The sequence below is a fragment of the Pantherophis guttatus genome, chromosome 4 (genome assembly GCF_059756535.1).
Source record: "Pantherophis guttatus breed Tessera chromosome 4, ASM5975653v1, whole genome shotgun sequence".
Taxonomy (NCBI): Eukaryota; Metazoa; Chordata; class Lepidosauria; order Squamata; family Colubridae; genus Pantherophis; species Pantherophis guttatus.
The window spans coordinates 43,821,775-44,398,490 of NC_142066.1; the positions used below are offsets into that span (position 1 = coordinate 43,821,775).

The following is a 576,716-nucleotide window of genomic DNA, read 5'->3' on the forward strand; positions in this document are numbered from 1 at the left end:
TAATTACATTTTTGTATTGGGCAAGGTGCCATCTCGATATGTTCAGCTCCTTTCATATGCAGGAGAATGACAGGGCCAATTTTTATTATTCCAATGGTCCTCACAATCAATTCCTTTCAAATTAGCCATGCTTCAATGTTTTGCTATATTATTGCTAATTCTGGAAATAAACATTTAACCTGCAGCTTGCATTGGGGGTAGAGTGGATTTGAAGATAGAGCTAGAGAAGGGGTAGGGAATTATGGCCCTTTTATAACCTGTGGACTTCAACTCCCAGAATTCTTGAACCAGCATCATTCAGGTCAGTCAGCAACCATTATTCCCTGGTATCGTGAAAGCTCCTATCACTCTTTTGAATTACATAGCCTATCATCACAAATAAATAATAAAGTCTTATTCGGTAAATAAAGTCTTAGATTTGGTTGAAATTAGTTGATTGGGACAGAGCCAAAATTGAATTGGTAAGATCAAAGACATGTTCCTTAGTTAATCTGGTGGATCTAAATAGCAGTATCTGAACAGAGTCAAAGAATCAACCTATTTGTCTGTTAATATTCATATGTGGACATATTTTTGGAAAAAAAGACCTATTTGTGATGCATATAGAACATTGCTCAGAAACTAGTAGGCTATGCAGTATTTTGGATACAATCTTCAGAAAACGATAAAGGAGCATGAATATTGTACTCATTTGTTTTCTTAAAGCAGCCATATCTTTTCTTGCATTTATAGACAATCCTAGGGCAGGCTCAATTGCTTTTAAGTTTTACCCAGCAGTTTTATCTTTCTTTTGTGCTGCTTCTTGTTTCAAACACTTAGAGCAGGGGTGTCAAACTCAAGGCCCACGGGCCGAATCTGGCCCATGGGGTGCTTAGATCTGGCCCGTGGGCCCACCCTGGAAACTGCAAAGGACCAGCCCACGGTGCCTCTCCCAGTGAAAAAGGAGCCTGGCGGGGCTGCACGTGGCCCCCCTGAGCTCCGTTTCTGCTGGCAGAGGGCTGTAGGAGGCTGTCATGGCCAAAAACAGAGCCTCGATGAGTAACATCGAGCTGCCCATGCCCCCTGGCCACACTCACCCCCAGCCCCCCGAGGTCAAACACAACCCTGATGCAGCCCTCAATGAAATCGAGTTTGACACCCCTGACTTAGAGAGTTCTTTCTCAAACTCAGACTAATGTTTAGGGCAGGAAAGCTTGTAAGCACACTTTTTAATGAGTTTGAACTGCCTCAATTAACAAGAATGGGTTTATCATTCTGGCTTCTGCTCACCAAACCCAGAGACATCAGAAATAGAGAGTTCAATGACCTTTAACAGTCTCTTCCTTCTGCCTTAGAACATGACAGTGTAAGGCAGACCTAGGCATTTTACAGCCCTTTGGCCATATCCTTTGGCTGTCTCTATCCAGCCTGTGTGAGATCAACCAAAAATTAAAAATCAAATGTAAATAAGTGGGTGCAATACAACAGCACTGCTTTTATTTTGAAGATGGCTGCTATCCCCCCCCCCACATTTATATATGTGTATTCATGTGTACCTACTCACAGGGCTATTGATTCAGCCCTCCACAACATTTCTCATGTGGCCTCTTGAGAAAATTAATTGCCCACTCCTGGCTTAAGATGTGCTTGACCTGATATCGGTTTGCTTTGTGGCAAAGAAATAACGGTGAATGATTTGAAAAGATGAAACACCTTTCTCTCTTTAGAAACTCAACATAAGGAGCTATAATATTTGCACTAGAAAATTGTCGAAATCATTTTATTTTCTATATTCTTAAAATATAACCAGAAGTAAGAAAGTCAAAGGAAGAATATTACAAAAACACAATTTCTCTCTCTTTCATCGAAACAAAACTTAACTAAACTTAAATGTTGCCCATCCTCAGGAAAAGCAAGGGAAGCATTATGACAATATATCTCAAGAACAACAACAATAAAATAAGTTTGAGAATTGAAGGGAATTTTTTTTTTACCGTTTTGCAGAAATCATCTGCTGGTCGCCTTCCATGGTAATCAAACAATCCAGGTTTTGTTTAAATTAAATTTCGTTTTTAAACTATGTATTGTGTACTGATTTTCCCATATTGAAATATAATAACTTCACTTTCCTCAATTTTAATAATTCTAAACTAATATATATATATATATATATATATATATATATATATATATATATATATATATCTTTTTTTTTCTTTTTTCATAGGCTTTTATGTGCATATTCTCTCTAGCCAGGTTTTACCTATGTAAACTTAGTTGTTCTTCAGCCCTAGGTTCTGTGAAATCTCATTCACAAGTTCTTGGGCCCTTTTTCTGCTGACAAACTGCAACTCTTATATATATATATATATTTTATAATTATAAACTGCTTATAATTATAAAACATTTGGTGATATACAAGAAAAGCACTAATCCTCTGCAATGAAACAAATGTCCATAGATAATAATAATAATCCACCCAAATTCAATCTGATATATTATGATTATATTCAATCATATATAAATGCAACTATTAGTTCAAAATATGTAAAAACTAGACATATTGTAAACATGCATATCTGGTTTAAAATCAATGTGAATGTGTATTTTTGGAAAAACAGATTGAAAGAGAAACAGTACAAAACAGATGTATGAATAAACATTTTCAAAAATGATTATAAATAGAAAAGCTATCAATTCACCCTAATTATAGTGACATTTTATATTATTTGGAAAGCTAGTAGAGGCCTTTAAATAATTCACAGTTCACAAGAAGCAACTGATTAACTTATTTTAATAAATCAGAAAACTATAAATCAGAAAACTGTATCCATTTCAAAATCTCACATTGATACCTCTTCGTATAAAGCTAGGTTAAGTAAAATCTCCAATGACAAAAAAAATGTTCATGCAAGACTATGTATTCAAGGATAAGATAGGACAGGTACATAAATGAATGTACTTATAGTACAATAATGGATGGAAAGCATGATAAAAACACACCATGCCTTAGTAATTGTTTTCTCAAGAACTAGCAAATAAGTGTCAGAAGGTCTCATTTGCAAAATATTGGTTTTTTACAAGTCTATATCTTCTTCAGGCATTACTGTGATCCTTACAATAGAAGAGGTACAGTACAGAGGTGGGTTTCAGCTGGTTCTGACCAGTTCTGGAGAACCGGTAGTGGAAATTTTGAGTAGTTCAGAGAACTAGTAAATATCACCTCTGACTGCCCTCATCTATTCTCTGCCTCCCAAGTCCCAGCTGATCGGGAGGAAATGGGGATTTTGCAGTAACCTTCTCCTGGACTGGGGAGGGAATGGAGATTTTACAGTATCCTTCCCTTGGAGTGGGGAGGGAATGGAGATTTTACAGTATCTTTCCCCTGCCACGTCCACCAAGCCACGCCCACAGAACCGGTAGTAAAAAAATTTGAAACCCACCACTGGTACTGTACAGTAATGTCAGAAGAATAATTTAGGGTTCCAACTTGAGCTGGGGTTGCACAAGAATAAATAAAAATGAGATCCAGACAACTGTGAGGAAAGGAAAAAAAAAAAAGCAAAACAGTTTGCCTTTAGGGGCAAGCTGCAGAGAAATGGGATACAGAAGCAGATTATTTTAATAGAAGGAGCTTGTACATATGTATGTATGTATGTATGTATGTATGTATGTATGTATGTATGTATGTATATTCTTGTGGACATGCAGTTCCTCTGAGAGGCATAATTTAATTAACTCTGTTGGCAGACCTTATACTTTGATGTGTAGATTAGGTCTGGGTAGTTTATTTGGGGGTTTGAAGAAGTTTGAGAAAGGGATTTCCCCCTGTTTGCTATTTTTTACTTGATTAATTTAGTTTAAGTGATCATCAATTGTCTGGTGGAGATATTGATTTTCACACCATTGTGGATTTGGTGAATGTTTTAGGGGAAGATGGAAACAGTATAAAGAAAAAAATATATTTTATATAAACTTCTCACTGTAGCTCTGTTCTCTCTGTCTCAGTTGCACAGTGGTTTCAATTCTGGTTGTCCTCCACATAAAAATGTGCACTTAGAAATAAAATGGATACAGTAGGTAAGTAATGGACAAAGTAAAGTGTAGATTAAATACAAACACATTGTTTCTTTTACACTACCCTAGAAACTAGTTTTATATTTGATTGTTAATTTCATATACTTGCATGCCACAAATGACTTGGTTATTTAATGTGTGTTTATGGATCAAAAACACAGAAACCAAAACAGCCCTAATTTTTTTTAAAAAATCTAATTTGTGGGGTCCTTGATGCTTTCTGAGCTTGATGCTTTTCTTGCCGAAGTTTCATTACCGAATTGGATAACATCATCAGTGCTAACATCACAGCAGATTAATGGAACTGCTACAAGTTAAAAGCAGAATAATTGGTCAGGAGGAACATATAAGATTAAGCAAATGTCGATCATTTTGATCAGGCTATAGACTCATCAAATTCAGCCTACTGTGGCCATCTAGATGCATTAAAAAGAACACAGACCTAATTGAAGAATTAGGTCCCTTTCACTTCCTAGCAACCAATATTTAAGGCATGTTGTCTAACAGTACATCTTTTAAAACCGTCAGATTGGCTGCTATTGCAATTGCTGGTGAATTGGGCTATTTAATGATGCTCCATGGTTCCTGAGTCTCAGTCTTTGCTTTAAGTGGTGATCTCAAGATCGATCATTGGGAGAGAGAAGGGATAACTTCACATTAACTGTGCCAGGCAGAGTTAATATCCCTCTATTGTGTATCCTCATATGCTCTTCAAAACTAAGAGGTTTAATTTCTATGGCAGAGTCATTTGGTGAAATGAGCAGTCAAAGAAATTTATTAAATATAAATAAATAAGTACACTGTCAAAAGTTTCTAACATGGAAACTGTTCCAACCCTGAATAGAGTAGAGTAGAGTAGAGTAGAATAGAATAGAATAGAATAGAATAGAATAGAATAGAATAGAATTGAATTGAATTGAATTGAATTGAATTGAATTGAATTGAATAACAGAGTTGGAAGGGACCTTGGAGGTTTTCTAGTCCAGGGGTCACCAGCCTTTCGGACCTCAGGGACCACTAAATTTATAATTTTTAATCTCACAGACCACTAATATGATCTGCCTAATAACCGGCTGGGTGAGCGTGGCTAGGTGGTCATGTGACTGGATGGGTGTGGTCAACTCGATGTCACTCACGTTGAGGGGCACCTCGCTGGCTTCTACTTGCCCCTCCTCTCTCAGCCCCTCCTCGCTTGCCCACCCAGGCTCCTTAGTGCCCCAACAGGAAGCAGTTATTGGAGTTAAGCAGCCACCATAAGAAAGAGTTGGCAAAACAGCTCAGTTCAAATTGGATCGGACCAAAAAGGAGGCTTAGCAGAAGCACCTCACCGAGGACTAGGAGTATAGGCTTTCCAAGCAGAGGGAAGACCTGCAAGTCCAATACCGGCGCCTGGAGGCTCAGTGGACTGAGATGGTCAGCCAGTTCCAGGCCATGATGCAGTCCCACTGGAACAAGGCCCTCCGGCTCTTCGCCACCAGCGGCGCTTCCCTCCAGCCTTTGCCCAAAGCCCCATACCAGGAGGCTGAAGCAGACCCCACATTGGAATTTCTGCCCCCCTCCGACCCACACAAAAAGACCCAAAAGGGAGAGACTATCTGCAGTAACACAAACGTTCATTGCATGTATCTGTCCCAGGGGTTGTAATTTGAGGACTCCTGATTTAGTGCAATATAAAAATGCAAATAATTTTTCTACGGACCAAAATTTTCTCGTGGACCACCAGTGGTCCATGGACCACCAGTTGATGACCGCTGTTCTAGTCCAACCCTCTGCTTAGGCAGGAAACCTTGAGCTTGCTTGTTTTCTTGAAAATGTTTCATTACCCAAACTAGGTAACATCATCCGTGCTCCTAAGGAGTACTCAATGGTACCTATTTGGATAATGAAAATAAGCAAGCTCAGAGAAGGACTCCTCATGTCAACCCTGAGCTACAAATATTCATCACTATTAGTACCTTTCTTTCTTTTCTGTAAAAATTTATATAGCAATATGTCAGAGTGCACACAGTGTGACTATGTGAGACAACCCAGGAGCAAATACAGTAAGCACAGGTTTGTCTTTAAATAGTGGTTTTATCTACAAAGAATATATACATACACATACTTTAGTCAGACCTCAAACAAGCAGCAGAGAGTTCTGACAAAATGTGATCCACTGGAGAAGGCAATAGCAACCCCCTCTCCAGTATCTTTGCCATGAAAGCCCCATGGACAGTACCAAAAGGAAAAAAGATATAATGCTGGAAGAGGAGCCCCTCAGGTTGGAAGGTGTCCAATATGCTACTGGGGAAGAGCAGAGGGCTGGTATTAGTAGTGCCAGAAAGAATGACATCTGGGGCAGTGAGTGGGGCCTTCCGCCGGTTTTACTACCGGTTCTTGCGAACCGGTCCAAACTGGGGCAATCAACCACTGCTCCACACCCATTAAGGCAAGACTTTGGGGCTAATTCCTAGAGCTTCACTCATCCGAGTGAATGGTAGAGGTCTTAATAAAGTTTCAATTTATATTTTGAAGTAAGTGAAGGTTTATTATATACTATATATATTTAGGTATATATTATATACCTAAAAATTACACACATACACAAACACAATAAGACTACAGCTACAGTCACTGACGTACAACCCCAATTGAGCCCCACATTTCTGTTTCTGTGTGAAACGTTGTTAAGTGAATTCTGTCCCTCTTTATGACCTTTCTTGCCACACTTGTCAAGTGAATCACTGCAGTTGTTAAGTTAGTAAGACAATTTTCAAGTGGAATCTGGCTTCCCCATTGACTTTGTTTGTCAGAAGATCACAAAAGGTGATCACATGACCCAGAGGCACTGCAACCGTCATAATAAACTATGAACCAGTTTCTAAGGGTCTGAATTCTGATCGTGTGACCATGGGGATGCTGCAATTTTTCTAAGTGTGAAAAATGGTCATAAGTTACTTTTTTCAGTGTTGTTGTAACTTTGAAGGGTTGATAAAAGAATGGTTGTAAATTGAGGATTACCTGTATTAATTCCAGAGTATACTGTTGTAGATCTTTATTGCAATTAAGCATTGCATTGTATCTCTCTCTCTCTCTCTCTCTCTCTCTCTCTCTCTCTCTCTCTCTCTCTCTCTCTCTCTCTCTCTCTCTCTCTCTCTCTCTCTCTCTCTCTCTCTCTCTCTCTCTCTCCATTTTCCTCTTAAAACAAGAATGGCTAGTAGTATTCTGCCCCCTCCTTTTGCACTGTATTTTTGTCTTCATTTCTACTTTTCCGGCAAACCCATCACATTCCTGAGCCCAAACTGCTAACAGCAAGTGATGAGGTGGCGTTCCTTCCCCCACTTTTAACCCAGCCTCTTGTTTCTCTTTCTTTCTCTGCCTTGCTCTCTTTCCAAATATATATATAACATATATATATGTGATGGCATTCTTTTCTTTTTGGTCATGCTGCAAAAATTAAAGACACATCTACCCTGGAAAGGATTCAGATTTTACAAGTTTCCAAAAAAGCAGTCATGACTTGGAACGGGGGGGGGCAGGCTGTGGTGGTGGTGTCTCCTGCAACGTGTCTGGGGTACGTTGATACAGTCTTGGAAGCCTTCCAGATAGTTTGAATCTGTTGCTAAAGGAGAAAAAAAATATTTAGCTGATTTGGTAGAGTTCTCTACGTATTTAATTGCAGCCATGTGTGTGTGAGAGAGAGGGGGGGAGGGAGGAGGGGGAGGGAGAGAGAGAGGGAGAGGCGGGAGGGGAGGGAGGGAGAGGTGAGAGAGAGAGAGAGAGAGAGAGAGAGAGAGAGAGAGAGAGAGAGAGATTGGATTGCTCTGGATTTTAAAGTCTTAAAAAGTGGGAGTAGAGTATTGTATGGGAGATGAACAATCAGAAGCAACCAAAGGGGACCCATTTTCACATTTTCTATAATCATTATCAGAACTGACTTGGGGGATATCAAAGTCAATTGCTGGGATCACAAACCAGTCGAGGTTTGTGATCCCATCCTAATACAATTTCCATATTGCACAAAATATCCAAGAGAATAATGTAAGAGATCTAAGACTAAAATTCGCCTTAAATCATTTTCAGCTGCCATGCTTCATCGCTTCAATATTGCAAGATCAGGAACCCTAGTGAGATCAGAAACCTGGGAACTAACACTGTTAGTTAATATGTCATCTATGATCTCTTCTTTAAGAACTCTGTGCCATTCAACCTACCTAACATAAAAACACCAGCAGATCTCTAGGATTTGAATCAGGTGATGCCAGAACTGAACCTGGAAATCTTTATAGGGAGTACCTAGGCTTGCTTACAGAATGCAATGATGCTTTCCTAAAAACCTTTCCTGTTTTTAGGAACTTCCCACTCTGGGAAGTTACCAAGATAGCAGTTTGACCCAGAAACATAGTAAGTTTTATGAGACGTATACGTGGAAGTGTGAATGAGATTTGTACATTTTGCTCTCATAATAACATTTTGAAGTAGGCTTAATCTACCACAAGGTAGGCTTAGTGAAGACAATATTTTAGATTTTAGTGTCTGAAAAGTTGTGTGCTTATTTGCATAAATACTGTGAACATTTAGCAAATTAATAGAAATGTGTAGCACCAGAGTTCTGGGTGGTTTTGCTAAAGAAAATATCACTCGTGTCTTTTCTTTTTTGTCATGAAAAACAGCAATGTAGAGAGGATAGAGGAACGTTTCTTGTACAATCAAGGGGACCATAAAATTGCTGGGAATGTCCATAAATATACTTAAGAAACTATCCAGAGCCATTAGTTACCTGAGGTGAGCCGTTTAAATTGGCCCATCTCTATTGCACTGGTTAAGTAAGGGAACAATAGACAGGTACACTATAGAATGATCTCACTATCACAGTGTTCTCCCTCAGAAGGTCACCTCACAACTACTGCAAGGCCTAGCATGTAGCACAAAAATTGTTCTGCTGAGGGCCAGAAATGACTTGGACCAGGTCAGGTCTCAACAAAATTCACACCCAAGGCATGGAACTGAGGTAATTGAATACTAAAAACTAAGTGATATCAGCACCTGTCAAAATTGCTGCAAGGCAGCACAGGAAGAGGAGGAAAACTACACAAGCAGTAAACTTAGTTTAACCCTCAGATCTAATTGCACATACAAACACGTTATAAACTAACTTTGTGTTCACTGAAGAAGAATTTAATTAAAATGGCAATGCATTACAAGTCACATCCAAATTATGCTCAACTTGTAGAAGTAACACCAAGCACATTGTTACCTAGTTATTCGGTTCATTATTATTATAATAAATTGAAAATTATTAATTCATTGTTTTCTAGAAATAGTGTGCCATGATAGTTAAGCTATATGATATATGTATCAGCAATATTTCCTAGTCCTTCTTATTCTTATCGAAATTCTTATTGGCCACAATGAAACATGAAGCCAGATGAAGAGATGGTATAAGGTGAAAGTGAGGACCCAGTTGTGGGGGCAATAAGCTGACTTTGTATAAATATACAAAAGGATGAAAGCTATTGCTGAGCACATTGTAAGCCGCCCTGAGTCTTCGGAGAAGGGCGGCATATAAATCAAATTAAAAAAAAAAAAGTTTGGTTATTTTTATCCCCTAACTGTGGGGATGATACTCCAAATATCTTTGGGGAAGATATGTCTGAATTTCGAATAATTTTGCTGTTTCAAAGGCTATCCAGAAATATTTTGCATATTTCTGCAAAATATGCAGAAATATGCAAATATGGAGGAAAACTTCAAAGAGAAGCATAAGAGACCAGAAGAGGACCAATTCTGTCCATTGGTACCAAACTACTTGAAAATGTATCAAAACTGCCACAACTACAAATCAGCCTTTTGATTTGATTTGATTTGATTCAAGACATGTAGCCATTCATATTGTAACCACAAACCTGGGCAGCTCATAAAATAATATTGTCCTATAATTTTTTTAAAAAATACATTTATATTGTACCAGTGAGCACACCAATAGCAAGTGGAGAGAATGCAGATTGTAGTCCAGGTATCAAATTATTAAAGGTTATAATATTTAAAAAGTATTCTCATTAGTAATCTGTTCTGAAATCAACTATTGGAAATATAAGTATTTAAGTATTTATTTTAAATCTAGGTCTTAATAATATTTAATATTTATTTCATTTTAGATATAAATCCTAATCTAAAATAGACCTATTTTAGTTATAGGTTTTAGTACTTCTTAAATATTATAAATCATTCTGATTAGGAAATCTTTGTTTTAGGTGTGGTCTTCAGTTGGTTTTAGTGAGTTGTTGTGTTCACTTTGATGTATATTATTATTTTGCATTGTGCATAGTTATAAGCACAGAAAAAGCTAGATTCAGCTCAGTCAAGGCACACAGATTAATGTCATTGATGAAGCTCCATGTTCTATAGAATCTCATTCAGCTTTTTAGTGTCCCTGATTTTTGGCATATGTTTTCTCCAGAATTTGCCAGCTGAGCATTGGTGTTCTCAGGGACAGGCAAGAGAAGGGGGACAAATGACAAAATGAGCTATCATAATGCTTGCATCATGACATCACAATATATATCATTTTGTTGTCATGACTAGGATCAAATGCCAATGCAGCTGAAGCTAATTCATTAATTTATTTATTAAATGTACAAGCTACCTGATCTTCAGCAAGTGTGGGGGATTTTTCATTCTGCCTCTCAAAGAGTGAATTTCAGACCATTGGAATTCCGATATTTTTTGTTGAATAGGTATGACAGGCATTTGTCATGTTTTAGGATGCTAGTAACCTATGTCACAGACCCATCTTAAATCCTAAATTTCTAAAGCAACATTTTAAAAAATGTATTTAGCTCTCCACTTCTTTAGAGGTACATTCTTTGCATGTTTATTTCTTCATGGGAAGTTGACTCCCCTAATGTCTTTTATTCCAGAATGCTTTGTCTCAGGATGGCCCTCATTTAGAAGCTTCTCGACTCTCATTTTAGAGTCCAGGAGTTGAAAGGTATGGTTTACCATAGCTGGTAAAGATACACACACATTTAAACACACCCATAATTGCAGCTTCTAAAAATGGTACTCTATCTTATGCGCTGTTGTTACAATGGTGCTTCTTTTTCCAACCAACGTGGCTCTTTGCGCTTTTGAACACTTATGGATCCTTGCCAATAACATTTTTTTCTTTTATTACTTAAAAAAAAAAGAAAGAAGATGCCTTAAGAGTTTAAACAAAAAGTTTAAACAAAAAACAATTAGTTTAATAATAAATCATAAAAACTTATTCTTACATTTTTCTCTGTGGATTTTGAAATGTTTATTGTTGTTGTTACAAGAAATCTTTGCGACTTCCATTTAAATTTTGCAGAAGTGATCAATAAAATAATGAAAAGGTTGGAGAAACTGAATTTTTCAATATTTTATTCACATTTGTAATAATAAAATAATGGACTGTGTCATGAGGAAACATTTTATTTTCAGTTGGAAAAAAAAACTAACTTTAAAGTATTTTAAAATGGGTTTATTCTTGTTAAATTCACATGCTGCAGTCTATCCTGACCATACAAATTTTGACATTCTGACAGGGTTAATCTATATAATACTGTTTAGAGAAACAAAACAGATATGTAGATACCACTCCATTTGTACATAGCTGCAATATTTAGAGGCTAAAGAACAGAATATGACAGAGAAATGTTTCGGTACTGATGTATTTTATTTATTTAAATGAAAGTTCCAATTGAGGTGATATTTATATCACAATCTTTCCCAGATTTATGTATTATTGATTTCTATGGAATTTCCAGGACAATGTGTTGAAGATAAAGTTCAAAAGTTTCCGTTACAATCAGTAATAAGTACAGATATCTGGACTCTGAGCTTTGTGTGCAGAGCAATTCATACATGCAGTTTCCATCAATAGGAATAAAGAAGAGGATAAGGAACTATTGGTGGTCAAAGAACTCAATACATACATTAGAGTCCTTCGGCACAGAAGAAGCTGCTAAATCATAGGAATATCTCATGACTTTGCCCTTCTATTTTATTATTATTATTAATTTTGCAATTCCTCCCCATTTCTTTAGTATGTTCTCCAAGCAGGACAAACTGCAGTGGCACCTTTTAATCACTTTCTTTTTTTCACTGTTCCTACATTTATATCTATTTTTTAAAATTAAATAAATTATTCCAACACTCTGAGATGGAGAGAGAAGTGGAGGAAGGAGAAAAAAAACAACAACCATCCAAATTTAAGCAAATCTCAGCATAACTAAAATTAATGGATACGTAATGAAAGTTCTCATGATCTCTAAAAGTTTGCTTTGTTCATATTTTAAGAAGAAAAGCTATTTAAAAAGAAATGCATGCTTTGCTCTATATCACCCTCTGGTGCCCCACCTTCACAGATGCTTTATTAGATCATGTAGGAGTTCCAAATTCCAGCGTACAATTTTCTGTAACTGCATGCCTTTGGATATTCAATTTTTGCAACACTCTCTTCTTCTGAACTTTTCTGTAGCTCCCACTTTCCCAAGTGGGAACTTGTCTTCCTTTTTCCTCTTCCTTTCCCCCCATGTACATTCCCTCAGTTCATACCCCTTCTAATCCTCCCTCTTCTTGAAAAGTGCACTGCCAAATGAAAACTACTTTGGAGGCTAACATGGTCCAATCTTTTGAGACTGGATAGAAAGGGGCATGGCTTGGCTTCTCAACTTTTTGGGAGTGGGTGCATGCGTGTGTGTGCGTGTCTGTGTGTGGTGTGCGTGTCTGAGGGTAGGCTGCAATTGCTGATTGGCTGAGAGGCTGGCCCAAAATCTCCCCCTTCAACACTCAGGAGCAAGCGAAAAAGGGACCCACCTCTAGGACACTGGATCATATAAAAAGGGAACCTAAAAACTTGACAGAGTCAGTAGGAAGTTTCTGCTGGGGTCTGGAGTGGAACTAGATAAAGCAGACCGTCCCTGTATGACTGGACACTAAAGCAGAACCTAGGATACAAAGAGTCTTCATGTCTAATATTTAGACATGTTCAGCTTTGTGGATTCCCGGTTACTGCTTTTGATAGCAGCAACTGTTCTACTCACCAAAGGACAAAATGAAGAAGATGGTATGTACAGTGCTTTATTTTCTTGCACTCTCTGTATAAATTAAGTGACAGTTTTTATCATATCCTGAGAGGGGAGTGCATTTTCTCTTATTCTTTAACTATTTTGTGTTGAACATAAAGCTGCCTCCTTCTCTACCCCGCCTTGCAAATCATTTAAAATCAGGATACACAGAGCAAGAGTCAACCCTGCCTACAAAATAGGACATCAAGCTTGGAGAAAGAGATGTTAACACTTTGTCATGTTTTGCTGCAAATGAAATTATTGTTATATGCTATAACAGTGTATTCGTGTTTCAAGCTATAACTTGAAAGACAAATACTTCTGGGCAAAGAAAGCACATATTCTAATAAATTCTGAGTCTACTGTTGTTATTGTTAAGAGGGGAAGATCAGTACATCTCCTTGACCTTCCAGAGGTTTTTAAGGGTGCCTTGAATGCAGGGAAAGAACCTTTGGAAGGCTAAAAAGTAAAATTTTTATTCCACCTGATTTCTTTTATACCCACGATAGTGCAGTATTTAACAGAGAACATGAACTTTTTGAAAAGTAAACTTAAGCAGCTGTGGAATAGCCTTGGGCATTGTGGGGTTTTTTTTTCCTGGTCTCCCTCTTACTCTTTTTTCCTTGCCTTGGGGAAAAGCAACAAGTTGGACCAATTCAAAGCCTTGCGCTGTCTTGCCAAGTTCAGTAAAGCAGAGGTTGGGAGAGGGAAAAGGGGTGGGCTGTCATTGGGGAGGGACAGAAAGGGGGTATTCAGCAAAGGATGGAAAAGTCATTGGCTTAGAGAACTAAAGCACAAAGATCATGAGCCAGAGGAAGTACAGAAAGTAAGCCTGTTGTACTGACTTGCCGAAGAAGCCTGCAGAAGCCATCACAAACCTCTTAAGTGGGTGGGTGGTGGGGGAAGCTTCCTAATGACTCATAAGGAAAATGTTTCAGCAATCTATAAAGCACAAAAGTCTAGACATCATTTCACAGACAAAGCCTTTTGGACGACAAATGTTTCAGAGTGACTTACCGCCTCTAGTCAAAAATATCCAGTGGTGACATCTAGTGGCCATGAAGAAATTCTCTTTTGCTTTTGGCTACTGAGCCATTCCGAGGTAGCCTTCCAACTGGGTTGTGGGGGTGGCCTTGAAAGGAATCAACATCAATCAAACTGAGACTCCTTCTGGAGTCAAGGACTAAATATGCCTGTTGAACACCACAACTGCCCACTTTGGAAAGAAAGAAAATTAACATGCCTTAGCAGAGAACTTTGGTGACCGTCTGATTTCAAATTGTGGATATTTTGCTGCCATCTTGTGGATAGTTTGCACTTTTATTCCAATATTCAGGAAAATTTTATTTTCCTAAATCTCTATGGATCTTTTTCTTTTCTTGCTTTAAAAAAAAATTCCTTATTTTCATCTTGTTATTTCCCAACCTTTTGGCACAAAGTGAAATATTTTTCTGGTTTGGGGAGTCAAACTTTGAAACTATACACTCTTTTAAAAGGAAGTACTCAATTTTAAAAGCATCTGGCTCTGAATCAAGATTTATAATTATGGTATTCTTTACTTTTTGAAATGACATACATTAGAAAAGTTCCTTATTTTGGTTTTCTCCTTTAATTACTACTCTTGGCCTAGCTAGGTCTCCTCCATTTATCATGCAAAGAGCTAGCAAAATATTTCATCCATTGCACCTGCCTTGTGGAAATTGCCTTGCATTGGCTCAGGCATACCATGTCTCCTCACCAAAATTCCTTTGATTCAATTTCCCAAAAGCACACATTATTGATAAGAAACAATTTCTTCCCATTCATGAACCATCTTTCAATTCAGACACCATTTTTGTTTCTCTTTCTTCTTCTCCCCCATCTCTTTCTTGTTTCAAAAGATTATTAATTTATTTTTCCTTGCCTTGTGTTTGGATTGGCTTCAGTGCCTAAATGCTGAGGTTACAAATTGGATGTAACAACTGGCTAGAGGTTTTGTTTAAATTCCAAAGCGACTGGAAAGAGTTACTGTGGAGTGAGCTCGTTTCCTGTGTCATAGAATTGTGCTTGATGAAAAGCAGATGAGGTTTAAAAAGCCCCACAGAGAATCAAGTCAGAACAGTGCAAGAAAGGAAAGCAAATGCTGAGAAAAACACCAAAATACGCATGTGTTGTTCAAATGGCACTGTTCTTAAAATGTCTTCCATTTTACTGCTCTTGCTAGTGCTTGGCCCAAAGAACAGTTGTTCACACCTGCATCTTGCTTCTTTTCCATCTTCTTTCTCTTCATCTTCAACTTATCTTTATCTTCTACAGTCGAACCTGGAAGCTGCACACACAATGGAAAAATCTACCGAGACAAATCACTTTGGAGGCCTAAAAAGTGTGTGTTGTGCCTGTGTGACTATGGTAACACACTGTGTGATACCATTGTATGTAAAGATGTGTCAAACTGCCTCAATGCTGTAGTCTCTCCAGGCGAATGTTGTGCAGTTTGTCCTGGATCCGGTATGAGCTATAGTTTATCTCCTTCCTGTCTACTCTATCATCCCATCCTAATTGTCCATTTTCTTCTGACAGCTAGAACTGTCATTCATATATTCTCATATATTCTGGTAGTTATCTATTATTAGTCCATTTTACACAAAACCATCCATCATTTACTTACAGTACTTAAATTCACTTTCAGTTACATATCTGCTTCTATTATTCTTATTCACTTGTTTAAAAAAATCTAATTTTAAAACTAATCAGCCATGTCTATATGAAACAATCACCTTTTAAACATTTAACAATTCTCTATTTATCCACCAATCCATTTGTCACCTCTATAGTCACTTAATACCAAGTTTTCATTCTAAATACTAATGGCAAATCATTGTTCTTACCCAAGGCTGCTTTCTGATCCCTTTCCATTTCAATCTATTCATTTGGGTTTAATATAAATATTTATGAAAATCATTTGCAGGAAGGGAGGAAACTGTCAAGGGAGATAATATCTATGAAGTTAGGCAAGAGTTGAGGAGAGTAAAGTTTGGAGAAGATGTTTTCAGGCTACAATATCAAAGCTTTATTGCATAGCAAAATAGCATATCATGGAAAGGAAATTGGGTAGTACTGTATTTGTCTGAAATGTGTGCAATTTGAAATCTGCTTGGCATTAACAATCACACATGGCATTTTCTAATTGGGTCACTAACGATACAAGTTTCAATGTTCTATTATCTTCTGAAAATAAATGGATTCATCCAGCTGAAGATTGTGATAAGCATGTTTAACCCATAAACGTCATTGCATTAAAAAAACTCATGATAGGCAGGAGAAATTTAGAAGCTTATAAAAAAACAATGAACTATTTGGATGGTCACATTTTCTGGTTCTTAATACTCTTACATTTTGTATTCAAGATTCTATTCCTGCTTACCCAGATGTCACCGGTGTAGAGGTAAATTACATTTTTGCAATCCAAACTTCAATTTTTTTAGCTATGTCTTTTTTTAATATTCCTGTAGCAGTATGAATAATTCCTTTATTTTTTCTTTTATTTGGCAGGGTCCTAAAGGAGATCCAGGCCCCAAAGGAGACAGGGTAAGTATGTACATGATTGTAGTTCAAATTTAAAGATAAAAATATAAAAGCCATGTTCAAAAGTATGGGAAAAAACATTTTGTAATACTGTGATTTAATATGGGAGATTGGTAATCTATCCTATAATTGCTCATAACACATTTGCTATAATTTTACGATTTGTATTACAAACACACACATTATTCTACCCATAAAATATTCAATGGCTACATTTATTGCACTTCATCCAATGGGAAGCATACTCCAATTTCATTGATTTGCTGTAACTTTCCAAAATAACAGTAAGATAAAATAGCACCAAAATGAAAACTTACATGTCAATTTTAATATTTAACTTTTGTTTAAAGAAAAAAAAAGAAAAAGATACATGACCCCTTCACCAGAGATACATAATTAATACCTTTAAAAGGTTCCCATCTTAGTTGTAGTTTTTTTTTTTAAGGTTTATGGGGGACATTAAAGTATCCCCCATCCAAATTTTGCAGAGCTGTAGGAATTTTCAACAAGTTCTAATCTTGCCCATAAATGAGAATATACTTTCATAATAGTAATGTCTGACTTCTTGCTATATTTATTTTCAGGGACTTCCAGGCCCCGCTGGCAAAAATGGCATCCCAGGACAACCCGGTCTCCCTGGACTTCCAGGCCCCCCTGGTCCCGTTGGCATTGGTGGAGTAAGCAACATTCATTCATTCCATCTAATTATGTGACATTTGTGTTTAAGTACCTGTTCACATGTCCTCCTTTCACTCTTTCCTTTTCTAGAACTATGCTCCTCAGATGTCTTACGGTTATGATGAAAAATCTGGTGGCGCTGGCCTTGCTGTTCCTGGTCCAATGGTAAGGGCTGGTGTCTTTCAGGTTTTGGAGAAAATGCTAGTTGAAGGGAAGGGATTGCTGAGGAGAAGGAAGAAGAAGAAGCAAAACACTGAAACCTGCTAATAGATGTAAACTTTAAGCTATATGATGTAAAAGAGTTGACTCTTCTTGGTTCAATAATTATTAAGACCAGAAGTGAATCTATGGAGATATAGACACAGGTGTCATCAGAAAACTTCAGTGGAAAAGCAAAGGTCCACCTGTGTGGTTGGAAAAAGTACTGCAGAAAAGCAGTGGAGCTAGACAGGAAATTCAAATAATGGGTATTCACTCATTTAATTAAGGTCCATAATGATAGCATGTGTGATTTATAATAAAACTTTATACAACTAGCAGAGGCACTTTAGTTACAAAAAGCAGGTCATTGCAATTAGTGGGGTTTAAGACCATAATGTTACAATGGCTTCTTAAAGATTATAATTACATTGTCTTCTTAATTGAATGGAGAATTGCAGTTAAGGACAATAGCTTGAATTGAAGCTGTGATTACTATAGCTACAATTTTTTTTTTTTGTAATAAAAAGTAATTGAAACGTGGCTTAAATTCATCCTTTAATATGGTTTTAAGTGAAGCAGAAATGGACAATCTACTTTTTGCTTCTGAAAAGAAGAAAGCAAAATTCAGATGTTTTGCTCAAGAGGAAATGATCCATTTTGCCTTTTGCTTCACCTTAAGCAAAGAGCTAATGGCAACTCACCCATCGCTAGAGAGATTGCAAATTACATGTAACTGTTAACATAGCAATTATAAAATGCATTTTGAAAATCAAGGTAGAAATTGAAGTTGGGCCCTGAGATATGAAAAGACTGAAGAAAATTAACCTTGAAAATGATATACAAGGCCAGACTTCCTCAACAAAACAGTTCTACAATATACGGTTAAGGAAGGCTTTGAAATGATCAAACAAGATCAGGGCAATATGATGATTATATAGACTTCAAGCACATAGATATCCACCGAGGTGAAGGAGAAATTGTATCAATTCAATTTAAGCTGACTATTTATTTCTTGGTGATGTTTAGGGTCCAGCTGGTCCCCGTGGTCTTCCCGGACCCCCTGGTGCTCCTGTAAGTATTTTCTGTCTTCTTTAGAATGAACTTTATATAACAAAGATATGTAAATTTGGTACTACATTCAAGGGGAATGTTTCAAAATCTTTTTATTCCTTCCTCACTTTTAAAGAGCAGAGACTTTGTAAAAGTGAGGATTATCATGTTGCAGACAAGAATTTTATGCTCTGCTCAGTTATTAATGAATATCAGCCACATTTATTCAAAATTAGTACAAAGCTGCTTAAATTGTGCAGAATCCCACACAGAACTGGAGGAGGTTTTTTTAGTGCAAAAGCATTAGTAGCAATTTTTTGTGAAAGGCCTACTATTATTTACAAACTTTGCAGACAACTCAGAGAGTTGAAAACAAGGGAAGAAAGACAAGTTATATTCATTTCCCTCTGTGATATTGGAGATGCCACCTTCCTTGTACAATTTTAAATTTAGGAATGCACAATATGCATTCATTCAGAGAAAAAACTAGACACATCATTTGCTTTGCAGAATTTGCTTATTTTAGATAAATAAATAAATTTTTTTAAATCCATTCCTTCTACTCTAAACCTAATCCTAATATGATAGGAGGATTTAATTCCTCTTTCATCTGCTCTGTATTTTCTCAGAGACATATTTTCCTTCTTTTTATTTGTCACACAATCAACCAGTCAGCCTCAGTGATCTTTGGGTCAACATATCCCTAACAGAGATTTGCAGTCTATATTAGAATAATGAAAATGGAGTGTAGAGAAATTGAGTAAATTAGCTTTGTGGGAAAACAGTCAGCTTCACTGAAGAAAGCAATTGTTTCATGCCAGGCAAACTGCAGGGCTAAAGATATAAAGGCAGGAGTCAGCAATGGAAATGAAAGACGCAAGGCTGAAAATGTCTATGGAGATTCTCAGTCATTCAGGTCATGGCTGTCCCAAAGGTGTTTTTCAAAATGCAGCTGGACTTCATTTTTTTTCCTTGGAGATGTTTTGCTTCTCATCCAAGAAGCTGAAGAAACGTCTTCAAGGAAAAAACAAGGGAAGTCCAGTTGCCTTTTCAAAAGCATATTTGGGACATGGCAGAAAATGTTTATAGATCCTTAGTAATGCAGCCCAGAACAAATAGGGGTGTTCTTTGGAATTGCTTTCTTTTTAACACATATGTCCCTGTTTTAAATTTCCAGGGCCCCCAAGGTTTCCAAGGTCCCCCTGGTGAGCCTGGCGAGCCTGGTTCTTCTGTAAGTGTTGTTTGATGTTTTTTTTTTTTGCCTTTTGGGGGTGGATAGGGGAGCTACGATATGATTATAGCCAGCCAGAACAGTCTTCAGGTTTTTTTCCCCTTCCAATTATCTTTTTTTAATTTAATTGTTATTACCTAGAATAGTCTTTGAACGTAAATGTGCTATAAACAGGCTTCTGTTCTTTAAGATATCAGCAAGGTTATAAATAGGAGCCCAGATGTATTTGTTCAAATGTTAATGCCTTTGTTTTTTTCTCAATAAATCATCTAGGGTCCAATGGGTCCTCGTGGCCCAGCCGGTCCACCTGGCAAGAATGGTGATGATGTGAGTGACTATATCATTTTTTGGGAGAGGGGAGGGAACCCAATTTTTTCTCTAATTATCCACAGATAGAATATACACTTCCAAGCACTGAAGTCTCTGAATCTACAAGTTTGAGGGAACTGATTCACGATGTATCAGCCCCGCCTTGTCTTCTGAAAAAATGCGAGTCTAGTCGTAGAAAACAATAGGAAAAAAATGAGTTGGGGGGGGTCTCGCTTCTCTTCTTGGAAACTTTCTCTTGTTTTCTTTGGTCTTTCTATTATACACTACAGTGAATGGCAGATTTCCAAAAGATAACTATTAATTTTACTACATCCTTGATCTTGCCATAAATCTTATATTTAAAAAAATTACACTATTAAACCATCCAAGGGGCAGTTTAGGAAGCTAATTCCTCAACTGCTATTTGTAGAGACCAGGTAACTTAACAAGCTAGACCTTCTTAATTATTGCACACTATTTTTTCTTCTAACGTTCTGTTTGCATTGTCAAGATCAGAGATCTCAGGCTTCAGGCCATAACTTTTGATTGGTTTCTGCAAATGTTAACGATCTCTTTTGCAGATGACAGAATTGAGGTCCCTTTTTTAAAAAAAATATTCTCTGATTTCTTAATTATTACTGTTTTAGCTTAGTTTTTTTTTTCCTGCCTTCTTTCTCCAAGGGTGAAGCTGGAAAACCTGGCCGTCCTGGTGAGCGTGGTCCTTCTGGCCCACAGGTAAGATGTCTTGTCCATATATGTAGGAGGGAATGATGGGTTAGTTAGCCAGCAGTTGTTTTATTATGTTGAATCATATATTGTCCATCTGCTCAAACACAAATTTATTTTTGATCATAGAAAGGGTAATACAAGGCTTTAACAGCAAAATGGGTTGTGAAAAAAAATGGAATTTCACATATATGTATCAGGAAAATTGAAATATTGGATTAGAGAAGATAAGCTCAAGTACTGAAATGACTTCGATAGCAATGTTTGATTTCTAAATAAGAAATTAAAAAACACATTTTTTTGGTTCATGGTCATAGATAAGTGTAGTGGTAGGAAGCTAGTTGTGAAATGGGGACCTGGCTAAGGCCACATGCTGAAAAGTGAATTGTTATAATTCTTTTCTTCCTTTATTCTCAAGAATGTCTTGCTCATTTCTTTCAGGGTGCCCGTGGCCTTCCCGGAACTGCTGGTCTCCCAGGCATGAAGGGACACAGAGTAAGCATACTTCAATCATTCAACATCCAACACAATTCACAAATTCTACAATTCAAAATCTAGCCAAAGCTAGATTACTACTTAGATTGTGTACGCATGTCTTCTGAAGATTTTTAGGCATTTTACTTTTCAAAATGTTAATAGTGTTTGTAGTCATTGTCAGAAAGTGTTCACCCCATAATTCCTGGCATTCATTATGGCCACAAATATAGACCACATAGTCAAGTGAATTTAGGAATATACTATAGCTTCGTAATACCTTATGTCCCCTATTTTAAAAGGCATATGAAACACAAGCAAACTAGTCCATTAAATATATTCTTTTTTTAAAAAAGCATCTAGCTAGTTTCTAAAAATTGGATATTGTATATTTGTGATTCCTATCCATCCTGGGACTCACAATATCCAAAGTCATTTAGCATTTCACTCCTGTAACTTGTTTAAATTATATTTCTAATGTAATAGGTCTTGATTTAAGACCACAATTGAGCCCAAACTATTTGTTGCAAAGGGAAATATTTGTTAAGTGAACTTTGCCCCATTTTATGATCTTTCTTTCCACCATTATTAAGTGAATCACTGCAGTTGTTAAGTTAGTAACACGGTTGCTAAGTGAATCTGGCTTCCCCATTAACTTTGCTTGTCAGAAGGTCACAAAAGGTGATCACTTGACACTTCGACATTGCAACCATCAGAAATATGAGTCAGTTGCCAAGCATCTGACTTCCGATCACATGACCATGGCGATTCTGCAATAATCATAAGGGTGAAAAACAGTGATAAGTCACAAATGCTGTTGTAATGTTGAACATTTTGTTTTGTTTTCCAATGTCTCTGTTCTTCATATTTCTTAGTATCCACTTAATAATAAATACATATTATCCCTATCTTCTTTAGGGATTCAGTGGTCTTGATGGTGCTAAAGGTGATGCTGGTCCTGCAGGCCCTAAGGTAAACATCCATTTTAAATACATGCCTTTATTTGATACAAAATTCCACCTCCTTCCATTTTAACAACTGGCGTTGTCATTTCTTCATTTCTTCCCTTCTAGGGTGAGCCTGGCAGCCCTGGTGAAAATGGTGCTCCCGGACAAGTAGTAAGTATATATCTTAGATCCATTGCTCTAAGAAATATAGGCTATATACCAATGGAGTCATTTAGATGGACAATAGGTTTGTTTAAATTGTACCATCAACCAAAGCAACTTATTTTGCCATGGAGGGAAAAAAATCTAATTGTATCATAGTATTTTAATACAGTGCATATTTTGCAAATTGGTTGTCTGGGGCAAAATCTATAAGAAATAGCAAGAATATCTGTTGAAACCCCAGAAAACTGATGACCATTGTAACACTGTAGAGTGGAAGGAAGATGGTCTTTACAGAGATGTCTGGGAATTGTTACCTAAGCAAAAGGATCTCAAATATTTTTTAAATCCAGTTCAGTGGGATAACATTCAGAGGTGACTCAGGCAGATGCCTTCCTAAACCACTGGGGTATAAGAAAGAGGAGAGGGGTAGCATAATCAAACTTGCGAGATTCCAAGTACATGCCATCTCAGTGAAAGTAATTTTAGCCTTCATGTGGAGTTGATATCCTGGTCTGATCTATCTAGTGGTGTTGACACCCAGACATAGAAGACAATAGTGGAATAGAAAGTATTATGAGAATTACGGGGCTACCTTATCTAAAGATGTCCAGTATAGACTTCCTTTTGTACTTTGGCCAAAGGTACCAAATAAAATAAGATAATCTACTTCCACATTACTGTTAATAGAAGGCAAACCTGAAATAGCAGGCAAAAGTCATTTCTAAATCCAACCTTAAATGAGCCTCCTATATAAAGGGAAAACACTTGATATTAAGAATATCAGGGACTGTGTCAAGTGGGAAGAATGCTAAATTCATAATAGAACTGAGTGTTAATAGTACTTGAATATGGCAAATTTTAATAGAATCTACAGTGACATTTCATTTACTTTTAAATATATTTATAAGTAAATCCATACCAACAGGAAAACATAATAAGGAAAAAGGACGAGTGAGTGGACTTCAGCTCCCAGAATTCCCCAGCTAGTCACACTAGCTGAGGAATTCTGGGAGCTGGAATCCATGCATCTTAAAGATTGAAAAACAGGTTGTTTTTGGAAGCATATGATAAATGCTAAATATAATTAAAAATTAATGGAAAGGATAAAGGTGTAAGAATGAGATCCAATCGAAGTACCTTTTAACTGATTCCTTACCCCCCACCCCACCCCGTTTCTTCTAATTAGGGCCCACGTGGTCTTCCTGGTGAGAGAGGACGTCCAGGCCCTGCTGGCCCAGCTGTAAGTGCATTCCTCTCAATTTTTAAATTGCTAACATATTCATAGTATTGTATGGACTCAATTCAAGTATCCTCTTTCCCACCTTATGTAATTTTGTAGGTCATTCAAATGCCTTTTCTCTTGTTTTGCATTACAGGGTGCTCGTGGTAATGATGGTGCTGCTGGAGCTGCCGGTCCCTCAGTAAGTGCCCCTCTCATTTGCTTCTCTTAGAAAGTCTTCATATTACATGATTGGAGGTCCTTTTCTCAAGAGAGGGGAGGTCCTTTAATAGAAGATGAAGACTAATCTTCCAAGCTTTCTGCCCTTAAATGAGGATATCCTTCTTTTCTCTCAAGTTTGCCTTGAATCTATTTTTCTTTTTTCATTATTTCAAAGGCCAGAGTTAATGCAAATCTAGCAGTATTAAGAACTATTAATTTGGGACAATATGAAAATGCTGTATAATCAATCTCTTCTCTTTTTTTAATAGGGTCCCACTGGTCCAGCTGGTCCTCCTGGATTCCCTGGTCCTGCTGGTCCTAAGGTAATTCAATAATTATTATTATTGAATTTATTTGCTGTCCATCCCCTGTTTCACAGCGACTCTGACTGGCCTTGAATGACCAACTTGCCATTGCAATGTATTTGTGTTACGAAAGTATTAAAATTGTTCAGTTTGGCTGCTAGTTTTTTAAATTAAGAAATAAAGATTGGGAGTAGTTGTCTCTTGGGTTTCTTTTCAGAGGAAGGCATCAATCTCTACCATACCTTACTGTTTCTTAGCAAGCGGGGTAACAAAACATTCCCGGGAGGATAAATGTATGGATAGAAATGATATGCCTAAACTTGAAAAAGTTCCTGCTTTAAGCTCCCTCCATTCTAGTTTGCTAAAAATATTGAGAAGCCTCAAGAGTTCCTTGTTTAGGAATCAGGGGGGATATAATTGAAGTTAAATATAACCCCAGGTTTAGATACAGAAAAGGGATTGCTGGCCTAAGAAAAGATAAGGCTTAGGGACCAGATGTGAGAAGCTGGCATTATTATGGCTTATTTCAGTATATGCCATAAGAAGGAAACAACTTCATAAACTACTGTATCAAGCTTTAAATATTACTTGAATAATATAAAATAAAAGCATAATTGAAAATAGCAATAATGTTCAACAATATAAGAAGGAGGTTTAAACTTTATGTAGAGGCCTCCATTACCTTGAAAAGGCCTTGAAAGTCTGAAATGTGTGACTCAAGGGTAAATCCTCATGGTATCTGGATGGGATTGGGAGGACATGAAGTCTGATTAACTAGGATACTGTTATAATACAACCAACTAGGAGATAAAATTGTCTTGGAGAGACTAAGCATGATGCGGTGGAATTGACTAAGGAGAAAGATGTGCATCAACCCAGGGAGGCCTACACACTTATGAATCTTCATTTTCTTCTTGCACAGGGTGAAACTGGTCCTCAAGGTGCTCGTGGAGGTGAAGGCGCACAAGGTGCTCGTGGAGAGCCTGGCCCAGCTGGTCCTGCTGGCGCATCTGGCCCTGCTGTAAGAATTACCTCTTTTTTTCCCATGCTTCTGATTATTAAAAAATGATGATTCACTTCTTAATTTTAATAGCACTCTTAAATGCATGCATTCACTTATTTCTTGGACGGTGCTTCAGGGTTCTCAAGATTAATGGTGAAGGTTGAAGATAGTTTATTACATGGTGTGCCAGCACAGAAGACAGGAGATGTGACTTAAACATTCAATGAACTATCATAGTAATTCTTTGTATTTTTTCCTCTGCTTTAGGGAAATCCTGGTTCTGATGGCCAACCTGGTGCCAAAGGTGCACCTGTAAGTATCTTCTAATCCCAAGAACTCTCTTTATTCTTGTCATTGTCTTCATTTGCCACTTCTCTCAATCTCTCCACTTTCTCTTCTAGGGTGCTCCTGGTATTTCTGGTGCTCCTGGCTTCCCCGGTGCTCGTGGAGCAGCTGGACCACAAGGTCCCAGTGGTGCTCCCGGTCCCAAGGGTAATAGCGTAAGTGCCATCTAATTGCTCTTCACCTTTAATACTATCAACTATCAACTGGTGTCACCTGAATATGTTGAATTATATATTGGCCAAGAATCATATGCATGACAGTCCAGTCTTCTTGGAGAGCACTAGATTGGGCCACATGGATTTCAGATGTCTCTGTTTTTAAGGCTATTGTACAGACTAACATCTAGATCCCTCAGGTAGCTATTCTGTGATAAATGGGCAGTAGAACAGCTTATTAACATAAATTTCAACTTCTAAAAGAGATAGAGGATCCATTCTACCATATCATTATTCAATCAGGATAAACACACACACACAAACACACACACTCACACACAAACATATATATATACACACATTGCTTTTTGACATTTTAAAATGTGCAGCATTTCAGAATAAACTGATCTGTTGACCAGATGAGATAGTTATAAAATATGGAATATGATTGTATGGAAATGTGGGCTTTAAAGATAACCATTTCAAAATTATTGATTAAAGTTTTATTGGTCACAAATCCCACAGCTTTTTTGTTCTCATAAGTTGCTTATATCAATTGAAGCATGGTGGAAAGTATCTTCACAGATCCCTAGTTCTCTTCCACACTACCAATTCTTTATAAATATTTTCCAGCTGTTTTCCTTATATTGTATAATTAATAAATACTTAATATTGCCTTATTCTGTTGCAAGATATAGAATAAGACAAATACACTGTTGCAATTTTGTACTGAATGAGATATGTTGATGTATGTTTTTTTTTTCTTTTCTTAATAACTTTAGGGTGAACCTGGTGCTCCTGGAAACAAAGGAGATGCTGGAGCTAAAGGTGAATCTGTAAGTATTTCACTTAAATGATGTGTGATTTTATTTCTCTTGTGATTTTATTTTACCTCTCCTGCAAACTTATTTATATCCTTCACTTTATCTTCTAGGGTCCCGCTGGTGTCCAAGGCCCCCCTGGTCCACCTGGTGAGGAAGGCAAGAGAGGATCCCGTGGTGAGCCAGGACCTTCTGGATTGCCTGGACCTGCTGGCGAACGTGTATGTACAATGTTTGTTGTTTCTTAACCTTTGGATACTGAGATGCATTCAGAACAACATGTACAGAAAGATATATCTGTCTTACGGGTTCATAATGTTTAGTTAGATTGGTGGAGAATTGCTAAGCTAAATTACAGGTGTAATTGAAGCAGGCCATGTGGGAAGATTTAACTAATTTTAATAAGTCAGAGGAATGTTCACCTGGGGAAAAGCCATCCATAAAACAAGGTATGTTGTAACATTTCAAAGGAAACTAAATTAAAATAGTGCATTACTGTTTCCTCTGATAATAAGTTAGGAAAGATTAAGCTTTCTGTTCTACATGACAGTGGCTTTTTATAGCCTTTCCTTTATTTGCAAGACATATGTGCTAATTTAAGGCAAGAGGCAAAATGTCAAATGGGTGCTTTTGACTGTGATCAGGGAACTGAATTATAATTCTTGAGAAAAGGATATCATCCTGAATCTGAAGTTGGCACTTAGTAATGATTCTTGCTTTTAGCTTTTCATTCTTTCTAACAGAATGCTGGTTATTAGAGTTGTTGCGACTGTTTTTTTCCAGTCACAGAAAAACAAATGACTTCATATTGGCATTTTGAGAGGACAGACTTCTTTGTAGGTTACTTGGTAGCAATACTGTTGTTGTTTTTTTAAATCAATAAGCAATAATAATATTCTTAATCCTGTGTCATAGGGTGCTCCTGGAAGCCGTGGTTTCCCTGGTGCTGATGGCATTGCTGGTCCCAAGGTGAGTTGTGTGTCTTGTGGGTAATATATGACTAAACATTCCCTTGATCTCCTAGGGGATATCCAGACTCATATTTTAATCTATCTATCTATCTATCTATCTATCTATCTATCTATCTATCATCTATCTTTCTTAATGTTTGCATATTCTTCTATGTCTAGAGCTGACTTCTGGTTGCTAAAATACAGCCTTTGATTATTTTTGACCTGCCCTTCCAAGTTGTATAGGCTAGCAAGAGAAGTCACATCTAAAACAATATTTTTTTTAGAAGTACCAATATATAAATATCCACATTTGTGGCTGTTCCATGTTACTCTCATTATTGAGGCAATTTGCTCAAGATCATGTTCAGTGAGTTTGTAGCATACAGAAACTCAGATATCTAAGGTTCTTATTGCCTAGGAAACGGGGGCGGGGGGGATGAAAGTCTTCCTTGCCACATCCTTTTTATAGCCTTTCAATTTTGTATGAAGGAGTTGAATTCTGTGAGGATTTATAAGAGCTAAGAAGGCTGGTTAGTTTTTCCCCCAGAATTACAGGGTCACCCATCTCACAAAAAAGTGACTGGGTGGCATTGGAAGAAGTAAAAAGTTAATGTATATAAAAGGCAATTATTGTTTTAAAATGTTTACAGTAAAAAACACAAGGCTAAGAGAGAACAGCAAGTGCTAATAACAAAGGAGTCACATTAGTATTTCACCCATCCCCTCAGGCTCCCAGATCTGATGGCATAATCAGGGTTTGGGAGAATTCAATAGGGATGGGGCCAACCTCACTTAACAAAAATTCATTCCTATGAATGGTATTAGAACCTGTTTTTCAAATCTTCATGGTTCCTGTATTTAGTGGGACTACTAACACCTGCTATCACACCTAGTTTTGTCTAATAATCCTAGACACTCTGCATATCTTTTCCTTCTTAAATACACTCTTCATAGTCTTAATATCACACAGAGGCCTCTTAAACTGAGGAGAAATGAAAAGCTAGGATTTACCTGCTCTTAGTAGCTTGTCTTGATGCCTTTCCTTTTTCCAGGGCCCTCCTGGTGAACGTGGAGCTCCCGGCCCTGCTGGACCTAAAGGATCTACTGGTGAAGCTGGACGGACTGGTGAGCCTGGTCTTCCTGGAGCCAAGGTAAGCAAATAGCAAGCTTTGGTCAGAAGAGAAGAGCAAATGGGAAATATTCTCATACTTCCCATTGGCTCCTAGACAGTGGGGAATGGGGCACATTCTACCACCCATGCCCACCCTCTGCAACATTTAGGCTCTACAATAGTGAAGCACATTGATATATAACCTAGTTTCCTCTTTATTATATTAAACACTTGTCATAAACAGTAATCAGGGATTTTACCATATGCAAAGTAATCCATTTCCCCCAACTAAGTGAATAAGTAGCAAGGCTATTTTTCACTTGTTCACTCATATCTCATTTCACTCAGAGGACAATGAGGCAGAGAAATATAATAGGAATAGGTTAAAAGGAATTAAGTTCCTTGAAACGATTTTATTGCTCTATTTTAGTTACGTTTCTGAGCATATGTGAACTGGAGCAAATAATTTCATTCATCAAAATGAAGGCAATGCTAATCCAGAAATATTGGTTTCTTTTGGATTGGTGTTTGATATAATCATGATTGGACTGGCCATTTAGCATTATGATATGAATGTATTTTCCAGGTGAGACTTTGCTGGTTTGGAGGGGCGGGGTCAAGTTTTTAGAATAATTAGCAATGAAACAGCAGTGAAAGGACTAAAATGTCATTTAAAAAAAACCGCTTTTCATAATCTCATTTTTTCCCCAAGAGACATAAACTTTAATGTAGAAAAGATTATGGAATCAAATATACCAGTTGCGAACTGAATGTAGGCTTTAGAAATCAAATTCAGTTGTTCTACCAATGGTTTACATTAGGCTCTTAAATTCTGTTATAGTGAATGAATTGCTTCCTAGCTCTTTCTTTGGGACAAAATTGTCACTGTAATTTCTTTCTATTGCGTGTTGTCCCCATTTCACTGTGAAATATTTTAGGATATTATTACTATCATCATCCCCCACTTAGGATACCCATATCCTAATCAATTGAGTTCATGTATTAATCCATTCGAACTAACATCAAACCTTACAGCAACAAACAATTAGTGTTAAAAATACTAAGATTTTTTTTTAATTATCCTTGATCAAAACATTGCTCATTTGGATGACCATGGATTAAATTTATTGATAATTTAAAAGCCTGCACACTTGAAGATGGTTGAAAGGAATCAAGAAACAAAGATGGCCAAAACAAAATTAAACAGAACTGTGCTGCAGAAGAAACCCTTAAAGTACATGGCATATTTCTTCCACAGAAGAAATGCCCAATCAGAAATTCTTACAAAATACAGTTTATATGTTCAGGTGTTTTAAAACAGAAAACAGGGGTTTTAAAATGCTTAACAGGTACTTTTATTGCCTTTTCCCTATTAGGGAGGACCTGTCTTCACCCTCTTTCTTTCACACATGATATATGGGCGGAGTTAAGTCTTATTCCTCTCGAAGGCAGCCCCCCCTCCCCCTTAGGGATCCATCTCATCACACCATCTTTCCCAATTCACACATTTTCTTCCTTTTTTTCTTTCCTAGGGTCTGACTGGTAGCCCTGGTAGCCCTGGTTCTGATGGCAAGACTGGACCTGCTGTAAGTATTGAGAGAGCTTACTGGGATCTCTCCTATATTTTGCAAAAAAAAGTTTTTTAAAAACAAAATGGACTTACTGTTTCCTTTCACTTGTAGGGCCCTGCTGGTCAAGATGGTCGTCCTGGACCTGCAGGTCCACCTGGTGCAAGAGGTCAAGCTGGTGTGATGGGATTCCCTGGACCTAAAGGTTCTGCTGTAAGTAACACTTCATATTTACTTCCTGAATGACATATTTTAAGGGTGAGATACAAGGATGATGTCTACTTCTCTTTCACAAATGACCACCTTATTTAGCACTCAACCCATGAAAAAACTATGACACCAGAAGAGCAAAAGTGCAAGGCTACTTCTGAAATAAGGGCAGCAGGTGGCTGTATTATAGCTCCCTCTATTTGCCCTTCTGATTTCCTACTTCCTGGTTCATGTCAATATGAATATTTTTCAGATGGTTACTACAAGAGTCAATTTTATTTCAAAATTGATTTCATGAATAATCCACATATGTATGCTATATTGACACTATTGAACCAATTTACCACAATTGATTATGTGTCATCAGGTCATTCTCAATTATTAGTGATCACATAGATGGATTTTCTTCATGGTCTTCCTGTCATTATCAGAACCTCCTATTTAATCAATTTACTGAGAGGCCTTAGTGTTTTTTTTTTAATGATTATAACTTTATATTCAGTAACCAACTAACTGAAGTATAAATAGATTTATTGAGAGCAGAAGCATTAATTTCACTTGAATACACTTGAAATAGATTGTTTCAAGACGTATTTGGCTTTGGTTAGTTGTGAAAATCACTCTAGACTGTGAACTGGAGAGAGGAAATTGTTGGTAAAATAGATTGTTTTTTCCCAAATGAAAATGGAATATAAGAGATACTGAGATTTTCTAAATAATAAAATATGCTGCTTGAGTCAGCCCTTTTAGGTAATCAGGAGAAGAAACACATCCAGAATTACTTGTTCTATCTTTACTGTAAGATTACAGTAAAATAATTTTGCAAGTTTTCCCCCTCAATTAAGGACCCCCTTAATAGTCCAAGAAACTACAGAAGGTCCCTTCTGATATTTTTGCCATCTCCCATTCCTTCTGTGAACTTAGTTGCCTCTTATCTCACCATTGTCTAAGCTGTGACTCATTCTATTGTATCCCAAGGTCATTCCCAATTACTATGATTGTGTGAAAGACATTCAGTTGCCTTTCAAATATGTATAAAACCATGCTTATGTAATACAAATTGGACCTGGGCATCCTAGATTTGCCATAGCACGGAGAAATACCAAAGGATGAAATGGAAGTTATTGACTCTCTCCCTGAAATAACTCCCATTCTCTATCTATTTTTTTTCCCCATCCTCTTCTAGGGTGAACCTGGCAAACCTGGTGAGAGAGGTGCTCCCGGAGCCGGTGGGGCTAGTGTAAGTATTTTGTTCCTCACCCCCTGTTATTCACTTTAGTGATCTGGATGGACATATATACAAGGATTTGTTTACATAATTGCTGGCAATAAATAGCTACCCAGAGTTGTTTTATATAACTGGGCGGTTATACACATCTTTCAAATAAATATACAGAATACATTCATACATACATATAGAAATACATATACATTGATACATAAATGTTGCCTTTGTTTGGGATCATTAGAGCAAGCTGTGCGGGCTGCTACTTTTTCCCTATCTCAATGAACTAGAGTTCACATATAGAAAGCTAAACTTTCCATAGTCAAAGTCCTTTTTTAAGGGGTTTTTGGATCTATATAAGAGAGAGGAGGGCAAGGAATGGAGGCTTGGGAGAGGGGCTGGCTTAAAATCATCTGATAGGTTCTATGACTGAGGGTGGGCTAAACCCTGGGATGCCCCATGCCAAGCCATCACCTTCACTACTATATCCACAATGAGATGGTTTTGCATGCAATGATAGAGAGAATGCAGGGATATTTTTACAAAGATAAATTATCTGATCATGTGGTAGGTGGGAAAGCATTTGGTGGGAAGGTTTTCAATCAACAGATTTCTTATGCAAGATTTATTTTAAAATCATTGGGCTCTGTTTGTTTCGATGCTTACTCCTCCTTGGTTTCTCCCAGGGTGCTCCTGGCAAAGATGGTGATGCTGGTGCCCAAGGTCCTCCAGGCCCAGCTGTAAGTATGGGTTTTATTTCTCCTTCTTCAGTATTATGAATATTTATCCCTTTTTGGATTCTGTCAAGGTTTTGAATTTCCTACCTTTTCATTACAGGGTCCTGCTGGTGAAAGAGGTGAACAAGGTCCATCTGGTGCTCCTGGCTTCCAGGTGAGCAAAAATCAAATGTGTATGTTTAAATGATGTACATTTATTTGCTCAGGAGAAATGAACTAAAAGACTCAATAAATATGGTTTGTATTGAGTGCAAACCATAAGGGCTGTAATATTCAGCTAGCTGGAGAATTCTGGGAGTTGAAATCCACAGGTCTTAAAGCTGCCAAGTTGGAAAACACTGCTGTAAAATATAAGCATGTAAAATTCATGAGGTGAAGTTAGTCTGATTAATAAGATGTATTTGATTGTCAGGCTTATCCAGTCCTATCAAAGCTAATATTTTCTTCACTTCTGACTTTTGTTTTTAGGGTCTTCCTGGTCCCGCTGGTGCCCCTGGTGAATCTGGAAAGCCTGGTGAACAAGTATGTAATGTGTTCCTTTGTGCAGAAGTGTTAAGAATGAATTGTGGGGTCTGTATATGCTTTAAAACAGGGAAAAACTAAATTAGGACCCTTGAGTTGCAGACTTTGGAAAAGGCTAGTTTGGAGTCTGAACTCAGCACAAATATTCTCCAGAATAACCTTACTTAGCACATTAAGAATGTCTGCCATTTTCCCCATTAGGACTTTTTGTGCATTTCTTTTTCAAATGGATGCAAATACCATCCAACAATTGAAAAGCATCTACTGACATATGGAAAATCAAGCCCATATTTTTCTGTTTTATAATTCCCAATTCCTACACTACAGTTGTAGAGAAATTTAGTAGGTGGAGATTTACCTTCTCTTCAGGGCATTATTATGACCAGTTTATGACTTAATATTCTTTTGATGAAACAGTTATTTGATTGAGCAAGTCACTTATGAGTCTATTATACGACAATAAGTCTATTCTATTTCTATATGGCATGATCATAATTTCAAATGCAGATTAATACGTAACACATATAACTTTTTTTCTGAAGATTTCAGGAGCGTTGACACTTGAAATTAAATAATAAATATTCTGGAGAATTTTATTTTTGACTAGTGTATCATCAATATGGCAGCAGAACATGCAGGGTTCAATTATTTTTTCTATTTTTCTGAAGAAAAAATTAGCAATTTAGGAAAGCCATCTTTAGAAATTATCCAGATAAATATTTATATTCCAAATAAAACATTTTGAAGGAAACTATCACTTGTTCATGGAAGAAGATAGATATTTCTTTCTTCTACATTGTATCTTTGTCTTAGAGTTCTTATTTCCACTAGAAAAAAATATTTACCTTCTCATATCTACTCTTCTCTAGAACTTCATAATTGAAAGAAGCAAAAAATCTAAACCTGCATTCAGACATGAGTGTGAACAATCCATTTCTTGCTGAACTGCATTCCACCTCTCCACCCCCATGTCAGATTAAGTTCATAATCTGCATGCATTCTCAACGGTTCTATCTTTTAACAATATCTGTTTCTCCCTACTCTGACAGGGCGTCCCTGGTGATGTTGGTGCTCCTGGTCCTTCTGGTGCAAGAGTAAGTAAAGATCTTCTCTCTAGGTTCTTGTATGTCTTTATTTGTCCAACAATGCTTCCATAAACAATTTGTAATCAACTCACTCTTTATTTCATTTAGGGCGAGAGAGGTTTCCCTGGTGAACGTGGCGCCCAAGGTCCTGCAGGTCCTCCTGGACCCCGTGGTTCCAATGGTGCTCCTGGTAATGATGGTGCTAAGGTAAAAGATTAATAAAGGTTAAGATGAAAAAGCTATCTTAAAGATAAATGACCTTAAAGGCCTTACTCTTGGGTATTCAGAATGATAGATCATATATTCAAACCTATTATACTGCTGCTTTCCTAGGAACAATATCATTTTTACTTTTCCTTAATATACCTTGTGGGGGGAGCAGAAAAATTAAATATTGTGTTAGATACATGTGTGAAAAATAGAATTCAGAAGATAGAAAATATATATATATATATATATATAAGATTTTTTAAAGGAAAGAATAGATAGGCATTTCTTTTTTCTCTCTCTCTCTCTCTCTTTGTGATTTCCAAATGGTTCCACTTCTGATCAATGCCTTCCTTGTTGCCTTGATTATACAATTCTAGGGTGATGCTGGTGCTCCTGGAGCTCCTGGTGGTCAAGGTCCTCCTGGTCTTCAGGGTATGCCTGGTGAACGTGGTGCTGCTGGTCTTCCTGGTGCCAAGGGAGATAGAGTAAGTACATGATGGTTGAACATTGTTGTTGTCAAAATGGCAGGCATCATCTTACTATGCTTAAAAAGATGGAGAACAGGCAAAAGCATCCTGCCTTTTTCAAAGAACATCCACTCCTTGCCAAATATCATCTACTTTCCGGTTTCATGCATGGCTTAAGTTCCTTCAATATTGTACCTAAAGATAATCTTGACATAGATATTCACTACCTGTCCATCAGGTCAGTCTGATTTAGACTGTATCGTAAAATTTTGGATGGGAGTTTGGAATGATATTGAAATATCTGAATGATATCAGTTCCTAACATTGTGAATTGGGATTTATTTTTATTGTAGACAAAGTATGACAGTTGATGAATTTACAGTCTTCTGCACCCATGTTCCTCATCTATCAATAAGTTATGGTCGTTCTCTAAAGCCACCATACAAATAAACTGCTGGGAGAATCAAAAAGGCAAAGAAGAATTAATTTTATATTATCTTCCATTAACTGACTTTCAGATATTTTTCTGAATATAGCCCAAGCCAAATCAAAAGGTTGATTGACCATTGTTATCTTCCAGCTTGGTCTGAGGCCTTTTAATAAGGAGTAAAACTTAAGAGGACAATTCAGGATCATGATTTTTATATTTAGCTTTCAAGATATATTCGAGAAAATTCCTAACATCAAGCCTGATGTGAAATCTTCTTATTTCAAGATTTCAAAATATATGAATATTGAAAAAGATGTTGAGAAAGAGTGCAGTAAAGATGATAAGGGGACTGGAGTCTAAAACATATGAAGAACAATTGCGGGGAATTGGGTATATCTAGTTTAATTAAAAGAAGAACTAGGGGTGACATCATAGCAGTACTCTAATACTTGAGGGGCTGCCACAAAGAAGAGGAGGTGAGTCTATTCTCCAAAGCATCTGAAGATAGGACAAGACGCAATGGATGGAAATAATAAAGGAGACAATTAACTAAGGAGAACTTCCTCTCAGTTAGAACAATTGATCAGTGGAACGACTTTCCTCCAGAAGTTGAGTCTCCAACAGTGGAGATTTTAAGAAGAGATTGGACAACCAGTGGAAACCATCTGAATTAGTACAGGGTTTTCTACTTGAGCAAGATTGGACTACAAGTCCTCCAAGGTCCCTTCCAACTCTATTTTTCTTTCCAATCCTTATGCCTTTCTGATCTTTTCAGTATTGATAGTCTTGTTTTGTCTTTTCTCTTTTCTAGGGTGACCCAGGTGCCAAAGGTGCTGATGGTTCTCCTGGCAAAGATGGACCTAGAGGATTGACTGGACCCATTGGCCCACCTGGACCAGCTGGTTCTCCTGGTGACAAGGCAAGTATTCCATCAATTGTTCTCCCTAAATGCCTACTGATTTATGGTTATTGGAAGCTATGCCATATGTTTTACTTAATATTTGACATTCCCTGGCATTTACACAGATCTGTGCACCAATTAGGAACTAGCTGCTATTCTCAAATCAAACTTGGATTGCTCCCCTTTTTTAAAGAAAGCATCAGAGAAAGCAAAATGGCATAAATGAGAAGATGCAAATATTTATCTAGGGCAACTGCATCAAAGACTTTTTGTAGCAAGTTGTGGACTTTTAAGAAAATCCTCTGCTTAATTTTAGTTATAACATCTTATTCTAAGGATTTCTTTTTACAAATGCTAGAAACTGAATCAGTGGGATACTCATTGGTTTCATTTATTTCCAGCAAAGTAACCCAATGTGCATCTTCCATTTTAATACAGACTAGAATTCAGTTATTCTTTAGGTATTATACTTCTCCCTATTTTATGATGCAGTTCCTGGCTTATAAACATATGTTTTTATGAGAAATGCATTAAAATAATGAATCTATTTTACAATTAAATGAATTCAAAATACTTCGATTAAAAATGTCATTTTATGTAGATTTTAAAAGTATGTTTGTAAATGAACGAAGACTAGGAACTGGCTAAACCACCCAAAAGACATGACCAATTTTCCCACCTCCCATGTCTCTTGATACCTATTAACCGTTGCTATGTTCTTTCACCTTAATAGTCACAAATAATAGAAAACCTGAATTTTTGTACTGAAACTCAGTGAATCTCTGGTTAGAAATGAAGGCATATTGTCCATTTTAAAATTTTTCTTGTGATTGGAAAAAGAAGCATTTGTGATTTTTATCCAAGTAGTGGATAGTACCTAATTTAAGCCTGACTTGTCAAAAAGACATTTTTCTTATAGTACATTTTTAATGCACAGAACGCTATTGCTAGGCCTGGTGCTTAACCTTGTTGCTTTTTCTTCTTCCCCAGGGTGAAGCTGGCCCCTCTGGACCTTCTGGCGCCACTGGTGCACGTGGTGCTCCTGTAAGTAATTTACCTTCCTAGGTTTGTTTTTTTATTTTGCTTTGAGATGACTTGTCTTGAAATGCAGTCTATCCAGCTCTTACATAACTGTGTAGCTCTTACCCTTTCTTTTTAACTTTGCTTTTCTTTCATTCATCATGACATTTTCTGTCCTTTTTCTTGTCCTTCCCAGGGAGACCGTGGTGAACCCGGACCTGCTGGACCTGCTGGATTTGCTGGACCCCCTGTAAGTATGATGGAAAATCTCTCCTGCTTCTCAGGAACCCCATTAAAATGCTTGCATCCTCTTACTGCTATAATGAGGTAAAGGCTTTCTTCACACAATATGCTTAACCTTGGAAATCTAGCAGATACGTTCAAACAACATGTTAAACCCAATAAGCATTTGATTTGATTGGGTGCTTTTTGTAATTTAGCTTATTATGTGAATCCAGCCCATTAGATAAATGTGTGATCTGATATTAACCAAGATTCTGGATTCAGTAATCAATTTACTGTGTTATATCATTCATAGCAATGAATTAGAAAACAGCCATAGATTGGTAGGAAAAGAAAGTTGAACCAATCAATTCCAGAGTTGGGATCATAGTCAATTTGTCCTTACCCATAACCTAATTACAGTGGTTAGATAGATATGAATGAATACAAATAATTTTCCCAATAATATTTGATACTCTGAACCACTTTGGAACTCACAGAAACCAATAAAGGTCCAGAAAGTAAGTCACTGTGTCCAGCTGGATTTCTGTTAACAGTATTTTTCAGAAGCAAATGATTTGGAAAATAACAGAAAGTAATCATAGAACCAGTTCAATTGAGATACTAAGAACATGAGACAAGTTATTTTTATTGCAAGTTCTTTAATTTGTGAATCTCAGTTTTTCTGGTTCTACCAACTCCGTGAGAGTGATTGGAAAGGCAAATTATTATTGCCCTTCAAGCAATCAGTGAGCTAGTTACTGAAAGATAAAGGTTTAGCCCACCATTCTGCCTATAGTAATAGAGATATAAATCTGCAAGCAAATTTCTCAAAACTTATCAAATCCCCATCCTTAGCCTTCTGTGTTACCTTTCCCTGGTTGATCATCCATGGAAAATTCAGAAAACTATATACAGTGTTACTTTGGTACTCATTGCTAATTGGTTCCGGAAGGTGGGATAAGTACCAAAAACGATGAGTACCAAACACATTTTTCCCATAAGGAATAATGTAGTAAATCACAAGGCAGCTGATACCAACAGGTACAAGTTTGTGCATTGAATGCCAAACAAATGTTGAGTACAGGGACAAAATTTTCACATCAAAATGCATTATGTACCAAATTTGATGAGTTTCAAAGCAGTTGAGTGCCAAGGTTTGTCTTTAACAGGAAATTAGAAGTTTGTTCAGGGATTGGTTTAGTTAGATATATTTGGGGAATGCACAAAAAGGTAGAAATTAAATCCCGTAGAATCACCTGTGATTCTGTCCCCATCTCCCTGATCTTCACCATTTGTGTTGTTTCTATTCCAATAGGGAACTGATGGACAACCAGGTGCTAAAGGTGAACCCGGTGATGCTGGTGCTAAAGGTGATGCTGGTCCTCCTGGTCCCTCTGGAGCTACTGGTCCTGCTGGCCCTGCTGTAAGTTCTCCTTCACTGCTTCCCACTCTCTTCCATGAAAATTTGCCCTTCTCTCGGCCTTTAGTTTCATGCTAACCTCTCCCTATTGATTGCAGGGTCCTATTGGTGCTCCTGGCCCCAAAGGTGCTCGTGGAAATGCTGGTCCCCCTGTGAGTATGGTTCCCCCCCCCATGTTATTAAATCAGATGCTATGTTATGAAATGGTAGTTCACTAAGGATTCAAATTATTGTTCCTGTTTTCAAAGAATGTGGAATTAAATCTCCAATAAAGAGAATATTTGTGGCTCAGGGTTAGAAAAGAAGGGTCCTTGGTGCTCTCTGAGCATTCTTGTTTTCTTGTAGACATTTTGTTACCCAAACTAGATAACACCATCAATGCTAGAGTTCAATCTGCAAAATATAATATTTTTTTTTAAAGAATCTGATTTCTATTTTTTTTAATTTTTCTAAATTGATTTAGGAAATTAATAAAACTTTCAGCACTTATGAAGTGCTGAACAGAATACAAAAGAGACATCTTTTCTCTAAGAGCCTTTAATTTAACCTAAGCAGTAACGGACTAAGGGACTAACATTAAGGGACAAGACCTTAAATAAATATGATATTTAAATATCTTATTAAATAAATATGATGTCCTATTAAGAAGGTCTCACTGGCCAGCTTAATGCCATTATGTTAGTGAAAGAATCCTATTTTAGATCCTGCCCAGAACATTCTAGCAGATATTATTAGCACCTAGATCATATACTCTTACTTAGCTAATATATTTGGGATTCCCAATTAGCAGTTCAGAAATGCATCAGAAATAAAAGCATCTCCATGTAAATAAGAAACAGTGGTGCATCCAGACAAGGTGTTAAAAGGTCTGAGAGAGCTTTTCACACCAGCTTTCACATTTGTGAATCAGAGCAAAACCCCTTTAAACAATTGCATTCGCTGGAACATGGTCTATTCGGTGAACTTGTGTTAGTCTTCTTTTGTAGGAAAGGATAATTGAAAATGGAATGTTTCTTTATTTTTATAGGGTGCTACTGGATTCCCCGGAGCTGCTGGAAGAGTTGGACCTCCTGGCCCATCTGTAAGTAACCACACAGTTTCGGCAATAAATTGTTTAAATAAAACTTCAAAATGGCCATCAGGGGGAGATAATTCACAAGGAGAATTTTGCCCCCTTTTGCAAATGAGGATCATAATGTTAATTATAAAGAGGAAATGTTACCAATGTGAGAGAAAGCTGAAGAAATTCAAGTCTTAATATTGCATGAGTTAAATGCCAATTAATTTTCCTTTGTCTCTTTCTTGAGACTAAAAATTTATTAATTTCAATGAGTATTCAATCTAATGTTTAACTCTGAACTGGAAGCTTTAAAATATTCTACTTACAAATAGGCTTTGCAACCAGTTTTTTTTATAAATTGTTGACTGAAAGAGGTCAGCCCAAAAATTAAAACGTTTATAATGAAGTGCAGCTTAGTATTTCAGTGTTGTGGATATTTTGTGGATATTTCAGTTCAGAAATACACAACAAAGTGAAGGAATGAACAAGAAAAGTGTATCAGGAATATATAATACTGATATGATAGATATACCTTATTTCTCAGGGAATTCTGGGAGTTGTTAGAGAGGGCAGGTTAAGATCTCTAAGAGGATAATATTAAAACCCTCACCATGAATTCCTCAAATTTCATTGAATCAATGTCTGTCAATTGAAAATGCTGGACTTTTTTCAACATACCTCTTGTTCAAAATGTGGTGAGTCAGTTTCCTTGAACAGGCCTTAAGAAACAAACAACTAAAATGATTAGCCAAAGGAGAGAAAATTTTGCTCATCCAGAGTGATCTGTCCGATTTGAAGCATAATTGTATCCCCATCCAGAGCCCCTCATTTAATAAAGATATATATTAAAAAATATATATTGTTGAATACAATCTTTTGGCTGGGTGTTGCAGTGGCTGATAGGCCTATTGCCTTTCTTTTCCCAAAGGGCAACATTGGTCTTCCTGGCCCACCTGGCCCTAGTGGAAAGGAAGGAAGCAAAGGACCCCGTGGTGAGACTGGACCTGCTGGACGCCCTGGTGAAGCCGGACCTGCTGGCCCACCTGGACCTTCTGGTGAGAAAGGATCTCCTGGTGCTGATGGACCTGCTGTAAGTAAATCTAAAATTCACTTCTCTTAAATGAAATGTTTGAGTCAAGTTGGGCATCTCCTCCTTGAGAAGTCTCCCTATTACATCTAGCAATAACTTTTTGAATACAAATTTGTCTTAAGCTAATATTGAAAGGCATCCTTCCCTGGGGATAATGTTACAGTATGCCTTTTCATGCAGCTACCACCCATTTTCATGGCAATTGGTAATATCTATAACGTTCTGCATCTTTTTCTGGGCAAAGGCTGCTCCTTGTCATAAGAAACCCTATATCCCCTGGATCAGGCTTCCCCAATCTCAGCAACCTGGAAATGTCCCAGAAATCTTACAACAGCCATTTCTGGATATCTAACTATGCACAACTGGGGATCCCCAAGTTGGAAAAGATATTCAAATGTTACATTTTGGTTACTCTTTTTTTAAAAAAAAATGGTTTCCTCCCTTTGTATAATTATATTTACTAGTTTTATTTGTTTGCTTATGTTGTTTTGAATAAAAAAGCATAACACATAAAAATCTCAGAGTCTTCTGTAGGGAGTTTCACATTCAGCCATCCAGAGGATTGGAACTCCTATTCAGGAAGGATATGGGTTGGAAAACTAGGGAAGAATGATATTACTTGCAATGTTAAAAAGTATCAGGGCATCCACCAGTTTTCTCCTTCATCTAAACCCTCCAAAATTCTTTTATCCAGAAGGGACAACACACTGCTTGCTATTTAGTTATTGAGGTCTAGTTCCATCATCTTCTCTAAACTAATGTTCAATGTTAGCTGAAGACATGTACAGTCTATAAATCATTGAAGAATCAAGGATGGGAAATTTGGTAGAGCATACTACTCATAAAAAAGAAACCTGATTGTCCACTAAATCTATGCCTTGTTTCTAAAAATCTATGTTGTTTTGTTTTATAGGGCGCCCCTGGTACTCCTGGCCCACAAGGTATTGCTGGACAACGTGGTGTAGTTGGTCTTCCTGGGCAACGAGGAGAGAGAGGATTCCCTGGACTTCCTGGCCCCACTGTGAGTACTTTTCTTTCAATTCAATCAACTGACATTTTCAGAAATGCAACATGGATCCATTTTTATTCTTTAGCTTTATAAACTTTGATCTCCAAGAAAGAAGCAGAATACTGGAAAAAAAAATATCTGAGGTTTCCTAGGAGAATTCACACATATGGACTTGATTTGTTTGTTTCCCCATTTGTGATAATATTAATGTGCTTTGCTGCAGAGATACATTTTGTTTTCTACTAGTGGTAGATTTTCCTCCGTACTGAGGTTGCACTAAAAAGATATGTAGCAGTATTTCCTAATGGAGCAATAGAGTTTCAAAATTTCACACAGAGCAAAGCATCACTCAATATTTTCACTAATCACGACTCTGTAGCTACTTGTTTGACCATGAAGCCCAGATTTTTGCACAATTTATAGCTTTTCCTTTTCCTCCAGCTACAAGTTGGACATCTCAAGTTTGAAAAGATGTTTTTTTTTTCATCATAAGAGGCCCCGTTGGCCCTAACAAAACATAAACCCACAGACTACTGATTGTCTATTCAAGTATTTATCTCAGTCATGTTGCTAGGCCTTCAAAATAGTTGATGGATTTTCTGGGTTTAAAAGCCCTGGTTCCTTGTTGAGAGGCCAGTCTTTTCTGAGAAATGTACTTCACATATTCCTGGAATTCTATTTTAAATAATATGTTACAATAACATAAAAGGACTCTTCAACTGCAGAAACAGCATCTGGAATTAATTTTGGAAGATATTTGGTTACAAAAATTCTGACTGTAAATCTTTCAATCAGAGTTGATTTTTCCCCCCTGTCTTGCATCCTGATTTAGAATTTAGGTAAAGTGAGCAATCTTGCCTTGCATTAATCCTTAGAACAAGCACCTTTCCCAGAGCTGGTATTCCAACAGGAAGAGTGAGATTTTGGGTTGATCAGATTTGGCTTGTCATGAAAAAGCAGCAAATGCTTAACTCTTTAATATACTAGGAGAAAAAGAGAAGATTTACGATCAAGTTAGCTGGCTGACTATGCATTTTGATTTAAGCAATCCAAATCAGGCAGCAAAATATTGTATCTTACTGTGTATCTTATGCCTTGAATTTTGAACAGATCCTTTTATTAATATTTTCCCAGATACTAAGTACTAGAGAATATCATTCATAATCTATAAAATTTTATTCTTCTTCCCCTCTTTGGAACAGCAGTTCATGTGAATCATAGCATTGCATTCTCTTTTGCGGTCCATAGGGTGAACCCGGCAAACAAGGTCCATCTGGTTCCGCTGGTGAACGTGGTCCTCCTGGCCCAGTTGGACCCCCTGGATTGGCTGGACCCCCTGGTGAAGCTGGACGTGAGGTGCGTGTTCATTTTTCCAAAAGAGTTTGATGCTTCCAGCTCTCCTCAACATTTTCATTCCTCTGTGCAAGTTTAGTGTCATCAAATTTGCTACTTTTAATTTCAAAATAGACATTTGTAGCTTTGCCATCCCATAGAGGTAGAACATATTCAGTGTTACACAGAGTGTCCCCAGTTCAATTCATAAACTGTCTAGCTAAAAGAGCAGTGGGAAATTCATGAAAGATCTGTGTTTGAGACCTTAGAGAGCTTTAAAGTATCAGAAAGGTGGAGGCTAAATGAACCAGAGGTTGGATTCAGTACAAGGGACCTTCAGGAAAAAAATAATGATTAGATATAAGAAATGACAATGATTAGATATATTAAAATCTTGAATTCAGTTTTTAGCATTCAAAACTCCTGTTTAAAAGACTTCTGCTGGAGACCTTGGAGGGGTATTCTCGCTAAATACCCTAAGTAATATCCCAAGGTTTGACTTGGGATAGAGCTATTTCATATAGTGATGCATTCAAATTAAATACTTCATGGGAGAGCCTGGAATTCTTTGTCAGGATAGGATTCTAAATTCTCTATTGCGCTCAAGTTCAAGTTCTGAATTTCCTTGATCTTGCCACCTTGTTTAATCTGCCTCCCTTCTTTCTTGATTCACAGGGTGCTCCCGGTGCTGAAGGTGCTCCTGGACGTGACGGTGCTGCTGGTCCCAAGGTGAGTTATTAGTTATTGATATGAATCACCAAGTATCAAGAACTTACCAACGCTGCAAGATAATCATTTTCAAACAAATCATATTCAAATCATATTTGAAATAAAGGCTGGCTTCATGCCGATTCTCCCCCTTTGTCTTTCCCAAATAGGGTGATCGTGGTGAGACTGGCCCAGCTGGTGCTCCTGGTGCTCCTGGCGCCCCTGGTGCCCCTGGCCCTGTTGGTCCTGCTGGCAAGAACGGAGAGCGTGGTGAGAGTGTAAGTGAGCTTTTTTTTTTCATTCTTATGCCATGTTTTATATGTAGCAAGAGAAACCTTTTTCCAAATACCCGAGGGATCCTTCCCTGTCCCAAGAGTTGTGCTTTCATGTGCGCAAGAGAATATTAATCCAAAACAACTGATTTCCAATTGATTTTCATGTTCCAAAAATCAAGCTCACTTCTCTTTTTGATAAAATGTCATTGATTCTTCACTGAATGTCCAGTTAGACTCATAGTTGTGGAAACAAAAGAGAAATTGAAGCTACTGTCTCAATAATAATAATAATAATAATAATAATAATAAAGATTTGTTCCTTGTAAAGTAAAATATAACTCAGTTCTAGACTTCTTGCTTGAAAAGAAACAATTGCATAGAATGACTGATTTCCCAAAGAAATGAATAGTGAGTGGAGATAATTAATGATGTGAACATTTTCTCCTCTTCTTTTCTTCAGGGTCCTGCTGGTCCTGCTGGTCCCGCTGGTCCTGCTGGTGCTCGTGGTCCTGCGGTAAGTTAGAGTTTCAAAATACTTCTTTTTTTCAAAAGAAACCACCTAATTTAAAGGATATTCTGGTTGTTATGTTAGATGTTGTTCCAAGAGTCTTGCCATTCAGCACTGAATGAATGTAGTTGACTTTGTTGTTGTCCACATATATGCTATTTTTGCCCTAGGCTAGCAACCAATATTTTCGGTAGCCGAAATGCCTACAAAGAAATGGTCTTCAATAGGTTTTGCTGGGTTTGTTAAAAACTGATTTTTAAAAACTTTCTTCCGATCTTTTCCCAGGGTGCACAAGGTCCTCGTGGTGACAAGGGTGAGAGTGGTGAACAAGGTGAAAGAGGCATGAAGGGACACAGAGGATTCTCTGGTCTTCAGGGTCCCCCTGGTCCCCCTGTGAGTATCTGTAATTGAACAAGATTCAACTTTTTTTTTTTTTTAGCTTTCTTTGGTTAAAAAAAGAGGAGGGATATGTGTTCTATGTTAGTCCATTAAGTCAGTCAATTTCCATGTCAATCCCATTGTCTTAACATTTCAGATCTGGATTCATGTGTAATTTATTATAATGTAGACTTTGAAAAATATCACAAATTTTGTAGCTTTTCATGCTCACTGTTTAGAAAAGAGTATTCCAATTCAAACAAACTTCCTAATCCAAACATCTTATTAAGGAGTTTAACTCAATGCTGTAGTTTTGTAGAAAATGATTAAATGGGACCTTCAATGCTTAGATTGTAGGTAGGTTTCTGAGCTGTTGATACCAGAACTATCTGCCCTCATCAAACATTTTTCTTTACAAATCAATTTACAAATTAATAAATTCAAATTTACCTCTTTGAAATCAACAGTAGGAGTGTTATGTAAACTGACACTAGTATAATGCAGTAGGCCTCAAAACATTTTGCATATTGTGTTTTCTTATAATAGTAGACACAAATTCAAGGCCACCCAATTGGCAAAGAAATACAGACTTTCAAAAACATCAATCTTTGGTTAATATTCTCCCTTCATGCAGAAAAGTATTCCTCCATTGTGTTATATATTCAAACATTTATTTAAGTGATCCCAAAGACTATACACAGACATATGTACATACTTCCATGTGCACTGCATATATATTGATTCCTTGAGTCCATGAGAGAAGCCATTTGCCAGAGAGTGAGAGATAATATGGGCAATTAAGAAGCCCAACATTTCATATTAAACATTATCAGACATACTTCACCGATTTTTAAGCCACTATTAAGGTTGGGATTTCAGCTTTCTCATTTGTCATTGTATTAAGATAGCCAAACATCTATCTAGATGATTTGGTAATTGACGTTTCTTTTCTGATATAGGGCTCTCCTGGTGAACAAGGTCCCTCTGGTGCATCTGGTCCTGCTGGTCCAAGAGTAAGTATGATTATTCTTTAACATTATCTGCTGTGTTATAACCATCCAGAATGAATAAGGGAACTCTGAGAACAACCTGAAATACCTTGAATCTGACCCAGCATGCAGGATCAGAATGCAATAACTGGAAAGAACGAGATATTGCAAGCTGAGGATAACATAAAACTCTAGTATTCTAAAAAAAAACCCGAGGCTGTAATTTTGTTGAGACAAATGTGAGAAATGTATTTCAATGTTGAATTGGATTCTAATGCTCAGCAAACAAATAGTATTATTTTAGAAGAAAAGAGATGTAACCTGTTATAAAATGAGACTTGCTGGATGTGTCTTATTTTAGCTTTTCTTTTTTGCTTTTCCATCTTAAGCCAAATGCTCACTAATAATGAATTTTCTCCTTCTTGACAGGGTCCCCCTGGATCTGCTGGTTCCTCTGGCAAAGATGGTCTGAATGGTCTCCCTGGTCCCATTGGCCCACCTGGACCTCGTGGTCGTACTGGTGATGTTGGCCCTGCTGTATGTAATGATTCTAGAAATATCACAATTTACCTACAATGAGTTGAAAAGATCTTTGCCTTTAATTATTGTTCTCTTCATATTCCTCCTGCAGGGTCCTGCTGGACCTCCTGGACCTCCTGGTCCCCCAGGCCCACCTAGCGGTGGCTTTGACTTCAGCTTCCTGCCCCAACCTCCTCAGGAGAAAGCTCATGATGGTGGCCGCTACTATAGAGCTGATGATGCTAATGTAATGCGTGACCGTGACCTGGAAGTTGACACTACCCTCAAGAGCCTTTCTCTTCAGATTGAGAACATCCGTAGCCCTGAAGGTACCCGTAAGAACCCAGCCCGTAGTTGCCGTGACCTGAAGATGTGCCATGGAGAATGGAAGAGTGGTAAGTGCAGGAGAAGCCATATCTGAGCTTCTAGAACAGTATTTACTGCTATAAATAATCTTTGTATCTGAATACGTTGCCTTCTGCTGTCAGAATTGCTGTTCTTTCTTCTTGCACTGCTGATCTTTTTCTTGCATGCTTTCATTAACTAGTTATTTACAACATAGCTATTGATTCAGCAGGGAGCGGGAAGATCCTTTGAGTAGAATATTCAGAAATTTCACAGAAATATTAATTCTATTAAGAATGTTTTCTTTCTGCAGAATATGATCTGCATAGGTCTTAATGAGATTCTCTTTCCAAGAGAGTTACAACAAATTAACCACTGTTGCCTGTTCCAACTTTTCCAACTCTTCAAAGAGAAGTAACTTAAATTAGAAAGTTCTTTCTTCTTTCGATTAGTGATATTAGAAAGTGATGAATTGACATCTACTTTTATTGCATATGGTCATGCCCCTGCTAATTATCCTTAGGCCCATTATTTTCATAGAGGCATATCTAAACATCACCACCATTACAACTATCAAAAGTTGCATATATTTTAGGAGATGGAGAAGCCACTTGGAACAAAGAACCTATAGCATGGAAAAATGCTACAGAAAAGAAGGAACAGAGAAGATAAGCCAACCAGTCCTCTTTAGTGGATGAAATAAATGAGAATTATGTTCAAAATCATTGTCTGTCAAATTACTCATTTATTTTCCCCCCATAAATAGGCATGTATTGGATTGATCCCAACCAAGGCTGCAATCTGGATGCCATCGAAGTCTATTGTAATATGGAGACTGGTCAGAGCTGTGTCTACCCAACTCAGGCCACTATTGCACAGAAGAACTGGTATACCAGCCAGAACTTCAAGGAGAAGAAACATGTCTGGTTTGGAGAGACTATGCCCGATGGCTTCCAGGTGAGACAGGAAAGATTAAGCAACACATTGTTTCTGGGTGTTGTGGAGGGATTTCTACAGGAGATGAGGTAAATGCTATTTCACATTTTTTTTTCTCTTGGTAGTTTGAATATGGTAGTGAGGGATCCAACCCAGCTGATGTTGCCATCCAACTGACCTTCTTGCGCCTGATGTCCACTGAGGCTTCCCAGAACATCACCTACCACTGCAAAAACAGTATAGCTTACATGGATCAACAAACCGGAAACCTGAAGAAATCTCTGCTCCTCCAGGGCTCCAATGAAATTGAAATGAGAGGAGAGGGCAACAGCCGTTTCACCTATTCAGTTATTGAGGATGGCTGCACGGTGAGTCTTCATGTCTTTTACATCAGGGTCCACAACCCCTAATCCATAGACTGGCATCAGTTGGTGGCATGCCAGCAACTAAGCCATGCAAACAAAGGAAGGCCCATCCGTGGGATGCAGGCAGCATGCGAAACCACACCCTCTCCAGTCCGTGGAAAAATCTTTCTCCAGGGAACCAGTCCCTGGTCCCCAAAAGGTTAGGGGGCCCTGCTTTAGATGGAGCAGCTGGCTTGCAGTAAAACACAGGGACATCATCTGCTTTTTAAAATTGTCCTAGACACAGGCAGAAATATTTGAATATGTTATATACTGCTGTGTGTGTGGGAAGGCCATTCGTTTTTCTCTCCCTGCATCAAAATATTTTCCATGTTCTGAATCCAGGATTAATACCAGGAATATTTTAAGATTTAAAACACAGTAAATATGAAGCAACTAAGTCAAAAACTGGAAAATAATGTCTCTCTTCTGAATAAAAAATGAATGCTGATTTGCCAATCCAATTAATTCAGTCAGTATAAAGAAATATATCTCTGTACCCATTAGTTTGAATACTTGAGTAAGAGAAACATCAGTCCATTCAGTGTTGGAGGCCCATGAACCATTAAGAGATCCTGTTCTGCAGACAAATGTTGTTCCTTGATATTTTAACTTTCTACTAGTTTCTAGTGTTGGGTTCAAGATGAGGATCATAATCTTATGTATCTGATGTTCCTAATTTGCAAGATATTTTTTAAAGAGACAGTTTGGTCTAGTAACTAAGGCATCAGGCTAGAAACCAGGAGATTGTGAGTTTTTCACCCCACTTTAGGCATGAAAGCCAATTGGGTGACTTTAGGCCAGTCACTGTCTCTCCACCCAGCACACCTCACAGGGTTGTTATGGTGGGGAAAATAGGAGGAGGAAGGATAAAAGCGAGTATGTTTGCCATCTTGGATTATTTATAAAAATAATAACTATGAGATAAAAGATCTGTCCTACATTGAGATCTTTGCAGAATAGCAAAATGTCCATACTTGTAGTTAAATCTTCACTAAGATTCTTAGAGGTAGGTGCTGCTGTGCACTTGAAAGTTAAGAAATAGAACAAGAGGTGAAGGCTTGATGATTCCTCTCGCCATGTATTCAAATTTAAGAATTTGAATTTCAAAGCTCTAGTTGTTTTCAGGCTGAGGAATGGGGAATCAGGATTAAAGAACACAGATCTCTGATGAATGCCTTATATAGCATATATAGCATTTGTAATTTCATACCATTTTCATTTCCTTTACAGAGTCACACCAACACTTGGGGAAAGACAGTCATTGAATACACGACAACAAAAACTTCCCGGTTGCCCATCATTGATGTGGCTCCAATGGACATTGGTGCTCCAGACCAGGAATTCGGCTTGGATATTGGACCAGTCTGCTACTTGTAAACCCCAAAGGAAACCTGACAGTTTTAAAAATAAAATAAAAAACAGCCAAAAAAGAAGGAAATTTCACATGGACTTGAATTTGTGTCTTTTTCTATCCATCATCTCTAAAACTATTTTCGTTTCCGTTAAAAAAAAACCAAAAAAAGCATTAAACCAAAAAAAATAAAAATAAATGACTTTTGAAAAATAATTAAGGAAATGCATCCACTTGCTTGACTTTTTTTTTTTTTAATTAGAATCACCAAAGACAGAATGGCTTGATTTTACCTTCTTCATTTTTAAAATCATGTAATATCTTGGGATCACAATTTGCACATTCCAAATAAATATATAGAGTTACCATACAAAATGATAAAAATCAGTACCAGCTAAGAAACACCTGAATATTAACTACAATTCTTGGGGTGGGGGGGAAGAAAAAAATCTGTTGCTTCCAAAGCAACAAAAAAGCAATGCTAAACTAGTCTTACAGCCTGCCCATAACATCCTCCTAATTATTGTAAACTTACCCTTTAACCTGGAAGTGAAAAAAGACCCCAAAATTTCCTTATAGGCCATCTTTCTCTGCTGGCAATTTTACATTTTTGTTTTTATACAGAGCAATACCACAGAAAAGATTATTCTTTCAGCCATTGTAAGTGCATTTTTTTTTCTGTTTTGTTCAGCCGGCAATAGAAAGGAGTTTAATTACTTCTAAATATAGGTGTGGCAATGAATGGTTTTCAACACAAATACAAATTTGGACAAGTGTTAACAGCTAATAATACTAATATACCTGCAAAGACAGTTAGAGGTTATTTTTTTTAAAAAAAGCAGAACAAGTGGAGAAAAGAGCTACAAATATGTTGTCGGTGAACAAGTGAAGAAAAATAAATGGCTAATACAGAAAGCAGAGAAATTGCAATGTTAAATGTATGTTATTATTGTAATGGACAGCTACCTCACAATTGTGATTTCCAAGTTCTTTGCGGTAGTTTTGGAGTTTTTTTTCAATGCCATCACCAGGCTGAGGGGGACCAGGAAACAAGGCACGGTTCCAAGTTTAGCAAAAGGTGCTAACTGTGTCTCTTTATTTTATTTTATTCTTTTCGTCTGCTATGTTAATAATGTTCAGGTCCCATGGAATTATTTTTGAAGTGGTGAAACTTAAAACAACTTTTGCTCCAAGCAAATTCTGTTGCTAAGAGCAGCCTGTTCGGTGCTATAGAAATGGAAGTATTAGAAGGAAGGGGGGAAATAGAATTAGTGTCTTGGTGCCCAAAGATACTTGTGAATTTTCAAACGGTGCTAATTTTCTTAACAAGCAAAAAGAAACCAGGATGACAAAAAAATTAATAATTAGACATTGCTACAAGGGATCAAGGTCTGAAAATTTTCTGTTGTTCTCTTGTAAAGCAGGTGGATTACTTTTTGGCTTGCCTTTTTTCCCATCCATCCAGATCTTCTCCATCACCATCACTCTTTCTCCCCCCCCCTTCGTTTTTTTACCCTGCTAGCAAATTCTTGTGCTGAGTCTTCTTGCTCTTTAATGGTCTTCATTCATTGCTAAAAAAACCACAACCTTTTCCTTTCTTCTACCTCTTCTTTTCTCTCAACCTTTGTCACCTTAACTCTTCTTTTTTTTTTCCCCTGTGGGTTCAAGTTCAAGCAAATCCATTCATCTCTGTAACAAGAGGCAGATGTTCTAGGGAATATGACCGACCGAAGATTCTGTACCTATTTTGTATATGTATAATAATTTGAGATGTTTTTAATTATTTTGACTGCTGAAATAAAGCATGTGAAATGATCCAAATATATCAGTTGTTCTTCAGACTTTTCTTCATGCAAGGCCAGGAGGTCCCACTCCTGGTGGTTGGGGTACTGGCTGATGGGAGGGATTGGGATTATAATTTATATACATTTTGGAAATATCCATACTTGCAAGCATAACAGCTTTAAAAAAGGCTATCAGATCCTTCAAGTAATTACCCAGGTATTTTTCAGCTCAGATCTGGTAGTCTTACCACTGAAGACATAAACAAACCCTGCCTTCTTAGAAGGAATAATGAGACTAGATTTGTAAGGATGCTGATAAATTTTCACCAGAGATCCATCCTTTCTATGTATCTCAGTAGAAGAAACCACAACAATTAAATATATATATATATTATTCTTAAGAATATATAACTCTAGTCAGAGAAAATGAGTCCAAAAAGGCTTAATAGTTTTTTCTTTATTCCTTTCCTATTGTTTCTCATTTTGCTTGCTCTGTCCTACTTCTCTTTATATGCCAATTATTCTTTCCTCTGCTATTCCCCTATAGTGACATCTAGATTTTTTCATTATTTCTCTCACCCTACAGCACCACCATGGAGCTTGCCTTTTTTTTTTAACTGGCCGAAGTTAAACACCATTAAAAATCACAAATATTAAGCAAAATGGCCCCTTCGTGGATTTCTCTTGGCTCCTTCCCCCAAATAAAAATTCATTTAATATGTGGGCATCTCTCCACTTCTCGGGGCCTAGCAGAGTATTGGAAATGAACAGTTCATTTCTCCCCTTCTATGTGTTGCAGAAGGTACTTTTCACCAATATTTCATTTTAGCTTTGTCATTTTCTGTCTCTCTGGACTGTCTCTTATTTTATCATAAAGTCTTCCCCACCACCATCACTACGTCTCCCTCCCCCCCCCCCATCTCATTCACTCTTTCTCTTTTTAAATCATAAAAGCTGAAAGGTTTGTTGGGGAAGGGGAACCCCAAATGGGTAAAATATTGGATTATAACCACAGAAAAGTAAAGTGACGGGACAAAGGATCAATGGATGCAAGATTAGGAGAAATAAAGTAGTAGACTTACCAAAATGTTTGGATGGTACTCACATGATACTAAAAATAAATCCAAGAACTGATACTTTTCTTCCCTGGATCCTGTCACATGGAATTTGTAGTCAGTCTTTGCAGATTCCACAGCCTCCTTTCTTTTCCTCCAGCATCATGAGATAGATATCCAACACAAACTTGTAGCTTTTTCTTCATCTCTTCTTCTTTATGTTCTTCTAGAATATTCATTCCCATCCTCACCTTTCTCTCCATTTTTGCCCTGTACTTATGATTTTCTTTTGATGTTCTTTTCCCTTCTAACAAGTTCTGTCATAGCTCTTTTGGCTTCTCTGAGAACTTTGCAAATGGGGTTGAGCTTTCCTTCTTCTTGCTTACCTGATATTCTGAGCATGAAAAAAACCTTCCCCATCCAATGGGGCATCCTCTTCCCCCCACCTGCCCAGAAAGTTGAACAAAGTTCAATAGCCCTCATTCAGAAGCTAGCAAGGAGTGGGCTTCTTTGTATGAAAGGCTGCTTTATAAACAGAAGCTGGAGACATCACACATAGCAAATATTTTGCCCTACTAGAAGAAGCTGGATAGAGAAATGCACAGTTGGCCTCCAAAACTCATGAATATTGAACTTATAACACATAACACACACAATGAATAGAGAGAGGTTTTTGCATTTAGATCAAGGCTCAAATGCAAGGCATAAAATTACTGTTTCAATAACTTTTCCCTCTGATGCTGCCAACATCTCTCTTTCTTCAAGGCTTCTCAGTCTTTTGTTCAAGCCCTTCCATAGTGATATATCGAGCAAAACTTCATCTTGTCTCTTCTATTGCCATTTGATCTCTCATCCTGCTGTTGTCACACTTTTATTATTCTGGGTCTTTTTTTTTCCAGTTTCTCAGTAATGGACCCTTTATTCCTTTTAGCATTCAAGATGAATCTGACTAGAAGTAGCCTATCATAGAACATCCATCACCGAAGGAACTCAGTTCTGATAAATAAAGCTTCCCTGATGTGTAAAATTCTCTAAACAAGCTAAATAATGTTTTTTGGATGGTTTGAGGCCACATACAACATTCCAACAAGGCAGGCTTTCCCCCTTCCTGATGAGCAGGTGCTCAGGTTTAATCCAACTGCTGGTCAAAAGGTCCTGCAGAAAGTCAATACTGAGAAAGTTGCTGGTCCTGATAATATCCCTGGGTGGGTACTTAATGAGTGTGCTGACCAGCTGGCCACTGTTCTCACAGACAACTTCAATCTCTTGTTGCATCAAGCCATGGTCCCATCATGTTTTAAAACTGCAATCATTGTACCAGTGCCCCCAAAAACTATCATCAGATGCCTTAATGATTACTGTTCAGTTGCAGTCACTTCCATTAGGAAGTGTTTTGAGAAACTGGTAAAGAACTATATGGTTTCATACCTTGCCCCTACATTTGAACTCATTACAGTTTGCCTATCGGAAGAACCATTCTAGAGATGCACTTTCCTATGTGCTTCATCTTAGCTTGGCGCACCTGGAGGAGAAGAATACTCATGTGTGAATGCTGATGGTTGATTTTAGTTTGGCATTCAACACAATAATTCCTCAGCATTTGGTGAACAAACTGGGCTTATTAGGTTTTAATACTCCTTTATGTAATTGAATACTGGATTTCCTTATTGATAGGCCCCAGTTTTTGTGAGCTGGAAGAAAAGTTTCCAACTCCATCTCTTGAGTACAGGTTCCCCACAGGACTGTGTCTTGAGTCCGATACTGTTTACCTTGATGACTTACAACTGCTGTGCCAAATCTGCTACAATTGTGAATTATGTGGAAGACACGGCAGTAGTGGGGTGAAGGCTCTGGTGGACTAGTGCAATAAAAGTAACCTGATTCTAAATGTTAATAAAACAAAAGAGGTCATTGTAGATTTTAGAAAGAGCCGGCATAATCATACTCCACTCAGTATTAAGGATGAAGCTGTAGAGGTGGTCAACAATTTGAACTGGTCTCTCCACACATCATCCTTAGTGAAGCTGCAAACCAGCGTCTGCATTTTCTGTGTTGCTGAGGAGAGCATATCTTCTGTCCTGGCCACTTTTTTCAGAGGCACGATTGAAAGTATTTTAACAAACTGCATCACTGTTTGGTTTGGTGACTGCAGTGCCTGAGATAGAAAGTCCATAAAGAGAGTGGTAAGGATAGCAAAGAAGCTTATAGGAAGCTATAGTTAGCATTGTTAGAGACCCTACACACCCACTTTATAGTCTGTTACTGTTGCTCCCCACTGGGGGGAGGTTTCAAAGTATTTCTAGGAGAACTACCAGATTCTGTAACAGCTATATTCCCTATACCATCCGTCTGGTAAACTCGCAAAATTCGTTTTTCTCGCCATGTACATATATACATCCAAACTAGAGTGGGTGATATATGTGGATATATGCATAATTTTGTATTCATTCATTCATTCATTTGGTCATATTTATGTAGTGTATATTGGAGGTAGTGACCCTTTGAGAGCTGTATGCAAAGAAATTTCATTTTAATGTATGTCAATTAGTGTACATTCAAAGTGACAATAAAGTTATGATTCTATTATATTTTTTAAAAAGCTGAAGTAAAATCTTCCAATGGTGCTATGTTCACATTTTTTCTTCAGTTTTTCCAGACATTCTTTTCAATTTGATGGATACTATTTAAAAGGAGAAGAGCATTACAATAAGATTCTAATTGGTAGGGCATGAAGTACTTACACTTAGTCCTCTTTCAATGTGAAGTCTTCCTTTATCCCACTGACACTGCCAGGGCTGATTCACATTCATCTCAGCTCCTGCTCCAGAGGAAAGGCTGCCAAGGCCATTCTTCTGGAGATGCAAATACTCAGCTTCCCTTTTGCAGGAACTCTCAGCTTTACATTTCCTGGCTTGTGAAATTTTCCTCATCCATCTAAAGTCCGGGAGTTATAATGTTTTGTTTTGTTTTGTTTTGTTTTCTTCTTAGGAATTGATAGCTCCTTCCCCCTACAGTTGTCAATCCTCTCCCCCTCCCCCAGCTTCATTTATTGCAAAATAAAACACAAGGAAACACGGCAAAAGACAAGGTGTGGATATCAGCTTTGGAAGCCATATTAAAACTGGAATCTTCCATGCTGCCACATTCTTGTGCTTGGGAAACTAGGAGGGAGGATTTAGTAGAGGGAATATAGTTAGACATAATAGCATTCTTTTCAGTCAAAGTCATGGTATGCCTGCATCTGGAGGAGTGGTTGAAGTGATGTTTCAAGTTGGGGAGGATTGTAATTGGACAATGTGATGGACTGATGGGTGCAGGAACTGGATTTGGGGTTTTGATTTACTGAGGGAAAATCCGGAACTCTCAGATTTGGGTTTTCTCAGATGTGCCAGTATACCTACTCTAATAAATGGGAACTTTGAGAAAATGCCTGTCTCAGAGTTTTAATTGGGGTTGGGTTCTTCTAGAATGCTGACATTTGGGCCCAGTGCCAGTGGACACCAGCACCATCTGCTCCACTTTTTTCAGGATCACCATGGGCCCAATATGCCCCAACGATCCTGGCACAGCAGTGGGGTCTGATCCAGCAGCCGGCTGGAACCCTCTCTCCCCCCCACCATTGCAACTCAACAACCCATGCAGCATCCAGTCCCTGTCCCACTGCCAGCCACAATCCAGCAGCCAGCAGCAGCGCTGCTGCAGATTCCAGCTCAACAGCTGGTATTTGCCACGCTACATGCTGCAGCATCTGTGGTGCTACAGCAGGTCCCTGCTCCACTGTCAGTTACCATGGCAATTCCACCAGCAAAGCCACCACCACCCCAGTTTAGAGCAACATTTGATGGTAAACCTACCAAACTGGCTTACTTCCTCAGCTGAATCTGGACTCATATAGATCAGTATGGAGAACAGTACGAAACAAATCACAACTTAGTATCTGCGATTATAGATGGGATGAATGAAGGAGACATTTCTGGCTCAATAGCTCAGCTACACAATGAGGGGGATGCTGAACTAAATGATGCTGAAGGTTTTGTTGAGTTGTTCCGGACCAGATTTGAAGACCCTGACTAAATCAATGAAAATGAAGCCACAATAAAGGTGATGAAGCAAAGTAATTGACCCATAAAAGACTTTGCATGGGACTTTAGATGGGTCGCAGGGAATCTTGGGCATTGGCCAGACAGAATACTTCTACACTATTTTAAAGAAGTCATTGATCAGGAAGTCAGAAAAGCCTGTGGCATCTGAGGGGTGCCAGAGTGACTGCAAGACTGGTATACCATATCAATAGCTCTGGATAGAGAAATTCACCCACACCGCAAACCCTCATCTGAGAGGCCCCTAAGGACGACTTTGGCTAGATGTCCTCTGACTGCTGAGGCCCCTCCTACTCAACCTACAGGGGTTATCAAGTGCTACCATTGTGGACAAGCAGGTCATCGGGCTTCCTAATGTCTGGCACTTGCACCGGTTCCACAACAACATCCTGCCACAGCTCCCAGAGGCAGAAGGGTTCCACAAAAGCCTCCAGATACCAGCCAATTTGCCCGACAAGCTGTAGAGGTTCCCCTCCCCACTGAAGAAAATGAGGAACTTCTGGCCAAAGGAACCCCTCCTGGCAAGGCTAACAATGAAGATGACCCAATAGAGTTCATCCACCCCCCTTTTTCAATTAAAGTGAAATTGTTGGTGTCTGAGACTGGGGAGCAAGGAGAATTAGAAGCAATAGTAGATACCGGCTGTATTAGATGTTTAATTGGGCTGCCAATTGTTGAACAATTAGGGATAAAAACTAGACCCCTAAAATGCCCAATTAAGTTCAAACAGGTAGATGGAATGCTAATTGGAGGAGTCCCAGCCACCCAAATTACAGAACTGGTTAGATTAGAAATGGGAAGACATTGTGAATTTATATGATTTGTAGTAGCGCCAAAGATGTCAGAATCTGTCATATTGGGCCTTGCTTGGCTTGACAATGGGCCCCTACCATTAAATGTGAAGATGGATATAGAAAGATCATAATTGGCATCGGCCCACTATCCCCAACCCTCCTTACAAGAGACTGCCAACCAATAGGGGCCAAGCGCCAGAAACAAGAGCCACTGTTTTAGACTTACCTCCAGGTGAACCCCAAATTCCTAAGGAATATAGAGACTTGGCCAAGGCATTTAGTGAGAAGAAATGTAGCATCCTCCCCCCTCATCAAGCCACTGATTGTGCCATCAAATTAGAACCTGGGGCCAAGCTACCAAAACCGAGGATGTACTCCATGATGCCTACTGAAATGACTGAATGGAGAAGATACATTGATACCAATTTAGCCAGAGGATTCATTGAGACTGCAAAATCTAGAGTGGCAGCCCCAGTATTGTTTAAAGAGAAGATGCGGGGCTCAGAGTATGTGTGGACTTAAGTGGAGTCAACGCCATATGTATACAAAATTCATACCCCCTACCCCTAATGAAGGACTTGCTGAACCACTTGTCAAAAGGCAAGATCTTCACCAAACTAGATCTAAGGGAAACCTATTACCGAGTCTGCATAAAGAAGGGAGATGAATGGAAAATGTCTTTTAACTGTCCACTGGGCAGTTTCCAATTTCGGGTCATTCCCCGCAGTATTTTTGCAACTTATCAATGAGGTACTACATGAACACGTGTATAAGGGAGTCCTAGTTTACTTTAATGACATTCTTATATTCAGCGAAAATATGGAAGAGTATGTCAAACTAGTCAGTCAAGTGATGAAAAAACTCTTATCAGACAAACTCTACACGAAGGTGTCAAAATGCGAATTCCATAAGGAGTCTTTGGATTACCTGGGCTACTAAGTGTCTGATCAAGGGATCAAAATGGGCTTTGGAAAGGTGAAGGCTGTGCTAGATCTGCAGGCCCCACGAATGTGTAAGCAACTTCAAAGCATCCTGGCTTTTGCAAATTTTTATAGACAATTCATCCCTTCCTTTGTGGGGATTGTGCTCCCTTTAACTGAGTTACTAAAAACTGGTTCATCTCCAACCAAGCAAAAACCTAGTCAACTTCTTGCTTGGGCAATGGACTGTCAAAAATCTTTTGAACATTTAAAATGCCCGTTTGCGATCAGCATCCTGTTCCAAATAAACTCTTTATTGTCCAAGCTGGCATGGCAGTAGCGGCTGTTCTACTTCAAAAGAACATTCAAAACGAATTAATGCCTTGTGCTTATGTGTCAAAAAAAATTAACGGATACTGAACACAGATGGGCGCTATGGGAGAAAGAGGCTTTTGCAATGTGATAGGCTTTCTTATTCTGGAGGCACTTTCTAGAGTGGGTTAAGGAGCCCTTCGAAGTGTGGACTGATCATAGAAACCTCAAGGCACTGAAGACCCCTCAAAGACTTTCCCCCAAACAAGCTCATAGGGCTCAGTATTTTAAACACTTTAACTTCAACCTAAAATACATTACAGGAGGAAAAAACATATTGGCTGATGCTTTGTCCAGAAAACTCCAATTTGACAGCTGACAAGAAGTGATAATACATGCCATGATCTCACTAGAGCACAAACCAGACACAGTTCAAACCTCCCTGAAGACAAGCTGACAGCAGAGTTAAAAGCTGCGCTATCAAACGATACGTGGTTTAAGGAAAACCAAACGGACTTAATTTTGAGGGAGGGACTGGCTTGGAAAGGAAGTACAATTTATGTGCCCACTTGCATGAGACTAATGGTGCTAAAATGTAGTCATGATTCTCGACTAGGAGGGCACTTTGGATTTTTAAAAACCCTCCATTTGGTCAGAAGACAATTCTGGTGGCCAAGAATGAAAAACGATGTAGAGGACTATGTTAAAAGCTGCTCTATTTGTGCCACCATGAAATCCAGACCAGCAATAGACTACTTTCTGCCAAAAAGCTGCCAAAACTCTTCATGAAGCACATTTACAGGCTTCATGGCATTCCATGGTGAATAATATCAGATTGTGGAGTCCAATTTACTGTTAAGTTCTGGAAAGACTTCCTGAGGTCCATGGGTCATCCCAGGGGCTTAGCTTGGCTTTTCATCCAGCTACTAATGGATTGAAAGAACAATCAAACTCAATGGTAGAACAATACATTAGATTTTATGTAAATTATCAACAAGAAAACTGGGCAGATTTATTACCATTAGCAGAAGTGGCTTATATAAACATAGTAGTACAAGATTGACTCCTTTTCGAATAACTACTAGCATGGATTTTGTACCTATGCCTGAATTGTCTAGAGAACCACCCACTTCCATGTCCCTTACAGAATGGATAACCTCATTGCAAAAAGGGTGGGAGAATACTAAGAAAGCTTTAGTGGAAGCAGCTGAGAAATATAAAAAACAGGCAGACAAGCACAGGTCTTTCCCACCACCTTTTTGAATAGGAGACACAGTGTTTTTGTCAATTAAATACCTAAAAATTGAGGTTACCCAGCAAAAAATTTGAACCTAAATTCCTCGGTCCTTTTCCTATAGTGAAAGTGATTAACCCTGTAACTGTCCAACTTAGCCTGCCTTGAATACTAGGGAAAGTATATCCAGTATTTCACAGCAGCTTATTGAAACCAGCAGTAGGATCTACTTTAAGACCCATACCTGCTGTTCCCCCCAAACCTATGATAGTACAAGGTGAAACTCATTACGAAGTTAAGAAGATTCTTGACTTAGACTGCACCGGGGTTGGTTACAGTATTTAGTACTCTGGAAAGGGTACTCTTTGTCAGAAGCTACTTGGGTAAAAAGTTGGGACGTGAAAGCTGATAGACTAGTGAAACAGTTTCACATGCTTCAGTTAAATTATATAACTTCTTTCCATAACTCTTTTTCCATCCTTTCAAACTATTCCTTATTTGTATCTATCCCCAGTTCAAGCATATTCTGACAATATCTCAGCTTCTGTAGCTGAGAAACGAGCTCCAACCGCAAAACAGAGGTTTGGAGCACTGCATGCATCAATCTGGAGCTCGTTTATTGGCTGCAGAGGCCTTTCCTGAAGGCCTCTGACACTGAAACAGAGGCCGGGGGCGACGTGCACAAGCAGCCGCAGAAGAAGTGAGCTGGCAAGGCGAGGCAGGTGTTGGGGTGTGTGAGACCTGGCTGCAAGGTAAGCAGCTCCACCACCCCCATCCCCACCCTAATTTGATTTTTGCCTCACCCCACCCCGTGCAACCAGGTGCAATGGAGTGGGCGGGTTCTTAACTAGGGCTTATTTTGGAGGTAGGACTTATATTGAGTGAATGTGTAAAAATCAAGCTAGGGCTTATTTTGGGGATAGGTCTTATTTTCAGGAAAACATGAATTTCCCCATTGACTTTGCTTGTCAGAAGGTTGTAAAAGATAATCCCCTGACCCTGGGACACTGCAACCACCGTAAATGTGAGTCACTTGTCAAGCATCCAAATCTAAATCCCATGACTATGGAGATGCTGCAATGGTCATAAGTTTGAAAAATGGTCATGGCAATCTTTTTGGTGCCGTTGCAACCTCGAACGGTCACTAAGTGAACTGTTATAAGTCAAGGACTACCTGTAACAGGCTGAAATATTGTAGCATTGATTCCCTCTGCCTTCATTTTTTGGCCTTTTTTTCCCCTCTGAAACATGTTCTAAGTGGCCATTAAGATCAAAAGTGTCAATCCTCTTAAAGAAATTAAGATGCATTTCAGTTCCATTAAGATCAAAAGTGCGTGCAAAGACATGAAGGTGCGCTATATTGGTGATGCAACTTCAAAAGCACTGACTTTTTGCATTTTTTGATCTTATTAAACACTCATGACATTAGAAGAACAGATGTTTGGAAACTACATCCGAGCAGGGGAAGAATTCTGGACAAAGTGCAGGATATTAGTGAGGATGATGATGAAGTCACTGTCTTTTTAATTTTATTTGTCCAAATATTTCTATCCGGCTCTTGTAATATCTTTTGATCATTGAGACTGGGTTATATAATTTGTCTCATTCCATGTATCTAACTGAGCGGAGGTGGCGCAGTGGTTAGAGTGCAGTACTGCAGCTACTTTAGCTGATTGCTAGTTCAGCAGATCAGTAGATCAAATCTCACCAGCTCAAGGTTGACTCAGCCTTCCATCCTTCCGAGGTCGGTAAAATGAGGACCCAGATTGTTGGGGGCAATATGCTATTTAGTATACTGTCTTTGGTTTAAGCCACCCAGAGTCCTCGGAGAGTGGGCAGCATACAAATATGACAATAAATAAATAAATAAATAAATAAATAAATAAATAAATAAATAAATAAATACAATACAATACATAAGAAGATTATGTTGCACAGATTATTCTTGTCATACATGTGCATTAGAAGAAATAGTTAGAAATATGCATGGATATACTCTTGGATAGGCTGCTAATAACGTTGATATAAATAAAACTGGATTCTCAAGCTGTTTTGAATGTACAAAATGGCTTAACAATCCAATGCTTTCTTCCCAAGGGGAATTAAATCCAAATAATGCCAGACATCAAACTTTTTACTGAATGTGGAAATGGACAGCATTTAATGATATAAATATAAATGCTAATTGCTATTGAAATATCATATCCACCCATAGAACCAATCTATTTTGTCTCCCACTTCCCACTGAACAGTTGGGTAAGTGAAAAACACTCAGACGGGAAGAACAGCTGTAACAGCTCAAATTTATTTATGGTGTGCGTCATGCGATCGCTTTTTGTGACCTGCTGACAATCAAAGTCAATGGGGAAGCCAGATTCACTTAACAACCATGTCACTAACTTAACAGCTTGTAGTCCTTGACATTTGACAAGAATTGGAACCAGAATTTCTGTTGCTAAGAAAGGTAGTTATTAAGTGAGCTAGGTCTGATTTTAGAATCTTTTTTTGCCCTAGTTGTTAAGCAAATCACTGCAGTTAAGTGAATCAAGTGACCGTTATGTGATGATCATAACTATGGGGATCATTTCAAGGTCACTTTTTTCAATGGAGTTGTAACTTCAAACAATGACTAAACGAAAGGTTATAAATTGAGGTATTCCCTTTTGCAATGGTAAAGAAATTGTTCTGAACATTAAAAAAGCATGTTGCTCCAGTGATTTTCTTGATATTAATCAGTAAGCATAAATAACACACTTACAGTACAGTGGTGGAATTCAGCCGGTTCTATCCAATTTGGGTGAGCCAGTAGTGGCAGCTGTGGGAGGCTCTGCCCACCCGCCCGGATGTCATTCTGTCCCCTTTTTGATGCTCTACGCATGCTCACATTTGCGAAACAGTAGCAAAGGTAAGTCAATACCACCCCTGCTACAGTATATATAAAGCTCTGAAATGAGTTACAGGAATGTGTACCCCAGAGGTAGGTTTTAGCAGGTTCTGACCAGTTCTGGAGAACCGGAAGTGGAAATTTTGATTAGTTCAGAGAACCTGTAGTAAAAATTCTGACTGGCTCCGCCTCCATCTATTCTCTGCCTCCCAAGTCCCAGCTGATTGGGAGGAAATGAGGATTTTGCAGTAATCTCCCCCTGGAGTGGGGTGGGAATGGAGATTTTACAGTATCCTTCCCCTGCCAAACCATGCCACGCCCACCAAGCCACACCCACAGAACCGGTAGTAAAAAATTTTGAAACCCGCGAGTGGTATACCCACTGTGCTGAGCCTTTGAAGTGCAGCTGTTATCTTGACTACTGTATTTCTTGCTTAGGCAAATTTTAGTAAACTTCTGTATAGTATTTTCCCCCTTAGGTGAAATAATATTTCAATATATCTTCCAAACATACCATTCCTCATAGAAAAGGAATGGATATTATATAATATCAACATTTGTTGAAAGTAGCAAAGATGACTACATATAAGAGCATGCTTCTGCTCACTTTGTTATATGGAAGCTAAAATTTGGTATCTCAGGAATGGGTTACTTAAGAAATGCACACTGTGGAACAAAAAGAGGTTGGGTCAAGGATAACGAGATGATGAGCAATCCTGAGTTGCATATAAAAATGAGATATCAGTATGAAACTAATAATATCAATATGGGGTGGTTTGCTTATGCAGAGAGAAAGAATAAGCTGCAAAAGAAATGAGTGAACGGGCTAAGAGACAGTAGAATAATTAGAAGTGGCTTGGTAAGACTTGATTAGCCGCAGTGGCACAGTGGTTAGAGTGAAGTACTGCAGGCTACTTCTGCTGTCTGCCAGCTGACTGCAATTTGGCAGTTCAAATCTCACCAGGCTCAATGTTGACTCAGTCTTCCATCCTTCTGAGGTGGGTAAAATTAGGACCCAGATGGTTGGGAGCAATATGCTGACTCTGTAAACTCTTAGAGAGAGCTGTAAAGCACTGTGAAACCGTATATAAGTCTAAGTGCTATTGCTATTGCCATTGCTATTAGACTCCTGAAAAGAGAAAGGAAAGAGGATTCAAGAAAAAAAGATAGTACATGAATCAGTATGATCTCATGGTGGAAATAAGGATAATATGCATGGATGTATTTTTTATTTAAATCATTTTATATTAATCTCAACTAAAAGATCTCAAAGTAATTTACAATTTGTAAAGAAAGTTCCCAAGGATAGAAAAAAAAAAGAGCTACAATGAATCCTTATTTCCATTAAATTTACTTCTATTTTCATTTCTCTTTTCCTGTCTCATGTTTTTTTTCTTTTGGCATGGTACTTCTTGTTTTCTGTATTTTGTACAATGTTGTTTACTCAAAACAGTGTACTGTGATGGCTATGTATGTGTGAATGTAAATATTATTTATAAAGAAATCCAGGTTTTGCCAATTTATTCACTGAGGAAAGCAAAATACAGGAAAAAGACTTTATCTTTTATCATGCCAAGTTACAAAAGGAAGATAGAGAGAAATGATGTAATCTGCAATATCAAACACATATTAACTATGATTGCTTTTGGCAAGAAGTTTAGAAAATACAGTTGTGTGGGAAGGCTGGGCATCTCCAACACACAGCATTACTATACTAACCTTGAATATCTCCCATCCATTGAATATGTAGAAACAAAAGGACTCAAAACCCACCCTACAAATTTAGACCAACAGTTACTGAACCCACACACGTCGTTCATTTCCAAGCTTCACTATTATCAATATAAAACACTGCAATAAACTCAGATCTCTCATGCCAAGGTTTGTCAACAGTTGTCTCAATCCTGAGAAACATCTTTGGTGGAAAAACCCTTCTCAGTGAAAATGGGCACAGACTGGCCTGTTGAGAAAAAAACAACAACAACACATAGTTTAAAATGCAACTTGATAATACTAAGTTTCCTCTTGTTTTATCCAGGGGAAGGGGAGAGTGATAGAATTGCTATATATGGATTTTGCATCCTGCTATCTTGTTTCTTTACCCAGAATCATAGCTGTACCCCTTCTGTTCTCTCAAATGGCTGGAGTTATGGGCAGGCAGATTCAAAGAGATGATACAAACCTGATCAATTATTCATTGTTGAGCCAAGATAAGAGGCACCTGGGCACTGTCATAGCGGTTATTTTGCATGGGATTTGTTTTCTCGCCCGTACGGATATTAAACATGGGTAAAGTAGAGAGGGGACGGGGCACATCCCGAGTACCAGCCATCTGCCTCAGTTCCTCTGTATTGTCATGGATTGTGTGATGATGGACCATTTGGATGCTGCAGGAGAAGAAATAAATGGAACAGAAGTAAAGCAAATCAAATAACTGTATGATGGTCATTAACCAGCAAGAAAGACAGAAAAGAAAATAGTTTTCAAATTAACCAGGACATCCAAAACTAAACAAACCGTACACAGAAAAGCATGCTTCATTCTTAGGAGTTAAAACTAACCTAAAATGTAGAATTATAGAGTCCCAGACAAATATGAGGAAGATACAGATGCACCACCTTGGTGGTGCAGCGGACTAAGTGCTGTTATGTAGCACTTAGCTGCCAGCTGCCTGCAATTAGTGCGAGTTCAAATCTCACCAGGCTCAAGGTTGACTCAGCCTTCCATCCTTCCGAGGTAGGTAAATTGAGGACCCGGATTGTGGGGACAATAAGCTGACTTTGTAGAAATACAGTTTACGGGGGGCCAAAAGCCCTAATAAGCAGGTATATACAAAAGAATGAAGGCTATTGTTATAAGTGCATTGTAAACCATCTTGAGTCTTTGGAGGAGGGCGGCATATAAATTGAACTAATAAATATAGTATAGTCTCTGACATTAAAAAAAAAAAAGACCAGTGGGAAAAAAAGACCACGCGGAAACAAAGCTATTCCCTACTCAAACAAGTTCAATTGCTCTTAATTATTCTTTGTCTAGTTTTGTATGCCTGGAAACCTTAGGTTGTTTTAGTATTACAGGTAGTCCTCGATTTAGTACTACAATGGAGCCCAAAATTTATGTTGCTAAGCAAGACAGTTGTTAAGTGAGTTTTGCCACACTTTATGACCTTTCTTCCCACTGTTATGTGAATCGCTGCAGTCGTTAATAACATGTTAACATTGTTAAGTGAATCCATCTTTCCCCCATCGACTTTGCTTGTCAGAAGGTTACAAATGATGATCACTTGACTCCAGGACATTGCAACTGTCATAAATATGAGTCATTCGCCAAGTGTCTGAAATTTTGTCACATGACCATGGGGATACTGCAATGGTCGTAAGTGTGAAAAACAGTTATAAGTCAGGTCCATTGTAATTTTGGATGGTCACTAAACAAATGGTTGTTAAGTTGTGGACTACATTTAATTTCAGAAAATAAGAATTGCTTTTACTGCTGGTCATTATATCCTGTTTTTACTACTCAGGAGTGGGGCAATTAAAAGTGTTTTGGGATGCTGTGTAAAACTGGCAGTACAAAAGAACATGTTTAATAGTTTCTACCTGTCCTGAGTCACAAAGGCATACCCATAAAGAGTAATGCTATCTTTTTGTATCTTCCAGGTAGGAGTACTGTAGGTAAGGTATTACATCGGACTAAGACAAAAGCCCTTCTCTGGTGGAGAGTATCAAGGTGTGTGAGATACATGGCTGGTGCCAGGATGCATCTCTGACATCGATCATGGGAAGCTGAATAGTACTACCCACATTTGATGGCTGCAGGTATATATTGACTTCCACTGGTATAATAAAAGAATAGCATCTTAAGTAGGTCCCTTAAATCAGGCCAACTTGTAGAGTTTATGTATTAAAATGGGTCCAAGAGTAGCTTTATAAACTATGTAATTATATTTGGAAATTTTTAGCTTCTTGACTCTTTTAACGTTTGCACCCCGCCCCCCATCCCAAAGTTGATAGTGATCATTTTCCACTTACTCTATGCTTGAGAGGTCCTTGGTGCTCTCTGAAGTTGGTTGTTTTCTCACAGACATTTCATTACCCAAACAAGGTGAAATCATCAGTGCTAGTAAGAAGTGGGGTTTGTTCTCAGTTTATATTCTAATAGTTTTCCTTGTCTGTGTTGGTGGGGACGGTTTTGGAGTTTCTTTGGTTGTGCAGTTTACTGTCAGCTTGTTTGGCAGTTCCTTGATTGGGGTATTGTTTAGTTCTTGATTGTTGGTCTAATGTTAATCTTGGAGTTAATCTATGCTCATCTGGGTGCTGATTGTTAGTTTGATTTGAGGCTGCCAGGTCTTTTGATTTACTTGGAATGTTTTGAAGGGCTTGAGTTGGCTTGTGTGCTACGCTGATTCTATGCGGTTGTAGTAGCCTGTTGGTTGCTTCTGAAATGTTCTTTATGTGTGGCAGTGTTATTCTTTTTATGGTTTAGAATCACATAGAATCAGTGTAGCACACAAGCCAACTAAAGCCCTTCAAAATATTCTAAATAAATTGATTTACAGTCTCAGAAGACAAAACAGGAGACATCTACAATATACAGTGTAACAACCGCAAAAGCCATTTCCTAGGGCAAACAAGCAGAAGATGGGCAGAACTCTTCAACTTCACAACATATGGACAGACTTAGCCATAGTTTCAACTGGGAAACTGTGACCACCCTAGACCAAGCCAAGTCCAAAAACACTACAGAATTTCTAGAAGCCTGGCACTCCAACAAATTAGTCTCAATACACACATCGACATAAACAATATCTATATACTATGAAAAAAAGACAACCAACAAACCAAAAAGGGAGTAAAAAGACCAAGATATCTCCCCATTAGCAATCAGCACCCAGGTAGATTAACTCCAAGATTAACATTAGACCAACAATCAAGAACTAAACAGTACCCCAATCAAAGAACTGCCAAACAAGCTGGATGTCAGCACTTCAACCTGCATTTACTCTAGTGCTGACCTTGAAACTTGACACTGACAGTAAATTGCCCAATCAAAGAATCTCCTAGACCAGGGGTGTCAAACTAGCAGCCCAAGGGCCAAATGTGTCATGCACAGGACATACCCACCCTAGCTCTGCAAAGGGAAAAAACATCATGAAACATTATGTGATGGCAACGTGATGCCGCATGTTTGACACCCAAGTCCTAGACCAGTGATGGCTAACCTTTTCTGGACCAAGTGCCCAAAGCGCGTGTGCCTGAAGACCCAAAATGCCTCCTGCATGCCCGCCCCCCCTCCATGCATGCATGTGTGCTCCCCTGCATGTACCCCATCCCCTACGCATGCGCGGCAGAGACTCAAAGACCAGCTGGCTGGTGGCAGTCATGTATGCATGTGCAGTAGAGCTGAACTGGGGCGACAGCTCTCATGCCCAGAGAGGGCATTGCGTACCACCTCTGACACGCATGCCATAGGTTCGCCATCATGGTCCTAGACCATTCCCACCAACACTGACAAGGCAAACTTGGAATATTAACTGAGAACAAGCCCTACTTCTTACTAGCACTGATGATGTCACCTAGTTTGGGTACTGAAACAGCCAAGTTCAGAGAGCATCAAGGACCTCTCAAGCATTGAATAAGTGGGAAATGATCACAGTCAACTTTGAGGGGGTGTCAAACTTTAAAAGAATCATAGTTTATATGGTTACTCTTGGATCCATTCCAATACATAAGCTCTGCAAGTTGGTTTGATTTAAGGGACCCATTTAAGATGGAAAGATTCAGCCTGTTAGTTCTTGGACTAGGCATAAGCCTGCAAAATTTATTTTCCATGCAGATAGGAAGAAAGTCGCCCTGAGTCTCCGGAGAAGGGCGGCATATTAATCAAATAAAAAAAAAAGTCAAATTCTAAACTAAGTTGATGAGAATTATATTGTTGATATATACAATTTCATCGTCAAATCCAAGCCTAGAATCTAAATCTCCCCCATCAATATATACGCAATAGGCATGCATTAAATACAGTATTCAAGTAACATTCCATAAGCTGCTGATTGCATATTTTCTGCTTAAAGGTAGAAAATGTACCTTGACTATTACCAGAGTGCAGGATCCTAACTGACCCTCTAATGACATGGCATAGTATTCAAATGGCATAGGTTCTTGAGTTGTTATATTCATGCTAGTGGTTGACAATATACCTAGAATTCCCTTTAGGTTTGTCTCTACTACACATTTGTCCCTGCTACACATTTAGAGAATAAGCTATATATCCATTTAATGTCAGGGCTGTTGGAACCAAGTTTCTTGCAGCAAGATGACATCAAATGTAGTTATAAAGCTTATGAAGGTAATATCTCTGCACTTGGACAACCAGTTAGTCACATTCCAACTAATCAGAGTGATTTTGTTCTATTGGCTCTCATGTCAGTCTTCTATATGGCCCTGAAAATGAGACTGATAACCAACTTTCTGATATGATATATTCTGTTTGGGGTACAGTAACCTGCCCTCTCTTGTAGTTGCATCCCTTGAGATTCAAAGTTACCTCTCTTCTGAATCATATATAAGCAGCTTCTGAATGTTAAGTGATCCGTTCTTTGTATTTTCATGACTAGTAGCTTTGTCCAATCCTGACAATGATAATGGGTTTATACAAGCTTGATTAGATAGGACTAAGCCATTAACAGCTTTTTCTTTTATTAAAGTAGAATCTAAGCCATGATCTAGGGAGGGAGCTAGCAGCTTTCCTCCAAATAGGTGAGATGATGATTCATCATTATTCAGCAACTTAGTTTGTGTATCGGAATCCTTATCTAGGTTTGTATTACTCCAGAGGCTGGATCATGATGTAGATGTAAATCCACTAGAATAGTTTTTCTCTCTTGGAATTGCCTTAAATGGTTAGGGTAGGGAATTATCTCTTGTCCGAGCTGTTCTCACTTAAGTCCAGCCAAGGGATAAGAGATGTCAATGGTGAGTGAGGTTTGTTGGTTTAAAATATGGAATCTGTTCTGGAGAGCTATTTAGTTGAGCATTATGAGTCACAATGAGAGAGGCAAGAGTAACTGCATTTTCTCTGCACCAGAATAGTGATTTCTGCCATAATTTTCCTCTGCTCTTTGCAGGAAGCTGCATCCATAATCAAATATGGAGAATGTAGCTGAATCAGGGGGTGAATTGAGGGGTCTAAAAATTTTGGAAAGGAATTTTTCCAGAATTCCTATATTTTTGACAAGACGTTTCTGCCATCCTGAACATTTTCTGTACATTACCTGGATTATTAAAGAGAAGACAAAACTTTTTAAACCCCAAAGAACTAGGTTAAAAAAATGATACGTATCCACATCTATATGTTTGGGATGACAATTTAGGGTTAGGGTTGTGCAAGATCCCTAGCAAGCAAGGTATTTAAAGGGATAGGCAACAGAACCTGGTTCTTTTGAAACACTCTATAATGTAGGATTTGTTAAAAATCAGCTTGGGTTTATAGACCTTACAGTAGTGGTTGTTATAGGGCCTGTTAATAAAAATAATACCATCACTACCATCACTAGATATTGTCAGAACCTACATAGGTTTATCAGTTTGGATTGAATATTATTCGAAGAAGTAAAAATAACTACAACTGTAGAACCTGTGTGTAAACAACGTTCTCTTAGCGGCTGTATAGCATGATGGTTTGGATGGCTTTTGCATTCCTTCCCCACTTCACCTGTGTCTTGTAATTGATGGAAGGTGGGGCTACAAGGAACCTTCCTGAGTTATAAAGGGGAAGCTGATCCTTTCCTCAACCCTCTTCAGAGAAGAAGCTGAGTCTTCCTTTCTTGAGGTAGCACACTTGTTCTTAAGCAAGGGTGTACTTACAACTTGGTGAGAATTACGGGTGGTAGGAAGAGTAGAACGTCTTGTTCTTATTGCTTTCTTTTATACTACTGAGTGGGCTATTTCTTAGTTACGTCTTTCCTTTGGTGGCCTTTCCAAAAATATTCTTGCAAGCAGCTTAATTCAATAAACAGGCTCTCTTGCTGTTTAATATTTGATGTGGTAATGTTATCTTCTAAAGTCAAAGTTAGGGTAGCTCCCTTTGCCGCCTTCTTAGTAAGGTAGTCTTTATTGCTTCTTTGACATAAAATTGGCCTGGTCTTCATGCAAGCCATGCTCTCCTCACTGTGAATTCTAGTCCTGTCTTGGGAATAGAACTTTTTTTTTAAGAGAAGCAAATTATTCAATAGGTATTTATTTATAAATTGGACTTTTAATCTCACTACACTCTACAGAGCCTATAATAATAACAGAGGACTTTCTCCTGCTGCCTTGAAAGTCACCATTAATGTACTTTAGAAATAATGGGATTCGTCCTTATGGAGTTAAAGTAGCAACTTATATTTGTATTTATCCTCCCAATTTGAAGCTACAATAAGTAATGAAAAATAGTCATATTAAAATGATTTGTTTTGATAATATATTAAAAAAATAAGAGGCTAAAGCAAATGAAGCTAAAACACGAAGATTTCCCTATACTTCCACCCCTAATAGCACAAAAATGAGCTGTGTGGAGGTTTAGGAAAATCTCCCCCTAAATTTCAATAGTGAGTACAGCCAAGCTCGGATAGTGAAATACAGCCAAGCTAGAGAAGGCTATCTTCTCCTATTCCAATAACTCAGAAATTGCTGCACTTCTCAAACAATTTATTCCAGAGCAAACAATTTCATTAGTTGTGTTTGACCTTGGTTACCAAATTAACCCGTTTTCTTTAATAACATGATACACTGAATCATAGTCTAATAAAATAGGCTTAGTTTGCACAATATATTAAGGCACAAAAAGTCAACATTAAGCTAACCGAGTTCATCAAGACTGGCCTTTGATTACTCTTAACAAACCAAGTTGTGTAACGAAGTCTATTACTGCAAAGCAGCAAGGACTACTCTAGCAATGCAACTCTCTGAATAAATGGATCAGCTGTTCTGGAACTGTCCTCCTTTTTTACTTCCTTCTTTCAAAAGGAAAAAAAAAAGTCATGCAGATTATTTTAGGGACCATGTCATTTTCCCTTCAGGATGATGGAAGCCTTTAATTTAGCTCCCAAATTGATGTGTCTTCTTTTGTTTCTGAAAGAATATAGGGGAGATGGGATTTCCCCAACTATCTTCCCCAATTGTGTTTGGCACCTCACAAGGACAGCTAGTTGGCAAGAAGGGGTAGCAGGTAGTGTGAGGAAAGATATCTGATCTAGACATCCCATTTTCCCAAATCTACCCTGTTTTCAAAATACACATTTTTTCTGTTTTAATTATTGAATACTGTGGTAATATTGTCAGGGAGATATTCATTTATTTACTTAATTATTATTTTTAAAAATCCTAAAGGATTTTTAATACTTAAAAACTAAAGAGGAGGATTCAAGGGTGTATCTGCACTCATGATATCATAGTGCAGAAACTTGACATCATAGAGCACCTACCTGTGTTGCCTTGACAACCAGCTACAGCTAAACACTCAAAAATGCTTGTGAGAGATGGATAGGCTTTATTTGCCTTGCAGTTGAGCACCATCAGTTTGAGATCCTCTAAGTCATACCATTTTTTAAAAAAACATATGTACTAGATGTGCTTATAGAACTTAAAAGAAAAACACTTAAGAAAAACCATCTTTTCTAGAATACCAAGTATCAAGGCAAGAACTGAGTGAGTGAATGAAAAAGTGAAGCTGTGGAAGGGAAAACAGAATCCTCAGATCTAGGAAATTTGCAAATGTATACCCATGAAGTGATAGGCATCTGTGGATAATACAGGCCAGTAGGAGGAGGGTAGGAAAGGCAACTGAATCTGAAAAGTATGAGGGAAGGAACTGATTTTTTTTCTCTCTCTCTTTCAAACAGGGCAAGAGAGCTATAAGCTGCTAAAATATCCCCCTGATCTGACAGGAACAGAGAAGTGACAGAAGATCCCTTCTTGAAAAACATGATGGAGTCGAGCGCATTTCCTGAGGCTCCTACTCTAGATACATCCAATGATGTGGCCGAGTCTCCACAAACTGAAGATGCAGATGAAGGTCCAGATTCTGAGAATATTCCGGGTTCTTCTGAAGCTGCTGCTGCACAAGATCCTTTGCTGCATGGTGGCAGAAATCATTCCAGGAAAAGAGCCACCCTGCCTTCTGAAAGATCTGGAAAAAGGTTAAATAAAACAAGAGCTGCTGCACCCAAGCCACCTACTTCCACTCTTTCCTTATTGATCTACAGTGCTGTTGCCAGCTCCAAGAAGAAGTCTGGTCTTTCCATGCAAGCTCTTAAGAAAATCGTGGCAGACATGGGCTACGACATGGTCAAAAAGAAGCACTATTTCCTAAGATCTATTAAGAATATGGTGGCAAAAGGGCAACTCTGGCAAATAAAGGGCACTGGAGCAACCGGCTCATTCAAGATCAGTCCTGACATTGGAAAGAAGAAGCCACCAATAGTGAAAGGAAAAGGTCCGAAGGCCAAATATTCCACCAAGAATAAAAAAAGGTCTGCTGTGTCCAAGAATGCCCGAGAAACTGCCAAGAAGCAAGTGAAGGCAAATGTCAAGAAAGCCTGTAAAAGAGGCAAGATGTCTTCTGTTCAGGATGCCTCAGTCCAAGTCAAGGTGTAAGCCAAGATGTCTGAGCTATCTTTCACAATGACATCTGAAGCTTTTTGACTAATAAAGCAATCACTGTATTTGAAATTCAACAATGTCCATATCATTTCTTTGAAAAATAAAGCATATTATAGTTATGGGAGGGAGGTTGTAGGATATATATAGTTATGGAGTATACATAAAAACACAAGATAGTTGCCAATATTCTCCCTTGTGAAATATTTTGATATATCTCCCACAAAACATAACTCTAATTTGAGTCAATGGGATCCATCTTGGGAACTACATTAGGAACAAACTTGCTGGTATGCCATTAAATAAATGGCAATATCGTGAATGGTTACACGCACAATGCAGCTATTTTCAAATAGCAATTTAATTCCCCCAGAGCAATTATTTCATATGAATCGCCCCACAGCATGCTGTCAACTTTACAAATGTGCCAGCTAGTCCCCACCACCACTAAAAAAAACTATCCTTGTTTTAAAATATTGCATTAAAATTATTTCTTTACTTTTCCAATTTCTACACAGCTCTTCTTCCAAAGGAGAAATAATAACACTCACTTTTTGGGAAACAAAACCTGATCTATTTTGTAGATCATTTATGTCAGCTCTGCCACATCAGACTTTCCAAAACAGCTGCCCTCCTATTCAGATGGGAATATTCCAACCAAAACATAGATAATTTATCTGCACAGTTGTTAAAAAAAAATATTTCAAAATATTTGTCAAAAGTACATGTTTTTATATGCTTAAATTGATGACTGTCCCAAGCACCGAAAGGCAATCCTGTGAGCACTTACATTCTGATCAGTCAAGTCTTCCCCAACCCATAACTAACATATTGGGCCACAGTCTTCTCTGACAAAAGGCATAAAAATTTCTCTCTGAAAAGTGTAGAACATGTTGTGGCCCAGGTCTCTCAGCCTAATCATGTCAGACATCTCTAATATGGTGTTTATTAATTATGGGTTTATTATTAAATTTGTTTGCTACCCATCTTGCCACAAGGTGACTCTGGGTTACAACATTAAAACGAAACCATAAATATATGAATAAATATATAAAATACTAAAATTACAATAAAATACAGGTTATAACTAAAGATGGGAAGTAAGAGAATCTATGGGGAGTTGGGGGTGGGTGGAAACTGCTATTAGTCAAACAACCACTTCCAGTGTGATATTCCTCCATTAGGGCCCCAAGCCAACTGGCAGAGCCAGGTCTTCAGGCTCTTACAGAAAGTCAGGAGGGTGGGAGCAAAACTCACGGGGCAAGATGTTCCAAAGGACTGGGGCATTAGAGAAGGCATTTCTCATGGGCCCTGCTAGCCTTGATAGGACCCATAGCATCCCTCTCTGCTGGCATAGGTGGTTCAGGCTTGTCCCATAGGGTTGAGGTGGTTCCTCAAATAACCTGGACCCATGCCGTGTAGGGCTTTATTAGTTATAACCAACATCTTGAATTGCATCCACAGGTAAAATAGCAGCCAGTGCAGATCTCAAAGCAGTGCTGTACTAGCAGCACTCTAGGAGCCCCAAAGACTGTGCATGCCACCACACTCTGCACCAGTTGAAGCTTCTGAATGCTCTTTAAGGGTAACCTCATGTATTCCTTCCTTCCTTCCTTCCTTCCTTCCTTCCTTCCTTCCTTCCTTCCTTCCTTCCTTCTAGAATTTACCATACAATATATACAGAGAAAAGAAAACTTATTATAGTATACACGCACGCACGCACACACACACATACATTCATGCAAATAAAATTATTCTTAATGTTTCTCCAAGTTTACAATCCAACAGGATAAGCACAGCTTTCATTTCTACAATATTTATAAACAGCACATGTTCCTAATATAAAAGTAACACATACGAAGGATAGAATACATTCAGAGTTCCCTATAGGTTTGCCCATGTTACCTTATTTGTCATTACTCTTCCCTTTTCAAATAATAGGCAGAAAAAACATTTGAATTACGGCACTTTATTTTCTTTTTCCTTACACACAGCTTCAGCTATGGAAACCTCATGTCGTCACTGACTTCTCACTACAACAATTGGATGGATCAGACTGTTCAGGCTTGGCCTTCTCTTTCTTTGACCTTCTCCTCTTCCTCTTCCTCCTCCTTTGCTTGGCAAGTTTCTTTTTCTTAAGGATAGCTATTGCCTTTCTCCTCCTCCTCCTCCTCCTCCTTTTTCTCTTTCTTCTTCTCAGTACTTTCAACATTATTTTACTAATCCCATAGGAGCCTGTCAGTCCACGCCCAGTCAACTTCCTCAACAATCCTTTGGCCACCAAGGCCCTCAAGACTCTCTTGAAATGGTTCTTCCGCTTCTCCAGGCTGTAGCCAGTGGCTGCAACACTCTTCTTGAGGGCCTGCAGGGAGACACCACTGCGTTTCTCGGTGGAAGCCACCACTTGGAAAATGAGTTTGGAGACACCACGCTTTGGCTGAAGGAATTTCCAGGGAAAAGAAGGCTTGCCTCTATCTTTTGACTTGTAACTAGGTTTCATGTGCAGGCCTGAAGAAGAGGGTTGAGGTTCATCAAAGTCATTATTTGAAAGTAGATTTGGGTCAAATATGTTGGCTGATATTGGTTCAGGAATGCTTTCTTCTGAAGATCCGGCATTAGTCAAAGAAAAAGTCATCTGTTTTTCACTTATGGTACCCATTTTCTTCTCAAACTTGGCTTGGCCTGCTATTTCCTCAACATGACCCCACGTTTCAGGGTGGCTTAGCTCACTTCCTGTCTTCCTATTATTAGAGGTTCCTTCCTGAGTGCCACGTTAGTTTACTCTGATGTTTCTTCCAGGAATCCCCAAGACTGACTGACTGCCACAGAAAGTAAGATGTTGGATGGGATTCCTGTGCAAGGCCATCCCACTTTGCCACAGTTATGATAGCAGTGGAGGAAGTGCTTGAAACTATTGAAGAGTTGCCATGGGAACAGCTTGGTAGATTGTGGTATCACAGTTACTCTGTGATGCCTTCCTCTCTCTGTGTGTTATGTGTCTATATGTGCATCTCTTGGTTAATGGTTTTGCCAGGGGTGTCAAACTCACCCCCCCCCCCGTAGGCCAGATGCATCATGCATTGGCCACACCCACCCTAGGCTTAGTGAAGGGGGGGAAATTGCAATATGTCACGTGACAATGTGACGTTGTGAATTTGAAATCCATGATTTAGACTGACTCTAAGGACCTATCACAAACTAGACCATACGGTTTAACTTTAGAAAGAAATTGGTTACCTCACTGTTAAGCAAATATAATAGAAGGTACAAATTCATATAGTTTAGCTAGAATGAAAGAGATTTTGAAAATGCAAACACACTGGAGGTGTGACAAGGGAAATGGTGACAATTGAACAAAACAATTTATTTTTACATTCAAATGTAAATAAAAGCAAAGACAAAAGACAGAAAGAAAGCAACTTACTCTGAGGTGCTCAGGTCCCTCTTGTACCTACAATTCAAAGAAACAGAGAGGTATTATATCCAATTAGAAAAAAAAGCAAATCATTTTATTTTTCAGTAATATATTTTTGAGAATTGCAAACATCCCCTTATGAGAGACAGTATGGCATAGTGGTTTAAAGCCCCATGGTAAGAACCAGGAGACTGTGGATAGTTATCCTACCTTAGACACAAAGCCACCCGGGTGACTCTGGGCCAGTCACTCTCTCTCAATCTTAGGGAGAAGGTAAGGATCAACCACATCAAAAATCTTACAAAGAAAACTGCAGAGATGAGCCCAGATAGTCATCAGGCATCCAAATTATGTGGAGGCCCAACTCCTTACCCCTCACCAACCATCCTCATATTCTCAGTTTACTCCCATACCCAATAAGAGACCCACAGCCTATTAAGTTATTGTTATGTTTTTGAAAAATGCTCCTAGACTTATTCCCAGTCAAAAGAGACAAGAATTTGAGAATATTTCATTGGCAGATATTAACATTTTTTTTTAATTGATTTATATGCCGCCCTTCTCCGGAGACTCAGGGCGGCTTACAGTGCGTTAAGCAATAGCCTTCATACTTTTGTATATTTTATAAAGTCAGCTTATTGCCCCCACAAACTGGGTCCTCAATTTACCTACCTTAGAAAGGATGGAAGGCTGAGTCAACCTTGAGCCTGGCGATATTCGAACTTACTTTAATTGCAGACAGCTGGTGTTAAATTACAGTGTTTCTGTCTGTTGAGCTAAACCAGGCTCTTTAGTTGCAAAGTGGTTCAGTTCTCTCTGCAATGAGCTTTAATGCTTCTGGCTTTTTATGCATTAATTAAGCCTCAGTGCAAGACAAGTTCCCACTGGATGTTTCCAATATAAATGCTACTGTTATTAATAAGGGGACTGATATGCTCGATAAATTGTTGGAGAACTTCCTTGATTACACCGCTGATTACCAGGATCAATTCAGTTGAGGAAAGTACCCTCTTCCTCCATATGCATCTTTTCCAAAGCTGTTTACTATGGAGAGGAGCAGAACTATCCAGATAGGAGGGACTGTTTCTTTAAATTACAGGTAGTGACTTACAACCATTCATTTAGTAACCATTTGAAGTTACAACTGCACTGAAAAAAGGGACGTACACGACCATGGCATCATTCTCATGGTCACATGATCAAAATTTGAACACTTAGAAACCGGTTCATATTTATGACAGTTGCAGTGTTTCAGGGACATATTTACAACCTTCTGACATGCAAAGTCAATGGGGAAGCCAGATTCACTAAACAACAGTGTTACTACTTAACAATCGAAGTGATTCACTTAACAACTGTGGCAAGAAAGGTGATAAAATTGGACAAAAATCATTTAACCACTGTCTCACTTAGCAAAAGAAATTTTGGACTCAATTGTGGTCATACGTTGATGTAACTATTTTTATTTCTATAAATAAATATAATTCAGTACTAACAGATTCTGGACATTTATCTTTAATGTTTTAATGTGAATCCTACTCAGAATGAAGGGTTGGACTTGGTACATTCTAATTTATTTTACAGGTAGTCTTCGACTTATTACTGCAAAATTTCTGTCGCTAAACAAGACAGTTGTTAAGTGATTTTTGTTCCATTTTATGATCTTTCTTGCCAGAGTTGTTAAGTGAATCATTACAGTTATTAAGTTAGTAATATGGCAGTTAAGTGAATCTGGCTTCCCCGCTGATTTTGCTTGTCGGAAGCTTACAAAAGATAATCACATGATCTTGGGAAATACCAATGGTCATAAGTATGAAACAATTGCCAAGCAATTGTGAGATCATTCGTAGTTTCAGGGTGAGGTATCATCAATATACTGATGATACTCAGTTATACATCTCCACCCCGGACCATCCCGGGGATGCCCTTTCCGTGATGTCCTGATGCCTGGAGGTGGTGCGGGCCTGGATGGGTAGAAACAGGCTCAGACTCAACCCCTCCAAGACTGAGTGGCTGTGGATGCCGGCACCTCGTGTTCTAGAGATCCCATCTCTTTTGATGGGGGGGGGGGAGATTCTTGCTCCTGTTGAAAGGGCTCACAACTTTGGTGTCCTCCTGGATTCCCAGCTGTCTCTGGAAGATCATCTGACAGCCGTGACCAGGGGGCTTTCGCACAGGTTCGCCTGGTGCGCCAGTTGCGCCCTTTCCTGGACCGAGATGCCCTTCGCACAGTCACTCATGACCTGGTTACTTCTCATTCGGATTACTGCAACTCTCTCTACATGGGGCTGCCCTTGAGGTGCACCCAGAGGCTCCAGCTGGTCCAGAATGCAGCCGCGCGGGTTGTTACGGGAGCTCCCCATTACTCCTATATAACACCTCTCCTGCGCGAGCTGCACTGGTTACTGGTGGTCCTCCAGATCCGCTTCAAGGCGCTGGTACTCACCTATAAAGCCCTACATGGCTTAGGTCCAGGGTACTTGCAGGACCATCTCCTGCCTGTCTCCCACCGTCCTGTCTGCTCACATAGGGCTGCCCTCCTCAGGGTACCGTCAGCCAGACAATGTTGGCTGGCGACGTCCAGGGGTAGGGCATTCTCTGTGGGCACTTCTACCCTCTGGAATGAGTTACCCACCGAGCTCCAGACAGCGCCTGATCTCCACTCCTTTCGTCAGGGCCTAAAGACCTGGCTATGTCAACAAATGGGCTGAGTTCTGATTCTGGGGTTTTATTATTTATTATTTTGATTTTAATTGGTTTTAATTAGACTCTTCTTTTATCATTGTATGTTTCTAGCTTGTGTTCGCCACCCTGAGTCCTTTGGGAGAAGGGCGGCATATAAATTTGTGTTAAATAAATAAATGTTAAATCTGAATTCTGATCACATGACCATGGGGATGTTGCAATGGTCATAAGTGTGAAAACTATGAGTCACTTTTTTCAGTGCCATTATAATTTCGAACAATCAGTAAATTAATTATTGTAAGTCAAGGACTACCCGTATTATGATTTTAAATTTCTGGTTTGTGCTCCTCGGAAATATTATTACGCAGATTATATATCTTGGTAGTTGCACTGTGGTATCAAATGGAGAAAGCAACCTTCTTCCTGAAACACAACTGAATGCAACCCAACAAATTTATTTAAAAAAATGATGACAAAAGAGAGAGGGGGGAGGGGGGGAGACAGAGAGAGAGGGAGAGAGAGGGAGGGAGAGAGAGAGGGAGGGAGGGAGAAAGGAAGAGACAGAAAGGGAGGGAGAGAGAGGGAGGGAGGGAGAGAGAGAGAGAGAGAGATGCAGAAATACGGAACAGCCTTTTGAGTCATTCTGTATTTTGCATTCTTATTTACTTCACATGTACCCAAGTATGTACCCTTTAGTGCCCAACTTACACGCCCTCTCGTCTACAGCACATGATGTAGGCCAAGATTAGAAAGAGTAGAAAGCCCAAGAGGAATGGAAGAAGGAAAGTAAGTAAGAAATCACTGAAAAATATCCTATCAGGAGCATCATCAGGAGGATTAAATTCAGTCCCTTCTTCAAGCACTCCATCTCCATAAACTGGCACCATTTCTGTATCATTTATAGTTGTAAGGTCTATCTGAGGAATATAAGAAAGAAAAATGAGAAAAGGGGTGACACTTTAGATCCCAGGATTCCTTAATTGCTCTCCCTCTCCCTCCAATAACAACTTTCTCCAACATCCTCTCACCAAAGTAAGATTACACCAATCAACTTGAAATTGAGGACTGAAGTGATCATAACAGGTAATGATAGGCTGTTGCTCCAATCTGCATCGGTAAAGATTGTCAGGTGACTTTGCCTCTGTTAAGCATGTAGTGAATGGATCCTTGGACCCCACTTTAACATAAACCCTGAAGGACAAACATAGAACATATTAATGATTACAGACCTGGGAGAGTGCATCCTTTTGTTCTAACTTGAAATACACTCTTGGCCACTGAGTGATATATAATAAGGACCACACACCAATAAATAGATAAGACCAGAATGAAGAATTGGGCAGAGTCAGGGCAGAAAGAAAAATATACTTGAATTAAGTGTAATTGCAATAAAATTTAACTTCTTCATAGTTGGATTACTCAATTATATTTAATAATTCACCACCTCAATGATTACAATTCAATGGCAAATTTTAGAGAGGCTCCAGAGGCTAAATCCAAGGAGAGAGCATACAGGTGGCCCTGATGCTTCAGACCGTATAGGAGAGAAACCTACAAAATGAACTGAATTAAGTCCTTCCAATCAAAGATCTTAATTCTGCTATAATCTTACTTCAGTTTCTTGAGCAATTGCCACTCAAAACTTTAACAACTGTGCTTTGATTGTCATTTCCAGGGTCACGTTTCTTACCCTTCTTTCCTGTTTTCAATTGGCAAAGGTACACGGCCTCCCCGGTCTAATGCTGAGGTAATATTAATGACAGTCAAGCCTTCTTGATCCCACATGCTACCTACAGCTTCTTGGAAAAGTTCTTGGACATCTTTCGGAAGCATTTCCTCAACATCCCAGTTCTTCACAAAGAAATCGGCTTGATATGGCATATCTCCATCTTCAGATAAAGGACAGAAAAAAGGGAGGTGGGGAAAGGCAAGTGAGAAGTACCCATTTCTGAGGGATTCATGCCATGCTTCTTAAGATAAAGTTTGGACATTGCCTACTTTAAGCAAGCAGACAACCTGCCTTCTTTCAAAGAAACATTAATATTGTAATGTTAACTAAGGGATTTTCCATGACTCAAAGCTAAAAGTTAGAAGCCAAATTAATCAAAGATCATATCCATGTTAAAGCTATCGGGTATTTTTTATTGCTTACGAACCATTTACCTGGAGATAATGAAATGCGTATTTCCATTGTTTGCCTCACAGTCTCAAATGTATATCTGTTATAGGCCATCACCTACACCAGAGAAGCAACAGGTTACTGGGTTATTGTACAAGTGTTCGTTGTTCTCTCTCTTTTTGTATATCTATTTATCTATTGCCTGAAAAGAAAGAAAATTCTTCCTCCTCATTTTCTAAAAAATACAGTTATTAAAGCCAAATAATTGTCTCAGAACACAAATGCCGGAAGGCAAATCTTTCTTCCATCAATTTGGAAATCTGAGATGAGGCTTCCCAGTATAGTGAACATTTCAGAATCAGAAAGCCAAATCTTACAATGTTTACAAACAAGGTTAGATTCTGACATCTTATTAACCAGATTTAGGAAAAAGGAAAAAAGGAAAAAAAAATAGATTACCAAATCTGGAAAACTGTATATAGGTAATCTTCAAATTACAATAATTCATTTAGTAACCATTTGAAGTTACAACAACACTGAAAAAAAGTAAGTTATGACCGTTTTTCACATAAATTCATATGCTTGGCAACTGACTCATATTTATGACAATTGCAGTGTCTCGAGGTCATATGATCACCTTTTGCAACCTCCTGACATGCAGAGTCAATGGGGAAGCTCGATGCATGTACCAACCATGTTACTAACTTAACAACTGAACTGACACTTAACAACTCTAGCAAAAAAGATTGTAAAATCTTAACAAAACTTACTTAACAACTGTCTTGCTTAGCAATAAAATTTTGGGCTTAATTGTGGTTGAGGACTCGTTGTATGTATACATTAGCATGATTTTCATCAGTAAGCTCATTAGGACAGGGATTCTTTGATCTTCTTGCTAATTGCCTCTGAAATAGCAAGAAGGTAGGAAGGTAACTATTTACCTCCCTGATATGGAAGGCATATGTAGCTATTCTAGCCTTGTGATATTTTGGAAACTATTGTTCTTGTTATGTATGTATCTATTTTGTGCGGGAAATTCAAATGCAACAATGCTTTGTGATTGGTTAACGGGTGTTTCAGTACTGTATATAAGGAGGGCTGTTGCCTGTGGTTCTTTGCTGAAGTCTCACCCTGAATTAAAGAGCTGTTGTCACTAGCTTGCTTGTGCCTCTCATTATTCCCGCGCTACAACATTGGCGACGAGGATGGGATTGAGGCCACAAGAAGCAAATCAAAAAGAGCTCTGAGTTTCAGCCAGGGTGACGGGCGAACACGGAGACATACGGCGATGTCTGCCTACGTTCCACCAAAACCCTTCGACCTGACCCGAGAGAAGTGGGGATCGTATTTGACCAGGTTCAAGTGTTCCTTAGAAGCAAGTGAAATGCAAGGGCTCTCTGCGAACCGAAAAAGAGCCCTCTTTTTGAGCCACTGCGGGCCAGACATTTTCGAGATGACCGAGTCCCTCTGTGAGCCAACCCCAGTCCAGACGGTTCCCTGAGACATCCTACAAGCAAACCTGAGAGCCCACTATGCTTCCGTTCCTTCGAAGTTTGTACAGTGCTACGAACTCCGGCAACGAGTACAAAGAGAAGGAGAACCGGTCAGCGCATATGTGGCTGCCCTTCGAAAAGCCACAACGCATTGCGACTACTGGGATCTAGATGACGTGCTACTCGAACAGTTGGTTTGTGGCATGAGAGACACTCGATTACAGAGGTGCCTTCTGGCAAGCCAGATTTAACGTTAGCCGGCGCGCTCAACGAAGCCAGAGCACACAAAGCATCCACTAAGGCTTCTGAAGCACTACAACGGCCACAGCCAAGCAAAGATGGCCCAAAGTCAGCCCCCGTTCACAGAGAAGAGGTGCAAACCAGTACAGAGAAAGAGTCAGACGAGGATGTCTTCCACACGGATAAGAAAAAGAGCGAGCAAAGTAGCCGCCACGAGAACTGTTCGAGTTGTGGCGGAAATCACAAGAGACAGTCCTGCAAATACAGAGATGCCATTTGCAGGCGCTGTGAAAAGAAGGGCCATCTGGCGAGAGTCTGTAGAGCTCAATTTCCGCGAAATAACAAGTCACGTGACTATTGCGACCAACCAGAACCGACACATTCAAAACAGCCAACCAGAGATGATGGCGCGAGAAAATGGCGCAAGAATCAAAAGCGAGAAACTTACAGCACGGGAATCGGCCAAGCCAGCATGTCTGCAGAGGAAAAAGTCTACATGAGAGTAGAAATTGAAGGGAGACCATGCGACATGGAAATCGACACCGGGTCTACCTGTCAATCATGTCCTGGGCTACGCTTAAATCGCTTCTACCGAAGATCCAGAAAAACCAGCTGTCACGGCAACGAGTTCGCCTCCTCAACTACCAAGGAAACCGAGTTCCTGTGGAAGGCGTGTGCACATTCCGGATCACCTACGGCGAGTTCCAGAAAGAGCTTCCCCTGACCATCATCAGCAAGCCGCTACCAAGTCTCCTGGGCCTAGCGTGGTTTTGAGCCCTCAGCATGGGCTTCACAGGTGTCCACAGCATCGGCAGACCATCGCTTAAAGAAAACCTCCTACACGAATTTCAGGACGTTTTTGAAGAGACACTAGGCAAGTACGTGGGGACCCCTATCTCTTTTAATTTAGACCCTAATGTAGCCCAAATTAGGTTAAAGGCAAGACAAGTACCATTTGCCCTAAAACCAAAAATAGACGCAGAACTTGACAAATTAATCAAGCAGGGGGTGCTAGTTCCCGTACATCATGCTAAGTGGGAAACCCCAATAGTCATGCCAGTTAAGTCAGACGGATCGATCAGAATCTGCGCTGATTATAAATGCACGATCAATAAGGCGTTGCAACAGGGCGCCTATCCCATTCCAATCGTCCACCATCTACTTCACTCCCTGGGCCCTGGCAAGATATTTGCCAAGTTAGACCTTGCGCAGGCGTACCAGCAGCTGCTGGTAGATGACGCTATGGCAGAATCACAAACTATAGTAACGCACAGAGGTGCATTCAAATGCACTAGACTACAGTTTAGGGTTAGCATTGCCCCAGGGCTTTTCCAGAGCACCATGGAGTGCCTCCTACAAGGACTCCCGGGGGTTGTCCCCTATTTTGACAATGTCCTCATTAGTGGTCAGAATGAGGTGCAACTTGGAGATAGAGTTAGACAAGTCCTAACCAGGTTTAGAGAAGTGGGACTGAAACTCAAAAAGTCCAAATGTAAAATTGCGGTATCCTCCGTAGAATTTTTGGGCTACTGAATCGATGGCACAGGCATTCACGCCACAGAAAGCAAAGTAAGGGCCATCCAAAATGCACCCATGCCCAAATCGAAGCCCGAACTGCAGGCTTTCTTGGGACTTCTAAACTTTTACACCATGTTCCTCAAAGACAAAGCCACCATTGCGGAACCATTGCATAGACTACTAGGAAAAAACGTTCCCTGGGTGTGGGGCAAATCTGAAGCGGCCGCATTTAGGGCGGTAAAAAAACTTTTGTTGAAGACAGCTTCCTTATACAGTATAACTCTGAATTGCCGCTTGTACTTGTTTGCGATGCGTCCCCTTTTGGTGTGGGCGCTGTGTTGAGCCATAGACTACCGAATGGGTTAGAGGCGCCCATTGCTTATTACTCTCACACTTTTGTCTAGTGCAGAATGAAATTACAGCCAGCTGGACAGGGAGGCCTTAGCGGCTGTAGCGGGGGTCAAAAAATTTCACGAATATTTGTTTGGCCGAACTTTTGAACTTATCACGGACCATCAGCCATTGCTGGGACTTTTGGCTGGTGACAAACCAACCCCGGCCGCTCTCTCCCCCCGGATGACCAGATGGTCTATTTTCCTGGCTGCTTACTTGTACAGACTAATCCACCGACCGGGCCGGACTCTGGGCCATGCTGAATCCCTCAGCCGATGTCCCTTGCCCAATCTATTGGAAAACCCAACTCCAGAAGCCCCTGTCTTATTGATCGATGTTGTGTCCCTGGGGCCCCTCTCATCTGGCGAGGTGGCGAGGGCTTCTGCCAAAGACTCTGTTTTACGTACTGTAATGGGCTGGGTCATGCAAGGTTGGCCAACCAAGGTGGACAGTGGGGATTTTCAATTGTTCTTCAACAAAAAGAATGAATTGTCTATGTTGGGAGGCTGCTTGCTGTGAGGCGACAGGGTGGTTATTCCCTTTCGTTTACGGTATCGGGTGCTAGAGTTGCTGCACGAAGGGCACCCTGGTATAGTTAGAATGAAAAGTCTGGCTCGGAGCTATGTGTGGTGGCCACATCTTGACCAAGACGTCACTGAGTGGGTGGGGATCCCACCCGGATCCTCCTGTACCTCCCGTTAGAGAGTGGGAAAAGCCAAAGGGACCATGGGGGAGGATCCATATCGATTTTGCAGGCCCCTTCCACGGCCAGAATTTTCTCATAATCGTAGATGCTTTTTCTAAGTGGCTAGAAATAGCTTTGATGCCCTCAACCACTTCTGAGGCCATAATTAAAGTCCTCAGGAAACTTTTCACGACTCACGGTTTGCCAGACACCCTGGTCTTTGATAATGGGCCCCAATTCACAGCAACCCAATTTGAAGGTTATCTGGCCGAGTTAGGCATATGACACGCATTATCTGCTCTTTTTCATCCGGCTTCGAATGGCCTTGCAGACAGATTCATACGAACGGCCAAAGAAGCACTGTCCCGACTCAATGTGGGAGACTGGCAAGCTAGGATTGATCAATTCTTAGCAATACAACATGCAACCCCATGCACTACCATAGGGCGCAGCCCAGCAGAGTTTTTAATGGGCCGTAAACTCAGGTGCACTCTCAACCGCTTACACCCAAACTACTCCACAGATAATTACAAGGGGAAAGAGAGAGAATTAAGACAATTCCAAATCGGAACCCCGGTATTCGCTAGGAATTATGCCAATGGCCCACTGTGGATCAGGGGAATTATTGTGGGGATCACCGGTCCGAAATCATACACAGTGGACGTAGGGCAAGGTAAAATTTGGAGAAGGCACATAGATCAATTGCATAAACGTTTGAATTGTGAAGCCTGTGAAAACTCCAACACTGTAAAACCTAACTTCCAAAGTTTCCCCGAAACAGCTATCTCAAGCCCGAGTAAACCGGAATACTTATCGGTCAAGCCTGAGTTCCAGCGCCACCCCTGTGAGTCGACACTCCCAGCTGGAGATGGCCATGCCTCTGGAGAAATCCAGGAGGTTCCATTGGCGGAGCCAGGAGAGACAGGAGGTCCCTCTGACCGGCTCGATGCCTCTCCAGCAACTGAACTGCACAGGTCAACCAGAGTAAAGTCACACCCTGGTCACCTGCGTGATTTTGTATGTAAATATGTAAATAGATAGGATAAGTGCCTTCTGGGAATGGAGGGGTGTTATGTATGTATCTATTTTGTGCGGGAAATTCAAATGCAACAATGCTTTGTGATTGGTTAACGGGTGTTTCAGTACTGTATATAAGGAGGGCTGTTGCCTGTGGTTCTTTGCTGAAGTCTCACCCTGAATTAAAGAGCTTTTGTCACTAGCTTGCTTGTGCCTCTCGTTATTCCCGCGCTACAACAGTTCTCTTTCCAGATTCAGAGAAATCCATTACAAAGAAATATTCCTGTATTATAACTGATAGTTGAGAGCCCATTTGATGCAGTGGTTAAGGCATCAGGCTAGAAATCAGGAAACTATGCTTACTAGGCCTGAAGCCAGATGGAAGATCTTGAGTCAATCACTCTTTCTCAGCCCTATTAAGTAAGTAATGGCATAGCACTCTTGAAATTGCAACCTTTGTGATTTCCGTCTTAGTGGTGCCCAACCCCAGCCCCATTGAGTTTCCAAACCCAGACACATTCAACCAAATACACTTGCTGAAACTTAAACTAAATTGCATTGTGCCCCCCAAAACCTTTCACAGAATGCAGTTATAGTTTTTAAGCCCCTGCTGTAAAAGGTAATAAAATGCAATGTTGAGAAAGCTTCACTTGAGACGCAGGAAAACAAATATAACATTCTGAAAAGCAGACACAAAACCTCAATGGTCTGTTTGCCGATGTCCTTATCTGTGGGAGCTCCGTAAAGGTATCCTGTGTCAAAGGGGGTACGTTGAATGAAGCGTATCCAGCGAGGCAGATCAGGGTGATGCAGAAGATTAGCATGGAAAGTGATGGGAGGATCAAACGAGGATTCTTCTGAAAATTTTTAAATGCAGTCCAAGTTAAATGTGGTTTTCTCCCACAATAAAGGAGATGCTGTTGCGAAGTTCCGAACTTGAATGATACAATACTTGTACAAAATGAAGATGTTTTTTCACCTAAATAATTTTAATTTAAAAAGGGGAGAATTTTCTTTAAAAGGCTAATATTATGATAATAGCATCAGACTCCATTAACAACTAACTATATATTTGTTTTTTTTATCTGTACAATCCCCATCTCAGACACACCAACAACAGCCAAGCCTCCTACAACTGACCCCATCCCATTCGGCCCCCCACCTCTGGTGATTACAGGTCTATTTTACAGACAAAGGCCAGGAAAAGCACCAGGTCCAGACAAGATAACTCCTTCTTGCTTAAAAGCTTGTGCTGACCAACTGGGCCCCATCTTCACATGCAACTTTAATAAATCACTAGAGATGTGCTATGTTCCTTCTTGCTTCAAACGTTCTACTATCATCCCAGTCAGGGGTGAAATCTACTTACCTTCCTTACCGGTTCGGAAGTGCACACACCGCACACGCATCACATGTATGCGCAGAGGGTAAAAAACACATTACTTCCTGGTTAAAACCAGGAAGTAACGACACCCGGGCAGGTGGATGGAGCTTCGCGCTGCCATCGCTACTGGTTCTCCGAACCACCTGCCGCAATCACTACCGGATCGCCTGATCTGGTCCGAACCAGGAGCATTTCACCCCTGATCCCAGTGCCAAAGAAACCCTCCATCAAGGAACTGAATGACTTCAAACCGGTTGCTCTAACATCTGTAGTTATGAAAACCTTTGAAAGGCTGGTGCTGGCCCACCTGAAAACCATCATGGATCCACTGTTAGATCCCTTGCAATTTGCAAATAGATTGACAGAGGATGCTATTAATATGGCTCTGCAGTACATCCTACAACATCTTGAATCTCCAAAGACCTATGCAAAGGTCCTCTTTGTAGACTTCACCTCAGCATTCAATACCATCATTCCAGATATTCTTCTAACCAGGGTGGATTTGATTTAAATCGAATTGATTTAAATCACAATTTAAAACATGATTTAAATCACTAGTAAAATGGCTTGATTTAAATCAACTCGATTTAAATCATATTTTTTAAAGAGCAACTGTCATCTCTGCTACTCCTTTGACCCATTGTTGACTCACCAATAGTCCCAGTGTTGCAGAATATACATCCTCATGCTACATAACTAAGCTCCATTTCATGCTGAATAAAGTAAATTATTTATGTATCTTAAATAGAAAACTATCTTACAATAGATTTTTACCCCAAAAGTTTTTTATTAAAATAAATTTGCTAAAAATAAAAAAAATCTGATTTAAATAAAAAAAATCTGATTTAAATAAAAAAAAATCTGATTTAAATAAAAAAAATCCGATTTAAATCAAAAAAATCTGATTTTTTTGATTTTTTTTTAAAAAACCATTGATTTTTATCCACCCTGCTTCTAACTAAACTAAATCAGCTAGCTGTACCTGACCACACTTGTAAATGGATCATAAACTTCCTAACGAACAGGAAGCAGCAGGTGAAGCTAAGCAAAATCACATCAGATACCTGTACAATTGAACAACTAGCCTTGTGATGGAACTGGAACAATCTTGAACTAAACATTCTCAAAACCATAGAAATAGTGGTAGATTTTAGGAGAAACTCTCCTATATTACCTCCTCTTACAATACTAGGCAACAGAGTATCAACAGTAGAGACCTTCAAGTTTCTAGGTTCTGTCATATCTCAAGACTTAAAATGGACACCTAACATTAAAAACGTCATCAAAAAAGCACAGCAAAGAATGTTCTTTGTGCACCAACTCAGAAAGCTCAGATTGCCCAAAGAGCTGCTGATCCAGTTCTACAGAGGAATTATTTAATCTGTCATCTGCACCTCTGTAACTGTCTGGTTTGGCTCTGCAACCCAACAAGACAGACACAGACTTCAGAAGGTAATTAGAACTTCCAAAAAAACCCCAAAAAAACCCAATTGCTACCAATTTGCCTTCTATTGAGGACCTGTATACTGGACGAGTCAAAAAGAGGGCTGTGAAAATATCTATAGACCCCTCACATTTTGGACATAAATTGTTTCAAGTTCTACGCTCAAAACGACGTTATAGAGCATTGCACACCAGAACAACTAGACACAAGGACAGTTTTTCCCCATATGCCATCACTCTGCTAACAACTAATTCCCACAATACTGTGAAATTATTTACTAAGACTGTTTTACTATTATTCTTTTCATCCTTCCTATTATCTATCTCCTCCTACTTATGACTATAAACTTGTTGCTTGTATCTTTATGATTTATATTGTTTTATTTAGTTTCATAGTTTAATTTGATTGTTTATTTATTATCCTATGACTATCACTAAGTATTGTATCTTATGATTCTTGATGAATGCATTTTTATGTACTCTGAGCTTATGCAGCGAAGACAAATTCCTTGTGTATCCAATCACACTTGGCCAATAAAGAATTCTATAAATACAATAAAATCTGTCTTTTGGAAATCAAGAATAGGACTAGGATTATTAGGGCAACATTAGTAGAATGCTTTTTTTTCCTTCTATTATCAGTCAGCCAGTGTTGGGAGGGGGAGTGGTTTCCTAGAATAACTGGCAGAAAACAGAAGATACTGTATTTTCAACAGGCTACTAATTTTGGAAATTTCACCAAAACATTCTTTTATTTTGCATTAATCTAGTGACACAAAGTATTCCCCTGCTTCTTACAATAAAGCTCTAAATTCGTGTTTTTCAGATTTTGCAACTTTAAGTTATGTGGACTTTAACTACCAGAATTCTCCAACCAGTATATTGTCTAGACTCTAGGGAATTCTCAAAGCTAAAGTTCACACAACTTAAAACTTGCCAAGTTTCAGAAATACTACTTTAAATCATGCAGACCCTTTGCATCTCATTGTAACCTTCAGCATTCTGAAATTCCACTGCTAAAATCTGGCAGCAAAATGGCCAATTGGTAGGGTGGTTTTTCAGAGTTTTTTTTTTTAAAACAGTATAGTAGGCAAACTATTCTCATTCTACTTTTAAAACCCATCAGATATCCCAAAATTACTTCACCAAAATTCTGCTAATTTGCCATCAAATATTGGTTGCTTTGGGGCTTTCTTTTTTTAGGGGTAAGTGGTAACTTTAAAGGTCAAAACAGAAGCAATTTCACTCCACAGTCATTCCACTGACATTCTGTTATCAATCTAAGGTTTTAAGAAATTGAATTATATTAAATATATAACTCAAGCAACCTTACATTCATTAACATTTCAAAAACTATTATTAATATTGATGTAACTGTTTCCTTATTATCTAAGTGATCACAGTGTTAACAATTTCTAGTTAATATAGTATAAAAACCACTTGTACCTTGATAATATAACATTATTAGCCACCTATAATACAAGAAAACAATAAATTTGGGAGAAAAAAAAAGTTTCTGATTCTTCAAAGGTTTTATGGTTTGAGCTCCACGAAAAACAAGACCTTAGAAAAAATGAGTGTCTCAGTTCAGGCAAAGTTCTGTCCCATTGCAACCAGCTTTGTAATTTGATCACATTAGGAACAGCTGGGTAGCAACTGATTCTCTTATCTTGCAGACCGGCAGGAAGGCAAGAGAGAAGGTTAGATAGGTTTTACTTGTATGTGTGCATGAGAGTGAGAGAGAAAGGTAGGTAGGTAGGTAGGTAGGTAGGTAGGTAGGTAGGTAGGTAGGTAGGCAGGCAATAGGCAGATGACAGAAGGGGTGTTTGTGTGTGTATGTGTGTATGAATGAATGAATGATATCAACAAAGTAATGACAAATGTATGGCAAAACTCAGAAAAGGCAGAAAGAAAACAAAATAAAAGAACATGTTTGAATTGCTTACCATTGTCCTCCATAGAGAAAGGGAAAGTATCCTTAAAGTCCTCTCTGTCCAGCTCATGGATGAAAATTTCTCCAACCTCCGCATGGAGATTGAGAATAGGAAGGCTGGCTGCCAAACCCCCAATGAAAATAACCCCTAGCAGAAAGTAGAGAAAGTAGCAGTTTAGAAACAAAACCTCTTTTGGTATAAAGACAATGTTTATTTTATCTTCCTTACTTTCAGAAGACTGAGCTTCAGGAAAACGTACAGAACTGGTAGTCCTCGACTTACAACAGCAGGTGAGCCCAAAATTTCCATTGCTAAGCAAGACAGTTGTTCAGTGAATTTCCCCCCATTTTACAACCTTTCTTACCACAGTTGTTAAATGAATCACTGCAGTTGTTAAATTAGTAAGATGACTGTTAAGTGAATCTGGCTTCCCCATTGACTTTGCTTGTCAGAAGGTCACAAAAAGTGATCACATGACCCTGGGATACTGCAAACCGTCATAAATATGAGTCAGTTGCCAAGCATATTCTGTAAGCCGCTTGGAGTTGCCATGGGTGAATAGGCAGCAATATAAATTTAATAAGTAAATAAAATAAATAAATATGAATTTTGATTGCATGACCGTGGAGATGCTGCAATGGTTGCGTGAAAAATGGTCTTACTTTTTTCAATGTCATTGTAACTTCAAACAGTGACTAAATGAACTGTTGTAAGTCGAGGACTATTTGTATATCCAGTTGAAGCAAGATTTTTGCATATCTGCAAAAATCTGCACATTTGTGCTCCTGCTAAAAATGAAACAGAAATTTGAAATCATGTGGCCTGGAAATAGATTAAACTATAACACAGAATGTGCCTTAAACACAGATAATACATACATTTTCCTTGGGTTTAAATCCTTTTAAATTGAATTAAGCCATTTTCATCATGATTATGATATTCTTCTAGTGATTGTTTTTTTTTTATTTAATAGATTTCTGTAGGTTATTTATAGGCTCCATTAGATGGTTTTCTCACTGATTTAACTTTTTTTGGATAATTACAAAGAGAACCTCTTGAAGAAGAGTTACAAAATCACATTATAAAATATTATTATAATGTAAGCAGGACTGGAAATGCAAACTTTAAATGAGATTTTGCATTTATTTATTTATTTAGCATACAATGTGAAATATATGCAATAGTAGCAATAGTAAGGATATATAGAAGGAACACATAATAATGTGATATACATACAGTGGAGATGCGTGGTCAATTTTGTAAGGCATAAGAAATTCAAGAAGTCGAATATTAAGTTGTAAACTACATTTTAAAATGTGTTAGTTCATGTAAATAAAAGTGTTGATATCTAGGCCATTTTTTTAATTAAACGTGGTGTTTGTTAATTGGAGAAAGTTTGTTTTTCCTGCTTGTAAGCTCTCAGACACCAGGTAATCACTATGTGGACCAGTGCGTACTGGACAGCCCCATAGTCGCATTCAGGGGACGATACTCTGCCTCATTTAAACAGAGTCATTCATACCATGTAAGGTATGAATTTGATTCAAAGTTTTCCAGTACTAATGGGTAGTATCAAAACCTGCTAATTTTTCTGTTGGATTAGTTATATTTTGGGGGGTGGAGGTGGGGGGGGTTGGATTCTGGCTGTAATAAAGTTTCATGAGTACTTATTCAGATAAGTAGAGATGGAGACTTGTAATATTAGTACACAGAGATATTTATACCTGTTTCCTTTTAAAGGAATTCTGGGAATTGAAGTCTACACATCTTAACATTACCCAGACTGAGAAACACTGGTACATATTAAATATGCATTTAATACTGTTTCAGAAGGAATGGGAAAGCTTCTCAATTTTGTCATATGTCACCGACCAGATGGTTCCATCCCAGGCGCCTGATGGATCCCGAAAGGTTCCTGAAGGAGTTGGGCCGTTTCCTGAGACCCTGGCACATGACCCGACTGAAGACCTGGTGGCTGCCTGGGAGAGTGCGGCCGCTGGAGCTTTGGACCGCATCGTGCCTTTGCAGCCTCTGACCCAATGCCGATCTCAATTGGCTCCTTGGTTCTCCAAGGAACTGAGAGAGATGAAGCACCGGAAAAGACGCCTAGAGAGCATCTGGAGGACTAGTCAATCCGATTCTGACTGGACACTGGTGAGGTCTTATATCAAGACCTACCTAGTGGTGATAAAAGCGGCAAAATCTAACCATTTTTCTGCTCTTATCGCATCTGCAGAGAACCGCCCAGCCGCTCTGTTTAGGGTGACCCACTCCCTTCTTCGGGGGGGGAGTGCGGGAAGATCGCTTGCAGGGTCGAGCTGAGGATTTTGTGCAATTCCTGCATGATAAAGTCGCTCGGATTCGGGAAGGCTTGGACTCCGACTGGATGAGTCCAGGGGAGGAGACGAGGGTAGGTCTTGAGAATATTATCTGGGAGGAGTTTGATCCTGTGGCTCCCGAGGATGTGGACAGGGTTCTGGGTAAGATTAGTGCTGCCATGTGTTTATTGGACCCGTGTCCCTCCTGGTTGGTACTGGCCTCCCAGGAGGTTACACGAGGCTGGCACCAGGGGATTATAAGTGCTTCTTTGAGTGAGGGTGCCTTTCCTGCTGCCTTGAAAGAGGCGGTGGTGAGGCCCCTCCTCAAGAAGCCTTCCCTGGACCCGGCAGAATTAGCTAACTCCGGTCTCCAACCTTCGTTTTGTGGCGAAGGTTGTTGAGAGTGTGGTGGCATGACAGCTTCCCCAGTACCTGTATGAAGCTATCTATCTGGACCCGTACCAGTCGGGCTTCAGGCAGGGGTACAGCACAGAAATGGCATTGGTCGCACTGGTGGATGATCTGGAGGGCTAGGGACAGGGGTTGCTCCTCTGCCTGGTTCTATTAGATCTCTCAGCGGCTTTTGATACCATCGACCATGGTATCATGCTGCAACAGTTGAGGGGGCTGGGAATAGGGGGCACCGTCCTGCGGTGGTTCTCCTCCTTCATCTCCGACCGTTTGCAGTTTGTGTTGGCAGGGAGGCAGAGGTCGACCTCGAGGCACCTCGCATGGGGAGTGCCGCAAGGGTTGGTCCTCTCGCCCCTTCTGTTCAACATTTATGTGAAGCCACTGGGTGAGATCATCCATGGTTTTGGGGTGAGAGTCCATCAGTATGCTGATGACACTCAGCTGTACATCTCCACCCCAGACCACCCCAACAATGCCCTTGATGTGATGTCTCGCTGCCTGGAGGCCGTGTAGGTCTGGATGGGGAGAAATAGGCTCAGACTCAACCCTTCCAAGACCGAGGGGCTGTGGCTTCCGGCGTCTCAATATAGTCAGCTGGTGCCATCGCTGACTATTGGGGGTGAATCTCTGCCCCACACAGAGAGGGCTCACAATCTGGGTGTCCTCCTGGAGACATGGCTGTCTTTAGAAGAGCATATGACAGCTGTGGCCAGGGGGGCTTTTTATCAGGTTCACCTGATTCGCCAGTTGCAGCCCTTTCTGGACCGGGATGCCTTGGGCACGGTCACTCACGCCCTTGTCACCTCCCACCTGGACTACCGTAATGCTCTCTACATGGGGCTCCCCTTGAAGAGCACTTGGAGGCTCCAAATGGTCCAGAATGCGGCCGCGTGGTTGGTTATGGGCGCAACTCGTTGTGCCCATGTGACACCCCTCCTGCGCAAGCTGCACTGGTTCCCAGTGGTCTTCCGGGTGCGATTCAAGGTGCTGGTTACCACCTTTAAAGCGCTCCATGGCATAGGACCCGGGTACCTTCGAGACCGACTTCTGCCACCAATAGCCTCCCACCGGCCAGTCCGCTCCCACAGAGAGGGTCTCCTCAGGGTGCCATCGGCCAAGTTATGTCGGCTGGCGACACCCAGGGGGAGGGCCTTCTCTGTGGGAGCCCCTGCCCTGTGGAATGAACTGCGCCCGGAAATGCGTAAGATCTCCGACCTCCGTGTATTTCACTGTGCCCTCAAGACCCTGCTGTTCCGCCAGGCCGGGCTATCAATGTAATGATTTTAAATTGGGTGTTTTAAATTTTTGGGGTTTTAAATCTGAGCTGAAATTATTTAATAATTTTAATTATTTTTAATTGATGTCTGTCTTTGTGTTTTTAATAGGCTGTACACCGCCCTGAGTCCTTCGGGAGAAGGGCGGTATAGAAATTTATTTATTTATTTATTTATTTATTTATCTATTTATTTATTTATTTATTTATTTACTTCCAATATTAGTCTTTATTTGAGAGTGAGAAAATAGCAGAAGGAGGGTTTCAACATTTTGATTTCTCCTTCCAAGTTGTATTTCAAATAAATCTTTATCTGTGCTGTAAGGTCAGCTATTAAATCACCAACCTTTCTTTGACTTTAGAGAAAAATCCATTCTATGTTCCCTAAGTTACCCTCCTATCAGCTCTTCTTTTATTCATTTATTCCTAATTATTACTGCTGTTCAATTTAATCTATTGCATTTTGGGTTGGCTTCTTTAATTGTGGTTCCAAATTGTTTTGGATTGGATGGGAAATACTAGCACTAAACAGAATATAAATATTTCTATTGATTATCTGCCCCAATTTGGTTTTTCAGGTCTTCCAATGGAGCCTCCATCACCATTTTAATTGACTTTATTCAGTTTGCTGCTGGATGCCCTCTTCTTCACCTTCCTTCCATCTTTCCCTGTATTACAATTGTCTCCACAGAACTAGGTCTTTGCATAATGTGTCTGAAGTAAAATAATTTTAATTTGGTAATTTGTGCCTTGAGTGAGAACTTTGATTTATTTGATGATCTATTTGTTGGGTTTTGCAGCTATCTATGGAATTCTCATGAATCTTCAAAGTTCAAAGGAGTCAATATTTTTCCCACCCTGCTCTTTAAAGTCCAATAGTCATTGCTTTTATGCAAGTAAGAATTTATATATTGAAACCCAACTTCTAAATGTGCAAAACTCCAACCAAACTGAATTTATTGTCTTTTTTTTTTTTTTTACTTTATGTGCTTCTAATCATTAGTTTTGATGGAGGGATGATGTTCTATCTGCTCTCTAGCTTCAATTTTCTTGTTGTTGTTGTTGTTGTGATATTTAAACAATGTTAATGTTACACTCTTTTTTCACTTCTGCTTGATTTATTTCCAGACAGGATTAGGTCTTTTTACCTTAGTTAGAATATAATATTTTCTCAAATCAGCAAGATTCACGAAGAAGTTCCTGATACAGATACCTTACCACCTATTAAATAAGAAGTTCCTTTTCCCATTCCCTGAATATCTTGTGGACGCCAATAAGGCCCCTATCGCCCCCAAGAGGATAGATGAAAATACTATTTCTTCTTCTTGGAATCCTCCCAGCAGAATTCCTTCAATTCTTTATAATTTCCTTATTCCCATTCATTAATAGAGATCCATATTGATATCATGGGATGCCATCAGGAGAAGGAGAATGTCAGGAGGAGGAGAATAGATCAGGAAGTGTATCATAGCCAGATCAGAAGTTTGACTGGATTCAAAACCCTCCCGGTTCCTATTTTTCCTGACAGGGCAGGAAATATACAGAGAATCAAAAATATCAAATTCTTCTCCTCTTGGTTCTAATAAAAGGGAAATTATCCAGGGAAAGGAGGAGGAATCACTCTTCATTGCTAGTGCATGCAATGTAGGATTTACAGTATACTTATAGTATACAGTATAGATAGACCTCAACTTATGATTACAATTAAGCTTAAATTTCTGTTGCTGAAATGAGACAGTTGTTAAATGAGTTTTGCCTCATGTTATGACCTTTCTTGTCATAGTTGTTAAGTGAATCACTGCAATTGTTAAGTTAGTAAGACAGTTGTTAAATGAATCTGGCTTCCCCATTGACTTTACTTGACAGAAGGTTTCAAAAAGTGATCATATGATCCCAGGACACACTACGACCAGCATGAGCCAGTTGCCAAGCATCCAAATTTTAATATGACCATTGGGTTGCTGCAATGATCATAAGTATGAAAAACAGTCATAAGTCACTTTTTTCAGTGCAGTTATAACTTTGAATGGTCTCTAAACAAATGGTTACAAGTTGTGGACTATTTATATTCGACCACCTATCTCACATAAAAATTCTAGACATCTCACAAAAATAAACAAAAACAGAGATTATAAACAAAGTCACCTTTCCCAGCAGGTACCACATCCAACAGCTTCCTGCCTCATCCCCTGTCCTACTGCTCGGAGGATCAGACAGGTCTTCAGGCCAAAGGGGTAATTATATACTTTATACCAGGGGATAAAAATTTCAAGTAGGGAAATTTAGTGTAATGAAACAGGGCAGGGAACACATGCGCACACACATACACTGCATAATTATTGAGGGACCATCTACTTCCGCCTGCCCAGTAAGATCAGGCAAAGTGGATGCACTCCAGGACATTTTTAATCAAAATGTCATTTTGTGGGACCATGGAAGTTGTGTTCTTTGTCACAGTAACCTGGTCTTTTTCCTGGTCCTGCAGATGAGCTGTTGGTTGCTCCCCACTCCCCCTTCCGCTCCCGCTCCTGCTCCCGCCCTCTCCCCCTCCTTCTCCCTCTCCGCGATAGCTCAGTGGTTAAGACGCTGGGCTTATTGGCTGGAAAGCTGGCAGTCCATGTTAATTGTGTTCGAGGATCGTGCCCAATAACTCCATAGACAAGTTCTTATTGAATCAATTATTGTTTATTAATTAAGCATCTTATCGTTACAGGTACAAGTCTGGAACTGAGGCAGGACCGCATGGCTGACCCTTAAGTACCCCCGGGGCGTGGCTAAGGTAAGGAGGGGTTATTGGGTTAGGGTGGACCTTGGGGGTTGGCTTGCCCAGCCCCGCTGCTTCTAGCTCTGGATCAGAGGCAAGGCATTTATTCATGACAAAACCCCCTCTAAATGCCTGGCCGAGATATTTTTGTGTGTTGTGTACTTGAGGTGTCTTTTTCAAGAGGACGCCTAATTTTAATGTGAGATACGTGTGCTGTTTATTTTGCAATGGCTTTGTTAGGATGTCTGCTGTTTGTTCTTCCGTGTCACAGTGTATAACCTTCACAAAACCTATGTTCACGAACTGCCTAACATGCTTGTACTTTATGTCGATATGCCTCGACCTTTGACCCACCGCTTCAGCCTTAGATATTTCCATGGCGGCTTTATTGTCCTCGTGCATGATGATGGGGTAGCTTGGCTCGGCCCATATGTCAGCGAGCAGGTCATCAAACCAGACCAGGTTGTTGGCGGCTTTGGACAAACAGATATATTCAGCCTCCGTGGTGGATATGGCTACCAAGTCTTGCTTGCCTGTATACCAATGAACTGGGCTGTTGTTTAGAAAAAATATGTAACCCGAAGTGCTCTTCCTGCACTTCACGTCCCCAGCCCAGTCAGCGTCAGCATAGCACGTGAGTGTGGGTGTTGTGGTGTTCTCGGGTTCTAATGACAGGCAGGCCTCGGAAGTTTGCTTTAAATACCTTAATACCCTTTTGATGGCCTCCCAGTGGTACACGGTGGGCTTACCCACGTGTCTTGACAGCAAATTGACTGGCAGTGCGATGTCTGGCCTGGTCCAGTTCGCAATGTACAGTAGGGAGCCTATGGTGGATCTGTATAAAGTGTTGTCCTTGAACGCCTCAGCCTCATTATACATGTCCTTCAAGAAATCTGGTTGCATTGGCGTTTCACACCCCTTGGCGTTTGTCATGCTGCATTTATGTATTAGTTCTAAAATTTTATCCTTCTGTGACAGCTGAAAACCCTTGCCTATTTTCGTGATCTGCACCCCCAAGTATTTGTCTACCTTGCCCAATATTTTTAACGTAAAATGTTTTCCCAGCTCATTGGCGAAGTTATTACATTTGCTGGCTTGATCACCGATATACAATATATCGTCTACGTATATCAAAACATATTCGAGGGAGTTGTCTGACTTCTTGGTGAAGAAGCAGTTGTCGGCTGAAGTGGCTGAGAATCCCATGGATTTCAATGTCTTGGATAGGCACTCATACCAACGTTTCCCTGATTGTTTGAGTCCATACAAGCTCCGGTTTAAAATCCAGGTTTCTCCCTTTTTGGTGCTTTGGCTGGGTGGCGCTCTCACGTATATCTTTTTGTCGAGCTCAGCGTGCAGGTAAGCGGTTTGCACGTCGAATTGGTGCACCTCCAGCCCCAGCAGTGATGCGATTACTAGTGCACATTTTACTCTCTCGGCCCTGACTGTGGGGGAGTACGTTTCCGTGTAGTCATCAGGGTATTTCTGGGCGAATCCCTGAGCCACCAGTCTTGCTTTGTAGAGCACTTTGTTTCCCTCTAGAGTTTTAACCTTGTAGACCCACCTAGTGCCTATGGTTGTCTTTCCTGTTGGGACTTTAGAGGGAGTGTATACGTTTAGTTCCCTCAGGCTGTCCATTTCCCTTTCCATGGCTTGTTCCCATTTCTCTCTCTCCTCATTTGGTAACCCCAGTACGTCCTCATATGTGTTGGGGGTTAGTTGGTTATTGTGTAGGGATAGTATGTAGTCCCCTAACCTTTCTGGCCTTTTGCCCATGTTTGTCCTGACTGGTCTGTCAGGAGGTGTCTCTGTGTCATGCATGTACCTAGCTTCTCTCTCGGTGAGTGAGTCTACTTTAATGTGCGGGTGGTTTTCCTTCCATCCCTTCACTGGTATTTCCTGTCCCTTGGGTTTGTTCTTTCCCTGTTCAGTGTCCCTTCCTGCTTGGTGTTTTATTTCCTTTTGATCATCCCCTGGTCCGTCCTTGTTAAGGGACACCTCGTTGAGGTGTATTTTGGACCAGTTAGCGTTTTCGTGAAAAACAGCTGTTCGTGATATTACGAAATTGTTGCTGTTGTCTATGAACCTGTATCCCTTCGTCCCCGGTTCATAGCCCATGAACCTCAGCCTCCTGGATACCCTGTCCCCCTTACGCCTGAGTTGCTTGGGTATGTGCACATCTGCTGTGACCCCGAATATGTGTAAGTGTGACACCTGTGGTTTCCTTTGGTACATTAATTCGTATGGGGTTTTATTTAGTACGCTGGACCACAGTCTATTTAGAGTATAATTCGAATAAATGAGTGCTTCGGACCAGAAATGCTGCCCTAGGCCGGCATCATCTAGCGCGCACCTCATCATGGTCTGTAGCGTTCCGTTTTTTCGTTCCGCCACGCCATTTTGAAAGGCGGAAAACGGAGAAGTCGTGTAGTGGACCATCCCGCGTGCTTTTAACCATCGCGAGAAGTCGCTTGATAAGAATTCAGACCCCCGGTCTGTCATTATTTGCCTGATTTTGGTGTTGTGTTGTGTCTCCACCCTCGCATAGAATTCCTTAAATTTTTGAAATACCTCATTTTTGTGTTTTAGGGTGTACATGAAGCCATAGCGGCTGAAGTCATCCACTATGGTCAGGAAGTACCTCTTCCTGTACTTGATGGAGGGCCTTAGTGGCCCCACTAGGTCCATATGTACAAGTTGAAAAATCGAATTAGTTGTGCGTACTGACTTCTTGGGTCTTGGTTTGGTTTTTAATTTGGAGCCCTTACAAATAGAACACTCGAGATAGTTCTCACAATCCTTTATTTTTATACCTTCAGAGCATTCCAACATTTTCTGCACTACGGGGAAACTAATGTGCCCTAGTTTTCTGTGTAATAGGTGGGCACAGTTGTCATGCATTGGTTTTCCTATCGTTGGTTTCTCCTTCCTGGGTGTCCCCTGTTCACTGGGCTCATCGGTGGTGTGTGTGTGCTTAACCCCCTCTACTTCCTTACTTGCGTTGTCTGTGCTATTGGGACTAACCCCTCGGTGGTTGTTTACTTCTGGCTGTTTGCTCTTGGTTGGGTGGAAGAATGGTAGTTCCCCACTGACTACTACTTTCCCTATCCCTTTACCCCCTCTGGTTACCTGTGCCTTTCCTTCTTTGAAAGTCACCTCGACATTGTTATCCTTGCTTAGTTTTAGGGTGGCAAGGATATTATATGGTATATTTGGCACTAGAAGTACTCCCCGTACCATACCTATTCCTGGTACGTATGCGTTACCTTTGCCTGTTACTTGTACGTTATTCTGGTTAGCCACTTTCACTACAAAACTTTCTCCTGTGAAAGAGGTTAGTAGGTTGCGATCATGTGTGGTGTGGTTTGTGGCTCCTGAGTCCAGCAGCCATGTGCCTTCCTCCCTGTCTTGGCCTACGTGTTGTGCTTGATCCCCTATGCCGTACAGTGATCCAGTGTGGCTCTCCCTGGAACTGTCCCTGTGGTCTCTCCTGTCTCTAGGACTAGGGGAATCCCTACGCCTGTGCCTGACCTCTGGTGAGCGTCCGCTAGTGTGTCTTGTCCTTTGCTCTGGTCTATCCCTCCTATGTATCCTGTCTCCTGTATTTTTAGGGCAGTCCCTCTTGTAATGGTTTCTTGACCCACAACGCTGTGTTGCTCTGGCTCCTGCCCTGTGGCTCAACCTTTCTGCTGGGTCTTTGCTCCCTGCGGCTTAGGGAGCATTCCTTTCTGATGCAATCCTCTGATATTAGTTTACTTGTTAGTAAGTCAAGTGAGAGCCTCCCTGTCCCTAGATTGTCTATCTGCGTAATAAAGGTGTCCCAACTGGGGTCTAGGGAATTTACTATGATACTTATCATGGTCCTCTCGCTTATGACCTCCCCCCTTTGTGTCAGCTGGGCCCTAGTATTATTTAGTGATAGTAAATGCTCGCTCATAGGTGTCCCTGCCTTGAGTTTGGTGGCATAAAACTCCCTGGACAGCCTGGTGGTGCTGGCAACGCTTTGGCAGTAAAACAGTTTGTGCATTCTCTGTATTATTTCTAATGCAGTCAGGTGGTGGCTAATACTGGGGTAAATGCTGGGGGTAATGCTGGCAATGACAATACAGTAAGCTTTGTGATGGATGCAATCCAATTCAAAAGTCCAGGGTTTTTCTGGGGGGGTCTGTAACCATAGATAACAGGTCTTCCTTAAGCAGGGTGGCCTGGAGCTGTTGATTCCAGTCCAGGAAATTCTCCCCATCTAGCCTCAGTTTAGGAAAATCACTGGGCAAAGTCCCTGAATTGTAAGTTAAATTACTCACATTATGTCGCTGTCCATGGTTCCTCACATAAGGATACTCGCAATAAGGCAGAGGAACGACTGTGGCAAGTCTGAACTGACTTGTCTCTATGTGTCTGCGTCGGTGTAGCTCTATGTCCTGTTCCGTTTCTCTTACAGGGGCGTGCTGCGCATGCGTGAGGTTCATTTCTCCCCAGTCGCCGTGGAGTGAGGAGCTCGTCCATGCTGCTCCCGGGTGAAGGCCCCAATCTTCCGGATGGGCCTTCAGTTCCTCTCCGGTTGGCCTTGTCTGCTCGGGATCGTCGCGGATCGTCGCCTGGAGTCTCGGGAAGCGGTGAGGATCGCCGGTGGACGCTGGGAGTCCCGCTGGGGCCGCGAATGGTCCCGGATGGCCCGGCCTCGTGCGGATGCCGCCTGTGGGTGTCAGGCCGATCCCCCTGCCCGCCGATGGACATCCCCTGCCTGCGGATGGCCTCGCGGTCCACGGATCTGGTCCCGGTCATCGGTCTGGTGAGTAGTCCCACCGCCCTTGGTGTCCCGCCTTAGTGGGTAGACCCCTTAGGGGCTCTGGGTGGTCCTGGGTCCACGCAATGGTGGCATCCTTCCCAGGGTGGGCGCCGGTGCCGGCCCTCGTCGCGTTGGGGTCCCTTTTGTTTTTCGGCCTGGCGCCGGGGTGTACGGTCGGTATTTTCACCTTGTCCCCTAGGGCCGCAGCGATTAGTTCGATGGCTTTGTTGACCTCGGGCTCGGTAGGCGAGCTTGTAGGTTTGGTTTTTGGGCTTTTGTGTTTTTTGTAGTATTTTTGGTCGGTAGTTTTTGAGTAGGCCCCGATTCCCGCCATGGGATTTAAATCCCGGGAGTCTATTGGTGGGTGGTCGGCCATCTTTGATGATGCCGTCTCCCAAGATGGCCGCCGTGAAAAGGGCGTGAAGTCTCCTTCGGCCTTTGCGGTAGGTTTTTGGTGGGGGAAATCTTCCCTTACCGGGTCTCCTTCGCTGTAATCGGATTCGTCTTCATCTTCCTCACTCGCTGCTTCGGAGCCTTTGATCAGGCTTCGGAGTTCCGCGATGAGGCCGCTGTTGCTTTGCGACGAATCTATCAGCTCGAGGAGTTTTCCTTTTAGGTCGTGCATCTCTTCCTTTGAGGTTTCGTGTTTCGTCCACCCCTCGTTGCTCCTGGCCGGGGTGGATGGGTGGTGGAGTAGGCCGCTCGTCTCGGGTGCCTCTCCTTGCATGGTTTCGGGTTGGGCAGATCGTTCTGCCATCTTCTTGGTGAATGCTCTGGTATTCACCCTGTCTGTCGTGGTCCCTTGCATGTTGTGGAGTATCAGGATTGGGCTATAAAACCATCCTCTGCTACCATATTGTTAATTGTGTTCGAGGATCGTGCCCAATAACTCCATAGACAAGTTCTTATTGAATCAATTATTGTTTATTAATTAAGCATCTTATCGTTACAGGTACAAGTCTGGAACTGAGGCAGGACCGCATGGCTGACCCTTAAGTACCCCCGGGGCGTGGCTAAGGTAAGGAGGGGTTATTGGGTTAGGGTGGACCTTGGGGGTTGGCTTGCCCAGCCCCCCTGCTTCTAGCTCTGGATCAGAGGCAAGGCATTTATTCATGACAGTCCAGATTCAAAATCCGAACATGTCCAGATTCAAAACCCAAAACATGTCCAGGTGAGCGCCTATCCTTGCCCCAGCTTCTGCCAAACTAGCAGTTTGGAAGCATTCAAGGGCAAGTACATACATGGGTACCACTTTAGTGGGAACAACGCTCTGTGATATCATGCTGGCCATTTGACTATGGAAATGTCTTCCGACAGCGCTGGCTTAATGGCCTTGAAACGGAGATGAGTACTGCCCCTTATAGTCAGTAGCAACTAATGGTGTAAAATTCACAGGGATGCCTTTACTTTCTTTCTCACTCTTTTTAATAATTTTATGAAAGCGTTATAAAAGGAGATAAAAACTAATGCAAAATAATAGTAAGTAAAGCAAGAAAAAAGAAAATTAAAGAAATTAACAAAAATGGTAAAAGTGGTAGAACGGAAAAAATAGAAAAAAGATATAGAAAAAAATGGTGTTTTATTTTCTTTACACCAGTTTTAAGTTATCTTCTTTCCATTTCATTGTCACTGCTTTTTAGTATGAGCCACGCAGAGTCGCTTGGAATCCAGTGGCCTCTAAACCTAAGCAAACAAATAAATAAACCTAAGCAAACAAATAAATAAACCTAAACAAACAAATAAATAAATCTAAGCAAACAAATAAATAAACTTAAGCAAACAATACTTGGATCAAATTCAGTTCTCCTACTCATTGCTAAAAATAAAAACATCTAGAAATAATCGGTCCAGCTTTTTTTAAAAAAACAAGATACTTTCCTGAATTTTAGCTCCATGTCTTATTGAATTTCCCCCCCCCCCACTTTTTTGACCAGAGTTCTATGTAACTCAAAAGCCAGCACTTTACACCCATTGGATTTTGCCCCCCCCCTTATATATGTCACCACCCATTCTATGTTCCTCTATTTTCTTCAGCAAACAGGGAAACAACCATCTCTGCTCCAAACCACAAAAGGAACTGCAGCTCACTAAAATTAGAAGGTGCCTGATAGAGGCCGTGAGAAAGCAGATAAAACACGATCTCCATGAAATTTTGACAATGCATACAATTCCTGAGAAGTTGGGAAGGTACAAAAGACAAGAAAATTCATACATGAATTTTCTCTTGAGTGAGTTTGAAACAACTTTTACGGTAGCTTCCTTCTCCAATCTTCGCTCATGGCTTCTTGAAGCCTTATAAACAGCCCCTGTGCAAAGCTGCACCTTCATACAGGACAGAGTTGAGCCACACAGAGAACACACAAGCACATCCAGGGTGCTGCACATTTCTATCCTCCCATATACAGAAGAAAACTAGGAACAAACTTGCCTGTAAGGAAACAGCTTCCAGTTAGTCCTGCCATCTTGCAAGTGGAAAACTTTGATTGACAGGGGCAGGCTGGTGTGAAAATGAGGAGTGTGTTGTCGCCATAAAGGTTAAGATAATGTATGCCAACTGGGGGGCATGTTTTAGGCCCCATAACTGCCACAAGGAGGCAGCATCAACCTATTCCAGGAATAGATACTCCATGAAGAAGCAGCATAAATATGTTAAGCATAAATTTGTCCTTCACTCCAAAACGTGCTTGCATTTAAATAGCATAGGTAAGATAATACAGAGAGGCAGTGCACTGTAGCATTCAGACAACATACATATTATATTAGGACATCTGCACAAGGTGCTAAATGTAGTTATGTTAATCAATGTTGGGGTGGAGTAGGGGGTTTACTGTGCCGTGCAAAGTAATTCAAAACCTCAAATCTAGAAAATGGGTAATTCAATAACCAAGTGATGTTATACAATGCAACCAAATAGTATTATTTCTGGGGCTGGAAGTGGGGAAGAAGAAGGCTAGCCAAAGTCTTTGATAACAATATTAATAACAAAGTACATAGGGCACTAAATATTAAAGAATTAAAGGAAAAGATAATGACAAGTAATAATTTGATGTATAATATAATTATTAGCTATATAACTGAACTAAATATGAAAGGATGATATTAAATAATGATATACTATTGATAAAGAAGTATGACATATTAAGACCCATTTATTATAATGTCTAATAAAAAAACAAAGTAGTGCCATACGCCAACAGCAGAATTCAATAGATTCTAAGCATTCAGTCTAGATTTCATTCTGGACAGAAGGCTGAATTAGAATTCATTTCTAAGGACCTGTGATACTAAAAATTGAGGCATGTCAGTGTTTATTTCTGTATTTGTTTTCTAAGTCCCTAGACTATGGGCCTTTGAACATATGTATTCAACATTTATTTACCAAGTACAGTATTGTCTTCTTCTAATCCCAGCCCAGTACTGAGGCAGACTTAAATCACCCTTAGTTTTACCACTGTTAAACTGATGGCTTCCTCCTTGAGCTGCTAAGCATCCAATAACTGTCACAAGGTGTTATGCTTTGTTATCTAAAGATGATCCTCAACTTAAAGTTGTTCATTTAATGATGTTTCAAAGTTACAAAAGCCTTGTAAAAAATGATTTAGGATGCATCCTCAAAGTTACAACCATTGCACCATCCCTTTGGCAATCTGGCACAAGGCTCACATTTGTGATATTTGCAATATCATGAGGTTATGCGATCATAATTTGCAACCTTACCAGCCAGTTTTCTACCAGGCAGTCAACTGGAGAAGCTGGATTCATTTAACAACTGTGGTGATTCATTTAATGACCATAGTAAATGAGTCTGATCACATTATGACTGGCTTAATGACCATATTGCTTGGGGACTGAAATTCTGGGAGCATCTGTATTACACTGGAGATGAAATGAGGCAACTGATAGCAGGTAGAAGAGGAATAGTCTTACTGACCATGTCATACAGATGGCAACTCATGCCTTCCTTCTGGTCATGCATCAATTTTATCCACAAACATCAACTCCACGATGTCTCTCCACTCTGACAAGGAGATGGAGAAATGATGGTACATGTGTCATGACGTGATGATACAAGAACTGCATGGTGAGCTGGCATTTTTGACAACATCAGAGTTTACTCTGGATACCACTGGCCTCATCTGCTGCCATTCTGCTGTGCTCTCCTAAAGCAGTTAAATGTACCATCACTATTCCAGGTCCATCAGGCTTGTATTTTCGCATTAGTCTGTTCAGCCAGGAGTATTGTCAGGGTTTTAACTTTAAGCCCCTTCTCAAGGTTAAAATAGCATAGAAGTTGAATTGTCTAACAGTGAAAAATGTAGGCTGAAAGAATAAAACAGTGGAACACCTAACCCTCTGCCTCTCCTTGCCCCCTTGACACAGAGGAATCTGGAAATCAGCATTTATTGATTTTTATATAAGGGAAGGAAAGGAAGGAGAGAGAGAGAAACCCTAAGTAAAAAATGTTGCTTGTAACTCAACTCTCTTCACCACTCCAATCTTCTTCTTAAAGCATTATTCAGTGCCACAAGGGTGGCCTTGAGCTCTGGAGGAAAGGCAACTAATCAGTCTAACATATAATAAATACTGTATCCTCTATGTCCATGTAAGTCTCACACTGGGCTACAACAGAATGAGCTGCAGGACACATATTCCTTAGATTGATACCCAGCCTTTCCTCAGGAGCTCAAGGCTACTTATAAAGTATTCCCTCCCCCAGCTTTCCCCACAACAACCTTCTGAGAAAGACTGGGTTGAACGAGAGCGTCTGGTCCAAAATCACCTAGGGAGCTTCTTTAGCAGGAGATGAATTAGAAGCTGGGTCTCCCTGTTCTTGGTCCAGCATTTTCATCACTGCACTCCATTTGCAGTTGGCTAAGAGTAAGACAGCAGCCCAAAGTCAATCATGGAGCTTCCATGACTAATAGTAGATTACACTACAGTGGCTCTATCAGTATCCTCCACCTTTTAAAAATTAAATATTTTTCTTATTTGTTTTCATTTGTATCCCAAACACTTGCCTAGTCTGGATTTATGCAAACCGAACCAGTGTGTTACTGCATTAGCTATGGAGGACTAGAGACTAATCATTCATTTTAGTTAGTTTGGTTTAGTTCTAGTCGATAAAGCTTATGTCATAATATATTCCTCCATAATATCATTATGGAATCCTCCTGCAAACTATACAGTTCTATCTAATTCATATCCTTTGTTCTGCTTTTGTGAAGTTTTATAATGTTAATTAATAATATAACTGTTAATTTGGGTTTAGCATGTCGCATGAATCTAATCACTAGATCTGAAGATGCTAACATATCTTTTAATCAATAAATAAGGAACTCTCCTAGTTGTCAGTCTGTATTTTTATTTAATTAAACCCACTTTCCTGAAATTATTAGCAGTACCAATGAAGCAATGCATGCTTTAACATAACTAAAGGTCTGAAAGCCAGGACATGAATATATAAATAAAACCATACTTTTATTTTACATTAAAATAAAAATTAAAGAATGTGACATCATATATATACAAGTAGTCCTCGACTCACGACCACAATTGAGACCCAAATTTTTGTTACTAAGTGAAAAGTTTGTTAAGTGAATTTGGTCCCATTTTACAACTTTTCATGCCACAGTTGGTAAGTGAATCACTGCAGTTGTTAAAGTTAGTAACACGACTGTTAAATGAATCTGGCTTCCCCATTGACTTTGCTTGTCAAACGATCCCAAAAGGTGATCACATGACCCCGGGACATAGCAATTGTCATAAATCTGAGTCAGTTGCCAAGCATATGAATTTTAATCACCTGGCCACAGGAATGTTGCAATGGTTGTAAGTGTGAAAAATGGTCATGTCACTTTTTCAGTGCCGATGTAACTTTGAACAGTCACTAAATGAATTGGTCGAGGACTGCCTGCATATCATGCATACATACTCTAACACTCATAATACTTACCGCTTAAAAAGCCAATGTTTGTACCAGATATTAATCTTCAAAGTTCCCAAATATTTGCTCCTGAAATGTATCTCCATCACCTCAGTTTACAGTGACGAAAATTATTGGAGAGACAATAAATAGCTTGGAGAAAAATCTTGTCTCTGCCAAGCTTTCCTTTCTGTTAGATTCGTCCAAAAAGTGTAAAAAAAAAAATACTTCCACTTTGCACGTAATATATTCACACTTCCTCCTGTTAAGGCCAACAAAAGGATATATTTTTAAAAAGAGGAAAATGATAAGGCTTTCACCCCGCTTTATTGTATTATAAACACAACAGTACATTATATTTCCACTGGCATTTAAACGATGTTGATTGGGGATTATAAATACTGCTGTTTAAATTAACTTTAAAGAAAAAAAGAAAGTTAATGTCAATATTGACCACCAGTTTTAAAATGTTAATATTGATAAGTGTGAGATTCCTAAAGCTGGATGTGGCATTGATAAACAACTGCAAAATATATTATTTATTATTTAATAAAGCTTTCTATCTTAAGCTTAATGGTTAATACTAAAGTCTCCATTATATTGTTATATATTGTTGTTTATGCATGTAAAAAAAGAAAGAATAAACAGGGGAAAAAAATAAGCTATTTGGTTTCTAATTTCCCCATGGTACCTTTACCAGTTTTTGATGCCTAGAATATAAGCCTATAGAAAGCAAATTGTAAGTCAGTGTTTCTTCCTATTAGGTAGAATCTCTGTAATTAAAATGAACATCTTGCCAAAGATACTGTTTTTATTTCAGAATTTACTGATATTGACCACTGACATTCTATTTAAACAATAGCAAAAGGACATTTGTAAATTCATATGGCAAGGAAAAAAGCCCAAGTTTAGATGCAAACTACTGCAAGATGCTAAAGAAAGAGGAAGTTTGAATTTACCAGATTTGAAAGAGTGGGTAACTCTCTAAAACAAAGGAATACTTGATTTAGAGGGCCATGAACTAAGATTTGGATGGCATGCCTTCTTATGCTGTGACAAGGTTAAAACAAATGTTGATGTTAAGAATCATTTTGTTAGGCATGCCATCCTAGGGGCCTGGAATAAATGTAAAATGGTTCTTTATGAAAGTATCTCTTTGTGTGTCACCTCAGGAAGTTTCTTTTAGAAAAGAAACAAGGACGAGGCCAAACAAGTGGGCTTATGGTCAAATAATATTTTTTAATCAAGGAGAACCTCCTCTCAAGTCCAAAGAAGAGTTAAGGTCAGAAGGACATGTTTGTTGTTGGTTTATTTACTTATAATTGAAAGAGAGATTCAACCTATACAAAAGTTATGATTTTATAAAAAAATGAATTTGAAATTGTATTTTGTGGCAATGATTCACATGTTATTGTGAAGCTTTATAAATTGTTCCTGAAATTGAATTTGGAGAATGAATACGTGAAACACTGTGTGATTCAATGGGCAAAGAATTTTGGATATAATGTTTGAACAGTTGGAAAACATGTGGATGAATAATCTAAAATTTATATTGAATATAATCTTTAAAAAAAATCTTTTATAAAATAATCTACCATTGATATTTAACACCTGAAGTTGTAAAAGAATATATATAATAATTTATAAAAGTATTTCAAATGTATTTTGGAAATGTAAAAAAGAACTTTTTACCATTGTATGAGTTTTAAATAAGTTTTTTAAATTCTGTCATTTTTCATAATGCCCTTCCCTCATTCTTAAAATGGGATTTTATCCTTCCACAAATTTGTAGATACAGTATACCGGTACCAGACATGGTATATTCCAGCTTGTCCTAAACAATTCTTTGTTGTTAGTTGCGACCCATTGCGACCCCATGGACAACGTTCCTCCAGGCCTTCCTGTCCTCTACCATCCTCTGGAGTCCATTTAAGCTCATGCCTACTGCTTCAGTGACTCCATCCAGCCACCTCATTCTTTGTCGTCACCTTCTTCTTTTGCCCTCAATCTTTCCCAGCATTAGGCTCTTCTCCAGTGAGTCCTCCCTTCTCATTAGGTGGCCAAGGTATTTGAGTTTCACCTTCAGGACCTGGCCATCTAAAGAGCAGTCAAGATTGATCTCCTCTAGGATTGACTGGTTTGATCGCCTTGCAGTCCAAGGGACTCTCAGGAGTCTTCTCCAGCACCATAGAGCAAAGGCCTCAATTCTTTGGCACTCAGCCTTTCTTATGGCCCAATTTTCACAGTCATACATTGCCACTGGGAAAACCATAACCTTGACTATACATACTTTCATTGGCAGAATGATGTTTCTGCTTTTTAGTATGCTGTCTAGATGTGCCATAGCTTTCCTCCCTAGGAACAAGCGTCTTTAAATTTCTTGGCTATAGTTCCCATCTGTGGTGATCTTGGAGCCCAGGAAAATAAAATCTGTCATTACCTCCATTTCTTCCCCATCTATTTTCCAGGAATTGAGAAGGCCGGATGCCATGATCTTAGTTTTCTTAATGTTGAGTTTCAAGCCAACTTTTGCACTCTCCTTCTTCACCTGCATCAAGAGGCTCTTTAGTTCCTCTTCACTTTCTGCCATTAGAGTGGAATCATCTGCATATCTGAGGTTATTTATATTTCTCCTGGCAATCTTAATTCCAACTTTTGATTCATCTAGCCCCACCTTTCACATGATGTGCTCTGCATATAAGTTAAATAGGCAGGGCGACAGTATACAGCCTCGCCGGACTCCTTTCCCAAGTTTGAACCAATCAGTGGTTCCATGTTCAGTTCTTACTGTTGCTTCTTGACCTGCTTATAGGTTTCTTAAGAGACAAAACAATTCTTACTACATCTTTAATCTTTTCAGTAATTCTGAGTGGGCCATATCTTCATATAACAGTTTTTGGTTTTTTTCTGGAAATAACAGAATTCATCCTTTCTCATTCCTAGCAGGGGAATCTGAAACTCCTGTTTCCAGATATGCACCAGTACCATACTTTCTAACCCTCCTTAAATAGCCATTATCTGGTGGTGGTGGTGTTGATGATGCTTTATAAAAGACAGTCTTTTAATCCCTTAACAAAATGTATCATGCTGCAGATTTAGAAGAATTAGGTTCTTGTGTCCATCCCAAAAGTGTTTTTCAGCCAGAACTGAAGAAGCTTCATAGATGAGAAGCAAAACATCTTCAAGGAAAAACAAAGTTGCCTTTTGAAAAAGGAGCTTTGGGATATGCATGAACTGGTAGACTGAGAATCTCCATAGACATTCTTGTCTACATATTAATTCAAAAGGTTTGGCATATGACTCTAGAAGATTTAAGCAACTGGTTGTAAAGGAGAAACTCTGCAAAGGATCCTGAACACAGAGCTTAAATGATTCAATGAAGTGTGGGGTGGGGGGGGGAGAACTGTCTAGCTTAGACAGGTTAAGACAATGAATTGTCAGGCAACTATTTTTATGGTTAGATTGCTTTTGTTCTTTCCCAACCAGACCTTCTGTGGAAGTGATTCATTTGGATGCTGAAATGTACACAAATTGTGGGTGTGTCTCCAAAGAGTGCTTCATTTATGCAAGTCATGTAGAAAAAAAAATAGCTGTGGTAACTACTATCCTCCCAAATAATATTCAGAAAAGTAGAGCTAACACTTCAAAAGAATTGGGTTTTAGTATTCTTTCACTCAGATCAAGTGACTGACAAAATTAAGATGTTTTGAACAGGTATGTACCTTGAATAAAGGGATTCTAGAGTTCCTAACACCTGAACATCTGAGGGGTAGCACACAAAGCTCCCGTGCATCATTAGAGATGGTTAAGGGAAAACCCACCTGAACAAAAATAGAAGATGTTGCAAGCATAATAAGAGACCTGAAAAAATGCGATTCCATTCTGGGACATCTCTGAGCAATCAAAACAAGATGCCTGCAAGAACTGGTTTTAGTCTGATGTCTTAAACTAAGCATGCTTGAATCATGCAGGTCACCAAGGATTACTTTTAAAACTTCTTGCAAAATGAATAGTCTGTCCTACTGGAAAAGCTGCCCCTGCTTTCCATAAGGATAGATTTGAGTCTTATAATCATCTCAGAAGTCATAACCCCTTAGTTCAAACAATGGAACTTGGCAACAAGCCAGCCTCTGGATGAAAAAAAAAAATCCTAAAACCTACATAGACACAGACCTACATTTTGTGATTGGAGATCTGTCACCCAATCCAATATATATTCACCACTCTGCTCCAACTGCAGTTCCATGATCACTGAGCATGGCAGTTTACAGAATTAAACATCATGTTTAGTTAGTTAGTTATAAAGTACATTTAAAAAAAAAAAAGAGGAAGTAATGAAGTTATAAAGCAACCTGTGGGATCCAGTTGCTGAAAACGGCGGTGGGGCTTTTTGCCAGTTTGAGCAGGAAATCCCTTGAAATCTGTAACAGGGACCCTTAAGCGGATTGAACATCGTTTAAAGGAATGACCGGCTTGGGTGGGCGGGGAATCTTTGGAGGTGACATTAAAAATATTAAAGGCAAACTCCGCAGAATGAACGGCTGCTCGCGCTTTGTCTTTTAGCCTAAAAGGACTACAGTAATGACGTGCATCTAAATAGCTGGAGAAAGGGGGTTCCTAAACTAACCCAAACCCAACAGTTGTTGCAGCTGCAGGCGCGATCTCACACACACACATACCACATACGGGGGGGGGTGAGAGGGAGTATATATATCTACATACGCGTACATACCCCCCGTCTGCTCTACGCCCTCCGTTACCATGATCCGTCTATATTTAGGTCAGCGAGCCTCTCCTGCCCCCGTCTCTTAAGGAGGAATGCAGCGGGGCAGAAGTACATCCAGGGCGCAGTCAAAGAGACTAATCCACCTTTATAGGAAAAGAGAAAAAGAGAAGGGGTCGCTGATTTCCTTCTGCTTTCTGGAAGCGATTGAAAAGGTCCAACAGCAAGCTAAAGGAGGAGAAGAAAAATGATGCAGTATCTTTTTGGCATCACAGGGTAATCTGTTTTGCTAGAGTTGAGACCAGAATAAGAATAACACAAAGCGAATTAGCCATTGAGTAGTGCTTCCAGACTGTAGTGAGGTGTAAGAAAAGTAGGCAGGCACTTCCCAGTATTATTGAGATCAGCCAGTATGGTTTAGTGGGGATGACGGATTAACGGAAAGAAGGATATAGAAGGAGGAAGTAGCATCATCAGTTTTTTTGGCTCCAATAGGACCAGTTCTCAGCACAATCAGGGCAGGCTGGGGGACCTGAGAATCCCTTATCAGCTGCCAGAGCACCATCCCCATTAATTTACTTTATTATGATTGTTTTCCTGGAATGATGGAGGTTCTACTCTCATATGACGGTTGCAAATTAAGGGGAAACGGCTCTATACCATGAAAGATCAAGGATATAAATTAACTGAGAATTTTTGAGAATGGTTGATCCAATTTATCTAGATAACATAAAACCTCTTCACCAGGAGCCATGACAGGAGTTATAGTCTAATACATCTGGACAGCAATGAACTGGGAGGAGCTGAGATGAAGGAAGCTGAGTATCACAGTTCACCAGCCTCTTGCCCTTCTGATGGACTATGTTATAGTTTGCCTTGTCTCCAGTTTTATGACTAAAGATAATCCCATGTGAACTGCATTGGTTCACTTTTGAAATGCTTCCATATCAGTGTAGCTGAGACCAAAGGTTCAATCATCAATCAATCAATCAATCAATCAATCAATCAATCAAAATAGAGCTGGAAAAGACATTGGAGGTCTTCTAATCCAACTCCCTGCACAAGCAGGAGACCCCATACCATTTCCAACAAGTGGTGTCCAGTCTCTTCTTAAAAACCTGCAGTAATGAAGCGCCCACATCTTCTGAAGACTGGTTCAACTGGTTGAAGGTTTGTAGCTCTCAAAATCCTTTTCCCGTACTCTCCTTGGTCTGTGTTTCCTAGCTTCAGCTCCTATCTCTGCTCAACTGGATTTGAACCAACTATGACTGGTGCCAATATTGGAAATATAAATGGGGGCTAGTTGATAATTCTGAACGTGGAAACATCCCGCAAACTTCAGAAGGTTTCTTGGATTTCTGCATGAAATACATCATCTTGAAGGCACTGCTGTCCAAGGGCTAAACAATCTAGATATCCGGCTATAGCTACCCCAGTAACTGCCCATACATAATTTAATTTTATTCATAATTTTATACATCACTCATGCTGTTTTTAAAATAATCCATTGCCCTGATGTTTTATGATGCTCATTTTATATGCTGTTTTTGTGAATTTTATGTATTAATGTGATATTCTGTAATAGAGAGAGGGGGGAGGGGAGGGAGAGGAAGAGGAAGAGGGAGAGAGAGTGGGGGAGAAAGAGAGAGAAGGAGAGGGAGAGATCTTGCCTTGGTTTAGCAGCTTCATAGATTTTACACCATATAACTTTCTAACATACTCCCCCCAACCCTGGTATGTGTAGGATAAGCCTCACACAGGCTACGGGGTTTGAAAAAAGAGAGGGATTTTAAAGCACCTCTTTCTGGCCCAAAAACATTGAGCTGTATAGCTAATGAAATCAGATCCTCCCTGCTTTTGGGGGAATACATTAATCTCATAAGGGGCTGAATAGAAATAGATTTTATTTTTAAAAGGAAGAAGATAAAAGATAATAATCTTTAACTCTACATAGTTACATGAAGAATAACCAAAGCCAAATGAAATAAAAATATAGCCCAACCTACTTCACAGGGTTGCTGATGTGGGATAAATAGGAGAAGGAAAGAATATAAGACCGTGGTGGGGAACCTATGCCATGCATGCCAAAGGTGGCACGCAGAGCCCTTTCTGTGGCACGCCAGTCGTTGCTCCAGCCCAACTCTACCACCCATGCGCGTACCCCTCCTGCCAGTCAGCTGGTCTTCAGGTCTCTGCTGTGCATGCATGGGGGGTGGGGCACATTGTCGGGGGGACAGGGTGCATGCCCAGGGGCTGCATGCACATGGGATAGGGCGCATACATGGTGGGGTGCTCACATTGCATTTTGACGGTTCGTACCAGTAGTGGGTTGCTCCCAGTTCAGTCCAGTTCTATAGAACCAGTAGTAAAACCAGTGGGAGGCGCCGCCCACCCGCCACAATGTCATCATGGGTGAACTGTGTATGCGCAGAAGTGCGTGTGCGCTCTCGCTGCAAATCGGTAGTAAAGGTAAGCGGAACCCACCCATGGTTCGCGCACTTGCTTTTGACACTCGGTGCCAAAAAGGTTAGCCATCACTGGTATAAGATATGTTTGCCACCTTGAATTGTTTATAAAAATAATAAATGTGGGATATAAATAAATAAGGCTGTTAAAAACACAAACAACATTTTAAAGGAACTTCTAATACTGACCTATATCAGACTTCAGGCTCTGAACAAATCACAAATTATGCTAGTTTGTTCTTTAGAACTAACTTGAATCATAGGTTCTACATCATAGAAAAGACAGTTATTGAATTGGGTTGAATTGAATTGAATTGAAGAGACAGTACTGGACATCTCAGAAACAATCAATTAGACTTAAACATACAGAAATAAATAAATAAAGTTTAGTATAGTTCTTAGCTAGTGGTTTCCTAATTCCTCTAGACTAGAAAACAGATTCTTAAGATGCATATTATCCTGTGTTAATTTGTTACTTGGAGAAGGCTGGAAAATCCTTCACTCAGATTCTAATTTTAATCAGAAGTTGGGGGAAAATCTTAACTCCTCCATCTACCTCATCACAAACCTTGTTTTTTTTTTTTAAAAAAAAAAATCTGCCTGTGTTTTTTCAAAGATAAAAGTTCTTCCTTTCTAGAAGAAATGGGAAATTTCAGGCAATCTGACTTCGTACATGACATACAGGACATACAACTGTCCCTTGTGCTGGCATAAATTTCATTTCTGAGATGAGTGTGGATAGAAATTGTGATAAATCTTCATGTCAGAGAGGGTGCAATAGGAGCTCGGCTGCCCATGCACAACTGCTTCAGTCTAAGTTTTCCTTCTGTTGCAACTAAGCGCAAGGAAGTCAGCGTTAGGGTAGATCTGTAGTGGAGCCAGAGATCCCCTTCCCACAAGCCATGGTTGCAATCTAATGAATCACTGTCTGCATCAGCCTATAAAACATATTTCTTCATCCAGCATTCAAGACCAAACTAGTTGTCCCTCCTTGTACAGATATTACAGGAGATAATTTAACAGGACCGTCTGTAGAACTATTTGTAGGCTTGGATGAAACACAGGCCAGGTTTGTACTACATGAGTGGCTAAATGGCCTAGAGCAGGACTGTCAAACTCCCAGCCCGCGGGCCGGATGCATCATGTGCTGGCCACGCCCACACTCGGTTTAGCAAAGGGGGAAAAACTCTCGATACATCACGTGATGCTACCGTGACGATGCGACTTTGACAGCCCTGGCCTAAAGGAACTCCATCACTGTCTTTCTATATATGCATCAAGCTATTACTTAGCAAAAAAAAGTACAGTTTAATGTTCTCAGCAAACATCATACCAATAAATTGGTACAGTGGAATAAAAGCCAGACTAATGCAAGGAGAGAAGGACAGGAAAAATAATGAGAAGTTTATGTGATGTATTGGTATCTTTATATATCAAAAAGGGAAAAAACTGTCCGGGCTTGAAAAAACATTGTGGATAATTTACATGGATCATCCCAAAGAGAGAAGCATTTGGTGTTACTGGCCTTAAGCCTTTCCTCCACATATAACAGCAGCAGAAAAGAACTGTAAAGTAGGACATTTTTGTCTCTTCTGCCCCATTAAAGAAACAATCTGGTGAATAGGGGTGATGTCTCCAACACATATTATGTAACCACAGCAATTAAGTTTTATTCACCTGGGTTTCAGTTTAGCTTATTTTGTGAATCCAGCCATTGGGAAAATATGTTCTGACAATCTGTGAAAAGAATAAAAACTTCACTTTTGAACATTTTACAAAAAGGAGAGGAGAGGGGATGGGAGGGAAGGAGGGAGGGAGGGAAGGAAGGAAGGGAGGGAGGGAGGGAGGGAGGGAGGGAGGAAGGGAGGGAAGGAGGAAGGAAGGAAGGAAGGAAGGAAGGAAGGAAGGAAGGAAGGAAGGAAGGAAGGAAGGAAGGAAGGAAGGAAGACATTTATACTCAAGTACTAATCTACTGTCATATCAGTTAGTTATTAATTTTTCATGATTGCCTTGTCCTTAATTTTCTTTCTATCCCAATATCCAAAATTCTCTGGGAGCTCTGTGACCCTACTTCTATTGGACCCACAATAAAGCAAAATATAAAAAACTGACTGATCGAAAGCATAGCTAATTCTCTCTCATATAGGTAAAGAAAATATTTCAAGCTGCTTCAAAGAAAAAGAAGCAGGATGGTCTTGCTTCTTGAATGCACATAAAACTTGTATCATTCGTATTTTATTTTAATTGCATCTCATTAAATACTTGAAGATTTCTCTGTCTCTGTTTTAATTTCCCTGCTCTATCTACTTTAAAAATAAAAGAAGTTGGAGAAAGAACAATCGGGAAATGAAGCATTCCTTAAAGCAATTGTTTTTGGAGGAAGAATTTCAGCAAGATAAAAGCTGAGGTCTAACTACCCCCTCCCTCCAAAAAATAGATGAGAAAATAAATTAGTATCGGCTATTATCTCCATAGGGTACATGTGAATGACTGCAGGACTGAAAACCTTGCATTACCGTTTCTACTGTTGTTTCATAAATATGTTGTGGTAACGCAGAATATTAGATCCTGGACAAACTGTTTCATTTCCACTTTTCTGATGGCTTATGGTTACATTTGTTTTCAATCACATGAACTCAAAGTGAACAGTACAGAAAGCATAGGGGCCTGAGTTTTAAAGAGTTTAAAGGAGAGTTTCAATTATTTCTCAAGTACTTAGAGAATGATAGAGAAGGGCACAAATTAGATAACTTTGGGGAAACTAAAACTCAAAGTGAATGCAAGTATTCTCAGACTGATTTCCAAGAATTTCACCAGTATTTTCTTTAGGAAAAATAGAAGAAAAGAAGCTGATTTCCTTTTCCACCAAACTGAATCAGAATGAGAATGAACGGGTGGAGGAGGAGGATGAAGAGGAGAAGGAGGAGGGAAGATAGTCATGATGATGATGGTGATTGAAATGTCCATTACTAACTATCAGGACAGAAAAAACAAGATATGAGCTGTGACAAACATATGTAATATGGTATTTGTTGTGATGTCACAATGTACCGTATATTTTGACATTTGCCCCTCATTCCTCTCCCTACTCTTCTGATACCAAAGATACACGCTATGCATTGTGTAGGGTTCTTATATGACACTTTATGTAAGCGTATGTACTGATCTTTTTTTTTAACCAAAACTATGCAGGAAAACTCTCTGCAGAAATCTTCATCCAACAATTAAATAAATGTTATATAATTATAACTGTTATTTGTGTGTGTCTGTGTCTGTGTCTGTATGTCAGCAAACGCTCCTCTCTGCTGCCTAAAGGGGATACCGCTTAGGTGGTATATTAAAAATGGGTATTTGAATTACAGAGCTTTGAGGGAAGGAAGGAGTTTGCATGAGCAGCAAAGCAGAAATTTCACTGTTGAGTGGGCGCAAAATGCTGGCAGCTACAAGCAAGAGTTGAGAAAGAAGAAAGAATTTCCCCCATGTTTCTTAAAATGAGACACACTCCTAAACCATTGGTCAGAAAGGAAAGACTTGAAAGGTGGATGACAGGCCCAAAGTGAGATAGTATCAACCTGTCCATGTTGCACTGTTCTGCTGTCAGTCATGTTTGCAATGGCAGCATTGCAATTCCTTTTCCACTATCCTCACCGCCATTTGCTGAACCAAGCAAACTTTGTACAGAACTCACCATTGTCTTCCAAGCATGAGTTATTAAATAATGCATTTAAGATTGTCTTTTGCCTTCCGTGTTATGAGAAGTGGCTTTCTAGGCCAACAGAACATCAGATCCAGTAAGTTAAAGAACAGCATTGTTAGAGGGCAGTGACCATAAACTCAACTATGGATGGGGCCCACCCAAGGTATGTCTCAGTACGTGAAACAAACCCAGAGACTGTTGGGTTTTTTTCAAGATAATAAAATAAATCAGAGTTGCAGCAGTATTTGAAGTTTCTAGCACATGTTCATCTACTATGCCATTAGTCAAACACAGAAACAAATTTCATTGGTGTACGTGGCAATCAGAACTCAGTGCTTCATAAACATTCTGCCAAGCCCTGTTGAGGATCCTGAACCCAGACAAATTACCCAGATAACAACACCAAAAATATCAAGGCTCTAGGCAGGACTGGGAAGTTGAAAACACTTTTTTTTACAAAAGGCAGGAGAAAGCCATTTCTTTCATGTTGCAAAGCAAACTTTAGGCTCATGGTCTAGAGACTGATATTTCCATAGTTTGGAGTCCACAGAATTCTTTCTGATAATACACATCTTCCTAGCATTTATAGATAGGCAGTGTAAAAAACCTGTTGCGTATACCCTGTACTGCAATTTAATACAAGAAACAACAATAGTTAAAACTACCCTCCCTCAGAAAGATAGGGGGGAATGGGGATTTTACAGTAACCTTCCCCTGGAGTGGGGAGGGAATGGAGACTTTACAGTCCTTACCCTGCCACGCCCACCAAGCCATGCCACATCTACCAAGCCACGCCCACAGAACCCATAGTAAACATTTTTGAAACCCACCACTGCCCTGCAGCCCTCAGTTCCCTCCCAAAAATTAATTATGACCCAAAAGATATCCTGCAGTAAATATGATGATGGGGTTTAAGTCACAATGACTGATCAGAAAAGGAATCTTAGGGTTTGTGGTAAGTTGCTCAATAAAAATTTGCAGCAGTTGTTTTTTTAAAGGAAAGGCCCTATGTCAGAAAAGGAATTGGAATAAAAGTGACAGTAATGCACCAATATTTGGGATATTGTGTAAATTCCTAACCACCACTTTTCCAAAAGAGAATTGTTGAGCTGAAAAAGAAATAGAAAAAATGCTATACAAATTATCAGATAGCTTGAATAACTCCCCACTAATAAAAATTGCAATACATGTTTTTACTGTTTAGACAAAAGGCAAATAAAAGTGCCTGTGATACCAGGATATAAAATTCTATACTATATAATGTGGAGAAACATTGTGGAAGTGCTTGATTACATTACTTGTTCTAGTGCACATTTTTTGCTTTTCCCATCAGGCCACCCTGGTAAAATAGGCTTTGCACAGGCAACATGTCCAAGAGATTTATGAAGACTAGGAACCATTAACTGAAAAAAAAGGTTAGTTCAGGGTCTTCTCAATGCAACCCAATTCATTGCCCTGAGAGTTGTAATTTTAATGCTGTCAATGGAACTCTTTTGGGGTTATATTTCAAAAAGCTTCAGTGATTTAACAACGCTCCAAAACCTAAAATGCATTCGCCTCCCACTGTCTTGGAAAACTCACCGTTATTTATTTATTTTATTTATTTTATTTTATTAAATTTCTATACCGCCCTACTCCTGAAGGACTCAGGGCGGTGAACAGCCATAGGATAAAACACACAAATACAAAAATTTAAAATAGAATAAAAACGAATTAAATAATTTGGCTGAACAAATTTAAAATACCCCATAATTTAAAAACAAATTAAAATTTACATTTAAAAGGGGGAGAAGATTTAGGCCAGGCCAGCTTGATGAAATAAAAAAAGTCTTAAGCGCGCGACGAAAGGTGCGCAGATCCGGGATCCTCCGTATCTCCGGGGGGAGCTCGTTCCAGATCGTAGGTGCTCCCACAGAGAAGGCTCTCCCCCTAGGGGCCGCCAGTCGACATTGTTTGGCCGACGGCACCCGGAGGAGCCTCTCTCTATGGGAGTGTACTGGCCGGTGGGAGGCTATTGGTGGTAGCAGGCGGTCCTATAGATAACCAGATCCTAAGCCATTAAGCGCTTTAAAGGTGATAACCAAAACCTTGAAGCGCACTCGGAAGACCACTGGGAGCCAATGCAGCTCGCGCAGAAGAGGTGGGAACTCCACGTCGCTCCCATAACCACCTGCACAGCCGCACTCCGCGCCAGTTGGAGCCTCCGAGTGACCTCAAGGGGGCCCCCATATAGAGAGTGTTACAATAGTCCAGACGAGAGGTGACGAGGGCATGAGTGACTGTGTGTAGAGAGTCCCGATCTAGAAAGGGACGCAACTGGCGGATCAGGCGAACCTGATGAAAAATCCTCCCGGTCATGGCTGTCAAGTGCTCTTCTAAAGACAGCCGTGAATCCAGGAGGACGCCCAAGTTGCGAGCCCTTTCCGTGGGAGCCAATGATTCGCCCCCAATAGTCAGTGATGGTACCAGCTGACTATATCGGGATGTCGGAAACCACAGCCACTCGGTCTTGGATGGGTTGAGCCTGAGCCTGTTTCTCCCCATCCAGATCTGTATGGCCTCCAGGCACTGGGACATCACTTCAAGGGCATCGTTGGGGTGGTCCGGGGTGGAGATGTACAGCTGGGTGTCGTCAGCGTACTGATGGTACTTCATCCTGAAACCACGGATGATCTCGCCCAGCGGCTTTACATAAATGTTGAAGAAAAGGGGCAAGAGGACCAATCCCTGTGGCACCCCACATATGAGAGGCCTCGGGGTCGACCTCTGCCCCCCTGTCAACACAGACTATGACCAGTCAGAGAGAAAGGAGGAGAACCACCGTAGTACGGTGCCTCCCACCATCAACTCTTCCAACCGGTGCAGCATGATATCATGGTCGATGGTATCAAAAGTCGCTGAGAGATCTAACAGGACCAGGACAGAGGAGCAACCCCTGTCCCGAGCCCTTCAGAGATCATCAACCAATGCGACCAATACTGTTTCCATGCTGTACCCAGGCCTGAAACCCGACTGGAATGGATCCAGATATGATGTTTCATCCAGGTACTGGGGAAGCTGTCACGCAACCACACTCTCAACAACCTTTGCCACAAAGCGAAGGTTGGAGACTGGATGATAATTAGCCAATACTGCCGGGTCCAGGGAGGGCTTCTTGAGGAGAGGCCTCACCACCGCCTCCTTCAAGGCGGCGGGGAAGGCACCCTCACCCAATGAAACATTTATGATCCCCTGGAGTCAGCCTCGCATCACCTCCTTAGAAGCCAGCACTAACCAGGAGGAACACGGGTCCAACAAACATGTGATCACGTTCAATCTACCCAGAATCCTGTCCACATCATCTGGGGTCACAGGATCAAACTCACCCCAGATAACATTCTCAAGACCTGCCTCAGTCACCCTCGCTGGACCTACCCAGTTGGAGTCCAGACCTTCCCGAATCTGAGTGATTTTGTCATGCAGATACTGAACAAAATCCTCGGCTCTTCCCTCCAAGGGATCCTCCCGCGCTTCCTGGTGGAGCAGGGAGTGGGTCACCCTAAACAGGGTGGCCGGGCGATTATCTGATGATGCAATAAGAGCAGCAAAATGAGTACATTTTGCTGCTTTTATCACCACTAGGTAATTCTTAATATGAGATCTTACCAGTGTCCGGTACGATTCAGAAAGACTAGCCCTCCAACTACTCTCTAGGTGTCTTTTCCGGCGCTTCATCTCCCTCAGCTCCTCGGTGAACCAAGGAGCCAGGTGAGATCGGCGCCAGGTCAGAGGCCTCAAAAGCACGACTCGATCCAGAGCTCCAGCGGCCGCCCTGTCCCAGGCGGCCACTAGGTCTCCAGTCGAGGCGTAAGCCAGATCCTCGGGGATTGGCCCAAGCTCCATCTGGAACCTATCAGGTTCCATCAGGTGCCTGGGGCGGTACCATCTTATCGGTTCCGCCTCCCTGCGGCGGGGTGCCGCGGTTCGAAGGTCAAGGCGAAGGAGAGAGTGATCCAACCATGACAAGGGCTCAATGACTATATCCCCTATCTCGAGATCACTCAACCACTGTCCAGAGACAAAAACCAAGTCCAGTGTGTTTTCCCCCGTGTGCGTAGGGCCATGAATTAGCTGGGTCAGGTCCATGGCCATCATGGAAGCCATGAACTCCCGAGCCACCTCAGATGCCTCACCCACGGTTATCAGAATTGGGGCTTCCTTTCTTCCTAAATCTACAGGGTTAGGAGCAGAATGAGTTTGGTTTGGAAAGGAGTATGATTATTTGAACAGAAGCTTTCCTGTTTCCCAGGACTGGGGTGAGTGGGATCGTTGTGGTAAAGGAACAACTGCAACTATTAATAACTTGATGAATAATTAATTGTAGGCCGCTGCTGTTTATCTTGGCCCTTTCATCTTGACATCCCGCTCAAGCTGTCTCAGCACATTCTTTTGCATCAGCTGTTCAATCTGAATACCCCCCCCCGCCCCAATTTCTCTTTTTCCATGTTTATAAAGTAGCATCTCAAAATCCTGCAGGACCTTTCATGGTTGCTCCATGGAATGTTTTGGAAATACAAATAGTCCTCGACTTACAACAGTACATTTAGTATGATTCAAAGTTACAACAACAATGAAAAAAATGACTTATGACCATTTTTCACATTTTCAGCCTTTGCAGCATCCCCATGATCATGTGATCAAACTTTAGATGATTGGCAACTGGTTCATATTTATGACCATTGCTGTATCCCAAGGCCATGTGATCCCTTTTGCAACCTTCTAACAAACAAAGTCAATGGGGAAGCCAGATTCACTTAACAATCGGGTTACTAACTAATCAACTGCAGTGATTCACTTAACAACTGTGGCAAGAAATGTCATAAAATGGGGTAAACTCAGTTAACAAATGCCTCAACAACAGAAATTTTGGGCTCAATTGTGGTCATAAGTCGAGGACTACCTGTAACATAATTTATCTTGGATTTCTTAATTATATTTTATTCTAATATTCTCACCTCTAACTTTCACAAATATAGACTAAACTTAATGGCTTGGTGTGTGTGTGTGTGTGTAGAGAGAAATATGTGCATTTGTGTGTACTGTATACAATGTTTCCCCGAAAATAAGACCCTGTCTTATATTTTTTTGAACTCCAAAATAAGTGCTTGGCCTTATTTTTGGGGAGGTCTTATTATTTTGGGGCACGTGGAGCAAGATGGGGCTCCTCTTGCTGTCTAACCTGATTTCCAGCTCTGTCTCCCTGACCCTAACAAGATGAAATAGCGGGGACCGGTTGCACATGCGTTTAAATATTTTTGGGGAGGCCTTATTTTGGGGGAAACAGGGTTTGTCTGTGTGTGTTGAGAAAAAGAGTAATGTCTCTCTATGTATTTGTGTGTGTCTGTGTGTGTGTGTTTCTGTGTGTGTGTGTGTAATTGTTTGGATATTAATCATGGAAATCTGGGATTTGATATAATTTAAAAAGAGAAAACCTAGAATTAGCTGTCTCAGAAAATCTTGGCATGATGCAGTCATGTTCATGAACTTTGCCCACCCTACTTTACTCCCATATCCACTGCAGTTATCTCAGTGGTGAAATGTAAAATTTGTTACTACCGGTTCTGTGGGCATGGCTTGGGGGGGCGGGGGTAATGTGACTGGGTGGGCATGGCCAACTTTTTTTTTTTTAACTTTTAAAAGCATTTTTTCTACAACCTCTTCGAGGTTTTAGAAAAAATGCTTTTAAAAGGCTCTGACAATCCCAGCTGAGCCGCACGATCATCAGGAGGCTTTTTTTTTTACTTTTAAAAGCATTTTTTTCAGCTGAAGAAAAAATGTTTTTAAAAGTAAAAAAAAGTATCTGATGATCATGAAGCTCAGCTGGGCATGGGGAGGTGGGGGGGTGGGCAGGGATTTTTGCTACCGGTTCTCTGAACGACTCACCACCATCGCTACAGGATCAGGCAATTTGGTCTTAAACCAGGAGCATTTCACCCCTGAGTTATCTGCCCTTTATTACAACATTGGATGTATCCTGGGGCAATGTCTGTACCTGAAGTAGGCAGATGACTTTCTTTCCTATATTTTTTTCCTGCTTCCAACTTTTTCTAAGTTTTAGAAAAATAAACCCATAGGTTTTGCATTCTGTCCTGTGATTTTACATATGCCACATAATATTAAAATGGACAGTGAGGGTTCAGTGGATAGGTTGAAAGATGGAACTTTATTCAATATATTTGTGCGGCTCAGAATAAACTTCTCCACATAATACTTTATCTCACCTAATATACCAGGAATAGCTTGTGTCTCCTTTTTATTCCTTCCTGTAGTTGTAGAGCAGCAGTTCTTAAACATTGTGGTCTTAGAACCCTTTTAGATACTTAAAAATGTTTGATGGCCCCAAAGAGCTTTTGTTTATGTGAGTTATATCTACTGATATTTAATAGCAATTAAAACAGAGAAGTTTTAATATATTTCTTTATTTGACTTTGCAGACCTCCTGAAAGGATCTTTGAGACCCCTTCCTTAGCCCTCATTTTGAGAAGAACTGCTGTAGGGAATAGAGAGTAAGAGAGTGACAGAAGTGGGATTCCTAGAGGAGCCTATTTAACAGATCTTCTCTAGGGTTTCATCTCTGTCTTCAAATCAGAGAGGGGCAATAAAACCTCACTAAGGAACTTATACAACATGGGAGAAGTTAGGTTAGGTCCAGATAATATTTGGGCTATTTCCAGTTATTATATAATTAGTTAAGGCAGTGCCCCTGCCTTTTAAAGCATACTGTGTGGATGAACTGTGTAGTTAAATGTTTTCTTGGGGTCATTGCATTTTTTGAACATTTCAAGTATCTCTTGTTAAAGAGAAGAAAATGGAACTGAAGCCAAACTACAGAGAGCAGCAAAGTGAGACCACTTCTCTGGCCTTCAGACTTTGGGATTCACACCTCAAATGCATGACTCATTACAACCCCCATTCAAAGAACTCATCATACAAGAGCCACTGTAGGACATGTGCATATATATATATTTGGAAACCCAAATGAAATTGCCCTTTTTCTCTAAAACAATAAAAGCAAATGTGTGTCACAAAATTTTGGGTGAGATGCCAGCATTTTCCAACATCTAACAGGGCAGAGAAAGCAGTGTTCTCACACAGGCTCTGGAGTCTCTGAAAATTAGTTTGTTTTATTTCTATTTCATTTTTATAATTATTTGACATCTTTTATATAATACATAGTACCACACATAATTGGAGTGTATTGTTTTAAAAGAAATGTGAATATAAAGAATTGTTTCTTTTTTGTTCCTGGGAGAAGGGAGGAAGTGATATGCCAGAAGTGTCAGGCATTTTCCAGATTTTTGACACATCAAGCTCAAAGGGTTCACTATAGCTTCTCTAAACCCAGTTCCACCAGTGGATTTTGAGAACACCTGTTTCTAATTTATAAAACAAGCATCTGGGAGTGATTGCAAGATGGCTTAAAAGCTGACAAATAGATTTCCTTTATTTAAAAAATCATCTGAAATAATTGTATCGATGGCTAGAAACACTTGAATTTGAATGTAGCCACACATTAGCTCTATTCAAAGGACACATTTATAAAGGCATTTGATAACCTCACAGTTGGGTAATTCTGGGAACTGACAGGCATCCATCTTAAGATGGCCAAATTGAAAAACATGGATTTGATGTACTGTTTAAGGCCAGAAAAAGGACTAATTCAGTAGCTAAATTGAGTGTGTTATATCATTGCAGTCTCAAGACTCTTCCTTACAACAACATGAATGTACATTCCTTCAGCCCTTGGTGTGGCAAAAAAATCTACCAGAATACTTTTCCCCCTTCTATTCAATTTCCTGGACAAGTCCTTGCAATTTTCTTGGCAAGGTTTTTTCAAGAGTGGTTTGCTTCCTTCCTAGGGCTGAGAGAAACCTAGGGCTGAGGCTTCAGGCTAGAAACCAGGAGACTATGAATTCTAGTTCACACTGAGGCACAAAGCCAACTGGTGACCTTGGGTCAGTTACCTTCCTAGGGCTGAGAGAAGGTAACTGACCCAAGGTCACCAGTTGGCTTTGTGCCTCAGTGTGAACTAGAATTCATAGTCTCCTGGTTTCTAGCCTGAAGCCTTAACCAGTATGCCGCACTGGGCTCTCACCTGTATAATTAGTGTTGTCCTAACAGCTAAGCTCTAATCTGCTTCCCTAATGAGGCTTGAAGGGCACCTGTCATTACATCTTAGTTGTGGAACCATACAAATATAGGTACTAGTGGATTCTCTGACTTAGAATTATTTCCTATGTGTCTTCACCTGCAGTGGAAACAACATAACCAAACATTTTCCTTAATAAGTGTGACTGGTCATCAGCATGGAGATATTCTGCATTGGTAACTTGTACTCAGTCTATTTCTAAACATGAGACTAGTAGTCTTCTGAAAAACCAATAAAGTTGTTATCAGATATATATTGATGGTCGTGCTCATTTGGTTCTATGAGGAAGTTATTTGGTCAATACAGCTTCTGGTTCAAAAGGTTGTTTTTATTATTTACAAATATATACATGCATACGATAATGAACAGGGTGTCCTGTTACATTTTTACCTTAACTGTATGACTCAGATGTTGAGAGGAGAGAGAAGTTCACGTGTTGTCTCGCTGAGAGATAGATGAGAGAGAGAGAAAAGAAAGGGGAAGATATCCAAGTGGTTTCTAGGTAAGAGTCCAATAAGAGAGTTCATTGGCTGATATAGTCACATGTGTGATGTCTGTGAAGACTTAACCCCTTCTAGTCTCTGGTGCATCATATGGAGGCAATATCTGACACTTGTGTCCAAATAACCTGGCTAAAAAGCTGATGGGCAGGAGGAGTATTGCAGTGAGAAACTTGAAGGGATGTATTAAAAGAGCTTCCTTCTTTTTCAGCCTGGGTCTGTGTTCTGAGACATTGACATATCACCTGGCTACTTTGTTTGCAGGTATACAGAACTGATCTTGCAGAAGACCATTATAATAGATGCATGTGCAGAAATAGCCTGAGTATCAATCACAAGGACAGAGGAAAGTCCTTCATTTGAACACGAGTCAGGAGTCTGATGTTTTCTGCAGCTGATGGAACAATGTACCCAGGGACTTAAAGGAGAAGGGGGTGACTGTCTGCAACAAACTGTAGTTAGTCATTGGGAGATGGGCAGATCCCTGGCCCCTGACTTTATCATCACCTATCTTGTCAGTGAGACATTACAGAATGTTTGCATGACTGAACTTGTGTCAGGAGAAGAGAAGGGGGAAAAAAACAGAACACCTAAAGATGAACATAAGCTGCCACAGCAGTGGGTTGAAAATGAGACAAAGGCTAGGACATGAAAGTACATTCTGTAAAACTGGCTGGTGGGACATTAGGATAAGCAGTTCAAATACATTCACCGAAAAACTGAATTTGAATTTAGTTGAACTGAATTTATCTTACCACTTTCAGTGAACTTACTATAATTTTATAAACTATAATTCCTGTTTCAGCAGGCCGGCCTGGCCTAACTTTCCCTTTATATTGCTTTTTGATTTTATTTTAAACTGGGATGTCTTGAATTATCTAGGACCAGAGTGTTTAGTATATTTTAATTGGTTTTTTTATTAACGTTTATATTAAATGTATTTTTATCGTTCGCTGTTCACCGCCCTGAGTCCCTTAGGAATAGGGTGGTATATAAATTTAATAAATAAAATAAATAAATAAATAAATAAATAAATAAATAAATAAATAAATAAATAAATAAATTTTGACTAACTCAGTATCTAAGCCTTGGTGGCGCAGCAGACTAAAGTGCTATTAAGTAGCACCACCTGTTTTCAATTATTGCAAGTTCAAATCTCACCAGGCTCAAGGTTGACTCAGCCTTCCATCCTTTCGAGGTAGGTAAAAGGAGGACCCGGATTATAGGGGCAATAAGCTGACTTTGTATAAAAAAGAACACCGCTTAGAGGGGGCCGAAAGCCCTACTAAGCAGGTATATACAAAAGTATGAAGGCTATTGCTTAATGCATTGTAAGCCGTCCTGAGTCTCTGGAGAAGGGTGGCATATAAATTGAATCAATCAATCAATCAATCAATCAATCAATCAATAAGCAAGGACTTAAAACGTGGTTGTTTGTGTTGATTATATTAATATTTTTGTCGTGTGCCACAGAAGAACATTTTCTAATGTAAGGGGGTTCCTTTATCATTTGACTGTATTATCACTTGCAATAAAGAGAGTTTAGGTGACTTCATTAATCCTGCAACAATTTCCACTTTGTTCATACTATCTTAGGAAGATCAGATGCAACTTAAAAGGATCCTCAATTTCTTTAATTTTCCCCTTGCAAGTTAGTGGACATAGAAAGGAGTGACATGACCCAATATCTCAAAAAGCCTTGAGTCACCATTACTAGGCCTCTTTGCATGTTGGAAATCTTCCAGCTCATGATGAAATCAAGAGCAATCCTTGGCTTTTCTTTAGTTTCTTCAAATAGTGACATTTTCATGGCACAATTCTGTTGAAAGCTCCATGGAGATTTAATTTATGTGTGGTGTTTTTTTTTTTTTAAGAAAAATCTGTCCTTATCACAGATGGTTGAGTGATTGTATGTGAACAATGTGTCCTCTTTTTGAGAGAACCTGGATGGTGGGTGAAGCTGGGATGATTGCATTCATTCCCCCTTCCTGCTGTTCACTGGAAATGTAAACAGTACAAACCTCCATTCCCACCCAGGCATGTCAGCTTATATTGTGCTGCATCACCATTTCCTTTGGAATGGAAAGGAAGAAGCTGTTCTGTGACAATAAATTCTGTCTGCAGATTTTTAACAGGAAAAAATAGCTTTTTTTAGGATAGATGCAATCTGGTTCTTCTAATGATGTTTTGGAGGTTGAAACCTAAATAACATTAATTACAATAGTAGCTACAAGAAGAAGCTTACTTTTGGAGAAGTTATGTTCTTTGCAATGGCATTTTATTCTTTTAAAGGTAATTGTAACCTCCACTTTCCAACTTAGTTTTTAAAACCTGGACACGGTTTCAAGGAAGCAAGAGTGAAGTCTGAGGTTATGTACAGGTAGTCCTCGACTTAACAACAAGTTTGTTTAGTGACCATTTGAAGTTACAATGGCACTGAAAAAAATGATTTATGACAATTTTTCACATGACTGTTACAGCATTCTCTATGGTGATGAGATTTACATTCAAAGGCTTGGCAACTGGTTCATAATTTATGACGGTTGCAGTGTCCCAGGGTCATGTGACCACCTTTTCCGAACTTTTGACCAGCAAAATCCATGGGGAATCCTGATTCACTTAACCACTAATTTAACAGCTGCAATGATTCACTTAACAAGAAAAGTCGTAAAATGGGACAAAACTCAATCAACAAATTTCTCACCTAGCAAAATAAATTTTGGGCCCAGTTGTGTAAGTTGGGGACTACCTGTATTCTTTATAATTCAGGTAATGATATGAAAAAATCCACAATAGTTGCTGCTAATACCGGAAACTGTGAAAAAGATGGCTGAACAGCTCCGCTATTTTCTTGGGCAATAATATGGAAATACTTTGCTATTGTTTTCTATGATTTTTTTTTATCTTCCCAGTCTAGTCCATAGTTCTGAAATTTCTTTACAGTCTCTAATCTAAATATGAACCAGTCTGACTTCTTTAGCTTTTTCAAGGGCAGTCAGGGCTGTGAAGATGCAGGCACTTGTAAAAAGTTCAAACCAAGAAACAGCTTCAAATAAGGAGTAAAAGCTGATGCCCTTTGAATTTTCTGAAAAGCCATTCTCTGCTGGTGATAAATTATTTTGCATTAAAAAGCCCTGGAAAAGTAATTTTGTGCTTAGTGTATGTGCAAAAAAGCTAGAAATTTTTGCATTCAAATACATACCATGATTCAGAGGTTTTTAAAATCCTTCCTCTTTGGGCTGAAAATAAACATTTGAAAAAAGGGCATGGAACTTTGTTTTTGTGTATGATAACCACAGGGGGTTTACTATATGCACAACATGGAAAGATTTGGCAATATCTACAATGGAAGACTGGTTGGTGAAGCTGAAACAGCTAAATTGACTTGTTTGATTAAAGATACATTTATTGGTGACTGGAAAACCCTTATGGATCTTATGTGTATACAGAAAGAAATAAACTTATGGTTCAGGGTTTGATAGGCTACATTATAGAAAGAAGAAAGTTGTGATTTAACTTTAGAGAAAAAAATAAATTTATAATTTACTTATATCTGCTGTAAAGAGGATCAGACACCAATTTGTATCTTTTTTCTTTTCTTCCTTTCTTGCACTTTAGCTGCTTCTTTGATTTCTTGTTCTCTTTTGTTCCTTACTGTATATTTGTTTGTATTAGTTTTTACCTTTCAAACTTTCAATAAAAGTTGTACATATAAAAAGAAGTAACTCTCTGTTTGCTGTCTGTCTGTCATTGGGTTGTGAATTGGACCAAGACCCCAACCAAGTGAGAGAGGATTTTATTCTTACTGACTTTCCACATTTTTTATAAACTTGTCATAGCCACATGCACCTGTCTATCATGATTAACTCCCCATGAGATAATGAGATGTCACAGGCACATATTTCAAAAAAGGCACATGTTTTTCATTTCTAGATAACTCTATAGCTCCTTTGCTTCCTTCAGAATATGAAGAACTAAATGCTGGTTCACAAAATTTTGGTTTTAATTTCTGACTAGGCATAGGGGTTATTGTTATTTTAAAAACAGAACTCTGTTCTGTATCTGAAAAGCTTGGAATTGGAGCAGTGGTGGGTTTCAAAATTTTTTACTACCAGTTCTGTGAGTGTGGCTTGGTGGGCGGGACATGGCTTGGTGGGTGTGGCAGGGGAAGGATACTGTAAAATCTCCATTCCATCCCCAATCCAGGGGAAGGTTACTGCAAAATCCCCATTTCCTCCCAATCAGTTAGGACTTGGGAGGCAGAGAATAGATGGGGGCGAGGCCAGTCAGAATTTTTACTACCGGTTCTCCAAACTACTCAAAATTTCCACTACCGGTTCTCCAGAACTGGTCAGAACCTGCTGAAACCCACCTCTGGATTGGAGCAATAAGATGTATTTCATTATAATAACAAATGGTTGGGATTATGATACATATCATTTGGTGATCACCAAATGAACATGGGGAATGTTCTACCGACACTAGGTTGGTTGGCATGGAACAGCAATCCCTTTGAAATCCATACAACATTGATCCTCAGGTGTTCATAAAACCTTTGAGACTTTGAGACTCTCAATGGGTTATGATACAGCTCCCTCATATAGGTAGTTCTCGATTTATGATCACAATTGAGCCCAAAATTTCTGTTGCTAAGTGAGACATTTGTTAAGTGAATTTTGCCCCATTTTATATCCTTTCTTGCCACGGTTGTTAAGTGACTCACAGCAGGTGTTAAGTTAATAACATGGTTTTTAAGTGACTCTGGCTTCCCCATTGACTTTGCTTGTCAGGAGCTACAAAAGGCGATCGATCATATGACCACAGGACACTGAAACTGTCATAAATGCATGCCAATTGCCAAGCAGCTGAATTTTGATCATGTGACCATGGGGATGCTGCAATAGTCATAAGTCAGGGGTGAAATCCAAAATTTTTCCCTGCCGGTTCTGTGGGCGTGGCTTGGTGGGCATGGCAGGGGAAGGATATTGCAAAATTTCCATTCCCACCCCACTCTGGGGCCAGCCAGAGATGGTATTTGCTGGTTCTCTGAACTACACAAAATTTCCACTACTGGTTCTCCAGAACCTGTTAGAACCTGCTGGATTTCACCCCTGTCATAAGTGTGAAAAACTATTAGAAGCCACCTTTTTCAGTGCTGTTGTAACTTAGCAGGGTCACTAAAGTAAATGAACTGTTGTAAATCAAGGATAACCTGTATACAGCAGGATATTGCATTACATTTGAAATGTTATAATTCATTTCATTTTTATCCTTGATGCACTTAGTAATTTTTGTTTTATCATAAGACATTTTTAAATTTATTTATATTTGGAAGCCACTTATAATTGCAACTGTCACAGATACAGCCTACAAATTTGATTGAATGAATAAATTACTCCCCTCACTCAGATTTTGCTATTCTTCTTTACATGCAAATGCCTATACTGAGTTTGGCTGGTGATGACAAGGATTGGGTCTTTTCAGTAACAGCACCCAAGCTGTGAGTGAGCTTATTTCATTTTTCAGTCATTTGGTTGGATATCTGTTTCATTCACATAAGGAAAGAAAATAGAAACTAACAAAAACTAGGGGGGGGGGGGAATCAAAGAAAGAACCAAAAGTCCAAAAACAAAGGAGGAAAAAGGATACAAAGAAACAGCTTTCAATTTTCTTTACAGTAATTAGAAATACAACTATAGATGTATTTCTCCCTTTCTGATTATAAAATAACTCTTTTTCTACAATCTAGTCTTTCTAGATATCTGTTTTATTTTTCAAAGTCATTGGTCTAAAATGGTTCTAGTTCCTCTGACTCCTCAAGTACTGACTGTTTCATCACTTCATTTTTCATCACTTCATTTTTCTTATGAAGTATATGTATTTTAATATTGTGGATGTTGCTGATGTTACCATTTATGCTGCTGCAACACTGAATAAAAATAGAAATAAAAATTAAAATAGAAAATAAAATGTTTTAAGGCCAACTATGGATATGTTAATTTTGGTTTTAAAGTTCGGTTTTTTTAAAGCAATATTTTCCTAGTTTTCATTTCAACTCTGTTTGAAAATAGGAGAGAAACATCAGGGAAAACAGAGCCTCACACTCCTAGTCTTTTCAAACTGTGCTGGAAAGCAGTCATCATGTAATTGTAATCAGCAAGATCTTGCTATTAAATCTTATCCCTCCTTTTTACTGCAAATCCCATGGTGGGTGGAAGAGAAGGGGAGCTGATATGAATCAGAGCTGACTCAACTCTTTGATGCCACTCTTTCCTACCACATCCTGAAATGTTTCTCCTTGTAGCAGTGTTACTACTCTGGAAGATACAGAGATGAAATCTCCTTCAGCCAAATCTGACTCCTAGAGAAGACAGTGGTGAAACAGCCAGCTTGATGGCAGAGGTAGGTAGATGTCTTTTCCGCACCTTCATACAGCATCATTCTAATCCAGACCTTGATTAATACACTCAAATCCTAACTCATATTGCTGATTTGGAAGTTTCATGTAGAAACTACTTATCGATGACCTACAAGCCTACTGACCTACTGATGACCTACAATCCAGAATTGAACATTCAACCAGGTGAGCATGGTTGTGATCACAGGTCCAAGAAATGGGATTATGAGTAAAAAAATAACATAGGAATTTTTCTGGAATAATACAGGCAATTAGATATTAATGCCTTTCTGGTATTTCATACTTCCCTCTCCCAGATTGAGAATATTTTGCAGGTTTTATGGAGAAGGAAACTTACCTTTCGGCACTAAGAATGTATTTGCTTGATGAAGATCCAGAGTTGTCAGTTCCATGAACTAGTACAGGAAGTATCAAGATTTTGGAAGCTGATTTTGTCCATTTAGCTCAGGATTGTCTTAAGCAGCCTTGCCCAATGTTGGGTCCGCAAGTTGTGATGAAACTACAAATTCCAGAATTTCCAGCCAACAAAGCCTTCCCAATGTTCTGATCACCAGATATGTCAGATGACAGCTATGGAAGTTGGAACCCAGTGCTTCTAATGACCACCACTGTGAGCAAAAATGAACAACAATGAGAGCCAACCATTCTCCAGGGTCCCTGAAGTGAACTGGTCTCTGGAAACTCCAGTTGAATGTGTAGCCAAGATCATTCCTTATGTCAAAAGATATGATAAGACAAGTCCATCTGCCATTAAGGATTTTTTTTCAAGCTTTTTATCATCCTAGTGGTTTCTACTAATGTTTGGAGCCACTGGGTCATGATAGTTGGAGTTTACTGGAAAACATACACAGATCCTGCACTCTACTAGTTGCTGGCTAATTTTGTAGGTAGAATAATTGAGAGGAATTAGAAGATCAGTGATACTGGAGCTACTGACACAGGCCATCATTTTTGTTTTACCAGTCTTCCACTTGCACAACCTTTTAAAATAGATTAGGTGAGGATATAAAAAATGTCACACATTGCATTATAAGCTGCAGTTTATAAGCCACAATGGCTGGACCCAAATCACAATATTCTAAGGCTAACCCTAATACATCATTGAACAGTGTCCTTCCAGCTGCCTTTGGATCATTGTAACAGCAATGAAGACAGGTTTTATATTCATCAGTAGTGGCTGGATGAAGAAGACTGAGGCATTAGTAGGAAAATGATCAAATCTAGAACCAAACCACAGAGCCCATCTGAGTTGGGCAACTAATCAATCACTCACTCACTCAATCAATCAATCAATCAATCAGGTTTGTGATTTATAAGTCTAGCTAGTGACTGGCCACTATTCACCTACTGAGTAACACCTACTGAGTGACACCTACTGAGTGACATACATTTAGGCAAGAAAAACCAAATGCACAGGAATAGAATAGGTGATATCTGGCTCAAAGGTAGTAACTGGGAGAGGGATCTTGGGGTCCTAATGGACAATCTCTTAAAGATGAGTCAACAGTGTGCTGCAGGTGCCAAAAAGCCAATGCAATCCTAGGCTGCATTAATAGAGGGATGTAATGTAGATCATGTGAACTGTTAATACCACTTTATAATGATTTGGAATATTGCATCCAGTTTTGATTGCTACAATATACAGAAGATGTTGAGCCTCTAGAAAGTGTGCAGAGAATAGCAACAAAGATGATTAGGGGACTGGGGGATAAAACATACAAAGAACAGTTGCAGTAATTGGGTATAGCTTAATGAAAAGAAGGACTAGAGGTGATATGATAGCACTGTTCCAATATCTCAGGGGTTGCCACAAAGAAGAGAAGATCAACCTATTCGCCAAAGCACCTGAAGGCAGAATAAGAAGAAATGGATGGAAACTAATCAAAGAGAGAGCCAATCTAGAACTAAGGATAAGTTTCCTAACAATTAGAACAATTAATCACTGGAATAATTTGTCTCCAGAAGTTGTGGGTACTCTAACACATTTTTAGGTTTTTAAAAAGAAATTGGACAACCATTTATCTGAAATAGTATAGGGCTTCCTGCTTGAGCAGAGGGTTGGACTAGAAGACCTCCGAGGTCCCTTCTAATTCTGTTATTCTGTTATCCTGAGCTTCATCTATTCCATTGCTACAGAGAATACTTAAAAGCCTGATCTGCAGTCATGGCCTGGAGAAAAGGTAAGGTTTTTGTCCCAAAAGTGCTTTTTCAAGAGGCAACTGGACTTTCTGGTTTTTCTTTGAAGACGTTTCACTTCTCATCCAAGAAGCTTCTTCAGCTCTGGATTCTTCACGCTTCTTGGATGAGAAGCGAAATGTCTTCAAAGAAAAACCAGGAAGTCCAGTTGCCTCTTGAAAAATGGATAACCATGACCTGGATGACTAAGAATGTCCATAGACAGTATGATTTTTGAGTTTGCTGTTTCACCAGATTCTGTTAATGGGTAGGGCTAAAATAGGGAGAGCTTAAATGATTTGTCCACAGCTTAAAATAAACAGGGCTATTTTAAAAATTTCTCCCCAGCCTAACAAAATGTTAGAAATGAGGCAAAGGGCTTCCGAATTCTGTCATCACGATAATTGGACAGAATAAGACCAAAATTGAGGTTTTCATGGTGATGGTTGTGGATGGGAAAAGCCAGCAAAAGAAAGTTCAAATGTGAAAATTAAATCAGATCAAGATGTAGACAATGGAAAAATAAATAAAATGCCTTTCCTATATCTTTATAAGCTGGAAAGAATACCAGAAATCATCCCTAATTAACATATTTTAAATGTTGAGCACCAGAATTCACAATAAGGTCTTTATTCTCTTTGATATGGCAAAGTAAAACATCCCTAGCTGCTTCTTCTGTCACATGTCTTCAAATTCTTTGTACAATTAGTTATATTCAGACTAGGAGTAGCAGAAGAGTCTCCAGTAAAAGCATCAGGGGTTTCCACTTCCTCTTTCACAGTTCCTGTTCAATGCAAGAATTTGTTGGGATGGGGAAATATTAGGGCTTAACTCTCTCACTTTGAAATTTTTTTTAAGGCGGTTTCCCTCAGAATTCTACTTTATGGATTGGTTGAAAAACAAATCCCATCACTTCCAATTTGTCTGAGGATAACAAAGTCATAGCTTCTACTCTTTAAAAGGTGCAGGTTGCAAGAAGTTAACTTTAGGCTGCTGCTTTCATTATCTCTCCTATCCACCTACCTTTCTGCTTTTTGAATAAGTTTCAGTGTAAACAAATAAACTCATCTGAAAGGAAATAAAGTGAAAGTGAACTTTGCTAAAAGGAAAGAATGGGATATACCGGTATAATGGAGGAATATAATTTGAAATCATTAGGTTGAAAAGAAACTTTCCAAGTTATGAAAGCTGTATTTGCTACCCTTTCAATTTTCTCATCCATTAGCATCAGGGTACATTTTCTGAACTTCAGGTTTCAGGATTCAAACTGAGGATTTGAAAGAGCTTCCGGTCATATGCAGAGGATTTCCCCTTTGTTACAGGAGTCAACTAGAAGCATCACACCGCCTCCACGTTTCTAAAAAATTCTAGCCTTTTCCTGGGATGAAAATAATTTGCAATCATGAGTTCCTCTACAAGATCTCTTGCTGGAATGACTGAAGCTAATGTTTGAACTGAGAAGCAGGATGAAGAAGCTAGAATAGGATTTTTTTTTTCTGGCAAGGATGCATGAAGGAAATCATAAACATAAAAGGGAAGTCAGCCTCCTGCTCCTCAGGGTCCTGGTGCTCCCCCTTTTCATCTTCCTTCTCTGTCTCTCTGTCTCTTTTTACCCTTCCTTTCCTCCCAAACCTAGGCTCAAGGACAGAATATGACCTTGGATGAGCTAAGGTGCAAAATATCTCCTTGATGTTCAGCCCTTCTTTAAGTCTCAGCAAGTATTTTTACAATGCCTGTCTCAACAGAGACCCAAAGGCCATAGCCATGTGTCAAGCAGAAAGAGGCAACAAAGCACATGCTATTCAGCTTGTGAAGAGGGTGTGCCTAACCAAGAAGCTTAACCTACATGTGATCCCTCAGAGTAATGCATTAATGCCTTCCCTCCTCCCCTTCTAAAACAGCCTCTTTTGCAACTAGGATGTTCCCCTGTTGTCTGATGTGGCCAGTTACTTATGTCTATCTATGGATTTCATTCTTCACATGCATGATGATAAATGGGTGTGAACTATAGGAGGACTGACAGATATGAAACATTTGTGGTTAGGCAGGAACTCCCAGAAAGAGCATAACATGAAAACTTTTGAGGAAACCAAGCACTTTGTCAGTGCAACCAATATGCATTTATTAATGTCTTTGTGACAGTACAGCAAGTCCAATAAAGCTGGGTTCATATTAAGTTCACATTGTTAACTTTTTTTTACAACTTATAATGGCTTGGCTCAAACAGCATGCTTAGCCATTATGCGAAAGTTCATTTATCACACTAAGCAAAAGGCCCTCTTATGGATGCAGACTTGTTATGTATAGATCAGGAAATTGGCAAACTAAACTCACTACTGAATAATACAAGAAAGGGCAATGAAGTGGAAAGGGTGCAAAACATAGCATCTGGCCAATCAGATGACCTAGGGAACTAAACAGAGCTGGCTCAGGTTACCATTCAGATGGGAATCTGTTTGGAAAGACCAGGACTGCAGGTTAGACTAGGAAGTTGAAAAGCTACCCTGAAAGAAGCCATTGACTGAGACAAACTACTAGAAACCTGTGTCCAAGTAAGGCAATTTTACTTATACTGTATTAGTTCAATAGTTATCATTTCCTCATTTTGTATCATTGTTCACAGATGACACATTTCAGCTGAAAAAAATAAGCTTTGGGTTCTTTGAAATGGTTACATGAGGACTAATTTAGATCTTATATGTAATTTTTGTAATATTCCCCGGAAAGTGTAAAAGTATTTGTAATCCAGCTATACTTATAACAAGCCAAAAATGAGCACCATATCTCCAGTTTAGATAGCCTAAATTCACAATAAAAAAAAAAGTCAGGACAGTGACCAGTGCTTTTCAAAGTTGGCAACTTTCAGATGTGTGAACTTCAACTCTCAGAATTTCCTGGCTGGGGAATTCTGTCAGTTGAAGTCCACATATCTTAAAGTTCCTGATACTGAAAAACTCTTGCTACACATCATAAGGAAATCAAAAGAATATTTGTAGTAGCTCTTCCAAAACATGTATGCTTCAATGTAATTGGAAATGTATAGCCACAAGAAATCTTAAATACACTCTTAATAATACTACATTTAATACTACATTTAAAAAAGACATTATCCATGAGAGTTTGCTAAGGTTTATTTTGTAAATACCTATTGCCATATGAACCCTTGAGATTATCCTGTTTTGCAGTCTCCGTACTATACAATGAATAATTTTAGAACAGTCATCTGGTTGTAGCCTTTAGGAGTAAAATGAAGGAACTTTCATAAAATGAACCATGCTCTCCAACTTGTCCCAGTGTTACGCAAATCACAAACCTATAGTATTTTTCTTTAATGGATCACAAGAAAAAGGCATCACAAAAATAATTGTTGCAAACACTCTTTGCTTTGTATGATTCCAATTATGGTATCAGTTCATCACAAAAATTGATGATGGACCAGCAGTAATCCTCTTTGTTGCCATCTTACAGGTTTGTTGATGAGAATTGAATTAATGACTCTATAAATTAATGAATGATTCAATAATCAAAATGTTAGAAAGCAATTAAGGTGTTGTTCAGAAGTTTATAGTTAATACAATATCAGTATTTGTCAGTATTCAAATGATAACCTTAACCAAAACTTAGTAATTATATTTGTACAACATATTGAGACTAGCTACATTTTTCTCATGGGTTTGGGCTCTTCCTCATTTTCTCCTGATTATGGCAGATACATGGTATCTTGGTAACTGTTTTTTAATGCCATATCATCATATTATCTTTATCTTATACTCACCACAAGCTACACTGGCATCTCTCCAGTTAGAGTCATGTTTAGCTGCTCCAGATTTAAAACAGTATTTTCCTCTTTTCCCAATACAGTTTTTTTCATAGATACGTTCTGACACAGATATGTTCTGCTTCAGATATGCTCCTTCCCATCTAGTTCCTGGGATATCCCTTCCATAACCAGGTTGTCTTGGATTATAAAAGAGAATGGACAATGTGTCAGGTTTCGGGGCTATCTTAAATAAACTTCATTCTCAAGCGCTTATCAATGCTTATCTAGCATTTTTCTAAGAGTTTGCAAGTTCTGAATTGGCTCTTATAAATATAGGTTTAGTGGTCTTTTTCAAACAAGCTAGACCCAATCTGTATAAGTTGATTTAAACTAGGAAAAAGAGCCATATTCTGCCAGCTATGTTTTGTTCATTTTGTTACTGTTGCATCAATTTCAGCTTTCCATTGTTTTTGCCAAAGAGAAAGTGTACACAACTATACTGTTTTTATTATTTGGGGGATAGATTTTGCTTTATCTATATGGTTTTTGGCGGGGCTAGATGTGATAATTTTTGTAATTACTACATGCAGGTCAGTCACTATTCTGTATGCCATATAGTTATCTAATGGTTCCCCCCCCCCCCCCGGATGCTGCTAGCAATGAAGTCAGAACTGAACTCTTTGGTTACTCACTGCCAGAAGCACTAGTTGAGAACAGAGCTTGTTCATTTTCATTGCCTCCTGCTTCATTCGGGGTTCCGCTTTTGTGCTCTTACACTATTTTTATATGAGTTTAGCACTCTTTCAGAAGTGTGCTAGATCCATGTTTAGCTTGACTAGTAGGTCACACATGAAGAGATGAGTTTGAACTGAACAGGTTCACTTGGGGTGCACAGCCTGCTTCACCATATTCATTTCTCCACATCAGTCTTGTAGGTCAAACACTCGACAGCTGGCTAAATGTATTGTTCTAAGCACTCACTTACATATGCCTCACCCTGCTCCACTTTACATTAAGATTAAATCAGTACAAGGGTGGATGCATCATGTCAGTTATGTACTATTTATGACAAAATTAGCACCTCTAGTTGAAAAAAAACCTTTTATGAGTCCCATTGCCAGTCACTCTTGGCAGTTTGGAATCTAGATAATCTCTTGGCCTGATTCTGCCTTTATTCCTAATTTAGAACATGTTTATGTCACTATCAATTAATTATTTCAGAAAGCATAGGAAATTGTACTGAATGCTTTTGCTTCATATTTTAAAATGGAAAATTCTAATTTATAGCTTCATTAACAATAATATTTTGAATAACTGTTTAGGATTATCAGATCATCCTACTGTACATTTTCCTTTATCGAATGAAGGAATTTAGCAAATGCCAGTTTGTGCATACAGGCTAACAATGGCACCAGGAAAAAGATTTGTAATTTATTTTCTCTAGTTCTCAATGGAGGGAGTATTGTTGAGGAGGTGATATTCATTCTATGTGCCCATATTCAGCAGTAGAATCAATGTTCAAGCCTTTCCTCTTTTATAAACTTAGAACCTTCTCCTTGGAGTTAAATATACTGACTGAATTTTTTTTTTATAGCCATATTCACAAAGCACTTTTTTCCCTAGCCCCCACATATTCCATTTGTAAATTCATTTACAATCCTTAAATGCACTGTATTTATCGAAGCGTACTTTGTAATAGTGTAAAAAGAGCATAAACAATTACATTTGTCTGAGACAAAGATGCCAGTAAAATACATAGACATGGTGGCAATGCCTTTATTAGAGTCAAAAAAAGGTTTTACTAGAAAATAATAGTGGCATCTTATTTGGTTATTTATGTACTTTTTTTTTCATAGGCCCAAATAAATACATTGTGTTGGGCAGAGGTTTTGGCTATGTTCAGTTAACATGTTGCCAGCTGTTTTGCACAACTTAAGTGTATTGTGGGACCCAGCAAATGGATTATTCATGTCCATCCAGATTAAAAGAACTGTATGATGTATGTAAATGAATAAAATTAGAAATAAAGAGACGATAAAGATAATGATAATAAAGGATGGAAAAAATGGGGAATGTATAAAGTAAGAGAAACAAAACTGACATGTTAAAAGAAACACATATTATGTGTTTGTGTTATGTATGTTGTGTGTTGTTGTTGTAAAATCAATATTTTTTTAAAAAAAATAAAAGAACTGTATGAATATAAACAATCTTTGTGGACCTTTTGGGTGTTCAACCTTTGAGTGAAGGTTCTCTCACATTGAGTGAAGAGGAATTATCTTGTGCCAAATATATAGTTAATGTATACAAATCACATAATAATATTCTAAGTTTCTGATCTTGCGGAGCCACATTATTAGCTGTCCAAGGCTGCCCGAAGCCCATGGGCCAAGGGTTAGACACGCCGGGTGGAAGGGTCAGATAAAAGTGTTCCCCTTCTACAGATTCAATAAGACAACTCAGCCTTAAAATGGAGGTGGATCCCCAACAGCATCAGTGTCACCGCCAGCGATTCGGAGATAACACTGTCCCCAAAGAGCTGGAAAATATCAGGGTGGGCCAATGTCTGGGAAGGGGCGTCCACGGCTAATCCAATTTTGGAGCAAGGACACGTGAGCTGGGTGCATATGTGTGCGTAGACACGAGTGCTTAAACCGCGCCTCCCCCCCACCGCCCCCCCTCCCACCACACACACAACGCCAGTAAGGCGTGAAAGAGACGACACGCGGAAGGGATTGGATTACATTGTCATGATGATGATGATTATTTTTTTTTTTTAAATAATTCATCGGCGAAGTAAATCCAAAAGCTGGCGTAGCCGAGGTTCCCTCCCCACCGCATCTCTCTTCCTTCCTCTTAACAATTGGGATTGATGGACTCATTTTCGCTTATTCGGTAAAGAGAAAGCAACGGGGGGTTGGTGGAGGGGGGGGGGCGGAGAAAAAGAGAGGAAGAACGCGTCGCTGCCCTTTTTTTTTTTTTTTTTTTTGTGCTTCCTTTCCTGCCATAGCAGAAAACGAGGGAGGTGCAAGGAGAGTGATCACTTTAAGACCCAGAGGTTTTTTTTCCCCCTCTCCTCTTTCTCTTCATTTCCCCTCTTCTGCTCTCTCTCTCTTCCCCCCTCCACATTTTTTTTTTTTTTTTAAGGAGCGACAGGCTGTGGCGTTTGCAGAAGGGTTTGGTCTCCGTCATCGCGCTGCAAAAGCGAGCGAGCGAAAGCGACAAGGAGGGAGAGGAGGAGGAGGAGGAGGCGGGGGGGGAGAGAGATGAAGGGGAGGTGTAACACATCCGACGAGCCGGCTGCAATGGGCCTCAGCTAATCCAGACCCTCCGGAGGATCTGCCTTCCCGCTGCCACCGCCGTGGGTCAGAAGCTCCTTGGATTCGGTTCTCCTCGCTGCTGCTGCCGCCGCCGCCGCCGCCGATTGACCACATTTTTTCCTTTGACACACAATGAGCGCCGCCTGGTAGAGAAGAAGCGGCGTGCCGTGCCGCCTTGCCCCTTTCGGGTTCTCGCGATGTGATTCTATTGCGGCTGCTGGAGGTGAAGGAGGAAGAGGAGGCAGCGTGGCCCGGGGGGTGGGGTGGAGGAAGCCTGAGGCTATGTGGTGTCAGCGACACCAGAAGATTTGGTGAACCATGATGAAGACTGAGTCTCATAATACTCCTGGCGGCAGTGGCACCAGCGGCAGTGGGGGCAGCACCACCGGCGGCAATGGGGCTGGAGGCAGCCTGAGGAGTGCCTCACCTCACCGGAACGCCTACGAAGCTGGCATCCAAGCTTTGAAAGCCTCCAAAGATGCCCTGGGCCAACCTGACAGTGAGGAGGCCAAAAAAGCCAGGAACAAGAAATATGGGTCCAATGTCCATCGGATCAAAAATATGTTCCTGCAAATGGGCACTGCGCCTCCACCAGGGGAGGGAGCAGTTGATCTGGCCAAGATGAAGGAGAAGCCGGTCCGGTTGTCCTTGCCCCGGGCCAGCAGTCTGAATGAGAATGTAGACCATAGTGCGTTGTTGAAACTGGGCACCAGCGTATCCGAGAGGGTGAGCCGGTTTGACTCTAAAACAGATAAGCCATTGTCCAAGCTCCAGGAGACACGGAAGATCTTCGAGAGGAGTCTCCAGGAGAAGGAGACCACCAACAAACTGCTTCTGAGGAAAGAGAGAGCTGGCTTCCAAGACCGGAAGTTGGATGTGGTGGTGAGGTTCAACGGCAGCACAGAATCCCTGGACAAGCTAGACACAGAGGCTGTGTCTCCTACTGTAAGCCAACTCAGTGCTGTCTTTGAGAAAGCTGACCTGAGGAATAACCTCCATAAAGCCCCTGGAAAAGTTGGGCCTCTCAACTCCAAAATTGTTAGCAAAAGGTCCAGGGTTTTCCTCCAGGCTCCAGAAGGAGGTGCCAAGGTGGAAACCAGGAATAGTGATGGGCCTGCGCTCCAAGTGAGAGCAAGGTTGCCTGAGACTGACAAAACCCAAAACAAGCTGGTGCCCAGTGGGTCAGTAGCAGCAAAGCCAGGAGATAAGGACTCCAACATGGGGCTACGTCCTCAGAAGGTCCAAGAAGTGCGCAAGATCAAGCCTGTGGAAGTGGAAGAGAGTGGAGACTCTGAACAGGAGTTTGAGGCAGCTGAGGTGGCAGTGGCAGCAGCAGCAGTGGCAGATGAGAACAGCAAGGCCTCTAAGGGGTCTGACCTTCTCAGGGCAGAGGTGATTCAGGCTGAGGTCACAGTGCATGCGGCCTTGGAAAATGGCCAGCTGGGTGGTGAAAGATACCTAGAAACTCCAGGCCCATTGGCAGACACTTACTGTGAGGAGGTGGCCAAGGCTGAGGGACCAGAGGAAAATGACCTAGGTGATGAGTCTAAGAAGGAGGACTTCTCTGAGGCTGACCTGGTGGACATTAGTGCCTACAGTGGACTGGGGGAGGATTCAGGAGGGAGTGGGCTGGATGAAGACGAGGATGGTGATGGACTGTATGCACCGGAATCTAGCTGTGTCGAGATCCCTGGGCTGTCAGAAGAGGATGAGGCTGTCCCTAATCGCAAGATCCACTTCAGCACAGCCCCAATACAGGTAGGCCTTTGAATCTAGTATTTATTGTGACTATAAAAGACACCTGGATTCTGGAAAGTCTGGTGGTCCTTGGACATGGTTGTTATTATCAACATGAAAGATCCAAGGATCTGCTCTGGGGCCTAGTTTTCACAAAATAGCAATTGAGACTAAAAACCTATGTTCTGACCACTGTAAACCTGTTCAAGATTTCTAAGTAAGGATAATTGGGAAGACTTCTTTTTCATATAGAATTGCTATTCATTCATTAAATACAGTTCTCTGTATGTAAGGAACTAGCCTATCCAGAAGACATTTTAAAACCACAGATTCTCCCTGGTGCACTCTAGATGGGGAAGTTTGTGCAAGGGAGATTTTGCAGGGAGTATCCTTCAGATGTGCAAATCTCCATCTTCCATCTGAAATAGCTCCCAAATTATAGGTTTACGTCTTAATTTTGGGAAGGCCTCCATCTCTTAGGTAAAGAGGACTCTTTCACCTGACCCTCACTGATGCCTATTCTTGCAAGGCCTTGATTTTTCAATGCTTAAAACAAATGTCCCCTTAATTCATTAAAACCTGTTAGGAAAGTGTTTATATTGGCTTTTGTTTCTACATTTAAATTTTGAAGAGGGAATGTAGTAAAACTCTTCTATCTTAGAGGTAATGGAACAGGGATACTTTTGATAGGATTAGCCTTTCACTTGAGTTCATTGAATTAGTGAATTGCCTTTGTAGGTTATATATCAACAAAGGTGATTTTAGAAAAATTGTACCAATGTCATGATTGAAAGTGCCATCATGGATCTCACCAATGTTTTTCCCCCTCTGTTTTATGTGCAAAAACCAGGAATAGGAGAAGCAGGGAAGGGATGGTGACTTCAAACAGCATTTTCTTGTTTGACAATCCAACAGATTTAGAGATGCTGAAGAGACTTGATTTTACAAAGGAGAATGGGAAGACAAATACAGTTCTTCATCTTCTTTTTTTTGCAAAGCATGGCTTTTATGAAACATTAAAGTAGGGAAGGTATATAAATGGACCCGTTTGCAGCAAGCTGCTGGTAGTAAGAATAACACATTTGATGTGAAATCTCAGTTTCTCACATTTCATCTACTGAGTTGGGGCTGTGCATTTCCCTCCCTCTCTCCCTCTCCTGCTTTTTCTCCCCTCCCCTCTCTCTCTCAGATTAAGTCACTGACACAAATCAAGGAACATGCACCATTGCAATCTGTTTATCCCCCCTCCCTTCCCCTTTGGACTCTTTGATTAGCTACGTTCCCACCCCATGCCAAACAAATTGGAAGAATAAAAGGCATACCAGGCATAATTTCCCAGATTGAACTGGGTTTCATTTGACACATTTTGCCAAGGTAGATCACAGATGGGTGGGCTTTTGCTTTTACACAGGAAAAGGCAGTTGAATTGAGAGAAAAATGGACTCCCATCCAGATAAAAAATAGTACATGCAGGGATATAATTTACGATGAAATCTAAGATGAGATTGCTCAGGTTTATACATGCAGGAGGCCATAATAAGGTTTGTTTGGTTTCAGCTCAGTATGATGAACTGAGTGACTGTAATTTGTAAATCATGATTTACAATTTGTAATCCCAGGTTAATGCAATACAAATGTCTACAACATGTAGTGCCCAAATAAACTATGCTGGCTCATTGTGGATGGTCTAACTCATATAATATACTAAAATGATGTTTGGGTTCCCAAAACATGCTGAAATACCAGTTACCCAACATCATATTGGCCTAGTCTAGCATATTATGTGAATCCAGTAACAAATCAAAATGTAATTTATTAATCCAGACACTATGTGAACTAGGGTATTATGGCACCATTATTAAAACATGCCATAGGTTAGCACAATCTGAACAATATATATAGAAGCCATAGATAAGAATCTGGGAGTTGTGAGTTGTTTCTGCAAGTTAGAAATGGGCATGGATAAGTACTTCACTTATCAAAGGTAACTTGCCTCTTGTCAGTATAAGCTTAGATGCACCCTGAAAAAGTCATAAATGGTGGCATAAATATTGGATCTTTGGAAGATGGTTTGTTGTTTATTGTTTGGTGAATGTCATGGAAGAAGGGACATTTCTGACAGGCAAGCTTTTGTGAACAATAAATCCATTCAAGTTTCCAGGGGATTCAGAACAACAAAAATGGATTCCATATGTGAGCCTATTAGTCAAGAAGGTTGAGCAGTTGTAGTTCAACACGTTTGAACAATAAAAGCTGGCCACTGTGATCTTTAGTTTCAGAATACATCTTTCTTGGCACCCATTCACAGCTCCAATAACTTACATTAAATTACATATAATTTTTAAAGTAAGATTTTTTTTAAAAAAATGGAAAGTTGGCATACTGCAAAGCAAAGAAAGTATCCTTATCCAACATCAGTATAATCTTAATTTCAAAAATGTATCTAGATTTTATAAGGGTTTGATGTATTTCATTACTTAGGGATATATCTCCTTGTATACAAAAAATGAAATCGGGCATAGGTGGGAGCATTTTGCATGAGGTGGGTAGAGAGATGGTAAGTAACATGCATGTAAATCAGTGCTTTATAACTGGTTATGTTCTTCCGTTACAGCCATTTTGTGAATGGACAAGTATTCCAAACAGCACAAAACTTTTAGCGACCTTTGCTGTAGAAAACTGAGGACTGCCATCACCAGGTTGCTTGGTGATGTGTGTTCTTTCTGTAGTGACTCTGGAAGGTTGTGACGTTAAGCATGTAAAATATTGGAGGTTGGAAAGAATTTTTCCAAATTATATTAAGAGACCCTACATTAGAAGTTTTATTTGTTTGTGCTATCACAAGTTTGCAAAATACTAGTTCGTAAAATTAGTTCGTAATACTAGTTCGTAATACTAGTTCGTAAAAAAGAAAATTAAAGGGAGATACGGAGCAGTTTATAAATATTTGAAAGACATTCACATCCAGGTAGAAATTGCCCAATTCTTTACTGAAACTGAGAATAAAATAGAGACCAACAGACCAAAATTAAAGAGTTCAGACTGGGTATTAGGAAGAATTTCCTCATGATTAAAGCTGTTAAAGAAGTGAAACAGCCTATCTTGAATAATGATGGTCTCCTGTCATTGCCCATTGGAGGTTCTTAAGCTGGAGCTAGATGGCCACCAATTTAGTAGACTTCAACTCTTATATCCCACAGTTCTATGAGCATTTCTCTTAGGCGAGTATCTTGGATTGTCAAATATGCTGGTCCTTGATCCACTCTTGCTGTATAGCAATAGCACTTAGACCAGTGATGGTGAACCTTTTTGGCACCGAGTGCGCAAACCAGAATATACGTGTGCACATGCGTGTGCCAGAAACCCAAAGACCAGCTGGCTAGCGCACATGCATGCACCAGCCATCTAATCTTCGGGTTTCTGATGCATACTGGCCATCTGATCTTCAGGTTTCCAGCACTCCGACCCATGCAAAGACCAGCTAGCTGGCGTGCAAATACACACCGGAAATCTGAAGACCAGCTGGCAATGGTGCACGTGCCCACAGAGAGGGCTCTGTGTGCCACCTCTGGCACGTATGCCATAGTTCACCATCACAGACTTAGACTTATATACCACTTTACAGTGCTTTACAGGCCTCTTTAAGCAGTTTACAGAGCCGGCATATTGCCCCCAACAATCTAGGTCCTCATTTTACCCACCTCGGAAGGATGGAAGGCTGAGTTAACCTTGAGCCTGGTGAGATTTGAACTGCCAAATTGCAGGCAGCCGACAGTCAGCAGAAGTAGCCTGCAGTACTGCACTCTAACCACTGCACCACCGTGGCTCATATTCATGCAGGTCGGTCTGTTTATGGATGGACTTTGCTACATGGAGAAGTCTAGCTCAGAAAAAAAGTATGTGATCCCAAACTCTTAGAATGCTAGCATGTTCTTTGTTCTGTTCTGTGCTCATCCAAACACTTGATGATGTTAGAATGTTTCTGCCATGCAGCTAAATGTGAGCATAAGGAGAATTTGAGGACAAGGTTAGTAGTTGTCCTATCTCTCACATATTCAGTCAGTGTGTATTCTGCCTTCTATTTGTTTCAATAGCATTGGGGAGGGTGATGCAACCATCTCAACTGGCAGATTGTTGTAGGTGGCAGCAAGTTATCAGAGCAGAAAGCAGTGTTCAAGCACACATCCTTCAGGTATATTGGAAAACATTGTTCCATCCCTCTTCCTTTTCATTCTAGGTAAAGCGGTCAGGGGTATTTGCCAATCTCCATTACATATGACCCAAATCCTATGGAACTGAATCGTGATATGTGAAATCAAAGGCCAGCCCTATAATAAGAGTGGCAGCCTTTCATGCTCCATTTGCCAGCTACTGTCTAACATTTAGCATCAATTCTAGGTTACAAGGACAGACCCTAGGGGAAGAGGACTCACTGACTATTGCTCCCTTTCACCTTTCCTTCACTTGCCATTTACTTTAAATCGGAGGTTAGCATATAGTGTATATAAAGAACTATGTAATCTCACCCAAGATATAGTTTAATTCGGACAATCTGCATGGAGTAGAATTTAGAGTGCAGTACAAGAATATAAAAAAAATGCCGTTGATTCAGAACAAATCATGCATAGCCCCTTGTTTACCATAGTGACTGCCCAGAGCTGGGGTGTCAAACTCAAGGCCTGGGGGCCGGATCTGCCCCATGGGGTGCTTAGATCTGGCCCGTGGGGCCGGCCTGGAAACAGCAAAGGACTGACATGCGATACCTCTGCTAGTGAAAATGGAGCTCGGGTGGGCCATGCATTTTTGCTGGCAGAGGACCATCAAAACAAACTAAAAATGAAACAAAAGGAGAAATGTCTCCTCTTTTGCATTTGATCATCCAAGAAGGGACAGGAAAGGGAAAGAGGAAAGAAAAAGAAAAAGAAGGGAAGGAAAGATGGGAAGAGAGCAAGGAAGGAAAAAGAAGGAAAGAGGGGAAGGAAGAAGAAAAGAGAATGAAGACGGAAGGAAAAAGAAGAAAAGGAAAGAAGGAAGGAGATTATAATGATAGTGAGGGAGGGTGTCATGCCCACCATGGCAACCCCATGCTCCCCCACCCCCCCGCCAGCCCTCTGAGGTCAAACACAACCCTGATATGGCCCTCAATGAAATTGAGTTTGACACCCCTGGTCTAGAGGCTGCTACGAAATAAAGCATACAGGTAATACAAGTCCACAACTTACAGCCATTCATTTAGCAGCCATTTGAAGTTACAATGGCACTGAAAAAAGTGACTTACGATCAGTTCTCACATTTATTACTTTGCAGCATTCTCATAGTTATGTGATCAAAATTTGGGTGCTTGTCAACCAGCATACATTTATGATGTTGCAGTAACCTGGGGTCTGTGATTGCCATTTGTGACTTCTCAACTGGCTTCCAATAAACCGGGTCAATGGGAGAAGCCAGATTTGCTTAATGACCAAATTATGATCAGGACTTAGCAGCTACAGTGATTCTCTTAACAGTAGTGGCAAAAGGGTCATAAAATTGGGCATGACTCACTTAGCCCAGAAACTCTAGTTCCAGTTACGGTAATGGATGAAGTATTATTTTTACTGTTACGTGGCTTCACCAGCCATATGTATAAATATACATTGCTACTGCATATGATGATTCTAGTTACAAATTTCTTACATGCCTTTTCAAGCCATCTAAGATGCTGCCCATCCTTATGGCATTTTTGGCATTGAATTCTACAAATATATCAGCTCAAAAGGGGAGAGAATCCTAAGTATATGGGAAATCTATTGTTTATTATAACTAGGGGAAAGATTATGCTGGCGGAGAGAAACTTAAATTCAAACTGGCAGTCCAATGGATTTCTGAAGTAAAAGTGCACAATTGTGCATGAACTCTACTGGACATATGTGGCTTGAGTCAAATGCTGCAGTCCAAATACTGCAAACTTCACTGATATTAGGACCACAAGCAATCCTGAACTAATTAAAAAAAAAAGATTACCATGCCATAACCTACCTGTGAATCATGGACAAATTCTGTTACTCTCACAGGTATCAACAAGGAATGAAAAGACGTATCTCCAGGAAATGCAGTCCTAGCATGAACCAAATGAATTCCCACTCAGTGGGCGGGGAAATGTGGATAGTGCAGTATGGATGGAAGGAATATTATCAACTATTATCAAGCAAAGTATGAGTTTATTTACTACATAAACAAAGTTAGAATTTGAAAAAGAATAGCTGTTCCTATTTATTCATTTTTATTAAATTTATATCCATCTTTCTCCAGGAACTCAAAGTGGTGTACATAGTAGTGTTTTCTTCCCCCACAACTGCCCCATGGGATAGGTGTGGCAAAGAGAGAATTTATACAACATGCTTACATTGGTCAATTCAGTCATTCAGACTTAATCCAATTGACTACAGTTGGATTGAACAATATGTTGAGCTGAGCCACACAAAAAAGAACATATTATGTGGGTGCACTACTAGGTCTTAATGAACCTAGTTAAACGTGTGAATGTAGCTAATGGATGGCCTAAAGCTGAAAATGGATTTGAACTGATATCTCTCTACTCCTAATGCAACATCTTGTCCATTAAAGATGGGATTACTTAATCCTTTTATATCAGTACCCCACTGCTGTCAGGACTGGTTTATAAATTAAAACCATGTAAAGGCCTATTAAAATCATAGGCTAGCATTAATTCCATATCAAAAGAGAAACTTGCTCCCTGCCCAGGGAGTCCTTGACTTACAACCATTCGTTTAGGACTGTTTGAAGTTACTGTTTGGCATTAAAAAAGGAACTTATGACTATTTTCACATTTATGACCATTGCAGCATCGCCATGGGCATGTGATTAAAATTCAGGCATGTGGCAAGTGGCATGAATTTATGATGGATTGTGGTGTCCCATGGTCATGTGATTACCTTTTGCGACCTTCTGATGAGCAAAATCAATAGGGAAGCCAATTAACAATCGTGTTACAAAATTAATAAGTGCAGTAATTCACTTAACTCTGTGCCTGGGGAAGAATGGGTAAGAACTGTCTTGCATAGTAATGGACATTTTGGGCTCAGCTATGGTCATAAGTCGAGGACTACCATATTTGAGAGTCAATTAAAATGAAAAAACAAATACATTTTATGACACATTTGACAGAAGAAAATTGCTGTATGTAGCATTGTAGTCAATCTAGTGATCATTTGGGGTGTGCTAAATGCATGGATTTTCATTTCTGATTAAAATTTGGGTTGAAGTATAATGGTAATGATAAGAAGCTGAAAGAATTCTTCCAAGAAGTAATACTTATAATGTTTGGTCTTTCTTGGTTCAAAAAAAAAAGGCAAGGAAGACAGCGATTTGATGCATAAATGTAAATGGATGCACAATGTACAGAAAATATAAGGAGATAATACTCCTATACCTACCTGGAACATTCAGTGAAGGTAGGATGGAATCCAGGATAGAATGGACACTTATTACTTTTGTGATTTCACTCCTGACATAGGAAGAGTCACTATTATTTTTGTTTTTGAATTCTAGGTGAAACTTCATATTGTGTTCACCTATCACAAAGAAATGCATTGTTTAGAACTCTCAACTTGAAACTAAATTTGGGTGTCCTTGTTTTTCCTCCGATTTTAGACTTTTTGCAATATTTAACTGATGGAAACATTTAGAGGCCTTGAACCCAAATATAGGTAGTCCTTGCTTAACAATTTGTTGCTCAGGGCGCAATTCCTAAGCAGAAAATCACATGACTGCAATGGAGTTATAACATCCTTTCACTTTTGGTTGCTAAGCAAATTATTATGGTTGCTAGCAAAAATACTACATGACTGCACTTACGATTTTATTTCCACTTTTTCTGTTAACTCTGTGTTGCAAATCATTGGTGAAACATACAAATGACAATCACATGGTCACATGATGTTGTGACAATTATAAATGAGCAACAATTACAAAGCGCCCAAATAGCAATCTGTCACTGTGCAATTTGTGATAGTCATAAATACGAGGATTTAGGTATTATAGACTCAAATGATGACTAAATAAAGTATTTGGTAAGCAAGATCTAGCTACACACTACATTCTTCTATGTCACTTTGGTTGGTCCTAATAAAAGCATTATCTGACTATGGAATTTGATTTTGTTTTTGTTGGACAGACCTGTTATGCTATTTTAGTTAAGTTGTGAAATTTGCTATTTTAACCGGTCAAACAATCTTTTTTATGATTATAGACTGGCATAAATACCATAAGTTGGCTGCTGAAATGGCTTTAAAGGAGGACTAGTTGATGCATGCATACACATACAGACTTTGTGTGTGTGTCTTCAAGTATGCATTTAGATACCAGTTGCTGGGATATTTTAGTGAGAAGATAGCTATTCATTCATGGTCTGCTTCTAAAGTGTCATAGGATATTGGTAATTAGGTTGGACACCATGGTAAGAAAAAGCTGGGCAGACGGGCCCTTGTTCTTGCCTAAGGCCTGCCAAGGAATTTCATATTACAGTAGAGTAACTCTATCAAAACCCAATCATTACACCACACTGGCTAATTATTTAAGTGAGTGAGCAACCTGGAGCCATTGTCCTAATTTCTAAATGATTGAAATTTCACAAAACTGCTGAATCTTGCAACTTGCAAGATATTGGCATTTTCACAAAAGATTTTGCAAAATATCATGATTCCTGAAATCCTGGAAATACTCTGATATCTAGAATATTATATTAAGAAGATGCCAAACCTTAGATATATTATTCCATGTGGATTTTTTTCTCCCTTTATATCATAGAGGAATGTTTTAAAAATGGGACTTGCCATATAGAGTAGAAAATGGAGCAGTCCACTCTGACGTCTAGTACTCCATCTTGGTAGTGCCAGATTGTTGATGGGAGAACAGATACCGATGTTGCAGGGTATTCTATTTTGTTTGGAGGACATCTCAATCAATGGTCAGAAGGAGATTCTACTTGAATCTGCTAAAATACAAGTAAAAATAAGGCAGCAGAGGATTAAAACTTTTAATGGGAGCTCGTTGCAAGAGAATAGCGTACAATATATATGAATATATCAGAGAACACACATCACAGAGAGAGAGAGAGGAGAAATTTTGAACTAGTCAGATTTTATACCTGAGTGTTGGCTGTATTAATGTTTTCTATTAAAGCAAAATATATTGTAGTATAATGGAAAGCTATTTTTGGCCCTTAGATAAGTTTGTGAAAATGTATGCCACAAATCTTTTTTATGAGACAAGACCATTGTTTTTTTTTATTCTTCTTTTCAGATGGCATTATTGTCTAGCATATCCCAGGATATGCCCTTTCACCATTACAATACAATAGTGTAGATTTCTGAACCACATTCTTAATAGGAGAATGGTAACAAGCTGTTTAGAAATATGTGGTCCTTTGGTCCTTTCTATATGTGATTTCAGATTCTACCTCCAATTTTTTTTACTGTTTTCACTGCTTCAGTTTCCCCCACTTCTGTGACTAGCATATGTCCCCTTAGTTACTTTTTCATACACCAAAAGACTTTATCATTTACTCTCATAAAAAATTAAAAGCAGTTACATTGACCTCTACTCCTCCAGCTCTGACCCACCAAAAAAAGCTTAAAAGGTTTTCTCTCACAAGAACTGAAATAATACTTTATAACAGAACCCACTATGTATTACGCTGGCATGGTTTCATCAGCCAGGATAATAGTATGGCAGTAGGAAAAGTCTGCATTAAACTCGTTTGCAGAATTGTACGTCATTCTATTAGTAGAGCCCAAACAGTTTCTGCCATCCCAGTGCAGGGATCTTTTTTCTTTTTTTGTTCAGGGTACAATCAGTTAAGGGATGCATTCCAATGGTTGGCAGAACTGAAGGATACTGAGGGGACCAGAGCCAGAAGTAGATGAGGGCATTAATTTTCTTTTCCAGGTATCTTGTTTCTCTCTCTCTCTCTCTCTCTCTCTCTCTCTCTCTCTCTCTCTCTCTCTCTCTCTCTCTCTTTCTCTCTCTCTCCTTCTCTCTCATTCTCTTTCTACATACTGGACTGTTAAAAAAAATAAAGGCAGAAATTAGAATCATTAGTTTCAGAATGCTTTTGAAATTAGGCCAAATTCTTTTTTCATTAAAGAAAGTGTAATCGCTGCCTGGAGCTAACTGGTTGCAAATTGGCCATCCATATCTTAGAGCAGTGATTCTTAACATGGGCCATATGCCTCCCCACTTCAGGGGCCATGGCGTTTTTCTAGTGGGGCATGGTCTTTATATGATACACTTTGGATTAATAAGCATTATTGATAATAAAGTACATATTTTTTTAGCTAACAGTGATTATGATGGAGGTCGCAGAAGTAAATGAGGTTCAGGAGATCACAAACAAACAAACAAAAAAGATTGGGAATCCCTGTCTTCAAGTATAATCTGAACAAAATTCACTATACAAATAGGCCTCAACATCAATTTGTGAATTGGTACTGGAAGTTCCATTGCTAAGTGATGTGTTTGTTGTGAGTCATACTCGATTTTATGATTTTTAAAATATCAGTTGTTAAGAGAATTTGGCTTCTCCCATTAATTATACTTGTAAGTCCTCTGGGAAGTTTATAAATGGGATCATGTGATCCTGGACATGGCAATCATTGTAAATAAATGCCAGGTTCCAAACAACCAAATTTTGATCATGTGACCATGAAACGCTATGACAATTGTAAGTGTGGGGACCAATCATAAATCACTTTTTTCAACACTATCATAACTTTTGCTTAACACATTGTAAGACGCCCTGAGTCTCCGGAGAAGGGCGGCATATAAATCAAATTTAAAAACAAAACAAAACTTGGAATGGATATTAAACAAATAAGTGTAAGTCGGGGCGTACCTTAGCTTGTTCCAGCCAAAATATCTGCCAGTTTGATGGTACAGTATGATGCTATTTCATGGGATATCCTATGAGATTTTGTTTGATTTGGTTTATATTCACCAGGAGGCTGATCCTTCTGTACTTGTAACTCTGGACTTACATTTTTAAAATTCAGTGTTTTATCTGTGTTTGTTTTCTAAACAAAACTCTATTGAAGAAAAAAATACCTTGTGCTATGAAAGCAAGGTTACCTTCACTCATCAGTGTCCTTGCATATATAATAACTACTTTCTTCATATGTTCCATTTCTTGATGTCCCATGTTACTTTTCACAGATGAAGTAAATGATTCTATAAAGCTGGTTACCAATATCATTTAAGAATCCAGAATCCAAAATCATTCAGTGACTGATATTGTTCAATTACTGAGGTTTGGATTAATGGTGTGGTCTTGCCTAAATTTAGTAAAGTTTATCTTTTTCTGGTTTGGTACCTTCCAAGCTGCAGTGTTGACTTGGAATTTTGAGGCTTGCGGTTCCCAAGATGATTTAATCCTGAGATGATATACCGTACATACAATACAAAACAATAGTAGAAGATGTTGTGAGGCAGACATTCATGCATTGGAACTGCCTAAAAGAAAGTGGCATTTCAAATGAATGTGAAACAGCTTTTCTTTAGATTTTTATCCCATCTTTATTACTTTTTTATAAATAACTCAAGGTGGAGAACATACCCAATACTCCTTCCTCCACTTATTTCCCCCACAACAGCCCTGTAAGGTATGTTGAGCTGAGAAAGAGTGACTGGCCCAAAGTCACTCAGCCGGATTTTATGTCTATGGTGGTTTCTAGCCTGTTGTCTTAACCACTACATGAACTGGCTGTCTTCTGCCAGGAATTTGAAAAACTGATCTTAAGAGCATAGGAAGTGGCCTAATGCTGCATCTGGGCACTGGCTGAGTCTAACTCACCATGATTGACCCTGATCCAATTTATCCAGGTTATAGGTTTTTCTTCCCTAACTGGGTTTGGGAAAAAAACATCCTGTAGGAAAATATATTCTACATTCAGTCTACAGTGCCTCTCTAAATTTAGCTTAGAGAAGGACCTTCCATTCAAATCATATGAAAGTAGTACCCAAAAAAAATTAACAAGCTAACAAGCTATTCATCTTTCTGTCTGACTTTCTGTTGACCTGGCTTTATTTCTAAGACTACATGAAGTTGTGATTTCCCAGTGGTGATAACAAGTTAATAAATAGGAACCTACTTGAAATTAATGTAGTTGAGGGTTTTCTATGCAAGGCCAATCTCTTTGGCCATCCCTGTTTGGAGTGGATTTCCCAGTACAATAATCCTTAATGTGCATCAGTCTGCTCCAGATAGCTTTAGGCAGGCTTAAGACTAATACACACAAAAAAGGTGCCCTTAAGCCTGCACAAAATTTCAGGACTGTGAAGCTGTAAGCTGCCATCAAAACTTCACTAGAAATCAAAACGGGCTTTCTCAAGAGAAGGAAAGGACTATGCTTTAACATGCCTGTATCTTCTTAGAAATGAGCTTCCTTTTGATCTGTCCAGATCCCATCAGAAAATCTCACATTTAGAGATAAAATAAATATACTCAAGCTTTCCAAACTTGCTCTGTCTGGAAATGTTCAGCGGAAGGTTTTATGGTAGAAAAATATCTTGTATTTTAAGACTTGAATTACTTATTTTTACACTGTTTCAGCAAGCTTCAAATTCAGTCATCTGTTAAATCAAAATTCAGCAACCTATAGCTTTTCAGAAGTTGGGGAAATCCAACTCCCAGTAGTCAAGCCCAGAATTTCCAGTGGTGGAAAATGCAGCAAAATCCAGTTTAACTACATGGGAAGAATCACAGATTTGCCATCTTTGCATTAAATTCTGTCAAATTCTGATTACTGTAGTATAATAGACATCAAACATTATTTGATTCTAAAATTGTTTTAAAACAATTAAATTCCATTGAGTATGAAATCTTGTTCTCACTAACAATCTAAACAGCAAAATGTGTTATCAGTAGTTTTCACCTGGCCACCTGGGGAAGCCTGGCTATTTTAGGATTTTTTTTTCACCAAAAGAGACAACAGAAATGGTAGATTAGCTTTTCTAAACTGGAAAAAAAAATCTCTATAGTATGACATGTCAGGGTTGCCTGTGTATTTAGCTTGCAATGAGTCACAGATACAGTGGATTTTAAAACAATGACTCTTTAATGTGCGGGAACAGCTTCAACTTGGGAAAAGAATTTGGAAGAGTGCCACCTAATGAGCCATCCAGCCACAGGGCTCGTATCATTGAAGCAGCTCAAAACCTCACTTTAATATTTCCTCACATTTTAAAATGTGTGTTTGGAACATTGTGAGAAATAAACATTTGAAGCCTTTTAAAGAAATATTAAATGGTTTATAGATCTTGGGTAACCATGGAACCCTATCAGGCGCCCAAATATTGTATATGCTAGCACCAGCCTAATAGGTGGCAGAAGTTCCTTGTCAGAGGAGCCAAACTTGAAAGCATTCCCCGAAATAGAACATTTTAAAAAGCCACCTACACATCAGTTATTAGTAAGATTGATATAGTTAAATACCCAAATAATCCTCCATTTTAATGATCAGTGCCAGGAGAGATAGCAACTAGCATGAGAGCAACCTGTAAAAGCAAATAAATTGGGATATCAAATACAATTTGTCTATTTCGAAAATAGCCAGAGAATATTCACCTGCGGGTTTTACAAATGAGAATCCAGATAATAATTTTAGGGAAGAAATTTGCCTTGGCTCTCTAATGTCTGGAACAACAGGTACATGGGAACTTAATCTTTGAGCCATAGGGTCTTTTGAGTGATGTTACTGTCTTCTGTCTTTAACCCCTGCTGTTATAATCCTTTCCCACCCCCTCCTTTAAGAGATAGCCTGCTTTATCCCTTTGGTTAGTAGCTTCTATTTGCTGGCTGAAAAGCCATCTGTTCAGTTTTGTTCCTGAACATGAGATGGACATCAGAGGAAGGGAAACAATTATGAGACCATCCCTTTAAAAACAATTAAAACATAGAATGCCATGTTTTGAGTTTTGTCAAGCTTTCCTATTATTTCTGCAGCCAAAAGAAAAGTAACAATAGGGATATTTGATATGTTATGGGGATATGTGTTGAACTCCAGAGTATGTTAGTACATAGGTAAGTGAATAACATTTTCTATTATTTTGTTTCTTAAACACATTTGTGTTCATAGGCAAGTTTCACTAATTTTGTGAGCTATTGTATATATCTGGAGATTGAGAAAAAAACTCTTCATAACAACTAGACTCAAATCAGTACAAATGTCACATCAAGCCAGAGCGACAACAATGCTGGCTGGGGAATTCTGAGAGTTGGAGTCCACACATCTTAAAGTTGTCAAGATTGAGAAACACTGTCACAGAGGATAACCCGAATGGTTTTAGCCTGATATTTGAATTGCCATAGCGTGATTTGCTATTACACAGCAAACCAAAATTAAGAACTGGTCTTTGAAATATATTTGTATTAATGATATATAGATATGTAATATCTTACTGCTGGTGCTCTCTGCATAAAAGTCTATCAAAGCAATGTTCCCTACCCTCATGCCCTCCATATGTATCGGACTAAATGCCCATCATTTCCAGACATAATGCTTACAGGCCCTATTGTTTTGGAAATAGGGTATTGAATTCCAGCATAATGTGTATTTCTAGTTTAGTGAGCAGGTCATGAGAAAAAGGGAAGAAATACTTCTGATAACTGTTCTGCTGCTTAGACCCAAAAACCATTTTCCTTCCCATAGTGACTAAAAATGTGCATCCAGGAAGCCTTCAACGTTAGTGTGAAAGCAATCTAACTCTCCCCATTAATTCAGGGATTGCATATAGCCACTGCATGTAATTGCCACTGGCGGTCTGATGAATCTAATTACTTTTCAAAAAATATTTGACCTAGTGGCTGTTATTGCATCCCACAGCAAGCAATGCCATGGATTGTCTAACTGAAATCATCTGCTAATCACTGTTATTGGGAACTGAAGCTTTAGTATTATGGAAGGGGGGGGAGCTTTTTCTGCCTACTCTCTCCACACATCATTTTTATAAAGTATTAAAGACATCTTAACCTGGTGCTTTCCATTTACGTTTGGCCTACTAATCTCAGAATTCACTGCCAGGTTAGATTACAACTCCTATGGTCTATGGTTTATTGAAGACTCTATCATTATGACCATAGAAATAAGCCTAAGCATGAAGATGTGCTTGCTATATTTTGATTTATATTTTAGGATCAGTTTCTTTAGCACATGGCAAAGCAGCTCTCATCCTATTCAGAGAAGTGTGAAAATTGTTTCTTAGCATTTAAAAGGGGAATTCAGTGCTATCACTTTATTGCGTTCTCATCTGGCTTTGAAATCAAGCTTCTCTCAAGAGAGATTTCCTGGGGGAGGGAGAAGAGGGTGAAAGAAAGAAGGATTTTGGTTCATATCCCAGTGGTTTGGAAGAGATTTAGCATCCTCCCTAACCCAGGTCTGCTGACAGGAATGGCAGATTTTTTTCCTAGCCATTACCGAGGTGAAGGACATCTCCTTCACAATGTTCTCTTCATGCAGCTTCTAAAACTCCCAGCATTTCTACTTAGTGTATCTGGTGGCTATGGCAGCTTGACTTGTAATCCGATATATTGGGGTTGGAAGGATGTGAGTTGCTTATTTCTGACCAAGGAAGAAATATTTTATTACTGCTTTGTCATTTTATGCATTTTCTTCAGATCTCAAGATAGTGGAAGCCGAAGAGGGAAAGTAGTTACTGATACTAAGAGTTCTGTCTGGTTCAGAGGAAAGGAAGGGTTTGAATGCTTGAAACAGCAGATGTTTGTAGAATTAATCTTTCTGCTCCTTTTCCTCTGCAATTTCCCTCCCCACTGGTTTTTAGGGTTTTTTTTTTTTTTTTTCATTTGATCAGTTCTGATTGTAGCTGTTCTGCAGAGGTTCTACAGCTCAGAAAAATGCAGAAGATCTCAGCATCTAAAGCTCATAGTTCTGGGTAGGACAGATTTGTTTAAAATATTTCTGTATTATAAGGCTTCATTTATTTGAAGAGCTGTCCTGCCTAATGTTGGTTTACAGATAAAGGGAACTATGAGATTATATTCAATTAACATTATGTTCACTGGTTAATATCTCAATAACAAATTAAATCAATATAATTCCACTACATATCTTCACAGGCATATTCAGCTGAGAATTCTGAATAATGGGAGAGAAGTGAGTTAAGAATGCCTAATTCTTTACTGCCAGCTCCCTTTTGTATACAAGTGTCCTTAATTCTTTTTATGCCAGAAAACTTTCATTTTATTTTGGGAAAATCTTATTTTGTCTTTCTTTTCAGCCCTTATTTTGCAAGTCCAAGCAATGATGAATCAAACCCAGTTACAATGTGAATTGTGTTTTGGTTTGATTCTCTTATGTGACTCTCCCATGTGAGCTAATGTTCCGCCTGGTTTAATCAGTACTTTAATTCTGTTATTAATCATCATTCCGGCAATAATAACTTTCAGTTTGCTAACTGGTCTGGTAGCTGATGCAGTTCAGCAGCATTTTGTTGAAAACAAGCTCTTTCCACCTAGCAGAAAGGAATCTGTCCAAATAGCACAGGAACAAAAGATCAACTTCTAATTGACAAGATGATTTTGGAAAACTGCAAGAGGAGGAAGACCAACTTGAATGTAGTTTGGATTGATTACAAGAAGGCATTTGGCATCTGCCACATGATTGGATAATTAAGTTCCTAGAAATAACAGGAGTTAGTAGAAACATCTGAAGCTTTGTGCAATGATCAATGGCTCAATGGAAGACATGGTTGCTTATCAATGGTGATAGGTTGGGAGAGGCTAATATCAAGAGAAATTTTTCAAGGAGACTCACTATCACCACTATTGTTTGTCATTGCACTGATTGCTCTGTCAACAATACTGAACAAATCATGCCATGGCTGTAAAACATCAAAAAAAATCTGCCATACTATCCCATCTCCTTCACCTGAACAATCTGAAGCTGTATGAAAAGAATCTGACCATCTGAAATAGAATTGCTACTCATCACTGTTGGTCTATATAGCTAAGATATGGTAGTGGAGTTTGGACTAGACAAATGTGTCACCATTGACAGGGGATAAATAGTGAAAAACTGAAAGAATTACGAAGCCCTATGAAAATAAGATCAAGAGTCTGGATAAAGACAATCACTACAAATACATAGGCATCATGCAGGCTAATAAATTAAGCAAACTGAAGTCAAGAAAGTTATAAATAAATACGTCATGAAAGTGAAGAAGATCTTAAAGGCCAAACTCAGTGAAGGAAATACCATCAAGACAATTAACACATGGGCAATTCTAGTCATTAGATAACAGCTGGAATAATGGACTGGACTCAGGCAGAATTAAAATCCCTGGATAGAAAGACTAGAAAAATAGTGACAATGAATCATGCCCTTCTTCCACACAGCGATGCTGGCAGGCTCTACTTACTAAAGAAAATAGGTGGGTGAGGATTGTTGCAAGTACACCAGACAGTTGAAGAAGAAAAAGAGGGCATTAGGAAAATATGTAAAAGACAGTGAAGAAAACACATCGAGACTATAAAGGCATACTAAGTACTGGAGAGACCAAACTGGTCTACAAGAAAAAAATATGGCAAGGCAAAGTATTATATAATTGTAGCAATAATAGCCATTGTTGGAATATAAAGAGTAAAAACTTGGCACTGATAACAGTAGCTGCCTTAGATCATCCCTTGCCCAATGGTAAATGAATGACTATTAGGAATCTCTTGGAAATGAGCTTTTTGACTGACACCTAGAGAACTTCCAACTAAGCTGCCTGTTTGCTTTTTTTAAAAAGTAGCAGCTAATTATTGTGTGATAAGTGATAACGTTTCTTAATATGTTTGTGGACATGCTTCTGTCCAAGACCCATCAAGGATTTTATTAGATAGATTAATCAGCAATACTTTGGCTTCTCAGCTTTTGTACCATTCTCCAGAACACTCAATGATTGCCTTAGTTTGTATGACCAGATAATAAAACAATACATGAACATAATCCCTGAATGCAATGCAAAATTCATTTCTAGGTTCCCTTTTATCAAAACTGAGAAATTAGTTATCAGCACTAGAAAAAAACAAGACATTAAAATGTGATATGAGCCAGTCTGGCTCATACCAAAGAAAAAAATGTATATTGATTTTTTTCATTATTTCCAAACAAGTAAGCTACATTTTTTTTTTGCCATACTAAGAAATTTTGTTTACCTGAATAGGAACAAGGTATTTCCAATATTCCTAAATAGAAAGAGTGAAACGTGTGTGTTTATAATGCTGATCATCTACCATAGAAATGTGACTGTTTTGAGACCACTAGCAATCATTCACATCAGCATGTAACTAAGCAACAGTGAATTAGCTTAGCCCCTTCATATTTGGAATTCTCTACAGTTGTACCTAAACTCAAATGGTTTTTCCACAGTTAGACCAGAAGAACGCCATCAGTGATGCAAACCATGTTAGCAGAAAAATGTCTAAGTAGGTTCCAGATATAGACCAAATGAAAGCTAATTACAACTAATTGCCAATTACTCATCTTTTGTCCCATACCTTTTATTAAATAGAAGGAAGTTTCTGGGCTTGACTGAATCATATATTCAAGAGAGAATATAAATGAAATATTGAGAGCTGTAATATAATTTGAAAATATCTCCATATAAATATAAAATATAAATCACAGCTCTCTATAAAAACACAGCTATTCCATCCCTCCTTTTATGTTTGCTATAGGTACCATTTTCAAAGAGAAGGCTATGTAAAATGCTTTTCTTATTTACTAGTGCTTATATGTCAAGAATGAACTTTTCCCAAATTCAGGAGCATTTTTGTAATGTTTTTTGTTGTGCAAGTGGATTTGGGTATGTGAAATAGGAAGAGCACAATTATTCATACCCATGCTGGTCTAAATTAAAACAAAGTAGAAAGTGTAGCCAATCTAGATTTATTTGGTCAACAATATCATAATTTATTCCAACTTCATTTTGGGGATCTGTAAAAAATTATGCATTAAAATCAGTTTTGACTTCTGGCAACTATCCCCTAGAGTTTTCTTGGCAAAATTTTTCAGAACTGGTTTACCTTTACCTCCTTCCTAGTACTGAGAAAAAGTCAGTGTCCCCATTTCAAAATGGTGTGTGTAGGAGTTTTTATGATAAACTTCTCTCTTGTTGGTTGCTGGTTTTGTAGTATAGGATTGTGGGAAGTTACTGAAAGGATCGGTTGACTTTGGACAACAAATATGTTATTTAATTATTGGTGTGTGTTCATGTGGGTTATAAATTAATTTAAGAAACTCCTGGATGCATAATTATAGAATGATTATCAGAAGAAGCTATCAATGTTTTTCTTTTTTTAAAAAAAACATAGGTTATTTCTTTTTCCTTTTTTATTCTGTCATCCGCCCTTCATATCCTAACATTAAAATCTCTGTTTTCTGCCTTTTGAATAATGAAATTGTTAACTCTCTCCTTCCTTTGATGCAGTAACTACAATCCATCATTTTATCATAGTTTTGATACACAAGTAAAAGGCAAAGCTGAATCATAATTCACATTGTAGGGTCTCTATTAAAAGAGATTGCAGAGTTCTATGATTAATATTTCATCTCAAGTTTAGAGTTTGGCTTAACCCTGAACTTGGACAAACATAACACAATTGCTGTACTCACATAAATCGCTGTGCCCAAGCAGTAAATAGTTGTTGTTTTTAACTATTTAGTTGTATATGTCTCTTGGTGACTTTATAGGCAAGTGCTCTCCATGCTACCCAGTCAAGCACAGCTTCTTTCAATTGTTGTATATTCAACTTTGCATCAACAAGCCAGTGTGTTCTTTGCTTGCCAATTCTTTTTTGTCTGCTAACCATTGCCCTCTCCAATGAATTTGCACGCATAACTTGACCAGAGTAAATCAGACATAGCCTTATGATTTTAATTTCCAGTGATGTGTCTGGTTTTATATGATTTAACACCTCTCTGTCAGTTATTGTGGCTGTCCATTGTATATGCAGTAATTTACGCCAGCACCACAGTTCAAAGGCATCAATTCTTCTTCGATTAGCAAGCAGTAAACTACATCATGGCTTGCACCTAATTCACATAAGATGCTAAGAGAATAACTGGTTTCCTGCAACATTCTAAACCACTAATTACCCAACCAGGCCTTATATCAGTCTGTTGTTCTTATAATCATAGATGAGTTTTTTAAAAAACTGGCATTCTGATGTGGGTATCTGCAGGCTGGAGGAGCTGCCATTTTAATTTTCTAAAATACTTAGGGTATAATGGTTCTTTGGGTATTGTGGAAGTTTAATAATGGCAGTCAGTGGGAACTTCATTCTTATTTTCCATAAAATCCCTTATTTTGTATAACTCCAGAGAACAGAACAGTGTGTCATTTATGACAAATATACCTTTGTTTCTGATAGTCCCCAAGTTTTGAGCTGCTGTTATGTTTCATTTTTAAAATATTACTAATATGTTGATACCTTTAACTCTGTGGACTATAAAAGTAATTCTAAAGAGCTGGTATAACATATCAGTTGTGAGACTGATCTATGAATGTGATATTGAAGGTTCTAATTTCACCTTTATCATGAATTTGCCAGCTGAGCTTTCAGCCTCATTTCCTTATTTGCAGAGTGGGTTCAAAATGATGGCAATTGTACTGTATAGTAGTATGTGTTACTATATCATTTTAAATAAAGAACCTCCGCTTCAGATGACCTGTTTGGTCTTCCTGATTTCCAACAATGGATCTGTTTCTTTCAAAGAAAAGGAAACGGGATGACCAAGGGAAAAAATGCAATCCACATTACTTGCTAGAGCAGTGATGGTGAACCTATGACATGTGTGTCAAAGGTGACATGCCACAATGTTTGAGGTGACACGCCAGCCATTCAGCAACTTCCAAAAACAATTATGATAGAAAGCAATGCCCTGTTCTCACACAAGTTTCTGGGGAGCACTGGACCATGGGTCAATTGCATTGTTCTCCAAAGCTCATACCCCTTGAGGAATGGCATGAAGCAGCCTTTTTAAGTGGCAGCAGTAGAACTAAGGCTGAAATTTAGTCTCTGCCCTCTACTTCAGGCCCAGATTCAGCGCTGTTGCCGAGTGCCCCCTGCCTAGGTAAGGGGAAGATAGAGAAATGTTTCTTCTTTATTGGGGAGATGACACACCAACAGAACCAAGATAGGCATTTTTCAAAATTTTGACATGCCAAAAGGTTCACCATCACTGTACTAGAACCACCTCCATGGAGGAATTTGTTCAAGACAAATGAGTATTTGCAGAGGTGCAAGAACTGAGGAGCTTTCAGCATGTTTAAACTCATTTCTTTTTGTCATTAGAAAAAGGGAAGGAGTAGATATTGGGTACTGGGCCTGAATAAGATGATGAAGGTCATCTGGAAACTGGGGCAAAGAAGAATTGCAACAACTTAAATATTCAAGGAAGAAAGATAAGGAAGAAGAAATGGGTTAGGGAGAAACAAAAAGTGGGAGTGAGGCCAGGAGGAAGAAGAGTTTTGTTTTATGAAATTAAGTGTCTGTCTATAACTACGTGCTATAGCTTTGTTAGAGGCACAAGTAGATGCTTAAGGTAAAATGCACCTGTTTGTTTCTCACTCCCCACCTGGAACCATATATGCAATTACACAAAAAACAGCTTATATGTGATTTAAAGAAAAATTGCTAGGGCTTTGTCTACATTAGCAGGATTAGTTTTGTGGGATTTATGTGGCTCCTGTGGCATGTTTAGAACTGTTCTAGATCCACAACTTCAAGTTACCCATTTTTCAGGTAGATAAGTGTGTTTAAAGGAGTTCAGCATATGGTTGAAACTTTTGTAAAGCTTAAGTCGTCTGTTTTACTTGTTACGGCGCTTCCCAAAGTCTGAAGAAGGAAAGGCTTCATGGGAACTCTGAGGGCCACAGAAGAGTTGGTTGCAAGCCCCTTTTTGTAGCTTTACTCCTTACATCCAGGGAAATTGCATCCTATGTAGATAAACTCCATCTAATCCCAGACTAAAACACATAGAGCTAGAGAAACGAAGGTAGAAATCTGCCCATTCTCAGAAGTGTTCTTGATCATGATCTCCACTTCATGAACTCTAAATTTTAGAACAGCTTCTTCATCCAATTAAGAGACTAATTCTTTTGTAGAGATATGCTAGAATGCAGTATATTCACCTATTACTTCTAACTTTTCACGGTCCCTCAGCCTTTGTTGTCACTCCCTAGAGCACCTGAAGATCATGTCACTGAAAGTAAAGTACAACCTGCAAACCTATTTTCTTTTCTTTTTAAACAAATGAAATTCCAAACCAATATGCCCTGAGTCTCATCCACCACCACCACCAACCCCACCACCAAAAACAGATTTTTTTAAAAAAAGAAACATTGTCCCCTCCTAATAGCAGATGTATATGATTATCTAAAGCAGTGTTTCCTAAAATGTGATCCTGGGAATCCTGCCTCAACACAAGGCTCTCTGAGAGGTCCATGAAATGAAAATTATTTGCCAACCCATGTTGAAAAATAACACAATATTAAAATCCCATAAAACAATTATGAAAAATAGCAACAGTGAATTTTATTTTTAATATAATGAATATCTGTAGATATCACCCATACAAAAAAAGCTCTTATGGGATCTTCCATAATTTTTAATAGTGCAAAGGGGTCCTGAGGGGAAAAAAAGTTTAGAAAACACTGAATCAAATTTATTTATTTATTCAGAGCAACTAAGGAATACACAAAAATAATTCATGATAGTGGCTTCCACTGTCTCTCTGTAAAAACACATAGTGCACCAAACCAGGCCTTATCCCAAAGCTGAATCTAATGATCTCTGATTCAAATGAAGTCTTAATTAGCAGCCTTAAAAATATTCTGTACAATCTGTCCTGACATGTGTTAGAATATTCTGGGCAATTTTACAAGGATACTTTTTTTTTCTGTAGAGGAGCAATCGCTAGGGGAAATTCCTCTTGTGAGTTTAATGTCTGTTTTGTTGTGGTTGTTTTGGGGAAGTTTTTTTCCCCTCCAAATCTACTGCTATTCCCATGAACTGACAAAATGTAGGTGTAAGATTCAGAGCAGAATCATCCTACAGCATTTTGTGTTGGTGATAAGGGAAGTGGGGTGGAATAGTTCTATTATTGGAGCATATGCCCATTAACAGCTGGATTAAAGCAATCCCCCCCTCTTTCAGCCTTTTGTTTGGGTTATGCGCAATGTATCTATCAAATACAAAACCCTGGAGCCCCATCTTACTTTATCAGTAATAACATATATCCAATCCTAACTCAGCTGGTTCAGTTGGGAAACCCTCTCCCCAAGAACAAAAGAAAGTATACCGAAAAAAATTGGAGTGGGGGAATAAGTAGGAAGGTCATCTAAAGGTCATCCACATGGAATATAAAAACTCTTTTGACGTATCAAAGTGTAAGGCCAGTTGATGTCCTATTGAGGTAGGCAGTGCAAGCAGAATGGCTGCTGCTTTTTTTTAGTACTTCATTGATTCTTGATAAAAATGAACTACAACTTGTAAGGTGCAACATCTTCTGCTTGCTGATGAGCAGGTGACCATCAAGATGTTGCACCTCAATGTTGCATGTTACTGTGGGAAAACCTATAGAAGGATTGTCAGCATCATGTAACAAGCACAAACACATGGAAGAGGGAAGGCCAAATGCAAGGCTTTATTGTTTGAGCGCATGTAAACATGTATGGTTTGAATGTCTCATGGAGTCTTTTAGTTTAGTATACAATATTTCTCTTTGAAATATTTAATGCTTTCAAGGCAGAAAATCACAAGATCCATTCCTGGCATCCCCAGGCATAAATTAAAAAGAACTGCTTAAAAGGGCCGTGCCCTTAAAACCTTCTTTTTCCAACAAGCCGGGCTGGCCTAATTCTTTTTAAGTGTTTTTAATTGTTTTGTTTATCGTTTTAATTAATGGGGCCAAATTTATATATATATTTTTAACTGTATTTTAATATTTGTATTTGATGTTTTTATTTGGCTGTTCACCGCCCTGAGTCCTCAGGGAGAAGGGCGGTATACAAATTCAAAATAAACTAAACTAAACTAAACTAAAATTCAGAAAATTACTGCCAATCAGCACAGGTCAGCTTCACAGAAAGTGCTGCATTTGGCTACTTTGGACTATAACGCCCATCATCCTTGAACATGAGCCATGCTTGCTGGATTGATTGTGCTTGAAGTCAGAAATCTAAAGGCACTAAATTGGAAATGATGTGAGTAGTACTGATCAAGATAGCAGAGTGATAATGCTATTTGAATGTAAATGGCATGAATATAGCTATTACAGAAGGATCAGAATTTATCAGGGTTTTTTCCAATACGTGATTGATCTAACCAATAGCTTTTCCAAATAATATAACATGCACCTTTGTGCTTTTATCATTACTAAATTTGTACTCATGGAAATCTTGGATCAGGGTTTATATATCTTCATAATAGAAATAGTGTCTGTTGGAAGCTCAGCATACCAGTTCTCTTTTTTATTTATACATACATGTCCCTTCCAAACATATTTCTTAAAATTATGCCATCAGATTCCTACAATATAATCAGGAAGACTTTGGCAGCCACAAAAATGGAACATGGGCTGCCCAGAGATGCGCACCTGTGCCATGGAAGACAAAAACAGCTGCAATGTAGAATTTTGCAAAATATGTGTTTTATGTATGTGTGTAGTCTTTTTAAATTCTTTCCTCTATGTGTACTTTTCCCAAATTAAATCATTTCCCAAATTGCGAAATCCATGATGAAAAATTTATATGCATCTCTTTGTTCAAAATGTGACAATTTCCACTAACAACTATCTTGAAAAATAACCAGTAGATGCAGATAGCTTAGGAACTTCCTGCTTCCAAATATCCCAGTCAACTGCTTATAGTCCAAGCACTGAGGATGTCTGCAAAAGCAGTTTTGGATATTTCTTCCCAACTTTGGAGTTTTCTTTCTCTTTTATCAATAAAAACCTGATTTGCTTTCACTTAAGGATCTTAGGATGCCTCCATATGTATGCAATTCCAATTTTACAAGCCTTCCTGGAAAACTAGACAGTTTTCCAACTAACATTAAGTTCAAGGAGAATCTGTTACTGCATTCAAAATTGTCAGTCCCATAAAATAGATCAAAACAGGAAACTCATCTTAACCAGGATTTGTGGAATGCTTCTGTTCTTTTTGTAAATGTAACAGCTTCATATGTTTTTCATGTATTTCAAAGCCATTTCCATAGATTTGTACAATAATCTGTCTAACAACCAGCATAATATACGTTTAATATACTGGATTTGACAGATTCAAGTTCAAATCTCCACTTGATCATAAAGTTCACTTGGTAACTTTAAGCTAGCTATTCTCTTGTTGTATAGGAACAAGCTACAGTATTTAAAGCAGAATATTCTAGAGTTTTTCATTCAAAATAAATAATCTCAAAAGATGAGGGAAAGTTACAACAAAATAGAAGAGAAGCAATTCTTGACATTTGCTCCAGAGCTGGGTATATTCTTTGACCAAGCAGAAAATGGAGAAAAAATCTAGTTAATATCGTGCTAATTTCACTTCACCTGAAGTACTGCTCCAGTGTTCTTCCATCTTGTTTTTGTGCAGCATTTCAGAAATCTTCTCTGTCAGGAAAATGATGATGAAGTTTGAAAAAGCAATTCATTTTTAAAACTGAGCAAATGATTTTTAAAGGCAAGAGTATAGCAGTTTGTTTTTATTACATTTTTTAATGTGGTTCTCTCTTGACATTTATCCTGCATAGACAAGGCTAACCATTCAGGTAATTAGCAGAACTATTTCAGGTATTTACTCAGTTGGCACTGCATGTCTATTGAAAAAGTAACCCATGTCAAGGTAAGTGAAATATATTATCATATAAACATGCATAAATTATCACTATTTGATATTACTTTGTGCAGCCCAACCAGCATAGTCAGCTGTGAGACATGCAAAAAATAGTACTGTAGTTTGGCTAATTTATAGAGGGTTACAAGTTCACTATTTTTGATATATAAGATATCAGTGAAATTATCAAATAAATAAAATGGTGCAATAGATAATGGACAATTGTGTGTATGTAGTGAGGTTTAGCACACTTTCATGCACCACAATTCAAAACGTGCAAGTAAAGTACAAAAAAAGAAAAAAAGCCAACATTTTAATCACTTGAACATAAATAGGGGATTTCTCAAATTATTAATTGACCAAACATTCAAAAGTGAAATATGCCTCTCTTTCACTGGGAAAATAACCAAGAATGTGTCCTAATTGCTGCTTTCCATTCTTTTATCAGTTTTACCATCAAAATTTAGCACAGGATCTATACTAGAGCCCTTTTTTTGTAACGGCTTATCACAACAGCAGTAACTTTCCAAATCACAATTGCTGCTCTTGGATATGCACAATAATGCACCAGTTTTTTGTTTAGAATTTAAACATCAAATCAAGAACATCTAAAAATTACTGGTATATGTGTTTGCATGTGTGTTTTAACATCATCCAATTTTAAGCTGAAACCACCAATTCTACACTTATATATATATTTTAGGTTAACTTCTCATATTTGCTGTTGAAGGAAAGTAAAATCAAGAGGGAACATATGGCTTCACTTTGGATACCATTTAGTACTTTGTCTTTTCCTTAGTCAATTTCATAACATATAATTTTGTATAGGGGTGAGCAATATTCCATCTATGAGATTTATGGCAGAGGACAGGACATATTTCACTATAATAGCCCCATTCTAAATACTAGTAAATCTATTGATTTTGATGGAAATAAATTCTAAATAAGCATGCTTAGAGTTTCATTTTAATTTTTTATTGTGATTTGAATATGAAATGTGCCTTTCCTTCAGGGAACCACAGGAGAGTATTTTGGGTTTATGATTGCACTAAGTCACTTATTATACATATAGGCCAAAAGGATAAAACAATAAAATAACCCACTTTCCCCCACCTGGAAGTCTTCCAGATATGCTAAACCACAGTCTCATCACTTCTAGCCTACATGATAATTGGGCTTATAGGATTTTAATCTAACACATCTGGAAAGCAAGGCTGGGACAAGAAATTAATAATAAACCAAATAAATAAACATTATTTCCTGTATAAATAAGTAAAGAGCAATTACAAATGTAAAGTCCAAAACTAGGTTTCAAAATAAAGTGCATGAATGTGACCCAAATGATTACTAAGAAAAGATATGTGAACCTTAAAGATGAAATCATATAGCAGTAAAGATGAGATAGAAAAAAACCTCCTTTGTCCCTCTCCCCTAATACATAGAAATGAACTTGATTGGTATTAAATTCAACAGAGATAAAAAGGAATACTTTGTTATACAAGGCTATATGTAAGAACTGTTTTTTTCTTTGAATCAGTCTGATAAGTCCCTGTATTTCATGGAAGTGGTTTGCTGTTGCCTCTTTCCTGGAGCCAAGTTTGCCCAGGTGGCTTTGTGTTGGACTAAAATTCCTGGTTTCTTGCCTGATGCCTTAATCATTGCACAAAGTGGGCTCTCTATAAGCTGCCATATCATCTAGAACTGTGATGGCAAACCTATGGCACACGTGCCACAGGTGGCACGCAGAGCCATAACCGTGGGCACACGAGCATTTTGCCCTAGCTTAGCTCCGGCTGAGCACATGTGCATGCGCATCCATGTGCATGCTGGCCAGCTGATTTTTGGGTTTTCCGGGCCCACTGGAAGTCGGGAAACAGGCTGTTTCTGGTCTCCAGGAGGTGAAGGCCTATTTTTCACTCTCCCCAGGCTCCAGAGGCTTTCTAGGTCCCACCGGAAGTCAGCAAATGGACCGTTTCTGGCCTCCGGAGGGCCTCTGCGGTTGTGGGGAAACCATTTTCGCCCTCCCCAGGCTCCTAGAAAGCTCTGGAGCCTGGGGAGAGCGAAAAACAGGCCTTCCAGTCCCACCAGAAGTTGGCAAACAGGCTGTTTCTGACCTCCGGAGGACCTCTGGGGGGGAAGGCTGTTTTTGCCCTTCCCAAGATCCTAGAAAGCCTCTGGAGCCTGGGGAGGGTGAAAAATGGGTCTACCGGGCCACCAGGCCATCATGTGCCAAAAATGGGGGAGCGGGGGGTTGTGCACGCATGCACGGGGGTAGGATGCATTGAATTATGGGTGTGGGCACACACATGCACGACACCCCCCCTCCCACCGTGCTCGCCCCGCTTTTGGCACACGATGGCAAAAAGGTTAGCCATCACTGATCTAGAATATTAACTAAAGGTAAGGTTTGTTAAGTAAAAGATTAATCCAGATTTTCCCAACCTGGTGCCTCTTCAAATGAGATGCAAACTGAAGGTTAGCCATCACTGATCTAGAATATTAACTAAAGGTAAGGTTTGTTAAGTAAAAGATTAATCCAGACTTTCCCAACCTGGTGCCTCTTCAGATGAGATGCAAAATGGAGATGCTAAAATTTGTCAACCAGCATGCATCATTATTAGTCAAAGAAAAAACTTTGGCAAGGCTCAGATCTGCCTGTAAGAGTATAAGAATAAAGGAGAATATTTGTAGGTCAGTTTTGAAATGATAGAAATTGAAATTACTAGTGCTGGTAATCATTAGTAATCGCTAGCACTGATGATGTTATCTAGTTTGGGTAATGAAACATCTGCAAGAAAACAACCAAGCTCAGAGAGCATCAAAGAGTATAGGAATGTTGTTTACACAAGATAGAGAGCTTCATTGTAGTTATTCTGTAGTGAAGGAAATCTTTCTCTTCTTATTTAACAGATAACCCAGTACTGCATTGTACTGGAAAAGATTGAAGGATTCAGGCTTGCCACCAAGTATTTTGGATTTTTGTTCCTGAATCCAACAGTCATTCTAAAAAAGTATACAATAGGACAGGGATGTCATACTCGCAGCCCGCAGGCCAGATGCGTCATCTGCTGGCCCCGCCCCCGCCTGGTTTAGCAAAGGGGAAAAAAGTCCTAATACGTCACATTCTACTGCCGTGACGATGCGGGTTTGACATCCCTGATATAGGAGATGAATGCTTTCTGGGTGGTACAGTTGTTTCTCCTGAAGGCTGCAGTTTTGTTTTGCCCCGTATGTATAACTAGGTGGAAATCCTATTGAATTATGACTGATATCCTGGCCTTGGCTAGTTTCATGCGTGACTTCCACCATATGCATGCCAGTTGAGTCATATACTGCTTAGTAGGTTGACATGTTCATTGGTAGAACTTGGCAGCTTGCATGTAGGCAGAATTTTCTTTGGTACAGCTTGGTTTGATTCTTATCTTTATCTGTGTAAATCAAAATAAATCTACTGTTGGGGTGGAGGTGGAAGACAGAAGGTAAAGGCTGAGCATCAACCAAATGGTTTCAAGTATTTTGACCAAGCATCAGAATTTCAGATCTTTAACTCCAAGGGCTAACAACTACTTAGACAAGTTCCACCAGAATGACAAGCTATTCCTAAGATTTTTAATAGGATGGGTGGATTTTGTGCTTTAAATTCATGGCTTCAACAGAATTCACGTGTCATCTGATCAGTAAAGGGGACTGTATTTTTATTGTAGGCAACCTTGTCCCAACTGGACAATGCTGAATTTTGAGTTAATCTTTAGAACAATAGAGTTCATAGCCATGCTGTTTGGGAATTAAAGGGTGTTAGAGCCCATTTGGAGATCACTTGGTTGGAAAAGGCTGCTATAACCACTGCAGTTATCTTATCCTCTTGCCTCTGTTACTAGCACACATTAATGGGGTGGGGGCAAAATATGGAAGAAAAGTTTTAAAGGATATGTAATTCAACCAATTAAGGGAGTATTTATTTTAGCTATTAAAATTTTTAACCAAATTTATACATCACATCAGTTTATACATTGCATAAGAACCCTAGTTTGTTTAATCTTTCTCAACAAACTATGTTGGCTGGATTCAGTGGTCACATTTTTCAACCACAGTATCTGAATCCACCCAATGCAACCCATTTTTCTGGTAAAGATGCCTACATTTTGGCAAATCTCCTTAACTCCCTATTAAGTCCAAACATCCTTATTTAATTATTTCATTTTCCTGAAGAAATAGCCCGGGTTTCTTCAGTAGTGCGGGGAACCTTCCAGGTATGTTGGAAATATAGCTCTGAGATTTCCCATTTAGCATAGCCAAGGGATTGTAGTCTCAACACTTCTAGACGGCTGACACCAAGTTGGGAAAGTTAGGTTTAAAATATGAGCTGATACCTCAAATATCTCAACAGAGTTGAACATGGTTAGTATATGGGTTAAAAAAAAACCACACATACTAGAATATACGTCTCATGGCAAAGTTAGAAAAATTGAAGAAAAAAGGGAAAACATGCAGAGCATGGCTTCTGGTATTCTTTGCAATCTCTTAATTGCTTTGCAGATTGAGATGGGTGGAATATAAATTAAATAAGTAAAAATTCTACTCTGTACCACATGATCAGGAAGGAAGAATGCTTAAGAATAGAACAGTCACCAACCTCCTGACTCCCTGCCCTATTGCTTGTCTCCTAGGAATAGTGATGGGTCTTTCACAGTGTGTGCGTGCCCGCGCCTTCAAGTTAATCATGACTCCCAGGGGAATGCCTGGACTAATCCCTGCAGGTTTCTTGGCAAGATTTCAGAAGTGGTTTGCTCTTATCGGTTCTTCCTAGAGTTGAGCGAGTAACTTGCCCAAGCTTGTGCCTAAGGAAGAACTAGAATGCCTAGCTTGGTGCCTTATTCACTACACTGAACACTATTCATGAAGAATATCATGATAGCAGATCCAGCAGAGCAAATGTAGATGAGCAAGATTCCATCAAATAGAGAATAGAGTCCATTAGGTTTTTAGATTTTGTTTCTACTACGGCTTCTTGAATCACCACAGTTGCTAAAAAAATTTTTTGGTAAATTTGTTTCTCACTTTGGTCAATAAATGGTTCTTATTCTCACCTTGGACATTCTGCATTCATTCCTATTCCCAGTTGGGAATGCATTGGGATTTTTTTTTTTCTCTCCCTGCACATCTCAGCCAAATCTGGCCCATTTCTTTGTTCAGCCTCTGAGCTTCTGAGGTTGACTATCTCAGACTTGGAGGATTTAAATTTTAATGGCCTGTTGCTCTGTCAGTCAGTTTATGCTCCGTGACTGTTCCTCTGTGTTTTTAGTGAGTTCACATCTGGGATTTATTTATATGAGTTGTATACAGTTATGGGTAAAAGGGAATTCAGTGTGTGATGCAGGCCACATTATACAATATTAGAGAGTAAGGAAGCAAATGTTGTTTGGAGAAGAACTGATATTGAATAGGCTCCATTTTCATTTGTTGTCCTGCAATGAGTAGAACGTTTATGCATGTAAAATATATATTTCAAACAAGTCATATATAAAAAAGAGAGGTCCCAACTAATTACAAGCCAGTCTAGAAGTCACATGAATTCATTCTGATGGTTGAAAAGGAAGGAGCTGACATTACCACATGCCATCATTTAGCAGTTACCAATTGCCCAGAGTCCACAGCTGCAACTAAATCCCAGCCTGGCTTTCCACTCCTGTGTATCACTGCACATTTGTGACCTTTTAAATATTCCTCAAAATGCCCCAGTGTAGCATTGCTGCAGGGCTCCATGGGAAATTGCTATTTTAAATGCTTACAGTTCCAGGGAATGATTTAAATGGTAGCTTTAGGCTGCTCAGAACAGAATATAAAGCGATTGCTTTCCTCATGCTGCTGGTGCTTGATACCTTCCCCCAGAAGATTATCAACATAAGAAGAACTCCATTTAGAGGGAATTTTGCTGATGGCCTCTCAGGATTTGTCTGGGTTACATGGAAACAATATTTTCCTTTGCTCAGCCAATATCAGTAGATTAAATCAATTGAGAATTTACAGAATCCCTGAATTTGGGTGGCTGTAGAAAAGCAAGCAGAATCTACACGAGGCTTCCTAATTCCAGGTTCTCAATTCCTGCCAAATCACATTGGTCAGGGTCACACATCATGTTAGGCCAAAAGAAAACAAGTGGTGGCTTAGTACCCTTTGTGTACCCATCTCTTCTGATTAGAGGAAATATTCTCTTCCTAACCACATACGTATAAAGAGGAGGATGTTGTGGGAGGATGGGGGATGGGGTTTGGAAGGCTTTTGTTAAGAAATAATAATTTTCAGCAGAGTAGAAAGAAAAGAACTATGGAAATCATACCTAAATATATTTATCTCCCCACTGCTCAAACCTTTCTTATTGTTTCTCTCTCTGTGCAGATGAATTTTTTCTTGGCAGGTCCACTTGGTATAGTATTTCTGCATTCAAGAGATGTGAAAAAGGTTTTGTTAAATCTAGGGTGGCTGTGGTGGGGAGATGAACATTTCCCCAAACTTCTGTGTCTTCCCACACACAAGTCAGGCCTTGGAGGTGGTGCAAAGATGCACTGGAACGGCAGGGTGAAGGCAAGCAGGTGGCTACCCTGGCAACTTAATTAATGCTGTAGCAGTTTGGAGGAAGGGAGAGGGGTGATGTTCTCTTGCTTTTCTTCACTGGCTGTGACAGCCTGTGTGGCTCAATTACAGGATAGAGATTGAGGATGGGGGCGTCAGAGAATTGAACCTGCTGCTGTGAATGCTGGTGGAAAGAGCTAGGAATGATTCTGTCTAGCAGGAAAAATTAAAATAGGGGAATCAGTTAAGTCAAGATTTTGTGAAGAATTGAAAGTGGGGCAAGAGAAGTGCATTACATCTAAAATAGAAGCAGAGAACTGTTTGTCAGAGGATGTGACAACATCTTCAACAATACATGCCAGTAGTGGGTGGAGGTGAAAACATGAATGGGTGGAGCTAGAGATAACCAACATTTTCCCCCTTTTCTGCCATCTCTGTTCTTTCCATCTTTCTGCCATCCCATTCTCTCTCTCTCTTTCTTCTTCCTTGCCAGGCAATATTGTAAGATGAACACATTGCTTTTGCTAAAGGTCTAAACCAATGGCTTCTAAAAGACAGCTGAATTTGGGCCAAAGATCACAAGCAACTCTAAGAGTGGCAAGTTGCCCACTTCTGTCTTAGAATAGGAAGAGTAAAAGGAAGAATAAAGAATTAGAGCAAGAAAAGGCAAGAGAAAGGAATATTTTCCTCTTTATTTAAAAAGAGAAGGGGAAAGCAAAAGGAAGAATATCTCGTATGGATAAGAGACATGTATATATACAGGTGGACACCAAGTCTGGATCATTACTGATCCCTTGGAACAAGAAAGGATAAAGCAGTGTCTGAAAGAAGAAGAGAAAGAAAAGTAGCAGAGGGCTTTAGGCACACTGTGTTTGGAGTAATTCAGGAACTGCTTTTGAGGAGGGACAGGCCTCTGTATGAATTCTCATAGGGTCAATATATATGTTTTTGTGCACATATGTATGTGTTTTATGTGCTGATCCAATGGTGGGTTGCTCCAGGTTCTGTACGGTTCTTGAGAACCGGTAGTAAAAGCGGCGGGAGTCTCTGCCCGGAAGTCATAAGTATGATATGCGCAGAAGTGCGCAAGCGTGCACGCTCCCGTTGCGAACCAGTAGTAAAGGTAAGTAGAACCCACCCCTGTGCTGATCCATCACATTATATCTATTGTTCTTGTATATTGCAGAATGAGGAAATATAAATCAGCAGAAATTTATTTTATTATTTATTATTAAATGTATTGGCACCCCTCCCCCCCCTTACCACAAGGTGACTGTGGGTGGCTTACAATATTAAATAATGTCTATACAGAATATCATCACAAACTATGTTGGAGAAGCCATTGATCCTAGATTTAGTTATATGTAAGATAGACTCGTTTAAATCAGAGACACTTACAAACTGTAAACAGATCTTTTGAACAAGTCCATTAGCTTTAAGTATAAACCTGGATATAATTCCATTTGCTTTTAGATATAAAGTCATCTAATTAAGCAGAGGGAATTCACATAATAGAGAAAAACATGGATTATCTTGTCCATGTCCTTCCTTGCAACATTACAACTCCCCAACTTTCCTTATAGCAATAGGCAATGTTGGTAGCTGATGACAAAGTGCCATGGAGAAAATAATGAGGCACTGTTAATTTCAACATTATATTTATAGGTAGGGGGCCTCTGGCAAAGAAGAAATGTCTTATCATTTATTCAGGTGACACAAGGCTTTTGGGATATATAAAACTGTTCAAATGGCAAAAAAAGAAACCAATGATGGATACTCAAGAGTTTTGGAGATGGATTCCTTATCGTTGTATGCTAGCTTTCTAATATATGAAACCAGAAACTGGTGGACCATTACAAGGTTTGCCAAAGGATGTATGTCTAGTCCTGCTGAGGATTACAGTCCTATAGAAAAATACTACCGTGTTTCCCCAAAAATAAGATCCTGTCTTATATTTTTTTGAACCCTAAAATAAACACTTGGCCTTACTGCCATGCGCTCAAAAGCCCGATTGGACTTATTGTCAGGGGATGTCTTATTTTGGGGGAAACAGGGTATCAAGTGCTTAAGAGTATCTATAGAGTAACTATTATTTTTTTTCCCATTAGGTGTTCAAGATAGTAGTATCTTTTGCCACCTCCAAGTGATCTTAACAACATTGAGATGGATTGGTCTCAGAGGCCCAAAGCTACATTCCATAGTTATTTCATCGCTGAAAACAGTTTTAAACCCAAGTCCTCATCATTCACGTCTGGCACCTTAAACGTTTTACCATGTATTTTGTTATAGAAAAATGGTCAAAGGGTAAAGGGAAGAAGTAAGATAAGAATTGGGAAACAATTTGAAACAACTGAAAGCAAACATCATCAAGGACGCATTAGGTTGATTACAGAATTGATTCATTTTCTGGGTTTTTGCAATACACTAGTCTCTAAGTCTCTTGAAATGGACATTTAACATTAGAACCATCATTAAAAAGGTACAACAAAGAACTTCCTGTATCAACTCAGGAAGTTCAGATTGCCTCAGGAGCTGTTGATACAGTTTTACAGAGGAATTATTGAATATGTTATTTGTGCTTCTTTCTATAACTGTCTGCTTTGGTACAGCAACCAAACAGGACAGGTACAGACTTCAGTTAGGACTGTAGAAAAAACAATTGCAACCAGCCTGCCTTCCACTGAGGACCTGTATATTGTGTGGGTCAGAAAGAGGGCTGAGAAGATACGTGAGACCTTTCACATCTTGTTTCAGTTCCTCCCCTTGGGAAGGTGCTACAGGGCATTGCATTCCAAAACAACTGGTCACAAGGACAGTTTTTTTCCCTCATGCCATCACTCTGCTGAACACCTAATTCTCACAGTGCTGTCCAATGTCTATGTATATTTATCAGTGTAATACGGAAGTAGTATTATTTATCCTTATTATCTTTTTTACTCTCGCCTTTTATTGGTATTATGATTATGATTATTCAGTTTCTTTCCATGTATATTGAGAGCTTCTGCACTGGAGACAAATTCCTTATGTGTCACACTTGGACAAATAACATATTCAATTCAATTCAATTCAATTGGACTCACTCAACAAATTAAGATACAAAATAGGTTTTAAAAAACAAGCTTAACATTCTGGGTAGTTGCAGCTGCTAAGTCTTTGACCAAATTAGACACGTATTTATGAATTTTGATGCAACCCAAATGCGGGCAGTTCACAAAAAATGTAATACCAATATAGGAAAGAATTCTAGCTTTGCCCCCTCCTTTAATGTAAGGCAAATACATACGTATGTGCGTGCGTGCGTGCGTGCGTGTGTATATATATATAATCTCTCAGAAATGCTGGGCACAGAATTACAGTGTTATGTAGCCATTCAATTTTTGCAATAAGCCACAGATTTTTCTTGCAAGAATTGTTATGACTATTAAAAAGGCAAGTGAAGTGGCAGAAGACAGATAGAGTAGTCCTTGCATTTCTCACCAACCTCTTGATGCATTTCTATTGAAATCCTAGTTACCTCAAAGTTTTTGCGAATACAAATTAGGCTACCTATTTTGCTAGATCAATTTATGATGCTTTGTTTGTTTATCACATGAAACTGATTGTCCCCAACTACATCTGTCAAGAAAGGGATGGTCTTTTACAGTTTAGTAAATTACTTAATTTATACCATCCTCTTTAATATTTCAGACTCCCAAAGTAGCCTACTGGGGAAACAAAATATTATGAAAAATATATTCAAAGGATGATCCTGGCATAAAAGTTTAAACTTCACAGATGCATGATAAATTCCTCCTGGCAACAAAGTCTGTCTCCTATAAACATGAGAAAATGTCTAAATATGGCTTCTGATTTGAAGTAAGAACTGAGAACTGAAATTGGTCACACAAAAAGTAAAGCTAGATATCACTTCTTAGTCCTTCATATTACTGACAGCCTCTGTAACAATGAATTCTAACTCACCAATGTGATATCAAGGTGACCCATCTATTCTAGAAAATATTTGGCAAGAGATTTTAAGCACTCTTTGTTTTAGCTGTTACTGGGAACTTTTACCTAATCTTATCCAAATAGATTGAAATAAATTCCATTGTTTGGTGTCTAAAATGAGAGATACTGAAATTTAACCCTATGAGTTAACAAGTTTCTGTAATTTAGACATACATTTTTGGACAGAAATGCAAGGAAGGAAATTAAATTCTTCAGTATTCAGGAGTATTAAATATATTCATTCCTAGATATCCAATCATCTGGAATTCTATCAGTTTTATCAAAAGGTTAGTTAGTAGATTAGTTTGGGAGTGAGCACTTCACTTAATGACCAAATTGCCGGTCGTAGTTGTGGTCACTAAATGCTCTGGCAAATGATGGAAACTGCATATTGGAGATCTAATTATGGTTTGCAGCCTATCAGATGGCTACATTGATTGATCAATGACTTCCACTTGCCTGTTTTTCTGTTTCTCAGTTGTAATTTGGTTTATAATGGGGCTTTTGGTTTTAAAGAGGATTATTATATTTTTACTAATTTTTGGATTTTGTTTATTGGTTGCTTTAATTGGTTGTTTTTAGTTGTGTGAGTCATCCAAAATCACAAATGTGAGATGGGCAGCCATACAAATTGATTGAATATATAAATAAACATAATCAGAAGCATTAATTTCCATGGCCCATGAGCCAGGTTTTAGGTTAACGAATTCCACACTAATCATTAATAATTTACTAAAACTCAGAGCATTTTCACATCTGTATTATTCATTCTTGTCTTTTAAAATCTATTTCCAGGTTTTCAGCACTTATTCCAATGAGGAATATGACCGTCGAAATGAAGATGTTGATCCTATGGCTGCCTCAGCAGAGTATGAACTTGAAAAAAGAGTGGAAAGGCTGGATCTCTTTCCTGTGGAACTGGAAAAAGGTAATGGGAAAAATGTGTTTGGCGATGAATTTTCCTTTTCAGAACTGGTAGAAATGGGAAAGAACATAAGGCATTTTGATCGGATTTTCCTGAGCATGAGCCCTTCTTTTGTATTTTCTACACATATTTTAAGAATAGGTCGCTGTAAACTAGTTTGTCTCTGAGAAGGGCTTTATTTTCAACTTGCTGTATATTTTGCTTATCACCGTTAACTGCTTCCCCCCCCCCCCCAAATCATGTCCTTTTATCTTCTTGCCCTTCTCCTATCAGTTATTTTCCCCTTAGGAAAGGCATAGGAAAAGCAACAAAAAAATAAGCTGCTATGGCAGATATAGGCTACTTTTGTTCATAAGGCTGTAAGGGCCCTCAGCCTAATTTTTAAAAACATGTTCAGCAAGAAATCAGTTTAGATCTTTGATAAGACATATCTGTCTTTTCCTGCAGTCTGCTGCATAGGAGAAAAAGAAGAGAACAATAACAAAGAGAGAGAGAGAGAGAGAACACTGGGTTTAAAAAACAATGTAGCTGGAATCATAGCCATGCTAAATCCTAAATCAAAGTGAATAAAGTTCTCTTTCTGTGTTCATGTAACATACTATGCCCAGAAAACTTAAGTAGAATTATGACATATCATGATATCTTAGTTTATATACCATGCTAAGAGAAGGCTGGCTTTCCACAATAAGCTGAATCACAAACTATGCATTTTCATCTAGTCCCCACTTAAGTTTGTCTATGGTTTCACCCAGTGCTTGCTTTAGTCTGACCCACCGTGTGCCCTACAATGTTACCCCTGAGTAGTCCTGGATAGATAAAGGTATCCATCTTTATACTACAGATTATTATCAATTTAAGAATGATTGGTTTTTTTCCCCATTAGTTTGGACTTCTTTGTATTTAAATGTAGGCCCATTTTTGCACTGTATTCCTTGACTTTTATAACTAGAATTTTCAATTCAATTGCATTTTCAGCTATCATAATAGCGTCACCAGCATAGTACAGATTGATGTATTTTTCCCCCTCCAGTTTTAAAACCTCACTGATCTTCTTCCAATCAGCTTCTCTTAATATAGGTTGCCCTTCACTTATGACTGGATGCTTAGAGACTGTTCGGAATTGCAATGAACATCCCCTCCCCCAAAAAAAGCTAATTACAACCCAGTTTTGAGATTCTGATATCTTCCCCCTCCCCATGCAATCACTTGAATGTATTTTGGGCATTTACAGCACCTTACAGTCACATGACATGCCATAAACCAGTATTTCATTGTGGTTGATGGCAAAAACTGACACATAGTGAGCAATGATTCATTTAACAACCACCACGTTTGCTTTCTTTCACAATCATTTTTTATTTTATTCAGAAAGTTAAAATACAAGTCCCAAAAAAGAAAAACAAAGAAATTTTACAAAAAGAAAACAAAATTAGACATTAAAAATGTACATTAGAAAAGATACAAGATAAAAACACATATACATATATTGTGCCCCCCAGTTGAACACTGATAAGTATATTGCAGCAATAATAGTTTCCCCTCCTTGCAAAGCACGCTTATATTCTACACAGCTATTTGCAACCAATTTAACCTGTCATCTATCTATTATATATATAAGAAAAGGTAATTAACAGGTAAACTAACAGCAAAGTTAAACTTCAAAGCCCTTTGTTAATAATCTATTATTATATTTAATTCATAGAAAGTCTACAATGGCTTCTTATCTACCACAAATCACTGCAATCATTATCTCTTATTCGTCCATTTTGATTGTTACCTTTGTTTGATTCTTAATAATAAACATTTTCCTTAAAATTTTGTTTGGGAGCTTTCCCAACAATTGCATCTCATTTTCACTTGGAGAATGAGTTCATTATGTTTAACCAAAAAACAATTTACAAGAGATGCTGTGTTTTTATTTACAGGGAAACTTTCTGAACAATGGGTACACCATGTTTGCTTTCGGTCACATTTGTTTAACGACCATTGCAAAAAATATTGTAAAATTGGATCTGGTCACACGGTGGTGACCTGCTTTATGATCATCATAACCTACCACTGTAATTGCCAAACTCAGTTACAGTCATAAACTGAGGACTACCTGAATTTATCCAGCATATAGACTGACTGAATAAATAAAGGAAGAGTCTATAGACTTGTCTCATCTTTTGCCAATCTGGAGCCCGCCTGTTTCACCATATTCTATCCATACTGCTTTCTAATCTGTAGATTGGGTTTTCATGAGGACAGTGAAATGTCCTGAGAATCCCATTTTCTGAGCATGTTCCACAGCTTGATATGGTTGGCACAATCAATGACTTTTTTATAATCAGTGAAGCACATATTGGATTCTTTTTTATATTCTTTAGCTTTCTCAATTATTCACAGTGCATCAGCAATAATGTTGCATGTTCCTCTTCCTTCTCTAAAGCCAGTTTGAACATCTGGCATTTCTTTTTCTTCACATAGAGCTCTAATTTTTGTTGGATATTCTAAGCATTATTTTGCTAGCTTGTGAAATTAAGAATATTGTATAATAGTGCGCACAATCTTTTAAGTCCCCTTTTTCGTATTGTAATGTAGATTTACCACTTCTAATTTGTTAGCTACTATGTCATTCTCTAATTTTCTAAGATACTATAGTTGGAACCTTTACTTCTGTTGCCTGCCATATTCCTGTATCCTATAGCCTTATGACTTAGTAATGACTGAAGTGCTGATCTCACTTCATCTTCTAGTACTAGAGGTTCTTCTAAATAGGAAATAACTACTAAGCTATATTGGATGTTATCTGGCCCAAACCCCAAAATGACACAGCGGAATCCAATCAAGTCCAATCCTTTATTTGCTTGTACCCAATCGACAGGATCTTGTCAAACTAAAGCTATAACCTTGTAACCTACTAGATATATTCTGAGATATTCTAGAATGTGGCTACCCTAAATCTTTTGCCTTCTTCCCCATGCATTTTGGGACTGCACAGTGCCTTACTCTTGACCTTTCTCTAATGATATTTACTGCCTTCTCCCTGAAAAAGATCTGTGTTGCCAAAACTTCTATCCACTAATTCTCCTGGTGCACATTTCCTCACCTGTTGGCATTTCTTCTGTACAGTATTTCAGTATAATCCTTCCATCTTTGATCTCCTTTGAATTTGTTATTGTTGATTGGTGTTCTTTAATGTTCCATATTGAGATTGAAATCTCCTAGGTTTAGACATCTTTAAAAACACCTTCTTTATTTTTCCATGTTTCTTTCCATCTTTAGTCTCTTTATAAATGTTATTGTAATACTGCTTCTTGTCTCTTCTGACAGTTCTCGGAAACTCTTTGTAAAGCTTCTTCCTGAGATTTTTATCTTTTTTAGTTTAGTTTCTCTTCTTTTGCTATTTGCAAATTTGTTCTGGCATCTAGTTTGCTCTCTTCTGTTTCTCCATCTTTGGCAATCCCTTTTCACATTCATTCTTCTTTCAGTTCATTTCCCAATTCTTTGGTTCTGTAATGAAGGTCAGGACTTCAAAGAAATTCCTATTGTTTTCCTTAAAATGATTAGTGTAGTTTTACCACGTGTTGTGGAAACTGGTTGGCTTTCTTCTTTCTTACATATGAGTTTTTGTGATCTGTTCCAATCAGCTCCTATTCATGTCTTTAATGCTATAATTGAATGTCTCCATCTTCTTTTAACAATAATATAGTCAATTTCACTTCTGTATTCTCCATCTAGAAAGGTTGTACACAGAGAAATTGTTTTGGTTCTTTGAAGACAATATTAGCTATGAAGACGTAATTGGAATATCTGAATTTAATAAATCAATGTCATGCTTTTCAATTTCATAACTATATAGCCCAACTAATAACCCAACTAAACCCTTTTCTTTAATATTTTCAACTTATGCTTTCCACCTCTTGATTGGGTGTTCTATCAGTTTCAAATTGAACTTGATCTTAAACACATTGGCTATCTCTTGTTCTGAATGAACATTTGGACCATAAAGTTGAAGGGTCATCATAATAAAGGGCTGCCCTAAATTCTGGTTTATAGTATTTGGCCATTGATTGCTTTGTAGTCAAGTATTGTTCTTGCTATACTTTTCCTAGCTATTAAAACAATGTCACTTTGTTTTTAATGTCCTGAATAATAAATAGCATGATCTTCTGACTTTATTAATTGATGCCTAAGATGTCAATTACATTTCATCTTTCATTGTATGACCTTGATGAATGAGAGGAAGAGATTCTGCCTAGGAAATGATTAGAAAAGAGAGGCAGGATTCCCGAAGGACTTAATGGTCAGAGAAAGAAATTTAGGAAAGACCCATCCTAATGGACCCAGCAATTAAAAGTGATGGCGGGAAATTTCTACTTTTAGACTTGCAAGTAGACAAGATTCTGTTAATGTAACTTTACAGTAAAGTAGATTCTGTTAATATAGCCTTACAATAAAGTAGAATTAGCTCATCTAGTCATATTTCCTGTCTGATTTTCCTGGGAGGGCTGATATTCACTGAGTTGAGCTTTCCAATATTCATGCTTCATATGTTCCATGTTCACAGAGTAATTCTGACTTTTCAGCTTCTGATTTTCTTTTCCTGTATGGCAACATCGGAAACTCAATATCCCAAAGGCTTTAATCTAGCCACATTATAAACACCATTAGAATTCTGAAAGTTCCTAAGTAGCATGTTGAATGTAATCTGACCTGAGGGGCACATCATTTAGCATTATATCATTTTATATTTTCTATTCATGTGGTTTTCTTGATAAAAATATAGAGGTTGTTTACAATTACCACAGTATGAATTGATACTTTTGCCATTGCACTGAAGTGATCATCTGCCTCCAGCTTCTTCCTATATAACTGCTGCCTGATATAGGTGCCTGCTTGTTTTAGCTGGGCAAGATGTAGTGACCGTCATGCCTTGGGTGATGCTGCTGGAAATATATATTCTAAACTCTGTTTGTGGATTTTATGCTGAAAATGGACAAAAATGAACTGATGGTTTCTCGATTTGCTGATTAAGAAGGGGTGAATATGGAAAAAGGCCACTATAATATAATTCTAAAGGGAAGAAATGATAAAGTAATAAGGAAAATTAGAAGAAGAATCTTTTTTTTCTTTATCTGTACTATTTTCTTATTTGCACTTTTTCATTTTTCTCTTTATATATGCTTTATTATTTATCTTTTAATTATGTAAAAACTTTATAAAGAATAAACAAACTCTTTCTCCCTTTCCTCTTCCATTCTTTCCCCTTCCATGATAATGAGCCAGCACAGCAGAAATTGGGGGTGCAAGGATTGAACCATAAGCAAAAGAAATGAGCTGATATTGCATGATACACTAAGCCCACTGTCCCCTCCCCCACCAATTAATCAATGAGAGTTACAATAAAGCTTAGCATGTTGTACATATATATAGCTGCTAGGTTTTTTTACTGACCTGATTAAACATGTTGAATAATGCAGTCAATTTCTCTTTAAAGAGCCAGGAAGGATTCCCTTCTAACAGATGAGGAAATTTGCAGTAGCAGGTTTTATTGGATTTATTACCAGATTCTGGTAACCTTCAGACTTGGAATCTCATATTTTAATTAAATTCACCTCTTCCTTGTCTCATGCAGATTCTGAGGGTCTTGGGATCAGTATTATTGGAATGGGGGCTGGAGCTGATATGGGTCTAGAAAAGCTTGGCATATTTGTCAAGACTGTGACAGAAGGAGGAGCAGCTCATCGAGATGGCAGGTCAGTAGGACTGATATTACATTGGGAATGAAGCTTATCTTGGAACAAGAACTTACCAAAACAAGAACTCTTACTTTATTTATCATAGTCAATCTCTGTTTGCGGTAGAAAGATGATTAAAATCCTAGATTTCTTCGTTGTTTTCTGTGAAAATTTTGACAAAGGTATATATATCTTTTCCTCCCTAAAAGGGATCATAAGATGCCGCAACATAAGATTAAAAACTCACCCTCCAAATATTATATTTGCACCATCATTGTCAATGTAGCATTCGGTTAACGTGATACCAGAGTGAAATTTAAATTTATCTCTTTGACGGATAGTGAAAAATCGTACCAACCCTAATTGAGGACCATTAGGCTCTCTTTTTCCAACCAGGATTTATTTTTGGCTGTTTTCCCCTCAAAGGGTGAAAAGGGAAACTCATAAAAATAAACTCCCTTTTTATTATGTCTATGTGAATCTACTTTTTATTTTGCTACTGTGCAAGCAAACATTTCAGGTGCTGGGGATATTCTTATAATGTGAATATAAGTACTAAGAAATTTACAGAGTGATTTACTCAGAAATAGGGTTCATTAAGTTTACTAGGAGTTAGGCTTTAATCCTTTGCTCATTTGCATAGGATCAGTCAGTAGGACATATGTCTGAATAAGCACATAGAATTGTATTCTATGTTTTAATAAATTGCCAAGTTTAAGACCACTACCTTAGTTTGTGTGTAATAAAATGGAAGCTAGCATAAAAAGCAATAGTTGCTTCTAAGATTAGAAGCAACTTTTAGTCAGTTTCTTCTATTTTACAGATAGTCCTCAACTTACGACCACAGTTGAGCCCAAAATTTCTGTTAAGTTGTTTTGCTCCACTTTATGACCTTTCTTGCCATAGTTATTAAATAAACAATTGCAGTTGTTAAGTTAGTAACACAGTTGTAAAATGAATTTGACTTCCCCATTGATTTTACATGTCAGAAGGTTGCAAAAGATGATCACATGATCACAGTCATTTTTTTATTGCCATTGTAATTTTGAATGGTCATTCAACCAACTGTTGTAAGTCGAGGACTATCTGTATATGCATATTATAGCACTAAGAGAAGTAGCTCAAAAGGATGACAGGATTTGTTTTATATTGACCTTTTTGACATGTCATTCCAGTCCTTTTTTAAAAATAAGTTTGTAATTAAGCATAGGATTAATTTCCTTTTAATCTATATCAGTTATGGCTGTTTCTCTCCCTTATATGCACATGCAAATATTAGGTGTGTGGTTCAGATTTGTAAAAGATGCTCTGGAATGCGCAGAAGTCCAGATATAGAACCTCTTTGTACTTCATTAGAAGAGCTGAAACATTAAAAGAGCTGAAGCAAAACAGCTCTATAAAATGTAATAAGAGGTTATATTTGCCACTAAGAACAGCAGGCAGGAGTGCAGCATTCAAGTAATTTCGTTATAAAGTGACTACCGGTACATTTCACAAAGCAAGCCAAAAGATGTTTCTCATCTCTCTCCACACATTGGTAGGAAAATCATGGGAAATTTAGTCATTTTTAGATGTGGTTCTAATTTACCAAGATCAAAAGCACATAATAGTAACTAATAAATTGAATGTGATCGGTGTGGACCATATGGGGAACCCCTTAGAATTTTATTTAAAAACCCATATTGCATAGAAATACCTTCAGATGTTGTCCTCCAAAGCGATCTAACTCATTTATTTATTATTCGCTATATTTTATAGGAGAAACTGTATTTAAGCCATCTGTGTTCACATCCTCATAACAGATCATGAACATGTCAAAAACAAATTATAAATGGAAACATTAAATGGAAACAGTGTTATGCAACAAAAGGCAGTCTTTGTTCCTAAAGAATTGTTAGGAAGACTAGATACATCTTATATTGCAGCTGTAGCTTCAGCAGCTCATTTTCCACTGCAAACAGTCCTTGCAGTTTGCATTAGAAAAAAATATGCTTTAACCTTTTACTTGACAGTTGATTTGCCCTTAAAAATTTTGTCCAAATGCTTCTCATTGACAATATTTTAGTCCCAATCACATTGTAAACTGTCTGGAACCCCCATGGATAGAAAGAGCAAAGGAAATATTCAGCAAGGAAGTAGCAGGCAGAAGAAGGATTAAACACTTCTTGCCCTCGCCCCAATTTCTGAACTCAAATTGCCCTTAACCAAAGTAGCAGTGGGGAAAAAAAAGGAATTATTACGTATGATTTTGATGTAATATGTCACTTGTCTCTGAGACTTGTTCTCACTCTCAGGATATTAAAATTAGAAACTTCAGAATCAAAAATTGTATTGTGGGAATTAAAATTTCTAATTTTGCTAATTTTCTAAAAGTTAAAAGGGTGTTTTTTTATTATTCTGCAGTATGTTAACTTGCTAAGGCTTAGCTATCAGTGCAGTAAATCAGGTGGGGAGCTTATGGTGTTCTAGGTGTAAAGGAACTTCCATCAGTCAATGATGAGAGATTAAAGTTTAAATTCAACATTTTGAGGACCACCAGTCATTCATTCTTGCTGTCTAGGTTTTTGTATTATGAAATCTAACTGTCTTGCTATGCTCAATACACTAATTTTTGAATGTGTATCCACTGCTGTACTCATTTTATTTAATTGCTACATTTTAAGTTTATTATAGAAGATTGTAGTCTCCATTCATCCAAAATAATCTGATTTAACATTATTATTTGATGACAATTGTAAATAGGAATTAAAATGCTTAAGAAAGAAAAAAAGACAAAAAAATACCAGTATCAATTTCAGGTACATACAACTGAGTGATAAATTATTTGAATTCAAATAGAAGAGAATATTTGTAGTATAAGTTTGAACTATGGCATTCTTGGTATTCTCTAAGGTGGGTTGTTTGTTTCGTTACCCAACTAGGGAACATCAAGAGCATGAGGCATGTGGGAGACAGGGGCATCCATAATGAGGGATGAAAAAAACAGGGTGATGATCCCTGCAGCAGAACAAATGAAAGCTCACCTCTTTTCTATGTGTCTGTGATGTGATGTCCATGTATGAGTTGAATTTAATTATGCTACCTGTGGCTGCCATCTTCAGGTTTTTTGATACAGACACAAATCCTGCACATGTGGTAGGTTGGGCTGGACAGCATAGAGCTGTATTTCAGAACATTGACCATTTTCCAGAACAATGACTACAGACTATCTCAAATTAAACTACTTAATTTTAGCTAATAGTTAAGGGGAAGAATTATCAAAGAAACTGTTTACTTGCTAGCGTTTCATTCCACTGCAGTCATCAGCTCTGTTTTTTGTGGAGGCATCTTCAATCCATCATTCCCCCTCCCCCCCCCGAAGTTATGAACTTACACATTCTTGTACAAACTTCAAAGCTTCAGTGCTTGCAAGGTTGTGATAAACACCTGAGCTTCAGTATATTAAGGATTGTGAGAAGAAATTTATTTTTATCTTTTAAACAGAATGCTCATTAGCTAGTCTAAATACTGATGGACAACAAATATATTTCTAAGTTTCAATGTGCTCTGTTTACTGTAGGTACTGCGAACCTATGGCACGCATGCCCACATGAAGCCATGTCACCCGGCATTGCCTGTTTGTGTTCCGGGTTTCTGGCATGCATGCACATACAACAATCAGTTGTCTGCGCGTACGGCAGTGCTGAAAACCGGTGTACGCTTATGCGCCAGCCAACTGATTGTCGGGTGTGCATGTGTGCCAGAACCTGGAAGTTTGGCTTTTCTGGAGTGTGATCCCTTTGCGCATGCGGCAGTGCCGAAAACTGGTGTGTGCATGCGCACTAGCCAGCTGATCATCGGGTGTGCATGTGCGTTAGAACCCGGAAGTTTGGTTTTTCCAGAGTGAGGCTCCAATGAGTACGCACACGTGCACGTGACATTTCCATGTGACCTTTTCAGCAGTTGGTGCCGAAAAGGTTCGCCATCACTGCTGTAGGAGAAAAACAGGCAGTAAAAATACTACAAAATACAGCAGAAGAAAATGGATTAAATTTAATTTTAATTAAATTTATATACCGCCCTTCTCCCGAAGGACTCAGGGCGGTGAACAGCCAAAAGTAAAAAACATCAAATACAAAATTTAAAAACATTTAAAAAATATATTAAACAATTTGGCCCAACAGTTAAAATCCCACATTTAAAAATTCAAATTAAAATTACACAATTGGAGGGATTAGGCTAGCCCGGCTTGATGAAATAAAAAAGTTTTGAGGGCCCGACAGAAAGTACGTAAGTCCGGAATCGTCCGTATCTCCGGGGGGAGCTCGTTCCAGAGGCAGGTTCTCCCACAGAGAAAGCTCTCCCCCTGGGGGCCGCCAGTCGACATTATTTGGCCGACGACACCTGGAGGAGCCCATCTCTGTGGGAGCGTACTGGCCAGTGGGAGGCTCTCGGTGGCAGAAGGCGGTCTCGTAAATATCCAGGCCCTAAGCCATGGAGCACTCTAAAGGTGGTCACCAACACCTTGAATCGCATCCGGGATGCGACCACCAGGAGCCAGTGCAGCTCACGCAGAAGAGGTGTTACATGGGAGCGCCATGACTCTCCCATAATCATCTGCACGGCCGCATTCTGGACCAGTTGGAGCTCTGGGTGCTCTTCAGGGGGAGCCCCATGTAGAGAGTGCTACAGTAGTCCAGACGGGAAGTGACGAGGGCATGAGTGACCATGCGCAAGGAGTCCCGATCCAGAAAGGGAAGCAACTGGCGAATCAGGAGAACCTGATAAAAAGCCCCCCTGGACACAGCCGTCACATGTTCTTCTAAAGACAGCCGTGTATCCAATAGGACACCCAAGTTGCGAGCCCTCTCTGTGGGGGCCGACAGCTCACCCCCAACAGTCAGAGATGGCACCAACTGACTATATCGGGACACCTGAAGCCACAGCCACTCGGTCTTGGATGGGTTGAGCTTGAGCCTGTTTCTCTCCATCCAGATCCATAGGGCCTCCAGACAGGGATATCATGTCAAGGGCATCATTGGGGTGGTCCAGGGTGGAGATGTACAGCTGAGTGTCATCAGTGTACTGATGGTACTTCACCCTGAAACCACGGATGATCTCACCCAGCGGCTTCACATAAATGTTGAACAGAAGGGGTGAGAGGACCGACCATGCGGCACCCCACATACAAGGCGCCTCGGGGTCGACCTCTAGCCTCCCGTCAACACAAACTGTGACCGGTCAGAGAGGAAGGAGGAGAACCACTGAAACATGGTGCCCCCCACCCCTAACCCCTCCAACCAGCGCAGCATGATACCATGGTCGATGGTATCAAAAGCCGCTGAGAGATCTAACAGGACCAGGACCGAGGAGCAACCCCTGTCCTGAGCCCTCCAGAGATCATCAACCAATGCGACTAATGCCGTTTCCGTGCTGTGCCTAGGTCTGAAGCCCGACTGGAACTGATCGAGTTAGACCGCTTCATCCAGGTACTGGGGGAACTGTCACGCCACCACACTCTCAACAACCTTCGCCACAAAGCGGAGGTTGGAGACTGGACGGTAATTTGCTAAAACAGCCGGGTCCAAGGAGGGCTTCTTGAGGAGGGACCTCACCACCGCCTCTTTCAAGGTGGCAGGAAAGTAGCCCTCTCTCAAAGAAGCGTTGACAACCCCTTGGAGCCAGCCTCGTGTAACCTCCCGGGAAGCCAGCACCAACCAGGAGAGACACGGGTCCAGTAAACATGTGGCCGCACTAAGTCTACCCAGAATCCTGTCCACGTCTTCACGGGTCACTGGGTCAAACTCCTCCCAGATAACACTCTCAAGACCTGTCTCCATCACCCTGCCTGCATCTACCCAGTCAGAAGACAAAGTGGAGGAAACAGTAGTAGAAATAATAAAAGTAATTATACAGTACAGTAAGAAAAAAGAGATAGTTTCACCTAATACAGTAGCCCAACACCATTCCTGTGTTTTCCTTTTCACAGAATGTAGTGTTGAGGAGAATTAAAATATTACGTCACTACCATCAAAAATATGGCTGAATAAGGAAATAACTATGTTAGTTTTTAATGTAGTGTTTCAGAACATGATAAAAAATTATCAGTAATTTTTTTTCTTTCTATGAGTCTTTTAAAGGAAAATCAAACTGATCATTGTATAAATATTTTCAGTGATTAAAAAAAAAGTCATCTAGTTTTCTTTTGTGTGCCCTGTAGTTGCAACTGTTGCTGTATATTAACCTAATTGAGATTGACTTTGAGAAGCAATCATTCAGATGCTCTAGAGCTGACCTTTAAGGATTGTTTTGGATTGTTTGAGCTGCCTTAGTTTTACGAGTATTATACCATTATTCTTCATGTACTTCATTTAACCAGGGTGAAGCATTGTGAAGGAATAGAATATAAGCTGGATTCAATACATTTTAAAGGTCCTATTAGTCTCCTAAGCGATTGACCTCTGAATTTGGCAGACCATTAATTTAAATAAAGAAGGAACTGCTATCTCTTTGCTGAACTGGAATGCTTCATTGTTGCCTGTGTATTTTCATGGAACTGAACTATTCAGAAAGGAAGATAGGATGGGAGAGAAAAGCAGTCCTGGTACTAAATGCCAGCAGGGCTCCTGCATGCTGTCATGGCAACCAACATGGCTCCTTGCCCAGTACCAGAACACCAGGAAAATATAAACACAGGCCTTCATGGGTGAAAGCTCAGTAGAATCTTAGAAATTGCTCTGCACATTGTACCCACCAAAGATTCTTTGTGCATTTCTTCTGTACCTGATGTTCCTTTTAATTTTATAAAAAGGCTACAAGTTTTCTTCAGAATCTATCAAAGGTTATTCCAGTAGTATTTTTACCCTGGTCCCAGAGTGATACAAATAAAAATAACATTGTACATCCTTTCATTGTCACAATCTTGTATAGAAAGACTTGCATACTTAGTGGATGAAATTTGGATGGAAGAGTCCAAAAACAATGTTCCCAATTAGCCATAAAGCTTATTGTGTAGCCCTGTAGAAAACCAAACTGCAGTTTAAACCAGATGAAGCTAAAAATAATATTCAACCGTTAATGACTGTTCAACGTTACAGTGAACCTGAAAAAAGGTATGCTCCATCCTTGGTTAGAACTCCTACCTACCATTACCGCAGGGGTGGGTTCCACTTACCTTTGCTACCGGTTCACAACAGGAGCATGCTTGCATCACGTCTGTGATGACGTTCCGGGTGGGTGGAGCCTCCCACTGCCGTTACTACCGGTTTGTAAGATCCAGACCGAACTGGTAGCAATCCACCACTGAACTACCCCACACAATCTCAAGTAATCGCGTGATTACATTTTGGGCATTTGGCAATTGGCTTACCTTTATGACTATGGTTGCAGCATCCTATGGTCACATGATCACAATTTGCCACACTTTTTGTTATTTTCTAGCCAAAAAAAATGCCCATTTGAGAGAATGGATCTGCTTAATCATGTGATTTACTTAATGACTGATGGCTCACTTTATGACCATCATAAAAAGAGTAAAAAAAAGCCAGTCAGGTAACATGGTGACCCACTTAATTACTTCAGTGACTTACGATGAAAATTCCAGGCTTTTTTTTTTAATTATTTGATTTATATGCCACCCTTCTCCGGAGACTCAGGGCGGCTTACAATGCGTTAAGCAATAGCCTTCATACTTTTATATATTTATACAAAGTCAGCTTACTGTCCCCACAAACTGGGTCCTCAATTTACCTACCTTAGAAAGGATGGAAGGCTGAGTCAATCTTGAGCCTGGTAAGATTCGAACTTACAGTAATTGCAGACAGCTGGTGTTAATCACAATGCTATTGGTCTGCTGAGCCACTAGGCTTAATTGTGGTTATTAAATAAATGCTACCTGAATTTAAAAGGCCTATTGTAATTATTGATAAATGTGATGCCAAAAATAAGCCATCTTTTTCCATTTCTCCCAAAATGCGAATATAGTCATCACTTTTAATATGATAGTTTTTTAAAATTACAAACTTGATAAAATGATGCTGTTTGTTCACTACTGAATTCATAAGCTTGACATCCTTTGACTTTGCAATAATGCAGTTGGACAGGTGATCTATGCCTAACTTTCTCTTTTTTCCTTTCTTAGGATCCAGGTGAACGATCTTATCGTTGAGGTGGATGGCACCAGTTTGGTGGGCGTGACTCAAAGCTTTGCAGCTTCTGTGTTGAGGAATACCAAGGGTAGAGTCCGGTAGGGGAACAACGTGCAGCCTAGTTTTCTGGTGGGAACAGAATATGTAGCTAGTTTATCTGTGTAAAAAATACAGAAAAGGAAACGTATGATCTCATTGAGAGTTGTACTGCAACATAGGAAAAAGTTCTACAAGCAGATATTTTTGTTTCCTGTGTTACCATTGTAGGAGTAAGAGGGCCACTGATAGGTTTTCCTGCCAGCCATGGTTTTGCTTCTTCTGTTTATATGTCAAGCAGATAGATAATATTGGCTTAGAAAATTTATTACATCATGAGGCAGCCAAGAGGCCGTAGTCTTAATGGTTTCAAACAATACTTTTGGTTTTCATTTGCTGTCAATAGAACCTTTATTTGCAAATCAAGAACAAAGGAGACACATAGGAATTCACATGAAAAACAGCATGAATCAGATAAGGATAAAGATTCCCTTTATTGCGGTATTTTTTTACTGATCAGACAAAAGAGAGAAAAAGAGCTACATGATTAGATGTGTTTAAGGCAGAGTTTATATCTTTCGTCCTGGCAGGACATAAAGATTTTAGCTATTTCCTATCAGACACAAATTCAACTATTTGGATGTGCAGTGGTAGAAGCTCACTTACTGAATTAAGTGATGTATCATATTTTTTAAGACACAAGCATTTTTATTGCAGTGCTTTGGAATAGAAACAAAAGTACTAATGCTGAAGATGCAAATGAAGCTTAGTAAGTGTAATCCTTCCCCATCGTGGAAATCTAGTGCCTGTTACCCCCCATTGAAGCCCAACATTATATACATCAAGTCATATATTATGTTCTGGTATTACATATTACAGTAAATTCTCAATTGGTGTTTGAATTTGATAGCATTACCTAAGTATAGTCCTGGTCAGATGCATTTTAAAATATAACTATTGTTTATTAAGAGAACATTATAGATTCATGGCAGCTTTTTAATTTCTATATTCTCTCCTGCCCTCACTCCACCATCGTTACCCTTTTGTTCTTCAAAACCTACAGTGCATCTGGTAAAAAAGGAAATGGGAGAAATAGAGGGCGCTGATACTGCTGGATTTTAGAGCATAGGCAAAAGAGGAAAAATCATCTCACCCCCACCAGATTAATGATGATGAAGTTTGTGGTTTTCATGTGAGTGTGCACGTGCACATACATATACGCGCGCACACATTCTCCGCGATCGATCGATTGATATAGATATATAGATATAGATAGATGATAGATAGATATAGATATATAGATATAGATAGATAGATAGATAGATAGATAGAGATAGATAGATAGATAGATAGATAGATAGATAGATAGATAGATAGAGATTATAGATTGTAGATGTAGATGTAGATGTAGATGTAGATGTAGATGTAGATGTAGATATAGATATGCAGAGAATCCAAAGAATTATGATCAGAACTGGAAAGGAAAATTAGGTGGAAGTTTTTGGTTTTATTTTTTAAAATACCTCTTTAAGGAAAATGTTTTATGAAATAAACATTTTGTTTAATGAAATTGGCAAGAACCCTTACTTGGCAATGTTGCCCTGGTGGGATTGGGTCCATTTTATAGAAACTGAGGCACAACACCCATTATCTCAGAATATGCATCTTTGCATCATAGAGAAGTGTTCCATATCAGGGATGTTTCATTTTCTAAAAAATGAATCAAGAAGTTTTGAATGGACTCGGAGGGTGGAAATTATATTGAGCTCTGTGTTCACTGCATTTTCCTGTCAGCTGTGTTTCTATCTGTCCTTTATCCATACAGCTGCCTCTGTGGCCTTTTTAAAATCTCACCAGAGGCATTTGGTCTGCCTTTTCCTGGCAGTATTAAGAATTCAAGGCTTGGCATTAGCCCAGCATCCTTGTAATGTTGGTTTTAAAAGAATGAACTGCTTGAAAATGGTCTGTCACCAAACACATCTAGCACAAGCAGACACAGATGATGAGTGATTACAGAAGGCACTTTCTATCAGAAGGCCTCTACAATATAGGGACTCAGACCTAGAACTCAGTCCATTACTCTGAGATTTACGTGCTGCTCTGTTCCCAAGCGACAGGAACTTCAACTATGAGAATGGGTTGCTAGGCAACTAGTTTCTTCCATATTGCATACCATCCATTCTGCCTTTGCAGGCAAGAGATTGTATTAACCAATAAAGTGTTTGATGATCAATTTAATTGTTGCACTGACCCAATTTAGCCACAATTCCCTCTGTTTTTTTTTTTTAAATTACACTGTTCCACAAAATCGTAATTTCTGCCTAGAGCTTAAATTTGTGAAAGCAGAAAGGGTGGGGACATTTTTATAAATCTGATAGTAATTTCCTGTAATCTGGAAGCCTGATGCAACTATGCTGGGAACCGTGTGTCTTTATGGAGTTATTCAGACCTTCATTCTATATGTGTTCAGAGGCCTTCAGGTTTACTCTCCCAATCCTGAGCCTTGAATAACAGAATAACACAGTTGGAAGGGACCTTGAGGTCTTCTAGTCCAACCCCCTGCTCAGGCAGGGAACCTGGCTATCCGAATGGTTGTCCAATCTCTTCTTAAAAACCTCCAGTGTTAGAGAACTCTCAGCATCTGCCGGCAAGTCGTTCCACTGATCAATTGTTCTAACTATCAGGAAATTTCTCCTTAGTTATAAGTTGGTTCTTTCTTTGATTGGTTTCAATCCATTATTTCTTGTCCTCCCTTCAGGTACTTGGAAAATAGGTTGACCCCCTCTTCTTTGTGCTGCCTCTTAGCTATTGGAACACTGCTATCATGTCATTTCTAGTCCTTCTTTTCATTAAACTAGGCATATCCAATTCCTGCAACCATTCTTTATATGTTTTTGCCTTCAGTCATCTTTTTTACTCTTCTCTGCATTCTTTCTAAAGTCTCAACATCTTTTTTATACCTGGCGACCAAAACCGGATGCCATATCCCAAGAGTGGTCTTACCTAGCCATTTTAAAGTGGTACTAACACTTCATGTCATCTTGATTCTATCCCTCTGTTAATGCAACCTAGGACTGTGTTGGCTTTTTTAGCAGCTATAGCACACTGCTGGGTCATATTTAAGTGATTGTCCAGTAGGACTCCAAGTTTCCTCTTGCAATTACTACTATTAAGCCAGATACCACATATTCTATACCTGTGCATTTGGTCTTTCTTGCTTAAATGTAGAACCTTAATTTTCTCATCATTAAATTTCATTTTGTTAGATAGGGCTCAGAGTTCAAATCTGTCAAGATTCTTCTGGATCTTGAGCCTATCTTCTGGAATGGTGACTATTCCTGTCAGCTTGGTGTTGTCTGCAAATTTGATAAGTTCCCCTTCGATCTCCTCATCTAAATCATTGATGAAGATATTGAAGAGTACTGGAACGAAAACAGAATCTTGGGGTACCTCACTATTTACTTCCCTCCATGTAGATGTGATGATGATGTTCGGCCATCATGTTGGAAGAGGACCTTGACATCTACAGGTTGTGGGCTGTCCACGATGTGTCCGCAAGTGGCTGGTAAGGCCTATACGGGCACGAAATGTTCTGCCACATGTCAAGCAGACGTGTGGGCACCATTGTTGCAGCATTTGCAGCTCTGGCTTTACGGAGTGCTTGCTTCTCTTGGGAACTACATCTCCATGTAGATGTAGTTTCATTAAGGACTACACATTGAGTGGGGTTGGTCAGCCAGTTATGAATCCATCTGGTGGTGATGCTGTTTAACCCACATTTTTCTAGCTTACAAAGAAGCAGGTTGTAGTGTACTTTGTCAAATGCCTTACTGAAATTCAAGTAAACAATATATTCACAGCATTTCTGTGGTCCACTAATTTTGTCACATTGTCAAAGAATGCAATAAGATTTGTCTGGCATGATTTGTTTTTGACAACTCCATGTTGGCTTCTGGGTATGACTTTTTTTGCCTCTAAATGTTCAGAAATTCATTGCTTGATTATCTTTTTCGGAATCTTCCCAGGTATTGATGTCAGGCTGGTTTCCAGTTTCTTGGATCCATTTTTTTTCCTTTTGTGAAGATGGGAATTATATCAGTCCATCTTGAAAATCAGCATTAAGGATAGCTGTGTTAGACCTAATTCAATTTAAGGTCAGGCTTGAAAACTCTGATGCTTTTTGCCTCTCTATTTCTGGGACACCCAGGATTTATCTGGTTTTTGAGTAACTCAACTTCTCTGAGCTATATTTATGTTGGAATCTACCTCCCCTGATATTATTCCTATTGGTGAGAAAAGAGAGGCATATCTATTTTCCTCCAAGATTAACAGAAATGGTAGTGCTATTTAAAAAGTCATATTAGTAAAGAAGAATGAATAATTCCTCATCCAGTATATGGTGCTAATTTAATTAAGAAAGCCTGGTAACTGATTTTAAAAATTTAAAGAAAAGAATCTGATCTCATATGCCTGAACATTAAGACAATTTATTTTGGCTCTGAAAATCCTCTGATGTGGTGTCCATTTAGCACTGCAATAGGCAGTCCATTGGTAATAAGCAGTTTAGGATTTTTGCTTTGTTTGCATTCACTGGGTACTGCGATCATATCCCCCAAATTGCCACAGCAAACCACCAAACAGTGGCAGCACAGTTCCCCTATTTTCAGCCAGAAGCAAAGGAACACTTGCGTCATAAGCTTCAGATAAATTTAACATACCTAGAACAAGCTCTTCCTTGAATGATTGTGGGGTAGGGAGGTTTCAAGCCTGACCCCACACATTCCAGTGAATTTCCTGTTTTCACATGAGTTAATATTTGAAAGGAGACTTTTTTCAGACTGAAATTAGCTTGCCGAATTCTTGATGTAAACCATTTCAGCATTATCTTAGTGTGAAAACATGACGTGTAATTTTCTTGTATGTACTGCTTTCTTTATTCCAAAGAATTATTTAAAGTAGTCATCAGTTCTGTACTACCTTTGTAAGCAGTTGAGATTATATCTATTATGGTCTTTTGTTACAAAGAAAAAAAATACAATTCAGGCCACTAAATGTTAATTTCCCCTGAATTAGTAGGAGAAAGTAGTGTTGGTATGTGTTAGTTTTTGCTGCTCGTCATTTGCTCTGATTGAAGCATTTAGAGTAGAAATAAACAGATCTGTGCATATTTATTCAAGAGCTAGAATACCTTTCACTTCGTTATAGATAGAGAGAAAGAGAGAGATATTGAAATATAGCCTGGCTACCTAACTCCAGATATGTTATTCGACCATACCGAGATTTCCCTTATTACATTAATGCCATGCATTCATTCTATTCATTTTAATTTCCTTTAGATTCCTCATTGGCAGGGAGAAGCCAGGAGAGCAGAGTGAAGTGGCGCAACTGATCCAGCAGACCCTGGAACAGGAACGATGGCAGCGAGAAATGATGGAACAGAGATATACCCAATATACAGAGGAGGATGAAGAAGTAAGTATAATCAATTTCTCTTTGCCTGTGTGGAGGAGAGGAAAGTAGTAGAGCTCCAACCTTAAATTCAAGGAAGCTGAACAGCTGTTAACATTTGCGAAGACCATTTTAGCAAACATAATGAAACTATGCTTTGACTAAATTTGGAGTACTCATGAATTTCCTTAGGCTCCCAATTCTTTCTTTATAACTGGAGGAGGTCCTGTCTCTTCTTGATATCATTTTCTATGCTGCTTATTACTATATTAGCACCTCACACTGAAACTGTAGTTACCCAAAACATTTAAATATGTATTTCTGTATTTTGCTTCATAAATGATATTGGCATAGAAAGAGCAGAAACAAGCTGAATGTCCTAGTTTTATGTAATGTGTCATTTGAAAAGAGAATTAAAAGAAAGTGATATACAAATTTCAGATTGAAATTAGTTTGCTCATTTCTTTTGTGCAAATCACTCCAGCTTTACCCTTGCTTGAAAACAGGAAGTGTAATTTTCTTGAACTTATACTTACTTCCTGAATTCTAAGGAATTGTTTAAAGTAGTCCTTAGTTCTATACTTAGTGTGCTGTCAGGGTGAATATCAGAATGTCTAATTATAAAACCTGTTTTTGTTATTTGCAGACAGGAGAATATGCTACAGATGAAGATGAAGAGATGAGCCCCATGTTCCCCAACAATGAAATGGCTATTGAGGTTTTTGAATTGGCTGAAAATGAAGACATGCTATCTCCAGTGGAGATGGATCCTGAAAAGCTAGTGCATAAATTTAAGGAGGTATAAGGCTTTCTAAAGTGGAGGATGGGTGGGAAGGTAGCTGAAATTTACGTTAAATGTGTGTATAGCAACACTACTACTAGGACTGGATTTAAAAATAAAACTTGTTGAGGAGTAGCTGGATAGGAAAGAAGAGGAGGACTTAGATCTCATTGCAATGAATATTAGCAGCAGTTTGGTAATACACTGACAGGATATAGTGAAACCAGCTGCATTTCCTCCCTTCTTGCTCTGATTAGAGAAATAATATAATCCACAGTTGTTCATTCTTAGATCAGTTAAGTTAATTAGTTCAGGAAACTATTTTATTTACTCTAAAATACATTTTGACTTAAGCCAGTAATACTTTTCCCCCAAAATAATGTTTTTTAAAGTATAAAACTTAACACCAAAAAAACAATATTGAATTTTAAATGATCACCCTTTACCTTAAAGGCTAGACTAAAACCAAGTTAATCAACTTCTACTACAGTATTCTCAGGAAGTTTTTATTTTTTAATTTATTTATCACATTTTAGAATTGCCCATCTCCCTCACAGAGCAATGGCCTACATTAAAATATTAAAACATAGAAACAATGTATAAAAATTAAAAAGAGACAAGGGTGATTGAAAACAATATTAAAAATTAATTAAAAGGTGAAGCTAACCAGCCCCACAGTTGTGTGCTCCTCCACTGCGCTTTCCAAGCAAGGCCACATGTTTCTAGTCCTGTCTGGGTGGTCAGGAGAGTGGGGTTTGCCTCACCTCTGGAAGGAGAATGTTCCAGAATGACAGAGAAGGCTTACTTTCTGGACTCTGCCAATCAGAATTCTTTAACTGGCAGGGTCCATAATATACCTCCACTGCCTGACCAGGTGGGATTGGCCAGTGTAATGGGACAAAGACAGTTCTATACTCTTATGTTGTCATTCCTCCTAGTTAAATGTTAAACTGTTACTCGGTGGGAGGGGGAATTAATTTTACCTATAAGTAGATACAGTATTTCTGTAAACTGCTTCTTACGAGAGGAATGCCTCATAAAAGATGAAACACTTCCTTCCTTCAATATTTATTACTTAATCATTGCTTGTTTTATAAAGGGATATCCTGCATCATTCATAAAACAGTCTCTGCCTTCAGGTTTGCTTCCTGAAGAGGAAAAGAAAAAGAGAGAAAGAAAAATGGATTGGATGGGGCAAATGAGGCAAATAGCTTGTTAAAGACAATATTACTTAAGAAAACGGGCTTTAAAAAATCTTTACACTCAGCAGTTCTGATGTAATCATTGGCCTTTTTAGCTGCTATTTCTAACTGTATAAATCAACCTTTCCCAACCTGGTGCTGACCAAAATGCTATATTGTGAAGTCTGGGGATGAATGGCTAACACACTTGAAATGCACTAGGCTAGGAAAGGCTGTAAAACAACCTTTAAATGTCTTTCACTTCTTCTGTAAGGCAGTCTTAAATTTGGGTTCTGAAGTAACTCCATATTTCTATTAGGATCACCTGGTTTTCATGATGGCATGAGTGAAAGGAAAGAGTTATTTTCTGGAGGTTTTGAATTTTTCAGTACTCCAAAAAGAATGTTTTGATATTACAGCAAACAAGCTGTAATATCAAAAGCAAACAAGTGAAGAAGGAAAAGACAAGGTAAACATTGTTGATAGTGAGACATGAGATGACAAGTAAGTTGATCTAATAGAATTAGAAAGGATAGTTTAAATCATGGCATATAACCACCTGATTTAGTGCAGGAGTCTAAATTGTCTGTCATAGACTCCTGCTTAGCTTCTATATGAAACAATCCCATAAAACGGAGCTTACCTCTCTTGAAGTGTTTTTATAATTAGGACATTTATCCTAACATTTAATCAGAATCTGACTTTCTGAACCTTAATCTGACTTCTGTACCTTAACTCCATTATTCTAAATTCTGTAGCAAAAAATAACATGACTGTTTCATGTGTGACATTCTTTCAGGTATTTGAGCAATTCTACTGCATATCTCTCTCAATCATCTCTCTCAAAGTTTCTAGTTCTTGGATCTGTCTTCACAGTTTTTTGTCCTCTAATCACCCTTGTGGTTTTCTGATTTCTCTGAGTATTTCCTAAACTACGATATCCCAAACAGGACTAATAGTCAAGGTCAGATATGACCAATGCAAAGCATAGTGGAACAAATATTTCTTAGGATTTAGAAAATTTACCTCCAATGCATCTTAGAATTGCATTGCTTTTTTTCCAGCCACTGCAGATTCATACTCAGTTTGCAACCAATTATATTCTAAGATCTTTTTCACAACTAGCAGGCCAGGTATCCCTCTTTATATGCCTTGCACTTAAGGTTTATATGCCTTACACTTAAATGTAATGAATCCATTACATTTAACATTATTATTTTGAACCTAGGGATGCGGTGGTTCAGTGGCTAAGACGCTGAGCTTGTCGATCGAAAGGTCGGCAGTTCAGCAGTTCAAATCCCTAGTGCTGCAAATCAGGGTGAGCTCCTGTTACTTATCCTAGCTTCTGCCAACCTAGCAGTTCAAAAGCACGTAAAAATGCATGTGGAAAAATAGGGACCACCTTTGGTGGGAAGGTAACAGTGTTCCATGCGCCTTTGGCGTTTAGTCATGCCAGCCACATGACCACAGAGATGTCTTTGGACAGTGTTGGCTCTTCGGCTTTGAAACGGAGATGACCACCGCCCCCTAGAGTTGTGAACAACTAGCACATATGTGTGAGGGGAACCTTTACCTTATTTTGAACCTATTTCTCTAAATTGTTTTCAATTGTATTTGTTCTTACACAATATCTGTTTTCACACCCTGTTTTTGTCATTTGTAAATCTAATATGGAGATTATTTGCTAAGGGAAGATTTTCCTGTAATACGTTTTATTTATTCATTGGATTTATATCCTATCTTTTAAGTATTCCCACCACCTCCTCATCCAAGTCATTAATAAAAATATTAGAAAATTCAAGATTATCCCCTTAATACTTCTCTCCAATTCGATGCAGAATCTTCTTTGAATATGATTTCCAAGTCAACAATGTATCACTTTCTTGTTACACATATTTGTTAATCAGCATGTCTCTGCTGAAGTTAAAATAGGTTATGTCTACAGCATTTTCAAAATCTATTAAGGAAATTGCTCAATTAAAAAGGAGATAAGATTAGTAATGCGAAATCTGTTGTTAACAAATCCGTGCTGATTTTTATTAATCACATTGTATTTAAAATACCTACCTCTTTATTTATGGTGTACTCTAAATTCTTCCCAGGCATCAATATTAGATAGGTTGGGCTGAAGTTCCCTGCATCAGTATTTTCCCTTTGCAGGGACAGTATTTGCCCTTTTCCTATTTTCTAGCACTTTACCAATTTTCCAGGATTTCTTTAAGCATAACTAATCAAGCGGCTCATCAGGCAGTTATTTCATTAGCTTAAGATGCAATTAATTTGGCCCTTGTTGAATTTCAAGGAATATATATGCCTCTTTGATTGTATTCCCATTTGTACCCACCCGCAGCCTGAACATTTCCTGTCAGCAGCTTTTTTTCTTCATATGATTTTGTTCATTTGGCCTTCAGTCCACAATGGGCAGTCTTAAATTGTTAAATTGTTCTTAGCTAAATGGGTAGAGCTCAGATTATCAACAGTTGTTTTAAAAAAATCATTCAAAGTTACAACAGAATTTATAAAAGTTAATCCATTCTCTAAATTACAACTGCTGTACCATCCACCCGAACGATGCCCTTGAAGTGATGTCCCGGTGCCTGGAGGCCGTACAGATCTGGATGGGGAGGAACAGGCTCAGGCTCAACCCATCCAAGACTGAGTGGCTGTGTTTTCCGACGTCCCGATATAGTCAGCTGGCGCCATCGCTGACTATTGGGGGCGAATCATTGGCCCCCACGGAAAGGGCTCGCAACTTGGGCGTCCTCCTGGATTCACGGCTGTCTTTAGAAGAGCACTTGACGGCCGTGACCGGGAGGATTTTTCATCAGGTTCACCTGATCAGTCCCTTTCTAGATCGGGACTCCCTACACACAGTCACTCATGCCCTCGTCACCTCTCGTCTGGACTATTGTAAAGCTCTCTACATGGGGCTCCCCTTGAGGTGCACTCGGAGGCTCCAACTGGCGCAGAGTGCGGCCGCGCGGGTGGTTATGGAAGCAACGTGGAGTTCCCATGTAACACCTCTCCTGCGCGAGCTGCACTGGCTCCCGGTGGTCTTCCAAGTGCGCTTCAAGGTTCTGGTCATCACCTTTAAAGCGCTCCATGGCTTAGGACCTGGTTATCTATGGGACCGCCTGCTACCACCAATAGCCTCCCACCGGCCAGTACGCTCCTATAGAGAGGGGCTCCTCCGGGTGCATGTCGGCTCAACAATGTCGACTGGTGGCCCCTAGGGGGAGAGCCTTCTCTGGGGGGGCACCTACGATCTGGAACGAGCTCCCCCCGGAGATATGGAGGATCCCGGATCTGTGCACCTTCCGTCGCGCGCTTAAGACTTTTTTATTTCATCAAGCTGGCCTGGCCTAAATCTTTCCCCTTTTAAATGTAAATTTTAATTTGTTTTAAATTATGGGGTATTTTAAATTCAGCCAAATTATTTAATTCGTTTTTAATCTATTTTAAATTTTTGTATTTATATGTTTTATCTTGTGGCTATTCACCGCCCTGAGTCCTTCGGGAGAAGGGCGGTATAGAAATTTATTAAAATAAAATAAATAAATAAATCTCCGCTATTTTATGATCGCATTTCAGTGCTTGGGAAGAGACTTGCATTTACGATCAGTTGCAGTGTCCCTTGGTCACATGATTGCATTGTGCAACTTTTTCCCATTTTCCAACAAAAAACTCTGCAAAAACATTGGATAAACTGGATTTATGAACATGTGATTCACTTAATGAAAATTGTAAAAACACTAAAAAAAATCGAGTTTGGTCATTGACAACCACAATGAATCACTCCCAAAATTCCATGTTCAATTGAGGTTGCCTTTTTCCTTCTTAACCTGTTATACTTTGCTACCCATTGCACTGAATATAGTCAGGATCAGTAGTGGATAGGATTAGAGAGGCATTTTATACTCCATATCAGACTGGTATCAGCATACCCAATAATATCTGGCCCTTGATCAACCCATTTGCTACCATTATTCTCTTCTTTCCTAAAGAACTGGCCAAAACAGCACAGTGCCTCTGATCCTTCAGATTTGTGCAGGAGCAGTAGAGCTGAAATTGGGGAGGGGGGCTTCTTTTGCATGCCTCTGACATACTTGCTCTTGCAACTTACAATTTTTTTCCAATCACGATTACCTATCTGCCTATGTGGGACAATCAGGCATCTAGATATCACCTATGTACAAAAGTGGAAATCAGGAACTAGATGATATAAACAGCTGTCTATCAGAATTGTATAATAACACTAGAACACTCAACCAGCAGTGTCACAAGTGGTTTATCTCTGGGGTCCTTAATCATTTAGTGCAATACTGAAATAGCATAAAACCCACCTCTATAGCTGCTTCCACAAGACATGACAGCACTTGGAAGTTGACATTTGTTACCTTTATAAAGGGGAAGGTGCTATCTTGTGATTCAGATTTCTTCATGGCTGATCTTTAGTTATTAAATCCAGTTTGAATTTAACTCAGATTATGACAGAAGATGGTAGAAGAAGAGGAGCAAAGGAAAGAGCCTACTGTAGATAGACAACTTCTATGTCTGCTGAAGTATTTTGATTGGCAGTTTTCTTTTTTCTGCTAGTTGGTAGTATGCAAAGGGGCAGCTAAATGAATGGACTTAAATTGCTTTATCTGTTATGTGCTACATACATATAGCTAGAATAGTTCCATTCAGGAGAGGTCAGAATAGAAGTACTACTGACATGGTGGGGTCATAGTGGTAGTCATAATCCTCTTTGTGGGGGGGGGGATGGTTTTGAAATATAGGATATAACACTTCAGAAGGCTTTTATTTTCTCCTCTTAGTTTCACTCGTCAGAGAATAGGACATTTCTGGGGTCCTTGGTTGTTTTCTTGCAGATGTTTCATTGCCCATTAACATCTTCAGTGCTAGCAACTAAGCTCAGAGAGCATCAAGGAGTCCAACCCCGAAATACAAATATTCTTTACAGTTGGTACTAGGACATATGAATTAGTGCTGCAATCTTAATAAAACTATATTTTCTTCATCCCTACAAACGCCAGGAATCATGCACTTTAGATTAGTCTATTCAAGATGACTCCAGACTTACATCTTGCAGATGATAGCGATAAACACTAGAAATTGGGAATGAGTCATAACAACATTTGCACAGCTCACATTGCTGCTTCAAATACTGTTCCTGGCATTCTTTGTGCACAAAATAGCTGTGCACCCTTTTTGAATGATTTTAGATCTGGTACACAGATCTGGCACATCCATATCTATCCCCCTTTCCCCTCAACTACAGAAAGGTGCTATGAAGAGCTGCAGATGGTTAGCTCTCAAGCCCAAGCATCTGCAGTGTATGAATGGTTTTAAAAAGGGAAGGATTTGGAAATGATTGGTTGGAAAACATTAAATGTTTAATGTTCATTGCTTTACCAGTAATGTGTGAAGTGGTCCCTCATCAACCCTATAATGTGTGTCAGCAAGTTTTCATTTAAGTAATCCAGTCACGGCTGTTCAGGGTTGATTTACTGACATGGTGAAAGACAGAGAAGGAGAGTGCATGTAAATAATTGTCACAGCAGTGCTAAATTGGAGTCTTAAAAAGACCCAGAGGATAGAGGAGGTGGACAGGATTCTCTGCTCTGATTTTAGGGTGTTGAGAAAGAGCAAAAATGAGCCCACACCTGCCTTGGGGTGCCCATCTGTTTGTTCTAAGGAAGGTTAGAAGACAGTAAATGGCACGGCTAGTACTGCATATCTTGCTTGGTCGGTTTTCTCTTCTCAGAACTGTGAGGCGCTGGTGGCTTTAGCAAGGGACACTTCTAATTCTTGATAAAAGTATACAAACCTGTATGTGCGTGTCTGTGTTGAAAAAGATCTTGGCATGCAAGTATTGCTGTGATGCAAGTTACTCGAATAAAACACACCTGAAATTCTGCAGAAGATAGTGATTGCTTTATTGTAATTTAATTCTTGTCCCTATAGAAAGATGACAGAAGTCAAACAAAAAGTATTTTGTGCAGAAAGGGAATAATAAGTAGACCAAAATGGCAAAGGGCATGATTTGATAGTTGAAGTATTGCACCCTGAACATGACTAAAATTAAACATTTTAGTGTTTAATTTTAAAAGCAACATCCTGGCAAGTGCTTACAAAACTAAATCTGCTCTTCCTGGTCATTTTCATGGCACTTCGTTTTATTAACACTCATCAGCATATTGGAAATATCCAGATGAAATGAAAGCTGGCTGCCTAATTTGTTTATTTATTTATCTTTAGAAAATGTTTTGCCTAATTTTTATTGTTTAATAAAATAAATCCTAAAGCAAACCCTTTCTCTATGAAATGCAATAATAAGCTTTGGGTTTTCTTGATTTACGTACCGTGTTTCCCAAAAAATAAGACCCTGTCTTATATTTTTTTTGAACCCTGAAATAAGCGCTTGGCCTTATTGCCATGCGCTCAAAAGCCCGATTGGGCTTTTTATCAGGGGGTGTCTTATTTTGGGGGGGGAAAGGGTATGAAAAATAGGGAAGGAGTTAAACTCACTATGTCTTCCTTTGGCAGCTCCAGATCAAGCATGCTGTGACTGAAGCCGAAATACAGCAGCTGAAAAGAAAGGTAAGAATGAAGGCTGTGAGGACAGCCATAAAATCTTTTGCTTCCCTTGGAGACTTGCCAAAATCCATTCTTGAGAATGTTTTCCAGAAAAGTTGCAAGAACTGGCTCTGTGGATGTGCCTTGTAATAGCTGGACTATTTTTAATAGTGCTGTGCAAAGCATTTGAAATGGGATGGGCAGAAGAACAAATGAAGGACTTCTCTTTGAATTTTCAAAGCAGCCAACCGGGAGGACATGGGCATAATCTATATTTAGCTTTTGCTCACTGGGTAGTCCTAGGCACTACAATTTTTGTAAAAAGGGAGTTTTTGTAAAATTAAAATGGAGTGCCCCCCCCCTCCCATATAAGCTATATAAAATGCCACCATGGCAATTGTATGAATTCAGTACAACTCTTTCATGGATAATTGTATTGTCTTCAGTGTTTTGACTTTCCAACTGAACTGCTAGAATGCTACCAGTTGGAAGTTCTGTCTTGTTATGCCTCCCTTCCTTGTTTCCCATGGTTAGATCTTTTGTCAAAAGTTGGAGAGCATCTCCTACTTTATTGCGTGAACATTCCTTCTGGCCCCTTTGAACTTTAATTGGAATATGTTACTTGTGCTTTTTCCTTTGCTCTTAACTATCTTTGAGATGAGCTATTCCACAGATAAAAAATTGGTTTCTAAAATACAGTTATAATGGCAATAAATCATAGCATTTTTTTTTCTTTCCATAACAAGAGCTCTGCTGTGTAAGTTACTAGCTGCCCACTTACAATTTCCTCCACACTGTTTTAAGCTGTAAGGCTCTTAAATCATCTGGTTTGGTATTAAAAAGAGCTGAAGCAAGAATAATCCAGCTTGCAACAAGAGTCAAGCTTAGAGTACTAATTTTCCCCTTTCCAATTAAACTGACACCTGTCCACTATCATCCATGTCTGAAAGAAATGTTGCAACTTTTTATGAGGCTGTTTATGAAGGAATTTAAGCATAGCACAACATATTTCAATCTAACGTTCTTTACATTTTTTTAATTGTAATTTCTACAAACCCCTACTATTTGCCATGATGGCAGATGGACAGAATTCAGAAAGAAATGGAAAGCATCAGATTCCAGTTATCTATTCCTGTCCCATCCAGTCCTACATTGCTATTGGATGTAAATTTGTAAATTTATGTCACTCTGGGTTATCTATCCAGATATGTTCAGATTTCAAAAACTGTTGCTGGCTTTGTAAACAATATGAATTTCTCAAGCTTTCATTCCAGTGTAAAGATATGGAGCTATGGGTGCCTTATGAATAGTTCTTCGATTTGTTCTTTGTTTTTGTTAGTTTTGTTTGTCTGGCTTTGATTTTCATTAAGATCATTATTTGTTTGGTTATTTATTTTATCCTACACCAACTGAAATGAATGCAATGCAACTAATTAACTTATCAATTAACACGTATCTATTTCCTCTCACACTCTCTATCTTCAGCTACAATCAATTGAACAGGAGAAAGCTCGCTGGCGCATTGAGAAAGCCCAGCTGGAACAGAGCGTAGAAGAAAACAAGGAGCGGATGGAGAAGCTGGAGGGATACTGGATGGAGGCTCAGAACTTGTGCCAGGCTGTGGATGAGCACCTAAAAGAGACCCAGGCCCAATACCAGACTCTGGAAAGGAAATACAGCAAAGCTAAGCGACTTATTAAGGAGTATCAACAGAAGTAAGAACTAGAATGCCAGATCTACTTCATAATTCTCAACCTCCATCCCTTCAGCTCCTGTTCTATCATAAGCATGCTTACAAACCATTTCCCAAAGCTAGAGTACTTGGATTAGCACCATTAGCATCCAATGGGATTGGTAGGCATATAGAACAAATCAGGTTACTGAGAATGGGCAGCATGCCTGATCAAACCGTCTATCAAAATAAACATAACTCCACGCGGTTTCTTAAAACACCTTTAGTAGTTTTAATATGATTTTTAAAAATCAAGCTGTGCATTCTTGATAAAGGATGTGAGACAGATAAGGAAAATAACTAAGCAAAATGATCCTCCCTCCCTCCCTTCCTTCCTTCCTCCCTCTCTTCCTCCCTCCCTTTTTTTGTTTATTAGTTATATGTTATATGTGAAGTACTAGCTGAACCATTTCACAGTTTGAGGACTGGTAGTGAGTGGCTTTTCACAGAATATTTGCACTGTAAGCAGAAACTATAGTCTGATTTATATAAGTGGGATGGAATCGGGAAATGATTGAAAATGCTGGTCCATTTCAAAAGGTATGGAATTATATGCTTAATGCATCATCTACCAACCTACCTACTTACCATCTATCTATCTACCTACCTAATACTTCAAAAGAGAAAAAGATATTACTGTTTTGTGCCCAATATATGAATTTTGAAGTGTGTTCACTTATGGTGAGGATTTTTGACACAGAGAAAGCATTCAAAATTAAAGTGTCTGTTCTGTTGGGTGCATTGAATAGACTAATTAGATTTTTTTAAAAGCAGAACATTCATCTGAGCTAGAGGGTTCCAGAGTCAAATATACTTCCCTGAAATATTTAGGCATAGTTTGCACAACTTTTGCTGAAGTTGCTACTAAATTGCCATTTTACTTAATAAAAGGGGAAATTATTATTTAAATAGAGACAAATGTTTAATTAATTTAAAATTTAACTGTTATATACTAAATAAAAATTACTTTTTCTATTGGGCCTGCTTACCTTTTTGTACCTTCTTTTAGCTTACAACATGTCAGTCAGATGCAAATGTAATTCTTTTGCCTGAAAGAAGTTGTGATCCTATGCTAGTGAGATCCATCCTTTTCCACCATTGGATAGTGACTGCATTTCTGACTTTGGTTTTTAATCTCTACCTCCTTTTTCCACTTGCAGAGAAATAGAGTTCCTCAAGAAGGAGACAGCTCAGCGTCGCATCCAAGAGGAGTCTGAATTGGCTCACAAGGAGGAAGTTGACAAGTTGCAAGAGAAGGTGGGCATCAAGGACAGTGCTGGGGGCTTACCATGACCCCAGAAGGAACGAGAAAGAAGGAAAGGGATGGAGAGGCCATAAGTTCTGCCTCAGGACGCATGAGAGAACGCTTGCTGTTAGAAGGACCTAGCTGTAAATATGAGCACTTGTCACAAGGCTGACAGATGGGGGAGGAAGAGGGGTACATGCCAGCCTTTCTGATCTCCTTTATTGCTGGGCATGAGTCTTTTTATCTTAGAGGATGTCATCTGAAGCAATCAATCATTAGTTAAGCAGTAGATCCTGCAGCTTGGGGAGGAGAGGGGAATATCTTGAATCCTTCTATCTACAGATAATTGCATCTCATACCCTTTTCACCCAAGGATCTATCTTTGCATAGTGGAAATCCTTTAACTGTATCTTTCAGAAGCTTCTGTGGGAGAACATTTCCATCAGATATTAAATCCATTGTTCTCCCCCACCTACCCCAGGTCCTGCAATCTGAGAAACCTATCTGATTTTACATCAGAGCATATCAGATCCCATATAGATCTCTACGATTCAATCTTAATTTAGGAATTGTCTCTTCTTCATATACATTTTCTCTGAATGGGACTCTCAGGCCTCATTGATTCTGCAACAGATGTCATGATCAAATATATACATATGTATACGTACAAACACACACACACACACTTATTATTATTATTATTATTATTATTATTATTATTATTATTATTATTATTATTTACTGGGCCATGGGGAATCTGCCACAACTTGAATCTTACATCAGGCATGTCAGATTTGTCAGGGTTTTTTCATGCTTTTGTTTGTCAAATGTTGGTGCACATGCATGCACATTTGTGTGTGTGAATGGCTCTGTGTTTCTGTGATAGGCATGCCTGATATGGAAGCCAAAACCAAAGTGAAAACCTTTTCTGTGAATATCTTGGAAACTCTAATGGCTATTTATTCACTAGCTCCCTCTGCAGTGCATTGTTGGAAATTCAGCCCCTAAAAAGTAACCATTTATATCTTTTTAAAGTGGTCTTTCCCCTTACTCACTACCCTGACCCAGTTCATGGAAACAGATCTACTTATTATTAGTTACAAATGAAAAGAGCGAGGTTCACAGGTATAAAAGTTTTGGGGGAAACAGGGTAGAAATGAGCTGCCACAATCTAGATTTTAGATAATGGATTTTTTTTTTTATTCCTCTGTTTTCTGCTGCAATATTCAGACTTAGGACTTAGAAATAAAACAATAGATTTATGGGCAGAGAGAACTAGTTATGCTTAGTTATGTTAGATCTTCCTTCCTTTACAAAGTTAAATTAAGAGTACATTGCATGACTGTTTTTGAAATCTGAACAGTCTAATCTTTATCTAACAAATGTAAACATTACAAACCATTATTGTGAAAAGTACAAGATTTCACTATAATTCCACTTCTTTTTAAAAGGAATTTAACCTTTATTCAAGCCACAAAGTCAAGGGCTTAGCTCTGCTTTCCCAGTTGTTCCTCCCATAACGTTCTCTTTTTCCCCAAACAGTTTTTCATCATCATCGCTCCATTGATTTCTCCTTGACCTGATCCCCATGTATGTTGCTGATCAACATTTTCTTCTCTCCTTCTCTGTTTTGGCACAGTAGCTAATTGTTCACAAGGTTTCTAAAACAAGTACCTTGATGGACAGTGCTGATGGAATTGGGCAGCCTATAAATAAATAAAGGACACAATGACAGAAATTTTGGGACAAGTGTTAGAAGGAAGGATAGCCAAAAATGGAGTTTCCAAAGATGTTGAATCTATTTACTGCTGCAGTAATGTTTACAAGATAATACCTTTGTGATTGTTAAGTCCAAGCTTGAAAACAGAAGTGGGGTCTTTGTGATGTTGTCTTTCATTGGCATGCCAAAAATCAAGGATCATAGGCGTAGTCTAACATCTAGATATCTGTAAGTTCCCTACTACTTAAGCTTTAATCGAAAGAGTTGTTTATTTATTTATTCCAGAAGTGAGCAAACAACAGTTCATGAAATGTACACATAGCCTAAACCCCATTTTTGAGGCTCTTCAGAGCTTTTTTCCAGGACTGTGATATTTGGCAGCAGTCACATTTTTTCCTTTGTAAATTAGGAATAGCTTTAAAACAGATTCTGTACTTTTTTTTTTAAAGGATCTCTTGAAAAAAAATATTTTTTTCAAATCTAACTTAGGGAGCTCATTGCCTATATGGGTACCTCCATCTTTTTTAAATCAATAGAAATTTTTCATATTCTTCAGAGTAGTCTCACTGCATTGTAGTAGTCTAAATTTGATATAATTGAAGCATTGGTAAATGTTGCCAAATTACACCCATTCAGGAAAGTTCTAATGCCGAAAGCATAGTTGTGTAAATGCATTTCTTGCTATCTCTACTACCTGAAGATCTATGGCTACCATTGAATCAGCTAGATGGCCAACTCACAGATCTTTTGTGGCTGTGGATAATACACCCACTTCTTTTAATAGATGGAATTCTTGTCCCCAAGTGTAGCCCCATATCCAAGTAATCCATTATTATGGTCAAGGATTTACATACATCCTCTCACATATGACAGTTAATGATCTGAAAATATAATAGCCCTATTATGGGAGGTAAGTATATTTTATTTTAGTAGAGGCTCGTTTCTTCTCTTTCTATTAATGAATAAGAAACAGAGTCATCCAGAAATATCTGTGCCATGTGTATAACTTGCAGTCCTGCAGATTTTTCTAATTCATGCCTTCAACCCCAGTCAGCATGTTTAGTAATGAGGAAGGTAATTCAACAAACTATAAAGAACTTGATATATAGCAATGCAACAGGGGATGAAAATGACATGAAAAGAGATTACAGACCTAAGCCATTTGAAATCTGCAGTAAACAAGGTTTCCTAATTTGTATTCATATACATTTTAGCATTATCCTTACTGTCCTTCGCTGCCCTTAATTATTTTTTCTCACCATTTTTTCTTTTAGCCATTTCTTATTGTTATCTGAACCAGCCAGATCATTGGTGTCTCCAGCCACATTATCTGCATTTCTTTCCTAAATCCACCTACCTCTTCCCCATCCCAAACGCTCCTTACTCTGCCTGGAGAATTTCTCTTTATCCCTTTCTGTTATATGTTTTTCAGATCTCTGAACTGGAGGCGAAGCTGCAGACTTTGAAAAATTCCAACACGACTTAAAAAAAGAGAGAGAGAGAGAGAGCAGAAAAACATATAAACCAACCAGAGAAATTAATTCATCTTATTATTAACTATTATTACTATTATTCGCAAGGGACATCTTTAGAATTTTTTTCCACCCATGCCCAGTCTTTATTCTTCCTCATCCTGTGCCTCGTTCCCTTTATTTTACTGCAGGGGAAATACTGTAAAGCCCAGCACTGTCAGAAGAACTACTGCAGCAAAAGTAGTAGATGACCTTGCCATCTGTTGAGTATGAGGCTGTGAAAGACCAGGTGGGGTGGTGAAATTCTAGATGGACTGCAGAGACACAACCCACCTCTTGATGGTGATGAATCATTGTCAGTTTCTGTGTCCGGTGTGTGTCTTGTGTCAACTGGAGAAACAGATCATGGAGGGCGGGAAGGTGGTCATCTGTGTCCAGTGATGTATGTCTTCTGTCCCATCTGCCTGATGAGAATCTTTATGGATTGGGACTGATGCCCCATGTCTATACATTGACTTGTTGGCTCTTCAGTTGTGCAGGCAACATAGAAAGACTCTGCTGGTGACAAATAAGACCAGCGGTTTTCATTTTGCTTCCTGAATCTTGATCTTATGAGCTGGGTGGGGTGGAGGGTGGGACACTTGTCTAGCTTTGAGATGGGAAGATCTTTAATTTTCCTTTGGACAGCTTGGAATCCATTGTTCTCTATGTTTTGTGGTGGGAACTATATCTGTTTTCTAACGAGTGAGCCAGCAGGAGGTTTTGTTGGCCATCTTTGGGACATCCCTGCTGGCAACTGAAAAGACATCATGATTGACTTTTACATCAAGGAAGAAATATCAGCCTGTTTTTCTTTTCCTCATTACATTTTATTCATATTATTTTGGAAGATTCCTGGGAATCTACATTCTGGAGACGAACAAACTGGACTCTCTCAAAGGACTTGAGGGTTCAGAAGTAATTGCTGAGAGCAAATATATCAAGGCAGCTGTAGCCAGGAAATGAAGCCAGAAACTTTAGGAAAACATGGAACTGCCATTCTGTATTTGCATCTCCAAAGGCTACCAGTTTGTGCTGGATCCATCTCACCACTGTCAGCATGAGGGTTTGCTGGGGAAATTGGAATCTGGAACTAATTAGGAGCAAAACATGAAAACAAAGCCCTGGTGGTCAAAAGCAAAGTGTACAATGAATCTTGTCTTTTTAATTTAATGGTAAGGGTTATTGCATTTTGTTTTCATTCATTACATCGGGTCTGAGGACCACTGCACAGATCCATTTAGTGCTGGGATTTAGAGTTCATCTCTCTTGTTGGCATACTGCTCTCCCTGGCAGTGACACAACGTCATGTGTTGCCCATATGTAACCCTGTCAGTATCTTAACTTCAACACATTTCTTTGCTGAAGGAACAGTTAGTGTAGACAGTAACTACAGGAAGGTCCAAAATGCTACAACACCTTAGCTACCTGGGAGATCTTATGCCACAGCAGTTTTGAGTTACATCAGATGCTAGTGGTGGGTTACAAAAGCTGTCCAAGGTGCCACAGGACTTCAACTTTTTTTGCCTTTCCCTCTATTTAATGAAGCAAAGTGGAATGCTATAGTTGTTATTCTATGTTCCTGCATGCTTATGAATCATGAGCTAGGAAGCAATATTCCAAAAAGCTATTCATTCAGAATCAAATATTACACCAGAGAAAAGAGATTGCAGAAGAAGATTTCTACGAAATAGCAAGTCCTTACAAGCACTCAAGTCTTGAAATCTTCTGTATTCCATCAGTTTCATGGTCAGTTTATAAGCTACGCAATGTTAGTGTGAAGGATCTATGTAACTGGGACTAATGGCCAGTGTTTTATGCAGGGATAATATTAAAGAGAGTAAGGAAAAAACAAGACTTGTTGTGAAGTGTAGCATGCTGAAACTCAAGAAGGATCTCCAAAAATGTTTTCTCTATTAATGGGCTTGGTTCATACAACATACCAAGCCATACTGTAGTTTGTTGGACATTTACCATGTGCAAATCCAGCACAATTGAAGGTTAGTCAATAAACTACAGTAAACATACCATAGTGTACATGATGTGTGAAACCAGACATGTCTATCCTTGTTACTTTCTTAGACAGAATCTTTCTTGTTAGTTACTTAGACTTATTCTTGTGCCTGGATTTTAGTTGAATGTTGTATTATTTAAATAATTTTTAAACATGCACCCATAATCAAGTCCCCGTATAAGACTTTGCATATAAAGTAAGTTCCTGGGAGTTGAAAAACATGGAAGTTCCTTCCCTTGCTGGTGTTCTCCATGGGTGACGTTACAATTCATATGGTTCCAAGCCAGCAGATGAGCGTTGTAATTCAGGACACCCAGAAGATACAGGTTGGCAAAACTTCCAGAAACAACTGTTCTAGATTGTTTTATCTTGTTGTTTTAAAGTATATAATGTAAAAAAAGGGGGTGGGGTTCAAATCATGCAATTTCTCTCATCCAATCACAGCACCACCTATTAGACAATACCTGGCTCATTCTGGTAATATTAAGTCTTTTGACAGTATTTTTAATGGCATTGTTACCTGCCCTCAGTTATTTATTTAATATCTTCTATGAGAAGTGGCAGTAGAAGTATATTTTGTAAAGTTGCTGGAAAAGTAACTTCTTTTGTCAAAAAGAACTGAGCAATGCTACTTCAAAAGCTTGCAATTAATTATTTTAAAATAGTATTCTGTCAGGAAAAGTCTAGAACATTTCCTTTAGACCACATGTTCTGGTCCTCATGTGCTCATTGCACTTTTCACTGTGGGGAAGAAAATCCCAGGATATTTCCTTCCTATAATTTGAGAGAGGTGTTCTTGGATTAATACTGCTGTGGAAAAAAAAGATACTGGTGATGAAAGAGATTGAATATCAGGGTCAGCATTATACAGAATTTGGTTTATTTTGAAGGATGATGACTTCTTTCACTTCTTTCTCCAGGATTCACCTAGAAATTTCCAGATCCCATAATGAGGACGTGTAGTTTATTTGTGATAAAAATCATTCATTTTATCCTTCATTATTTGGAATTCCAAGGTTTGATGTGTGAAAAGTGTTCACACATAAGATGAGTATTCAAGAAGATCCCTTCCCAGAGTTAGGTTAATCTTTGGATATTTCCGTGATCTGTTTATATACTTACATTGGTCAAACAGTGACAATTTGGTGGATTATTTTCCAAAGTTTAATTTATATATGGAATGAGTATTCTATCCACATGCCATGAATTATGAACAAGGAACTTCAGCATGGCAAATATTTTGGATTCATTAATCACAAATTAAAAACTGAGATGTCCAAGTTTTTATCCTAGAAGTGGGGAAATCAAAGGATTTGGGAAAGGGCACTTTCCTATCTCCTCTACATAGAAAGGGTCACATTGTAAATGTTCTCACATATCTATCCTAAAGATCTATCTATCACTGCTCTTAAAGCTAAAGGCATCATACTGTATGTTCATGCACATATAACGTGGGGAGTATGCATTTTAGTGCTCTGTGAATTGCTCAAAAGTTTACTGCAAGTCTAGTTCAGCTAATTTACAGCCTCAGTCCCCTTTATGTGTTATATTTGTTGCAGCACATTTTCCACCAACTGCTGGGGTGATAATGGAGTTGGTGGTCTGACGCTTGAAGGATCCAGGTTCGGTAGGAACTTACATGTGTATGATTGAGTGATGTCATTCAAAATAACACGTCCTATACTATGTTCTCTTTATGCATACAGATGGAAGAAGTTGCAGAAATAGCCACAACAGGAGAAATTGTGCCATTCTCCTAATAACATGGGAATTCCCATACATACAAAATGAAAACCATGGAAAGTAGCTCGAAAAGACTCTCCTTCATCTCCATACTGAATTACAGCAGATTAAGTAGGTCTGCATCCAGCAAGATAGTATAAAAGATATACAAAATGCTCTAACTGGATGAAAGGTGGACAGGGAACTAATCTTCTGAAAAGCAGATCAGATTTAAAAGAAAACATCTTAAATTTAATCTCACAAGTATAAATGTATATGTATATAATATATATATGTATGTATGTACGTACGTATTGTTCCTGGTTTTGTATTCCAATTGTCCTACCATCTGGTCATATAAATAGCAAGATTTTGTTTCCAACCCTGTTCAGTTTTTCAAACATTTCAGGGGAGGAACTTGCATGAATGCACTTGGCTGACGTAGCTAAAAATGTTCTTCAAGAGAGTCCTTATAGAAGAGCAAGGGGAAATTTTTGTATAGATAGGTGGATAGGATGTAACCCATTAATGAGGATTCAAATATAAAATCCTCTTTTCATCGTGATGTTGGCCTTTTTTCTTCTCTCTGTTTCTTGAACAAAAACTATTTAATCCATCACCCAACAAGATAGCCAGGTATGGAAAAGTGGTGTGGAAAGCATTTTTATGGTGTCTGCAGTGTATGCATATAAATGGATAACTGCTCCAGAAATTCATACACTGAGAGATACCAACATGATTTCAAGATGGGATTGTATAACTTCCATTAAATTCCATTAATGCCTTTTATAGCGCTCACTTTTGGATTGCAGAAGAAATGAGTTATGAAAATATCAAGGCAGATTAATGTTATAAGAGTCAAGTGAAAGTAGGAGCAGCTTAGGGAGGGGAGTTGCACTTCTTTTAAAAATTGTTCTGCATCTGAGAATCACTGTTGGGACACAGTGATAAAGGGATGTTTCTGGATGAAGTGGGATTGTAATGTTCACCCCTATAGGGAAATTGGGAATAAGTTTATTGTTGCTTTTAAAGCAAAATAGCTTTTTAAAACCTATTGGAGATTTCACAAATAGCTATTTACTTTTTTAAATGCAAAATATATATATATATATATATACTGTAATTCAACAATTTGCTACAGAAATTTGTCAATTGAAGGGGGCTCAAAGGAAGTGCAAATAAAAAAGATGCAAGACATCTTGTAACTTTGCAAGACCCATGTAACTTCATGGGTCAGAAATTGCCCATGCTGTGCAATAGGACAATCTTAAGAGCAAGTGAAGTTCTCAAAAAAAGTGGGTGGGAGAGGTAAATTCAATTCAGAATTGAGCTGTGTAATTCACTTAACTATTTTAAATTTTGCCTTGATGTATTCATGGAGAGGCCACTCAACATCACTGGGGTTGAAAATGTTTGGTTGGGACTCAGAAAGCATGCCTTCAAATAGAAAAGTCTTATCACATCAGAAAGCCACAGTAAAAAGAACAAGTTTACCAAAATTAGAGGTAAAAGGTGTAAACAAGCATGAAATGTATTAGATTTTTAATCCTGCCTTTATTACTTTATAAATAACACAAAGTGGCGAATGTACATAATATCCTTCCTTCTCTTTTTCCCCACAACCTTTGAGGTGGGTTGGGCTGAGAGAGAGAGAGAGTCCGGCCCAAGGTCATCCAGCTGGCTTAAATGCCTAAAGCAGAATTAGAACTCACAATCTCCTGAATTCTACGCCAGTACCTCCACCATTACACCAAACTGTCTCCCTTTAAAAAAATTAATTTGGGTTTAACTATAGATTTGCCTGTGAAAATGCAGTTTGCCATTTGTGTTTCTAGGGTGTTGCCATGCAAAATAGTATTTGAAGGGTCCTTGGTGCTCTCTGTCTTTAATTGTTTCCTTGCTAGTCACTAGCATTGGTGATGTTACCTAGTTTGGGTAATTAAACAACTGCAAGTGAACAACAAAGTTCAGAGAGCACCAAGGATCCCTGACTTCAACCCTGAGCTACAAATATTCTCCTTTAAAGTAGTGTTGCAAATGTATATTTCCAAGACTTGACTGATTCACCATTAAAAACAAAGTATTTGGCTTGATATTGGAAGACCTGAAGACTACACTTAGTCTAATGTGTATATTAATAAAAGCTAATCAATCTGCCCTTTTAATAGCAAACTCTGGTACTGTTGCTAATGGTTGTGTAGTGAAATGGTGGTCAACAAGATGAGAAATCTAGTCATTTTAGAAGAAGCATGGTGTTAGATGGGTTTGAGGAAACAGCCCAATAAGGATGGGGCTGTGCTCCATCATTATTGGGCTTACATGAGTAAGAATGGAATGGAGCACTCTGGAATGGACATGGTTACCTGGCAGAAATGTTGCCAAATTGCAACATTCACTCACAGCTTTTCTTGTAGTGATAATAATGTTTAAACTACAGCTATGTGTGATTCATTCTCCTGAGATAAATGATACAGGTAGTCCTTGACTTACAACCATTCATTTAGCAACTGTTGGAAGTTAAAATAGCACTGAAAAAAGTGACTTAATAATCAATCCTCGCACTTATTGTTGTAGCATCCCCACAGCCATTTGATCAAAATTCAGTTGCTTAGCAAACAGCATGTATATACTAAGGCTTCAATGTCCACGGGTCACATGATCACCATTTGCGACCTTCACAACTAGCTCCATCAAGGAAAGTCAATGAGGGAAGCCTGATTCACTCAGTGTTTGTGTGACTCACTTAACTCAGTATGGGGGGAAAAGGTCATAAAATCAAGTGCAACTCATTTATCTGTCACTTTGCTTAGTAACAAAAATTCTGGTGCCAATTGCAGCTGCAAGTCAAGAACTACCTGTAAATGAACAATTTAGATGATTGTGGGAGATGAGTTGCTAAAAATAAAGGAAGATCCATCACATGAAGACAAATAGAAGACAAGTCTGTTGACCCATACAGAATTCTACATAAATTGTGTGTGTGTGTGTGTGCGCGCGCGCTCTCGTGCGCATATTTCTTTTTTAGGGTAAATAGATAATTCTGTATGTAAGCAAGCCACTTGCTAAATTAGGAGTGTGATGCTCATTGAAATCTTGACTACAATTCCTATAATTCTTTGTCATTAGTCATACTAGTCATTGGGAATGCTACAGACTCAAATCAATTGTGATTTAGTCGGTAATTTAGTACCAGAGACTTGCTGTACCAGGCTGTTGATTAATAATACCACCTCTTTGAATCCAAGCATGTATATTAAAAAAATAAAACTCAATGAACGCCTTATAATGTGTCCCCACTTTAATAGTGCAGTCTTGATGGCTTCACTAATTACATTAGTTCAGGGAAAGAAGCATCTTGTGTTAATGAGTCCTGGTTTTTAGAAATGCATTTGCCAGTCAAATTTCATCTTTGGTACATTTTGAAAGCTAGGACCTTGGGTGCAGAATACTGCAGACCTTAGAAGGATTTTCACCACCAATTGCACCAATTCCCCAATTTTCTTTCTTTTTTTCCCTTCAATATAGAGTAATAGATACTACAGTGAGATCGAATTTGGATCAGTCACCAGAACTGACCCAAATTCGACCTCACATCATTATCCTGGAACACATGTATTTGTCTTCATTCGTGAGATATTACAGTATTTGGATTATGGACACGGCAGCCCTGCTTTACTGTGCATCAGAATATAGGCCCCTTTTAATAAACACAATCTCCTGATTGGCTTGTCTCTCCAAAGGTGGAAAACCTTTCTGAAGCTCATCTAGTTCAGTTGATGAAATTCTTATAAGCCTATCTGCCTTTTTTCATCATATCTTGCTAAAGAAACTAGGAGAAGAATCTGTTTCTTAGAAAAAACAGAAAACTGACAGCAGAAAAAGACCTAGTGGTCTATCAAGTCTGCCCTTTGAGTTTATTTCTTTTTTAATGTATTTATTTATTATTTTTTAATTTTTGTCAGGTGATGGGCAAGTGTTTATCCCAAGCACGCTTCAGTCGTTACTGATGACTGACCCACTACCTCCACTGAAAGTTGGTTACAAGCTTCCACTATTCTTTCTATGAATTTCTTTTCTGAAGATTTAAATTTGTCATAATTTGAAATATGTTTTCTTGAAGTAGAAAATCAGTACATAAATAGATTTAGTAACTATGTTACCATCATCTCTAACAGCACATCCATATTGGGTGAGGAAGATGAGAGTTCGAGATGTGGGATAACTTATCCCGAGAAATTCAGGAGCTAATGAAAAATATATTTCACACACTGCACAAACAAATTCTCAGAAAGTTTGCTCAGCTGCAGGAATATACTTAGAATTTGTCTAGGTGCAGTATTGTTAAAAGCAACAGCTATTGCTGCACTATGGATGCTTTCCAAAGCATTATTCCAAACAAACTGAACATAATTTAACCTCTTCTCCCATTCCATTTTAAATGTCTTCAGTCAGAACTGAAGAAGCTTCTTGGTTGAGAAGCAAAATGTATTCAAAGAAAAAAAGTCCAGTTGCCTTTTGAGAAAATCATCTTTGGGACATTGCATTTTAACTATGCTATTCCTGGAAATAAGGGAAGCCACACTTAAGGTAAAATAGTCATGGAATAAAGGGACTACAACCACTACTGTAGGATTAAGGAAGGAGTTGGGTGGTCATTTAAGCTACCTGATCAAGGTAGGCATTTAGTGTTATTGCATTCCCAACAAATGGCTGTAATGTCCTGTCAAACAGCTTCAAATCCCAATAGCAACTTTGGAAAATTACCCAAGTCAACACCTCTAAAAGTGAACAAAGAAAAGGTACATCTGAGAAAAGAACACATGGGCACTGAACAGATGTGGAAGAATTACATCAAAATCAAAATGATTTAAACAATTAGTATCATGGTGCACAGCTTGATACTGCAGGCCATGTGATCCCAAAATCCTTAAGGGCAGCCCAAAGTTTCTGCTAAATAAAGTTTCTATCATTAACTGTGATAGGTAAATGTATTAAATAATTTTATTCATTCATTCAATTTATATAGTTGCTCAACTCAAATCAGTGACTGAGTGACGAACAATCAAAACAGAGAACAGAAAAGATGAAATGAAAAGCAAATAACAGATGAGATATTATAAACTATATATAATCAAGAAACAGAGCCCTCAGACACTCAGGATCCCAAACAGAGGCACATAGCCAGGTTTTTAGGAGGAAAGGTGGGGGAAGAGCCTATGCTATAGCAGAAAAAATGCCCGTCCCAGTCTTCACCAGCCGACATTTCTTTCTGAAAAAAGATTACTATTTCTTAAATGAATAGGAAATACTTTACTATATAGCAAAGCATTAGCCTCAAGCATAGTCTGTAATTACAATACCTCTGGGTCACAAGTAGGCCATACAGGCAATCTTAAAAACTTAAGTGTGCTTTATTTCCCTTCTAGTGCATAAAGTGTTTTATGATTGACCAAATGCAACATTGCAACCATTTAGCGGCAACCATTTAACATGAGCATGAGTTCTGAAAGCTGAAGTCCACCCATCTTAAAACTGTCAAGATTGAGAAATACTGATTTAATGAAATCACAACATGCCTTCAAAACTCCAAATATGCACATTGCCACAAAAAGGCTGGGAAATCTTGATTTATGATACACACATATCTGATTGGCTAGACCTGTGATGGCGAACCTAAGGCATGCGTGCCACAGGTGGCACGCAGAGCCCTCTGCGTGCACGCGAGCCGTTGCCCCAGCTCAACTCTGCCATGCATGTGCGTGTGCCTCCCGCTGGCCAGCTGGTTTTCAGGTCTCTGCTGCACATGCATGGGGGTGGGGCGCATGCAGGGGGTCACGCGAGCATGCACCAGGGGGTGGGGGCACGCACACATTGTATTATGGGTGTGTGCACGCATGTGCATGCTTTCATGCGCATGCGTACACGCTTTCGACACTTGCTACCGAAAAGGTTAGCCATCACTGGCTAGACATTTATCAGCAATTTTTTAAAATTACTTTCTAAATGAGCAGGGAGTTGGATTTTATTGCTTCAGTGAAACTGTTTGTTTATCTAGAGCTATTTATCTGTGAGCAACAGTGCTTCTTTGTATGCTATGATTAGCTATCCTAGAAGATATAGGCTTATTGCATTATCAAATGATCTTATCTATTTGGATATCCAGTTATAATGGAGTGGATACAGATTTGAATATACATAGGAAAGACCCTGTTATTGATATCCAATTCCAATGCTATTGATGACCATATCTGTAATATGTGCAATGTCATTTTAATATTAATCATATCTACATTTCAATGTCATTAAAAATCTTTGCAAGATGTGTAGTTTCATAAAACTATAAAAGTCTGATATACAGTATGATTTAAAAATGATTACTTTTGAACTGTTAGCACTCACCATACAATTTTTAAAAAAATGAAACAGCTGTATTCTACTATGTAATAAAATGACTATATATTACTAAGAAGTTCAACTTCCGTTGGCCTGAGGTCTGCATCTATTTTAAAAGCAGTCAGGGCTACAATTAATTTTGGGAACAGGCTTCAAAAGGGCTGAAATAGGCAACATTTGTAAATGTTAAAGCAACCTTTGGTCAACTAATCTTCCCAAACATAAAAGTACACCAAAAAAGCCCAAGCTTTTAATCATTCATTCTAGGGGGAAGACACAAAAGGTATGATTTTGGCTACATAATTTCTGGGCCCCCATCAATTCTACCACCCAGTTACACTGTTTATGCCATAAACTATGGCCCAGCTGTGTTAAAAGAATTCTGTTAAAACAAAAATAAATGCATTGTTTTTAAATTACATACATTAACTCAGAGTGGCTGAGCAACTATCTTTTGGAGAAGCTTTAATCTGTATTCTTACACTCAATAGGATTTAGCATTTAAGAATGCTTTCTCTCTTTTTAATCCTGTTTTATAAATTCTACCAAGTTAGCTGAATAAAATTTCTGGAGCTGTCCATTCAGCACCAAATTCTTTACCTCTTCTGAACAAATCCTGCTGTCATCTCAAAATAACCCATTTTTTTATCCCTGTGAGCCAATTCTTATAACATGGGTTTGGAAAGATGAGTTAAACACCTGGCTGGAGAAGTTTACATCACTATCTCTTTCAATTGAGGTGGGAAAGGGAGGAAATGATTCGAGGAGAGGATAAACTGTGGGAGTAATTTTCCTACAGAGGAAGGAATTTTATGAGAATTTTGAATGTAAAGGACTATCATATGCAGTTTTATTTCTGAATTGCTTAGATTCATACCCAGTTGTTTAGAGATGCCAAACAGAGGTTGAACCTAATTTAAATGCAAAACAAAACAAGAGCAATTTTGTTAATGTCAAACCAGTGTTACTTTACTGAGAATCTGAAGTACATTTGTGCATATATTTATTTATTCCACACATTTATCCCACACATTAGGTGCCCAAATCCTATTCTTATTTTTATTCACAAAAATGTGTAACCACAGCTAATTCTTTAGCTGATATTGGCCTTTATACACACTGTTTATCCACTACCCCTAATGAAGGACATGTTAGCTCATCCAGCCAAAGGAAAGATTTTCACTAAGCTGGACTTGAGAGAAGCTTACTATAGAGTCCAAATTAAGGAAGGAGATAAGTGGAAAACCTCATTCAATTGCCCTTTGGATTGTTTCCACTTTTAAGGTGCTCCCGTTTGCTGTGTTTATGCAACTGATAAATGAGGTGCCGGATGAACACCTTTACAAGGGGGTTCTGGTCTACCTAGATAAGGGGTCGGCAATCTTAAATACTCAAAGAGCCACAAAGGCCCTAACAGGAAGCTCCCCATTCAATTGTGGAGCCAAACGGAAGTCCGGTTCCCCACACCATAGTGTCTCCTAACACGGTGTCCTTTTTCCTTTACCTATCCTAACTGAAAGCCCTATCAATTGTGGAGCTGACTGGCGACAGGGAGCCAAAGTAGAGGGATGAAAGAGCCACATGCAGCTCCAGAACCGCAGGTTGCTGAACCCTGACCTAGATGATATTCTTATTTACACTGAAACCATGAAGGAACATGTAAAGTTAATGCAATCAGTCCTGATAAAACTGAGGGCTGCTGAACTGTATGCCGAATTGTCAAAGTACAAATTTCACCAGACTAAAATTGACTATTTGGGTAACCGCATATCGCATGAGGGGATAGAAATGGACCCGGAGAAAGTTCGGGCGGTCATGGAGTGGGCACCCCCACGCACCAGAAAGCAGCTGCAAAGCTTTCTAGGTTTTGCGAACTTTTATCAACAACACTGAGCCGAGGTGGCACAGTGGTTAGGGTGCAGTACTGCAGCTACTTCAGCTGACTGCTAGTCCAGCAGATCAGTGGATCAAATCTCACCGGCTCAAGGTTGACTCAGCCTTCCATCCTTCTGAGGTGGGTAAAATGAGGATCCAGATTGTTGGGGGCAATATGCTATTTAGTATACTGTCTTTGGTGTAAGCCGCCCAGAGTCCTCGGAGAGTGAGCAGCATAGAAATATGAATAATAAAATAAATAAAATAAAAACTCATCCCCGTCTTTGCTAAAATTGCATTACCCATTACTGATCTCCTAAAGACAAATGGAGAAGCTAAGCCAAGGCCTAGCCACCCCCTTGAGTGGACCATGGAGTGCCAAGCAGCCTTTGAGAGCTGAAATGGTTGTTTGCAGCCAAACCTGTCCTTAAACATCCCAACATGGATGCCCCCTTCATAGTCCAGGCCGACACCAGTGATGTGGCTGTGGGGACAGTAATACTACAAACCAACGCTGCTGGAACTTTACAACCCTGTGCCTACACATCACAGAAATTAACTGAAACCAAAAGGAGATGGGCAATATGGGAGAAGGAAGCATTTGCTGTCCGATGGGCCTTGCTAACTTGGAAGCATTTCCTCAAAGGGGCAAAATACCCCTTTGAGGTGTGGACAGATCATAAAAACCTAGAGATCTTAAAAACACTCTGGAAATTTTCAGTGGGTGCAACACTTTAATCGTTTTAATTTCTCCTTGCGCTATCGTCCTGGGGAAAGAACTTTATGGCAGACGCTTTATCTAGATTACCCCAGTATAATAGCACTCAGCCAGAAGTGATCTGCCCGGTTATCCCCTCCAAGCAACTGGCTGCCCCAGTGGTCAGGGGAAGGTGGACCTTGACCTTCCCACCAATTTAAGCAAGCAGTTAAAGGGGGCGCTGAAAATTGATGACTAGTTCTTGTCCCACTCAAACGATTGCACCATTTGTGATGGTCTAGCATGGGTGGGGGCTAGGTTATACATCCCCACCAGTCTTAGGGGGATTGTATTACAAAAGGCCCACAATTTAAAAGCTGCTGGACACTTTGGGTTTGTGAAAATATTACACTTAGTTAAATGGCAGTTCTAGTGGCCCTCTTTGAAAAAGGACATAGAAGCATACATCGCTAGTTGTCCTGTATGTACATCTGCAAAGAGGCCTCCTGGAAAGCCAGCTGGACTTCTCCAGAATGTTGCTAGCCCTAGGGCTCCATGGAAGGAAATATCCATGGACTTCATCATTGAATACCCAAGAGTGGGGGAAATGTGGTCATCTGGGTGGTCACAGACTTGTTTTCCAAGCAGGTGCATTTTGTACTCTGCTCCAAGATTCCCTCCACAAAAACGCTAGCTAAACTGTTTATTCAACATGTGTATAGGTTACATGGGCTCCCAAACACATCATTTCGGATAGTGGGGTACAATTCACCTCCCACTTCTGGAGGGAGTTCCTGAAGTTGTTAGGTTCCACCCAAGGCTAAGGTGACCAGACGTCCCACTTTTGGCAGGACAGTCCCGCTTTTGAGCAATTTGTCCCACGTCCCGCGGCGTTTTAAAAAAGTCCCGATTTTTCATTCTGCCTCCTGAGTCCCGGCTGCCTCCTGAGTCCCAGCTGATGGCTAGAGGGAAAAAAACCTGTTTAAACTCTTGCTGCGGGGCTTCAAAGGGCCGCCCTACGTTGATTAGCTCGGCTTCCCCCTCTCAGCTGATTTGCGCAGGGCTCTGCTCTTGCTAAATTGCTTAGCAGTTTTTTTTTCTCTTTGTGCAAACCAAGCTCAAACGAAACTGAAAGTAAAACAGGCTGTTGGCTTTGCTGTTTGCTTGCAACGTTGGAAAATTAGGCAGCAGATTTATTTTCCTTTTCCTCACCAAAAAAGGTAGGTGCAAACAATGGGAAATTATTTAGGGCAAAAGAGGAGAGTTCAAGATTTTAAAACACAAAAGAAAAAAAAGCTCTTTTTAACTAGGGAATTGTAATAATTGAGATACTATTAATTGTATACTGTGTTGAAAGCAGAAATGGTTAAGTTGTGGTTTGGAGGAATATATGGGGGAAATTATTTGGTTTATTATTATTGGTAAGTATAATTAATTGATTTGTAAGAAATTGGATTACATGGAAATAATTGGAATATTCATGTTCATATTGATTAATATACAAAAAAGATAGTTATATAACTAATTGATTTATATTAAAATGTTGAATTTGTATTAAACAACTGTATTACATAATTACATAATTAACCAATGTGAGGATGGATATAAAAATAGATGACAATGGGAATATAGAATAGAAGGGAAAAATTGAATTTGATTAAGATTAGAGATGAGGATGAAGGGTAATATTGTTTTTTTTAAAAAAATAGATGAGGAATAAATATGGCAAAAAGGAAATATAGAAATTGTAAATTTAATTGAAATGACTAAACACTGTTTAAATTTGTGAACCAGCCAAATATTCTGTTCAAAGAAAATACATTGTATGTTTGTATGTGTGTTTCTAATTATTGCTATTTATTCATATTTGTTCTCTTTTATTCTTTAAAGTTTAACCATTCACTCTTTATCTTAATATCTTTATATTTGTTTGGGGTTGGCTTTCTTCCCTTTCATCTTTTTTATTGTACAGCAATCTTTCTCCTCAAACCTACCACCTCTCTTTTCTTTCCTTCTTACTTTCTCTTCCCCCCACCCTCTTCTTCTCCTCCCTATTTCTTCTTCCTTTCTCCTTCTCCTCCTCTCTTCTTCCCTCTCTTACCGTCACTCCTACTCTAATTTCCCTTCCCTTCCTTCATCCCTCTCTATTACTGTATCCTTTTATGCATATGGACTACTCAGAGGGCTGAAAAAGTTATTTTTGACTGGTCCTCGCACTTTTGACCAGTCCTCGAACTTACGACTGTCCTCACATTTTACATTTTTGCCCTATCTTGTCATCATGGTGAAGAGAAGCAGTTGTGAAATGAGTGACATGGTTGTTAAGAATGCTGCACGGGCATAAATGTGAGGATGGTCATAAGTGTGAGGACCAGTCAAAAGTGCGAGGACCTGTCAGAAATGACTTTTTTCAGCCCTCTGGTTAGTCCTTTTGTGCATATGGACTACTCAGAGGGCTGAAAAAGTTATTTTTGACTGGTCCTCGCACTTTTGACCAGTCCTCGAACTTACGACTGTCCTCACATTTTACATTTTTGCCCTATCTTGTCATCATGGTGAAGAGAAGCAGTTGTGAAATGAGTGACATGGTTGTTAAGAATACTACACGGGCATAAATGTGAGGATGGTCATAAGTGTGAGGACCAGTCAAAAGTGTGAGGACCTGTCAGAAATGACTTTCCAGCCCTCTGAGTAGTCCCTATACACATAGCCATGGCCACCCGGTCACATGACCAGCTAGCCACACCCACCCAGTCACATGGCCTCCAAGCCACGCCCACACAATAAGCCATGCCCACAATGGTGTCCCTCTTACCAATGTTAAAATCTGTTCACCTTACCCAAGGCCTAAGCTCCTCCCACCACCCTCAAACTAATGGGGCTTGAGAGCGCGCTAACTTGGTTCTAGAACAATACCTCAGATGTTATGTAAATTATCAGCAAGAGAACTGGGCCGACTTACTGCCTTTTGCAGAGGTTGTTTATAATAATTCCATCCACAGTAGCACTGGCTTCACCCCATTCAAAGTGGCTTCTGGTCAGGATTTTGTACCCACTCCAGAACTGCCACAGGAGAAGCCCCAAACCCCTTCCCTAGTGGAATGGATTGAAGAGCTTCAGTTTATCTGGCCCATCACCCGTAAGGCGTTAGACGAGGCTCATCAAGCCCATAAGAAACAGGCTGACAAGAAAAGAGCTATGCTGAAGGACTACCAAGTTGGGGATAGGGTTTTCTTGTCCACTAAGTATTTACAGACCACCCAGAAGTCAAAGAAACTGGGACCTAAGTATATAGGCCCTTTCCCTATTGTAAGGATTGTAAATCTGGTCACAGTACAGTTAGAGCTACCAAAAAACGGTAGCTAACAGTACAGTTAGAAGGATCCACCCTGTGTTTTATGTTAGCTTGCTGAAACCTGAACATGTGTCTCCTCTTCAACCAGACCAACCTGCCCCTCCTGTTCCCCTCCTCATCAAAGGAGAGCAGCATTTCGACGTCAAAGAGATCCTGGATTCCAGGAAACATAGGGGAAAAGTACAGTATTTGGTGGCCTGGAAACATTTTCCTCCCTCTCAATCTGAATGGGTGAAAACTCGAGATGTGAGAGCCCCAAAACTCTTACAACTGTTTCACACTAAATACCCTGACAAGCCTTAATGTTATTAATGTAAATGCTCCTGTATTTCGATTGTTTCTATCTTGTCTATTTTGTGTTGTGTTTTTCTCCAGGGCTAACGCCTCTGCTGCAGGAGGGCTGAATGTCAGCCTCTTTGACACTTGCTCGCTATCGACTGCCATAGTAATGGGGAGGGGGGAAAGTTTGGTATTTGGGTGGGGAAGTGAGCTGGAGTGAAGACAGCCTGTGTGAACAAAAAGGGAGGGATGCTCTCATGATCTACTGCACAGCTGAATGGAGTTATTTATACTATGTCAAGGTCAACCATTCTGAAATACCAGATGGACAAAAACACCTGAAGATGTGCCCCACATGATACCATATGGGACAGGGATTGGACATTCAGCCTGGGGAGGGATTTGGGGAAACTTTCAATATGCAACTTTCGTGCCTTTTGCTTTTCTTTCGTTGCTATCATTTCAAACACAGTAAAAGTACCTCTTGTCTACAAACATGGATTTGGGGATTTTCTTTCTTGGGTTCTGAACGGAGGCACACCTGACAAAGAGTATATAATGGCTGTGATGGTCTAGAGTTGCTAAGGTAATATTACCTAACTTAGTTCCCTCCAGAACTAATTTTGAAATTTCCAGAATTCCTAATAGTCATGATGAATAGGCTGCCTGGGAATTTTGGAGCATATAGTTCTCATAATTCTGGAAGTACCAAATTGGAGAAGGCCATTGTAGAGATTGGGCCATGGATTTATTATGGGGTTACTTTCCAAAACTAGTACATATCAAGTGGATATCAACTATAATAGGGAGAAGAAACTGTGACACTACAGATGTCCTTTAATTTCCAATAACACTGGCCATAAAAAGGTGAGGAATTTTGGAGGTATAGTTTAGCAACAGACAGAGAGACTTGAGCTCCCAGTGCACATTTTGGAAATTCTAAGTGATAATAGCCTCAGGATTTCACTAAATAGCAGCTCTGGGTCATTCATTAGATATGAGTTGGTGAAGAATATTCAGCAGAATATTAGGAGAAAAAGCATATTTCAAACATTTAACCTCTCCTTATAATTTGAACAACAGGGCTGGAAACCAGGGAGTATTTCATTCATGCATATAGAATAACAGAATAATAGAGTTGGATGATCAGGAAACCTGCTGCCCCATAGCTCAGGAAACCCATACCATTTCAGACAAATACACTGGGCATTTGTTCTCTACCTACAACGACTGGGCATTTAACAGTATCTGAACATGGGAACTTGCTCTAAATGATATGTTTATGCATAGATTCTGTGATATTCAAAACCTAAAGACCATTCACAAGGGAAGGTCGTCACCTGATGATGATGTAATCATCAGGTGACGAAAAGCCCTGGTGTAAACTAGCCTGACTCTCCAGCTCATCTGTTTATGATATATAAAAACAGTGATGCTGAGATTCTGTGAAGAAGAAAATAAACTGATATCAGTAGTTAAGCAAATCCTGCTTCTCTGCAAAAATATTACCTGGCAAATAATTCTGCAGAACTTGAAAGCTGGCAAAAATTTCCATGCCACTTGTGTTTCTCTTAGTCAAGACTTTACCTTAGGAGAAGGGGACCTCTGGGATCCATTAAGAATTGCAGATTTTGTAGTGTCCTTCTGCCACTTATCCCACCTCCTCCTCCCCGCCCCTTCCACATCCATACCAATCTGTTTGCTCATTACCCTTTCCGGCCGCCTGGAGGGATGCCTGATACCATCAAATCAGACCCAGGCCTCCTGGGAAGTCGAGAAGCCAGCCAGGCAGGCTGTCCAGCCAAAAGCTTCAAGGATCTCAGAAAAGCAGCACCGCACTTGTCTTCTTTCTGCTTTAGCCTCCAGCTTCCAGCTTTCAATTAATTTCCGCCTCCAATACCCTGGGACCACCCATAGCCCCAGTTTGATTATTTTAGAGGTTAATTGATTTTATTTTATTGTTTTTCTTTTTTTGGTTTGGGTTGTTTCCCCCCCTCCCCCCTTTTAAATCAGCACCGCAAAGCTGCAAGCTCCACCTCCACAGAGGAAAACAGCCCGGATCTGGATGCTTCCCTCCTCTCCTCTCTTGCTTTACTCTTCTTATGCTTGATGGTTTTGATTTTGGATGCAGTTATTGCAGGAACACGGTAACAAGTAGAACTGGTGGGGGATTCAGAGAGATGATGGGGAGGAGAGAGAAAGACTCGGAAACTGCAGTCATGAGATCCTTAGATCTCTAGGTTTTTGAAGATGTCTTGGTGCCTCAGGTAAGCTACACTTCTGTGTTTCCCACCCCTTCCCTCTTGTGTTTATATGTTAGTGTCAGTGCTACAATAAATTTTAGACACTTTTGTAGCTGAGAAAAGGCCTGAGGATAAAGAAGGGAGAAGGAGCACAATATCACCAATGAATTACATTTGGGCCTTTAGCTTCAAAGGTGATGTTTCCTCCACTCAACTATTCCAGTCATCCTCGTGTTTGGGTTTTCTTGTGTTGAAGCTGAGCTGTTTCCTTGTGGTTATTTGTGGTCTTCTGTTAAAGGTTTCTTCCCACCCTATGTTTCTTTCTGATCCCACCTGGAAAGGAGAATTACAGAGATTCCTTGAATTCTGTTGGTAAAAGAGAAGGAAACTGATCTACTGGAGGAGATTTCAGAGCAAATCAACAAATGGATAAAAATCAGGGTTCACTTCTTATGATGAAGTAAAGACAAGGTGGACGACAGACCAGTACTTTGCTACATTTGAAAGTCTCCACCCTTTGCAGACTGGTGTGTTATGATTTGGCATTCTACCAGTCATTCTTATGATAAAGTCTCTTGTCAATTTTAGTAACCCAGTTATATTTGTTATCTTGTGAAAAATAAACTTCTGTTGAAATGCAGACAATATTTTGAACACAAACAACTTATTACTCTTTGACATAGTCTCAGTTTTCTTTCTCTGTTCAGCTTTAATGGACTGTCTTCAACTGCAGGGATGACTGTATTATAGGGGGCTTAACCAGCAGGAAGCCCACCAAAAGCTCAATAGAGTACTTTCCCACTCCTTAATAAGCTTGTTTAGTTTTGCATTGCTTAATAAATGAAATCCCCAGCTGTGCTTCCAAACCACAGGTTAGTGGGTGGAATTTCATCTCTTCTCTGTTTTTCTATTGCCTTTCACAAATCCAGGTAGAGATTTTGAACATCCAGTTAATTCTGTTCCCCCCTCCCCACACCATCCAACACCCCATCACCATGAATTGGGAAAGAGATGGTGCAGTGACTGCAGTGCTCCATGTGGATTGGGGTGGGGGAGACAACCTGGTTTGGAAGTCCAGAGTGGCTTTTTGACCTTTGCTTCTTCCTCTCAACCTTCTCTGCAAGGCTGTTGTGAACTTGGGAGCAGAAAGACTCCACAGAAGCTGAGCTGTTTCTTGGACAGTTTCTTGGACTCTTTTGCAAAGAAGACAGGGACTAAGCTGATGGGTTTGATGCTGCTATGCATGAGGTAGGGAAGAGGGAGTGTAAAGCTGCTGGCCTATTTATGTCTTTTCTGGCAAGCTTTCTAAAGGAGGGGTTCGTCCTACATTTTCTTTTACCAAATTTTCTTCCTTTTTCTGAACTTCCTCTCTTTATTTTGCTACAAATGTTCCTAAAGCATTCCCTTCCCTGTTTGTCTTTTCTTCTTGCTTCTCTCCCTCTCTAGTGATGCCAGATACCTGGGAGTTTTGAAAGTCAGGAGATTATCAGAAAAGGGGTGGGGGAGCCACCACCAGGCCATCCTGTTTCCAACTCATGCTGAAATGGACTTGGTGGTGGATACATTTGGTAGCAAAGAGTGTCTGGACAAAGCCCCAGTTGTGTAGGAGATAACAACAGACCATTTCCAGAAATAGGGCAATATTCCATGCACATATACAGTTCTCTATAGGGATCTCCACTTGTCCAAATTACAACTTAACAATGTTAAGTTCTCTGTAGAGAAAGCTGTTCTACACCATTTCTCTCTCTCTCTCTCTCTCTCTCTCTCTCTCTCTCTCTCTCTCTCTCTCTCTCTCTCTCTCTCTCTCTCTCTCTGACACACACACAAAGTATCAACTGCAGTAAACATAAATATGAGTATAAAACGTAGCAAGTACTTATAAGAGAGCATCTCTTACTCCATTTTGAGATAATCACTGAGATACAAAAGTGATTCCTCTTTGAAAGGATGCACTTGGGAATGCCAGGTAGATTTCAGTCTTTTTCTTTCCTGGCTCTGACAAAGCTAGTAAGTCTTTTTGGATGCCTTATGACGATATCCCCATTTCCTCTGCTTGTCTGCTTTCCATCTTCTTCCCACCTCCTGTCCATTCTTTCCTGCCCACGAGATTTCATCCTGTTTCTCCAACAGGCAGGCCTAAGCAGTGGCTGACATGCAGCTCAGACATGTGGGATTCCCCCCTCCTCTATATTCATTTGATCTCCAGCTTTCCCATCAGGCTAAGGAAATGCACAAAGCTTTTGTGTCAGAGAGAGGGGTGGGGTTAGATATGGAAAATTGGCCAGCAGGGTAGCTTGGCTGATGTTAACTGTTCTTTGATGGAGTGGAGAGACCTATCAAGCCACAGTATCATGCAAGGACTAAATGCACGTACAGTACAGAATGAATTTCCACCACCCACATACAAGAAAGGAATCAATGAAAATTTCACAGCTTTAAGATTGGTATGTTCTGTCTTCTTTATTAATACATTCCGGTCCTCTCTGCCTTCCTTTGCCCTCCAATCCACACAGAAGCAGCATATGGGGTGGGGGTGGGGAGTTGGTAGGAAGGGCGGGGGGAGGGGCAGATGGGTGAGAAATGAAGGCTGACTTATTTAGATGCCTAAATCAAGGCATTTTCAGAATGGCTGGAGAGCTTTTTGATTTTTGTACGGTTTAATTCTAACCATACAAACACTTGGCTGGTTTCCCTTTGACTTTTATGTCACACTGTTGTCACTTGAATAGTGACCTATTCAAGTCACTAAGCTGATTTAGTAAGAGTTCCTCATTGTTATTTACATTTTATGTTTTCAGTATGGCAGTACCGCACAAAGATTTCAGTGAAACCTGTACTCGGCAATTATTTCCTATTGGTTTCTAAGTTTTGGTTCAGTGCTAGAGTTTTCAGGAAACTAAAAAAAAACTTTTAATGTTAATCTTTTCCCAGTCACTAAGGGTTTTTTAATATTGTCCTTCATTATAAATAAGGAATTTCTTTACAATGGAAATGTAGACTAGAAATATTGTAAAATAAGTAACTCTAGCCTGTCCAAACTTTAATAAATAAAGCATATAATAGAGTTTCTCTCTCTCCCCTCCCCTCTCTCTTTACACACAAACACACACACACTGTACATACTTATTAAACCTTTAAAACTGATCATAAAAAATTCTTAAGTACTTAAATACAAGAAAATTCAGTGGAAAATCACACTACTAGACAGGCACCACTTGGGCAGGTGGAAATTAGAAATAGAATAACAGAGTTGGAAGGGACCTTGGAGGTCTTCTAGTCCAACCCCCTGCCTAGGCAGGACACCCAACACCATTTCAGATAAATGGTTATCCAACATCTTCTTAAAAGCTTCCAGTGTCGAAGCATTCACAACTTCTGGAGGCAAGTTGTTCCACTGATTAATTGTTCTCACTGTCAGGAAATTTCTCCTTAGTTCTAAGTTGCTTCTCTGCTTGATTAATTTCCACCCATTGCTTCTTGTCCTACCCTCAGGTGCTCTGGAGAATAGCTTGATGGTAAATTGATGGTAAACTTCAGCAGATATGCATTAAAAAAAGTGTATTTAAGGTCACACACATCATTTAAACTATAGACTACCCACTCTTGCTGTATTTGAAGCTTTCTTTTGTTTAAACAATAGTTTAAAGAAAAAAATACCCTAAAAATAGAGAACAGCCTGTTGCAAGTGCCTATCAATGATCAGCCTCTAGGCTGAAGCTTCCTAATGGGCAAACTATTGATTATCTGTTGCATTTATGTCCTTCTGTATCCTCTTTTTGGGGACCTGTGAGGCCACCGTTTATCCCAGAGATGGAGTGTTTAGAGCCTCAATGTCAAATGCAGCCTTATATTTTGTTTTATAATTTCTGATTAGAAATGGTGCCTTTAACCTCACACATAAACCCCTTTGTAGTATTTATTTTATTTATTTATTTATTGGAATTTGTCAAACAAGAATAAGAACAAGAACAAGAGAATAAAAATACAATGACAGGGATGATAGGCACCATTACTGCACTTATGCACGCCCCTTCTACTGACCACTTAAGTATGAAGTAAGGTCCACGGAAGTCAATTTGGGACTGAAATTGTGAAAATTTGTAGCCCAGACAACTGAATCAGGTAGGGCATTCCAGACTTTGACAACTCTATTGTCAGTCTGTCCATTGGAACCACAAACAAGTGAAATGCATCTAATACAACCTTTATGCTGAGGCCCTCTCCCAATATAAAGCATCAACCAGAGCTGCTTAGCAAACTTTTTTTTTAAAAAAAAAAACCTATAACATTTTGACAATAAATTGTTTTATAATTCTATTTTATTTCTTTTTCATTGTTAAGAAACACATTTCATTCACAGATGTAAGAGAAGTCATCATTAGTATGGCATTACATGCATTGGTCAATTATGACAGATAAGCAGAATTGTTGGTAAGTCTCCATTTGCTCATTCCGTCAATATTCATGCTCAAGAATGTGTTATTAGAGATGTATCTTTAAACAAAACAGAGTTTAATTTAGTTTCCTGAATTGGGGCAGAGCTGCCAACTTTTCACTCTCTTTCTCCATATTCTGAGAAAGACTCAGTTATGGTTTTTATTTACTCTCTCTTTCTTTCTTTCTGTGTATGTTGTGATCTCTTTACAGATTGACTTCATCATGTCTTCCTCCAAGCTCCAAGATGCAGATGAAATATTTGGTAAGTTCTGTAAGCCTTCCCATCTTCATCCCATCTGTCGTCCATCCAGTGACTGCTTCCTTAGCAGAAATACATGAACCCTACTGAGATCCTTTGTTGTAAGCTGTCCAGAGTCCCTTGGGAGTTGGGCAGCATAGAAATGTGACAAAATAAATAAATAATAAATAAATAAATCCTCGTTGCAGATAATATTTGGATATCAAGGCCAGAAGGGCAAAGGAGATGCATGAAGTTATACATAATTTCATATGGAGTCCATTCCTGACTTCCACATCCAGATGGGCAGGAACATAGGTTTTGGGCCAGGGGGAACAAGATGGACCAACGATATCTTCATACAAATGCAGAGGTTTGCATAATTGTTTCAGCTATCAGGGTGTAAGCATGCCATGGTATAATTTGTACAATGATATCAGACAATGTGTGCTGTCCTTTTGGCACAATTGCAGTTTGCTGAAGATGGCATTGATTGTGAATTAGTGCGGTGGGGAAACTCATAGCATATGTTTTGCATATGCTCAGAGACATTTTCACCATATAGCCACTTCATACAGTCATATAAAGTGTATTCCAAATTCAGACTGGCAAATGCTTTTTCTTGCAACAGAGGTTTATGAAGAAATACAAACAGGTCTAGGTAATCCCATTTATTGACCACAACTGGGACCAGCAAGTGATAATTAAGTGAAGCGATCACAAGTGAAACTTTGATTGTGCTTACAAACTTAATTTTGCTGTATAGACCTGCGAAGGTCGTAAATGCAAAAATTGGTCATAAAGCTACTTCTTCATCATCATTGTAAAACAAGGCAGTTGCTAAACAAGGATTTCCTGAATTTTGAGGAGGTTTGAGATGAATTGCATCCTTAAGGCAAAACATCACATTTTCATTGAGGTGAAATAGCTATTATACTTTCCTCACGTATTGCCTAATAGTATTATACCTAGTCCAATGTTGTCCATTTTGATTGGCAGAGGTTCGGCTTTGTGGGAACCTTGCCACAAGAGTTTCTGAAGACTGAATTTGGGCAAGATGGGAAAAAATCATGGGGCTGAATTTTTATTAGAATTCCATGTCCTTGTTTTTTATCCCAGGGCATGTTGTTTGATATGGCTTAGCTATAATATTTGGCATGCATAGTGGTCCTTCTTCCTATTTTTCTCACAACAGTATGAGATGGCTTGGATTGAGAGAAATTGACTGGCTCCAGCCAGCTAGCTTCCATGCCTATGGAAGATTAGAAATTATAGACTCCCAGTTCCTTGTTTATTATCTTAATCAGTACAACAAAATGGCTCTAATTTTTTGCGGGCTAGAGTGGTATCTATAATGTAGCTATAAATATAAGGGGTTTCTCTGCATGAATTCAGGTGACTAATACCATCCATAAGATCAAATACTGTGGCTTAGAAACAATATTTTAATTTTCCATTTCTTCCTAAATATGAGTTCCTTAGCTACTTGGTTAGGAGTTCTAGGAATTGTAAACACATCTAGAGGCAACATGGTGAAAGCAGCTGTACAATGATTTGTACCAAAAGTGTGGGAAATCTGCTCCTGCTAACCCAGTATTCATCCAGAATTGGTTACTCTATTAACTAATATTGGCAGCGGCCATCAAGGGTGGAGGAAATATGCAAGATGGAAGCTTAACAAGATACTTCTCAGATCTGGAACTGGCTCTTCCATTACAGTCCTCCTCCAATTAATAAGCAGGAGACCAGAGTTTCAAAATAATTATGTATTTCTACTACTGAGATTGGATCACTCTAATATCATTTCCTTGTTCCAGAGCACAAATGCTTCCTGGCCCATGCATTCTCCCAATAACCTTTGGGTCAGTATTTTCATGAAGCACCTCTGTTCCAGAATTCATGTGCTTTAACTCCTCACAGAATTATTGAACAAATGTGCACACTCAAAACTGTGCATAAACATTCATTAAACATTCTAGAGCTATACAGCTCTCATAATGTAGCCAATTATCCCCATACCCAATTTAGGACATAACTGGAAACAAAAGAAACCAACCAGGACATTTTGATATTGACCTTCTGTACTGCCTGCTAGGCATTTTCCATTTTCCATTTCCCTTTTTAATTCAGCAGGCTGGAGTTTGAGGGCAGAGGCAGAGAGATTGTATTGGATTTTGGAGGGCACATTTTAGTCTGTGACCTTGCCCGGAATTATAGCATCTAAAAACATAGATATATAAGCCATTCAGAATTGGGCTTAAGATGGGCAGCTATACAAATAGTTTAAATAAATACATACAGTATTCTCTCCTGAATTGCAGGGAAGGGAATTTGCATATTTCCAAACAGGTATTTTAATTAACATTTCATAAAATATATTTAAATGATTTTTTGGGAAACTCACAAACCAATGTAAACATTTTGGAGGACAAAAGGGGAGGATTCAATTTAAATAGATATAACTATTGGGGTTGGTAGAAGCAGTTACAAAATATCTGTAATTAAAATAACTAATAGGTTTTTGGTGAATTTCTGATCATTGGTTTAAAGGTCCTCTAACTTGGAACTGCTATTTTGTAAATGCATATTGATCAAAATTAATATAATTTGTGTTGAATTTAACAAGCTGTAAAACATTGTGATCTTGATTCAAAATTGCATTTGGTCACTATTATTCAATTAGTAGTCATCTCTGTGAGGCTTTGGCATCATGACTGAAAGACTTAATGCCAAGAATCAGAGATGTGATTGCAATATTGGATTAAACAGAGAACAGAAGACAATCATTTCCATTTTTAAAAAATAATCAGCTGCAATAATAGCATCAAGTCAACTCCAAGGGCCTTATTTAATTTCAACTCTTCAATTATTTAATCTGTTTTCTCTTCGGAGAATGGTTCATTAAGACTCACCCTGTGAATTTCTGGTACAGGAATGATTTTAAGAATCTAAAACATAATTTATTCTGTTTAGATCTCTGTATTAGACATGTATAATTAAGCATAAAATGGTACACACGGTGTTTTATTTCTTCAAAAAGTTCCTCCGCCTCCATTTATATGCGTATTCATAGTTTTCAGAGTTACAGGGGTTGTGTTGAGCCTACATTTATTAAGGCTTGGACGGGCATCCAACTTGCCAAATTACCACCTTTGACCACTGATCTTGGATGGTATGATGGTAGGACTACAAATAGGCTGCTAATGTTTGTGTGCATCCTATGGTTGTCTGGTTTATGTTATTAGGACTGCCACTGTTTTCCCTAATCACTGCCAGTTACAATAGGCTACATGCCTTTGAAAATGAATTTAAATTAAATCGGCGGGCCCTTAGAATATCCTTCTGGTAGACTTTTTTTTTTTCCTGAGGCTTGCACACTGCTTCAGTCTCATAGCTCTGAGCAGCTTATTCAGTCCAATTATATAATTCTAAATTAACAGAAGAAACAAACAAAAAAAAACCCCACACACCAAAGTACAATATAGTCAACGAATTGAGAAATATTCAAATAGAGCACCTACCCTTATTATTTAGAAAATAATATCATAATTAACCCCTGCAATCTCTGAAAAATCTACAGAAAACCCAAGGTTTTCAAATATTTTAGTGTTCACTTTTCTGTCCATCTTGTGTCATATTTCTAAATAAGTGAGAATTCTTAGCATGCCATCTCTGCTAGCAGGTCCTTGTCAAACAGATTCTACCTGATCCTGCATATAATCAAGTTTCAAGCCATTTAGGGCTGGATGGATGATAACAGCACTTGAATTGCACATAGATGCAAACTGACAGGCGTGGAAGGACAGACTGCCTGAGTAGATTAAAAGCACCTGTGCTCCTTCCTTTCTTCTCCCTTCTTGGCCCTCCCACTTCGTCAGGTTGACCCAGCTGCCAATCAAACCACAACTGTCAATCAAATCACAGTATTTGGCAGGAGATAAGAAGGAGGGGAGACAAGATGGCTGCCCCAAAGAACTGCCATTACAGATCACAACAGAAGAAGTAAACAAAAAGAGCCAAAGCAAAAGAGTTAAATAAAGAAGGAAAATGTCCCATAGAGGAAAAGCAACAAGAAAGAATGCAGCTGCTGAAAAATCTGGAGAGAGAAATATTTATTTCGTTCAGACTTGTCTGAAATAAAAGTTTCTCAATCTGTTTCCCTCAGATGGAGCAAAGATTCAGAAGAAGAGAAGAATCAAGAAAACCAACCAGGAACAAAGAAAAAGAAAAAGACTTTGACAGAACAGAAATGGAAAGCAGAAAATAAAAAAGAGTTTATAGAAAATAGTTAAAGTAAAGAAGTGTTATTATTAATTTCTACATTAACTGTAGGCATTTATAATTTACAAATTCTTTTCCTTTTATTTCTAAGCTTTTCTTTTGTAAAATACATCTCTCCCCCCCCTCTTTAGTTTTAAGAAGCTATAAAACTCAACCAAGTGCAAGGTTTTCAATGCTGTGAGTCTGGTCAATCTAGTTATTGGTGGGGTTTTTTTCCCCAAATCCATGACAGCAACCAATTTAGCTCCTAAAACAGAAGTATACTATAATACATTCCACAAGTTAATACTTCCAAATGATCATCAAGCTCAATAGAAAGTAAGTTACTGAAATCCAACCATGAGATGACAAAAGAATGGAGACCTTTGCTAATACTTCCTGCTTCTGGAAAGGCTGCAATTAATGCACCAACTGAAGCTAGGTGAGCCATGGCTGCCCCCTGTTCTTTCACATGAATCATAAGTCTAACAGCACATCTAAATTGCACGTTTGCTCTGCCATGGGAAGTACAACTCCATTCAGAATCAAAGCTGGACCTACGTGGGAGTCAGCTGGCTTTAGAATCAGTTGCAACTCTGTCTGCAGAGATTAACATGAGCTTGTTTTTTTTCCATTCAGATCCTACTAACCAGACTTCCTCTGTCCCAAAGATGCTTTTTCAAGAGGCAACTGGACTTTCTGGTTTTTCTTTGAAGATGTTTTGCTTCTCATCCAAGCTTTTGAAAAACCAGAAAGTCCAGCTGCCTCTTGAAAAAAGGAACAACCATGACCTGGATTGCTGAGAATCTCCAAAGAACTTTCTCTGTATGTCCTGTATGTTCAGCTCAGGGAGGAAACACTGTATATAACTGAGTGCCATCAGTGTACTGATGATATTCCAGTCCTTGTGGATGTCTAGTCTGGCAACTTCACATAAATGTTGAAACTTGGGGCTTATCAAATGAATCTGAAGTCTGAATTTGATGTTACACCATCTTTAACCAAGATTACGTTTAATTCAGGGGTAGGTTCTACCTACCTTTACTACCGGTTCACAACAGGATCACACATGTGCGCTCGCTTCGCTCGCATGTGCTTCGCTGCATGCACAGATCACTACTGATGATGTCAGGGTTAGTGGGCGGAGCCTCCTGCCAGTTTTACTACCGGTTCTATAGAACCAGTAGTATGTGGCGCTCCCACGTAACACCTCTCCTGTGCAATCTGCACTGGCTCCCGGTGGTCTTCCGGGTGCGCTTCAAGGTATTGGTTACCACCTTTAGAGCGCTCCATGGCTCAGGACCTGGTTATTTATGAGACCGCCTTCTGCCACCGGTAGCCTCTCACCGGCCAGTACACTCCCACAGAGAGGGGCTTCTCAGGGTGCCGTTGGCCAAACACTCCCCAGGGGGAGAGCCTTCTCTGTGGGGGCACCTGCCCTTTGGAACGAGCTCCCCCCAGAGATATGGAGGATCCCGGATTTGCGCACTTTCCGCCATGCCCTCAAGACCTTTTTATTCCAGCAAGCGGGGTTGGCCTAACCCTTTTTAATTGTTTAATTTTAATTCGAATCTGTTCTTAAAAATAGGGGTGTTTTAATTAGTGGGCCGAATCTATTTAATATGTTTTCTAACTGTTTTTAAATTTTATATTATATTTGTTTTATTTATGGCTGTTCACCGCCCTGAGTCCTTCGAGAGTAGGGTGGTATATAAATCTAATAAAAGATAAAGATAAAGAACCGGTCCGAATCGGAGGCAACCCACCACTGGTTTAACTCCAGAAAAATATGCCATTTTGTTTATTTTCCATCTTTGTGTCCTTTGAGATTTACAAATTATTTTATCCATAAGGTAAAGGTAAAGGTTCCCCTTGCAGATATGTGCTAGTGCAGTGATCGCTAACCTTTTTGCCATCGCGTGCCAGGAGGGGGGGCAGGGAAGGGTCATGCGCGCACGTGCCCACGCACATGTGTGCGCAACCCCCTCCTCCCCGCTCCTGGCACATGATGGCCTGGTAGGCCCGTTTTTCTTTCTTACCTGATTCCAGATCCTCTCTGTGTATCTGGGAACGGCAAAAACAGCCTTTCCCACTCCCTTGGAGGCCCTACGGAGGCTGAAAAAGCCTATTTCCCAACTCCCGGTGGGACAGGAAGTGACATTTTTTGCTGTCCTCAGCCTCCAGAACCTCTCTAGGAGTCTCTAGGAAAAAAGTCACTTCCTGTCCCACCGGGAGTGGGGAAATGGGCCCTTTGAGCCTCCATAGGGCCTCCAAGGAAGTGGGAAAGGCTGTTTTCGCCGTTCCCAGATACACAGAGAGGATCTGGAGCCAGGTAAAAAAAAAAACGGGCCTTCCCCACCCCCCCAGGCCCTCCAGAGGCAGGAAACAGCCTGTTTCCCTACTTCTGGTGGGCCCAGAAAGCCCGAAAATCAGCTGGCCAGCGCGCACATGCGCCCCAGAGCTGAGCTGGCGTGCCCACTAATATGGCTCCACGTGCCACCTGTGGCACGCGTGCCATAGGTTCTCCATCACGGTGCTAGTGGTTCCCAAGTCTAGGGGCTGGTGCTCATCTCCGTTTCAAAGCCAAAGAGCCAGCGCTGTCCAAAGATGTCTCCGTGGTCATGTGGTTGGCATGACTAAACACCAAAGGCGCATGGAAGGCTGTTATCTTCCCACCAAAGGTGGTCCCTATTTTTCTACTTGCATTTTTTATGTGCTTTCGAACTGCTAGGTTGGCAGAAGCTGGGACAAGTAACAGAAGCTCACTCCATTATGTAGGACTAGGGATTCGAACCGCTGAACTGCTGACCTTTCGATTGACAAGCTCAGCATCTTAGCCACTGAGCCACCGTGTCCCTTCAATTTTATTTTATCCATAGACTAATCAAAATCAGAGAGATAATCTTCATGAGAATACTTCTGGTTTTGGCGGTGTGCTTCTACTGTCACTGCTCTGTCTTTGGGGAAATGGACACAAGATCCTTCACAACACCAAAGCTAACACCTTCGTTATTAGCTGGATGTTTCTTTTTAAATTGCATTTATATTTTCATTTCTATTTCTTACATACCTTAAAGCTGCATTGAAAAATGGTGAATGTTAATATAATCATTTAATTAATGGCACTAAGAATTCATAAATAAAGCTGAGTTTTATTTAGCATAGTAAACAAGTCAGATTTACTCTTTCTGAGTCCATGTAATGTATTCATACTCAGACAAGAATACCCCAATTTCACTCAGTATAAATCACACAAACCAAATGAAGATTGCTACTGTTTTTTTTGCCCTCTTAGACTAAATCTCAGTTATGGCAAATTAATTATATCTACAAGTTTAGATGTTGGGTCTCACTACCTTTGCTATATTGATGGGCTAGGTATTTTTTTCATGATGATAGATTCAGTAAATCCAGTTACATTAAGAGAGAAGTAGGACAAAGCATTGACTTATGTTACTTGACAGGAAATGGAAAAATCTATTCCTTGGTTCTGGGTGAATGAGATAGGGATACAAAGAGATTTTCCATTCTCTGCTAAAGCAATGCCTACATTAAGATTATTCAAAAACACCATTCTATAGGATAGCAATATTTCAAAATTTTCCAGTTTACATGGAATTCTCCATAGAGATTTAATTTTCCCATACCTAAAACTGATGGAGCAAGAGTTCTTTGGCCAAGAACATCCATAAAGTCTAAATGTTCATTTTCCAAAACTCAGCAGGTTGTATTTATCTGTCCTGCTTGCTGCTGTTTGATATTTCGTGCCCTCTAATATTAAGGTTTTTCACTATTTTTTATTCTGTGTGATAAATTAAATATAACTAACTCAATATTCAAAAGATACCCAGGTGTACATAGGACTATACACATACAGAGAGAGAAAGATCACACATATTTATCTGAAAATAACCAGTTTACTTGATTCATTCAGTGCATGGAACCAAATAGTATCTAAGGAAAATGTTCTTGAAATGGTGAGAATATACAGTAAATGTGCAATTGTATCTCTGCAGGTGGGAGAGAATCTGAATATTTAAGAACTGTGTGTGTGTATAAAAGAGAGTGGGAGAGAGAGATGTATAATCATATTATTAATCTATAAATTGGACTAGGTCCATGAATAGGAGCTACCCTCAAATATATGCACAGTGTAACTTATCTGTCACTCTTATTTGTTATAAAGGCTTATTTGTTATTTGGGAGGAAGCAGCGACTGATAACAGAGCAGCAGGAGGAAGATGCTTATTTCCTCAACAAAACATTCAACAAAAAAGAATAAACAAAAGTATTTCTCTAAGGAAAGACTTAGGATGCAACTCATCATTTGCTTATTTGAGAGTAGACTGTTGAATCTTCTAGAAATAAAACAGAACAGAATAACAGAGTTGGAAGGGACCTTGGAGGTCTTCTAGTCCAACTTCCTGCTTAGGCAAGAAAGCCTCTATCATTTCAGACAAATGGTTGTCCTATCTCTTCTTAAAAACTTCCAGTGTTGGAGCATCCACCATGTCTGGAGACAAGTCATTTTATCCAATATAGAATAAGTATTTAACCCAAATGGATCTATTTGGGTGAGAAGATTATATTACCACCAATGTTTATCAAAATCAGTTGACATCCAATTGATGTCAACTGATTTCCAAGTGAAAGTCAATAGTAGCCAAGATTAATTATGCAATATATGATAGCATTTCAAAAGTGACTTTTTCAAAATTAATGAATGTGGAACGATGTGCATTAGTTCATTTAATTTCTCAAAATAAGTACCTTTCAAGATACAATAGGTCTTGACTGTTTACCATCTTCCATCTCTTCAGAAACAAAATGTAATGTCTATGTAGCTATATAACATACTGAGCTCTTCAGATTTTGTAGAATTGTACATCTTGGCAGCTCCAGCTTGTGTGGGCAATGGAAAAGAATGCTGGAACATGTAATTTAGCAACATCTGAAGCAGTGGTAAAATACTACCAGTTCACACTAGTTCGGGCAAACCAGTAGTGATTAAAAAAAAGCTACCAGTTCCTTCAAACCGGTATTTCTGACGATCAGCTTTGCGGTGCAATTTAAAATCGCTAGAAAGTAGGAAATCCTGCTTTCTAGTGAATCTAAATCGCACGGCACAGCTGTTCCTCCCCTCGCTGTTCTACTTACCTTCCTAAGTCTCCTTTTTCCGTGCGAAGCACGCATGTGGTGTGTACTGCACGTGTGTGTGCAGCGTGTGTTTGGTGTGCACTGTGCATGCACACGCAATGCACATTTGGTGCGCACCACACACGTGCGGCCAGTGAACCTGTGGCAAAAAGGTTCAGATTTCACCACTGATCTGAAGGATTATAGGTCCTCCATCTCTGACTTTCTTCCTCTTCTATTTTGAATAACAGTGGTGTATTGATATAATTTCCATAAGACTGGAATAGTGGGACAAAATAGGCTGAAAGTTCTGATACAATTAATTAGCATATCCAATCTCAGATTCTAAATTTTTGGTTCAGGTGTAATCCTATCAATTCTATCTGTTTCATCTGATATATTTTAATTCAGAAAGTTAATTTTTGCAAGGAAAATCAAGCTTACCACTCTAAGGCAAAGACTGATTTTTGGCATGTATCCTCATTCTAGCAATATTGCACAATGAACTCACAAAAGGAGGCTACAGGTAACCAACATAACAATTTCCATTAGGACTTGGTAAGAGATGCAGCTAAAGTCAATTGCACAATATGGTGAACGTAATACACAATAGCTTGTCATCTGGATGTGGTCTTATGTGCAAGAAATCACTGTAGGTGGATTAGCATATGCTTGATGGAGAGCAAGTAGGAAGGATGGAGAAAATTGTCTTGATGCCATTGTTCGATTATCAAGAATCTCCATGGAGTCAGGATCTGTAGTCACCAATCCTATAAAAAGCCTATTTATTATGATATGCCAGCTCCAGCTTCCCATCATATATTTATAAAAGAGGATGCTGAATGTCAATGTGTTCCTCTCTTCTCTGAACACTCTTTCTGTATCTTTTCTCCCTTTTAACCCCTTCATTCCACTGCCTCTTTCTTTGCGTCTCTCCTGGGAGGGGTTTATTTGAACTGCTCTCTTCCTCCTCCTTTCTCTTCTCTTGGTTGCATTTGCCCTGTACGCTGTCTTGTGCACTCGCTCCTTATCTCTGTGCTGTTCTTACTTCTCTCTGTCTTTTCTTTATGATCCCTCCATCTCTCCCATTCTCTCCAACGCTCTTTTTTGCCTCTTTCTGCCCCCTGCCCCATTCTGCTCCCCTTCCCGTTTCTCTCTTTCACTCCCAGATTTTAATGATGTGATTCCAGAGACCCAGAGGCTGGACAGCAGCTTACAGAAGGCCCGTGCCCAACTCTCAGCCAAGGGCAGGAGACAGCGACCCTCTCGGTCCCGCTTGAGAGACAGTGTCAGCTCAACAGAAGGTGATGATATCCAGGACAAGAAGGTTGGTGCCCAGATGGTACTTGCTTATATTGCACTATTGATGCAGCCAGTTATGATATTTTGTGCATTTCACACTAACAATGTGGTTTGTTTGACTTCAGCTTAGTGTGTTGAACTAATAATAAAACAAATACAGAGTACTCTTGATGTACATCTTAAAAGAGAAAATGAATGAGAATTTCTAAAAGTACTATGTTTTATGATTATGACCTTTTTATTCTTTTTTAAAAAAATGTGTGTTTTTAAAAAAAGTTTCAAACTTTTAAAAATTTTAGCTGCCATAATTTGGTCCAGTGGTTAAAAGACCAAGCTAAAAACAAGAGACTATGAATTCTAGCTCCACTTTATTCATGAAAACTGGCTGGGTGGCTTTGGGCCAGTCACTTTCTCTCAGCCCACTCACCTCATTGTGTGGGGAAAACAGGAGAAGGAGGATTAGATATATTTGTTGCCTTGGGTTAGTTATAAAAATAATTAAGACAGGATAAATAAAGTAATAAAATAAATTTACATTTCCCCCAAGTTTTATTATATTTTATTATATTTGCCTAGAATTATATTCTAGAATGAAGAAACTATTGCATACACATACACAAATATATGCATGCATATGTGCACACACAATAGTTGTTTATTCTGAACATTTGGTGCAGATACACACACACACACGCACACACACACACACAGAGAGAGAGAGAGAGAGATGGTCTAAATGAACCAATGCTAGGAGCAGGGAGTGTAGAACTCCCCACACCTGTCTTCCCAACCATTTTTCCTGGACGTTCCCTTCTTAGAAAAAACAAGAGCACTATTCACTTTCCAATTGGTTGGCCATCTATCCAACAGTTCTTTTACTAGATCTTCCAAATGATGCTGTATGTGACAATCATAGTGGCTAGTGGTTAAAGATGTCACAGCCATCTCACTATCACTTTGAGGTTTCTTTCCAAAAGTGATATCCCATGTTGGAGTGACATTCTACTTTGAAGAAGTGCCTGTTTTAGGAGCAATTGAGGCAACTACTCTGGGCAGCTCATGGTGCCTTAATCACAGTCTATAGCTTTAAGTAACTGCTTCCTTGGCTTAATCAAAGCGCTAGCTCAGAAGTAAGCTTTGCTATATTCAGTAGGGATTCCACTCAGGATATAGACAGACTTTTTTTAAAAAAAAACCCTCCATATTCATTCATTTTATATACTCTTTCAATATCAATGTGAACATTATCCAAAATAACCTAGCACTTAGAGCATGCTGGCTCTTGTTCAAGAAAGTGGAGTGCTGTACATTTTGCCAAAAATAATGAGGTAGATGATAAGACAATAATGATCAATATATAAATGGGGGGGGGAGGAAAGAATAGCAGTGATGGAAAGGAAGAACTGGCCGTTGGATTTTGACTACAATTGCCAACCAATTAAGAACATAAAGGTTACCTAATCTAGTTGAACAAATAATCCATCGGTTTATGACGATGTTACTATTTCTTCTGCTATATGGGGAGTTAAGTTATTAAAATATATCACCAGTTGCCAGTTCGGTAATTAAAACAACTCAAATGGACGTGTTCAGATTATTTTGCCAGGATGCCCAAAGACTCAAGAATTCTGGGAAGAGTAGTCTAACAAACTGACAGTGCACTAGTTTGGGAGAAGTTAATATGTACCCTAGAAACGTATTTCTCAGATGAATTTCATGTTTCTTTCTATGCCTTTCTGAAGGGCACCCTCTCTCCTGGGTGTGCCTAGATGAGATTTGGTGAGATGTCTCTAAGATGAACCCATGCTACCTGATCTCTGCTTTCCTCTCTAGGTGGGCGAAGGCTGTGGAAGCCCAATCTATCACGTGAGATCCCCTCTTCATGATTCCCTCCATGCCTCATCATCTCTCTCTAGTTCCTCAGTCTTCACTCGCACCATTGAGTTTTCCTTTGATGCCTCAACAGTACAGAGGTCCCTGGAACAGGAAGAGCTTTCCTCCTCTCCTCTCATCCGTTACCGACCCCTGACCAATACCCTCTCCCAGGAGGGCTTAGGGAGCACACCCACCAGCTCCTCACCCAGGTCCTGTCCCAGCTCAGACAGCTCACCTATCTATGCACGAAGAGAGAGGCACAGTGAAGGTAACAGCTGGCTTAACACATTTGGAGTCAGGGAATGCTGAAAGCAAGACTTGGCAACGAGGGAGGGCTACAATTGTGAAAAGCAAATTCATATATAGCTCCCCTCAGACCAATTTGATGCAAAGGATATTTGGGATTTTGAGTTTAACCCATCTGTACCAAAAGTTCTTGCCTGGATATGAAAGAGAAGCAGCTGTTGAAATGTCCTTCTTAGTACTGTTATTAGAAGATAATTTTTCTCCTTTCCATATAGTTTACTCAGCTTACCCTGATAATGCTGAGATTCTCAAATCATCTGTCTCGATCACTTAAAAATACTTGAGTAAGTTCTAGCACCAGTTAATGTTTATGTTTGTTAATGTTTTTTTTAAAAAAACAATAAAAGTATCTGGAATTCCTCTCTCCAAATGTAGGGAAATCCTGAAACATGCTGGCCTCCCTTGTGGAAACAGACCACAGCAAAGCCATTTTCAGCCTATATTCAGGGGCTTCTCTCCTGAAATCTTTTCCCAAGATGCTGAATGGCCTTTCCTGTTGATGTCAAGGAAACTTTATGTTTTTATTGATTATCGGCTTATTCGTTAAAATTATCTTCTGGATTTTATTGTATGTTTTAACAGTAAACTGGCTGCTAAAGCTTTATTATGTCTGTATCAGTGGTGGGTTTCAAAAATTTTTACTACCAGTTTTGTGGGTCTGGCTTGGTGGGCGTGGCATGGCTTGATGGGCATGGCTTGGGTGTGGCAAGGGAAGGATACTGTACAATCTCCATTTCCTCCGCACTCCATGAGAAGGTTACTGTAAAATCCCAATTTCTTCTCGATCAGCTGGGATTTGGGAGGCAGAGAATAGATGGGGGCGGGGCCAGTCAGAATTTTTACCACTGGTTCTCTGAATTACTCAAAATTTTCGCTACAGGTTCTGACCAGTTCTGCAGAACTGGTCAGAACCTGCTGAACCCCACCTCTGGTCTGTATACAATTATAGTTAGTAAATAAACAGTTAACATATAGGCATTTGGTGTTTTAATTGTGGCTCCAGATCCTAACTGGTGGAGGAACATATCTCACCGTATGGGAGATTTTAGGGGCAAAGTAAATGCCTTTAAGTTTTGTATTTCATCCCTTAAAAATAACTGATTCCTCTAATTACATCCATTCTTTTCACAAGAGCAAAATCTTCTCCAGGTTAAAAAGGGACAAATATATATTTGAATTTACCTGCTCTGATATTGTTAAAATATTATTGTCTAGGCAACCTGGGACTCTTGAAGTTGTCCCATATAATTTTTTTTTTTTTTTTAGAATGCTACATTTAACTCTTTAAAGCCTCCCTTCCAACTCTTTCCCACAATTTTATTTTATCGCTCCCCTCTCCTAAAAACTCTGGATTGTTTTCAGTTATAACTTTTATTTTTATTATTTATTTATTCTATTTGTATAATGTTCTCTAACGAGGATGAGGATGGTATAAAATCAGTGACTGAGCCTATCAGTCAATCATCACTTATCTTGATCGGCTCCAAGGGTCAAATGGGAGATGCCAATTACAGAATGCCCAGCTGTGAATGGCAGTTTCACAAGTAGAGGAGAGGAAAAAAAAGTTTTCTCAATGGGCTTTTGAGGAACTATATGTTTCATCAGTCCTGAAACTGAGTATGCATACTGTGTAATGAATTTAACCAACAGTTCTGAGTGAACATAGTCATTCTTCAGAGTAAAACACAGGTGATGTTTTAGCACAATATGGTTAATTGTGGCTTATTCAATAAAGCAGGAGTATACAAACTTTTGGTTTGGCGCTCTGTGTAAACCCAGTCTGAATCACCTGTGTATGCATGTGTGCGTGTGTGCCTGTTTGTATTTTTTGCTGTGTTTAAGTGTTATGCAACAATGATTTCTTTAACATTTGCAAGACCAGAACAAGCACTTAATTCAAATTCTCTCCAATAGGCAGAATAATTTTATGCATGAGCATCTCATGGGACTTATTTTTGAGCTATAAATTCATTCAGAACTTAGGTTCAGAACCCTTTTAAAATTCCAAATTCCAGAGTAATTGAAGACGTACCCCTAGCGCACACAAAACACCTCTTCTTAATAGAATAGCTTGGAATAAAAAGCAGAATTTCAATGTCAATTAGCTTAAGTTTTCCATTAGGTTGGTCATTTCTGAAATAAGCCACAGACTCCCTTGCCTCTTTCCCAGATGACAGCAGAGATGCTAGTCCTCCAGAACTGGAAAGCCCCACAATTGGGCTTGACAAGAAAACACGCCGGAAGTTTCTGGATTTAGGGTGAGTCCTAGAGACTTGGTAAGAAAAACAATGTTTACGGGCCAAATCATTTTCTTTTGAGTTTTCCGCATTGTAATTTCTACTTGTGTCACTGTGTGTGAGATGTCACGGGACTATACAAATAATTTTCTGTGCTTGTAATCGTGTTGCTTCTCTCTTGCAGGGTCACCCTCAGGAGAGCATCTTCTGGGAAAAGCAGAAAAGAGAAGGGAGGCAACCGCCTCTCCGTTGGCAATAGGTAAGTAGTTAGGATTTCCCAAAGCTCCTCTCACTTAAATTCTTGTATAGCCCTGAAAATAACCTGGAAGACAAACTCCTATCAAGGAATTATGCAGATGGCTCCCAAAAAGTTATTTTTTTTTAAATGTACAGTTGTGCTTCTTTGTTCAACCATTTTAACAGGGCAGTTTCCCCATCCAGAATTTCTCCCTGGAATTTGTACATTAAAGATTGTAGAACAATTGATGGTTGCGAATAGCCCTGTTCTTTATTTGGAGTATGACAGTTGCACAGTCACAATGACTAAAAATTAATGCTATATTTGTTAATATTAGGGTGATGGGCTTCCCTCTATACTAATATCAAAATCTTGGCATCATCTTGCCACTTTTGTGAAACGAGCTCTGTTTATTTCTCATCATGGCTTGGCTGACTCACAATAATGGATGTGTAAAATTTATCATTTTAGGGACAGAATATTCCAGATTTTCTTCCAAACCATAGACATTCTGGAGGCGTACTCATTGTTTTTCAGAAGAAAATTTTCTGGAGGAGGAGGGAAAAAAAAGATTGTGATGCAGTCCCCACATTATTTTTCTAAAAAGATCAGTCACCAGATTTACTTCTCAAAAAGTAAAACAGACTCCAGAAGAATTGGATCAATGCGTTCTGGAAGAAACATGGAACGTTCTGGCGTTACCCAGAACATTCCATCTCTGGAATGGTACATTTTGCACATTTCCGCTCACAACTTCCCTTAAGGAATGATGCATGTAAAATTCACCTCTCAAGAAAAAAAAGAATAGAAAACTTAATGAGGCCCTTTTCCTTGTTACCTGTCTGACTTGTACAGGGAGTTGATGGAGGGTTCCAGCCGTTCCTCGGGATCGCCCTTCATGCCTTTTTCCTGGTTTACAGACAGCGGGAAAGGCTCAGCCTCTTCAGGCAGCACAGCTTCTCCTACCTCTTCCCCCAAGAACGAGGCCTTCAGCCGCAAGAAATCTGCCTCCCAGGTTTCAAAACCATGTATTACGGGGGAGAGCTGGAAACCTCATAAGGACTAACTGCCAGACTAGGCTAAAATGGGGTTGGATAAGTCCAGCATGTTGTGGGAACCAAGGTATTGTCTTAGCGTATTGTGCAAATCAGGGCTTCATATTAAGCCATGAGACATTTTAATTCTTGGGCCACATCATGTCACATGAACACAGCAGCTGTGTTTTGTTTTATCTTATGTGGATCCTGCCTTAGAGCTAATGCAATGAGGCTGTGCGATAACAGTACTGGATGGGAACAGGGAGGGAAGGAGTGGGTCTTTTAATTAAAATGTTTTGAAACCTTTGCTTTTTAAGTGGAAAGTGATTAGACAGGGCAGCTCTATGCTTCTGGCCTAAGGGAAGTTTTTCCTCGGACATTAAAAACTGAAGGGTTGACTTGGATAATGTTCCCAGAATAACAGGTAGTCCTCGACTTATGACAATTGAGCCCAGAATTTGGGTAAGTTGGTAAGTGAAACATTTGTCAAGTGAATTTTGCTCCATTTTATGATCTTTCTTGCTACAGTGAGTCACTGCAGTTCTTAAGTTAGTAACATGGTTGTTAAGTGAATCTGGCTTCCCCATTGACTTTGCTTGTTAGAAAGTCGCAAAAGGTGATCACATGACCTCGGGACACTGCAACCGTCATAAATATGTGTCAATTGCGGAGCATCCGAATTTTGGTCATGCGACCACGGGGCTGCTGCAAGTGTGAAAAACAGTCGTGTCACTTTTTCAGTGCCATTGTAACTTCGAATGGTCACTAAATGAACTGTTGTAAGTCGAGAACTACCCTGTACAAAATGTTTGTTTTTCTTGACAATTTTGTCATCCACATCCTCTGTCTCCGCTTAAGAAGGTTGTTGATTCTGCTCTCAGCTTCTCTAATTCTGCCTTCTTTGCCAGGAATCCACCCTAAGTGATGACTCCACCCCTCCCAGCAGCAGCCCTAAGACCCTGAGCGTGGCTCTACCAGAGACCAAGTGTTCCTACCCATACCATACACTGTCACAGTCATCTGATGAGGTAAGCTCTTATCCCAGAGCTATAATTGCACTCAACAATCAACTAAAGGGCCACTGTTGGACAGTATTACTTGGTCTGTTGTGTGGATGTTTGGGTGGTTTAGGGGTGGAGAATTGTGGTGGGTGGGAGTGTGTTTGGGGATTATGTGTGTTGGACCTGGTCTTTGGGTGTTAAGTGAATTTCATTGTATAGGTATTCTGTGTATATTCATACAATAACAATAAAGTTATTTATTTAAGTCCTCCTGGTTCTCAAACCCTGCAGAATAATGCTGCAATTCCTAATTTGCCCATGGAACCTTCCTGATTCATAGGGACTAGATATTTATTCTTATAGTGCATTGCTTTGGAGCACTGAATTCATCCCACCATGAGTCAGCCATTCAAGTTGCTGTCCCAGTTGAAACAAGTGAATAAGTCATAACATAATAGTGTGTGAAAAACAAATGCCTCGATGTTTAATATCACTTGGATTATAAAAAGCTACATTATTTAATTGGGCTCCATCCCAGCATAAAATGGTAATAAAACTGTGAATAATGAGAAGCTGAATTTACAGGAATTGGGTCATACCCTATGGTTATTCTCTGCACCCCACAGGGAGAGCTATCCAACTGATGCAACTAGTGTGCTTGTAATCTGCATGATGTTAAAAAAAACAAAGAGACCTTATCCCTTTGCAGTCCATGGGTGATGAAGGATGTGTGCTGCATATTTCTAGAGCCTTCAAGGACTGCTGCAACCCACTGAGCAGCAAATGCATTACACAAATAATCTCTCTTTTAGTAATGTACTTGGAAGTTTTACGATTAGGGGAAAAAAACCTGGTTAATTGCAGAGAGTGAGCTTTCTTTTGTAATTGTAAATGGTAACTTTCTAATTCTGCTTATATTTTCTGCAAAGGAAATCGGAAGCTACTTGTTTATATTTATTCTTTTATGTCTTTTATTCTTCTTTTATGCACTTTTATCTTCTTTCTTTTTCTGTTTTCTGCTTTTACTTTTCATTAATTTGCATTTTTGTTACTTATTAAAACTTGAATTAAAAAAAATATAAAACGAAAGGAAGAATGTACTTGAAGCTTATACAGAACCCCATTCATCATTTCAAGCATGCAAAAAAAAAAAAACATGAAAGAAAAGCATAATTGTGGATACAAAAATACCTTTTTGCAGGTTTGGGGTTTTATTGATTCTGGAGATGTGAAACTATTGATAATGAGCACTATCTAAAGTGTGGCATATTAATGCATTACTGAAGAAGAAAGAATGAAAGTAGCTGCCATGATTACATCAGCAACAACAAAAATAACATAATTTCTACCACATTCTTCCATTCAAACATCTTGAAGTGTAGACGGAGGCATCCCTAGGTGGTTTTGATTGACAAGTGATGAACCATATGTTGTGATAAAAGATACCAGAATCTAAGTACGCAAGGGAGGGATTTGCATCAAGATGTTTAGCACTTGTATTCCGACATCCTTTTGATATAATTGTAGTTTGCTATGGGTCCTTGTGATTATAGAGAAAGCGAATAAGTATTTTTCCAATTGAGTTTTAAAAGGAGTTAAAGTTTATGGACAGGCCTTCCCCCAGATGGCTGACTAGATGTGGTGCCAGGAAGTTTAAACTTTACATATAGAATATAAGAACTATGGGCAATATCAGATTCCCTCTTCTTTCTCCCCCTTTACTCTCCCACCCTAAACAATCTTCCCTGAAGTTTCTGGATGAGCCTCTGAGTGCAGCTTCAATGTGGAGCAGCCAGAAAGTGGGCCAGTGGCTCGAGAGTTTGAACCTGGAACAGTACATGGCAGAATTTGCTGCTCAAGATGTGGATGGACAACAGTTGCTGCTCCTTGATGGGGCCAAATTGAAGGTAGTGGAGAAGATGATTATCTGAAAATGGGTTTTTGATCAGTTTATGGAGATGAAATACTGTTTGGCAAAAAAAAAAAAAAAAGATTGTCTAGTCCATATTTTTGGTCCTACAAGTATAAATTTAGCATTGATAGAACAAGTCATGTTCTAGTATGTATGTAAGCACAGATCTTAAATGTAGGCATTTCTACTAGCAAATGTTTCAAGCACTTTTTTCCAAATGGATTCCAAGTTGACAAATTTTTAGAAAAAGATCTGGATCATTTAAACATCCAAGTCATATTTGAAGTGCAAGGAATCATAGGAATATAGCATTATATATCAGGTCAGATTCTTTATCCATATAGTATAGGTTTGTCCATTTCATCAACAAATATTGAAGTTTTACTCCAATCGCATCACTTTAAGCCAGGCTTCCTTATATTTTTCAGATAGGTTGGGCCAGCACGTCAGGTTGACAAATGGTGATTTTATGTGAAGATATATAAAGGATGGAACCTACTTCTACTACTGAGTTATAGTCCAGTCAACATAATCCAGACAAGGGAAGTAGAGTAGAAGTTCACATTTTCAGTCATAGGAAAGATCCAATAATTGACCAGCTTAGAATTGACCATTTAGTGTCAAGGTAAAGTGCAAAGAATCACATGATCTTGAAAGATGCGTGATTATAGGTAGTCTTCGACTTACGACAATTGTGCCCAAAATTTCTATTGCTAGATAAGGCAGTTGTTAACTGAGTTTTGCCCCATTTTTCAATCTTTCTTGCCACAGTTGTTAAGTGAATCACTGCGGTTGTTACGTTAGTAATATGATTGTTAAGTAAATCTGTTTTCCCCGTTGACTTTGCTTGTCAGAAAGTCACCAAAGATGATTGCATGACCCCATGACATGGCAACTGTCATAAATTTGTGTCAGTTGCCAAACATCTAAATTTTGTTCACATGACCGTGGGGATGCTGTAATAAGTCACTTTTTTTTTCAGTGCTTTGAACGGTCACTAAATGAACTGTTGTAAGTCAAAGACTACCTATACTTCTGTCTGGTTGTAAGGAGGAGATGGGAAGAAGGAGAGATAGAATGGCTGGGTTCATACACAGCGATATATGGTTTGTATTCCTTTTGACTAGTCTCATGCATACATTTGAGAGGCAAATGATATCTGCTTACTGAGCACCAAAGAAATGCTTCGGATTTCTGTAGGCTGCCTTTCAGTCATTTCAAACTGAGCCCTTTATGTGGCTTCCCTGGTTCTTTGGAATGCAATCCATGTGGAGTGGAGGAACCTAATGTATCTGTTTTTAAAAGACTTTCAAAATAATCTTTTTGGACAATAAAATTACTGGCGAATTTTTATTCTTTTTTTTAAAAGTTACCATCTTTAGCTTTGGATTTGGTTTTATGGTTTTATCTTGCTGTGGTTAAAACTATGAAGACACCGCAGTAGTTGGTAGTATTTGAAGCCTAATAAAATTATATATCAAGCCAGCCATTGTGACTTAGTCAAGAGCACAAAGTATCCACAGTATTAGTACAGGAGCGCAATACGCGAAAGTGGAAGAGGCAGTCTCCAAATCAATCCTTTTGCTGCTGAAGTATGGATTATTATTTTTTTCTCATTAGAAACCACAGTAATTTAAGGGACCAGAAGAATATGCACTGGGTTCCCATGCGTGTCTTGATTTTACAGCTATATCCTTCCTCCATCTCCACAGGCACTTGGTGTCAGCAATTCTCACGATCGGTCTCTTTTAAAGAGAAAGGTGAAGGAGCTGAATGCAGCAGTCGAGAAAGAGAAGAAAGCCCAGGAAAAGATGGAGAAACAGAAAGAAAAACAGAAAAAGAAAGAACAGGAACAGAGGAAGAGTTAAGCAAAGAGGGGAAGGGGGGAATTACCATTTCTCAGCATAGGCTTAGACCCATTTTCCCCTTAGACCCATTCCTATGGAACATCTCTGGAATGAAGGGGATGGACATCAGCATCCAGGAAAATGGAGGGCAAGATGCAAGCATGGTCCTACCAAAGGTTATGGGCTTGGGTGGGACATAGGGTGAAGCTGAACTTGCTCTGGGACTATATAATGGTGACACCAGCAGTAGGAGCTTGGCACACCACTAATGGTGGATTGGCCACAAGGGACAGAGAAGACAAAGTTGATGCAAATAGTGTCTCCTCTACTATGCCAGGACAATCCAACTGCACTTTCAGGGGGTCAGCAAGACTCCCTCTGCCAGTGGTGCAACATGGAGGTGGGTGATAATGCTATCTCCCCAGCCCCTGCTCTGTGTAATACCTTCAGTTGACACGGCTATATCTCTATATTTCCCTATTGATCTTATTCCTCTACACAAAATTGCTCACCTCAAAGGCTTTGATGGGTTCACACTTTGTGTCAGTTAAGTGTCCCATCACACCCTCCTGCCATTACCAGGGGAACACAGCTGCCTTGCAAAACACAAACGAGAGACACACAGACATGCATGCACACACATACACAAACACTCTCAAAACACCAAGGTTGAGACAATTGCATAAGAGTTTCTTTTAGGTTCTCCTCTTCCTCTGCATCAGGAGGGCAAAGCACTCTTTGCCCATTCTTTGCAAATGCCTACAGAATAATATTGCTGGGAGTGAATGGGTAGTTGCTCACTGCTTAAGTAAGAGACCAAACTGTATAGAGGGGTGGAGGAGCTTTAGATGCCTGGCAATATACAGCAAAGAACCACAGTGGAATAAAAGAAATTTTGCATTGTCGGCTGGTTTTTAGCATCAAAGTTATTGCACAGTTAAGTGGAGGATCTCCCCTTCTCCCCATTACTGCCTAACAGTCTCGTGCAGGCAGTACTGCTTTAAAGCTGTTTCAAAAGGAGAGACATAATCCGACACTTCAAGAAGAACATCTTTTTCTCATTACTGTATTTCTTTGCCTCATTATGAGGACATTCTATTTTCTTCTTGGAGTTTTTTTTTGCGGGAGAGAGGGGAAGGAAGGAAGCTGGGCATATGGGATAAAGGAAGCAATGGATAAAATGCTTTTCCTCACTCGAGAGAAAGGGCAAGCAGAGGGCATATTACCCTCAGAAGGTTTTGCATCTTACTTCAGAATATTAGTTCATATTTACCATGAAATGCGAAGTCAGAATGAAGGGGAATTAAAACTACATAACTGCATATACTCCACTGAAAGGTCTGTTCTCAGTTGCCTTCCGAGAATTTAGGTTTGTTTTATCCATTTGGCACATCATATCTGCAGACAGGGCGATCTGAGCATGTCTGCAACCTGCAGCCCACCCTGCAGTGAGACACAATGCACAAACACACACTTTGCTGAATGTGCAGTAACCTTGTGAGACTGGAGGTGCTTTCTAAACCTTTCTGTGATATTGCTGATGAAAAACAAACTGCGTTCTATTAAGAGAATGTAGGTGTCTCAGGGGAAATGTACTTTGCCTCTCTAGTTCTCTTAAATTGCATGGACAACTCAGCCCATATTTGAAGCTCCCGAGTTCCTCTGGAAGGAGCAGAACAGCAATATTTAGACCAGGGGTCTGCAACCTTAAATACTCAAAGAGCCATTTGGACCCATTTCCCACAGAAAACACTGGTAGCCACAAAACCTGGGTGGGCGTGGCCAACTCGATGTCACTCACTTCCACCAGTCACATGACACCCCCCCCCAGCCACGCTTACTCAGCCAGTCATTAGGGCAGAGAACCAGTTGTTAAGACACCAGGAACCACAAAATCTTTTAACATCTCTCTCCCCTCCCTCCCTCCCCCTCTCTGCATCTGCCCTGGCCACTTCTCCATCCCACACTGTCGCCCTTATCCTCTCAAGCCAACTGAGGAGTGACTGGGAGGGGAGGGCAAAGGGTGGGGCCAGCCAGTGTTGGGATCACCTGATGGAGCCACAGCAAGGGCCCAAAGAGCCGCATGCGGCTCCAGAGCCACAGGTTGCTGACCCCTGGTTTAGACTCATCTTTTTCACTTGGGGAGGGTTTACAGCTCAAAATGGATGCTTTAAACTCTGTAAAGTGCCACTCGTTCCAAGAAAGGCAAACAGGCCCAGTTGTAGCAGAGATCTGCTCCTCAATATAGTCAACCTTTGAATTTCTCTCACAACTGTGTTATGCCGTCACAGTTTTGAATTACATTCCACTAGTTCACAGAAGTCTATAAACATCCCCCAAAAGGCCAGGAATGTGTAGAGACCGCTGAGCCCACATTGAGGGTTGAATCCAAATCTCTAGAAAGAGCTGGCTTGTTCCCAGTTAGCAATGGAGAAAACACAGCTCCATTCTTACTGGAAAGGTTCTCCCAAGGTAAGTTTTTCAAAAGTGAATTGAGACGTTCACCTATCTAGGCCACGAGTTTCTGTAGAAATATCGGTACAGCAAAACTCAAAACTAAAATTTGCAACTGTGGAAGACACGTCCACCTCATATTCGTTTAGGTGTTGCTCCCTGGAGAAAGAAAGAAAGATCAACTGAGACTTATGAATTTGTGTTCATTAAGAGGACATTCCATTTTCTTCTTGGAGTTGACTTTTCTCTGGGTCAGTTTTCTAGTCAAAGAGCCCTCAATGGATTCAAAGAAACCTGCAACCCACAATCACAGGCTTCATTATTCTTGTTTTGTTTTGTTGTTTATGGATTTAACCTGTCCTTCAGACTACTCTCTCAAACTTCTTAAAGCTCTCAGTGCTTTGGGCAATTGGACAGAAACCTGTTTGTCCAAACTCAAGTCTTTCCTGCCAGGACCCTGCATTCCATAGTCCAAGTTAAAGAGAACTTCCCCCCCATAGATTCATCACCCAGATATCTATTGCAGTTTGGGAACTGTAGCGTCATTCTGAATTGATGGTAGTCCTATTGGAAAACAGCACCTCTCTGTCACAGTGCTTACACTGATAAGAGCCAAAAAGCCAAAAGGTTTTGATCACCTCTATCCCACTTTTCCTTGGGTGTAACTCCTGCTTTACCACCATTTGTCAGCTAACATAACTCTACAATGACAAATATGAAGCAATTCTTTGCAGATGTTTCTAAGTGGGGATAGTAAAAACAGAATAAAAATCTGTCCTGACTTGTCTAAACTGCTAGATCTGTGCTCTGACCAAAGTTGAAAGGGTCTTGTCAAAAGAGCCAAGATATTTGGAGGGAATATACAGACTTGGAAATGGGCCACATTTTATCATCAAGAAATCAATGACGGCATAAAATGTTTTTATTAATTTTCTCTTCCCATCTCGGCCCAACATTTTACTTCCTTCGCTGCTAAATGTTTATGCAAAGCAGGGTGAAGAAACAGATATTGCAATGAAGCCACTATGTGCTTATGCATACTGCATAAAAGATTTTCTTTTTAATTTCTACTTTGCTCTAACTCTATTGCCATATGTACCCTTGCATATTTATAAAGAATATTCTCCTATTGTCTGTGAATCTATGTAATGACTAACTACGCAGCAGAGACTGTTGGCTAAATCTAGCCTGCTTCATCTTCAGAACTTGAAATGTCAAACAGCTCTGTAATTTATGTATAAAATACTTAATATATGCAATTTTAAAAAGGCAACCACTTTCTCCCCCACACATGCATTAGTAATCCCTGACTGAAGTCCTAAACATCGTGAAGTTGGCCATTTCTCCATAAGCAGTCTTTGTGTAATTGGAAATGCCACTTGTTTAGACTGTAACATCTAAGAATCCTTTATTTATGGGAATTGATGTAGATAAAATCTTTAAAAAAAAAATCAGAGCAAAGCACATTCTAGAGAAAGGCCATCATAAGGTGAGCCGTTGTTTCAAAATTAGCCCTATGTAAATAATAGAGCAGCATCACCTTGTCAGCTTCCACCCTTAAGCATGACTTTCTACGCACAGATTGGCAGGCACTGGATGTCTTTTTTAAAAATGCCCCCAAACTTTGGAAGAGAACCAGACTCAAAGCTTACAGAATAACAATAACCACTAATCAAAAGCAGAGTTGCGGATGCAGCTACTACTGTACTGGTATCCAGCATGGGAATCTTGGCACTGACCATGCTGTGTACTTCTCCCTGGGCACACAATGTCTCAAGACATTTTGCAAAACATATGGACTTGAAAAAGAAACAGAGGGAGGATGCTTCCTCAAGGATGCTCCTCAAGTTAAGGAAACATTGCATCAATTTGCAGGTGCTCCAAAAAAATGGAGCAAGGTGGGGTGACCTTGTTCCAAATTGAGAAGAAAAAGGAAGCAATATTTAACTGCTTAGGTCAGTGCTCTGCTGGTGGGAAATATTCCTTAGGGCGCCTCTGTCTACAGAAGAAAAAAAGCTCTGCAATTTTGGCTAGCAGGCCTGAGAGTCCTTCTTGTGTTTCTTCAAGGGAATATGCTGCTTTTCTGTTGGTCAAGTTGACAAAGCAAATAACAATGGTGATTCTCCCTAAAATAGGCCTTGCACCAAATGTTCCTTGTAATATTTTATTATGCCACTTCCTTCCCACAAGAGTGGACAACCTGGGGCCACAGGACTACATAGTGTCTGAAAATATATTTTTTAAAAAATACTCAGAGGCTCCCCCAATTAGTAAGTGCTAAAAAACAGTGGCCCAGTTTGTAATTTCAAGCTGAGAAAAATTGTACTACAACCTTAAGGGAGGGTTAACATGGTTTTACAAAATAAAAATGGTTATCTCCTCATAGCCACCCTCCTGAAAAAGCCTATTTCACCCAGAAAAAAAATCTTGCTGTGAACTGTCTGCCTAATAATTCAAATTTAACGTAATATAAACTTATAAAAACACATTCTACTAATGACTTTGATCTCTCATAAACTGACAGTGAAGTGAAGTGATTAAGGCTAGAAACTGGGAGACCATGGATCTAGCCCTATCTTGAACACAAAGCCAGCTGGCTGACCTTGTGCCAATCACTTTCATTCAGCCCTAGAAAGGAGGCAATGGCAAATTAGTTCTGAAACATTTACCAAGTAAACTGTAGGCAGTCCCCAAGAATCGGACATTATTGAACAGAAGAATTTAAAAAGAAAGGGACAAGTCTACATGGGTTACTTGGCTAAATTTGCCCTCTTATTCTTGAATAGTGAGGGAGGAGTTATTTCTCAAAGAGCTATGGAGCCTTTGGAGGAAGTGAGTAATGTAACCGATAGAGTATTTGTAGCTCAGGGCTGAACTGTGGGATCATTGCTGCTCTCTGAGCTTGGTTGTTTTCTTGCAGATATTTTGTTACCAAATTAGATAACACAAGATAAACCCTGCCCCTTAGTATCTGCATATGAGGTTGTGATCTAAGTACAAAAAATAATTTCATTTGCATTGCAACATTGTGATACACAGATTGTCATTTGCCCTCCTCGTGCACAGTCACCCCAGATGCCCATATCTAGAAGTTTTCCCCGGAGGATTTTGCAACCATTTATCTTTGATCACTTAAATTAGGAGGAGGAAAAAAGACAAATCAATTTTATATGGGCAAAATTACTCTTTCCTCTTCTAATTACAAAGCTTTGTGACACGTGGTCCTCCATAATTACAATTCTTCCCAGCCCCCATGCCCATTGATGAAAGACTACAAAGAAACAGCTCAAGACCAACTCTTACCCATTTTTATGTGATTCACATATATCTCCATTAGGTGTCATCATAACATGTTTGAGTAATAAACATCTCTCCTACTCCTCTCAGAAACCAGCAATAGGAGGACAGCTGCATTCTGAGCATTTGAAGACAAGATGTTGTGAATCAAGAGACATATTCAGGAGCAACCTCAAAGGTGAGTTTCAAGCACACAAGTAGAATGCATGTTGTTGTACTACCATGTACCACCACTGATGCCAATGAAATCAAGTTATACAACCGGGCAGATCATATTTAAATTTAATGATTCTTTTTGTTTTGTTTTCTTAGCTGATCAAGAAAATTGATATTGTAATACTATAGCAGCAATGGGACCTTGGCACATGCCTTGTTCCTCCCAAAGAATTAAAAGTATATTTAAGCATATGAACACAGACCCTTTCTGGTCAAAGCGCCTAGCACAGAGGATGGGGCAGTGGCAGAAGGGTGGTTTATTACTGTGTAAAAATGATAAACAGGCGAGTGCAACTCAGGGGGATCTGGGCAGACCCCTTAAGCATAACATCTGCTTAGAACAATAGCACAGGATAAAAATAGAAGGCAGAAGCAATTTTCCGCCTACAAAAACATTTCCATTTGTTTTGAAATGGGGACCAGAAAAGTGAGATCATAGCAAAGAGCTGCTGGAAAGCGAACAGCTGCCATGGCAGGGGGTGGGGATGGGGGTGCTATAAAAGAGGGAAGGGAAGAGAGAGCTTCTGCCTGGAATCCATAATTGATAGCCTCTGAGATTCTTTGGGGGGGGGTAGCTCCTTTTGCCCATGGTTTCTAAGCACTGGAGGCATATGAACCAGAAATATGTCCTTAAAATAAATATACTACATTTTTTTCTATTGCAGTTGGAGGACAGGATTGAAGCTTTCAGTGTTCCCAGTTCATTCACCTGACGGAGACCAACAGACTCTTTCTTGGGCATTTCTTCTGCCATCAATTTTCTCCCATAAGCCACCCCACCCACTCCCCAATTGTGCCCTAATACTTTTCCCATGGAGAGGAGGAACTCCTCCAATATAAGCAGGACTTAAGGATCTATATTCCACCACAAGCCAGTCTAGGAATTGAGTCATGGTGAGCAAAAGTGCAAGCAGTGGATGAGACAAACAAGCAGGAAACCATAAAACTCCAAACCACCTGCAATGCCAGCAAAGCATTTTCCTTACGTCTCAATATATCTAGTGCAATCTAAACCTGAATCTTCCATGGCTAAAATTCCTGGCTCTTGTTCTGCTTTCCTCAACTTGTCTGAGATTCAGACCTGTATCGTGAAAAGCACACAGAAAACAATGCAAAAATATCTACCCCTCAGAGAATATTTCTTACTTCCAGAGCAATATACTAAGAAACATGCCTGTGTCCTCTAATGTCCTTGGCTCTTTGCAATGGACTCGGCACTGGACTCTGCCGTCCCTATGTCAGATTTTAAACCTCTTCGTGCCTTTTGCTTGGATCTTGATTCATGTGAAGAAATGCAACAAAATCACATCCACGCTTGTTAGCTTCTTCTTCCTTCTCTTTTTGCTTCCTGATTTTTCTCAACATATTAATGTTTAGTGGTCAAGTTGTCTCAGCTTCGTGATTACAACGCAAACATAATAAAAAGGTGATGTGTGCAAATACTAAATAGGAACAAAAGCAAATCCTTCAGGCCTTTCCCATCCAATAGATCAAAAGGCAGGACTGTGGTGAGGCAAAGAAATTCCATGCAGAGTTATGTTGATCTAGACTACACATTTCTGAAAAGAAATCTGAGAAAGAGATCAGTATGCTGTCTAACAGGTGAAGCGGCCAGGCAGCCAAGGGGAACACTCCACAGAGGTCTTACAACACAAGGTGAGATTTATGCTGGTGATTATCATTTGTTTCTTTTTCTCCCCTCACCAAAGTTTGGTTTCTCCCCTTTGGAAGCAGGGAAGTGCCCTTCCTGTTAACAGAGAGGCTTGCTTAGGTGACTCGATAGGTGGATGTGTTCTTGGGCTCCGTGCTGGGCACACACCAGTCATCTGCCTCCTGGATGGTCTGATAGTGACGCCATGCTGACTTGTTGTACACTGGAAGCCTTTCCACAGAATCTGTTGACAAGGCCTAGAAGGATGTAACATAGATTAGGATGCACTTTTGATAAAATCATATGCAGTGATCCACCTGGTATCATCGGCAGGTTGTCTGCTTTCATTTTTATGTAAGGCAAATGACCTGAAGAATTGTTCTGACTTAGGCTTCCTTAGAAATTAAACAGCACAAACTTAGTCCCAGCAAATCTCTTTAATTCATACAGCTGTAAATTACTTTCATTTACAAGGCTTGATAAACGGTCTTTCAGAGGGAGGTTATCAATACCCACCTATCTCATGTGGATCGCTGCCAAAGAGCTAATTTCCAGACGCAGGGCAAGGCCAAACTTGGCACAGAGTCACAAACAGAATTTTCAAATCTTGAATCAGCCAGATGAACTAACTGCTTCCTGCAAAAGCTTACGTCCCATTCGCTTCTCTTTTATGTCTTATGGAGGGGCCAATCATCTCCAAGTCTTACTCCCAAATTGACCCTGTTTCCTTAATTATTCCTGTCTCCTGGCAACTCTGCACGTGCGCACACTAGGAACAGGCTCACGCTGTTCTTCTACGTCGCTGATGTAGGCAGCAAAGAACTACCAGATGGCCTTGGCTCCCTCTCTGCCTCCGACTTAGAGCCCTTGTCTGAGCCTTCCCCAGACTCCAGGACTGGCCCACATTCCTCCCCAACCTCCTCACTGTCCGAATCTGCTGCCAGCTCTGCTGGCCGCTGGCAGGCCACAACAGTATTGAGAGGCAGAATGAGCAGGAGACAAAATTCAGACTGTTGGCCTGAGTGAGTTATTTCGATTCCCACTCCACTGAATAATATAAAGTTGATCTGGACATTCCTAATCTTTGTGGGGAAATCCAGAAAAGTTGTATTGCATAATCTGTATTTATTGATATATGCGTAAAGAAACATTTTGCTAATTTAGTCCACATCAGACTGGGAATATGAGCAGGAAATAAGCAAGACACCAACTTACTTTCAAATAGATGACAGCATCTGTTCCAAATCCCTCCATGGAGAATAGCTGAAGATCACCTTGGAAATATTTGGCATAGAGTCTCGAGATTGGCAGTCCATAGCCAAAGCCGGCCTTGTTTGTGAAAGAAAAGAAACATGGTTTACTCATTGTACAGTACATAACACCACATTGTTAAGCATGCCCACCTATAAATACTTCAGGAACAGTGCTTCTGAATCTCAGCAACTTTAAGAGATGTGGACTTCAACTACCAGCATTCCCCAGCCAGATTTTAGAAGATTGTAGCTGGCTGGGGAACGCTGGGAATTGAAGTCCACGCCTCTTAAAAGTTGCTGAAGTTGAAAAATACTGCTTTGTTCTGTGCAGTCTCTCGTTATGAGCCCTGTTATGTATCCCTAACTTCATTGCCACAAAGCACACCGGGAACCAAGATGAATGTGATTCACCACCCCAAACACACACACTTAAAGAAATATAAAGAAATAAAGGGAGACAGGGGATTCCAAATTTAATCTGAGCAATAGTGCTGGGAAAGGGGATGCTTAATCCTTCTCTTTTCTGCCGTTTTCCTGTTTTAAATTGTTCCCCAACCTTGGTGTTAGTTTTGTCAAGAAGACAAAAAGGAGCTACTTCTAGTCTTTTCCCTCACATTGCAGTAGGTTCTGAACAATTCATCATAAAAAAACAGCTCCCCCTTCCTCAAATGGGCTGTTCTAAAATCAGCATTTTATCCATTATAATAAAATATATTGAGAAATTGTTTTAACTGTTAAATAAGTGAAATGTTGCATTTTAATTACTGTCTTATTTTACTGTGGTTTTCCTCCACATATTGTTGTCAGCATTTAATTAGAAATAAGTATTTTCTTTCTTTCCTTACAATTCTACTGCTTTAACATCAGAACATTTAAAGTGATCCCTACTTTATCCCTTTGATGATTTGTCATATCTTATCCCATTTCTGCAGTGCTCTTAATACTGGTGAACCAGATATTACTAGTCCTCACTTTTTATCTGAATAAGCATGGCAAAGGAGACATTTTTAAGGCGATATTTATATTTTTAAAAAACAAGCTGTTTGAAGCCACCTGCCTTGACCTTTCCCTCTCAAGAGATTCAAAAGACTGGTTGCAATTTTAATTGGCTTCGTATTCCCAACTTTGGCCAACTTTGTAACACATACCAGTGGTGTCCCTCCGGTGCCCAGCTCTGGTTTGGGTGCTGTGGAATATAAGTAGCTGAAGAGTCTATCAATCTTGCGAAGAGGAACCCCACCGCCTCGGTCACTCATCTGCTCCACAACAGAAAGATAAAAAAAGAGAGAGAGGCAGAAATTCTACAGGGAGGGAATGGAGGTAGGAAAGCCTTGCCCCTTATTTTTATTTGAGGGGCTTTTCATTAAAGAAACCAATTAGCTGGCAGTACCTAGCTGGCCATAAGCAGTTTTGAAAAATGAAGGTTACCCACCCCACCCCCCGCAGACACATACATACAATGTCAAACAACTGGATAATGCTGCCAAAAAAACCTCATTAATGAGTCAATGAAGTCTCCAGATGTTGGATTTGACTTTAGTCAGACTTCACATTTATATTTAAAGAGGTAACTAACAAATCCAATTAAAGATAAGCTACCAAAAGGAAAAAGGAGAACCAGAACTGAACTTGCCTTTCACCAGACTGAGCAACCGAACAGACTATCTGGACCCACCCTTCTATTCTACAATGAAGCGTTCTGCATTCCTATTTAAATTATAATAACTATTTCCACAAGTTTGCATTTTCACATCTAATTTATGCAAATTTGTCCAAACTGATTTTCTCCTTTATTGTTTTTTTTGACAGTACTGAATTAAGTAAAGTATCTTGCTATCATGAACAATCTGAGATAGTATGAGCTTTAACAGAAACTAGAACACGGGTGTCAAACTCACTGCGTCACATTGCTGTCACGTGACGTATCGTGACTCCTTTTCCCTTCACGGAGCTGGGGTGGGCATGGCCTGCGTATGACACAGCTGGCCTGTGGACCACCAGTTCGACACCCCTGAACTAGAATAAAGACTGACTCCAATGTAAGGATCAGAGTAGCAGTTTAGGACTGGTCTGACCCAGATCCAAAACTTGTTATCAAACTAGTTATGCTGATACCTTTTATCATTCAAACTGCCAGTCACAGAAGCCCACAGTATTCATTCCTTCCCATATACATACCATCCAGTTTGGGTGGGTTTATTTTTTATTTTTATATTCCAGTTTTTCTCTAGGATGGCTTTTTCCAACCAGAGTGTCCTCCAAACAGGTAGACTCCTCGCATTCAGTATCTAGGAGTGGCTTTGCCGTTTGGGAAATTCTGAGGGGGAATCTGACACATTCAGAGGGATATCTGGGTTGGAAAAGCAACATTTATTATACTTTCTCCTATTTTACCCTCACAATCATCCTGTAATATAAGTTATATTGAGAAACAGAAATTGGCTCACCCAGGATTTGTGGATGGGTAAAGATCTCTATCTGGACTTGCATAATTTTAGTCTGTTACTTCTAACCACTGCATCCAGGTCACCTTACCTCTTCTGGTGTAAATGTGAACTGTCTTTCCTGCCACAACAAGTCATTATGGATGCATACAAAAAGCTAAAGCTCAGCTCACAGACAAATAATTTCAACCCAGGTCAGATTCCACTTAAACTGTCTTGCTATTTAATATGACCAGGATTAAAACGTGAGTCAATAACTATTTTTCTGTTCCTATCCATTTTCTCACTTTGGAGAGAAATGGATGTGAATGGTGGGAAAACCTTCTTCTCTGAGAAACTTGGGACTTTGAATATGAAACCAGAAATTGTAAGAAAACTTTGAAATAGAGTGATATTATTTTACTGCCTAGCAAACCGCAAGTAGCTGCAGCTTCTGCCTAGCATCTTCACTATTTTATATTCTTCTTCTTCTACCAGTTCACTTGCCCTGATGGAGAGATCCTCCTGGCCCAAAGCCACCATTACTTTGATGGGTGGCAATGTCGGGCTGGACTCGTGGCTTTCTACAGTGGCCCTCATGGCATTCTGCAAAACAACAGGAGAAAAAGAGAAATATATAAGAATGGTTTAAATAAATATCCCCAGTTCCAGCAAGGCCATCTATATACTTATTCTTTGAAATAAGAATATAGAGGGCCTTGCAGGCTTGCCAATGCAGGCTGGAAATATGGCAAGCAGCTCAGAAAACCTTCTAGCCTCTACTTAAATACCTCCAGTAAATTATAATCTCTTCTACAATAGTCTTTGGCCTGATCCAGACACTGAGACTGTGCTCTAGTTATAGCTTAGTGCTATGTGCGAAGTTATCCTCTGCTTCATGATCAAATAAATCTTGCAATCAGGAATTCTCTCTTAATGCTTAATATCTATTTCTTGCAATTTCCCATTATACTTCACTGGTTTGTTTGTTTGTTTTTGGTTGTTGTTATAATTGCTCAATAGAATTGATTATAAATACAATAGAATTGAGTATGAATACAATTGAATTGCATTCTAGAGCTATTGGGTACACCCAATCCTCAGTAAGCTGTTTTTATGGTAGTCTTCCACTTACTATTTCTTTTTTTTGTTTTTCTGAAAAATAGGAGACCATGCTGGATACTACGTTTTGCTTTCCTAGAGATCATCACTTCAAACATTAGAAGGAATGATGGATGAAGCAGATGTTGGCTTGGATAATTAGGACTTTGTCTTAATTAACTACCTATCCCATCTCAATATTCTATGAGTAATGGATGGAACCTTCCAAGCATTTATTATGTGGCTACTGGAACACAGGCTTACTAGCCTGAAGCATCTGACAGAATTTGCAAATGCCCACATACAAAATATGACTTACAGAGGCTAACAAAAGACAATGGTTTATTTTCTATGTCTGCAGAAAACCTCTTGCTTAAGTATTATATTCTTATATAAATGACTATATTATAGCCAGCTTTTCTGCTTTGGTCAGCACACGTATCATTTTATATGCATGCATGCATGTGTGTGTATAATATTGAATTTTGTGGATATATACATAGACCATTATATGTGACAATTCTAAAAAAAAAAACCCTAATGTTCATAGCCTGGAGTTACATTAGCCTAAAACAAATGAGGGTGTGATTAATCCATAAAAAACCACAGGGTTGCTTCACCTTCATGTCACCACTTTCACCTGAACAGAAAACCAAATACATTGAGTGTCTACTACTCAGTTGAACTAGCTCTATGATCTTCCTGGAGTACTTGAATTCCTGAGTCACTCCCTATTGGGCAATCTCAATGTAAAGACTGAAATTCTCTAAGGTGCTAGGATGATCCAATGTTGCATCTGAGATATCCTGACACTAAATGGAGCAGTATTAACACCACCCCTGTAATAAGTTATTATTACAAATTATAGACCTGGTTTCTGGCTGGAATAACAGCACCAAAACATTCTATGGAAACAGAATCCAACTCCGAGAGAGAGAGAATTACCTTGAACAGTTCAAAGAGCATGTGGTACAAATGAGATGGAACGTAGACCATGTGGATAGGTTGGTTGGGTTGATTCGCTAGAAGAAGAACAAAGTTAATTAAGATGCTGTTTTATATCTGTTTCTGTTCCTTTTTTGCCACTCCAGAACACGCAAAACACCCATGCTCCTTGCTGCAATAATATAGAAGATTACTTTTCAAAAATGGGGTTCTTCAACATAAATTTGAAATTCATAATGACATTAGTCTGACTAGATGCACTGGTCATGACTGGTCCTATTACAAGTAGTCCTCAATTTACGACCACAATTAAGCCCAAAATGTATGTTGCTAAGTGCGACAGTTAAGTGAATTTTGCCTCATTTTACAACCTTTCTTGCCACAGTTGTTAAGTGAAATCACCGCAGTTGTTAGTCCCATAGTTGTTAAGCAAATCTGGCTTTCAGAAAGTCCCAAAAGGTGGTCACATGACCCCTGGATACTGCAACTGTCATAAATATAAGTCAGTTGCCAAGCATCTGAATTTTGAGCATGTAATCATGAATATGCTACAAAGGTCATAAGTGAGAAAAATGGTCATAAGTCACTTTTTTTCAGTATCATTGGAACTTCAAATGGTCACTAAATGAACAGTTGTAAGTTGAGGACTACCTGTACTCCAAGGTATCTTCATGCTAAAGCAAAGATGCCTCAGCCATATAACTAAGTGCAGAAAATCTCACAAGATGGAGAGTTACTTCATTGGTCTTCTGTCTCGCCAGGCTTTTGAACTTCCCTTTTTGTTGGATTGTAAATTCTCAAACTTCTTTTGGTCAAGTCAAAATTATCAGGTTTACCTAACTTTCTGAAAAGTTTTAGCTTATTTATTTCAATCATCTTTCCAAAGTCACTTAGTCTCAGATACTATACGCAACACTGCAATTTGGTTTCCTGATATGATTAGGCTACTTCAGAACTTTCCTTGGATGATTTCAACATAAAGTTGACATGCTTTGCCACCAAATCAGGAATATTTACTTATCACATTTACCAAGTCACATTTACATTATTCCACACTGAGGCTATCGTATTCAAGGTGCAAAAATCTGGACAACTACTAGATGATAACAAAACAATAACACATCTAATGCTTGGCGTGTAGTGATTGTCTGGATTTTCGCAGCTCAGATATAGTAAATTTACTCCATCTGGTCTCTCTTCAGGATCATTTTCCAAACAAAACTATATCTATGGAAGCCCAGTTCAAAACACTCTTCAAATCAGTTGGTGTGAAATAGAAAAAAACCAAACCTTTACATATACACATCTGCTGATTTAGACCAGGGGCCCATTCAGGCCAATGTGTTTGCATGTGGGTGTGTGCATGTGGGTATATTTGTATTTTTCTTTCTTTTCAAGTACCAATTGCGGGTTATTGGGATTTTTATCTATACAAAGGTCAATGACTTATCTAACCCAACAGCCTGCTCTTGAAGCTATACAATTCAGAAGATACATTCAGAAAGCCAACAAGCAGATAAGTCACGAAGACAATAGCGAACCCTGATCCAGTGCTGTTGCTCCAGACACAGATACCTAAGGTCGTGATACCTCTGATCATGAAGGCTTCATTTAGTTATTTAAAAATCACTGAAGCTATTGATAAATTTCACTTTCAGAAGCTGAACTGCTGTAGACTTAGAGAAGGATGGATTACATGGCTTCCATATCATTTATCTATTGCCGTAAAAAAGAAGAAAGAGGTAGCGACTGATTTGAGAACGAAGTAGTAATAATTAAGCACCAAGCAAGGATCAAAGTTGTACAAGCTTAAGAGGTAAAGAGTAATGATGCACAGCTTTCAACTAGTTTTCTGTCTTTCACTAATTAGAATGCATACATTTTGGAAGAAATGCTGGAATTTTACTATTACCCGTGTGGAATCTGTTAATTAAAACCAGAAATAATTGTGCTTTCTCAACCAGATGTCTCCAAATATAATTCCCAGCATTTTTAGGCACTCAAAGAACCATCTTAAAGTAATATAAAAAGATGCCTGTTGGTTTAAGCCAGGGAGCCATTCAGCCCAGCATTCTGTGTCAGGCAGTGACTGACAGCTGCAACCAGGAAGTTCACAAGCACAGGCAGAAGACAGAAGACAGAGGTCTCTCTTCCACTGCTGTTCTCCAATAGTTGCTATTTAAGATATGCTGCCTTGGATGAGATTCCACACATCTGGAAAAGGAGTGGGTTTCACTTACCTTTGCTCTCGGTTCTCTTGCATGTGTGCGCTTGCTTCATTCACACTTCAATGCATGCGCAGAGTGTATTTGATGGCATCCAGGCGGGTGGGCGGAGCGTCCCGCCGCTGCTGCTACCGGTTCGCCCAAACTGGGGTGAACCGGTAGCAACCCACCACTGATCTGGAAGGTACAGATTACCTGCAATAATCCAATCTCATTTTATGTCTCCTGTATCTCCTCTTATTGCAGTTTTGGGGTATCAATGAATTGTCCACACTGTTTTGCTGTTAAAAGGGCAGTCACTATTATCGGTTTTAAAAGGCAAGGCAAAAAAAGAAAGAAGCCCAAAGGAAGGGAAAACGGGATTCTAGCAAAGCTTTAGTCGCCAAGCCACGACAATAACTCTAAGGGTGGCTGCTTATCAAAGGATCATCAGCTACTTACTATGCCACTTGTGAGGTCCTGTTCCACTATCTAAATAGAAGGGGGGAAAATGGAGGAGGCTAGCAGTCCCTCTAAAACCCGCTGTGCGGATTATATTATAAGAGGCCACTGAGCATCCAGTTTGGACAGTAACCTCTACCCCCTCCCACTTGGCTTATTTGCTCCTCTCCTTAACTTTCCCACTTTTTTCATGGCTCTGCAAACTCACCATTCACCTCCTGGATCTCCAGGTCAGGAGATGCCAAGTAGTACTTGTCACATAACAGTTTGGCCATGTCGTAAGCATCTGCAGCAAGAAAGAAACACCAAACTTTGGTTATTACGGAAACACAGCTTCTCTTCTTTGAATTCTACCACCTGTCAGCTTTGTCATAAATTGGAAAAGATCAGCAAGAGCATCTACTTGATGAGCTGATTAAAAATTCTGTATTACTTTCATGCAAATTTGGACCAAATTAAAATAAATTTCAGCAAAAGCCAGGGAAGGAATACATTGTCTCCCCCAAATTGTCAGAGCTCTACATTTCTCCCCCTTTTTAATCCACATTTCCTTTTGAATTCTATTTAAGAACCACCTACTGTAATTCAACCAAAGCTATGAAAGAACAACCTAAATGGGTTAGAAGACTATTAGAAGATCTTCTCCCTTTTGTGCCAACTCCATGCAATAACAGGAAATCCAGCTTCATCGGCTGTCCTTCCACAAATACAGAGCCATATTATATTCTTCGCATATTAGTGTGATATAGATGCTTGAAATCCTTTTTGAGCAGGGATTTGCACTTCCAAAAACAGCAAGGGAAAAGATAAAGAGGTGAAAAAAGCCTAAACTAGTATTTAAATTGTACTTTAAAAACTACCGTTTAGCAGTAACTATTAAGTTCTGGTGGCTGCATGGAAAACTGTAAAAATCATGTCTGCCTTGGGTATAGAGTACAGGGTACTCTATACTCTGTATACAGGTTTCTCCAAGTTTCCACTGTAAGATAAGCTCTAAGGAATTGCATCACAAATCTGTCTGTTTCAACTTCTGTTTCCAAAACTGACTAATCTGATATTAAAATAAGCTATTGAACAGTTAACCTTTGTACATGGAAGGCCCATTTTCTTAGATATTGCCTGGGTAACCTATTATACTAAACTATGGTTTGTTTAATCATGATTTATTGAACAAACTACAATTAGGTTTTGCACAGCCTACTAACTTCAAACCAAAGTACTCACATGTAAATATAAACCTAGTCACTGCTTCTTCTATGAATTTAGACAACTGCCTTTTCAACTCTTCTAAACCACACATCTCATATTTATCCAAAATAGGGAACTCCTGGCCAGAGAGCTACATATAATCATCAGGTACCCTTTTTTGTGGCTCTCTTTTTTATGGCCCCCTTTTTTGTGGCTCTCATGAGACTGGAGAGGAGCTAAGAAGCAAAACCAATTTCTTAAGGATTCCAGAGGGGGAAGGAGATGCTGCGGCGGGAATCACGGAAGAACACTCACCTGTAACTACATCTGATACGTTGCAGTGGGGATCAATGCTGCCAATGTGCTTGGGATGGGCCGGATTGGTGCTGCCATCAAAAATCAAGGCTGTGAAAAAAAGAAGATGCAAATGAAGAGAGACGGAGCACGATATGACAAAAGTAGGCCAGGTGGAGCATGAGATGGGGCTTCCTATTAAGATACAGCTCTAATTAAGAATTCATCCCTTAATACTAAAACCAAGAGGAAGGGAGAAGGAAAAAAAAGGGGGGGAACCAGATCTGAGGGGTTTAAGATAACTCACTGTGTTGGTTGAGCAGCATGCGGATAGAAATACGGCTAAGATAGAAGCGATCGAGGAAGTACTGGATGTTTTGGTTGGAAACAGGGTCATCACCATAAGCTTCCCTATATTCAATTACACCCTGTGCCATGGTAGGGACCACATCATTGTGACGGTTGCGAATTGTGACCAGAGCATTGGTGAACCTAGAATGAGACAACAACATTCCACATATACCTAATTTTCCATCTGTTTAGGTCCAAAAGATATGCTTTGACTTCAGAATTATTGCAGAAATAATCCAAGGATGATTCAGGCATGATCAATTTACCTGAACAGTCTGAGATTTTTCAGGTATCTTACACCTCGCTCCCCAAATTCCTAACCAATGAGGGTCATTTGGACTGTAATTTGTGATTTTCATTAATAAGACACACTGTAACATGCCAGACTGGAAATGTTTCTCTCAGCTCAACACTGAAACTAAGGGTTCTAATGATGCATTTGCGTACATTTTATGAGGCCACTAAATTCAAACTCACTGTCCCAATATCCTTTGGTCCTCTGGATCCTTGTCAAGGAACACCATGATATCCAGCAAACTCTGCACATACCTGGTGGAAGGAAGAAGAAAGGAGGAGGGAGGGAGGGAGGGAGGGAGGGAGGGAGAGAGAGAGAGAGAGAGAGAGAGAGAGAGAGAGAGAGAGAGAGAGAGAGAGAGAGAGAGAGAAGTCTTAGAAATAGCACTTAGACTTATATACCGCTTCACAATGCTTTACAGCCCTCTCTAAGCGGTTTACTGAGTCAGCATATTGCCCCCAACACTTTAGGTCCTCATTTTACCCACCTCAGAAGGATGGAAGACTGAGTCAGCCTTGAGCCTGGTGAGTTTCAAACTGCCAATTGCAGGCAGCTGACAGTCAGCAGAAGTAACCTGCAGTACTGCACTCTAACCACTGTGCTACCACGCAATAATGTGCCATCATTATTATTTATTATTTAAATAATAAATCTTATTTATTATACAAGAACCATGTTTCTTATTTTGATTCTGTTACGGCATATCATTTAAAACATTAACTATTACATTGATTCACTTGTCCAAAGATAATTTAGTAAAATACGTAAGCACAAGGCTACACCTTTGTATCTTTGCCGAAGTAAGACCTTTGGCATATTTCTACTTCTAAATATGGACAGTCCTTGACTTACAATTATTTATTTAGTGACTGTTTGAAATTATAATGGCACTGAAAAAAGTGGTTTACGACCAGTCTTCATACTTATAATCATTGCAGAATTATTATTATTATTATTATTATTATTATTATTATTATTATTATTATTATTATTATTTATTATTATTATTATTTATTATTATTATTATTATTATTAATTTGTATACCGCCTTTCTCCCAGAAGGGACTTAGGGCGGTGAACAGCCAAAATTAAAAAACATACAAATACAAAAGTTAAGATAATTTTAAAAAATTAAATCACTAGCTTCCCAATTTAAAACCCCCAAATCCATAAAATTTAAAATCCCAATTAAAAACCATTTAGGCTAGGCCGGCTTGATGGAATAAAAACATCTTCAGGGCTTTACGGAAGGTACGGAGGTTCGGGATCAATCGTATTCCAGGAGGCAGCTCATTCCACAGGGTGGGTGCCCCCCCAGAGAAGGCTCTCCCCCTGGGGGCCGCCAACCGACATTGCCTGACCGACGGCACCCTGAGGAGGCCCTCTCTGTGAGAGCGTATTGGCCGGTGGGAGGTTATTGGTAGCAGCAGGCGGTCTCGCAAATACCCTGCCCCTAAGCCATGGAGCGCTTTAAAGATGAGAACCAACACCTTAAAGTGCACCCGGAAGACCACCGGGAGCCAATGCAGCTCGCGCAGGAGAGGTGTTACGTGGGAGAATTATGTGATCAAAACTCAGATGTTTGGCACCTGTCATGTATTTTTGACGTCACCTGAGGTCATATGATTGCCATCTGCGACCCTCCCAACTGGCTTCTAACAAGCAAAGTTATTGGAAGAAGCTGGATTCACTTAGCAACCACATGATTCACTTGTGTGAATCACAAGTGCATGTGATTCACTTTACAACCATGGCAAAAAAAGATCATAAAATTTTATGTTGTGTGATTCACAATGAAATTCAAGCTTAGCCATGAAAATATTGGTCCCAATTGTATCATAATTTAAGGGCCATCTATAGATTCTGCTGCTGGTTGATTAATCTGCACGTGCATAAAATATGCCTTCCATACATGTTTGGTATAATTTTCCTCATGTCAGTCAAGATGGTGCAAGTTATCTGGTCAGAAGTTGCAATATAAAATAGCAGTTGCTATTTGAAAAACAAATACCACCTCAAGAACATGTTATTGGAAAAATATTGGAGTGCGCCGAAATGAACAAATTGACTTCAAAAATTAATGACAGAGAAGATTCGGAATTTTATAGCGTGTGGGACATGTGGTACGAATGGATGAGGAAAAGAAATAAAGAAGGAAATAGAGATTAAATATTAATTAATTAACAAAATCCATATGAATAGTATTACATTTAGTCTTAGAGATTTGAGCACTATTATCTTTAAGTGTTTTGAAATTAAATCTAGCTTTAAGAAACAATATCAAATAAAAGACAATAATGCATGTAGATGTATATATGTATATAATTGCACCAATGAACCGAAAATGTACTGAATGTTCACTATATGTTATAATAAAAATCAAATTAAAAAAATAAAAAATAAAATAGCAGTTGCACCAAAAAAAAAGCAGTTTTCTTTCTACTTTGATGAAGCACGCAAAAACGTGTTTCAATGAGAACCATTTTAAGCATAGTGTTTCCTTGTGCATAAATGATTAGAAAGAGCACGTCTTTAAAGAACTATCACTCAGTGCAAGTTCTTGTTTTAAAAGTAAATACCTGAGAACAAAGTAAAAAGGTCAATTAGATCTTAAAATAAAAACTGAAACAAAATGCAACTGTATGTAATTCTCAAAAAGGCAGAACCATGTTAAACAATGTAGAAAACAGCAAGAAGGGTTGCTGGAAATGGGGGTAAGGGGAGAGAAAATCATTTTTCTTTGGATAGTCTTAAGGAATTACTTTTTTGTACTTTTGCAGACCAATTGTTTTTAGATACATTCTGGACAACACCTTATCTCTTCTATCTACAAAGTCTTTGGTGGCTATAATAAATCAATAATAACAACAATCAATATCATCATCCCCCCATTGAGTGATAATAATAACAGGAAAGTTAAAGAAAGAGACCGAGGGACTAATTCTGGCTGCACAAGCCTTAAGGACAAATGCACACAGAGCCAGAATTGAGAAGACAGCAACGGGCAGTAAGTGACACCTATGCAAAAAAGCTGAGAAAACGGTGGACTACTTGGTAAACAGCTGCAAGAAGATCACCCAGCGGAGTGACAAAATAGCAACAATGGTGCGTTGGAAGATCTGCAAGAAAGAACTGGCGAGACCATAAAATAGAGAAAGTCATAGAAAATGAAGAAGTTAAATTGCTCTGGGACTTTAGAATTCAAACAGATAGGCATCTGTCATATAACTTCACAAACTTAATAACTGTCGATAAGAAAGACAAAAAATGTCTGGATAGTGGATGTAGCAGTGCCTGGAGACAGCAGAATAAAAGAGAAAGAACTGGAGAAGATAACAAAATACAAAGACCTACAAGCAGAAATAAAACGACTATGGCAAAGGCAAGCAAGGGTAGTATCAATAGTAATAGGCATCTTGAGTGCAATCCCAAAACAACTGCAGTAGCACTTGAACATCATTGGCATTGACAAATTTGCCATCAGTCAATTGCAGAAGGCAGAATAGAATAGAATAGAATTCTTTATTGGCCAAGTTTGATTGGACACACAAGGAATTTGTCTTGGTGCATACACTCTCAGTGTACATAAAAGAAAAGATACATTTGTCAAGAATCATAAGGTACAACACTTAATGATAGTCATAGGGAACAAATAAGCTATCAAATCATATTAGGAAACAGTCAATACAAATCATAAGTATACCAGTAACAAGGTTACAGTCATACAATCATAAGTGAGAGGAGATGGGTGATAGGAATGATGAGAAGATTAATAGTAATGCAGACTTAGTAACTAGTTTGACAGTGTTGAGGGAATTATTTGTTTAGTAGAGTGATGGTGTTTGGGAAAAAAACTGTTCTTGTGTCTAGTTGTTCTGGTGCATAGTGCTCTATAGAGTTGTTTTGAGGGTAGGAATTGAAACAATTTATGTCCAGGATGCGAAGAGTTTGTAAATATTTTCACAGCCCTCTTTTTGACTCATGCAGTATACAGGTCCTCAATGGAAGGCAGATTGGTAGCCATTGTTTTTTCTACAGTTCTAATTACCCTCTGAAGTCTGTGTCTGTCTTGTTGGGTTGCAGAACCAAACCAGACAGTTATAGAAGTGCAGATGACAGACTCAATAATTCCTCTGTAGAACTGTATCAGTAGCTCCTTGGGCAGTTTGAGCTTTCTGAGTTGGCGCAGAAAAAACATTCTTTGTTGTGCTTTTTTGATGTTTTTGATGTTAGGTGTCCATTTTAGGTCGTGAGATATGGTAGAACCTAGAAATTTGAAGGTCTCTACTGTTGATATTGTGTCGTCTAGTATTGTTAAGAGGTGGAAGTATGGGAGGGTTTCTCCTAAAGTCCACCACCATTTCTACAGTTTTGAGTGCATTCAGTTCCAGATTGTTCTGTTCGCACCACGAGGCTAGTTGTTCAACCTCCGGTCTGTATGAGGATTCATCATTGTCTCGAATGAGACTGTTGTGTCATCTGCAAACTTTAATAGTTTAACAGATGGATTGTTTGAGATGCAGTCATTGGTATATAGAGAGAAGTGGAGAGAGCACATAGCCTTGTGGAGCCTCTATGCTAATTGTACAGGTATCTGATGTGATTCTGCTTAGTTAGCTTCACCTGCTGCTTTCTGTCTGTTAGGAGCAGTTTTACTTGGAACAGCTTCCATCCTGTGATTGTATCTGTAACACCATCAAACATTCAGATCTGCCTATCCCAGGTCCTTGGTAAGGACTCGATAGTAGACAAAAATGCCAAACCCAGTTTGAACATATAGCTGACTATGCAACGAATTATTATTATTGTTGTTGTTGTTGTTGTTATTATTAAAATGATTAAAGTGGAAAAAGTTGACAAAAAGAAGAAGGTGAAGATCTTGTGAGACTTTCGAATACAGACGGATCGTTATTTGGAACATAACACGCTAGATATCACAGTTGTTGAGGGCCGAAGTGTACAGTTTATTGATATCGCTGTACCAGGAGACACCAGAGTCAAAGAAAAAGAACTGGAAAAAATCACAAAATATTGCGACCTAGCCATCGAAACTACATGTCTATGGATGAAACATATAACAGTGATACCCATCGTCATCGGGGCACTTGGTACCATGTCCAAGAATTTTACAAAACACATCGAGAAAGTGCAGCTTCCTGCAATAACACCAGCAGAGCTGCAAGAAATTGTGCTACTCTGAACATCATATATTTTAAAAAGATACTTGGTTGATACCTAGGATGCTGGCAGCAACCCGTATCAATCTTAGCACCAGTCAATCGTATTTGTGACACATTTTTAAATGTTCAGTTGACTGAGTTTCATGTTTAATGAATAAAAGAGATAATAAAAATATGGCATAAACCAGCCATACTGGTCCGAGTTATCAGCACACTGGATACCATGGCAAAAATTCTTGGACGGTATTTAGAAAATCTGCACATTGACAAAATTTCCATCTGTCATTTGCAAAAGACCATATTGCTTGGATATGCACAGATACTGCAACTACTGGTATTCATTGCAATATCTTAAGTTCTCGGGAAGAAAGTCTGTATGAAGCCCAACACCACCTGAAGAATTGGCAGCTGTGACTTCACATTGTTGTGAAGAGATAAAAAATCAAGTTCATTTGACAATTATACAGTCTTACAAAATGAAACTATTTTTTATCTATGACAGAATATTTTAGGAAAAATGAGATTAGGATTTAGTCCTCCATCTTCTTACATATTAACAGTGACTCCATTTCTCCAACTATCTCTAAATAATTAAATATGCATATATAATACTGTGTTTCCCCGAAAATAAGACCCTGTCTTATATTTTTTTGAACCCCGAAATAAGCGCTTGGCCTTATTTTCGAGGAGGTCCTATTATTTTGGGGTGCGTGGAGCAAGACAGGGCTCCTCTTGCCATCTTACCTGATTTCCAGCTCTGTGTCCCTAACCCTAACCAGAGGACAAGGCGGGGACCAGCTGCTCATGCGTTTAAATATTTTCGGGGAGGGCTTATTTTAGCACATGCATTCAAAAGCCCGATTGGGCTTATTATCCAGGGGGGTCTTATTTTCAGGGGAAACAGGGTATTAAACATTATTTGCTCTAGCTTTGGTGGCTCCTTACAACTTGAGTGACAATTAACTTGGATTTAATTTTATGGAGCACATATAATGACAACAATTTCAATTATGCAAGCACTGGTCTACAGGCAGCCCAAACAATATTAAGTGGGAAGTATCAAAATAACAGTATAAAAATGCAGAAATAATCACTGACATAAAAAAATATTTTGAAGAAGATAGATAGATCCAAATCATGGTCACATATTGCATCCAGTATCAGAGACATTATAAAGCTCAGTTGCTATAGAACATGAATAGGAGGAAAGCAGCACTACCCTACATCCTATTTTAGGATTTCCAGAGGCATGTGGCTTGTTCCTGCAATAATGAAATGCTAGATTAGATTAGCATGATGTTCTCAAATGAGTTTCTTATCAGGAGGTTTGGGGAAACCCAAGTTTGTAAAAATCCAAAACAGTTAGGAGCAAAATAAACAAACAACCCAGCAACTTGGTAGTACAGTGGTTTAATGCACCCTGTTATTAACACAGCTGCCTGCAATTTCTGCAGGTTCGAATCTTACCAGGCTCAAGGTTGACTCAGCCTTCCATCCTTTCTAAGGTAGGTTAAATGAGGACCCAGTTTGTGGGGGCAATAAGCTGACTTTGTATAAATATACAAAAGTATGAAGGCTATTGCTTAACGCATTGTAAGCCACCCTGAGTCTCCGGAGAAGGGCGGCATATAAATCAAATTAAAAAAAAAAAAAAACCTGTTTGTCACCTCTGTGGGTGCTATCTGCATGCTGACTACTTATTAGAAATACCCACATATACATAGAAAGAAAACTAAGAGAGAGAGAAAATAAAATGGAATATCCTAGAAGAGGAGATCGGCTGGTGGAACCAGAAGAGGAGTATACAATAGAGCTGCATTTTTTTGCAAATCCTTTTTAATCATGAGAAGATATTGCAGATGTAAGCTATGTACTGTATATTCCAATTTGTTCCTCCCATCTGAAACTCTGCAGATAGAATATCAATATATCAGGGATAAACTAGATGGAATTTTAATGGAATGATGCTTTAGTATTATATTATTTTCCTCTTGCAATGGATTAGTCCATTATGCAAGCTACTACTGGGCAGACTCAATTTATTCACAATCTGTCTCCGGTTGAGGAGATTTCTTCCTTTTTGAAATCATCAGCATAAGCCAAGATAAAGGTTCATTTGTTATTTTTAAATTTCAAGTATAGGCAGGGATCAGCCTTGCCTTCCTTAAATCCTTTTGAAAGCAACATTAGAAAAACATTGGCTTTTCATTTTGTATCCTGGAAGCCTATTTTTGTCTGCAGTTTGCCCACAATCCTCTCCTTTCCAGTTTGAATGAACACTGGACTTTTCCCTGTAAATTTCTTCTCCTGAATTCCATGTAGGAAAGCATGTATTAGTTGCCATGTCTATGGATGCTTCTATGCTTGAGAGAATTCTGACAGAAATATGTTGCACAAGAAGGCTGGAGGTTTCCTTAAAGTCTTTTCAGTATTTCTGGGAATCCCTTGGATTGTATTTGTAGTATTGGACTTTACTATGTACCTTATGTTTGATCCTAAAAATCTATTTGTGTTTCTTGTAGTAGATAGTTCCATGGTTATTCAGTTCAGATCTATTGCTTTAGTCCACATTAAAATAAGTCATTTTTATTGCTGTACTTTAAACCTTCTAGTGGATAGATATCTGCTATATATATCCAACTATGATATCTTGTTCAACTCTACAGTTCAGTTAGCTAGCATTTAAGATGTTACCTATCTGTTCTTGGTTGAAGAGATTTCTTCCTTTTTAAAATCATTAGCATAAACCATGATAAAGGTTCGTTTTTGTTTTGTTTTTAATTTTAAGGGATCAGGATTGCCTTCCTTAAATACTTTTGCCTTCCTAATTTATAAGGAATGGCTTTTATGACTTTATCACATAGGTCATTTTGAAGGTAGTTAACTGCTGAAATCTTCTCATCAGGACTATTGGCTAACAAAGCTCTGCATATGTGTAATGGGGATTACCTTCCTTCCTCCCTCCCTCCCTTTCCTTCCTTCCTTCCCATTTTGTTATAGTATAAAGGACACAGATGTCTCATGAATAATCTAATTTTTCATTAAATAATAAGACATCTATGCATATAAAAATTTATTCCATTATCAAAATATAAAACCTATGGTTTTCTTCCAAATTTATTTTTTTAAGCAAGCCATACATTGTATGACTTTCTGAATATTTCATCCTAATTCCTTATCAGAAATAAACAGCAAAAGCACAATGCTTTAGTCAAGAAAAAAAATATAAAAAGCCCATTTCCTCTGTTTGACTTTAACGGGAAGAGAATAAAGGTCAGTGTGGATTTTCTCAGCGAATCTTGTGTTGCTATTGTGTTGCATTTCTATGCTTTCCGCCCAGTTTGTACTCTGTGATTCCTGAGGACACTTCTATAAATGCACAGGACAGTCCTGATTGGTGTATTTGCATCTTGGAATTTTTACCTGTAAAAAAGTTTCTGTTTATGATATGCTTTTATCCCTTTTTCTTACTACTTGTTATTCTTTTTATGCATTCTGTACCTGTTGTCTACATGAGAAGTGGAATAGCATGATTGATTCATAAGTATGTAATTAAATTCAAATAATGTAGCTGGTCCTCAATATGTCTTTAATGACTTTTCTTGTGCCACATTAAAAATATGTATTGTGATTCATCCATTGAAGGGAGGCATTTCTAAGTATGTTATGATTTTGATGCAACGTTTACCTGTACAGTACTGGGAAACATCTGGGTGTTCAGGACTACAAGGCCAATAATTATGAGCCACGGTGCCTTTGAAGGATTACTGCTATGAGGAAGTCTTGCCATGGAACTGCAGGCTGCAAAGGATTAGCAAGCAAAGCTTTCCCACAGGAAGACAAAAACCAGCTCAGAGTTGGGATCAAGGGCAACTCGGGCAAAATAAGAATTAACTTGGCTCTCAGTTCCTTATGTGCCTTTTGATACTTCTCTCCAGCACCTGCTTGTTTCCCTGACAACCGCAATGGGATGTGGACAGAAAAGAACAGGGAAATTCAGAGAGAAACAAACAAGCTCTCACATGTTACTTTCCCAAAGTAGGCCAAAGGTCATGCTGGCATCTTAAAGGGCCACATCCTATTTCTTTTGCCTCCTCAATGCTAATGTAAAACTCCAGTAAGAGAGATTCATTCAAAACAACAGTTCCTCTTAGCAAAACCAAGGGGGAAAAAAATCAGTGGTGAAATCTAAAATTTGTTACTACTAGTTCTGTGGGCGTCGCTTGGGGGGGTTAATGTGGGCATGGCCATTTTTAAAAAAAACTTCTAAAACCATTTTTCTATAACCTCTTCAGCTAAGAGGTTGTAAAAAAATGCTTTCAAAAGGCTCTGACAATCCCAGCTGAGTTGCCTGATGGCAGAGGCTCTTTTTCTTTTAAAAGCCTCTGCCAATCAGGCAACTCAGCTGGGATCATCAGAGCCTTTTAAAAGTATTTTTTCTACAACCTCTGTAGAGGTTGTAGAAAAAATGGTTTTAAAAGCCTTTGACGATCCCAGCTGAGCCGCGGGATCATCAGAGGCTTTTTTTTCTTTTAAAAGCATTTTTTTCAGCCGAAGAGGTTGTAGAAAAAATGCTTTTAAAAATAATAAAAAAAAGCCTCTGATGATCACACGGTTCAGCTGGGCATGGGGTGGGGGGTGGCAGGGATTTTTGCTACCGGTTCTCCGAACCACCTGCCTCCATCACTACCGGATCATGCGATCCGGTCCGAACCGGGAGCATTTCACCCCTGAAAAAAATGAAGAACAAGAGAGAGGATGGGTAGAGAAAGAAAAAGAAAAGGCATTATGGGAGCGACGGGGCGCTCACATATGACACCTCTCCTGCGCGAGCTGCACTGGCTTCCTGTGGTCTTCCGGGTGCGTTCAAGGTGTTGGTGACCACCTTTAAAGCGCTCCATGGCTTAGGGCCGGGTTATCTGCGAGACCGCCTTCTGCCGCCAATAGCCTCCCACCGACCGGTTCGCTCGCACAGAGAGGGCCTCCTCAGGGTGCCGTCGGCCAGACAGTGTCGGCTGGCGACCCCCAGGGGGAGAGCCTTCTCTGTGGCAGCAGCCACCCTCTGGAATGACCTACCCCCTGAGATACACACGATATCAGACCTCCGGACTTTTTGTCGGGCCCTGAAAACACACCTATTCCATCTAGCTGGGCTGGCTTGATCCCATCCTCTCAGTTTTAATTGAATTTGGTTTTAATTGGGTTGTTTTTAATATCTTGGGCTGAAATTATTTAATTGTTTTTTAAATTGTTTTTAAATTTTATATGCAATGTTTTATCTTGGCTGCACACCGCCCTGAATCCCGCAGGAGAAGGGCGGTATAGAAATAAAATAATAATAATAATAATAATAATAATAATAATAATAATAATTATTATTATTATTATTATTATTATTATTATTTAAGCCCTCCAACATCCTCTTCCCACTATTTATTTATAAACTTTCTCTAGAGGTGCATATATTGTTGTGTGTCTGGAGGTGGTATCTTCTTTTAAGCATTGATCATCAGCCATTGTTAACTGCATATTGCCTTGATGGGGCTGAAATTGATGGAAGATCCTTGACAAACACAACTAGAGCAATGGACACAAACATGGTGCCCCTAAGAAACTGAAATTTCCAGCCATTCTGGTTTATTATTGTTTCCCAAGACGGCTAGGGGAATTTATGTAGGATCTATGAAACGATGGCTGACTGACATGAGATCTTTATGATCTTTGTTAATCTCAGCCAACAAATTTCCTTTAGCAACTCCGTTTAAGAAAAACGGTAACTCTATGCATCTGAACTCTGCAGCCTGAAGTTTATGCACAATATAGATTTGGGGAGAGGGGATTGGAGACTCCTCTGAAATTTTTTAAACACGTTGTGATCATTTTCACAAATGGGTTGTCCCAGAGAGGTTTGCTATTTCACAAAACAGTTATCATGGCCACTGTAACTAATCTCAAAATAGGGAGGTTGCTCATTGCTAGACTTTCCTTACAACCCCAACTTCTTTTCTTTGGGGAGTGAGGGAACTGATAGATGAACTGTTGGAAAAAGCTCTCCATAAATAGTTTTCAGATAGCCATAAGACTCAGAAGAACGCCAGTAAATTTAGTCAATGCTAATAGTTGGTGTTTTCCTCTGAGCAATGCTGGTTTTCAATTTAATCTTTTTTTCCAAAATTAAAATTACCTAAAAATAAAAACAGGAGAACAGGTAACCTGTGTTTCACTGAGTAAAATCTGTCCGCAGCCGGGATCACTTTACCTGTCCCTTCTTTACAGAGTTACAGGATTTTCTGGCTGTGTGTGATGCAAAGGGGCTACTTGCAATTCCTTGTAAACTGAAGGAACAAGGTGGGACAACTATTGTGAGGAGGGAGGCTGAAGATGGGAAGTCACTTCTTCATATATTCCTTTCCTTTTTCTTTACTATAGTTTTAGTTTTCTTTCTTTTCTACAGTATTTCTAATTCACATTTTTCTGCACCTTCTATTATTTCTTTTTATTCTATTTTGTTAGTTTATATTAGTTTTTACTATTGTAATTACAGTAATATATAATAATAAAATTACTATTAAAAAAAGAAAAGAATGAGAAAAAAAGGGCAGGAACCCACCAACTCTGCACCATCTGAACAGAGGGAGTACTCAGTACACGGTCAGGGAGAAGGTTGATTTCTTTCATAATATTGGCCAGTCGGACAGGAAGCTCTTGGCGAAGGAATATGAAGGAGGTCTTCTCACAGGCATTGCTGGATCCTAGGCAAAAGAGAAACAAAAAGACACACCGAGCCATTAATAATTCTGCATTATTCAGCTAACGTGTCCCTTTTTTGAGATTTCAAAATTACTATGCACTACTGTAATTTCCCATACGAAGCGTGTAATATCACGATAATGATTCAAATAACAGTCTTCTGAGATTTAGTGCCTAATAATAATAATTGATGGGCTCAAATAACCACAATTTGTTGCAACTATTGAACACATTGGGAGAACGAAATATCTTTTCACGCTCTCTTCATGCATCCAGTATTTATGAACAAACTATGAGAACACATGATTGTAGAAAGTAACTTTAACAGGAGGATGAGATAGTTTTAAAAGATAAAGGGACTACACTGAGATTCAAATATATTTTTTTTATTATCGTAGATTATAACTTAACTTTTGTCCAAGAATTCAAGGTTTATATGAGGATTTCCATCTATTTTATCTTCATAGTAACAGTGTGAGTACTGTAGCTTAGGCTGATTAATTTGTCCAAAGTCATACAGTGAGATTTTGCAGCAGAGAATGGACAAAATCCTGTTTCTCCTCAACACATCAATTATTACAGCACATTAGTTCTTATACTGGATTTCAGGAATGGAAGTTTTATATATAAATCACTTCCCTTTTATGGCTGCTACAAAATCCATATATTTTCCATGCTTCACCAACAACTTCATTGCTGAGCTTTTTAGTATCTGACTTGGGTCCTCTCCAAGGATGGAATATCCATGAGACGTTTTCAGTATTATTCCTTCCTCCATCCCTGTATTCATAGTTTCACAGTTAAAGCTAATGGAAAAAGGCCATATTTAGGCTATATCATTTCACAGTTATAATTCAAGGTTTCCAAGTGTATAAGAGAAAAGAGCACACATTTTCATTTTTGTAGTATGCAGCCAATGTAAGAGAAGTACAAGAATAGACTTGAATAGAACAGAACAGAACAGAATGGACGTTGTCTTACCTGAACGTCCCTTTTCTGGGCGCTGCGTACACTATCCATGCATGGGTTAATCCTTCAGTGCTTGGCAAACAACTGAGTGAAAACAAAAGGCTTTTGTTCCCCTTTCCGGCTCCCAAGCCACGCCTCTGGTCCCATGATCCTCCAGTCTGAACGAAGGCGCAGCGGACAATAAACCACACCATGGTAACATATAAAACTCAACTTTATTAACTCAAATTAACGTAAGGAAAAAAAGGACTAGTCTCAGCCATAAGAGTGGCAGGCAGCCCTAACGGGCGGGATATGGATAGTGTACGCAGCGCCCAGAAAAGGGACGTTCAGGTAAGACAACGTCCATTTTCCTGTGCGCTGCTCCCACTATCCATGCATGGGATATACCCAAGCTTAAGCTCCCTGGGTGGGGGGCTGACTGCCCCCAGAGTCCTCCTCTGTCAGCACTTTTTGCAGAATTCTGCGGCCAAAGGATGCCTCAGCTGAGTTGTAGGCATCGATCTTGTAGTGGCGGATGAACGGTGTGAGGGATGACCACGTTGCAGCTCTGCAGATGTCCACGACCGAAGCTTGTGTGGCCCAGGCCGCCGTGGTGGCCGCACTGCGAGTCGAGTGCGGAATGATCTTGCCGGGGATCGGTTTGGCGTTCAAATCATATGCCAGGGCGATGCAGGCCTTGATCCATCTGCTAACTGTGGCTGCTGATATCTTCTGACCCATGGACTTTGGGTTGAAGGAGACCAGGAGTCCCTCTGTCCGGCGGAAAGGAGCGGTCCGTTGGATGTAAAGGTGGATGGCACGTCGCACGTCTAAGGTGTGCCACCTCTTTTCTCTGGGGTCGCGAGGTGAGGGGCAGAAATCCGGCAGGATGAGCTCTTGAGCTCGGTGGAACCACGAGTTGACCTTCGGGATAAAGGCCGGATCCAGGCGTAGAGTCACCGTGGATTCGTGGAAAATGCACAAATCTTTGCGAACTGACAAGGCCGCTAGCTCTGAGACCCTCCTCGCTGAGGTGATCGCCAGCAGGAAGGTCACCTTAAAAGATAGGTACTTAAGCGATGTCGAGTCTAGGGGTTCGAAGGAGGGCCCGGTCAGTGCCCGCAACACCAGAGGTAGATCCCATGAGGGGTAGCGGTGAACTGTGGGAGGCCGCAGGTTGGTGGCCCCATGCAGAAACCCCTTGATGCGTGGGTGGTGCGCGAGGGATTGGTACGGAGGGCACACAATGACCGTTGACAACGCTGCTGTCTGTCTCCGTAGGGTCGCGGGGGCCAGGCCCTTGTCTAGGCCGGCCTGTAGGAACCGCAGAATGTCCTGAATAGTGGCTGATGTAGGGTCGATGTGCTTTTGGGCGCTCCATCGACAGAACGCCTGCCATGACGACTCGTAGATGCGGGTCGTAGCTGGACGTCTGGCCGCCTGGATAGTGGCAACCACCTCATCTGGCAGGCTGTCCTTCTTCAAGATGACCCGTTCAAGTGCCAGATGGCTAATTGGAGCCACTGGGGCTCTGGGTGCGTGACTGCTCCCTGGCACAGGACGAGCTGCTGTGGTGGGATCAGCCATGGCTGTTCTACGGACAGTGCTACAAGGTCGGCGAACCAGGGTCTCCGGGGCCAGTTCGGGGCTACCAGGAGTAGGTCGGCTTTTTCTGCCAGTAGCTTCCGAATGACTCGCGGGAGCAGCGGGACTGGTGGGAATGCGTACAAGAGACCCTCGGGCCACCTGCAGCGCAGCGCATCGTGGTCCTCCGCTTGTGGTGTCGGGTAGCGTGACACGAAGCGGGGAAGCTGAGCGTTGGTCGGGGTTGCGAAGAGATCTACGACCGGGTTTCCGAAGCGTGAAGTGAGTTCTTGAAACAGGTGAGGGTGGAGCTGCCATTCCGCTTGATCTATTGTTTCGCGGCTGAGCCAGTCCGCCCTCACATTGGTTGCCCCGGAAATGTGATCTGCTCTGATCGAGAGCAGGTGTCTCTCTGCCCAGCTGAACAGCTCCGCGGACTCCTTCATCAGGGCACGGGACTTCGTGCCCCCCTCCCTGTTGACGTGTGCCTTGGCCGAGATGTTGTCGGTCAGGATTAGGACGTGACGCCCCTGCACCGTCGTCTGGAAGTTGCGGAGTGCCAGTCTGATCGCTCGAAGCTCTAGGAGGTTGATGCTGCATTGTCGTTCTTCTTGCGACCACTGACCTTGTGTGACTAGGTTGTGGAGATGGGCTCCCCATCCCTGAAGGCTGGCGTCGGTGGTGAGTATCAGACGGTCTGGCTCTAGGAAGCTGGAGCCTTTGAGGAGCGACGGTGACGTCCACCACCCGAGGGACCTGCGGACCTGTGGAGTGAGGCGAACCTCCTTCTTGGAGTTGGCCCTTCCCGTTCGCTGGAAAGGAAGGAGGAACCACTGCAGGGGTCTCGAGTGTCTGCGTGCCCACGGTACGATGCCGAAGCAAGATACCATCTTCCCGAGGAGGGTTGAAAGGTGGATCAGAGCAACTTTCCTCCTCGTCAGGCACTGCAGTGTTAGGGTTCGGATGCTTTGGACTCTGTCCGGTGATAAAAATACCTGGCCGCTGGCCGAATCTATCTGTGCCCCCAGGTGAAGAAGTCTGGTGGTGGGCAGGAGCTGACTCTTTGCAAAGTTTATGGTGAAGCCGTGATCCTGGAAGACCTTGATCACCGTCTCCATGTCTTTGTGAGCTTGGTCGGGCGTGGACGACAGGACCAGAATGTCGTCCAGATAGCATAGCACCCGGATCGGGACGGCCCGGAGTCTGGCCGCCACCACCGCTACCAGCTTGGTAAAGGTGCGCGGGGCCGAGGAAAGTCCGAATGGCATCGCCCGATATTGGTAGTGACGGCCCGCGTATGCGAACCTCAGGTACTGCCTGTGAAGCGGGTGAATCGGCACATGCAGATAAGCCTCCCGGAGGTCGACTGATTGAAGGAAGTCGCCCTGTCTCACTCCCGCAAGGATGGTCTTGAGGGAGTGCATCTTGAACCTGTGGTATTGTACCGACAGGTTCAGGCGCTTTAAATTCAGTATGCCCCTCCAGCCTCCGGAATTCTTGGGGACCAAGAAGAGGGTCGAGTAGAATCCTGAGCCCCGCTGGCTGTGCGGAACAGGCTCTATGGCCTCGACCTCCAGGAGGTGGGCGATCTCCTGCGACATCAGGTCTTGAAGTTCCGAGGATCGAGGGGTTGGACAACTGACAAACCGGTGGGGCGGCTGGCCGGAGAATTCGATGGACAGACCTAAAGAGGTCGTACGCCTTACCCAGGAGTCCGAGGTCGATCTGGCCCATTGTTGATGGAAGAGGATGAGCCGTCCCCCTATGGGCCCCGAGGGCCTGGAGTCATTTTCCCCTTCTGGCGGGCTTAGGGCCGGCTCCGCGGAAGTTGCGTTTGGGCTGTTGGTGTCTTCCTCGGTCTCGGAACTGTTGTCTGTCGTTAAATCTGTCTCCCCCCTGGTAATGGGAGCGGTGCGAGGAGGACCCCCTGGGTCCGGCGCCTGCACGAAAGGGCTGATGGAGCGGGTAAGGCGTGTACCTGCGTTCCTGGCGCCTGTAGGTTGATGGGAGGATCTTCCTCTTGTCCTTCCCTTCAATGAGTAGGGGTTCCAGCGATGCACCAAACAGATCTGGTGCTTTATATGAGGAAGCCGCCAACTTCCATTTGGCCTTGAAGTCGGCTTTCCAAGGCCGAAGCCAGAATAGTCTCCTAGCCGTAAGGGTAGAAGCCAGCGCCCTTGAGGCGAACTTGGCTGAATTCAGGGAGCTGTCGGCGGTGTATTCGGTGGCAGCTATTATCTTATTCAGATCCTGATGCAGTCTAGTGTCCTCAGGTGGGAGCCTGTCTTGCAGGTGCCGAAGCCAAATAAGCGAGGCTCTGTTGAAGAAGGACGAGGCTGTCGCGGATCTGACTGCCCAGCCCACGGCCTGGTGCGCCTTGCGGAAGGCCCATTCCATCCTCTTTTCCTCCGCCTTGAGCGAGTCTAGAGGGTCGGTAGAGATCAGGGAGCTGGAAGACAGGGTTGCCACCGGTTGGTCTACTGAGGGGAGCACCAGGAGGTCCTCTAACTCTGGGGCTGAGCAGTAGAGTTTTTTATCTAGGTTGCTGGGTGTCGCCATGGAGGCCGGCTGCACCCAGGGGTTCTGAATCACCTCTGTAAATAGCTGTGGACAAGGGATGTAGTCCTTCTGTGGCTTTGAGGATTTGAAGAGGGCGTCGTGCGGACCCGCCGTTGACGTGGAGGGCGCTGCGATATCTCCTGGCACTTCAAGGTTGGTCGTGAGTCGTGCCTTGTGGAGGAGCGACTTGAACAGGGCCGGGCGGAAAAGGCCTGTAAAGGCCGGAGTGTCCGGTGCTAGTCCTTCGTCCTCCGATAGCTCCATCTCCTCTGGGCCCTCCTCCGCTTGGTCTGATTCATCTGATGAAGAGTCCCGACCTCGCTCTGGGAGGGGATGGGGCTGAGGGTGGACCGGCCGCGCCTGGCTGAGTGCTGTTTGTACAGGAACCTGCGCCGCCTGCTGCATTGATGCCGTGAAGAAGGATGACAGAGCCGCCGAGAACATGGCCTGGAAGTCCACTGGGGGTGCCAAGCCCAGTCCGCCCTGACCCTGTGGGTCTACCCTTGAGGGGGTGGAACTTGCCTCCCTGGCCCGGCGGTGCTGGTTTGGTGCAGGGGAGGTTGGAGTCTCCCGTCCGGGCCTTGACGCTGTCTCGATGCGCGGTGTTGTGCGCGAGGGCCCAATCCCCTCAGGGGTACTGGGGGTGACTGTGATGTCGGCCACAGATGTAAGTCCCCATTCCGCCTCTCTTGGAGAGATGGGAGTAGGCTCCCCAGGTGTAGGATCCCTGGACGGGGTTCCTGAAGCCGCCTTGTGCGCCCTCTCCCACTGACGCTCTAGGGCGTTGTGCCTCCTCAGGGCGTCCCTATCCTGGAAGGGAAGGGAACCTTCTGAGGCCGCCCTGCTGGCCGAGCTCACGTGCCTCTTTTTTGATTTCTTCTTCCCCCTTTTATCGCTTGTGCGTGGGGGGCTTAGTTCCAGCTCCATGTCTGACGATGGGGGGGAGTGAGACATGGCTGAGGCGGCTGTGAAATTGAAGTAGGAGCCTTGTCCTGCTGCTCACGGGTGGACGTTGAGTGAGCGTCCCGGGGCCCCCCCCCCGAACCTCTTCAGACGGTGGTAGAGGTGGTTTGATGCCCCTTCCAGCTGTGGGGGGGGGGTGCAGGTCTGCAGCTGGCTCCCTGATGGGTTAGGGAGGCACAAGCCTGAGAGTCTCGCCCAAAATGGCGGCCCGAAGGTCCACCAATATGGCGCTGCCACGTGGTGCGCTTCACCACGAGGGCAGACCTGGCAGCGGACTTATAATGGCGGCCCGAGGGTCCGACCAGACGCCGTGCAATCCCCTTAACGAGGGGTTATTCCGTAGTGCAGGGAGGGCTGCCTCCTTCTTCCGGCGCTTGTCCTGCTCTCGCGCCCTCGCTCCGATGCAGCCCTGCGGCGTCGGCTTCAAACGCGGCTTCGGAACTTCGCCGCGTGGGTGGCTCGCGCTTCCGGCTCCGCCGGCCAGCTGATGCGCGCGCCGGCGCTATTCAAAGTTGCCGCGTGGGCGGCCGGCGCTTGGGGCTCCGCCGGCCAGCTGATGAGCGCGAAGATTGAAGATGCCGCGTGAGCGGCCGGTGCCTGGGGCTCCGCCGGCCAGCTGAAGCGCGCGCCAACGCTACTGAAGTTGCCGCGTGGGCGGCCGGCGCTTGGGGCTCCGCCGGCCAGCTGATGCTCCGGCGTGGGGCGATGAGCAAAGAGCTCCTTCTGAAGAGAGAGCTGGTATGAGGCTAGGAGGCTGGCGAGCGAGCGTGTGATCGCTCTGCTCCACTCCCCCTCCTCCGCTCAAATTCGCCCCGCACAGCAGTCAAAGAAAAGAAAAAAGGAAAAAAATAACACGAAGGGGAGCTACTCAAAAATAACATAAAAAGCCTAACGCTCAAGGGAAAGGAGAAAGCCAAGAACTTTAAAGAATTAAAAGGAATGGAGAAGAAAACCCCCACAGACACACAATACCTTAGCAATCTGTGGAGCTCCAAAAATCACTACAGTGTTTGCCAGCAACTGAGTGAAGACTGGGGGATCATGGGACCAGAGGCGTGGCTTGGGAGCCGGAAAGGGGAACAAAAGCCTTTTGTTTTCACTCAGTTGTTTGCCAAGCACTGAAGGATTAACCCATGCATGGATAGTGGGAGCAGCGCACAGGAAAATAACAGAGTTAGAAGGGATCTTGGAGGTCTTCTAGTCCAACCCACTGCCTAGGCAGGAAACCCTACACCACTTTAGACAAATTGTTATCTAATCTCTTCTTAAAAACTTCCAGTGTTGGATCATTTACAACTTCTGGAGGCAAGTTGTTCCACTGATTAATTATTATAACTGTCAGGAAATTTCTCCTTAGTTCTAAGTTGCTTCTCTCCTTGATTAGTTTCCACCCACTGCTTCTTGTCCTACCCTCAGGTGTTTTGGAGAATAGCTTGACTGCCTCTTCTTTGTGGCAGCCCCTGAGATATTGGAACACTGCTATCATGTCTCCCCTAGTCCTTCTTTTCATTAAAGTAGACATACCCAGTTCCTGCAACCGTTCATTGTATGTTTTAGCCTCCAGTCCTCTAATCATCTTTGTTGCTCTTCTCTGCACTCTTTCTAGAGTCTCCACATCTTCTTTACATCGTGGCGACCAAAACTGAATGCAGTATTCCAAGTGTGGCCTTACCAAGACATTATAAAGTGGTATTAACACTTCACATGATCCTGATTCTATCCCCCTGTTTATGCAGCCTAGAATTGTGTTGGCTTTTTTGGCAGCTGCTGCACATTGCTGGCTCATATTTAAATGGTTGTCCACTAGGACTCCAAGATCCCTCTCACAGTTACTACCATTGAGCAAGGTATCACATATACTGTACCTGTGCATTTTGTTTTTCTTGCCTAAATGTAGAACCTTACTTTTTTCACCATTGAATTTATTTTGTTAGATAGCCCCCAATGTTCAAGTTTGTCAAGATCCCTCTTTATCTTAAGCCTATCTTCTGGAGTGTTGGCTATTCCTGCCAGCTTGGCGTCATCTGCAAATTTGATGAGTTCCCCATCTATCCCCTCATCCAAGTCATTGATGAAGATGCTAAAGAGTACTGGGCCTAAAACAGAGCCTTGATGTACTCCACTGCATATTCCCCTCCATGTAGATGCAGTTCCATTGAGGACTACACGTTGAGTGTGGTTGGTCAGCCAGTTATGAATCTATCTGGTGGTGATGCTGTCTAACCCACATTTTTCTACATCTAGTAGTAGGTTATGGTCTACTTTTTATCTTCATTTTTAAACAACTATTCCATTTTGAATAATAATCATGGTATGCTCTCAATGTAATATTTTAATTATGAAAGAGCTTTTATACAATTTTAAACAATACATGGACAGTTTTCCTTTCTGTCTTTTATTTGTTCAAACAAATGTGTGAAATCAGATCACAGTCTATTCAGGTGTGAGATTTTTTTGTTTAAGCCTTCTAATTCAAATACTGGAAAAACAACATGGATGGTTAGTCTCCAATTTCAATGCAAGCAAACTCTTTGTAAGGGTATAAAATAGCTTCCTGCCAGCTGGCATCTTTCCAAAAACTTGCTCTATTTCTCTACAATTGCCTTAAGATGATGGAGCTCATAATCCAGCATTTCTGGAGGAGACTGCCCAAAAAGAAAATTTATCTGAGCAGGGATAAGGAGGCATACAGATTCAAGAACTAATCACTTGCAAATTTGATTCCTGTAAGAACTCAAACATGAAAACAAGATTAATTTACAAGCTAAAAAAACCCAACCAGTTTATTTTACAAAGGTCTTAAGCTTTTAGAAAATCAAAAGAAAGGGGAAATAATCCTGTTTAATCCCACAGAAAGTAGAAACCCAAGATTATTTTCAAGAAGGCCTGAATTGTATGGTGTGCTGTACCTTCTTTGTACAAACTAGGCTTTGACAACCTACTATTCTCCTTAATTATTGCATCAGAGCTCCTATCTTCACCAGGCAGCAAGGCCATCCTGGCTGAAGAAAAGACGGGCTGTAGATCCAACATTTCTAAAAGTTTGGGCAACACTGGTCTGTACAAACAAGGCACAGTACTGCACAATTACTTTTCAAAGTACCAGATAAGCAACTTATCTTGTTTTCTTGAATATTCAAAATTTATTAATCAAAAATACAAAAGAAAATAATAAGAAAACAAGGGAGGGAAAAGAAAAGGGAAAAGTATAGGGCAAAGGGAAAAAAGAAAGAGAAAGTGTTGACTTCTGACTCCTTTTTGTGCAGTAGAATAAGATAATAGCATCAAAACTCAACTTTTTACTTTTATACAATAATATAAACTAGACATTTCTATAACAACAAACCTATCTAATCTGCAAAATGCAAAACTCAAAGTTTCATTTTTTTTCCACCTCAAGCACAAAGTCCAAAAGCTGTTTTCAAGTAGAAACAGGGTAAATTGTGTTCTTTTCTTTAATCAGAGCAGTCAATTTGGCCATCTCTGCTAACTCCATCAACTTTTGCAGCCATACATTGTAGGAATCACAGTGTCCTTCCATTTTTGTGCATAAAGTAATCTTGCTGCCGTCAACATATATAACATCAATGTCCTTCCCCCTACCCCCAAATCTAGCAACTCATCTTCTGTGCTGAGCCAGCACAGAAATGCACACATATATATCAGCAGAGAATGACAACTAGACACAGGAAGACATGATCAGCAACAGAACATGAGTTGAGAGGTTTAGAATTGCACAGGCAAATGAAACAAATGTGAGGCAATTGCTAACTTGTCTCTACTAAGTTTCTATCTGAATAATTTATCTAATAAAGTCCACAGAGATCCGATCCCTTTAAAAGCTACATATGATATGCAACTGACAACTAGAAAAAAATGATAGGATAGGTAATGGAATATTGGGTGACAGTTCACCCACTCTACGTCCTGTTGCATAATTTCACCAATCAGATTCCGTAAGTTCTTTATTTAGCAACACTGCATGGAAGAGTGTCAAACACATTCACTATAGTTCAGATAGAGCAGTGCAGGAAAATCAAAGAGAATATAGTATGGGGGTGGAGTATTAGAGGAGGGCCTTAATCTCTCTGACACTGAGATCCTCCAATCAGCACTTGTTGTCCTTCAGATGCTTCAAAGGGCACTGCAAAACTCCCTCCGCCCAACTTGGCAGCTGAGACACAATTTTATTGAGCAGAATTTTCCTCTGATTCTCCCCTTCATAAATTCAATCTTCTACGCTCTCATTCCTTCATCTTAAAACCCCTGCTTTTTGCCACTCAAAAACTAGAGGATCTTAATTCAAGTAAATTACATTACATTATATTACATTACATTTTAATGTCTGATAGTAACAATTGCAGTATTTTGGCAATTGTAACTGAGGAGTTAGTTTCTGAATAGAGACTTTCTGAACAGACAGCATACATAGTGACACATTTGGAAAATGTTGAGAAATATTCTTAGCAAGGATCACACTGGCTGGAAATATTAAAAGCCGAATTTCACACATCTAGAGAGTTCTCAGACAGCATAATGGTGGTGCAAATGTTACAATCCACCCTCAGGTACTAAGTGATTTTCAGCCAATTGTTATCTCTCAGCTCAACCTACCTTCCAGGTTGGTTATGGGCAAAAATAGAAGGAAAAAAGTGGCATAAAATATGAATGCAACAAGAAGTTCCCAGGGGAGGGGGGGATATATCCCTTAACAAATTCCCAGTTGCTCTGATCAATCAGATCAGAGAGTGATCAGAGAGTAAGAATGGGGGGTTACTGAGAGCTGTAATTTAGCAACATCTGGAGAATCACACATTCCCATTCCTGATGCATGCTTTTATTTCAAACTCTAGTGAATTCCTATAGTATTAAGCATTTATAGTAATAGAAGCAGAACCATTGAATTTATAATCAACTGTTCAGGAACATGAAGCTTAAGGCAACAATTCCTTAAACCACATAAGCTTACTACATAGAAATCCATGCTCAAGATTATGCAATGGTACCTACTAATTTAAACATTGCAAATAGTCTTCTATAAATCTCAAAACTACACCTATGGACTCCAGGGTTGAGGAACCTGGAGGCTGTTAATTTATGACTCTCCCTAACCATTTCCTGTACTGGAAGCTAACAGAAGTCCCAGGTTCTCTTTTTTTCTACATTATCTATTTTTTCATCATTTTAACTGGAGATGCCCAGAAGCAAACCTGGGGCCCTCTGTTTGCAACCTTTGTATGTGATCCAACTACACATTGGCATTTTCCCCAGTGGATAAGGAAAGAAAGAAACTGAGCTGAAGAAGACATGTCATAGATAGATATGCCATGTCTGGAAAGTCAAATTGAGAAACCATTTGGCATATTCACCCAGAGAAAGAGGTGATTTAAGTCATCATACTATACACTTAGTAATCCTGAACGCACAATAGAAGAAGCATATTGATCCAGAAACGATTTATATCAGGGAAAGTTGTCACTCTAAATAGCTTATGAGCATTTAAGCGTCACATCAAACTCCACACATATTAACAAACTTCTTTCATTCCATTATTATTTGCCATTTCTTATTTCTATTGCTGTTTCTCCACAGAACTACACAATCTGTATAAAAATTTCACCCACAAAGGGTAATACTACATGCATTTCATAAAACAGGCTGTTAAATTTAATGCAACAACACAAACACATTTTTACGTTCATACATATTTAGCAGTCATCCTACTCTATTCAGTGAGACTATCAGTGGGAAAATATGAACAGTATGATGTAAGTACATACTTTTTAAAGTCACAGAGAACTTTTCAGATCAATCTTGATGAATAATACTTTGATCTTGATCAAAAAATTGGAATTGGATATTCAATCCACATGAACTAATAAAAGAGGCCACTGGTTCCTCCTTTATCATTTCCTTGTACACTGCCTAGAGTTGCTTTTGGTGAAAATTTGATTAAGTAAATGATTAATTTTCAGCTCCATTGTCCCATTTTAACTTCAGATACAGAAGCAACCACCAGAAGTAATAAAAACATATCACAGCTACATCCCTTCACTGGCTTCTTCAGAACATCAGTGAACTCTGATTTGGCATACAATGAAAATGTACAGGATTGCAAGGACAAGCAACTTTGTTTGAAAGTCACCTTAATTCTAAAGCTCCCCAGAAGTCAATGACCTGTAAGATAAAAGAGTTAATACAACGAGCAAAAATCCTTCCATAAGGAAGCAACCCAGGGCAGGGCAGGCCACCCAAACACCCCTCAAAACAAAAAAAATTGGGAATTTGGGAGCAAACGTTCGGTTAGAATTTCGGGTCTTGCTGGTAAAGAGAAGCCTGGTGCCTTCAGACAACCTTCCCCCGACCTGGCCCCCCTTCAAAAACCCTGGATACCATCCCAGCCCAGCCTGCAGTTCATGACTGTATAAAGTTCATGGGGGCTAATAAGTACCGGTTACTTTAAATAAACGATAAACTCTTATTTAAATAAGAGTTTATCGTTTTCTTTTTAGCATATTAGGATTTGGAAAATAAAAAAACACAAAGTAAATAAATAAAATGAAACTTTCAGCTGGCATAAACCTGAAATGATGTTCTATAGAAAAATATTTGCATTTTTAATTCTATGTCATCAAAGTAGTGTAAGCAAAGTAGTTCTGATGCTTTGGTGTATGCTGGAGCATCAAAGGCCATTAAAATTGTTATAAAACTAAAAAGAAAGAAAGAAAGAAAGAAAGAAAGAAAGAAAGAAAGAAAGAAAGAAAGAAAGAAAGAAAGAAAGAGAGAAGAGAAGGGGGAGATGGTTGCACTCCACCACCCAACATCGCTGTGCAATGGCAGGGCCCCAGGGTACTCTGGTTGAGGAGAATGGGACTTGTAGTCCAGCCCATTCGAAGGTGACTGGTTCAAGAAACCGGCTGCAGTGCGTCCACCCCCCCACCCTTCTCCCTCTCGGTCTCCCACGCACCAAAGTCGAGGAATTGCTTCATGGAGAGCGGCGATGGAGAGAATTTGCTGAAGTGCTCGATATACTTGGGCGCCCCGGCCAGCGCCGACTGGCCCTTCATCAGGCATCGCAATAGACGCATCGCAGCACCGACAGGCGGGCCCCACAGGCCACTTTTCGGGGAGAACGATTAGCGGCGGTAACCCCTTTCCCGACTACCCGGAAGCCAACAGGCGCCTCTGTTTTTCTCGAGCTTCTCCGCTAGGCAGCCCACCGACTTCTGAAAGAGCTGGTAGACCTAGACCCCGGGATGATCCGCCCCTCCGACAGCTCTCGGCCAACCAGCTGCAAAGACCTCGCATTCCGACAGCCGCAGTCCAATCGCAGCAGAAAAACAAGACATTTTCAGCCAATGGGGAGAGAACACCACCACGTGGCAAGGAGAGTTAGGGGTGGGGGGGGGTAAGTGTCTCAGGGCTTTTTGGAATGACACCGTTTAACTTGTCCGTTGCCGCAGCTGGGCGATATAATAACTTTAAATAGCATCTCAGCTATTTGGTTTGGTTTGGTTTGGCTTTGAAGTCGGAACTCTTCAAACACCACAGGCTTTTGTTTTTGAAGTATACTCCATAAATCCAATTCTTAGTTTAAGATGGTACAAAACTCTTCCTATTGTAGAACACTCAGAGACGTAGTATTTTTTAAAAAAGTAGAGTCCTTTTTCATATTTTCATTTCATTTTCATTTTATTAGATTTATATACCCCCCTACTCCCGAAGGACTCAGGGCGGTGAACAGCCAAAGAGATAAACACATAAAGACTACAAAATTTAAAAGACAATATAAAACCCAATTAAATAGTTTGGCCCGGAACAGATTAAAACACCCCTAAAGTTTAAAACAGATTTAAAATTTACAATTAAAAAGGGAGGTTAGGCCAGGCCAGCCTGTTGAAATAAAAAGATCTTGAGGGCACGGTGGAAGGTGCGTAAATCCGGGATCTTCCGTATCTCCGGGGGAAGCTCATTCCAGATAGCAGGTGCCCCCACAGAGAAGGCTCTCCCCCTGGGGGCTGCCAGTCGACACTGTTTGGCCGACGGCACCCTGAGGAGCCCCTCTCTATGAGAGCGTACTGGCCGGTGAGAGGCTACTGGTGGCAGCAGACGGTCCCGTAAGTTTTAACGGGACTCCAGGCCAGAATCGATTACTTCGAACATCACAAGATCAAAAAGCAAGTTTTGTAGTATTTAGAGTTCTTCCTCAAAAAAGAGGGTAAACAAGTAAAGAAGAAGAAGAAGAAGAAAAAAACAACCAGAAGAAAGGAAGATACTGTATAATCAGATCTTACATTCTCAGAATTGGCAAATCGATTTAGTTTAGTTTTTTCCTAGATGCTCTCTGAAACCATTAAGTTGTCAATTTTAAATGCCTGGAATCTTGGTCTAGTTCTGTTTTAAGAATATATGTAGCCCATATATGACTATAAATAGTCCTCAACTTACAACCAATCATCTAGTGACCATTAGAAGTTACAATGGTACTGAAAAAGTGACCATTTTTCACACTTGTAACTGTTGCAGCCTCTCCATGCATGATCAAAATTTGGACGTTTGGCAACTGGCTCATATTTATGATGGTTAGTGTCTCAGAGTCATGTGATCAACTTTTGTGACTTGTAAAATCAGTGGAGAAGCCAGATTCACTTTACAACTGTGCTACTAATTTAACTGCTGTGATTAACTTAATAACTGTGGCAAGAAAGGTAAAATGGGGCAAAACTAAATTAACAACTATCTTGCTTAGCAACACAAATTTTGGCCTCAATTGTGGTCGAATGTAGAGGACTACCTGTGGCTACTCTTATATCTCTCCCTGCTTTTTAAAATGGTTCATTTGACAACAAATACCTGAATAGCAAACTGAATAAACAAGAACATAGATCCCATATTTCAAATTGTGCTGAAGCAGGCTGGTTGTGTGCGTGTGTGCGGTGTTTATATGTGTGTATGCACACACACACACATTTTAATAGATTCTCAACACAATTGACACTGAAAATAAATTCCTGGATTAATTAGTGTTGAGAACCTGTTTAAAAACAGGTTCATGGCATAGGACCTAGATATCTTCGAGACCGCCTGCTGCTACTGACGGCCTCCCATCGACCTGGGCGCTCCCACAGAGAGGGCCTCCTCGGGGTGCCATCAGCCAAACAATGTAGGCTGGTGATCCCCAGGGGGAGGGCCTTCTCTGTGGGGCACCTACCCTCTGGAACCAACTGCCCCCAGAGATAAGGAGAATCCAAGACCTCGGTGCCTTCCGCTGTGCCCTTAAAACTTTCTTTTTTCAGCAAGCCGGGCTGGCTTAACACTTTTAAATGTTTTTAATTGGTTTGTCATTGTTTTTTAATTACGGGGCCAAATTTATATAGTATTTTTTAATAGTATTTTAATAGTATTTATATAGTACTTTTTAATAGTATTTTAATGTTTGTAGTCTATGTTTTTATTTGGCTGTACACCGCCCTGAGTCCTCAGGGAGAAAGGCGGTATATAAATTTGATATAGAATAAAATAAAATAAATAAAAAGAACAGATTGAAATGAAAAAAAAAATCTCATTTATTCACGTTTTAGTAATCTAATTCAGATGGAGTAATATTACTATAGTACTATATTACTTCAGATCATGTTTTTAAAAGTATGCCAAGATTAAAAATAGCTGCAATTTTTTAAATATATTTTTTAAAGAACAATTGTATGGTTTGGGGGAAAGTTGAGGCTTTTCTCCCCTTTGACTAATTCCTCCCCCCCTTCTTATGCATTTTTTTTGTTTCCTGTGGCCCAAATACAATAACCCATTATAGTTTCCTTGGTTTAGTTTTCCAGTTGCATCAAGCTTTTCCAGTCTCAACATCCAAAATGATATAGTGGCAACTGTCTCTGTTCTCCATCCTTATTTTGGAAGTATGTCTTCTTGTGGCACAATATTGGTGTAGTTGGGAGAAGAATTCAGATATTTCTGTCAAGTGTAAGGTTAAGAGTTGAGATGTGCCGACTTGTTTAACTAGTGGATTATAACCCATTATAAACAAAGCAATAACTTCGTATTATCATTATTCAACTCAGGAATAGTCAGACAATGTAGTCTACAGGACTGGAATCGCAAGTAGACAGAGACCATATTTTTACATGATACAAAGTTTTCCATATTAAACTGACAAAAAAGAAACACAATCTTCTTCATTGGCTTTAGAATTCATGTAAGTTATTAGAAAGTTACTGATAACTATTCAATTATTACACTACTAATTGTGCTGGCATAGCAGGCAAGAGGAAGAGGTCCAGCTCTACCTCCAGTATAACTGTTGTATTGTCATGAAGGAATAGTGGGGTGCTGATCATGTAGCACCTGTCTAGAATATGTTCAATCAAGCACATCTTTTCCTGAGATCATAAGGCAACTGTGGAAGTCACACTGCTGCTTCAAAGTGTTCCCTACAAGGCTACATGCATATCCATGTGCTCTCTCAATCACCTTTTGCCCTTCAAAATCCGGATTTCTGTATAGCACTATCAGATGTTGAAATGAATCCAACAGATTGTTGATCCATTTTCCAGCAGACTTCATCCTTGATATTGCTTGATAGCGACAAATATCCAAAGCTGAAGTCTGGGGAATTTAATTCAGTGTATTTTAAAAAGCAGAAAGAAAATACAAATCACAAGTTACAAATCATAATATTTTTTTATTCATAAAATAGACACTCAAGCTTATTTACAATCAAGGCACAATGATTCAAGACCTCCAGTACCATAAACAGTGGGAAAATTCAGTAAACATCAAATATATATATAGATTCATTTATTTATACATGAATGTATTTATGTACACATCACTAAAGATAAGTACATTCTTTGTAATTTAAAACATGCCTAGGAGATGGGAAGAAATGGGCAAATAAAATGTGACTATTGTCAGGGATGAATATTCAGTGAATGAAACCAAATTTTCTTGACAATGACATGTGGAACAGAATCCAGAGAAGGTCAATCCCTTTTAAGGGAGATTTTATGCATCAAAATAAGCCCCAATTTTGGTAGTTTAGATTCAATTTTGTTTAATGCAGAGGTCAGCAACCATCCTTGGCTCATGGAGATAAGATAAATTAAGGCAGTTTTCCAGCCCATTGCTTTCCAAATGCAATAGACTACAAGTACCATAATCCCATGCTGTTTGGGAATACTGGGAGTTGCAGTCCAACACATCAAACACAAGAATATTTGCTTGGAACTTAGATTAAAAAAAACAAGTCTGAAATGTTGGCCAACATAATGGATAATTAGATGTGAGCTAAAAGCAAGAATTTAAGGTACCACAATGATTTTTGCTTCATTTTGCTGTTATAAAAATCTTCATCTCCAAAGATAGTTTCATTTCTCTGAGCTGGCAAGTCCAATATTGTTTCTTATTAAACAGTGAATTGCTGGATACAGCCCAAGTCAGAAAACCGAAGCATTTTTTGGCAAGATTAACTCTGCAGAAGTTGTTTCCCATAAATCCGTAGGTTTCTTATGTGAAGCATAAGACATTAATTTCTCCTCTTGATTCAACATGGCAGCCAGGGAACAGGTAGTGTGTAGGTGAACCTTGTTCTCTCTTAGTTGCCCAGATAGCTTCAGCTATTCTTATCTCACTACCTATTCACTGGGCTTCTCTAAAAGTTGTTTAATATTGAAAAGGAGTTGCCTACTTTTAACACTCTATTCACTTTTCTCTTTGACCCAGTTCAGTAATGAAGGAAGCCATGCCTTAGACTTTCTTTATAATTAAATCACACTTCACCCAGGAATGTACAACTTTAGTAAGCTGTAGCTGAAAATTTTGGAATCCTTTTAGCAAAAGAACAGCTGCCAACACCTGACCCATCTGGATATCATTTTAAAATTGCTCTTTAAAACAGAATCTGTCCTATTTGGAGATGATGGGGTCAAGACACTATATAAACATCCTTCCATGTCACTGACATAGTATTGTTGTCAAATGCTATGAAAAGCATGGAGATTCTACCAAGGCTCACTGATGCAGGAAGGAGCCCACTAAAGGATGCTATCTAGGGCCTCCTGTATCTGGGAGCTAATCCTGCAATGAATTACTCCCTGGCATGTCTCAAACCCAGCCAGTGATCAAAGTCATTAAAAATAATGTCTAAGTTAAAAAAATAAAATGCTACGCTTCTCATTTCAAGCTTTCTTAGTGTTTCTTAAAAATAAGATAACAGTACTAATACTAGTGAAATCACCCTTCCTGCCAGAGAATTAAAAATAGAAGGACTAAATTATAGTCAGTAATCCTTAGTCCAGTACAAGCTCCAGTGCTGAAATATCCAGTACTTATTCTATAGGAAGGGTGGAAACTGATACTGGCCCAGAACTAAATAGGCTTCAGCCACACCATTAGATTCAAGAAAGGCTTTTGATAAAACCTTATTTCTAGGGGAGAGGGCAATACCACCTTGGCTAGTTAGGACCTAAAAAGAGAGGTTAGGCCTGGGGAAATTGGTTCAAGATCCTATGGGAGCAATTGCAGACCCTATATATCCTGCAACTTTTCCATGCTGGAGTCAGGAAATATGGCAATTGCAGTTATAGAAGTCAAAATTCATTCAACCTCCCCTCTAAATGAAGTATGGCAGAGTATGATTAGAGCTGTAGTCCAATATATCTGATTGGTGCCAGGTGATGGAAGGCTGAGGGGAAAAATGAGGCAAGCATTAACAAGGACCAAAAGAGAGCATGGAGGCATCTACTACAACTGTCAGCAAATGAAAATGAGCAAATAAAAGTACTTTGTGTTTTTTTTAAAATATGGCTGTATGTCTGCATTAGAAAAATATAATACTTGTGAAAAGTGTATATACTTATACACTTATACTATAGTGTACTATTAGTATTTCTTATACTAAGAAAGAATCTCCCAAAATTCCCTGACCAGCTGCTCTTGGGTAAGGACAGGATGTTCAAAGAGAACGGTTCTAGTGTAAGCCTCTGATAAGGGGATACACACACACAAATTGGTTTGTGGTTACTGAAAGAGGGTTTTGTGAAAACGGAAGGGCCTTCTTCAATAAAGCATCCCATAAACATATTAAGATGATTTTGCGAGATTATCATATTGAGTAAATATATAGGCACATCTTGGGAGGAATTCTAACTCTACAATAAAGTATCTGCTGTGCATGAAGAGGATTTTTTAATTCTGAGAATCTTTGGACATTGGACAGACCTGCCCCAAACCCTGGAGAGCTGTTGCCAATTCTGAAGACTCTGCTAAGCTATATTATCCAAAGTTCCTTTACATTAGGACAGTATACAATGTGTGAATTTGAGAGAGAAGCTGCGTGTTGGCTTAATCAAGGTACATCTTTTGGAAGCCCAGGGATTCACCTGAAGGCAGTTTGACACCTAAGATTAGATTTTATAAGCTGCTAAAATGGAAGGCTGTGTGGGAATCACACAGAAGTTGCTCTGAGCTCATGAGAGGGACAGTCAAGAGTGGGGTTATGAAATAAACAGCAATTTCATTAGATCACAACTTTTCCATGTAGGTGATTAACCCAAGTGCTTATGCACTGTTGCCCTTTTAGAGCAAAATGAAGCTGATTTTCAAATCTACTCTTCATTCTGCTTCATGGAACTAAATTTCCAAGAATGCTGGTAGTGGTGTTGGAGTGTTGTGGGTTGGGGAGGGCAGGTGGAGAACCCAACAGTGCAAATGAAAAAGCTACTCCTTTGTGCCTCAAATTTTATAAATGCCTACCATATCCACCTTGCATGAATAGTTTTCTCTCCAAGATCACAGTATCTGGAGAAAGGTTTGGGTCGTAATTGACCAAGGACATATAACTTACTATAAATAAGAGTTCCTTGGTTGGTCCAGCAATATTTACAAAGGAAAGCCAAGCAGCCTGGGAGTGAGCACAGGATAGGGGGGGAACTGAGGCAGATGTCAGTAGTATCTTCCCGTTTCCTGCCAGTTTGTCACCCATCGCTTCTTGTGCTTTGGAGGCAAGAAGCCGCCAGCTGGCTGGTAGCGCTCTTCCTGCCGGATGCGAATGGCATGGTATTTGGGCATGATGCGGTAGTAGCGGGTTGGCTTGAAAAAGTTGCACTGTGAATGGAGAGAAAGGGGGAGGGGGAAGGATAAATACATTCAGTACAGAAACCAACAGTGAAAGAGAAACCTCAGCTGAAAACCTGAGAGAGAAAAAGTTTCAGAGGCAGGACAGGACAAAAGAGCAGCAAGATATATTTTCAACCATGAGAGAAAAAGAACAAGCTGAGCCAATACATTTGACCATTTTATCTGGGACAGGCTGATTTGGGAACTGAAAAACTCTGATTTTTGGCATAGATATTTTGTGTGAACCAAATAGACAAAATAATGACTTGGTTACTTATCTTTTCTTTATATCTGCTACAGAAAGCCTGTGCTCTGTCCCTTGGCCTCCCTATATATAGTACAAAGGCCATGTGGTATCATCCAGGGAGTGGATGCCATTTCAGATCAGTCACAATTCTCTATTCTACAATAAAACAGCCAAACCTTTGCCTCAAACTTTGGGAGAACTGCCAAGTCTTGAATGACTTTCCAAATATTATTATAGTGGGAACTGTAACTGTAGTGTACCTATAATCTCTAATCTCACCAGTTGATCAGAGACAGTCAGAAATAAGTGGTTCCCAAATAGCCAAGTCTTAAACTATAAAGGGTTTTATTTTATAGGTCATAACTAAAACGTTATCTTCCACCTGGAAGCCAACTGATAACCAGTGCATGTTTCAAAGCATCACATGGGCACAATGTGACATGCCCATCACTCCTGCTGTATTGCATTCTGTACCAGTTGTAGTTTTTGAATGGTCTTCAAAGGCAGTCACATGTACAGCACAGTGCAGTAATCCATTGTGAGTTAATTAGGACATGAGCAATTGCTTGATAGGCCTTTCAATCCAGGAACAAGTGCTACTAACACACTAGCTGAATATGTGCAAAAGCCATCTTGGCCATAATTGCCACTTGCTCTTTTAGCAGCAACTAAAAGACTAAAATAAACCCCAGATTGCATACAGTTTTTTTAACTGGAGAAATACCATCCCTTCCAAGACTAAAGATCTAAGTCCCTAGAACTGAGGCTGGGAAAATATCCACAACAGTCTCAGCAGGACTGAGTTTCTCCCTCTCCATCTATAGACCTGTACAACCCCCTGACTGGAACGGGATCTCAAAAGTATCTCTTGGTCCAATGGGATTAAAATATGCAATTGGATATTATTGGTGAATGGATGAAACCTGATACTGAGCCAATGTATAACCTTGCCCAGTGGCTTTATGGAGATATGTAAGAAAAGGGATATGAATACAGTACTAAGACATCCCACAAATAAGAGGTTGAAGTCTCCCCTCCTCATCAATATTGACTGGGATAAACAATGAAGAAAGGAGGGGAACCACTGATAATTTCTACTTCCTGCTACCAGTCCATGAGGATACTGTAATTGGCTCCACTATGGATTGACAAATCCAACCAATGCTATCTCTATACTTCACACTATACAAAAGAATTTATATTGTGAGTGTGGAATTGGGATTGTAGAAACACTCAGGAGCATAGAAGAGTTCAGAGGCAAATGCGTGAATAAATGTCTTAAATGTATTTATTCATATAATAAAGCATATTAACTATGTACAAAGGCTGTCTCAGTATTCATTATAGGATAGGGGGCACACAGTGTGTGTGACTACCCTGATCAGAGATCAAGTCTCATGAGGAACAAACGTGAAAAGAGAGAGATGGAGAGAGCAAGGTGGAAAAGGTTGGAGGGGGTTTTATACTCAGGGTAAGCCCCTCCTTTCTACATAGGGATGGAGACACTCTCTGCCTCCACTGGTGTCTATATGACACTTGTGCCAATGGCTTGCAAATACTTGACAGTGAGCATCTTCCCTCACTACGTTTTCATGACATGTTGCTTTTTGTTTTTTAAAATGGGGAGGGAGGGTATCTACTCTGCTGAAATTCCATTTGTTCCGTTCCTATTACAAATCTCTGCTAGGTGTGATGCTGAAATAGCAACAGGGAAGATATTTGCAATTCAGTGCCAAGTCACAATAGCTCTAAATACGAGTGCAGTATAGAGAGCAGATGCTGGAAGCCATGCTTTAATCTTAGCACAGTTCATTTTAGAAATTACTGCCTGGCTGGAAGCTATTTTTTCAATGAATGTTGAATTTGATAGATAAGGGTGGTGGGTAGGCATTCCTGACTACTGTCTGAGGCATCTTTCCTTTAAAAAATATTCAAAATAATTTTGTACAGGGCACAGACTTTTAAGGATGATCCCAACCACTACATTAAAGGTAAGCTCTGAATACCTCAGTCAACCCACAGATACTATTTTGTCAGGTTCTTCAGGTTTGCAACTAAACTTCCCACTTTGTGTTCCATTTGGAAGGTTCAGCTCCTCTATAGAAAGAAAAACAATTACTACCCTTCCTTTGCAACCCTTTCTGTATCTTCTATCATCCACATTCTCAGCAATATTTAAGATAGATACCTCCTACACTTCACATTTTGTGGGAGCTGTTTCTTCTCAGAAACTTCTTCCTGGTGACTCACTAGAAGTATGCTGAAGCAAGATCAGATTAAATAATTCAAGTATCTGAACTTTTTTTTTTAATTTTAATTTTTTTTTACTTTTACTTTTTTATTTTTATTTTTTTTTACTTAAATATCTGGACTTTGTGTATCCTATACCTTGATACTGGCAATACAGTGAAAATGCCCAATGTATCATGAGTTACCATGGAATTGCAAATATTTTTCTGTTAAAGGTTAAAGTCCCATGGGAATAAATAACTATAAATAGTTAGAAGGCAAGACTGAAATCTAAATATTAAAAAAATATGGACCATTATTTTGCAATATTAGTTCTCCTCTTTTTCTCCCCTCTTTTTTCCACTTGACTGAAACTTTGTCCACTGGTGGGTTTTCCATTATGCACCAGTGTATTTCAACAGGGTTGACCACCATAACAGTATTACTTTCCTGCATTGGCTTAGCCATCCCAACAATGGTCACTTATATTGGCCTAGGAGGTGAAAAGAAACAGAGTCAAATGAAAAAAGAAAAGATACATGTCATTATTTAAAGTGCCATCTTGAAAGCCACCCTCAAAATACTTGGTAATTCCTAGGAAAAGAAGTTTGAATTAGTAATGCAAACAGGTAAAAAGAGAAGCTGCTTTAAATCTAGTGCAGAGGGTCAAATATGTTGAGAGGAATCTGCTTTGTGAATAATTGAAGACAGAGATGCGGCATAGCTGCTAAGTAGAATAGACAGGCTGAGTTTTAGAATAGGGAGTCTCAGCTGAAAAAGCTTCTAATCAAGAAATGGGAAAGTGTCAGGGTCAAATCACCTAAACACAGATCCTTCGATTTAGCATTCTTAAAGTGTGTGAACCTGAGATGAGCAGGCAGAAAGCACATTTTTGTTGACAAATGAAAGGCTTCTAGTACTTGTGTCCGAATCTCAGAGGTTGATATTTCATACAAATAGATTTTTTAACATCACACCATTTTACTAGATTAGAGCCAAATCTCCAGATCAGGTTTTACAAAAGCTGTATTTGCACCTGCTTAGCTAGGCTAAGGACAGGAGTAGCATACTTAGCAGTTCAGGTAAATCATGTTAATGGTACAGTTAGAATGGAATGGTTTTAAGTCAAATTAGATTTGAGACTGTTTGGGGCTACTCTGACATTCTCTAGGTAGCTATATTGTGGAACATGGTAAAATGGATTAATAGAATGTTAATTATCTCTTCCTGTTCTCAGCACTAAGATGAGTGACCTACCAAAGTGTTACTGTACACTGTCTGATTTCTTCTATTACTTATTTTCCAATTGTGGGGTGATGGGGGTAAATAGAGGGGAAAATGTGCTTGAATTAGGCCCTCCTCATCCTGTCTATTGTGGGTCTGAACCCAATCAAGCTACAGGGGGGCTTTTACTCACAAATTGGACAAAAAATACCAGAAAATGGCAGCTCTCATGGCCAGACTTCCTGTGAACATGGATGCTGCCAATGGGCTGAGGAATAATTGATTATGCTCCTTAGAGTGCTTACTCAGGAGTAGGGGCAGATCTTTCCAAAGTGACCATGTAAATACAGTCAACAGAAAGGATGGCTAAAATGCCTTACCTGTCAATAACTAAACTACAAATATAGGGTTTCAGATTTTGGCATTAAGCTAGCACATACTTTGAATACATTATTTAAAATTCTTCATCTCTTCAGGGTTTCTGTAATATAATAAAGGCGACAGATAATTTTTCAACATAATAATAACCAAGAAATTCTCTGTACCCGAATATTTTGTATCGTCTTGACAGCAAGACCAACCCAACTATCTACTAAAGTACTACCTACTTTTTTTTAAAGTAGCAGGCGATGGACTACTTCCCTGCCAGAACAATTCCTAGTCAGTGCATATAATCTGAATGAGATGAACCATCCACCAAAATAAGGCAATCACCTGTGGCCAGCTGTACCAATCCTCTACATTCTCTAACTCAACACTAGACTACCAATCTAGAAGCAAGAATGAAGAAGTGCAGGGAAAGTTTCAAAAGTGCAAGGACACAAGGAATTAAAGGCAGATCTTGTCCCACCCATCCAACCCCCCCCAATAATTTACCAAGATACAGGGTAAAGGGGTGGGCAGTGTCCCCCCCCCCAGACAGGAACTAGTAGCTGTCGGTCAGCCGCTTAGTTTCAGAAGGCTGGATCTTCATCATGGCTTTCTGGCCCTTGGCTTCATACAAGGCTCGTGTGCTTGCCCTCCGGAAGAAGCCACACTATGAGGAAGCAGGGGGCAAAGGTCAGGGTTGATGGGGGTAAGAAATATAAAACACAACTCAAGTATCCAGACTATGGTCTAATAATGATTAACTTCAGTGTGTGTGATGGAGAAGCCTTGTGTCATTGTTTCACTCCAGGCACTGATTTGAAGGTCGGATGAAATTAATCCCTAAAGGTAAAAACCTTCTATTGCAGTTTTAACCTGTCTGAGGTTTTCATGCGGCTACTGTCCCATAGCAACAGCCTTAAAAATAATTAATAGAACATGAATTAGCAGTCTCAGACATGCCCCAGCAAACAAATAGTCCGTTACTCTTAAGTATTTGTCAAAGTGCTTCATACCAGGGAGGAAATCCTGTTAACCCTATTGAAATATAGCAGTGATGAAACTGGCATGCTTTGGCATTTGGGGCTTCTTCTGGGTTCTCTCCAGCACTAGCAGCAGCTCACCAGAAAAGCCAGAAGGAAATCTGTAAATGCTTGCTTGTTAGAAGTGGAGGACACAAAATTCATAAATTTTGAAAGGGTACCTTGCTGAAAACAGTGTCTGAGATCATACCCCTTCAAAGCTTTGCAAAACCCTAACAGTCAGTTACGATAGTTGCAATTCAGAGATAAACTTTCCTTGGCCAAACCTATGGAGCTAAGCAAGGAATAAGCAACCAGATGCCTTCTGTACGTTCTGGATTTCAATTCCCATATCCTAATGATATGGCAAAGGACTGTTAGAACTCTAATCTGAAAATCACCAGGTTGCCTACTGCTGGAATACATTTTGGAAATGTAGCCTTGTCACAATCATCTCAGAGCTTCCGAATATTGAAGATTTTCTAGTCTGATAATGGCTTCCAGAAATAGGGAACTGGCAGAGATTTTCATAAGGCTTTAGTAATGTACACTATGCAGATTGCTCTACTAGTCCCTCAGAAATGTGCCTAAAAAATCACAATGAGTCACTTGGCGACAGAGAAGGATAACTGCAGTGCACTGACTAATATTGCTGTGTTATCCTAAGGCATCAACACCTATGGACTTCCAAGCATTCCCCCAATTCCTGCACTAATTAGAATCTAAATATAGTTTCTTAGCCATCAAGCCAGATTCCTTGTGGTAAAAAAGAGCAAATCAAATGCCCAGCAGAGCATTTGTTTGTTTGTTTGTTTCTTCTTTGGCTGATCTCCAGAGAGATGTGCTTGAGCTACATACCAGAGCTGACTCAGTGCAGTTTACGTCATTCTGGATAAAGTTGGAGAGACAGAATTACTTTCCACCTGGCCATTTGGAACTAGCCTGGCCAGTTTTGCTGCAGCCAAATACGTAAATATTTTGTTACCAAGTGAGGCCAATGTATTCATTATCAAAGAAAACAATATTACATGTACTTTCATCATATTGCTTGGATATTGAGACGTCAGTTCAATCAGTTGGATTGTGTGGGTCAATTTGCACAATGTAGGCACAGGTCATTAAAAATTGTTTGCAACTTTGGATCATCAACTTCCAAGGGTCTTTATATCTAGGTTGAATTGGGGGATGGGGGGGGAGAAGTGGGACTGTCCCTGACCACTATTTAAGGCTTCGTTTCTTACCTTCCACAGCAATAAGATGATACAGCCCAAGAGCAGTAGTCCTGCAGCAACAGCAACTAGCACCACCCACAACTCAATCTCGGCCTGCAGCTCTTCACTGAGTTCCGAGTCAATGTCTACAGTAAACTGAAATTAGGGCAAAGAAACAAGAAACAGACAGGTCTTTGTAGAGAGAGAAAAAAACAGGATAAATGCAAAGTTGGTTTTGAGGAACAGTATGCTCAGAGCTGTTCCTCTACTGCCCAGTAGAGAAAAACAGAGGAGCATCAGTACAAGGCTATTAGCACACTCTCATTGATATAATTCAATGCACTGAATGCACCTATTTATTCTTAATTACCATTTGCATTATATATTCCAAATCTCTCTCTCTCCCTCTCCCTCCCCTCCCTCCCTCTCTCTTTCTTTCTCTCTCATGTTTGTGTGTCTATATATCTATATCTATCTTTATCTCTAATTCTATCTCTAGCCAATTAGGATTCAGTGCTGTCTGTCTAGGAATGTGGTAAATGCACAGGAGGGAAGCTGTCTCCTTTTTTGTGGTATCCAAATGCCTTAAAGGGCCAGGAATGCTACTCATGTAGGACTCCTAATTACCTTTGTAACTCTACTATCATCTTCCAGACCTTCAGCTAAATGCACATATGCTGAGATGGAAGATGAGGAACATAATCCTGTTTTCACCCTTTTTGGAAACAAATTAGAAGGCCTTGAACTAATATCTCATTAAGACTGCATCTACACATCCATGTTATTTAGACAGAAGGAAAGTAGGTCAATAAAAAAAGAACCCACCCTAACACTAATGACACTAATACTGTTACTGCCCTTATAAGATGTAACACTGGTTACTTTTAGCAAAGTGATTGGTCTTTTCGCAGAGAGAGAAACAATGGCAGCCACAAAGCTCCTCAAAGTCATCACTAGTTTCAATAGATTGCAGGCTGGCATGTTTTCATCAATTGTTGTAATTGAACAGAGTGGACTGAGGGCAAAGGGCACAGAGAGAAATTGGGAGTTGTGATGTGGGACAGAGCTGATATGAAACTGTTCTGGGAACTATGAAGTGAGGTTACTACCACCATGGTTTTTTCTCTCAGCCAGGAAGAAGTATCTGAGGGGTAGTTGTTAAGATTAACAGAACAGCAGTGGGGAGGAAGGGTGAAGTGCAGTACATATCTTCCTGAGTTGCATTCTATGTAAAAAGGAAATAATTATTGCTATTGTCATTTTATCCATTTTGTATTTTGTCAATTTAAATGGCAACCTTCCCTTCACAGGGAACAACAATGCTCCTTGGAACAGTCCAGCAAATTTTTTTGACTTGCTTACCATTATACTTACCTACCATTACAGGTAGGTCCAGATTTAATATCCATTCATTCAGCCACTATTTAAAGTTAGGATGGCCCTGAACATAGGGAATTTATGGCAGGTCGTCATAGTTATGGCCATCACAATGTCCTTGTGGTCAAGTAATTGTATTTTGGGCACTCAACTCACAGTTACAGCATCCCACAGTCAATTGCAACCTTCACTGCCAGCTTCCAATAAGCAAAGTCAATGGGCATGTCAACAGGAGATCACACATGTCAATCACATAACCATGGGGCATTGCAATGATGTAGGATTTGCCTAACAAGGGCAACTAGAACTATCACCACAGTAATTTAGCATCATGCCTTATAACCATGGTGAGGACCACCTGTATTATTTTAAGCATGGAGAAATTTGTACTTAATAAGTGTGGGCAGAGGTAGAATACATATTTGATCACCACAGGTGAAGTGAGCTGGATTGGGTTAAATTTTCAGTGATGTTCTTCTCTCTCTGGAAGCCAAAGCAATAATGGCTGTGGAAGCCCAGAGCCCAACAACTGAATGGGAGGGGTAGTGATGCACTGGCCCATCTGGATCTCCATAAGTTGCCCACCTCTGAAGATTCTTTTTCCATGCAACCTAGGATGTCTGTAAGGGAGATTTTGTTTCTTTCCCCCCAAAAAACATGTGACTTCCATCCAGAGCATGTTGGACCATCTACAGCTTGCTTCTGCCGCAGGCTGCAAATGAGAATGCAGCTCTATTTTGAGTGAAAGTTTTTAAAGATGGTAAATGGCATCTTTAAAACAGATTAAGAGACTGAGTGAATAAGTATTAAGTAAATCACACTAAACAAAAGTGTTTCACAAAAGCATGGTAGAACAGCTGTTCTCTTTCCAGATGTAGGTTATCAGATTACAAGGCTGCAAACTTGAACATGGTTTTGTGTCATACTCTGAGGGAACTTGACAACTAGCTCACCCTCACAAAGGAAAAAAACAAGATTCAAGGGAGTCCCCTTCCAACCCTCCAAAGAGGTCTCACTTGTGTGCCAAATGACTTCATCAGTTTGCAAAAGTATGGCAGGACTAGGCCAGAGTCAGCCCTGAAAATAAATTCCAGGAGTATTACTAGAATCTGATAATTATGGAGAAAGGAAGAGAGCAGAGAGTCATGGGGAAAAGATCTGCCATACTTTCATCCTCAATCCATGTGTTTTCTTTCCATGCATACCTTCCCTCATGATAATACTTTCACTTCCTCTCTGACTGGCCAGCAACTTTCTCAACATCCCTTTGCATCCCCACTGGGTAGTTTTACATGACATGCATTGGTTAACCTGTTTTTTGGATACATATAATATATGGAACGCACACACACAAAGTAAAATTGGATAGTGACCTACTCTAAGAGCTATTGGGCTTTGCTGTAATAAAAAAGCTACTGCAGAAGATAAAAGAAGAGCTTGTCCAAAGCACTTGGATCATTTCACTAACTGGATGGGCCAAGGCTTGGAGTGTGTAAACAGGAATCAGAAGGATATTGGAGTTACTTCATCTTTTTACTCACCAATACTGTTTGATTTTTCATATTGATTGTAGAGGAGTTTGTCCTAAGGAAAAGAGTCACTTGCCCATCTACCTTGACACGATCAAAGTCATTGTAATCCTAAAAGAATCAATATGTTAAAAGCTGTTAGGTAAAGGTAAAGGTTCCCTCACATATATATGCTAGTCATTCACAACTCTAGGGGCTGGTGCTCATCTCCGTTTCAAAGCCGAAGAGCCAGCGCTGTCCGAAGATGTCTCTGTGGTCATGTGGCCGGCATGACTAAACGCCAAAGGCACACAGAACGCTGTTACCTTCCCATCAAAGGTGGTCCCTATTTTTCTACTTGCATTTTTTACGTGCTTTTGAACCAGGGGTGAAATGCTCCCGGTTCGGACCGGATCACCCGATCCGGTAGTGATGGAGGTGGGTGGTTCAGAAAACCGGTAGCAAAAATCCCTGCCCCCAACTCCCCATTGCCCAGCTGAGCCACGCAATCATCAGAAGCTTTTTTTTATTTTTAAAAGCATTTTTTCTACAACCTCTTTGGCCGAAAAAATGCTTTTAAAAGTAAAATAAAAGCTTCTGATGATCGCGCGGCTCAGCTGGGATCATCAGAGGCTTTTAAAAGCATTTTTTCTACAACCTCTTCAGCCGAAGAGGTATAGAAAAAATGTTTTTAAAAGGAAAAAAAGCCTCTGCCGATCAGGCAAGTCAGCTGGGATCGTCAGAGCTTTTTTTAAAAAAAGCTTCTGCCGATCAGGCAAGTCAGCTGGGATCGTCAGAGGCTTTTAAAAGCACTTTTTCTATAACCTCTTCGGCTGAAGAGCTTATAGAAAAAATGTTTTTAAAAGGAAAAAAAGCCTCTGCCGATCAGGCAAGTCAGCTGAGATCGTCAGAGGTTTTTTTTAAAAAAGCTTCTGCCGATTAGGCAAGTCAGCTGGGATCATCAGAGGCTTTAAAAAAAAAAAAGAAAGCCTCTGCCGATCAGGCAAGTCAGCTGGGATCGTCAAAGGCTTTAAAAAAAAAAGAAAGCCTCTGCCGATCAGGCAGGTCAGCTGGGATCGTCAGAGGCTTAAAAAAAAAAAGAAAGAAAGCCTCTGCCGATCACGCAAGTCAGCTGGGATCGTCAGATGCTTTAAAAAAAAAAGCCTCTGCCAATCAGGCAAGTCAGCCGGGATCATCAGAGGCTTAAAAAAAAAAAAGAAAGCCTCTGCCGATCACGCAAGTCAGCTGGGATCATCAGAGGCTTAAAAAAAGAAAGCCTCTGACAATCAGGCAAGTCAGCTGGATCGTCAGAGACTTAAAAAAAAGAAAGCCTCTGCTGATCAGGCAAGTCAGCCAGGATCATCAGAGGCTTTAAAAGCATTTTTTTACAACCTCTTCAGCTGAAGAGGTTGTAGAAAAAATGATTTTAAAAGTAAAAAAAAAAAAATTGGTCACGCCCACTCAGTCATATTACACCCCCCCACCAAGCCACACCCACAGAACAAATAGTAACAAATTTTACATTTCACCACTGTTTCGAACTCTAAGTTGGCAGAAGCTGGGGCAAGTAACAGGAGCTCACCCCATTATGCGGCACTGGGGATTCAAACCGCTGAACTGCCGACCTTTTGATTGACAAGCTCAACATCTTAGCCACTGAGCCACCGCCTCCCTTCAAAAACAGCTACTTCTGTTTATCTATCCATTTAACTTTGAAATATGTGTGTATAGTAGGCAATAAGCCTAATAATTCATGAAATAAATAAATTCAGCCACCATGGAAAAATAATTCTTGCCCCCTTTGCCACCATTATTATATGAATGCCTTAGTGGTTCTTAGCTGCCAGACTATTTTGCAACAGTCCGTGATTGCAAAAAAGAAAAGAAAACCATTCGCATCCAACATACCAGTACAAGCAGCGTGCTACTGAAAGGGAGCAGAAGAATTAAACAGCACTTACCTCAATGAAAGTGCTGTTCCAAACTCTTGCTCGGACCTTCACATTTGTAACTGCTCCGATATTCCACAAGGGGCATTCAAACCAGATGCAACGAGAAGTTCCTTTGGAACAACTCTGGAAAGGAAAAAATAGAATGAGGCAGGGGAAAAGAATCTGGTGAGTTATTCAAAGGGTGTTTCGTATAATGTACAGTCACAAGGACTTTTCATTTCTTCATTTTAAATGGCATTTGAAAACAACCAGGGGCAATGGCATATTCCCTAAAAATCCCAACTTTGTAATATCAACATTTGGTGGCAACATTTCAAGGGTACGATGCTAGCACTAAAAACATGGTTAAAAATATAGATAGGAACGAGAGGTCCAAGAAACCTGGTTCAATTCCCCTTTTGAGCCCTTGGAAAAAAGAGCAGAAATTTGTCAACAAAATGACATATTGATGTTGTTGCCATTTTTTGGCATGAAAATGTTTTTAAAAGGGTAGGAATGGGAGCCATTATTATTCCCATAAATCCTCTCAAAATTAAGATACAGGGACATCAGAAGGCCTCCTGCAGCTTGCTAGATATTCAGGAGAGTGAGTTATTGCCCTTAACGTCCACAAAGTTGTGCATTTAATTTATATAAAATAAATAAAATAAATAAATAATCCCTGCTCTTAAGATTTGGAAGGATTGGGATCAATGCATGGGTTCTTGGAAATATGAATAGCCACAGTTTCAATTAGGGGCTTGGTGGCTCAGCAGACTGATAGCATTGTGATTAGCACCAGCTATCTGCAATTACGGTAAATTCGAATCTTACCAGGCTCAAGGTTGATTCAGCCTTCCATTTTTTCTAAGGTAGGTAAATTGAGGACCCAGTTTGTGGGGGCAATAAGCTGACTTTGTATAAATATAGAAAAGTATGAAGGCTATTGCTTAACGCATTGTAAGCCGCCCTGAGTCTCCGGAGAAGGAGGGCATATAAATCAAATTTAAATTTTTTTTTAAAAAAAAATGATATCTAGATCCAATTCCTACTATACCAGGGGTCTCCAACCTTGGCAACTTTAAGACCTGTGGACTTCAACTCCCAGAATTGGAGTTGAAGTCCACAAGTCTTAAAGTTGCCATGATTGGAGACTCCTGTACAGGGATGAAATCCAGAAAGTTCTGGCAGGTTCTGGAGAACCGGTAGCGGAAATTTTGAGTAGTTTGGAGAACTGGCAAATACCACCTCTGGCTGGCCCCAGAGTGGGGTGGGAATGGAAATTTTGCAATATCCTTCCCCCAGGAGTGGGGAGGGAATGGGAATTTTGTGGTATCCTTCCCCTGCTATGCCCACCAAACCACGCCCACCAAGCCACACCCACCAAGCCACACCACGCCCACAGAACTGGTAGTAAAAAAAATTGGATTTCACCACTGCCCCTGTACTATACTGTTCCCAAGTATAAAAAAAATCTGGATGAAAGAAAACAAATATCAGAATTTTGCTAAGAAAAATACATGGTCATATTCATTTAGCTATTGTGAACTGCTTGGTTTGAGGGTGATTTTATCTTTTTACCTGAAACACACACATAATCTGGCCTCATCCACCACTCCCTAACAGCCATTCAAAAGGATAGTGAATACTGATACCTGGTCCTAGTTTAGGACAGTATAAAGCAGAGTATCTCAAACTCAGCAACTTTAAGATATGTAGATGTCAACTCCCAGAATTCTGGAGGTTGAACTCCACACACCTTAAAATTACCAATGTTGAGAATCACTGATATAGAGCAATATTGGCTGACCTAGAGAGGCTCATGATGAGGGAATTCTTATTAAGAACAGCAAGGATTTGCAAAGTGAATATATAAAGCATTGTATGTTTCAGTAGGCAAGGAATTTTGGATACAATGTAAAGCTTGAACAATGGTAGACTATGTGAATGAAAGATTTAAAATTTACACTAAATTACAATTAAAAAAAAACATTTTACAAGATGATGTATCATTAGTATTTAACACTGGATAAGTTATCAGAAATCTATAAAGGTACTTCATATGAATGTTGGAAATGCAAATGTAAAGAAGGGACTTTATATCATTTATGGTGGACATGTGGTAAAGCAAAGAAATATTGGAATAGGATTCATATTCTAATACAGAAGATTCTTAAAGTGAATATAAAGATAAAACTAGAAACTTTTCTTTGGGTTTAATGGAAAAAGACTTGGGGAAAAAATGGAATTTTGATGTTATATAAGTTGATGGCAGCAAGATTACTCTATGCACAGAAATGGAAGGACACTTCGATGCCCACAATGGATGAATGGCTGCAAAAATTGATGGAGTTAGCAGAGTTGTCTAAATTGACTGATCTGATAAAAAAAAAAAAAAAAAAAAACCCAATTACTTTTGTTTCTACTTGGAAACCGCTTCTGCACTTTGTGCTTGAGGTGGAAAAAAATGAAACTTTGATTTTGGGTTTTGCCAATTAGATTTGTTGATATAGAAATCACTAGTTTATACTATCATGTAAAAGTAAAAAGTTGAGGTTTGATGTTATTATCTTATTCTACTGCATCAAAGGGAGTCGGAAGTCTACACCTTTTCTCCCCCCCACCACCTCTTTTCTACACTCTTCCCTTCCCTTTTCCCTCCCCTATTTTTCCTATTATTTGTATTTTGTATTTTGTATTTTTGTATTTTATATTATATTTATAAGATCAAGGCATCCGGCCTTCTCAATTCCTGGCAAATAAATGGAGAAAAAATGGAAGCGGTGACAGATTTTATTTTCTTGGGCTCCAAGATCTCTGCAGATGGGGACTGCAGCCAAGAAATTAAAAGACACTTGCTTCTGGGGAGGAAAGCTATGGCAAATCTAGACAACATACTAGAAAGCAGAGACATCACCCTGCCAACAAAAGTGTGTATAGTCAAGGTTATGGTTTTCCCAGTTGCAATGTATGGCTGTGAAAGTTGGACTGTAAGAAAAGCTGAGTGCCAAAGAATTGAGGCCTTTGAACTATGGTGCTGGAGAAGACTCCTGCTAGTCCCTTGGACTGCAAGGCAAACAAACCAGTCAGTCCTACAGGAGATCAACCCTGACTGCTCTTTAAAAGGCCAGATCCTGAAGATGAAACTGAAATACTTTGGCCACTTAATGAGAAGGAAGGACTCACTGGAGAAGAGCTTAATGCTGGGAAAGATTGAGGGCAAAAGAAGAAGAGGACGACAGAGAATGAGGTGGCTGGGTGGAGTCACTGAAGCAGTAGGGATGAGCTTAAATGAACTCCAGGGGATAGTAGAGAAGGCCTGGAGGAACGTTGTTCATGGGGTCGCGATGGGTCGGACACAACTTCACAACAACAACAACAAATTTTATATTATAAACTAATAAAAAGGACAATTTGGAAAGGCAAAAAAAAATTTTTTTAAGTAAAAAAAAAGAACAGAACAGAACAGAACAGAAAGGATATCTAATGATGGAATGGTTACCAGTGCTGTTTCTGATCTGGCTTTCTTTGAAGATGCTAAGGTGATGGGAATCTCAGCGTTTGGAGATGCCTGCAACTCACGCTTTCTCCGTGCTGGAGAAGTGCTATGATCTATTTGCTGAAAAAGAAGAAACATTAGCTGTTATCATGTCTGTGAGCATCAAGAAGTGTAAGAATACTTGCCCCCACCAAGAGGGTGCCTCATAACCAGGGGATGATTCTTCATTCTGTAGGAATCAGATGTTACTGTTGGACACTTTTCTTTTTCTTTTTGCTAAGATCCTATGCTATAACATTAAGAATGCCAGAAAAAGTTCATTAATTGCAATTCTGTTAATTTCACTTGAGAAACAGACTAGATATATACCAATTTTAATAATAAAATATCTTACTTTTGAGATATTGTACGAAATTCACACAAAACCAACCCAGTCAGCTAATCAAGAATCTTCATTTTCAGCCCTTTCAAAATATCCTGAGAATGCAACTTCAAGATCGCCCACTTGTTGGCACTACTAGCAAGGAATTTGGGGACAGGCAATCCTCACAAAGCACACTATTCAAAGTAACCCTATATATGAATCAGACATTCCTAGAATGGGCAGTTAAGGAGTTGATCTCAAAATATACATATTTATATTAAATGGGGATAGAGCAAAAGAGAGAAGAGGCTGAGAATAGACCCTAGACTCACGGTGAGCTTGAGGGGATTGATGACTTCTTCAGATGGTTCACAATACCACTCTTCCTTCCCTTTTATCAAGATTTCAGTTGGGTAGAGCAGCCACTTTCCATTACTGGCTTCATAAGGCCATTCAAAGCCTAATGTGATTATTCCCAGAGAAGCTAAAGACTCACTCTTTGTAGTCACCTTAAACAAATAACAACAAAGATAACATATTTATAATCCATTTCATTCTTCAATTTGGAAAACTGTTGGTAACTCTTCATGATTAGGCTGAAAATTGAAGTGATCTTGCATGCATCTTTCCACTGACTTGCTCTTCAGATGAAAACCAGCCCAAGAGGTAGCAATTCTGAATGAAATCTGCTTAAAAGTTAAAATATGTTGTGACTAGCAAAGTGTCAGAAAGGAATGGGGTCAAACACTCCTATGCCATAGTAGCCCTTATTAAAAAACAACAACTGTAGTCTCCCAAATCTAGTACTGTAGATTTTATGTTTAATATCTCTATATTATAGAGATATTGGTGGTGCAGCGGACTAAAGTGCTGTTAAGTAGCACTTAGCTGCCAGCTGCCTGCAATTACTGCAAGTTCAAATCTCACCAGGCTCAAGGTTGACTCAGCCTTCCATCCTTTCGAGGTAGGTAAAATGAGGACCCGGATTGTGGGGGCAATAAGCTGACTTTGTATAAAAAAGAACACCACTTAAGGGGCCCCCGAAAGCCCTACTAAGCAGGTATATACAAAAGTAGGAAGGCTATTGCTTAACGCATTGTAAGCCGCCCTGAGTCTCCAGAGAAGGGTGGCATATAAATTGAACCAATAAATAAATAAATACATTATAGCTATAAAAGAAAGCTCATCCTTGACATCTATTTTTTTTGTTCTATAATAAAGCCAAGAATTTTGGCTTCAATTCGTTACATATATTGGTAATTTGTATAATAGCAGGAAGGAAGAAGATCTTAAGAAAAAGCTGTGTTAATTATTTTTTATTCTCACGCAATAATAAAGGGTCAGAATTTTAACTATAAATGAAGGGCAACTTTCATTCATCCCCCCCCAACCCCATCATCTCTCTCGGTCCTGTCCTCAAGCTTTTTTTTTTCAGTAGCCTGATTTAGGAGAAAGTTCTTTCTTGTTGCTATTAGACAATTAGATTTAGCCACTATTTGCTCCTATGTCTGGATGACAAGAGACAAAGGTTGGGTGTTGGACTACTAACTGTAAAAAAAGAAAAAGTCACTGCTATGGAAACAATTTAAGGTCTGATATATAGTCAGGGACCATTCATTCTCTAATGTGCTGAACACCACAGGTGGAGCTTATGGCTAAACAAATAAATATTAGACAAGTATTAGACAAGTTGAAGTCAGAACCCCTTGTCCAACTTTGTCATGATGAGAAAATCAAGAAAATCTATCCAAATGGACTGCTGAGTACAAGTAGTCCTCAGTTAACAAACAGGTTGTTTTACAACTGTTGAAAGTTACAACAGCTATGAAATGGGTGCTTTCCTAAAATCTATTCCTTTTAATGGATGTTTTCTTCCAGAAATTGGCAAAAAAATGCCCCAAACCCATGAAAACATCATGAATCACCACTCAGTCACATGCACCACTCTGCAGTTATGTGACCATTTGTCAGACAGGTCAGCTTTATGACCAGCCATGGTGTTCCCTAGTCATGTGACGGTGTGATTCATGATTTTGTGTGTGTGGATTTTTGGCATTTTTGCCAGTTTCTGGAAGAAAATGTCCTTTCAAATGAATGGATTTGCTTAATGATCACAGTAGACCCTTACCTGGAAGTCCAACTCAATGGGACTGCCTACATCTTCTTCATGCTTCATGGCTGATTCTCCTATGACTTTCCCACTAAAGTAGGACTGAAGCCACCGATTGATTCTACCGTGAAGAAATAGAAAAGTTGGAAGAGAAATTTTCACAAGCTTGGGTTGTTTTAACAAGCTAAATGTTGAGGTCATTGTTTCTTGGGAACCTTTTGTGTTATTCAGTAACATAGAGTAGTTGGACCTACAAAATTTCTTCCCTCCAAACATATTAGGATTGGAACCCTCTAGATTCCTATCTAGCTGTGATACATCTGGAGAGCACCATGTTGAGGTAGAGTAACCTAGAAGCCCAGCTATATTCAAAGACTGGTTTTTCTTTATAAAGGGAGACATACATTGGGATTCATCAAAATTTGGCATAGCATTTTGTCTGGCAATGAAACCCCCTTTCCATATTTTTTTCTTTCTTAACTCACGTCAAAACTTTAAGAAGATACGTACATGCTTAGTGATGCATCAACTGTGTAGTCCACTAATAAAGCTGCTGTCACTAGTTGGAGATCTTCCTGATAGCTTATCCTGTACAAAATTCAACAGTCAAAAGGTCTATCAGATTATTTTTAAAGTGATCTCAAAGAATGTAAACTATTGTTGCATTTTATCATCACTACAAATTATCTTAGAGGTTTGAATCTAATTATCTTAGAGGTTTGAGAGTAGTCCACACAGGGCTTCTTCTTCCCATCAGTTGGTACTAGTCTTGCTATTTTTGTACTACCTCGTGCAATACAAAAAATTAAAAAAATAGTACTTGTGTGATTCTCCTATGAGCTTTATATATTAGAACGAACCAATATTACAGTAGGTGTGGTTCATAGTTACAGACTTACTTTTTGCCACCAAAGTCTATCTGACCCACACATACAATTAAACATCATTTACAGACCCGAGAAAATAGAATGGACTGCACCACTTTCAACTACAGGTACTTTAAACTACAAGTACAAAGTACAGGTAAACTACAATTTAATATATACTGTTGAGAATAGAATAGAATAGAATAGAATAGAATAGAATAGAATAGAATAGAATAGAATAGAATAGAATAGAATAGAATAGAATAGAATAGAATAGAATTTTTTATTGGCCATGATTGGACACACAAGGAATTTGTCTTGGGGCATATGCTCTCAGTGTACATAAAAGAAAAGAAAAGAAATTACAGGTACTTTAAACTACAAGTACAAAGTACAGAGAAACTACAATTTAATATACACTGTTGATTTTGCTTATGCAAAACAAAATGTAATAGAAACAGCCTTCCTGAAAGAAGAAATATAGAACATTCCTCCTTCCTATGTTAATCTTTATAATAAAGTTGTAATTTATAAGTACTTTCACCCACTTTTAATATAACATACCAAAGTGGTGTGATATACTGTATTCGTGACTTTCTTCTCTTCGATATATTGATCCAAGAATAACTGGTTTCAATGGAGGGAGGGGTATGTATGTGGATGAGTATGTGTGTGTGTGTGTGTGTGTGTGGGTGGGTGAGGGTGTGTGTGTGTGTGTAGGTATAAACTGTTCTAGATAGCAATAGGAGAGAACTATCTTAACCCAAAATAGAAACTATTTTGTGGATTCGTTATTGATAAGAGGACAAGACTCACGTGGAAGGTTGAATCTGGACAGTGATATTCTGGGTAGATAAAGTAATCCCACCAATTTCAAATGTGATAATCAGCTCTGCCTGGAAGAGAAGTCAGCTTGTGCAATATTTTGTTAAGGTTTGGATGACATATTTTAATCGTGTTTGTAATCTGAGGTTCAGTAGACCTCCACTGGTTAACTACACAAACATCTGTGGCAAGAATGATCTTTTATCTGCTGAACTGTCTGGAAGAGCAAGACCTGGCTTTGGTGACTCTTAACCTCAAGTCTGGACTATGGACTTGTCCTTTCAAGACAAACATTAGACTGGATAAATAAATTCTTTTTCAATACCAGTATCTCTTGCTATTAATTCATGTTGAAGAAGAACTGGAACTCTTTGTGAGAATTATCAAATAAAATGCACCATCACTGCAGTGAATTTGCTAATAAAGAGTCCAGTGTTTGATGCATAGCTGTTGATAAAGCTGAAAGTAGAAATTCTTCTTTCCACATTGCCAATGTTCACCAGTTAAAAACTAGGATGTAAATCTAGTCTAGCAAATAATATTAATAATTTTAAAAATACTGCGGTCGATGCTTATTAAATTTTTTTAAAACTTATGGCTGAAATAAGATTATCGGTGGTCCTGAGCAATTAGGAAAACACCCCATTGATGAGACCCACAAAACAGAACATTCATTTTTCCAAAGTGTCCAAATCAGAAACAATTTACCTGCTGATTCCTTTTGAAGGGATTGCCCAGTTCACATATCACTGTCTCCTTGACAGTGCAGATCCCACTCTGAAAGGAATAAAAGACACACTTCATTGTCTTACTGCCTTCTTATTTTTCTTGTGTGTAACTCAATACAGTATTGACAATATGTATTGTCAGGGATGCTACACATTCTTTCCATGAACAGTTTTCCTTCTTTTATATATTTATATATTCATATATTTATGTCTCTGTGTGTATATACAGTATAAGCATATTAGAGTATGTATGTGTGTATACATATTGGAAGAATGTTTTATGGCCCCCATGCCTTCTCCATTTGCAATTCCACTAGAAATGAATGGTTGGTTCTTAAGCAATTATGAAATAAAATAAGTTTTAAACACAATCCAGGGCCTACATATGGCGATCAGAATTTTGATATAGCCCCAACATCCCCCAGATTTAATCTACTATATGAACAAAAAAATAAAAACAAAAAATCCTTTGCTCACATATTTTTTATCGGTTTAATAAACCAAACAACAAAAAAGGAAAGAAAAAAAAAGGAAAAATAAGTTTATATACATAATGTAAATGTTATAGAAGATCAAAGATTGAAGTGAAAATGGTCATAAAATTTTTTTAGAAACAATTTCAAAAAGGCAAAACATGCAAAAACGTAAGGAAAAAATACTGTAAGAAAAAATATACCCTGTTTCCCCAAAAATAAGACATCTCCTGATAATAAGCCCAATCGGGTTTTTGAGCGCATGCGCTAAAATAAGCCTCTCCCCGAAAATAAGCCCTCCCCAAAAATATTTAAACGCAGAGCTGGAAATCAGGTAAGACAGCAGGAGGAGCCCCATCTTGCTCCATGTGCCCCCAAAATAATAAGACCTCCCTGAAAATAAGGCCAATCACTTATTTTGGGGTTCAAAAAAATATAAGACAGGGTCTTATTTTCGGGGAAACACAGTATTAAAAAATTCTTTTTCTTACCCCAACTGTTAATTGGTTACACTTCTACTGTGAATACATACAGTTAATTTTTCCACTATTTTTAAATTTTAGTCTCCCAATCCTGCATTGATGGTGAGATTTCTCTCTACCAATTTTTTGCCACTGTCGGCATGTATTTAATAAATTGAAAAGATTTCATTTTTTCAATGGGATCACACCTAATAAAAATATTTGGGTTTTAATTCAAAAAATGTTGAATTTTTTGATGTGTTTTTTTATAGTACTTTTGGATCTTTTTCTAGAATCACCATATATTTGTTATGGCATTTCCAATCAATCATGGCACTAATTGACAGTTATCTATAATCAATCTATAATGGTATAGACTATTATATACCAATTTTCCCTTAAACTGTAACATGTTGTAAAATTCATTGATTTCCCACACACACACAATTCATGCCATTGTTCCACTATTATTACTTCTTTGAAGTTTTGCATCCATTTTATCATAAAGTTTGTTATTTGTTCTAGCTCTGTGTCATGTTTAAGTAACAATGTATAAATACATCCTAATTTATTATCTTGATTCTTCTTTTCTTCTTTAAGATCATTGTTTATTTTTCCTGTTTTTTGCTGTGATAGATTCCTTCTCTTATTAAGCAATCCTTGTTGTTCCTTTAATCCACTACATTTCTCAGTTCAGATGTATGATACTGCATATATGACCAGATCATTCTTACTTTGTCTCTATAATATCATCCGATATTGGGAAAAACTAGTCTACTTCTCTTAAGTCTTGTGCAACACTGAATCTTACTTTTGTTTTTAGATTCCTATTTCATTTTTGAGATTTTTGATATGATTTTACTGCATCTGTAGTGGAGCCCAATTTATTAATGGAAAGCTGACGTAGTGCTTAGCTCCAACAAAAATAGTGCATTTCTCATTAAAGCTTTTGAACCTTGACATATCTTAGTCTGTTCACTTAGTTGATACAATTCAACCAATGGTGGGATTCAAAACTTTTTACTACCGGTTCTGTGGGCGTGGCTTGGTGGACGTGGCATGCTTGGTGGGCGTGGCGTGGTGTGGCTTGGTGGGCGTGGCAGGGGAAGGATACTGTAAAATCTCCATTCCCTCCCCACTCCAGGGGAAGATTACTGCAAAATCCCCATTCCCCCCGATCAGCTGGGACTCGGGAGGCAGAGAATAGATGGGGGCGGGGCCAGTCAGAGGTGGTATTTACCGGTTCTCCAAAAAATTTCCACTACCGGTTCTATAGAACTGGTCAAAACCTGCTGAATACCACCTCTGAATTCAGCCATGGCATTACTTGTATACTTTCAGGCTAGTCATTAGCTTCATCTGCAAAGTAACTGGAAATTATGAATCTTGAAGAATATTATTCTGATCTGTTAGAAATGCTTCCATCCAGGAATTAATAAAGAAAAACATCACTTAATGCAACACTTGTAAATTTGTGTGAGAGAGTACAAAGGACTCAACAGTTCAGCCCTGGGCTACATGTATTCTCTTCTATTAGAACTTGTAAATTTTTCTGGAAAGCCATTAAGTGCAGAAATGAATGGAACAGTAACCTAATGCTATCACAACTTTCAGAAAATACCCACCGGCCGAATTGAAGAAGGCAACAGAGAGGGTGAGAAAGTGATATTGAGGAGGGCCTCATGAGCATCCTCTCCATTGATCGATGATGTTGGCTTATTAGTAACTTTGATGCTCAAATTCAGTTTCTTGACTTCCGAGCTGTACTGTAACACCTGCACACCATCTCGTCTATAATGGAAAAGAATAGTACAATTGAGGGAGGATGATTTAAAAAAACCATATATGCTCCTCCATTCATTGCATAACTTTGCTCAAAAGTGTCTAGGACCACAATGGGCAATTTAGTACTGCCCCAAAATTTAGGACTATAAACTTCATAATTTTCAGGGAACATTGGGATTCTTTGAAATCATCATCCAAAACTCCTAGAAGAGACCAAGTGACTTATCCTGCCTTAGAGCGAGAAGTAGGAACTCATCAATTATGTGCTTTTGTCCCCAGCTGAGAGACAATTTCTACTGAAATGCTTCCAGAACTGTGCAATGTTTTAACTGTCTGGTGATGAAACCTCACTTATCTAGGCCAGCCAGTCAAAGGGTTCTAGGGCAGGTCATCTCCGTGATAACAGTAGCATGCACTGATCATGATTTTATCCAGTATTTTTCTAAAACTCAGCACATACATCATCTAGGAGCTACTATATTTATTACCCTGAAAGAAAACTCTCAAAAAGGTATCTATCTTTAGTGATTATAATGATGAGCATGATTCAGAAAGCATTCAGAACTAGACAAAATTCACCCCAAATTTATGATTATTTATTTATAACTATTAGAGTTGTTTCACATGTTCTTCTTCATCCTCATCTCATCCTTCCCTCAATAAGCCAAATTCTCTTACCTGGGCAGATTTTGGTTCTTTTCATTTAGAAAGAGTGCCTGAATCTGCAAGTTGCTATTGCATTGGCTGTCAGTTCCACATTCCTTCTGAAACTGAATCTGAAAACAGACATTTTGAGTCAACAAAATGAGACAAAAAACAGGGGAAAGGATGTTCATTTAGTTTGTAGGCTGCATTGTGTATATCAACTTTCTCTGACTTGATGTTCTCCAGAAATACTGGATCGCAATTCACGTCTCCTTCAAGAAGCATGGCCAGAGGAAGCTATTTTAAAAGATAAACTGGAATACATTAGCATGGGAAGGAAGACTTTTAGAAGAAGGGCTCTGTATGCACGGAGGATCAATCCTTCACTACAACTGAGCCACAATTATCATCTTTCTGCACATTTACTACATATGTACTATGTCACTGATGCTAACCAAAGTTTTCTTTTAAAAACTAATTTTGTAGAGGGTGTTTCCAAGGATAATATTGAATGTTTGAATTGTAAATCACCCAGAGTCATTGCTGAGATGGGTGACTGTAGAAATCAATCAAACAAGCAAAAAATAAATAAATACGATGCACAGAAAAGGCAGTACTCTTTGTTCTTCCCAAGTGTGAACATCTAAAAATGCTTCCCCACCCACTCTCCAATTAAACTTTTGGGAGAGCTTCTTTCAAAGAAAGCTTTTAAAAGTCTGTTTATTATGATGTAAGGAGAAGAGATTATGAGTCAGATAGGAAGGCCTCACAGACTGCTAAATTAATGGGTATTGTTTATGATCTCTCCTCTCAATGAGTCTACTTCTTTATAGTCACTGTCTCCAATCTCCTTTTATGTATATCCTTCTTGAACCAATCTATTTAGCTCTTGCTTCTCCAGGAGATGGCAGAAAAAAGAAGCAACAGCTAAGCCTACAATTTTTATGGATTGCTATAGTGGATTTCCACCAATGTCTAAAACTGCAACTCCCTAAATTTGATTGGATTAACCAAAAGAATTATATTAAGGGTAACTGACACTAAAATTATCATATTATATTTCTACACATACGCTAAACATAATTTAGGTTCAATCTTGTTAAAGTATATGAACATATTTTTCTAGAATGAAATTTATTCTAACATTTAAAGATAATGACTAATCTGTTCCACCAGATGGTACCAGAGGTCTGATTGGTAGGTGAGCCATTAAGTCATACAGAAAACTGAACCTGCCTATTTACAAATAATTTTCATCTGCATGGATAAGTCAGGGACATGCACACAAATTCTTCCTACAAACACATCACCTGTTTGCTTCTTGCAAAAGCCTACCACCCACCACTAGTTGAACACTACAATATTAGTGTGCAATCTACATGGCCATTTCAACCCAGGAGAGGAAAGGTGAAAAGAATAGGAGGAAAAACTAAAGAGAAGGAAGAACTAACCTCAGTATGGTTTTCACGAGGCTGATCATCATTCAAAACAGGAAATGCATTAAGGGAGCGTAATCCCATCTGGAATCGTCGGGGCTTTTCTGAAAGAGAGTACTTCATAGAGAACGCAATGGGGTGCAGCTTGTCTCGTATGTCATCCTGCAGAATGAGCAATAATTTATTTCAGAGAGTCCTAAACTCAGTTCTGAATTTCTGTGTAGTTTATGGAGAGACCTGAGGGTCCTCCCCATTTCCCCCCCCCCCCCCAGGTCATACTGATTGTTCATCATCACATTTTTGTGATCATCACATTGGTATTCTTTTGTTGAAATGTAAATTGGCTTATCATGCTAAATTATCCTATCAAATATTTTCCGTCAGTACAAGTGATACAATGATTAGAGACGCCTTTCATCAGGCTGGTCCCCTCCAAACATGTTAGAAATATAACTATCCAGTGTTAGCCATTATACATCCAGGAAGCCATGTAAAGGAACTGCTTTACATACAGTACATATTTATCAATTTTAGAAAACCTCCCCAACCCTCCTTAGGCAAAAATTCAGTTCTTATTATTTATAACACTGTAATCACATCACTACTCTATGCTTAGCAGTCCCTGGCAGCACCAATTTATGTAAAAAATAAATAAATCCTGTACTGCTGGCCCTGCATTACATAAATATAAACAACTAAACTTAAATAATGCTAAAGTTTTTAGGAAAAAGGAGACAGGATAGAAACAACCTAACGAAATATTGCAGGCAAGATGGTATTTAGCTCAACTACTCCTTTTTATGTTTTGAACTGATTATTCCTAACCTGTAGAAGGACTTTCAGGTTTTGGCACTTGCTTGGCATGGAAAAGTGTCCCTTGTAGATTGCAGAGTTGGTTTCAGCAAAATATACACGGGGTGGCCGGCGGTACCGGTCAGCTTCCACAATGTAATCCAGCTCTGAAGTGAAGAAAAAAAATGTATCAGGGACATTACCAAGATTCAGTAGCTTCGATCCTAGAATCATTCAGTAATCATTCAAAGTTATGATGACACTGAAAAATGAAACTTATGGCGGGTCCTCGAAGTTGTAGCCATCACAGATTCCCTGCAGTCTCAGATGCTTGACAAGCAAAATCAATGGAGAAGCCAGCATGAAATCGTAAGTCATGGTCATGTGACATCACAGTTATGGTGATTTGTTTAACAACTGCAACTGGAACTGATGTCGTAAGTTGGCAAAGTCATGTGACGTTTCACTTAACCACACTGCTTAGGAATGGAGGTGCTGGTATCAATTATAGTTTGTAAGTGACTATATTGTAATCTCATACTTAATTCGAATCAAGGCATGCCAACAAAAAACAAATACACCACTAAAGATATTGATAGAGAAACTGGCTCTCCTACCTTAAGGAAAAAAATTCTAGGGCCAGCAGACACCCTCCCAACCCTCTTTCCTTACAAATGAATTCTCCTGAATGGAACAAATCTTCCCACTTCTACTCACTGATAGTTTCCTTGTATTTGGGATCTCCAGCACTTTGGGAATAGGAGAAGCAGAGCTCTACCTTCATGCTGTAAATGAAAAGATAAGAAGGGAAAGGAGAAAGAAAGAAAAACAAGGTACTCTGTAAATAATCTGCAGGGACAGATAACTGAGGTTCCTCCAAACAAAACCCAAACCCTGTTGCGGCCTGTACGCAGTCTGTGCGGCTGGTGGCTGATTCGGACAGCGAGGAGGCTGGGGTGATGCTGCACCAGCAGCCTGTGCAGCTGGCACTTGAGTCGGACAATGAGGCTGGAGAAGATGTGGTGCCAGAGGCGGGGATTCAGCTAGGGCCTTCAGAACCTCCAGAAGCTCCCTTAAGTGAAGAGGACGAAGAGGAGGAGCCTCTTCTCGATGCACGGGCGTGCAGAGCTGCCAAAAGGCAGGAGTGGCTCCTCAGGAGGAGGTCTCCTCGAGAGTAAGTCTTGGGGCTAATTGGCCACTCCCTTAGCCTATTTAAGGAGGAACGCCGACTGAAGCAATTTGCAGGGAACAACCGTTCACTCTCCTTTGTGCCTTGATCTTAGTTCTCTGCAAATTGCTTCTGGGCTTTCTGCCAACCATAATAAAATTAAAATTATTTATTATTTGGATTCTTGCAGGCTGTTAAGAAAGTTAATTAACAGCCTTTGTTTGAAAAAAAAACTGATTTTATTTTAGTAAAGTAAGGTTTGTACAGACTTTGTGTGTGCTTCCTTCTTTGGGGTCCATAGCTGGAGCAGAACAAACTCAAAGTCTTTATAGAGAAACACATGACCCTAAATTCAAAGTCAATGGCACCACATAGGAAGCTCTAGTCCTGGCATATCAAAACTATAGCAACAGCACTTGAATTATATTAGGAAGTCCTTTATCTGGTAATTAACCAGTGCCAAACTTTTAGATGGATCGCCCTGTTTTGTTTGCAGCAAGGAATGATGTTTCAGAAGCCCAAAGCTTTCTTTGAAAAATCAATTCTTGCTAAGAGAAGAGGAAAAAGTTATTTTTTCATGCAAACGGAAGATCGTCCTCTCTCTCTCTCATCTGCTTTGAATCAGAAAATTGTCAAAGCTGTTATTCTGTCTATTTTAGTCAAGGACAATTTCATCTTATTTATTTACAGAGTTGGCATTGTACAATGGAGCTTTTCCAACTTGGTGCCCAGGAAATGTATAGAGACTGCGATTCTCAGAATTCCTAGTCATCAGCCTCTGGACAGTACCAGGCTAGGAAAGGCTAATTTTAATTAATAATTATAATTAACTAAAGAGGGAAATACTACATGCAAATAATGCTATAACAATCCCACTTTAGAGAAGAGATGCCCCTTTTGTTCATGTTTTCACACTCTTAACAATATCTTTTCATTTTTATTCGGTGCTACTTCATATTTTCTTAGAAACTGGCTTAAGAAAAGCTAAGAAGCTAAGAAATGTGTTCAGTGCACAGCATATCTGACAAGTCAGATATGATTTTTATATATGCCATCTCTGCAATTATATTTTTGAGGAAAAATTGCTAACTAAAACAGAAAGGAACCAACATGAATTTAAAGTTAGAAAAAATAGATGTTGACAAAATCAACATTAATAAACCCCATCACCCTTAAACTAAGCCTTACTTTAGAAGTTACAAATGCCTAACACTTCCAGATGTTGAAGGATGCCAACTTCAAACTAATGGCATGCTGGATAGAACTATTGGAGGGGGAAAAACTGCCGTACTTTTTGGAGTATAAGATGCACTCCCCCCCACAAGTGGGTGAAAATTGTGGTGCATCTTATACACCAAATGTTGCCAAAGCCCCGCCCACCCACCGCCCCCCTTCGGCCATTTTTGGCCTCCACGCGTCATGTTTTCGGTCTCCTCCAAGCTACGGAGATCGCCATAGCACATCGCCGGCGATCACAGCCTCCGCATGTTGTGTTTTCAGCATCATGCATCATGTTTTCGTCCCCCACACATCCCATTTTTGGCCTCCGCACGTCACATTTACAGCCGGTTCCTAGCGGCAATCCCTGCCACCTAGAACCAGCCAAAAATGCAACATGCAGAGGCCAAAAACGGGGCATGCAGACGCCAAAAACATGATGTGCAGAGGCAATGATGGGCTCTGGCAATCCCTGCAGCCTGGAACAGCTGATTGGCAGTATTCCGGAGGCCGATCCAACCACCAATCAGCTGAATCAGGCTGCGATAACGTGCTGAAGCTGACCAGGCTGTTTGCTGTTTGCTGCAAGGATGCTAGCCAGATGAATACCGACGGATGCTGGTAGGCAGAGGCAGATTTTTTTTTCTTGTTCTCCTCCCCAAAAGCTAATGTGTGCCTTATACTCCAGAGCATCTTATACTCCGAAAAATACGGTAATCACATCTGGCAGATTAAAATTCCACCCAGCTGGTTTAAACCTGAAATAACTTGCCTCTTATCAAGTCCTCTATCTTCTATGGAACAGGATGCCCTGTTCCAAAAACAAATCTACAAGTCTCTTATTCAACTTTTATTCTTTAAAAAAAATCAAGCAAGGAAAAGGACTCCACAATGTCCCCATACAGCTTGCTCCAATGTAGCCTTTTCCTCTGATTGCCAGATGTTTTTCTCATTCAAACCTAACTTGAATCTCACCACATTTTATATAAACACTCTTGTTTCTCCTCCCTGCTCTCGGTGGGGAGGGCAAACAATTGTTCTCCTAATTCTTTCCAACATCCTCTAAAATAAACTGAAAGTTGGCAACACACTACCCTTTCATCTTCCTTCTGTAGGCTAAATATACTCAGTTGTATCATATTTGTGTTGTCACACACCTTGAATATCCATGTATTCAGGCATTTAAAAATCAAAAGAACATTTATAGGGAAGTTATTACCAAGAGTTTTGAGTACATTTGCTTGGGTCCAGAGGGCTTGGAGTAACAGTAAAAGTCTTGTTTAGGATATTGATCACTGGACGGGCTCTGCAGAAAGAGAAGGACAACAAGCATAAGGGAAAACAACAGTGAAATGAATCAGTGCATTCTTAATGGAAGTTTTTAATACATAAAAACTAATACAAATTAAACTGGAATAAACGGAAAAGTTCAGAAGGTGCAGAAAAAAGAAAAAGAAAAGAAGACAATAATAAAGAAGTGTTTTCTAACTTTCACCATACCAAGCATAAGCTATTATAATAACTTTTTGCTCTCTTTTAAAGTTACAAATAAAAAAAACCCCTCCTATCTCCATGTTTAATGGCATTGCAGGATTTGATCTTTCATCAATCTTTGACATTCAAGAGGAGTTTTCATAGTTTTCATCAACAGTTCGTTTGGAAATCCCATAAAGAGGGGTTTCCCATAAAGAGGCATCATCCAGAATTTCTTGTGGCAGCTCTTCCGTATTCAGATTTGTCTTTTGTTGTCTTCCTTGCCTTCAAACTCTATAATGTCTATGTCAGGTAAAACTTTTTAAAAAAAATTCTCAACATTTTGTAAAAAAAAATTGCCCAATGAGATTTGTATACTTTTTCAGATTTTAATTATTAATATCCCAGTGGCTATCAATCAAAAATATCTTTTAAGATAGGAAAAAGTTATAGCCAGTTTAACCATTGTATTTCTTTTCTGCCTGCCTTTTTAGTTCCCTCTAGTAGCAACTTTCATCAAGCCTCAGTTCTGATACGGGTTTGGTTCCATTTCAGTAAATTATTTAATTTCACAGTATATTTGTTTTTCAAACCTCACAAGAGAAAAATAACCAATATTGCAAATCTCTCTGGTATTAAAAAAGTTCTTAAATCAAACCCACCCACCCATTTTTTAACTTTTTGCCATTTGTATATTATTTTAAATTCCTAAATCTCTGTTTAAAATTTCTTAATTTCAGAGAAACTAAGAGGTATCAAATTAAATGTCCAATTTCAGAGAAATCCAGGTACCAAATGGTTTGCCATTCTCAAGGTCTCTAATATCCATAAAATGTTTAAATTGAACATTTCTAAAATTGATTAAAACGTAAGTTTGGCTAGCTTAGTGTCCCTATTGAAGAATCCCCTGGAGATGAAGGCAAAGATGTCATCTCCCTCAGCTTCTGGCACTCCAACCCACAGAGATCACTGTTTTACAATCTCCTAGCGAGGAGCTGCCCTTCAGAACATTTGTGGGCAATCTCTCATTCTCCAGAAAGCTTTGAAGGACCAATCTATGGCTGTTCTTTCATTCTACACAATGGCTGTCATTTCTGCTTATTTGCGGAGACATCTTCAGTCAGCCATGATTCACAGCAGAAGCCCACAAAGAGTCAATACAGATGTAGTGCATAAATAAAATAAATGATCCCTAATCACGATGGTGATTTCAATTACTCGGTGGTGAAGAAAATGTGCTGTTGTATGTGATCATTTGTTCCTTTGCCCAGGATATGATTTATAAAAGTGCTACTCTTTTGAATCAGGGTAATTGATAATACAGTCTTCCTCAAAATGATGCTCCCTAGGTGAGAGGCACATTGACTTCATATTCATCAATCCACCATGACCATGAATAGCTGAGGGCTGGAAAGGCTGCCCTAATAGAAAGATTGGAATTTCCTTCTTCTTAAAAAAGATTTTCCTTTTTTAAGGCCAGAGTATACTGGAGTTTAATATGTGGCTAAAGGAATTATGTAAAAGGGAAGACTTTGATTATATTAGTCATGGTATCTGTACCTGGTCCAATGAAAAACTACAAAAGAAATGGTTTGCATCCATCAAAGGAAGGGATTGAGTTACTTGGCGTTAAATTCACAGATTTTCTAGATAAACATTTGAACTGAACAGTGGGGACAGAGAATTAATTAATACAGAACATTTCTGTCCCCAGCAATCTAAAATTATTAGGGTTATCAATGCATGTAATATAGATGTTAAGGTGGGTAAGAATATCAACCTTGATGTCAAACAAAAACAAGCATTTAATAGTGAGTGCCATACCATGTGCACTAATCAAATAGATGGTGACACAGTAGGGGACAACACAGGTTATATAGAAAGTAAACATAGGGTCAGTCAAAATGGACTCAAATGTCTATACACCAATGCACAGAGTATGAGGAATAACCAGGGTGAATTAGAAATTCAAGTAAATGAGAACAGATATGATATTGTTGCCATTACGGAAACTTGGTGGGATGAAACCCACAAATGGAACATACAGCTAGAGGGATTTAAATTATTTAAAAGAAATAAACCAAACAAAAGAGGAGATGGAATTGCACTGTATATAAGAAACAACTACATTTCTGCAGAAATAGAGCACAACAATGCTGAAAACTGCCTGAAATGCATTTGGGTCAATGTAAAAGGGGGGGAAAATGACATTGCCATAGGTGTATACTATAGACCACCCAACCAAACAGAGGAAATATATGAACTTTTTGCTAGTCTGTTAACTAAGGTATGTAGGAAGCACACCACAATAGTAATGGGCAGGGGTGAAATGCTCCCGGTTCGGACCGGCTCGGGCGAGTAGGTAGCAATGGCGGCGGGCAGTTCAGAGAACTGGTAGCAAAAATCCCTGCCCCCGCCCCCCATGCCCAGCTGAGCCGCGCGATCATCAGAGCCTTTTTTTTCTTTTATATGGCTCTGACCATCCAAGCTCTGAGGACCCCAGCTGAGTTGCCAGCAAAAATCCCTCCCCCTCCCTCCACTCAGCTTGCTTAACTTAGCTGCTGGTCGCAACGCCTTGCTGTAATCCCTGCAATCCATTGCATCAGCAAGCAACTGAATCTCCCTGCCTGCAATCAAGCAGGCAGGGAGTTGTGGACTTCAACTCCCAGAATTCCTCAGCCAGCAAAGCAAAGCTGGCTAAGGAATTCTGGGAGTTGAAGTCTACAAGTCTTAAAGTTGCCAAGGTTGGAGACCCCTCTTCTATTGGGTAAGTTTTTTCCCCCTTTGGGAGCTTTAAAAAAAATAGTTAATTGGGATTTTTTTTTAGTTCTTTTTTTAGACCTAGCCATTTAGGGTTTAGGAAGTTTTAAATTTAGCTGCTTTTATATAAAAATAAAAATAAATAAAAATAAAATAATATTGTGCAGCTTTCTGAGATTTAGTGTGCTTCCGTAGTGTTTCACTCTAACTACAGAAAACACAAAATCTCACTAAACTGTATGTGTAAAGTGTAAAGTGTGAAAGTTGGTTGTTTGGGCTTTTTGTGGCTGTGTGAGGTTCCTGCTTGTTGCACGGATCATTTTGGGTCTAGCACAGCTGCTTTTATATTGTGGGTGAGCCAGTTGTGTTGTGTTGTGTTTTGTAAGTTAAAAAAGGGCAAAGAAGTGACATTGACTTGGCCACGCCCACCTGACCAACAAGCCACGCCACCCCAATCACCTTACTACCAAGCCCCACCCACTAATTAAGTCACGCCCACAGAACCGGTAGCAAAAAAGATTTCACCCCTGGTTATGGGGGATTTTAACTACCCTGACATCAACTGGCAGACAAACTCTGCACCAAGTGGAAGATCAAACAGGTTCCTGACAAACCTAGCAGACAACTTTTTTTCTCAAAAAGTAGAGAAGGGAACAAGGGGATCAGCTATATTGGACTTAATTCTCACTAACAGAGATGAAATGATAAAAGGTGTTGAAGCTACAGGAACCTTGGGGGGGAGTGATCATGCAATATTGGAATTCAACATTATGCAAGCACAAGCAATAGAACAAAGTCAAACTAGAGTCTTTGACTTTAAGAGAGCTAATTCAATAGATTTAGAGAGAGCCTGGAAAGGATTCCATGGATGAGAATCCTCAAGGAGAAAACAACTCAAGAAGCTTGGGAAATTTCGAAAAGTGACGTTATAAAAGCCCAGTCTAGCACAATACCAATGAAGAAGAAAAATAACAGCTCTCAAAAGAAAACAGCATGGTTGCATAAAGAACTCTCTGACAAATTGAATGACAAAAAGGACAAGTATAAAAAGTGGAAAGAGGGGCACATAACTAAGGCAGAATATCAGCAAATAGCCTGAGCCTGCAAAGATGAAGTGAGGAAAGCTAATGCTCACAACGAACAAAGGCTTGTGACAAATGTAAAAAATAACCAAAAAAAGCTTCTTCCAATATGTTAAAAACAAGAAAAAAGGCAAGGAAACAATTGGTCCATTGCTGGGATAAAGTGACAAGAAGGTGACAAACAACAGGGAGGAAGCAAAACTACTTAACTTGCTTTTTGCATCTGTCTTTACACAAAGGGAAAAAATAGTCCAACCTATCAAAAATAGCACCACAAAAAACAGACTAGGAACACAAGTTAAAATAGGGAAGAAAATGGTAAGTGAGCACCTGTCTACCCTAGATCAGATGGACTACACCCCAAAGTTCTGAAGGAACTGGCAGACGAGATCTCAGAACCATTGAACTATATCTTTCAAAGATCCTGGAGCACCGGGGAACTGGCAGAGGACTGGAAAAGAGCTGATGTAGTTCCTATCTTCAAAAAAGGAAAAAACGACACCAAGCTAGCAGGAATAGCCAACACTCCGGAAGATAGGTTTAAGATACAGAAGGATTTTGACAGACTTGAACATTGGGCACTATCTAACAAAATGAAATTCAGTGATGAAAAAAGTAATGTTCTACATTTAGGCAAGAAAAACCAAATGACTGGTACAGTATAGGTGATACCTTGCTCGATAGTAATAACTGCGAGGGGGATCTTGGAGTCCTACTGGACAATCACTTATATATGAACCAACAGTGTGCTGCAGCTGCCAAAAAAAGCCAACACAGTTGTACGCTGCATAAACAGAGGGATAGAATCAAGATCATGTGAAGTGTTAATACCATTTTATAATGCCTTGGTAAGGCCACACTTGGAATACTGCATCCAGTTTTGGTTGCCATGATGTAAAAAAGTTGTTGAGACTCTAGAAAAAGTGCACAGAAGAGCAACAAAGATGATTAGGGGACCCGAGGATAAAACATATAAAGAACAGTTGCTGGATCTGGATATATCTAGTCTTATGAAAAGAAGGGGTGACATGATAGCAGTGTTCCAATATCTCAGGGGCTACCACAAAGAAATGGGAGTCAAGCTATTCTCCAAAGTACCTGAGGGTAGGACAAGAAGCAATGGGTGGAAACTAATCAAGGAGAGAAGCAACTTAGAACTAAGGAAAAACTTCCTGACAGTTAGAACAATTAACCAGTGGAACAACTTGCCTCCAGAAGCTGTAAATGCTCTGTTGTAAAAACACTGGAAGTTTTTAAGAAGAGATTAGATAACCATTTGTCTGAAGTGGTGTAGGGTTTCATGCCTAAACAGGGGGTTGGACTAGAAGACCTCCAAGGTCCCTTCCAACTCTGTTATTCTGTTACTAATCAGAATGAATAAATAGGGGAAAAAAACAAGACTGCTTTTAATCCCTTTTACCACACTTACCTGAGTAGCAAGATATTTTCTGAGAGAGTTCCCACCAGGAGATCAGGATAGGAATTTCCATCCACATCCATTCCACCACTGAAGGAGTAACCAAAGGTCTTGATGACAGGATTAAAATCTTCCCCACTAATGATCTGCAAAGAGGTGCAGAAAATGAGATGCAAGAAGGATATTTACAAATGAGACTAAGATCTCTGCTTAGTTTGTATATACTGCCATCCATGATAGAACTGTTGGTGGCCAAGTATATATGAACAATAGGACTACTATTAACATCATTAGGTTACATTGATCTGACTGGAGAGGAGTTCTGGGACTTGCAGTGTTGACATATTCATGTATGTAGTAAATTAATCAAACATTACATCCTGTGACAATTACAAAATAGTCTTGCAACTCACAAAGATAATAAGATGTAATATATGTAAGAATATTTTATAAATTGGAGGCAAAGAAATCTTAATAGGGAAGTGCTGCACCATCACTGAAAAACAAGAGTCTGGGACTTCAGCTCTCTGAAAATGAGGGACAACCAGCTGCTTCTCCCAGTCTCAAAGTGGGGACTCTTTCAGGAAACCTGGTACCAATCATGTATCTGCTTGAGATTAGTGAAAGTTAGTCATTGCCAAAGGTGACCGGTTAGTGTCACATATTAGAAAATTGAAGACTTTCCCCAAAATAAAAAGGAGGCTATAACTACCAGCCATATCTCATCCAACAACCTTATTAACATACCCATTGTGGGGTTGGCTGCCAAACAATTTTCCTGAACAATATGGGGACATGCTGCATATAAACTTACAAATATGCTTTACCCAAAGAGATAAGGATGATAAAGAGATGATAATGATAAAGATGTCTTTACCTGCTGTGGCTTATTAGCAAGGCCACCTACACCACTCTGGTAGATATATACTTTCCCCAAACCTTCATAGGGTGCCCCAATGGCAATATCTGAAAGGAAAGAATACAAAGAGGAAGGAGAACTTCCATTTTATGAGATCTCATAGTTCTCATTATACTTCATCTAGATAGTTTCTTTTTAGGTTCCCACTGGAACTGTATCTAATGTACTTTAACATAACTTTTCAAAACAAGTATTTGTATTACTTCCCATCACTAGTCAAAAATCTAACAAAGAATTTTCAACCTTATAATAGTTGAGTCACTATTCAAAGGAAAGTTTGAAGGAATTCTGCTGAGAAAGTGATTGCAGGTGGGCAGTATAAATATAGATTGACAATTAAGACAAAATCAATGCATGTGTGTGTCTGTGTGTATCTTTGTCTGTGTTTCTCTGTGTGTGCATGCATGGCTGAACTATAACTATGAAAGGAATTTGTTTCTCTTTCCCTGATATTAGATGTATAGTACAAATGGTCCTTATTTAATTACCCTTCATTCAGTTATTTCAGGCCCAAAGAACTATAGTAAGAATAACATGTAAAGTTACTTGCCTACAGACAGAATCTTGCCAGACTAAAGCAATTACCTGCATAACTATAAATATACTCTGTGAACTGCTAAAGAAGGGAACAGACTTCTTTCTGCCTACTAAACTTTCCAAGCGCTGTCTCTTTATCTTCTGGGAGTGAATCCTCCCCTCCTACCATTCCAGACAACATTCTATCACATTGTTCAAATTTACAAATTGTGCTGAATTGTGCGGAATTTACAACCAAACCCTGAAATTCCAATAGTTGTCTACTTTATTGTGTTTTGCCTATAATACTAGAATCTTCCCAGACTGTTTGCCTTCCCTTGGAAACAAACAGATAAGGTTCCATGCAGTGGTGGGTTGCCCCCGGTTCAGACCAATTCTACAGAACCGGTAGTAAAATCGGAGGGAGGCTCCGCCCACCAACCCTGACGTCATCAGAACGCTTCTGCGCATGCGCAGAAGAGCATGTGCATGTGCGAGTGAAGCAAGAGAGCGTGTGCGGCCCCATTGCCAACCAGTAGTAAAGGTAAGTAGAACCCACCCCTGGTTCCATGGAACTTAGGGTAGGTTAGATGTAAGTTTCTTGTGACTGAACAATGACTCAAGGATAATTCCCCGCTTGATCCTTGCTTCTTACCTGACTGGCAGTTTCCCAATACAAATACTGCTTTAGGCCATATAAAAGGGTACAGTCCAACAAGATGTGTCTCAGTAAATAGTAAAACATAACACTGTGACAAGTGTTCACAGTCTAACCGTGTTCAAGTCTAACCTTGAAAATCATCTTTGTTAATGTCGCCAATGTGAGCCACAGAGAAACCAAAGGAAGAGCCGCTGGGTCCAGTCAGTGTGAGGTTGGGATGGTTGGAGAATGTTCCCCCAAGGTTCATGTATACATAGACAGCCCCACCTTTCTCCTCCTTCTGGTCAAAGTAGTGTGGTGCTCCAATGATTAAGTCCTGCCACCTATTAATGGGGAAAGGCAGTCATTTTTACCTATATATCAAAATAAAGCCATTTAATACTTCTTTCAAGTTCGCCCTCCCACGGACTCACCCATCTCTGTTGAGGTCAGCCACAGCAATGGAGCTGCCAAAATAAGAACCCACTTGCTTGCCAACGAGCAGCAGTCTCTTCTGAAGATCCATGCGACCATCAGTTTCCATCACAAAGACAGCTCCAGTGTGATTATAGCGAGGGGCCCCAATAATAAAAGAGAAATCTTCTTTATGCAGTATGTTGGTGCTTGCTTCTGTGGCGTATCCTATTAAGAAGAAATAACAAACAGGTTATATCTTTGATCTCCCCTCTTCAAAAGAGAGAGACACTCTGCCTCATTTTTATTTATTTGTGGATTTTGGGCAGCATATTCAACTAGAGAAAACATAAAAACAGATAAAACATAAAATCAGACAGACAGACCCAACTAAAATAATCTGATAAACAACAAAATCAATCAAAACAGGAGCCTTAATCAAATCATAAACAACAACCCCAGGCCTAGGCCAAAGCCAAGTTTTCAAAACTTGTCAGATCCTTAGAGAAAGTGCCATCCTTATCTCTTGGGGGATGCTGATTCAGAGCACCAGGGGCCACAACAGACAAGGCACACTTCTGAGATTCCACAAGATTGCAGCGTTTAATAGATTGGAGAAGAGACTTGGAGGAACCCACTTGGTGCAAGATAGGCTCCAGCATAAATAAATGAACACAAATCAATCAATTTACACACTGACTGGTCAGATTTAGATCATTCTATTTTCAAGGGCACAAATTTAGGAATGAACAAGCTTCTTGAAGGTACTCATAACCCTCTGCTTCTAGCTATATGCGAAGTGGCATGCAAATTAAGCAATCTTCCATTAATTATAATTTCTTTTCTAGAATAAGCCATTGAAGAAAGCTGGAATTTGAAGATGGCCTATTAATTTGAGTTACTCCAAAATTAAGCAATTGTTTTTAATTATAAAAAAGCAGAGTAGAAAAGCTTTAAATATATATGTAAATATAATCATGATTTCATTCTCAGTTTGGCTGTTCTAAAAGTATTAATTATAATTTTCTTGTTTGGCCAAGAACTATATTAATCTATTTATATCCTAAATCAACTGAACCTGACCATGATATTGTCCTGCACATCAGTCTCTTCATTCTGAAGCAAAGCCTGGTGACAACTAGATCTTTTTAATGGGGAAATCTCACATTTTAATTCTTCCTGGCCTCTAATTTTCTAGTCTGAGTATGGAGCAGACCCAATGTTCCAAGTCCAGTTTCGAATGAGATGTCTTCATTAAGAAATCTCCATTTTGAAGATCCAGTGATCCTCAGAAAGGAGGCTCAGAAAGCTTTGACCCATATTTATTTATTTATTTATTGGTTCAATTTATATGCCGCCCTTCTCTGGAGATTCAGGGCGGCTTACAATGCGTTAAGCAATAGCCTTCATACTTTTGTATATACCTGCTTAGTAGGGTTTTCGTCCCCCCCACCCCCAAGCGGTGTTCTTTTTATACAAAATCAGTTTATTGCCCCCACAATCCAGGTCCTCGTTTTACTACCTCGGAAGGATGGAAGGCTGAGTCAACCTTGAGCCTGGTGAGATTTGAACTTGCAGTAATTGCAGGCAGCTGGCAGCTAAATGCTACTTGACAGCACTTTAGTCTGCTGTGCCACCAAGGCTCCTAAATTTGCTTCTTCTCTGGAGGCCTTTCTATTTAGGGAATCAGCCATGAAGGTTTAAAAATGAATCGATGTTAAGTATGTGTGGCCCATCATATATTTAAATTATGCTATCTGTTTTCAGCGCGCTGAGAGACATTTGACTATGAAGATGCTACATATGATACTACATATCACAAATTATTTCTATGATTTCTTTTTTTAGTCCAGTGTGTTCTTGTCAATTACATGTTCACATCTTGTGGGACCAAGGAAGCGTACTTTCTCTATCGTAGCTGCTGCTCTCTGGAACAATATCCCTCCCGCCTCTCCCCCAGGATACACACTCCATCAAGACTGGCTTGTAAGCCTGGGATTAGAGTCTCTATGGAGCCACTGTCTGTTTGAATTTCATTGCTGCTGTTTTGTCTGGGCAGTTATGTTGTTTCAGTTGTGTTTGAGTTTGGTGTTTCATTTTTTTTTTAAGCTTATGCATCAGATATATAAAGTCTTTTTGGAGCCTTAACAAATCCAATAAATAAAGAAAATAAAAATGAAATGCGAGAGGAAGGAGGCACTACTGTGCACCAAATCATGTTTTAAGCCTGACAAAGTGAGAGTTGAGTGCAATTACCTAGGTAAATATGTCTAGTTTTCCGATCTGGATAGGATAAATCTACTTGGTCCCAAATCCCTGGGTAGCTCACATAAGCCGTTCCTGTGTAAACAAAAGTGCAACCTTTAGCATTCCGATAAAATACAAATCAAAATCCAGGATACCTTTTAATGCTGTTTGAAAAGATTATTTCCTTTCTTCCCAGGCTCTCATCTCTCAGTCACATCCAGCAATTAATTTTCAAAGTTGCTGGATGGGAAGTATGATTAAAAGCTTCTGTGTCTGCTTTGTAGAGAGTCATGAGGGGCTGAGGGGTTTTAAGAGTTAAAGGAAAAGAGAAGTGATATCTTCCCCAATGGTCCTCACACATTCTCACACTGACACAAACACAAATCCCTAGGCAGATGTGCTCCAAACAGTGGAGAATGCTTTCATGTTGTGTTGAACAGTTATCATGTTCACATAGACACTCCCTCCTACGCAAGGAGATGGACGAGAAAAATACTTCTTTCAATGTGTCCATTTTCAAACACCAGAAAAGGCCTGAACAATTCAGCATTATTTTGAATTCATGCATTACTCTGAGATAATGATAATCAAACTCTTCTCCCTCAACTGCTTTTTGTTGGAATACAGAGAGAGAGTAAGGATTGGGAGATTTATGAAGGGCGAGGAGAGGAGGGACAATGAGAAGAGGGGGAGGAAGAGGAGGAGGAGGAGGAGGAGGAGGAGGAGGAGGAGGAGGAGGAGGAGGAGGAGGAGAGGGGGAGGAGGAGAAGGAAGAAGACGAGGAGGAGGAGGAAGAAGAAGGTGGTGATGGTGCTTGGAAAAAAAGAGAAAGGCTCTTCTAAAAAGAGAAAAGGAGGAGAGAAGCAAAAAGTTTAAGTTGAAGAAAAGCTGCATGAAAGAACCAAAAACAAGTGGGAAATGGAAGAAGCAGGTATTTCAGGGGACCTGGGAAAAGACTGAGATTCAGAAGCAAGAACCAGATAGAAGGAAAGAAAGTTCCGGTGATATGAAAGGGAAGAAACTGAAAAAATGGGAAATGGGACGAAGGAGACAGAAAGCTGAGATCTAGGAAGAAAGGGATTGCGCTGAAAGCAAAAAACATAGAGGGTGATTATCTGGGCTATGCTTGGACAATATGGATGTCAGAATAAGAATCTTCTGCACTTAATCGACTTCCATAAACTGGCAGTTGACATTCAGACATTTTCTAAGTGGGTAAAGGAGACAATCTGGGGTGAGGGGGTGGGTGATTCAAAGCGGTACAGTCAAAATGTAGCCACTAATGGCCAGAATGGCTTTATCTCAGTCTCCACATTTTTCTGCCTCTTTTTCTCCCTCAATCAACTGTCTGTGAGGAGGAAAAAGGAAAAGGATGTGAAAAATGACATTTGAAGATAAAAAGCCACTTGTCTAAAATGGTATATGGTTTCCTGCTTGAGCAGGGGTTGGACTAGAAGACCTCCAAGGTCCCTTCCAGCTCTCTTCTGAATTATATTATATTAAAGAAGTCCTTACTTGCAGAGCTGTTCTAGCAGTTTATCTTGGAATAGGTTAAATAATCAACATTTCAGTCAATGCTTATTCAGAATAGTTAACTGTGGTTAGTTCCCTCCCTTTTTCCAAGAAAATATATTTAATTTTAAGAATCATTCATTTATAGTAACAGCAGCAACAATAATAAGAATAATATTTTGGTTGATTAATCATTAGCTCATATCAGAATTTATTCCAACTAAATTATGCCCTAAAACTATTTGAGACTGACATGTATGAAAGGTATAAGAAAAGTAGGGAACGGCAATTAAGAGCCACAAACCTTGCCAATGGTAAGCTCCTGGAGCTCCAAAATAGACAAAGTTGTCTGTGAAGCCACCACTGATGCCCATCTGGCACATGCCTGTATTCTCCAAATCTGAGTTGGCAGCACACATCTCATTATAAGTTTGCCACGAATCATTCACCTGATGACGCAAGTCATTGCTATGGATATAGCATGTTCCTACCATGCGCCTCTGATGTTCACTGCCAAAAATCCGAGTGTATCGGTGAGCACAAGCCTTGAAAAATAAAATTAAACAAGATTTTAGTCTGAAGTGAAAGAGACTAAGGAATTCCAGGTATTTTGATAGGCATTCTGTATGGTTTGTACATCCCATCACATATCCCACCATTTTTAAATTTGTTTAAAAATCATGGTGCTTGGATTTTTGCAGTATCCTAAAGCAAAACCAAAAGAACCATAACATACAGTATCATGGGTTAGGGGAAAAAAGCCTTCTAACTTGGAAATCCTCATTCATATGGGATGAAATTGAATCCAGATCATAATCAAACTTGAGATAACTATAACATTATCAATTAAGCTTTTCAATTGGAATAAATGACACAAAGAGATTATGCATTGTCACTACTAATAAATATTAGTTTTGTTTAACATTGTTCAAACTGTGATTTGGAAGTACTAGAAATCTTTCTACATGAACAACTTCAAGCATCAGCTATATCCACTAAATAGCACCAGGGAAGAAAGGAAAAAGAAAGGAAGAGCAATTATGCAAGTTTGTTGAGAAAGCTTGACTCCCTGCAATGGAATTCTGCAGATGACATCTTCTGTTATGTGGGAGGCAACTGGCCCAAGTGGTATCTGCAACTTGTTCTCCAAGACCATTATGCTTTCCCTGCCCAGAACTGTTTCTTGAATTTCAGCTAATTCCTCCTGAAAATGTTTTTGAAAGATTTAAATTTGCTGATGTGGCAGAGGATCAAAACAGCCAAGAGCTATTATTGCCTAGAAGGAAGAAGTGAAGATGGATTACATGTGGGAGGAAAGGAAGGGATAAGCCAAGAACCGTGGACCTGTCTGAAGAATATTTTTAATGATGACAGGCGCTTCTGTGATACTGTATAAAGAGACAAAACAGGTAGTCCTCTAAGGCAATTTTTTTTTTTTTTGCTTTAATTTATATGCCGCCCTTCTCCGGAGACTCAGGGCGGCTTACAATGCATTAAGCAATAGCCTTCATACTTTTATATATTTATACAAAGTCAGCTTATTGCCCCCACAATCTGGGTCCTCATTTTACCTACCTTTGAAAGGATGGAAGGCTGAGTCAGCCTTGAGCCTGGTGAGATTTGAACTTGCAGTAATTGCAAGCAGCAGATGTTAATAACAGTGCTTTAGTCCACTGTACTACAGGCTCTTTCCCCATTCAGATTAATGGAATTTGACACCTTATCCCTAAATTGATAGGACAAGCTTGCATTCTAACTCAAATGAGGACCACATCATGGACCTAGATAGACCTTTCTTATTTTCATCTATTCAACTTTGCAGATTAAAGATATTTGTTATTGGTCTTGAGGTACCATCATAAAAAAAAATCACAGGTCAAGGTCAGATAACATGCTAGTGTAATACTAATAATGTTGGACTGCTTAGATTACTCTTGAATTTTCTTGAAAGGGCCTTATGCTCAGATTATCTAAAACAGTGGTCACCAATTGGTGGTCCATGGACCACTGGTGGTCCACGAGAAAATTTTGGTGGTCCACAGAAAAATTATTTGCATTTTTTATATTGCACTAAATCAGGGGTCCTCAAACTACAGGCCCTGGGCCTGATACGTGCAATGAACATTTGTGTTGCTGCAGAGAGTCTCCCCCTTCGGGGTCTTTTTGTGTAGGTCAGGGGGGAGAAATTCCAACTTGGGGTCTGTTTCAGCCTGCTGGTACGGGGCTTTAGGCAAAGGCTGGAGGGAAGTGCCACTGGTAGTGAAGAGCTGGAGGGCCTTGTTCCAGTGGGACTGTCTCATGATCTGGAACTGGCTGACCATCTCAGCCCACTGAGCCTTCTGGTGCCGGTACCTGGCCTTGCACTCCCACAGGTCTTCCCTCTGCTTGGAAAGCCTATGGTCGTAGTCCTCAGTGAGGTGCTTCTGCTGAGCCTCCTTCTCAGTCAGATCCAAATTGAACTGAGCTGTTTTGCCAACTCTTTCTCGTGGTGGCTGCTTAGCTCCTGTTGGGGCCCTAAAGAGCCCGGGCGAGCAGGTGAGGAGTGATGGGAGGGGAGGGTGAGTAGAGGCTGGCGAGGCATCCCTTGATGTGAGTGATATCGAATTAGCCACGGCCACCCGTCACATGACCACCTAACCACACCCAGGGCCAGATTTAGATGAAAAGAGGCCCTAGGCTATTCCACTTATGAGGACCTTTCACCTACAGTGAAAGTGTAATTTTAATTTTGCTAACAATTTGAATGTAGGCCCCTCCTGATCTTGAGGCCCTAGGCTGAAGCCTAGTTAGCCTATAGGAAAATCTGGCCCTGACCACACCCACCCAGCCAGTCATTAGGCAGATCATATTAGTGGTCCACGGGATTTAAAATTATGAATGTAGTGGTCCCTGAGGTCCGAAAGGTTGGGGACCCCGATCTAAGACAAGTTCAGAATTCAGATAGCTGCCTTAGGCCTAGAATAGGTTCTTCTGACTGGCACTTACCCTAAAATGTCTCAGTTTTGATCCCTAAATTTTATCAGGCTCTCTTTATCACAGGATTAAATATTCCATACTGTGGAAGCTGCGACTAAGAAGGTAAACTTCAGGGATCCTATTTTCACCATGTTATGATAGGAACCTATAGGAAACATTCTTGGGATGAAAGCACAGGACAGGCTGGTTCTAATTGAAAAAGACTATTCTGAAAATACATATATAGCTTTTTCCCATCAGAATTCTGAAGTAGTTATGGAGGAAATGGTGTGGCATTAAAACAGTGACATGGGATAAACAACAAGAAAGCATAGGAAAACTGGACAGCATATAACATTTTTGGTCCACTTTCCCACACCACTGATTCTCCCCGATTCACATCATTAGCTCAGCACATGACTTTAAGGCAGGAGGGAGGATTCAAAAGCAGCAGAAATAATCTCCTCTCACATATATTATACTCACCATTACTCGCCCATAAGGTTTACGTTGGCTTGCTACCACCACTCCCAGCCACATGTCTTCAACAATATTATTTTGTGGATCACCTAAAAGTACAGTGAGCCAAAACAAAAACAAAACCCCCCAAAAGATAAATATGATTAGAAAAGGATCCATCTTCTTGCCATATTTCCTTTTTTATAATAATTTTATTAAATATCAGAATTCCAACAATAAAAACTAATACAAACTAAAAGCATAAAAGAATAGAAAGAAAAATAGATGCAAATAAGAAAAATAGAGAAGTAGAAAAGAAAAAATGTAGGAGAGAAATGAAAAGAAATATATAAAGAAATGACTTCCATCAAAAGTATAAACAATTTTAATAACTTATCAAAGATCACTTCGGTTTGCATATTTCCTTTTCTAATCACTTTTGGCTTTCAGCTAATAGGAACTGGTTTTGCATCCACAGGTTTTATAGTACCAGGTGAGTTTCCTTCAATTCTTACTTAACTTTTAAATACAAGTTTAAGTACTTACAAATATTTTTTAACAGCAAACGGGTGATTAAAAGATTCATATTTAGATAATTTAAAAGACTGATTTTAGAAAGCTACATATGGACTAAATTTGAAAGAAATGTGGGAATTATAAAAAATCCTTCCTTTGGAAAATGCTTTTGTTTTGATGAAAAAAAAACTATAAGATTAAAAATTGGACACTAGAGGGAACTAGAAGTAAAGATTACAATTAAAGAAGAACACTGGAATTCAATTTACAAATACAAATACCAAATGAAGCAAAATATTTTAACATTTTGAAGGATATTCTGCCACTATAGATAGATTGTGCTTATAAGATGTTAAGGAAGAAAAACATGTTTTAACTGGCAAGATTGAGATTTATTTAAAAGCTACAAGAATGACACAGGAAAAGATATACACCATATACAGAAAGTAAATTCACTGATGTTTTAATAATTAAAAAGGATGTACAAATAACAAACCAAGAGAGTGACCTGGATAATTGTCCTATATCAGATTTACAAAACAGGCTTGTAAAGCTTTGAAGAATTTGGTGAAAAAAGTCAAAGAAAAATGAAAGGAAATCAAGTGTTAGGACATTATTTGAAGGAACTAAAATCAAGACTAGTAGAAGTAAAAGGAAGGTTTATAGAGTTAGATTATTTGATCAAGGCTAAAACAGACAAGTTGTTATCACTGATAACCTTTAATAGAGTTTGCTTACTTCAGGACTGAATTGAGGAGGCTTTAAAGATTTGTTTACAGATAAGAAATAGGATATGGGAGCAAGATCATTTGTTGTATTATAAAAGATGGTGATAAGCCACCCTCCTGTCACATTCCAAACCCCAAATCAGTCCTTTAGAATTAATTTTTATCAGTTTTTCTTCTACTAAGGGAAGTCCAACTTCATAACTACAAAAAAACATAAATGCTGGAAACAAAATCTAAAGTAGAATGAATTTGAAGTCAATCATGCTACAGCAACTATGGATTGATGTTGGTCTTAAAAGTGCCACAAGGCTTTTTGTTACTTAGTGTAACAAAATAAAACAAGCCTACCCTTCCTAAAGATATTTCATATTCTGGTCTAATCACTAATCATTAGCCTGCATTGTTTTCTATAGATCATTGTACTCTATTCAGGTAAGTTCTTCATTTGCACATTTACATACTTTTCACCTGAAAGTCCACCTGTGTACAATCACTGGAATTTGCAGTCAAAGGACAAGCATACATAGCACCTGTCCGTGTTTTATTATCCATATGGAAAGCCACATCACGGGGAGCTCCAGCAAGAATCCTAGAGAGGGCAGAAATATTATTTTGGATTACAAGAAATAGAAGACAGGTTCTTCATAACAGTGTGAAAGCAACAAATCTTTGTATACTTTATATTCATTGTTCCTGTACTGGTACCCTCAGTGATTTGATAGAGCCAGTAATTCCCATGAATAAAACTTCCTGAGTATAGATGGTGATCATGAGAAAATTACAAAAGTAATTTGCAAGTGGTTACAAGGCTTTATAATAAGGAAGTATACATTAAGAGAAAAAATAATGTTGGCATAGATTTTTTTTTCAGTGGTTAAGAACCGTTGGTTCTCTGGAATAAGAGAAGAGAGCTTTCTGGAAAGTGCAAAATGCCATTCTCGTGTCACTGAGGAAGCCCAACTAGTTGAAACATGCCTAGTATTTATTGGGGACGGGGGGGGGGGAGATCCAATTTAAAAAATGTGACTTCCAGGCAAGGATGAACATCTTGGGAAATTAAACACCACTTAGTGTCAAAGACACCTTTTCTACTTGCCCCACTTATATCCTGATAGTTCTTCCTCTCCGCATTTGTTTCAAAAAACATATTTAATTCCTCCTGGTCTTAAAATAAAGCTCCATGTGGCTCACATTTAAAATAAAAAAAATCCTAATATATAATTAAAATGCACCATCTCCAAAACAATATATACCACTCAAGATCTTAATAGTTATTATGAGATGAGATAAACCAATGTGAGCTAGACCTAGATTATAAGGAGTGTTTGTGAAGTCACTATATTTTATTACTGTATTTTATTACTTTTGAAAGCTCACTGGAGCTCACACAAATTGATTTTCATATGCAAAGTGCTCAACTCTATTCTGCTTCATTTCTGATTATACAGTGTGAAGCCACCGAATATGACTTAGTTTTCAATACAAACCAGTTAATCTCCTGTATCCACCATCATGGTTAAGTAGTCTATAACAAACCAAGGATAGACATGACCTATACTAAGTATTTCATGAAAAACCTTGGCTAACCACACATAATATTGGGCACTACTATCTGAGTTTCCAAAACACAAATTCTTCTAATTTAGCACTTAATCTGATTTCATACTTGATCAGACATACCCAAAATCAGCCTAGACCATTTTCTCTAAATTATGGCCTTCCAACTGTATTGGGGCTTAAAATCTAAAATCCTAACTGGCACCCCAGCTGTGAAATTCTGAGGATTATAATATCAACACATTTGATGGGCTGCCAGCACACCAAGGTTTGTTTCTGTATGTAGCTTCTTCTGTATTAACAAAATATGACTTTCATCTAAGTACAAAAGTAGCTGGAATGCATATTCCCTTGCATTCCAGAAAACACAGCTGTATTTTTTCAACACTGTGGGCAAAGTTTCTATATTATGTTAGACAGAAACAAGTACAAATATGCCAAAACAGCTAACCATGGCAGATAACATAGTGTAAAATAAAACATCAAGAACAAAAATCATGGAAATGTGTGTGTCTATTCAAGAAAGGAAGGGATAGAGTGAAAGGAAGCATGATAGAAAAATACTAAAACGGCCCAATCCAAAACAAAGAGATTTTTAGGTCAAACTCCCGAAAGCCAAAAATCTCTACATTCTCCAAAGCTTTACAAAATAAGAAAACCCGTGAATAAGCAATGATTATTAAAAGACTTGGAAAAACTCAAGAATTTTGTAGCATGTGTGCATGTTTATCTTATATGTGTGTGAATGTATATGTATTTTTCAATCAAATGTGTATACTACCTGATTCTCAAGGACTCTTCTTATTTTAAACTCGTTATTGTGTTTTCCTTGGTTTAATTGTGATCTGCCCAAATACCATAACAATGATTTTAAAACAATAAGAAGATCCAAACAGACAGGCTCAAAACCTGCATGATATGACAGGTTATGAAAAGAAGAAAGATTGGTTCATTGATGATGCTATTCTATATAATGCTATGACTGAGGAATAACAATGGAAAAATGATCAAATACAGGACTTACAGATTGAATACTTCTGGAAAAAGAAATCAATTATTATACTAACTGTGATTGGAGACCTTGCAATGAATCCTTGATATCTGGAAATACTGAATTTATCAGATCTGAATACCCTATTTTTACAATAAATATCCTGCTTCGGATTGCCCTATTCTTAGATGCCACCTTAATAAATGTTAGGATTTTTGTTAGGACTTGAATGATTACATTTTCCCCAATCTTAAACTGTGAATCTAACTGTAGATTACCCTCACAGCACTGTAATAATCAACGGATGGACAAAAACATCTGGCTAACTGTGCAACCAACCATAATGACAACTTACATCTTGTGACGTACCTTTAATACCATTAACCAACATCTGCCTATCCAGATCTTTGTGAAGGACTCAATAAGCAAATAAAAATGCAGATCCAATCTAAATCTGTTGACTATGCAACCAAGCATAGCATTACATTTAAAACTGAATATTTATTTAATTGATTTTTTTTATCCCGCCTTTATTTTCTATATATATAGTTCCTAGTCTCTTCATCTCTAGGCCAACACCTTAACCACCACATCAAAGGATAAATAAATAAAATATGGCAAAAATGATAACTTGGATAAGGACAAAGTAAAGCTTGTTCATTCTCCCTTATCAAAGACCTGGGCAAAAAAACGAAAACAAAAACAGATCTTCAAGGCCTTTCTAAACAACAGCAAAGTAGAGGCCACCCAGATCTCAGGGGAGCTTCATTCCGGAGGGCAGATGTTGCTACAGAGAAGGTGAGCTTCTGGGGTCCTGATAAATGACAATCTTTAATCATAGGAAATCAGAGTACTCCAGACTGCATTGGCAGAGGCAGATGTTTTGGGAGATAGGTGGCTCCACAAATAATCTGGCCCTATAGCAGTGGTGAAATCTGAACTGGTTTTCTACCGGTTCGCTGGCTGTGCATGCGCAGTGCACACCACGCACCAAATGCGAGGTGCGCGCACATGCACGCACAGTGCAGATCAAAAGGAGGCATGGGGTAAGTAGAACAGCATGTGTGGGGGTGGTGATCAGCTGTGGCGTGTGATCTTCGGAGCCTTTTTTTTTTACTTTTTAAAAGCATTTTTACTACCGGTTCCAGAGAATCGGTAGTAAAAAAATGCCTAAAAAGTTTTTAAAAAAAAGTTACGACAAATCGCGCGTCACTCACCTGATCATCGGAACTTTTTTTTTTTTTTACATTTTTTTACTACCAATTTGGGCAAACCAGACCAAACCAGGAGCATTTCAACCCTGCCCTATACCAAGTAGAATTTTATAGGTAACAAACTGGGTATTGAATTTTATGTGGAAGCAAACTGGCAAGCAATATAATTTATGAAGCAGAGGTGTTATGTGGCCATACTACATGGCATACTGAGTGTGGGGCATATTTCTGAAAAGGGAATCACCGTCTTTGGGCCAAATAGGTTTCTATAAATTATACAATGGTGGCAGCCTTATCCAAGATAAGAGCATGATAAGGACAGAATAGCTACACGTGGATTTGGAGTTCAAAAGCAGCAGCTGAACAGAGAATCACTGAGGATCCAATAGCTAGCTACTGAGATTGGTATCTATCTGTCATGACTTAAACTTATCTATCTCTATAACTGCCTCTATCAATATCTGGCAAACAACTACAGAATCACTCACAGAATGCTATTTCTATTTCAGCCCTAACAAAGTTCCAGTCTTTTCCATGCTACAGTCTTAAACTGATGGATGGACTCCTATACAGTACATATTCCAGCTAGAAACAATTCCTGTCTGGATCACAATCTATCCTCCACATGTGGCCACACATGATGGCATAATTGTGCTTCCCAAACTCCCCAGACTGATAATCCTCTTTGCTTCTTTACCTATACCAGGAAAGCAAGGGACCATTCATTTTCTTGGAGGCCATGTGGTTTCCACTGATAAACTTTGTACAGGTAGTTTTCCACTTATAACCACAATTGAGCCTGGAATTATGGTTATTAGACATTGGGTCGTTAAATAGTGAAATTACCTCTTTTAATAATCACAATCCTGACTATGCAGTTGTAAAACAACAGTATGGGCCTTTAAGAGGCGCACAAGGTATCAGGCCTGCTTTGCAGCACGTCTCAGCACATATTTGGTCTGCACTGGGCCTCCCAGGGCTCCTCTCACTCTGAGGCATCCTTTGCACAACTTCCTACCTTGGGGAAATAGGATCAAGTTCTTCATCCCTGTAATTTGCCTTTTTGCTGTTGGGGTAGGGGCCAGCTCTTCCTGCCAGTGATATTGAGGTTTTGTCACCTCTTCAAGCTCCACCTTTTCCTGGAAGCATTCTGTTTCACTTTCAATTTCTAAATTGTTCAAGTTCTTGGCTGCTTCGATCGTCACAAGTTGGAATCATTAGGGGAGAGCCATGGAACCAGATCAGCCTATGTTCCAATAATAAAGGAGGCAGCAAACAGCGTCATTGACTTTGTACTGGCTTCATAATTATATCCTCATCAAAATCTTCTACAGTTATTTCCTGTTCCGACTCAGGTTCTACATGCTTCAGCAGGCCTCACCTAACCAGGCAAGACTGCAATGCCTCAAACTGCAGGATGGCCAAAAAAAAAAAAAAAAAAAAGGTAATATTAAAAACTAAAAAGATAAGAGATATCAGAATGGAGGAAGAAGGGCAAATGTTGCCTTTCCAACCACTTTTCTGTCCCAGATTCAGAGCAGTTCCTGTTGCTCCCTTGTACGTGACACATTTCATCAATCCAGCAGAACTCAGAATCAAACCATCCACCTGATGGTCTATGCTAGCTGGGGTAACAAAGGCACAAAGCAGGAAGAGTGAATTACAAAGCGCAACTGGCTACACTAAACTAACACACCTTACAAATTACAGCTCAGTGCAGTGGATGAGCCCAAATACCTTTCCCTACCCACGCTTGGTGATGCCAACAATTGAACCCAGGCATGTGCTTTTCCACTGAGATCCATCTTTTCTCTTCATCTAAACCTGTGCCCAAGCCACAAGTTGTTTTAGCACCAGATGAAGAAAACCCAACAAACACTCCACTGATGGGTTGCCCCTGGTTCAGACCGGTTCTATAGAACTGGTAGTAAAACCAGCAGGAGGCTCTGCCCACCGACCCTGACGTCATCAGGAAGCTTCTATGCATGCGCAGAAGTGCATGAGTGAGCGAAGCAAGCAAGCACACACGGCCCCGTTGCGAACCGGTAGTAAAGGTAAGTAGACCCCTGAAACACTCTCTATTTCAGCAATAAAAATGCAATCAGGATTAAAGAGGTAACAACGAGCTACTACTCTTTCATTAAAATCAACTGTCTGGGGTGATTGTTCCATTCCTCTTAAGAAGATATGATCCTGCAGATTCTTCTACAACCCTGGAAACATCTCTCAAACAATTAAGTGCCTATATTATCATATGGACTCCTTACCCAGGTCTGCTGGCCCGCAAGATCAAAAGATGGGCTATATAATATGAACTGATACAACTTAAGGACTAGGAACTACAAAGAGCAAGGTGGGAACTAAGATTTATTTCAATTGGAACATGGGCATATTGCTTGATTCATCAAGTTAGAAAGTAGATATGGCATTCTTGTTGTCAAGGTATAGAAAACTGAATAGCCCAAGCTCTAGGAAGAAAAGACAACATAATCACAGGATTCAGAAACCATTAACCAGATCTCTTGATTAAACTAGATCATGGTGAGTGTGAAGATACCATCTCCATGATTCATAAATGATGATGCCCGCAAACATCCTAGCTTTGTTCTGGAGTAAGATGACTTTGGTGGAAAACATTTCTCTTCCTGGGAAGATAAACCTGAGTCACAGGAGGAAACTTGCTTTGGGGATGCCTGCAAAGTTGCTGAGTGCAGTTCAGCTTCCTTTCCCAACAGTAGACATGGAAAGGAAGAATGAGAAGCCATGATTTAATTCTGCTCTGATTAATCCAGTACCAGTGAGTGAATAGAATAGAACATTTATGAAGATTAACTTCCTCTATTCCTGCCAAGCACTTAGAAATTTTGTTTCTTATATCCAGCCCAATGTATGTATATGCCTAAGAAGGAATGGGGGGGAGGCGGTGGTGGGATTCAGCCGGTTCTCTCCATATCGGTAGCGGCAACTGCAGGAGGGTCTGCCCACCTGCCCGGATGTAATGTGCAACTGCCGTGCATGCGTAGAAGGCAGTGTGAATGCACAGAGGTGGTGCGTGTGCTCATGTTTGCAAATGGGTAGGGAAGGTAAGTGAATCCTACCTCTGGGGTGGGGGATACAATTACATCAGAAATTTGGACATGATAAATAAACACCAGGGCAAGAGAATGGCAACACTTACTATATATGCAACAATTATTAAACAGAAGTGTAGCATTCATATCCACCATAGCAAACAGTGCTGAATCAAATTAAATCATTTAGCAAACAGTGTTAAATCAAAGTTTGTTTAAGAAGTCCATTTCATATATTGTGAATCATAGATTCATAAACTGCACAAAGCCATAAACCAAGATCTGTAAACTAAATGGTTGGCTTCACACATTATGCCAAGCTAAAAACAATCTCACTTTATTATGACTAAACACAATGTGTGAACTAAGTCTCAGGAAGCATCACTGGGAGGTGGGGCAGAGGGGAGGGAGAGTGGGAATGGAAATGGTTTCCTTCCTTCTATGTTTCCTTCCCATATTTAACTTTACAGAACCAAAACATAAACAAAGTGGCCCAATAAAGAATTCAGCTGAGGGAAAGAACAAACCCAGATTTTCAAGCTAACCCATTTGTACCACATCAAGCAAATAAATGAGTATTGTTGAAAAGCAGGGAAGCATATTTTGCTCACCTTTCAAAGCTGGTTTTAACTAGCTACCCAATCTTCTCTCTAGATGAAGCCAGAACTAGATGCTACTTTGGACTCTATAATATATGTGGTAGCCCAGCTTTCTGTTCATAATAAATCTAACAGATGACAAGGCTCAAGGAAGTTCAGCTGGTATGACAAGGAAGTCATTGGATAAAGCACAATAGCTCTGAGTGTGGGGCAGTATGACATAAGACCAATCCTTTATATGGCAAAAGATGAAGGGTGGGGAAGTGTGAATGACAGAAGCAGAGTGGTTTTTGCTTTTAACCTCCATTGTACCGGCAATTGTACATTGTAACCTCCATTCTGTGTCCCGGAGAAGGTTTGCTTTGAAAAAATATTTTTGCACCTACCTAGTGCAAGAAAACAACAGGAGAAACAGGGGGTGGGGGGGTGTAGAGTTTGTTGAGAACAATTCCTCCTTAAAAGCCACCTTAATCCTTGCAAGATAAATATGATGGCTGCCCCCATGACTTTCTCTAAAAGAAAGTTCTCCAACAAAGGAAAGGAAAAGGAAACTTAAAGAAAGAGACAGAGGAGCTAATTCTAGCTGCACAAGATCAATCCTTAAGGACAAATGGATGAAAAATCAGAATTGAGAAGATAGCAACAGATAGAAAATGCTGCCTCTTAAAAAAAAAAAAGCTTAAAAAAACAGAAGCTGCTGCAAAAAGTCTGAACAACAGTGTCACAAAATAGCAATAGTGGTGCATTGGAATATCTGCAAGAAATACTACTTATCTACAAGCAAGAAATGGTGGGATCATAAAACAGACAAACCAATTGAAAATGAAGAAACTAAAATGCTGTGGGACTTTAGAATTCAAACAGACAAACACATGCCACCGAGCACCCCAGACTTAACAACTGTCCACAAGAAAGATAAAAAAAGTTTGGGTAGTGGACATTGCAATAATTGGAGACAGCAGAAGAGAAAAGAAAGACCTGGAGAAAATCTCAAAATACAAAGACCTGCATATAGGAAGAGAAAAACTGTAGCAAAAGAAAGCAAAGATAGTACCAATTAGTAATAGACACTTTGAATGCAATCCAATATCTGGAGCACCACTTGAATACCATTGGCATTGACAAACTCACAGTCAATAGCAAAATATAGTTTTATTTGGAATAGCTTATATTTTGCAACGATACCTTTAATATCATCAAACAATATCCATCTATTCTAGGTCCTTGGGAAAAACTCAATAGCTGGATAAAAATGCCCAGTCCAGTCTACACGTCTGGCTGACTGTGCAACCAACCATAATGTATCAAACTTGCACCATCTAAAATCTGTTCACAGTTTTTTTTTAAAAAAAAATTCAATTTGGATTAGAAAGAAATCATATAGTCCAAACAAAAAATTCTATTTTCAAAAAGCTAGCAATTAATTAAACAAAAAAGCCATTAAAACAAGCAATTTAAAGTTCAGGAAAAGTATTAAAACAATAAATATAAAATTATTTAGGTATACAGTAAGTCTAAGCCTATTCCATTAGAGAAAAAGATCACCACATAGATAAAGATTATAGAGCTCTTTGTCTCCTAAAAGAGATTCAAAATTTGAACTGTTACCCAAGGGCTTGCCCTTATCCCAGCTAGATGCATTATCATGGACTGTTAAGTGTAACACGGTGTGCTTATTGTGCTGTAGCTTCTTCTTCCTATTTTTCAAAACAGTGGGTAATGGTGATTGCAAAATATAAGAGAGCTGCAGACTCCTGCCCTATAACTGGGCACTTTTAGTCCTTTGTTGCTTTTTGATGTTAGGAGATGTAAAATCCATCATACTGAATGCCTGGGCTCCTCAAAGAGCTCTACTTCGTTTTTCCACATTTTAAACTTATCTGGGAAATAACCAGTGGTGGGATCCTCCCGGCTTAACAACTGGTTCAGTGATTGTGTGCTTCGCACGCGCCTAATGTGCGCTGTGAACTCATGCGCAGTTTGAACAAATCTTCACTTCTGGGTTTCTTTGGAGAAGTGACACAGCTGATTCGCGCAGCAATCTGCTCTGCTGTGTGAATCAGCTGAGGAGATAAAGGTAGAAAAATAGCGCAGGTGGATGGGCCCCAGTGGTGGATTGCCCCCAGTTCGGACCAATTCTATAGAACCGGTAGTAAAACCGGTGGGAGGCACTGCCCACTGACCCCGATGTCATCAAAATGCTTCTGCGCATGCGCAAAAGAGCACACAAGAGAGAGAGCGAAGCAAGCACGCGGGCGCAGCCCCGTTGCAAACCGATAGTAAACATAGGAAGAACCCATCCCTGGGTGAACCGGTTCGCTCCCAGCTGATCCTCGGAGATACTGGTTCACCTGAACCGGTAGAATCCCACCACTGGAAATAACCAATGTTTATGATCCTGAAAGAAGTTCAGAGAAAAGAGAGTATAGGAACCAGGCCCAACAATGAACTGATGGGGAATTTAAAGATGGGAGAGGACAAGAAAGTCTTAATCCAACTTCGCACAGCTTTCAGGGTCACCTAGCAGGGAATCATATAAATAAATTACTTTTGAATCTGGTTTATTTGCTCATCCTATATGAGATAGAGATTGGAAAATCAGCTATCAACTGTGTGTGTGTGTGCAGGGGGGGGGGTGGAGATGGATTCAAACTCAGTTCAGGTGCTAATCTCATTGAAGACTCCAGTCAACCACATTCAACCTAAACCTAACCAGAGAATTTCTTTGATGATCTCCTCTCTATCCCCCAAAACTATGCCACTTGGAACTCCTTGGGGGGGAAAAACACAGGCATAAACTATTTTAATAAGGAGAAACATTGACAGAAACAAGACTCCTTATTTTTCTAATTTAGGTGAACTTTTATTTATTACTAAAAATCATGCAGAAGTATCAAAATGTAGTTGTGCAAGCTTTTCCTAACTCAGTGCTGGGCAGATGTTTGCTAATGACAGAAACGATCCTAGATTGAGGAAGCCTGAAGCATAATTTCTCTGAGCAATTCCTTCCCAGTATGAAGGGAGGTGCATTTATAGGACTAAAGCAAAGTGTAAACCCAGCAAAGGAGCTTCATCAAGATGGACCTCCAGGTGCCAAATTCTGAACAAATGCCTTATCCCGGGGTCTGCAACCTTCCACCAGTCACATGAACCCCCCCTAGCCATGCCTATCCAGCCAGTCATTAGGGCAGAGAACCAGTTGTTAAAAAACACCGGGAACCACAAAATCCTTTTCACATCTCTCTCTCCCATCCCTCCCTCCCTCTCTGTATCTCTCTATGTCTCTCTCTCTCCCGCTTTCTCTGTATCTCACTGTCACTGCCACTGCCGCTTCTCCATCCCCCACCGTCACCCTTACCTTCTCAGGCCAGGCACGGAGTGGCTGTGAGGGGAGGGTTAGGGGCGGGGCAAGCCAGTGGTGGGATCACCTGACAGGGGGCCACAGCAGAGACTCAAAGAGCTCCAGAGCCACAGGTTGTTGACCCCTGCCTTATCTCATTCACTCTGAGGCTGGTCTGCCTCCAGCTTGAGTAAGAATCTGCTTGGGCATTAGAATGCTTTTCTTCCAGACCAAAGAAAGAAGAAAGAAATTTAGAAATTAAACTAACAAATCTGAATGGCATGTGCAGAGCAGGAAAGGGGAAAAGCCATATATCCATGCTTCTTAACCCTGCATATCAATTAAACAAAAATAGAAAACATAGCACGGTGGCTTAGTTCTTCCTCCTGCTGGAAAATAAAGAAGACCAAAAAAAAAAAAATCCCCTCTAAAGGACATGGACAAGAACAGTCCAATTTTACTACCTCCCAATAAAAAAGGCAACACGTTTTCATCTTTTTCCATCTTAAAATAAGATATCAATGTTTCCCTCCCTCTTCATAAAAGAAACCGGTTTTCCAAAGTTCAGCCTTATGAAGAAATAGGTTCAAAGGTTCTAACGTAACCTGGCACTCTGGTCTTATTGGTTTACATGCAGCTCACATATTCAAATGAACAGAGATGTGGCTTAGAACATATGAACAAGCTGCTAGACAATCCCAAAGACTACACTTTTAACTCTCCTGTTGTACTCAGGATGGGATAATCCACAAAACGACTAGTTTGTATGTGTGTTTTACAGACATGCAAATCACAGCTGCCTATATACTAAGTTAGAAGCAAGGAACTTCCGCAAGAACAGGAACATGTAGGCAAACATTTGTGATTAATCAGTCAACCTTTAACATATGTAGTCATTGGCTAAAGTTCCGTTCCCTCCCCCACCCCAAAAAAAATTATGGCACAGTATTTCTATTTTAAACTATTACCTGGTTCTTCTCCATCTTATACTTGAAAACTGTTCATCATAAATAGGCATTTCTCTTTGTTAATTTTATTCACTTATAAGCTACAGATTGGATTTTAAATCATAAAAAGTACAGGCTGGGAGGAACTTTAGAGATCAATGAGGATTGGGGGGACGGCTTTGCACTCTCAGCTGATTTAATTTTCCAACTGATGTCTACATAGTTTAACTTTGACTTTATTATTTATTTTCTCCCTGAAATTTTTGCAATCTGGTCCTGAGACATTATTCAGATAATTCCTTGCTATAGGATTATCTTTGGGGAGGGTTTAACATCAGCCGCTCCCCAAAATCTACCTAACCCCCTCAGCCAGCTTTTTTGTTTTATTTCTGGCAAGAGATAGAAATGGATAGGGAAAAAGCATTTAAAACAGTTAAGAAAAGTTGTAATAACCCTAGAAACTCTAGTGTAGACCCTCTAAAGCAGGAGTGTCAAATCTGATTTCACTGAGGGCCGCATCAGGGTTGTGTTTGACCTCGGGGCTGGGGTGGGCACGGCCAGCTTGACATCACTTGTGCGGGGGGGGGTGTCTGTTGTGGCCCGAGCGCTCTGCCAGCAAAAACAGGCTCCCAAGCTCAGTTTCCAGCTGCAATGGCCTCCTGCTGTCCTCTGCCAGTGAAAACGGAGCCTGGGAGGAACACGAGTGGCCCTCCCGAGCTTCATTCTCACTGACAAAGGCACTGTGGGCCAGTCCTCTGCTCTTTCTAGGGCAGCGCCGTGGACCAGATCTAAATACCCCGTGGGCCGGATCTGGCCCCAGGACCTTGAGTTTGACACCCCTGCTCTAAAGATTGCACTTCTTTATAAGCAAATAAAAAAGAATCCATCATTATCAGGATTGGTTATTAGTCATTTTTGAATATTTAGTATTGTCATCTATTGAAATTATATATTTGAAACCTATTTAAAAGTGAACCTTTTGAGGCTATTCAGGTTAGGTTTCCAAAGAAACAATCTAGATGATAGCAGGGTTAATTTAAGAATACAATAAGGCAGCTATATCTAACTTTCTGCCCTCTGGATGCATTGGGGCTACAAATATACATTGGGGAATAATTAATCCCATTACCCTGCCCAGCTGTCGTACTTTGAAGATTCACTTTCCATTCCCACGCTAATTTTATCCTTTTTCAGAATTGCAAGAGATTTGCCTGGCAAAATTTCTAGCAAGATGGGTTTTTCTAAATCAGAACTCACAACACGACCTTTGTATTAGCTAAGTTTTGAATCTCCAAAGACCTAATGGCAATTAAAAAAGCTTTCAAACACTTGAACGTGATTTAAAAAAAACATTTTATTTAGTTGTTTTTCAAGCTGTGTACAGGCTCAGTTCGTCTACCCGCTAATTAAGAGGATTTTGCTAAATCCAAGCTTCAGGTTTCAGGTCAAGTTGATTGAAAAGAAAATTTCAGAGTGTTCAGCAAGAAAAGAGAACTCTTCAGAATATCCTCTCCCAACTAAGGTTTTGTGTTTTTTTTTTTAAGACAGGTATTTTTTTTCTATTCAGAATTCCAAAGAGATATTAAAGTTTCCAGCCCATGCCAGCTTTGGAGCATAAAATATTAGTTATCACTTCCTTTTTTTCTCAAGCTTCTGCTAAAATTAACTGTTATGGAATCCTGGCATCGGGACACTGGCCTCATTCCTTGTGAAGCTATTTTCCCCCAGTAACTTGTGCCTATATAAGTTTTATTTTTCTAGTCCATCAGGACCACTCACAGTTCAGGGCAAGGGCAAGGAAACAAAATGAAAACAACTATGGAATAAATCTCAGGATTAGAAAAGTAGAAGCGACACTAAAGATAAGCTTTCCAGTCTCTTCAGCACAAGAAGATCTTCCAAACTGCATAGTTTGCATAGTCATTATATCATTGTTGTGATGAATCCTATTATCTCCACCAATACCATTGTGAATGCTACAGAAAATGATATGTTGCTCCAACAAATGGCTGGGGAAATGTAATTCTCCCTTCTCCCAATCATCTAATATATAACAGCTGGAAATACTGAAAGATTCTGACATTAAATATCTCTGATTAATTGTCTTAGAAATAATCAACGAATAATAGCTTGAATCACTGTCTGGATTACTGAGAAACAGGAGTTTAGAGGCAACCACCAACTCTTTACCATTTCTATTGACTCTTAAAGCGGCACTGGATTCTATGTCATGCAACTTACTATGGTCAAACTCGCCACGTCATGTTGGCATCATGTGACATTTCACATTTTTCCCATTTGCAAAGCTGGGGTGGGCGTGGCCTTGCGTGATGCATCCAGCCTGCAGGCCGCCAGTTTAACACCCCTGGAACTGGGCAACATCTCAACTGATAAATACCTTCTACTCCCTTCTTTATAACTTATACAAAGGTCTTCACTGTCGATTTGATGTAATTTTGCAAGTCATCAGTCCAAATTTATTTTGACATTCAGGGACATCAGCCAAAGTTATCAGCCATTCTGCTTAATATTTATATTAATTCTCTTATCCTATGGTTAAAACCTATAGATTTATTTTGTTCCCGAACTGGGAATAGATATCTCCTACTTATATTGTATACAGATGACATTAAAGATAATTGTTATAACTCTGATCAAATGTAGTTATGCAGATCCCTTAGCAGTTAATTACCAACTTCTCACCCACCCCCAAATGCTTTTATAAGAAATTTAAACACTTTTGATGATCCATTATTGGACACAGGATAGAAGAATTTAAAATATTTGTTGGGTTAATATTACAAGCCAACAGAAGAGGCACTCATGCCACTTATGTCTGTAATTTGGCCCAAAGAACTACTTCACCAGTTTCATGATATTGTAGGAAGTTAGCACCCACCCCTCTCCTAGAAAAATGAAATATTTTAAGAAATATTAAAAGGGCAGAATATTTCCCCTAAAAGGGAGGCAGAAACTCAGCCCCCCCACTTTGTCAATGGGACATTAAGGCTTGGGCCAGTCTATTCTACATAACAAAGATCTACCTCCTTCAGACAAAGCCATAGTAGGAATTGCCCAAAGTCCCTTCATTACATCATCACCCAACAAGGCCCAACCAAGCCTGGGACAAAGTCAATCTATAAGGTTACCCCTATATGGCCTCATGGGAGTCTGACAATCAATCAGAACACAAGCTCAAAGTCAAAGCCCAACATAAAACCCAAGCACTCTTAGCATCTCTGCCCTTTTTGCCTATGTGGTCCTGTCCACCATTAAAAACCCTCTTTCCAATCAGCCACCATGTTTCCAGTGTCTTTCTCCCCACTTGGAACTGTACCCAGATGGATATTTCTTCCAACAATTTCATTTTTCAGAAAATAATAGGCATTTGTCTTTAGCTATAAATTCTCTGCTGCAGGTGACCAGATAAGCAATTACTTTTTTTTAATAGAATATCTATTCAACTCCTTTAGAACAGGCTTTACAAAATACTGTTTTTAACTTGTTCCAACACTTGTTCAGATAAAAAGAAAAGAAAAGAAAAATTGTTGTTTGAAGATGTCTTCACATGCTGAGAGTCTTTACTGGACAACAAAGAAAAAAAGAATGGACTGTATGAGAAGAGAATATAAAAGTCAGAAATCCAAGCACATCTCAGGTTAAAATGCTCAAGTGCAGTCACTAAGCCTTGCCAAAGTACACAAGTGCAGTTCTCCAGTGGGCTCGACACTAAAACCATTTATGTCCGGGTACTTATTTTAAGCAAGAGACATGCTCCAATGTAACAAATTATCATAAATAAAACAACCAGGAAAGACTTAAACTCAGGAGCAGAAAACATGCTTTGCACGTACGTGGTTCTAGCTTTCAGGCCTGGCATCTCTAAACAGGGCTGCAAGAAATCCTGGACTGCTGCTCTAAGTTCTTTGTCTTAAAAAATATGAATTTATATCATTTCATTGTAAATAAAGGCTATTGCAAGATATATTTTTCAAAATAGTTATTTTGTTGACATTTCTTTGATGCTTTGTCATGTACTGTTAAACTGAATTATTTTCAAATAGGATACTGTAATTTCATGTTTACTGTGAGCTGTTCCAGATACATTCCAAAAATGCAAAATGTCATATAAGTAAGCTAATCTAAACAACATTGTCCCAAATATTTGACTGTACAAGATGAGTGGAGATTTAGGAAGATGAAAATTTATAGGGAAAGAATCTGAACTAAACAAAAGCCTTTGGAGGGGTATTAAGTAGTTTTCATATTAACCTTTTTCTTGAATACTAGATGCAAACCTTTTTTCTAGAACATTTTGAACTGCTGAGTATTGAAGATTTGCAACCCCACGTAATGATGTAAGTGAATATCGAGGCTACAGTTCTAGGCACATTCATTATGAATTACAGAAGCAGGTATCGTGGACCTGAGCATAGCCTTTGGCGTTTTGCCTCTCGTAGCTTTAAATTTATTAATAGATTCTTTTAATCATATATAAAGAAATGGGAAGCTGGCATGCTGCAAGGTAAGGCATCAGGATCTAGCATCAACTTTATTTCCAAAAATGCCTCTGGAGATGTTAAGGAGATACTAACAATTTTATTGTTCTAGCCTCCAGGTTATAACATAATGTATAGTTATAGGCTGAGTCATAAAACAATAAACATTCATTAAGGGACAAAGTTTAACCTTACATACTATCAGGAAAGTAGCCATTAAAAGAAATAGGAAAAACATGATAACAAAATCACCTCTATGAAACAGAGTTTTAGAGGAAGTATTGCTAAATTCAGTTGCAGCTTGAACAAAACTGTCAATCCCTGTAGAACAATCGTCTTTTGTGTTTTCAGTAACAATTTAATTTTATTGGAATTGAGCCAGAATATTTTCACTCTCTGAAGATGTTCTGTGTAACTATACTAAGTGCATCAGAATAACCTAGATCCTGAAGGTAATCCAACAGAAGAGAATGTATGTAGTTCAGGTGGAACGGTGGAGTCCTTGTGTGTTTACAGACATTCCATTACCCAACTCTGATGATATTTACCTAGTTGGATAATGAAATGTCTCCAAGCAAACAACCAAATTCAGAGAGCACTAATTACTCTCCACCAAAGGCAAAAGTGAAAGATATTCTCTAAGCCATCCAGCAGCAGCAAAGTTATTGGGTGTGCAAGATTTTTAGGACGTTCAGCAGTTACTGTTTATTGAAGCCATAATCTTGTTAGTGCTGATTAGAAGGTACGTAATACTTCAAATATTGCACACTTTCATCTAGCTTTTTATTATCACACACCAAGGGCATCTTTCTGGTTAGTAACTAAACATAAATCAGTTGCTAAGATCAAAATTGCTCTTGGTCTATAAATCTTATATCAATCTTTGCAGAGATATTGAATGTATTATACTTAAAAATCTATGCAACTATCAAAATATCCCCAGAAACAAAAAATCCTGGAAAATATTGACAGACACATATAAAGCCCGCCCCCCTCCCATTGTGAACCCATAAGGATGTTTCATTGGAAATATATTTGATTTGCTTCGATAAACAAAGCTGGGGTAATCAGAAATCCAAAAGGGATTTTATTACATTCCAGTACTTAAAAACTCCAACTATTAGGTTTTAATAGGTTGGAGGCTATTTTGAGAGTTCAAAATAATTCTTATGAATTTGTTTTGAAAAATAGATTATATTATGACGAGATCCTGTAATGTGGTTCCCATAAAGAAACAAAGGGACTAATTTCATTTTGAGAGTAACAGTGTCTATCAGTAATATGCCATTATTTCGGTAATCCACTGAGTCTTAATTTGGAGGATATGGTGGCAAGATAGCCAAATTCCTATTGGTTTTCAGCATTTGGCTAAAATCAACTATTAAAACATGATTTTTTAATGTAAGGGGCGTGCATAAGTGTGAAAGGGGCGTGCATAAGCGTGTAAGGGACGTGCATAAGTGCACCAACGTGCCTACCGTCCCTGTCCTAATGTCCCTTTTTATACGTATCCATTTCATGTATTCATAATCATGTTTATACTTATATCTGTTATCTAATACATGCTTGACAAAATAAATAAATAAAAATAAATAAATTTTGCAGTCTATATGGACATTCCTACAGAATGACAGTAACAAATGTAGCAGCCTGGAGCTTATTTTTGTGAGGGAAAAATAATAAATTGCAGTGGCAGCATGTTAAAGGTGGCATGGAGAAACCTCACAAGTTTATCTTCTGGTAAGTGGGTGCTTTTTGACTAGCTGCTCCCATTAAGGGAGCTATTTTGGGAACAACCTCTTTGTGGCAGCCCTTTTATGAGAACCCATGTTTATGAATAATATGTTCTCAAAATGTCGAATTGCCCATACCATCCCAGAAAACAATTGTACTTAATTCCACAACCACAGACCTGTGATGTTGACTAGTCTAAGGGAGAATAACCAAAGCTCAAAGATGAGCTTTCATAGGGAAAATTAGATTTGTGTTTTAATCTGTCCAACCCTTATCAATTATAGTACACTAGTTCCTAGAGTTGCAATCTGGAATTGCTAGCCTTCTGAACTACTCCCACTTAAGACAACATGAATAAATCAAAGCCGTGTTCACACCTGCCTCTAACCACAACCCAAACATGTCCTGGCATATCTTTTCTTCTGTCATATCTCTCAGACGTGGCCTTCATCTCATTCCCAACTTATGAGTATGTTTTCCCTTTTACTACAATACTCTCCAAAGACTGCCTCGTGTTTTATGAATTCTGTTAGACTTTGTCATTTTGTAGGGGAAATCAGATGGCTGGCAATGACTGGCAACAGGTACAGTTTACTGGAAGGCAGGAAAGTTGAACATTTCATGTTCATTCAAAGGTGAATAGCATTACAATTAGATGATGGAGAAAAGCTAATAACATTTGTAAATGTACCAAACAGGCCTGGATTCTGATTTGGGATATCTTTCAGAAACATACTAAAATTTGGCCTTTGAACAGACCTAATGCCAATGATGGAGCTGCACAAACTGCTGTGTGAACCCACGGAGGGGGGGGGGGGCTGAGATTGCCACACTTCACAATGTATAAAGGTAGTGCTACATCATAGAATTGTTTAAAAAAAAAGAATGCAGCAGAATGGTACACTGAACAAAGAAGAACGGATATTCTGGCTAGTTATTAGTTATGAAGTGTAAAAGACACTGGAAACCAAAGACTCACAGAAAAAAATATATAAGAACCCAATGAAATCTTATGTCAAAATATAAGAGAGACTGACTGAAGAACGAATATTCAAACTAATCATTTCTGACTATGTAGCTACAAAATCATACCATCCAACATTTCAGAAATGCATAGGAAGTGCTTAAAACACTGCATTCAACAATTAAGAATATTTGTGTGAGTTCCATGTTCTCTAGTGCCTCTGCTAAGTACTTCCATACAATTTTATCATTCCCTTCTAAGCACAGTATCCACTGATTCTTGAAAAAATTCTTCCTGACTGGTTTAAAAGCCAAAAGTGGAGCTTCCTTTCTTTAATACCACAGTCCCCAAACCCCCAAATAAGTGGCCTATAAATTTATAACTCAATCTTTCAAAGCTTAATTTAACCAATTTCAGTTTTGAAGTGATAGGCTATCTATTCCCTGAAGCTTTAGTCAACAATACTCCACCACCATACAGTACTACCAAAAACCATTCCTAGGAGATATAGTCATATGCTTTTGGATATAAGTACTTCTGAAAGGGCTTTTCTGACCAACTCCCTCATGGTTCTTTGGTAAATAGAACTGTCACCTCAAACCATGAAGACAGCAAACTGGTCATTTTTGTTAGTTTGGTTTTTAAGACTATAAGCAATCTGGAGATCAGAGAATAAATAGAACAGAAAAACATTTGCATAAATAAATATCCAATTTTCTTTTAATTCTTTTAATTTAATTTAACAGTCTAATTTAACACTCCTTAACAAAGATATTCAAAGTACTAATAAATTACACAATTATGTTTATACAACATGGCTATGTACAATCTGACAATCTGAGTAAGCACTCTTGAACTCTGCAGTTAACTCAGAAACTAAGCTTGTCAAACATGCTAGGTTAAACCAGCCAAAATGTATCATGTTCCCTTCTTCTTGGGTTTCATGTCTCTTTAACAGCATCACAAAAAATAGAAAGCTTGAAAGCCTTGTTATCTCCTCATTCTCTTAGTACAGCCTGTCTGTATTGGTTTTCTAAATGCTTTAGCAAATAAAAGCCATTAATCCTGTTCTGAAAAAAGTCACAGAGCTATATTTGCCATCTTATATAAAGAACTCTGCATTTGTGTGTATTTCCTGTAAGTGTACTACAAGCAAGGGACAAGTGTGCAATAACTTCAATTTCCCAAATAAAACATTGAGTTATAAGGAATGATAATTTTAGCAACTTGGACTAAAAAAAATAAGTTAACGAACATCTCAAAAAAATAATTTTCCATAGTTGGGACCAAGAAAACAGGAGCAATAGGAGGACAAGTATAGCAGCATTTATTTTTGCCAGTCAAAGTACAATAAGCTTTGCAAAAACTAGCTGCAACATCTTGCAAGAGTTGCTGAACAATGACACAATCTTATCTAATTAAGCACTTTAAAATCCTTTTTAAGAAAAGGTTTCATTCTCTTTGAAATAAAGGGTACGGGATTGGTTTATGCTAGGTTGTTCCAGAAGAGAATTAAGGAGAAAAGTTCTCCCCAAAGGCAAAATAACATTAAGACTGTCAAGATCAACAATTGGTGATACTTGCCAGAATCAGACTGCTTATGAACAAGAGTTTGCTAGTTAGCGAAGATAAGAAAAGGAGCATTACAAGAAGCATTCCCTAAAGAGCTTGTACCACAGTTGCAGAATGGAAAAAAACCAACACCTTAAATCTATTACTCAGCCTTAAAAGACGGGCGAAAGGATTTACAACAAGGTCAATGTCAGTTTTGAACAATCAAATAGGCATGGGCCTGTCTCACCAAAGACCTCATTAGAAATGGACATGAAACAGAACCATCGATCAATTAACTACTTAAAAACTGGGCTTGGCTAAAGCTAACTGAAGGAAAGGACGAAGAAGACATTAAAGCAGAAACAGAGGAAAGGAGTGCATTGAATCCCCTCCATACCCTCTGGATAAGAATGGAAGCTTACATAGCTTAGCAGGACTGTGAGTAAATGGATGGCACTGTCCTCCATCTAGCTTCTCCCCTGTTGCCTTGAGTTTGCTGAGATGGCGGGGCTTCCATCACCCCACCCCCACTGGTCAATGTGGCCCAGTAGGAATCCAACATGCTCATATATACCTTTCTTTGTGTCCACCAGGCTCTCATCCTGTTTTTATGGTTTTCTTGTTTTTTTGCAAATACTTGGATTATTTTAATAATTTAAAAAATAACAACTTTTTTGTCTTTTTTCTTGTTTAGTATCTCAGTTTTGTTACACTTGTACCCTGTTTCCCCTAAAATTTAATAACCGGTTCTCTGCCCTAATGACCAGCTGGGTAGGTGTGGCTCAGTGGTCATGTGACTGTGTGGGCATGACTAATTCAACATCACTCACGTTTATGGGTGAAGCACCTTAGCTGTTACAATGTAATAAGGGTTAACCAGAGAGGCAGTTTCTATAAGCAGGGCAATAAAGATTAGGCTAGAAAAAACACCAGAATGTTTCCTTCCTGCCTTCCTTACAGGATTAGCCCTGTAAAGTGAAAAAAAAAACAAAATATGATTTCTTCCAACAACCGGTTCTCCCGAATAGGTGCGAACTGGCTGAATCCCACCACTGCATATAACCATACACATATACTTATCAAGTAACAATAAAATGGAGATTTCAATATAAAATTTAAATTAAGACTGAAACTTTTATTATACAACAATTAACTTGATGTATATCCTTTCTTCATCTCATTTCCAATGTTACATTTAATTTTGAATAAAAAACTAAATAATCATAATGCTTGAAACATTAATATCTTAGTTTTAAAATTAATAGAATATCCATATTTTCTTTCCTCTTATTTTCAATACTTTAAAATACTGAGTAATAGAATGTTAATACTTTAAATATGTCATATAAATATCATTGCATTGAAACAACATACTACTGTATATCATGATTTATACTAGTACAATAAAAAGGGGGGAAATGAAAAGAAATATAGAGATTTTAAGGATTTAATAGTAATAATAAAAGGGGGATGTACACCAGAAGCCCAGTCCTTTAGCTGGAAGCTGCCCAGAAAAAATATATAAAGATATCAGGCAGATAGTTATCCAGAAGAATTGGGGAGAACAGAGGAGGGAAAATCCTCATCGTATTCGTCTTGGTAAGTGATGATTTTTGTAATCAAGTGATGATTTTGGTAATCATAACTTTTCATGATCACAATTGCAGCTGTTTGGGGGATGGACAAACCTTCCATTACAACTCTTTTGGTGAGTGTACCTACAATACACTTCCATCTTTTTATGAGCTCACAAAGCATTCTTCAGCATTTCTCAACCTTGGCAACTTTAAGATATGTGGACTTCAATTCTCAGAATGCCCCAGGTAGGATGGGGAAATTCCCCAGCCAGAAATTCTGGGAGTTGAAGTCCACACAACTTAAACTTGCCTAAATTGAGAGAAACCATGCTAAAATGTCAAAAGGGGAAACTGACATATTTAACCTCAGGAGACAGATGTCTAACCTTCATGGCAACCCAGCTGTAGGGTTATCTCCTGGATGTGAAAAGATACTTTGATGAGAGCTCTTTCCCTTTCTTTGGTACTAAAATGCCCATCTAGTTGCCACCAGGTGAAGGCACACATTTCTTTTTGAAGCTATCTTTCTAGGAATCACAGCTACAAAGCAGCCATCCATTTACTGGGTTTCTTTTTAAGTCACCAGTCCAAAAAGTGCAGGTCAAAATGCAGCAGCTTTTGCAAGCACCTGCTCCTTTTATTTTGCTTTTTAAGCCAAAACTTCATCCAAGAAATGTTAACACACTGATAAACTGGGGTTTTTTTTGCTGAAAGACAGCACATTTTGCAAAGGGCTCCTTGACGGAGCCAGAATAGAGCTTTCTAAAGGAATTTGAGCATTGTTATTGCTGCGTGAGATAGTAGTACATGGACTATAAATGTAAAAGCCGCCACAAAGTCCCATTTTTTGGTCATTAAGTCTTCCTCTTTGCAGCCATGTCTAGACTTCAGTTTCTGTGTAAACATATTGTCTGGACCAGGTTCATCTTTTAATTCCTGACCTTTGCTTGGCACTTCCCCATAGGCAAGAGGTTGCACAGTAGGGTGAGGAACCTGAAGCTCCAGCATACGTATTGCTCCAGAACCTTTATTTTTTTATAGCCCTAGGAAAACTATCTATGTGGTCACTAAGAATGGACAATGATTTGATGGTACATAATAAATCATAAGCTGTCTTCCAAACAAAGTTAAGGAAAGCTGTAGAAACAGTAGTGTGTACATTAATGTAATCTTAAATTTGAAAACTGCCTAATCCCTTTAAATCTGGGAAGCTGGAAAATCCAGGCCTCAGATATGTGTTGTAATGTAAGCATCTACTTTGCTTTATCATCCCACCTACTGTCAGCCTCCCAAAGAAGATTAAGTGTTCCTCAACATATGTTGATCACCCACAAAACCAGTATAAACTAAGTTGGAAGCCATGTCTTGACTGCCCTGGTGACAGGCAGGAGGAGCAATTCAATTGAATTAATTTTAGATTGACCAGGAGCTCTTGGTGCTCCTGAGTTGCCTGTTGGTGCTCTCTGGGCTTGTTTTTTTGAAGACGTTTCATTTCCCAAACTAAGTAACATAATCAGTGCTAGTAAGGAGTGCAGTTTGCTGTAAATTCATATTCTAGTGGCTTGCCTGTCAGTGTTAGTGGTTGGGCTGTTTGCTGTTGGCTTCTTTGGCAGTTTCTTTATTGGGGTATTGATTACTTGATTGCTGGTCTGATGTTAATCTTGGAGTTAATTTATGCTAATCTGAGTGCTGATTGCTAGTGGACAGGTGCTTGGATCTACCACCCAACCCAAAAAGGAACAAACCTTTTGGGCTGGGTGATAGCCGGGCTTTGGCTGTTTAATTCAAAAACATAAACTTTAGAAATGAAATTGTTATGAAAATGGGGTTGGAAGGCACCTCACTTTTGGTTACTGCCCCTGTCCTACTTGATCAAAGCCTTGTCCTATTAAACATGACACTTTTCAAGTGCCAAAAATGCTTCATTATTGTTGATTTTACCGATAAATCAGCCCAGCAGCCTCCTTTCCAGCAACCTGCAAGTCAGTGGTAAAATTCAATTTTTTTTTACTACTGGTTCTGTGGGCGTGGCTTGGTGGGCATGGCATGGCTTGGTGGGCGTCGCTTGGTGGGCATGTCAGGGGAAGGATACTGCAAAATCTCCATTCCCTTCCCACTCTGGGGCCAGCCAGAGGTGGTATTTGCTGGTTCTCCGAACTATTCAAAATTTCTGCTACCAGTTCCTCAGAACCTGTCAGAACCTGCTGGATTTCACCCCTGCTGCAAGTTTAATTCAAATCAAAAAGTCCTGTGGAAGAGAAATCCAAGCTTAAAAAATTGGTTCTGGATCTTGGCTTTGATTCCAATTAAACTCTTGGGATGTCCCTTCTTGGCACAAACATAAGAAGAATGCAACCACCAAGAAAGCAAGGAAATACTCCTTTTTAGTTCATAGGGAGTACATTCACTATGATGCTTGCTTTTCCCCTTTGGCCTGTCAGGAAGCTGCTCTTATGCCAGCAGAAAAGTCCAGAAGTTCATCAAATCTTTGGAATGTCTCCATGGAGGCTTCTTCAAGTTGTGCAGCAGCTGCTACTGTCATAAATCACTGCAGCGCACAAGATATCCTTGTTAAAAAGGGAAAGAAAGAGAAAATCTCCAGCTGTCTCAAAATTATAAAAGCAACTAAGTCTGAGCTTTTCTCTGTTTCTTTTCTTTTTTTTATAGCTTAGGGAAAAACTAAGTCAATTAGGGAATTGATCAGAATGGCTCTAGGTACAAAATATGAACTGGGGAACTGGGAACTGGGAAATATGACATTTCCTTGCAAGATCTCTGCAAGTTACTGTAACCTTACTCTTTCAATTGCAGCTTGATTTACCTGCATGTCATCTGAACAAAGGAGCTGAACCCCAAACTTGGTTTTCAATTCCTAACTGAACATCCAACATGTATCCTTAAGAAAGGATTAGCTGCTAGTTAGACACTCTTCCTCAGTCAACTAAGTAATTGGCATTTGAAGAAGCATCAAGAGATAGCAGCTTATAGGATAGCAGTTATAGGATGTACCTTTACATACTGAAGAACCCCATCTCTCTCCCTAGCATCTAAAGCAGAATTCCCCAACCTTTCCAGCTTTGCAGACTGTTGGTGGGGGGGAAAGGGGATGGTTCTGTGCAAGCAGCTGGCAAGCACACGCATAACGGACAAGCACATGTGCAGCTCTATTTCCACAAGCATTGGGCACATGTACCAGTCACTTGCACAAATGGAGCATACATGTACACACACTTGTCTGCCAGTGGTGGGTTTCAAAAATTTTTGAACTACTGGTTCTCTGGGTGTGGCTTGGTGGGCGTGGCATGGCTTTCTGGGTGTGCCTGGTGGGTGTGGCATGGGAAGGATACTGTAAAATCTCCATTTCCTCCCCAGTCAGAATTTTTACTACCGGTTCTCCAAACTGCTCAAAATTTCTGCTACCGGTTCTCCAGAACTGGTCAGAACTGCCTGAAACCCACCTCTGCTCTCTGCGGTTTGTGCAGGTGGGGATGTGCGCACGCATGCGAGGCCCAGTTCCAAATGGCTCAAGGCTCAGTAGTGGGTTGTGGACCAGGGGTTGTGGCCCCTTGATCTAAAGGGTCACTTGGAAAGAACCTCCATTTGTAATCTTAGATATCATGGGGAGAGACCCAATTTCATTTCTGTCAGATGACTGCACAGCAGCGAATCCCATTATTTATAACCTAATTAAAAAATGAGGGTGTTACAGTCCACACCATATCGGGGAAATGTTTTTAATGCTCTTATGAGATATTGCTTTCTTTGTGTAAGCATAAAGAAAGCAAAACCTCATCAGAGCATTAAAAACAGTATATTCAGCCACTGCAATCTGTCAGTTATGATTTATTGCTTAGCGTTTCATGTGATCAATAATGTTGGTTAATAACCCATGGCTGAAATAAATTCTGCCTTGACACATTCTGCAACTTAGCCAAGAGGCAGTAGTGAGCCAACTGAATATAAGGTGATTTTTTTTTTTTTTGGCCCTCTCTACAATAATGAAAATGAAATAGCCTAACAAGTATTAAATAAAACAAGATCACTATGCACTTTTTCACTGAAGCTACTGCAGAAAATATTGACAGAAATTGTAAAGGCAGGAGAAAGCATAGATGGATTTTGGGGCATCATCTCATTTTATATTTGTTGCAAATTCTCAAAATAGTTCACCTAATAAAGTGGTTTCACTAACTTTAGCTTTATCATACTATAGATACATGACATCCAAATCTCAAATCACAGCCTTCCAGTTCTAGTAATCTTGTATCGCCTAATATGACCCATATTATATTATAGAAAGAAAATGCGGAATAGACAAAAATGGTAAAGTTGTGCAGATTTATTAGAATACTCTACAGTTGATATCAAATAAAAATCTAGAGAAGACGTGGCACTATAAAGGCTTCGATTGCCAATGGTTTTCGTATTTGCAACTCAGAGAGATTTAAAAGTAAGAAACTTATGATTTTGAACATGATAATACTATTTTTGAAATGGAGCTGTGTACAAATAATGTTATTGCTAACATTTAGAAGCTTTTGTTAAAACTGGAAACAGAAGATGAATTAATTAAAAATTGTATGATAACTTGACCAAAAAAGGTTCAATATAACATAACTGTTGTGATCAGTTGCAAAACAGACGGATAAAGGGATTTGCATTATTTTACAAGTTCCAAGAGAACTTTTACAAAATGATGTATAGATGGTAGTCCAAAGGTGGGTTTCAGCAGGTTCTGACCAGTTCTGGAGAACCGGTAGCGGAACTTTTGACTAGTTTGGAGAACCGGTAGTAAAAATTCTGACTGGTCCCACCCCCATCTATTCTCTGCCTCCCAAGTCCCAGCTGATTGGGAGGAAATGGGGATTTTGCATTAACCTTCCCCTGGAATGGGGTGGGAATGAAGATTTTACAGTATCCTTCCCCTGCCACGCCCACCAAGCCACGCCCACCAAGCCACATCCACAGAACCGGTAGTAAAAAATTTTGAAACCCACCACTGATGGTAGTTATCACCAGATAAATTGGCTCAAATGTATAAAGGATCTCCAAATACTTGCTGGGAGTGTATCACTGAAATAGGGGACCTTTTACCACTTTTGGTGGACTTGCAAAAGAAGAGGCAATATAGGAATGAAACTAGTAATGTAATTCAAAATATCTTGAAAAGTTCTTACAGTTCAGACCAGAAATTTTTTTGTTAGCATGTATGATAAAACATTGGAAAAACCATATGGTGTTTTATTGTTATGTTTGATAACAGCAGCACAACCTCTAAATGCTTAGCATCAGAAGGACTCTACAGTATAATATCCACAAAAAAGGAATGGTTAATAAAGATGACAAAATTAACTATGATGGCCAAGTTAATAGCCTTCATGAGAGAAAAATCACTGAAGAATTTCACCTATAATTGGAAACCCTTTGTAGAACCCAAACTTCAACACATGGATTTGAGAATTATTTTTTTTTAAAAAATTAAAATTTTTCTACTTTGTTTTTGTTTTAGTCTTAAACTAAAAGTCAAATGTGTTTCTTATATCCTTGTAATAAATTGTAGAAGTTCATTTTTGTATATATTTTTGTTTTCCTTTATTTTTGTAATACTTTTTTGCACTTCTATCTATTTGCTTTTTACTCTTTTCTCTTAATGATTAATTTATGTTGTTTCTTATATGTATGCTTTGTAAATTGTAATAAAATTATTAGAAACCAAAAATTGCAAAGAAAATATAATTGCGACAAATAGATATTTATTTATTTATTTAATTTAGCACTCCCCAATTCCTAATTTCCATATTTTTTTTAAAAAAACCAATAAAATAAAAAGGAGAAAGAAAACATGAATTCTGGAGCAAAGAAGCCCAACATGCTAGAAAAAGATTGTCAAGAAGCTCAACCATTTTCTATCCCTAGTCTTTTCAGAACACTACAGGATAGGAGATGTTCAGCTCTTGGGAGGGATACTGTGCTTCCTTGATCCTGACAGATGACACTGACTGAGGGATCTGGAGTAGGCCCATTTTGCCTTATCTTATAGGGCAAGCAGAAACTATTGGAGATAGGCAGAACCTCAAAACCAGACCTTAGGCTAGAAGGCCTTGATAGATGACTAGATAACCCATGACCCATCTTTCTTTCCATAGAAATATAGATTAGTTCAGTTTCCCCTCACATCATGTCTCTCAATAGAGGTCAAATGAACTTGCCCCCTCCTCCTTGGCTAATTCATGGAATTGCCTGAGCTTTACTGGTGGGGGGAGAACAAAGGGAGGCATAGACCACTTTGGATTGCTCCCCACTCCCCATTCTGTCATATCACCCTCCAGAGAAGAAGAAAACTCACCTGTTGACCACCAGTGTCCCTCAGCCAACCCTGCCTCACCATCAAGCATTGGTATTGCTCCCTCGTCCTTCCCTCACTACCCACAGCTGTTAAGGGCTTTTAAAGTTCAGCCTCTATTCCAAAGCAGCCAATCGATGCTCATCAGTTGGACTTTGCTGCCAGCCACTTGGATACAGTGGACAAAGGGAGGCTGAAAATAGAGCAGGGATATGTCCATAACAATTATGTGACTGTGTATGATTGCCACAGTGAGGTGGCATGGCAGTGCAGTAGTGCCGAAGCAGTCACAATTATACCCAATGTCAATCCCCCAGGAATAATGGGTCCCAGATTTTGGACGCATTCTTTAAATTAGCCCATTTGAGGTACATTGTTGCCCTATGCCAGAGGTCTTCAAACTTGGCAGCTTTAAGACTTGTGGACTTCAAATCCCAGAATTCTACAGCCAACTATGCTTGTGGACTTCTATGCTGGACTTCTATGTGGACTTCTATGCTCCAGCCAGCTATGCTGGCCGGAGAATTCTGGGAGTTGAAGTTCACAAATCTTAAAGCTGCTAAGTTTGAGGACCTCTGCCCTATGCTATACTGTTTCGTAAGTAAAAGTTACAAAAAACAGGAGAGTTTTATTAGTATATAGATTACTAGCAACAATAGCTCAGAGTCAATTTATCAATGAGATAAGTGGCATATAAATTAAATAAATAAACAAATGCAAAACAGTACAATACAGTACAATACAATATAACAAATACAATAAAAATAAATAAAAATCCTAATTACTCCAGCCATCTGGTAATAATTTAAGTGATACCAATTACCCAGATATATTCCGCCTAGATTTCTTAGCTATACTGTAGAAGTCATTTCTTTCTTCTGGGATGTTTTTTCAATTTCTAAGTCCTGCATGAAGCCCTGATTTTCTGGTGGTCTCCCATCTAAGTGTTGACTAAGATCTGCCTAGGTTATTATTTTATATCAACCATATTTATAATTGTCGTTTTCCCCTGATAGGGTCACTATATCATCTGAAGAGCTGCTGACACAGGAAATTAAAGCTGTCACTTTTCTTGTCTACACCAGAAAAGGCTTTAATTTTCTTTCTGACTGGAGAAACCCATTAAAAGCAACAGGCCAGTCCACTCCTTTGTCACAAAGGTATGCTGGCCTTTGTTTAAAAACAAGAATCAAATAAAACATTAAAAAAAACCATTAACTGAAATATAATCTAGAAAACTATGCCTTGCTTCAATTAACATTAGTGAAGCTAGCCTTGATTTATACTAAGGTTTAAAAGGGGTGGGGGAGAGAACCCTCCCTCTTAAACATAATATGTGTCTCCATGGAAACAGAGGCCTGGGCTAAGACAGGGAGTTTGTTAATCAAGAGGAAAAATCCAGTGGTTTGTAAAAGTCTTTGTAAACCACATAAAGGTTGGCCAATCCAGCAGAAGAACTGCAAGAATGTTAACATGGCCATGAAAAAAATCACACCTTGAGCCTGTGTCTAGGTCTCCCTGTTAGTTAACAAGCCCAAACTGGCCATATATGCAGTCTCAACAAAGACACACTTTTCTGTCATGCTATAATAATGTATTTGTCAGAGAATCAAACTTACAAAAACTCCAAAGTTGTTCCTTTTCTGCCCCAAGAGATTTTGTACAGAAAAAAGTATAAATGTGCATCTAGATGCAATTCTCGCAAAAATAAGTGAGGTAGTAAAGCTTAGCTGAAGCCAGTGGTGATCTCCCCCACCCATTAAAATAACAATAACCAAAATTCAGCAGAAAATCATCAAGTTCTAACAGCACAATTTTTAAAGTTTTGATTTTTGCTTGGTTGTTTTTACAAATTAAGATCTAAGATAGGTGTGTAAGGTTGAAATATGTGTTATATATATTTGGATTAAATATACATGCATGCACATGCCCAGCTTAAACATTTCATGAGTTCCCTTTCTAGTAATGTCATGACTCTTAGAGTACGACCATAGATATTTTATTTCAGAAACTATCCTACGGATTGATTTAATTTAATTATTTATTTTCATGGTTTTGCTCTTGAATTTGCTTTTCTAAAGCAAAGTTATAAACATAAAATATTTTTTTTTCATCCTTATGAACCTCTTTCAAATTGCTCCTTTATTGCTCCTCTTTGTTTCCAAGAAAATACAGGTAGTCCTCGACTTGCAACAGCTCCTTTAGTGACTGTTCGAAGTTACAACAGTACTGAAAAATGTGACTTATGACTTGCTGCATCCTCCTGGTCATGTGATCAAAATTTAGACCCTTGGCAACTGACTCATATTTATGGCAATTGCAGTGTCTTGAGGTCATGTGATCCCCTTTTGCCACCCTCTGGCAAAGTCAATGGGGAAGCCCAATTCACTGATCAACCTTAATAACTGCAGCTGAAGAAATGTCTTCAAAGAAAAACCAGTTGCCTCTTGAAAAAGCACCTTTGGGACAACCATGACCTGAATGACTGAGAATCTCCATAGACACTTAATAACTGCAGTGAGAAAACACATAAAATGGTGCAGGATTCACTTAACAACTATCTTACTTAATAACATAAAGTTAAAGACTACCTGTATGTCCAACTGTATCTTAGAAGCTTCTTTTGAAAGAAAGAAAGAAAGAAAGAAAGAAAGAAAGAAAGAAAGAAAGAAAGAAAGAGAAGCCCCCAACCACACAAAAAAAAGAGTATCTGCCTATTCCAGACTTTAAGCGAGGTCTGAACGACTTATCAATTTAAAAACAAACAAAAACATGTCCCAGTGTTATAAAATAATGTATTATGAAGGTTGAGCTAGAACCAATCAAACTCACTTTTCTCTATAGTTCCTAACTTTTAACAGCCTGTCTGCAGTGGTCTATTTTAGACACGTTTAATCACATTGGTAGAAAAAAAATTTGGAAATGTGTTAAAGGGTGTGATTAAATGTGCTTATTTTCCATTTCTGTTCTTACAAAATATTAGAGCACAGCATTGAAGGTTGCATTCAGAAAGTGTAAGTCACACTTAAATCAATATAAAAAGCAAAAGTTAATCAGAGAAAGAGTCCCATGGGTTATATAAATATTAAGGCCGCAATTGTTTATATACTTATTAAAATATGTTTTTCTGAACAGATGTACTTCTAAACAAACTTGAATATGATTTCTTATAAATGAACCCTATAAAAATGAAAAAAACCTTAAGGCTTACCAATTGCTTGGCCCCAGTTTTTATTTTATAGAGAAATTAACCAGATTTTTAATTACAAAAATAACAGCACATGTTGGCTGTAAGTAAAAGTTCAAAACCCAACTTAGGGCAATACTTTTAATGACATTAAATATTGTTAAACATGTAATGTGTGGGATCAAATTGGCACCAGATGTTACCCCAACCTGTATTCTTTTTCTTCTTCTCTGTTGGTGTCTTATAAGTGGCTAGCTTGATCTTAAACCTGCTTTCCAGCAGGAATTTCTTTAAACCAGAGTTTCCTCAAGTTCCAGCTGGGTGGATTTCAATTCCTACAGCGTTTGGGAGCCATAGATTTATAAATAATAAATAAATTCACCATCTAACATTGCCCTACTGAGAATTTGGGGAAATGAAATTGCAAAAGTTGAGAAACAAGATTTTAAGACAAGGATGTCCCACCTTGCCAATTTTAAGACTGGTGGTGGACTTCAATTTCTACCTGTAGGAGTTGCAGTCCATCAGTCTTACAGTTGCCAAGTTTAAATACCCCTGATTTAACCTATAAATTCTTTATCCTACCGGTATACATACTGAGACCATCAGTATGAATACTTCTGTCATATTGTAATTATAAAAGCACCAGAAGGGATGATTTAACAGATGTGGGAAGATGTCATTAAATTTATATAATCAATTACATTAATTTTAGATTTTAACTGACCCCACTTATTTTCTGGAGTGCAGCTCTTTACCTGAATAGATTACGTAGCTGGCGTTTTATCTCTTTAAGAAGCATTTGACCACACATTGCATCCTATCCCAGTCCAGCCCAGCCCAGCCTAGCCATGGAGTTACGGTCCAAAGGACAAAAAGAAAGCAGTAAGATGGAGAAATCTGCTTTAGCTCTATCAGATATGATCCTCCTGCACATCAGGCAGTCAGTCAGTAGGAGGGAATAAAGGAGAATGCACAAATCCCAGGAAATCATCTGCAAGATGAGGCTTGCATTTGCTACAACAAAGCCAAAGGAATAAAGTGAAAAGGATGCCTGCCACATGACTAGTTAGAATGCCCCCCAAGCACCCCCCTAGAATCCAGCCAAGAGCCACCAATTCATGTGCCTTGGGGTGGGGGGGGAGTGCTTTCCTATATCCCCAAATAAGGTAATACTCAGCAACAAGCTGCAATCCTTCAGAAGATTAACAAAATAGGCCTCCTGGCACCAACCATGTCCTTAGCATGCCCACTAAGGCACTCTGTGCCCTGTGCCCTGCTTTGAGTTTAGCTTTACCGGGCATCACATTGGCTGCCTTTTAAGTTCCCAGAATATCCCTAAGGTAAAAACATTCTGGAGCATTGTGGGAAAGTTAATGGGGAAGACAGATTCACTTAACAACTGTGTTACTAAACAACTGCAGTGATTCACTTAACAACTGTGGCAAGAAAGATCGTAAATTGGAGTAAAATTCAACATATGTTTCACTTAGCAACAGAAATTTTGGGCTCAGATGTGATTGTAAGTCAAAGACTACCTGTACAATGATTTGGCAGGAAGGTAAAATTCAGGAAACAGAAAAAGTTATCTTCCCCCCGCCCTCCCTTTTTCTAGATTTCTTTTTCTCTGAGTTTAACTGGGAATAATTTATTTAAATAAGACCTGAAACAAACAAGAGATAAGGTTCACAATATCATACCTCTCCCTCCTTTCCTTTTCTCAGCTGAGAAACATCAAGCAAGATATATATAGCTACCCCTCTCTTTGCAACAGTAAATCTCTGAGTCCATTTCTTGGAAAAGTCTGTGTAATCCACTTTTGGCCTTCCAATGAATGGCAAATACTTCTTTTTTCTATCAGGCTTTTGATCTGCTGCATTCATTTCTCTATTAGTTCACATTTTATGGTCAAAGTATATTATCTAAATGAAACTGGCTTTATTGATTCAATATATACTACAGTATCCAAGTTGAGTTGAACACATGGTGATTTTATGAACAAATCTATGCAATTTTCAGGGCAATAATGCAGAAGTGATTGCTATTCCTATCTTGCCAAATTCCTATCCAAATGTTAACTAGACAGCCTTACTTAAGCTTCTTAACTAATCTTCTGAAGATAAAGTGGGATACATTTAAAATTAAGCAAATAAATTAAATATAATCTCTCTCAATAGTCATTGGTTCCTTTTATTGTTTATATATTAGGATGACTTTTGAGTGAAGGTTCAAAAACCCAATACTGACTGCTGAGTAGACCTAGTTATAAAACTCAGTATTAATTTATAAACTACAGCAGCCAGATTAGGTGATTCACATTAGTTTCACATGTAATGACACTCCATGTTAGTGAAACAAGAAGGCAATTATGTTCACAAAAGATTGATGGGCCTTTTATCTAAACTGGTTTTTTCCAGCCTGGCATCCTCCAAATATTTGGGATTGCAACTGCTATGAGCCCAACCAACATACACAAAAATCATGAAGATGGGGATTGTAGTGTAAACCAAAGGAAGAGCTGTGTCGAAGAAACTGATTTACAGGAAAATTCAATGAACATTCATCATTATATGCACGCAAGAGGAAAAACTTGGCTGTTTTGTATTAAAACAACCCACACATTCTGAAGAATAGGTTTACCATGCTTGCTACTGAATAATAAGACATACACATTATGAGAAAAACTGATAAATTAGTACACACTTTGGCTGAAGTTAGCTCAGACTAAATTTAAATGGAAATTTTATGATATTCCCCCACTCACAAATTCCTGCTTAAAAATGTCAATTGCACTTCTCTTAGTATCTCTAGTGGCTACTGATTAGCACCAGTTTTGAATAAATTCTTTGTTAATCATATGACAGTATAGTATTTACAACAGTTTCTTGCTTTTCAGAAAATTCTTACAGGAGGAAGGGGGAGAGGATAAAATATACTACAGGAAAAAATTACATGCATTCATGAAACTAATATGACACCCTAATATCTCATATCCAAATCTGCACACATGGACAGAGGCTACAAATTTCCAAGTTAGAGCTATAAATCACTTTATTCAGCATGGCTACTTCGAGATGTCCTGGAGCAGATTCTTCAACACCCTTATGGGAACTGTAATTCAACACAGCTAGAGGGCACTAAGCATAAAAAAAATAAATAAATAGATAAAACTCCAGCTAAATCAAAAACTGGAATAAGCCTAACAGGTGCACTGTGCAGAATACATGTAAACCAGTAACTTTATGGTTTCTGTGTGTGTACGCATCCGTGTGTACTTAAATGCTTGTTACTTAGTAAGAGACTAGAAACAGACTGCCTGACTCCAAAAAAGGAATCAAAAGCATGACTTTTAATTGAAAGCAGACTGGAGAAACTATCTGCCTTTATGTTTGCAAAATGAATGCAAAATTGGGGGGGGGGGTTAGGGGTGGCATTGCTTTTTTTTTTTTTACAGTTCAAACAAGTAGTCTTAAAATGGAAAAAAAATAAAGAATGCTTTATACTCAGCAGAATCCCACCCATATCTATTCAAAAGGAAGTCCTATTGAATTTTGTGAGACTTGCTTACGGGTAGAACAGAGCTAAACTCACAAATAACAACTGATATTCATCTAGATGTCAGGAAACTCTGACGATCCTGAAATCCAAATGCCTTTTAACTACCACCACTGTGTTTGCTGAATGAGTTTGTGTAACTCACAAGCCTGCATAGGTTCCGGCATAGTTGCACAAAACGAAGAGAATTAGCCTCAATTCAGAAAGCGCGGCTGGGGAGGGTGGGGGTGGAGAGAGAGAGAGAGAACCATAGTAAAAGGAACTCATTTCCAGCAGTTTCTTCCCACCCCAAAATTGTAGTAGTTTTGCATCTCCCACTCACCCACGCACCCACCCACCGATCCCTCGCTATCCCCCGCTGTCTGGTTTGGTTTCCACTTACAGGTATCTTTCCGGATGGAATTGATGGTGCAGAGCTACTGAGAATCCGAAGTAACTGTCGGGAGTTTTGCCTTTCTTCAGAATCACAAACTTAGTGTCCAGGTTGAAGGCAGCACATCTTAGAGGGGCAAGAGTCAGCCACAGCATGTATCCCAAAAGCAGAAGCGGGCGCCCCCAAATCCGCTTCCTTTTCTCAGAGGCTACCAGGAGAAGCTGAAAGTGCGTAGGGGCCATGGCTTGCCAGAACACTTTCCCTCCTACTAGCGAGCGCCCGTGCAGAATGTGGCTGGCTTGCTGGGAAAGCCGATACAGAATACCGCTGCTGGTTGGGGAATGTTTTATGTCGCTGCTGCTCCGTTCTTCGCTCGCAGTGAAGACGCCCCAGTTTTCTCCCCGCCAAAGGTTTGATTCTAGTGCTTGCCTGGGCGGGTAATTAAAGGGAAGCGCGCGTCGTTACCACCCCTCCCGCTTCTCCTTTCTCTCCACCTTGCGCACAGTCTAATCGGCTGGTTCTCCAGCACTTTTCTTCCGGGGGAAAAGAAACAAGAGCTTATGATCTCTTAAAGGGCCCGCCCAGGTTGGATACCTGCCCAGCACACAAAAGGGGGAGGAGGGACTGATGTGTAGCAGTTAAGGTGTTGGGCATAAACTCAGGAGGCCCGATTTCAAATTCACTCCCGATCGTGGGTACCCAGTTGGGTCTGTTGTCGCTTCTGCTGTTCGATCTACCTTACAGGGCTTGGGATTAGAATGGAAGAGGGCTGGCATATAGAAAATTCAATGCTACATTATTATAGTGCTAATCATAATGCTTATAAACAAAAAAGCATCTCAGCAAAACAATACTTAAAGTTAGCAGTATATATTTGGATATTTACTTATATTGGGAGGCTGCGGCAATATGAGTGATTAGGAAAATAGCCTCCACACAAATCTGGAAGCATGGCTATTCACTACAACATAAATGATGAAAAGTCATGTTTTTAATAATAAAGGAGATTTATGCAAGAGCTTTCCTAAACCACATAGACAAATAGGGCTTTATCCAAAGTATGGTTCAGTATATGAAATGATAAAAAGGAACAGTACTTTTCATTCAAACAAGGAAAACAGACTAGTTAAAGCATACTATATAAAATTCAATTTTCCTAACTCATTTCTATATAGTGGGAGCTATTCCTTGGGGCATGGAGAAAGTAACTACATTATCATAGAGATCAAGCAGAGGAGAAAGACTGTCAAAAGTCTTGAAAGTGGTTTCAGTATAAACGAACTTTCTCATTAATTGGGAGGGGAGATAAAACTTCGTTTAGTTCAGTTTAGCCAATAAGAACAGGTTCTGGCATTTTTAATGACATTGTTACTTTTCTGGTAAACTGCATAGTGTATCTAAAGGAAGCACAAGCCCTTGACTTGGAATTAAGATATCTGTACCTTCCATTTTCACTAGTCACCCAGTGATTTACCAAGAAAGACTATTGTATATGGCAATCTTCAAGGAGATTGAGTCCTGCCCTAGTACCCACATTGCATCTGAGAAACACTTGAGAAGTAGGTTGGGGTGAGAGACAACGATGGCTTCAAATTATCCCAGAAAATTTTGTGACCAAGCAGGGATGTAAAATTAATTATCTATTAAACATCTTCCATGTTCAATATTTATTAGCCATTAAATCTAAATCAGATTTTGGGGACAATAAGCTGACTTTGTATAAAATATACAAAAGTATGAAGGCTATTGCTTAACGCATTGTAAGCCGCCCTGAGTCTCCGGTGAAGGGCGGCATATAAATCAATTTTTTAAAAAAAAATCACAGGTTTTGTCTAGTTCTTATTTTCTGGTTCTAGAACTGAGCCCTGATTCAATTACCTAACCCTGAAATCTGAATTTAAGGATAAGGTTTTGTCTCTTTCGAGTTAATAATGTTCCTTTCTGGAAGGACAGAAGCTGACAAGATGGGAGAAAGGCTCTTGGGCTATTACAGAGAACCATTATGTCAATATAGATCCCTTTCAATGTTAGGAAATGAAAAGCCAATTATCTGTTGACTTGTAAATTTAGGAGATGAGAACTATAATTTAGATGGAAAATAGATGATATGTAGGCTTTAATCCTATGTACGTAACGTACATAAGAGCTTCGTTCTTATTTGAAATGAAAAAACTAATCTAGTTGTGTTTGTTATGTTGATAAGCCTTTGGTTTAATATAGCCAAAGTTTTTGAATAAGTGCCTGGAGAATCAAAATTTCCAACTGTGTGAAATCTTGCTATACCACATTTTAAAACAACCATTTTTCACATAGTTAATAGATCAGCTTTACTGATTTTGTTGACTCATGTAGACTCCTTTGTTTTGTCTGAAGTAGCATCTGCAATTCCACATTTCGCTTGCAAAATTTTTGGTTTTAATGTTTGTGATATCCATCCTTGAATTAACTTTCTAAAATACAGTTTGCAGAATCATAACCCCACATCATTTATCCTAAGGATAAATTTAGGATTATCAGTGTTGATAATGATATATATAGGGGTAGAGATCTGTCCAACTCCTGTTGACCACTTAATCTACTGATTACATATAGCCCAGTGGTGGGATTCAAAAAAATTTACTATCGGTTCTGTGTGCGTGGCATGGCTTGGTGGGCGTGGCTTGGTGGGCATGGCAAAGGAAGGATACTGTAAAATCTCCATTCCTACTCCAGGGGAAGGATACTATAAACTCTCCATTCCCTACCCACTGCAGAGGAAGGATACCATAAAATCTCCATTCCCACCCCACTCCAGGGTGCAAAATCCCCATTTCCTCCTGATCCTCCTGATGGGGAGGAACAGGCTCAGGCTCAACCAATCCAAGACTGAGTGGCTGTGGTTCCTGGCATCCCGATATAGTCAGTTGACTCCATCACTGACTATTGGAGGCGAGTCGTTGGCCCCTACGGAGAGGGCACGCAACTTGGACATCCTCCTGGATATGTAGCTGTCCTTGGAGGAACATCTGACGGCTGTGGCCAGGGGGACTTTTTATCAGGTTCACCTGATCCGCCAGTTGCAGCCCTTCATAGATTGGGATTCCTTGTGCACAGTCACTCATGCCCTCGTCATCTCTCGCCTGGACTATGGCAACTCTCTCTATATGGGGCTCCCCTTGAAGAGCACCTGGAGACTTCAGCTGGTCCAGAATGCGGCCGCGCAGGTAGTGACGGGACCTGCATGGCGCTCCCACATAACACCCCTCCTGCGTGAGCTGCACTGGCTCCCAGTGGTCTTCCAGGTGCGCTTCAAGGTGTTGGTCATCACCTTTAAAGCGCTCCATGGCATAGGATCTGGATACCTTTGAGACCGTCTGCTGCCACCAACAACCTCCCACCGACCAGTGCACTCCCACAGAGAGGGCCTCCTCAGGGTGCCATCGGCCAAGCAATGTAGACTGGTGGCCCCCAGGGGGACTGATGGCCTTCTCTGTGGGGGCACCTGCTCTCTGGAATCAACTGCCCCCAGAAATACGAAGAATTCAAGACCTCAGTGTCTTCCGCCATGCCCTGAAGACCTTCCTTTTTCAGCAAGCCGGGCTGGTTTAATGCTTTTTAAATGTTTTTAATATGTTTTGTCATTGTTTTTTAACTTTGGGGCCAAATTGATATATTTCTTTTTAAACTGTTCTTAATGTTTGTATTCATGTTTTTTACTTTGGCTGTATACCACCCTGAGTCCTTCGGGAGAAGGGCGGTCTATAAATTTAATAATAAATAAATAAATAAATAAATAAATAAATAAATAAATAAATAAATAAATAAAAATAAAATAAAATCAGCTGGAACTCAGGAGGCAGAGAATAGATGGGGGCGGGGCCAGTCAGAGGTGGTATTTACTCATTCTCCGAACTACTCAAAATTTCCACTACTGGTTCTCCAGAACTGGTCAGAGCCTGCTGAATACCACCTCTGACAGGCACTAGACAATGTTTGTGAAAAACAGTTTGGTGGACAAGGCATCAGGCATCAGGCTAGAAACTGGGAGATCATGAATTCTAGTCCCGCCTTAGGCACAAAGTCAGCTGGGTAATCTTGGACAAGGGACTTTCTCTCAATCCTAGGAAGGAGACAATGGCAACCACTTCTGAAAAAGTGCCAGGAAAAGTGAATGAAGGAACTTGTCTAGGTAGTCTCCAAGAATCAGACACAGAAAAAAAGGGGGGAAAGATTGGATATTGATTTTTACCAAGTAGATCTGCCAGTCATGACTTGATTGATTGATCGATTGATTGATTTAGCAGGACTATAAATCCCCACAGGAGTCAATTATCCTGTATCAAACAAAAAAAAAAAATCCAGTATTTTAGCCAACAGGTATCATTTGCTGAATTCCTCTTACTGTGTCTATTAACATTCAGACAAAATTGACTTTCTCTTGTTTGACATACTGTATGTTCTGTTTTTGAAGATGTTGTAATCAAAACCAAAATCATCATAAAAACCAATCAAACTGGGTATCTTATGCTCCCCATAGGCCAGGATGTTAAATGTCGTCACATTGGCATCACGTGATGTATCACGACTTTTTCCCCCTTGGCTAAACCGGAGGTGGACGTGGTCAGCCCATGAGGCATCCAGCCTGTAGGCTGTGAGTTTGACACCCCTGCCATAAGCCCTTTGGAAAGTTCAATTGTCATGTGTTTTGGCAAGCCAGGATATTGGGAGCCAAGCTAATTTCTTGGGAAACTGTTACATTAAATGGAAATTTGAATTAGTGTGGATGATGATCCCTTTGTATGATGTTCTGGTTTCACATTATTTCCTCCCTCACCCCCAAACTCCTGAAATTCCCCCTTTCTCCATTTTATAGTATTTTTTTATAATAGCCCATCCAAATTCATAACAATTTGGAATTATCTATGTATTTCATAATAAACAAATGGTTCTCCAATGGAGAAGCAAAGGCCAAAAGTCTTTGGAGCAGAATAAGCTTAGTATTCATTAAGGATTATTTCATTAATGTGTTGCATTTCAATGGGGTTCTTTTAATTATCTTAAACTGATTCTGGAAAAAGCATTGCTGACTTAGTGAGAGCCAGACTACATGATTATAATGTTCTCTTGCCATTAAAGACAGCTCAGAAAAACTGGTGCATTTAATACCCGGATAGTAACATTACTGTTAGAACCAACGTGGTCAGCATATATTGCATGCATGGTCTTGTCAAATATAGACAGAAAACCATCTAGGAAGAAACTAGAGAATAATGAACATCAAAAAATTACGAGGAGACCTTTTGGGACATAGATCACAAATTGAGGTGACAAAAAATGGACTTTTAGCCAAAAATAAATAAATGAAAGACAAACATTTGGGTTTCTTCTGTTCTTAATAACCTCTTTTTCCCAAAATATATTTGATTTCTTTAAATGAAGAATGAAGTACATTAATGGTTGCTGATATTTTCTGCTTGATAATTTTATGATTTCACCAAGACCTAAGAGAGGATCTGGAAGAAGAGAGAATGAATGTCCTGAAATCGAGAGGAATATTCTTGATGTTTCCATTTCTAATTAGAGAACCTTGAATAAAACATCACTCAGAAGGAATTAATTCCTAACCTGAAATGCTACATCGAAAGATTTTTTTCCCTCTTCCTTTATATTCATCTCCATAAATAGTCTTCCAGCACGTAATTTCCAAAGGGAGCATATCCTGGCTCCAAGCCAGCTTGAGAGCCACATCATCTGGCTTAGAAGCTCTGTTGTTCCATTGTTAAATGTATAAGAATAGATTGCAAAAAGCAAAATGCACATGTTCAGAGATACAAGAAGGTCTGCTTCTAAGTTTCAAAAGAGAACCAGACACTGACCATCAATAAATGTACGAATATATAAAGGACAGCTTTTCCATATATGAACCTGATCAAGATGTAATCTTCCCCATCCATGTTTTGGATTACAATTCACATCAGCCTCAGCCAACATGGTTTATAATCAGAGACACATCCCTAGTTGGGAAAGCTGTAAAACTTTATCTGATACCAGAAGTCAGGACAGATGATATGAAAGAAAGATATTGGAAATATCTTTATGAATTTCCTTAGATGCCATTAAAATGTTACTGGTAATTTTAATTTTAATTATCATTTATTTCTTATCCACTGTTTTTATCCTACTATTTTACTTGCTATTTTACCTGCTTTTCCTTTTGCGGATTTCTAAAATACGTTTTAAATTTTACGTGTCCTTTGCACATCTGATGGGTTTAAAACAAACAAAATGTTAAAAAGTTATGATATTTATATAGTTACTTGCCAAGCACATCTAAATTATATTAAAGTAACCAAAGTCCCTTTAGAATCCCCAAGGCATGTCACAATTTTTGAGCATCTCTAATGTTTGGAAGTTGAAAGTTGAAAAATTTGACACACCCTAAATTAGGAATGTTGGGAGTTATAATCCAACATAATTGGAAGGCATCAGATTGAAATAATCTTCCACCATATTTCATGCTGCAGCAGCATCCAACAGTGATTTCAGTGAACAAATGCCCTATCACAAACCCAGAGTATAAACTGAACAATTAAGGATTTGCACTAAAGACAGCTCAGACATTCATTAAGCTGCTGGAACATCTGAACTAAAGTATATTTAAAACATAAGAAATTCCAATATTGTAAAGCAAGGTACTCCTCAGATGATATATTTTATACCAAAGGTGAGAAACCTGAGGCTTTCCAGATATGGTTAAACAACATTGGTCAGCATCTCTTGCCATTGATTATGCTGGTGGGGCTGCAGGTGGGGGCCACGAGGAGCTATCATTCAGCAATGTCAGAGAGTTGTTTATTATAGTTGTGGTGATGGTATGACTTAAGTCTTCCCTATCAATACCTATCTTGGAAACAAAATTTTACTTTTTCTGAACTGTGCAATGATTTCTCTCCTCAAATCTAGTTTTACAACAGTTTTAGTCAATAAAATTGTTGTTCAATAAATAGCCAAACCAAGATATACAGCTGGCATTCAGAAACTGAATTTCCCAGTCATTGATAAGCTTCTGCAGGCTTTTTTTCCCAGTATATCTAGCTATCTCCAAATCAAATTCTGCCTATTCCTTGATCTCTTTAATCTCTTAAAATCCATTTTATAGTATATTAATCTTTCACATATTAGAAACTCTATAGCCATGGTGGCGAATCTATGGCATGCATGTCAGAGGTGGCACACAGTGCCCTCTCTAATGGCCCACGAGCCATCACCCCAGTTCAGTTCCACTGCACATGCGTGCATACCTCCAACCAGCCTACTGGTCTTTGGGTCTCTGCCACGCATGCGCGGGAGACTGTATGCACATATACAGGGTGGCGGGGCTCATGCGGGGGCCGTGCATGCATGTGGGGGCAGGAGGTGTGCACGTGTGTGGCGTGCATGCACATGCACTGGGGACATGGGGAGCCATGCATGCATGGGGTGCAGAGGCTGCGCGCACATTGCATTTTGGGGGTTCGGGCTGCACACATGCTTTGGGCACTCAGTCTGAAAAAGGTTAGCCATCACTGCTCTATAGCAACGTTTCTCAACCTTGGCCACTTTTAGATGTATGGGTTTCAACTTCCAGAATTCCCAGTCAGTATGTCAGAATTGTGCACTAGTTAAAAATCTATTGGTAAAGTTTTGAATTTTAAATCTATTATTCCCTTTAAAAAGTTAAATTCTGCCTTTTTGAAATACAAGTTCAAGAAGTCAATCTCTGACTGTTTCTTTTAGGGTTGATGGACAAAAGGGAAAACAATGATGGCTGTGGAATTCTGGGAGTTGAAGTCCACACATCTGAAAGTGGCCAAGCCTGAGAAGCACTAATGTATAATGTTTGCTCGAGGGATAGTATCACCAGAACAGCACACTTTGCTTAATTAAATTAAAGCAAAAACAAAATCATGTTGCCAATGTTTTTCTTTTTGCCACTTAATTTTAAACATGTATTCTGGGACAGATATTCGGGGTTGCAAAAACAGGATCTGGAACCACAGGATTCCTGCAGACCATGAATGCTTCACCTCTCAGGTTTTAAGAGGAAACATTTTTCTTTCCTGATTTTGCACATCAAACACCCTTTCAAAGTTGTTTCATGAATAATAGAATAAAAGAAAGCAAACTCTCAAGTTCACTAGCATTAAGACTCTAGCATTAATTGCTTTTAGTGTCAAAGAAGACCCAAGCTATGCTTGTCCAGGTAAAGAGATTGCAAATAATATTCCCGGCATCAGAGAGCAGAGTGTACTGTCCATTGCCAAAGCTACTTTGGACTCTGTGTCTTTGTATTGTATCAGAGTCATTTTAACCTGGATTAATTTGTATTCAAGTATGGTTCTTATGCCATCTGCCTCATTTGAAAGGGCATACGCACACATTGTTAATCACTTCCCCTTTTAAATTGACACAGGGCTCAAATGGACTGTGCAATTTCTCAGATTGTTTTGCCAGTGAAAATAAGGCATCTATTTTCTGTTTTATTCTCAAGATGCCTGAAAATGTCATGCAAATGTCAGATGGGGGCTTTGAACTCACCTTAATTGCTGTTTGTGAGAGAGGAAGTGATACAGAGGAAAATAATGTTTTCTTTGCCACATCCTTCCATCATTCTGAGCCCTTCCTGGCTGCATTCTGAAAAAGCCCATTGGAGGGAATTCTATCATGAAATCTTTCCTTGAGATGTAATAGAAACGTTACAAAATGAGTTGTCTGCTACAGGCTATGGGAGAAATGATTGTGCAATGCAAAATGGGACATTTAATATACCTGCTTGGACACTTAATTACAAAGTGCAAAAGTACATCCGTTTACTGAAGCTTATGTTCAGTCACAAGTTCTGAACCCTGAATTATGAATGGCAAAGAGTGTATTGTCACTTTGTATTTTCAGGAAAGGTATGTGGATTGTGAGCAATTCACCTCCCTGAGGTATTCTGTCTCATGGAGGAATGGTGCTGAATCTCAACAGGACCAATGCAGGTTCCTCCATAATCTTATGCAGATTCTGCCATGAACAAGGTGGACTTGCTAGAATGTGCTTACGTGAGATGTTACAGGTAATCCTTGATTTACAACTGGCTGCTTAGCAAGTTTTCAAAGTTACAACCTACTTAAAAAAATCTAGATCCAAAGTTCTGACAGTTGCTTCCCCATGTGACCACACTTTGAGCACTTGGCAATACAGCTGCATTTAGGGTTGTTTGCTGCATGGTTATGTGATCATGTTTTACAACAGTTTTGTTGAAAACCGGCACTTTCTGCCAGTTTTTTGGCAAAATCATGCCCTAGCAAACAATGATTTGCTTAACAATTGCAGTATTCACATAACAATTCACATTACAACCACTTTGGTCTTCAACAACTACTGCAAAATGTTGCCCAACTGAGTCAGTCATGATGTGACCAACATGTTTCACGTTCGTTATGACTTTAAAACATTATGGGCCGGCTCCATTACGGTCATTAAACAAAGACTTTTGTTTTTGTTAGTTGCGAAGTCATGTCCGACCCATCATGACCCCATGGACAAAGTTCCTCCAGGCCTTCCTGTCCTCTACCATCCTCTGGAGTCCATTTAAGCTCACGCCGACTGCTTCATTGACTCCATCCAGCCTCGTTCTCTGCCGTCTCCTTCTTCTTTTGCCCTCAATCTTTCCCAGCATTAGGCTCTTCTCCAGTGAGTCCTTCCTTCTCATTAGGTGGCCAAAGTACTTTGAGTTTCATCTTCAGGATCTGGCCTTGTAAAGAGCAGTCAGGATTGATCTCCTCTAGGACTGACCGGTTTGATCACCTTGTAGTCCAAGGGACTCGCAGGAGTCTTCTCCAGCACCACAGTTCAAAGACCTCAATTCTTTGGCGCTCAGCCTTTCTACTTGTAATTAAAAAGTAGGGCATTACGTTGTCTTACAAAACTTAATGAAACACAATCCTTTGGAGTTTTGCATATCTTAGCTCCCAGTGTGGATTTAGTCTTCAGGAAAGCAATGAAATTTTTAAAAAATGGAGTTATGTACAGCCATATTGTCATTCAGGAATCAGGAATGCAGGAGCATCAAAATAGGTTTTTGTTTTAGTTAGGTTCTTTGCTTTTGCCTAGGTAGAATCAAGCACATTTGAAATTTATCTAAAATCAAAACTTTCACTAGCTTTGTACAGCATATAGCTGCCATTCAAGAGCAAGAAAATGTTCCTTTTTACTGCTCATGAACTGTGGTTTAATATGTATATCTGTTGTAATTTTGTAACTTTAATATGTTGTTTTAATGCTATGGTTTTCTCTTGTAATTTCATAATTTTTAAGTGCTGGATATAGTTTTTAATTCTACTCTGAACCCTGCTCTGGGATTGTAGTTAGAAGGAAAAGTGGTTAAGATATTTTATAAATAAATAAACACCTGTTGAGTGCAAAATAGTAACTGCAACAATTTTAGTGATCTCTTACGCTCTTATGGGTCACTTACGCTCTTATGTTTACAGATGGCTGTCTTGTGTTGAAGTTTTCCTGCTTTAAAAGATAATTACATAATTATTAAAGGAAGAGATAATATGGGTTAGCACTGAGCAGATTATGTCAACAGGTATATAGCTCACCTGACCACAGCCTTTTCCATTATGATGCAATGTCTCAGATTTATATTTAAATCATAGTTATTATTCTGATGGTTGCACTTGTAATGTAAATTAGTATATGTCCCGTTCTGCTTTGCTTATCCATTATTTCTTTTATTACATGCTCTATTTCTCTCTCTATTTCTCTCCCTCCCTCCCTCCCTCCCTCTCTCTCTGTATACATGCAATACAATGGAGATCTTAATACTAAGTAATCAGTTAAAGACCAAAATCTTTATCTTACAACAAATTCTTTGATACAATCTGCAATTCTGATTTTTTAAAAAATGTTATACTCAACTCTGGATGAAAAATCAGATAATTTTATGCTTGTAATAGCAACATCCTAAACTGTAATTAATATTGCTAGAATATGATAAATATATTATTTTTTTCAATTAATGCTGTGTAAATATTGTATCAAAAGAATGCAATGTATTAAGATATGTAACAATGTAATAAAAAGGACAAAAAACAAAAATGACAAGTAAGTGGGTCACTTGCTTGGAGTCTTCCTATTCCAGTGAGCTATACTTTATGTCTCGTTTGCCAGTTTTGCAGAAATTGGAATTTCGCTTTTTGTCTATGCATCAGCAATTGTTCCAGTGTTTCTTCTTCTTAGGTATCCTTGGGCTGAATGAAATTTAACAACATTGGGAGACAAAAAGATTTTAAAAAGTATGTTTATTTAAAATGAAATAAAAACAACAGACATATGCTCAAATTTCCAATTGAAGGTCCTAATTTTATTAAATATTTCAGATTTAGAAGGTCTTGTGCCCAGAGCTCTTCTATCAATAGTGGCAGAAGACTTATAGAAAAACTTGTAAAGTTTCATGCAATGACATGGGCAATCAATAAGTAGGTGGGGAGAAATTTAATTTAAATACATGTTAATTTTAAGAAAATTACCTGGCCCCTCTCTCCACCGACATTTGAAGTACTGCTCCTATCTATCATTTAGAAATCAGTATAACTCTCAGTTCCCCAAAATGTGTGTACTTTTGAACAATTTTAATTGAACTAAATGAAACAAACAAAATTTATGTAGTTACTTACCAAGCACATCTAAATTATATTAAGGTAACAAAAATACCTTTAAAATCCCCAAAGCATGTCACAACTTTTGATCACTCCTAATGTTTGGAAATTGAAAGCTGAAAAATTTGAAACACCCTAAACACAATGTGAATAAAAATGATAAATACGATAAATAATATTGATACCATTGCAGTGGTGGGTTGCCCCCGGTTCGGACCGGTTCACAAGAACCAGTAGTAAAACTGGTGGGAGGCTCTGCCCACTGACCCAGAGGTCATCAGAAGTGATCTGCGCATGTGCGTGGGCATGATGCGAACTGGTAGTAAAGGTAAGTAGAACCCACCCTTGTACCATTGTGATAAAGAATAATCACCCCCAAATGCATTTCAACAGTTGTCTTCCTCAGCAGAGTTGATCCTTTCATGCTGGTAAAAACGATATAATATGTTCCTTTTTCTTGGACAGCAACTGGACCAGCCTCTTGTCCAGGATTTTGCCACTGGAAACTGAATTAGTTTTATTGGCTGCTGCTGTGCACATATGAATGAGGGTCACAGCAATAAAGGAGGAAGCTATTGGGGTCCCCAGTGATGGATGCAGGGATAAGCAACCCAGGCCTGCTTCTGGAGATTATGAGTAATTGGCTCAGCTGGTGCCTATTGGGCCTCTAACCATTTCTTAGAGGAAGAATTTACCAGCTCTAGTTGCAAGAGCTGGATCCAAATCAGCTTAGAAAACAATCCTGGTTAGTATATCTTAACACTGTGGATATAAAACAAGATAAAATCTGTATTTCTATTATGTGAAGTCTTACAGGAAAGGCAGAATGTAAAGTCAGTAAACACCCTTGTATATTGATCTTATTGGAGTCTCAGTACATCTATTTTAACAAATAGCAAATGTTACAATTTTAGAAAGTTTCCCACTCAGTGAAATTTTTGCATCATCATCCTGGAGGGTTCCATGAATCACAAAATTGTTTCTGAAGGACATAGTAGTAGGGTAACTAGCTATGAGTTACCCATGTCTCATTTAGTGTGGTATGCTAATTATAACAGATATGGGAAATTTATCCAAATATCTACCTAGCTAGCTAACTATTTTAATTTATATAGCCACCCATCTCAGACTCTGGGTAGTTAACAATGATTAAACACTATAAAATTATCATAGTAAGAACAATACACTCATAATCAGCATTATGTTGTTTAAAAAAAAGAGAGAGAACGACCCCCCAACAAATCAATATCATAGTTGGACAGACTCTACCACACTTCTTGACCCCCAAACTTGGTGGCAAAACCATGTCTTTTAGGCCTTATGAAAAACCTGGAAGTTAGGGACCAATCTGATCTCTGGGGGTGTGATGCTCCAAGGGCCGGCATAATGACAGAAAAAGCTCCCTTCATGGGGCCTGCCAGATGGCACTCCGTAATACTACTAATACAGTTTCCATCATATTCATTTCTATACCAGAATTAAATCAACATCTGTATCCTGTTGTTTCAGCAACACACAATTTAATCGTAACTCTAAAGAACCTGTGCAATACCGAAGATTTTTCTGCCATCACGATGAACCTTTATTGTTTTTTGCAATGCATCTATGAATTTAATGAGAAATTTAGATTTTGTTGTTGACATTGTTGGAATATTACTTTGGTTGATATAGCTGATGTAGCCAAATAGTTGTCTCTTCACACACCACACCAAGGAAAAAAATTGCGCAATCCAAGTAAACTAATGTCCATTATTGAACAACTGTGTTGTCCATTTACCATGTTACAGATGGAGGTACAGGAAATCAAACTGCTACTTTAACTCCTGATGGGCCTGAGCTTATGAACAGGGTCAGGCAGATGCAAAAATATTGTTTTGTTTTGCTTCTGCTTATCATTATTTCTCCTTTCTTCCTTCCTGACTCAGAAGCCATATCTTGCTTGCATTAGGTGACCACAACATCTATTATAATGTCTGAAATAAGCAGCCTTATTCCAAAGACATGTTGAGAATTGCACTCATCTTTAAATATTTCCTCCAGATCACTCCTGGATTGCTGCCCATTGTGGTTAATTGTCTTTTTGAGCTGTTCAAAAAATATGATAGGAGCAGAGATAATAAAAAATAAATCTCCTTGACTCCAAGTCTGCAATGATCGTAGCTCGTTCCTCCCACATTTCCTGGTTTTCCGCCTGATTGTTTAGATACTATGATCAGTGCAACAACAAATACATCCATCTGTACATTTTGAGGCAGTTGGCAGTTTTTCTTTTTAATGTTGGCTTAGTCCAGAATAAGGAACCTGAAATCATCCAAATGTCGCTAATGTTCAGTTCCTAGTATTTTCAGCCATTATGACCAAGTGGAACTGTAATTGAAAAGCTGATTGACCTGAAATTCCCTCCCCTCACTTGTGACTGGGTCAAAGACTTCCTGATGGATCATCCATAAACAGTAAGGGGTTGGTTCCTTTACATCTTCTACCCTGAAGCTCAGCACAGGCTCCCCTCAGGGCTGTGTGCTCAGCCCCTACCTGTACTTGCTGTATATACATGACTGCATATCCTCTGATTCACCCAACATCATAATAAAGTTCACAGATGATACAATGGTGCTGGGTCTTATAACTGGAGGGGACAAATCAGCATACAGAGAAGAAGTCCACATGGTGTTAAAAAAACAACCTACATTTAAACACTAGCAAGACAAAGGAGATGGTGCTGGATTTCCAGAAGCATAGAGAGGAACCTGCCCCACTGTATATCAAGGGGGGCCTTGATAGAGAGGGTTTCCTCCTTTAAATTCTTGGGAGTGCTTATTAATCAATTTCTCACCTGGAAAAACAACATGTCCCTGATGGTTAGTAAGGCTCAACCAAGACTTCGTTTCCTTAGAGTCCTACAGAAAAATCAGGTGGAACAACGGCTGGTGACCACTTTCTATTGGTCTGTGATAGAAAGTATCCTTACATACTGTATAACAGTATGGTACGCTGGTTCAACAGCTATGGGCAGGAAGGCACTACAGAGAGAGATTAATTCGGTACAAGAAACCATTGGTTGCCCCCTATCACCACTGGATAACATCTCCAGGTCTTGTTTCAGCAGAGTAAGGAAAATACTTAGGGACAATTCACATCCTGGTCAGTGTCTTTTCTCACTTTTACCATCAGGCAGAAGACACAGAAGTATCTTAAACCTGCCGGACAAACAGGTTTAAAAACAGCTTTTATCCATGGGCTGTCAGACTCCTAAATACAACTACAATCACTCCGTGCATACACGGAAACATATGACTGGTTTCTCCCTAATTACTTGTATATGGACCATTTTCTATATTATTCATGTTGTGATGTATTTTGTTATGGATTGCACCAGTAGAGGCTAAATCTATTTCATTGTATATATGTACAATGACAATAAAGATTATTATTGTTATTGACAGCCTCAGGAATTCCAGTTTTCTCTCTTCCTCTTATTGCTATTTAAAACAACTGTAATCAGGGCCCTGATAATGAATCCCCACGTTGCCTTCTCCCTTTGCTCATTTTGTTCATCTGTTTTACTTCAAAAGATGGTTATATTCCTTCTTGCAGAATCTGCTCTGTTGATTTAGCAAGGAATAGATTCTCAGACCAAAGCACCAAAGTACTTCAGGATATAGGTTCCAGTATGTGCATGGTGTGGACGGAGCTTCTGAACAATTACTCATTTCCATTTCTCTGTTCTTTCCATCATGCTTGATCTCATCTTTCTGTTGAAGTATTTTGCTCCAGTGTAGGGGTAATATTCACTTACCTTCGCTACTGGTTCGCAAATGTGAGCACGTGTGCATGCGCTCGTGCTCGTTACACTCGCGCACACCTGTTCCACACATGCACAGAGCCTTCTGCTCATGCACAGAGGGTCAAAAACAGGTCATGATGTTGTCTGGGTGGGTGGGTGGAGCCTCCCACCACCGGCGCTAATGGATCGTGTGATCCAGATAGAGCCGGATGAATTTCACCAGTGCTCCAGTGGCTTAGTAGGGGGCAGTGAAGGGATGCCTGCTTTATCCCATCTTTCAGTGAGATTGTAGTGTAATTATCCAATGTAATGGCAAAATGGCACCAGCACGGGGTTAACAAGACAAATGCTGAGTTGGCCTACTAGGAAGTAGGCCACTTTTTCCCCCTTCATTTCAATTCTGAAATTAGAAGAACAGGCAATGGAATATCTGGTTGCTTAAAGAAACTGAAGTTTGTAGCATCCCAAACAAGCTTTGAAAACTTGAACCACTCTATCCCTCCAAATGAAATTCTCAGGAGACTAAGGATAATGGCAGTCACTAAACCTTCTTTGCACAACCACTGTTGTTTTCTTTTCCTCTTTCCTGAGCTTCACTATCCTTGTTTGGTTAAAATTGAAATGATGAAAATTCTAAGGTGCTCAAAACCTTTTGATTTTTTTTTTAAAAAATGCCTATTATATTATCCTAACAATACCACTAGATGGTTTAAGTCTCTGATAATCACCTTCAGGACAGCAAAATCTATTCCGTTGTTGTTTCCTTTGGTTTTCTTTTCAACCATATAATTCAGGGCAACAAGAAGAGTCATTTATTGACGAACTCTTTTGGAGCTGAGGATTATTTTAATTGGGTAAGGAGCAATGGATAAAGAGTGAGCTGATGTAAAATGGCAGGGTCTATGGTCAAATTTCCAATATTCTATTTTTTTTTCTTATATTCAAGATTGGAGAGAGGTTTTGCATCTATTTCAGAGTTTAACCTGAAGTTTTCCCATCTCAAAGTGATAGTCAACCATGTAGCCAAATTTCAGCCATTGTGCAACCACAATTTGACAAAGCAGTTGCAGAGTACTACAAAGGCTCTAGTAAAGATTATTTAGGGGCTAAATAGGGCCTATTACCTTTTTATTTTGGAGACACCATTCAAGGAGTTAACTGAAGCATCTGTTTGCTCTCTCTAACATGAACACATCAGTATTAAGAAACTTCAGGATCCATTCAGAGTCCACTGGTCTTTTAATGACAAATCTACGTAAGAAGAATTCGATTTTAAAATTCATTCTACCACAATATTTTCATTTTAAAGACCACAAAATTCAGAACGCTTCCCAATCTCCAGATGTGCCCTTCAAACCAGTTGCTGCAAAAAGCAGGATTAAAAAGAAAGTTACATATTTTCTAAAATAAGGGACCAGTTTGTTTCCTTTTCTGTTCCAAGGGGAGTGAAGCTTGCAAGCAATAGCCAAAAGAGCACCAGATGCTTACTGTCTTCTCTCATTTCATCAATTCCTGCTAAACCACGGACTGTTTTATTCTTATCCTTTTCCTTCCTCAACTGATAAAGTTATTGGCAATCTCAAAACCTTGCATATTTTTCTTACTTTGAAACTGACCCAATGAAGATATATAAGGACATTGTTATGTCTGAAAACTATATTCATACCAAAACAACAACAACAACAACAATTGGTGAAATTGACAGAACTTGCTGAGATGGTCAAGCTGATTTTGGTTTGGGAAAAAACAATATCCACATTTATTGGTGTCTGGAAAACTCTTATGGATTTTTTGAATATAAATTTAAAAACTGAACTTGGGATGTATGGTTTTGATGATTAGACAGGTTATTAGAAGAGAATCAAGTTGTGACTTTGGAGAGAGAAGTTGAAATATAATTGTAAAGACAGTCCTTGACTTATGAACTCAATTGAACTCAATATTTTTGTTTCTAAATGAGACACTTTTGTCCCATTTTACAACCTTTCTTGACACAGTTATTAAGTGAATCACTGTAATTGTTAAGTTAGAAACACAGTTATTAAGAGAATCTGGCTTTCCTATTGACTTTGCTTGTCGGAAGATCACAAAAAGTGATCACATGATTCCCAGAACACTGCCACCATCATAATCATGAATCTGTTGCCGGACATCTGAATTTTGATCATGTGAACATTGCAACAGTCATGTGAAAAATGGTCATAAATCACTTTTTTTCAGTGCTCTTGTACACACTGTGGTAATTCTGTCCTTATAATTGCTGCAAAGATTATTGAAAGCTAATTATTTATACCTTTGTATTTTTCTTTTCTGTAGAGCAGAAGACTAGTACTAGTAGTACCAGAAAGAGTGAAGCGACTGAGCCAAAGCCGAAAGGACGCTCAGCTGTGGATGCATCTGGTGGTGAAAGGAAAGTCCGATGCTGTAAAGATTTTTTTCTCCATAGGAATCTGGAATGTAAGATCCATGAATCAAGGCAAGCTGGACGTGGTCAAACAAGAGATGACAAGACTGAACATCGACATTTTAGGAATCAGCGAATTAAAATGGACAGGAATGGGTGAATTTAATTCAGATGAACAATAGGTATACTACTGTGGGCAAGAAATAGAGTAGCCTTCATAGTCAATGAAAGAGCAGGAAAAGCAATACTGGAATACAATTCCCAAAATGACAGAATGGTGTCAGTTTGAATCCAAAGCAAACCATTCAATATTACAGTAATCCAAGTCTATGCCCAAACCACTGCTGCTGAGAGGACGAAATTGACCGGTTCTATGAAGCCCTACAGCACCTTATAGAATTAACACCAAAAAAAAAAATGGTCCTTATCATCATGGGGGATTGGAATACTAAAGTAGGAAGCCAAAAGATAACCGGAATAATAGGGAAGTTTGGCCTTGGAGTACAAAATGAAGCAGGACACAGGCTGATAGAATTTTGTCAAGAGAATATGATGGTCATAGGAAACTCTTTCCCAACAACCCAAGAGACGACTCTACACATGGACATCACCAGACGGTCACACAGAAATCAGATTGACTATGTGCTCTGCAGCCAAAGATGGAGAAGCTCTATACAGTCAGTAAAAACAAGACCGGGAGCTGACTGTGGCTCAGATCATGAGCTTCTCGTTGCAAAATTTAGGCTTAAATTTAAGAAAATAGGGAAAAGCACTAGGCCACTCAGGTATGAACTAAATCATATCCCTGATGAATATACGGTAGAGGTGATAAATAGATTTAAGGAATTAGATAGAGTGCCTGAAGAACTATGGACGGAGGTTAACATTGTACAAGAGGTAGCAACTAAAACCATCCCAAAGAAAAAGAAAGGCAAGAAATCAAAATGGTTGCCTGAGGAAGCTTTGCAAATAATTGAGGAAAGAAGGGAAGCAAAAGGCAATGGAGAAAGAGAAAGATACACCCAGTTGAATGCAGAATTCCAGAGAATAGCTAGAAGAGATAAGAATGCTTTCTTAAATTCTTGCACTTTGCAGTGCAAAGAAATAGAAGAAAACAATAGAATAGGGAAGACCAGAGATCTCTTCAAGAAAATTGGAGATATAAAGGGAACGTTTCATGCAAAGGTGGGCATGATAAAGGACCAAAATGGCAGGGACCTAACAGAGGCAGAAGAGATTAAGAAGAGGTGGCAAAATTATACAAAAGAACTATACAAGAACAAGCTTAACATCCCTGATAACCACGATGGGGTGGTCACAGACCTTGAGCCAGACATCCTAGAATGTGAAGTCAAATGGGCCTTAGGAAATCTGAGCAACAACAAAGCTAGTGGAGGAGACAGTATTCCAGCTGAGCTATTCAAAATCTTAAAAGACGATGCAGTAAAAGTGGTACACTCAATTTGCCAGCAAATTTGGAAAACTCAACAGTGGCCACAGGATTGGAAAAGGTCAGTTTACATTCCAATTCCAAAGAAAGGCAATGCCAAAGAATGTTCAAACTATCACATCATTGCACTCATTTCACATGCTAGTAAGGTTATGCTTAAAATCCTACAAGCTAGGCTCCAGCAGTATGTGGATCAAGAACTACCAGAAGTACAGGCAGGATTTTGAAGAGGCAGAGGAACTAGAGATCAAATTGCCAACATATCCTGGATCATGGAGAAAGCTAGGGAGTTCCAGAAAAACATCTGCTTCATTGACTATGCTAAAGCCTTTGATTGTGTGGATCACAACAAATTGTGGCACGTTCTTAAAGAGATGGGAGTACCAGACCATCTTATTTGTCTCTTGAGAAACCTATATGTGGGTCAAGAAGCAACAATGAGAACTGGACACAGAACCAAAATTCAAAATTGGAAAGGAGTCTGACAAGGCTGTATACTGTCACCCTGCCTATTTAACTACCAAGAGCCTTGGTGGTGCAGCAGACTAAAGTGCTGTTAACTACCACCAGCTGCCTCCAATTACTGCAAATTCTCACCAGGCTCAAGGTTGACTCAGCCTTCCATCCTTTCGAGATAGGTAAAAGGAGGACCCGGATATTGTGGGGGCAATAAGCTGACTTTGTATAAAAAAGAACACCACTTGGGGGGGGGGGGGCAAAAGCCCTACTAAGCAGGTATATACAAAAGTATGAAGGCTATTGCTTAATGCATTGTAAGCCGCCCTGAGTCTCCGGAGAAGGGCGGCATATAAATTGAACTAATAAATAAATAAATAAATTAACTTATATGCAGAGCACATCATGTGAAAGGCGGGGCTAGGTGAATCAAAAGTTGGAATTAAGATTGCCGGGAGAAATATCAACAACCTCAGATATGCAGATGACACCACCCTAATGGCAGAAAGCGAAGAGGAACTAAAGAGCCTCTTGATGCAGGTGAAGAAGGAGAGTGCAAAAGTTGGCTTGAAACTCAACATTAAGAAAACTAAGATCATGGCATCCAGCCCTCACAATTCCTGGCAAATAGATGGGGAAGAAATGGAGGTAGTGACAGATTTTATTTTCCTGGGCTCCAAGATCACTGCAAATGGGGACTGCAGCCAAGAAATTAAAAGATACTTGCTCCTGGGGAGGAAAGCTATGGCAAATCTAGACAGTGTACTAAAAAAGCAGAGACATCACCCTGCCAGCTAAAGTGCGTATAGTCAAGGCTATGGTTTTCTCAGTTGCAATGTATGGCTGTGAAATTTGGACCATAAGAAAAGCTGGGTGCCAAAGAAGTGAGGCCTTTGAACTATGGTGCTGGAGAAGAATCCTGCGAGTCCCTTGGCCTGCAAGGCGATCAAACCGGTCAGTCCTAGAGGAGATCAACCCTGATGCTCTTTAGAAGGCCAGATCCTGAAGATGAAACTCAAGAACTTTGGCCACCTAATGAGAAGGAAGGACTCACTGGAGAAGAGCCTAATGCTGGGACAGATTGAGGGCAAAAGAAGAAGGGGACGACAGAGAGGTGGCTGGATGGAGTCACTGAAGCAGTAGGCGTGAGCTTAAATGGACTCCAGAGGATGGTAGAGGACAGGAAGTCCATGGAGTTGCGATGGGTCGGACACGACTTCGCAACTAACAACAATTTTTCTTTATATCTTGCCTTTTTTCTATTTTCTTTTCTTATTGCACTTATTTCTCTTTCTTTTTTGTTTTCTATGTTCTAATTTAGTTTGTAATAATTCATATTATTGTTCCTAAAACTTTTAATTTTTTTTTAGAAAAGTGAATTTCTGGAGCAATATTTTTTCTTAAGAAGCTAAGTCTCTAACGAGCTTCACCCATCTGATTTCTCTTAGAGAAAGATGAAAAACTTGCAACAAGGGCTGCAATTAACCCTAGTTTTGGAAGTCTCTTTTGGAAGATATAACCTTGTCTTCTGGGTTGCTGCACAGTTTCCAGTTCTTGGGGGCGACTAAATACATGAACACTACAGTGTAAGTCCAGTTACAAGCTTAGCCATTTACAAAAGTTTAAAACTTACCCTGCCCAAAAAGCTTCTCTCTCTCTCTCTCTCTCTCTCTCTCTCTCTCTCTCTCTCTCTCTCTCTCTCTCTCTCTCTCTCCATGTGTGTGTATGTGTGTGTGTGTGTTTGTGTTTATGGGCCTTCACATCCTTTGTCTGAGAGAGCCCTTGAGAGCTACAAGCAATTTTTAAAAAAATAAAATCTCTGAGTGGTTCTCTAAATATTTGCTTGATTTAGTGGGTGCGTAATGGTAAGAAGCATGGAAGGGGCTTTTATTGGCATTCAAAGTATTTTTTGAAAGGATCTGAAAGGTAAAAAGTAGAAGGAATGAAGTTGCCTGGGAATAGGCGTTCAAATTTGAAAAACCTTTTTGATCATTTTTTTGTTTATCGTTTTAGAAAGGGGATTAAATGCAAATATATGGATTATGGAGGATCAGATGAATTTATTTATTTATTTATTTATTTATTTATTTATTTTGTCGCATTTCTATGCCGCCCAACTTCCGAGGGACTCTGGGTGGCTTACAACAGAGAATAAAACAATGCAACAATATCTTATACAAAAATTAAAAGAAGACACTAAAACATTAAAACATCAAAACACATACACTCCAATTTGTGGCCGGGTCTCGCAAGATCACTATAACAAGATCAACGGCCCCAGGCCTGCCGGAAGAGCCAGGTCTTCACCGCTTTCCGAAGGCCAATAGGGTGGGGGTGGTCTGCACTTCAGGAGGTAATTGGTTCAGAGAGCTGGGGCAGCCACAGAGAAGGCCCTCCCCCGCGGGTCCGCCAGCCGACATTGTTTAGCTGACAGGACCCTGAGGAGACTGACCCTGTGGGATCTTACCGGTCGCTGTGGTAGAAGGCGGTCTCGAATTGTTAGTTAAGGCAGAAGTAGAGAACCTGAAATTTACCTCCTCCATGTTGTGGGGTGCTTAACCCACCATCAACAGACAGTAAGATCAAATATCCAGAATGATGGGGACAGTATATTGGCTGATGTACTGACTCATTTAATTTTTTTCCATAGAGTTTATTTTATAGAATAATAAATGCCTCTGCATGGAGTGACACAGTCCAGAAACTGCTTGGGAAAAGTACACCTGAGTTTATAGGATCAGTACTGGTACACACTGGACATAGTCATGGGGGAGGGGTAACAATTAGCAGCAAGTTGGCATTTTCAGCCTTCCCAGAGTTTGGGAGGGAAGCTTCACTTTCACCCAGACCCATAAAACAATCTGCTTTTGCTGTACACAAAAAGGCTGGCAGAACAAATTCTTTGAATCTATGCTCTGGTTTATTCCCCCCCCCCTATTCCTCTTCCCCCTCCCATGCGTAATTGGAGTGCTGGTGCCACACCTTGCTTTTCATGTCAAGCAATGAATAAATTTCCTCCTGAAAAGGAAAGTCGGCTGGATGTCCAGAACACACAGCCCTGGAACCGGAGTGAGTCACTTCCCTCCTTTCGCTGGTGTAGCTCAAGCCTTGCCCAGCACAGGACATGCCTGGGCTTATCATCAGAAGAGGCACACACCCCTTTCCCCAATCCTTCTCAGCTCTCTCCAGGTTTAAGATCCAGGAGAGGCATTTGCATGACCGCTTTTGATGCCAGACTAGACTTGGGCAGGATAACCCTGAACTCTTGAAGTCAAGTATCATTTTGTGTGTGTGTGTGTGTGTTTGATTTAACTTTCTTTAATCAAGAAACTCCAGGAAGTTTTCTTCTCCACCAACTTAATGCCCTGACCTCCTTGGGCAGGTAGAAAGTTTATGCCAACTCTGAAAATAACAGCTGTTAGTTAGCCAGCCCTCGCTTTCAAGCTTTCCGGCAAGCCTGAAATAAGTTGTATCTCCTTTCAGATAGAACTTCTTTTCAGGCCCACAGAAGAAAAATCAGATTTACTTAATGAAGGGCAATGTTTTCACAAGATCCAAAAAAAACCCTTATTCTGGATCATTTTGGAATGAAAATAATTACTGCTATAAATTGGTTTGCCTGAATTATAGGATTTATCCTATAGTGATGATGTTTGGATAGCTGGTCAATAGCATGCTTGGTATTTTCCACTGGCAGCAGTCAGATCTGGGCTGGTATCTCAAATGACCACTAGATAGAAACAATGAGATGCAGTTGCATTATAGATAGGGCCATCAGATATAAGTTGAAAAAGTCTGAATAATCACCAGACAGCAGCAAAAGATACCAAAAAAGATTCCCAAAAACTAAAATATCTCTTTGTCACCATCTATGGCTGCCTTAATTTTTGCAGCCAGTTTGGGCTACAGTAAAGAAACAGAGATATTGCAAATTCTAGTCCAACCTTAGGGACAAAATGACTTTGAGGCAGTCACTTTCCCTCAGCCCTAGGAAGGGAGCAATTGTAAACCAATTCTGAAATATTGCCAGGAAAATTGCAGGCAGTATCAGATAAAAGCAATACTAACTTGAAAGTACAAAAAAATAAATCAAATAAAAATTGTGGTCCCAGTAACATCACTTCAAAGCAGAGGTGGGTTGCAGGAGGTTCTGGAGAACTGGTAGCTTATATTTTGAGTAGTTTGGAGAACCGGTAGTAAAAATTCTGACTGGCCCCACCCCATCTATTCTCTGCCTCCCAGGTCCCAGCTGATCGGGAGGAAATGGGGAGTTTGCAGTAACCTTCCCCTGGCTGGCCCCAGAGAGGGGTGGGAATAGAGATTTTACAGTATCCTTCCCCTGCCACGCCCACCAAGCCACGCCCACCAAATCAAGCCACACCCACAGAACCAGTAGTAAAAAAATTTGAAACCCACCGTTGCTTCAAAGTATTACTTCCCACTGTCTCCTGGGCAGTGGGCAATTGGGCAAGAGCTCTCTCTGCCATCACCACTTTTGTCTCATATCCAGGCAATTTTGGGGTACATTGTTCATTTTGCCCATTGGATCCAACTGAAGAGAAACACAAGGGAAAACCTCAAATCCTGCTATGAATTTTAGATTGATGAGTTTTACTACCTTGGATTAAAATTATCAGTTCATATAATCATTTCGGATGCTGAATCATGTTTTCAAAGGAGCCACTCCCTCTTCAGGACCCAAAGAAATTGCCATCTTGTTTTAAAAAAAAGCCTCTTGCTTTTATCTGTTTCTGACTACACTTATTCATATTGAAATGCCTGAGAAGTGCCCTAATCTGGCTCTGTAAGCAATTTACAGTTCACCCCAGCCTTGGCTCCTTCTCATCGGCTTCTGGGGAGCCTCAATTTTAATTTCAGCAATTTAGAAAAAATGGTTTGAGAGCCCAGCCAAGCTGATAACAGCAGAACTCAGTGAACTGAGCTCAGCTACTCTAGGAGTCTAATGGCTTCACTGAGCATTAAGCAGCAGATCTGAAGCCAGGCAAACTGCCTTTGCCAGCAAACCAGGAAGCACAACAGGAAAGCAGGAGGGTATTTCTACTGTAAAAAATACAAAAGAAATAAGAGTAGTGAGGCTGGTGTTTGTGTAACACAGTGTGGAGGATTTGATATGATTGATATGGATTCACTTTTAGAATTATAGAATCATAGGGCTGGAAGGGACTTTGGGGGTCTTCTATCCAACCTATGCCAAGGCAGGAGTCCTTATACAGTATTATCCTGGACAAATGGTTATCCAATCTCTTCTTGAAAATTTCTAGTGATGGACCACCCATGACTCCAAGAGGCAAGCATTTTTTATCGATCAATTGTTCTTCCTGTCAGTAAATTCCTCCCTACTTCCAGGTTGCATCTTCCTCTGACTTCCACCAATTGCTTCTTGATCTGCCCTCAGATGCTCTGGAAAATAAATTGACCCCCCCTCTTCCCTGTGTTCTTCTGTGTATTCTTTCTAGTGTCTCAACATCTTTTTTTTTTGTATTGTGGTGACCAGAACTGGACTCACTAATGCGGTATAGAACAATACTATCACTTCTTGTGATCTTGATGCTATGCCTATGCCACTGTAGCCTAGGGACTACAGTGGCTTATTTGGTAGTTGCAGCACATGGTTGGCTCATACTTAAGCAGTGGTCCAACAGGACCAGTGGTCTACAGTAGATCCCTCTCACAGACACTATTGTTGAGTCAGGTATTGCCTATTCTGTACCTGTACATTTGGTTTTTCCTGTCTAAAGGCTTAAAAGAGGCAGGAAGTCATAAGTCTACAGTGTTGCTAAGCTAACTTCAGTATTCTTCATCATTGACTGGGGGAGAGGAGGCAACTGGGGTTCATCCTAAAGTCATAATCTCACTGTGTCTGGATGATGGAAGGTTGGGGAATTAAGGAATAGCAAGTCATATTGGATAGCAATGAGATCCCACAATGTAATATTTTCTTAACGTAGTCACATTTTTGGCATTCAAATTATTGGTTTTGGTTATTAAATACCAAGTAGTAACCTGTTCACAATAGGCAGAAGAAGCCATCTTTTAAGAGAAATGAAATAATAGTTACTGTTTTCAAGGGAGAGAGGCTGTTTGGTGTAGTGGTTAAACCAGCAGTGTAGAAACCAAGATACTCTGAGTTCTAGTCCTGTCTTGGGCACAAAACTAGCTGGGTGACTTTGAGGAATTCACTTTCTTTCAGTCCTAGGGAGAAGGCAAAGGCAAACCACTTCCGAAAATCTTGCCAAGAAAACTGCAGGGACTTGTTCAAGCAATTGCCAGCAGTTAACAATGACTTGAAGGCATTAAACAAAACACAACAAAAACATTCAAAAAAGGAGTGGGGACATTTGAATATAAAGTCCCATGTCTATAAGTATGCAACTGCCCTATTATTATGGAAAACTGATGATCATAAGATTGCTTTATGGACTCTTTGGCACAATGTTAATAAGAGCCACTTGGCAAAAAAAGATTAAAAATCCCAGAAATCTTTATTTGGAACAGTTTTGTCCTGTAACTTAAACAAACAAAAAACCTCATGAACTAGGCCAGAGAACAAGAAGAATGGACAGGATAAATTGTTTCAACTCAAAACTCTTGGAGAGCTGAGTTCTACAGCACTGACACTTTCGCACCTCACAACCAATTGACTATAAAGAATAGGGTGCTATAGATAAGAGTTAGGAATTTCCTCTTAGTCCTCCATGCTATTTACTTTTTTACAGTATTACTATATTGCTAAATCTCAAGGCTATTTCTCTCTAAGTTTTTTTTTCTGACATAGATCAGAGATCTGCCTATCTCTTTCATGAATTTGCTTAAACCTGAAAATACTGGGGGTGGGGTAGGCAAAATCTAGATGTCAGACTTTGCCTATTCCCACCAAGTATAAATAAACTTTCTTGCTCAGGTTAAATTCCTGCTTTCAGAATCTCTCCTATTTCTTCTTCCTTTTCCCCCTCCCCTCCCATTCCCCCTTCTCCTCCTCCGTTAACCACTGTGAACTGTCCTTCATCCCAGAATATCCAGCTATCTTCTGGTTTCTTTAACTGAATGAGGAATTCAGGAATAATATTGAGGAATTTTCCAGATAGAGTTCTTCATTTCTATGCCAAAGCAAATGTGGTCATTAATTTGTTAGTAGTATGCCAGATCTCTTGTCAGAGTCAGGGTCAAGGGGAAGGGGGTGGAGAGGAGAGGAGAGGAGAGGGGAGGAGAAGAGAGGAGAGGAGAGGAGAAGAGAAGAGAAGAGAAGAGAAGAGAAGAGAAGAGAAGAGAAGAGAAGAGAAGAGAAGAAGCTCTTTGCTAGCTTATTGGAAGAAGAAAATGTGAAGATTAGTGTTTGCAGGGTTAATCTAAGACATAGCATCATTTTTTTCTACTAAGGGATAAGTAGAGATCACACTAGAATTGAGGCTTACAGGCAATAGGGAAGTACAATGAAACGGACATGCAGAAACTAGATGAGGAATTGTCAGATTCTCCAGATGAAGATCTTTGTTTCCTTCTTCTGAACCAAAGGGCATCTCCTTTGCAATGTGGGAGGTCTCCAACTCTTATTTGGGAGAAATACCTAGAGAGATCTTCCCATTGTAAACTTGTTTGCTCTTAACATTTAACAAAGGGTGCAAAGACACACATACAATTCTCACACCATTTGCAGAGATGTGTTTCTGTGTCCACTCTTGTCAGATGAAAATATGAAAGTAAAAAGTCTATAATGAAGACCCAGATTGTTGGGGGCAATATGCTGACTCTGTAAACCGCTTAGAAAGTAAAGCACTGTGAAGAGGTATATAAATCTAAGTGCTATTGATATAATGCTGACAACCTCAGGCCAAAATGATATCATGAAATTCACCATGATTATTGGTCAAAGAAAAACAAAAAGAGATTCTTTAAAACTGGAAACAGCTTTTTTCCTGCTCTATCAGAAAATAAAGACCTAAAGCATTATCAGCAGAAAGCTTAGAACAACCAGAAATGTGTTTTTATGGAATTTTTATATGATGGCTCAGGGATTTTTAAAATCATTTTTCGCCTACAGTATCATTTAATCAGTTATTGTTTTTTATACTGTCTTTGTCTTGTTTGCTGCCCAAAGATATGTATTAAAAATGTAGCTGTATAATTGATTGATTGATTAACCTGGGAGTCACAAAGCACATCTAGATGCTACTGTACAAGTTTCGCCAAGCAGATATGTATTCAAGACTGAACAAAATAATTGAGTAGTATTGAACAGAACAGAACAGAACAGAATAGAATTCTTTATTGGTCGTAGTCAGAAGAGTTCGCAGGGCCGGATTTAGATGAAAAGAGGCCCTAGGCTATTCCACTTATGAGGCCCTTTCACCTATAGTGAAAGTGTAATTTTAATTTTGCTAACAATTTGAATGTAGGCCCCTCTTGATCTTGAGGCCCTAGGCTGAAGCCTAGTTAGCCTATAGGAAAATCCGGCCCTGAGCGTTCGTGACTAGAGGTTCTACTGTATTTAGAAAGAGACATGCACAAGGAAGTTAGTATTTAAGTTCCTTTTTGTTCCAGGTCAGAGTTGAGTCCAAAATGGATTTCAATAAACACAGTCAGTTCATTTTTGGGGGCATTGCCTCTCCATAAATGGATGTATGCTTGTAGCTTCCTTGGTAACCTTGACTGATTATAACCTGTGTCAATTGTTTTTCTTAGCTATTGAAAATAGGAAAACAAAAGATTATGCTATGACCTTAGTTCAGAAGCGCAGCTGCTTCAGTAATGACGAACCCTTATCCCTGTATAAATATAATCTGTATATTTATAGGATATTTATGGAACTCATATATCTGAATTTTTGTTTATGCAATTTCCGTAGATGAAAGAGTAGCCTTCAACAAGCCCAGCAATAGAAAGAGATGAGATGAATTTTCAAATGACTTACTGTAATAAAAAGGAATTTTAGAAAACCTGGCTCTTTCCCCTTTCCTTTGGTGGGAGGAAAATAAAGGCAAAAATGCCCAACCGCAGAAGAACACAAGTTGTATCCAGCTGTTCCCTCACTTCTACAGCATTGTGATTGTGCAGTTTAGAAATGTGAGGAGTCCCATTACCAGAGTTAAGCAAAGATCTTCAAATTTGAGAGTGGGAAGCTCGTGGAAGGGTTTGGGAAAGAAAATTTGCTAAAAGAACTAGTAGAGTGAGTGTGGTCACAAAACACCCATGTCACAGAAGGCAACTTAATAAGGTAAAAAACAAGGAGTCAGAATTGGGGTGAGGAGATTATTAAGTTTATTATTATTATATACTTTATTCAGGAAACATGAAACTCAGTCAACTGAACATTTTAAAATGCATCACAAATACCATTGACTGGTGCTAATAGTTGATACGGGTTGCTATCAGCGTCCTAGGTACCAACCAAGTACCTTCTTAAAATATATGATGTTCCGATTAGCACAGTTTTTTGCAGTTCCACTGGTGTTATTGCAGGAAGCTGCAATTTCTTGATGTGTTTTGTAAAATTCTTGGACATGGTACCAAGTGCCCTGATGACAATGGGTATCACATTACATGTTTCATCCATAACCGTGTAGTTTCGATGGCCAGGTTGCAATATTTCGTAGTTTTTTCCAGTTCTTTTTCTTCAATTCTGGCATTTCCTGGTATAGCGATATCAATAAACTGTACACTTTGGCTCTCGACAGCTGTGGTATCTGGCGTGTTATATTCCAAATGACGATCTGTCTGTATTCGAAAGTCCCACAAGATCTTCACTATCTCATTTTCGGTAACTTTTTCCACTTTGTGCTCCCATGACTTTTTGGATACAGGTATGTTATATTTTTTATATAATGACCAGTGGACTAATTTTGCAAGTCGATCATGTCTAGCTTTGTAATCAGTTTGCGCTATTTTGCTGCACTCACATATTAAGTGTGAAACCGTTTCAACTTTGTTGTTGCAAAGTCAGCAGTTTGGATTGTTGGTGGATTTTTGTTTCTTCACTTTCATGGCATTAGTTTGTAGTGCTTGTTCTTGAGCAACAAGTATTAAACCTTCTGTTTCTTTCTTGATGGTTCCTCTCTTAAGCTATGCATTATTATTATTATTATTATTATTATTATTATTATTATTATTATTATATACTTTATTCATTAAACATGAAACTCAGTCAACTGAACATTCAAAAATGCACCACAAATACCATTGACTGGTGCTAATGGTTGATACGGATTGCTGCCAGCATCCTAGGTATCAACCAAATATTATTATTATTATTATTATTATTATTATTATTATTATTATTATTATTATTATTATTTACACATGTGAAAACACAGGTGCCAGTTCCTTAGCTGGTATTGGCCTTCATATGCATCAAGTACTTCTCAAGACCCTAAAATGTCAGAATGTATCAGCATAATAGATCCAAGCAGTGCAGATCCAAGCAGTGTGGCCTTTGTAATTGGCAGATGGAAATTCTGTCAACGTGTAGATTTTCTAAATACCATCAATAATTTTTTGGTTTGTCATCCAGTGTGCCAATAACCACTGCGACCACCATGGCTGATTCATGCCTTAATATTTCAAATTCAATTATTATGATTGGTTGCATATTTCACCAGAAGTTTAGATTGGATTTGGCAATTTTATACACCTATCAAGTCTTCCCCAAAGAATTGGGATAGGCAGATGTTGTTTAAGGGTGTTAAAGATATGGGTGCAAGTCGTAAACTGTTCCAGGTAAAGCTGCCTTTTGCAACTGCGTGATGATGATTTTATCAATGCTATTTGAGTGATGTTCCAAATATTTTGGAATGGCACACAAGGCACCTATTATTATTGGTGCTATCTTTGTTCTCTTTAATTGTTAAATTGGGGAGGTTGGCATTCTTATCCACCTACTGAGTTTTAAAAAATGCTCTGGTACTATAGAATTCAAACAGACAAAAACTTGCCATACAATATCGTAGACTTAAGATTTGAAGAAAGCAAAGATAACAGCAATGGTAATGGGCACCTTGGGTGAAATTCCAAAACATCTGGAGCATCACCTGAATAGCATCAGGATTGACAAAATTATTGCAAGTTCAATTGCAAAACGCAGCTTTACTTGGAACAGCTTATTTCCTGTGACAATATCTTTAATACCATCAATACATCTGCCTATCTCAGATCCTTGGGAAGAATTTGATAAATAAATAAATATGCCAAAACCAATCTAAACATTTGGTTGACTATGTGTCCAACCATAATAATTAAAATAATAAAAAAAAGTATCATTGAAATTGAAAGGGAGGCTACCCCTTCCCCAGTGACTTTGGGATGACTTCTTTGAAATCACTTCAGTAGGAAGGCCACTCAAAAGTATTTGAGGTTCTAGATACATATGGGATATTGGATAACTTTCTTGACAGTGGGATATTGGGTTACTTATCTCTCAGCCCACCCACTTTGTAGGGTTGTTGTCATGAAGGAATATCAGAGAAGAATATGTTTTTCATTCCAGCTTGAACTCCTGGGAAAACAGAATATAAATCAACAAGAAAGTAAATTCCCCAACAATTTTCAAGGGCAAATATCTTTTCCCTTGTTCAATATTGATAGTATCACTACAGGAAAAGCTCAGTAGAAAAGTTTTCTAATAATACTTGGGGATGAGCTCAGGAATAGGAAGCCAGGCAAGATACAGAACATTGGGAGTGGGGGCGGTTCATGTGGTGAAAGATACACACAACTTCTTGGCCACTTCACAACAAAACAAATGCAAGAAATTACATCCGCCCTTGAGAATAGATCCAAAATTCTCTTCTTCTTTGAAATAATTTGTTGAAAGCAAATTTTTCTCTCATATATGGAAAAAAAAATGCAGACCAGTTTTCTATGTCGTATTTACAAACCTATCTACTATTTCCCTGCAGTCCTCTGGTAATTGACTGTCAAAACCATGAACAAAGGCAAAGTTGACATTGGAGCAGAAAGGTCAAGACTGAACATTGGCAAATTGGGAATCAGTAAATTGAAATGGACTAGAATGAGTCACATCACATTAGTGGAGCACCATATCTATTGTGGGCAAAAAAATCCAAGAAGAAATGAAATAGGCATCATTATGAATAAAAAAAAAATGTCAAACTCAATGCTTGAATACAACTTCAACAAAATGATAGAATGATCTCAGTTCAAATCTTAAGCAAGCTAATAAAAAATAGCAAGCATCCAAGACTATGCTTTGACCACAGATGTAAAAAAAAAAAAAAAAAAACCCTGCACGTTGATATTGTTTTACAATGATTTGCAGCATATTGTTCATACAACTTCAAAAGAGGCATACTGGTATGCCAAAAATGGAAATCAAATTGAACCTGGAATATTGGAAAAAAATAACTTCATTGTATGAAAGGAAGCAGGAAGAAAAAACCAGCTAAGAAAATTCAGTAATTATATCAAATAATATCTTCCAGTACTCTAAAAGACCACTTCACATATGGATATCATGAAATGGATCGAACTGAAATTTAATTGAATGTATGCTCTTCAAGCAAAAATAGAGAAACATGAGTCAGTTGGCAAAACCAATATTGGTATTAAGGAAAGTTCAAATCACAAATTCTTTTTAAAATTACAATTCAAGAAAATGAAATATTAGACAAAAGAGATCTGACCTTAGCATTATTCCGTAGGACCATGCAGTGATGGGCATGGCTGGATTTAGAGGATTAGATTTGACACAGTTCCTGAAGTACTCTTGATTGAAATTACAATATCATTAAAAGTGAATCAAACAAAATACCCCAAAGTGCAAAAAGCTAAAGTTGAAATTGCTCTCTGCTGATACATTGAAAACAACTGTGAAGATATGCAAAAAACAAAAAGCAATAGATGCCAAAGAAAATTGCAATTAAGTGAAGAGTTCTGGAGAAGCATGAGAAAATATAGGTTGTATCTAAATAAGTTATTAAAACCCCAAACAAACAGAGGAATACAATCAAATTTTTAAAAAGATTTCTTTAATAAAATTACACATTTTTTAAAAAAGAAATGTAAAAATAGCAAGGTAAAAGACAGAGAAAACAAAGATCTATTGGATAAAGAAACTACAAAGAAAAATGGTACAAAGATATGGGTAAACTGTCTAAAAAAATCCCCATATCACTGATACATAAAAAGATGTTATGAATTAGAACTACATTAAATGGGCTTTAAAAATATTACGGTACTAAATCCAAAACTAAATGAAATACCAGCAGAATTGTTTAAATTATTGCAAAGATTATGTAATTAAAATGGTATGTACAAGATGGCATTGGACAAAAGATAAACCTGTATTCAAATACCCCCAAAAGGCAGTGCTAAAGAATACTTAAAACATTAAATAAATGTACTTATCTTGTATGATCAAAAATCTGTTTTTGCTTAATTCATTATACAATAATGTTGGTATAGAGCACAAAAAAGTGTCAATAATTTTTAACAACATTGGTGAACAGAGTGGGACACCACACACATTCATTCAAAGCCTTTATTGTCATTATTGTATATCATGTATACAATGAAATTGGTTTAGCCTCTACTTGTGCAGTCCATACAGAATAGAAGACAACATGAATAATATAAAGAATATACCCGTATACAAGTAGGGGAAAAAACTAGTCATATGTTTCCATATGTACATCATATTCTCTGCAACATGTATATTACTCTGGTGTATGATCTTATATCATGGTATATGCATATTACATGGCACCTGTGAAATTTGTCCTATTAATCTGTTTGTGGTGCTATATGGTATTTAGGAGTCTGGCAGCCCATGCGTAGAAGCTGTTTTTAAACCTGTTTGTCCGTCTGGCTATACTTCTGTGTCTTCTCCTCGATGGTAAAAGCGAAAAGAGACACTGGCCAGGGTGTGAATCATCCTTAAGTATCTTCATTACTCTGCTGAAACAGCGAGACCTGGCGATGTCATCCAGTGGTGTTAGGGGGCAACAAATGGTTTCTCATGCCGAATTAATCACTCTCTGTAGTGCCTTCCTGTCCGTGGCTGTTAAACCAGTGTACCATACGGTTCTATTGCAAGAATACCATACTGTTCTATTGCCTTGCAAGAGTACATACATTGAATGCATACATTGAATCAGAACATGGAGAAATTAAATGGTTCAAAATTGGAAAAGGATTATTTCAAAGTTGCATGCTGTATTCTTATTTATTTAACTTATATATATTAAATGATCAGATTATTTAATGTTGATGCAAAATAGATAAGAAATAAAACTGGAAACAAAATTACTGAAACAAACATGCACAGCTTCAGATGGGCTGATGGAAAATACTCAAAGGACTCTCTTATTGAAGGTGGGAGGAAAAAGAGAACGCAAAGGCCAGCCTGCTGCTCAACATTTTTAAAAAGGTTATATCAACAGTTAAAGTTTACTCAAGGTGAATAAGCAGAGAAGAAATTAAAGATTCATACGTTCACTAAGTGATTGCAACCATGAACATTGAGCTGAGAATGTGGAAACCAAACCTTTGAAGTAACAATTAAAGGGTCTAGTTAAGTTTAGCCTGTAGAAGCAAATGTCTAAAGGGTATTACACAAGAGAGGAAATGAATATGCTCCTTGATGCCCCAGAGGGCTGTACCGAAAACAGTACAGTACACTTCCTTGTAGTTAAAGCTACAAGGAAGAAAATTCAGGATAGACACCAGGAAAAACTTCACACAGGTTGTGTAAACCATCACCTGTTATTTGAAAGAAAGACTATAGCAGATCTTGACCAAATATTAAAGAACAGACACATCAGACTGACAACAAAGTTACAGGTTGCCAAAGCCATGGTTGTGGATCTGAAAATTGGATTGTTAAAAGGTTTGAACAAAATACAAGTCTTTAAATTGTGGTGCTGCAGAATATGGTTGAGAATAACTTGAATTTCAAGAACAATTCAATAAACACTAGATAGAATAAAGATAGATAGAATAGATAGAATAAAAATGCAGAAGTACTAAGAATGAAAGGAAAGCTTTAATAGTTTAGACCAGAGGTCTTCAAACTTGGCAGCTTTAAGACTTGTGGACTTCAACTCCCAGAATTCTCCAGCCAGCATAGAATTTAAGTCCACAAGTCTTAAAGCTGCCAAGTTTGAAGACCTCTGGTTTAGACATACAACGAGTAAACAAGAAGAAGGCCTTGATGCTTGGAAACAATAAAAGGCCATTGTAAAAGAAGCTGACGGAACAAACAAAATCGAAAAAAGTAGTTATTATACACTCTGATGAAATGATGTCCATTAGATCAAAAGCAACCATGCACAAGTGAACAACAATTGAAAGGAGGAGGCTTATGGTTGCTAAGGGGAATGCCTATGGGTGGTCTGGCATTCAGAGGTACAGCTGGATCATGCCAATGCTGTGCTTAGGAAGGATCTTAGAGCAGAAATCATGAGCATTAAAGCTCCAAACTGTAGTTAGTTTACAGTATTAAAGCGCCAAACAGTTAGTTTACAGTATTATAATCTAATTACCTAAGCTTTATTAATCAATTATGGTCACCATAAATTGTAGTAGACAACTTATGGTGAACATGGGTGTATTAGCAAGTTAGGGAGGGATATGCAGAAAGCTGCAAAGGCCACAGATTACTTATCTCTAGATCCAAGATACTTAATTTAATCCATGGTTCACAAAAATCCATTAAAATGGATTCTACTCAATGCAGTGCATGACTAAAACGTCTGTGGAGATTCTCAGTCATCCAAATCATAGTTGTAGATAGACTACTCAATGCAGTGTTTCCTAGCCTTGTGAAGCGGGAATTTGCTGAAAGATAGCAACAAAGACTATTTTCAAATGGGAAAAGTATAAGGTTGTTAATTGCAAGCGGAACTGCAAAATAATTTTGCAATGTTGAGAACAGCTATTCAGAATCCCTGACTGCATTCCATTGCCTTCCTCCTATAGATTCTTTCATTCTCCTCCCAACAGTAAGCATTCCAAGGCCAATGAGCACACTTAATCCTCTTTGAGGTATTTGTGGAGGGGGAAGGAGTCCCCTACTGTTTTGTTGTTTGGTTATAGAATAGTAGTACTCAAGATCCAGAACTCTGGAAAAAAAGGGTTGAATGTTCTTGCCAACAAGAGGCTCTTAAAATAACATTTATCTCCTTGCAAACTAGGGAAAGATGTCTTCTGTAAGAAAAAAAACAATATTTTTAAGCAAAATAAGTCTTTTAGCTAAAGTTGACATGGATGAACTGTCAGGTCACTTTCTCAACTATACATCTGTTTGTTTGTTTTTTCCCAAAGGGCAATAGCAGTGGGGAAAGGATTCTAGCAGATGGGAAACCAGGTATTATTTTATCAGAATAACAGAGTTGGAAGGGAACAAGAATAACAAGAGCCTTGGTGGCATAGCAGACTAAAGTGCTGTTAAGTAGCACCAGCTGCCTGCAATTACTGCAAGTTCAAATCTCACCAGGTTCAAGGTTGACTCAGCCTTCCATCCTTTCGAGGTAGGTAAAATGAGGACCCGGATTGTGGGGGCAATAAGCTGACTTTGTATAAAAAAGAACACCGCTTGTGGGGGGCAAAAGCCCTACTAAGCAGGTATATACAAAAATATGAAGCCTATTGCTTAATGCATTGTAAGCCGCCCTGAGTCTCCGGAGAAGGACGGCATATAAATCGAACCAATAAATAAATAAATAAATAAACTTGGGGGGCTTCTAGTCCAACCCCCTGCTCAAGCAGGAGACCTATACCATTTCAGGCAAGCGGTTGTCCAATCTCTTCTTAAAAATCCCCAATGCTGGAGCACTCACAACATCTGGATGCAACTAATTGTTTAGCTCTCAAAGAAGAAGGAAAGACAGCCACTGTCTAGTATCTTCTCTGCATTTTAATTTACAAAGCTAAAAATATACTTAGGGATCATACTCAGTCCTAAATTTATTCAAAAATAATGAAAGGAAAACTATTTTTTTCCATCAATTTACTTTCTGAAACAGGAAGGGCATTTTATATTCTCTGTAAATATGTTGAGAAGGAACTATGGGGTTTTTTTTCCTATCCTAGCTTCATTTTCTGAAGGATACATCTTGAATTTAGGGTTGCTTTCCAAGATAGTAAAAGTAAATCTGTAGAAAAAAACACCTTTAAAACTGAACATAATTTTAAACCAGCATTTTTAAAACATTGCCATTGTTTAAAAAGTTCAGATTAAAACCAATTTAAACTTAATGAGAAAAGTGAACTAAAGGAAACCCAAGTTATCAGAGCTCCAAAGCAATAAAAGAAAAAGAATCTGAAAGAGCAAAATCCTGCAACCCCAAAGTATACATGATTTGAAGGGGGAAAAAGTGGGTAGGGTTGTTAACAAAAAGTTTCAGAACAAATGGGGACAAGAAATCTCTAAATTAATCTCTAAACCCCAATGAGAAAGCCAATGTCTTTAATGGAACTGTTTCTCAGAAATGAATGCAAATAGTCCTCCACATATGACCACAATGGAGCCCAAATGTCTGTTGCTCAGCGAGACAGTTGTTAAGTGGTTATGTCCCATTTTATGACCCTTCTTGCTGCAGTTGTTAAGTGATTTTATTTATTTTTTATTTTATTTCGAATTTATATACCGCACCTTCTCCCAAGGGACTCAGGGCCGTGTACAGACAGATAAAAACATACAATACAAACATTAAAAACAATTAAAAGAATATATATTAATTTGGCCCCAGTTTAAAATGACAAACGGATCCAGTAAACATGTGGCCGCACTAAGTCTCCCCAGAATCCTGTCCACGTCATCAGGGGTCACAGAGTCAAACTCTTCCCAGATAACGTTCTCAAGACGTTGCAAGTGATCACTGCAATTATTAAATTAGTAACGACTAACATAGTTATTAAGCGAATCTGGCTTCCCCATTGACCTTGCTTATCAGAAGGTCATACATCTTCCTGGGACATTGCAATCATTATAAATATGAGTAAGTTGCCAAGCACCTGAATTTTGACCACATGACCATAGGATCAGAGGTGGGATTCACTTACCTTCCCTACCAGTTTGCGAATGTGAGCACACATGCCACCTCTGCGCATGCACACAGCCTTCTGCACATGTGCAGTAGTTGTGCTTGTGCAGTAGTTGGGCGGAGCCTCCCGCTACCGGTTCATGCAATCTGGACAGAGCCGGCTGAGTAGCACCACTGCATAGGATGCTGTAATGGTTGTACGTGTGAAAAACGGTCATTAGTCACTTTTTCCAGTGCTGCAACTTTGAATGGTTACTAAATGAACTGTTGTAAATCAAGGACTTCCTGTATGACCACAGTTTAATAAATTGCTGTCCACAATTTACTGTTTCATATAATTCTGGGTGATATCTACCGGTATTGTCTTGGCATATAGACTTGAATACTACTGTGGGCTACTTATACTTCTTGTTCAGATAGTAAAAGGTGTCATATAGATTTGAGTTGCAAATTATTCAGCAAAATATCCATTCAATATTCTACTAAGCATCAGGAGCTTTGAAATTTATTAAAGCCAGTGGCTTCTGGGTAAATCCCTTTATTAAGGTGAAGATGGTTTCCAGTCTCCTTGAGAAAATTTGATTTCATTCCTTCTTGCTGAACTCTATGCCCTGGGTAGGAATTTATATAATGAAGCACAATTCAGATTAATTGCCCACAGTTCACTTCAGATGAATTGCCAGCTCATTACTCTCTCTATTATGCAAAATGGTACCTTTGTTCTAGTTTTCAGTCCCCACTTTCTTTGGGCCCTCATTGACTTCAGCATGCAGCCTTCTGACTGCCTTTTGTGACTGCAGCAGACCTACATTAAAATTTTCCTGCAATAATTCAGAGCAATGTTTTATGGAGCATCGAGGTGGCATTCAGCTTGTAAGTATGGCTGTAGTACTGATGCTCCAGTACTTGCCCAACAATAATAATTAGTGGGTTCTTTTCTTCCTTTTCTAGGCTCTGGTCATAGAGTGTAATAGTAGTTTGTCATGTGGGAGATAACTTCCTTGAATTTAAGTCTTCCCACAGTCAAGCATCCATACTCAATGAAATACGAATTTAGGGTCATAAAAAGGGAAAGATAATTGAGGAAGGCGTGGAGATCATTCAAACAGTGCCATGAAAGTATTAGACTTTATGGGGAAGGGAGGGGAGGAGTCCACATAGATATTAAAACTTTTAATGTTCTGGATTAGTCCTCCCAAACTTAATGATGTCCAGATGTGCTGGAATTACACCTTCCATAATTATCTCTCAGCATGATCATATAGGTATAGAGATCCATACATCTATTTGAAATGCATTAGGTGAATGTCCAGGAGGCATTGGAGCTTTTACAAACAACAGAGGGCAAAGGTGAGATAAGCCATTAGCAGCTGAGAAAAAGGCAAGCTGATTAAAAACAATAGAATGTCCATCTTCGAAGATTGTGACATACATAACGGAGTATTTTTTTTTTCTTTTGCTCCAATATATAAAACCATCCAATTATAAGAAAATAAATTTCTAGTAAAGTTAGACAAATCTTCCTGATGGCCCCAAACCTTTTCTTAACAAATAGATTTGTTAGGTTTAAAGTATTGATAAAGGTAAAGGTTCCCCTCGCACATATGTGCTAGTTGTTCCTGACTCTAGGGGTCGGTGCTCATCTCCGTTTCAAAGCTGAAGAGCCAGCGCTGTCCGAAGACGTCTCCATGGTCATGTGACTGGCATGACTAAATGCCAAAGGCGCACGGAACACTGTTACCTTCCCACCAAAGGTGGTCCCTATTTTTCTACTTGCATTTTTTATGTGCTTTCGAACTGTTAGGTTGGCAGAAGCTGGGACAAGTAATGGGAGCTCACCCATTACGTAGCACTACTGCTGAACTGTTGACTTTTCTATTGACAAGCTCAGGTTCTTAGCCACTGAGCCACCATGTCCCTAAAGTATTGATAAAGATGCCTTAATCTTTTGTTTTCCACTTTGGTAATAGACCAACTAGATGAGGCCCTTTTCAAATCTATGATGATACAATTCCAGATTATAAATACTGTAATCAGGAGGGTGCCTAAGAACTTCTGTGAAATAATGACAGGTAGCACTGTAGAACTGAAGATTTCAGATGTGTGCACACCCTTTGTTGCCAAAGGAATATATGCTTTGTGTCAAAGGTTAAAGGAGTTAGTTTCAAAAATGATTATTGTAAAAGCTGAAGACAACCTAGAAAATCTGTTTCGTCATTCCACCAGTCTCCACTTCTCAGTCCCAGATGCAAACAAACTGGCTACTGTTGTTTGCTAGTAGAAAAAGGCATTTTGTGCATACTTTGAGATTTTTCTTGCCACTCACCCTGACACATTCCAGATTCCTGACTCAACAAGTTGAGGGGCTCAGTCCTGGCTCAGGAGAAGTCCAAAGATTTATTTGCTTTCGTGGGGGAGGGTAGAAAGCTACTTTTCTGCACATCTTGCTTAGGGCAATCTAAAAAAGCAGCATATGTCAGCAGCAGCACTTAACTCTCTTCTCTTGCTTCCCACAAACAAATGACATCTCCTCCTGCTCTCCTCTCTGAGCTCTACTAGCTCCCCCAATGTAGTGATTACATCCTGCTCTCTCCCTTTGCAGACATAACTGGGGCAAAGGAGATAAAGGCAAGCCCCATCCTGAAAAAAAAACCATGCCTGGAGGCCAGAGATGTTACCGGACTGGGAGAGGAAAGGAATGATAATAAAATTTGGAGAATTTTAGTTCATGCACAAAGGGGAAGAAATGGGCAAGTCAAAACATCTCTGCGCAGGCAAGCAAGAGCCTTTGTAACCTCCCCCTTCCCCAGTGTATAAGTAATTCCACAACTATGGTTGTCTGTTCTCAAGATCAAATGTATGCCTCGTTTTCTCGAGGGACTCAAGTTTTATTGTTTTAATATCTCTAGTAGAAATAATCTCCACCTTCATTTGGTAAGAAGCTAGGTATTTTGCATTCATATGATGTATTTGTGTCTCTAGATCATCTTCCACCAAGAAGTGTCCATAAGAATGGCTTCATTGAATCATATCAAAAGTCCATCTATTTCTAGTACCATCTGCATGCAGAAAGCTTTCAAAATCAGAAGTATATAGAATCATAGGCCTGGAAGGGACCTTGGAGGTCTTCTAGTCCAATCTTCTGCTGAATGCAGGAACCTTATACCATTCCAGTCAAATTGTTGTCCAGTGATGAAGCATTCCATTGAGTGATTGTTCTCACTTTCAGAAAATTTCTCCTTATTTCTATGTTGATCTTTCTAAGAGTGGCATGACAGCAGAATTCAAAAGTTGAGGGGATCAACCTATTTTCCAAAGCACCAGAAGGCAAGACAAGAATCAATGGATAGAAACTAATCAAGGAGAGAAGCAACCTAGAACTAAGGAGAAATTTCCTGACAGTAAGAACAATTAACTGGTAGAATGGCTTGCTTTCAGAAGGTGTGGGGGTTGGAGGCTTTTAAGAAGAGACTGGATAGATACTTGTCTGGAATGGTACAGGGTCTCCTGTTTGAGCAGAGGGTTGGACTAGAAGACCTCCAATGTCCCTTCCAACTCTATTATTTTATCTGTTATCATTACTTCTTGTCCTGCCCTCTAATGCTTTGGAGAATAGTTATTGTCTCCCCTGAATCCTTCTCTTCCGTAGGCAGGATATACCTAGCTTCCTCAACTGTCCAAACATGATTTAGCCTCCAAAGCCTTTATTATCTTTGTTGCTCTTCTCTGCACACTTTCCAGTGACCTAACATCAATTTTGTATTGTGGTGACCAGAACTAGACACAATACCTCTTCCCTATACTTTTGCTTTTAACTACATGAAAATTTCCATTTTGGGCAAATAAAAGATTGATTATGGGTACATTTTTGTATTATGTAGGTTTTGCTTGTGAGCAATTCTACACTGCAGTCTAAATGGTTTGTCTCCTATGTTGCTTCCAGCTGCTCCTTAAGCCAACTTCAAAAATTCCAGTCTGGATTGCAATGGGTTGACAAAGGGCCTATATGGCCAGCACAAGACCTGATCAATCATTGTCTGCCAGGAAATGCAAGTCTCAATGTAGGGTCCACCTTTACTACTTCCCAGGTTTTTCTTTGCTTTCCCAAATGTTTTCATACCTTCATATTCCCTTCCTTCATATCTCCTTTAAATTAGATGCCCTTCCTTCCTTCCTTCCTTCCTTCCTTCCTTCCTTCCTTCCTTCCTTCCTTCCTTCCTTCCTTTATTCCTTCCTCCCCCCTCCCTCCCTCCTTCCCTCCCTCCCACCTTTATAGTACTGAGGCTACAATAATTAAAATAACAGGGACCTTATAATCCCTGTTATATTATCATATAATTCCGGATCTACGCACCTTCCGACGTGCTCTCAAGATCTTTTTATTTCACCAGACTGGTCTGGCCTAACCTCTCCCATTCTCTTTTTAATGTAAATTTTAATGTAAATTTTAATTTGTTCTTAACCTGCGGTTTTAAATTTGTCTTAGGCTAAATTGATTTAATTCGATTTTACTTCTGCTCTTAAATTTTTGTATTCTATGTGTTTTATCTTGTGCCTGTTCACCGCCCTGAGTCCTTCGGGAGTAGGTGCGGTATATAAATCAAATAAAATGAAAATGAAAGGGAGAACAAGTTGTTTTTTAGATCCATGGAAACTTTGTAATAAGGAAGAACTCATTATTCAGCTACATAGAAACAAAAGTAGTGATGATTCCAATTTAAGGATTTTTTAAAAAAGAGGGACTACTGGAAGCTTTGTGATACTGTGGGCCCAGAGCAGGGGGGGTTTCTTCTTACCTTTACTACTGGTTTGCAATGGGGCCACGCATATGTGCTCGCTTCACTTGTGCGTGCACGCTCTTCTGCGCATGCACAGAAGTTTCTGTGCATGCACAAAAGCGTTCTGATGATGTCGGGGTTGGTGGGCGGAGCCTTCTGCCGGTTTTACTACCAGTTCTATAGAACTGGTGCGAACCAGGGACAACCCACCACTGGCCCAGAGTAGGAGAGCAAGGGGGGCATTCTTTACCTGCCCTGGTCTGAAACAGAAAAGGTCTCTAAGGGAGATGTCAGGGTTGAAAAGAACACGAGCTTTTAGACTGAGGATGGTAGCACATTGAGTTATGAGGCCATTGTTGGATTAACCACAAGATCATTTTAAAAACCAGCAGTCATTGACCAGGAGAGAACATAGCAACCCAGCAGGATAAAATGCTTGTCCAGGGTGGGAAATAGCCAATGGAGAGAAGGGATTGTGCCAAGTCCTGCAGCCAATCAGAACTGGAGCTCTGAAGACAGGTAATCCTCAATTTACAACCATTTGTTTAGTAGCCATTCAAAGTTACAACAGCACTGAAAAAAGTGACCTATGATGGTTTATCACACAACTGTTGCAGCATCCGGATGCTCATGAGCTTGGCAAATGGCTCATATTTATGACAGAGGCAGTGTCCTGAGTTCATGTTCACCTTTTGCAACCTTCTGACTAGCAAACTCAATGGGAAACCCAGACTCACTTTATAACTATGTTACCGTACTAACTTTAACAACTGCAGCACTTCACTTAACAACTGGGGCAGGAAAGTCGTAAAATGGGGCAAAGTTCACTTAACAACTGTCTTGCTCAGCAACAGAAATTTAGGGCTCAATTGTGGTTGTAAGTCGAGGACTACTTGTACTAGAATGGGACAAGTGCTGGAAACCATCTGCTCAAAAGAGCTTAAGAAAACTCAGGTCAGCAATTTTGAATCCCGGCTGTGATGCACCAGAAGGGAATGCATTTACAATGGGCTGAGAATGGATAGAGGGCAACCTCATTTAGTTCTTACATTTTGGAAGTGATGAGTGTCCTATACTGGTGATGGACCAAACAGAGAAAGGGATCTGCCCTCTATGTAATAGGTGTCCTAACATTTTGACAGATGTTCTTGGGATTGTCTTCCAGAGGTAGGTTTCAGCAGGTTCTGACCAATTCTGGAGAACCGGTAGTGGAAATTTTGAGTGGTTTGGAGAACTGGTAGTAAAAATTCTGATTGGCCCTGCTCCCATCTATTCTCTACCTCCCAAGTCCCAGTTAATCGGGAGGAAATGGGGATTTTACAGTATCCTTCCCCTGGAGTGGGGTAGGAATGGAGATTTCACAATATCCTTCCCCTGCCACGCCCGTCAGGCCATGCCATACCCACCAAGCCTCACCCACAGAACCAGTAGTAAAAAATTTTGAAACCCACACTGTTGTCTTCATTTTCTTCCATCTTTGACCTCTACAGTTAGGTTCACAGCTGACTTATACTCTCTGAAAGATAGTCCTCAATTTAAACTGTAATTGAGCCTGGGATTATGATTGCATGTCATGGTAATTGTTAAGCGAGCCACCATGTGTCTGATTTTGTGAACTTATTTTACTGCAGTAATTAAGTGTATGCCACAATCATTAAGCAAATACAGTGGTGTTTTTCCTAATAGGCTTTTTTTTTTTTTTTTTTTGCTGGAAATCAGAAATAAATGCTGGAAAATGGCAAAACTCCTAAAATGATTGTTATTTGATCATGGGACACTGCATTCTGTAAACCAATGCAAACCAATTGCCCAAAAATATGATCATATGACTGAATGGGGGTGTGGGGGCAACCACAGGAACTTTAAAATTGGATCATAATCTCTAGGGAAGTCTGTCATTAAATGAGGACTACCTATATGAGGAAGAAGAGCACAGTACAAGCTCTTAGTTACAGGTAGGGTTAAGTAATTCAGGATTTTCCATCGCTATGTTATTTCTTAATTAAAATTTATTTTTCTGTTCCTTTATGTGAGAAACAACTTCAAGAACATGAAAGTCATGCTCATCCTAATTTTGATGTTCTTCTCTCCACACGTTTTCTTTCCACAGAGCATGACTGTCTATTATCCAAATTACTTGCCTCTTTGCTTCAGTGAACATACAATGGAAGAGTGGGTTTGATTAATAGGGGCATACAAGAAGCCTGACAGAGCCTGTTTTCACTAATTTCTAGAATTTAGGACATTGCTTCTCAGTTGATCAAGAAAATACAAAATATTGTGAGAAATGGAGACAGGATGGACACACAGTGTTTCTCAGCTTTGACACATCTTAAGAGGCAGGGACTGAATTCTCAGAATTCTACAAGACGAAGTCCACACATCTTAAAATGCCAAAGTTGAGAAATATTGGACCTGTATTCTACTTTACAGTGGGAGACTGAAATATATTTTTAGTGTTCAATATTTGTGTTTATCTTTTACATTTATATATTTTATATTTACAGTATTTAAATTGGATATGTTGCTATTTGGAGTGATTTTCTTTGGAACTGTTGATATTTGGAGTGGAAAAATTGTATGTTGGATCTGTAAACAGTGGGGTTTAAGCTTTTCCCCCCAACAGTTACTCTAGAAGTTTAGGGGTAATTTGAACTTCTTTTTTTAAAAAAGGAAAAGTGACCCATCTTTCTGTTGGAGCCTCCTTGATTTGTAGCACTGAAAAAGTTTGGGAATTCATGGTCTTCTCCTGATTCAATGTGCACCTGGAGGAGCAACAGGGGAAAGTTTTGGCAAGTCATAGTGTGGCTTAGATTAAAAGACTGCATAGATGGGGGAGGGGGAAGAGGTTCAAGGAAGCCACATCCTTGAATCTCCCAGGATGTATCTAGTAATTTAGGAGGTTATAGCTTTTGTTTGGCAAGATTCTGTTCATTAAGTGTAAGGAAATAAAAGATTAAACTCAATTGGATTTCAGTCTGTTCTATACAGGCTTGAGCCTGACACTTTCACAGTAACCATACCTCCCAGATAATCTTTGGCTCAGTGCATGTGTACAATTATTTTCTGGATTGGGCAGAATTGCAACAACTGAAGGAACAAAAGTTAAAATATTATATTTACAAATCTTGGTAAAGTCTGGATTCTTATTATTAATATTAATGGGGTCAGTTCAGAGATTGGTGCAGGGAAGTGTTCAAATTCTATATACAACAGGTAGAAAAGACACTTTCAGTTCTCACACCATGGTCCTGACCCTTTTTCATGATACTCCATTCCATCTTCTTCCTTCCATCAGTCAGCTCTCTGAACCCAACGAGTGCGTTCTTTCCTCCTTAGTGATTGGGGCTAAGGAAGATTAGTCCTCCCCCCCCAAAAAAAACTTTATTTGAACTTTTGTAAATTTTAATGTCCCACCATATTTTCCCCCTGTAAATGAATAGTGTTTTTTTGCTAGTTAAGGACCCAGACTTATGAGTTACTTTATAACAGCCATGGGTGCAGGCATCCTTGGGGAGAGGAAAGAGATGTCACACATTATCAGGATGTCATCGGGAAAATGACATGAATTATGTACTGTATACCATTTGTTTCATGATATAATTCATACATCATATAATTATTTATTATATAATTTGCCCCATGTGTATGATAACTTGATATGTATAATGTCACTGTGGCTGCTAGAGAAATGGATTCCTTTATTCTCCTCTTTGAAGAAATAAAATTATGTAAACACAGTTGGCAGTTATATATTTATAGTAGCTCTCCTGGACAGCTGTTGTCAGGATGCTTGCTGCAGGTGATAGGAATTGGACTTCAACATGTAGGTAGTCCTCAGTTTACAAGTACAATTGGGACCAGAACTTCGGTTGTTAAGCAAGATGTTTGTTAAGTGAGATTTTACCATTTATGCCAAGGTTGTTAAGCAAATCACTGTAGTTAAGTGAATCATGCAGTTGTTAAGCTGGCTGGGAAGGTTGCAAATGGCAATTACATAACCCCAGGAATTTATAACTATTGTAAAGATATGCTGGTTTTCAAGTGCCTGAGTTTGATCATGTGACTGTGGGGATACTTTGATGGTTGTAAGTGCGAGGATCAAAGGTTGCCAAATGAATGGTGTAAGTTGAGGACTACCTGTACCTCAAAGTCAAGTTGAGGAAGGCTGAATTTATAAAATATTAACTGCTATGGGAAAGAGCACAATTGTGCTGAAGCAGGTATATTATTTAAATCTTAAGTTATTATTAAAACTATAGAAACTGTCATTATAGAATATTCCTTCTACCTCCACATTAAAATTTTACTTTTCTATTATGACATCTGAAACCCACTCCATCCAACCCCTGACTGAAGTTCTCAATACTTCTGAAATAATTGTAAGAGTAAGAGTAAGAGCCTTGGTGGCGCAGCAGACTAAAGAAATGTTAAGTAACACCAGCTGCCTGCAATTACTGCAAGTTCAAATCTCACCAGGCTCAAGGTTGACTCAGCCTTCCATCCTTTCGAGGTAGGTAAAATGAGGTCCCAGATTGTGGGGGCAATAAGCTGACTTTGTATAAAAAAAAACACCACTTAGGGGCGGCCAGAAAGCCCTATAAACCTAAGCAGGTATATACAAAAGTATGAAGGCTATTGCTTAATGCATTGTAAGCCACCCTGAGTCTCCGGAAAAGGGCGGCATATAAATCGAACCAATAAATAAATCGAACCAATAAATTGTGCTTCTCTCCACAATGGATAAAGACTTGGGGAATAAAACAAAGAAACATTGGGGCTTGCCAAGGGAAAATCCAGGTTCTGTGCATAGATCCAACCTAAGACTCCTAAATAATACTCATTCTATTGTAATACTAATATTGCATCATCATGAGTAACAAACACTTTCAGCAATAAAAATCCACTACTAAACATTTCTCTCTTGAATTGCTGAATGTGCTACAGTTACAGTTGCTAACAAATTGGAGGTTAGATTAACATCTGTCAGATTTTTATTAGGCTTGGTTGGGAGTTCTTAGTTTTTAGTGATAAGACAAATCTTGAAAATGCTTCACCTAGACTCAGCTTTCAATCAGTTATTCTGGTTTACAACTGCAGTAGTTCCGATCAGTCAGAAGAAAGGATATGACTAACCAGCAATATTTCTGCTTTACTTCAACTCTGGTTAAACATTAGGTGTGAATGTGTAGAATAGGGATGGAGGCACTGTTCTCAAAATCAAACATTCTCCAGATTTCCCTCACTAGCACAGCTGGAATTCCAGGAATGTGACAGCTGATTCAAAAGCCAGAAGAGCCCACAGCAAAGATATGGAGACCTTCACCCTCCCCCATGATACCACCTAGTACAAGGAACAGGGCTGGTGATGGAAGAAGACCAGCCTACAGACCATTGCCCACCAATGTAGCACCATTTGAAAAAAAAAGAAAAGAAGAAAAACTAGACTGAGGTTAGTTCATGTTTATTCTTAGGAATTCTACTACAAGGGAGGGGAAACTGGGCTTTTCAGAGGCAGTTGAATTAAAGCTTCTAGCAGCCTCAGCCACATGGACAACAATGACAATTGCTAGGAGTTGTACTTTAGCAGTCTCTGGAGGGCTACAGGTTCCATGTGCTGGTATTATAGATTCTCAGCTTTCCCCACAGCTACCTCTGAACATGGAAAAACTATAGGAATTCTCTCTCTATGCCTCTTTAATTTGCTTCTAACATTGAATAGAATAGAAGTGGAAGGGACATCTTCTAGTCCAATCTCCTGCTCAAGCCAAAGACCCTATACATTTCACACAGTGATTGTCCAGTCTCTTCTTTAAAAGTTCCAGTGATGAAGCACCCGTGACTTCTGAAGGCAAGCTGTTCCACTGGTTAATTGTTCTCAATGTTAGGAAGTTTCTCCTTAATTCCAGGTTGCTTCTCTCCTTAATTAATTTCCATCCATTGTTTCTTGTAATGCCCTTTGGTGCTTTGAAACTAAGTTGACCCCCTCTTCTTTGTGGCAGTCCCCTCAAATACTGGAATACTGCTATCGTGTCACCTCTAAATCTTCCTTTTCTCTAGATTAGCCAAACCCAAATCCTCCAGCCATTCTTCATATGCTTTAGTTTCCAGGCCTTTGATCATCTTAATATTCTTCTCTGTACTTTTTCCAAAGTCTCAACAACTTTTTTGTAATGTGGTGACCAAAATTGGATGCAATATTCCAGGTGAGGTCTTACTAAGGTTTTATAAAGTGGTACTAATACTTCTGGCTTTGAGCACTGCTGCTCCTATTTAAGTAGTCATCACTACATGTTTTACATGAATAAGCAGGTACCTGTGGTGGGGAAGAAAGGTGAGTCAAGTATATTTTGCCAGGGGGATCTGAATAAGAATATTGCCACTTTAGCTCAGTTTCTAATGTGCTCTCTTCCCTTAGTTCAAAGAATGGAGTCATGTTCTTTGCTAGGCCATAATGTGGTCTGTTTGCTTTTGCCCCAGAGTGATATGATCACAGAACTGATCATTTCCTTTTTGGTAAGTGACTGTTAGGAAATGGATGATTTCCCAGGCAGATTTCCTCCACTTTTAATGTAGCATTACGTTCTGGTGGCTTTGTAGCTAAAGAACACATTTGTGTATTATTCTTGTCAGCACGAGAGAAATGGTTTGGCATTGTCTTCTTCCAGGATTCTTTTTGATGCCTTCCTAGGATATCCTGGTGATCCAACATTCAAGACTTAACTTGAATGGTAGCTCAACAGAACCTTAAGCTCAGCCAAGTTCACTTAGTGTAATGGGCAGTAAGAATGACCTTGAAGAGCAGGAAGAAGAGTTGCAACCAAGATAAAAATCAGATAAAGAAAATCTGAGTCTAAGGCAGATAAGTAGTTTGAGAAAGTGACTCCAACAAGACTCTCCCTAATTCTTACGAAGATAAAGATAGGGAGAGGGGAAGCACATTGAGATTTTGTATACTATGTGGGCAAGACCTTGGGACATGGAGAAATAATAATAATATTATTAGCATTTGTAATGCTGGTTTCCTATTGTGGTCTACCTTGAAGGGTTCACAGTGAGGTGCTACCATGCCAGATAAACTATATAATCTATAACTGAACTTCCTAGAATATATCAAATGGGATTGTGGGGTGATATAGTTGTAGTGGTTATAAGATGCTAAATTTTGGAAGATGACCATCAAGTCATTTGTAAGCCTTCTCTTTGTTAGGCTAAACATACCTAGTTCCCTCCGCACTATTCAGCATATGGCTTAGCCTCCAGACCTTTCATCATCTTTGTTATTCTTTTCTGCACTCTTTCTCGGTATCTTTTTTATGTCGTAATGGTACAATATTCCCAACGTAGCCTCACTTGTGCAGTATAGTGGCCTCACTTGTGATCTTGATGTTACTCCTCTGTTAATGCAGACTAGGACCTGTTGACCCACACTTAATTGGGGGTCTACTAGATTCCTCTCATGGGCATTTTTTGTACCTGCGCATTTCATTTTTCCTGGACCTTACTTTTCTCACCACTGAATTACATCTTGTTGGATAGGGCCCAATGCTCAAGTCTGTCAAGATCAGTGATGAAATTCATTTTTTTTTTACTACCGGTTCTGTGGGCGTGGCTTGGTGGGCTTGGTGTGGCTTGGTGGGTGTGGCACGGGAAAGATATTGCAAAATCTTCATTCTCACCCCACTCCAGGGGAAGGATACAGCAAAATCTCCATTCCCCTCCCACTCTGGAACCAGCCAGAGGTGGTATTTGCCAGTTCTCTGGACTACTCAAAATTTCCGCTACCAGTTCTCCAGAACCTATCAGAACCTGCTGGATTTCACCCCTGGTCAAGATCCTTCTGAATCTTAAGTCTACCTTCCAAAGTGTTAGCAATTCCCCAACTTGGTATAGTCTGCAAATTTGATGAATGTCCCTTCAGTCCACTCAGCTAGATTATTTATGAAGATGTTGAAGAGCACTAGGCCCAAGACAGAACTTTGAGGTAACCCACTGCAGGCTGCCCTTCATATAGATATAGTTCCATTGAGGACCATACATTGAGTGCAGTTGGTCAGCCAACTACAAATCCATATGGCTGTCATTTGGTCTTTCCCACATTATTCTACTTACCCAGAAGTAGATTGTGATCTACTTTATTGAATGTCTTACTGATGTCTTAAGTATAGTATAGCCACAGTATTTCCTTGATCCACTAATTTACTCACTTTATCAAAAAAACAATAATTTTTTGGCATGACCTGCTTTAAACAAACTCATGCTTCAGACTTCTGGGATGTAAACCATCTGGTCCCAACAATCTGAACTTATCCAAGGTGGATGGATATTTTCTTACCTATTTTGCATACCTGTTCTATCTCCCACAGTCCTGGTTTTGATAAATTGGCTATTTTGCATAAAGATAGATGTAAAGAAGAAACTAAGCAGTTCTGTTTTCTCCCTGCTGCCTCTTGCCATCTTCTCCCATTAATATATATATATATATATCATTTCCTTGATTTTCTTCTTGTTCCTTACATATTGAAATATTCTTTTGTTGTTGTTGTTATTTCTGGCATTTGTTGCCAGTCTTACTTCATTCTGAGATATAGCCTTTCTGACTCCATTGTTGCAAATTTGGACTATTTGCAGGTATTCTGTTATAGTTATGTGCCGCTTTTTCCATTATTTTTTTTAAAAATTGTCCCTCAGTTTGTCAAACAGCTTTTTGTGCAACAATACTGCTTTTATCTGGGCTCCCTTATTTTCTTTCTTTGTAGTACTGTTTTTGTTTGGGTCTTTATTACCTCATCCCCCTCTCCTTACAATGCCCCTCCCTGACAGTGCATTCTTCTTCCCCTCAGCTATCCACCTGGAACATCAACAAGAGTGACTGTGGTTTAACTGCCTTAAAACTCTCCCTTTGGGGAAAAACAAGGATCAACTACAGCATTTTTCCCATCTGCCCTACAAGTAAGGAGGGAAGATCCTGCAGTGCATGGAGGAAAGCCCCCTTTATGCACTGAGAAAGCTAATAGGTCATAGTCTTTGCTTGTCCACTCCAGAGAAACTGATAGCAGAATGGGGCTTAATCGAAGGACTCCATTAAAGCTCTTCTCCAGATCATCTAGCCTGCCACATCTCTATCTTGGCCAGCACTAAAACAAACTACATTACTGGTTTCACTTTTGTAATTATCAGTTCGCTGCAAGTATAAGCATCAGTTCGCTGTAAGTATAGGCATTCAGATCAATGGTTCTTAAGTCAATTGCTTAATTAAGCCTCATTAGTTTCAACAAATATCCTCTGTACATGATGACCAAGTAAGATCCAACTCAGTGCTTAATGATAGGAGCATCAGCATTAGACAAAATCTTTTTCTCTGGTGATCATTCTTGATTGCTATGTATTTGGATAATTCTCAGTCCTACCCAGAACCCACTTATCATATTTTCCCTTCTAAATGGGTAGTGATGAAATCTCTTTATCAGATATCATGTTTTGGCAGCATACAACCCCCTTGTGGAGCAAACAAAACATCTTTTAAAGTGGCTAAATGCCTGCAGCTGCTTCTGTTGAAAATAAATCAGCTGTTCAATCGAGAAAGGAACAGATAGAAAGAAGTACCTGGTTTTTATTATTTATAATGTTGATTCCAAGTTAAGCTTTTGGGAGAATATCTATTAAATTGATTTAATATCTATTAAATCATTTGGCAGGTTGAAGATTTCTAAAACCCTCCACCTGTCTTTAGTGCATCCAAACCAGTGGTGAAATCTATTTTTTTTTACTACTGGTTCTGTGGTGTGGCTTGGTAGGCGTGGTGTGGCTTGGTGGGCATGGCTTGGTGGGTGTGGCAGGAGAAGGATACTGCAAAATCTTCATTCCCACCCCACTCCAGGGAAAGGATACTGCAAAATCCCCATTCCCTCTCCACTCCTGGGGAAAGGATATTGCAAAATCTCCATTCCCACCTCTCTCTGGGGCCAGCCAGAGGTGGTATTTGCCAGTTCTCCAAACTGCTCAAAATTTCCGCTACCAATTCTCCAGAACCTGCCAGAACCTTCTGGATTTCATCCCTGATCCAAACTCTGCTGAGATAAAAATTAGAAGGTTGCAAGAGTTTCTTGAAAACTTTGAAAGTCAGCTCAAACTCCAATTGCACTACAGCTGAATAGTTGATGTTATTGAACTGTTGATATGACCAAGAATTGGCAACTTCATATTATGTGCATGTATTACTGATTTTTAAAAAAATCATCTTGAGTTGTTTTTTGTTTTTCTTTGAAAAATGGGCTTCAGTCTGCCTGGACTGACTTTTAGCAGGAACTGTGGCTGTTGGCATCACTCTTTATGGCTTTAGCCATCTGCCTACATTCTGCTGAGGTTTACTTTGCTCTTCTCTGCTCAGGAGGGCTTTAATTTCATATGGGATTTTTCCTTGATCCGTTGCCATGCACCACTGCTTATACATTTCCAGTTCTTCTCTAAGAGCACAGATGGCCTTTTCTCATCTTGAAAGCAGCTTTTCCAGATATTGGTACCTCAGTTTTTTTCCTCACTCTGCATTCCCTTATGTTCCGCCAGTTTATCTTTTCTTTGGCTTTCGAATCTATTTTAGCTAGTTTACAGCCCTGTTTACCTGATTTCTTCACTTTGCGACCAGTTATTTTGCTCGTGTCCATCACACCGCTGAGAAGGTCCCCACTGTTGCCACTATCTGCTAATCTGAACCCAGGCACCGAAGAGATCCGTGCACTCCAGTGATGGGTTTCAAAATTTTTTACTACTGATTCTGTGGGCATGGCTTGGTGGGCATGGCTTGGTGGGCTTGGCGTGGCATGGCTTGGTGGGCATGGCTTGGTGGGACTTGGGAGGCAGAGAATAGATGTGGGCGGGGCCAGTCAGAATTTTTACTACCGGTTCTCCGAACTACTCAAAATTTCCACTACCAGTTCTCCAGAACTGGTCAGAACCTGCTGAAACCCACCTCTGGTACACTCCCTCCATGGCGGGTCACCAGCTGCTTCATCAGGGTTTCCTCAGTGTGGATCAGAGATGACAGGTCAGGTTGGATAAAACACAGTTTAGCTGCTCTTAAAAGTGTCCTTTTTAGTTTCTTAGTTGTGCCGTGAAAGTTGAATATTTCTTATCCTCATATGAGCATTCTAAGTTTCCTGTGCAAAGGGAAGATAGTAAACTAACATTGCCACTCACTGAACTTCAGTTGCTAGTTTTGATGGGACAACCACCAGGAAATCCACTTTGTCCATTGAGCTGTGTGCCCTATGCTATAATAGCCACAAGAGTTGGGAAGGAACCACAAAATCTGGGTAGAATCTCATAGCACTGTGCTATATTCTCCAGAATGCATTTCAATATGTTCTGTTAAAGTTGAACTTTTCTGGACAAATATATATGGATATAATATTTTGAAAATTGCACTGTATTGTTTATTTCTGCCTCCTGGTGGTTGTCAGACTGTGTTGCTCAAAATTTAGAATAAAATTGCTTGTATGAAAGGTTTCATTCTGTTAATTTCATTCTCCTTCTCCCATTTTAATATTTCTATTATAGCATATGGCCATAATTGTAGGGTTGTCTGAAGGTTATGGTCAAAAAAGTCAAAATGGAGACCAGGACAAAACTCCATGCATTTTATGTACTTTGCACATGATGCACATCTAAAAAATGGTTGGTGCTTCAATCAAGTGTGACTTACCATTTTGACATTTTTTTTTTAAACCATGGCAGAGGGCACTCCTCACAAAGATGCAAAGTGGGCAAGGTTATATTTTGCAATGTGAGCAACTTCAAAACTTTATGTTTTCCCCATTTTGGGATTCTTGAGGGCTGGGAAGGGTGAGATATTTATCTTTCTTTGTTGTTTTATTTGACCTAAGGCTGACCTTGAATTAAGGCCTACATGGCAGTTTCTATAAATTTCCTGCCTCAGAATGGCAGGAAAAGGTAGGGGGAGCGGCTTTTGGAGTCCAGAAACTGCATCTAGGCCAGAGGTTTATAAATTGCCCATCCCTGTGTTAAACATGGTTTCCATGGGGCATCCCTTCTGAAAGCAAAAGTTGAGAAATCCTGGTTTACAATAGATTCCACTGTATTTTTCCTATTTGCTGGAATGAGAAAGGCAGAAGTAGCTTATCATGACATCAGTTTGCTTATTTGTGTCAAAAGCATCACGATTAAAATAAGGCATACTATGTGACATAAATTTTAAAATATAAGATACAAGTTTAAACTATTTACAAATTAAACAGATCTTGCCCAGATACTAGCAATATTAATTGCATTCTGTCATGCTACCATGCAGTCCTTAAGTCAGTTGTGAAATCCAAATTTTTTTACTATCGGTTCTGTGGGTGAGTCTTGGTGGGCGTGGCAGGGGAAGGATACTGCAAAATCTCCATTCCCACCCCACTCTGGGGCCAGCCAGAGGTGGTATTTGCCGGTTCTCTGAACTACTCAAAATTTCCGCTACCGCTTCTCCAGAACCTGTCAGAACTTGCTGGATTTTACCCCTGCCTCAAGTGAATCCTGACGGGAACACATAGGGCAGGTATTCATATGTGTTGTTGTCTGCATGTCACCACAATTGCAAAGAAGAGAAGCCACTGGAAAAGCCCCATTTGTTCAGAATTTGTGCAATTCTTTTGTTTAATCCAAAAGCATCCAAAACATAGTGACATACTCATTTCCACCTATGAGAGTGATGGCGAATCTTTTCGACACCGAGTGCCCAAACCAGAACACGCGTGTCGGAATGCAGGAAACCTGAAGACCAGCTGGCCGGCTTTATCACATTTAGAAACTCACTTACTCACTCCATCTCACTCAGAAAAGGACTCTGATCAATGTACAAATAAAATATTCAAAGCATTAAAATTGTATATAAAATTTAAGTAAGAGGCAAATATAATTAAAATTCAATATTAAAGTTAATTAAAAAGTGGAGGAACCGTTTTAGGGAGCTAACCAACCCCATGGAATATAATATACAATCCTAGTTTGTTTGGCCATAACAAACTAGACCTGTTATTCTTGGACTATCTATATTTGATTTATTTTATCTGCCTGTGTGTGATGCAGCAAAAGGATTTCACCTAATAATTCTTCTGTGCTGAAGTCAAATTTATTTATTTTATTGAATTTGTATACCGCCCTACTCCCGAAGGACTCAGGGCGGTGAACAGCCATAGAATAAAACATATAAATACAAAATTTAAAATAAAATAAAACAAATTAAATAATTTGGCTGAACAAATTTAAAACCCCAATAATTTAAAACCAAATTTAAAATTTCCATTTAAAAAGGGGAAAGACTTAGGTCAGGCCAGCTTGATGAAATAAGAAAGTCTTGAGCGCGCGACAGAAGGTACGCAGATCCGGATCCTCCGTATCTCCGGGGGGAGCTCGTTCCAGATAGTAGGTGCCCCCACAGAGAAGGCTCTCCCCCTGGGGGCTGCCAGTCGACATTGTTTGGCCGACGGCACCCGGAGGAGCCCCTCTCTATGGGAGCGTACTGGTCGGTGGGAGGCTATTGGTGGTAACAGGCGGTCCTGTAAATAACCAGGTCCTAAGCCATGGAGCGCTCTAAAGGTGATAACCAAAACCTTGAAATGAAACTTTTATATGCCTATTTTCCCTGCAGGGTATCCACATTTCTGTCTCTGATAAAAAGGAATTTCTCACATATATATTACCTCATTTTTCCTCTGAACTTAAGAAATGTGTATCTCGAAAAAAAGGAAGTCTCAGACAAGGAACAGGTAGTACTAAAAGATTATTTACAAATACGTTTCAGGAAGACAGTAAGGCAGGGCATCTTTGAACAATGAATGAATCAAACAAGTAATGTAGAAAGGAAGAAACAAGCTAAACATCAAGGAAAACTTTTGAACTTAACCAGTAGCTCAGGCATGAGAAATAATCCAGAGGAAAAGAACACAATCTTTAAATATTTACTGTATTTGAAAGTAAGGCCCATTCAATTCAGAGAAGCTTACCTCCATGGAAATGCACACAAGATTACTGAATAACACAACTTTGGTTCTATTGAAAGAAAGGGGATCCTGCAGTCCATCTAATGTGGGGGCTTCCACAGTCCAAGCCAGCATGACAAATAATTATGAGAGATTTTAGCTGATAGTAAATTGACAGGCCATACACAGCCTGTCCATAAATTCTTCTTAGAAGACATCATTAAGCAGTTGGAAGAGAATACCAGGCAGTCATAATAATTACTTAATAGAAATGAATCAGTGACACTTACTACCATTCTGTCTTGATCCTGGACCACATCTTCACCCAATAGCTGCTTCAGAGCTTTCTTGGAACTCCTTTGCCCCAAATCGGAACACAATTCCTTCTTGCCCCTGTTATATCACCGATATTCAGGAATTTATGAACTTTCTTTCAAATAGTCACTGAGAATTAGGTTAATCTATTTAGTGCAAATAATAATAACAATAAAAACCTTTATATAATAAGATGGTATTGCCATGTTTGGGAACAAAATTAACTAACAGGACAGAGAACATGACAGATGAATTACTTTACCATAGCGTCTTTCCATATGGTAATATTTTAAAAAGACAATAAAAATGCTAAGAAGGAAACAAAAAAATCAGAACACATAGTGTCTGGCAGCCAATACCCCGATAAGCAGGGATTAACACCAGACAAACAGAAAGCAATAAATTAATCAAGGAACTACCTAGGAGAATACCATATTTCCACCAATACTGGAAAGGCAAGCTGTTATATGAATAGAATAGAATAGAATAGAATAGAATAGAATAGAATAGAATAGAATAGAATAGAATGAGCTGGAAGGGATCTTGGAGGTCTTCTAGTCCAGCCCCCTGCTCAAGTAGGAGAACCTAATACCATTTCAGATAAGTGACTGTCTAGTCCAGTGATGGCTAACCTTTTTGCTGTCGCGTGCCAAAAGCGGGGGGGAGCATGGGGGGGTCGCGAGTGCGTGTGCCCACATCCATAATTCAATGCACCCCGCCCTCCCACACATATGCACGTAACCCCCCCACACTTCACCCTGCTTTTGGCACATGATGGCATGGTGGGCCTGGTAGGCCTGTTTTTCCCCCTCCCCAGGCTCCAGAGACTTTCTAGGAGCCTGGGGAGGGCAAAAACAGCCTTCCTCATCCCTCGGAGGCCTTCCGGAGGCCGGAAACAGCCACTTTCCCGACTTCTGGTGGAACTGGAAGGCCTGAAAATCAGTTGGCCGGTATGCGCACGCGCGCTGGAGCTGAGCTAGGGCAACACTCGCGTGCCCACCAATATGGCTTTGCGTGCCACCTGTGGCACCCATGCCATAGGTTTGCCATCACGGGTCTAGTCTCTTCTTAAAAAACATCCAATGATGGAGCGCCCATGATTTCTGAAGGCAAGCTGTTCCACTGGTTAATTGTCCTCACGGTTAGGAAGTTTCTCCTTAATTCTAGGTTGCTTTTCTCTTAATTATGATTAGTTTCCAAGCATTGTTTCTAGTCCTGACCTCTGGTGCTTTGGAGAATAATTTGACCCCTTCTTCTTTGTGGCAGCCCTTCAAATACTGGAATACTGCTATCATGTCACCCCTAATTCTTCTTTTCTTTAGACTAGCCAAACAGAGAGCAAATCCCATAGTCACTAGCAGTGATGTTACCTAGTATAGCGACAATTCAGGAAAACTGTTCTTATTGCAAGGAATTAGTGACATATTTTGAAGTCAACTTTCCATTAACAAAAGCCTGGAAGCTTAGACCTCATTCTGAGCTAGCCTGTTTGTTTCCACTCTTGCTTGCCGAAGGAGAATGGGAAAGAATCTTCACACAAGACTTTCACATCTTCACATAAGACTTTGCCTGCTGGAAACTCTCAGATTTTTTTATTCCCATCCCAAAATCATAGCTCAGTTATTGCAGTCTCCTGACCATAGCATGGTCATGAAGCAGAGATGGGTTTCAGCAGGTTCTGACCAGTTCTGGAGAACCGGTAGCATAAATTTTGAGTAGTTTGGAGAACCGGTATTAAAAATTCTGACTGGCCCCGCCCCCTCTATTCTCAGCCTCCCAAGTCCCAACTGATCGGGAGGAAATGGGGATTTTGCAGTAACCTTCCCCTAGAGTGGGGAGAGAATGGAGATTTTACAGTATCCTTCTCCATGCCCACCAAGCCATGCCACGCCCACCAAGCCACACCCACAGAACTGGTAGTAAAAAAAATTGAAACCCACCAATGCCATGAAGTCATGGTGCCTATTTTGATCTAAAAAAAAAATACCCTGCAGAATTGTTTTTATCAGGGAGCTTCTGCATGTAACATAACATTAGGTAAGGCAGAAATATAATAATATCAGTCATTGAATAATAATGACTGATATAATATTATTCCTTAATAATGACAGCAGTATCTCTGCTGTCATTATTAAGGAACTCCTGGCAACCTGTAAGAGATTTGGTTGTCATCTTGTTTGGTATCGGTGCTTTATAGGTTATACTTTTTAATTTGTTTGTTTGAGCTAATAATACAGCTTAAAATCCTTTTATTCACTGGTGTCCTTATCTCTCTGGATCCAAAATAACCATTTGCTTGGGCACCTGATCACTCCTGACAATTGGTAAAGCATAATGGGTAACAAAAGTGGGATTTAGTGACAATGCCCTGATTCTGGGAAAGAAAATTATGATAGTGACCATAATTATACCCCTGGTTGTCCCAGTGTAAGTATCTGGAGGCCAGTGCCTCAAATATTAAACCAGAAAATTATTAAAATCTGGCATGTATCTGAATTTGATTGGTTTACTGAGAATATATGAAACTAAATTGTTTGTAAATATGGCAGGACTTGATAGCTATAACCACAACCAAAACAGAAACAAACTGATGTAGTTTTGCAAAAATTGTGGAAGGAGTGATCAAAATTCACCTAATAAGACAAAGAGTGGGCTATAATCCCAGGAGATTAAATTGCATATTAAATTAGCCATTTATTGGATAAACAAAAGCATGCCAAAAATAATGTAGAAGCAGAAGCTGAGTGCATAGAAGCCTGTGCATAGATATCATATAAGACTTCAGGAATCCCTATATTATATTGATGGTTCTGGGGGTTTTTAATTCCCTGGAAACAGCAGAATAGGAATCCTAAAGGATAGGGGAGGCTTCTGTGAGAAAAGCCTGAGGGAGAGAAGGGGATAGGATAGGGGAGGCTTCTGTGGGGCAAGGCTGAGGGAGAGAAGGGGAGAGGAGAGGCTGATCATAACTACTCATTAATTTTCAAGCTTTAAGTGTCAATTTATCAAGCCCCACCAGAGTTTTGTAGCAAAGCCTGGGTATCCAGCTAGTATATCTATATCTATATCTATATCTATATCTATATCTATATCTATATCTATATCTATATCTATATCTATCTATCTATCTATCTATCTATCTATCTATCTATCTATCTATCTATCTATCTATCTATCTCTCTCTATGGTGTTCTCTATTGAAAAAGCAACAGCTTACAAAATGCACCACAATAGATCAAAGGAATCAACCCGATCACAGTTAAAGCAGTCACCCAGTATAGGGGTGGTAAAGATAAAAGTTTATCCTGTCCACTTGGACAGGAGAAACTTTTACCTTTTACCACCCCTATACTGGGTGATTGCTTTAACTATGATCAGGTTGATTCCTTTGATCTATTGTGAGTCTAGGGGGTGGTGCTCCATTTCCTAGACAAGGGAGCCAGTATTGTTCGAAGATTCTTCCATGTTCATGTGGCCAGCCTGAATATATGCTGAGGAGCATGGAACACAGTTATCTTCTCACTGAAGTGGTTCCTGTTTAGCTACTTGTATTTGCATGCTTTCAAACTTCTAGGTTGGCAAGAGTTGGGGCAGGAGTAGGAGTTCAACCTGACATGTGGTACTTGGGTCTCAAACTGTCAATCTTTTGATCAACAATCATAGGCAACTGCACCAGAAAAGGGTAGTTGAGGTCAATCCAAACCTCTACTTTAGTAAAATAAAAAGCTTATTTGCAATAGAAAGACGTGTTCACTTTAAAAGCATCAAATACTGGACCAATAGTTATTTGGGGACCAGTAACATTCCTGGAAGAAGTGAATAACAAGCTCACTCTTCCAAATGTCTCTCTGGAAAACATTAAATGGTTCAGAGAGACAATTGGTAAACTATCTTTGACCTCTCCTTTGCAAATTATTTGCATGACTCCTGAAGCCTTCCCTATGGATTTTATGTACAAATGCCTATCAGGACACTTGAAAAGCAATTGGCTAGACTCTCTGAACCTGTATATCTGTGGCATAGCAACTCCATAACCAGATTGCCCTCAGGTCTCATTTGGCTATAAAGAGAATCCAGGTATTAAGCTGCACAATAGACAGAGGAGAACTCCAGGCTATGTAACAGAATAATAGAGTTGGAAGGAAATTTGGAGGTCTTCAAGTCCAACACCCTACTCAAGGAAGAGATCCTATACCATTTCAGACAAGTGGTTGTCCAAACTCTTCTTTAAAACCTCCAGTGATGGAGACCCCATAACTTCTGAAGGCAAATTGTTCCATTGATTAATTGTTCTGTCCGGAAATTTCTCCTTAATTCTAGGTTAGTTCTCTTCTTGATAAGTTTCCATCTGTTATTTCTAGTCCTGCCTTCAAGTCTGGAAAATAGGTAGCAGACCCTTAGATTTTGGAACACTGTTACAATGTCCTTTTCTTTGTTAGACTAGACGTACCCAATTTCTGCAACCGGTTTTCATATGTTTTAGCCTTCAGTCCCCTAATCATCTTTTTTGTCTTCTTCTCTGCACTCTTTCCAGAGTCTCAACATTTTTTTTTAATATTGTAACGACCAAAACTGGATGCAATATTCCAAGTGTATCTTACCAAGGTATTATAAAGTTTTATCACTTTGGAATGGATGATCTTGATTATATCCCTCTGTTAATGCAACCTAGGACTGCATTGGCTTTCTTGGCAGCTGCAACACACTGCTGGCTCATATTTAAGTGGTTGTCCACTATGACGTCTAAATTCCTCTCACAATTACTACTATTGACCTAGGTACAACATATTCTCTACCTGTGCATTTGGGTTTTGAGTGTACAGCGGTGTGTGTCTACTGAGAAAAGGGATCAAATTGCCCAACCAATTAAAAAAAAGTTATGCTTGCCAAGTGGAAGAGAGAGATGCGCCCACCAGCCAGCTGATCTTTGGGTTTCCGGCGCATGCATGCTAACCAGCCAGCTGATCTTTGTGTGCCCTGGAGCACCAGAAAGCCGGCCAGCTGGTCTTCAGGTTTCCGACGTGCACGAAGACCAGCTAGCCCACGTGCATGCCTGCGGCAGAAACCTGAAGACTAACTGGCCGGCATACACACGTGCTCCGGAAACCCAAAGACCAGCTGGCTGGTGGGCACATGCGCACCAGCCAGCTGGTCTTCAGGTTTCTGGTGCTCCAGCAGAAGGTTTCTGGTGCTCCATGCATGTTCCAGTTTGGGCACTCGGTGCCGAAAAGGTTTGCCATCACTGGCATAGAGCAGGGGTGTCAAACTCGATTTCATTGAGAGCTGCATTGTGTTTGACCTTGTGGGGCCAGGATGGGCATGGCTAGGTTGATGTCACTGGTGTCGGAGGTGCCTGTGGTGACCTGAGTGCTCTGCCAGTGAAGGCAGAGGATTGCAGCAGTGGTGGGTTCCTCCCGGTTCGGTCCGAGCCGGTAGCAGTGACGATATGACATCACCGAACCAGTTCTCCCCCCCCGCCCTCCCCCCCACCCACATTATTCTTACCTTTTATTTGGTCCCACCCCCAATCTATTGCTGCCTTCTGAGTCCCAGCTGATGACTAGAGGGAAAAAACTGTTTAAACTCTTGCCGCCGGGCTTCAAAGGGCCATCCTACAGCTGATCAGTGTTAAAAGCAAACAAATGAGTTGGGTCGTAAGTGTGAGGACTGGTCGTAAGTGCGAGGACCTTCCAGAAATGACTCTGACCAGCTAGCCACGCCCACCTAGTCACATGACCTCCAAGCCACACCCATAAAATAAGCCACGCCCACAGAACCGGTAGTAAAAAAAATTAGAACCCACCCCTGGATTGCAGGAGGATGCAATAACCTCTTACAATCCTCTGCCAGTGGAAACGGAGCTCGGGAGGGCCGCCTGAAGCCCTCCTGAGCTCTGTTTTCACTGACAGAGGCACTGTGGGTCGGTCCTTTGATGTTTCCAGGGCAGCCCCACGGGCCAGATCTAAGCACCCTCTGGCCTGGCTCTGCCCCCCCCCCCCAGCCTTGAGTTTGACATCCCTGGCATAGAAGGAAAGGAGGGAGAAAAGGCATTAAGGAAATCATAAGCAGACAGTTCTGGGAAAAAGAATAGAACTGACAAAAGTAGTTTACCTTAATTTGGCAATTCCAGTGCTATTGAACCATTGAGGCAACATATGCTCAAATCAAGATTAATCAAAACAAAGCAGGCATCTCTTAATGTGAATTCCTTTCAGGGTATAAGTAGTATGATTCATGCATTATAAGATACTACTACTATTATTATTGTGAGCTTCATCATCATTTTCTTCTTCTTCTTCATCATCATCATCTTAAGAAGCATGATCCAGTTAACACTTTTTGAGCCCCTTCCCTTTAACTTAAATTTTAAAATCTGCCATTCATTTACACTTTTCTCAGGAAAATCAACAAGGGTTTTAAAACTGTGGATTATGCCCAGATGGTATGCATGTGTCTATCAAATCTATCCAATTTTTAAAAATGTAAAAATGCTTTCAGAATGAGCTTAATGCTTAATGATTACACACACACAAGTATGCAATAATATGAAAAAAGTTTGCCCTTTTTTCTTTTAAGATATTTTTGGACTTTCCTGCCTACCCTACAGTTCCAAAGCACCTGAAGGCCAGACAAGGAATAATGAATGGAAACTGACCAAGGAGAGATTCAACCTAGAAATGAGGAGGAACTTTCTGACAGTGAGAACAATCAACCAATGGAATGGAAGTTGCCTTCAGAAGTTATGGGAGCTTCATCAAATGAGACTTTCAAGAAATGATTGGACTGCATTTGTCAGAAATCGTGTAGGGTCTCCTGCTTGAGTGTGGGGTTGGACTAGATGACCTATAAGGTCCCTTCCAACTCTATTAATCTGTTTAAATTTTAGTATTCCCTTGTAAGCTCCCATTCAAATTTCAAGACCAATTAGAGTTACTGCACTGGTAAGGCCAGACCTGGACTACTGTGTCCAGTTCTGGTCACCACAATACAAAAAAGATGTTGAGGCCCTAGAAAGATTGCAGAAAAGAGTGACAAAGATGATAAGGGGTTTCAAAAGTAAGCCATATGATGAAGGGCTAAGGGGAAGAAGATATGTTTGGCCTATAATGAGAAGGATTAGTGACATGTGGGCTGTCTCCCCACATGAAGGACTTGGAGGACTATTATAGGGAAGAGGGGGTCAGTTTATTCTCCAGAGCACCTAAGGACAGGGCAAGAAGCAAAGTGGAAGAGCCAAACTGGAACTAAGAAGAAATTTCCTGACAGTGAGAACAATTAGTCAACGGAACAGCGTGGCTCCTGAAGTAGTGGATACTCCATTGCTGGAGGTTTTCAAGAAAAGATTGGTCAACCAGTAAGATGAATATGGAGTCCTGCCTCCAAGGTCCCTTCTAACCCCATGAGTCTATGATTCTAAGCCAAGGCAAGGTCCATTAGGGGAGTATTTCTCAACCTTGGCAACTCTAAGATGCCTGGCCCCTTCCAGAATTCCCCAAATAGCGCCACATATCTTACAGTTGCCAGAACTGAGAAACACTGATCAAGGGTGCTGCCATTTGCTGAGAGTAAGATTCCTGTCTAGATAGACCTCAATTAAGGTAAAATATAAGTACAATTCCTCAATTATACAGTAAAGCAATAAAAGGATTGCAGCTTCAGTGCCAAAGCCACTAGATGGTGGTGTTCACCAAGCATAAGAGAATACATGAATAAAGAAACATCTCTGTGTGTTTATTTACATGTACCCTATCAGCCTGGCACCCACCAGATGATTCGAACACCAACTTCCATCACCCATCCAACTATACTGGCTTATCTGGGCATGGCAGAAGTTGCATTTCAATACATTGCAAGGCACTAGGTTTGGAAATGCTGGTGACTGTCAGGGCCATTTACTAATGGGTGATAGCATTTTCTACTATTACCTATCCATCGCTGTAGCAATATATATTATAAAGCTTATCCTCATTATTCTTATCTTGGCCCGAAGATATTTGGATGCTGCTATAAATCAGCTGGGAAGGTGGTATGACATGGCATGAAAGAGAGAAAATAGAAGAGTCTTGGGTAGCTAGAAAATAAGCAGGGCCTGCTGTTATTAAGATAAGACTCACATGGAATAAAAAAGGCACTTAATAGTAGATTAGGTTAGGTTTATTTTACTTATATGCCGCCCTTCTCTGGAGACTCAGGGCGGCTTACAATGCATTAAGCAATAGTAAAAGAAAAAGAAGGACTGAAGTAAATTCATGTGACAATAATATACAGTAGCAACCTTTTAAATATCAGGAGCAGCAATTCTTCCCTGGGTCATATGACCAGAAAAGAGATGGGTTTAGAATGGAGCAGTTTTCAGCATTCTGAGCCTTTGCCAAGCTCTAGGGCAGTGTTTCTCAACTTTGGGAATCTTAATATTGATGGACTTCAACACCCAGAATTCCCTAGTCTCAGCATATATGGAGGGCACAAGAACAAACCAGCTTTACAGATGAGCAATATTGTAATACTAGGTATTGCCCAGCAGATGGCAAACATTCATCATACTTTGTTCAATGGTTTCTTAAAATGTTATATAGATTGGAAGGTATCATAAAAATAATGTGCATGTCAATTAACAATATAAAGATATCTCATATATAATATGCATTTACATTTAATGTTATAGGATCAAGCTATCAAGATAGCAGTAATAAATATTTTACTATATTTCTGAAAGGGAAGGGATTCAGTGACATAAGTTTCTTTAAAACATTACATAAGGAGAAAAAACAATCTAGACAAATATTGCTGGATATTATGTTCAATTTACATAATAAAAATGTCATCTGTCATTAATCAATTACAATAATTTAAAAGTGCACCCTTCTATTAAAAGGGGTGAGTGTACATTTCATTTTACTTTCAACAAATTATTCAAGGACTTGTGTGGTCCTATAGGAAGACAAGATCTTCCATAATATAAAATGAATTGTCATGTAATCATATAATCTATTCATTTAAAAAATTCTCTAATGTGCCATTCTAATATATATGCATCATTCATATATAGTAACCTATATATCTATGGCTTGAGAACATTTATGCCTGAAAGAAATTTGCAGCTTTCTGCTTTGAGTCTAGATGGGGAATTGTCTATGAATTATTGTTAATGTGACAAGAATAATTTAAAAAAAAGTCTCAAGAAAGGTTAAACATGAAATGCTGGCATCGGAACTGGTCCTACAATTATATTATAACTGAGTCATAGGCAGCTGATTTTGCGAATTGCAAAATGGTAGCAAACCGTTAATAATCAGTTTAGGAGAAATATATTTTTACTCCTGGAAAGCGGCACATAATATTTTTTGTTTCAGACATCAAGATCATTTGGTCAAACTATATCTCTGGGCTTTAGGACAAGAGGTGGGATTTTCCCCCCCCTCCCCAAGCAGTAAAATGTCTTTGGAGGGTTGGCTTTAGCTACAAGGAAAAGTGGTATAGTTACTTGATTAAATCCAAGGTCTAAATGATCCAATTGGGTGGGATATCTTTAGAAGGTGAATTTAGTTCAAAATATGATATTTATCCTGATGCCTTGCAGAAACATGTTTGTTTTGGTGATGGGCTCTTGATACCTGGGCCCAAAATCTTTCTATGGGAAATTATCATCATGAAATAACAAAAACGCAAGCACATTGAAATAAAGGCCTTTGTTTATTTTTGTTCTATTTTGTTCATTATCTTTGGACTAAACCCCTGCTTAATGATAATAAGTTTTGTCAGCAAGAGTGAAAAAAACCCACTGTCTTTCACTCCAAAAGTGCAATTCCAAATCTGACTTTCCAGGTACTGGGATCCTAATATAATGACCATAAACTGAGGATCCTGGACTAAATAAGTCAGTATGTTAGATTTTATAGGCTGCATTGTTTTTGAGAGCAGCTTTTAAATGAATGCAGAACTTGCTAAGAAAGTAAATCAAATCAACAAATTGTATCGAGAAAGGGTATACCCACAAAGGGTATTATATTGTTCTTTATTTTTTAAAAAAATTAACATTAGTTCTTCATTGTAGATTATAATATTTGGAACATGGTTTGTTTCATGAAAAGCTTCATGACTATGCAGAAACATTGCATTGATTGCATTAAGAATGGGGAACCTCTGGCCTTCTATGCAATCCTTGTATAAATTTTATGTATTTCATGCCCTTTTTTGAAAATTTCTTTGCAAGATATCAGCTGAAGCCAAGAACAAAGAGACTCAAATAGGACATTTTTGGATTTCAATGCCTTTCTGGATTTTATAACTCCTGCTCTGGAACCTCTATTAATTTGAGATTTGTTGGGGGGGGGGCAGTGGTAATTAGTAAAATCTACTTTACACCTGCTGAAAGGCTGAATTTGAAAGTTCCAAACGTTATCTTATATTTACCATACTTTTATGTATTACAGTTATAATACATATAACCAGTGGTGGGATTCAGCCAGTTCGCACTACTTCGGGAGAACCGGTTATTAACTTTCTGAGCAGTTTGGCAAACAAGTTGTTGGGAGAAATCATTAAGGCAGAGAACCGGTTGTTAAATTATTTGAATCCCACCACTGCATATAACCCTTTCTCCAAAAAACTCAAGACAAGTACAGGTAGCCCTTGATTTATACCATTCATTTGAAGTTACAACAGCACTGAAAAAGGGACTTATGGCCATTGCAGTATCTCCATAGTCACGTGATCAAAATTTGGATGCTTGGCAACTGGCATAGTATTTATGACAGGGCCATATGAGCACATTTTGTAACATTTTGACAAGCAAAATCAATGGGGAAGCCAGATTCACTTGTCTTATTAACTTAACAGCTGCAATGATTAACTTAACAATTGTGGCATGAAAGTAAAATGGAGCAAAACTCACTTAAGCAACTGTCTTGCTTAGCAACAGAATTTTTGGGCTCACATCTGGTTGTAAATTGAGAGTTGTCTATGTTCTCCTTTCCCTGATCACTTCATCCTCTGTTCCAACTCTTTTTCTCTTTCATTCTTCTTCCAACTGTTATTCTGTTAAGTAGATAAAGCAAGGGGTGGGCTTCAAAAACTTTAGCAAGAGTACTCTGCCCAGTTGATGGGTAGGTGTGGCCATGGTGGGCATGGCCTAATTGGCCTCCTGCACCATGGCGGGGAGGGGCATTTTTGCCCTCCCCAGGATCTGGAGACTTTCCTTGAGCCTCCGGGAGGGTTAAAACAGCCTCCACAGGCTCTGGAGGCCATCTGGAGGCCGGAAATGGGCCCATTTCTAGCCTTCCCGAACTTCCAGTAGGCCCGTTTTTCGCCCTCCCTGAGCCTCCGTGTGCGCCCTGCACTTACCTTCAGCAAAACAAGCCGTGTGGGGACTCCTGGGAGGGGAGGGGTGGGTGGGATGAGGCAATGCAGGGCCGGGGCCAGCCAGGAGTGGGATTGGGGGTTCTCCGAACTATACAGAATGTTAGCTAGAGGTTCTCCTGAACCCCTGCAAACTCCCAGCAGCCCACCCCTGGATAAAGCAGAAAGTTAGCAACCCCTAATACTGTTTCTTCTTTGCTGACTTCTCCACTTTCTTTTGCTGGAAGCTCCACACTTATTTTCTTAAACACACAAAAACTGTCATTGTGTTTGCAAGAAAGGGAAATGAGCCATAAAACTCTCCATTTTAGGTAGGTTTGATGGCAGGTGTTATCAACCACGCCTGAAAAATAAGGTCTGATATGGAGAAAATGGGATGAATAAAATTTTCTCTGTGCATTGCTTCTCTCTCTCTCAAAAAAAAAGGTAGGTATAAATGCAACAACTAAAACTTTTTTTTTTAGGAAACTACAAGTTTTATTAGGGTATTATGCAAATTTAAAAACATGGAAAAAAGGAACTGAATTATAATGAGTCAAGCTATTGGCTCCACTAATTCTAAATCCTGGAGTCCTTGATGCATGCAGCATGGTGGTTTGCTGTAGATGTTTCATTATCCAAATAGGTAATATTATTAATACTCCACAGTTCAACCCAGTGGCGGGCTGCAATTGGTTTAACAATCAGTTCTATGAGTGCAAGCTTGCAGGCCTAACGCACAAGTGCACTGCATTAAAAATACAGCAATTTGAAGCTCAGCTGCTTACCTTCTATGGCAGCCCCAGTAAGTAGAACAGTGGAGGTGCAGAAATCAGCTGTGCTGCGTGAATCAGCTGAGCCAGAAAGAAGGAAATATAGGATAGGATAAGATAAGATAGGGCGGGGGGTGAAATGATAAAAATGATTTAAATGTTTTATTTGCAAGAAGAAAAGCAGAAAAAATACATTGGTAAAAGTAAAAAAGACAAAGGATTAGAAGATTGTTTGAGTAAAGATTTGAAGGAAGAAAGGGAACAAGATGAAATATACTGTTAATAATTAAAAGGACAAGGGATCGAGGTTGCCTGGACTCCACAATGGAAAATAATAAATTGAAAATGAGTACAGCAATAGAGAGAGATGAAGGAGGAGAAGAGAGTTGGAAGGAAAGAGGAAAGAGAGAGAGGGATGGAAGAGTAGGGAGGAAGGAAGGGAAGGGAAATTAGAGTAGGAGAGAAGGTAAGACAGGGGGGAAGAGAGGAGGAGAAGGAGAAGGGAAGGGGAAGTAGAGAAGAGAAGAAAAGGATGGGGAAAGAAAGTAGGAAGGGATAGGGAAGAGGGAGAGGGTAGGTTTGAGGAGAAAGATTGCTGTACAATAAAAAAAAATGAAGCGGAAGAAAGGCAACTCCGAACAAACAAATATAAATATATTAAGATAAAGAATGAATTGTTTAAGAATAAAAGAGGATAAATATGAATAAACAGTAAAGTTAGAATCTAGGGGCAAATGAAGATGGTGTTTATGTATGCAAGCATAGAAATATTGAGATATGTTTTAAAAAAGAAAAGGGGGGAAGACAATTTTGTCAAGAATTGTAATTTAGTAAAATATATTTGAATTTGATTAATTGTATAAGATAAGATAAGAAGTGGCCAACACTGTTTTAAAAGAAAAAGATGTGGGTGAATGTGAGGAGAGGAGAAAAAACCCAATAAAACTTGTTTGTTTGTTTGTTTTTTAAAAAAGGATAGGACAGGGGTGGGTGGGTGGGCGGGGCCATCTGATTGTCAGAACTACAGGTTCACTAGAACCGGTCCGAATTGGCAGCAGCCCACCATTGATTCAACCCTAATTATATATATATTCTCTTCTATTGAAATTCTAAAGTTTTAGCTGATCAGTTTTTAAAAAATCCAAGTTTTACAGGATTTCAGGGAAATTTTTTTTTCCAGTGTTACTGTGTTTCCCCGAAAATAAGACCCTGTCTTATATTTTTTTGAACCCTGAAATAAGAGCTTGGCCTTATGGCCATGCACTCAAAAGCCCGATTCGGCTTATTATCAGGGGATGTCTTATTTTGGGGGAAACAGGGTACTTGGAGATACAAGAAAATGTACAAATAATCTTGACTTACAACCATTCATTTAGTGACAGTTCAAGTTACCACAGCACTGAAAAATGTGAGTTATGACCATTTTTCACACTTATGACCATTTCAGCATCCCCATGTCACATAATTAAAATTTGGGCATTTGGCAACTGGCAAATGACAGTGACAGTATCCTGAGATCATGTGATCACCTTCTGGCAAACAAAGTCAATGGGGGAAGGCAGATTCTCATAACCAGCATGTTACTAACTTAACAACACAGTGAATCACTTAACAACTGAGGCAAGAAAGGTCATAAAATGCAGCAAAACTCACTTAACAACTGTCTTGTTTACCAGTGGAAATTTGGGGCTCAGTTGAGGTTGTAAGTCAAGGACTACCTATTTTAGGTATTTTAACTCTTCTATCTGCAAAACATTATTCTACCATTGAATTATCAACATATTTTGTGTTGTTCTGGGACTAGTCCACTGAATAGCTGTTATATGAGATTGTACTTTAAAGAACAATGTCCAATCCTTTGAACAATATCAATATAGAAAGTGCTAACTAGACCAAATGGGATGATTTCAAAAATTATCTTTGTTGAAATAAGCATTCATTTTTTGAATGTATTACATATACATTCAAAATTTGATATACACTTAACATTTGATGTGTGTGTGTGTGTGTGTGTGTGTGTGTGTGTGTGTGTGTGTGTGTATAATAGCATATTCTATGTCCTTTCTATCTCTAAATATGAACATACATGCACATAAATGTGGTTGTTCAACTCCCTCCCGCTTGTGTTCAGACCTATGGTATATACAAATATACATCTCAGTCTAGTTATTTATTGGTGAACTTTTTGCCTTCACACATATTTACATGCCTGCTCACCCACATGTACACACCCATTAACTTGCCAAAGGTAGCACCCACACAAACTTCTCTTCAAATTCTTAGCCACTGTCTTACTGTGATCATCTGTAGTCACAACTGCCAAATCCCAGAAATATTGCTACAAAAACAACCTCATGCTCCAATTTCTACATTTAGCAGCCCAACTATAAATTTCTAGACATCTCCTAAATACCTAAATAGTAAGCAAATGTCAATGCTATCTTCTACATTTTTGCATATTTAAATGGACAAAAAAAAAATCTTGGGGAAGTTTAGAAAGCTGAAAGTTGTGACTCACACAAGGGGGGATGGCCATTCATATTTTTCTTTGTAAAGTTCTGTATTTCTTTCCCCTTTGAAACTAATAATAACTTATACAGGAGACATATGCTCTAAGAACAAGCAGATAAAAAGCCACAGCTGTTATGCTGTGTGATTTGTCCTTGAAGAAGCAGGTGTACTTAGTATTTATTTAATTGGAAGGGTGTCTATACTTCCATATTTTCAGGTGAGTTTCATAAAGGCAAATTTCAAAGATATCTTCAAAGTTAGAGGAGTAAAGAATTAGATGGTAACATATAGGCACATTACCCTTTGCAGGGGTCCTTCCCTAGAAGCTGCTCTTCGCATTGGAAAGAAATTTCCAATAGCACTGAGATCAATTCTGCAAATGGTTACTGATTTGCCAAACAAATGTGGTTATCAATCCATGTTAAGCTTGGAGGTTTGGGGTTAGGCTTTTCTCTTAGATTTCATGTCTCTATGCCTAGAAAAACATACGTCTGTGGGGCGCCCAGCATTTGGAATAGTGTTTCACAAAGCCAAGGACTTCCCAACATAGCTTCTTTTATGCCATTGTAGTGAAATGCGGTTGTGAGACCTAGCTTATCCTTTTGAAAATATATGTCTATTTTTTAAAAAAACCTCCAATTTAAAAAAAATACATTTGGTCTTAAAAGTTGAATGTGAACAATTTTCAAATCCAGACTTTTGTTATGTTTTGAGTTTGGAAGATACTTTCCTCGGCTGTTTCTCACTCTATTCAAAACTATAAGAAATACATACATACATACAAATCAAAATTTGCTCATATAGTCCAAATTCTTTACCTACCTACCTATCATCCATCTATCTATCTATCTATCTATCTATCTATCTATCTATCTATCTATCTATCTATCTATCTATCATAAGGGATCTTCCATTTATATTACACCAGGGTGATGCAATGGTCACGACAACTTGAATATCAGATCAGATCCAAACTTAGCCAAGAATTCCCTGAATGTGTTATATCTTGATTTTGTTCGTTATCTGTAACATTTTGATCTATCTAAGGAGGTGATTAAGAGATGAGGAAACATGTTTCCCAAAACCCAATTTTAAAAGTTTATTATGATGGAAGTCCTGAAAATAATAAATAATAGAATCCAGCAAATAATTAAATTACACTCCATTGCTCTTAACAGAATGTAGTCAAAGATAATTTTAACTTTTTAAAAATCTATTTGCTTTTGTTGGGGTGGGGGCTAATGAACATTTATATTGTACTTCCCAAATGAATAATGGTGGCATAATCAAGTGTTAAGGAGATGCAAAAGAACGGCTATTTTTTTTTTTAAAGACATAATGCCCTGTGTGTGTGTGTGTGTGTGTGTGTGTGTGTGTGTGTGTGTGTGATTTTAGAAACCCCAGCTGGAATAGAACACATAGGTCTTTTGGAAGTAGGCCACCCACAAATAGAAAATATTTGTCAGTTCCTAAATCTGAAATGCACCTTAATGTAGATGAACAAAATATGCTTCTCAGCACATCCACAAGCGAATTTCCCCATTTCTTTCCCCCTTTCAATATATACTTCCCCCTGCCATCCTGCTAAATCTTTTTCCCCAAATAAAGAGGGGGAGGGGGTTGAAGAGAATCCCCTACTTCTGGCATCTCACGGAGTTCCACGTTCTCAGGAGAAGAAGGAGAAAGAGGTGCTTGTGGGGGTAGTAGTGGGAGCGTATTTATTTTCTAATCCATTCTTTTTTAAAAAAAAAAAAGTATAGAGAGATAGGAAGAGACAGAGGGCGGGAGGGGAAGAGCATGTTTTGCCTTTAAGGCAATATTTCTGGAGCCAATCGGAATGTAGCATCCACCCTTCTCTGCTCCTTAATTAGAGGGTTTAAGCAAGCTGGCTCGGTTGAATTTCTTACACATTTTCTCTTGAGGACGGCAGTAGCAAGAGCAGCAGCAGCGGAGGCAGCAGAAGAAGCAACTGCAACAATTCTTGGAACCATGGCTGAGTAAAAAGACAACTCAACAGGAGGTGAAGGTGGAAAGGATTTGCTCCAGTTAGTTAGTTCTTTCGTTTTCTGGATCAAGCTGTGAACCTTCCATTGGTGAGCTCTTCTCATCATGAGTGGGCCCTTTGATAAGAAGATTAGCAGCATTTTGACTGACCTTTCCAGCTCAATCAGTTGCCAACCAGGCACCAAAGATTCTCCTACGCTTCCTGAATCGTCCATCACGGACCTGGGATACTACAGCACCCCTCATGCTCAGCATGAATATTACCCCAGCCAGCCTTATACTCAGCCTATGAATCCCTATGCATACCACCCCCAGTTTAACTTCAATGGGATGGGGGCGACGGGGACATACTCCCCCAAACCTGACTATCCTTACAGCACTTCATATAGGCAATATGGACCTTTCCGGGACCAGCAGTTACCGAGCCAAGAAACAGGTAAGGAAGTTTTTTTTATCAAAATCCAGAGTATGCGAGTTTGAGTGGATGACTGTCCCTGTTTTGGGCTTCAGGGAAATTAAATGTCTTGAAATCTCTTGGAATGTTTCCCCAACTCTGTTGGGGACATTTTAAACAATGTTGTATGAATATGTGAATGAGTGTGTATGAGAGAGATACTCCCTTGCCAGAAAGTATTGTCCTAGTGGAAAGAAATGAATGGTGTCCCTTTGTGTTGTTACATACAAAACATCCAAACTTTTCTGGTACTAACCATGATTAAATCATTGAATGGCATTCTGTTCTTCCTTCCCCAGGTCTTCCTTCAGAGTTTTGTGCTTCATATAAAACATACACACAATTCACCTGTGAAAGGCAATTAAGGCACACGTGAAATCAATTTTCCTCCTTTCTTTTTCCCTTGCCCAATTCAGATCTGTGTTTTGCTTCTTGCGTCAGAAAGACTTAAACAGCCTTTCTCCCCCTTTCCCTTTAACTATTTTTTCTGTGTTCCTGGGTGAGAAAAGATCTGCACGGTTTTTTCCAATTTTGTATGTTAGTTTATGGCTTATTTTTTAATTTGCAAAGTGCAAATGCTACTGTTGCAACAATACCTTAAATTCCATCTTTTGTTTAAGGAAAGGGGGGGGTGTTTGAATTTTTTTCTTAAAGAAAAAATAATGCTAAGCCTGAAACTTTTTTTCCTAAGGCAAAAAAAAATCTAGTTTCCCCTTCTCCTTAAAAAAAAACCAACCCCCACATTTTTCTAAAACGGTATTTTGCCAAATGTGCTAATTTTTTTTAGTAGCTTGTTTCTCTCCCACACAGAGACTTGTGATGTGTGCAAAACTTGTTATTTTGCTGGTTAAAATCTTGATACCAGCACCCACAATTTGATGCGTGTGAGGGCATCTGTTTATTTTTATGAATTAAAAAAGAGAGAAAGGAGTAACTTAAAAGTTGGAAAAGTGAAAGACAGAATACACAACTGTGAAAATAATGCTGTAAACATGAAAATGATGAATTCTATCTTTAAACAGAACTGGCATGTAGATTTTGGCTACAACCGTCTGAGGCCTTTAACTTACACCCTCATTCCCCACAAATATTTCAGGAAGGGAATATGGGGTTGTGTGGTTCCAACTGTCCCGATGTAACCAGACAATGCTTCCTGCCAAGGAGGAAAAAAATACATCAAATACATCTAGTGAGGCAGAAAATAAATTGTTTAAAAAAAAACAACAGGAGCTGGGTCAAAATGGAAGAATGGAGAAGTCAATTTTTGAGATAGAAAGTTTTAAGACAGAGCAAAGCAGCTACGCTGTATCCTGCAGTGTACATCTGTTGAACTCTAACTTGATCCTTTTAAAAAAATCACCAAGGGAACAAAAAAAAAAAAAAAAAAAGAGGGTAGGGTAGGGTAGGGTAGGGAGGAGAAAAAGGAGAGCCTAAAAGAAAAAAAGAATTGGAGGAAAAATAATAAAAAGCTGGGGTGCGGGGGGGGGAAAGATATTGAACAAAAGAAGGAAGGAGAATTAAAATTTTATTTTCAAAAATCTTTTTTTTTTTTTAGTGGAATTCCACCTTGTCCTAATTGTTCAGTAAATTGGATAGTAGAAAGCCTCTGAACTTTAGTTTATTCTGATTTATACCAACAAGCAAGCAATGATTGATTCAAACTAGCTTCATACAAACTACGCATAGCTGCCCTTTGATAAGAGTTATGTATGAGTAAATTACACCAAGAGGCTTAGTTTTAACATATTTGCTCAGCACATCTCCTGCAGAATCCTTTGCACAGTCCTTTAAGACCCTCTTTCATCCTTAGTCTGAATCTCCATGGAAGAGAGAATTATCCTTGCTAGATAGGAATGTGGAAGTGGAAGTGGTAAGATAAAGGCAGATGCTGGCTGCGTCTTTCAGCATCTTGTTTGTACTCCGTAAGTGCAGAGAAAGAAACCAGACAATAGGGAGATGGATAGCAAGTCCTTGAAATTATTTCAAGGACAGATTATTCTGTGTGACATTGCTGGTAATTAATAGAAGCAATTGATGTATCCTTGAAAAGAGCAAAAGTTTATAATTATAGGATAATTATAGTAAATTGCTTTTCTTAAAGGGATCATTCTTTCATCACATAAATCAAATTGTCCTTCATGGTCCTATCCAGCAGTTCAGCAGCTGAGAATTAGTATTCCTCTGCTGGAACAAAGCACGGATTCTGCAGCTGGAGCAGATAAAGTTATTTTATCAAAGCAAAGGTTTAGAAACCAGCAGTATTTTCTTTTTGAGCGTCACTGCAACACCTCCTTCTGCTATTTGGATTCTTTCCCCCAGCACATTTCTTTTGTCTCACTTTTGTAGTTGCAGTGAAGGAAGAACCTGAACCTGAAGTGCGAATGGTCAATGGAAAAGCGAAAAAAATCAGAAAGCCTCGCACAATTTATTCTAGTTACCAGCTGGCTGCTTTGCAAAGGAGATTCCAAAAGGCACAGTACCTAGCATTGCCAGAGAGGGCAGAATTGGCTGCACAACTTGGACTGACCCAGACTCAGGTAAAACTTTAGAAACAGGAAGGGAGACTAATCAGAAGACAGAAAAAGTGCACGTTCTGTTTTGTTTAGCCTTTCATCTTTATTTTGGGAACGTGAGTGTAAAGAAATGTACATCCTTGAAACTCTGCCCCCCCCCAAAAAAATTCAGGGAGCTAGAAAATGTAGTGCTTTAGACCTCGAAAATTAGGAAAAATCCACAGTGTATTTTGAAAAAAGGAAAAGAGCAAGTTAAATTTAAAAACCCAAGGATAACAATTAATTTCAGATGCTCTGTCTAACTTTCAGTCATTTTATTTTTTACTTATTTCATAATCATTTGGGGTTTTCAGACTGGTTGAATTCAAAACAGTTCACCAACATCTAGTTATTGAAGTTCCTCCGATTTATCCATTCTTCTCTTTTCTTTGAGTTTTGTAAATGGTTTTTCCATATTTGCCTTCTTGCTTCTTTAAATATGCCACTTTATCTGTGTGTACACGTGGGTTTAAAAACAAGAGAGTCTGCTGTTTTTCAACACTGTTAACCATTTACAGTAGATAACTGCATGCGGAGAAGTTAAAATGTGTGGATTCTATGATAACACAATATTGATTTAGGATGAAGGGGATCGCAGATATGAGGTGGTGAGTTCCTCTGTTGTCATATAGAAGACAAACATTATGTCTTTTATGATGACAATAATTCTAATTAGAGAAAGCATGAGCTACCATATGTACAAAATGTAATAATGGAACCACGGTAAGCAAGCTGGGGCAGAACAAAGATGGGAAGGAGTGAAGTCATTTTTCTCTGTCCTTTTAGTCCTGTAGCCTACTTGTACCTGGCTGCAACCCAAAGATCCAGAATGGTATGCTGACTAGCCAGAGAGGCGGAGGAGCATTGCTGCAGGAAACATGTGGGTGGGGCAAGGCAACCTACAGTATGTGTTTTGGCAGGTTCCCCCTTTTTTCCTCCTGAAGCTAACTGAGCTTAGGCCAAGAGAATTGATGACTGTGAGAAGGAAGTTGGCTTGAGTGGAAAAAGAATCCATTGTTAGCCTTTAAATGAACATCAGCAGGCCAACTGGTTATTGTGGGCCTCGGTGAGTCTAAGGGCTGCTAGTTGCCATTTGACAGAAGGAACAATATTCCATGTACTATGTTTTTATTTACTGTGGATAGATGTTTCTTTTCAAAAACACACACACACACACAGGTCTTTTGCACCTTGAAAAGGGATCTCAAACTCACATTTTGCAAAGCGGGAACTACTGTCGAAAGACAGTTAAGATGCAGAAAATCTTAATGGGTTCACTTTTCAGAACTGTGCTGAAGAGGGAATTTTAGGAAGTCCTTATTTCTATGCAAACTCCACTTGCCTGAATTTCCCTCTTCTTGCTTAGCTGTCCATGGTGAGAAGACACAGCTTCTTCGCCACTTCTCTGCCTGGGAAACAACAATTCACCAAAGTGCAGGTTAAGATGACAAGGTGGGTCTAGGGATTCTTGTTCAGGAGTGCCTTGCTCAGAATCTCTCCAGATCTCCTGGACTTCAGTTCCCAGTTTCTCTAGCAGGCCTCGCTGGTAGACATTGCCCATTTTTTTTGTAAAAATAGAAGCCATAGAGCCATTACACCACTGTATTAAATTTACTGATTTGAGTGGTATTTCACTTTTTCTTAATTGCCTCAGAGCAAAGTTACAATCTTTTGCAAAATTACTTGGGAGCAATTAAGATGCAGAAGAGTTCTGGGAAATCATGAATGGATACATGAGCCTGCAGTCTTAGTACATTTACCTTGGAGCCTAGCTACTCAGTGTATTGTATTTCCAAACAAGCATGGATAAGATCTGTCAGATTGAAAATATTTCTAAAGTTCTTCATTTTTTTTGATAAGAGCTAAAACAATGAGGTAATATATATATGGAACTGAATGCGGCCTTTTTAAAGTAACATTCGGTACTCATCTTTTCCTTAGGAAAAAATAGCCGGACTCAAGTAAAACAGCACTACGGGCAAAATAAAAATACTAGTTTTCAAATACATGAAACCATTCAGAAGTGACTACTAACTTTGTTTGTAATTCTATAGATATTGCCCAGGAATAAATCTAAAAATAAGTAATTCTTACTTTTAATGATATCTCTATTTGGGGAATGTAGGCAGAATTGGTAATAGCATTTTCTTTTTTTTTATCAACAAAGTAGTGGAAAGGAAACTGTCTAATTTTCCAAAGCAAGACCTAGGGGATGGGTTCCCACATGCTGGCTTTAACCCAAGGGTGGGTTTTTTATTTTTTTTAAAAAAAGTTTTAATTGGTGACTTAGCTGTATCTTCATTTGGTTAATTTATATGCTAGTGTATTGTGAGAATTCAGAAAATGGATTAATTGAATACTGAAGCACAATGCATAAACGTAGCCAGTAGGCACACAAGTTTTCACTATAATTATAAGTGTTTTTAAAATACATAAATACCTTCTTGCAACATCCAGTGGGATAATAAAGCAAGATGCATCTTTCACTGTTCCCTTTGGCTTTATTCAAGGATACGCTGAACTATAAATGGTTTATACCGATTAAGTTTACACGACGACATGGTCAATTTTATTTTAGCTTGACATGTTGTGAGAGCCCAAGCTACTTGTCTCTGCTATATAGGCAATTTATAATCCAGAGAAAATTAATGGTTTACCTAAAAATAGCAATGGGAAACAAAGACAATCCATCAAATATCTAAGGCAGACCAGACAACTTAGATTTGTAGGGAAGATTTTTGGGTCCAACATTAGGCTACTATCCTTTTATCCAAATGTCTCCTCTCATTTATCGTAATGCTCAGTCAACTGAATTCAAAATGAAGCCAAAAGAAAAGGGAAGAACAGAAGGAACAACAGGCATACGCCATCCCCAAACAAACTCTTATATTTTCATCTGTAGCCCTTGATGCTATATGTGAGGTTGTATGGCCCTAGAATGAAACAGGATTGCAAGTTTAGGAGTTTAATACAAGGCTAAAACTAGATGGGTCTGAAAATTCCCTTTAGTAAATGAATAAATAAATATATATGAGGTTAGACATACCATCTCTTGCCTGCAAAAATCCAGGCAACCATGAGAAGGCAGCCAAGAGATACAAGAAACTTTACTGCCATCTAGTAGTCATCCAGATTAATGCAGCCTAGATATGTCTACATGAAAGAAAAAGAAAAATAATACACAAGGATGGATTGTCAAAAAGTGACTTCTTAGGCAGGGATGAAATAAGAGTAAAATATATTTTTTGATTGTCAGGGCTTAACTTTTAATCAGAATGTCATTCAATAATAATGTAAAAATTATAATACAATTAAAATATATTTTTTAAAAAAACCCTAAACTGAGCCTATCCTCACTAGATTCTTCAATCTTAGAATCTATTAAATTATATGAAAAGTATCATCTATAACAAGAATGCTTTTTTCACCATTCATTTTTTTGCAGATTGTTCTGAAATAACTTGAACTAGATGGTCATCTTAGGTTTTAAATATTTAACACATTTCTATAAAAAGAAATCCATATGAGTAATATGTGTATTTATATTTAGTTCCATAGCTAACTATTAAAGATCCTCAAAGTAAAATATTATATCTTTTGGATATGTTGGCTTGAAATTGGTTTAGATCAGGGTGAAATGCTCCCGGTTCGGACCGGATTGCCTGATCTGATAGCGATGGCACCGGGTGGTTTGGAGAACTGGTAGCAAAAATCTCTGCCCTCCCCCCCTGTGCCCAGCTGACGCGTGGGATCATCAGAGGCTTTTTAAAAAAAAATTAAAAGAATTTTTTCTACAACCTCTTTGGCCGAAAAAAACTTTTAAAAGAAAAAAAAGCCTCTGATGATTGCACAGCTCAGCTGGGATCGTCAGAGGCTTTTAAAAGCATTTTTTAAATCACCACTTCGGCTGAAGAGATTGTAGAAAAAATGCTTTTAAAGAGGTTTTTTTTTAAAAAAAAGTTAGCCATGCCCACACAGGCACATTAGCCCCCCACCAAGCCATGCCCACAGAACCGGTAGTAACAAATTTTACATTTCACCGCTGGTTTAGATAAAAATGTACTTTGCACTGCATTTTTGGGTTGATATAATCATTAGCTGGATCTGGACATAGTCATGGATAACAGACCTTTTGAAAGAAATTAGGTTAAGCACAACTTATTTGAGTTCCATTTATTGTAATGGATCATCAACTCCCAGAATTCCCCAGCCAACATGGTCTCCAGGCAAGCAGAATTCCCAAACCAGCAAAGTCTGTACATTTTAAAAGTTGCCAAGTTAAAGAACATAAATTTAAATAGGAGATAAGATTTAGTGTTTCATTTTAAATGATGGAAAGTTCCTTTTAGGTCAGAAATCAAAGTTTTTGTACTACTCATTTGACTTTCTCTCAGTAGTAGTAGCCACCATGGCCAACATCAGGACTGGTTGGAATTATAGAACGACATAAGAAATGCTCAGGGTATCATTTTAATATACAATATTGATAATCTGGTAGATTTGTCCAGAAAAAAAAACAAAACCAAATCCTCCGGAATGAACCTTTTATAAACTGAAGGAATTCTGTCTTCCGCAGAGGTTTCCTGAAATATAAATGTAAAAATATTTTTCCTTAGTTCTTGCTCATATAGTTTAATTTGGCAGTGGCTGGCATTTGCAGAAGATTGATTCAAAGGCCACAACATACATAGGCCATGAGAATGGCTTTTTCTTTTCTCAATTATAATTCAGAAAAAAAGGACATACTGGGATGGTTCCCAAAGTAGAAAGGTATCATTTATCATAAGCTTAGATTTTAGGCAAACCTGGCTTTAATTCTGTGGAGATGTTACCACTTAATGAATGTTAGGAAAACTACCTACCTTTGTGGACTCCAACTAAAATATTCTGGCCTTTTGCCAAATGCTCACTCACAATGCTCAAGATGATATTCCAAAACAACATGTGTGATTTGTGATACATATACACACACCCAGCCAAGCTGGCTTCCTCTGTTTCAGCTCCCACATTCAGACATGAAGCTGTCTTGTGTGTCATCCTCTCCCACAAGCCTTCCCTCCTTAAGCAGGTCATGAGGGGCTGGTAAAGAAGCTGGACTGGAATGTGGAGCCAGCCAAGCACCCTGAGGACAACAAGGCTGCTTAATTGCTTTGATCTAAATTAAGGGAGCAAGTTGGCGTGCTTCCGGATTCTGATAGGTCAAGAGCATAGCATAGTGGTGGCAACCTGACACATCGAAAATTGCACCCAACAAAATGCTCTCGGGGTGTACAGATGAGTTTTTGTTCCTACAAACACAGACTGCCCCATGACAGTCAGGAAGGAATTTTCCCCTAGGGTCACCATGGTCACTGACCCAAGTTTTTTTCTTTAGCCTTTTTTTTTTCAGGGGGGAGGGAGGGTAGGAGATGGCCTGATGCTTTGCTCATTTGTCTGAATCATCTGAAGTTTTTCCCATATGGGATGGGTTTTGTTCATGTTGAGTATGAGGTAGCCATGTGATTGTCAAAGCAAGAATTTCCTCCCCTCCCCGGGTGACCACCAGAGACAAATTGCATTTTGTTTCCACGCTTAGCTTGCTTGAATCATATTGCACAATGTTGCATTAAATGTACGATATCTACTGTTTGCCTAAATGCATTGTCTAGTGTGAATTTCATAACCCAGCCTCCTCCCGAGGTATTAGAATATACTTACAGCCATCTATAACAAATGAGATATAGTCCCTCACTTCTAGTGCTTTGATGAATTTGGAGTAAAAAAAAAAAAGTCAACTTTAGTCTTGTGGAATATTCATTTTAATATCTATAGAGATTTTCAATCATCTAGACATGGTTGCCCCAAAGATGCTTTTCAAAAAGGCACCTGGACTTTTTTGGTTTATTCCTTGAAAATGGCTCGCTTCTCATTCAAGAAGCGAGTTCTGGATGTTCTGGATGAGAAGCGAATAAACCAACAGAGTCCAGCTGACTTTTGGAAAGACATCGAAGGATTCATTTTAATAGAACTCCGCAAACTTCACCAGTCAGAGCTTTTTGCTAGCAACAAATACTCATAATTAAATAATTATGAACCTGAGAATCTGCTCTGAGGTCAGAACTATCTGAAGTTTGCTCCCTTTTCATATATTTTCCACCCCACCCACCTCCAATTTTAATTACTTTAAAATTTCACTTCTGTAGTAATATTATGATAGACATTTTATTAACTCTATTGTTAAATTACTGGGAATATTTGACAGTTGATCTTTGCCCAACAGATTGGCTTTTTTCCAGCAAAAACAAAAGTCCCATGAATATGTATATTTCCTATCATAACCGAGACCTACAGAGCAAAATGTAGTTTTCTTTGGACATGAGGGGGAGCTCTTTCTTTAATCTTGTAGATTTGAATGATATCTCTGAGTCTATCAGTTGTGTTTCCACCTCCACTTTAGCATTTTCCCTTGGTTTTTTTTTTTTTTACTAGCTCACATACATGTATGTTTGCTTACATTCAGCATAGTTGCTCCCTTTATATATTTTTCACCATCTAAAATGGAATACTAATGGAAGAATCATCTATTAATTGCAGTTCCTTTACTAGAAAAATATTCTAACACATTGTATTTTTCCACCTTGAGCAGAAGTAGATTTGATGCACTTTACTAGAACTAAAAAGGTCCAGAAATGCCTTTTCCCTTTTGTTTGGGATTTTGATAGTTGAAGTCCAGATATATAAAAAATATGAGACTGGAAATTGTTCCTCTGTTATCAACAACTTGTAAGGATTTTAGATTATTTCAGATTAAATCATCTGGTCTGTTCTTGTGAGTTCACAATCCTATCCTATTGCAGGTTAAAGAATTATCAGCCAGTCAATATAGCTGCATTTTAATTGACTGCACAGAATAAAAACCTGCCAATTCCAAAGCAATAGCATTTAGACTTATATATCACTTCACAGTGCTTTACAGCCCTCTCTAAGCAATTTTACAGAGTCAGCATATCGCCCCCATCAGTCTGGATTCTCATTTTGCCCACCTCGGAAGGATGGAAGGCTGAGTCAACCTTGAGCCAGTGAGACTCAAACTGCCGAACTGCTGGCAGTCAGCAGTCAGCAGAATTAGCCTGCAATACTGCATTCTAAGCTCTGTGCCACCATGGCTCTTCCATTGATTACCAACTGCAGAGAGATTTCCCCTGCCCCCAGAAGAAAAATCGATGTTTCTCAATTACACAAAGCAGACTTTGTTCCCAAGTTTCCCTGCTTCCTTGTTTTGATTAGGAAGAGTTTCTGTCTCTACTATCTTTGATCCTTTATTCTTTCTTCCCACCCGCCACCCACTTCCTTTTGTTTTACTTATACTCTTTCTCTAGAGTGGGATGTAGATGGAGTCACACAACTCTACAATGGTATTGGGAAGATTTCCAGCCAGCTAGGCCACTATTCCAGCCCTGCCCTAAGTTTCATCATGGCAGCCTTCCCAATCCCAATGTTTAGCATCCTTGAAAGACTTGTAAAACCTTTTGAGCAAGCTTTTGTCACCTGACGTTTTTGCAATGAGCCACAATTCCCTGCTTCTATTAATACATTGGTTGGTAGACCATTTTAGAAATTGGCTTGTAGTCCCACTTTTCAAAAGGAATGGGGGGATATGTTATTTTCTTGTACAGATTCCTAAAAAGAGTTTAGAGCAGAGATTGCAATTACCCCTGTGATTTACTCTCACAAACTTTATGCATTTTAGGATTAGATTGACGAATAGTAATTAGATTCACTGTTTATGCTAAGTCAAAACTAAACAAAACAAAGGGTTGCCTAGCATGGCCTCTACAGTCAGGCATAATTGTAGTTCATGATTTAGTGCAATTTGTGAATCCATATCAGATCTTTGAACTGTCTAATCCAGTCTTTCCAAACATATCTGAAATACAAGGATTTGAGCCTGTTATTTGTTTCATGAAAAGTCTTGAATCCACTGAGCCACAGAGCTCTCCTTGGACTGGACAGGTAATACTTTTCCTTGTGTTGATGGAGGAAATGCAGAGCTTTATCTTTGGTGGGGAAAGGGCTGGCATAGAATAGAATTAGAATTAGAATTAGAATTAGAATTAGAATTAGAATAGAATAGAATAGAATAGAATAGAATAGAATAGAATAGAATAGAATAGAATAGAATAGAATAGAATAGAATAGAATAGAATAGATGCAGCCTACTCTACAAATTAAATAATATTCTCTTTTTCTTGCAGGTTAAAATTTGGTTCCAGAACCGGAGGTCTAAATTTAAGAAATTGTACAAAAATGGAGAGGTCCCCTTGGAACACAGCCCGAATAACAGTGACTCCATGGCTTGCAATTCTCCACCATCTCCTGCCCTCTGGGACAGTAATACTCATAATAACCCAGCCAGCAGGAGCCAAATCCCCCAGCCACTCTCTTATACCTCTCCCACAAACTACCTGGAAGATCAAAATTCTTGGTTCCATCATCAAAATCTGAATGGGCCTCACATACAACAACAGGGACCTCCGCCCACTGCTGGCTCTATGCATCACCCATCTCCAGGGCCTCCTCCCAATCCTGGAGCACTTTATTAACCTCCTTTCCCTCCTCAATGAAACCAGTGGAGCAGGAAAAAAGGAATGAGGGAGCCAGAGAGGGAGAAACAAACAGAAGGCAACAAGTTAAAACCCTTTGATACGTTTCACAGAACATGTACACATTCCATCTCATCTTGGTACCAAGCGAACTACAGCAGGGCTAAGACATTAGGGGAGACCTTTGGGGGGGGGGTTTAAAGAAATGTGAAAGGGAGGGAAACTATTTGCAGCCCATGTTGTATCTCAATCAAATCAGTTTCATCAAGAACTCTGTTACCCACTTCCTGGATGATTTCTCTCTGAGCTAATTGTTCCCAATTTCCAGCTGGGTAGCTCTCAGCATGGTTAGAGAAAAGCAAAGACCTGCATGACAAAGGAGGGAAAAAAATGTCCTTTTTTCCTTTTGGTTTTGCTTCGTTTTATTGGTTGATGGCCTCTCCAAGCAGACTGGTTTTGAGAGGTATCAACTTCATGTGTCTTCTGAAAGATTGGTATGGCCGCAAATACCAATCAATTATTCATGTCTATTACAGGAATAGGCTTGAGCTGTTAGCTACACATGTAGTTGGGAATGGGAACAATGTATGATATCCAACTCTTTCTCATTCTGCATACCACCTTGGAAATAATGTTCCACTGGAAATTATAGCAATGTTCTACATAAGGAAAGGGAGAGGTAGATGTCAACAACTATTAATGTGATAGATTTTGTAATCACTTTAGGGTTAAATTCACTTCATAGCCAGATTGATGTTATACAAAACTGGTCAGTATATAGTGTTAATTTACAGTAGTGCTACTGGCTAGCACAAAAAAAGGATGAGGGAACCCGGGGAAAAAACAATACTGACCCTAATGTTTATTTTGGATTTATACGGAGTGCACTGTGGGATTTATTGCAGATTAAAAAAGAAAAAAAAAGTAAAATTAAACTTTTGTACTGGTTTTTCATCTGGTGATGGGGAAAAAAAAGTGATCTATATTAGCCCCGGTTAATAGTCTTGTCTTGAGTGTTTAGGGCAGATACTTCACGCCATAAAAATAAATGAAGAATTCTAATACACAAGGGAACAAAAAAAAAATTAATCCTTATAATTCTCAGCACATACTGTTAAACCAAGGGTTTTTTGACAATTTTTAAAAATAAACTCTAGTAGCCTGATTTACTTAACATTAAATCACAACTCAAGGTTAACAAACCAGAATTCCTGGCTTCATTCAACATGCTAAACCAGAGCTTAGGATGTTACAGTGCAGATAGTGCTTCATTACCACAACTGAGCACAAAATTTCTATAGCGAAGTGACAGTTTTCAAGTAAGTTTTGCCCCATTTTAAGACCTTTCTTGACACAATTATTAAGTGAATTACTGCACTTGTTAAGTTAGTAACAACAAACACAGTTGTAAGGTGAATATAGCTTCCCCATTGACTTTTTTGTCAGAAGGTTGCAAAAAAATGATCACACAACCACCATTAATATGACTCAGCTGCCAAACATCCAAATTTTGACCATGATGCTGCAATGATTATGTGAAAAACAGTCATAAGTCCCTTTTCTCATTGTAACTTTGTACAGTAACTAAATGAAAGAATTGTAAGTCAAGGACTGCCTGTATGGGGTCACACAAGGTACGAATACCATGCTTTGCCCAATTAACTATCACGGGTTCATAGAAAAATAGTAAATAATCCATCAAAGTTAACAAACTACTATAGATGGGTTTGTATGGCAATCTAGGTTAAAATCAACCAAAGCATAAACCTTAGCACAATTGTGTAAATATGACCTAGGCTAATATATTTGAACATATTTAAATATATTTAGCCACATTTGAAGCTCTTCAATCAACTGATAAAGTTATATTGTGGAAGTGCTAATTATGGATAGAATTGGGACATCAAAGACACGGATTCTCTGCTCCAGGCCAAGTATAGAAAACTAGGCTGACAAAGTTTGTCTCAAGGAATGGAAAGGTCATGAAGAGGGGGAAAAGAAAGTGCCAGTCATCTTAGGTAATTCCAGGTGTACTATAGAGTAAGACTACATATTCGTTACTCCATTTCTTGAATTTGAGCCCACTGATATCAGTGGAATTTGTTTTCATATAACTATGAGGAGTGCACTGTAGGAATCCTAATTTTTGCTTTGGTCAAAAGCAAAATCTGACAACACGATGACCAGGGGAAATAACACCAAAGTTTCTTTGCTGTCTTAGTCTCTGCTTATTCCAGCATCAAACAAGAGTTACTTCAGGTTGGAATTTAGAAATATCCCAAAGAATAAAAATAACACAAACATTTGATTCCAGTTGAGAAGCTGACCTTCATTTAGTTTTTTAAAAAAAAATGATTCAGGAGAAATATTTAAAAGTTAGGGAGATATTTAAAATACTTCAGAATAATTTAAGTTATTTTTTTAAAAAATAAAGTAATAGTTGTGTGTTGCTCTAAAGTTATTTTAAGCTATTATCACAGAGGAAAGCTTATTTTTTAAAGCAAAAGCCAGAACAAATCCATCTTGGATATTTTTTAAATAAAGCTGTGTGGGTTTTTAAAAGAAAAAATAAGAGCTATAACTTGAATAAGCAATCTCTTATGCTGTACAGTGTCAGGGTTCATATTTATGTTGCCTGGTATAATAAATAAGGAGAGTACGGTGAGGGGAATGTATATATGGCTTTATATAAATCATACTTTAAATTTAAAAAAAACTTTTTTCTTTTTAGGGAAATTTTAAAAAAAAACACCATTTCACTGAGATGGAAACTTTGCTTGAGATTCCTTTCTGCTTTGGTAGCAAACAGAAAACCTTTCTGTATAATATTAATAAAATATTTTTTGAACCTCACAGAATAAGACTTTTTTTTTTGCTTAAGCAGCTTTGGTTGAGGACTATGGGTTTTGTACATGTAGATTCAGAAACATTCTTTTCTTCCTCAAAGTTCTCATTCCAGGATACTGTGATCATGCAGTAAAATGTATAAAATGTTTAGCATACACCTTTAATGGAATCTATGAAAAAAGATATGGAATGGGTGATTTGAATAGTTATTTCCAAATGATATAATTGATGTCCTAAACTTGATGTTATATAGATCTATTGGTATGCAAATTTCAGAAATTCCAAATAGAATTTGAAGTGTTAGCAGTTTGGAACGGTGGCTTTTCTATTCATCCCAGGAATATCAGAAATGTAACCATATCTTTTACCTGCAGGGACACATCAGCAATTGTAACAGAGGTGGTATGGGAGAATATTCCAAATGCCATGAGCAGAAGATCCTGGGCTTAAGACATTAAGTGCTTAGTTGACATTATGAAATCCACTCTGCCTTGTGTAGACAGTAGTGTTCAAGAGGTCATAGATCCATAATAAAAAATGGATCTCAAACATTCTTCTTTTAAGATGCATTTGGGAAAACAATATGAATGGAGAAAAGTCAACCTGAGCTGCCTAATACAAAAGGTTTCCTGAAAGGGTAGAAAGATAGGATGAATCCAATTCTTTAGGACAGGTTTTGAACTGGTAGAATAGATGCTCTACACATTTTTTGCAGCCTTCTAGAACTCATAGGTGTTTTAAAGCAGGTAAAAATATTTAAAATGAAGTAGACAAATCCAGTAAGATCGGTAGCACAGAAACACATCCATGGCTTTTGTTGGGGTTCTGATAAGATACCAACCCTGCTGTTTTCCTTGGGTCTTCATTTTTTAAAATTATTATTATTTAACAGGAGAAGGACTCAATATTTTATTCAACTTCAGTAATATAACATTGTGAATATCAAAAAATGACCATTGATGGGACTCAACAAGAAACTGGCTTGTTTTACGGAAGGCCCTGGTCAGGCTTCCATGGTGAATTCCAGGAAGTTCTTGAGTAAGCTCTTTAGGGCTCCTTGTGAACTTTGGTGGAGCAATTATTATCGTAAAGAAATGAAGACATATTGGATTTCTCAACCTGTGGGAAATGAATGAACTTGAAGAATGGTTGAAAAAATGGAGCAGACTGTGCAACTATGACTTGAAACTTTGAGAAGCACCAACAACAGTGGTGGATTTCAAATAATTTCACCATCGGTTCACCGAAAATGTGAGTGCATGTGCATGTGTTTGTGCGCACATGGCTTCTGCGCACACACGGCTTTCACACATGTGCACATACGGCTTTCACACATGCGCACACACGCGGCTTTCGCACATGCATGTGCGCACAGCTTCCGCCACACGTGACCGTGCAGCTTTTCAGGGCCTGGTCCCCATCTCTGCTCTCTGGGATAGCAGCTACTTCTCTCTGCATTGCTGGGAGAATGCCTTGTGCAATTTAGCAGCTGTGAGCCGCCGCTTTCCTCTAAGTCCATCCGGACAGCTCTGCGGCACAGAGAAGTAGCAGCCATGTTGAATGCTGTTTCTTTCAGCCGCAGCGCTTTCAGCTGAAGCAGCTGCTGACCCAGAGAGTACATGGAGCATATCCACAAGTGACTGAGGCTCGGCAAGGGACAAGAAGTGGCTACAAGATCTCTGCTGCAGCACTTTCCGGATGTCCAAACCAGCTGAATACTACCTCTGACCAACCATGTATGTTTGTAGAAATAGATATAACTAAGTATTAACAATTCCCAGTGCATACAAGTTCCCCTGTGTTTTTCGATATAGGGCCACATTTAGAATTTTAAAATATTTTTTGAGCGCTCTCATAAAATGTTTTGCCATGATGAGTTGATTTAATCACAAAACACTGATATAATAACAGGAAAAAAGTAAGGTGCTGCAGACACCAAAATAATGTGGAATGTAAAGACATTGTTGGACATTCAGTTTGTTTAAAACTGGATTTTGTTTTTGCAGCATGATAGCTTCCCTTTGATTTTGAAATTCAAAACAATCTTTAAAAATAGGTAAGACAGAGTAGCACAAAAGCACATATTTTCAAGCTCTCTTACTTTATCATTTTTTTAAAAAAAATGCTGTAAAAACATGGCTACCTGAGGTATTATCTGGGGGATGCAAGCTCTCAGCATCTTTTTCACTGTTCACATAATGGACATCACAGTGGTCATCCAACTAGCAGATATGGTAGCAGCAAGTAAATCCAGAGTGACCAGAAAAACTAGTTAAAGACTATTGCTAAGAGTCAAATATATGTTGAAATTGCGGGGAAACCTTTCTAACCAGCAGATATCCTTGAAACTGATAGACAAATGCCCAGAAGAGAATGTTTTAAAGATGTTTACAGTAGAAAGATGTATAAGGTAATAATTTTTGCCTAGTAGGGAGGCTGATACTCATTTGCTTTTTTGTTGGAATTACTGGAATATATACATTTTTAAGTAGATGGGTCAAATGCCAGGTTGTCATTGATTGTAAATAGAATCACAAATTGTAACTAGGTTATGTGGAGTAGGCAACATAGAATGTTGTCATAATTTTCAGGTCCTGTGAAGGCTCTCAGCCAGTTTTGGTGTTGCTTCAATTGGAAGCTTGGAACCACCATTGTAGAGAGGGTCTGGGTCTTCTAGAGATGTTTCCAGGATCAAACTGTGATTTACAAGGGAGCAAGAGTTTGAGGCACTTGGTAAGTTAATACAATAGGAAATTCTAGAGCCCTCCTCAATACATGTAGCATTAACAAATGAACAAGAATAATATTCCAGTGAAAACCTTGCTTCTTCAGGAAGATCATATTAATTAAACCAGATTTCTTCTGCCAGAAATGGAGCTCATGGCAGAAGTCTTTAGGAAAGACAGCATATTTAGGCATATTTTCTGTTTTGTTTGATTTTGAATTTTTTAGTTGCATGGCTAGAATCTCAAAGTTGAAGTAGCTGAAAGTTTAAGGAAGAAATGTCTACAGGATCAGGTTCCATATGAGGTGAGATAGGTGAAGATAAGAATGATGATCACACACACACACACACACACACACACACACAAAACCTGGACTCATTACATGAGAATGGGTTTCTTTCCATATTTGGCATAGTTTTGATTGAGTAGGGTGCATTGTGTAGTTGTGGGGTCCCACTTTGAGTCAGAAAAAGCAACGAAAGGTTATTTTCTTCGTCATATCTTATGAATCAACTTGAAGTGGTTTTGCAAGCTATCGTTCACTCTGAACCAATGAGATATTAAGTGCCAAATTCATTTAAGTACATATTAATGGCAGACACGGACAGAAATATGTGATTGAAGGATTACATTGAGACAATGGAGACAAGATACTGTAGGGTTCAGCTGTAATAGACCCAGCATCCAATAACCCAGCCCAGCACCCTTGACTTAGAATTTTCCTTTGTCACTAGATAGCCCTCTCTTTGCTCCTGGTAGTTACCCTGTGCTTTCACATCAATGTGATGAGCAGAGATATGAATCATAGCCAGGTTGGTGCTGTCTGGAAATCCTTTTTATTGCAGTACTTCTGTTTGGAATTCTGCAAAAGGGAAGCCAGAGTTCTGCTATAGTTTCAAATAGTTTCATAACCTAGTATCCTGACATAAATGATAGACTGATTATATGCCATTGGCAACTATAAGACAGTTCTTCTCCATGGTGTTTTGTTTCCAACCTGGTCTTTCAGGTCTTCCAAAAATGCACCCACTGTTGCTGTAATTGACTCTATCCCCATTACTGCTCATCATCCTCTTCTCTTTGCTTCCACTTTCACAGTATTAGAGTCTTCTCCAGAGAGCTAAGCCTTCACATAATGTACCTGAACTAAGATAAGTTGTATCTGGTTATTTGTGCCTTGAGTGAGAACAGTGGGTTGATTTATTTGATGATTTGTTTCTGGAATCTGGAATTTTTACATTTCAGTCTCCAGTCATAAGCACAACATCTTGTCTTGTCAATTTCAAATTGAACTTGATCCTACAAGCCTTCAACTTTCTGTTCTTCTGTGTTGTTACATGGAACATTAACTTGAATGATTATAATATTAAAGGGTTGTCCACAAATCTAATTGATATTTTTCAGTCATTGACTGAACTGTAGCCACTTATACCCTTATTTATACCCTTTCTAAGTATAAAAGCAGTGCTGTTCCTTGTTCTCAGGATTTAACAATTAGAACTTCTGGCTGAAAGTGTCCAGGCCCAGCCCATTTCAATTCACTGATGCCTAAGATGTCAATCTGCAATTATTTCGTCTTTCAGAAATAGTAGGTTATAATTTCTATCACCACAACATATCAATATAGCCTGGGATAATGAATTCTAGTACAGTACATTTGAAAATTGCCAGAGTGGTAAGAAATGGGACTAAACTATGTTGCTCCTAGTGATTTGAAAGAAGGCCAGGATTCAGATGATTATTCTCCCCACAAGATTTATATATTTCCTTGATATATATTATTATGTTTATCTGTAGCCCCTATGAAAAGATCCTAGTAAATGTCTGGACATCTTCTTTGGCTCCTACCAGATTTTCTCCCTCACCGGATAGATGGATGGATGGATGGATGGATGGATGGATGGATGGAAGGAAGGAAGGAAGGAAGGAAGGAAGGAAGGAAGGAAGGAGGATCTAGCAGTTGCAAAACAACACCAAACAAAGCTCCAGCAGTTCCAACATCATCTTCATTCCCAAGAATGACTCTGTGTCCCCTAAGCTTCTTAAAAATGCAAATGACAAGAGGCTGCCACACACAATGCAAAAGATGACAGCATATTTATTGAAGATTAAAATGATTCTTTAGTAAAATGAATGCAAGTAGAATGAAGATAGACCAGGATTGGAAGTTCCCTTCCTGATCTATCTTACATTTATGATTTATATTCCATACTTGGGTCTCCAGGAAGGCTGACTTCTGGTTAGATTCTCTCCAGGCCATGTCTTACCTCTTCAACCTACATCTCTTTTCTTCAACCAAATCTTGCCCCTGCAGCTGAGCATATTATTTATACACCTCTGCTCTCCTTCCACGAATATAAAAGAGATGGAAGTAAACTTGCACAAGAAATGCCTGGCTGTATTATTTTCAGTTCTGTCCTGAACAAGGGCAAACATAATAATTTTGCCTGCTTAAGATTCTGAGCAGACCATTTTAGAATATAGACCAACAGGAGATTGTAAAATTTAGGAGATGAATATTGTATTACTTTACAGACCTTACTGACTCTAGCATTGGACTAAATGAGTGATGAGAACCCTATGACCTAGCACCCTTTTTTTAATAGCTGTTAGAACATCCCATAGTAGGATGTTGAATTCTCATTTTAAAGAATTAGATCTATAACTGAAAGAAACTTGCTCTCATTCACATTGATCAAATTGGCCCTATCCTTCTAAAGTCCTGAAAGCACCTTTTTTGTTAAGAAGAATGCAACCTTAACAATAAACCCAATCCTGCATTAAATTGAAGGAGATCTAGATTTTATCCCCATTTTTCGAAGCAGCTCACTGACTAACTTTGCAAAAGTTACTCCTCTCATTTTAGCTTACCTAGAAGAAATGTAAGTGTAGAAAGGTGAAGTCAGAAGAGCCAATGAGCTATCTAGAAGCTTCTGGGAGGATAAATGGGATACAAATCTAATTAATAAATTAAAAGCCCTGGGTTTGATTCTTCCACCCAGCAATATTTGCACACAGGGCTCAACACTCTCCCCAGTTGCCCTGAATACAGGATGAAGTCTTGTTGCACGACTCTGAGTCAATCAAAGCCCTTGAGGTCTTGCCAGAAGAAAGGGTGTTTTACAGCTGACACAACATAAACAAAGAGGCAAACATTCTGGGGGTGGCAAGCACCTCCTGTTTGTCCTCCTGCACCTGAGGGGGAGGCCGAGAGCTCATGAGTCATTGTTGAGGCACTCCATCCATGCCCTGTGGAAGAGCTGCTGTCATCTGCTGTGGAAGCTTCTTGCTGAAGTCTGTCACAGCCCAAGGGTTGTTTATCCACTTTGGAGCCTGCTTGGGCAGACCTGGATTGGGGATAGGGCAGGGGAATGAAAAGGCGGTGTTGAAATTTGTTCTGAAGATGAGAAACCATCTGAGCATTGAGACAGCTCAGGAGATAGACTTCCTAGCTTAGCTGGATTTGTTGGCTTTTCCATAGCCCTGACATGTGAGGAAGCTGAAATGTAAAAGTATGGAGTTTAGGCTGAGGGTCAATGGCCCTCCTGACCACATGACTGAAAGAAATTCAAACTGGGACTCAATTTTCACCCAACGTTTTGCCCAAACATTGGGTGTCACACTGTTCATAAGACACGGACATAACACTTGATGCACAGGTCTTCATGCTCCTTCTTGAAAACTTTGGCTATTGATATCAAACTGTAATTTCTACTCTGACAGAAGGAAAAAAAATGTTATATTCGAGACTGATCAGTAATTATACTAATTGTTTAATTAAGATGGATGTGAAATGTGGATTTTGGCTAATTGTTTTTTAGAGTGAGTTCCCTAGCATACTATTCAAATGTTCAGTCTCTCAGACTGTCCCAAACATTCATTTAAACTGAACTGCCCTTAGGAAGCATGGTTAAATCTTTGGAATATTTAATAGGAAAACTTAAGCTTGATATTGTGACACAAACTGTGCTGTTATAAAAAGGAAAGCTCTGATATCAATGTGGCACCTTCAACAAACTTATTAAATGTCTTAAGCTGCCCTCCAAATTGAAGTGTGGAGGGCTAAAAGGATTCCCAACTGTGTGGGACATCTACAAGTGTTTTTCCTGAAAGCTTTTTTGATGCCAAGATCCATTCTTTAAAAATATTTGCTTCACTTCCTGAAGGCCACTAGTAGGACTGAATTGATGCACTGTATCACTAGAAAGATAATTTGTCCCACGTTCAACTTCTTCAGGTTGGAGACTTCAAGTAAAATAAAGGGGAATAGTACACTTGTTTTACTACTCTTCCAAGGGGAAAATTGTGTACCTATATTGGTGGTTTGGTACAAAATGTTGGGAATGCAAATTTAAGGTGCTTCAAGAGCTATATAATTGAAATGGGTTGTCCACTTTTGCCATAAATATATTTATGATTGCAATTGTGGTGGTTGCTGTTAAGCTTCATTGATAGTCATTGAAAATGAGTGATAAAATTGAATGACCTTCTCCACTGAATCCCTACCAGAGAGCTAGTCAAAAACAAGACTTTGAAGCCACAGAAGGAAAGTGCACAGAGAGATTTTATATCTAAAATTAAGCCCCCTAAAATTAAGGGGTTTCAAATTCGATTTCATTGAGGGATGCATCAGGGTTGTGTTTGATCTTGGGCTGGGGTGGGTGTAGCTGGCGTGGGCAGCTTGATGTCACTCATGTCGGGGGCGCCGGTGATGGCCTGAGCGCTCTGCCAGCGAAAACGGGCTTCCGAACTCTGTTTTTGGCTGTGACGGCCTCCTGCAACCCTTTGCCAGCAAAACCAGAGCTCGGGAGGAGCATGTGCACCCTTCTCGAGCCCCATTTTCACTGGCAGAGTCACTGTGGGCACTGTTCCCAGGGTGGCCCCGCAGGCCAGATTTTGGCACCCCATGGGTTGAATCCGGCCTGTGGGCTTTGAGTTTGACATCCCTGCCCCAAAGAGAGAGAGACAACACGCTCCTTGGAAGAAAGGCAAATTATAAATATACAATCTTATTCTTGGGAGATTGCACCACAGCATTGCTGTTGTCCTCCTGCTGAGTTGAATAGAAGGAGGCATCTCTTACCTAACTGAGGCATCACCAGAGTAGGGCTTTAGGGCACGTGCCCAGGATCCTGTTTGACACAATGAAATATATATACCTTTTGCAAGATACTTAATCTCAAGAGTGAGGCAGTCTTTAACAAGGGGACTACGGCTGGAATTTAAAGCAGTGCTTCCCTTTCTGACCATTTTAAGATCTATGGACTTCAGCTCCCATGTTGGCTGGGGAATTCTGGAAGTTCAAGTCCACACTTCTTAAACTGGCTAAGATTGAGAAACGCTGATCTAAAGTGACCTAGCTACAAGCAAGCAAAGCTGCTGAGTGTGAAACTCCACATACCTATCAGTGGGCAGGAGAAATGCCATCACCACTGCACCTCAAACTGAACAGTCCTCCCCCTCAAACCTAGCCCATTGGGCAACACTTCTTTAAACATGAACTTTACAGATGACTGCATAGATCTTTGAGCATGTTGGCTATGAAATCTGCATTCATATTCTCACTCCCTCTTTTCTTGCTTTCAAATTGCCCCTCCAAAGCCATCTTTTCCATCAAGCTTCTGCTGCATTTCCTTAGTTTCCATATCTTGCTGTTACTCCTCATGTAACTCAGTTGAAGTGAAAAAAAGTGAAAAAAAACCTTTTTCCGCTGTTTATTCCTGTCCGTACCATTTTTCTTCTGTATCAAATTTCAGATGGCAAATACTTTGGTATTAGAACTTTCTATAATGCTGTGCGTGCTGATGATGTAATAACAGAGGAGCAGAAGGAAAAGGGACATCAAACAACACTAGATTTAAATAAATAAAGGCAGATTCCAAATTTATTTATTTATTTATTTATTTATTTATTTATTTATTTATTTATTTATTTATTTATTAGTTCAATTTATATGCCGCCTTTCTCCAGAGACTTAGGGCGGCTTACAATGCATTAAAAAAAAACCATTATAAAAACATTTAAAAATTAAAACATTAAAACCCATTCACACCATTCATGGCCGGATCTCACAAGATCGCAACAGCGAGATCAACGGCCCCAAGCCTAAATGAATCTTAGGGGAAACCTCCTAAGAGTAATAAGAGTTTGATAGTATATAGGTAATTCCCATTTATTGACAAAAATTAGGAACTGACAACTTGATTATTAAGCAAAGCAGTTGCTAGATGAAAGTAGAACTGTGCCTGTGATCTTACTTCCGTTTGCTTTACTGACTTCTGAACGTTATAAATGTGAGGATTGGTCACAAATCATCACTACTGTAACTGAATTGGATACTAAACATGGTAGCTAAACAAGGACTACACGTACAACTAATTACTGAGAACGGTGAATTGTGGAACACTTTAATTTGGATTCTTGCATAAAGTTAAGGGCTAGATGTGAAAGTCTTGAAGATTGCTTTTGATTCCCCGTTTGTGTTTATGCAACACACTAGATCAGTTATAGGCATATACAACATGTTAAGGTTGGTAACTTTTATGCTTGGTTAAACCCAGCCATTTTGTTAATTAAGGAGTCGGTATAATGGGTAACTCAGAAAAGGGGCTAGCTAAGCAGCTGAGTTAAGTACATATTCACACACACTCCTTACCACAGCATGAAAAGTAACATTGTTAAGGGAGACATTCTCATGATGTCACCCCGGTTTAATCCCCAGTCCACTGCTGAGACAGACTGAAGTCGGTTTTAAGCATTCTGCAATTAGTGGTCTCTTTCCCTCTTATCCTGACAATGACCAAGCTACAGGGCCTCGATGACAAACCTGGGGACTGACAAGGTTATGGATAGCAACCCCTCCAGCTCCTAGTATTATCATCTATATTTCCTTCTTCCCATCTAGCCAGGGCACTGGCAATTCTATTGCCATTTTGTCATGGATATAAAAGAAATCAGATTCCTGGTTTTTACAACTTCTTCTTTCTGTTTCCTTTCTTTAAAAAAACAAACAAACAGGATATCAATTTTCTAGGAGATGAGAAATGGGCAGATGACAAGAATAGTTGATATACCTGCAATCGGTTGTAGTTCAGTTTCTATCTTCCAAAATATTTGATTCTCTTACAAGAAGAATGGGTTCTCCCTGGTCCTTTAAGATTTAGTTCAGTGGTAGGTTTGGTCCAGTTCTTGTGAACTGGTAATAACAGTGGCGGAAGACTCTGCCCGCCCAGACGTCATCAATAATGATCTGTGCATATACAAAAGCGCACACACTCCCATTGCGAACCGGTAGTGGAGGTAAGTAGAACCCACCCCTGATGTAGTTGAACTACAACTCCCAGTATTCTGAGTTAGTATGGCCATTGGGGAGAGATGCCAGGAGTTTCAGTTAAGTCTTTATCACCTTACCGAATCCTGAACTCCTTATCGAGTGGAGGTAGTGATTCAATCATCAATAACTGACTTTAAACATGCTCGGAGTAAATACCAGAGGTGGGTTTCAGCAGGTTCTGACCAGTTCTGAAGAACTGGTAATGGAAATTCTGAGTAGTTCAGAGAAGCGGTAGAGGAAATTCTGAGTAGTTCAGAAAATCAGTAAATACCACCTCTGACTGGCCCCGCCCCCCATCTATTCTCTGCTTCCCGAGTCCCAGCTGACTGGAAGGAAATGGGGATTTTGCAGTATCCTTCCCCTGGAGTGGGGTGGGAATGGAGATTTTGCAGTATCCTTCCCCTGGAGTGGGGTGGGAATGGAGATTTTGCAGTATCCTTCCCCTGGAGTGGGATGGGAATGGAGATTTTACAGTATCCTTCCACTGCCATGCCCACCAAGCCATGGCCACCAAGCCATGCCATATCCACCAAGCCACACCCACAGAACTGGTAGTAAAAAATTTTGAAACCAACCACTGATAAACACATGTCCATCTTCCAACTATATATACAAATAGTAATAAACCCCAAAAAGTAGACTTGTAGAGAAGACTATTTAGAGAGATTGTAAGTCCTTGTATTTTTTAAGATAGAATTGTTCAGGATTTGGGGGGGGGGTGTAAATTTGTCCCAGATAAATGTATCTGGGGTAGAATAATAGGAAAATGAATGAATGAATGAATGAATGAATGAATGAATGAACATGAGCTCTAGTGATGGAGATTATATATACCAGGAAACCTATTCCAGCTGGCAACAGAAACATTACAAGGAGGAGGGGACAGCCACTTTAGGCCTTCTAGCACAGGAGACTTACCTACTCTTTCCTGAAATGTCAAATGGTTTGTTATGCATGTTAAACTAAGTGTAGGGCCCCAACTGAAGGCTTAGGGGAAGAACAGAATAAAGAAAGAGGGAGGAAGGGAAGAAAATCCATCTCCTCTGTTACTGCACACCCTGAGAGGCCATCGTTCTTCCCTGCTCAATTCCTATCAACTACCTATTCTTGTTTTCCTTCTCCTTCTTGCTTGAGAAAAGAGAGACAAAAGATATCTGGGTTGCAAAACTCTGGACAAGTAGGAAAGTTAGATGTCTTTATATATCTTTGCTGACATCTAGTGGCCATCTGGATTTTTGCAACCCTCTCCCTCTCTATTTTCCTTATCCACACTCAGTAGGGCTCGGCATCTGATTTGGTTCTCCTTTGGTGGGAGTCAGAGAGACTTGCTTGGGGCTCAAGCAGCTCTATTTACTTTCCTGATGTCAGCCCAGTTTTTCCCATTATGGATTCTCCATAATCCTCACTCTTTTGTAGGTGATTCTCACTCTTTTGTAGGTGATTTGTGATATCAACCTACCTACCGCTGCAGCTGACTTGTCAGATTTGCCTACTTGACTAACATGATGCTACTTGCCTGCATGGCTTGTCAATGTAGACTGGCAGTTATATTCTGATACCTCAAGCTCAGAAGATATTATGGAAGAGGAACTGAAGGCATATTTTGTCCTGTGCTTTGAGGGAACATCTGGTTTCAAGAATGCTGGTTTGTCTTCATAACTTTCATATTGGTCAAAGAAGGATATCAGATCATATCAGATCATCTTCTTTCTGTGCAATGGGAGGAAAGGCTGCAGAGCCCAAACAACCTTATCTGAAACCCAGGACAGGTTTAAGATGTATAGGCAGCTCTGAAATCAAATCCAGCAAATGAATTCATATTACGTGCAACAGCAGTGTTCTGTTCTCCACCTACTTACTTGGCCTTGCTTCAGGTTTGACAGAGTAGGTCAAATCTGGGCCTTATCCATGAGCAATTCATTTTGAATCATCACCTACCTAAAAGCTCAACCTAAAAATCAAATGCTTAACAGTTACTTAAAAGATAATGGATGCCCACCAGTTCTCTTGGATTTGTGGGCTCCAAATTTTTTTAAAAAGATTGTATTTATCATGATTTATGCACCATGGGTGGCTTCGGTTCTGTGTAACACTACAAGCCAATTCCAAAGAGACCATGTGATGGCGTAGCATGATGCAAGAACCCAGCCTTTCTCACTTCTTTCTAGTAGTTTACATGAATAGTAAATTGATGAGTGGTAAGAATATACTGCATAAGAAGATATAGCCGAAATATAATATTATGCAGTGTATTGTAGACAAATGGGTTTGGAAAGCAGTCTAAATTTCCAGGGGAGCCTCTTGAATCATCTCTGTTTAGGGTCAACCATGATAGCCCTTGACTTATTCAATCTACTCTGCACACAGAGTCTCTATTGGTTTTCCCAACCTCTGAATATAGGAAATTTTACCTTACATTTCCAGGGATGTCTACCATTAGACAGAGGCGACCAATTCTGGGGAGCTATAGAAAGGCATGGCCTTGGTTGGGACCTGCTACTTCCAATACCAGGATAACTTTATTTAACTTGGAGGGTGTAAACTGGATATGCTCTGCCTCCATATCATGCTTTCTGTGACAGAGATAGCTTGCTCCACTTTTGTCACCAGCCTTAACTGGTGAAGGAAATGTTTCCTGCCTTCTGGAGAATATCTGTAACATCTACTCTATTGCTTAGAAGCCTGGGTGCTTGCGTGCTTCACTTTGTGATTTTTAAAGATTAAATGTAGCGATGTCCTTTTTCAAATGCCACTGGACAGTACCAGATGCCTTCAACCTAGATGGTGGTGGGGATATTATTCCATATGTTGCCCCATCTCTCAAGCAATATAACATCTAGGCCTGGGTTGCCCTTATTTTTTAATTCTAGGAGGAAAATGTCTAGTCTTGGACAAGGAAAGAGTTAACCCAATTAGTAATTCTGCACAGACACACACACCCCAAGGTTCAGCTTTCTTGTTTGAGGGCTGTGTACAAACAGGAACCTTGTGCCGGCGGGTGGGCAGACAGCGTGGAGACAGCCATGTATTTTACTACAGCTGCCAAATAAAAATTAAAGAAAGAAAAGAAAGAACAAGAAAGAAAAGTGTTTGTTTGACGTGTTTAAACCCATGTTGGGAGTACACCACTACACACAGATGCATACAGGTACACACACACACACACACACACACAGAGAGAGAGAGAGAGAGAGAGAGAGAGAGAGAGAGAGAGAGAGAGAGAGAGAGAGAGCTATTTCTCAATATTGTTGAAAGCTCTGTATCACAGGAGAATTCTTTATCAGGGGAGAACCTCTATTTTGCAACAGTACCCCGAGTTCAAAGACAGACATTTCTATACGTGGCTGAGAACTTTGCCCTGAATCTTGGGAAGTTGCTGGCACTCAAAGAAAGGACAATATTGAGCTAAAGAACCAATGGTTTGTAGAGCAACTACTTTAATGGAAGTCTGAAAGTCCAAAACATTTGAAAGACTAGCTGAGTTTAGCATTAAGAATAGATGTAAAGTAGTCTCTGAGCATGCACGCATTTCTCAAAATGCTAAATAAGCAGAGAGCATTCCTATCTCAGCCTCTTTCTTGTATAAATACAGCATTTCCCACTGGAATTAGAGAGACTAGGAAGAATAGTCAGAGAGAGGATCACCTCCTCTCATTTAGGGAACAACTGACTTTCTTTAAGATTTCTTGGCAAAAGTTGGGGAATTTTACATGTGCATGCCTATGGGTATACACTGAAAATTGTAATGCTGAACATCTAAAAGCCCTAGCATGATGCAATATTCTGATTTGGAGTTTCTTTGGAATGTGAACATAACAGATTTCAAACTTAAACATGGGGGGGAGGAATCTCAAAATGTTTTATTTTTAAACCACGGGTGGAGTTTGTAAAGGATAGGGGTTTCGATGTATGCAGGATAGAAAGTGTATTGATGGTTTTGAATGCTGGTATTGGAGAAGACTTTTCAGAATCTCATGTATAGTGAAAACAACAAATGGGTCTTTGAACAAATCAACCCAAGTTCTCACTCCAGGCACAAATGACCAGGCTCAAATTATTCTACTTTGGACACATAATGTGAAGACTCAGTTCTGCGGAGAAGGCTCTAATGCTGGGAAAGATAGAAGGAAAGAGAAGGAAAGGATGATCAGCAGCAAAGGAGATACAATCAATTATGTGATAGGTACACTGTTGAAAGATCTGAAGGACCAGGTGAGGACAAATCATCATGGATAAAATCTATGTAGCCATTAAGAATTGATCCTGATTAGATATTAGATAAAGTCATTAAATATAACCAGATAGTTTCATTCAGAATAATTTTCCCAAGTCAATAAGATTAAAAAAGGTTTCATTGAGAAGGGTTATTATCCAAGTTTTAAATAAGAGAGATCTGATTCCAAATTTTGTTTCTTCTCTGACATTTTACAGTTCTATCTCATTAAAATGAAACATATGGTGGGAAAAAAAGTTTGATTGGAGTATGAAATACGATTCACTTATGAAAGAATGTGAAGTCTTCCTAGAAGCCAAACGCATAAGTCATTCCACGTTCAGGCAGTGGTGGGATTCAAGTAATTTAACAACCAGTTCTCTGCCCTAATGATTTCTTCCAACAACCAGTTTGTCAAACTGCTCAGAAAGTTAACAACCGGTTCTCCCAAAGTGGTGCAAACTGGCTGAATCCCACCACTGCATTCAGGTCTTTCTTTTCATGGTGCTTATTTTATCCACTCAGCAACCTTATGAGGTAGAATGAATTGAGGCATAGTGGTTGGCCCAAGAATTCGCAGGAAGCTTCAAGGATTAGAACTTTGAACCACAATATTTGCAGTCCACACTGGATCATTTATCTTACCTTTCCAAACTTAGTGCTCTTCAACCTGTGAGCAGTTGCCTCAATTAGCCCATATTGAGGGTCTAGACTCTAGATAACTAATGGTTATCAGTATTTGTGGGATCTGCTGACCCAGCATATAGAAGTAAGGTTTAGTTGCCACTCTGGTCTTCTTTTGAACCAGGTGTGATGGGAAAGAAGATGCCATCTTATTAAACCCCTTGAATAGCAAGATATGTTGGACTCTGCATTTCCTCTTCACTGTCTTTTCCTGTCCATTAGTTTAAGAAGAAACTAGAGAAGCAGCAACAGGAAGGAAGAAAAATGGTAACAGGTGTGATTTCCTACTCAGATTCCCTAGACTTCTGCAAGTATGTTGATGTATTTTCTAGGTAAATGTTCTTTCTAAAAAGGAATATTGGCCTTTTTAATTTCCTTTAAATTTGGTACATGCATATGCATATTTCCATATGCATCCAAGGACATATCTGAAGACTCATCACATTTGGAGTGTTGACACCCAGTTGCTTCTGTCTTCTCTTCTTCCATGACATTTTAAATTCTTTTAAACACCTTGTGAGTTTTTCATTCTAGAGTGACTAGCAACATTTAAAAATGCACAAAATATGATACCAAATGATATCTGCGTTTTACTCAAGTTCTAAACCAATGGTTCTCAAACTTTCATATCTCATCACACCATGCAAAACCCAGGCCTACCATCACAGAAATGAAAAGTCCATCACTTTTCTCTGTGCATTTTATTATCACATTTATCATTTATGATACATTTTAAAGAGCATTTTAGTGACTTATCCTATGCCCACCTAGACTATTTCAAATTTTCATCATGGTACAGGACAGATGTATATATACCACATGAAAGAACTACCGCATGCAATTCTATTGCAAGCCATAGAATATATGTGTATTCAAATTTTGATCAGGCCTGCATTACTGTACTGGTTAACAAAACTCTGGCTTAGAACCATGGTTTTCAGAATATGCCATTGGTAGACTATTCATGTTCCACCTGCAGATTCAACAATTAAAGGTACCTTTGTTAGTGGCCTGGCTGAGAACCCATAATTTTCTCTAAGGCATTTCAGTTTTCCTTAAAATAATATGTAAAATAAAAAAAGGTGAAATAAGTACACATGCTTTTAGTTGTAAAAGAAATATTCAGTAGTATACCAACAGTTGCCACATTTTAAAGTCATCAAAAGAAAAAATAGTTTTGGGGAAACAAGCTAGGCTACAAATCTTAATTGCAGTGCAAGATGATATTTTTAAAAATAAAATTTTAAATGCTATTTCTTCTCGCTTCCCCTGTTCACCATCTTCATTTTTTAAAAGTAAAACTTTTACTACTAATTTGTTTCATATTTCTCCCCATACCTACTTTTCAAATGTGGGCCCCTCCCTCAGTGCCTAGCTAGCAAAAACAAGTAGATTTGAAGTGCTGTATTTGTGTAGCTTAAACAAAACTTTGTAAAGTTGTTGCAGAGCATATGTTCAGTACACATATCAGCAATTAATAAAAATAAATAAAACTTACAATTTTTGGACAAAACCAAACAAAATATAATAGTAGTAATCTAAATTTGTATATATATATAATTTATATTTTGCTAATAAAGAAATATAAAGAATATATATAAGAAATGCATTTTTTAATTTGTCAGTAATGACAAAGCAGTTCCTAAATCAACTGAGTTCACTGTTATTATCTTCAATGTTAGCCAAAAAAACAAAAAAACAAAAAACAAGATAGCATCAAATGTTGACCATGCACCAGCTGCTCACTTACATAAAATCAAAACAATTACAAGGATAACAAGTTAATAAATGTACACGACCTTCAATTGACAAAAAGCATAAACGGACTGCAATTGCAGATTGGGAATTAAGGATGTCTTTTTTTATTATTGTTTTGATACTGCTTCCTATTTTTTATTGAAGAGAGACCACTGTTTTCCCTGGACCACTAATTTAAGTCCAACAGAAACTCTTTATATCTCTCCACTAGTTTATTATAAAGCTAAAGCTATTTTACAACATTATTTACTATTAGTGGAATAAGCCAAATAATAAATCCTTCTTGAAAAGACATAGCAAATCAAGCACAGGAATAAATTATAGCTGCTGAGAAAAATACCACATTGGTACTTTTATCCAGAGAGCACTAGGCACACAGAGAATTTCTCTAACAAGGTAATTTGAGGGAATAAGCGTGGATCATGGCAAACGAATGGGAAACATGGGCTCTTCAGTTTGGGGAAGCAAGTGACTCGGATGTGGGACTCTTTGGTTTTTAATCCTGTTTGCCATTCATCCTCCTTCTCAATGTCCCCAATGTCCTGTCATGACAGGAAGCCGTGATGACTCGGAGAGGCATTCCGCCCAGGGGTGACAGCCCAAGCTCACCCTACCTTAAGAGAAGCCACGTGCCAAACAAAAGTTGTCTAACTTGTTTTGCTGAACTAGGCTGAACAGTAACTTCTTACCAAACCAGTGGGGCGGATTGGGTGGTGGCACAAGGAGACAGTGAGACAACCAGGGTGTGGTAGCAAAATTTGGGACAGTCCCTCCCCAGATGGCCCAGCTCTCTGGCAGTGATGGTTGTCAGCATGGAAGTGCTTACCTTCTACTCTTCCATTCTATCTTGGCACTGATTAACAAGTTAAACATATAAATCAGTAAAGGCATATACATTTAATGAATAAAGTTATTCTATAGTCCTGTATAAATCTTGAAAATTCCCATCTTTTAATGATCCAAAGTCCAGTGGCCAAGAAACAAAAAATTAAAGCTAGCGTTAATTCATAAGTTAAAGGGGCATATAATTGAAAGCTACATTTGCCTTTGGGACACCATTGCCATGCTCCAAAAGAAAATAGGGCCAGACTCAGGAAGAAATGAAATTTAATACAGTGCAACTACAGCTTTAGATAAAACCACATTGCATTAATTAAATGGAGCTTATATTGAATTAACAATGTTTGATTAATTAAGAACCCTTCCCTTGTTTTTAGTATTTTTCTCCTCTCACATTAAAAATCACAACTTGGTGGCAATTTTTGAAAGGACTCTGGACTGTGCTCCAAACTTTTGAAAATACACTCAGTCTTGAGGCCTCAAGCTATATGCTGCACATGATTACTTATATTATTGTAGAATTTTACCATGTACACTATCTCGTTAGATATGTCTATCCAGTGTCTTTCATACATGCTTTCTCAGCATGCTAATCAGTGGTTCTCAACTTTGGCAATCTTAAAATATGTGGGCTTCAATTCCCTGAGTATCCCAGCCAACATGGATAGATGGCAAATTCTGGGAATTGAAGCCCACACATCTTAAAGTTATCAAATTTTAAGTAACACTGATTTTGACGACCACTCAAGTTTCTCCACAAAAACAGTCTCTTAGTTTGGACAACAGACTGGCATTTTGATATGCTGGCCGCCTCCTAAGTTCTGTGGAAAGGTTGAAACTGGCAGTACAGGAATCCATTATTCAGAGATCAGGCACAATCATTAGGACAATATCACTGCAGTTGCTTCTTCTGTCTTTGAACAGGAGGGCAAAAACATCTATTGATACAGAAAAATGGAGAAAAATTAGGATTTAAACTCTAAACCTGAGAGATTTCCATATGCACTTTAATTATACAGATCTTCTGTTTATATGGATGACTTCTTTCTTTGCAAGAAAATAAATCTAGCTATGCCAACTCTGTAAAGCTTGACATTACTGAATGCAGAAATATTCTGGAGAGTTAATATTTATTGCCATTTCTTTTGAGTTTCCACCAAGTCCCATTTCCCAATAGCAAACTCATCTAATGGGTGATAGGTAAGAAACAGGTTCAGAGGAACCCCAATATTTGAGTAAAAACAAATATTTAGGGGGGGAATTATTAACATGAGAGAGTAGATCCCTACACTTTCCTATAATTGCTACTGCTGCTGTTAGTTCAAGCCAAATCTACTCATAGTGACCCCATGGATAGTTATTTCAAACTGTGTTTGGTCTTCACTCACGCAGCTTCTGTGTAGCATCCATGGCTGTTGTTGCATCAATCCATCAGATTTCTGGTCTTTATCTTTTGCATTTTTCTTCAACCTTGCAGGGATAAAGAAAGAAAAATAATGAGCTGCTGATATAACTAGGGAAAAGTATAGAATCACTAATGGGCCCATTCTATGCTCTCATTTTTTTAAAAAGATACCAGTTCTATTTCCAATCTGATACTCATGGTGACACACACACACACACACACACACACACACACACACACACACACACCACAACCCAAATCCCAAATAGAAGCATAACTAGATATAAGAGTATATTTTAGAATCATTTATCTCAAACAATAATGTTTAATTTTAGACCGCTGTTTAGAAATTAATTTGACAAGCTCTACAGAGAAGAATAGTGAAAAGCCAAAATCTCATGAAGAAAAGCTGAAAGAGGTCAATACAGGGGTGGGCTTCAAAAATTTTAGCAAGGGGCTCTCTGCCTGGTTGCTGGGTAGACATGGCCATGGTGGGCGTGGCCTAGTCAGCCTCCTGCACTAAAGCGGAGGAGGGGCATTTTTGCCCTTCCTGGGCTCCAAAGGCTTTCCTCGAGCCTCTGGGACGGCGAAAACAGCCTCCCCAGGCTCTGGAAGATCTCTGGAGGCCAGAAACGGCCCCATTTCTGGCCTTCCTGAACTTCCGGTAGGCCCGTTTTTTGCCCTCCCCAAACCTCCACGTGCACCCTGCACTTACTTGCATCCAAAATTGCCCGCGTTAGGTCTCCTGGGAGAGGCGGGGCAGGGTGAACGGGACTAGTGAGGAATGGGATTGAGGGTTCTCCAAACTGCACAAAATCTTAGCTAGAGGTTCTCCCAGACCACTGCGAACCCCCAGCAGCCCACCCCTGGGTCTATATATTTAGCATGAAGGGGGAATGACATCTTCAAATATCTAAAGAGCTGTCACATTACAACAAATTAGTTTTTGGTAGTTCTACACCAATTTTCCCAACTTGATATTCTCCAAGTATGTGTAACTAAGATTTCCCAAATTCTCTGCTAAGAGGGCCCTTGTGCGTGAAGTATGTTCCTCCTCCTCCTTCTGTTCCTCTGGTTTATTTATTTGTCTATTTGTTTCCTCTCCCTTCCTCACAATAGTTGGTAATCTCTGGATCATACCGAGCAAAATTAAATGATTGTTGAATTTTTTAACAAGCTAATAATAAGCATGTCTTATTAAAAACACTCTCTCTGTTGTAGAGATTAATATGATGGGCAAGTGGAAACAAAATGTTTCAAGCACAAAATTCTGGAATAGTTGACTGCCATGAATAAATAAAGGGAATGAAAACAGCATCAAGAAAGAAGCTGGCAAACTTCTCTGAAGGGACAATTGCAATATGTTTTCCTTCTCCTCATTTGTTACTTCATAAATACATGGATTTTGATCTTTAAAGAGGACTTTTTCCTTGGTTTTATTTTTATTTATATTTTTCCTAGTGCACAACTTTAGAAAGACTGCATATTTCATTAATAATGAAATAAACAAGAATGTTCACATATTTTGGCACATTCAACTACATCTTTCAAATATATTAGTTAGCAATAGTGATAAACACTGATGTCTATATGGCAGAAATTAGCTATTCTAATCTAACAAATATTCCCAGAGAAGAAGTGGAGATTATTTATTTTACAATGTTTGTATTCTGTTCCAAATAAAATGAGGATCAAAGTTTAAAGGATGTTAGTAGGGACACCACCATTTCTTTTAATGTCCCATAAAATTGTTGTTATAAAAAAGCAAACACTGTTCTTATCATTTCCCCCACCCCCATGCAGTGGTGGGTTGCCCCCAGTTCGCACCGGTTCTATAGAACCGGTAGTAAAACTGGTAGGAGGCTCCGCCCACCAACCCTGATGTCATCAAAACACTAATGCACTTACGCAGAAGAGCCCACGTGCGTGTGAACCAAGGGCGCACGCATGGCCCCGTTGCGAACCAGTAGTAAAGGTAAGTAGAGCCCACCCCTGCCCCCATGCTTCTATGTTTAGCGAGGACAAGAATCAAATACAGACTTTTCTAAAGTCTTACCCATATTCTGGGCAGAACTCAAAACTGTGCATTATGAACTGGACAAGGAGAAACCACAACTTCAACCTTGTGCATGAAATATGTGAATATTCAATTCAGATTTTTGGCCTGGAACAAACTAGGGCCCTGCTTACAGGTTAATTTAAAAAGTTAAATTGAATTGGATGCTTCTAAATTGATTTGAATATTCTGAATGACCTCTGTGCATATGTAGAAAGTGTGCATTACTTTTTTGCTGAATGATTATGGAAGTAGAAATCAAGTCTACCAAGCAAAAGCCGATTTACAAGAATATTTGTACATCTATATCTTTCTATATAGAGGTATAAGGGACGCAGTGGCTCAGTGGCTAAGATGCTGAGCTTGTCAATCGAAAGGTCGGCAGTTCAACAGTTCAATCCTTAGTGCCACGTAATGGGGTGAGCTCCCGTTAGTTGTCCCTGCTTCTGCGAACCTAGCAGTTCAGAAGCACGTAAAAAATGCAAGTAGAAAAATAGGGACCACCTTTGGTGGCAAGGTAACAGCGTTCCGTGTGCCTTTGACGTTTAGTCATGCCAGCCACATGACCATGGAGACATCTATCCAATAGTTCAATTTTCTTACAAATGAGCATCATAATTAAATGATAGTATTTATACTATGATAATAATATATACATTTAAGTATACATTATCCATAAGCTAATTCTTTTTGACACAAGCTAAATCTGAAAAGGATCAAACACCTATCAACGGTTATTAAAATTTCAGCTATAATAAAATATTACTGCTAAGTGTGCCAGTATACATATGCAATACCAGACTACATTGATGTCTTGCGAGAATATTATTACTTAATTCAGAAAATGTTCTATTTACTCAAAAATGTTTATATAGCATTTAATATTGTGCATATCAGATATGATTCTTAAGATCAGTGGTGGGATTCAAATAATTTAACAACCTATTCTCTGCCCTAATGATTTCTTCCAACAACCAGTTTGCCAAATTGCTCAGAAAATTAACAACCGGTTCTCCCAAAATGGTGTGAACTGGCTGAATCCCACCACTGCTTACGATAAAAGTATAAAAAGTATAAACATAATTTGAATACATGAAAAGAGTAAGTAAAAAGGAATATTAGGACAGGGACGGTAGGCACACTGGTACACTTATGCAAGTAAGATTCTTTTACTACATTATTTTGACATGTAACAGTAACAGTAACAGAGTTAGAAGGTACCTTGGAGGTCATCTAGTCCAACCCCCTGCTCACGTAGGAGACCTAGACTAGGGATTCAAACTGCTGAACTGCCGACCTTTCTGATCGACAAGCTCAGTGTCTTAGCTACTGAGCCACCTAGGCAGGCATTTCCTCCCACCCACCCACCCCCAAGATCATTTGCAAAGATCACTGATTTGCAAACCAAATTTGGAAAACAGTTTATGGGACAAAACCAAGTATGAAAAATTTTAAGGAACATTATAAGGCTTATCGGGTCTTTCTATCAGCATGCACCATTTTAAAAATGGGTGAGCAGGGTAGAACAACAAGAAACCTTCATTGTAATTGAATACAATCACTTCATCTTTGGAAGAATGGTCCTCTAGTTAGAGAGAGGAGAGAGAGCAGGGAAGATAGCAGGGGTGTCTGCAAAGTACATCAAAAAAATTCAAGATGGCAGACACCATGGCATGCTAAGGGCTGTCAAACCCGCGGCCTATGGGCTGGATGCATCACACGCTAGCCATGCCCAATTTAGCAAAAGAGAGGGAATCCCGATATGTCACATGACAACATGAGTTTGACACCCCTGTTCTAGAAACTCTAAGAAGAGAGAAGACAAAGTGAAAAGACGTGAGACCAGAAACCCATTGTTAATTTTAATGCTCTTATATCAATGTTTGGATACTGACGGGTTACATTTGTATACCCTGCCCAGCCAAACAATAATAATAAATCACATCAAACAACAATATCTGCCTATCCAAGGCCCTTAGAAAGGATTCAATAGGTTGATAAAATTGCCAGATCCAGTCTAGACATCTGACTGTGTGACAAGCCATAATAATAATAATAATACATCATCACCTCAATTTTGAACAATACAATAGCCGAACCAAAAGGAATTAGATGTTTTCAGCTGCTTTGCACTTCCTTTGCAGGAACAGGTCTATATTAATCTCTGTGGCAGAGGCATAACTGTTTAACATCTACAGCTGCTGGCTAATTATTTTCAAGTTCACCACCTGATATAATTATAATTTGCATTCAGTTCTATATTCAGTTACTCAATCGGATAATTTTCTTTTTTAAATAATCCAGACAGAGATAGGATACATCAGAACATACAGCTAAATACTGATCTCTATCTCAGATAATATTCCCTCCAACAAAAAGACAAATTGATATTACAATAAACTACTGACGGCTGGGTTTTTTTTTAATGTTGCAAGTATATTTTGATAGCTTGTCATACAAAGGAAACAAAAGGCTGTTCCTTTAATCACACAGAAGGATTGCTGAAACATGCAATGTTTAACACAGAGAGATGGCATGTCTCTGTTTTGGTTATCCTCATGTGATTTCAAGGCATACAAAAACCACTGGTGATTGAGTTTCCCCATATGATGTTCAAGAGCACTAGTGGGTTTCCAGGCATTTCTGTCACAATTCAAACCAGAAACATTGTTTTACAAACCATGTTGTGCTAATTCAAAACTGACCCCTCCAAGACTGAGTGGCTGTGGCTCCCGGCGTCCCAGTATAGCCAGCTGGTGCCATCGCTGACTATTGAGAGTGTAACCCACAGAGAGGGTTCGCAACTTGGGAGTCCTCCTGGATGCATGGCTGTCTTTAGAAGAGCATGTGAGATGGCCATGGCCAGGGGGGCTTTTTATCAGGTTTGCCTGATCCGCCAATTGCGACCCTTTTTGGATCGGGACTCCCTACGCACAGTCAGTCACGCCCTCGTTACTTCCCGCCTGGACTACTGTAATGCTCTTTACATGAGGCTCCCCTTGAAGAGCACCCGGAGGCTCAAACTGATCCAGAATGCGGCTGCATGGGTGATTATGGGAGCGACATGGCGCTCCCATGTAACACCTCTTCTGCGCGAGCTGCACTGGCTTCCGGTGGTCTTCCGGATGCGATTCAAGGTGTTGGTTACTATCTTCAGAGCGCTCCATGGTTTAGGGCCTGAGTACTTACGAGACCACCTTCTGCTACCGATAGCCTCCTACCGACCAGTACGTTCCCACAGAGAGGGACTCCTTGGGGTGCCATCGGTCAAAGTATGTCGACTGGTGACTCCCAGGAGGAGAGCCTTCTTTGTGGGGGCACCTGCCCTCTGGAACGAACTGCCCCTGGATTTATGGATGATCCCTGACCTATGCACCTTTCATCGTGCCCTCAAGATGCTGTTGTTTCAACAAGCTGGGCTGGCCTGAATACCAAGATCAATTTTTAAGTTATTTGGGTTGTTTTTGTCTTAATTGAAATGGGTCAAATTATTTAATTCCTTTTAAACTGTTTTAAATTTTATATGTGTTCGTTTTTAATTTTGGCTGTGCATCGCCCTGAGTCCTTCGGGAGAAGGGCGGTATAAAAATTAATTAAATAAATAAATAAATAAATAAATAAATAAATAAATAAATATAAATTAATGAAACCATGTTTCATGAGAACCAGTTCTTAGAATCCTGTAAATAAGGTCTCCTATGGTTTGAGCAAAACTGATCAATTAGCATACAAAATGAAAATAAAATGAGTGAAGAAATATGTATTAGTGGCACCAAAAGCCGCATTTACTAGAATGTGCAAAGCCACTACTTCTTTCTAGGCAACTTTCAGAAATCTATGATCAGTGTTAGATGTTCTTCTGAACTTTGAAAGCACATTATGAGAAGTAAGCTGATTCCCCTATACCTCTGAATTGTCTTTAAGAGAGGGGAGAACCTGAAGAATTAACCATTAGGAATCGTTAAAAATGCAACTAATGAAAATAAATAAAACTTACAATTTTTGGACAAAAACAAATAAAATATAATAGTGGTATCTTTCAGATATGGGGGGAAAAACAGCTTCCTAGCACCAGTATATGGGAAGGACCACATTTATTAGGCTAATGTTTCATTTCAGGACACAGATTTACTTCAGGCTGTAGTAGGGCAATTTGGAATCATTATAAACCTCTTGAGGCAGGACAGATGTTTCTTGACCTGCTTTATCACCAATTCTGAAGTCTCTGCAAAGCTCAACCTCTGAATGGTAGTTTTGCCATTCTACTATGGGTAAAGGGCAGGCTGTCATCACGGCCTAAGGGGTGGAGGAGGAAAATAAGTAGAACGCACTTACAAGGCAATGGTAGGGAAGGGAGGGAGAGGGATTGTTGATTTGGATCACGGGTGAAATTCAATTTTTTTCCCTAGCGGTTTTGTGGGCATGCTTGGTGGGCATGGCAGGGGAAGGATATTGCAAATTCTTCATTCCCACCCCACTCTGCAGCCAGCCAGAGGTGGTATTTGCCAGTTCTCCAAACTACTCAAAATTTCCCCAGAACCTGTTAGAACCTGCTGGATTTCACCCCTGTCTTCGATCTGTCCTTAAATTAAAATGGATCTTGAAGTGAGTCTATCATTAGTTTTGTGGATGGGTAGGGAGAATTGTGAAAAGTTAAGAGGGAGAGATGGATATTTATTTCACTCGATGGTTTTGCTTCAATGTTGCCCATATTCTCTTTTTGGTAATTCTAGGAATGATTGGGGAGGGGGGGGTTGCACATTTCAATTTCAACCAAGCCAACTGTCATTGTCTTCAGTCTCATGATCTGACTCTCCTTCACTTAGTGTTTTCTATTCAATTTTCCATCTCATTCTCCTCTTTCCCAGCTTCGTTACTATGAGCTTTGTGAATGCTGCAGCAATGGTTTGAACATTTTTGTCAACACATTAATTTTTTCCCCTCAGTTTATACTCTTGAGCCAAGAAGAGATTGGAATAATGGATGGCACCACTGCTCTAGATTCACTGACGTTAGTGGAAATGAAGTCAAAATTTCCTTACAAAAGGGAAAAAATTCCTTACATTCAATATTTATAATCTTCAGAATACTAACTTCAGTCTACCTGTGAATTATAGAAGAGTCTAGGTAATTTTTTGCATAATTTCCTGGAGTGAAATAAATTAGGAGAAATGATCCTTTGGAATAGCCTACTAAATTACATAAATACATGCTTCTGTAAAGCAATGTGGCATCCAGAATTTGAATGGACACTTTTTTATAACTGCAGCAATTGGTAGTTAATTTTTACAATAGTGGAGTTATTTTTTAATCCATAATTCCTCTAATTAATCCAGATCCTAATCCTTTCTTGTTTTTTAATGACTGATAAGAATAAATCATATTTGGTGAGATAATTCTATTCTTTTTCAATGTTGAAGAAAACATATAATATAATTAATAACTTGTCTGGATATCTATGAAGACATTATTTCCTCTTTGGCCATTTTTCTTTATAAGACCCTGCACATTCTAGCTGAATTCACAGAACATGTTTATCCTGGTTTCTGAATTATTGTATCCCATTTTCTGGAACTGCACAATTACAGTGAACCAAAACTAACTAAAAAAGCGGATTCATGCAACATACTAAAATACAACAAACTAAGCAAGATTAAGCAAGATTAAGAGAAACCAAGTTTAACACTGTATGTGAAAACAACTGTTATGTTTTTAAATAACCTATTAAATGCCATAATATATACTTTTTAAATTAATACACAGGTTGTTTTTTTTTTTGCTTAAAGCAAGTAAACAGGTCTTGAAAAATAGGGTCCCTGTCCTCCTAATGCAGTGATGTCAAACTCGTGTCGTCATGGCATCATCACGTGATGTATCGTGACTTTTTCCCCCTTCACTAAACCAGGGGTAGGCATGCCCAGTGCATGACACATTCGGCCTGTGGGCCCAGAGTTTGACACCTCTGTCCTAGTACAGGGGTGTCAAACTCAAGACTGGGGGCCGGATCCAGCCTGCAGGGCTGGCCTGGAAACAGTGAAGGACCAGCCCACGGTGCCTCTGCCAGTGAAAATGGGCTCCATTTTTGGCTATGACTGCTTCCTGCAACCCTCTGCCAGTGAAAACAGAGCTCACAGCCCTCCCGAGCTCTGTTTTAACTGGCAGAGGGTTGCAGGAGGCCGTTGCAGCAAAAAATGGAACTTGGGAACCTATTTTAGCTGGCAGAGTGCTCGGGCTGCCACAGGCACTCTCAAGAGTGATGCCAAGCTGGCCACACCCACCCTGGCCACGCCCCCCCCACGAGGTCAAACACAACCCTGATGCAGCCCTCAATGAAATCGAGTTTGACACCCCTGTCCTAGTGCAACCACATAGTAAATTCGATCTCTTTTGTAGTTTTGTACAAACTACAAAAGATGGTTTGAGAGAGGCATTGAAATTCAAGGAAACAGGATAGTCTGAAAGACTTAAAGATGCCAATTTATATGCATAGAATAATTAGAAATTACAAATACAAGTGTAAGACATCTTACTATAGTGGGAGGTCCCAGTTGTTCACAAATAATTTCAATGATTCTTTATTTTCTTCTGAAGTTTATCTTAAAAAGCAATCAAGACTTGGATTAGGGCTGGGGATGATCCAAATTCTGGGCTATCTTTACTCTTGGAATAATTTTCCAGTTTAGAGTCCAAAAGTCTGAACTCATAAAAAACATTTGAGCAAATCAGGGGGTGGAATGTAAATGTTTCATTCACTAAGCTTCAGCCTTAGTTTGCTTGTGACTTAGCATACTGTATAAAGAACCAACTGACTGATTTATAGTTTGGGGAATTGTAAAAACCCAGTCCATACGTTAACTCACAATTACAAGAAAAAAGTAATTACAATTGTAAATTTACTCTTTATCCAGTCTACCTTAAATTATCATTGTCATGGGGGAATTCAAATGAATATCTTTAAACTTTGCAGACTTTTTCCTGAATGAAGGCCTAAAAACAACTCACCATTTTCCATAATGCTTGAATTACAATGGTTACTTTAAAGCTGAATATATTTTTGTACGACTTTGAAGTTGAATTGGGAAGAAAAGAGGGCATAGGTTGAATATTTCTTTGGTTCTCAATTATTATTGTTATTATTTTGGTCTGAATGTCTGCTTGCTTTCAACTTCAGTCTTGAAGTAATTAACTTTTCAATTTTGAACTATCAAAGAAAGAGAAGGAAAGAGCTCACATGAAATAAAAAGCCAGATTAAAATAAGTGTCTCCCTTTTTTCTAACCAGCTTTGAATCCTTGCACATAATATATATTCTCATTTGGGTAATTATAGAGGCCAAAGTGGAGGTGAAGAGAAAGAACCTAAATGCATGTGGGAAGATAAAGATTTTACTTATTCCAGAAGAATAGTTAGAAAGAAAGAGAAAAAAATAGCTCCAGTGACCTGGTGGAGTTCAATGGGGGTTAATTACATGGCAGACATAATTTTGTTGACTCTGACCTGAGAATTATGAAAAAGCCAACAGAGTTCTTCCAAAGGCAACCAATGCATGAAAGCCTGTCCATTACATCAGCGCCTTTTCTGATCTGATGTCTCCAGATTGGACTATGAATCCTATCATCCCCAGACAGCAGTGCATTGAGTAGAGATGGTGGGAGTTGCACATCTGGAGACTTCCAAATTAGGGAAATCTGTCCTCTTTGATTCATTCTCTTTTATAATCCCTGCGTTTTTACAATACACATTATTTTGTTTAATTAAGCCACATTTCTAAGTTTGCAGGACACATAACTTGACCAAAAAGTAAATTAATCTTGTAGATGGATTTAGATTGGCTAATTTATACTTCAGTGTGTTACATGAACATGATTGTTATTTAGTTCTGGAGAAAGCAAGATGATAAGGCAATCGGTAGAAAGACGTAAGTGATCACATGAAATTCCGGAAGTGTGTAACACAGATGCCCTAGTGAGTCAATCTTCCCATCTTTCACCATCACTCCCGCCTTTAAGAGTGAGGCAAGGAAGCTCTGCTTGCACCCTGAGATATTTTCAGATTATGTCAGGCAGCTTTTTTAATGATCAGATTTATCCTTCCCAGCTCAGTTGAATCTTTCTCAATGCAGATTGAAATGTAACACACATTTATTGGAGAGGGAAGGAAGAGTCCTATTTGCAAACTATTTGGACATCAAGCCCCATGAGCAAAAAAGGGTGATGTGCTTGTAAGTCTAAAAAATGAAAAGTCAACTGCTAATCAATACTTTTTTTGGCCTGTACTTAACACAAACAATAGTTGATTATTTTTTTCCCCAGGCCAATAATTGGGCCTTACTGAGAAAGCTTGCTGAGGAAAATGTAGTAATATATTAACAATAACAATAGCACTTAGACTTATATACTGCTCCACAGTGTTTTAAAGCCCTCTCTAAGCTGTTTACAGAGTCAGCGTATTGCCCCCAACATTTTACCCACCTTGGAAGGATGGAAGGCTGAGTCAACCTTGAGCCTGATGAGATTTGAATTGCCAAATTTCAGGCATCCAGCAGTCAGCAGAAGTAGCCTGCAGTACTGTACTCTAACCAGTGCGCCACAGTGGCTCATTCTTAAATAAATGAGAATATAACTAAATAGAAAGAATATAACTAAATAGAAAGAAACTCAAAAAGTTTCCTGAGTGGTTCAGTCAATTTTATTCTATTTCTTTCATTAGAATGGTTGTATCCATTATTTTTCATATAGATCTAGCCTTGTCACCTGGTTCTCAGGCAAAGTTCATTGCCTAAGACTGCAAGCTGTCATTTTAATTTCCCACTCTGCCTCTCCTACTCCAGGAGTATCTTTTATAAGAAACTTTTAAGTTTTTTTTATAAGAAACTTAAATAGCTGCCCTCAACTCTTGGTATTGGGTAAATACGTCTCTGAGATCTGGGCTGCAAAGAACTGGATAACTATAAAACATGTAGTTACCATTTTGTGTATTTGCTATCTAGTGATCACCCAGATTTTAGTTTACAATTAAACTAAAACATGTTGATTAGTGATCAACATTCTTGGAAATGACCATGATGACTGGGAATTTTAGGAGTTCAAAGCTACTTTAGAGTGCTACAAGATTCCCTGATATTTTAACCAAAACATTCATATCTGTTTTTTGGATACAGGTAGTCCTTGACTTACAAGTTTGTTTACTGATTGTTCGAAGCTATAGCATCATTGAAAAAAGTGACTTATGACTGGTTTTCACACTTACGACCACTGCAGCATCCTCATGGTCACACGATCAAAATTCAGAGGCTCAGCAACTGTCTCATATTTATGACATTTGCAGTGTCCTGGGCTCATGTGATTCCCTTTGTGACCTTCTGACAAGCAAAGTCAATGGGGAAGCTAGATTCACTTAACAACCAGGTTACTAACAGCTGCTTAACAGATTCTAAAATGGGGCCAACTCACTTATCAAATTTGTCACTTAGCAACAGAAATTTTGAGCTCAATTGTTGTCTTAAGGAGAGGTCTACCAGTATGGGAAAAGACTTACCAATTTATGAGAGCCTGGAGGAAGACCTCCCTCCTTCCTTCCTTCCTTCCTTCCTTCCTTCCTTCCTTCCTTCCTCCCTCCCTCCCTCCCTCCCTCCCTCCCTCCTTCCCTCCTTCCCTCACTCTGTCCCTCCCCCTTCCTTTCTTCCTCCTCCCTCCCTCCCTCCTTTCATTCTTTCCTTCCCTTTTTCAACTGCACCTTTGGGCTGTCACCATAGTTGATAACAGCTACAAGAAATTGCCTTTGGAGAAGAGGAGGAAGCAGGACAATAACATTGACAAAAGATGTGCAGTCGTTTCAGGAAATAAATGTATTGTCAAGGTAGAGCAGCTCCTCCACTTTGTGGCAGCAAGTATTTCCAGAGTTTTCTTCCTGACCAGGTCTCTCATCTCACACTTACCCAGCACTTTATCTGAGGTACATGCCCAGGTAAAAGAACCCCTTGTGCAACACTGACTTCTGCTGAGCCAGGAACAACCACCACAGGCTGGGGTGGGTCCATTGTTTTTGTTTGTAATCTAGTTCTCTTGTTTTTCATCTGGTTATCCCATTTTGTATGTCTGAATTTGATATGTTAGAACACGGTTTCCCATGAAATTCATTTCCTGATCATAATGTGCACATGCAAGATTTGACATGTAGATGTCTGGAGCCCGCTTGCATTTCTGGAGGCAAATCACAGATTTTCCCTCCTCAGCAGCAGAGTCAAAAACAGCCCTTGCTTGTAAGTCTTCTTCTCCCATTGTTGAGCTCATATATAATCCGTATATCTTTGAATCAGCATAAACTAGAAGATGTCCCCATTGTAGATCCCTACTCTTATGCCATTCAGTGACTAAAATAAATATTGGAACTAATTTGTTGCCTATCCTGCCTCAATTGCCTCTATTTCTAGTCACTAGATTTAATTAACTTTCCTTCAAAGGAGAGAATGGCATCATAGGGACACTTTAAAAAAGGACACTTAAAAAAAAAACTATTGCAAGGACAGTTTGAACTCTATTTATTTATTTACCACCTCACCATCCAGCAGACTCTGCTAGGTACAAGTGCAGAATAACCATTAGTTTCAGGAGCTTCCGTCTGTAAAATGGGTAGATGTGTGCTAGGTGTGTTAATTCCTTGACATTATACTATTGGACCACTGTAAATTTTTATTTTCCCCACCAAGTGGGAATATTTGTCGGTGTCTGGTTAGGATACCGATGAGCTCAGTTTGAATTGTGTGCTCCAAATAATATCTTCCTCCGAATAACAAAAATTGACAATGTACATGGGGCTATATATTTTTGACTATGGTTCCCCAATCTCTTGAAGCTTACAGAAGAATCTAGAAATCTGGAAAAAAATGTCATCAACAATGAAAAATAACTGCCACTTACGTCATCAGTGGGCAAATTTTGAGAAGCAGGAGAGAATTGATGATTTAAAGTGGCAGGGACAAGTTATTTTCTTTTTCTTGGGGAGGAACAGGAAAGTCAGAGAAAGCAAAAACCCCACCTTTTTTTAACAAAGATCATATATGTAATACGTAAAGGAGGCGGAGCTTTAAATTCACAGGTGCCATCTTGATTTATTTATTTTTTGAAGCACCACTACCACCCCCAATTCCACCCCATGGACACCCCTCAGGAAGAATTACATTTAACATAATTTAAAAGCCAGTTTTAATGAGAGATGTGGGCTGGAAAATCTTTCAAAATTTTCCACCTCAGGCAGGGTTGGCAGCTTCCAAATGGGAAGATGTTTTATTGTTGATTGACTATTGCCCGTATTGTTTCCAATATGCCAGTAAAAACATTTCCCCCTCATAACAAATATTTCAGCCTCTTTGAATGTACCAGTGAAACCTCATAAAGTAGGCTATACTTATTTTTCATATCAGATAACCTAGCCTAAATATATGTGCAGACTATGAATACTGCAAAGATAGGCTCAGCAGAATCATACTCAATTTGCATAGGAAACTTTCTGTTTCCAAATTTTCTAGAAACCTGGATCCCTGATTTTAAGGCTTCTTAAAATAGTGAGAAATTGTGTGGCTTGTTTTCAGTAACTATGGCCAGGTGAAAGTCTAGAGGCCAAAAACAAAGGAGTCAAGAGTAGTCATCCCATAATGAGATCCAGAAAAGTCTATCAAAAGGCAATTATACAAAAGAAACAGCTTCCTACTTTGACCCCTTATCAATAGGAACACTTGCTCCCTTAAAGCATTTTGTATGTGAGAAGTGATAGGAAGATCCACCAAAACCTAGGCAAAATAAACACTCAAGTATCTTAAGACAGAAGTGACCTTAGTGCTAATGGGATGGGATGAGATGGAATGGGATTGGAGTGATGGGGTAATTTGGTGGGCTGTGTTGCTTGTCCTGCAAATTTCTAAGCTAAAAGAAAACACAACTTACAAATTTGGCTAACTTTCAACATGAAGAGTGGTGTGGAGATGTGGTATCTTCATCTCCAACAATAGAACATCTGGAAATGGCACTGTTATTGCTCTTTCATCAGTCTTGTTATTCATTTGGAGAAAGGTAGGCAAGCAGAAAATTTAAAAATAAAAAGAAACTGTGCTGCAGGAATTAACGTTAAACTCTGAACTGAATTTGTTGGCATTTGCCCAATTATGATAAGCCTAGATATTAACCGTGGAGAAGAGTGGTCAACTGCCATACAAGGAGAGAGCAAGACAGTTAATAGATATTTACTTTTTAATTTTCCCATTAGAGATGGAAAAATGAGCTTGTGAGAGTCTCTTCTCCACATGCCCAAATAATTTGGTTGACTTTGGATATTCATGCTCTTTGGCTTACATGTGTGTGTGTATGGGGGGGGGGAACTCTCCTTAAGCAACAATAAATATTGGGCATTTGTTGCCTGCAACAGAAAGGCAATGACATCTCTTCTAAGACAAGACACAAAATGAAGTAACCCGATTCATTTTTGGTTCCCAAAAGAAAATATCAGAAGCTGTCTCTGTGTCCTTTGAGGGCAATAAAAAATAGCACAAATTACATTACTAATGTTTTGCTTCCCTTTCATGATGAATTAAATCATTCTGCCTCAGAAGAGGGATGATCCTGGAATGAGAAGGAATGGATTTCATTGTCTCAGACAAATCATCCCATCCAATTCCAGAGTCAGGCTTGAATTGTTAAGGAAGGAATATAGAGCTGCAGGAAAGCCAACAGACTCTGAATAGACTCTGTTGAATCCTAGTCTAAATCAGTTTGTTCTCTTGTAATGTTTCAGGCATTCACTCTAGTCCAGCAACAATTCTGGATCAAGCAAGCAAACAAGAATGGTTGCATATGTGTGAAGTTCCACAGAGTTTTTTTGTTACCAAATTCTTGTATGTTCTGCTAGAGACCAATGCTTCCCAAGGTGTTATTTGCACCCATGAATTAAATTTGCAGGAATTAACATGAAGATCCTTTCTCACTATCTCTGGTTTAACCTAAGTTTCACACTTTGCAAGCCAAGTAAAGAAAAGGCATAACAAATTCATGTGTACAAAAAAAAGGAAAATATTTATAGTTTTACATTCTGTTTATAAAGAGAAACCAATACAATATACCAAAAGTTTTGTTTCAATAAATAAAACATTTGTCATTCTGCTTGGCAAAGCATGGGGAGGATACCTAAAATTAAAATTATTCACGTAAAGTTATTCAAATGGGGAGGACTTCATACAATGGTTGAAACAAATGTTTTTTTCCCCAAAACTTCATCAGGCAACTATGGGAATTACATTCCATAAACTTTTCATCAATTGTAAACACAATTCTGGGTTTCTTAAAACATAATCTTTAAGAAAATGGCTTTACGATGTTTTGAGTATTTTTAAAACCTACTTACTGATGTTTGTACATTGGGGGCTACTTATAGTCATTCACTAACTACAACTGTAATTTATTTTGTAGGTGGGAAAATATTGAACACAATTTGATGGGATATACTGTATTTCTTGCCAATTTAATCCCAAGAGAAGTAATCTCTAGAATAACCAGCATTTTACTCCCCAAATCATGCGCCACTGTTCAAAAGGGTGTGGAGCTGTACCATAAACTGTGGGACTTCAAAACCCATCCTCTTTGATCGTCAGACATGCTGTTAGGAGATGGAGTCCAGTGGCGACAGAAAAACTCAGACTCCTTGCCCCTTGCATAGACTTTCATTTTTGAATTTCTACTCAATTCAGCAGTCCATTTTTCTAATACCTTTCTGAAATAGAATTCTGTTCAGCTATACTAAGATTGCCATAAAAATAGAATAAATGTTTTTATGCCTTTATCTAGCTGCATGATGGGCAGAGATACAAAAGATGAAACTTTTTCACCCCTGCCTAAAGCTCTACATTTGGGAAAAAAGCTTACACCAATTTCATTTATATCTGCTATCAAAACTGTTTAAGGCACAGAAAACTTGACAGAAGCAAACAAAACTCATGGCAACAAAAATATTTCTAATAAAACTATACAATATGCTAGGTAGGGCCACATTACTCATGAGCTTATCTTTGGAACCATAACACAGGAACTGTTTTCATAAATTTCCACTGAAGAGGTTCTTCCCAGCGGCTTCTGACTTGCAATTAAAGGGATCTGGGGCATTTTCCCAATCTCTACATCACATATTCTGCCACCATTGTTAGATATGGCCCTGAATCAGAGAAGGGAAGTCTATATTGGCAGTCATCTCCAGCTAGAGGACTTCTTGTCAAGGGAAAAGGTCTGGAAATTCCTTCAAAGAAGCCATTAACTCCACCCTTGTCCCACTTCCCTATACCAGGAAAGCTGGTCAGAGGTTTACAGAAAAGGGCACATGAGATGGTCTGACATTCCAATTTTTGTCTTTGTCATATGACTGGAGGCCTTCCCATGGCATCTTGGTGTTGTGGCTGTTGGTACCAAGGTCCAAAGCTGTTGATGTAGGTGTTAGAAGGCAGAGGAGGTCCTTTGCATGCCATGGGGATGTCCCAAAGAGGAGGTATGTTGGGTGAACATGGGGACAAAGATGAAGAGCTATGTAAATTATCTTCTTGGATGCTGGACCCCTGCTTCATAATCTTTTTGAATTTGGAACGTTTGTTCTGGAACCAAATCTTGACCTGGGTTAAGAGAAAATGGGTGCAAGCAGAGAACGCATGAACAGCTACAGTAAAATTGGGAGGAGTTTAATCCAGAACTTTTTGCATCTACATTTTTCTACTTTTAATGGCTTTTATTTTCTCCCTACCTAATGTTTCTACTCATGGTAATTTTAGATTGAAGAATTCTATATGGGGTTTTTTTCCCTCTTTGGTTTTGCAAGATGATCCTTGTTCCAAGATCCTTAAAATTCATGAATACCGAGGCATTTGAAAATAACAAATGAATGTTGTTGGATAAGTTGGAAATGCTAAAAGGAAGAAAATTTCATGCTCTTTAGATTAGAGATACTTTTTAAAAAGTTTCTGAAGAGTGATTTTAATTCTGTTAGTTCTGTAACTAATAAAAGTTGGAAGTCATTGTACTTCATCTTTTCAAGATTTTGTTCACCTAAATTTCAGGTAGCCCTGAACCTAGGCCTACATGGACATCTATGTAAAGTGATGGCCACTGCTAAATTTGACATGAATTTGTTAAGTGTATCTGTTGCCAAAATGCAAAGTACAGAAAAATCAGCTCACACATTGGAGCAGCATCACATACCGTATAATACAGGCCTTTGGATATACAGTTCCAGCCTTTCCCCAAAGTGATAGATTTTATATATATAAATATATACAAAATATTGGACTCACATAGTGCCTATATTGAAAAAGACACTAAATTGCTTAAATCCAGATTGTCTGAACGGCCATTGCTTTTGCTGCAAACATTGTTTGAACATTACAATAGCAATAGCATTTAGACTTACATACCGCTTCATAGTGCTTTTACAGCCCTCTCTAAGCGGTTTACAGAGTCAGCATATTTCCCCCAACAATCTGGGTTACCCACCTCAGAAGGATGGAAGGCTGAGTCAACCTTGAGCCGGTGAGATTCGATCTGCTGAGCTGCAGCTAGCAGTCAGCTGAAGTAGCCTGCAGTACTGCACTCTAACCACTGCGCCACCAAGGCTCTTTCACAAACTGTAGACATGCCCCCTTTGACAATGTCTACACTGGAGATGTACCCTTCTGACACAAGATAGAAACACCTTCTCCTGAGTCATTTCCAAAAGTATGTAGTACAGTCCCATAGGAGTTGCATTTGTCACACATTCCCCCTTTCTTTTGGAAATATGGCCAAAACCCATATTTTTGCCTGACTTGTAATTGATAATTAAGGTTTGCACTGGTTTTCATTTCTGCTTCTGAATTATTTTTGTATTCTGCATTTTATTGTTTGCTACCATCCTTGAATGCTCAAATTGAAAGATGGTATGTTTATACACACATGCATGCACACATACATACAAATATAAATCACCCTCATGGCAAAAAGTTGACTGTTGGGTAGCTCCTGCTTCGAGTAGTGGTCTTGTCTCTTTCCTTCTTCCTTAATTCCCCTCATCTGTAAAATGGAAAACAAGAACCCCCCCCCCATTTCCCGGGACCCTTGCCAAGAGCATCGAGCAGCAAGATTATAAACGTTTCTCAGGCAACCTGCTCTCACATGTCTTTTTCGGGCTCCCTGTTGAAGCCTAACCCTGGGCCTAGCTGGTTGCTTCAAGCAGGGCTCCTCCCCCTCCCCATCTTCCCCCACCCCCAAAGCCGATTGCACAAAGGCACTTGTGGAAAGATTGAAAGAGGGCAAAGTGTAAAGTTTGGTCTTCAGGGCATGTTGAGGAAAAGGAAAACTACAGGCGTCTGAAGCAAGAGACCCCACCCTCTCCCCGCAGCCCTCGTCGGTACGGGGACGCTACCTTTTCTGATTAGTTTGCAGATTTGGCTCGAGTGCCATGCGTTGCATCAGATAAGAACTTAAAATGCAAAAAGAAAATACAGAAGAAGACTTTAGGATCAAGATAGCAAGCCTGCAGCTTTCTGAAAAAAGAGAGCAAGAAAAATATCTTTTAGGCTGGACTTGCTGGAAATTAAGCATTCTGGAGAAGTGGTCAAAAGCAAGGAGTGAGTTTTTAGGGAAAGGGGTACGATGTCAATCTTTACCATTTTTAGACACTATGTTTCTCTTGCTTTCTTCCTTCAGCTTACCCTGCATTTCCCTCTCTGAGATTTTAACTATTTCTTTTTTTAAAATGTATCCATTCCCTGTATGGTCTTGCTTGCTTTACCTATGAACCAGCAAAAGGGAAAGGCAGTCTCCTGAAAAAAAATACCACTGAAGGGTGGAGTGGGGGAGAGAAGCTAGAGTTACAAGGAAGGGAATATTCTTAAAATGTGTTTAATTGTGATCTGATAGATTAGCTTTAACCCTGTCAAGTGGTTAATCTTAAAAAAAATAATAAAGCTCTGCTTGATATTCAGCACATGCTTTGCAAACAGAAGACCTAGATAAGTATCAGCATTTCTAACTAAAGCTACCTGAGCAATTCCCAGTGATGTGAAAGACTGGTATTAAAAATGCCATGAGCTGTTTCCACCATCACAGCAAATCAGTAGTCAATAAGTGCTGTGTAGCTAAACCAAGGTCCAGCCTATTATTAGCATAAGAATCCTTGGTATGTTCAATCTACAATGCCGTTTTCAAACTTGGCCAGATTAAGATGTGTGAACTTCAATTCCCAGAATTCCCCAACCAGAATTCTGACTGTGGAATTCTGGCAGTTGAAGTCCATACAACATACGGTGGCCAAGTTTGAAAAAACACTGATCTACACTAATAGTTTTGCAGAATGTTTAGATGTGCTTTTAGTTAGAACCAATGGGGCTAAAGCATAATGTTGCAAATCCTAGTGCAGCCAATCAGAATTTTGATTATTCAATCTCCCTCATAGTTTTCTGTCCCCCTCCCGCTCCCACAGCAAGGATCAAACTAGGCTATGGCTACTGAGCAGGCTCAAACAACATTCATTGGCCTCTTAGATTTCCTCCCATCTATCTATCTATCTATCTATCTATCTATCTATCTATCTATCTATCTATCTATTTATTTTATTATTTATTTATTTATTCATTTTATTATTTATTTTATTTTATTTATCTTCTGCCTATCTCACTGTTAGACCACTTTAGATGGCTTGCAGTAATAAATAGGAAGAAAAATGAAGAGGCATGTAAACAAAAGTAAAATAGAATAAAGTAAACAATGACAAAGAAACACAATGAGAATAAATACATCAATATATATATGTGAGCAAATCCTGTTTGAACTACCCAAGCAACAACCCTGCAAACTTCAGCAATAGAAGAAAGTCTAACATCATCAAAAATAAGTTCGCCGTGATACAGATTTATTTCATTCACACTCCAAAAAAGGTAGTCTAAACAAGGATTTGCTGCTTACAGTGTGAACACATCCCATTTTCATCCCCAGAAAACAGGTTTTGAAAGCTTTTGTACTGCTTCAGAAACCAGCAAAGCCTGTGTGCCGAGAAGGAAATTTTCCGGACAAAGAAGATATGCATTCAGCCCAGGAGAAGAGAAACCTCCCTGAAACCACCTCCAGCTCTCATTTTAAAAAAAAAGTTTATCCTGGACTTTTATTGAACAAGTGCACTGAGCTGACAAGCCACAATTTCTAAAAAAACAACAGTGTTAGTGTTATCAAGTAATCATTATTCACATAGACCCTTAAAAGCAGAAAAGAGAACTTATTCGCCTTGAACTGCATTTAACCTACATTTTAACCAAAAGGTTGGGAATCCTTTTAACAGTAGGCAAATATACTATATGGGCCAGAATACACATTTTTAAAATAGGTCAGTGTTTCTCAATCTCATCAACTTTAATATGGGTGGACTTCAATTCTCAAAATTCTCCAGCCAGCTTCAGAGAAACAGTTGAGAAACACTGCATCCAGGAGCTGGATTCCCCATAAACTCTATTCAAATTGACAGTTTGATTTCAGCGAAGATTCGCAGAGTAGTAGAAGGTTGCTTAACAGTGGTGAAAGCTAGAAACAATAGTTAATCTACTAAAAACATTACTTTAAGCCTTTCATGCAGAAAAATATCCTCAAAATGATTAGCAAAGTTTAAAAAGCAATTTTATATATAATTATACATAATTAAATAATTAAACTGGAATTAATCCCAGAATATTAAGACATGTGGACTTTGACTCCCAGCATGTTGTTTGGGGAATTCTGGGAGTTGAAGTCTACACATCTTTAAAGTTGTCAAGTTTTGAACTAAATAAAAACTAGGTTAGAAATAGGCACTACTCATAATATATTAATGAGATATAGGAAGGCTTGCTTATTTAGAGAAAACAACTACTTGTTCGTGGCCCAAAAAGAGAAATTTCATGCAAGTGCAAGTTTTAAACTGTTGATATATAGCAGGCTACACACATCATTTTGTTGGCCCTAAACTATAGGGAAGTGAGATTTGCTGACCCCTCTGTTGATCTCCAGCTAGTCTTGTTTCAAGTTCAACTTAATTAACAAAATCTAACAGATTTTACATCACCTGAGGTTGACCTTGGCAGTGTTGAGGTTTGGGGAGGGGGTTATTTCTTTAATGTGAGTATAACTAACTAGTTTAAGCCTCACTCATATATGTGCTGGCAGTGAGAGGAAAGCATGGGAATATGACCAAAAAAATGATTATGACACCATGTTTGTACTTCATTTAGGAACAAATCAAGAATGTTCTTAAAGTCCATGCAATTATTTGATGGATTAAAAAATGTAAATTTTTGCACATCGTATACAGCAGAAGAATCTATTTCTGTAGGTGCACAACATTGTTTCACATGTAAGTGAGACAGAGCCTTGCCTTGTGTGGCACCATTTCTATAAATTAGTACTGTGTTGTGAAATATCTATCGTACACCCATCCAGAAGCTAAGATGAGCTCTTCGAGAACGCTCATAACCTGAGGAGTCTCTTGGGAAAAGATGATTGGCTGTTTGGTTTCTTTCTGCATTCCAAGGAACAAAAAAGTAGAAGAAGACCAAGCAAGTTCCACTTTCTGATATATCAACAGTAGATTTGTAAATGCTCTATCTGGAAAAAGAACATTTATTTATAACAATTCACAGCTTTAGAACTCTGCCATCCTGCCCTCCAAAAGCACATAGATTCCACCATTTTATTTGAATTTCTTCTTTGTCCAAATACATTTTAAGTGCCTCTGGCTAAAATCTCATCTGTGCCATTCATCTGTCTCAAATTATCTCTTTAAGTGGCTTAGCCATCTGTAAAAGAGGCAGTTGTGCGTGAGGGATTTTTGGCAGCACTGAATCCTGGAAGATTTCTGGGTCTTTCCAAACCATATCTTCAGTGACAACCTCTCCTGTTCTCACAACTCATATGTCCATCCTTACTTATCTCCTTCTTATTAAGACAGAATGCAGCATCCTCTGGGAAGTGATTCTAACACACCAAATGCTGCAGTTATTATCAATTTATTACTTTGTACCCATAGAATCTGCTGTGAAATATTGTTGTATTTCCATCTATCTTTGGTACCTAACATCGCCTATATTCCTTTCTTTTACCAATCAGTCCATATTTTATAATCACCGTGCTCAGACTCAGTTTTCATCCAGCTGATTGGAGCTTTCCTTCCCCCACATTTAAACTAAGGTGTTTTTTTTTTCAGGGGGTGTACATCTGAGTTTCCCAAAATTTGCTGGTTGCCTCTTATCCACTACCTCAGTAATGTTATCAGCAGAAATGATAAGTTATTGCAGTGTTTCAGTTTGATGCAAACAGACTGTTCCATGTATTACTTATTGTCTTTACTTATTTCATTACTTATTTTGTCTTTGTACTGTTCCAAGAAAGCAATTTCTTTCTCCAAAAAGCATACTTTAAAAGCCATGGTGCAACAATTAAGTTGCACCAATCAGAGAAGGGGCCAAAGATTTAAAATCTTGCTCAGTTAAGAAGGTTACTGGTTGATTTGGGGCCATCTTAATCTATCTCCCAGGACAGTTGTGAAGACAGAAAATAGTTGGGAAGGACAAAAGAACTCTGAAGAAAATATACGATACCCCTGGAAAGCCAGAATTTCTGAAATTTGTATACAAGAGTCCTTCTGCAACATCAGGTTAATTAATGATGTTAATATGGTACAGCTCAGTAAAAAATATGAGGGGGCTGTAGGGTACTCAACACAATATTAGCATTCATGCTTGGCTTTAAAGTGGGGAAAGAAAGGTTGCAACAGCAACTATAATAATACATTGGTCTGAATGTGAAAAACATTAGCCATCAACCCTTTATAGGTCAATTACTCGTGAGAGTTAACATGCAAGCAGATGGAGAAAAGTACAATTCTCAGAAGGCCTAGTAGCATGGCCAACAGGGACATGGGCCATTGGGAGCTGAAGTTCAGTTATAACACTACAAATCAGATCCTCCAGCCTTATTTTGTAATCCTTTTTTGCCCTACTCCAGTGGTTGTTTCATTTTTAATATCTAGAGCAGAAATCCAGATCGCACCCTTCAAAACCCAATACAGGATAAAAATCTCTTTCCTATCCACCAGTTTTTCAATATCAAATATTCCTCCCAGTGGCTTCTAGGTCAGTGTTTCTCAACCTTGAGAACTTTAAAATATGTAGACTTTAACTCCCAGAATTCCCCAGCCAGCATAAAATTTGTCAGCATGAATGGCTGGGAAGTTCTGGGAGTTGAAGTCCACATATCTTAAAAATTGCCAAGGTTGAAAAACACTTGGCAACTTTGTTTCAACTACTAGATCAGGGGTGTCAAACTTGTGATGACATGGCATCATGTGATGTATCGCCAACTTTTTCCCCCTTCGCTAAAACGGGGTGTGTGGCACATCCAGCCCGCAGGCCACGAATTTGATACTCCTGTACTAGATGGAAAGAGCTAGATTTAAGCAGGTCACCGTGTTCATTCTAACCAATTTTATAGGGCTGCTGTAGAGATTATCCTCATAATATATGCTCTCAGAAAGCAGGGATTGATGGGTAAGAAGTGGAGAGTATAAATCAATAGAGCATCTCACCTGTGTTTGGGTCAGGCCCAGCTGTGCTGCTAATTCTGCCCGTTCAGGTAATGCCAAATATTGGGTTTGTTGGAATCGCTGGTTGAGGGCCTGCAGCTGAAGGCTAGAATAAATGGTCCGTGGTTTCCGGATTTTCTTCCCTTTCCCGTTGATGCGGATTTCTCCATTCTCTATGATGGTTGATTTCTCCAGTTCTTTTGAAAAAAACAGAATTAAAGAGAAAAAGTAAGATTCAATGTGTAGCTGAAGCCAACATCAATGGCTGCTGAACTGCTTGGTTTTAAGCAGACTTGAGACTCATATCTGTGTCAATACTTATCTGCAAATTTTAAAATTGGTATTTCAACCAATGGGGCTACCGATAGAATGCTGGACAAGAAGACCCCCAGTTTCACCTCCGCTCCACTATGAAGGTCAATGAGGTGTATTGTAATGGAGGTAAGAGACCAAGAATAAGCAAAGCATTATGGTATAAACCATTAAAAAAGGGTGGGCTGGGGCTTCCAAATATTAGAAATTATTGGGTAGCTAATCAATTAAAGGTGGTCCCAGATATTATACTGGTAATAGTAGCTAGAGATTTGATATGGAGAGATATAGAGTTGAAAGAATTAAGGGAAATAGGTGATCCTATAGGAACATATTGGTTTAAAAAGGATATTTAAAAAATTGCTAGGAAGATTCAAAATCCCCTTTTAAAAAATTTGATGAAATTTGGAGTATGGCAACAAATGATAAATTAACAACAGAAATTAAATTTTAAAAAGAGATGATCAAAGCAAATAATTATAATGAAATATGGGGAGATTTTATAAAATCAGTATTGGTGGAAGGCAAAGGGAATAAACCTACTCAAGAATATATGTTGTTTTGGAAGGGATAAGGGCACAATTGGAATATACTGTATATCTTTTAGTTGTTATAGATGAAGAAATATAAAAGGGGGGAATGGTCTCTGGGGGGAGGGGGTGCACTGTAATATTTGGTTTTTTTCCCCTTTTTCTTTCTTTTTTTTTTTTTTTGTATTTAGATGTATACATACTATGTTTGCATTGTTTGTATTTTTTTAAAACAAAGGTCAATGAGCCCCTTTGTGCCTTGTTTATCCCTCAGTTTAACCTTCTTCATAAGATTGCCATGAGGATAAAGTTGGAGAGGAAAATACCGTGTACACTGCTTTGTCTCCCAGAAGCAAGGCTATAAAGGTAATAGTGAATTTCTTGGATTTCTGACTTTGCAACTGCTTTGGCACTTTTCAGTAACAACAAAACAATAAGTTTCAATGAAACATGATGCAATTGCCTATGTCAGATTTCTGAGATAATGACCGCAAATGTTGTTTGGCAACTTACTGTTATGATATAAACGGGTATCCAGAAAGCACTCTGCATAATATTGCCATCTATCAATTTAGTAGATGTAAAACAAATTCTAATTCTAAATTGAAAAGTACCAAGAATATAATGATATCTGACCAGAATACTCACCACTCATAATGGATATGATAAATGGTGGAAATGTATTCTGCGTATGCTCAGAGGCTCCTTGTTCCTAATTTGCCAGTCTGAAAATTAAATCTATGTAAAGGCAAAATATAAGCCTAGACCTCATGGTATATGAATAATGAATATAGAGTAATGAATTCCAGAAACTTGGCAGGTCTCAGCGATTGATAGTTCCAATCAAAAAACTAAACTGAGAGACAATTTAGATATGGATATGGAAATGCTTCCTTTACAAAGAATGAGTATTATTTATTTTTGTGGGCTCCTTCAATAAGTCACTGTTTGATCCTGCCACAATTAAATAATAGGAATTATAGATCTCAACAAGAACACATTGACAGGAACCCAAGATACACAGTCTAGAAAACAAGTCTCCTCCTAAATTCTGAATGGTGATAATTGCTTTTTGTCATTAAGAACTCAGAAAAAACCATCAAATCATGCGAAGAGCTGGAAAGGTGATCTTAGTCCAAGGATATAGCATTATCTCCCTATGTATTTAACCCCTGATTGGTAGCCTTTTGCATCAGCTGGAGTTTACAAGCCTTCTTTAATGCTAGCTGCATCTGAATTGTAATACTGTACAGATCACTCTGACTCCCAGGCTTTCCAAGGTTAGAAATAGGCATTTCCACCCATTAGGGGTGGGGGTGGGGAGGACACTGGAGATCAGTACCAAATGTGGATCCAGTATCCCCCAAATGTGCATGTGTTATCTTGGGGAAAATATAATTCTTTCCAGAATGAACCACCACAAACTATTGTCATGTCAATCAAGGATGTTTCTTGAATCACTATCTAAACACTTAATTAGAAAGGAACTTTTAATCACTGGATTTGGATTTATTCAAGGGTGTACCTTGAATAAATAGCTAAGATGGGAATTTGGGGGAGAAATTTGAGCTCCAGTAGATTTCCAGCACAAATAATGAGTATCATCAGAAAGATTATTCAACAGAATAAACAAACAAATGCCTTAGAAATACTTGTGATCTAAAGAAAGAAATTTGGCAATTAAGCTGTTGTGCACTCCTAGTTCACTGACATTCTGATCCAACAAAACACATTTTTCAGAAAAGTGTTTGACAGTCCGAAAACACTTTAGTTCAGGTGTTCCCAACCCACAGTCCATGGACTGGCACCAGTCTGCAGCATGCCAGAAACTGGGCCGCACAAACAAGTGAAGCCACATCCATGAGATGCAGGCAGCATACGAAACTATGGTCCACAGAAAAACTTCTCTCCACGGAACCGGTGCCCAAAAGGTCGGGGGGCCACTGCTTTAGTCAACTGCTTTAGTCAACTGCTTTAGTCAACTGGCAAATACGCAAGATGAAAAAGCATAGCCATTAAGAATGAAGAAAAGCAGGAGTGCCATCATCCTGAACTGGCTTTGTGATATTATAATCTGATCTGATTGGTTAATTAACAGTATTCTTTCACTATGGAATTATCAAATTGGCCAAGTCATTTTTGATTGATTGAGATAAAATGGGCAAGAAGGAGTTTAAGAACACGCTACTGAAGCAGCTGTCAATCAATCTGCAAACAATATGGATGAACACATAGAAAGTGTTTATTAAGCTCATTTGATGCAGCACAATTAAATCCAATTTATTATTTTTAAAAGCTTATCTTCTCTCAAAAAGAGCAAAGTTTAGGGGGCATGAATTAACCTGACATTTCTTTATATTTCAAGCTCAAAGATTCAGATTTTTCTGGATAAAAAGGGAGGAAGGAGCTGCAGAGAGAGGGGCATGGAATGAAAGATACAAGGTCAAAATTGCAATGTATATTTGATCAATGGCATTTTATTCTGTGTTTTTTGATATAGTGCTATAGTTTGCTAAAAACAACAGTGACAACAACAACATGCAAAGAATCTAGCCTGTGTACCCGGTTCTTCCCAGGCTATTAGATTTGATGAGCATTCCAAGCTTACTGCATTATGGCCAGAATTCCTCATTATCCTCTGTGTTTTTAAAAACCTGCCCTTTCCCCGGGAGAAAATAATTGAGCAGAAGAAAGCAAGCCCGCAAAATGCAAACAGTTTCAGAGAGCAGTTGTGGCCCAATCAGAGACCTTGTTTTCCCTCATCTTGGTTTGAAACTGTGTCAAGGGAAGAAGAAGAGATCCCTCCAGAGGGTTGCCTTTAATTCTCACCAGTGCAGATTTAATTAAGAAGCTTAGTTCATGTGCAAAGAAGCCAAACTCTTCAGTTTAAGGAAGAAAACTCCCTAGACGCCTCAGTAAACCACATCCATGTGCTACTGGAGAAGCCACAATAGAGAAGATAACACAAGTCACAAAGTTTTGACTGAAGCTGAAAAAAAAATACAGAGACAGTAGGAGGGAATTATAAGATGCTACTCCCTTACAGATAGTAATACTTTTTTAAAAATAATTGTTTTTTAAAAGTTTGCCGCTCTGTTTTTTAAAAGCTTCTTGCATTGCCTTGGCTTACAAAGAAGAAAGCATGTTCCTTAAAGTGTACCTTTTTTTCTTTATTTTTTTTCTTTGCTGCCTTTTAGTTCAATATGGACTTTCAAGGTGGAAAGCAACAGACAAAGAAAATGCAAGTGAAAGAAACCAAAACAAGGAATTTAATCCATGCATAATTATTACTTCAACCCTGACCACCATGTATCCTTTGCAAAACTGATCAAATATAAATTTTAATAGCAAAACATAGCTCCATCCTGGGATTGGTGCTGCCCCATTGCGGGAATATTGATGGAATCACATCCCTACAAATGAATTTCAAACCTGGTAAATTCTTCTATTGGAGTAATCAAGAAGATCTGGATAAGTGGTTATGTCACACAGATACACAAGCCTCACCTGGAATATAATGGCTTTCCCCATTTTGGGGAGCGGCAGTGGATCTGAATTATCATGACCCCCTAAGCACCACCAGCTGGGGAAGTCTGGGAATGGAAGTCCATGTATCTTAAAGTTGCCAAGATTGAGAAACTCTGCCCTAAAGAAATCCAATAAATTTGGAGGACTCCAGATTGGAAAAGGCTGGTCTATAATCGTGGATAGTCTAGACAAGTGTATTATCTGCCATGGAGACCAACAGAATAGAATAGAATAGAATAGAATAGAATAGAATAGAATAGAATAGAATAGAATAGAATAGAATAGAATAGAATAGAATAGAATAGAATAGAATAGAATTCTTTATTGGCCAGTTGTGATTGGACACACAAGGAATTTGTCTTAGTGCATACGCTCTTGGAGTACATAAAATAAAAGATATATTCTAAAAAACAGAGATATGATTGCAGCGGAATGGAACGCAGCATTTTAAGATACCTCTTCTCAAGATTCTGTCCTGAAAGAAAGGTGCAATTGCAGAACTTTTCCCCCTTCTTTCTCAGCAACTCTTTTTATTTGATTGAAAACCTTGATGATTCAGTTTTTCTGCATTTCCAGGCATCCTTCCTCAAAATTAAAAGACTTCAATGCATTTCACATCCAGATAAGCATAAATCTAAGTCTGCAAAATGCATGCAACAAATCATATTTAATATTTTTCTAAACAACCATGCATAAGATAAAAGTCAACAAAGAGTACAATTCCTGATAAAATAATGGTTACAAACCCACAGGAGAGCTACACATTTACTGTATTTTAACATGATGGAACAAAACCAGTTTTATTTACTAAGCTGTGGTTAGTTGAACCACAGTTTATGAAACTGACTTTTTTTGGCATTGTTCAACACACTGAACCGTGAATGAACCAAAACACTGGCTGGATTCGTGTAGCATCATTTACTGAATTAACACTCTTGCCTAAATTTTTCCAACACATTGAATTGCAAGCTAAACCCACAGAAGAGCCATTGCCACAAATACAATGGTGTATTAGGGTTCAAGGGAGGAGTGAACCTGATCATCCCATCTATATGACTGCATAGGACTGTCCTTTCTTGCTGGGATGTTGGAGAGTCCATGGGCCACATATTCCAACATTCTTATTGTTCATCGTATTAGGTATGCTGCTCTAGTTCATAGCAGCATGCTTAGTATGATCAACAGTAAGAATGTTGGAAATTGTAATTCAGCAATGCCTGATGGGAAATAGGCTCTTCATCCCTAGGGTAATTGGATAAAACTATACTAGCATAAAATTATAAGATGTATTATGCTAAGTACTATAAACATGATTCTTATCTTACTCAATAGAAAGGTAGCAAATACAGCCAATAATATTAATAATACAGCTTATTCAAATTTAGTAATCATATTGACTCAGACATCTTGCATTGGACCAGATTCATAAAATCTACGCTTGCCAGCTAACATTCCTATGAATCTAGAGTGTGCCTAATTTCCTAATCTTGTTTGTATTTTTATCTTAATCACTTTAATTGGCTCATCTTCCAGTCTTTCCCCAACCTGATGACCTCCAGATGTGGATTTGACAAAAAAGGAACCTTAATCCTCAATCATTATAACTATGGTGATTTTCCTTGGAGCTTGATATTATGACTTAATATACTAGAGTTTTCTGTAAAGCAGAAGTACCCAACTTTCCTGGGCCAAGTATGCACTTGGTGTTGCATGCACAACTCTTAGCAAATGTTATACCTGGACCTGTGTTCTCAAAAATCATGGGAGGAGCAATCAAATTTGACACTGACATTATAATGAAAAGGTATCCATATAGTCTGTACTTTCATATTTAGTTTTTTTTTAATTCAGTCACATAATAAAGGGATGCCTTTGGAGGCATATGGGGGCCTAATGTGGCCCTGGGCCTTAGGTTGTAAACCTTTGCTTCTCATATAGGTCAAGCAGAAAGCCTCATATAGGTCAAGTAGAAAGCAAGTTTAAGTAGTTGAGTGTAGATTTCAGCAACTGAAGGTTTAGTTCATTGAAAGGACAACTTCTACAGCTGTAAAGGACAGAACCATAGTCAAGAGAATAAAAGCTGTGTAATCTACAGAATGACATACTGATTATTTGCTAAATCCCAATAAGGACCCAGCACTGTGGAGTTTAGGACCAGAATTCAGAATTATCCTAAAATGACTGTTCTGCAAGCTTTACCCAATAGTAAGCTCAATTTTATGCACTGATATCAAGTTCCAGAAGGGTGTAGAATAGAGACTTGGTGGGTGTCATAAGAATATGCTCTGGCACTACAAAGTTGATTCATGTTCCAGTCAAAGTAAATGATTCAGGTTTAAAGCAGGAAGCATTACTGGAAATGATTAGGAGGCAGCCAGAAACAAAATCAACTTTTCACTTAAGAAAAAAAATGTGGAGATAAAGATATTGGGGTGGGGTGGGGGTAGAAAGCCCATGTCACTTTTAAGATGTGTTTCAATATTAAGGAGGGGAGAAGGAGGGAGGAATGGGTACAGACCTCTGATATCTTACTTCTGAGTAGGCATTTCTATTAAGGTGAAAACTGCTATGTGTACATTTACTTCCCCAAACAAATCAATTGAATACAGGTGTTTAGACTGCATTAAGTGCTGCAATCCTAGGCAAAAATGAAGTATGCCATAGAAAACAGCGGGGCGGAAACTAGAAATCCATCTATAGCCCTTCTTGGTGCCTCCCAACACGGACAAGGATACAAAGGAAATATTGTTTTTGTAAGTTTGTTTAAAGTGTAATTACATGCTTTTGAACGTTATTGTCTACCTCCTTGAAAGAGGTTACTTTCAAAGGCAGATTATGTCGTATTTAAATAAAATCCCGTTTACTACACTCTGAACACAGAAGAGAGAGTCAATATGGACCAGATTGCAACTGAGATGAAAGCCGACAGGGGAATCTCCTGGGGAATATTAAATACAGGAGAGCTTATTTGCAGCCAATAAGTATCAACCTATATATCTTTATATATGGCTGGGTGATGCTATTAATCTGCCTTGTAGAACAGATGGTGGAAATATTGAAAGCCGACTGAGTTATGAGGAAAATAAAGCCCTCTGCCCCGTTTTCAGCCAGCTATCTTGCAATCGACTTGGTCAGTTTAATGGGTTCTTCCTCTCTTTGCCTTTTATTTACCGTGTCTTTCTGCCTAATCATCATCATATTAAAAACGAATATGGCGACACACGTGTCAAGTGAGCAATTGATGATTTCAGCCAGCTTGATGTTCCCAAAAGTTCTACTCCTTAAAAAACAAAACAAAAAGAATCTGTTTATTAAGTGAGGAATGAAATGATTCGATTTGATTGGCATCCAATGGATTTAAATCGAACTAATGAGTTTTCCAAGATGATTAAAAGTGGATTTCTGTAGTTCTGGCTGCTGGAGAAGATGGTGGGAGGGAAAGTAAGTTTTCCGGCGTTGATCTAAACTATAAAGTGGGAAAAGTTGAAATTTGTTCCCCAAAACCACTTTCTTTATTAATTATTATTATTATTATTAATTATTATTGTTGTTGTTGTTTCTTATTATTATTGCCTTATTTCCGTCCATATCACCACTTTTAGTGAATAAATCGATAATGCTTATGCGAGGTTGTCTTTACACAAAAGTACCCTCAGCCTTATTTCAGCGTTGCTGCCATCTGAAATCTAGCTCTGGTTTTGCAGCCTCGCTCGCGTTTGCCTCCGCTGAATTCAGTCGTTATTATCATTGAATAAAACTGACGACACACGAGATCGCAGTACAAAAGCCCTACAACTCGAAGGGTACCACCGAGGAGGCTGGGATTCAATTAAAAAGAAAAAAGCTCCGGGTTTTGTTAATTTGGCAAATCAACCTGAGGTGTGAGCTGAACAGGCGCCAGCCGCTTCCACGCAGCCCGCTGAGAACAGAGTTGAAAAAGATACATCCGAAACCCTAAAGGAATAATTTAATTTTAAAAATCAACCCAGGACCAAACTCCGAGACGCCTGGCCCAATGTCTACCCTAATTAAAAAGATAAAACGTAATAACAAAAAAAAAAGAAAGAAAAGAAAGAAAAAGAAAGAAGAAAGAAAGAAAGAAAGAAAGAAAGAAAGAAAGAAAGAAAGAAAGAAAGAAAGAAAAGGGAGCGCTACACCATTAAACTTGTTCTCTCGAAGAAAAGAGAGAGGTCGTTCGAAAATCCTCTGGGCTGGAGCCGAACCTGCAAACCCCTGAGATTGAATTGCAAACAGGACGAGACACGCCCTATCAAGTTCAACGGGACTCCCCTTTAGCTAGACCCAAATTTCTTCTTTCAAAATTTAGGTATTGCAGGTTTGTGTCTGTCTGTTACGCCACTGCATTTAGGGGGTGGCTAGTAAGCTTGTGTTTCGGGATGGAGTGTGTTTTTCTCCAAACTGAACCAGCTTGAGAGGCCCCCAGAAGGGTGAGAAGCAAAAAAGACGTGGGGGGGGGGGGGCAGAGTGAAAGGGAAATCCATCGAATCATGCATTTATTCTCTTTTCTTCTTCAAGCACATTCAGTCTTTAAAATTATGCACACGGTACAGTAGTTTCCCGTATGCATAGAACAGGTACAGTAGTTCCCCGTATGCATAGAACAGGGTTGTGTCTTGTGTATATAAAAGCAAATTGTGAAAATTTGTGCCTGAGATGATGCACCAGTACCACATGCTATTGACGATCTCCAAAGAGGGGTTTCCTTCTGCAGATATTCTGCCCCCCCTCCTCGATTGGAGAACTTGGATTGGAACTCAGATCGAAACCGAATTCTCCAATGCCTGGAAATATTAATGCAAGTTGGTTATTTTTGTCTGTATTGTCCATCCGTGGATTGGGAGAAAATCATATTGGCCAAAACCGTTCTTAATAAACCATGGTTAGATACTAGCTTTTCCTAGGGCATTTACCAACCTGATTAGAAAATCAGAGGTAGGATGGTAACGGTCTAAATGCCACCCCGTCCTCCTTTCCTCTAGAAATAATCTTGTGTAATAAAGAATTCTTGGAAACTTGAATGCTTGGTCTCTATTTTGTAAATGGTCCGTTAAGTTAATAACAATGTTTTCTTAGTGTGGATTTTTCTCTCACACAAAACACGCCTGCTTTTTTCCACTGTATTATATAAACTGTTTCTTAACCTCTTTGGGGTTTCCCCTAGTTATTATTTTTTTTAAAGGAACTCTATTGTCTGTCAGCAGGCTTCTTAGAATAATAAGGACAAAAAGAATATGCCCGAGACGGATAATAGGAATCTTGTGAATGCGTGGGAAGGAGAAATTTACAAGAACACTAAGTGAAAAACTGGCACGTTTGCCCCCATTATCTCCACTTAATAACTGCTAATTACTTTAAAACTAGGGTCAGATACAGTAAACTAATAAGCATTTAAATAAATTACCAGTCACTTAGCTTCTACCAGCTCAACTAGCTTAAATTATACATCCCTTTACAAATATGTAAAAAGTAAAATTTGTTTGGCAGAGAGAAGGCGAATCCGATGGTTTGTACCTTTAGCTGCTAAATAAAACTGAAAACCATGTTCCTTAAAGGAAACCAAAATCAAAGAGCCCTTAAGTTTTTATTGGTTGATCTACCTGAAAAGTTGATTTCTAATTCAGCTTTTAATTAGGGAAGATTGAAGATTTAGCAGTAACCTAGAGCTGAAACTCACTAAAAGAAAAGATAAGAATTAATAGGGAATTAAGATTTTCCACTACTTCAAGCAGAATAATAATAGAATAGAAACGAGGCCAACGTGCACCGGAGAAACTAGTATCTTACTCAGGGCGGTGGGACATGGGAAATCCGCTTGAATTTTGGCTTTTCGCGTAAAGTCCAGGTTCCAAAACACCTGAACTGTTAAGACTGTTTTAAGCTTACCAACGTGATTTTTTTTTTCTTTGTCTTTGACTCACAACGTGTCCATTTCATTTCGGGCACTGTTATTTCCGGCTTCTTTGAGAGGGAGAAAGGTATTTTAAACAACTATTTTAAACACCTCCTGACCGGCATCACTTCTGAGTTGCAAGCGACCCTCAAGTGCTCGTGGGCCGTGAGTGACCTTCAAGGAAGTGTCCAAAGGCTCCGGCGTCCACCTGTTGCGCGAAGGATGTGGTTGGGAGAGAGAGTGGGGTGCAGGCTCCCCTATTTCCTCCAGCAGCTCGTTATTCAGCCTCGGAAGAACTTCATATTCTTTTCCCCGTCTCGGAGCAATGCATGAATGAAGGACGACACCCATCCCCTATATATACATGCATTCTATTTTCTCCTATGATTGCACGAATATTTTAAAATAAATACGGCATATATTTAGGAACCAATCTCCTTATATTCTGCATGTGTAGAGATACTGACTGCATCTTTCCTTAGAACCCCACATTTGCTTGCTCAGAGTTTTATTTATTACCGTCTGGCGCACTTATTCGAGAACCCCTTCCAGCTTCCTAAGGCCTCTTCTCCAAAAAGTAAAAAACGAAAAATCCGCACAAGATTGCGTCTTCACACAGCGCAATCCCGGACAGGTTTGTTGAGTTCCCCGATGAAATTCAATTTCACAGTGCAATTCTGTCTGTCAAATGAATTTGGACTTGTTTCTGAGTAAACAGGCACTGGACAGTCGCCGTTCATTCGCCTCGAAGATGCAGCAACTTATAGGATAATATGCTGGCCTGCATTAATGAACCATTCTAGGCCGAACAAACAACTCCCATGAAGGCTCAGTCTTGTATGAACGAGGCCATTGTCTCAATCGCTCAAGTTGTTGCTAGATTTCCCCCCAGCCTCAAATCCAACCGACCTCCTTGGCTTAAGATCGGCAACGGTAGCGTCCTTGGCCTCTATCCAACCTATGTTTGTAAACCGCCCTTTAGAAGACATTTGAAAGGCGGTAGGAAGATGCTTATGAGGACTCTCACGAAGGAATAATGTATGGCTTCGAAGAGAAAGCCACAGAAATAGGCAAATACCTTCCTGCTGTATTTGATTTAAACCCCCCATCATGTCCAACCAGAATGATCAATGCCAAAAGATTATGGGAACTGTAGCCCCAGCTATTTGGAGAGTACAGATAGGTTACCCATATCTGGAGGAAAGCCATCTCCTCGGACAATGGAAGGGGATCGTCATTTCCTTCTGATCTACCCACAAACTTCAAACTACGCTGAGACGCAGTTCAGGCGAAGCACATTCCATGGAAGTGAATGACTGTTTATTCAGCAGAATAAACTAATTTGCTGGGAAGTTCGTTTAGGAGCGCAAGCTAGGGTTCCTACTCGAATTAAACCATAATAGATTTGTTTGGGTTTGATTAGGCATTGTGCGAACCCAGCCAGGCGTGTTTTGTTGAATAAACCACGATCGCTCTATGGCTTAGCGAATGAATCTGGCCTAAAAAGAATACCTTCTATGGATTTTAACGCGTTTCGTTATATTGCTGGGCCGATGTAACTAAATCACGAAGATCGGCTTTCCACCGCTGTGGTGGGTGAGGCTAGAATAAACCACGTCGGAGAAAGTTTCCGTGGCTGATACATTGCCCCAGCAACAGCTGGATGATGCAGCAAACCGCGATGGGGAACAGACCCTCCGCGGCGAGCTGCTTCTGAACAAACCTGGAAAACGTTACCAATTAAAAACTAAGCGCTTTGCCTTAGTCGGATCCACAAATCGGAGTGAAAATTAACACAGTTCCGAAACTCAGCGCCCCCTAAATGGAGATCGCTGAATCTTTCAATGAGCGCGCACATAGTATAACCGTGGTTGTTTGCTGCTTGATTTGGAATATTTGCTGTGGACTCCCCCTTCCCCACTCTTCAGGTTCATAACAGTTAGTAACTGCTAATTAATTAGCTGCCGGTGGGATCCACTGTCTCGCCTTAAATAGTTTTAGTTCTTCAATCAAAGGACCAGCGAGGGACCCCTTTCGCTGGCTGCTGTATTTAGTTTCAAACGGTAGCAAGACGCTTTCTCTTTCACATGTTCATTTGACAGGTACCAATTAAAATTAAAAAATTATATAGTACGAGTAAATAAGGGACATTTAATAAACACCTAACTTCAGTAAGGAGCAGGCACTGACTTTACTAACCCACCGGTTCTTTTCTTTGCAGAAACAGGCAAGGGGCGAGGCGAGACTATTTCTCCAAAAGATGGGGAGAGTCGTTTTGCCTTTCGCCCACTGTGGAGCATTTTGCTTCCAGTATTGCCATCACTGCAAGTAAATCACTCTTGATATGCTTAAATTAAAACCTCCTGTTTTTATTTTGGCAGGCGAAGACTGAATCTCTAATGCCCAGGTTCCCTTTATCTTTCTGACAGCGGTTGATCACCGAACAATTTTGGAAATTGTCCACTTTTACATGTGTACATGTGTACATCAAGGCATTGTTTAAAGCAAACTTACCCGAACTTCCCTTAAATTTAGCAAACTAGTCTCATGGATTTCTGGGAAAGATTTCTGTGAAGTTTGGACAGATGGGGGAGGGGGGTGAGACAGATAGCCTAGGGGTTATGGATTAACCTTAAAGTCAGAATACCTTTAGAATTAGAAAGGAATACTGCTCCAAGTTTTAAAAATAGCTATAGTTACTCTAGTTGAATAAAGTAACCTTTTAAAAATTTTACTAGTGCATTCTAAAACATAAATAATGTTATAGTCCTTATTTTCTCTTCTTCAAAGCATTTCCTTGCCAGATTAGAAAAAATAAATCACACAATAAAAGCATAAATAAATTAATACTTAAATTGCAACCCTTGTTTTTTTACATTTAAAAACCATGGAAGTTTTTTTTAAAAAAAATTACTGTTGCTTCTTTTAAATTATATTTTTTTAAAACTTCAGCTGGCTCCAAAAGAAATAACAGAACAACTCAGTTTATGTAAATTCAAAGTTCAGAAGATAATTTCATTTTTTAAACAGTATGTTTCTTGTGATCTTAGTTTGAAGCCAAGTTGCATGACTTCAAGGGACACTTTCAAAACAGTTCCTGTGTTGTAAATTAACAAGAATGTTATTCATATTTTTGTATGCAATATACATTTTAAAAAGTCAACCAGTATTCTGTTAAAGGATTCTACTAACATCAAGTTTCTCAAATGTTTAGAAATACCATGAACATGGACTAAAATGCCATCCTTTAGCGGAAGAAGGGATTGTAAAGAAAGAATTCCTGTATCGTTAGACTAAGTGCCCTTGAACATAGGCCAGGAAAAAAATTCTTAACAAAGATGGTAGAAAATCAAAATCAAAATAGTACATTTTCTGTGCCAAAAGATAATGAGTAGTAACCTCCAATCTAAAGTGATAGATAGTTAGATAAACGTTTCTAGGAACATCCTGGAAATGGAAAGTTTATTTTTCCCTGAAGGGGAATTTGGACTAGAAAGCTAATGAAAAAGAATACGTAAGCGGAGGGAGTAAAACAATGTAAATTGTCAAGTGCAGATATGGGGAGCAACATGGCATATCTAACTCAATTTATTGAATGCAGGAACTTTCAGAGGTTGAAGTCCAAAATTTGAAGATGAGACCAGATTTAGGGGTAAGATTTAATCCAGGGGAAAAAAAACAGGGCTTAATTCCAGAAGCACTATATCAAGAGGGTGGAAAATATCCAAGCAGTAGGGGTGGGAAGAGACACTCTGCACATCAACAAAGGCTTCAGTTCTATGCTGTCTACCTTTGAGCTGCCATTGAATTTTTCCAGGTGGCTTCCTGAACAATTTCTACCTCTTGTAGTAAGTTATTTATAGAGCACTTCAGTGTACCTGGTTGTTTGACATAGCAATGAAAACCAGCAAAACAACAGAGCTGTGCCCAGAGGCATGTTCAATCTAGATGGGCTGGGGAGGAAAAGGAAGTTTCCAGGAAAGATATAAACAAATGCAGTTAGCAAAAGGAAAGTTTCATTCCAGCAGGGAGAAATGACTTTGGTCAGAAATAAGTGACATATCACATTTAAATTGCTTGGATCATCATTTGTCTGGATTGCTCTTAGCAAAACAAAATATATTAAAGATGTCCATGGTCTCTTATGCAACCTTGAAAGATTACCACAGGCATGTAAGCCAGTTGAAAACCAAGTCTCAAAGCAGAATAGCATCCAGGAACCAAAAGTTGCTAGAGCAGAGTTTTTTCAACCTTGGCAACTTTAAGAAGTGTGGTTTTCAGTTCCCAGAACTCTCCAGCCTGCTTGCTGACTGGTGGCAGCATGCAGCCTGGGGAATTCTGGGAGTTGCAAAACACTGAGCTATAGGCATTCTCCCTTCTCATTTGGTACCGTTCAGGCAGGTTTTCAATGACTATTATTTTCAGCGGGGTAGGTCAATTTGGTCCTTTCCTCAATCTGATCCTTCCCATCAAGATTGGAGTAGTTATTTTTATTTTCAGCATTATTAATTTTGCTGTTTTTCTTGCATTTTTGCACCAATTCTTCCATTAAGAGTCCTGAAAGCTTGCATATTATTTTGTCATTGCTTAACTGTTCATTAAAATACAAACACTACCTAGTAACCTTTTCCAACCTAGTATTCTCTGGTTGAATTGGACTGCAGCACTCATCATGATCAGACAGCCTGAAAAGCAATACCCCAGTTTCTAAAGGTCTTGAGGAGGGAAGCTAATGAGATTTCCTCCTCTGGCTGCTTGAGCATCAGAGGTGCATTACTCAAGAGCTGCCAGCTTTGTCCCCAAGAGGACTGCCTTTCTCCTCCTTAGATCCATGCGCCTCTGCTTCAGTCATGGCCCTGTGAAGTTTTGATGCTTATCAAATGGACTCCAGGAAGAAGTTCAGGAGGAGCAGACCATTTCCACCTGGGAATGGGGGTGGCGGGTGGGAGAAAGCAAAGGGAAACTGGTGCTGATTCTTAAAAAAAAAAACTGGTGGGGGACGAGGAAGAAGAGATAAATATTCATCGAAATACTTTCTTTAATCATGTGCAAGCTATTCCATCTGATAGTTCATTCAAGTTAAGATCTGTCTCTATAATTGTACGATCGAAGGGTGGCATAGCACAATTTATTTCATTGCAAAAGCAATTGCTTTCATTTTCTAAAAGGTAACCTTTCTGAATAAAGTGTTGCACTCTGTTTCTTCTATCATTTTTCTCTTGGTTTAGGTTATAGAGGTTGCCAGTAGGGCATGCAGAGAAGAGGATCCCATATAAGTAGACTGCCGTCCCATAGACTACTTACTTGTAAATAATTGTGCAGTAATTAAAATGCTTGCCTCAACTCAGATAGATCTAAGAATGTGCTGCAAACGAAACGGCAGGCAAGGCAGATTTTATACTGAGCAAAATGCAAAAAAAAAAGGTTTTTAAATCCATTGACACTTGTTGCAATGGCCTCAAATTTTTGATCCATTTTTGATTCCCATTCTCCAGGAGGAATTAGGGACTCTTTCATCCCACGGAGGAGAGGCCAAACTGGCTCAACCCTCTTTGCCTACAATGGAACAAGGAAGTCTCGTCTAAATTTGCGACCTCAGATTTATTTTTGAACTAATAAACTCAGAATAACTTCTAATTTAGAAAAGGGCAATTCACATCTTTCTCATTAATTCCTAATCTGCAAGTCAACTCAATCCCCACCCCACCCCAAAAAAATTAAAGGAAACGGCAACATTCTTTGTTAGTGACCGATACTAATATTGATTTGTTCCATTCCTATACCTCCCGTTTTCCCCAATTCCCTCCTAAGGCTTTGAAAACAGCACATTTCTGTCCACATTCCTTCAGCCCCTTCTTTCCAGATGTGCTGCATTATAACTCCCATTACTCCTGAGGCCATGGACCTGTTGTCTCGGACAACGGGAGTTGTAGCCCAATTTTTTGGTGGCTCGAGGAGGGGGTTGTTCTGGACTGGTGTTCAAGGATGCCCGTGTCGGAATTCCTATCGTCCGGATAAAATAACGAAGATTGCAACCCCCTCCCCCGAATTTGGGGGGGGGTAGCCGCCCCGGGCTTGCCTCCCGCCCCTTCTCCCAAGCTAACCAGCCTCCCCTTACCCGTCTCCTCCAGCCTCGTCCCGTGGCTCAGGGTGTTCGAGTTCTGCTGGTAAGTCGAGTAGGAGGTGCCGTGGTGGTGGTGGTAGAAGGCGTGAGGGCTGCCACCGGCCGCCCCGGGGTAAGGGGGATATGCCAGGGGTCTGCTGCCGTAGGAGGCGGCAGGAGGAGGAAAGACGCCGCTGTCGAGCGGGGTCTGCTGCGGAGGCGGCGGCAGCGGGTGCAAAGCTTGGAGTGAGTAAGTGGCCGCCAAAGTGGTGGGATGCTGCTGCGGCTGCGAGGGCTGGGTTTGCTGGTGGGGAGAAGACGGGGGGCCCAGCCCGAAGTCCAGAAAAGCCGCTTTGGACGGGTCCGGCGGTCCCAGCAGGCTCTCGGCCAGAGAATTCATCGTCATCATCAAAAGATCTGCGGGACTTTCCGCGGCAGGACGAGGAGAAAGCCCAAGCGCCGCCGCCACCGCATCCACGGCTCCGGCCACTACCGCGCTTCGAGAGATCGGCGGCGGCGACCACTATCTATGTTGCCGCTGCCAGACAGCTTCATGCTCAAGCAGCGCCGCCTCCTTAGCCCTTAGTATCAAGCCAAAGGGAAGCTCCGACGTCTCTACTGCCACCTGCAGCGGCTGCAGTTCCGCCGCCTCCTCGGGCCCTTCAGTCGCTCGCGCGTCCAAGCAACGGCGCCCACTCCTCGCCTTCTCCCCCAAGCTCCCCCCGAGCGCCCTCTTTTCTCCGCGCCTGGTCCCACAAGAGAGGAGGAAAACCACCGAGGGGATGTTTCTCCCCCACCCCTCCCGCCTCGCCCCCTTCTCCTTTCATCCCCGAGCCCGCCCCTTGCCGCCTCCAATTGGCCCGCCCGCGGCATGATGTCACGGAACCCCTGGGGACCTCCTTTCCAAAGCTTCAGCGTCGCCAGCCGGGCGAAAAAGCCGCCGCTTTCCCTCTAAAGGTCCGCCCACCAAGCCGGCTTAAGCAACTCCCTCAGCCGCCCACCACCCCAGGGGGGAAGACAGAGGGAGGATAAGAGGATAGATTGGATGGAGCACAACAGGTCCGGGCACGTCTATTTTTCTCACCTATATTAGAGGGAAAGGAGAGGAGGAAGTCCAACTTCAAATGTTTGTCAACCCTTGGACTAGGCGGAGGACTATCTAAAATTCAGGGGAAAACGATACAGTAGTTAATTAATACCGATGGGGGAGGCGGAGGAAGCGAGTGTCTAAATATGAAACGACTTTATCAACAGGTTTAGACAAGTCCTCCCCTCTCCCCTGGCCAATTCCCTCTAGAAATTTGAAAAGGAATCTAGGTGGAATGTTTGTCAACACATTTAAGATAGGATAGGATGGGTGTTTTTTTTTTTTTCCTCCTAAGAGTCACATATGATGGAATAAATTCAAGAAAAAAGGGAAAGGGATTGAAATCATCAAGTTCTTTTATCAACTACTTCCCCAGATAGGGACCTGGTCGTGGCTATGAAAAAATGATTTAATCTGAATCTATGGTACTGTTCATGGTCACTGTGTGGTCTCTTCCTCCCCCTCCTCCCTCTCAATGAATGGTATTGACTCTACTGTTGGGTTGCTGGAAGAGGACAGAGCGCTGTCAAATTAAGGGTTGCACCAAAGCAAAATTCTTCATGATAAACTGAAAAGTCTGGATAGGGTTTTCACGGCTAAACAAACTTTGTCCCAGGTAGTAAGGGAGTGTGCATGTGTGACATTAAAACATCTACCATATTTTTCCAGAATCCTTGGAGAACAGGTGAAGTACTGGGTGATAAATCTGTTTTCAAAAAGAGAAGTTTAGACTGCTAATGAGCCATCAGCTTGAAAGTTCTAATATAGATCAGTATAGTATGTCAGCATCAGAGGGAAGAAATGCTGTTGCTACAGAGAATTTTTAGTGAGAATAGGGACATGACAAAAAATGGTAGAACAGAGGAATGCTGTGGATGTAGTATATTTTATTTTCAACAAGATCACCAATGAGATTCTCATTAGCAAACTGTAAAACAGTACCACTGCCCACATGAATTTGTACCTACCTGCCCAGAGAAAACTTGCACAAAGTCACAAAATTGTGTATGGAACAGAGTAGGAAAGAGAAGAATGAAAAAAAATGGGAGAAAACAATCTCATCCTTTTGCATGCCAGTAATGGTGTGTGTGTGTGTGTGTGTGTGTGTGTGTGTGTGTGTGTGTGTGTGTGTGTGTGAGATAGGCCATATCTAGCCATTTTGTGGATGGGCTTATAACAAATCCTCAGAATTCCAAATGTATTCACAGGCCTAAATAACAAGGAAAAGATTTTCTTAATGGTGAATGTTGATTGTCAGCTATACAAGTTTCCATATGGACTGTTCTTCGTTGTACATGTTTGTGCAATATCTGGATGACCTATCAAGGTTACTGCAGTAATTAATCTTTCACATGAATTGAACCACATGAATTTTGAAATGTGGTTCTCTACCAACACCTTCATCAATTTCACTAACCACCATCCATCTCAGTCTAAACACGAAAACTAGGCAGACATTATTCCAATTGTTTTAAATATCTTTCCCAAATCAAAACATAATTCAGAATTTATAGCCTTACTTTTGAATCACTAACATTAGCCTGGCATACAGAAATTTAGCAAAGTATTCTTGGTAATAAAACACTTTTTCTATAAAACACTTCACTTCATAAATTTCTGCATAATAGTTATTGAAGAAACATGGACAGAAAACCTAAAGACTTTAATCTGATTCTGGTACATAAAGACTTCTCTGCAATGTCTTTGATTTTTTTTAAAGCATATAGTATTATGTGAAATGCAGACTATAGCTGTAATATGTTTTCTGTCCCACGGATAGAAGAAGAATTGGAATGAAATAAATTGTTGCAAACTGGTATATTTTGACAGTATCAGACTGCCCATCTCCAACATTCATTTTAAGCACAATCATCTCTCTGCAATAGCAAAGGAAGCCTCCAAAATACGGGTTTGGTTCCCAGCCACTGTGCTGTCAAACACATTATTTTAAATAAAAATGCAATAATTCTCATCTGAAACAGGTAGCTGTCTGACAGTCTTGGCTGCTGAGCATTAAATGAATCCTGCATGTAAAGGGAAGATTGTAAGGAGATCATACAAAGACAGCTGCTCAAAGCATACCTATTATTATTCATATCACTGACTCAAAGCCAAAATCAACAATGGGATAGGAAGAGATTATAATTGTCTTAGTTGTTTAAATGAACTCCAAAGGAAGTTTGTTTAGTCCTGAATGAACTTTATCCTCTCAGTCTTATTCATATATCTTTTCATTGATCAAACTTTTAGTCTTTGGGTTGGTTAGCTTGCAAGCTTAAATAATATAATAAACATATGTCTGGATTCAAGATTACTTATACAACTTTCTTCTGAATCCCAGACATGAAGAGAATCCCAGGTAGGTCTGTGCTTAAAGGTGCTGAAATTGTTTTTATGCTATTGCTGCTGCTGCTGCTGTTCTTGCTATTTGTTCAAATGCCAGCCTGTGCACTGGGTTTTGAAACAAGTCCTGAGATTTAGTACTGATTGGAATGAAATCTTGATTAATACACCTACTCCTTGAGTGATGGAATGATGCTACTTGACTTCTTTTGGTATCATCTCAGAGCAATTTATGAGATTTCTTGGAAAACACTTGACACAAATAGTTCACTAAGGTGTACTATAAACACATTACAATATTGTTCCCTGGGAGTAAACTATGGTTTCACATGCTTGTATCCATTTGAATTATATGATCTATATCTGGGAGCTTCTTGGAAATTCAAGCTGACCCAGCCCCATGAAAGGCACTCGGGATAAATGGGGTTCCAGGTCTAGATTAGAAACCACAATCCATAGTAGAGTGTTAGCAAGAACAACCAAGAATACTAAAGTGCTGTTATGGGGACAATATAAGCTTGTTATCTCATGGCCCTGAAATAGTGAAGGAGAGTTTACTGTGGTAAGTTTTTAAATTGCTAATCTGATAAAAGAATACCGAGTTATATTCCAGTTTGGACTTTGAACTAAGAGACAAGGTCTGGAATAGTTATTGAGAAGCTGGTGTTCAATATTAATGGTTGTATATAATTTGGTTCATCCACAATGTATGCAAAAGCTGCTTGGAAGAAAGCCAACGACTGGGCTTCTGGATTCTTGTCCATCCATGAAAACTGGTCAAGGGAAGTGGGCCAATAGGCATTTGTTTGTCAGTGGGAAGTGCTTCAAAGGGGGAAAATTGTGTCCAGGAGAGTTTGCAGGGGTGTTTGCACAAGTCAAGATGGTGCCCATTTTTAAGCATATGATACATATAAAAAGAGGTGGGGCTGCAAATATGTAGGTATTACCTTAATTTTTCTGCTCTATAGACAACCTGGATTGTTCCTCAATTTCTTTTAAGACACAAGTGTATAATCCAATGGTTTAGGGCCCCTAAAATCCTTGAGTTTTATGTCTCTAGAAGGAAAAAATGATTAAATATGACTTAGAATAATCATATGAACTACATTTAATTAATGGAATCCTTATAGAATTCAGATTTAGATTTTGCCTTGGCTCTTTGCTTGCTTATATTTTGAAGTGTATTTATCATTCAAAGCTGAGTGTATCCATTAGTCTGCAAAACAATTATGCATTACAGTCCGAGCACTCTAGAATATAATCAGTCTCAAACCCAAACTTTTCTTTAAAAAACAAAAAAGCTCTAGAATGAATGAGAACTCACTGTCTGGCTTTTTCAGCTAGAATTTAATTTTTAGATGTTTTCCACTCAGGTCAAAATCAAGTTGTGGGCGGAATCAACACTGGTTGCCTCGGAGAACAGATGGCCATTAGATAATTGAGTGAGTCTTCACCAACATAATTTAATGAGCATTTCTATGAAAACTTCAATGGTTAATTACTCCACATCTAGCTACTTCCCTGTGTGACATCATCCTCCATTTTTAAAATTAGCTAGTAATTTAGAACCTAGAAATTGTCATGCAAATATTATTCTCTCTTTCTCAGTTATACAGCATTCAGTGACTCTTTAGGCTACATAAATAGCTATTTATTGCTCCATTTGCCTACTTTGGTCTAATTTGTTCAATTGTCTGTTTTAAAGTTTGTTTTTTGATGGGAGGAAAGAAAATTTATGGTAACCCATAAAAATACATTAACTCTCCCAAATTAAACCATTGAGCAGCTTTTCTGTTTTGAAACCAGGGAAGAGAGAGAGAGAGAATCGCAAATTGGTTTCCTGTGTGGGAGAAATGAGAATAATTTTGTTGTAGTGTTCTGTTAATGCTCAATTGATTAAGAATACAATTATATCATCTCTACTGGTTAGTAAGATTATGACAAATAGATGTTTCATTGTGGCAGATAAGAATGACATACCGTCCCTTAGGTAGTTCCGCTTTTTCCAAATATTCTTTATTTTTTCTTCTGAAACTTTCTCTTGCTCATTCAACTTTTCATAATAATCTTGAACTATTATTTTTTTATCCTCATTTTGGTAGTATAAAGTTCCTTTCTCATCTACCAACCTATGTATCAATTTCTTCTCTTTCTCTGTTTTTAGTTTGTATGCCAACTATCTTCCTTGTTTATTTGCGTTTTCAAAAAAGTTCTGTTTAGCATTTTTAATTTTTTTGGTGCCAATTCTTCTTTCTCTAATAAATTTATTTTATGTTTTACTAGTTCCATTTGATTTTTTAAAATCTTCTTATTTGGTTCTTTCTAGTTCCAGTCTCATGTTCTTCTGCTAACTTCTAAAATTTTCCCTGTGTATGTTATAGCTAGTCCCTGAATGTATACTTTGGCAGTGTCCCATACATTTTGTAATGAAGTTTCTTCTTTTCTATTCTCTTTTTTTTAAAAAGTCAGTTTCTTTTTCCATACTTTGTCTTTTAGTATTGATTGATTCAATGTCTATCTCAATTTTCTCTTTTGTCCTTTCCATTTAACTCCAATTGGATTATGGTCTGTCCAGGTGCTTGCTTCTATTTTGATTTCTTGCACATTTGACTTTAACTCCAGTGACATCCATATCATATCTATTCTTGATCAGGACATATGTCTGTTTGAATTATTGATTTCTTGTATGATTTATTTGGCTCCATGCATCTTGAATACCTATTTCTTCTGCCATTTTAAAAAACATTTTTGGAAGCATTTTTGCAGTTTTTTACACTTTACTGCTTTTATAGTCCAATTCTGCATCTACAATCACGCTGAAATCTCCTACCACACAAATATTTTCATATTCCAATTCAGTAATTTTCTTTGTTCATAAAAAAATTATTGTTTATAATTTGCTGCGTATATTGCTACCAAAAGTATGTTTATAATTCATTGTTACCTTCACCATCAATATCCTCTCCTCTTCATCTGTAAAAAACTGTCTTGCTTTTATTGTTTCTTTAATATATAAAACCACACCTCTTTTCTTTTGTTGTGCTAATGAGGAGTACAGTTTCCCAATTTTAGGATAATTCCAATAATTTATTGTGTTGTTTTTTGATGTGGACCTGATGTGGACTTTTGATGTGGAGACAAATAAAATCTAATTTTAACTTTCCTAGTTTATTAAAAGTCCTTTTCCTTTTTATAGGAGAGTTCAGTCCATTTATATTAATCAACAATAGTTTAATTTCCTCTTGTAGATAGGTCTTGTTGTTCTAGTCACTCTTATTTCTCTCTGTTCTTTTATCATTGCACCTTCTCATTCTACTCTCTCCTTTAATTCTCTTTCATCTTCTTTTTGTTGTACATTTTATCCTCCTTTCTTCTTCTTGTGTCTTATCCTCTATCTCCTCTCTCTTTTTCTTTTCCTCATATGATCCAAATTGCTCATCATAAAATTGCTCTGCTTTCTCTAAAGTACCCAGTCTATGTCTTTGGTCCATCCAGGTCACCAAGATTCCCTTGGGTATCAACCATCTGAAATTTACTTCCGGTTTAATTAGTTGTCTTGTTAAAAATTGGTAAAATCCATTCTCTTCTCTGTTCTGATTTCTCTCCTATTTTCTGCATCCTTTGTTAATTTTTCATCATCCATTTTTTCAATTCTTTCCTTCATGTTGTTTTGTTGTGGCTTCTTGAAATGCTTGGAGCATTAATTTCATTTCTGCTTGCATTGTATTCATCGTATTCATTTTTTTCTGCTGCAACATGCTATCCAAAGATCTTTGGCCTGCTGGAGTAGATGAAGTTGCTGATGAGGATGCAGATATATTTTTTCTCCCTACTTTGCTTAAATTTAAAGTGCTCGTCATTTTGAATAATTTAAAATCTTCCAAATGTTTTTTAAAAAATAGTTAGCAATAACACAACAATCTTCTAATATTTCCTCAATCACCCACTTCTTTCCATTTGAACTACATAAAGTACCAGAAAAAGTAAAAGCTATGTTAAATGAACAAATATCAATGATGCAATTATCAGATGCGATTAAGAGACAAAAGAGCAATAAAACACCGGGACCAGATGGGCTGCTGGCAGAATTCTATAAATGCTTACAAGATACTCTAGGCCCATCAATATTGGAAGTTTATAATGAAGAATTGATTGATGTGAAGGTACCAAATTCATGGATGGAAGCAAATATTACTTTGATTCCAAAAGAAGACTCAGATTTAATACAGATAAAAAACTACAGGCCCATATCTTTACTGAACTACAAAATATATGCTTCATTAATGGTAGAGAGACTAAAAAGGTTTCTAAATGAATTTATACACCCAGACCAAAATGGTTTATTGCCTAAGAGACAGATTAAAAGCAATATAAGAATGATTTTATATACATTGGAATATTATGACACACATCCTGGAAAACAAATGGCGTTGATCTTAGATGCACAGAAAGCATTTGATAACATAAATTGGCAATTTATGTTGTTACAACTAAAATTTATGGACTTTGGTGAAAGATTTATTAACATGATAAAGGCAATATACCATAAACAAACGGCAAAGGTGATGGTAAATGGAGATATGACAGAGAATTTTAATATTTAAAAAAGGCACAAGACAAGGATATCCACTATCTCCTTTACTATTTATATTGACATTGGAACTGTTAAATAGAAATATTAGACAAGATATAGAAATTAAAGATATGGAAATAAAAAAGGAACAATATAAATTACAGGCATTTGCAGACTATTTGGTCTTTATCTTGGAAGACCTACAAGAAAATGAACTTAAACTAATTAGGAAAATAGAAGAATATAGTGAAGTTGCAGGACTGAAAATAAATAAAGAAAAAACCAAAATAATAGTTAAAAATGTGACAGACACCCATAAAAAAGAACTAATGAGGAAAATAGATATACAGATAGTTAAGAAACTTAAATATTTAGAAATTCAACTAATGACAAGGTGTGTAATGATTAAAGAAGATAATTATTATAAACTGGCACAACAAATTAAAATGGATTTAGATAAGTGGAAAAATCTATAACTATCATTGATGGGAAGAGTAGCCACTATAAAAATGAATATTTTGCCAAGATTATTATACTTATTTCAAACAATACCAATACCAATAAAACTGGAAAAAATATTTTGAAGAATTAAATAAAACAATATTAAAATATATCTGGCAGGATAAGTTTGAAAATGTTGCAAGATTCTAAAAATAGAGGTGGTTTTGGGCTACCAGATTGGGAATTGTATTATCAGGCTTTGATACTTACTTGGATTAAAGAATGGATTGGTTTGAGGAACAAAAGACTATTGACATTGGAGGAACATGATCTTGAACTAGGTTGGCATGCCTTTTTATGGTATGGAAAAAACAAAATACATACCGTATTTTCCGGCGTATAAGACGACTGGGCGTATAAGACGACCCCCGACTTTTCCTGTTAAAATATAGGGTTTGAGCTATACTCGCCGTATAAGACTACCCCTCTTCCAATGCACACCAAATAAAAATTAAAAAAAAACATCAACTGGCTCACCCACAATGTAAAAGCAGCTGTGCTAGACCCAAAATGGCCCCTGCAACAAGCAGGAACCTCACACAGCCACAAAAAGCTCCAAAAAACAACTTTCACACTTTACACACACAAAATTCCACATACAGTTTTGTGAGATTTTGTGTGTTTGTGTAGTTAGAGTGAAACACTATAGAAACACACTAAATCTCAGAAAGCTGCACAAATATTATTTTATTTTATTTTTATTTTTATATGAAAACTAAATTTAAAACTTCCTAAACTTTAAATGGCTAGGTCTAAAAAAAAAAACCCAATTAACTATTTTTTTTAACACTCCCAAAGGGGAAAAAAACTTACCCAATAGAACAGGGATCACCAACCTTGGCAACTTTAAGACTTGTAGACTTCAACTCCCAGAATTCCTCAGCCAGCAAAACAAAGCTGGCTGAGGAATTCTGGGAGTTGAAGTCCACAACTCCCTGCTTGCTTGATTGCAGGCAAGGAGTGGCTTGCTGATGGAATGGATTCAGGCAAGCGAAGCAAGGCAAGCGTTGCGACTAGCAGCTAAGGTAAGCAAGCTGGAGGGGGAAAACTTTTTTCCTTTTACATGGCTCTGGCGATCCCAGCTGCGTTGCCTGATTAGCAGGCAATGCAGCTGGGATCGTCAGAGCTTGGATCGCCAGAGCCATTTAAGGCTCGTCAGAGTCTTTCGGGCTGGTCTGCCTGGTTACAGGAGAATGACACCCGGTGTATAAGATGACCTCTGACTTTTGAGAAGATTTTCATGTGTTAAAAAGTCGTCTTATAAGCTGGAAAATATGGTAGCTATTTCCAAAGACATTATGTTAGGAATGCACTATTATTAGTATGGGAGAAAATTAAAGAACAACATTATTTTAAAATACCGGTCTGGCTTTCAACAATGGAGGCACTGATTTATCCAAATGTTATTGATATAGAGAATGTTACCAGATATAAAGATATTTTAAATGAAAAAGGGGAACTTTAAACAGGAATTGAGTGATCAAGCGATTAAGAAAACGTGATCATATGTGCAGATACAATCTAGATATGAGAAGGATGTTAAAATGTATGGTTTAAATAAAGAATTAACAGAATTAGATCAGATGTTAACAGGGACAGATGAAAAATTAATAAAGAAAATATATAGCTATTCGTTAAGTATTAAGATGGAAGATGAAGAAGTAAAAGAGACAATGATAGTATGGGCTAAAATTTTTCACCATTCAATTGACTTACATCACTGGCAGAAATTATGGGATAGAAGTTATAAACTAACAATGTCTACTGCATACAAAGAAAATCTTTATAAAATGTTTTATAGATGGCATTTTCCACCCGCAAGATTAGCAAAGATGTTTAAGGATAATTCTACAAAATGTTGGAAATGTCACCAGACACCTGGTTCATACTATCATATGTGGTGGACATGTCAAAAAGCGAAAAGTATTGGACAAAAATACATACATGGCTGGAAAAAATGATAAAACAATATATAGACTTGAAAACAGAGAAATTTTTGTTGAGCATTTTACCAGACAAGTATAACAAAGGAAATATATATCTGATTTTACATGTATTAATGGCAGTGAGAGGAGTATTTGCATAACAATGGAAAAGTGAAGGGATCCCAACAGAGGAAGATGTGATTAGAAAAATATTAGAATGCGCAGAAATGGACAAGCTAACACTTACAATTAAGGAAAAGAAACTGAGTATTTTTTGACTTCGGACTTATTTTATCAATGGCTAGCTGACAAAAACAGGAGCTAGAAACAGATAAATATATGATCAATGATACAATTGGTTAAACAAATAGTATGATTATTACTGTTATTAATATTAGTATAATTTATATTAAAGCAATGAATATTGTTGTAAACATTTTGATTATTACTTCCTAAAATGATTTGATTTGGAATTTTTATATGCTATAAAATAAAATAAAAACTTTAAAAAAAAAAAGAATGGCATATCCTCCCACCAACATACCAATTAAAGATCCACTCATTTTACTCATGCAAAATCAGGGGAAAAGGTGCCCATGTTTTACATGCTTGATATTTTGTGTATGAGTATATCTACAACCCACCTGTTCTAGTGCACCTGAAAGCAGCAATTTGTTATTTGTTTGTTTATTAAGGGTATATTCTTCCCCTCTAACTATCAAGCAACTCTGAGTGGCTTACAACAAGATAACATTAAAATGGTAAATATTAACAAAAATCAGTTAAGGAAGAACCAAAATACAACAGGGTGGAAATGGCATCTTTAATCCACAAACCAGCTCTGGTATGGGAGGCCTCTCCTACAATTCCCAAGTTGTTCCTGATGCTTTACAATTCTGGAAGTTGAAATAATTCTTTTTTTAAAGGATGGCAGCTAGAAGAACGTGAGTTGTTTGATTCTATTTGCAATGTTTTTATACTGTATTTTGTTCAAAAGGTGTCATTGCACTCAATGCTGAGGGCATTATGGGTAGTCCTCAGGGGTGAGTTCTACTTACTTTTACTACCAGTTTGCATCACGCCCGTGCCTGCGCTTTTCTGCGCATGTGCAGATCACCTATGATGACCGGGTCAATGGGTGGAGCCTCCCGCTGGTTTTACTACCGGTTCTTGTGAACCGATCCAAACTGGGGGCAAGCCACCACTGGTAGTCCTTGACATACAACCATTCGTTTAGTGACTGTTCAAAGCAGGGGTGAAATCCAGCAGGTTCTGACAGGTTCTGGAGAACCGGCAGTGGAAATTTTGAGTAGTTCGGAGAACCGGCAAATACCACCTCTGGTTGGCCCCAGAGTGGGGTGGGAATGGAGATTTTGCAATATCCTTCCCCTGCCATGCCCACCAAGCCACACCACGCCCACCAAGCCATGCCCACAGAACCAGTAGTAAAAAAGTTTGGATTTCACCACTGGTTCAAAGTTATAACAGCACTGAAAAAATGACTTATGACAGTGAGGGATCCTTGGTGCTCTCTGAGCTTGCTTGTTTTCTTTACCCAAACTACATACATTATCCTCTGAGGATGTTATCTATAGTAGTTTGAGTAATGAAACATCTGCAAGAAAACAAGGAAGTTCAGAGAGCACCAAGGACCCCTCATGTCAGCACTGAGTCACAAATAGTCTCTTTTAACAGTATTTATGACTGTTTTTTATGCTTATGACCATTGCAGCATCCCCATAGTCACATGATCAATATTCAGATGCTTGGCAACTGATTCATATTTATGACAGTCGCAGTGTCCCTGGGTCATGTGATCACCTTTTGCAGCCTTCTGACAAGCAAAGTCAATGGGGAAGCCAGATTTACTTAACAATCATTTATTTATTTATTTATTTATTTAGTCAACCATGTATTTTATGACAGATACAAGTGTAAACATAATTATAAATACGTGAGAAGCATACAAATAAAAGAAAACATTAGGAGAGGGACAGTAGGCATGCTGGTGCACTTATGCAGGCCCTTTACAGACCTCTTAGGAATGGGGTGACGTCTACAGTAGACAGTCTAAGGTTAAAGTTTTGAGGATTTGGGGAAGAAACCACAGAGTCAGGTAATACATTCCAGGCATTGACAACTCTGTTACTGAAGTTGTATTTATTGCAGTCTAGTTTGGATCGGTTTACCATGAGTTTGTATCTATTGTGTGCTCTTGTATTGTTTTGGTTGAAGCTGAAGTATTCATTGGCTGGTAGGACATTGTAGCAGATGATTTGATGTACTATGCTTAGGTCAGACCGAAGACGGCGAAGTTCTAAGTTGTCTAAGCCCAAAGCTTCAAGTCTGGTAGCATAAGGTATTTTTTTGCGAGCAATGGAGTGGAGGACTCTTCTTGTGAAATATCTCCGGACTCGTTTGATTGTATTAATGTCCGATATGCAGTGCGGGTTCCAGACAGATGATTTGTATTCAAGAATTGGTCTGGCAAAAGTTTTGTATGTCTTAGTTTGCAGTTCAATATTACCGGAGAAGAAACTACGCAAGATTAGGTTAACAACTCTTAATGCTTTTTTAGCAATGCTGTTACAGTGAGCTCTGGCACTTAAATCATTTGAGATGAGTATTTCATGTTGCTAACTTGATAACTGTAATGATTTACTTAACAACTGTGGCAAGAAAAGTTGTAAAGTAGTGCAAGAAAATCACTTAACAACTGTCTCACTTACCAACAGAAATTTTGAGCTCAGGTATGGTCAAAAGTTGAGGACTATCTGTATAGTGATCGAGCCACACATATTTGTATCTGCACTACAGAATATACCAGAAAAACTTTTGTCTACTCATGGTAAGTCCACTGTTTGCAATCCATGATCCAGAATGCATTTGAAAAACAGCCTTGCTATTCGAAATGAGGAATTATGTTAATGAGATATCCTTTCTATGAAAATGAAAGAACAGCCTAGCTTTGCCTCAGTCTGCTGTTGCCAGAGCAATTAAATCTTGTATGGTGTTGAATTTCTTTGTGGACTGCAGGCACCACATTCAACAAGGGAAGGCAGGGCCATGGCTCCAGGATTTGATGTGATAATTGCCCAGAAAAGCAACCTAGAAATAGAAATCCAAAACTCCAACCTCGTTTTCTAGGAGAAGAAACAGGCTGCCACCTGGATGTATTGCAACCTGTCCATGAGAAGGCCAAGGGTTGTTTTTTACCCTGGGAAATGTGAATTTATGAGTTTGGAAGCTGATCAGCCAGAAGCTACTAGCACACGCTGTAGACAAGAGAAAATTTGGTTTAGTTCACCTTTGAAGGCAGACTGATCTTCCCCAAATTTTGCAATGCCATCTTTCACTGATACACATATATAGAGTTGGGATTCCTCCTAGACTTTTAGCTGAAAGAGGAAGTGGCAGCAATGGCCAGGACGACCTTTGCACAGGTTCCTTTGTGCACCAGTTGCATTCTTTCTTTGACAAGGAGACCTTTCAGACAGTCTGTCATACTCTAGTCACTTCACAATTGGACAATTGCAATGTACTCTATTTGGGCCGCCCTGGTTAGGAATTGAGCAAAAAGGATTAAAACTAGGCATCCTCCGGAAATGATCAGTTGCATGGATTTTGGCTCAAATATCTGACTAGCTTACATCCAATTATGAAGCTTAATGAAGCATAAAGAAGACATCAGCAACTTTTAAGTACTGGTTCAAAAATACCCAGCAAAAGGGACAATATCATAGGCCTATAATATGCTTGCCTATACAGTTTACTCATTAAATTATTAATTACTTATAGGATAATAGTGGACAACATACAAGATTATTTATAAGAAAATAACATCTTCCCTGTGTAAGCAAAAGGAAATAAAGGAAAAGCAGAGGAAGAAAGATAAATTTCTGATTGGTAAAACAGTTTTGGAGAATTGCAAAAGCTCGAAAACCAATTTGCACAAAGTCTGATTGGTTATGAAAGGCATTTGATTCATTATCACATACTTGTATCATTGAATATTTGAAAACAATGTATATAAGAAACATATTAGAATGTTTATAGAAAAAAATAATAACAGAAATAGCAGAAGATGGAATTAATGGTTGGAAATGAAAAATGTGGGCTTAGAAGAGGCATCTTCCAGGATGACTCATTATCATTTGTCATTGCTATAATTCCCCTTTCAGTCACGGGTGAAATCCAGCAGGTTCTGACAAATTCTGGAGAACCAGTAGCGGAAATTTTAAGCAGTTTGGAGAACTGGCAGCAGAAATTTTGAGTATTTCAGAGAACCGGCAAATACCACCTCTGTCTGGCCCCAGAGTGGGGTGGGAATGGAGATTTTGCAATATCCTTCCCCCAGGAGTGGGGAGGGAATGGGGATTTTGCAGTATCCTTCCCATGGAGTAGGGTGGGAATGGAGATTTTGCAGTATCCTTCCCCTGCCATGCCCACCAAGCCATGCCCACCAAGCCACACCACACCCACCAAGCCATGCCCACAGAACCGGTAGTAAAAAAAATTGGATTTCACCATTGCTTTCAGTTATTTTGAATAAAACAAATCTTTAACAATAAAACTTGCTTTATAAGGATGAGCTGAAGCTTTATAGAAAGTCAGAAACTGAAATCCTGTCATTGAAAAATACTGGAAGAATTTTTAGCACAGATATAGCAATAGAATTTGGCTTAGAGATATCGATGCAAAATCACAAACAGTGATGGAATTGAAATATTAAACAGCCAAACCATCGGGAACAATGAGGACAAAACTACAGGCACCTGGGCATTTTACAATTGGATAACATTAAACATGGACAATTTTAAAATGTGATTAATAAAGGATACATCCAAAGAGTAAGAAAACTGCTAATGACAAAATTGAATGGCAGAAGCACCATCAAACTCTCCAATATGTAGGCCATAGCTGTGGTATAATGAACTGGTAGAATGATTAACTGGACACAAGCTGAACTAGGCAGTTTGTATTGAAAAACAAGAAAGTTAATGACTATTCACTATTCGTTACATCCTGTACTGATATTGCTAGATTAAATCTACGTGCAGAAATGGAGACGAAGGTTAAGTTCAAATCAAGCAAACTGTTGAAGAAAGAAAGTAAGCATTGGCCAATTACATAAAAGACAGCATCTATGCAAGTTAAAAATTGGAACTTTCTGAATTTGCAGGAAACAAAATTATGAATATTAAAATAAAGTAATAAAAACATGAACAAGGAGCTAGCAAGGAGCTAGCAAGGAAAATCATTTTACATAGTCAGTTTTTACAAGAGACGGAGGGGAAAGTGGATAATGATAAAATCTGGAAACGATTTACATCTGGAACATTTAAAAAAAAAGAAACCAAAAGGCTTGATGTGGCTGCTCAAAAGCGAGTTATTTGAATTAATGTAATCAAGTCAAGAATTAAAACATTATGAAATGATTTAAAGTGGAGATTGTGTGAAGAAGCAGAAGAGACAGTAGATCAAATACATTTTAAAGATTGCATAGACTGATTATAAACAATAACATAGCAGCCAAAATGATTTACTGGAACACCTGTAAGGATAACCATGTGCCAGTAATCAAACATTGATGGGAGCAAAGAGTTAAACTAGTCAACAATGAGCAAGTTAAAATACTGTGCGGTTTTCAAATGCCAACAGATAAAGTCTTGTCCTCATATTATATCAGATTTAAATGTGATTTAAAGAAGAAAGTATGGATAATTGATGTGGCACTACCAGGAGATAGTAGAAGAGAAGAGAAGAGAAAGAAAATGAAAATTGAAGTTGAAAGATTATAGTGGTTATCCACACAGCAGTGCCATATCAAAAAAATCTTGGATGGAACTTAAAAAATCTGTGCATTGACAACATTTCCATTTGTCAATGATCAAATATCTCACTACCTGGATCCTCATATATACTACACTGATACATGCAGCATCCTGGGAACTTGATGTGTATGAAAGCCAATACCAGATAAAGAACTGGCAGTTATGATTTCATATTTTTATGTATATACAATAACAAATAACAGTCACACATATATTAAAGGAAAATGCCCAAACATACTTGTAATCAAGAAAACAACATAAAGCAAAGATAATATATTAGGAAAACTATTTGCCTCAAATGACATTCATTAGAAAGAATTTTAAAATGGAGACAAAATGCTTCTAGAGGGAGAAAAATGTCTATCTCTCTGTGTGTATATAAACATATTAACTCAAACTGATAAAACAGTTAACTTACAAATGAAAAAAAAAATGAAAAGCTAAACAAAAGCAAAATGGACACTTTCCTCTTCTTCTCACTTGAGATCCTGAACAAACTTCTTGCCAAGTGCACAAATACTACAGTATATATACAGCCCTATGCAGATAATTCTCTGCTTTGAGGGTTTGGAAAGTTATTTCCTCTCAGGATAAATGGATTGTGTGAAAAATAAACTTCAGAGTTTCATAAATTACAGATGTATTGTACAGGAAATAGATATATGCATTCTGAATAATAAAAATTAGAAAATGCAGAAATGTTTTTACACGAAAGCACATTCTTCCTCATAGGTAGGTTGGTTTTTTATTAATTGATTGACAGATAGATTATAATGCTTTGTAAGAGGTAATAATCCCCAGCTTTTGAATTGATGGCAGTGAGGTACTAATAAAAGCCACCTGAGCCTGTGTTGAAAGCTATGCTTTCATTTCTAAATTAGAACAATTAACTCTTAGGCATCTTGGATTAGCCTTGTAGTATAAATCATTAATTTAAATACTTACTTAAGATAGTGCATACTCTGAATGTGTACTTTCAATTAGAATTTATGGAGGGACCCTTTCTTAATGTAGGGTTTTATTTTATTTATTGATAGCTCATATGCCTCTTCCAAATGGCTAACAATTTTTTAAAAAATGATCCAAACAAATTTATATTTTAAAAATGTCAAAATAAAGAACAAATAAGGAACAATGAATAATTTAGTAACAGCCCGCCTTGAATCTACATTTTGTCAAAAAAAAAGGAAGGAAGGAAGGAAGGAAGGAAGGAAGGAAGGAAGGAAGGAAGGAAGGAAGGAAGGAAGGAAGATGACAAACAAATATAGAACATTAGTAAATAAGAGAGAGTCTAATTTTATGTGTAGGCAGTTGAACATGCTGGAAGGCAGGAGAAAGCATCTTAAAATGCAAAACACTCATTGAAAGACAGCAGCAAAATATCATCAACTGAACTGAGGATCAATATATCCATACTAGATAAGAGATTTATATCAATCTCATATCAGAAATGGCTAGGTTCTAGGAAGTAATTTAGTACTTTATATGGTTAATTATTCTTATAATTGGAATTATTCATTTTCTGCAAAACCATAGAAGTACAGTCAAATCCACAGCTACACAGGAGCTGAGCTTTGTGAGCTACAACAGCAGCAGTAATTGTATTCTAAACAGAAGTTTAGGTGGAAAACGCTAATGGTGCAATTATGTAGCTTCTATGTTTTCTTTACTGAACATCTGCCATGCTGGTCCCACTTGTTGGAATTGCTTTCTGTGTCCCATTTTGCAGATATATACTGTAGACAGGTTCAATGACGTTTGATCTCATTCTTCTTACCGACATAAAATTTCAGGTTACAAATTGAGATTCACATTTTGAAACATTCCCCGGTGCAACCCAATCCATTTTCAATACAACTGAAAAACTAACATGTCACGGAAACAGCCAAGTCAAGAGATGACTAAACTAGGTTTCTATCAGGAGGATTTTGTTTTAAGGATATGCATGCTGCCAGGTCAAAATTTATAATCTCAGAAGTAAAGCAAGTCTAAAATCAGTGTTGTCTTCTGAAGAGGCTTTTGGCTGGCCAGTTGGGCCTCTGAAAGGCCCTATTTTCTGAGAAAGGCTTTGTTTGTCTGTCCTCACAGTGACTACCAGCAACAGTGACTTAGTAGCCTCAGCTGCCATTTTACTTTCACACAAAATCTCAGGCCTGAAAACCCAAAGCAACGCATTGCAAGAAATTAAAGATATCTTTGCATGTTCAGAAAGGTCCCATTTTTATTATTCCACATCCTCTACAATGTTATAAAGCCCTTTTACAGCTTGTGTCTGATTATCTGCAAGGACATATTAGTGTCACCTTAACCTTAACAATTATGCCAGGAGAAGATTTTGTCCTCTATTCTGGGAGATCATGGGATGGAGATGCAAACAAAGCAGGGAAGTGCTGCTTTAAGGTCATTGGATTGTAGAATGACCTTCCACTGGAGATTTGTTTTCCTTCAACATTATCTATTTTCTAATAAAAGCTGAAGCGAAGAGCTTTTCTGAAGGACTAACACCATTTGTTTTGATTGGGTCACAAGTTTCCTGGTATTTTTACAAAGGGCAATAGGAAAGAACCTTCCAATATCCATCCATTCAATTTCTTTAAATTCAGCATCTCCTGAATAAATTGAAAGATTGGGAGGAAATGACAAACATTTTACATTTAAAATAGGCAGGATTTCATAAAGGCTATATTAAAAATCAAGGGCTATGTTATTCTGAAGGTCTTAATTCAAAACAACACCAATGGATGTAAAAAAAACTTTACATGACATTCATTGATTTTGCTTCTCCCTTTGATTCAATTGATATTCCCCGATTACAGAAAAAAGGTCAAGGGACAGATATTGATAGATTTTGTGTATGTGTGTGTATCAGTAGTGGGTTCCACTTACCTTCGCTACTGGTTTGGAATCGGGAGGGTGCACCAGGGGTGGGTTCTAAACATTTTTACTACCGATTCTGTGGGCGTGGCTTATTTTGTGGGGGTGGCTTGGTGGGGGATAATGTGACTGGGTGGGCGTGGTCAACTTTTTAAAAAAAACTTTTAAAAGCATTTTTTTCTACAACCTTAAGAGGTTGTAGAAAAATGCTTTTAAAAGCCTCTGACGATCCCAGCTGAGCCGCACGATCATCAGAGGCTTTTTTTTTTTTTACTTTTAAAAGCATTTTTTCGGCTGAAGAGGTTGTAGAAAAAATGCTTTTAAAAATTAAAAAAAAAAGCCTCTGATGAGGTGGGCGGGGTAAGCGAGTGGAGACCGGGCCAGGGACTGGTTCGGGGGCATGGCCAGCCAATGTTATTACTGGTTCTTCGAACTACTACAAACTTTTACTACCGGTTCTTGTGAACCGGTGCGAACCGGAAGCCACCCACCACTGGCATGCATGGCACTTCTGCACACGCACAGAACCTTCTGCACATGCACAGAGCATCCGTGATGATGTCCGGGTGGGTATGTGGAGCCTCCTGCGGCCGCCACTACCAATTCGCCTGAATCGGGGCGAACTGGTAGAAACCCACCACTGGTGTGTGTGCTTTTGAGTCAATGTTGACAACTATCTGGAGTAGTCCCTATAGTTTTCTTGGCAAGATTTTCAGAAGTGGTTTGTCCTTGCCTTCTTCCTATGGTTAAAAGAGAATAACTTGGACAAAGTCACCCAGCTGGTTCATGGCTTACAAGAGAAGAAAACTTATCGTCTCCTAGATCCAGCCTTATATCTTAATCACTGTATCAAGTTGGCTCTCATTGATAACTGCCTCTCACTCAGGTCAATAATCAAGCTGCATTCTGATATTACAACCAAACTGAGACCGAGTTCCCAAGAATTTTTACCAGATCCTGTGTCAGTAGAGAGAGGTGTTAGATAGGATTGTTTACTCAGCTCTTTTTTAATTTAATATTTATTTTGACATTGCTAAGAAATTACCACACTTTTTCTCCCCCTCCCTGAATGGAGATAAGATCTTAATCCTAATGTATCCCAGTGATATGGATCTTATATTCTGCATTGAGATTTTTTTTAAAATCAGATTGACCAACTATTACAGGGGTGTCAAACTCAAGGCCTGGGGGGGCGGATCCGATCCGCAGGGCACTTAGATCTGGTCTGTGGGGCCACCCTGGAAATAGGAAAGGACCAGCCCACTGTGTCTCTGCCAGTGAAAATGGAACTCGGGAGGGCTGTCGTGTCCATTTTCGCTGGCAGAGGGTTGCAGGAGGCTGTTGCAGCTCGGGAGCTCAAGAGCCTGTTTTCACTGGCAGAGTGCTCGGGCCGCCCAGCCCCCCCCCAACACAAGTGACATAATGCTGGCCCTGCCCACCCCGGCCACACCCACCCTGCCCCCCCAAGGTTGAACACAACCCTGATGCAGCCCTCAATGAAATTGAGTTTGACACCCCTGAACTATTGTAAAAGTTATAAATTGAGGATGAACCATGATAAAACAAAGGCCTTTGACAGAAGAAACGTTAAAATAGGAACTCAATTAATGCCCATGACATAGAACAATGCCTTTCCTTTAAAAAGTAGCTTTTTCCATCAGTCCCTAGGTTGGTATTTTAGCAACCAAGCACCATTTTAGCAAGCAACCAACACTCAGTAGGATTTATCTGAAGTTCTACTCTATAGGATGGCAGTTATTAATACTTGTAGTCACTTATTTCATGCTAAAGTGATAGCTCGGATACTATATGAAATTCAGATCAGAGGTGGGTTTCAAAAAATTTTACTACTGGTTCTGTGGGTATGGCTTGGTGGGCGTGGCAGGGGAAGGATATTGTAAAATCTCCATTCCATCCCCACTCCAGGGGAAGGTTGCTACAAAATCCCCATTTCCTCCCGATCAGCTGGGACTCGGAAAGCAGAGAATAGATGGGGTGGGGCCAGTCAGAATTTTTACTACCAGTTCTCTGAATTACTCAAAATTTCCACTACCGGTTCTCCAGAACTGATCAGAACCTGCTGAAATCCACCTCTGGTTCAGATCTCAGGATGGGATGAGTGCTCAGTTGAAATTGATGTGGAATAATTTCTTAAAGAAGATTCAGGGCCTCCCTCAAATACTTTTGCTGCTTATCTTAGGATGGAAATAAGATTTCCTCAGTCGTGGTTAGATTTCCCTGCTAAGGCTAAAGTAACGATACAAAATTTGAAAGCTTTTATTTAGCTAAATCTTGTATTTAATCTTGTCTTAAATGGGTAGAAATCAGTGGACCAAACTCATATTTCCTTCCCCTACAGGTATTGCCTGTCTCCTCAGAGAACTTAGTTCAGTGAAAAGGAGCACTGAAAAGAAATGCACTTTTTGAATGAGATGCTTGTGGTATAAGTTTCAAAGTTTTCCTCTTAGTATTACCATGATAAAAACATAAAAGTTCTCCCATTATTTGGTCAACATCATTAATGCTTCATGGAGGCAGGCTTTTAGATTGCTTATCTTTCAGACCATATTTATTGAATGAAGGCTCAGGACAACAGACCCTCTGCTCTTGTTATGTTAGTCAAGTGGAGATTATCATTCATTAAATCCTTCACACATCTTATTTATGGATGAAAACAGTGGGAAAATATTGATGGTAAACACATCTAAGGGATCAGATGCTGAACAACTAAACTAACCTCCTTCTGAATATGACTCCAACTATTAGCAATCAAATTGCTTATCTTTGTCACTCTGTACTTCAAACTTAGAATATTTTCAATTCTCAACTTTGGTATTTATTTCATATTAACTCAATTTTTTGCATGACTTTTCATAATCGTTGTTGCTTATCTTTCTCTTTTTCCCTATTATTACTAATTTCATTCTCTTTTATCTTATGTAATGTTAGAAATATCCTACTGACTGTTGGAATAAATAAATGGTATGGGTTTTTTAAGTTAATAATTTTTGAGCATGACAATTATAAATAAAAAGGCAAAATACACGTAGTTGTAAACTTTCAATAGTTCATTCAGTGACTGTTCAAAATTACAATAGCATTGACTTCTGACCATTTTTCACATTTATGACTATTACAGCATTGCCATGGTCAAGTCATCAACATTTGAATGCTTGGCAACTGGTTCATGTTTATGACAATTGCAGTGTCCTGGAGGGTCATGTAATCACCTTTTGTGACCTTCTGACAAACAAAGTCAACAAGGAAGCCAGATTCACGTAACAACCATGATTCTAACTTAGCAATTGAAATGATTCACTTAACAACTGTGGCAAGAAAAGTTTTTAAAATGGGGCAAAATTCACTTAACAATTGTCTCACTTAGCAACAGAAACTTTGGGTTCCATTATGGTTGTAAGTCAAGAACTACCAGTATCAAAACATTAAATAGATTCTTGCTTGGAAGAAGTTGGACAGGTAATGAAACACCTATTGTGGAAAATTGGATGTAAAATTAACCAAACTTGCAGACATGGCAAAACTGATCAGTTTTGAGCAGACAAAAAAGATACAGGCCTTTTAAATGTTATATGGACTTTTTGTTGAAAAAGAAAAGATTGAACTGGTGATTTATGGATTTGGAAATTTTAAAAAAGCCGAAAAGCATAGAATAAGATGGTAATTACTTAATAGAAAGAAGGTAGAAGGCGTAACTGTTTTTTAATTTCATTCTTTTTTTCTTACTTTCCCTCTGTACATATTTGCTATATTGAAAAATTCTAATGAAAACCAAGTAGTTAAACGTCTGATCTTTCCTACCATGACAGAATGAAGGTGGGAAATATACCATGTTTTTGGTGGCAGGAAGAAGGAAAAGCAGGTTCCAGGTAATAAACCTGCACAGACCTTCAAAGATAACAAAAGTCCAGACAGCTATAATTACGTATTAGCAGTAGAACCAGAAAAAAAAAAAAGAATGAAGGAAAGAAAGAGAGGAGGAAAAGAGCAAATGAAAAACCACAATAACAATTGCAAAGGCCCGAAGCCAAGTACAGAAGCTTCAGTTTAATGGAAGCCCAAGGAGGAGTTAATAACAAGACAAGAGAAGACTTAACAGACAGCTTGGCGTCTGGCCTCCCACACATAGCTGAAGTCCTGTTCACTACTGTAAGCAGCAGCTCTGGCGGCAGCAGCATTTTATGCATAAAAAGACCAAGGACAAAAATCCAGACGGTGGAGGAGGACAACTGTTTCATCCAGGGGATTACCTGTCAATATGTTTCCTACTTTGCAGAAAAGGGTCACCAAGCAATCTTGCTCTACTTGACCCTGATCTTCATGCAGATATTGTTTTGGCTTCAGCAATAGTGCACGTGACTGCACTAGACCCTCTGGTATGAAGTACAAAAACGTGGCCTGGGTTTGGGTGACACCCTTAGCCAAGTCAGTGGAAGAGCTAATGCAGGGGTATCAAACTCAAGGCCCGTGGGCCGCATCCGGTTCACAGGGTACTTAAATCTGGCTCACGGGGCCAGCTTGGAAATAGCAAAGGACTGGCCCGTGGTGCTTCTGGCAGCCAAAATGGGGTATGGGGGGCATGCCCCATTTTCAGCCTGGACAGCCTCCTTCAGCACCCTTCTAGCCAAAATGGGGCACAGGGGCCACTTGCGGTCCCCCTGCACTCCGATTTGTCCAGCAGGATGCTGCAGGAGGCATCCGCCCTGCTCCCCCTCCCCCAGCTGGCTCATGGGGAGAACAACAATGCTGATCTGGCCCTCGGAGAAATCCAGTTTGACACCCCTGATCTAGTGGGTGCATCTGCTTAACATATGAAACCCCAGTTGGATTTAATTTTAATTAGGCTTTCCTTGGCTTCTCCTTCTTATGTCATCTTAATCTGGTCTGCTTATTTATTTATTTATAAAATTTATGTGGTGCCCATCTGACTGTTGAGTGACTCTAAGCTTGATTTACTTAATTGGTGGTTCAATTTATGGCCCAAAGGCAGAAAAATGGATTAATTTGATATTCAAATTAAAGGAACTAAGTCAACACAGGCAAGATGAGCTTTCCATTGTTTTTCTTTCTTAACACAGGGTGACTAAGAAAATTCAATTGCTGCAGTGGCTTGATGAAAGATTGCATCCTGAACACAGAGCAAAATTGGAGTAGGAAGATGCTTGCTGAACCCCGAAGGTAGAAGATTCATAGCAAGGGTGTCACAGTCCCAAAGGCCATCACTCCAATAATTGCCTAGGTGTCAGCTAGCTGGATGCTTGCTGCCATAAAATAAGGGGGGGGGAGAGAGAACTGTGGGGAAATTGCAGCTTTGCAACTGCAATTACTTTCAAAGCCATGTCAGTTTGCTCTGGTATGCAGAGGAGGCAGGGAAGGAGGAGTCTGAAATTCCAAATGAACTGTGCGAAAAGCTCAAAGAAGCATTAAAAGCTGATGAATGGCTTACTACTCACAAAAATGACTGCACCATGCTTTGGTTGGGGCCAATGCTCTCAAGCTTGAGAGACACTGTATTAAAGGGCGCCCATGACTCTAAGTCAGCATGACATTTTGGATTTGTAAAAACCCTGCATTTGGTTAAGAGGCAGTTTTGGTGGCCTTCTTGAAGAAAGACATTGAAGCTATGTGGCCAGCTGTCCAGTCTGTGCTCTGGCAAAGAAGCCTCCAGGGAAACCCACAGGACTTTTACAGACTATGGCTAACCCCCAAGCCCCGTGGAAAGAAATATCTATGGATTTTATTGTGGAATTGTCTGGAAGTGGGGGGAACACTGTGATTGTTATGGATCTTTTTTAAAAGCAGGTGCACTTTGTTCCCTGCCCCAAAATTCCCTCCACAACTATGTTAGCTAAACTCTTTGTACAGGTTGCATAGTGCACCTCAGTGCATTATTTCTGATAGAGGAGTGTAATTTACATTGCAGGTTTGGCAGGAATTCTTGAAGCTGTTGGAAACAGCCCCAGGCTTAAGCCCCAAACTATCACCCCCAAACTAATGGGGCTTGTGAGACAACTAATGCGGACCTGGAACAGTACCTCAGGTGCTACATTAATTACCAACAGGACAATTGGACTGATCTTTTGCCTTTTGCAGAGGTAGCATATAACAATTCTGTGCATAGTAGCATAGAGTTCACCCAGTGGTGGGTTGCTCCCGGTTCGCAAGAACCAGTAATAAAAATTTGTAGTAGTTCCGAGAACTGGTAATAACATTGGCTGGCCACGCCGCCCAACCGATCCCCGGCCTGGTCGCTGCTCGCTTACCCAACCCACCTCATCAGAGGCTTTTTTTTTTTTTTTACTTTTCAAAGCATTTTTTCTACAACCTCTTCAGGTGAAGAGGTGGTAAAAAAAAATGCTTTGAAAAGCCTCTGACGATCTCAGCTGAGTTGCCTAATCGGCAGAGGATTTTCAAAGCATTTTTTTCTGCAACCTCTTAAGGTTGTAGAAAAAAATGCTTTTAAAAATACAAAAAAAAAGTTGGCCATGCCCACCCAGTCACATTACCCCCCACCAAGCGACGCCCACAAAATAAGCCACACCCACAGAACCGGTAGTAAAAAAATTTAGAACCCACCCCTGGGTTCACCCCATTTAAGGTGGCCTCCGGGCAGGACTTTGTAGCTATGCCAGAACTGTCTCAAGAAAAACCACACATAACCTTCTTAGCGGAGTGGATAGCCCAATTGCAGAACATTTGGCCAGTTGCTCATAAGGCACTGGAGAAGGCATGTCAGGCACATAAGAAACAAGCTGACAAAAAATGTGTGAAGCCAAAAGATTTTCAAGTTGGTGACAGAGTTTACCTCTCCACGAAGTATTTACAGTCCACCCAACCGTCTAAGAAACTTGGTCCTAAATACATGGGCCCATTCCCAATCATTAAAGTAATTAACCCAGTCACTGTGCAACTGGAGTGGCCAAGAACCTAAAGCGTATTCATCCTGTATTTCACTGCAGTTTGTTGAAACCTGAAACTGTATCACCCCTTCGCCCTATACCTGACACTCTTCCTGTACCCATTCTGACTGAAGGGGAGCAACATTTTGAAGTTAAAGAAATTCTTGATTCCAGAAAACATAGAGGGAGGGTCCAATATTTCATTTCTTGGAAACGTTTTCCCCCTGTGCAGTCCAAATGGGTAGATGCTAAATATGTCCGTGTGCGTAAACTCCTCTAGACTTTCCATAGAAAATATCCCGACAAACACTAAAGGGATTGCTGGTTTTGGTGTGATGTATTGTATGTTGTAACTGTATAAATATGTATGGCTAATGCCTCTGTTATGTCAGCTAGCTGGATGCCCACGTGACAACCCTCCTGCGCGAGCTGCACTGGCTCCCAGTGGTCTTCCGGGTGTGATTCAAGGTGTTGGTCACCACCTTTAAAGCGCTCCATGGCATAGGACCCGGGTACTTTCGAGACCGACTTCTGCCACCAATAGCCTCCCACCGGCCAGTTTGCTCCCACAGAGAGGGTCTCCTCAGGGTGCCATCAGCCAAGTTATGTCGGCTGGCGACACCCAGGGGGAGGGCCTTCTCTGTGGGAGCCCCTGCCCTGTGGAATGAACTGCCCCGGAAATGCGTAAGATCTCCGACCTCCATGTATTTCGCTGTGCCCTCAAGACCCTGCTATTCCGCCAAGCGGGCTATTAATGTAATGATTTTTTAAATTGGGTGTTTTAAATTTTTGGGGTTTTAAATCTGAGCCGAAATTATGTAATAATTTTAATTATTTTTAACTGATGTCTGTCTTGTGTTTTTAATAGGCTGTACACGCCCTGAGTCCTTCGGGAGAAGGGCGGTATAGAAATAAATTTATTTATTTGTTTGTTTGTTTGTTTGTTTGTTTGTTTGTTTGTTTATTTATTTATTTATTTATTTATTCTGCCATAAAATAGGGGGGGAAGAATGGAAGAAGTTTCCATTGCAGCTTTGCAACTGAGGGTACTTTAAAGGCCATGTCAGTTTGCTCTGGTATGCAGTGGCCTCCAGTTTCCTAGCTACAAGGGGCCTGGGCTATATATTGTTATCTGTATCTGTGCTGATCCCGCTCTGTGCCTCAGAGCTTGCTTGAAACAGTTTGCATTCATTTTTTTCCTAGTAAAAATACTTTTCTCTAAATCTATGAAGCCAAAGTTTTTTTCTTTCCTAGGAATTGAGCAGAGGCAGCCCTGAAACTAGGAGTCAACTCTCAGTAGTTATGCAGTGAAGGTCCCCTCCAAAGGTCTTAAAGACTGGTTATAATATTTAAAATACATAATTAAAAACACACTTAAAAGCAAAACTGCCCCAACAAAACAATAACAATTGCATTTAAAAAGATTTGACAATACGTGTAAGTGTTGTGTAGACCTTAACTGGGAACAAAGCTGCCACTTGCTCTTCAAACAGCAGTTGTAAGCCCAGGAATTCCCCCAAGTGGCACCATAATCTCAAATGGTGAAGTCCATCACTACCAAGACCAAAGGTGAAGAAGTCCCCAATCAAGCTGCATCCACTCTGTCTTGTCAGGATTTAGTCCAAATCTGATCCTCCTCATCCATATCTGGAAAATCTCTAGATACAGGGTCAGTTGACAGCATCACCTGCACAGTCCAGAGTTGTTTCAGCTGCATACTAATCAATCCCAAATTTACAGATGACCCTCATCTACAGGTGATTCCTGTAGATCTTAAACAAGAAGTGTTAGAGCATCAATGCCCCACAAGCGGAGAGCTGTGAATGTGATCTCTCTCCTTCTAACAGTACTGATCGGGATTGGCCTCTGAGAAAGAGGCAAACATGGAAGCACAATGCTCCCATCCCAAACCTCCATAGTTGTCATAAAGTATACCATGGGTTGATGGGATTAAAAAATTGATACTGTAATACTAAAGAGAGATACAAGAAGATGTGCAGTAGGAAATGGGTGAGCAGCCTTCCTCAACCAGTGAATTTTAGAAATACTGGGCTTCGATTCCAATGATTCCCAGCCATGCTGGGGGATGATGGGAATTGAGTTCCATCAGGCTGGAGAAAGCTTTGGGTTTTGTTTTCAAGTTTTTCTTCACCTCCTATTTCTTATTCTAATCTTTCTTTGATACTGCCTGGCAGTAATTGGGGGCCAGCGATTTTCTGCTGAACCATTTATTATTATTATTATTATTATTATTATTATTATTATTATTATTATTATTATTCCCTGGACCTACTGTTCTTCTGTTCTGTTAAGCTGACTTGGGTAGGTGGGAATGGTTGTAATTATAGCCCACATCTGGACACTTTTGAAAAGGTGTAGATGTGTCAACAAGAAATGTGACATATTTAATCAATTATTCCAATTAACTCCAGCCTTCTGTGTCCATTATGACATGTAAGAGCAGTTCAAAAGGGATTTTAAAACTTTTATTTTACAATATTAAAGGGATGAGGAGTGCCAGAAACGTAAAAAATGAGAAGCTGAAATTTTTATTTTGTTAATATGGAGCTTTTGAACTCATTGCTATTTTTCTTCTTCTATTGCTAATCAACACCACCAGCTATGCCCTTTTATTTATATTGCTGTCAGTTATTATCAGACTTCATTTTAATAATAAATTAAAGCAGTGTTATTATTCCCATTTTACAGTAGGGAATACTGAGTCTGAGATAGATGGCTTACCTAAGACTATCACACGTGTTTATGCTGAAGGAAGAATGTGTTCAGTACCTGACTTGCAAAACTTGTGACCACAATGTAGCATCAATCCTGGTGGGATTTTCTGCTAGAGTCTTTATTTTTGCATAGACTGACCTTCTCACATCTCAGTTCATCTGCTAAACTTGCCCACTTTCTTCAAGGACCCATATTCACTGTAGATCAAAGCTTCTATTGATCATAAATTGTACATGTGGGGACTGGTATTTTATTGTATTTTCTACTATTGCTGTAATGTCTATCCCTTCTGGAATATGTTGAAGCAAATAATTTAAAACCTTAGTGGATAAGTATGAAGAAAGGTGTGGACATCAGCTAGTTTGCAACTTGAAATATGAACTGTTGATGCAGTTTCAGCCCAAATGCTGGTTTTGGGGTGTTAATTTATAGTTACAAATAGGAGGTACTTGCAACAGCAATACAGTTCCCTGGCAAAATTATAAATGGAAGTGATTTGGGAGCAAGATTTCTATTTGTGCTCCAAACGGAGATGAAAGATATCAAAGAAACTACAAGTATGATGAGGATATGTGAAGAAAAACTGAACCCCTTTTTCCAAGAATTCATTTACTTGCCTCTAGGCCCTTAGAAATAGCACATTTTCCACCAAAGTAGGAGGTACCACACGTAATCATTGACCATTCATTCAGCAAGAGTTTGAAGTTTCAACAGCACTGAAAAAAATGACTTATAACCAGTCTTTGTACTTATTATATTACATGGTCAGATAATCAAATTTTTGGGTGCTTGGAAACCAGTATTTATTTATGACTGTTGCAATATCCTGCAATTATATGATCATCATTTGCGAGTCTCCCAGTTGTCTTCTGACAAGTCAATGGGGGAAGCTGGTTTTGTTTAAAGACTTGTAATTTACTTAACAACTGTAGTGATTCACTTAACAACCAGGGCAAAAAAGTTGTTAACTTGGGCACAATTCATGTAACAACTGCCTTGCTTAGCAACAAAATAGCTACATTGTTACATTAAGTGTAACAGAAATCATGCGTAGCTCAATGAAGCTATGAGCTATGCCATGCAGGGCCACTGAAGATGGACAGGCCATAGCAGAGAACTCTGACAAAACGTGATCCACTGGAGAAGGAAATGGCAACCCACTCCAGTATCTTTGCCATGAAAAACTCATGGACCAGGGTGAAATGCTATCGGTTTCGGGCGGTTCGCCTGAACTAGTAGTGAAAATGCTACTCGTTCACTGGAACTGGTAGTAAAAAAACACTTTAAAAAGTAAAAAAAAGTTCTGAAGATCGCATGACACAGCTGATCCTCGGAACTTTTTTTTACTTTTTTTTAGCATTTTTTTTTACTACCAGTTCAGGCAATAGGTAATAAAAAAATGCTTTTAAAAAGTAAAAAAAAAAAAGGTTCCAACAATCAGCTGTGACAATCAGCTGTGCCACGCAATCGTCAGAACATTTTTTTTAACTTTTTAAAGCGTTTTTTACTAGGTATTGCCCAAACCGGTATTTTTGGGTAAAGTGTGATAGTTTGTTTTTGAGTTCTCTGTAACTCTGTGAGGTTTCTGCTTGTTGCAGGGGCCATTTTGTGTGAAGTCCAGCTGCTTTTGCATTGTGTGTGAGTCAGTTGTGTAGCTTTTCTGTTATTTTTGTGTAAAGGGTGATAGTTGGTTTTCTTGGTCACATGACCACCAAGCCACGCCCACCCAGTCACATGACCACCAAGCCACACTCACCCACCAAGACACACCCACCCACCAACACCCACAGAACCAATAGGGAAAATTTTTGAATTTCACCACTGCCATGGACAGTACCAAAAGGCAAAAAGATATAAGAGGTGGCAAAATTACACAGAAGAACTATACAAGAACCAGCTTAATGTCCCTGATAATCACGATGGGGTGGCCACTGACCTTGAGCCAGACATCCTAGAATGTGAAGTCAAACGGGCCTTAGGAAATCTGAGCAACAACAAAGCTAGTGGAGGTGACAGTATTCCAGTTGAACTATTCGAAATCTTAAAAGACGATGCAGTAAAAATGCTAGACACAATTTGCCAGCAAATTTGGAAAACTCAATAGTGGCCACAGGATTGGAAAAGGTCAGTTTATATTCCAATTCCAAAGAAAGGCAATGCCAAAGAATGTTCAAACTATCGCACCATTGCACTCATTTCACATGCTAGTAAAGTTATGCTTAAAATCCAACAAGTTGGCTCCAGCAGTATGTGGATCGAGAACTACCAAGGAGTACAAGCAGGATTTCGAAGAGGCAGAGGAACTAGAGATCCAATTGCCAACATATGCTGGATCATGGAGAAAGCTAGGGAGTTCCAGAAAAACATCTACTTCTGCTTCATTGACTATGCTAAAGCCTTTGATTGTGTGGATCACAACAAATTGTGCCTAGTTCTTAAAGAGATGGGAGTACCAGACCATCTTATTTGTCTCTTAAGAAACCTATATGCGAGTCAAGAAGCAACAGTGAGAACTGGACACAGAACCACTGACTGGTTCAAAATTGGGAAAGGAGTCTGGCAAGGTTGTATACCATTGCCCTGCCTATTTAACTTATAGGCAGAGCACATCATGAGAAAGGTGGGGCTCAATCAGGGGTCCTCAACCTTTTTAAACAGGGGGCCAATTCACGGTCCCTCAGACTGTTGGGGGGCCGGATCGGCTGGGAGGGCATGGCTAGGTGGTCATGTGACTAGATGGGTGTGGCTAGGTCATGTGACTTGGTGGGCATGGCCAATTTAACAGTCCATTGAACAATGCACACAAATTAAACTTTAATTTGTTTTGCTCCTGGTGTTTTATTTGCTTTTGTTTGCATGTTGCTCTTTTGGTTGCCTTTTCTTTTTACTAGATCATTTTTTCAGTTGTTGAGAAGTTTAGTGGTCCACTTCAGGAAACTCAGTTTTGCACGTGCTTCCAGGAGCAATGTGAGATCACAGCTGTCTCTTCCTTTTAACTGCTAGTGGGGGTATGAGCTGATTGGGTGGGAACTTGGCTGTGTTCTGATTGGGTGGAGGTGTGTTCTGATTGGTTAGGGGCTTGGCTGTGCTCTGATTGGATGGGGGGTTGGTTGTGCTCTGATTGGCTGGGGGTGTGTTCTGTTTGGGTGGGGGCTTGGTTGTGCTCAGCTTAGTCTGAGTTGCAGGGGGATTTGAGCTGGTGAGCCACTTTAAACCCCTCCAATCCATACATGAAGCAGACTGACACCCACCATGAAGAGCTCGCACGGCCACAAACACGAAGCCAAACAACAACAATGCAGCTCACCAGCTCAAATCCCCCTGCAACTCAGACTAAGCTGAGCACAACCAAGCCCCCACCCAAACAGAACACACCCCCAGCCAATCAGAGCACAACCAACCCCCCATCCAATCAGAGCACAGCCAAGCCCCTAACCAATCAGAACACACCTCCACCCAATCAGAACACAGCCAAGTTCCCACCCAATCAGCTCATACCCCCACTAGCAGTTAAAAGGAAGAGACAGCTGCGATCTCACATTGCTCCTGGAAGCACGAAGCCGAGAACACCAGCCTGAAGATGACGAATGAGACTTCGTTGAAACGTCGCTAAGATACTTCCAATTTTACGTGGGAGAAGACCCGAATAACCAAAGACCTACATACAAACACCCGCGAAAACCTGAGAAAACAAATATATATATATATATATATATATATATATATATATATATATATATATATATATATATATCCCTCTCTTTCTCTCTCTTTGTCTCTCTCCCTCTCTCTCTCCCTTTCTCTCTGTCTGTCTCTTTCTCTTTCATTCTTTCTCTCTGTCTCTCTTTCTTTGTCTCTCTCCCTCTCTCTCCATTTTCTCTCTCTTCTTCTCTCTCCCTCTCTCTTTCTGTCTCTTTCTTTGTCTCTTTCCCTCTTTCTCTCTCCTTTTCTCTCCCTCTCTCTCTCCCCTCTTTCTCTCTCTTTCATTCTTTCTCTTTCTCTCTTTCTTTGTCTCTCTCCCTCTTTCTATCTCTCTTTGTCTCTCTCCCTCTCCTTCTCTCTCCCTTTCTCTCCCTCTTTCTTTCTGTCTCTCTGTCTCTCTTTCTTTGTCTCTCTCCCTCTCTTTCTCTCTCTCCTCTCTCCCTCTCTCCCCTCTTTCTCTCTCTTTCATTCTTTCTCTCTCTTTCTTTCTTTCTCTCTCTTTCTCTCTCTGTCTCTCTTTCTTTGTCTCTCTCCCTCTTTCTCCCTCTCTCTCTCTACTTCTCTCTCTCTTTCTCTCTGTCTCTCTCTTTCTTTGTCTTTCTCTCTTTCCTTCTCTCTCCCCCCTCTCTCTCCTTCTCTCTCTCTGTCTGTCTGTCTCTCTCTTTCTTTGTCTCCCTCTCCCTCTCTCCCTCCCTCTTTCTCTCTCTCCTTCTCCCTCCCTCCCTCTTTCATTCTTTCTCTCTTTCTCTCTCTCTCTCTTTCTATTTCTCTCTCCCTCTCTTTCTCTTTCCCTCTCTCTTTCCTTCTCTCCCTGCCTCCCTCTTGCTTTCTGTCTCTCTCTCCCTCTCTGTTTCTCTCTCTCTCTCTCTTTGTCTCTCTCTCTCTTTCGCTCTATCTATCTTGTGGAGGGAGGGAAGGTGAAAAACAGGCTGTTTTTGCCTGTTTTTTTGCCTTTTCACCACTCCACACCTCCACAAGCATTCTGCAGCCTAAACCAGGCAAAAATGGCTCATTTTTTTGGCCAAAAATGGCTTGTTTTTGCCTGGGTTTTTTTTTTTTTTGCCTCTTCTAACCCACCCCTCCACCTCCACAAGCATTCTGCAGGCTAAAATTGTTAAGCTTACCTTTTGGTTCCAGCCCACAGGTCTCCCGAAGGCAAGTCCTGCACTCTGCTGAAGGGTGGGTGGGGTGATATGGGCAGGGCAACCTCGTGGTGCTCCGCGGGCTGGATTAATTGCTTCAGTGGGCCGCATGCAGCCCGTGGGCCATAGTTTGAGGACCCCTGGGCTAGATGAATCAAAAGTTGGAATTAAGATTGCTGGGAGAAATATCAACAACCTCAGATATGCAGATGACACCACTCTAATGGCAGAAAGTGAACAGGAACTAAAGAGCCCCTTGATGCGGGTGAAGAAGGAGAGTGCAAAAGTTGGCTGGAAACTCAACATTAAGAAAACTAAGACCATGGCATCCGGCCCTCTCAATTCCTGGCAAATAGATGGGGAAGAAATGAAGGTAGTGACAGATTTTATTTTCCTGGGCTCCAAGATCACTGCAAATGGGGACTGCAGCCAAGAAATTAAAAGAAACTTACTCCAGGGGAGGAAAGCTATGGGAAATCTAGACAGCATACAAAAAAGGAGATACATCACCCTGCCAACAAAAGTGTGTATAGTCAAGGCTATGGTTTTCCCAGTTGCAATGTATGGCTGTGAAAGTTGGACCATAAGAAAGGCTGAGCGCCAAAGAATTGAGGCCTTTGAACTATGGTGCTGGAGAAGGCTCCTGCGAGTCCCTTGGACTGCAAGGCAATCAAACCGGTCAGTGCTAAAGGAGATCAACCCTGACTGCACTTTAGAAGGCCAGATCCTGAAGATGAAACTCAAATACTTTGGCCACCTAATGAGAAGGAAGGACTCACTGGAGAAGAGCCTAATGCTGGGAAAAATTGAGGGCAAAAGAAGGCTGGGACAACAGAGAATGAGGTGGCTGGATGGAGTCACTGAAGCAGTAGGTGTGAGCTTAAATGGACTCCAGAGGATGGTAGAGGACAGGAAGGCCTGGAGGAATGTTGTCCATGGGGTCGTGATGGGTCAGACACAACTTCGCAACTAACAACAACAGATAAGGATAGGATAGGATAGGATAGGATAGGATAGGATAGGATAGGATAGGATAGGATAGGATAGGATAATCACATTAGGGTGGCACAATGGCTCAGTGGTTAAGATGCTGGGCTTGTCAGCTGGAAAGCTGACAGTCAGGTTCCAAGTGGTTCTCAATAGGGTGAGCTCCTGTTACTCACACCAGCTTCTGCCAACCTAGCACTTTGAAAACATGCAAATGTGAGTAGATAAATAGGTATCATATTGACGGGAAGGTTACTGCATTCTATATTTTCATGCTGGCTACATGATGACAGAAGTGTTTCTCAGATGACACAGGCTTCCTCAGCTGAGAATCAGAGATGAGTACTGATCCCTTGGTTGGTCATGACTGGCCAGGGGAACCTTTTAAACCTTTAATCATATTAGATAACTCAAGAAAATTAGCCAAATGACTGACTGCAAGTTAAGCAGTTGAATTACATACATATCAGGGAATTTAGCAGCAAACAATTGGAAATCTTTAAACTATATTTATGAATACACTTTATATATTCTTCAGAGATAGAAACTGACATCTACTTATAACAGGATATTGGAAGTAACTTCCTCATATCTTTTTCTTTTCTATTCTATTTTTCTTTAACTTTTTTTCTTTTCTTGTATATTCTGCATTCTCTTTCTTACTTTTTCTTTTTCCTTCTTTCCTTTATGTTGGTTTGGATTAGTTTTTATCTTCACTTTTAATTTTAAAAAATGAAGTAAAAAAATCATTTCTCAACTGTATGTGTGATATATTGTATCTCTGCATCAGTCTTGGATTCTCTACCAGAGAATCTACTGGGAATTTGAATGTTCTGCACAGCACCTTTGCTGTTCCTAGCATTGTAGTTTTCTGGACACAGAATTCTGATATTGTTCCTGGGATCTGTTGGAGCCAGTCTTCCAGCTTACCAGTTACAACCCTGAGTGCTCTTAGCACTACTGGTACTACTTTGGCCTTTATTTTCCACATCCTCTCTTGTTTATCATTCAGGCTCTGGTACTTTCAGCTTCTCATATACTTTCTTCCAGATGTTCTTATCACTTGGCACTACATCTATCACCACAGTTGTCTTTGGTCCTTGTCGACTGCCACAATGTCTATACGTGGCTGTCCATCTGGATCTGAAAGTCTCTCAGAATATTAGCTCTGCTATTCTCCACAAACTTCTATGGACTTGGGAAAATCTTGCCTACATGATGTAGATATTCCTGTACACGGTGCTGCTACTTAGTTGAGTTATTCAGTGTAATCTGTTCTTGCATGCATCTTACACTATGCCATTATGCATTGGACTGTCTCTGAGACTTCTCTGCAGAATCTATACCTTAATTACCTGCCAGTTCCTTAAATGTATAAAGGGCTATTTAATCATTGTGATTCCTGTAATTTCAGTAGAAATCCACTTCCAGAATTCTCCAGTCACCATGAGTTTCCCATATCTTAAAGTTGCCAAGGTTGAAAAACACTGCCTTAAACAATTTGTAAAATATCTCACAGTGAAGAATTCCACAGGTTAGGTGCATCCACCAAGAACTCCCTTTCTGTTGATCTCCCTAATTGTGCTTCCACCACAGCTCGGATGGAGTGGAGCAGAATGGAAATTAGACTAGACTAGAATATAAAATAGAATAGAATAGAATAGAATAGAATAGAATAGAATAGAATAGAATAGAACAGAACAGAACAGAACAGAACAGAACAGAACAGAACAGCATAGAATTCTTTATTGGCCAAGTATGATTGGACACACAAAGAGCTTGTCTCTGCTGCAGAAGTTCACAGTCAAAAGGGACTCTCCATTGCTGAACAGTATTTATTTATTTTTATTTATTCATTTATTTTGTCAAGCATATATAAGATAACAGGTGAAAGTATAAACGTAATTTGAATACATGAAAAGAGTAAGTAAAAAGTAATATTAGGACAGGGATGGTAGGCACGCGCCCCTTACAGACCTCTTAGGAATGGGGTGAGGTCAACAGTAGACAGTTTAAGGTTAAATTTTTGGGGGTTTGGGGAAGAAACTACAGAGTTAGGTAGTGCATTCCAGGCACTGACCACTGTGTTACTGAAGTCATATTTTCTGCAATTGAGTTTGGAATGGTTTACCTTGAGTTTGTATCTATTATTTGCTCGTGTATTATTGTGGTTGAAGCTGAAATAGTCATTGACAGATAGGACATCGTGGCAGATAATTTTATGTACTATGCTTAGGTCAGACTGAAGTCAGCATAGTTCTAAGTTGTCTAAGCCCAAAATTTGGAGTCTGGTGCATAAGGTATTTTATTGCGGGTAGAGGAATGGAGGACTCTTCTCATAAAATATCTCTGGACTCTCTTGATTGTATTTATGTCTGATATGCAGTGCGGACTGAAGAGT

General features: G+C 39.2%; 10 protein-coding genes, 1 long non-coding RNA gene and 1 pseudogene across 29 annotated transcripts; 6 read left to right on the plus strand and 6 right to left on the minus strand.

Moving 5' to 3' along the window:
* Positions 1 to 12,922: 12,922 nt before the first annotated feature.
* On the plus strand, positions 12,923 to 51,356 carry COL1A1 (collagen type I alpha 1 chain). Of its 2 annotated transcripts, XM_034415441.3 has the most exons (51): positions 12,923 to 13,126; positions 15,423 to 15,614; positions 16,514 to 16,551; positions 16,659 to 16,694; positions 17,276 to 17,368; positions 17,460 to 17,534; positions 18,597 to 18,641; positions 19,798 to 19,851; positions 20,125 to 20,178; positions 20,842 to 20,895; positions 21,328 to 21,381; positions 22,279 to 22,332; positions 22,434 to 22,478; positions 23,659 to 23,712; positions 23,849 to 23,893; positions 24,183 to 24,236; positions 25,141 to 25,239; positions 25,489 to 25,533; positions 25,623 to 25,721; positions 26,504 to 26,557; positions 26,656 to 26,763; positions 27,458 to 27,511; positions 28,548 to 28,646; positions 30,139 to 30,192; positions 30,289 to 30,387; positions 31,571 to 31,624; positions 32,296 to 32,349; positions 32,447 to 32,500; positions 32,815 to 32,868; positions 33,918 to 33,962; positions 34,062 to 34,160; positions 34,541 to 34,648; positions 35,872 to 35,979; positions 36,952 to 37,005; positions 37,178 to 37,231; positions 38,522 to 38,629; positions 38,725 to 38,778; positions 39,654 to 39,707; positions 40,615 to 40,776; positions 41,690 to 41,797; positions 43,034 to 43,141; positions 43,793 to 43,846; positions 43,996 to 44,103; positions 44,561 to 44,614; positions 44,894 to 45,001; positions 45,946 to 45,999; positions 46,405 to 46,512; positions 46,607 to 46,889; positions 47,606 to 47,796; positions 47,901 to 48,143; positions 49,413 to 51,356. In XM_034415441.3, exons 1-51 carry the CDS (start codon positions 13,045 to 13,047, stop codon positions 49,557 to 49,559), a joined length of 4,368 nt encoding a protein of 1,455 aa, XP_034271332.1. In that variant the 5' UTR covers positions 12,923 to 13,044; the 3' UTR covers positions 49,560 to 51,356. The 2 variants fall into 2 exon arrangements, with proteins under 2 accessions (XP_034271332.1, XP_034271333.1); XM_034415442.3 differs by lacking the exon at positions 15,423 to 15,614.
* Positions 51,357 to 64,122: 12,766 nt separating this feature from the next.
* Positions 64,123 to 135,578, minus strand: SGCA (sarcoglycan alpha). 4 transcript variants are annotated; one of them, XM_034415444.3, is made up of 12 exons: positions 135,389 to 135,578; positions 117,926 to 117,985; positions 109,091 to 109,322; positions 91,595 to 91,729; positions 87,521 to 87,678; positions 81,520 to 81,592; positions 81,047 to 81,245; positions 80,385 to 80,547; positions 80,065 to 80,273; positions 76,681 to 76,707; positions 64,799 to 65,003; positions 64,123 to 64,576 (listed from the first exon to the last, which is right to left on the minus strand). In XM_034415444.3, exons 4-11 carry the CDS (start codon positions 91,605 to 91,607, stop codon positions 64,811 to 64,813), a joined length of 1,035 nt encoding a protein of 344 aa, XP_034271335.2. In that variant the 5' UTR covers positions 91,608 to 91,729; positions 109,091 to 109,322; positions 117,926 to 117,985; positions 135,389 to 135,578; the 3' UTR covers positions 64,123 to 64,576; positions 64,799 to 64,810. The 4 variants fall into 4 exon arrangements, with proteins under 4 accessions (XP_034271335.2, XP_087750086.1, XP_087750087.1 ...); XM_087893960.1 differs by lacking the exon at positions 117,926 to 117,985 and having other exon boundaries at positions 135,389 to 135,543; XM_087893961.1 differs by lacking the exons at positions 117,926 to 117,985; positions 135,389 to 135,578 and adding an exon at positions 113,793 to 113,917.
* On the plus strand, positions 72,111 to 73,333 carry LOC117664506 (uncharacterized). 3 transcript variants are annotated; one of them, XM_087893962.1, is made up of 2 exons: positions 72,111 to 72,294; positions 72,500 to 73,333. In XM_087893962.1, exon 2 carries the CDS (start codon positions 72,582 to 72,584, stop codon positions 73,251 to 73,253), a length of 672 nt encoding a protein of 223 aa, XP_087750088.1. In that variant the 5' UTR covers positions 72,111 to 72,294; positions 72,500 to 72,581; the 3' UTR covers positions 73,254 to 73,333. The 3 variants fall into 3 exon arrangements, with proteins under 3 accessions (XP_087750088.1, XP_034271337.1, XP_087750089.1); XM_034415446.3 differs by having other exon boundaries at positions 72,112 to 72,305; XM_087893963.1 differs by having other exon boundaries at positions 72,116 to 72,412.
* LOC117664507 (histone H1.1-like) lies at positions 75,206 to 76,065 on the minus strand. Its single transcript, XM_034415447.3, has one exon. It carries the CDS (start codon positions 75,913 to 75,915, stop codon positions 75,268 to 75,270), a length of 648 nt encoding a protein of 215 aa, XP_034271338.1. The 5' UTR covers positions 75,916 to 76,065; the 3' UTR covers positions 75,206 to 75,267.
* An 8,066-nt stretch (positions 135,579 to 143,644) lies between the features above and the next one.
* PPP1R9B (protein phosphatase 1 regulatory subunit 9B) lies at positions 143,645 to 223,406 on the plus strand. Of its 3 annotated transcripts, XR_004591079.3 has the most exons (11): positions 143,645 to 146,064; positions 183,286 to 183,418; positions 189,036 to 189,156; positions 197,258 to 197,362; positions 202,637 to 202,772; positions 203,395 to 203,547; positions 211,263 to 211,316; positions 212,778 to 213,007; positions 214,185 to 214,281; positions 217,423 to 218,676; positions 221,222 to 223,406. XR_004591079.3 is itself a non-coding variant. In XM_034415448.2 (10 exons), exons 1-10 carry the CDS (start codon positions 144,625 to 144,627, stop codon positions 217,474 to 217,476), a joined length of 2,523 nt encoding a protein of 840 aa, XP_034271339.1. In that variant the 5' UTR covers positions 143,645 to 144,624; the 3' UTR covers positions 217,477 to 221,619. The 3 variants fall into 3 exon arrangements, 2 of the variants coding, with proteins under 2 accessions (XP_034271339.1, XP_034271340.1); XM_034415448.2 differs by having other exon boundaries at positions 217,423 to 221,619; XM_034415449.3 differs by lacking the exon at positions 217,423 to 218,676 and having other exon boundaries at positions 143,674 to 146,064; positions 221,222 to 221,619.
* Positions 223,407 to 235,593: 12,187 nt separating this feature from the next.
* On the plus strand, positions 235,594 to 269,016 carry SAMD14 (sterile alpha motif domain containing 14). Of its 6 annotated transcripts, none has more exons than XR_015734206.1 (12): positions 238,321 to 238,526; positions 240,730 to 240,781; positions 251,323 to 251,480; positions 253,289 to 253,598; positions 255,807 to 255,894; positions 256,058 to 256,132; positions 256,967 to 257,126; positions 258,057 to 258,176; positions 259,901 to 260,056; positions 261,774 to 261,924; positions 267,750 to 267,837; positions 268,541 to 269,016. XR_015734206.1 is itself a non-coding variant. In XM_087893964.1 (12 exons), exons 3-12 carry the CDS (start codon positions 240,742 to 240,744, stop codon positions 267,779 to 267,781), a joined length of 1,269 nt encoding a protein of 422 aa, XP_087750090.1. In that variant the 5' UTR covers positions 238,338 to 238,526; positions 240,443 to 240,513; positions 240,730 to 240,741; the 3' UTR covers positions 267,782 to 267,837. The 6 variants fall into 6 exon arrangements, 5 of the variants coding, with proteins under 5 accessions (XP_034271345.2, XP_034271343.2, XP_034271342.3 ...); XM_087893964.1 differs by lacking the exon at positions 268,541 to 269,016 and adding an exon at positions 240,443 to 240,513 and having other exon boundaries at positions 238,338 to 238,526; positions 251,344 to 251,480; XM_034415454.3 differs by lacking the exons at positions 238,321 to 238,526; positions 268,541 to 269,016 and adding an exon at positions 235,594 to 236,103 and having other exon boundaries at positions 251,344 to 251,480.
* Positions 241,041 to 245,042, plus strand: LOC148114072 (uncharacterized). Its single transcript, XR_015734207.1, has 2 exons — positions 241,041 to 241,130; positions 244,923 to 245,042. It is a non-coding gene; the product is annotated as an uncharacterized LOC148114072 (long non-coding RNA).
* PDK2 (pyruvate dehydrogenase kinase 2) lies at positions 267,649 to 305,370 on the minus strand. Of its 2 annotated transcripts, XM_034415456.3 has the most exons (12): positions 304,997 to 305,343; positions 291,833 to 291,974; positions 280,225 to 280,296; positions 279,704 to 279,888; positions 279,418 to 279,507; positions 278,123 to 278,200; positions 277,915 to 277,944; positions 275,249 to 275,325; positions 273,710 to 273,808; positions 271,928 to 272,035; positions 270,742 to 270,855; positions 267,649 to 269,783 (listed from the first exon to the last, which is right to left on the minus strand). In XM_034415456.3, exons 1-12 carry the CDS (start codon positions 305,115 to 305,117, stop codon positions 269,643 to 269,645), a joined length of 1,257 nt encoding a protein of 418 aa, XP_034271347.1. In that variant the 5' UTR covers positions 305,118 to 305,343; the 3' UTR covers positions 267,649 to 269,642. The 2 variants fall into 2 exon arrangements, with proteins under 2 accessions (XP_034271347.1, XP_034271348.1); XM_034415457.3 differs by lacking the exon at positions 277,915 to 277,944 and having other exon boundaries at positions 304,997 to 305,370.
* A 3,332-nt stretch (positions 305,371 to 308,702) lies between these two features.
* On the minus strand, positions 308,703 to 393,328 carry ITGA3 (integrin subunit alpha 3). 4 transcript variants are annotated; one of them, XR_015733770.1, is made up of 27 exons: positions 392,794 to 393,328; positions 357,741 to 357,868; positions 356,063 to 356,145; positions 352,926 to 353,166; positions 351,119 to 351,202; positions 348,883 to 349,090; positions 348,599 to 348,792; positions 347,251 to 347,339; positions 346,386 to 346,519; positions 340,861 to 340,947; positions 337,973 to 338,040; positions 337,289 to 337,422; positions 336,479 to 336,625; positions 335,061 to 335,158; positions 334,223 to 334,388; positions 331,644 to 331,712; positions 330,927 to 331,006; positions 329,755 to 329,832; positions 329,263 to 329,365; positions 327,467 to 327,643; positions 326,774 to 326,890; positions 323,302 to 323,415; positions 321,374 to 321,472; positions 318,486 to 318,611; positions 316,733 to 316,892; positions 311,885 to 312,144; positions 308,703 to 310,723 (listed from the first exon to the last, which is right to left on the minus strand). XR_015733770.1 is itself a non-coding variant. In XM_034415459.3 (26 exons), exons 1-25 carry the CDS (start codon positions 393,024 to 393,026, stop codon positions 316,782 to 316,784), a joined length of 3,168 nt encoding a protein of 1,055 aa, XP_034271350.2. In that variant the 5' UTR covers positions 393,027 to 393,328; the 3' UTR covers positions 308,703 to 312,144; positions 316,733 to 316,781. The 4 variants fall into 4 exon arrangements, 2 of the variants coding, with proteins under 2 accessions (XP_034271350.2, XP_034271349.2); XR_004591080.3 differs by lacking the exon at positions 316,733 to 316,892; XM_034415459.3 differs by having other exon boundaries at positions 308,703 to 312,144.
* Positions 393,329 to 445,637: 52,309 nt separating this feature from the next.
* LOC117665009 (cAMP-responsive element-binding protein-like 2 pseudogene) lies at positions 445,638 to 446,003 on the minus strand (annotated as a pseudogene).
* A 19,898-nt stretch (positions 446,004 to 465,901) lies between these two features.
* Positions 465,902 to 478,778, plus strand: DLX3 (distal-less homeobox 3). Its single transcript, XM_034415460.3, has 3 exons — positions 465,902 to 466,691; positions 469,056 to 469,246; positions 477,496 to 478,778. Exons 1-3 carry the CDS (start codon positions 466,361 to 466,363, stop codon positions 477,841 to 477,843), a joined length of 870 nt encoding a protein of 289 aa, XP_034271351.1. The 5' UTR covers positions 465,902 to 466,360; the 3' UTR covers positions 477,844 to 478,778.
* Positions 478,779 to 498,494: 19,716 nt separating this feature from the next.
* DLX4 (distal-less homeobox 4) lies at positions 498,495 to 540,647 on the minus strand. Of its 2 annotated transcripts, XR_015733771.1 has the most exons (4): positions 539,710 to 540,452; positions 523,314 to 523,507; positions 499,633 to 499,714; positions 498,495 to 499,182 (listed from the first exon to the last, which is right to left on the minus strand). XR_015733771.1 is itself a non-coding variant. In XM_034415461.3 (3 exons), exons 1-3 carry the CDS (start codon positions 540,101 to 540,103, stop codon positions 516,097 to 516,099), a joined length of 840 nt encoding a protein of 279 aa, XP_034271352.1. In that variant the 5' UTR covers positions 540,104 to 540,647; the 3' UTR covers positions 514,746 to 516,096. The 2 variants fall into 2 exon arrangements, 1 of the variants encoding a protein (XP_034271352.1); XM_034415461.3 differs by lacking the exons at positions 498,495 to 499,182; positions 499,633 to 499,714 and adding an exon at positions 514,746 to 516,348 and having other exon boundaries at positions 539,710 to 540,647.
* Positions 540,648 to 576,716: the final 36,069 nt, after the last annotated feature.

Bases quoted from the DNA above. Each gene is read 5' to 3' on its own strand.
- COL1A1 (XM_034415441.3), top strand. From the start codon at position 13,045: ATGTTCAGCTTTGTGGATTCCCGGTTACTGCTTTTGATAGCAGCAACT. The intron at 24,237-25,140 runs GTAATTCAATAA...CTTCTTGCACAG, and splicing joins CTGGTCCTGCTGGTCCTAAG to GGTGAAACTGGTCCTCAAGG. The intron at 34,649-35,871 runs GTAAGTACATGA...TCTCTTTTCTAG, and splicing joins CTGGTGCCAAGGGAGATAGA to GGTGACCCAGGTGCCAAAGG.
- LOC117664506 (XM_087893962.1), top strand. From the start codon at position 72,582: ATGATGGAGTCGAGCGCATTTCCTGAGGCTCCTACTCTAGATACATCC.
- LOC117664507 (XM_034415447.3), bottom strand. From the start codon at position 75,915: ATGGGTACCATAAGTGAAAAACAGATGACTTTTTCTTTGACTAATGCC.
- SGCA (XM_087893959.1), bottom strand. From the start codon at position 105,599: ATGGCAGGACTAACTGGAAGCTGTTTCCTTACAG. The intron at 87,679-91,594 runs GTAAGCAATTCA...AAAAATTTTCAG, and splicing joins TTTCTCTATGGAGGACAATG to AAGAATCCTCGTTTGATCCT. The intron at 80,274-80,384 runs GTGAGAGGATGT...TATATTCCTCAG, and splicing joins ATTGGTGTAATCTTACTTTG to ATAGACCTTACAACTATAAA.
- PPP1R9B (XM_034415448.2), top strand. From the start codon at position 144,625: ATGATGAAGACTGAGTCTCATAATACTCCTGGCGGCAGTGGCACCAGC. The intron at 202,773-203,394 runs GTAAGTATAATC...TGTTATTTGCAG, and splicing joins ATACAGAGGAGGATGAAGAA to ACAGGAGAATATGCTACAGA. The intron at 213,008-214,184 runs GTAAGAACTAGA...TTCCACTTGCAG, and splicing joins ATTAAGGAGTATCAACAGAA to AGAAATAGAGTTCCTCAAGA.
- SAMD14 (XM_034415451.3), top strand. From the start codon at position 238,401: ATGGAGTGGAGAGACCTATCAAGCCACAGTATCATGCAAGGACTAAAT. The intron at 258,177-259,900 runs GTAAGCTCTTAT...TCTTCCCTGAAG, and splicing joins TGTCACAGTCATCTGATGAG to TTTCTGGATGAGCCTCTGAG. The intron at 261,925-267,749 runs GTTAAGCAAAGA...TACTCCTCTCAG, and splicing joins AGAACAGGAACAGAGGAAGA to AAACCAGCAATAGGAGGACA.
- PDK2 (XM_034415456.3), bottom strand. From the start codon at position 305,117: ATGCGTCTATTGCGATGCCTGATGAAGGGCCAGTCGGCGCTGGCCGGG. The intron at 275,326-277,914 runs GTAAGTAGCTGA...TTCTTCTTCTAG, and splicing joins AGGACCTCACAAGTGGCATA to CGAATCAACCCAACCAACCT. The intron at 269,784-270,741 runs GTAAGTTGGTGT...ACATCCTTCTAG, and splicing joins ATGCTGTCATCTATTTGAAA to GCCTTGTCAACAGATTCTGT.
- ITGA3 (XM_034415458.3), bottom strand. From the start codon at position 393,026: ATGGCCCCTACGCACTTTCAGCTTCTCCTGGTAGCCTCTGAGAAAAGG. The intron at 336,626-337,288 runs GTTAGGAATAAT...CTCATTCTGCAG, and splicing joins ACCTGAAAGTCCTTCTACAG to GATGACATACGAGACAAGCT. The intron at 318,612-321,373 runs GTGAGTAAAAAG...CCCTAATTTCAG, and splicing joins TGAAAAATCAAACAGTATTG to TTTACTGTAGACATTGACTC.
- DLX3 (XM_034415460.3), top strand. From the start codon at position 466,361: ATGAGTGGGCCCTTTGATAAGAAGATTAGCAGCATTTTGACTGACCTT. The intron at 466,692-469,055 runs GTAAGGAAGTTT...TCACTTTTGTAG, and splicing joins GTTACCGAGCCAAGAAACAG to TTGCAGTGAAGGAAGAACCT. The intron at 469,247-477,495 runs GTAAAACTTTAG...TTTTTCTTGCAG, and splicing joins TTGGACTGACCCAGACTCAG to GTTAAAATTTGGTTCCAGAA.
- DLX4 (XM_034415461.3), bottom strand. From the start codon at position 540,103: ATGATGACGATGAATTCTCTGGCCGAGAGCCTGCTGGGACCGCCGGAC. The intron at 523,508-539,709 runs GTAAGGGGAGGC...TTTTTTCAAAAG, and splicing joins GACGAGGCTGGAGGAGACGG to AACTGGAGAAATCAACCATC. The intron at 516,349-523,313 runs GTGAGATGCTCT...CTCTTAACCCAG, and splicing joins TGGGCCTGACCCAAACACAG to GTCAAGATTTGGTTCCAGAA.